The sequence below is a fragment of the Venturia canescens genome, chromosome 1 (genome assembly GCF_019457755.1).
Source record: "Venturia canescens isolate UGA chromosome 1, ASM1945775v1, whole genome shotgun sequence".
NCBI classification, from domain to species: Eukaryota; Metazoa; Arthropoda; class Insecta; order Hymenoptera; family Ichneumonidae; genus Venturia; species Venturia canescens.
This window is the reverse complement of record NC_057421.1, coordinates 9,480,677-10,054,863: the sequence shown is the minus strand read 5'-3', so window position 1 is coordinate 10,054,863 and position 574,187 is coordinate 9,480,677. Positions and strand designations below refer to the sequence as shown.

General features: G+C 40.1%; 27 protein-coding genes, 2 long non-coding RNA genes and 1 other non-coding gene across 66 annotated transcripts; 16 read left to right on the top strand and 14 right to left on the bottom strand.

Moving 5' to 3' along the window:
- Positions 1–96,412: 96,412 nt before the first annotated feature.
- Positions 96,413–100,587, top strand: LOC122415902 (natterin-3-like). The gene is made up of 4 exons (XM_043428448.1): positions 96,413–96,507; positions 98,932–99,131; positions 99,262–99,405; positions 99,758–100,587. Exons 1-4 carry the CDS (start codon positions 96,501–96,503, stop codon positions 99,842–99,844), a joined length of 438 nt encoding a protein of 145 aa, XP_043284383.1. The 5' UTR covers positions 96,413–96,500; the 3' UTR covers positions 99,845–100,587.
- A 15,469-nt stretch (positions 100,588–116,056) lies between these two features.
- On the bottom strand, positions 116,057–131,012 carry Etf-QO (electron transfer flavoprotein-ubiquinone oxidoreductase). The gene is made up of 7 exons (XM_043420673.1): positions 130,898–131,012; positions 128,951–129,407; positions 128,297–128,603; positions 127,742–127,983; positions 127,113–127,507; positions 126,789–127,010; positions 116,057–116,794 (listed from the first exon to the last, which is right to left on the bottom strand). The coding sequence occupies exons 1-7, from the start codon at positions 130,929–130,931 to the stop codon at positions 116,631–116,633; spliced, it is 1,821 nt and encodes a 606-aa protein (XP_043276608.1). The 5' UTR covers positions 130,932–131,012; the 3' UTR covers positions 116,057–116,630.
- Positions 131,013–132,211: 1,199 nt separating this feature from the next.
- LOC122411687 (RIB43A-like with coiled-coils protein 2) lies at positions 132,212–138,867 on the bottom strand. 2 transcript variants are annotated; one of them, XM_043420694.1, is made up of 8 exons: positions 137,927–138,867; positions 137,233–137,448; positions 134,385–134,525; positions 133,924–134,087; positions 133,614–133,854; positions 132,817–133,044; positions 132,608–132,714; positions 132,212–132,495 (listed from the first exon to the last, which is right to left on the bottom strand). In XM_043420694.1, the coding sequence occupies exons 2-8, from the start codon at positions 137,353–137,355 to the stop codon at positions 132,354–132,356; spliced, it is 1,146 nt and encodes a 381-aa protein (XP_043276629.1). In that variant the 5' UTR covers positions 137,356–137,448; positions 137,927–138,867; the 3' UTR covers positions 132,212–132,353. The 2 variants fall into 2 exon arrangements, with proteins under 2 accessions (XP_043276629.1, XP_043276619.1); XM_043420684.1 differs by lacking the exon at positions 137,927–138,867 and having other exon boundaries at positions 137,233–137,879.
- Positions 138,868–146,692: 7,825 nt separating this feature from the next.
- LOC122405635 (uncharacterized) lies at positions 146,693–195,750 on the top strand. Its single transcript, XM_043410568.1, has 9 exons — positions 146,693–148,871; positions 173,132–173,267; positions 186,067–186,265; positions 187,808–188,027; positions 188,671–188,995; positions 189,339–189,605; positions 189,797–191,560; positions 191,653–193,117; positions 193,247–195,750. The coding sequence occupies exons 1-9, from the start codon at positions 148,541–148,543 to the stop codon at positions 193,499–193,501; spliced, it is 4,962 nt and encodes a 1,653-aa protein (XP_043266503.1). The 5' UTR covers positions 146,693–148,540; the 3' UTR covers positions 193,502–195,750.
- Positions 195,751–195,796: 46 nt separating this feature from the next.
- On the bottom strand, positions 195,797–275,833 carry LOC122405636 (probable calcium-binding protein CML22). Of its 3 annotated transcripts, none has more exons than XM_043410570.1 (8): positions 275,729–275,833; positions 271,859–272,699; positions 242,921–243,503; positions 242,638–242,781; positions 226,778–226,908; positions 204,134–204,224; positions 198,689–198,745; positions 195,797–198,557 (listed from the first exon to the last, which is right to left on the bottom strand). In XM_043410570.1, exons 2-8 carry the CDS (start codon positions 271,859–271,861, stop codon positions 198,472–198,474), a joined length of 1,095 nt encoding a protein of 364 aa, XP_043266505.1. In that variant the 5' UTR covers positions 271,862–272,699; positions 275,729–275,833; the 3' UTR covers positions 195,797–198,471. The 3 variants fall into 3 exon arrangements, with proteins under 3 accessions (XP_043266505.1, XP_043266506.1, XP_043266504.1); XM_043410571.1 differs by having other exon boundaries at positions 271,859–272,651; positions 275,729–275,831; XM_043410569.1 differs by having other exon boundaries at positions 275,716–275,829.
- A 3,973-nt stretch (positions 275,834–279,806) lies between these two features.
- Positions 279,807–285,157, top strand: wupA (wings up A). Of its 5 annotated transcripts, none has more exons than XM_043421554.1 (9): positions 279,807–279,962; positions 280,734–280,782; positions 281,776–281,793; positions 282,022–282,150; positions 282,254–282,377; positions 282,571–282,671; positions 283,674–283,717; positions 283,809–283,950; positions 284,886–285,157. In XM_043421554.1, the coding sequence occupies exons 2-9, from the start codon at positions 280,765–280,767 to the stop codon at positions 284,940–284,942; spliced, it is 633 nt and encodes a 210-aa protein (XP_043277489.1). In that variant the 5' UTR covers positions 279,807–279,962; positions 280,734–280,764; the 3' UTR covers positions 284,943–285,157. The 5 variants fall into 5 exon arrangements, with proteins under 5 accessions (XP_043277489.1, XP_043277496.1, XP_043277515.1 ...); XM_043421561.1 differs by having other exon boundaries at positions 279,809–279,966; XM_043421571.1 differs by lacking the exon at positions 284,886–285,157 and adding an exon at positions 284,051–284,652 and having other exon boundaries at positions 279,814–279,962.
- Positions 285,158–286,160: 1,003 nt separating this feature from the next.
- Trmt6 (tRNA methyltransferase 6 non-catalytic subunit) lies at positions 286,161–287,700 on the top strand. The gene has a single exon (XM_043429818.1). It carries the CDS (start codon positions 286,257–286,259, stop codon positions 287,619–287,621), a length of 1,365 nt encoding a protein of 454 aa, XP_043285753.1. The 5' UTR covers positions 286,161–286,256; the 3' UTR covers positions 287,622–287,700.
- An 812-nt stretch (positions 287,701–288,512) lies between these two features.
- Dpck (Dephospho-CoA kinase) lies at positions 288,513–291,202 on the top strand. The gene is made up of 3 exons (XM_043429894.1): positions 288,513–288,739; positions 288,884–289,175; positions 289,696–291,202. Exons 1-3 carry the CDS (start codon positions 288,628–288,630, stop codon positions 289,994–289,996), a joined length of 705 nt encoding a protein of 234 aa, XP_043285829.1. The 5' UTR covers positions 288,513–288,627; the 3' UTR covers positions 289,997–291,202.
- On the bottom strand, positions 291,066–310,396 carry LOC122416779 (zinc finger CCCH domain-containing protein 10-like). Of its 2 annotated transcripts, none has more exons than XM_043429826.1 (4): positions 310,261–310,396; positions 294,915–295,530; positions 293,328–293,613; positions 291,066–293,221 (listed from the first exon to the last, which is right to left on the bottom strand). In XM_043429826.1, the coding sequence occupies exons 2-4, from the start codon at positions 295,439–295,441 to the stop codon at positions 292,742–292,744; spliced, it is 1,293 nt and encodes a 430-aa protein (XP_043285761.1). In that variant the 5' UTR covers positions 295,442–295,530; positions 310,261–310,396; the 3' UTR covers positions 291,066–292,741. The 2 variants fall into 2 exon arrangements, with proteins under 2 accessions (XP_043285761.1, XP_043285768.1); XM_043429833.1 differs by lacking the exon at positions 310,261–310,396 and adding an exon at positions 295,627–296,145.
- Slmap (Sarcolemma associated protein) lies at positions 296,409–302,697 on the bottom strand. The gene has a single exon (XM_043429704.1). The coding sequence runs from the start codon at positions 301,098–301,100 to the stop codon at positions 298,473–298,475; it is 2,628 nt and encodes an 875-aa protein (XP_043285639.1). The 5' UTR covers positions 301,101–302,697; the 3' UTR covers positions 296,409–298,472.
- Positions 303,669–305,929, top strand: LOC122416823 (G patch domain-containing protein 11). Its single transcript, XM_043429880.1, has 3 exons — positions 303,669–304,559; positions 304,637–304,872; positions 305,244–305,929. Exons 2-3 carry the CDS (start codon positions 304,647–304,649, stop codon positions 305,789–305,791), a joined length of 774 nt encoding a protein of 257 aa, XP_043285815.1. The 5' UTR covers positions 303,669–304,559; positions 304,637–304,646; the 3' UTR covers positions 305,792–305,929.
- On the top strand, positions 306,037–311,778 carry LOC122416841 (uncharacterized). Its single transcript, XM_043429919.1, has 6 exons — positions 306,037–306,479; positions 306,732–306,856; positions 306,953–307,104; positions 310,323–310,437; positions 310,676–310,801; positions 311,492–311,778. The coding sequence occupies exons 1-6, from the start codon at positions 306,359–306,361 to the stop codon at positions 311,639–311,641; spliced, it is 789 nt and encodes a 262-aa protein (XP_043285854.1). The 5' UTR covers positions 306,037–306,358; the 3' UTR covers positions 311,642–311,778.
- A 303-nt stretch (positions 311,779–312,081) lies between these two features.
- On the bottom strand, positions 312,082–375,620 carry LOC122416578 (eukaryotic translation initiation factor 4 gamma 3-like). Of its 6 annotated transcripts, XR_006262133.1 has the most exons (27): positions 350,863–351,124; positions 346,975–348,907; positions 345,662–345,769; positions 339,258–339,616; positions 338,042–338,302; positions 337,795–337,924; positions 336,318–336,518; positions 334,884–335,077; positions 333,008–334,301; positions 322,029–322,930; positions 321,754–321,855; positions 321,240–321,545; positions 320,784–321,047; positions 320,599–320,675; positions 320,038–320,477; positions 319,731–319,831; positions 319,481–319,638; positions 319,195–319,250; positions 318,684–318,964; positions 318,137–318,309; positions 317,741–317,820; positions 317,313–317,539; positions 317,083–317,223; positions 316,902–316,977; positions 316,656–316,805; positions 316,208–316,446; positions 312,082–313,319 (listed from the first exon to the last, which is right to left on the bottom strand). XR_006262133.1 is itself a non-coding variant. In XM_043429646.1 (26 exons), the coding sequence occupies exons 2-26, from the start codon at positions 347,456–347,458 to the stop codon at positions 316,277–316,279; spliced, it is 6,735 nt and encodes a 2,244-aa protein (XP_043285581.1). In that variant the 5' UTR covers positions 347,459–348,907; positions 350,863–351,124; the 3' UTR covers positions 312,082–316,276. The 6 variants fall into 6 exon arrangements, 5 of the variants coding, with proteins under 5 accessions (XP_043285581.1, XP_043285597.1, XP_043285587.1 ...); XM_043429646.1 differs by having other exon boundaries at positions 312,082–316,446; XM_043429662.1 differs by lacking the exon at positions 345,662–345,769 and having other exon boundaries at positions 312,082–316,446.
- On the bottom strand, positions 318,396–318,571 carry LOC122405652 (small nucleolar RNA SNORA53). Its single transcript, XR_006259800.1, has one exon. It is a non-coding gene; the product is annotated as a small nucleolar RNA SNORA53 (small nucleolar RNA).
- LOC122416849 (uncharacterized) lies at positions 341,901–346,968 on the top strand. Its single transcript, XR_006262179.1, has 3 exons — positions 341,901–342,193; positions 342,349–342,552; positions 343,684–346,968. It is a non-coding gene; the product is annotated as an uncharacterized lncRNA (long non-coding RNA).
- A 517-nt stretch (positions 375,621–376,137) lies between the features above and the next one.
- Positions 376,138–380,466, top strand: LOC122416834 (protein LZIC-like). Its single transcript, XM_043429906.1, has 2 exons — positions 376,138–376,706; positions 377,763–380,466. Exons 1-2 carry the CDS (start codon positions 376,606–376,608, stop codon positions 378,241–378,243), a joined length of 582 nt encoding a protein of 193 aa, XP_043285841.1. The 5' UTR covers positions 376,138–376,605; the 3' UTR covers positions 378,244–380,466.
- Positions 378,601–387,651, bottom strand: LOC122416640 (zinc finger MYND domain-containing protein 11). 6 transcript variants are annotated; one of them, XM_043429726.1, is made up of 9 exons: positions 387,419–387,651; positions 383,223–383,639; positions 382,738–383,068; positions 382,281–382,594; positions 382,090–382,122; positions 381,700–381,915; positions 381,394–381,621; positions 380,968–381,150; positions 378,601–380,851 (listed from the first exon to the last, which is right to left on the bottom strand). In XM_043429726.1, the coding sequence occupies exons 2-9, from the start codon at positions 383,616–383,618 to the stop codon at positions 380,729–380,731; spliced, it is 1,824 nt and encodes a 607-aa protein (XP_043285661.1). In that variant the 5' UTR covers positions 383,619–383,639; positions 387,419–387,651; the 3' UTR covers positions 378,601–380,728. The 6 variants fall into 6 exon arrangements, with proteins under 6 accessions (XP_043285661.1, XP_043285659.1, XP_043285652.1 ...); XM_043429724.1 differs by having other exon boundaries at positions 380,968–381,144; positions 381,394–381,915; XM_043429717.1 differs by having other exon boundaries at positions 381,394–381,915; positions 387,419–387,650.
- Positions 387,652–387,929: 278 nt separating this feature from the next.
- Positions 387,930–410,458, top strand: PIG-S (phosphatidylinositol glycan anchor biosynthesis class S). 2 transcript variants are annotated; one of them, XM_043429779.1, is made up of 10 exons: positions 387,930–387,950; positions 388,515–388,570; positions 406,688–406,918; positions 407,200–407,394; positions 408,427–408,645; positions 408,730–408,918; positions 409,100–409,238; positions 409,390–409,537; positions 409,657–410,006; positions 410,105–410,458. In XM_043429779.1, exons 2-10 carry the CDS (start codon positions 388,525–388,527, stop codon positions 410,295–410,297), a joined length of 1,710 nt encoding a protein of 569 aa, XP_043285714.1. In that variant the 5' UTR covers positions 387,930–387,950; positions 388,515–388,524; the 3' UTR covers positions 410,298–410,458. The 2 variants fall into 2 exon arrangements, with proteins under 2 accessions (XP_043285714.1, XP_043285709.1); XM_043429774.1 differs by lacking the exon at positions 387,930–387,950 and having other exon boundaries at positions 388,000–388,570.
- On the bottom strand, positions 389,494–406,190 carry LOC122416713 (protein I'm not dead yet-like). 3 transcript variants are annotated; one of them, XM_043429762.1, is made up of 9 exons: positions 405,284–406,190; positions 392,928–393,049; positions 392,323–392,440; positions 391,865–392,245; positions 391,723–391,784; positions 391,261–391,386; positions 390,830–391,159; positions 390,217–390,595; positions 389,494–389,959 (listed from the first exon to the last, which is right to left on the bottom strand). In XM_043429762.1, exons 2-9 carry the CDS (start codon positions 392,981–392,983, stop codon positions 389,702–389,704), a joined length of 1,710 nt encoding a protein of 569 aa, XP_043285697.1. In that variant the 5' UTR covers positions 392,984–393,049; positions 405,284–406,190; the 3' UTR covers positions 389,494–389,701. The 3 variants fall into 3 exon arrangements, with proteins under 3 accessions (XP_043285697.1, XP_043285688.1, XP_043285704.1); XM_043429753.1 differs by lacking the exon at positions 405,284–406,190 and adding an exon at positions 397,176–397,321; XM_043429769.1 differs by lacking the exon at positions 405,284–406,190 and adding an exon at positions 393,125–393,143.
- raw lies at positions 410,438–422,204 on the bottom strand. Of its 5 annotated transcripts, XM_043429805.1 has the most exons (16): positions 421,780–422,204; positions 419,451–421,461; positions 417,953–418,105; positions 417,689–417,849; positions 417,173–417,276; positions 416,848–416,921; positions 416,627–416,736; positions 416,299–416,513; positions 416,067–416,175; positions 415,790–415,884; positions 415,613–415,676; positions 415,070–415,145; positions 414,642–414,866; positions 414,155–414,260; positions 413,816–414,044; positions 410,438–412,901 (listed from the first exon to the last, which is right to left on the bottom strand). In XM_043429805.1, the coding sequence occupies exons 5-16, from the start codon at positions 417,220–417,222 to the stop codon at positions 412,761–412,763; spliced, it is 1,494 nt and encodes a 497-aa protein (XP_043285740.1). In that variant the 5' UTR covers positions 417,223–417,276; positions 417,689–417,849; positions 417,953–418,105; positions 419,451–421,461; positions 421,780–422,204; the 3' UTR covers positions 410,438–412,760. The 5 variants fall into 5 exon arrangements, with proteins under 5 accessions (XP_043285740.1, XP_043285723.1, XP_043285745.1 ...); XM_043429788.1 differs by lacking the exon at positions 417,173–417,276 and having other exon boundaries at positions 421,780–422,203; XM_043429810.1 differs by lacking the exon at positions 417,173–417,276 and having other exon boundaries at positions 416,848–416,916; positions 421,780–422,203.
- A 2,725-nt stretch (positions 422,205–424,929) lies between these two features.
- On the top strand, positions 424,930–433,358 carry LOC122416616 (C2 domain-containing protein 3-like). 2 transcript variants are annotated; one of them, XM_043429686.1, is made up of 6 exons: positions 424,930–425,400; positions 426,351–427,818; positions 428,156–429,853; positions 430,019–430,210; positions 430,291–430,562; positions 430,699–433,358. In XM_043429686.1, exons 1-6 carry the CDS (start codon positions 425,228–425,230, stop codon positions 432,413–432,415), a joined length of 5,520 nt encoding a protein of 1,839 aa, XP_043285621.1. In that variant the 5' UTR covers positions 424,930–425,227; the 3' UTR covers positions 432,416–433,358. The 2 variants fall into 2 exon arrangements, with proteins under 2 accessions (XP_043285621.1, XP_043285628.1); XM_043429693.1 differs by lacking the exon at positions 424,930–425,400 and adding an exon at positions 426,097–426,253.
- On the bottom strand, positions 433,292–436,175 carry LOC122416796 (uncharacterized). Of its 4 annotated transcripts, XM_043429867.1 has the most exons (6): positions 435,582–435,631; positions 435,450–435,504; positions 435,167–435,351; positions 434,480–434,673; positions 433,953–434,211; positions 433,292–433,790 (listed from the first exon to the last, which is right to left on the bottom strand). In XM_043429867.1, exons 3-6 carry the CDS (start codon positions 435,263–435,265, stop codon positions 433,662–433,664), a joined length of 681 nt encoding a protein of 226 aa, XP_043285802.1. In that variant the 5' UTR covers positions 435,266–435,351; positions 435,450–435,504; positions 435,582–435,631; the 3' UTR covers positions 433,292–433,661. The 4 variants fall into 4 exon arrangements, with proteins under 4 accessions (XP_043285802.1, XP_043285786.1, XP_043285779.1 ...); XM_043429851.1 differs by lacking the exons at positions 435,450–435,504; positions 435,582–435,631 and adding an exon at positions 435,886–436,175; XM_043429844.1 differs by lacking the exons at positions 435,450–435,504; positions 435,582–435,631 and adding an exon at positions 435,650–435,675.
- A 561-nt stretch (positions 436,176–436,736) lies between these two features.
- Positions 436,737–441,402, top strand: Tfb1 (transcription factor B1). Of its 2 annotated transcripts, none has more exons than XM_043429740.1 (8): positions 436,737–436,883; positions 437,667–437,848; positions 437,926–438,127; positions 438,261–438,417; positions 438,541–439,092; positions 439,422–439,749; positions 439,973–440,148; positions 440,237–441,402. In XM_043429740.1, exons 2-8 carry the CDS (start codon positions 437,695–437,697, stop codon positions 440,357–440,359), a joined length of 1,692 nt encoding a protein of 563 aa, XP_043285675.1. In that variant the 5' UTR covers positions 436,737–436,883; positions 437,667–437,694; the 3' UTR covers positions 440,360–441,402. The 2 variants fall into 2 exon arrangements, with proteins under 2 accessions (XP_043285675.1, XP_043285666.1); XM_043429731.1 differs by lacking the exon at positions 436,737–436,883 and adding an exon at positions 437,096–437,254.
- Positions 441,403–442,895: 1,493 nt separating this feature from the next.
- Positions 442,896–452,668, top strand: LOC122405643 (uncharacterized). Of its 2 annotated transcripts, XM_043410579.1 has the most exons (11): positions 442,896–443,641; positions 443,760–444,012; positions 444,861–448,369; positions 448,572–448,942; positions 449,045–449,071; positions 449,157–449,294; positions 449,387–449,508; positions 449,584–449,708; positions 449,873–450,156; positions 450,277–450,459; positions 450,546–452,668. In XM_043410579.1, exons 2-11 carry the CDS (start codon positions 443,993–443,995, stop codon positions 450,816–450,818), a joined length of 5,052 nt encoding a protein of 1,683 aa, XP_043266514.1. In that variant the 5' UTR covers positions 442,896–443,641; positions 443,760–443,992; the 3' UTR covers positions 450,819–452,668. The 2 variants fall into 2 exon arrangements, with proteins under 2 accessions (XP_043266514.1, XP_043266515.1); XM_043410580.1 differs by lacking the exon at positions 449,045–449,071 and having other exon boundaries at positions 442,897–443,641.
- A 1,524-nt stretch (positions 452,669–454,192) lies between these two features.
- On the top strand, positions 454,193–460,870 carry Capr (Caprin). Its single transcript, XM_043410581.1, has 6 exons — positions 454,193–454,348; positions 455,870–456,088; positions 456,418–456,765; positions 457,020–457,814; positions 458,079–458,370; positions 459,065–460,870. The coding sequence occupies exons 1-6, from the start codon at positions 454,247–454,249 to the stop codon at positions 459,313–459,315; spliced, it is 2,007 nt and encodes a 668-aa protein (XP_043266516.1). The 5' UTR covers positions 454,193–454,246; the 3' UTR covers positions 459,316–460,870.
- Positions 460,871–461,193: 323 nt separating this feature from the next.
- Positions 461,194–463,204, top strand: LOC122405645 (WD repeat-containing protein 18). Its single transcript, XM_043410582.1, has 2 exons — positions 461,194–461,446; positions 461,694–463,204. The coding sequence occupies exon 2, from the start codon at positions 461,783–461,785 to the stop codon at positions 463,061–463,063; it is 1,281 nt and encodes a 426-aa protein (XP_043266517.1). The 5' UTR covers positions 461,194–461,446; positions 461,694–461,782; the 3' UTR covers positions 463,064–463,204.
- A 7,686-nt stretch (positions 463,205–470,890) lies between these two features.
- LOC122412086 (CAPA peptides-like) lies at positions 470,891–473,233 on the top strand. Its single transcript, XM_043421377.1, has 4 exons — positions 470,891–471,042; positions 471,541–471,798; positions 471,934–472,101; positions 472,533–473,233. Exons 1-4 carry the CDS (start codon positions 470,985–470,987, stop codon positions 472,631–472,633), a joined length of 585 nt encoding a protein of 194 aa, XP_043277312.1. The 5' UTR covers positions 470,891–470,984; the 3' UTR covers positions 472,634–473,233.
- Positions 473,234–473,245: 12 nt separating this feature from the next.
- Positions 473,246–479,008, bottom strand: LOC122412080 (leucine-rich repeat-containing protein 24-like). The gene has a single exon (XM_043421363.1). The coding sequence runs from the start codon at positions 477,191–477,193 to the stop codon at positions 475,193–475,195; it is 2,001 nt and encodes a 666-aa protein (XP_043277298.1). The 5' UTR covers positions 477,194–479,008; the 3' UTR covers positions 473,246–475,192.
- Positions 479,009–495,634: 16,626 nt separating this feature from the next.
- On the bottom strand, positions 495,635–522,604 carry CARPB (Carbonic anhydrase-related protein B). 6 transcript variants are annotated; one of them, XM_043419576.1, is made up of 10 exons: positions 508,278–509,147; positions 505,709–505,817; positions 505,522–505,572; positions 502,254–502,582; positions 501,729–501,824; positions 501,267–501,333; positions 499,809–499,963; positions 497,767–497,895; positions 496,666–496,711; positions 496,407–496,584 (listed from the first exon to the last, which is right to left on the bottom strand). In XM_043419576.1, the coding sequence occupies exons 2-10, from the start codon at positions 505,770–505,772 to the stop codon at positions 496,556–496,558; spliced, it is 966 nt and encodes a 321-aa protein (XP_043275511.1). In that variant the 5' UTR covers positions 505,773–505,817; positions 508,278–509,147; the 3' UTR covers positions 496,407–496,555. The 6 variants fall into 6 exon arrangements, with proteins under 6 accessions (XP_043275504.1, XP_043275497.1, XP_043275490.1 ...); XM_043419584.1 differs by having other exon boundaries at positions 496,407–496,574; positions 508,278–508,702; XM_043419569.1 differs by lacking the exons at positions 496,666–496,711; positions 508,278–509,147 and adding an exon at positions 522,467–522,604 and having other exon boundaries at positions 495,635–496,574.
- Positions 522,605–538,465: 15,861 nt separating this feature from the next.
- On the bottom strand, positions 538,466–561,083 carry LOC122412352 (uncharacterized). Its single transcript, XR_006261322.1, has 2 exons — positions 560,191–561,083; positions 538,466–539,535 (listed from the first exon to the last, which is right to left on the bottom strand). It is a non-coding gene; the product is annotated as an uncharacterized lncRNA (long non-coding RNA).
- Between the last annotated feature and the right edge of the window lie 13,104 nt (positions 561,084–574,187).

Below are 574,187 nucleotides of genomic sequence, written 5' to 3'. Positions count from 1 at the left end.
TTGTTAGTAGATATGTATTCAAGCATATTTTATTAACGTGAAAAAATATTTAAAATGATAGTTTTGCAAAGCTGTCAACTGGCAGATGCAAATTTCCATGATGACACATTTTCACAGGTGTTTTTCAAAGAATCGTCTGTATTTTTAAACCGATTTTATTGCACCAAGTCTCATTTTGTTCCTCAACTGATCCTCTACGAATTCACCGCGTATATTTTCCTTTAAACTCATTCCTGAGAGAAATTATGAATGAAAAAGTTTTTTCACTTAATGAAAAATTAACAGCAGCAGTGACGAAACGATCAGGTTAAAAAAAAATTCATAAAGGACCAGTTGACGAACAAAATGAGACTAGTGCAATAAAATCGATGAAAAAACGCAGATAATTCTTTGAAAAATACCAGTGAAAATGTGTCAGCGTGGAAATTTGCATTTATCAGTTGATGCTTTTGCAAAACTAGCGTTTTTAATATTTTTACATCTTGATAAGATATGCTGTAATACAAATCCATTAACAATACATTCAATCGATACGTTAAACTTGGTCTAAAAGCGTTTTGAAAAATTAGCACTCGTTTGACTAGCACGCAGTAACAGGAGTTACCTTAAATGAGAAGGCAATCCCTCTCAAAAAAAGAGAGAGAGAGAAGCTTTGTTTACTCATGAGTAAAATCCACACGAATTGTTCGACAATAAAATGTTTGTGGTACTTTCTACAAGTATTTAAATCATTTGTTTCGAAAATAAAATCAAATCTCTCGTAATATGATTTGATTAGATTAACAATAATTAGACGTTGATCCAAGAACTACGGGACTCGCCTTTGATTCTCCGACGAGATGAAAAATCTAATTACCAAAACTATCGTTAACGATATTTTTGTGGAGTCTAATTGGATGCGGTGCACATCCATTGTGATTCGAGGTAAGGGGAAGACTTTTCTTTGTCACGGAGCATAGTGTATCGGGCGTAAAATTGCGTTCGAATAGGTCGTCTCGATGTGAAGTGGAGAGACGAATTTTTCGAGATTTCATCCAAGCAAATAGTGCTCTTTCGACGAAGGTGTTGGAATTGGTAATTGGATCGACAGTTTTTCCACCGTGTTGAGATCGATTTTCAAAGATGATTATTTTTTCGATTTGAGATCGAACGAACATTAATCAAAGTGAAAAACATTCGTGTGTTTGCACAGCCATGGAAATATGACGAGGGATTCCATATTCGCACCGTGAAACTCGCACTCGGTGGACTCCCGCTGCATTGTGCTCGCGGAATATCGAGCGAGACGTGTCAACAATGATAACTCGGTCTTAATTGCCCTCGGTGCACACTCTTCACAAGTCTCTTGCCTGATTTTCATCCTGCCAGGCCCACACACAAGCATTCACAGCGCATGTATACGTACCAATTAATTACCACGCTTCGTCCCAGTTACGTGGAGGAAAAGTGAGGAACAGAGGAACTAGAAGCAGATGGAACGATGTAGAACGATTTTTCAACCGGATGATAATTCTTGACCGTTTCCACTCAAGGCTCCGAGGGTCCCTCCATTCGCGAGGAGTGGACGAGGACGATTGGTTTATTCAAATTTTTCATTGTCCCATCACTCGACGAAAACGCATCTGAAAAATGGGGCTCCCAGAAAGAACGATCGATTATATCGAACGACGAGATTCTCCCCGTTCGCCTTGATCGACGCGACCAAATTGACGTCGATTCGACCAATCGGATGGAGCAACGTTTTGCCATCCATTTGGAAGCATTTATTCGCACTTAAATCCTCCGAATTCCACGATTTTAGTACTCATTTGTACTGAAAAAAAAAAACGATTTCGAAGGGATCGATAAACGCCGCAGGGACTCGAGCCCCAGGAATTTGGATCTAAATCGTAAACCTTCGTCCTTCGCTCCCCCCAGAAAGGGAACCCGGCTCGATCCTCCAGCGAAGAAGCCTCGAAGGCTTTTCGTCAAAGATACGAATTCGCGCAAACGATCGTGACCGAACCGAGCTCGCTGGCTCCTGATAATTTTCTTATTTCGAAATCCTCGGCCCAGTGAGACTGAGCCGTGCGATAAAGAACGAGCCAGCGTCGCTTCGTGAACGACACGTTTTTCTCCCAGGTCACAGAGAAACGTGACTGAGTTTTTTCGCGTCCCCGTTCCGGTGCGGAGCCAGCTGGAATAAAAGAAACACGCGGAGGCCCCGAGCTCACGAAAAAGTGCGGAGGGGAGTGGGACGAGAAAAGGAGATTAAAAAGTCGACGACTTTTCTCGCGATTCGCCTATTTTTTTATCACATTTTAACAACTCGCAGATAAGTTTCATGAACAACGGAACGGAATTGAAGAACGAAGATTCTGAGGATAATATCAAGGGTTGCGGGAAACGAATCGGGCGGAAGAGAAATTTACAGAAATTGCGACTGCTTTTCCCTGCCCTCGCTCCCTGCTTCTCTCACCTTCGTTCGAGTCTCCCGAGACAAGGATCCCTGAGCGAAACAAACCCGGAAAAGACTTCAGGGAAATTCTGTAAATAAAAAATCTTTCGCACTGTCAAGGGGGAGAAGAGGACGAAGGTTTACAAAGCCGAGTGGCTCAGCGAGCCGGATTAACGAGAAATGGAATCAGGAAAGTGTTGGGACTGGGAAGGGAGAAGAAATCCTTAATAATTGATAAAATATGACTCTTGGCTGTTGGAGACTTTCGGAATGAACTTGTTAATGATTAATTTGCCAGGAAAGCCCAAATTTCCTCAGCTTCGTACATGTTTTGTATTGAATTTCTTTAGAAATATCCTTGAAAAATGAAATAAAACTTGCATCACTCGGAACATGAAGAGAATGCAAATTGAGTGTTACGGGTTGCATGAGTAAAAAGCTTCATTGAGAGTTTTTAAAAAGTCGGGTCGAGGGGGAAAGAGAAAGCCACGAGGAAAGAGGGAAGGAAGGAACGAACGAGAATAAAAAGTATCCTGCTGAGAGGCGGAAGTTAGATTGAAACGGGTGTAAAAATCGTGTCCAGCATTTTTCAGAATTTAGATTGACAGCAATTTGTTTGAGAATTTCAAACGAGCTTCGAAACTTCATTTTTCAATGCGACAGTGAGTACAACAATGATGAATAGCGCAAAAACTGAGTCTTGGTATTTTAAACGTTAATTAAAATTGCACGATTGATTGCATATTTTTATTTGTATGATTTAATATTGTTATTGACATAATTTGAAAAGAAATAAAACGTGAGATTGATTAAAAATTTTGTTTCAACGAACATTTAGCTCGCGTCCCAAAATAACATGTGTCAGCAAATTAGCAAATTGCTTTCGCATACTTTACCGTCATTCGTGAAACCTCGAAGAATAAGCAAATGTATTAATCAACATTTGCCCATTCATATCCAACCTGTCCGATAAATCCTACGATAGAAAATGAATGAATATTGTGCAAACTTCATTCACACCCTGGGTGCGTTCCTTCTTCGCACAGGGAAGGTGGGCCGCAAACATTTTTGTTTGAGTTTTGCGAACAGTATGAACGTTGAAATTTTAGGTCTTCTTTATTTTTTTTATGAATATAAATTGGTTGGATGGATTTACATAAAAGCTTATACACATCTTTTATTTACTCAGAAGTGCTGAAATGAAATTTTTTTTTTAATTTTCTAATGGTATATTTTTGTGCAATGGTGCGTTAAAAAAATGGCACCGCTTGAATCGGCGTTGACAGCAAAACGGAAAGAGTTTTTATCTCAGCGACAATTCAAATGGTCGCCATTTTTTCTAAATAATATTTCGAAAATTCCCACGTCATGCGATAGCTGATAGCATATATTTTGAAAATCTTTTCGGTTTTTTCTCTTGAGATGTTCCATTTTTGAGATTAGCTGTCAACGCTGATTCAAGGAGTGAATCACGGAAAAAATACATTTTTTTTTCCTGTACTTCTGAGTAAAAGAAAACACCTAAAATTCCAACGTTTACACTGTTCATAGTCCTTAATAAAATACGATCAAATCTCATCGCGAGTTCATCAAATAATTATAAAAATGATAATAAATGGTAATTTTTATTATTTTAAATGAATTATGAAAAAATAATAAAAATAAATTGTCACAGAAAAACGTAATTATAAAAATTGACGTCGTTGGTTAAAAACGATTTCAAATTTAATGAGCATTCGTACAAAGAGATTGAATTTAAAGATTGCGACGCTTGTACAAATAGTGTGAATCCATATAAAGAAAGTTGGAGCGAGGCTTCGTCGAGCTTTGACTTCAGACGTTTGTTTAAGTACTTCGCAACGAGGTTGTCTCGTCTCGGGATATGGATGAATGAAGTTGTATGAACGCACGTTGTCAAAGTGACTAAATTATGCTTTCATCTCCCATATTATGTTGCCCCATTCCTCGCTAAAGAGTATTTCAATTATGCTGCTCGTAATTACTTTCCTTTCAGCTACGTTGAGGAGGAATACTCACGTACATGAATCGACGGAGACCCACTGAAAGCGAATTTTCGCGCTGGCTAAATTCCCATTGTCCGGATACGAAGCCTAGAAAAATCGCATGGGGTCATTATAACTTTGATGATGTTTCAAAGAGAAATAATCGAACGATTGGTCACTCGTCCAGGTAAAACGTTATTTGACAACGCATTCAAACTTCCCTTACCTTAACACGAGAGAAAATGTTTCGGGCTACAAATTCATAATTCAGAGGTGCTGTGCCAACATAATTTACGTCAAAATTTGCATGCCCCGTACTCACGAAATTACTTTTCAGCGTCGTGGCGTGACCTGGCAGATGAAATCCGTTGCAGGTAAATCAGGATAACGAACAATCCGTTGAAATCGATTCTATTGAAAGGAATCGATAAATGTATTTGTTAGGAATTATTTGTAATGAAACTACTTATTTTCGTCGACTCGCAACCATCAACTTTCTCATCATTATTTGATTATTATTATTAGCAAAACCCGGCAAAACCGTCATTAATTTTTCGTTCATTATTGTCCTTTAAGGTAGACCATGCCCGAAGGATCGTATTTCATGGGTGTCTAAATTGGATCGATTTTTACTTCCTAATTAAAGATATAATCATTTTTAATTAATGTCAGAGTAATTTAGACGAAATTGTAAATACATTTCTTCAACTTATCTTTCGACGAATGAAATTACAAGCCATTTATTAATCGTGGATCCATCACTGACTGAACCCCAAATTTCAGGAAAAGGCAAAGGGGAATTAATCAAGAAAAAGTGTTAATAAAAAGACAGAAGGCTATGACAGGAAGGGGCCAAGCCAAGAAGCACCAAAATACCGAAATAAGCAAATGTGAAGTAATACGAGTGCTCGTTACCAATTTCATTAAATCTTTAACGTAATATATCTTTATTGCTAGTAAGATAATCGTTTCGATTTTTTTTCCAGACCTTCATTGAGTACTTCATTGTTATTGTGTACTTTTTCATAAACTTCGTAAGAAGCGTTCATTCGTTATATGGAAAAATAAACGATTTTTTTGGCACGTTGAGCCCGTCGTTGGCGTTCAGGGCAACAAACGAGTGAAATTTTTGTTCCTGTGAAAAAGCTGCACAGCATACAAAAATTTGCCAACGTAATTTCGTGCTTTTCCATAAAAACGAATTTCAGGGAAAGTTTATTTCAATTTTAAAAATTATTCGAAAGACTTGAGCTGTGAATGACTGTAAATGCGCTGAGGGGTTGAAAGTCAAAAGGAAATAACTTAGAAAGCGATGGATGAGTTATGGAAGTGGAGCGATCCAAGCCACATCTCGATGGGTCATTGAACGAAAGCTTTGGTGTTAGAACTTTGTATAAAGAGTTTCGCAAAAAGAGATCGAAAAAAGGAGGGAGAGCGTCGGAGAGGGGACGTGCTTGACGACTGGTCGGTCGTCATGGTATCGGAATCATGGCGAGACACGTGAGAAGAGAAAAGAGGAGGTTGTTCGTTTTCTCGACACGATAGAAGGGTGCGAGCTGAGCGAGGAGAGTCGCTGCCATCGCATTTACCAGCCTCCCTATGAGCAGTTTTTTTTCTTTCCCCTCTCCCTCCGTCTCTCTCTCTCTCTCTCTCTCTTTGCTTTTTATTTCTCTGGCTCTGCGTCTTAGCCGGGCGTTTGCGATCGAGCGACACTCACGGAGTGGGCGATGGTCCACGCGAGGCCGCATGGTAGATTGCGAAATGATGAGAAAAAAGCCAACAAACACGTACACAGAAATTGATGAAAGGAAGAAAAAACGTCAGGAGAGGCGAGTAAAAACGTTTGTCCTGCGGCATTGCCTTAATTTTGAGAGAACGAACGAGGGTGGATCGTCGTCCGTCGTTAGATAGCCGCAAACTTATTTTTTATTCCGCTCACTATTTCATCCCGGTGGGTCGCACTGGTACTCCCATATTTTTTTATTGGAGCAGCGCGTTCCAAGGTCGGGACAGTTTCCTCGATGTTCTTCGGGCCAAGTTATCTATTTTTTGTTTCTCTTACCCCAAAATCGATACTTCGAAGTCCGAGTATATTTATGTCCTTCAGAATTCAAAGTTCCAGCGAGCTCCGAGGAGGAGAGCCCGGATGAAAATTTGAACGTAAGAAAAATAACGTTCACGGGAGCTTGAATAAGTTACCCGAGAGGCGACCGTTGGAGGGTCAAAGACCGTCGAGAAAAACGCGAACCCCCGGTGCGAAGACTCCGTAACTTTGTTCTGCTGTATATCCGAAGTCAGCGACTCTCTTCCTTCACTTCCCCCTTCTCTCTTTCTCTCTCTCACTGTGCCAGGAGAAAAACCCTTAGTTTTTTCTTCTTCACTTACCCTGGGACACGGCTAAAACCCGATGGACTCGCCTCACCCTTTCCTCCCGGAAACGCGGTCCGAGACAGTCCCTGTATTAGCAGTCGTCGGAGCCCCCCGATGTAACTTCTAGTTTTACTTGACGTGTTTTTTTTACACCTCTGTCCCCAGGTACTCGTTTCGTTCGTTCTTCCTTTTTTTTACCTCTCGAGCGAGGAACTGGCACGGTGAGAAGATTTTTTTGGCTTCCTCGACCTTTCTTCATGAGCGGAAATGGCTGTGCCCGATACTCGTTCCTGTACTAACTCACCGTCTCAATCTTCACGGAGGAAAAAGCCTGTAACGTACTTCTCCGCACGTAGAAGAGTACAGCGATTCGTGCCGTTCTGCTCCTCATTCGATAAGATCACTTTCAGTTAACAAATACTGAAAATCCTCATTTTTCTGACGTTTGGCAGCAGCATTTATCAAGGAACGAAGCAGCTATGTTGCAGTATTTATTTACTTTTGGATTTTTACACTCTCCTTCAAACGTCTAGAAAGTCTAGGCAGCGTAATGATCGTGCTGACATTGATTCAATGTTATTTTCCTTTTGAGTCAGCTCATTTTTGAGGGATTTCTCATTTCGATGCTGTAAAGCATTCCTCGTGACACAATGTACCTCCACGAGGTACCTTAATGCCAATTCGTAAAAGCGAGTCTCACAACTCTCCCTTTTCCCTGAGTAGCTCCTCGGTACGTACCTTCGCGAAGGAGCCTGAGAACGACGAAAAAAATAAACTCAAGGGATGTGGAATGCTGTCGAGCAGCAGAGCGTCGTTCGAGGATTCACGACCCTTACAAAATCGTGGACGACTTGCCGGTAATGAGAACATTGGGGGACGTGAAAATATTTTCACCGGGCCAAAATTGCTCCTGTTTCATCGAATCCTGGGCACCTGAACGAGCTTCGGTAAACCTGGAATAATTCCGTGAACAGCGCAGAAACCTTGAAACAAATTCGATTCTCTTGGTTTCAATCAGATCGCCAAATATCCGAGAACCCGAAATGTTTTTTTTCATGCTTCAACGAACGACACTCAACCTAAAGTTTCCGCAGATGCGAGACAAAATATGTTCATTGGGGCTACGTTTGTCACCGCTGTTCTAATAAAAGAGTACAAACGCACCGGTTTTAAGGGGTTCTCAACGTTGAGTTTCAATGCATGTGCGCAATGTACACTATGCAGCAAGTTCCGCAGAGACGGTGGAACGGTGCGAGCACCTGCTCGAAGGAACGTTACACGCCTAACGGACGGCAACATTTTTAATAGCAATTCTGTTGAGAAGAGTGAGAAAGCGAGTAAATTATACGAGTTCATGCATTTCTATATAGAATTGAGACCACGCATGATATCGTAGGCAAACGCTCGCCGGGCATTTTCCGCTGGCTTTATTTCGTCCTGTCCAGCCGGATACGAACGAGCTCACACAGACCGTCCAGCTCTCCCTCTTTAATTTAATTTCGACTATACAGAGCAGGCGGAAATAAAACAAAATGTAACTTATTTACGTTGCACCGAGCGTATATGTACTCGAGATTCTGCAACGAAATAATAAATTCTTTTGCTTTGAAAAAGGGGACGCGATTAAACCGCTCAAGGGTGCAAAACGCGTCGACTTTTCCTTTCGACTTTTCATACTTTTATGTCTCCTCCGCAAAGTGTGAAAAATCTTGTGAAAATTTTAACATTTCGGAGTCACGAAAGTGGAAGTTTCCAGCCTTCCGCATCTGTTTTTCTTCTAACGTTTAGCAGAACAATCTCCTCGGCGCGATCACTATGTGGGAATATAAAAATTCACTCCCCTCGAATTTCCAGTTCCCAGCAAATACAATTTCAGCAGAAAACAATGTTTCCTGCGAGAGACGCTGAGTGGAACGAATTTTCGTAAAACTGCTTGCTAACAGCGTGTGCGGTGCGATAACGAAGATTTTTCACGAATCTTTGATCCAAAAGAAATGGAGCAAAGAAATTTTTACCGATGTGAACGCGAGCGACGAATCGAACGTGCCCGTGTGTGTTCGGTCGGAAAAGAACATCTGCTAGCTGCACAGCATATTCGATATATTTTTGTGCAACTTGGAATTGAAAACGGTATTTCGTGCCCAGGGAAGGAGAGAACGAAAAATATGAAACATTTTGAAAATTCATAGCCCAATAAAAAACTCCTGAAACGCAGCGTTCCCAGAGGAGGAAATATTGTTCGAGCGAATAAATATTCTCGTCGACGATTTTGTTCCACGGTGACGTTCTCACTCGCCGCCGAATCCCGCAAAATGCGAAATTCCAAAAAACCTGAAACCCCCTTTTTTAGCTTAGCTCGAAAAATTGGTGAAGCTGATTTTTTGAAAAACAGGAGACAGAGGAGCGTGTGCCACGGAGTAAAACGGACAGCTGACTCGATGCTTTCTCAAATTCATGCTCCAGAGTCTAGCTATCAGGAGGGAAGACCATCTGCTGCTCTCCTCTTTCTCGTGAGGTCTGGTCGTGGGTTTACGCTGTACGATGGTGGCTCTCTCGTCTTTTTCCTTTTTCATTCTCATTTTTTCCCCCAGGGGATATATACCTGATGTGCTCAAAACTGCCGAGGGCTCGTGCGCGTTCTTGCCCTGAGCAATCACCAACTGACGACCCGAGAGTCCTCCAGCGCTCTGTCTCTCTCTCGTGCTCTCTCGCTCTCGTCATTTTTATCACGGAGGTTCGTTTCCAGTGTGTGTGCGTCCGTGTGCGCACGGACGTCGCTTTCACCGACATTTCCTGCCGCCCCGTGGACTTTCCATGCTCACGTATGTGAACGGCTCCGCATATGTAGCAAATGTACACACCCCATTGCGGCTGGGAGTATCCAAAATTGCTGCACTCGGTGTTAGGCGCCCCACGAAGCCGTCGTTTAAAACTTAAGACCGATAAATATCGGTGACTGGTGAATAAATGCTCGTAGGGAGACACCGTGGGAAAAATTCGACCTTCGTTTATTGACGCTCGTACTTTTTCCTGGTGGATTATTCCAAGATCGAGACACTCGCGCTCGAATTAGTAGGTTCGATGATGAATTTTTCGGTTGCTGGGGCAGCGGCACTTTTCCCGGGGGGAGGAATTTGCGCGATACGGAAACTGAATTGACGTGGGATATTTTTTGTTCTTTCGCTCCGGACGTTCTCAGCGATGTTTCGTCATTAATTTACCACGAGGAGGGTTAATGCGACTGCTACTTTCATGAGCAAACACCAATTCATTTCCGACTATCACAAACTCTAGAACTGATTCATTATGGCTCTTAATTACTATCGATTTTTCTGCTTAAAAACTTCGTGTAGCAAAGTTCAACGAGGGCCCTCGCTTCGTCGCGTGTTTTCTCCAAATCCACTTCGCCCACTCGTTTCCCATCTCCTTTTTTCATCGTTACAGATCAGCCTTCAACCACAATTGTTGATACTCACGTCGAACGCGTATCGTATCGCTCATAAACTTTCTCTGTACTGTTGCGCTCGTGGATCGCAAACGGTACGAAATTAACGGAACAAATGGAGAGATTAGCCTGAATTTCGACGTAAAAGTGATCCACGTTTTATGAGCGATAAAATTAGGGAAATTGGGGCAACCGATCCATCCAGAAGATCGTGAGAAAACCTGAACTTTGATGCACCGGAAGAATAATAAAAAAAGAGGAAATTAAAAAATTCGTGTAAACGGAAACGCTGCGTGGGTTCTCCGATTGATTCTTCATCAGTCAATATTTCGATGTAATAAACCTTAAATGTGAAACAAGTATCAGGTGAAAATGCTGCTTCCACCGTAGATAAATTTCAGGTTTTTCACGAGTGTGTGTGCATCGTGTTTGTGAAGAAGATGACAAGTGCGAAGACGAGGCAAATGCTGCAGTCACGACGCCGACGTTTATTCAAGTCTGTGCAGTGTAGGACATAACTGGGCGCAGGGGAACCTGCAGAGGACCAGGAGTGCCCACTCGACCTCGATTCCCTTCCTTGCCACCACTTTTCTCATCCGGAGTCGGATACAGAAAAAAATGCATATCCGCCACCCGAATGGATTGCTATCGATCTTCACCCACTCAATTATCAAGAGATCCATCCAATTTACGGTTAATATAAAGCTCTGGCTCAATATATTTGCGATTCGTATCAGCTCCTGCCTAAATCGAATATCCGATCTCTTTCTCTCCCGGCAGACTGTATACTTTTACCTTAAAAGTCGAGTAGCGGATACGACGCCCGTAGATATTGGCTCATGGCAAATATTGAGTTTGAGCTGCATGGAGCAGCGGAAATTGTGACTTTTTTTAATATGCAAATTCACGGTGTGGTATACACTCCTTAATTCTTTATTTTTCAAGCATAAAAATGTTTGTTTCGATAATGAAAAATTTTCTACCATCGTAAGAAAAAACGTCTAAATTCCTTGCAAAATAATAAAATTGAATATTCAGTTTAAAAAAGCATTCGAAATCTCCATATTATTAGCAAACTTCTCGAACCTTCGACGTGCTCATTGCCTTATCAACAAACACCATTTATACAATGAACGCACCGCGATAGCTTCGCGGTCGATTCGTCGCTCCAACGGTCTCTCGAAAGCAGCCTGGGGCGAGGCCAATACTCGGATGGGTGACCGCATAGTCATGCTTTCGTTCCCACACCACGTTCACTGAGCTGGAGGCAGTTTTTCCTGTTCCTCGTAATCCCGATCGGTTGAAACTGAACAAAAAAATAGTTTGTATCAGCCAAGTTTTCCACGGTTTTTCTCCTCCCTTGGCAAATAGGATTCAGCAGGAAAGAGCGTGTGCAAGCGACCCCCTGAAGGGGCTTTGCAGAACGGAGACAGTGAAGTTGGACGAAAAATGGGATTGAAGTGGTAGGAGGAGCTCCTTGAGACGCGGGCGGGAGAGCATGCCCGAAAATAATTTGAAAACTCATAAGTGTTTTTGTTGAGTTTTAAGTTTATTTACTTTCTTAGTTTTAAAAAAGGCTGAGTTGAAAAAATGGCTTGTGCCCAATTGAAGTAACTCGATTTTCAAAAATTATGAAAATCTTGGCCCGGAAATAACAGTGTGAGTGAAAAAAACCGATAATTTGCTGTGTAACAGTTTCTTTTTCATCGTTTCCAACTGTTCTATGAATTCAAGTCAATCATCCGAAACAGAAAATTAAATTGCGAAGAGACTCGAGCACAAAAAGCGAATTTCGAGCGATGTTAAAAACTATAAAAGCGTTGATAATGAAACGGAAATGGAAGATGGTTGGAGTAGAATTCTGCGAAGATCATTTATCAGTTGCGAAGTTCCGGTCCATGAAGTTTGCGGGTGATCGAGCGAGCGAGCGAGCGAGGTGCGGTGGCCGCGACGTCTCGTTCCGTTCGAACGGTCAAGTAGAACCCCGCTCGTGTTTTGTTCCGGTGGTGCCAAGGCCACGAAACCAAAGGCAAAAAATCTTCGGGTCGCGATTTTTTTTCGTTTGTTTCTTGTTACAATAGTCGCCCCTGGTGCGCGTGTATGACGTCGAATGAAAAATAAAATGTGAAGAAAACAGCGAGAAATAAGTGTCGAGTCCGCGCGCGCGAACGCCGACGAAGTCGAGGCGAAAAATAATTCGCAGGTGAAATCGAACGCAAGGTCGAAGCACGTGCTTTGTAGCTCGCACTAAATCGAACCAGGGTGTTGCGTTGTTCAATCGTTACGCGATTCGATTCGACTCGGTTATCGTCCAAGGATCTTTCTGTCATTGAGGGGCCACGAGACAGAGAGAAAAATAGAGAGACAAAAAGATTCTCTGATCGTAGATCAGATCAGAGCAAACGCGTGTTTAGCACCGAGAGCAATGACAGTGGCTTGAAATTAAGTCTAAAAAAAATGAAAAAAATGAAAAAAAAAAAAAAAAAACAGTGCGAACTCTGCAACACTCTTGGATACTCGAACGAGACGATTTCCGGACTTTTTTTATATTATGCGCCAAGGACCGTGATCGCGATCATTTTTCTTATATTCCGATGATTCTTCATTGGAGCCTCGAATGATTTTTCGAGATCCGAATTTAGAGAAAAATCTAGAAATTCTTAAAATTTAGAGAAAATTAGAGCTTCTTGAAGAATAAAAAAAAATTGTATTCCTTCGTCCGGAGAGTGACGGCTTCCGTGATTTTGCAAAAGAATTCAAATTCGATGACTTCAACGGAGAATGGAACGGCTCCTTACGTTGAAAAAAAAATTTCAATTTTGTTCTCCCTCTTCTTCCGTCCTTTTCTGCTGAACCTTTGTCAAAATTCTCTCAAAATTGTTCCGAAAAGCTTGAAGATTATTCATAAATGATTATCATCAAAATTTCAACAAAAATAGCTGCGAATAAATTGACTTCGTTTTCTCCAGATGTTTGTTGAGGGGAACTTGAACGAAATTCGATGAGAATACTATTAAAAATGTATCATGAGTCAGGGGAACTCGTGAATGTCTATAAAAAGTCGAGGAGAGAAGAAACGTCACCTCGGCTGAGGGCGCATGTTGAAGAAATTAAATTTCTTTAGCCCTGGAACGTTTAGTATACAAGAAAAAAGACAGAACGAGGGAGAGGAAAACGCCACGACGCCGTGTAGTAAAAGCCTCTCGGAGTTAACGTCGTTGTGGCAACGGAGCACACACGCGAGTATAGAGAGAATACAAAAAAAAAGAGTTGAAAAAACGGCGAACCAGTTACGCTGACGCCATGCCACATATGGCTCGAGAACGTATCATCTTCACTCGTTTTCCCTTTACATGCGGACATCACTCGTCACCGCTTACAACGTCAGCTCTGTTAATAAGAAAGCACAAAAAATCAAGAAAAAATCGATGCAGGATATCGATGTGTGCGAACGTGTGATAGAATGAGCTCGTGTGTGTGTGTGTGTGTACATCGGAGTATAAAAATAGTGAATAAACGAGAATGCACATGAGAGTGTATCGGTCAACTGCTTGGCGTAACTAAACTTTCTTCAAATTCTACGAATAAAGAATGATAAATCGATCAACGTCCGAACCAGATTTCGAGCGACGTTCTGTCTCGTACCACAATCATTTTTAATATTCTGAACTGAAAAATCCTCGACAACGTACAATTTAATAAGAAAAAGCGACTAGAATTCATAGCCGAGCAAACGCAGACGTTTCAATAAGAAATTTAAAAAACATGCACACAACGAGGAATCAACATCAACAACGAGCATCGTAAAGTGATGCATATCCGCATAAAACGTTACGATCTCCTCGAGATGAAACTAAATTATGAGAAATTGCAATGCATTACATCGTACTTTTAAACCGAGAACAAATAAGCTTGAAAAACTTTTCGCGTTCGGCCAAACTCCGCAGTACTTTCTTTCCGGCGTGGAATTATCCAATAATCCGATAACGAACATCCACAATCCTCCTCTCTTATTTACGACTGGTTGAAACTTACAGTTCAATTTGAAGAATCGCTCGAGTGAAAATTTCACAATGCCTCTACTTTATAAATGAACCAGCATAAATAATATTTTCTGCTATTAAACCAGAGCAATTGTCATTTGACGAAAAATCGTTGCGAAACTCACTCCTGCTCGCAAATTGAGCTCGTCCATTTCTCATCCCGTCGTTGCGACTCGAGACAAATACGTTTATGCATGAACGGATTTACTTCAAAGATTTTTTACAGCATTCTCAATTGTTTGTGCAATATTCGAATAATTACAGTATTTTATTTCTTGTTCCAGATTCACATATCATTTTTTATTTTTTATTCATTCGATCGCAACTGTTTAAGAAGAAACATCAGCTTCGAGTTAAGTTGGTTGTTTTTATCTAACTTATTTAGGTCATGCAAACCTTGTTTGCTTTTTTATACGGGATCAACCCCCAAAAGGACGTCAGTTTTGGGATGACGCTGAAGTTTGCAACGTTGGAGTCCAACGAAATGAGGGAAAAAAAACATTTGTAATTCACCAATTTGTTTATTTCATGAAGTAGCGGTGCAGGTTGAAAAACTACAAACTGCAAATTCGACAGGGAACGTAATTGGTGAATTACTAGAATTATTGGAGAGTTTTTTTTATCATTTCGTTCGGCTCCAACGTTGCAAATAACTTCAGCGTCATGTTTTGGGTGAAATTTATGAGAAATATAAAAATATGGCAGAATGAACCGACCTTCAATTTTGCACACATGTTCTTTGGAGTTCAAACTGTGAAATAGTATTTTTTTCCTAACCTATCACCATTTTTTATTTATTTTTAATTATGAAAAGATGGGGCCTGTGGAGTTATTTCCTAAGCGTGGGTGTTAAATATTCGAAGTTTGGAAATAATGAACTAAAAAATGGCTCAATGAAAAGTATTAAAAATTGGAGAGGCTATAGAAAATATATCGAAAAATGTATTCTCAAAGTTTCATTAAGCTATCACAATTTTTCTCAAGCTGACGTTCCTCCTTAAAACTTGGGTAAAATTACTCGAAGCATTAAATTCGAATGAATAAAATTCAACGTTCAGTTTCAGGCTTGTTACCAACAATAATTTTTGTTTCAAACTAATGAAATTCTCGGAAACGAATTACAGTCGATTCGAAAACTGGATCAGCTCGGTTTGTTGGATTCTTTTCTTCCACGATAATTCCTCAATAAAAATCAGACGAACTTTCACTTACAATTGAGATTTGATAGTTTTTCAAAGCATTTCGAAATGTCGGTTTGTACGTTCTTTATATGCCATTGATAAATTATCGGAGACCGAGGCAACGCCGAGCGATTATTGTCCTATTGAGACTACCCGCGATCATGTTACATCGAAGAAGTTTGCGAGAGGCCGTGAACCGTGAGGCGGGAATAAGTGTATCACGGGATTGATACAGAGGAGGAAGACAACGGGCGCGCGAGCGTGGTGGAACAGCAACGATTGTCTTGTCTCCATCCAAGCGGCATCGGAGCAAGTTACAAGAAGACATATATCTTTCGATATAAATATAGTTAACGCACGGGTGCTCTGTTATAGAGCCAAGCCCTGCAGTACTATCAGGTAGACACGAATCGAACTGCCGACGGCAATCACTGAGCGAGGTAATGGTGACGTATTGAGTGATCGATGGCGAGAGGTCATAAGCCCACAAATTCTAACGCAGTCGATTGGTCACCTTCTATAAGTGAAATCTTTTTCCAATCGGAGAAACAAATGGAGGCGGATTTTTTAGGGCACTGAGAATAAAATTTGGTTGAAACACTTGAAAAATGTTCAATTAAACTCAATTATTTAGTCCCATACGCACGGGAATATATTTATTAAATTTTACAAAATAATAATGATTTAAATATATAGCGATTTGGATTAACGAAATTGAGGGTTATGTGACGACATTTGGGTTACTCCAACGTCGTATTTTGTTGCTACGGAAATATTAGTTAATGCATCCGAAAACTCGGAATACGTACAAATTCAAGTTTTTCGTACCAACAGTTGAAACAAAGAAAATCAAGTTTTTGATCAGGCAGAAATTTAGTTGGGTTGTTAAGAAATAAGCAAATTCGATTAACTCAAATTTACGTAAAATATACTGAACTTTCTTCGAGGTAGACATTTGTGTAGACAATTGATTTGGTTCGTTATCGATGAGATTTAGTTAAGCTACATGAAAAAAAAAACGACTGTGACAGTTACTTGTTATTTTTCACAAATCATGTTGGCTAACATAATATACATTTCAACAAATTTTAGGCTATATCGAACTGACCAATATAGTTCGATTTACAAAATATTTTGAACGAACATTTTGATTTTTTTTTCAATGCTTAAAGTTGATTTTAATAGGCCACTAAAAAAGACGATTTTCACTTGTGTCTGACGTCGATTTAAGATCGTATGGAAGTAATTTGTGAACGGGTAAATTTTGATGAACGTCGTTCTGCAAATTAAACCGGTAAATTGTTCGTTTGAATGAAAATGCAGAGAAATCTGCCCAGAGATTTCAGAATTTGTTGCTGGACAACATTTTGCGATCAACATTCGAACTGAACGCCTTTGAAAATCGCCTTTTATGCTTTAATATTCGTTTTTCTAAATATTTTTTTCCAAGTACGTACAAAACATCATTTTCTATGATTTCTGAGAACAAAAATCTGAATAATCGAGTTGTGTCAGCCTTTTGAGCCCTTTTTACTTCTCCGAAATCTGTTAAAATCATCCTTCTTGCGATCTTTTATCCATTAAGTGTTAGTACGATAAAGAAATAACCCGACAAAAAGTTTTATTAATAAAGTCAAACCGATCGTTTTGCAAGCATTCAGACCGACACAAGACTCAACGTTCGATCGGTTCGCACATCAGCACGGTTCGTTTTTCATAGACACTTCGCTCGAATATTTTTGCCATCGGCATCGAGTAACCCATCACGAGAGCTCATTTGGAAAAAGTCCATTCCGGACAGCGTTCGATTATTTCGAATCCTCGGCATTACTGTGGTGGCCCAGCACTCAACGGACTAGTAGCTGCTGCGCCCTCATTCGAGGGCAGTTATTTTTCATCGGCTCACCGGATGTTTGAATTTTTTCGAATTCCACAAATGGCGACAGTAATTATATTGCTGGTGCATAACCGATGCTGCAAGATGTAAAAAAAGGCTCATCGACGCGTTCGAAATATCGAAATTTTCTTCGCGATTAATACAAATTTTGTGCTTCTTCATGGCGAGCTTTCATTTTTACAATCAATTTACCAACTGCACAAATTGGCCATTTATCGAGCGTTACGACGACGCTCATGATTGCATGAGTTTCGTACGCTCGAACGAAACAAGAAGAACCAAAACGAGTTCTTCCCCTCCTTTACAGCTTTTCATGCCCGAGAGACAGCAAGAGTGAGAGTAATCTCGCTACTTTCGTTTGAATTCTCGTTCAGCGAGGAGTGATGTCATAAATATTACTCGGTGCCGTGACCTGGAATAATCTTTCTCGATATACTGCTGGCGAAAGGTAGCGATGTTGTGAGCTAGACGAAGACCTGAAGAGGATGATCGAGAGAAAAGGAGGAACCACCCAGAATGAGAGCGAAAGGTATATCAAGTTTTATTTCACCGTACAGTCGTCTTTAAAATTATGCAATTATTGAGCTCTGCAACTTTCTTTATTGAAATTACGTTAATGAGTTTGTGCTCGGCGTATAAAAGCCAGTACAGTATATATGTTAAAAAATTAGAGCTCGCCTTCTCTCCCGTAAATTGGCTCTTCGCCTCGAATCGACGAGTTTCCATTCGTTTTAATAATGGTATTATATTTATTTCACTGCTACAAAGTCATTATGATTTCACCAAATTTGAATTTCAACTCCTGGCTATGACTCTTGAAATAAGTTTCTTTTGGGTAATTTCAACGTGTGATAATTATAATTTAAATTCACCTAAAACATACACCTAAAACTATACGGAATAATAATCTGTAAAAAAAATTGATTTTCTAAAAATTCTGGACGTTTGTAAGGCCTCAAACTTTTGGACATTTTTATTTCTACAGAAAAAAAAACTTTTTCGTCGAATTTTCGAATTTCACAACGCCTACCAATGATCAAACACTATCAATACACGAAGCTGTGATTCGGTGCAGGGAAAAGAGTAAAGCAACTTTAATGGAGTGATGAAAAGTCCCAAAATAAGAATTTCTTCGTGGTTATCGGACGATAAAGTGGAGAATTAAGTTTGCGATTGAAAAATTAATGTGCAGCGGTCGAAGCCCCAGGGATGGTTAGTTACGAGTATAATTCGTGTCTATTTGTTGTAATGAACGCTGATGGCGTATGCCTGTTGCCGGACCTCCGAGTGAAACTGCCCAGGGCGAAATCGTTGTTACTCCATTTTGGACTTAATGTCAGTCATTTTCACGGTGACGTTTCTGGTCTTTTATTTGGTAAATTAATCCCTACGTACGCAGTAAAGTGCATTAAACATTCAAACCCCTAAGATTCCTTGAAATAGTTTCCCTTCGAAAATAAAGCAAATCGATATCAGTGAAGTGAGGGCTTCATTTTTCTCATTGATTGCAAAATAATAAAAACGTGAATCATAGTCCGTCATTAGTATTAAAAATAATGAAACTGAACTCAGAATTTCCGTATTTTTTGAGCATTTCGCATCAATAACGAGTAAATCATAATTTATAAAATAGTTTTATTATTTCAATGTACACCGTTTCGAGGTTTTACGACGCACAATCTCATCACTTATTCAAGCCCACTTTTCCCCTTGCTCCACCGTTCTGCTTCCCGTTCCCGCGGGACCCTCCGATCTCCCAGAGCGTTGGCCGCAGTCCTAAGGCACCGCCGTATTAATTTTGCATCGGGGCTAAAGGAAACAGGAAAACCCAGCCGGTGGAGTCGGCCACATTTTTAACCGAGTTTCGCCCGGTCGGGTTCATCCAAAACTCGAAAAACTGCTTCGCGTTCAGTGATCGATGCGAGAGAGCCGATGCATGGCTAAGCGGCCACCCATCCAAGTACTGTCCCCGGTAAGTGCTGCTTTTCTCAGAGAAATCCCTGGAGTTATCCACCGCCTGCTCACCCATCGCTCCCAGTTCATTTCCACAGTGTCATAATAACGGAATAAATGATGCAAAATGAAGTCTAAATTTGCTCTCAATAATTCCCTACGCTGAAGCATACGACGAGCGAGTTTTCGAGGAGTTTTAATATCGGGCGACGACAAAATATCGTATTACCAAGACGCAAGAGGGAATTGGAAAAAAGTTTATGGTTTGTTTACGATTTGTGGAGAATGAAATGGCGGGACGTGTCACCGGGTATTCGAAAAGCGATCTGTCATATCGTAAAATCGAGAGGGATTAAGTGAGATGATTAAAAGGCTGATTTTTATAGGATGATGAATGACTCGGAGACATTTGATCGATGCAGTACACTCCTCTCTTCCTATCCATCTCGCTGTCTCCGCAGTTCCTCCGTCTCGCTTTCCCTTCAGTAAAGCAGAAAGGAGTTGTTGGTCGATGAAGAATCGGCGGCGAGGGGTGTTTATATGGTGATACGTAAAATTGGAGGCTTCCTCGCTATCGTCGAATGCTTCTGGGAGCTCGCTCAATCCCCAGTGCAGCCTCGCTGGGGTGAGATTTGATTAATCACTGCGACAGTATCATTTCGCATTATCGACGCGATGTTTTTGTTGTCGGAATAAAAAAGGTCGCTGGCGCAAACGGAATGATTATTTTTCTGTAAATTTTTATACGCGTGGTGACTTTGTTTCGCTGCACCCAGCAGTATCGGCTTTTCGGGCGGACGAATAAGCGGGGAATGACATTCCGATCGCTCCTCCGTAAATTGATGAAGTAAACGAGCAATCTCGTACGAGAAAAAGAGGGCGATAGAAAAAACTGTTTTCATTACGAGGCGATTCGTTGGCGGTTTGTTTCTTTAAATTTTTTTCTATCGATTCTATCGATATTTTCTGTCGATTCGACATACTCGCGTCAAGCCGCACTTTCTCATTTGAATTCACTCGCAATTTCATAGTGCTTTTTTTCATGATTGTTTTTATTTCTCACCGGAAGTATTCGATAAAAGCACGAGAGACGTATGAAGGATCTACACTGAGTTGATAATGTAATTTATGCGTCACGTAAGCAGGCGGAAGTAAATGAAAGTCGCCGGTAATATCGTTTGGAGGTAAAAGCTCTGGTGAAGCATATCGAGTGAAAGCCCCCTGCGAGTTTTTCTACGCTGAGTTTACGACTCCTCGTAATCAATACGCCGAGGTCTCCTGCGTGGCTTGCAAAACCCGCGACACCTCTTATCGAACAGCACACTTAACCGCCATGACGAACTCTTTCAATCTCCATCAGCATCCGTTTCCCCTTACGATTGCACGAAATATTCAATTAAAGCTCGCGACTCTTGAATTTTTAAAAAGTTGGGCTTAACGCTCGGCAACAAGAAGCAGACTGTTGAAGGGGTGAGCGCGCGAGGTAACACCGGAAGACGAAGAAAGCCTCTGGGGGATCAACCGGTGGTTGCCCGGGCTGCTGGGTCAAAAGTTCGTGCCAGCTACTCTCCACTTTCCTCCCTCCCGCCCGCCTTCCTCCTTTTCTCGCGCCTCTGTGTATATAAGTTTCCAGAGAGGAACGCATCCACCAAAAATTGTTGGCATTCAAGCCCGGAATAATTAACCGAGCTAACCAAGCGCGTGAATTAACCGTTTGTCCGAATTTTCCACGTAATTCAAAGGCTTGCTGTGATTATTTTCGCGAACTCGGAAATTATGAAAAAGAATTTTCACAGAGTTCAAATTTGGGTAAAATCTTCCCTGTTGTGGCCTCAATTGGCGGCGATGTGAAGAAAAATGTTAAAAATCAGTTGATTTGTTGTTGCATTTATTTAATCCGGTTTACAATTGATTTACTCAATTTTAAGGATTTTCGAGTGAGAATGATAATATTTTACAAAGAGTTCTTGGTGTTTTGAGATTTACTGATGAAAGTGAAATATCACGAGGCTCCAAAAACCCCTGCACAATGGGGCTTGCAAAAAGTAGTAGCAAAACGAATTTAAAATATTCAGCAATCCGATGATGTACATTCAAATTGTAGCCTTCAGCTATAAAAGCAATCTCTGTTTCACTTTTATACCCCATTAGCATTCAAAGGCCGTGTGTGCACGGTATAAGAGTTTCATCCGGAAAAATCATGCTTTTCATTATTCGCTAAAATCAATTTTTTAAACAAGATTTCCACAAGTGAAAAGCAGCCTCGACTTTATTACCAATATCCAGGACAAACAGTCTATACTTACATAAATTATAACGAAGCTATCGCATTTTAGATTCTTGGGAATAACTTGAACTCGCCTTAAATTTATTCGCATCGCATTAAGGATGCGATTCATCATCTCGACCCATACGTACTTACGAGAAATTCCAAATGCCACGTAATTCATGAATGACGAGAATAATATATCATTTTGAAAAAAAAACGTTCAATCATGAAAATCTAGTTCGAATTTAGAGCAATTCAGAATTTGATGAGATGCAAATCTAGTTAGATAAAACTCGAAAAAATTGATCAGAAATTCCTCAATATCCCCTGCATACACGGAGAGGAAAAAATAGTAAGAATTACTATGCCCCAATAGTGTTAAGGTTCTGTGTCGCCCATTTTGGAGGTTGTTATACCCAAAACGTTGCAATTTTCGTGTCTTTTCCAAACAAAAATTTATGAATTGCTTGTTTTACAGTTGAGATTGTAAACAGCAGAATTTGGCATCACACATGAATTTTCATCGAGTTCTCGCTTCACAAAAAATGATGTGGGTTCGTAAGAATGAATAAATATATTGCCATATAGAGCCCTGCTTCTATGGCACCATAGTAGTTTCTGCTGGAATTTTCTCTCCGTGTACAATAAGCCCTCAACTTAAACTAATAATCTTAAACTTAAAGACATCGACATTAAAAAGATCCCACTAAGAAGTTAACGAGATTGAATTTCCCATAAAAACGAGAGTTTTCAAGTCACAATCGGAATTACCGTGTGGTAAGTCGATGAAAACCCAACGACAATGACAACTGAGTGAGTTTAATTTTTAATGAAGAGAGTTGAGAAAAAAGAATCGACGTGGTCGCACACGTCGCGACCGCAACGTTTTTCCTCCGAAACACCACTCGAGTGTCCACCTGTTCATTGATTGTGAAACGAATCTTCAGCCTTAATTATTCCTCCTGTTCTCTCCTTATTATCTTCATTATTATTGTTAACTCAATTATTGGCACTTGTTTTATTTCCCTTTCAATTTTTCCGCCACTTTTCTATCTTTGTAGCAGAGTTTCGTTTCCACATTTACCTACGTCGACGCTCGTCCGTTGACTATAATAATAACGACCCCGGAGCAACCAGTGGTTGAGTTATTCGCTTTGTACAATGTGTACTATAGATCTGGGATATCATTCTGGTATACTGGAGCGTAGCTGGCAGAAGAATCGATAAAATAAATATTCTTCGAGCAAACCGTCTATTTCAACTTGTTCTCCATTATAACGTAATAGAGTGGTAAGAGTGGTTTGTGTAGAAGGGTAACGGATGATGTAGTACAGCACCGTACGTAGGGACGCCCGTTTATGCAATGTCATTGTAATTGCATGGAGCACAAGTTCACTTAATTTTTTATTCAGCACTTTGCGATCAACCTGATTAACGTTGATCCGGATTGAAACTTCTGTGGTGTATGCGAGTTGTTTAAAAATTGTGCAAAATTATGAGCAATTTGTTTTTCGTTTTTTTCAACACTTTCTCCCGGGAGCTGAAACTACAAATTTGCTTGTGTTTGTTGTCTCGAGCATACGTTTGGACGGAAATTCTTGTCCGTAGATTATTGGTACACCCTGTATAACTATCGTGTACCTTAATGGTCAGCACTGTAAACACGTCTTGTTGATTTAACAAGGTTCAGGTTGAATCGAGTAATTCTTTTCTCTGCCCCATGGCCAGTGGGCATTTTTTTTTATTCAAATACTACAATATTTGTTATCAAATCTGAACAATTTTTTTCGATTTTTAATCTATGAAAGTTGCGACGAACGAGCGCGTTGGTGGGTTACGAAAAACATTTGTAAAATTGTTTTTAGGGTTTTTGATTTTATGGTTGTTGAATGAAATTTTGTTGAATTAGCACAAGATCGCTTTGAAAGAGCGACTGAAAGCGAGGCTCCCAATCTACTTGGGGGGCCAAATAGATTGACAGCCTTTTGAAGAATCTAATTAAAAATACGATTCGAAAAGGGAAGAAAAAAATTGTGAGAAAAATTATACTCCATCATTACTCAATATATTTTTGAACAAAGCTTAATAAAATATCGTTGCTTTTGACTTAATTTACTCTGCACATATCGTGGTCCGGAATTCATAAAAATTGTAAAAATTCAGCATAATTTTTGCAGTGTCACCGTTCTACGAACAATCAATGACTTCTGAAGGTTTCTTTTCTGTTACTTTATCTCGTAGTCGTGAACGCCACTCGAAGGGACCATGACGTATTTTGAGGCGGGAAAATCCGAAGCGATTACGATGAAAATATAGTCGAATAATAGAGACCGTTAGATGCGTAGGTTAAGGAAAAAACGGTCTGATTCTCAGAGAGGGGCAGAGAAGGAAAAGACGTAGGATAAGACGTAGCAAGAAAGAGTGGTTTCCTGAGAAGTTCTATGCGTAGAAACCTCAGGTGATTTTCTAAAGAAGAAGGAAGAGAGAGAAGGAGGGAGCGAGAGAGAGAGAGATGGAAAAGGAAACAAAAAGGGGTCCCGGACTCTCAAAGAGTAGCCATGGGGTTCCGGGACCCTCGGGCTCCGCATAATCGTTTCCATCGTCGTTGCTCACGTATAGAAAACTCTCGTCTCATCACTCTCTGAACCCTCGAACCCTCTACGAGGAACTGGTTTCTGCGGGTTCTCTCGGTTAGCGCAAGCGCGCGCGACCATACTCGTGTCCTGCCTTCTTATTCCCTCGTCCTCGTCATTTAACTAATGGAAGAAAGGGTGAAAAGGAACGAGAAAGAATGGAACGCTCTTCTCTCTCACTCTTTCGCGCAAGTTCCAACTCTTCCTTTCGTTCTCTTTCTTCGATAATTCGACGCAGTCCTTCGTCTGCGTCTACAAGGATCATCGAGGTCTTTCCAGGTGCCGCTCTCCTCCAATGAGTCTTTCTTATTATTCCTCGCCGCACTCTTTCGCCCACCTATATTTTCTCCCATTGAAATCGTAATGCGCGATAGCGGAACTGGGCATTGAACGAAGGAGAAAAATCGACGATTATACTGGATATCAAATTATCGAGGTCTTTTATGAGCCATAAAACGATGAGTTTTAATTCTTTATACAAATTGTTTGAATTCCGGGTAAATTGATGAAACAAGTTCCGCAGTATCCGATGCATTTCACGCTTTGAAGCGTAAAGAAGGAAAAAAAGCAGCACTGGATTTACCATATTTGTCTCATTAAGGTACTGCATTGCGTGCTAGTCAAATGAGTGCTAAGTTTTCAAAACGCTTTTAGACCGAGTTCAACGTACCGATTAAATATATTTTTAGTGAATTTTTATTGCAGCATATCTTATTAAATGTAAACATATGAAAAACGATAGTTTTGCAAAACCATGAACTGAAAGTGCAAATCTCCACGATGACACATTTTCACTGGTATTTTTCAAAAAATTTTCTGCATTTTTTTACCTACTTTATTGCACCACGTCTCATTTTGTTCCTTAAATGTTCTTCTACGAGTCCACCATGTAGTTTTTTTTAACTTCATCGTTTCACTGTTGCATCTAATGGTTAATTTAGCGAAAAAACTTTTTCATCAATAATGTCTGAAGGAATGAATTTTAAAAAATTCTACGTGGTGAATTCGTAGAGGATCAGTTGAGGAAAAAAATGAGACTTGGTGCAATAAAATCGGTCAAAAAATACAGGTAATTCTTTGAAAAATACGAGTGAAAATGGGTCATCGTGAGAATTTGCATTCATCAGTTGATGGTTTTGTAAAATTATTATTTTTAACATTTTTTTCACGTTAATGAAACATGCTTTAATTTATATCTACTAACAATACGTTTAATCAGTGCATTAAACTTGATCCAAAAGGATTTTGAAAATTCAGCACTCATTTGACTAGCACGCAGTACAGCAGTCACCTTAAAAGCGATCTTCGATTCGCAATCACTCCACCAGAAAGTTTGTATTTGAATATCCAAAGAATTTTTTGTTGGGACAATTGCTGTATTTCAATGGCCACCCAACGTCAATAGGAAAATTATTATATGCCTGTACATAGAACAAATTATTTTAAGAAAACTTCGAAACGAAATAAATAAGTTAATTCCCTTGGTAAATTTTCTATATCCACATAAAAATTAATGTTGCATGGTGCTCGCAAAAAAGAGCATGAAATTAAGAAAGTTGAATGCAAAAGGGTCCAGTTGGAGTGAACGCTTGCACGTGCAAGCAAGAAAAAGTGAATGAGAAACTTTGGTGTCTAGTGCAAAAAAAACTTTACGAACTCGTGTTTAGGGTGAGGGAAATTTTTTAACGAATTTATTTTCATGTTAATATTTTCTCGATAAAACAAAACTGTGCAAAAAAACTGTGAAATATCTTACTGGATTTCACGAAAAAGATGAAAAATATGACTCAAATGTCTCAATTACTGGTAACGTGTAATCCATTATTTCCTTGTGACAGACTCCACGTCGACAATGAGTGTTGTCCAACTGCTCATCGTATCGAGAACTCTAGTGGAGATCCATGAGAATTGGATATTTCATTAGGAATGATTAGACTCGTAATGCAATAAACCGAATGAAAATTGAAGCCGACGGTTTTTCAATACTCTTTTTTTACCATTATTATTACTGTCGTGATTGCTGCGATAATTTCTTTTTGTGATTTTTATTTCTGTTGTTTACTTGATTTTTTGTTATTTACTTGCCTCATAGACGCAGTCTAAGGCATAATTATATTAAATCAATCAATCAATCAATAAATCTCTCTTTCTCAAAAATCCTTCTATTTTGTCTTTTTTTTCGCCTTTACTTTATATTATTTTTATGTATTTTTTTTCTCCTTTTGTAATTAAGGAGGGTGGCTACACTCGTCAAAATGATAAGAAATTGATCAAATTTGGTGATAATGTTCTTCAACATCAAGTGCGAAGACACCATTTTTTTCAAAATTTTCTTCTGCTTAGTTATCGAGTAATTACGCATTAAAGCAGATTTCTTATGTCCGAAATGTATACCTATATATATGGAAACGCTATGCTTATACACTTGAACTTTAGTGATCAATTACTCGATAACTGTACAGAAGAAAAATCTTTAAAAATTTGTATTGTCAAATTTGGCCCTAAAGAATATGTTCACCAAATTTTATTAAATTCTTATCATTTTGAAATTTTTAATGTATTTAACATGGTTTAGCATGGCAACATTGTATCGTCGGTAGCCACCCTCCTTAATTGCTGGTTGCATTCTGATTGCATTTTATTCGGCAATATTGCCTAAAAGTTCTACTAAGGCAATAAACAACAATCATCATCATCATCATCTCTCTCTCTCTCTCTCTCTCTATCTCTCTCTCTAATTAGATTATGAGTAGCAGTTACACTTGGGGTTGTATTATTACGTTAGTGGTTCCGTGAGCACGATTGCGGTATCAGGTGTATGAGTCGATTATTATTACATTTATTATTTTATGATTTTGTGATTTAGTATTATTTTACCCTTAATTTGTATTTCGATATTTGCTAAGAGATTAGATGATTTTTTATGGACTGTATGATTGTATGATTTTTTATGTCGTATGATTTCGTACGACTCATTACGTGCTTCTGTTTCGCATATTGTATTTCTACTTATGTTGATTTATTTTAATTTTATCTTCATTTTGTTACGATTTATGTTATTTTTTCTTATTTTGTTAATTTTTCATTGTGAACGGCTTAGTTGCCTAAAAGTTGATACTGAGGGAAATACATCTTATCTTATCTTATACTTTCTCTCTACTTTCCTAGTACTGACTTTGTCTGTCGTTTTATTTCTTGTTTCCCAATAGAACTTTGCAAGCAATAACGGGAATGAGCAAACTTTTCGTTGGTCGAGGCTGAGTATGCTGTCGGCTCAATCATGTTTTCTTTCTCTCTCGCTATGATCCGGTCGAAAGAACGAAAGAAAATTTTCGAAAAGTCTGTTTGGTTTTCTCTCTCGAGTGTTTTCTTCTTTTTTGTTTTGTTTAATTTTATGAAGAAATACGGGCAACAGTAATGACGCGCGACCAGCGGGAAGACGTGAGATGAAGATAAATTGAAGTAGGGAGACTCGGACGAGCTGGCACCTCTATACGAGGAATAGATTTCTTAGCGAGGAAAAAGGTCGGATGAAAATCAACGAGAGTCGAGATCAAGAACGAAAAAGTGAATATTTTCAAGGCAGGGAAAAACTAATTCTTTCTTTCGAGGGGTTGCAAACGGTACGTTTTCAGTTGCTCCTCGGGGATGCGAGGGCTGACTGCGAAAATCTTGGCATGCGAGCAAGCAGTGTGCTAACTTATACATCGAGGGGAAGTAAAAACTTATTCTCATTGAAACTCGTAAAGGAAACTCGCAGTCGGAACGACTCTAGAAGCCCGACGAAAACTTTTGTTTGAAAAAATCTTATTTCCGCCAAAGTAGATTAATATTTTTTCCTGATTAGAGTTCCTGAGATCTATACCCGCTGTTACAGAACTCACGAATGAGTCAATAACAGTTTTACACGAGTGCGAAATGCTCCCCGATCCCTCGAGTGCTTTTCTGTTGATGACAGCAATTTTGACGAAAAAAAATGAGACGAGCGCCTCCAGCGAAATGATTGTTTTCGTACGAGCAGACGAAAGGATCCACCATTTTATTCATCCTCCGATATCAGTGAAACAGGAAAACCGTACGATTCACAGAGAAGCGGTAGAATCGATGGCATGACGCGTGGAAAATTGAGCCCGCATTCCTAATGTAAGAAATAAATGATTTTCAAATTATTACAAATTGGGCACAAACTCGACCACCGCTTTGAATGAGCATTGCATAATTCACACGAAACAAAGAGAATAATAGCTCCACTCGAGGGAGAATGGATCCGGGGACGAGCAAGGAGGAAAACAAAATGAGGAAAGCAGTCACGGTTACGATTACTGGAAGGGAAAATCGTGAGAGATCGAGTGGAAGTTTTGAGAAGATGGATGGAACTCAATATAAAAAATGGTGAGTCTCCCGACGCACGGCTTTTCGGATTTCTCTTATGGATGGTACATCCCGGAACACATCCTTAAATTCGTAATAGATCCGAACACACATTCGTGCATTATATATTTATCACTCACACCGATACGACCAGCTTTTTCTTAGAGGTTTGAGGAGTCGCTGGGAGAGAGAAAACTTTCCACGATCATTTGAACCTCGGAATACGGACGCACTCGCCGCAGATACCCACAGCCCCACGTGCTCACAGCTAATAAAAGTAGCCGCGGGGATGTCCGGTGATAGCGAGAGTGAGAGAGAAATACGGAAATGAAAGTTTCGCCCTTTCTTTGTTATCTTTATGCTTTTGCCACTGAAAAACGTTCGCTAGATTTGGCCTTGTGTGTCCCCATTGAAAATACCCCATTGATCGCACTGTGAAAAACGCCCATGGGCAGCCATTCCGAAGCATGCTTCCAACGATTCTCTGCTCCCTTACAGGTCACTTCGAAATCAGTCACTCGATGCCGCAATAAAAATTTCCCTCCCGTTTTTGCCGAGAACAAATCAAAAGATCTTTTTTTGCAAAAAGTCAATCGTATTTCATAAACATTATTCCACTGTTAAATTCGAGGTTATAAATTCCTTCGTTAATATTGACTTCGGTGAAATGTTTTGTGAAGGAAAACCATTCGCCATGAAAAACGGGCGTTTTTATAGGTAAATTGTACTGCTTGAATAATGGCTGTCTTTTCTACTTGTGAGCCCCACTAATAATTTCCATGAGTACAACAAACTTATAGAAAATTGGTTGAATTATCACTTATTCTTCCCTCTCTTGCATGTGCAGTGCAGACTGCAGCTATTAAGCACGAGCTATGGTAGTAATGAATTTCTACAAAGCCCGAATCGTTCGAGCCTGCAAAGACATATAATGTTCGTCGAGAAGCAGTTAAAGTCTTTCGACGTCGCTCCAGCCTATGTGTATATTACCTGTATATGTATACTGGTATTTATATATACGTAAGTGAACGACTTAAGCCTCGGTAATCCCATTTTACCGGCCGGTAATAACCGTTACCATCATGCCAGCAAGTATTATGCGAGGGAGCAGAGGAAAAAAGAACAAACGTTCATAAACGTTCTTCGAAGATTGCTTTCCAATTCTTTTTTTTTTCACACGATTTATCAAAATGAGGAGGCACGCCATGAAGGAGGCACTATTTAATCAGGCTTTGGAATAGAGAACCAATCGGTGCTACTGTTAAAAAATGGACAATCGAATTATTCAGGTATTAGCTTCGAGCCACGTCTTCGCTCGATTGGTCTGAGGAAAAATGACGAAGCTTTGGTCAATCGTTGTGATTTTGAATGATTTTTTCGTCGTTATTTATTGATGTTTAATTTTTGTTTTAATTTTATTGTCAAGAATCAATTTCGATGCCAGTTTTCAAGCTTATTGACAAACGTAAATTGTCTTTTCCTCCGCAAAGTATATCGAGCAGCTGCTCCATTAGCAATAGTCCGAAAGTATGATTTCGGCATATTAATATCTACCAATGGATATAGCAAGCGCACCAAAGTACGGAATTCGATTAAAGTTCGTTGGAGGGTTGCAAATTTGGGCTAAGTTTGAATCCCTCCGGAACTATGAATATTGACGAAGGAAAGCGTCTTGGGAATCATTTCAACACTGAACCGATTCATGAACGAAATTTTATTCACAGTCGTTTGCTAATTTCAGACTTGATTATTATTACGAAGCCTCGAGGACTGGGCGTCTTTTGGGGATGCAAACCTGGTAAAGATCTGGAAAAAAATTCGCTCAACCGCTTCAGTCTCACGTAGGGCTTTGCAGAATTACTATGCTGAATAACAATCCCGCAGAAACCGTGCAGTTTTTGGGGTAAAGAGTGCACTGTTTACTCCTCCAAAACTTGAGACACCTTCGCACCGAATTTCATCAAAATCTGTCTCGTCGTTTTAACATGAAAAAGTAATTACGTTAAGCTTCAGATCCATCCCAGAGCAACCGTTCGTTTTCTGAAGATAAAGAGCAGCTTATGCTTTTCGCTACTTTCTGGCTTCTAAACTATTTTTATGCAAAAAAACCACGATCATCCGTTGTTCTGGTGCTGCATGCAAGAAGAATAAACCAGCAAACGCACTTCTGCATTTATTATATTAAAAGAGAAGTGGGGATGGTATTATAATACCATATAATCCACTATAGTGGAGCACAAAGAAAAAAAAAGTTTAACGTTCGAATGAACAGTCCGCAAACTCATTTTTACAGTAATCTTTCACTTTCAGTTCGTGAAGTTATGGTTCATATACGATTATTTCACTTTTTTATTTGTTATCATACTGAATATTCCCTTAAGTCTCATGCATCGAATTTTCGAGAATTTGTTGATTGATCAACGGTTTTTTCGAGTGACTGTGTTGCCATGTGACGTCGCCAATTTATTGGAATTATTCACGAATGTTTTTTTTTTTTTAATTTTTTGAATAGGACAGACGGGAATTTCCGTTAAATTTTTCAATGATACGGATTAAGCGTGTTGTGAAAAAAACGATGGAAGAATGTCTGCCGAAAATATGAGACAACAGATGCTGGATGGGTGCGATTCTCCAAAGCGCTTTAATACGTACAATTTTGTTCGTCTTATTTGTTCATTCAAAAAGTTCTTTCGCGCTCTTCTGGCGAGTTCGTGAGTTTATTAAATTGTGGTGACTACACAAGAGCAGCAGCCGTTCAGTGCTGTGACGAATCCCAAAAAACGAGAGTCTCGAATTTCACGTTTCCGCACTTGTAACATGAGACTTTGAGAGAAAAAGAGACCAGGAGAGAGCTCAAACTGCTCTTCGGTTATTAGGAAGATAATTTGAAATCCCTTTTCGATCGTCGAAAACGTATGCCACCTTCCACACCATTTTTTCCATTAACTAAATCCCTTTTTTACCTCTCGATTCGTTGAAAAAACCTTTTTTTCTCTATCAACGTAGAAAACTTTTTGAATTCCCAGAACTCTGTTGCAGTAAGACGCATAATCATTATCCAGCCTCTTTGAAACCTGGTGAGTGCTTTTTTTACATTAAATCAGATAAGCATGAACCGTCATCATTGAATCTATAAATCTGTTCTACAACATGGGTAAATGGTTCGAACGAATTTGAAACAAAATGGATCCATGTCTCAAGTAAATGGCAAATTCTCACAACGGATTCTGTCCGGATTTAGGAACAAGCAGCCAACCGACCTGATCGATACTTTACGTCCAAAAATCAACAAACGAAAGCAGAACATGTCACGCGTTATCACTGGATCTTTCCGAAGCATTTGACTGTATCAGCCACGAGCTCTATCAACAAATTAATGGGAAAAGGTAGATTTAAACATAATCAAAAGGCTGGTATCGTATCTAACCGTTCGACAGTTACAAGGCAGATTTCTAAACAAAACCTGTGACGTAACGCACCAACCGGCCAGAGTTACACGAGACTCAGCGCCAGGGCAAATGATGCCCATGCAATCTCTATATCTCTAACGTCCTCCAATGCTCGACTCGCAGTATGCTAACGATATTGTGATAATAAACAACGGACACACCCCAAACCGAGCACAATACCCAGGGAAAATAAACACCCAAGAATTGCTTGATTAGTACTATGAACGAGGACTAAAATGTAGGGAAACACGAACAGTAATCTCTGCAAGACAAGACCTACATCCGGGACAACCGAGCATCAGAGTCGTAGGACCGTTGAGATGATTAACTTTCCAAGAAAAGTTAGCTATTTTGGAGCTACTGTCACGAGAACTTTCAAATCAAACCTGCACTCTATAACGATTATTCTATTTTATTCTTCATACAATGAAATGAAACCATAAGAAAAACATTGGTTTGTTACAAATATTATAAATTTATCAATGCTAGTCACAAAGTATCGATCTTCTCCTTGTTCTTAAATTTTTTACAATGTTCGTTTCGGAAATATTACGATGTGATTCGACTTCGAAAGAGAGAGAGATGAACGGTTGTGTAAGAAAAATTCTTTCGACCTGCTGTTTCTCGATTGATCGGTGCTGTAGTCGTCGTTTCCACCAATTCCCGTGATTATATATTGTGGGGAGGCTGGATACATCCAGATGATCTCCCTTTTAGGCGACTGCTCCTTGACGGATCTTCGTCGTCACGTCGATCCTCGGAGAGGTGCCTCGATGTAGATTCTTTCGGGTGTGTACAACGACTTCGATTCCAGGTTTTCAAAAAAGAGATCGAACCAGAGCTCTGGTCTTTCCGATGGTCTAACGAATTGTGTCCTGTCTCCAATTTCGGGTTTCCCTTTCTCTCTCTTTCTCTCCCTCTCTTTCCTTTCTACGGACTGATACGCTTAATCGTTACAACTCTGATAAAGGCTTCAGAAATACTAAATTTGATAGCTCAATTCGGAGATCGAATAACCATTGGGAAAAAGCGTCGTAAGACATGATTATGCGACGTGGCTCAAATCCAATTTTCCTCAGGCCCTCAAGGTTCTTGGACAGCCTTATATAATAACCCTTTTGAGTTTATCGATCGTGGGTCCGGTGGTCCAGGGAATAGTGTCTTGAGGTAGAACGGTACCTCTTTTGCGGGGCAGGTGGTGACTCCTATGCTTTAACATGGAAAGCCTCTCGTCTTACCGACTGCACCTGTATTTAGTTTCCGGTTTTCAATTTACATGAGAAAATGATAATTGTGTACTTTTAGATGAAAGAATAACTATTTCAACGACAATGTTTATAATTTTGACGAAAAAGGCTTCTTGTTTTATGTTTCGAAATATCAAACATTTGCTTTTACAACAGCAATGCAGGGTTATCGTTTCAGTTTTTGACTGTTGGCTGCTTTGCTCAAGCTCGAGAGCAGGCTGTAAGTTGCACTGTTTATACATAGCTATATGAAAGAGTGCGTGATCGATGCGACGTTGCCGCCCTTGAAGCTGTGTCCGTCAGAAGAGAGAGACAAATTTCGTTCATTAATTTTCTTTTGCACATCGCAGATAAACGGTACGGTGAAATCACTGCAAATTTAGCGAGAGTTATCTTGACAGTTGAATCATATACTAGTGTTCGTTTCATCAAAAAGTGGCATTTTTAAGGTAGATTATGCCCGAAGAATTGCACTTAATGGGTGTCTAAATTGGATCGATTTTTATTCTCTAATTAAAAATATAATCACTTTAAATTAATGTCAGAGTTATTAATTCGAAATTGTAAATAAATTTTTTCTACTTATCTCATAGCGAATGAAATTCAGGCCCCATTAATTGATCGGGAATCCATCACTGACTGAACCCCACATTTCATCCCTTCCTGCCGAAAATACTATAATTTTTTATGTAAAAAATCGCATTGGAGAGCGTAAAGAGTAAACATAAAGGGAAATGGATAAAGAAAAAAGTATTAATAAAAAGACAGAAGGCTATGACAGGAATGAACCAAGCCAAGAAGAAACAAAATGCCGAAATAAGCAAATGTGAGGTTATACGAGTGCTCATTACCAATTTCGTTCAATCTTTAACGTTGTCACGTCCGGCGGGGCGTGAAGGAAAGGTTCGGGTGTTCGAACGTCGCTATGTCCCATAGACTATTCCATGCAGGTATTATACGCAGTGCGTTTAGATATACTCGTTTGAGTATCGCGGGCGCACGCTGAGAGACCTCGAGAAGTCTTGCTTTTGTCTAGTTGCGATTGATGAAAGCTATTAAAAGTCGTGGACAAAGAGATTTAGGATTCTTTATGTATGTCCAGGATATAACGTAAGGCGTTAGTAAGTTACAATAAGTGGTACAATTTGGTATGATACATGGTACGTTACCGGAGAGGTGTCTTCGAACTCGTCGATGCGCGGCCGTTATTGGATTTCGTGATCGATCGTAAATATTCGAAGTCAAAAGTCGAGATGATTGGAAAATATTTAAAGTCTCCTATCGGAGTAAAATACCTTAACACCTTCGCTGCTGGAGTTGACTCGCCCTCTTCTACAGACGACCTGAAGTTCGTCCAGGGGTTAAGGTATAAGACGACTAACCGAATGACAACCGAACTACTGCGAACAGTATAAACGCGACTCTAGGTACGGAACGGAATGCAAGTTGTGCCGCAAATCTTGGCCTTTTTGTAGGGCCAGATTTGGGTCAAATAAGTGGAGTTGTCTTCGTCACTTCGGCCACAAGTGTTCAGGGTTCTATTTTTCGGGCCTTATAAGGAGAAAATATCTGTTTTATCAATCGATGAATCCCCGAAATTTAGGGCAGTAGTGCTCGGATGGGAGTTTCATAAAAACCAGAATACTTGCGCACACAATATACGTCAGGGCACGTGTCTTTGGTGACGAAATGTCCATGGGTTATTTTCGATGTGATATGCGCACTTAGTTCGAGATCGTTTTAGTTAAATTGCGAAAAGGAATAAAATAGCAAAAATTTAACGACGGTTGTGACAACGTAATATATCTTTATTACTAGTAAGATAATTATTTCGAATTTTTTCCCAGATCTTCATTATGTACTTCATTGTTATTGTGTACTTTTTCATAAACTTCGTAAGAAGCATTCGTTCGTTATGCGGAAAGATAAACGTTTTTTTACGCTTTTCCACAAGTACAAATACAAAAAACTAATTAAATTTTCTCAGAAACGGTATGATCGAACCCGTTAAAATTTCGCGAGCAAATAGTTAACACACTTTCGAACGTATCAACCAATTTTCATAAAAATCCCTTTTTTCTTATATACCGTACCATTCCACCTTAAGATATCAGCCCTCTGGCGTTCCATCATTTTACCATCGCGTGTGCCAACTGGATCGAACAGTGTGGAGCTCCTTCGAATATTTCCAGATTGTAAATTCTTCGATATGTGAGTGCACAGAGCGGCAGCAGGTGGAAGACGAAGTTCGAGTCACTGATTTTCCAATGAGACGATAACAAGCGGCGAAAAGTCTGTGACGCTTGAGTTTACAAAGTATTAAGAAGCTTCATACGAAGAGCGATGTGAGAATCCTCGTTCTCATGAATGCCAGTGTCTAACTGTAGCCTCGCATTTTGGGGTCGCGAGGCTGGTGCAACACCGGAGCAGTTGTCATCGCCGTCGTCGTCGACGTCGTCGTCGTCGCAGGGATATCCCACAAGTGGTTGACCCTGGCCTACAGTCTGCTATCGAACCGACACAAAAGCAAAAGCGAAACGAGAGACAGAGAGAAAGAACAGGAGAGGATGGATCGGAGTTGGCCGTGCCAACACCTTTGCGTGTGTGATTTGGTGAGTTTCCCTCTTTATAGTTGTTTATACGTTGCATGTGCATCGGCGCATACTGTGTAATTTAGGCTGAATCTGTCCAAATGCGAGTCGAATGTCAGGCCGATAATTACAAGGCTTTAACCCGCAGAAGTAACTGCGCGCTTAGATCTACGTTTCAGCGTCGCCCGTTCCACCTGTAGACTCGTGTGATTGAATTTGGATACCTAAACCGCTCAGAAACCAAACTCACTGCCGTTTTTTTTGTATTGTCTTCAATTGAACGTTGAGGCTGAGTTGGTAATGAAAGATACGTTCGAGCCTCTGGGACGCGTTTACTGACATCAAGGGATTCGATAAAGCGCGATTAAGTCTCTAAAAAAACACGTTCCATGTCTCGATCGTTCAATAAATCGTGATCCCTCTTGATGGAATCGAATGGAACTTTTGACTACGTAATTGAAAGTTTTTCAATTGGGCCTGAAACGGGCGTAATCGGTTGGGACATTCACGAAAAAAATATCTCCACGAGCTTAGGATTTTGGGGGAGATCGAGAGGCAAAACGTAATAAAAATATCATAATTTTCCGAAATGAGAGGCTTCATCCATTTCTTACTTACAGACACCAAGAAATGTACTGGAGTTTTTGTCATTAAAAAAAAAAAATCCTGAGACACGATTGAGTATCCCTTCAAAAATTGGTGAAATTTTTTTTCATTGACAGCTTCTTTTCAAAAGCAGTCGCAAAAGAATTACAATTCCCTCAAAATTTCTTCTCAAATTTCCAATTTTTATTTCCCCCCCCTTTCTCCCCTTTTGGAATTTCTTTCAAAAATATTCAATCCATCTCATCTTTTTCTTTTTGTCAAACAACATACCAAATTACCAGAAAAAAATCATTTCCGGAATTTCCAAAGTACCCCCGGTTCGCCCTGGTCTTCTCTACGATTCTGTAACCGCATCACTTCCATTTATTCCTCAAACCTTAAAAATAATGTTATCGTTATTCGTGCACTTGAAGCATGCTCAAGACATAATCAATGTACTCGCATCTTGGTCACTGGCATTCACTGGCATCGCGTGCACACTCGTTTGTTTGTGTGCATGCGATGACATCAATGATGTGACGAACTCATCCTGCTGCGAACGGCTTAGTTTTCGTCGCAGTTGAATCAGTGAGATGTACCTGCTTCACGTCATTTTTTTTTTATAGAGGTTTAATAGAGAAGATGCTCACCCTATCCGGTCTTTTGTCAGGTGCGTAGAAATGAAAAGACGAAACACACCCATGATTGTTGCTCGTAAGATGGAGAGGCGCGGCTGTAACAGCCCTCGGATTCTGTAACTCGTTATGACAGTTTCCGGTATCGTTATACACGCGTTGGAAGACGCGTTACGTCATGGTGAGCTACTGAATGGGGGGGGGGGGGGGGAGGCAGAAGATTGTTTGACGAATGGAATTCGTAGAGGAATATTTCGTCAAAATCTCATGGATTATGTCGTATGATAGTGAAGCTGTGACGAAGTAGGGAGATGAACGAAACAGTTTTTATGTGGAAGTTTTTCGATGGTTTATTATGGCAATTTTTCAGTATAAAATTATAAATATTTGGTGTCAAAAGAACTTTATTTGCTTGGTTCTTTTCGTCTTTTTTGCTCAGTTCGTAGTTGTCATTGCTGAATGTTCTCGGTACGGCCATGAGAATCGTGTCATCATGTGTTTAATGATTTGCTCGAGACAAATCGATGTACCAGAGTCGGTGGCACACATCGGATGGATGCTGACTAGCTTCGACACACATTTCGACCAATGAACTACGAGCAAACGTAATCTCGGAAATATCTCTGGTAAGTAAAAACGTAGGGAAATCGCGCAATCGCAAAATCAGCCTGGTCGCGGCGAGCAAATATATTAACAACGCGGCCTTATACGACTTGACTCAACGTTTCCTCGGGAATGTAGAAATAAGGAAAAACCTCGGAGAGTATCATTCGCGCTGGAGCATTTGTGTAGAGCGCCGTTCTTACTAATCTCAAAGTTTCTCACGTGTTTTTTTTTATCCTTCTGTTAAGGGGATTATCACGCTTGTCTGTACGACTGGTCTCTAGATGAACCGAGATACGAGTCCATTCGAAGGTTCTTGAAAATATTCTGAGGCTAATTTTGAAATGATTATAAAGTGGGGAGAACTGATAACCAGATAAATGAAAATGTTTCTTAAGGGCTTATGTACACTTGTGATGGGCGGAAAAACGATTTTTTTTTTATTAGAAATTCTTCAAGTACAGTGAATTCAAGAATATTGTTACGAAATTTCATAAAGGTTGGAGCATTCGATTCGTAATACTTGAACCTTTGAACGCGATTATCTCAGAATCGTATTTTTTGGAAAATACCTTTGCGGTGGACATGATTACTAAAAAACTATTAATCCGATCCATACAAAATTTATACTATTTATTTATTATAATAATACTCCTGGACGAAGGATTTCGTATTTTGTTGGACAAAAAAATTGTGACAAAAAAAATCGAATTTTTGGTAAAACTATCGCCATTTTTTTTAAATCAAAATTTTTACAAGTCCAGGCCGAAGCTATTATTATAGTAAATAAGTGGTATAAATTTAGTATGGATCGGATAATAGTTTTTTAGTAATCATGATGCTCAAAAAGAGTGTTACTGGAATGCAGCTGGAATTCCGCCATTTTGAGAAATTTTTGGATGAAATAAATTTTGTACAAGTACATGAACATATGTACTAATGAATGTCGTTCACAGTATTCCAATAAACATTTATTTTCTTGTCGAAAAAAAATCAAAAAAATCACGTTTTTTCGCCCGCTACAAGTGACTTTAAAATAATTTTCCCCTGAAAATTTTCTCGAAACTTTTATCCTTTCAAAACGATCTAAAGTTTAATGACCACCGTATGTAGAAACTTCAGGTCAAGCAATTTAAGACTCGAATTCAATGGATATTGTAATTAACAAAAATCGGATATGTGCAATGATGGCGCTGACGAAACTATCTTGCAATCGCTTTCACTGCTATATGAACGAAAATGCATCGCGAAGGCTGTTCCAGACGTCGATCATACGGAGCCCCCCCCCCCCCCTCTCTTCTCCTTTCATCTTCGTCCATCTTTGGAATTTCGCTTGCGGACGCAGAGAGTTACCGAACAAGAGCCTATAACTTGTTTTCATTCGTTTTTCATCCATTCGCTCAATGATGACACACATTTAACGTCGACCTGGTCGCAACAGAAAGGCAACCTTAGTTGGTGAAATTCCACATGTAAACTGCTGAAGTATCCATGACAAATAGTTACTTTCATTATCCAATTTTCGTTCATATTCTGTATAAAATAAAAAGAGAGAAAAGCAGAAAGAATGAAATTGAATTAATAAAAATCCAATAAAATGAGATTTTCAGTGTTAATTATTAAATTTTTTTGTTTTTGACAATTCTAGGAAGAGTTGTCAGTGCAGTTGAACGTGTCTTCGTAACAGTATTATAAAAATGAAATGCATAATATGAAAGACGAACGAAGGAAAGCATCAACGAAACTGAACGAAATTCTGTCATTTCCAACTAAAATGTTTTTAGATCGTTCCCTTCCAATTGCCGCGACCAATATTAAGGACCATTCCTTCGATTTATTAGCGTTCCATCGTAAAAAACCTCTCACAGGTTTGTTATGGAGTGGAAACGCATTCAACAATGTTGACCCTGAAGCATGTTGTCGAGAGAACCAATTTTCGAGGTCAGACATCAAGCACTCGAGTATTAAACCGTCTCATTTGACATGCCAAGATTTTGAATCGAGTTAATTTCCTTCCTGACTTCGTTCAGTGATTCCAGAGAAATGTGTAGAGGTTAAGGAGCGAGGAGGGCATCGGAGTCTAAGAGGATTCATGAACAATAGAAGACATGGAAAAGGATACTGGGAAATGGGACTTTACGCAAATATACACACTGGGACAGGGATAAAGCTTGCGAGATCTGCAGCATTTCGAGGAAGGTTCACACACACATGTACACCCGTTTCGCCTGACATAATATCGTCAGTGCGAGGATCCAGCCGGAAACCCGTCGTTCCAACTCACCCAGAGAAGATCGAGAGTGACGTGCAGGCATAATGGAATTACTGCCTGTACGTCTACTGGCTTCTGTATTCTCGTGTAACCTTCACATACATGTTGTGTTACGTACATACGAGCAACAGAGTACCAGAACTTTCAAAATTTTCCTCGAAACAGCATTACTACTGAAATGGAAACTGTCAGAGGTTCGGAACTACTCACCGTTTACTCCCAAAGCCGGTAAACCGATTACGCTCTGCTGGATAAAAACTGAACTAATTTCCAGTACTTACCATGATTCACGAACCCTTTTTCTCGGTCCTACGATTTTCTAGTTTCTCCCCAGTTTTTAGAGCGCCATTGTGTGGGTCGACAGCCACTCGACCATAGAAGGTGTTTCATTTCCGAAGCCTTCATCCGGTGTTTTTATGTCGTATACGAAGCGCCTGCGTGAAACGTTACGCGAAATAAGCCAGAGTCCTCGAGCCATCGAAATTCCCATTGTGTGAAATTCCCATGCGAATATCGATGGCTCGAGGACTCTGGCAAGATATTCATCTTCTTCGGTCCAACCCACAAAAAAATGATTCACAGCTCTCGCAGTTTTCTGTCGAGTTCCAAAGGAACGTGCAATGAACTACGTATGTCCGAAATTGATCGAGTGCATTTTGTCTTCTCGGTAGAGAATGTGTCGTTCGATGTCGTTCTCGTAGATTTTGACGTGTACTGCGAGCACTCCAGGCCTTCGGCGTCTTCCCATATTTTCTCATCACAGTCATCCGGAAGCCGGCACACGTAACAATATAAATAAAAATATATTTATACACAGGAGATAGGAGAAGAGTGTCGGAAAGTGTAAACAAGGGTGATGACCCTTGGATGACGCAAGAGGAATAACCTTCCTTACGTAACGTATTTGTATATATAACTTTCGATCGCGTTCTAAAAACACCGGTGCGGATAGACAAGGGTTGGGACAAACAGAATTGCAGAGCTTACGATCTCCTCTCGGTCTAAAAGTATCCCGCTCTTATCTCGTAACCGTTTTTTCCTTGATGGTCGCAGTATTTTGTTGTTTTATCATCCTCGATCTCTCATTTCCTGCCCTCATGAATGTTGCGGCACACAATTAAGTCTTGCACTCTCTGATACTCTCGCACGATCATGGAAAATGGATAATACAACGGCGAGATAAAGAGATCGAGAGAGAGAGAGAGAACAAGGAGAAGGCAAAGAGGGTGTAGGAAGACTGAAAAAGTCGATAAATCGACAAAAAATTGAAAAGTATCAGGTCAGCGATGAAACGAATGTTGGAAAAAGTATGAACTCCTCAGCAGAAAACAAACATCGAAGACTCCAAGTTTTTCCACTTCCTGCTCCGTGTGAACAGACGAAAGTATCATTTGCAGCAATCGAGCTTCTTTCGATAGACTTTGATGAACCAATGCTTCATCGAGAAGTTAAATATTTCGATGATTTCTAGTCGTTCGGTCGTTTCATGACTAGTCAAGTTTGCAACTACTTGACATTGATTAATTTCAATTCTAAATTATTAATAAAATTAAGAGGATGGATCAGTCGGTATATCGCAACCGTGAGTGCGAGAGAGATAGCTGCAAATTTCGAAATCAAAATTCTTTGACACAGTTTGACCGATTAAAAAAAGGCTCTGTCAGTCGATTTTTGCCATCGTTCTGCGTAGGCTGACAGAGCCTTTTTTTAATCGGTCAAACCGTGTCAGAGAATTTCAATTTCAAAAATTCCAAGTGAGGTTAGTCGACTAATCTTAATAAACACATTGGAAATGTTTTTATAAGGATCTTATAAAATGCATAAAAATATCATAAAAGATAAAATTTATACTTCAACTTGACTAGCTAATGATTGAGTCGGTACCGGTGACTCTTGAACATAACTTAAGGAACATTTTTATCGTGCGAAGGAAAGTTTACATCGGTGTAATGGCACCGAGAAAAAGGAATGGTCAATTTATGAAAAAAAAGCGAAGCTATTAGACGAGTAAAAGCACGTGAGTCAGTTTTAAAAATAAATTTGATGAAATTTTCGCGATTCCCGAATTTGCCCGAAGTTCAATCAGCTGTTACCAGCAGTTTAACGTAATGACTGACATCCGCTTTCGGCACGTCAAAAACTTAAGTTTTTTCACGTTTTCTTTATTAAAAACCCCGTAAGGTAATGTTTTTTTTAAAGAAACAGAATCTGTGATAAATTTTCTTCACGATATAAACTTTTCCGAAGCTCGAACACCGTACAATTTTTTCACAATTAATACTATTGTGAGTCCTCCCATGAGACCGTGTTAAAAACTCAAAATTGTAAATGAAATAATTCAAAATTTTGCCCCATACGAGGCCCCGGAATTATGTTTATCGTTATCAGGGGACCTTAAGCTATCATTTACCGCAAATAAAGTGGACCTTCACCGCACTTTATCGAACGGCCGAACAACTTTCAGCTGCTCTGTGCGCATAGTTTTTCAAATGGTTAAAACATTGACGAAATCCTATTAGCAATATCCGGACACCTCGGTATTGCGGAAATGTTTTTATTTCGGCGAAACAGAGAGCGAGGAAAGCAGATATAAGCCAGAATAACCGGAATCATAAGAACGCGGTAGGAAAATACGATGATATCGCCGTGAAATGTAGGAGCACTAGAAAGCTCGTACTTCCGGGTTAAATAGATAACGAAAGAGCGAGTGAGAGAGTTAAAGTGAAGCGGAGAGTAGAAGAGGAGAGAAGGAGATGAGAGTAGGGTAAAGTACATGCCAGTATGCAAGTATATAGAGCGGTACACGGTTTCTATTGACGTAGTAGAGGCAAATCTATAAATAGTGAATGGGTGACGCCCCGTCATAAGCACTTGCCTTCGGTTTATAAATTTAATCCAATCCCCGTGTACGCGGCGGGCTCGGCATCGGCATCGGTGATGATCAGCAAACGAGATGCATTACACTTCAGCCGGACTTCCGGTTTGACGCGTTGAAGCAAATTCCCTCACTTTGTATCCCACTTTATTCCTCTCGTTCGTGTTTTCCTATGTAACTGCGTAATCAAGAGCATTGACCCGAGGGTGTTTTTGCTCGGCTTATATACTCATCAGATTCACAAGATTCCGTAATGACTTTTCTATCCGCCGTGCTCGTTTGTACCATCTCTTTTATCTCTTTGCCTCTTTGGTGCCTGCGTATGGCTCATGGCGACGGAACTGGAGCGCTGATTGTTCAATCATTTTATTCGATGTTCCATCGCGCACGAAAAGCTCATGGGGAAAGAAAAAAATTTGCAAACGTTGCAAACTTTGATCCCAGCGTCTTTGTGAGCAGGTTTTTATGGCATTTTTGTTGCTTTTATCCCAACTGAATAAATTTGAACGAAAAAATTTTAACGACTGCTGTAAACATTATTTTTATCTCGACCATGTAAACTTCGACGCTGATCAGTGTTCGTATTAAATTGATTATTATCGATACATATGTTGAGCGCACATAAATAACGCTTATTCAGAGACGGAATGGTACCTGTTAAAACGAACTCTTTTTTGATTAAGTAAATTTATGGTTTCTGAAATGCAATTAAAATTTGATTAGGATTCAGTGATTAAGTTGAAAATAATTATGATAATTGAGCAAGACTGGACTCGCATGAGAAGAGACTTTCTACGAGACTCGTGTGAGACGATGATGTACTGTGTTTTGCTGCAGTTTGAGAATTTGAGAATTTATTGATGAGACATAACTATAGAATTGAATCGATATGACGCTTTTAAGCAAGAATTCATTTACGAGATTAATTGAATTAGAGAAAAACACGAGTTCATCACACACAAATACAATCAAATTGCTCCAACAGAAATGTAAATAATAAAGAAAGGACAAGTTATAACGCAAAATATCGATATTAAATAAACCAATTGAATATCCTGATTACGCAAATTTTACGTCCTTTTTCACCGTTCGTCGGAGAAAAACTGTCTCCAAGTAAACAACCTTCTTTACTTCGTTGTTTTTTTGGGTGGGCGTCGAAACAGCGAACGATCAAAATAGCGAACAGGCATTCTGTATATCTATATATGCATATATAGATAATTTGGCATTCTATATATGCATATATAAATATACAGAATGCCTGTTCGCTATTTTGATCGTTCGCTGTTTCGACCCCCACCCGTTTTTTTCTTCTTCTCCTCTTTTATATATATGTTTTGCTATGTATATCCGAACTAGTCAAAGGCAGTGTGACTATCTTCACTGTCAACGTCAATCGATAATGTTAAGAGGATGGGTCAGTCGGTAACCTCACTTGGAATTTTCGAAATCGAAATTCTTTGACACAGTTTGACCGATTAAAAAAAGGCTCTGTCAGTCGATTTTTGCCATCGTTCTGCGTAGGCGGACAGAGCCTTTTTCTAATCGATCAAACTGTGTCAAAGAATTTCGATTTCGAAAATTTCAAGTGAGGTTCGTCGACTGATCCATGCTTTTAATACTCAATTCAAAGGATGATCCATTTATAAAAAAAAAAAAAACAAGTTTCTTTATTTTAAAACATCTTCGAAACAGTAGCGAATCGTAAAAACGTCTAGTTTCAGTACTCAAATGTTTCATCACGTTGTATATATCTTTGCACAAAACAGTGAATTTTTAATTAACTCGTATATGTACGTGCATGCACGGAGTCATATGGGAGCTTCGACTGCTCGTGTCAGCGCGCAGAAGGCTCACACGTTCCTCGTGCTTCCAGATCCACAGTGATAACATTCTGAGAGAAACGAAACGAGAGCCTTTCGTCGTTGCGCCGAAGCGAAACGACGCCGCGGAATCTCATCGTCGTCGACGCGGCCTTCTTCTTCTTCCTTATTCCTTCCTTCCTTCCCCATCGTCTTCTTCGTCGTTGACTTCGCGACTCGAACGACCAACGCGCGTGTCCTCTCTCTCTCTCTCTCTCTTCGTCCCTTCTCTCACCTCCATTTTCCCCTTTGTCATCGGTTTATTCCACTTTCTATTGCGTAACCCACATATACGGTCCACGGGGCTCCAGATCGTAACGAGCATTCCGAGGATTACGATCGCTTGATAAGAAAAATCTCGCTCTCGAGATCCTCGTATCTTCCTCTACTCTTATTGAACAACTCGTTCTTATCTCTCCCTGCTTCGCTCCTTTTCGTTCACAAGCTTTCGTCCTTTTTAAGCGATCGCAGAATGTCGATCAACGACCAACGCGTCTGGGAAAGTGGATCACTCGTCACGACTGAACGCACAAGAAATTTGAGCTTGGCAAATTCGTGTCGAAATACTGGGAGAAATTTGCATGATGTGATGAATTAAGGCTGCTCGAAAATCCTGGAGAATCGACGAGTCAACTCGAGGGCATTTTCGAAAGTGTTTTCTCTCTAATTTCAGTCCTCATGATTATGTATTATCCATGAACCAAGCAGCTCGCTCAAAGGGTGTTGCATGGGAAAAGGCTGAGACTTGAGCCATAAACATCTGAATTTTAAATCTCGAGAAAAAGTTGCATCTTCTTATTAGAAATAGCTCGTTGCCGTTGGCTGCTCGTCGGTGAACGAGAATAACTTTGTCCGAATTATGTCGCTCGAGAAATGTACAATCTTTGACGATTTTTTTCGCGAAGTCCTTAAGCCTTAGAAAAATGCTTCTTACCTTTAGTAAGACACTGTTTTTCTTATCCTCACTTTGATCCGCGAACAATCGCGATTTTGAACCACCCACTCAGCGCACTGAAAGTATCCTCCCTTCTGCCCCGGAGTTTTTCAAATATTTTCACTTCTCCTCAAGTTGAAACCCTTTTTTTGAATAAAGATTCAATTTTCCCCGGTAGAAAATGGCCCGGTTAATCCCGACTCGGGTAATAATAGCCGAGAAACTTTTAATTGGATATAAAGTAATTGTGGAAAAACTGATGAGTCAGCACATACGAGTATTAATAAATCGTAACGTTTGTTGTTCGTTCGAAGTCACAGGATGACGAACGATTCTCGATTCTTGGGAACCCAGCTGAGGGAGAAAAAATTGAGGATTAAAAAGGGTGTAGAATGCCCTCAGAGCGAGTGAAAAAGATAAAAAAATTTTAGTTTTATGAACAAAAGCCCTGGCAGTATCTTATTCGAGTATTCGAGATTCCAGTAACGAAGGCCTGGCCTCATGATCAAGTTGAAGAGCTCCATTTTCACCAAATTATTATACTCACAATAGAGCCAACAACTGAAAAGTTGTGAGTGATCAACTCTTCGAGCTTATGTTGTCGTTAACGAAAAAAGTGAAAATATGAAAATGAAAGTTTACGTAACTCGGAGGCGTTCTTGATCGGGGGGTCCGAAGTTAGGTCATTCGGAGATAAGTATTATTACACTCCGTGTATGAGACTCTCTCGATCGTTTTCCCGCGCCGCTCTCCTCGTCGTGTCGTCGTACTTTCTCTCGGCTCGGTTCAGTCTGCCGAGGAAATTGCGTGATTTCAACAGTAAAATGGTGGCTACAGTGGATCTCTCAATTGTCGAGACTCCTGGTCCGGAGATGGTAAATTTCGGAGAAATGCCTGCTGGTTACGCTACAAATCTCCATGTGATATTAGAGCATCATCATCATCAGCGCTTTGCGGTCGGCGAACGCGTACGTGTCTTCATTTATTCATGATCTAGTATTACGTGTTGCTGGAAAAGGTAAAATTATGGATTCGACCAAGTTGCACAACAGGACTGTAACATTATAAAAAAATCGATTAAGGGATCTACCTTCATTAGAATTCTCAAAAAATCGATTTTTTTTATTGCATTTTTCAAAAGTATGTACATATTTAAAAGTATCATACTAAACTTTTGTAAAGATCTGAGCAGTCCAAGTGTATTTTTGAGAAACGTTTACCCGGCTGTCTGAGCGCGCTAATACGCACCGCTCAGTGTGGTGCCGCGTACTTGCCTTTCTTTAAACGCGTTTTTCTCAAAATTACGTTTTTGGACGACTTGTTGATAAAATCTCCGAAACTATTCAATCGATCCTTACCAAAATTTTATCACGTATTCTTTATGATTATAGTTATAGCGTATTGAAATTTTGAAATTTTGAGCGGAATTATTATTTTTTTTTTTTTCAAAAAACGATGAAAAAACGTGCTTTTTCGTCATTTTTGAAAAAATCGTCACCGTTTTGTGATTTTTGAAAAAATCAAAAATCGTATAATACGCGCTATAGTTATTTACCTATTCAATTTAATACCATTTTTATTTTTTTTCTCCGGTCATCCATATTCCAGAGATTTTATCAACAGCGTACACTCCCATCTTTCTGTACGAAAACTGAGCAAAATAAATATGAAAAATATTTTTGTGTATTTTAAGAGTGTATTTTTTAGTCCTAACACTTTTTATATCCATATTTATAATTTATACCGGTCAAACAAAATTCGTGAAAATAGTCTTTTTTTTGCTGGCCTAATTAGAGTGGACCTCTTATCATTTGAACTGCATCGATTTCACGTAAGCAAGGTAAATTTCACGTAAGTAAGTGTGAAATAAATTTCAACTGAGTTCCAATTCTGGACAGAGATTGCTTCGAACTAATAATAAAATCAAATTTAGCATAGCGACCGGAATACGATCAGTTCGTACACTGTGAAATGAATTGAAGTGAAAAGGAGTTTTATGACGAGGGAACTTCAGCGAAAATTCAGATGCTGACGTCATCGTACTCGACGAATATCAAGCGAGGGTCCAATTTCTCTATTTTCTCACGGAAATGTTTTCTTCCATCAGTAAATTACGATTAGTATACACGTTGATAAATGATTATTATTCGAAATTAGAATAGCAAATTTTCATGGCTATTAATTGCTCGTTAAAAAGATTAAACGTCAGAATCTTTGAGAGGATAAAAAAGTTCTCGTGAGTTCGTTTTCTAGGTTACGTACTCTGGCGGATCAGTGTCATTTCCATTAATCAAAAGTGTCATGGTGATGCGAAGGCTGTTGTTTATTCATAGGGAGCTCGAGTTATGCACCCTTAAATACATGGCCTTAAACTTGATCGCCTCTCGTTATTTCTCTGCACATAGGATAAGCCTCTGCCGACAACTTTGCTTCCTCCACATATTGACTACCTTTATCATTCGTGTGTTACTCGACCTCGTAAAAAAGTAAGATAATGAGTTACACAATCTTTGTTAAAATACGCAATTAATCGTAGTCGAAAATTTTATATAACTAAACATTTTTAAATGAAAAGTGTTGATACAAACTTAAATGTCACTTGAAAAGAATTTTAACAAGGATTTTAATATATTTTTTGCAATAAATCATCAACGCCAGAATTTGCTATGCGAATTTGTTTACATAATATTTTCCAATAATCATGCGAGTATTCCTCTGGTTGAGAGGCAGACGAGACTCCACTGAACAGTGATTTGTGCGATACTCTATAAAGTATCGATACTTTGCTAACTTTTCTCGAGTCGATTTCAACATCAAAATCATCCCATCCCACTCGATCGAATTTGCGATCATAATTTTACTGGCAAAATACTATTTCGAAACAAACTGGTTATGAGATCTCCACACTAGTTGAGCTTGAATATCAGAAACTAAAATTCATTCGATTTAATTAATGTTACCCACCTTTAAGTCTACAAACCTATCATTTCTATCTGTTTTTTTTTCTTCCACAGATTATATCAAGTTCCAGACTCAACGTCAAATACAGTTTCTTTCCTTCTTCATTGAACTTTCTTCGTCATTTTTTCTCTTTTCTTTTTTGATATTCTTTTCTTCTTCTATCGTTTTCTGGGTTGCTTAGCACCTTGTGCACTGTTCCTAACATTGTCTGACTCAATTTTCATTTATTTGTGTTCTCGTTTGTCATTTTGCTGTCCCATCGTACAATTGTTTAATGTCTTGGGTTACTCCGAAAATCTATCGACCGATCACTCCATTTGGAGATCGCCATCGATCTGTCCAATCGCCAAAGACGAAGAAACGAAAGGAAAAAGAATCTCGAAAACAGGATAATCGATTGGCAGAAAAGTAAACGATGGTTTAGAGCATAAAAAAGTACTTGAAACATTATTTTTTTATTTATTTCTACTCAACGTTTTTCCCTGACAATGGAAGCTATAACATCGTCAACGCTTAAAACAGAAATTCCAGCTTTACGATCGCTCCCGCGCACCAATATCACGGAGGATTATCTCTCTGGCAAACCTCCTCGGTTCTCGTTATCCTCGTCAAAGTACTCTCACGCACTTAATATCCGTCCGTCGTTCTATCTTTACGCGTCACACTGGACGCGTTTTTTCCTCAATATCCACTCGTTGAACGCCTCAGAACGTCTCTGAAACCACGAGCCACGATACAACCTTTTACGAATATAATGTATCTGTCACGGAAAACAGCAGCAGCCTCTTGGGTTTTGGGTCCCCGGGGAGCAGAATTTCTTTTAAAGAAACACGAATTTCCTTCTAGGCTTGGATATCGTTTTTCGGCAGACTGTTAACAGTCTCCGAGGCAGGAAGCCAGCGTGTTAGGAGAAATTGGGGTGATTCCGACCGCCTAAGGCAAATTCATTAATAGCGAACCACATGATGAAATGACAAAAAAAAATTTTAATGCATACTCTTTGATATCTTGTTTACAATTTCCAATGTAAATTTTAACTGATAGATAAAAAAATTGCTAGATTTTTAGTAAAAAACAACACTCCGCGAATTCGGATTCACCCCGAACCTCCGGGGTAATTTCGGACGGATTGGAGTATCGCAAACAAAGTTTCGACTCGTACTTTCGCTTGTGCAACTTTGGGAGCCCACACTTCACACTCGATTCACATAATCCGGTCTTTTATCGGTGTATTTTCATATTTTCAAAACAAGAATGACTTTTTTGTTTTCACATCGTCCACTGCTTTATCCATGCCCTCAATATCATAAGTTATCCAAAAAAACGTTAGGAATTACCTCAAAATGCGAAATTTCACGAGTTAATTAATAGTTAAAAAACGGTGGGAAAAGCCAAAGTTCGAACTGCGTTTATAATACTTACATAGAAACTAGGATATTAAATTTCTTTTCTCAATAACATTGGAACCATTTATCCTGCAGTTTCATCAATTAATTTTACAGACAAAAATTAGATCAAAATGTAAGAATGTTTACAATCGATCTGACCTCGACGAAAATATATAAATCGTACAATATGAGTTTATTAAACATCGATAGGACTATCGCACAAGTCCAAGTGCATGAACGTATAGGGGTTTCGGAATATAAAGATATTGCGGTGTCCATATTTACCCCGCGTCCGGAATTACCCCACTCGCCCCTAACTTTACCTCGTAACAAGCCTCCAGAGTAATTTTTCGGGCGTCACTATGTGCCAAATGTCCAATCGTGTCAACCGTGGACAGCGCCAAATCGTGGCAACTCGACGATTCGGGCTGCTCCTCCGCATCCCCATTTTTCACTATTTGCTTAAATAACTATGCAAGTGCCTCTTGCGTGCGAACTTCCGTGTGCAGCTTCCCACCGCAGTAATTTTCTTCAATCGTGATGTATCTTGGGACTCGGTCCAAGCCCTGCAGTTTCATCCCGCAGCATCACTTTTCTCACCATCAATAGTGCATTTGCAATCATCCTTAATATTTCGCTCCAATGCATCTGCAGTGATCACGAAGACGTTCGATCACTCTCGGGATCGGTGAAAAAGTAGCTGCGCAAGCTTTTCACGGACACGCTCCATGCCTCGAGAAACGAGAAAGTTGCACGCTGTTCTCGAACGAGAACTTTTTCTCGCGATATCAAGCGAGTTCGAGATGACCGTGCACCTACTTTTTGGCTGTTTCTTTTCCCCTCGCGCGATCGCGATGAGCACCTTAATCATTCAATTTTCTTGTTTCGCAAACGCGATTCCACGGATGAAAGTTTTTTTTTTTAACTCACGACTGCCCGGACGGGCAAAAGCCGGGAATTATGCGTTTGACCATGGTGAGCTGATTTTTAGAAATTTTTTATCCAGAATGTTTGTCCAAACGACGAAAAATTACTTAACCATTTTTGGAATATGTGCACTGGTGAGCATGGTCCTTAGCAATGATTCAATACGATCGGATCTATGTTCATAAAACGATTAGCATAACAAAAAAAATTGTTGAATCGCGTCGATTCAAGCAACGGAGCAGCAGGCGATGCCGCCATATTACATTTAGTAACATCCTTCACGCAGCTGCTGCTTGCTCGTAAATACATTTTTTTTTATTGGAGGTTATGTTTTGTTTTTAAATTTTATTTAATTACAGGTTATGTTGTTTTTTTTCTTCATATAAATGAAGAATTATTGAACTTATTTCTTACAACAAAATATGTTTTGAAAAAACATTAAAAAAAACTCCCGACTGTGACACGTTGAAAAAGCATATTAAAAAGAGAAAATAATTCAATTGATACGAGCAACTCGCTCAATAAAAATATCTGAAAAATCGACTTGAAAAAAATTTGTTAATAAAAAGATTGTACAAGCTACATGAAATTCATAAATACTAGGTGAGTCACAGACGCGCGCTCCGCGCACGTCATCTTCGTGCCTAGCGTAACTTTTTATTTATTTTTACCAGGATTCATTTACATTCAATAATTCAACTCATTAATAACTATTGAATAACTATTGAAAGAATGTCAAATTCGAAGAATTTTCGAGAAATTGAGTCGAGCAAAACGATATCGACAAAATGTCAAAGATGGCTTGAATAATTCCAAGCTGTTATTTTGGCGAGACGAATGAACGTTGTTTTTTCCAAATGAATTTAGCCCCAAAATGGTCGTGTTTCAAGAACCACTCGGAATCGCGGAAAAGCGATGACAACGAACAGCTAATTCACGCGTCACAACCTTACTTTATAAAAAGGGATTGCAATAACGACAATAGAATTAAGCTGCAGTTGGGAGACGTTTTCTTTTCTTATTGTATTCCTACAGTTTAATTATATTATAATTATTCTAATATTTATGAATTTCATGTAGCTTGTACAACCCTTTTACTAAATAATTTTGGTTTTTCAAGTCGATTTTTGATCTCAGTATTGATCGTTGTTTATAAGAATAATGTGAAAGTATTGGCACGTAGATTCGCGAATGTTTGCACACGTGTCTCATTCATAGATGCATGAGAGCACGTGAGAGGCGATAAGAAATTCATGCGGCGTGCGATATGTTGAATCGACATAAAGGAAATCCTCCATCGTGACGTCATCGCGGTGGAGAATATCACGAGTTCACGAGTCCCTATAAAGACGGTTCGGTCGTAAGCAGGAAGAAAAGGATTAATCCTCCGTCATTTGTGTATTCATATTACATAATTACGTGAACTCGAGTGAAACACGCGAAATGAAGCTAAGGGGAGGCGGGATTCGAGGTTATACCGTTAAAATGGTTTTCCTTATCACGTTCCATAAATTAATGCCTTTTCCATTCGCAGAATTGATAATTACGTAGCATTCCGAATGGCGGGATGAAAGCGAGGAAAAGATGCCAGAAGCGCTTGGCGTCGCTGCACGAAAAATAATTCCTTCGATTCCAGGTCATTTTTTATTGGACTCGCTGCTACCAAACTCGTGAGTCATCTGCAGCCTTTCCGTTCTTTCACTTTCTTTTTTTAATCTCTATTTTCTCATACTCGTATGCAAACGGAGCTACGGATTGGAAATTACAGAAGTTTGTGGGGATAAAAAGTATTGGAATTGCCGCATATCGCTCCAGATTTTCACATGCGATAACGCAGATGAATTCTTGACCACAATTTTCTCCATTGAAGCACATCATAAGAATTTCTTTCAAAACTCCACGCGAAAACCTTCTAATTACGGGTACATTCGGTAACTTCCTGTCTAAACCAACCCCACGGCGAGTCTCCAAGCTCAAAATATTCCCTCGCATTGACAAATTACGTATTCAATTTGGATCTTTTGTGCCTTTCATCGTCCGTATTTCCCATGCTATATTGTTAAACGGATTAATTATGCAACGAAATATTACGAAACAGGAATATTTTATACAGTGAAACTTAATGGAATAAATGGAGAGCGAGATATTCTGGACATGAAAATAATTCACGTTCCTCCGGCATATTTGTTTTATATTTTTATATTTCCGCACACAAAGCCTTCAGATTTGCGGAGGATTTCGCATTTAGAAAATGAAAGTGAAACGGTGCGATGGTCATTCTAAACTTCACTTGTACCAAAAGAGATTTCGTTTTTCTGCAGGCTGATCCATATCGGTGTCGAGTTCAGTTTTCATTCTGTAACGGTATCATCGATATTCCATTGTTGGAACTTTTTATTGTCTGATAAAATTGATAGCGACTGGTCAGTGCACAATTTTTATTGGTTTTATTGGGCGGGAAACTCTGTTTCGTGAGTCGATCAGGAGCAGATGCTCTAGCTACTATTTGACTATGTTTATTTTTTTTTATCTTCAACTATTTAGTTGTTTTTTCAGCACGCATGAATATTAAATTACACTGTGTCCACCCGTCATCGAAACGGTTGTCATTCATGTGGATATTTGCATTAGACTTCGATTTATTTGTTCAGGTGTTCTGAGCTCGGATACCATCGCACAGATGTATATTAAATGTAGGTTGTCCTACTTGTTGTAAATCTACAGGGTGATTCATAAAGCAGAACGAGGCCTGGACGAGAAGGCGAGGAACGTCGTTCACAGGCGATCCTGTTCGTGGCAGTTTCGAATGCATGAGCATTTCCAATCAGAAACTTTCTTGTGCTATCACGAAATAATTGTCCTGCCGATTTAAAAATTGCGGAAAAATTGATTTTCGAGCTCACTTCCACAGAGGACAAATTTTCGTGTGTGTTCGTAGCGAAATGAGCAAAAATAGCTGCAATTGAGTAGCGTATTGATTCAGAGTAATTAATTGAAAAAAGTAAAAGAGACAAAAATATGAATGTTCATTTGCAGAGCATGAAAATTCATGCTCTGCGAACCTTTTCGTTTCCAGGTTTTTCTACTCCATATTTACACCAGTGAGAGAAAATATTGAATGGGATTGGAGATAAAAAATAGAAAAAATGGAAAATTGATGTAAAAAATAAAAGATTTTTCCATACGGAATTCCTTTTTTCAGTTTTTTTTCTCTAGATATTGAGTGAGCACTTTTATTAAATCGTGTAAGCGTTTCGAGGAGCGACAAACATCGAAGAGAGGGTGAGAAGAAGAGTTGGATTTGAAGGCTTCAACGGAGCAGGCGAATTAGTACATTATTGTGCTTGGAGCAGATCGTCAGTGATGGGAAGCTGCTATATCCAGCTGCTCTATCGAATCTCGAGAAATCCTGCAAGATCCTTGCTTTCTCGGTGCTTCATCTCGAGTGAATAAACTTCTTAGGAGTGGCCGGATCTCATCTATAGAAAACCCTCGTACCGTTTCAGAGCACACATGAAGGGTTTCTCGTCCGCTTTTTCAAAAGAAACTAAAATAATAAACCGCGATGCTTCGTCGTTCATTATTAGCTCGATCCCGATGAAAGTAATCATCGATAATTAAAATTACATCACGGAGAAGAAATCACTGTCGAGTGAAGCCGGTGTCGAGTTCTGTGTGTAGTCATGTTAAACGAACTCCGAGCGAATATTTAATAAACTATTGAAATATGTCGACTTAATCCAATTGATATCTCAAACATAAAAGAGTCTGCCGGGTCGAATATCAAAATGTTGAAAATCCACCGGTACTACTGGCGGAAAATAAAAGCAAAGTGCTTTCAGCGACATTTTACAATATTCCATTTGGAATATTGGTACGGGCTTTGAGCTTGATTTCTTATTTATTTAATTAATTAATTGTTTAATTCAATTAATGAAATCAAATTTATTCATTACTTTAGAGCGAATAACGCAAATTAAAAGCGCATGTTTAATCGTCAAACTTTCAACGTTCGTACATTTGACACCTTTTTTTATATTTCGCGTTGTTTATTAGTTTTTTATTTATTCCCTCGCAAATAAGCTTCTCACCGTTAATAACTACTGTTTACGAAATTTTTCGTCTTTTTTTCTTATAATTCTGAGATTCTGAGTCTCCACGTTTCGGTGATTAACTTCATTTTTGACGTTTAGGCAGTGAGCCTTCTTTCATTTCGAATGAAGATTATTTTGTCCCTAATTAATGTTGCATACGACGGTGATATTATTTTATTACATATTGTCCCAAGCCATCAAATAACAACTACGACGAATTTCAGCAGCATCAGTACGCGAATGGTTGCAATAATACTGCTGTAGGGAAGTAAATTTGATAATGATTTTCCTTTCGTGATGAAAAATTACGATATTATAACAGAAAGAAAAAACGGCGCGAAGAAAAACAAATGAAAACGATTGTTGATCGTATTTTATGGATGTCTAAATTGAATCGATCTTCATTCCCTAAAGATATAATCACTTTAAATAAATGTCAAAGTTATCAAATCGAAATTGTAAATACATTTTTTCAACTTATCTTTTGGCGAATGAAATTGCAAGCCATTAATTAATCGGAGATCCATCACTGATTGAACCTGAAATTTCATTCGTCCATGGCTAAAATACTATAGTTTTTTATATAAAAAATCGCTTTAGAGAGCGCAAAGAGAAAACACAAAGGGAAATGGATCAAGAAAAAAGTATTAATAAAAAGACAGAAGGCTATGACAGGAATGGGAAAAGCCAAGAAGAAACAAAATGCTGAAATAAGCAAATGTGAGGTTATACGAGTGCTCATTAACGATTTCGTTTAATCTTTAACGTAATATATCTTTATTACTAGTAAAACAATCGTCTCGAATTTTTTTCCACATCTTCATTGTATACTTCATTATTATTGTGCATTTTTTCATAAACTTCGTAAGAAGCGTTTATTCGTTATATGGAAAGATAAACGATTTTTTATGCATAGCCACTATACCCCCATCATATTTAAACAGGTTTATCTAAATGACTAATAAGACGAACCCTTTGAAATTTGATGTGGTTGCTCAGTTGACTACCCATTTACTTTGTGTAAATTTCAAGACTTTCTTAAGAAAATCGTTTCGTGGATGAACTACCTTAAGGATGAGACTGGAGGGTTTCTGGAAATAAAATCTGTAGGAGTGAAAAAATAGTGCATGGAATCAATAAGAGAACCAATTTCAAATCCACTTTCCGTCATACGTCTTTTACCACCTTTGTCTCAGCCTTACTCGTCCAATCGTGAGATTCGTTTTATTCCTCAAAACGGATTGTCGAACTCACGGCGGTAGCTGAAAGTTGGCGAGGGAATGGGCAAGAAAGAGAGAGAGAGAGAGGAAGAAGAATAAAAACGATAACCCGGTGGAATCGAGGAACGGCACTTTGTTTCTGAGGAGGGTTCTTCAACGTAGTCGGGTGAGAAGCACAGAAACAAGTGGATCTTCGAAGGCGCCTGCGTATGCAAGGATGATCCTATATGGGATCGAGTTTCCAAAGGGCGTAACTCCTCTGCTATGACTCCTCGAAAGTCTGGATCGAAAGCATTCTGCTTATCAGCCAAGGCCATGTACGTTGAAATCAGAAAAGCGAAAGCAATAGGGTTGCGCCTAGCCTCGATGCTCTTTTAGGGTCACGGTATCGTCACACACGCGGAAACAAGGTTAGGAAAGAGAATTTTGCGGGTCCTGGTGCGAGGATTGCGGCTGGCGATGTTGGGTACTCAGCCGGTACGACAGACGCAGAACAACAGGGCTTGGTGCGCAGGGGTTTTCAGCTAGAATACGCCGCGGCGATAATATTGACGTGGAGTGTGCTGCAGGCAAGCAAACCAGCCAGCCTTGTTGGCAGGGGCTTAGAGCAGGTGGCGAGCTCACGGCCTTTCTCTCAACCCTCTCTCGGCCTTCTCTCGATCCTGCTGTACAGGCAGTCCTGGAATTCGTGTCCTACTTGGAGGCCATGGATGAGCTTGCAAGCTCTCTTTACGTCTGCTCATTTTCCTCTGTAATGCATTCGCGATGAGATGTTAAATTAAAAGCGAATCAGGCTGGATTGGAAAAAGCTACAGTGCCGTATGCAAAGTGACTTTTAGGCTGATCCGTTGCCAATGGAAATGTGGGCTGAAGCTGCTGCATCGCTATTTCCTCTTTTTTCTACCCCACCGACTATCATTGGCTAATTAATGACCGATCCAGGATCTCTTCCGGTACGCAATATAATGAGAAAGTACTGCAAATTTAATCCCACCATCTAGGGACACTCTGTACAGAACTGTCATCCACGTTTTAACAGAGGATTCCGAAAGCGTCGGATGCGGGAGCTGGTCACGTTGCCCCAACAGCTGACCCCGCTGCTCCGTCATTTCAGAGCTGCAGAATTTCTTCGGCTCCCTGGTGACCCTGACGCTCGTGGAATATACAATGCTCGTATCGGTACTTTGACGAGAGTTGCGACTATCCTTTGTTTTTCATTATTAACGCCGTTTTCGTTCCGCTCGCGGCATGAGCCACTGATATTTTTTTCATCGAGTCAACCGCGCGTTCCATGTTTTTTCTTCGTCTATACTCAACATCGAGAAACATCGATGTTCGTGCTTGTATATTTTTATAACTCTATCCTTTGGTATTGACTGTCATACAAAGTTGAGTTCGAAAGTTTAACGTTTTCCTGATACTCTGTACAGAGTTCGAAATTCAGCCTCGGCTTTTCGAGCATGAATAATAAATCTTGACGATTTCGAGAGGATATTTGGCTGAAGCAATCGACCGTGATACTAGACAGGATCATTTATCGAGCAGTGCAAAGGTCGCCGACTTGACTACCCACTTTGTATGTGATGTGTACGGGTAACAAGCTAGAATATTATAGTTCTTTGGAGAATATTGCCAGAATATACAGTGGCGCTGAAAAAAAATACGTCAGGAAAGAAAAACACACGAGACAGTGGGTTAAGGTACGAATAAAATGGACGGACGCTCGATGGCAGCGAATTTTATGGGTTTCTTTCAAGGCTTTGCCCCTCGGAGTGTTAGACTCCGTACGGGAATCTTGCATTTTTTGTCGAGATGGATCGAGTGACTGAACATTTTTGAAGAAACAGTGCCAACAGAATTTATCGGGATTCTCAAAGCTGGTAAATTTGCACTTACAGAAATGAGTTTTCTCAATATATCCACGAAGAAATATTGTTCCCTGTTTTCCTCCACCACCTACATGCAGATCGACTCCATTCTTAAAACACCGGAAGAAAATTATTCGACTCTCTTATTTTGAGAGCTCTAGGCTTAGTACACTTGATGAGAATCCCTTTCACTAATCGACCCAGAAAGCTCGACGTTGTACGACGAGTAAAACGACTTGGCATAGTGTCTCGTACAGCGAGGAGCAAAATGCGAAGTGAGCTGAAATTCTCCTTCACGTGGTAAGAGCCAACGAAGATCAGTATGCTGAATTCCAAGGAGCCTCCCGTAATGTGTGCTTTCGCATTTCTGTACCGACGGCGGTGCTTCTCGTTTAACCAGCATTGTTATACTTTTACGATCGCCATTGAGTCTCGCCTCCTTTCAAAATACGCGTATGTATACCTCCCCGTAGCATACATGCTTAACAACGAAGCTCGACGATATTTATGCGTCCTATACGCGGCTCAGGTATTTACCAACCAACCGGTATCATAACTATCAATTCACGTATACTTGCTTGTACACACACTCGCCCACTCGCGTGTACTAAGCCCTTCGTACAAGTTATAATAGCAATAGTATGCAAAGCTGTCTATGTGCATGTATATCTCATCGAGAGATTGCAACTTTTATGCACGATAACACGAACCTACATGGCATTTTATCAGAAATCTCTTCAGAGCGATACGAAAAGTTTAGTGCGCTTTCTCGCCCTGTGGCGTGCCAACGCGGTTGATCGCTCATGAGCCATTCATTGTGGAATATGGATTTGGGATGGGGAAGAGAACGGAGCAACGGTTTTTCAGTGAATATGCGGAGGGACAATTTCTTGATGGGCTGATCACTGCTCCAAATATATTTGGAACGATGCATTGAAAAATGTAATTGCCACCTTCGCAAAGAGTATTTACAACCAAAATCGTCGTCACTTTGACTCTAATCAATTATTTTGAGCCCTCTTTTATCTAAATGTTCGTCATCGGATCGTTTTAATATTGGCGCAAAAGATGATCGTTCCCATCACTTTGGCTGCGTCTATACAGTTGAAGTTTTAGCACCCTGAGGTCCTTAAGGGTGGAGGTGCGACTTGCATGGGCTCTAAAAACTTGAATTACCACAACGGAGCGATAACTTCATACGACAAAATTTCGTGACTCGATCTCGCTGCGAATGAACCGTTAATTGCGCTTTTAATTGAATCGATCAATCGAACTATTGATTGGTGGCGTGTACAGATTTCGAGTAAAGGTGAAACGATGCAATAACGTGAGCCTGCAGAACTTTGAGGGTAAGTGGTAGTTTGGAGTCGTTACTCCACTGTCACTTCATCGACTGGTAAGGTGCGTGCGTTCGTTTGTAAGTGTTAACGTATAAGTGTGTTTATGCGCTATTACAGAGTCTGAGTGCATACCTTGTTCAAACTTCATGCTTATAAACAATGAGAATCTTCGAACAAAGCACAATCTCAGCTAGTAAAACAGGCAACGTAAGAAGAACGGCTATAATTCTCTTTCTCATCTTCTCCGCATACTCCGCTTTTCTTCGCTCTTCCCCTTTCCATTGCTTCAGCTATCCGTGTTTTACTTTTTATATAAATCCCTCTCTCTCTCTCTCTCTCTCTCTTTATTTTTCTTACCTTCGCTCTCGCGCCCTCAATCTAAAAAAAGGACTCGTACGTTCCATTTCTCCTTCTCGTAGTTGTTCTTTCAACAAAATGAAAAATATAAGTGCTCCCAAGATATGAGGAGTATTATCTTCCAGCAGGATTCCCATCGCAGCGGATATTACAGCGTGTATATTTAAACTTTCTTCTCCAGGACTTGTCATTCATCATTGCATCCACTTGTACTAAAGTGGAGCATTTTCAATGTTTTTGTAAATTTTCAAGACAAGGTGCTACCACATCTGGATATTTCAGTACGAAAGAGACATCGATCCAAAAAAAAACTGGGACAGCGAAGCATTACCAATGAAAAAAGAAGTGATGAAAAAATCAGATTTAAAAATAAAAAAATGTTAAAATTTGGCAGTTCGTTTGGTAATTCCAGAGCAAACTTATTTCCCGGTTTCATCCAAAAAATTGTTATTACAATTGCTTCAAAAGTGCATATTTGAATAAAGATTTTCTGTTCCACTGCATTCGAGCTGTTCATTCGAGCTCCGAGGACTCAGTGTAATCGACTAGATAAATAATTTGATTAGTTTCCAACGAGTATGGAAGTTTGTTGAAGCAGCGCGTAACCATAAAGCAGCAACGATTCCAAAATATTGTGGAGTAAACAGTGAATTGATGAGAGCGCGGTGTCTGCAAAGCACGATGTTAACGACACAATGATGACGTCACAGTCGTGTTTTAAGTCGGAAGGCACACGTAATATTCTCGTTATAACTCCGGCCACGACACAGGTTGACGTAGGTCAACGAGGCGAACAAACCTGCAGACCCCTATGACACCGGAATAAGTAGCAGCGCATACACACTCTCGCCGTATGAATGAAAAACTTCGTCTCGTTTCCTTTCGTTCCATATTTTGTTTTCATTTTTCTCTCTTTTCCTCCCTTCCACATTTTCACTCTCATTTTTTAACATACGAAGCGGCGCTGCTCGTGAAAGGACACCTGGATTTCCGACTGCGGATATGAATACGAGCCTGCTTGCGGGTATAAAATTACCTCAATACAGGGATGGTCCAAGCTGTTTAACGAGGTGACTACCTCTGATGGGTGCAAGCTACAGAATGCCGTTGGCCCGCTGATACAGAGAGACGGCGCCGTTCTCCAAAGAGCCACGACGACGCGAACTACCGTCGCCATTTATCCTTGTGTATATCATACGTGACTGCCTCATTCTAACTTCCCGTGGCATCCCTTTCTCTCTCACTCCCTCTCACTTTATTATTTTCTTTATCACTCCCCCATGCACGGTTGATTCGATCTACACCATATCCGGACCCGTAAGAAGATTGCTCTCGTTAATGGAAAAGCCTCGTACAGCAATAACACAACGAGTAGCAGTTTACGTCGTCACTAATTTCGTAAAGATATCCACGAGGAAAAAGAAGAGGGAAGAACGAATCGAGTGGAAAAAACGTGTCGGATTGAGCGTCGGTTTCTTCATCATTTATTGATCACTTAGCGATCGATCCGCCCATTATTTTTTCGACCCTATTTAAGCGAGGGGAGTATCAATAGATCGCAATGAGTTATAAGGCGTTTCAATACTTTTTTCTGCTCTTCGTACCTGCCCTCATTTTCTATTTCTCTTCCCTTCCTCCTCCCCCTTTCTGGTTCTAACGTAGCGATAGGTTAATCTCAAAGTTTATTCCATCCAGAGCGGAAAGCAGGATACGATGCACAAGTTTTTATGATTGGTCTTGCAATCCCCCTGGCAAACGTCTTCCCATGTGCCTCACTATATCAGAGATAGCAGCAATCATCTTTTCACCGGTAGACGTGAATAAAAGTTTGTTGTTGTACTGTGGGGTGTAAAAACTTTGGAGATTAATGAGCCGCGCGGTTTGTGTAGATTTCGTGTACGTCGTGATACATTCTTCCTGTTAATTTGATGAAATTTTTTACGAATTATCTTTTGTCATGACCCAGGAAATACTAGTAACGTCTGAATAAGAATAATTTTTTTTAATATACAAAGAAACAATTGATTTTTACAGTACACAGAATAACGAGCAAAAGCACAACAGTTCATGCTACACGTTCTAAAATCGTCAGCCCTCGCGTTATGGGAATTCTTGAAATTTGTGGCATGAACAGTCGCAATACTAGTTTGTTTTTTACTCAAATTTTTCCTACTGCAGTGAGTAGAAGGATTGAAAAATGATTTTTGGAAATCAAGACTTTTGAGAGACTCGATTATTGTATGGAAATTATTTTCTGGTTCTCGTTCATACGATTCTACTTTTTTAAGGGGTCCACCCTGATGAGACCAGCAAAAAAAATACTATTTTCACGAATTTGTTTGACCAGTATAAATTATACATATGAATATAAAAAGTGTTGGGGAAGAAGACAGATCCAAAAAGACGATGAGTGTACACTGTTGATAAAATCTCTGGAATGGATGATCGGAGAAAAAAATAAAAATGGTTTTAGATTCAATAAGAAAATGGCTATAGCGCGTATCATACGATTTTTTATTTTTTCAAGAATCATAAAATCAAAAAAAAAACATGGTTTCGCTCTAAATTTCAAAATTCGTATGATATCCGCTATAACTGTAGTCACTAAGAACATGTTTTAAAATTTTGGTAATGATCGCGGTCGAATAGTTTAGGAGATTTTATCAACAAGTCGTCCAAAAACGGAATTCTGAGAAAAACGTGTTTAAAGAAAGCCAAGTTAACGTCGCTCAAAAGTACACTTGGACTGCTCAGATCTTTATAAAAGTTTAGAGTATGATACTTTTAAATATGTATACTTTTGAAAAATGCAATAAAAAAATCGATTTTTTGCCCATTCTAATTAGTGTAGACCTCTTAGTTTCAATTATGTGAGGAAAACTGACATAATTCGAATAATGTTTGAGCAGTAGCTATCAATCTTCATTCGATCCTCAAGCCCTTTTATAATTAATTTTAGTCCAAAATGATTTCAAATTGATACGTTCACGTCGATTTTCTTACCGTTGCAATAACGAGTCTCCTCAAAGCAATAAATTATTGGAGCACAGATACCTTTATAACAGTGGATAGAATAATGTGCATCGAAACAGAAGTTAATCGAATTCTTGAAATAGAAGAAGATATCTGGAGACCGTGGCAGAGAACTTCTGACCCGTGACATGCTCTTGTCAAGGGGGACAAGGAAAACGCGCAACATTCACAGGTTTTCTCGCGCTTGTTCTCCGGCCTCGCCACCCGAGAAATTAGCAACTCGGTAGAGCGTTGCACAAAGGCATACTTCCGGTCTTTCACAGAAAAAGAACGAGAGCGCGAGCGAGACGGAGTTAGAGGCAGTCATTACAGCTCGGGAGTGAACGATTGCACGGCTGAGCAGGGCTCTCCGGAGAATCCTACGCGCGGCGTGTATTCTTTTCATGGACGAACGAGTGCGCTTCCCTATCGTCTGCATTTTTTAATTTCACTGTTTTTTCTTATTTTTATCAGTCTTAGTATAAGTGCTGCTTGCTCTCATATTGTATTGTTCGAAAAATATTCTTCGCCGATAAATGTCATCGAACACGTGAAATAGCATTGTGGGTTTGAGTTCACCAGTTTTTTTTCGAACCACCAACGGAATTTCCATATAACTTTTGATAATGATGTTCATCCATATGCTATTTAGGCGTAAATTTGTGTATTTAAACTTCCCAAAGGTCGAAATCGATCCTTCATTTTCCAGGAAATTTGTACATAATATCTATGAATTTTTAAGGCAGGGTGCCCGACCAAACTGTAGTGGTCGATATTTCGATCAGACTCATCCTCAAAGAGATAATATTTCAATGTTTGCGTCGGTGAATGTTTTGACCCCTAAGCTTCGGCAAACAGGCTTTTAATATTTATCAGGAATTCGAAGCTTGGGAAATTTCTCGGCGAAATAATATTCTTCTAGCATTTTTGAGATAGTCTTCATATTATATTCTACGGAAATTGATAAATTTCAATAGTCCCCAGCTCCGAGTATGGATCAATCGGCATCTCGCCGTCGCATAAGTGCGAGAGACACAGCTGCAAATTTCAATTTTGAAAATTCGAAGTAAGATTTGGTGACTCCATACTCTGGAGAATCGATTTGAAAATTTGATCAACTGACCCAAGCATTAGTCAAATCCAAACATTGGCATGTTGGCTTTGTTTCAGAGCTTAATACACTCCGAATTTTATCGTCATTTCTCACTATAATTCATTAACATCGTCATGCCAAAAATCTATTCAATTTCTTTGCAAAAGTAGTTTAAACAAATGAAGTAAATAATTCTTTTGCCATGAAGTTTTTGTGCGCTTGTTTTTCAAAAACGAAAATATGGAAATTCGTCTCATTTCTTAACTCTTACAAATAATTAATAAAGAGCAGCTCGGGCCATCTCTGCGAGCTCATCAAGACGTTCAGTAATGACGTATTGTGTCAAACAATCACGCACTGGCTGTTCGTGAATACGAAAACTTTCTGTGTGTTCCATTTCCATTGGAATATCTTTCTTGTGCACTCTTCGCTTTTTCACACATCGAAATGAATAATTAAGCACAGTTTCCTGCTGAATAAATTTGGTTGGAAAAAGAGGTTCGACTGGAGTATTCGTCCGGAGTATGATTCAAGCAGGGAAAAAGTTGGAATTATCCATTGTACCGAATAGAACGATATTCCAGATTTTCACTAGGTAAAACTTCCATCAGTCCCCCGAGTCGACAAAAAGTACAGCAGAACGAAATGACACTTGACTTCCGCACTATTATTCTAAACGCATTTTAACACGGACGAGGTCAAGCTGCACATGTTGCCACTTTTTCGAGCGTGATTAATAGCATGGGGATTTTTTATGGAAGTTCATCACGCATGGTGTTCACCACGAAAAATAGCATCTTGATTCCCCACTATCGTTCCATCTGCTGGCCAAAGATCGCGACTGTAATCCCAACTAAAAGTCAAAATTGATACCGAAAAGTTGATCAACTGTCACGACCTCGTAAGATTTCTACCGATGCTACACCAAACAAAATCATCGAAGGGTCGAAAAGTGTCCTGAAAAAATGTGGAAAACTGACTGACTTACTGGAATGTAAAAAAATTACGATAACACCAAGCTTTTGATTCTCGAGCAGTTAAGGTAACTCCTGTACTGCATGCTAGTCAAATGAGTGCTAAATTTTGAAAACGCTTTTAGACCAAGTTCAACGTACCGATTAAACTTATTGTTAGTAGATATGTATTCAAGCATATTTTATTAACGTGAAAAGATATTTAAAATGATAGTTTTGCAAAACTATCAACTGATAGATGCAAATTTCCATGACGACACATTTTCACAGCTATTTTTCAAATAATCAGCTGTATGTTTAACCGATTTTATTGCACCAGGTCTCATTTTGTTCCTCAACTGATCCTCTACGAATTCACCATGTAGATTTTCCTTTAAACTCATTCCTGAGAGAAATTATGAATGAAAAAGTTTTTTCACTTAATGAATAATTGGCTACAACAGTGAAACGATCGAGTTTAAAAAAAATTCATAAAGGACCAGTTGACGAACAAAATGAGACTAGTTGCAATAAAATCGATGAAAAAACGCAGATAATTCTTTGAAAAATATCAGTGAAAATGTGTCAGCGTGGAAATTTGCATTTGTCAGTTGATGCTCTTGCAAAACTAGCGTTTTCAATATTTTTACATCTTAATAAGATATGCTGTAATACAAATTCACTAACAATAGATTTAATCGGTACGTTAAACTTGGTCTAAAAGCGTTTTGAAAATTTAGCACTCATTTGACTAGCATGCAGTACAGGAGTTACCTTAAAACGTTGGAAGACTCCAGCTTCAACGATGGCGTAATAATGTTAAACTGATAAAAATTTCCGGGAGAACAACGGCGCAGTCATTCATGAGATCGACGATTTCAGCCGCGCGATTCCACATATCTAACCTGATTGACGGGTATTTCGCGCCTGACATTGAGGCGTGCATGAAAGGCGTCCGTTGGATGAGCAGAGCGAATGGAGAGAAAGCCAGGGATGTACGAGTAGGTAGCGAACATGACGGAGTTCACACTCTCACACGTGTAGCAATGCCCATATCTTGCAGATATAAATTCATAACTTGACCCTTGCGCGCTCAGAACCAACGTGGCCCAGAGATCAATTTGAGCAAACAATTCGCCTTCACCCTTGCTCCCGAACCCTTCACGATCTTCATACACGAAAACGGAACTGTGTCGAATTAAATTGGATGTGAGAATGGAGAATTTGGTCTTGGAAAAAACAACGAATGGTTCGTTTAAGGTACTCCTTCCACGAACCCGAATATTCTAAAAATAACTGACTTTAAATTACAGAAAAGTAAAAGTGCATGCGAATAGATTGATGAAATTTCAGATCAGGTTATTGAGACGGTGGATTCTATAATAATTCCGGGAATATATGCACGATGTATATTTCTAGCATATTTTCAAATTTCATCTCTAAAAATTGGAATTTTCTATTTTCTTTAGATTCGCGTGATCCCTAAAGAGTTTTTGTTTTGTATGTTTTTATCTCTTGATAAAGCGCTCACAAGATGGGCGGACGCGATCATTCATCTGCGAAGAGAATCATTATCATGCCTTGTCTTCTAGCCGCAATTAAGCAACCGGATCACGTCCCAAGAAGGTCAACATCATAATTAATAGGCTGCTCATTTCTGACGTACTCGTGAGCTACTGCAAAAAGCACTCATTGAAGATTTGATGAGCTTTCCTTCAGGAGGATCTTTGAATTGGTGATTTATACAAAGGAAACTTGTTAAGAAATTTTCCCTTAAAACCGAATAGCGACGACGTAATTTTAAAAGCTCGAGAACAACGGCAGTGTCCATTTCAGTAACGGTCAACGTAGTCCGTACACATTGTGCGTATCTCTTCCGAGTGGATGAAGGGATGCAAGCCAGAAACATGCCATTTACGTCAGGCTGGCAGTTTTTAACGGCTCAACAAAACGTCGAAGGGTCGGTTGAGCAGCGTGCATTACGGGCTAAATTGCGAAGTGAATATGTATGTAAACATATAAATATACGGACCAAATAAACCCAACCATATATTCTCGGAACATCCAACTCCATGCTAACCGTTTGAAAGCTCTAATTCCTTCATTGTTCAGTCTTAATTCTTTGTGGATATGATATTTTCTGATTTCCATTCGTTTCGTTCTATGAGCTTGACAATAACGTGTTCCAATTTTTTCTTTTCAGGCATTTATTCGTGTTGATTTTGCCAACGTAAAATGCCTAGGAAAAATTGAGCAATGCCGAGCTTAATCTTCTTAAAACTTGGCGTATAATTTTCGGTCTCATTCTGCTCGCTCAATGAAAGCTCTCACATTGTTTCGGGTTTTTTCAAGTAAGCAAAATGTTTCTTTCGTAATTTTCACAAGCTCAAATTTCATGGACGAATCGAAATTTTTTCCAAAGATATCTTTGGCTGATATGTTGGCTTCAAAATATTTTGAAGCCAACATGTCAGAGGCAATTGTGATTTTTCATTAATTCATTCCGTTTTTAAATTTTTTCTGATACTTTTCAATACTCAGTGATGTTAAGGTGTTGTAAAAGTTCTTGATGAGCTCGTGAGATAGTAACGGTGTTTTTCTTCAGAGTCGAACGCACAAAATGCCACGTTCAGTTCTACAAGACTGGGTAATCGATCGGGTAAATCGAGATTGTCACGATTCGAAAATGGTATCTGCGATGGTAGGAAGGATGATCCGCGAAAAAATGTGGAGGAACATCAAAGGGTTACGGGGGAGTATTAAAACCAATAGAAAAACCGAAACTTGGCTCGCCGAAGCAGGCTTTCCCTTTGTCAACGGGAGAGATACGACGGCTCGCTCCCGTTTTCCTTTGTCCGTCCGAGTTATGGGGATTCCCCGTGACGTTCGTCCTTTCGATCGTTCCTGCTTGTAGTGTTGGTCGGCCGGTGGTAATGGCGGTAATATACGTTGGTAGCGAGGTTCGCGCTTGGTGGTTGGTGGTGGAGGGGCTGACGCGTACCAGCAGCGGGAGGATGGATCGATACAGCCCCAAGGGGTCGTATTATGGGGGAGGCTGGCCCGCAATACATGGGGGTTACCCACGTATATACAGTCGAGCTCCCTCTTGCTGATGTCTTCTCTGTCTCTCCCTCTTCCCCCTTCCCTCCCTGTCTCTTTCTCTTTCTTTCTCCCTCCCTCTCTCTCTCTCTCTCTCTCTCTCTCTCTCTCTGTCTCTCTCTCTCTCTGTCTCTCTCTCTCGCTCGCTCTTGTTCCGCGAGGCAGTCTCCCCTCCAACAGTCCTATTCGTCATCCATCCCTGGTGAATATCTCACTCACTATTCCCTCGTGAATATCTCACTCTTTCATACAGAATTTCTCGTGCCAGCTTCTTCCACACTTTCGTTCTCTCCTCTCTTGGAATACGTTTTTTTTCTCTTAGGCGAGTACCGCATCATCGTGTGCTATCGCCATTTCATTACACCCTCGCTTTTCTTCTTCGTATTCTGAGTTCTCTACAGCCTCTCGTATTACTATTATCATTTGTGCTCGCACTCTCTGTTTCTCTTTTCATCCCTCCTACGCACATTCGCCACTTTTTCCCCTGCAATTATCGTGAATGTTGCTTGGCGCGATTCGAAAGCATTTCCTTTCGGTATGCTCGAGTTCGTTGAACGCTGAATCTCGGTTAGATGGGCATTCCATTGAAACAGAGTGTTCAAGGACCCCGAGTCTCCCTGGACGTGACGGCGAACACGCATTGACTATATAACGAAACGTACGCTCCGACCCTCAGCGAGGAAAAACTAGCGGCGAGGGTCGGCCCGGTGGCGCACAATCCCTGAGAAATCGCCTTTGTTCGCGATAGAGCGTAGCAAATCTTTGGCAGTTATCGAATCCAGATTGGGGCCATCATTAGCGCTCGTGTTTATCAAGATCAATATTCATGACGAAAGTATAATACACTGTCCAAGCGAATCTCCATCGAGGCGAACTACCCCCATTTGAAAGTTTTATTTTCCATGTTGCATACGTCCGTTTTCGTACATTTCGTCTCAGTTTTATGCCCGAAAATACGAGCGAATACAACAGTAACAAATACTAGGATCAACGGTTACACCCACTCGGGTTGAACTCGATCTTGGCTCCGTTTGATATTTTGGTTATAAATCATGAACGCACGACACAGATTGGAGCAGTTCTCTTTTCCTTTGTTCGTAGACTATTTCCCACTTTTTATTTGCACAGCGTAAGTACGAGCGGCGTTAGAAGATTCGTAAAACTTTAATTCACACTGAGAAAAAAATCGCTGTAACAACTAAATGTCTTTACTTGATATTTTTGTTGCTTGATCTAACATCCGCTTGCGATGAATAAGCAATAGTTCATTTATCCGAATCACTGAATTTTTGTTTATGTGCGTCAAACCAAATCTTTTGTTCGAAGAACTCGAAACATTTGTTTATTTCTACTTAATTCACATACACTTTTATCATATATTTATTTGAATATCAAGTACTGAAGTATCTAAACGGTTTTGTTGAGAATGATAAATATTTTGTAAATCGAATCATACTGGTTAGTTCAATGCAACCGAAAATTTGTTATTATTATATTAGCCAACACGATTTGTGAAGAATAACAAATAATTTTGATAGTTGGATTTTTTTTTCGTGTAACTTAACTAAATCTTATCGATGACGAATCAAATCAATTGTTTATACAAATGTCTACCTCGAAAGAAAGCTCGGTGTATTTTATGTATAATTTAGTTAAACGGGTTTGCTTATTTCTTAACTAACCAACTAAATTTCTGCCCGATCAAATAGTTGATTTTCTTTATTTCAATTGTTGGTACAAGAAACTTTTTTGTGTGTATTTCCTAGTTTTCTGATGCATTAATTAATATTTTTGTAACAACAAAATATGACGTTAGAGTAACCCAAATATCGTCACATAATCCTCAATTTCGTTAATCCAAATGGTTATCCATTTGAATTATTTTCTACATATTTTGTGAAATGTAATAAATATATTCTCGTGCATATGCGATTAAATATTTTACTTAAATTAAACATTTTTCAAGTGTTTAAACCAAATTTTTCTTTCAGTGCAGGATAAAAGTCAAAAGCTCCTGAAACATTCGTACTTTTCGCGTTCTGAACGTGAATATTCATAATGCATCCGTTATCATTCATCGCTTTATAGTCTCCATTATTCTATTGTGATAGCGAAAACATGGCTCGAATGGGTGGATTAGCTAGCGAGGAATCAGTGGATTGCTCAACGAGGATGCTGACTCCAAAACGAAATGACGCACTGGCGAATTTGATTTCCAGATCCTTTACTGAAGCCCCTAACAGGGGCACTTTCGACACCTTCCGGAAGTGAAGTTTTCTCAAGTGAGCATTTTGCCATGAATGATGTGAAAAATAAATTGTTTTGTTCTACTCTTTTCCAACAAAGTAGACTACGATGTGAACAGAAAACAGGAAATTAATAGAAATTCAATGGCTTCTAACTCAACTGCGTGAGTCCGATTCGAATCGAGTTTTGAATCTGCGTAACATTTATTGCGAATCTTATATCTTCGGTGAGTGCAATTGTTTGTAACATTTCAATTTTATTTATTTATATTTTCAGAGATGGTGGTTATATTCGTAATCGTCAAAAGTTATCGATATGCACAATTTATCGATATGAAAAATTCAGAAGATTTTTCTACGTCGGTTACAACAAAAAAAAAAAACAAATTCATATGGTGAACAATATTCGGGAGATGTATATAATGACTTATCTCTGTAACGCTGGTATCTCTCGATGGCTCTTGCCCTGGGACTAAGGTGGAGTTCGATGGTGGAGAGACGTCGGGTTTAGAATCTTCAGAGACTAGCCAGTACTTTTATTGTTGAAGTCCACGACAGTTCCTCGTAGCGTCCAACCTCGTTGACGTCCCAGAGCGAAGAGGGCGAGCGCGCGTTATCGAGCAACGATGAGAGGGTTATTCCCCCTCTCCGCAAATAATAATTTCGGAAAATTAGGCGCTTGGGCGCTAGGCGTCAACGATACTTTCACAAATTCAACGCGGAATTAACGACGAGCTCACATGTTCTAATTATGTTCCGTCTCAATCGAGCAATTTCTCTGCTGCTGTGTTATGCATTACAACCTTCAAGTGGTATAGAATAACCGTTTGAAACGGTTAATATGTTGGCGTCAATACTGTGAATAGCATCAGCTCCGTTACCCTATACACCTACCATGCCGCAAATCAGCTTTAAACTACTTCCTCGGATCTCTGACACTCGTTGTCTTACACTACTACGCCTTAGTACTGAATGAAGCAATTAATATTATTGAAATATCAGATTATCCCCTTTGAGATTTCAATTCTCTTGCGATTGATAATGAAGCTCAAGGTGAAATGTGAGACGTCTTAAGGAAGTTAAGCAGGAAGTAGTATTAATGGACAGAAAAATATGAAACTTTACAGAATGTTAAGTTATGGTGTAAAAGTCATTCGTACAAATTTTTGAGGTCCGCGGTGGGTCTCGACCCAAAATATCTGTAATTTCTTTTCTGCCTCGACGAGAAATTATGGAGTAGCTGTACATTTTTGCCCATATCTCCGTTATTGATGGATAGGATGGAACAAAATTTGAACAAGTACATAGTTGAAATATTTCCAATCATTTACCCGGCTTAAATTTGTCGAAGGTGACTTTTATGACAGGAGTAATTCCTAAAATAAGCTATGACACTCGCTTCTTTCCATATTCGAGGTTACGTGGGCGTAATTTGAAATTTGAATGTACGCATCAGCAATGTACTGGTAAACGCGTTCGAAAAATTTTTTTGCTAAAAGGATATGAGTCAGAATGACTATGAATATAATAAATTTAAAAACAAACTGGGAAGTACTTTTTTATTTCCAACATATTTTCGTATAAACGCAAAGTATTTTTCTTGAGAACTTATATATTCCACGCAGCTGATGAACCGTCAATAATATATTATCTGTTTTTCAGCACACATGAAAGCGAAAAGCGACGTTGACAGGTGAACTACTACTCAGGTCAAACGATGGTCTAATATTTGTATGACTAGTTAGGTAACTGAGTAGCTTCCTTAAGGAGTTTCTAGTCACAATAAAATCGATGCAAGTTCCTGAGGAATTGATTCAGTAATTAAATGCTGTTTTTCCCGAAGTGAGTCACAATAAAATCGTCCTTGGAAAGCGATTTTTTTAAAGTGATGTCAACGAAGCTCATTCACAGTGGAAGATAAACAAGATCGACGACAGTCGTGACAGAAAAAGGCGAAGATACAAAGCTGCTGTTACTCGGGCTGGCCGAATTACGTGAGCGCCTTGTACGGAGGTTTCCGAAACGTGAATCTCTCAAGTCCAAAGTCATCGTGCATCATTTTTAATGAGCACAAGCTTAGACGAAGTAAATTCGATGCTAGAACACGGATATTAAGCTTTCGTGAATTCTTATCTTCGTCTTGTTCCAGGCTCCAAATCTGTTGTGGAAGTATTTGTTATTGTTTCTCCTTTCCGACTCTTCGTTCCATGATTTCTCACTCGCTCTCTGCATCACTTGACCTCGTGGCTGTTACTGTACATCGACGGGATGCAATCTACCGAGTTTGCTTGCGCGTTCCATTTAAAATGCATTAACTATCGCCCTTTCGCAATCTCCCCCACGTTATCCCGTTTCTTCTCACTCTCTTTCTCTGCTGGCTCCTTCCTCGCAATTTCCTTGACTGTCTTCTTTCTGCATATTTCTTTTTTCCTCCATCTACCCTCCCCCCCCCCTCCCCGTTCCCTCTTTCCTTGCACTCACCCTTGCATACTCTCTTTTCGCAGCATCTTGACGTCGCTGCCATTAGGATTATTTTCAAGTGCTTACTTTTCGCTAAACTCATCCTTTCCCTCTACCGCGTGACCTGATATTCCGAGCTTTTCCCCGGAAAATCTATCCGGATGCTCAGATTTCAACCGGATTCGAATTTAATTATTACGCAAACTGGGTAAGCTCGCGTTCTAGCTTGCGGTTAATGTTGCATTCGTGTACTCCGGTAGCTGAACAGGAGGAGCTTGCCATTACCATTTTTAAATTACTTATTCGCACTCCGCCTTTTCGTTTTTAATATGAATTTACTTCACCGAGTTGCCATCCGGATCACTTTGTATTCGCAATCGCCACACACTTTTATCACGTTCTTTGTCCAAGTCCTGCCTGCACCCCTACAGGTGGCTTTGTACGAGCTCATTTCGCCACTCGACCCTCACCTTTTACCCTACGAGGGTCAATGTGACACACCAGACGGATATGGACGATTCTATTCTATGGAGGCCCAGTGGCTCAGGACCATCAAGGAGTCAGAAAAGCAGCCCCTTTGCTAAGTGATCGATGCGTGGGCGCTTTAGATTGAATCAGACTTTCTGCACAATATTTTCCTTCGACCTCGTCGGTCGGTTTTTATATCGTTACCAAGTTTATTTGCCAGTATTCTCATTACAGTGTTTTCTCGAATGAAAATCCTTACTATTCATAAAACAGGCAATAAAAAATCTTTATCTCACGACTGTCCTACTTTTTAGAAATGAATTTGAATATTTTTTTCTGTAGAATTGAGGGATGCTGCTTCAGAAAGTCAAAAAATCGATTGTTTTCGGGAATGTTTTTAGCACAGACGGAAATAACTTTTTGGTAGAGTTTCAAGGATATTTTACGAGTAGGAAAACATTTTTTTAATGTGAGAATTACTCATTTGTACATGGTTTATGTGCTAAGTCTCATTGCCGAAATTTCTCAGCTGTGTACAACGTGGAGATCGTAATTATTGTCTGCAATAAAAATTCTAAATTTTTTCTCCATTTTCATATATTTTCCTTCCATACGAACCTGTAAAAACCCGAAAGAATTGCAAAATTTTATATTTGCAGCACGTTGAAGTGATATTCTTCCCTAGAAGCGTTTTTTTTTTCAAACTCACTAAAAATATAGAATTTCGGTTTTTATAGGATCATATGGAAAGAAAATATATGAAAATGGAAAAAATTGGATTTCCTGTTGCAGACAATAATTACGATCTCCGTGTTGTACACAGCTGAGAAATTTCGACAATTAGACTGTGCGCATGAACCATGTACAAATGAGTATTTCTCACATTAAAAAAATGTTTTCCTCCTCTTAAAATATCCTCGAAACTATACCCAAAAGTTCGCTACCCTGAGTTATTTCCGTCCGTCCTAAAAACATTTGCTTCAAAAGATATCTGAAAACTCTGTTCGAATTCCTGAAATTTCTCACAAACCGATGCACCAACATGAATCAAAATATAGACCCATAGAAGGATATTCTAACGGACAATTCGTCGTTTCTATCACGAGCTTGGGACCAAGAGTTCAAAAACTTCGAAACGCCTGCGACGTGGCTACCAATACTACGGACGTTGCAAACAGACCCGTAAGCCAGGCAGTAAGAAGAAGCTAGACAAAACTTACGTCTACTGCAATATTCCGGAATTGGGTGACCACCGCATCGTTGTTACCTCTCTCTGGGGTGCACCCTGCTCCTACGATGGGTGTAGCAGTACAACGCGCATTGCGCCACATGTACGTGGATGAGGCAAAATTCGTATGTACGTGGTGGGATAACGTTCCACGAACTTATACAGATATAGAGGGGCAAGATATCCCCCGGACGGGAGATAAAGTTCTAATGGAGAGGAGGAGAGGCCACGAAAGTTAGGATCGAGTCCACGATAAACCTGCACCAAGAGTATAAAGTTGATACACCATAGAGGATGATCGCTTACTCGTGCATCAAACTTCAAATTCATCGAGTTTGTGATCCTAAAAAGTGAAAACTCAAGTTCTTTATGAAGATTTAATGGAATTTGGGCTGCAACTATTGAAATTTACCAACTAATTCGAGTCCGTGACGTGGATTGGTAGACGAAATTTTTGTGGTTCTACGAGATTGTGGAATCGCAGTGTGTCGTTAAAATATTTTTCAAAGTATGACCGCACTGTACTGTGACTTTAATTACTATGAGTCATACAAAATTTCTATTTTTTGTTATCGCTATACCTTCAATTACTAGGACTCATTTTTTATGTTGAAGCAAATTTTTCAGGTAGCTGAACATGAATTATGAATTGTTAGCCTGGAAAAGCAAATGGAACACTCTTTCAAATGAACAAAATTTTGGAAATTTTTTGTCCAGAGTTGATCGTCAATTAACGAAAATGTGAGTGGAAGCACTTTCGAAATAATGCAGATAATTTATTGCCGAAAATACCGCGGACTCAGAAAATTTGTGGAGAATAAGAAAATGGAGGAAAACTCGAAGAGTTTCTCACAAGATTCGTCGTGTCGGTTGCTAGGCCAGAAAGATCTGGACTCGCTGGAGTAACGTCAATGCGACGGTTTCGTAGCTGAATGATTCACGAGCGCACAAAAGGTATAAAGTTCTTCAGGGAGCAGTACGATTTCGCAGATTGAAGCGGATCCAAGAGGGTTGGAGAAGAGACACCAAAAAATTTGAGCACCTGAGGAATGCAGCCCGAAATTTTCGTAAGACCCAAAATGATCGTCTAGAGACTCGCTTCTGCATTTCCGATCCACTTTTTTCCTCTGTTTATTCCCGTACATCTGCGAGTCCCTTCGAAAAAGCTCGTTCAAACGAACGATAACTGAATTTTCTGAAGAAAAATATCCCCTGCAAACGACACGTAGCAGAAAATTATTTTTTCATCTTCTTGTGTGCAAAAGAAAGAAGCAAGCTTGGAGTCTTCGGAATGGGAAGTGAGCTCGCACCGTTCGCTATTGGTAAAAGAAGGACGACGGCACGATACACGTGATGGAGAGTGCATTTCAAAGGATAACGTTGTGAAGCGTAAACATTGAATGGTGAAATATTTTCTCCGTCAGGGCAGCACTGCTCCCTGGTTGCTCACTGGAGTATCTCGAAGTGTCTTTGTCTCGAATCTCGTTGAAAAGAATAAGCAGAAGAAAATGTGGAAGAGAAAATGAAAGAATAGAGTCAAGAATAGCAGGAGTGAAGGAAACTGGCCACTGTCGCCATACGAAAATAGAATAAACAAGTACACGCGAAAAAAGTAGCTTATTCATGCACTCAATTTTGTTCTGGCTCCCCTATCGAGTGAAAATTCTGCACCAGAGGGATTTCTCGTCTTGTTTCGACCTGGTTATCTCATTTTTTCAAACGTTGTGGATGAATCACGTTCGCAAAATATTTGCTCTGTGTATATACGTTAAATGAAAGTATGGAGTTATGAAAAACTCTAGTTCATTCCCTCGATGAATGAAATACCTTCGGGAACTTCATTCAAACAAGCACAAACTTTTTTAATCCCATTACACGAGAGCTGCCACGAGTTTTGTTGTTTCTCTCAGACAACAGCATTTCTCGTCGTACTGCAATTGCTGAATTCACGACCGACTTTTTTTTTAGTAAATTTTGATCGTTGACGATAAAAAATTTTATCCATGTGAGCTTAAATATCGGTGTGGCCATGATGCGCTCTATTTCAATTGAATTTCGCTTTCTCGAACGCGTTCTTGTTTTAATGGGAAATCCCTTAATTGAAATATATTTTGCCTGCCACGATGCCTATTCGATATGGTTTTCGGTTGATCTTCATCTCCATTTTTCATTGAATTTGTTCTTCGCTGAAACTTTTGAACTTCTGAGACGCAAGGCCACTTTTTCAAGAAACTGTATTTCAGGGTCCTAGCGAACGGGAGACAACTTTTTCTCTGGTTCGCGAATCGTTGAAATCCGAATCTTGATCTTCACGAAATTCCCGGGTGGTCAGCACAGAGTGAAAGGCGAGTACCCCGAGATCAATTTACACGTAGTTGCATAACCCCTGAACCCGTCCTAAACCTTTGAAGACTTCGGCAAATAGAGTTGGCACAAGTCGGAGGAACAAGGATTTTGAGAGACCGGTTCTAACGAAACTAGATCAGAGCTTGGGCTCGAACGCGACGAATCCTAAGTTTCATTGCCAGCGGACCGCCAACGAAAAATTCACCACTTTTCTCGGGTTTTACACAATTTTTTAGTTCAGTCCTCTGAAAACCTAATTGGCTGGGAATGTTGCTTAAAATTTCTCTCCCCAGTCAAGCATCTTCATGCTCATTGTCTGGGACTCTGCTCGCCCGAATTCCTCACTTTTATCCAACCCTTAACGTTTCCTGAAATTTCCTGCACTGCTCCAGGCGACGAGTTGAGTGAACAACTCAAAAGAATAGCAACTTTATTTCTAGTAGTAAAAATGAATTGTTCAAAACTCCATAAGAATGGGGATTTGATGAAAAGAGAATCCTGCTACTGGGAGTATAAAATTAAATGATAAATCGTCTCGAATTTATCCCCGTGTGTATATCACAATAGAGATCTTACGCTGAGTCCAAATGAAACGTTTCTGCACAAACAATACGTCGAATTATTTCGGATGGATCGTATTCCATTGAAATGAAATTTGTATAACTACGACGCCATTGAAATGTGTGTGGAACGAAGTGGAGAGCAACTCACGAATTTATTTCATTTAATTACCTCGTGTCAGTACTATATTTACTCCTGTTATAACTAGCATTCATTCATTGTTGAGAAAGAATATTTCATTTGGAAGTGGCTATTCTCATCGACTCCGTGGTCTACTTGTGTTCTTCACACTTATCCCCTGAGTGCTCGTGGATTTCTACGGTGCTGAAGGAGCGTTATATATATGTATTATTAACAGCAGGATTCTCTCTGGCCGAGAATTTCACCCAGTGAGAAAATTTCATCGTATCTCTACCTCGAGGAAACCCTGTATGAGCGAAATAAGTTCAAGTGCCTGATATTTTTCCTTCTTTTTCGCTTCTAGCGTCAAGCTTTTTCGCGAAAAAACCCTTGTTCCTAGAGACCTTTCTTCAGACTTCTCCACACTGTTTTCGAGCTGTGAATAAAGGACCTGCGTATGCGAACGAGTGTGAAATAGAAGCACTTCGAAGAGTTTTTCTCATTCATGGAGAGATGAGTCGGAGGAGATAATCTGAGGAAAGCTCGATCATTATTTCAATGAAAATTTTTTTATTCACGTTACGAAAATACGATTTATTATGTACTAGCCAACGTGGCCAGACTCGTTGCGTAGGTGAGTAAATAAAAGTACTTTATCGAACATAGAATTAAACGGAATTAAATGAAAGAAGGTAAATGTTCTTACTGAAAATCGTTTTTTATTGTAATGTCAGTTTGATGGCTTTTTGTTTCTTCATTTTTTACATAAACTTAAAAATCAGATGGTTCACCAACTCTGGATTATCCGCTTTGGTTACCAAGGAAACGGAGTGATACTCAAGGCATTATAATATTTGTTTTATAATTCTCACGAACCCGTTATCGTTGAGACTCTTTACTAATCCTCTTTGCTAATAATAATAATTTTTCGTTTTCAGTGGAAAAGTGCGTGAAAGAAAACATATAATAACACTCTTTTTTCAAAGTGCCACTTTGTGTGAAGATTTTAATCCTTCACCTACTTTTCGAGTTTTTCTAACACGAACATACCGAAGCTGAATATTTACATTTATAGATAATTATTTATTTAATTCTTGAATACTGGTATACACTTTTTCGTTCAATATTCATTTTTTATCGATGGCAGTACACTGGGGTTTGTCCAGATTTTCTGTTAATCAATAAAACATATGCAGGAAAATAATATCAGTCGATGCAATGATGAACAGATCGTACCATCATTTTTCAGTAATTTTTCTAGAGGATTTTCATAACAATAATGTTAATGAATTTGATGAATTGATGAGGTGGTGGTGGGAACGAAAAATTCCCATACGGATGTTGCTTCAACGTTCATTGTTTTTAGATTCAACGATGGGGTTTGCGAGGCCAGCAAAAATGGAGATGAATTAAGATTGTGCAAATTGGAGCAGAATTTAAGAGATCCATCAAAGAGCGTGTGTGTTAGAGGAAATTATGAGTTTGTCCGCTCAGTCTTGTAATCATTCAGAGTTTTCTGGATGTCCAAAACAGGCTATGTTGATGAGGAAACTATACGTAACAACGTCCGAAGCCATTCGTCCGTATTTATTATTCTGAACTTTGTTGAATTTGAATCGATCTTAAGTTTCATTGTTTCACGTGAGTCATTGATATTTTTTCTTATTTATTTACTAAGGATTTCTCATTTCATATGAAATATTTCACGTCCAGCCAGCTGTTCCAACGTTTTCATTATCAACGACTTCAAAGTTTCACCCCTCGTAAAAGTCATTGAAAGGAAAACTAATAATTATTCTCAGATGATTTCTGGATGATTGGATTATTTTTTTTTGACATGCTCAATGCTTTCTTTTTAAATATGAATTATCACTTTTTCAATGTGCGTCAACCATTTAAATTGCAATGAGCAACAGAACGGATTGTATTTTCCATTAAATTGTAATTTCTGTTTTCTATTATACTTTAATGGTGGATTATTCCAATATATTGTAGTAACACTAGTCACTGAGGGTTGGTCGATTAGCGATTCTGGTCAGGATCGAAATGACCCAATGATGGTAACTGGACGTCACTCGTCTCCAATGGACCAGTGCATTCCAATGGGACATTTTGTTTTGTAAGTTATCTTGATACGAGACGATTTGGGTCAATTCGACCCAAGCTATTCCGTCTTCGATCAATGAAGTCTTACACATTTTTTTACATTGAGATACAATTATTTTCTTGTATTTTTGGATAAACTTTCGATATTTAATTTCCAGGTTGTCGAATGAAAAGCATTGAATTTCGATTGGAAAACTTTTGACTCGACTCTTGTGATCACGCTTGATCCTAGTTCCAGCGAAACATTGGCCAACCTCATCCATTCATAAGGCTCAGATGATTCTTCCATTTCGGAGTGGATGTTATTACACGGTGTATAACTGTACAAGGGAGATTCCCTCGTGGACGGCTGTTATAGAGGGAATGAGGAGTACAGGCGAGTTTCTCGAGAGACACTGCGCTGATTGCATCCTCGGATAATGCATGCGATGCGCAACCTCGCCGCATTCGTAAGACCACAATCGGATTAGACCTCGTGAGAGGTGGAATCCGACCTCGAAATCCCCCTCCACCTTTCCATTATCGTGGACGTCGTACTAGTTAGCAGCTGGACGATACTTTGATTCCGGGTGTGTTCAGGATAATGGATATGACGTGAACGTCACTTTCACATTCCTTTTAACATTTTGTAACACAATTTCGTTCCAAAAAGGGCGTTTTGAATTAAACGGTACTCCTGAAAATATACACCGCTATTGACATCGTCCGTGGACGATTGACAAGAAAAGGATTGAGTTTCCAAACACTTCGATTATTCAACTTCTCACCAATGATGTCACCAGGAACGTACGTTAAAAAAAAATAGCTTCGACTCATCCAGACCATAAAGATTTGGATGTTTTTGACCTTGAGTATGTTGATTTTACTTGCTGCTAATTTTAAATTAATAGAATGTTTTTACTTTGAATGTTTTTATGAGCATTTAGTCGATCCATGGACGTCTGTTTTGTAATTATTCGTCGCGTGATCGGAAGAAGAACTTGATTTTTTAGATCGTAAGATTTTTAGCATCATTTCGCTTTTCATGACGTTTAGTCGGAAATGTTTTTTTTTTGGTTAAGTTTCTCTTTCAATCTATTACGAGGATGATAAAAGCGCTATGAGATTTGAATGATACAATCATCAGAGTTGTTATTGGGTCGAAACGGATTTACACGACCACGCAAAACAGTCGATGCACCAAAACAGTGGGGTCCGCGAAAACAGTGGGGAATTATCGGTAAATAAGCAGGAGAGATTGAGGGAGCAAGAGACAGAGAGCGATAGACACGAAAAATGGAGAAATAATTTAACAAGAGGCTGTGGGAAGAGCTCGATTCGCGGAGAACCGCGTTTTTTGCCGCCTCGGGACACAGGCGCTGGGAAAGTGCATGGAAGTTATTACAGTCGATCGAGCGGGGACTCTCGACCGATCTGTATAGACAAGCATGGCGCAGTCGTTGGCATTGTTGTTATATACATCGATTAAGAACAGAACCGCGATTCGGCTGCGGCCTCTCCCAGTTCGCCATGTCTTTCGACTCTCATACAAATTCAAACGTAATTCCACAAGAACAAATAAAATTTTTCAGGCCATACTTCTCGTCCGTTGTTGGGTTACGTTGTTAGTTTAGATGCACGTATATGCGGATTGTTTTCACGTACAGTTTCTCCTCTCTTTTCTACCCCTGCGTGTGATCACATAAGTGAAAAAAGGCTCGCTCGCTCATCGATAGAAAACCACTCTAGCGATTTCGATGAATCTCTCACAAGAAGAAAGTTCGGACGATTCGTATTGAAGTGAGGGCTAAAAAATGTTTCAGCATGACACGAAAATTAAAATGAAAGACGATTTTTCATTGATATGAAAAACTATGTGAAATTCCTAAGAGGAATGTCAACACGTTTTTTCTACGTGAAGGACCCCAGTCAATGCTGCGTGTGATCGCTGTTCTTGGTGAAGATCCAATCAAAGGCTCGTTGACAAGGAATTTTCACCAACAAAATAGAGAATTGGGAAGAAAAGTGAGGCAACCTGTAAATGATTTTTGGATGCGTACTGATGAACTTCATAAATAAATGATTTCCGTCACACCTTGCGGCAAATATTAAAATTTCTCGTGTACCCGCCTGCAATATTAATTTAAATTCATTAACGTTATCACATTTGTGGCAATTCAGGCGCATACACGGCCAGCAGTGTTACGTGTGCATCCGCAGCAATGATTTCACGGTATCGAGAGAGTCCGCACTTGCGTATATTTTTAGTGTGTACGTACGTTCGTGTAACATGACTTAACGCGCTACAGATAGCAATCCCGATCGAATGGTGGGTGCACATAACACCGACGAGCGAAACTATAAGAGCCAACCAGAGTGAAAGTTGTTCACGAACCGGTTAATCGTGTGCCACTCGATTGTACCGGAATCGCGATTACTCGACGTCGAGATTCCTCGTGTTTCTTTTATGTTTATGTAGATGTCGTTCATGCATGGCAGTCCCTGGTTTCAAGATTCATTGTTATCGTAGATATTTTTTGAGAATTTCTAATAATGGATTTCACAACACTTTAGTAGATGAGTACTTGTCAAGAGAACGATTTAAAAGCACGAACAATTGACTGAAACGAATTCGATGGCCCGTTTGCTCTGGAGGGCTGTCGTTAGAAGCATTTTTTCTTCCAAAGATCCATTTCCATTGACGGTATGGATCGAAGATTAAAATTACTGGATTATTGGACTAATTCGGTATGAATATTCTAGTTAAGTTTCTATAGGACTGTAATAAGTATGAATAAATTACTCGACATTAAATGGATAATTAGAGTAAGTGCAGCTAATTGGGAATCGCATTATCCTCGTTATTTTGTACTTCAAATTAGTTCCCCTTTCCTCTGCCATTTACTTCCTGTACAAGAGATAGCCCATGTTTTTATGCACACGCAAATTACAACCCGAAATCTTTTGCTTGTCAAAAAAATGGGTCGGTTTCAGAGCTCCTCCCTGCGGGGGGTTCGAAAGCCATTTTTTCAAAATAAAATGACGTCATCATTTCGTTTTATAAAAACTGATATTTTTTTCTCCACAAAGAATTTCATCCGAATAAAAAGCATTTTGAAATAAGAACCTTCTTACTTCTTTTATCGCGTTTTATTTTTTTAACCTTCCGTCGCACAGTTTGCGTCGATGCGGGAACATAGAACTGAATTATTCCCACTTTTCGAATAATTTCAACATACACGTAACGTGACGACAATGTGCTGCAGATATGAATAAATTCTCGGCAAACTAGAAAGATGCGAATGGGGCGGGAAAGAAGAGCCTGAAAGAGAAGCAGAAAAGGTAATAATAAGCCGGTGTATCGATAACAATCGTGAGTGGAACAATCGAGCGTGGGAATGGGCCTGCATTTTTAATCGGGAAAACGTAGCAAGGCATCGGAGTAGCAGCAACAAGTGACCTAGCTCAACGTTATGTTCGAGTAGCCCTCTCATATACTGTTCGCAATCGGTACATTACCCGCTAGATATGCACCACTATAGACGAACGAACTGCGAAGGCATATGCGCGAGCGACCCACCCTGTTGACTGGTCCTTCTACACCACCTACTTAGATCTCATCGTTATATATACGCTCATATCTAGTAGCAAATGAGGTACGCGAGGTCGAGTCTCCGTTGTGTATACCATAACGGTCTCAATGTAAACCTGCATATTCAATACTGTGAGAAATGCCTCGGCGCACTTATCTGCACTGCAAGACGATCAGATGCAATTACTCTTCAGGTGGGCAAGATTCGATTGAGCTGGGAATGTTTTGTCGAACGCCAACTCTCGACGTGTCTTTGTAAGCTTCGTGTCCATTCCGGAGATTCATATCTCCCGAGATCTGCCTTACTGTTGATCCATCGACGTCTGGAATCCGGCGTTTCCTGGATTGCTTCGTTTGCCGACTGTTTCCGATAAATTATACTCGCAGGCATTCGTCGACGAATTTTGCACGAGCTTCCGTCGTTAATCATTTTGATTGAACCGCTCTCAATGGAGATTTTCAAACGAATTTTTAGCCTGGTATCTTCCCAGGAAAACTAGAGAAAACTCTGGTTGGCGGCATTCGTAATGAAGCATGAGGCCATGCTTTATTCGGATGCGGAGCGTGACAATTCTTCGTAAATAGGGGAACAAAAATTAATGACTTTCTCAATATTAATGAAGGCCATAATTCCGATAATGAAAAGCTCATTCGGAAGTCCAGGGTAACTCAATAACATCCCCCAAAGAGCAATGCGCCAAGTTTCCGGGGAGGATAGTCTCGGTAATAGCTTCTTTACGTTGAGCCACTTCGAAAACTGTTATCAACTTATAATAGAATTTATAACGAGGCTTTGTAATTAGGGAACGAATGTTCTCGTCTCCACCGATACTCCGAACTGCAATATTCGGAAGTTGAATCAATTGAAAAACATTTTTTCGGCTATTTGGATTTCACTGCCTTTATCGAGAGTATCTTTTTGGCGTCCTTTCCTTTTTCGCTCTTCCCTGTCAGTGTAGCTGCAATCAACGTGTCTTCAACCGTGTCGTGTTTGCCGGAGAACGAGAGAAAATGCAAAATGCTTTCCCGACATGGCCGGCACTCAGTAATTAAACTTGTCGGCCGGCGATGCGATCACGCCTAAGCGTGATCACCGAAACATCGCAGCCACCTCTCCAGCCATCGTCCTATTGGCCAACGAGTGTGCGGCTGAACCACTAAATCCGTACGCGGTGAAAATCGTCCACAGAATGGCCCGGAATCAAAGTTCAAGAGATTTATTAAAACAGAAAGCAAATCCTCCGGGGTGGCAATAGAATGACACGGATTTATTCCATTTTTGTTTTGACCGAGAACCGTCACCTGGATCCGTAGCTTACGAGCTGAAAAAGATGATTATAAATGAAAATAATGCAATTTCAAATCGTATTACTTACTGCCATTGTTAGTATTTTACGAATGGTTAACATCCCCGGGTGCAATATCTACAAAAAAGGGCTTTAGGAATGTGAGGTAAATAAATGCGGCGCATGAAAAGCCTCCCGGTTGGATTCTATTGTTACAAACTTCATGCGCGATAACACCCTCGTGAATAATTTTATCGGTAATCTGTACGGCATTGTAAATTTTTCTCCTCTTCTCTCTGGCGCTTTCGCTATTTCCATCCCTATTTGTCAATGCGTATAGCGCATCGAAGGTGAACGATACGTTGACCAAACAGCAGCAATAGCAGCGGCATCCTGTTTTTCCATGCAGTGCAGATAAAACAGGAGTGTGTATTCGATGGGGCCACTAGAGATTATACGTGCTGTACACAACTATTTTCAAATCGTTTGAAATCAATAATGAATGACTCCAGGGTATTAAATGAAAAGTGAATCATTGCGAAAAAAGCGAGCATGTTATTTCGTTACTCACGAATTCTCGCTTCATGAGACCATGAAAGTATGTAGATTTGGGTTTACAACAATTAGAAAAATTCTCCGTGGCAGTGCTGATCGCTTCAATCACGCCGGTGAAATATTTATCGTCCCAAAAAAGAGGAAATTCGTGGCTTCGTTGAGAAACGATTAAGGTTGTTCAATACCGAAACCCGATTTCTTAAGGAAATTTTGAAAAAAATATATGTCGTGCCGAAAAATCTAACGAATCGATAAAAAAAAAAAAAAGAAATTAATTCTACCGTATAGTTTTTAAGATATTGTAAGTTGAAGTTCTATGGTTTCTCCATCTGAACACATGGCAATCGTCAAACAAAAAATGTGTATCGAAATAACTCGAGAACGGTTCTTACGATTTTGATTTTAGAAAACACAGTGATAGAGTATCTACAGTCTAGTTTTTGAGAAAAAAATTATTTTAACAAAAATCGTATAAGAATTTGAGTGGGAGAATTTCAAGGTTCGCGACATGGCAACGCTGTCGCGTGATACACGCCACGATTATCACCCTAGGACGCTGCGCTGCTCGTTTCAGACAGCTGCCTGTGTGCAGTGTTGCCACGATATTCTCACGCTTATGAACGTTCATTTGTATGTTTGTATATACGCATACGACATGAAGATGTATTGCACGGGCGTAGGCGAAAAAAAATATAAAAATTCCAAAATCACGAGCAGTTATGAAATTTTAGTAAAATATCGTAACCATATATTTTTAGACTGATCATTAACGATAATTTGAATGATTTTTGGAACATATTTCACAACGAATAATGTTCACACAGGAAGGGGGCTGCACCCTATTTTTTATACGGCACTTAGTTGACGAACTACCTTAAACAAAAAAAGTTCGAACTTTCGAAATGGCAAAAGCCAATGACGAGATGACTAAAATCAAGATTTTTTATAGCACACGTTATTGCGAAAGATTCCCGACAGCTATTCATAAAAAAAAATCACTATTTTCCAGGCAGAAAATTTCGGACAGTTCCACGGATGTGTACAGTCAAAAAGAACATTTGAAAAATCGAGAAAAAACTGTGTACCTGCGTCGTCGAGTACCGCAACGAAAATAAATTGCACTGTCTGCAGCATCCGGCGTCAAATAATGCCTGGATACGATCGTGAGATGGACGAGCAACACACAATCGTCGGTTTTTGTTTGCAGAGGCTCGGCTGAGATGAGACTGTTTCTGGCAGTACGAATTCTCATTGTTTATGGTCGTTATGTTCAAGTATTTTGCACGAGCTTCCTATCCGAGGATTTCTATATTGAGCACATTTCACGTTCAATCAATATGTCTGTGAAAACTGTACAGTGGCTGAAACAATTCGTTTTCCATTGACAAGTTTTTCGAGCCTCCCCGCACTTTAGTGGCAACACAAATCTGATCTTATAGATTTTTCATTTCCTGCAATTCCACAGAAATTTTCAAAACTCACGGATGGACAGAAATAATTAAAATTTACGGTTTATAACTACTTTCTAGGAACCAGGACTGAAAAGCTGTGGCCTTCGAACTCAATAGTGAAGGGCGTTAAACTTCAGACGCTCCAGTGAACGCAACTCGTTCCAAGATGCGAAGGAAATCTTGCGCCAGAGTCAATAACTCATAAAGGAGTTTCGTCCGGAGTTCAGCACTTCACATCTGTACGAAATTGTTTGATTACGATTCAATCGCATATAGCCCAAGTGCTGCAACACATGTAAACAGTTTCGCTTTGTCAGGAAGGAAACGTGGGGGAGGAGAGCTCAGACTGTGCTCAGAAAGACGAGGAAAGCCGTCGTAGAATACAGTTTGTGCGAGTTCGTTGAAGCGGACGGAGAAGCTCGAAGAACTGAGTCGGAGCTTTCATGAAGCTTCATCAGTGACTGGGAAAGGAACGTGACCGCTCGATTGAGCGGCTGCTCGAAGCAGCCAAGCAATTATTTATCACCCTCTGGGCTTTCTGCTTCTTATCCTCCATGTATGTATATAGAGAAGAGATAATCATTTTCTTCTATTCCTTCATCTTCGAGGGGACATCTTCTCAGAATGTAATAATCTGAATTTCTTCTTGAATCTGCCAGAGCCGCGAGGGCTTTTCGAGGGAGGTTCCCCATAATAGCCTCTAAAAAGTTTCATCCCAGTACACCAACGTAAAAACACTCGTAGATAACTCATCTGTGAGCTTAAAAGTTCGAAACGGGCCTGGATGGCACTGCAGGCGGGACAGATGTCACTTGACTCTTGATTTTTACGTCACAAAAAGTGGGTGACTGAGGAACAGAGCGGATCCTTCGTACTGTATTACTTCATGGAGTTGTATTTCAGAAAATCATTTTCTCTACTCATCCAATACGATTTTTCTAGGAATAAACGAAGAGAATGGAGTAAAAATAGTCTTTGCATCTCCAAATTAGTTGATCAGAGAAATTTCGTTAAAATAAGTCTGTGAAAAAGATGACAAAGCATAACAAAAAGGAAGGATCAAAGGCCTTTGGATGGTTGTGAAGATCGAGGGAAATGAAAATTGAAAAATTGACATAAATTGGGAGCAAAGGGCCCATGGAACTGAGTTCGTATATAGTCGTCACTAGGGCATTTTCGGAATTCCTTTTATCTCGTTTGTATTGCCTGCATTTTTTTTTTTAATTCAATCGGAATTCTGAATATTTAAGATAAAAAAAATGGATTTTTCGAAAATTCTAGGGTGGCCTATAAGTGGAAGTGTAAATGAAAGGAAAGCGCAGGGCGAGGGTCTATTCGTGGCTTCGGCGGTCTCTCAAGTTTAGCTACCCGGACCGAGTCGAATACTTGGTCGGATATCCGGTCAACTGTGCACCAGTTCGAATTTTCCATGATTTTTTATCTCGTAGGATTGTGAGAAAATTGAGGTTGGAGCGACGGGATGAATTTGTAAGAATCCCTGGCTCGGCGTGCACGCATGCGGACAGTGAAAAAAGTTGAAAAAATCTGAATTGGGTTATTAAATTTCGGATGTTTCCAGCCTCATTTCTATGCCATGAACGTACGAGCCCGAACGATTTATGTGACACTAAAAAAAACCATGGCCTTATCAGGCTTCTGAAACCAAAGTGACACTGCATGACCTACAACGGTCTCGCAGCACTTTAGTCCGGGGAATATGCTCTCAAAGATAATGGTACAAAGCGGATAAAAAAAGTGGGGAATTCATTCGCCACGTGTGTCTCGGACGTTATAAAAGCTCGGGCGAGTAGACTTTGAGGCAAAAACAACACCCACTCTTGCTTGCATGCTTGTGCTCAAGACTCATCGAAGTCATTTTTTATCCTGGAACCAATACCCGGAGTAGCAGGTGCATAACTCTAGTCTCACTTTTCCTCGGTGCAAAGGAATACCTGGTTTATTCGAACAAAAATTTTACCTTGTTTTCAAAGGTCTCTGTTTCAGGATAATGAGAAAGGGCGAACGAGGTCACCTTCATGGAAAGCGTTCTACTCGTATTTCAAGCAACTACTTTTAACGTGAGAATTGACATGGGGAGATGTTCATTAAAACACAGATAAAGTGCACTTTTTCTCCTTAAATTACCGTTCAAACGGTACGCCAAGTGGACGGCCTTAAATATTGTTTAATTCTTTAAATGATACAGAAAAAAATGTCAACTCGCAGATTGTCAATGTGAAATAATTGTAATTCGTTAGTCGAACAATGGCAGTGAACAGTGAAGTTAAGCAGCCTTGGGAAAGGGAAAGACCAATACTCGGATGGGTGACCGCTAGCCATGCCTGCTCGCCGATCACCGAACGTTGGCAGTTTTTTCGAGTTTCCTACCACCTGAATCTCAGTGAAAATATAGTCGGCCTCGTGAAAATCCAGAAGATTGTACACTGGAAAATCCATGAAACGCAGCTTCTAGTGAACGGTTATAAAAAAATCGGCGATGAAAAAATTATAAGTATACTGCCAACGATATTGAGCGATAAAGTAATCGGATAATAAATAAACAAGTGGAGTATTCTTCGTTAAATCCGTATACGAAATTTGTTTGCATCCATTGAGATTGCCACTCACGCAGGCTTAACTCGTGATCAAAAAGCTTAGCAGTGACAAATTTTTATGGGGTGCATATATTACACGCTGAGCGTTCGCTTCAGATTGTTCGGCTTTGTCCTTTCGTTGGGGCTTGTGAGCTTTCGGTATAATACTCTCATTTTCTTTCTGACAGTTTAATAAAATGTGACAAGAAGGAGAAGTAGGAGGAGAAGAGAGCGAGAAATATGAGATTCTGTTGATTCGATATTTCCAGAATTCCATCTTGGTTTGTCGCTCACATCAGACATTGATTGTGCTCATTCCATTAACGTAGAATTTCATATGGAGTGGGCCACATAATTAATGAAATTATTGCACGTTTCACAACGAGGCTTCGCGTTAATTAATTATGTCCACCAACATGCTTCTTTGAAGAACAGCTTTTCACACCATAAAGCAAGCTGGAGAATAATTACCTGTTAATGGAGAAAGGTCGCAAAAAATGGAAAGTTCCAGGGCAGGAGAGCGTAGACGTGATTGCAATCCACTTAAAATTGATTCAGTGGGAGTTGTAGCTGATAGCAAATTCGCACATATCAAGAAGGCAGTCTGCGAATGTATTTGGAGGTACTGTGCATCGGTCGGACCATCACAACAGCGCGTGCAGCTGCAGCACGACATACCAGCGAATCGTAATAAACGACGTCCACCATTTGCATCCTAACGACCGTCAAAGCATTTATTTTCTTTAGATCAAATTACAAATCATCCAATCATCCTGCAAATAAACGGTCACTCGCTAATTATGCTTCGCAAACTAATAGTTTTGCCCAATTGTTCGCTTTTTACGAACCGTAAACACGCGCCGCTGTGCATTAACTAACTGCAAATGCATACGAAATCATCATACGAGTTACATCGGACCAACCGTATGCAGAACGTGCCATTGGAAGATTTAATCATAATAATCAGGAACATAAACATCGATTCCCAATCAAAATTGTCAGTCGATTATTTTTCGACTTTTGTTTTACATTTTTTTCGTATTCCCAGGAATGTCTCATGAAAGCGCCTTTTTATGGAATCCTGACCATTGCTTTACTGCAGTAAACGCAAATTTCTGTCATTTACACATGTTCACATTAACCATTCAAGGACGGGCGGGATTTTTACGTTGAAATCGACCATTTTATTTACATGAAATTTGTGCATAATATCGAGGTATTTTTGAAGTGGAGAGCCCGACCAAATTAGTGGCCGATATTTCGACCAGACCGTCCTGTAAAGGTTAAATATCGTCGAAGTAAATGAGGGACAGTAGGATGGCAAGAGGGTATTGATCCATTATAACAACGAGCTTACGCTATTGACACTGATTTAAAAACATTGATATTAGTGAGGCTGACTATTATTATTATTATCGTAAAATATCGCGTTTACAAGCTGTGGTGAGCCATTATTATAAAATACTTTCATTGTCCAAGCGACATTTATCAGAGATCACTAATGGCAAATTCCATGATGAATGTTATCTGATCACCACATACTCGTAATAATAACCACTGAGCAATCGTGCATTGCACGAACTTCGACAAACTCGAGCGCTTTTTCCGCCTACTAAAAGCACATTTCCATACTGCATGAAAGTTATGAAGGTATTTTCGTGCCTTCAACTACCTCGCTTTTCCTGGTTAGTGCTAATGGATAAATTTATCGATGCTTCGGACATCTCGTGTTTCCAATACTTTTTCGTTTAGTGGAGAGCAGAGGGCAAATATGAAAAATCAGTCACGCTAAAAATTTTTTTTCATTGTGATTCAAGAATTAAAGGAATTATTAGGGAAGAGTGAGGATTCCAGATGCAGAGTAAATACTGACACTGCAATATTTTTATATTCCGAAATCCCCACTTTCGCGCACTTGAACTCACGCGATAGCCCTATCGATGTTTAGTGTACTCACATTATTTGAGGTTAATGTGATTTATTGTCTTCGAGGTAAGACCGATCATAAAATTTCGTACATTTTGATCTAATTTTTGCCTAATACATTAAATTGATGGAACTAAACGTTTTCAATATTATTATAAAAGTTAATTTAATATCCTTACTCCATATAAGAATCATTAACGCAGTTCAAACTTGGGCTTACTCTACTGTTTTTGAATGATTATAATTAATTTGTGAAATTTCGCAGTTTGGGATAATTCCGAACGGCTTGTTTGGAGGAATTCCGGACGTTCTGCTCTTACCCCATATCGATTGATTTTTTTTTAATTTCAGTAACGTCGTAAATACACATGAAAGAAAACACCAACGTATGATATTGAGTGCTTAAATGTAGCAGTGAACGATATAAAAACAAAAAGGTTATTTTTGTTTTGAAAGATATGAAAATTCATCATTCGAAGACTGGATTATGTGAATTGAGTGGGAAATGTGGACTCACAAAGTTGAACAAGCGAAAGTACGAGTCGAAAATATGTTTGCGATGTGTTTAGCAATTTCTAATGCAATCTAGATCCAGCCCAAGGGCCGTCCGGAATTACCCCGGAGGAAATTTTACAGAGTGTCGTTTTTTGCTAAATATCTAGCAATTTTAAAATCTATTTGTTAAAATTTACATCAGAAATTGTAAACAAGATATCAAGCAGTAAAGTAGATCGGAAATGTATTTTGTAATTTCGTCACGTGGTTGGTTATTAATCAATTTCCCTTAGGCGGTCAGAATTACCTCAATATTCCCCTAATTTTCAATTCTATTAAACAACATATTTCAATATCAATTTTTACAATCGTTAATCTTCCAAATTCTGTATAAAAAACGTATACAAAGAGTTCGTTTGATATCCTCCACTGGGTCGCCTTCTTGTTGAGGAAACGTCGAAGACCAGCAAGGTTGAAAGACCTGAAGGAAATGGAAGGGCGGTACGAAATTCTACAGGAGTATATGATTGAAGATGGAGTAAAGGGGTGACAAAAATGAAACGATGATATCGATTAAAATCGGATTTCCGTGTCTGGTGTTAAGCTGATCATACAGTTCCGATAGGTTCACGATTGTGTGCGGCATGACAAGGTTCATGTATGTGCTACGGAAGATGGGATCTGACCGCAGAACCGGAAGCCTCTGAGGCTACTCCAGTCGACGTATCCGGTAGTTTCATGTTAGAAAAATGTGATAAAAAATATTCGATCGGATATCTGTCAAAGTAAATCTTTCCAATTTCATACCGCGTTGAACTTCATTCATTTTTCCTGCTCAAAAATTAAACTCGAATTCAGATTGCGATCTCGTTCTATATCGCTAAGGTAATTCATGCACGAAACGATTTTGTTAAGAAAGTCTTGAAATTCACACAGAGTTTCAATGGGTAGTCGACTCACACGAATATCAAATTTTAAAGGGTTCGTCGAAGTTATTGAGATGAGAGAAAAATACACAGGGGTATACGAACTATGCGTAAAAAATATCCGAAAAAATCGTTTATCTTTTCATGTAACGAATGAAAGCTTCTTTCGAAGTTTATGAAAAAGTACACAACAACGATGAAGGTTCGAGAAAAAATTCGAGACGGTTGTCTTACAAGTAACAAAGATATATTACGTTAAAGATTGAATGAAAATGGTAATGAGCACTTGTATAACCTCACATTTGTCTATTTCGAAATTTTGTTTCTCAATCCGATTTTTTTCTTAAATGTTTCTAATGCGATTTTTCACTTAAAAAACTATAGTATTTTCGCCAGAAACGAATGCAATTTGGGGTTCAGTCTGTGATGGATCTCAGATTAATAAATGGCTTGTAATTTGATTCGCCGAAAGATAAGTTGAAAAAATGTATTTACAATTTCGAATTGATAACTCTGACATTAATTTAAAGTGATTATCTCTTTAATTAGCGATTAAAAATCGATCCAATTTCGACACCCATAAAATACGATGATTTACTTGAAAAAAAAGTTTGATTGTTCACTAATCTTTCCTAGAGAAAAATCCAACGTGACAAGCCTTTTATAGAAAATATATTGATCGATGTGGATCACTGCAACGTTCCGATCGCTCGTCGAACATTTTCTGCAAACTTATCTAGGAGTCGCTTTCATCGTGAAACTGACCAACGAAAATTGAGACGCAATAACGTAATTTATTAGCAAATTCCGAGATTAAAGATAACCTTAATCTTCGAGGGAATGAGAAGTTTGTCGTGCGATAGTTTAGACGCTATCCGGGACGAGAGCGTATTCCGCAGCTCAAAGTCTAGGACGATCGCTTAGGGAAGTACTCCGTGCTTTATGAGAAGCGGTAAAAGATAGTTGAGCCAGTATCCCCGATAAGAGTTAATCGCCGTCCGAGCGCGCCCGAATCTCCGGGCGAACTTTGCAAATGAAGTTGCGAGTCCTTTCCGTTTATAATGGGGGAAGGGGTGCGCGCGGGCGTCCTGGGCTGAGTCTATCGTCGTTGGTGGACATTTAATTACTAAGTCTCGTCGAGGCTTGATCGTGAGTGGGAGAGAGATGCGTTCGCGCGACTGATGCTTAGCCTCACTTCACGAGTCAACAGTTGAGATGCGAGATAACCTGGAGCCGCAAAGAGCTCAACTAATACACGCCGATATACCGAGGCAAATATGTAACTAGTCGAGGATCGAGTAACTTTGGTAAACTATTCGCCAGTGGACATTTGAATCGTGAGTTCAGTCGAGGATGCCCCGACATTTGAGTCTTCGCAATAAGCCATTTAACAACTTTTCGTAACAACGAATATGAATCTATTCTGCCACGAATTCTTGACGCTTTGAATATAAAAGATGCTCCACTTGTTAATCTGCGTTTCCGAAAGCAAGCTACGCCAAATGTAGGGTTCGCATGGATGCACTTGCAGAAACATTAGTCTGCGTCAATGTGTAGACTCGGTAAAGAGCATTCAAAAAATACGAATCGATGCTTTCATATTCCGATAGAAGACATAGAAGAGCGTGGGGAGAGCGAGGCGTATAAATAATAAGCGAGGTGGGCATCAAAGACAAATTTCAAACGCACGTTTCAAAGGGCTTGGCGGGAAAGTTTAATTGGACTAACGCTGAGAGTCTGCATGAACGTGGACTACGTGTTTATAGTGGACCCTCCAATTAAATGGCTCTCAGAGTCGCCATGTTTCCACGTTATTTTCACTCCGCACTTTTTAGCGCGTGTATACTATTTGATATTTGCATAGATCAACTCGACGGGCGTATAGTCAGGTCCCATTCGAACGCGTCATTTTTTTCATGATATCGAGCACTCAATGTCCAATTGAAATGCGAATAAAAAAGGAATAGTGGAGCTTGTGGAAAAGTGCTGAAGGGAGGGTCACGATATGTCATGGAGAATTTAATGCTTCGAATAAATTGGCTCACAGCTACTCAGAGTCGACGTGACCTTCCCTGGGAAAAGACCAACCCGTTGATTTCCGTGTGAGACAATACTGAGGCGAGTTTTCCCACATCGCGAACCGAACCCATTTTTCGACGACATCTCGAGAAGCAATTGTTTGTTATTACCTTCTGTGCTGGTATTTGCACCGGAAATTATGGATCTTGTACCTTCCACTTCGATAAAAGTTCAAAATTCGAGGTTCGCGATCACCCTTTCTTGTGCCTGTCGTTACGCACGACTCTCGGAACAACTTTCAATCGCTTTGAAAAACTTTTTTCTATCCATGATTATCGCTTGGGAGCTCCGAGTCGGAATTTCATTGTAAAAATGGAAGTTAATGCACATTCTGGAGCAGAAAAATATTCAAATGTCTTGGTAAAATATTTGTCGCACGATGGATGAGCGATTCTTCTAGGACGAATTTTTCCCCCGAGAAACGTTAAAAGGGGGGGGGGGGGAGGGTGATAAAGTTTTCCACAAAATTCCTCAGCGTCCTTTTTCCATGTCACGCAGCTAGCGAAGTGAATCATCGTTTTTTTTCATTTTATCAGACCATTTCCGTTAGCTTAAACGTTCGTACTCGCTGAAGTGGTTGTTCAAATTTATCGTGAGAAATGGTGAAAAAGTGAAAAATGGAAGGAATGATTTAGGGGTTCCTTGATACAAACTCCACAATAATTGGCAGAGAATTCTCAGTGTCTATTGTTTTGATTTCTTCGCGAACAACTCATTTCTCGAGACGTTTCCTTCTGCTTTGAAGTAAAATAGTTTTCATAAGAAAATATCATCAGTTCCAGCGTGGCCGTTTCTGTCACAAACAGAACCGAGTCGTTTTTTCCATCTTTCTAGGAAATGCTTCACTCAGACAAGAAAAAGGTCACGATTCCCTGCTCGAGTGGAGTAAAATTGAAACTTCGGAGAAAAACGTTTGCTCTTTTCGACTGCGTAAACTAATAACGCCTCTGACAAGAGACGAGCCGATGACAGATTCCAGGATTCGCAGCAACAAAGGAAAAACTGAAAGAATAACAAGCAAAACTGGAGGAACCGAGGCTGCGCAAAAAAAGCTGAAAAAGAGAGCAAATGAGAGACGATTTTATGCGATAATCGCGGGAATGCGTCGGGCCGTTATGGCCTTAGATTTGCCCGGTAGTGCAGGTACGTCGCATTGCGGTATCCTACGTTCATAAAGAATCCTTGAGATTCATGCTGTTCTATAATCACATGGCCCCCTGCCGACGGTCAACCCTCCGGCCGGTCTACACGAGCGCAAGAAATGTAGCCAGCGCGTATCACGCGAAACCCGGCTTTCTTCTCCCACGAGGAGTTTCTCAAATTCAATATGAAGAATAACGACCCTGACCATGAGAATAACGTCCCTGCATACGCTGAAGCTTCCGGACGAAATCGTATAAAATGTACAAATGAAAATTCTTTGCATCTCATTTCAGATGACGAAATAAAAGATGAAATGAAATCTCAGAACATGGACTTTGTAGGGAAATTGGTTTTTTTCAATGCTCACTCTTTATTTCGGTATTTAATTGAATAGAAGGAATGAGGCGGAACGAATTAATCAAAAGACACAAGCTACCCTGACAGTAATAATAACTGGAGACGACCTTGAATGTTGGGAAGTTTCTGCAGTGCAAAAAGTGTACCTTGGTATAAAACTGAAAAAAAATTCCTCAAATATTACGGGAAGGATTCCATTTTCATGATTTTCATACTTTGCACTGCAAACATTTGGAAACATTCAAGATTTTCTCCAGTTTATGTAAAAATGATTTTTTCGTTTTCATTCTCTCTTAAGAGGGATTCAATATATTTCCACATTTTAAGGTTATCAAATATTGTGATGAGTCATACGTTGGCGAACGAGACGTTCCGAATTCGTAAGAGACACACGTTACGATTTTTATTTAATCTCAAATTCCTAGATGCCTGAAATCATATGCTTACGCAGCGATTTATCGCGCTTATCCAACTCGACGCGGATCTAACTCAAGAGTTTTATCTGCAGAATGCGTCACGATGGGCGTATCGTCGATGTTGAAAACGGCTCATCAGTGACTCTACACATCAGTCAGACACCTTTGCTTCTCGGAGCATTAACTCTCAATTTTAATCATGCCTGGTGAGTTTTATTTATTGTCAAAGTTTTTCATAAATGTTCATTTTCGTCTCACACTTGTTTTTTGCGTGAAGTTTGTTCGTGAGATTTCCAATCATCTTAACCACACTGTTCTCGTCAAATTTTCGTTCTCGTTCACGGACACAATCGAGCAACACACAGAGCCCGATTTGTATCGAGTATTATTCGAATTTTTTCTCGCTTTTGTCTGTCAAACAGTGATACAGATTGGCCAGATTGATGAACAAAACGTTCACTGAAATCTTCAAAGAACGAGCTTCATGCATGGATTTATTAAGACCCTGAACAATGAGAATCGCGATATGCCAGTGTGATAAATCAAGCTGAGAAAGAAACATGGACTGATAAGCCTTTTCGAGGTTTCCGAGTGCCATAAAACGATGGCGCCACATTCGATATTCTTGGATTCCGCGCTATAAACCTCTAAATTTCATAGCAAAAACGATTTTCAACAAGAAAATAAACTGAACAAATATTTTGTTTATTCGAAAAACGAATCACGAACACGTTCGTTTCATACCAAATCGAAAAACGTATTGAACCAACAAAACGAGTTTTGTCGTCTTCTTTTGAATTTTGTCGAATCAAGCAGCCAAAATGTTAAGCAAAATCGAATATCACTTTCGACGTATTTCACAAAGCCACTTCCTTTAAAACTATTCTATTTTCCCAGTGTTAGTAAACACCCTAGTGAACATTGATAATACGAAAGTTCCCCATAACTATCCGTCCACGTTGAAAGACGCACGGGAACGTAATCGGGGTAATCGGCTCACGTGATAGGGGAACATGGGGCAAATTGAACTTTTAAGAAACTAAGACAAATTCATTAATGAGCACACGGTCTTTCACTTGTATTTGAGTCCCAAAACTGACTACCATCGCTAATTTTTCAAATTTCGAAAAGAAAAAATTTCGGGGCAAAACGAACTCGGCCTCTGCGAAGCAAAAAAAATTATAAAAATATATTTCTCGCAATACAGCCGTTAGAAATGACTGCTCCCGGATGTAATGCAAGCTCTGGCATACGAGAAAAGAAATAGGACCCCCTCGAGCCCATTTATTGGATGCACGAGAGGAAAAAATGGGGTTAAGTCGCAGATCGCTTCTAAACCCATTTTTTGGTGACATGTGAAACATGAACTTGGAGTTCACTGCGCCAGGGTATAAACGATATTTCAACTATCTTTAGGTTTTGAAACAGATTCCCGTTCCCTGTAGGTCGGATTTCGTGAAAAACGATTTGTGGGGCAAAACGAGCTCAGCCTCAGAGAGGCATAAAAAATCCGAAAATTGCATTTTTCACAATCAACGCGTTGGAAGCGACGGCGTCCGCGCGTAAGACGAGCTCTGCTATGTGAGAAAAGAAATGGGACCTCCTCGGGCCCATTTATTTCATGTCCGAGACGAATAAATGGGTTAAAATCGCGGATTTTTTCACCAATTTCTTATAACATGAAAAAAATTAACTCCAAATTCACTGCACCAATATATAAATCATGATTCAACTATGTTTATGTTCTAAATCAGTTTTCCCGTTCCCTCTTTCTCGAATCTCGTAAAAAAAAAATGTGGGGCAAAACGAACTCAGCCTCTGGGAGGCATGAAAAATCAAAAAATTAGTTTTTTCGCAATAAAGACGTTGGGATGAATTCAATTTTTTTCACCGTGGATTATATTTCATCCGGAGACGGATGAATTGTATCATTGCGATTTCTGTAGAAAACAATTCCAATGAATTCAATTTTCTTTGTTTCTTACATTGTTCATCATTTCATTTAAAAAATAAGGGAATTCAAGAATTAAAGAATTTTTCGTAGTTCAGAAAATTTTGCCTCTGCCCTGTGCCCATTGTGGTTTCGAAAAGAAAAAAAAAACAGGAAATTTTAATATTAAACTTTTCGCTTCGAGTCGTGTTCGTTTTGCCCCGGATTTCGCGATCACGGGGCAAAACGAACACGGTGTTCGTTTTGCCCCGTGTGTTCAATTTGCCCCATGTTCCCCTAATTGAATTACACTGAAAATCTAGTGGTACATTTAGAAGATTTGGGAATTAGGAATAGAAGTTAAAGATTTGGTTAGACGAGAAAGCACTCGGCCACGATGTCATTGGTGCAAGCATTCATTGGGATTGTTTCCTCGGCACTCTACGCGCATATAAACCTCCACAAATAGACTTACATGTTCGTACAAACAGTACAAAGCTCCCGAGCATCCAGTGAATCGTAGGTCCGTGTAATGCATGCATTCTCGGTGCAACTGCTGTTGATGTTAGGCAGACTGAGAGCGTAACTCTACAGCGCATAGTTTCGTATTCAACACAGTAGAGAAGTAATTTAATTCAGCCGCAACAGACTTTGGGCTTGCGACGAGGTGAAACAATGCCAGTTCGTTCGTTTGTCCCAGGTTACAAATGGGTCAGGTACACCGGTGCTCGATATTGCACTCCTGGCATGATCACCGCCGGCCGAGATCACGATGGTTCAAATTTGGTGGTTGGGCGAGCCCATCATCAGGGTGATTTACTCCCGGCTAAAGCGAAGCCCGAACACGGAGTTGCCTACGTTGCTTACGGAGGCCGAGAGCATACGAAACACGATTTTGAGGTACTTCGCAGTCAGTCAGATTTCGCACGAAACTTTTTCATCCCAATCGAATTAGAAGTGACGCGTCAGATCAGTCACTCCGTTATTTTTCATCCCCGGATTTCCCTCAGAAATTCTTTTCTCTTCAAAGATTCTCATGCCGGCTGAGTTCAAGTGGGTCCCATCGAGACACGGCCAAGTTCAACCCGGAGCCGTAGAAGCTGGACGAACGTCCTCGGGCGAACTTTTGTACGTCGGTCGATGCTTCCGCAACGGAGTTCCCGCCGTGGGGAAAGTACGCTGAGTTTTTTGACTTTTGACGGGTTTTAAGTGAAATTTTGATGCGATACTTGCTATCGAATTATCTGAGAATTTCAAAATCATTTGCCAACTTTTTGATCAAGACATCGAGCTTGTTTTCTTTTAATATTATTCTTGAAAAAGCTCCGGATCGAGGTCATTTTGATTTCTAAATCTGTGTACGAAACATTGTAAGAAAATTCAATCAACTTCGGATTTATTGCATTTGAAAAAGTACTCTCGAAAACAAATCCTCGAGAGCGTACAGTTTCCATTGGTTCAATTTGAAAAACGAAAAATGTGTGTATTCAATCGCATGATTTCATTCGTCCTGCACGTTCTTACAGATCCAACCGAGTCACGGCTGTTTGTACATCCCTTACAACGGCGAAGAAATTTCTTACAGGGAATACGAAGTGTTGGTGCAACACTGAAGCTTATTCTTTCGATCTGCGCGCGGCGGGACAACGAGAAAAATATTATCTGCGATAAAACCTGGAGAAGCAGCGACGAATGCAATCTCGTAGAAACATCTTCGGAGCTTCGAGCATGAGAACTGACATTGGATGACCATAAACCGAGCTATAAAACCATTTGAGTCATTTCAAAATCTTTTTCTCTGCGAAGAAAAACCCACCACTCAACCCACACTCGCGTTCCACATTCAACAAAATTCTATTGCTCAATGATAAATTTAGTTCCGACTATTTTCGTATCCAAAGCAGTTCTTTTGACTGAGGAAACATTTGTAATGTCAATCACACAGAATGTGGGATCGTTTCCTTCTCTAGGAGCTTCAACTCCGAGTTTTTTCGGCTCCTTTGAAAGAATCGACAACAAAAAATGTTTTCACACTCTCCACATCGATGTTTCGAAAACATACGACAAAGTTTTAGTCCCATAATTAAATGAGAATCGAAAAAAGGCCTCGAAGTATTAACACGACAATTGACAAGATTTCAAAGCCTTCGTACAGAGTTCCAACAAATTTCCTCAAAAGTACAATAAACGTGAATAGCACCATCTTGGTTCATTTAACTCCCAATTTTTGTTTTTTATTTTCGGCCACGAGACCTTCCAATATTCTTTTTTATCCCTAAAGAGATTTCGTTCGTTTCTACGTTTTCTCCCCCACGACACCGGATTCGATTGCTGCGCTACGGGAAAGTAATGTATTGGCTCTGCGGTTGCCATGAATAAAGGGCAGGGAATTGATGCTGCACCGTTACCGTATACTACGATTCGGAATCTTGGGGTGCGGAAATACATACTGTAGCGTGAATTCACCCTGAGGCTTCTACGATTTTCGCAATTCCTTTCCATCCTTTTTCCCCCGCGCCTCTCTTTCTCTGCCTCAATTCCTCTCTCTCTCTCTTCTCCGCCTCAATCTCTTCTCCCCTTTGTACACCATGTCGTATAATCACACGATTGTTCACGGTCTGAGACTTCATTTTTGAGAGCCGTGCTGCGCCCGCGTTACGATCCCTTATAGTATCTAAACGCCAGGGGCTTGACTCCGCACCGTGAAAGAGAATGGGGCAGGAAGAGAGGTTCGAAAAGAGAAAACGAAGGATGAGAGGCGAGTGAGAGGGAATACCTGGATCATCATTTTATTTCACAAGTTTCATATCATCGATCTTGCGGCCATTGAACGAACGAGAGTTCGAGTCTCTGTTCGTTAGTGCAGAACTATCGTCAGTTTATTGGATGATCAATGTTTTTTATTCAAGATTTTTTATTCGCAAAACTTGGCGTGGAACACGTTAAATGTTTCTGTAGAATCCGCCTTCATGAAGCATTTTGGCGAAGAGCACGTTCTATTTAAAATTCAGAGTGGAACGAGAGGAGCGAAGAAAATGATTGATAATAACAATAATAATGAGAAAAAAAACCTGATGGAGGCTACGGTGCCAGTTGCTATCTGAAAAAGAGAGACCCTTAACCACCGAGACGACCCCGTGCGTGTTGGGCACGTGACCGTTGCTGTATTATTCCTATAACTGGCACGTGGCTGCAGCAGGCCTATTGTCGTTCGCAACCCCCCCTGGTGTGTTCTCGCTAGCCTTCGTTATTAAATATTTCGATCGAAAAGAATGAAAGACCGAGATCGACGGAGAGAGAGAAAGGGAGAGAAGTCTAGCTTGTCGGGCAACCCCTGCACGTACGATTCCCTTTTGATCAGCCCCCTTTACCGAGGAACCAATGTGCGCGAGAGGGAAAGAACGAATCCAAGAGAATAAGGACGAATAGACGAAACGTTATACGCCATATGCATTGGAGGAAGAAAGTGAGAGTGAAAAAAAAGCGAAAGAGGGGTGGTATTGAGTATTTGCAACAGCTGCGTGGCACGAGCTATTGTCGATTTTGCTGCGGACAATAACATTGTATCGCTTCTATCGTTTGGGGAATGTAATTTTTTTTCTTCTTCCTTTTTTTGCGAGCCAATTTGCAAGTCTCGCAAAATCTGCCCCTCTTCTATCGGCCCCCTGCGGTATGACCGACTCGACATTCGAAGCGGGGTTGCCTTTCGTTCAGGTTCACCTACCATGGAGCTGCTCGGTTGCTTGATATTCAAACTCTGTATGCTGGATTGAATCCAATCTCCTGCTGGATATTATTGTGCGAGGAACAAAAAAACCGGTCGCTAATCTCTCCGATAATCACGCACAGAAAGGAAACATCTTTTTGTGCATCGCACACGTTTAAGCATCTCGGTTTAAATGGTTTATTAATGCACTCGATATTTCGCCTTGGCCCTGATAAACACGATGGACAATGCTGAAGAAAGATTAAACTCTCGGAATAAAGTTTGTTTTCTGGCTCGTCAAATTCGAGGCCCTTCATCGAGGACTCTAGGTCCTCCTAATTTTCAATCAATTTCCGAAGTAATTAATTCCGCTTATGTTTTTCGTACGTAAACGACGCTACTCAGAAACATGTGAAACGTCAAAATCGTTGGAGCAAGAGAATAAAAGCGGTTCGATTAATTATATTTTGAGACTCCGTTTACAAAAAGTTTCAAAGCTTAAAGCGACTCTGATTAATGCAAATGATGATGCTTCCAGGCCAGAAATTAGCAGAGACAAAATGGGAGAGAGAGAAAGTGAATAACGGCGAGAGAGGGAGAAGGAGAGAGAAAGAATTTGGGACAGGATCGACTGCAGGAGTGTGGGGCAAGGTTGAAATTGAGACAGCTGTGGCAGCTCGCCGATCCGAGGATCCGCAGCTGCCGCAGCCACCGAGAGCCACAGAGATGCGAAAGACGAGAGAGCTCACCAAGATTTTCTTCCCTACAAAGTATAACACGTGGCACACGGGAGTTAAATTGTTTTCCAGTGTCTCCTGTCACTCCTATCAACTCCAGGAAAATCATTAGAGCAGTCCCATTTGTCTCGCGGCCAAAAATCATACAAGTGTAAAAAATTATGAATTATATACATAAATCGAGATTCATATCTGCATATAAATATCAATAACAGTTGCAAAGAACGTTTAACTTGAATGAGAAAAACACGATTTATTTCCTTGGTCCAAAAATTCTGTAATATCACAACACCTCGAATAACGAACGATTACAATTCTTACCGACAAATTATTCGTTCAATTTTATGTTCATCGTTGGGAAAAACGTTCAGTTTTTCGTCACGAAAATTTCAAATCGAAGCAACGAATGAAAAATTCTAAACAAAAATTTAAACGTAAAAAAATAAAAAATGTAGACAGAGACAAAATTATGTTCAAATGACTAAAGCCCAATCGTTTGAGACGAGTGTTCGTATCAGAGCGTCGCAGCTGTGGAAAAGGTTTTCAGGGCTCTCTACCAGCAGTCAGTACTACAATCAATTGCTGCATGGCTCCATTGAGCTAAATGGCGATCGTTAACAGGTAAGCCCTTTCGTACTGTTGACAGCCCACATTCTGTGCGATTATGCTTTAATAAATATACTACTCCTACTCTTCGCAAACGCTTCTCAAAAACTCGTATTGACATCTTTTGAGAGACAATGCGACACGAAGAGTGGAATAATACTGTTCTTTTCCGGATTCAGATATCAAAAAGATAGTCAACACACATGCACAGCGAGAGAAAGCAGACGAAGAAAGAGAGGCGGAGAGAGAACATAAAAGAATGTGCATGCGTGTATCTCTCGTGGCTGGAGCATGCTGCACGCTACACCAGTTTTTCGGCAGCTGCCTCAGAACCGCCCTGGCTCGTGCCATCTGCTGTGAGCCGGTCTTTTTACACATACGTAACATATGCACTAGTGTCAGTTATGATCCTTCAGCATTGCTTACGTAGTAATGTTTGTATACAAAAATAGTAATTTCACAGTAATGATTGAACGTGGTGCAATAAAGTTTAATATACCATGGAAAATGGAACAAAATGAATATTCAAAAACGGTGTATTCATAAATTAAGGGGGGGGGAAATGAATTAATCGACAGCAGTGGATCTGAGACTGGTCGCGAGTTTGAAGTAATTTATTGAAACTTTGGGTAGTTTCAAAGAAAATTCTCTTCGTATGAAGCAACATTTTTTGACTATTTATGAACATGTGCGACGACAATGAGCATGACGCATTGGAGATGCAGAATCTCAAATAAAACTCGAAAGAGCAACGAAGACGTGTTTGTTACACGATTTGATGATTGGTTTAATGAAATTTTGTTTATTATTCAACTGAAAATATGCTTCGATCATGCCAAAGTTTTTCTCCCTGGTATTTTGCTTCGAGTATAAAATTAATTACAGCTTCGATCGATCGTACGACGACAAAGTTGACGTGGGATGATGCGAGAGGGTGTAAGAAAACGAAGAAAATGTGTGTGGAGAAAAAAATAGAGACCCACGGATGAAAATCGATCGCACGGTTTCAGGGGAGTTTCGTTTTTTCCATAAGTCGAATGGTCTCCCAATGGCGACGACCCGAAGTTAAAAAGTGAGGGAAATTGGCCAATCCCGATCACAGATACGCTGCATCACTGGTCTTGGCTGGTTAAACATTTTAACAAAGAGATAACAAAGAAATAGTGAGAGACTCGTGTCGACTCCTCGTCGTAACAGTTTTCGGTATCACTGTGACCATCTGACTTGCCAATGGATCACCCACATCCTCCATTTCGTTGTAGACGTGACTCAAGTTTGATTGACTTTTGAAAAGTTGGCTGAAAGAAGAGCAGCTCTCAACGGCGATATCTACAGCGCGTCACAAGCCACTTCCAAAGCACTTGGTATACACTCAACCTTCCATTATACGAATACAAATACAGACATGCAATGTTGGAATGACGCCACGAGATACGGCAAATATTCCGCTCGTGTATTAAAGTGTCGTAAGCGAGTGCCGCCCGCGAGACAGATTGGTAAGCTCTCTCGGAGGGAACTCACAAAGGTTCGTCTAGCGCACATGTTCCCAACTATTTTGGGGGTACATAAAAATTAGCATAATTCAAGATCGAGGAAAAAGGAAGGGAAGAAGGAAAAGCGAATGGAGGGGAAAGGGAGAGAAAACGAAGAAAAGAGCGTAGCAACGGGCACTGATAAAGCGATGAACTATTTGGGGGATGGTTTTACGGGGAACGGGACACTTGCCACGGGGCGATATCCGCTGAGGCGTAACACCACCTCCGTACATTGAACCCTCAAAACTATAAACGATTCTCGTGAGCTAAGAAAATAAGATCTCAGATAAAATAATTTACTGGCCCCTATAAATTGGGTTTATTACCCTTGAACGCTGTTTAACGTCCAATTTATTTCATTTCCATGCATATTCTCAGGTATAATTAACAAGAATTAGCGATTCGCTTGGTTATTATTCTCAAGAACAGCCAGGAACCGGCTCAAATATCAGCATTTTTAAATCCAAGCGAACCTCCCTTTATTATAATTACAGAAACTTCAGAACTCAAAAAAATTTATAAATTCTTGTCCATTCGATAGTTCACGTGACTATATACCTCCCCAGGTCCAATAAACATTGAACTCTCGCGCACTAGATTTTCCGACGAAACTCGTGCAATCGTCCCAGTTTCACCAGTCAATATTAATCCGGGAATTCCACAAGTGTATTTGTTTGAAAGTATCAATGTTTCACGAGCGCTTGAAATCTTCTTGGTACTAGACGTCCGAGTTTCCAATGGTCAAGTACTCCCTCCAAATTCCCATCTCCAATCCGGATCAAACCTCGATACCGATGAATCCCACAATTTTTTCACAGCGACAAAAAAAGACTTGGTATACCAAACGCTGGTGAAATCGAACTTTCGATATTCATCGTGCGGAATTGAAAAGTGAATACAAATGGTGGGATCGACTTATTGTTTGTTAAATAATTTCGTTGGGGGGTGAACAAAACTATTTTTGAACTCTTTTTCTCAGTCGCCAAGCAAACTTCTTTTTTCTAATATATAAAAAATATAAAAATGGAAAATATATATTTTGATAGTTTTCATTTCGAGTGCAATTTTAACAGACCATGCGAATGTCAAAAGTTCATATTTTTTCATTCAAAATGGAGAGTAGTTGTTTTATAGATAGATCAGAATACAGAGTAGCAAAAATCGAATGTGAATTTTTCGAGCTAACAAAACTTGGATATGCAGAATAGCGATGGCCTGAAAAGACGAAAGTTGAAATGGCGATGTTTGAAATTGGAAATCACCAGCAGTTTGAGTAAGTGAGTGAGTGCGGGACGCGTGTATTTTGAGCTCCATTTGATCGGTCGACTTTTTGGTGTTTCAGTATTTCAACCTCAGTAACATTTGGTCTTACGTTATTATATTTTCGAAATTATGAATATTCACAGTATCGCCGATCGTGGTAATTTATGAATCGAAAGAGTGATAGTCGAATTTCCGGAAAAACGATATTTCATTTCTATGGGCGATTGTTACATTCTATTTTCGTGCTTCGAACCTTGAAGTTTCTCCTTTATTTATTTTCGACATTCAAAGCTCTAGTCGAATTGATCTGCCTCCATATAATCATTCGAAGTTTATTAACTCGAGATTCCAGCTGTTCGAAATTTTAGTCATTCTAATATTCTATTCCCGCTCCTTGATAGTATGAAAAAAATTCGACGATCCAATGAATTTTATTGAGGACTGTAAACGCAACTCAAACTACTCTCGACTCAAGTGAATTGATAAAAGAAACGAAAATAAAAAATCGACGACCACGGTAACCGTCATTTTTTGAATTCACAAAACCGAATGTTCCACGCAACATAAATGATAATCAACCGCATAAATTGCGAGCTCCAATACTTCCTGTACGTGCCCAATTTCGGACGTTTAGTCGGTAAAATTTCTGTTCCCCTGATTTACTGGATCGTTATATAAAATAAGCAATAAAAGCGCAGATGTGTGGATTCTTCACGGTCACGCCACCGTGCGTACGAGACACGAACTTAGCACTCAGTCTGGCAATATGAAACGAGTCGGTGGGTTACACAGCAAAGGCAATCGATAATTCCGAGTGTATAAGCGGAGAGTGCGGACTCCAACCCACATCTGCCGTTGCCCCGGCTCAGGACAACGACCATAAGAAACGGGTACATCTATATTTTCTATTTTTTTTGTCCTCCTTTGTAAGGAAGAGCAGAAAAAAACCGGAAAGCCGAACGAAAAACGACGGCTCGAGCGAATCGAAAATGTTTGCACGTCTTCCTGATCACGTTGCATTACTCGAGCAATAAATATACAATCTCCATTCCCGTATATTTGGACAGGAGGGCGAATCGAGTAAAATGTGGCCGAATATATATTTGCTGTACACATATAAATTTGGATATCTATCTCTGTAAATACAGATGAACGTCCGAGTTCCCTCTCCGTTCATCGACCCTCGGAGCTTAGTCACTTCGAAAATTCAAAATGGTTAAGGAAGATCACGCGAATTTAATGGAAATTGAAAATTCCAACTTTAAGAGTTGAAATTTTAAGAGTTGAGAAAAGGATTAACGAAAATCACATTTTTTAAGGGTTATACATAGGCTCTTATGGCCGGTAGAGTTCCTGTGCGACGATTTGGATTTAATGAAATTATTGGAATCTCCCTATTTTTAAGAGTCAAAAACGAGAATGAGGAAATAGAATGTTCTTGGATTGATGAATTTCAACAAAATACACATAATTTTAATAATTGTGAGAATAAATTTTAGTCGGTTCTTTCATCATAAAAAAGAGCAATGAAGTTCAGTTGCTTTTTCGAATCACAAGTAACGCATGATTCATCTTAAACGACTCTGAATTTTTGTCATCCTCTCACGTGTCTGGATTCCTTTGTTTCATTTATTTCTAAAATTAAATGTCAGCGAATGATCATAATTATAATATTTCCACAAATTTTTAGTGGCTGTTGCTGTGCGATGCAAAATCCTCGCTTCAGAGGAACGAAAAATATTAGAATCAATTTCTGTACGTGACAGCGGAGCGTTTTCGTGTTTGTTCATTTGGGCGAAAAAGGAACTCCGAGGGGAGGCTGATCCATTGAAATTCGGGCGACGACACTGAGCACTGTTAAGGCGACTCTACATCCCCCCAATGAATGAATGCTTGAGTCTGCAATTATCTCTGCTGTAAAGTTTGAAGCATTTATTAGGTACACTGTTAGACGACGCGCGTGTGATCGTTGAAAGACGATCGTAATAAGGAAAATTTCTAGAAAGTTGTCGTATCGGAGAAACTTCATTATTGTCTCGATGATCGCCGCCCAATTCGTAAAGCTTCCCGCTATCTGTTCCTCTCTGTTTTATAGTGTTGGGAACAAAAGTACACGAGTAGCAACGAGCGCTCAGAATCCCAAAAGATCCTCGTCACCTCGACGCCGCGATCCCTCGCGGGCGTTTAATAGATAGCTTCTATATTGGCCTATTCATAGCTCCGTCATTCGGATGCAAATTGCGCTAGGATTGGGTGCGCTGGAGTTGCCATGCTACAGCCGCCCGACCCTGCAGTTGTACACTCAATTTTAGGTCGATGCGGCCTCCCAGAATTGCATTTCTCCCCTGATGATGAACGCGAGTGTGTGTGGGTGTGCAGCTCGCACCCTCGACAGGCGGTAATCTCAACGTGACTCAACACAACGGTACTCGATCGCGTTGCAATTCTTAGCGCGATCTTATCATAGAAAATATCATAATAATTGGAGTTTTGATGGCGAGGGAACGATAATTGGACTGATGCAGGGAACATGACGTGACAGAAAGCTCGACCGTTAATAAGGTTCGAATCCAATCTCAGGGAAGGCAGGGACAGGTCCATTTTGGAAAGCCATCAGAAAACGGGCGTACGAAGCTTCGTTAAATTCGTTGAACGACGTTCGTTGAAACATTATTCGGTGTATGAAAATTAAGAGGATAAAAAAAATCAATCTTCTCATTATTACAACACGGAGTGCGAGAACAACTCGCTGTTGTATAACGAAGTATTCATAAATTGATGAGTTCATCGTACTCAATTTTCGAGTAAAAGCTATTCGTTTGACCGAGTCGACGCTTTTTTACGGAGCTTTTATATTCGTCTTTGTTCGTCCACCTCAGCACAAACCAATTCAATTTTCTCCTCGACAATTTAAAAAAAACAAAGCTTCCGGTGGCTCGCTCCACGAAATAGAGGAAGAGCTTCCACCGAATGATACGGTTAAAACAATCAATACACGTGCGAGAGATCGTGTGCTGGTAAAGTGATCGAGAAAAATCGTTGGCGGATGCTGGCCGTGTACATCGATGTGCGTTCGTATGTGCAACTTTCCTCGATCGCAGGGCGAGCAACAGAGTGTCCTCTCTACAGGGGGGGGCACTGGGAGCATGTCTGAAAGAGGGAGGGCACACCGCGAGCGGAGAGCGGAGCGAGTGGTGGAAGAGCGAACAAGGTTTAAGGGGGTAAACGCACGTACGAATGCACCCCACTGGATTGCCCGTGGCCTCTGGTTGCCATGACGACGCATCGCGACCCGGGAAGTCCTCGACGATTTTGTCGAGAGGGTGAGACTCCGACAGAATAATCAGTATAGATGTGTATACGAGCTGAAAGGGAGACTGGGAGTTCGAAAAAGGGGATGCTGACGGGAGAAGGTTCTCGTAAAAGGGAGAAAGTTCGATGGAATATTCGAGGCTGGCTTAGAGAGGGAGAGTGAGTGGGAGAGAGAAAAAAGAAAAATTGAGAGAGAAAAAGAATTAGATCGAATGCATGACCGCGGGAACAGAGACAAACAACTTCTAGTCCCTTCGACTATAAAACGTTGAACAAGTCTTTGGAGCGAAATCCACTGTGTTGACGAGTCAAGCGAGCGAAAAGCATCGAAGCAACTTTATTATTGAAGGCGATTTTTTTCTCGTTACAAATTTACACTCTCGCGAGGGAAACTGTACGCTTGGACAGAATTATGAACGAACTGATCGTCGAGATGGAAGCTATTCGATGGATAGCTTCAGTTACATGGAAGGATTATAGAATTTTTTTGATTCTGCAATCCTTTCTGTCTTGTCTTTGTTCATCTTCTTTCATGTCCTTCACTTCCTATCTTTCTTGCTTTCCTTTTCTCACGGCTTCCTTTAAAGAAGAACGTCAGTGGCCTCTTTGTGTGCAAACGAAATAAGAACGAAGACGAGTCTCCAAGGTGAACGTCGTATGTGCAATTATAACTTACTGTGACTGCATTAACCGTAACGTAATTGCCTGAATCTGAACCTGGACCGCAATTGCATGAAGTTCTTTCCAAATGGTCGCAGATTTCTAACGTGGTCAATGTCAGCGCAGTAAAATACGATGAAGAAGTTAGTTTTTATGATATCGTTGATAAATAAATGGAAACACAAGTAGCGTCATGGAGCTACACATTTTGTGAATTTTAATTGAAAATTACCTAAAATTATTAATCGTAAATTTTAAATAAAATCAGGGACTGTTTATATTACAAGGAAATTTCTTTTTTGTTCTATTTCATAAGTAAATAGACGCTGTGAATTAACAGCAGCATTTAGGGTTAACCCTCACCGAGATCCAACATCGGTAATTTGCGTCCAGGTCCATTTGAACTTTTACGAGTCCTGTTAAACTTGTCGCCCCACCTGAATCGATATCTACATAGCATGAAAAAAGTTTGATTGGAAAGGAATTTTCGCACAAAGCTCTTTTCCAAGGTTTAATGCTCTCCGAAATCCGATCAAGTGAAATCCTCGTAACGACGACGGACGAACGACTCACGTTGCCCAAGAACGTAAACTTCGTACTGACTACTAACTCGTATAAACTTTCATTGATCAATCAGATTATTGCATTTGGTGACGTTCGAATGCTTTCGATCGTCACCGAGTTCTTTTCATCCGATAACGTTTCAAAAGTGCTTCTTCCAATGTTTTATTTCAGTTCTTTGTGCGCACGCGTTCTCCTTCTCTCTCTTTGTCTTTCTCTACTTGCACATTTTATTTCTTTTGCCAGTGTATTGCCCGACAGCTTAACGCTACGTTGGACAAACAGCAACAGCGAGATTTCATATTCGAAGGCATCAATATTCAATGTTTCAACATTCAGAGCCACGAAGTCTATTATTTCTGCATGCAAAGTGCATTTGTATATTGAAAGTTTTCATAATCGAGTCAGTAGAATCGGTCGATCGTTGTCAGACCGGTTGAAATTGATTGTTTTCCATGAAATGTGGTAAATTTAAATCTGATTTGTTTTGTTTTTAAAATGGGTGGGAATAAAATGTTAAAATTACTAAAAATTTGAACAGCTGAAATCTCGAGTTTAGAAACTTCGAATAATAATATGGAGACAGATCAATGCAACCAGAGCTTTGAATGTAAAAATAAATAAAATAAATATCGTTTTTGCGATAATTCGACTATCACTCTTTCGATTCATAAATTACTACAATCAGCAATACTATGAATATTCATAATCTTGTAAATATAATAACGAAGGACCAAATATTACCGAGATTGAAATACTGAAACACCAAAAAGTCGATCGATCAAAATAAAGAAATACAGCGGAGTTCAAAATACACGAGTCTTACTCACTCACTCAGACTGGTGACCTCCAATTTCAAACATCGCCATTTTGACCTTCGCTTTATCGAGCTATCGCTAATCTGCACATCTAAGTTTTATAGGCTCGAAAAATTCACTTTTTATTTTTCCTACTCCATATTCTGGTCCATCTATAAAACAACTCCATTTTTAATTCGAAAATATGAATCTTTAACATTCGTATGGTCTGTTAAAATTGCATTCGAAATGAAAACTATCGAAATATATATTCTCGATTAAATACGAAATCAAAGAAGGAATATTCGATTAAACGGCTAATCTGCTAAATAGTCGATTGGAAATAAGAATTTCCAATCGAATAATTACTTAATTTTCTCCAATCCGCTATCACAACATTGAACATATTTCGAAATATCGACCGTTCCGCAATTCGGTTATTCGACACATTGTACCCCACCCCTTAAAGTACCCCTTTTCCGACGTTTAAATAAAAAAAGTCGAGATTCAATCCACGCCGTGACGACGATGATGCCATCAATGAAGAAGAATCATTATTGCCATCGAACGCCTGCAGAGCACACTCAGTCAGAATAATTATCAAAAGCTTATTTGCTACCGAGGTATATTTGTAGTGTAAGTAGCCAAACCTGGGGCAATTGATATCTTCATGTAATTAGACGAATATCCAACGAATTAGAAACGAATTAGCGATTGTCGGAGCAGCGTTAATATTCATCAGGATGAAAACAGCATCGTGAATGGAGAGGAGCATATATATATCCGAGGACCAAACAAAGGCTAACCTTGAGATTGCATGATCTGACGCAACAGTGGAAAATTCTCGTAAGTACGATGAGTCATATCTCGTCACAGAGTTGGACCAATGCGAATCGTACATCAACACGCGAGTGTGGACCAATAGGAAAGGGCGAATTCTCGTCTATAACCGTGTGTATGTCGATATTGGGGAATGGGTAATCCTCTTATACCCAAGGGACAGCACACACGTTTCGTGCCTATATGTATATAAATGGGTTCGTCCCCTTGGATAATCGGGCGATTCATCCCTCTGCAGCACGAGAGCGGGGAGTGGGATCGGTGCGAATTGTGGCATCTGTACGTACAAACTCCCCCAACAACATGGACAGCTTGGTCCAGCCTACACGAGGACAGAGCATCGCTTCACCCCACTATTTTTCCAATCTTTCTTCTCGAAGCACACACACGCACACTACGAGATGAAAGCCCAATGGGTTTGAAAAATAAAATGTTATCGTGGATCCGCCAAAGCTTCCAGCTATTAATATCGATTAAAGCGATATTTATTTTCCTATTCGTCTCCTAAGCTTTTTATCCTCCGATAAATGACTCAGTTGAGATGAAAACCCAACACACAATATTCATTGATGAAAAATACATTTTATTCTGATTGCTCACGAATATTATTTTTCTATGAGATACTTTCGTTTATCGACAGCGCACTATCAAATTTCTCCCCTTCACGGGTGTGCGGTCGCGCAAGTTACTTTAATCGACGTCACAATTGAGGGGTTTGAACAATGAATCCATGGGAGCTCGATTATTGTATGAAGTAAATATTTCATCGGTTTTTTCAAAGTGACTAGAGATAAACAAACTATCTATCGCGCGATGCGGAGCTTTCGATATCGAAGAAAACTTCACTCGGAGTAATCGAGGGTTGAAAAAACAAGAGAAACGAAGATAAAAATCGGCTGGAGCGTTTGTTCCTGTGGTAATACACTGATAATAGAGCTTGAGAAAAAATGTATTTTTCAATCCCCGAAGAAAACGTCAGACTATAAAATTGTATAGGCTCGTTGTTGATTGGGGGTTTGGCTTCACATTTCAGTATGCTCGATAATTCATTCCTCCGAAGCTTCAGCGTGGAATTAATGGCATAAAAGTTTTTGCAAGTGCGTTATTTTCTTTGTGTAGATTGTAGAAGATCGTTGGAATTAATTCGCCGAGAAATATTTGCCAGCAACATTCTTCCTTTTAATTAAAAATGAAGCTTCTTTCCTTTTGTAGTCACAATAAGCAGGGAGTAAGAACACTTTATCGACGAAGTATACGCCGGAGACCCTCGTAGTGCTACGAAGGGATATTCGACCCCGTCAGGCACGAGCGAATCACAATGTATTTTCTGGTACTATACCTCGTCCATATGGACAGTAAATATACGAATAAGGGAAGGAACCATTACGCTTGATTACTTTCTCATACTCTCTTTCTCATGTTGATACAAATGGATCTTGACGCGGATGAAATTACATAGTGCGGGTTCGGCCTCCCCACATATCCGTATCCACGTCTCTCTATCCTCATACTTTTATTTCGTTTTTCGCTGTGCTTTATGATTTAGTATATCTGCTCTTCTGACATCTGGAATCACCCTCCTTTGGACATTACATGTGAGTTTCTTAATGACACACCGCAATACTGTAGTAAGGTCTTGAAATGTCGCACGAAATGATGGAAATTCCTGTTTTGAAGAACTTTGATGGATTCCAGGTTAGGAGAAAAAAAAAGAAAAGAAAATGGAACATTTTTACTTTCTGGGAGGGACGGGGGAGTGACCCGTTTCACCCGACACTCGGCTGCGTTAATTTTAAGGCCTTTTACTATACACTTGTGATGGGCGGAAAAACCGAAATTTTTTTTTTATTAGGTATTTTTTAAGTACAGTGTCTGAAGAATATTCTCACGAAATTTCATAAAGATTGGAACATTAGGTTCGTAGCTATGGGGATTTTAGCCGACCGCCCGGTTCACGTGGTCGTCTGATACTTGAATCTTTGAACGCGATCATCTCAGAATCGTCTTTTCTGAAAAATATCTTTGGGGCGGAGACGATTACTAGAAAATTATTAATCCAATCCATATCAAATTTATACCACTCATTTATTATAGTAATAGCTGTAGCCTGGACGAAGGATTTTGTATTTTGTTGGAAAAAAAATTGTACCAAAAACCGAAAATTTAGCATCTCAAAAAATGAGTTTTTTGTTAAAACTGTCGCCATTTTTTTTAATCAAAATTTTTACAAATCCTTCGTCCAGGCGTGGTATAGTGGCATAAATTTGGAATGGATCGGATTAATAGTTTTTTAGTTATCACGTCCACCGCAACTGATGCTTAAAAAAAGGTGCCACTGGAATACAGCTGGAGTTGCACCATTTTGAGAAATTTTTTGATGAAAAAAGGTTGTACAGGTACATGAACATATTTACAAATGAATGTCGTTCACAGTTTTTCAATAAACTTTTATTTTCTTGTCGATATAAAATCAAGAAAATTACGTTTTTCGCCCGCTGCAAGTATGTATAAAGCCTTAAATTCAGATTGGATTTTGTTAATAATTTTGAACGCTGTGCATTTGACTTAGTTCGATAAAAAAGTCCTCCACGATTTTCACATATTGTGCAGCAACTCATCGATATTGAAAAATCGTAGCGTTCGATTTTGAATTTCATTATTTTGTGACAGTAAACCCGACACAGAATTGGGCGTTCAAATTATCTTACATCAAAAATATGGAAGGCATATATTTCCATCTGCACTGAAGTGATTGCCACGAGCTGATTTGGGATCGAATCAAATCATTTTGGCATCGGCATTCAAAGGTGCTCTGAAAGGTGAGAGTGTTGCAATCATTTCGATTGAATTATTAGGATACTTTATGCAACAAGTGCGTGGAGCGATGGATTATATCGCTCGTGAATATGCAGCATCAGCGAAAGGCTTTTGATGGAAATTCGCTGATATGATTGCAAATAGTATGACGAGTTGCCAAATGCCGCGATGATAAAACTCAAGAATTTCACCATCACAGTCATGCGAAATTGATCGTCGCGCATGATATCACATTCAAGAATTTCATCATCACTGAACGAGTTTCAAGGAATTCGATCATCAAAGGGCATTTATTGTATATTAATCCTTGAGCCTCGCTGCCACGACGAGTGCTCGTGGTTATTATTATCCGGAAATTCCAGCCACCACAGGGATCCCTAAGCCCTTGAGACAATACCCAATTCTGGCTACGACGTTAAGACACGGAGGAGCCTCCTGTTCAATCAGAACTAAATCTTCGTCCTTCTATCGGTCTTTTGTGCTATGTACCAAGCGCGGGAGAGACAGAGGACAAGAGGTCATCCTCTCTGAGGCTTAGCAACCAAGACGTTATGATTGAGCGGACGTGAACGAAAGCTTTGACCAATACACCAAATCCCTCACATTTATCATCGCATTCGAAAGAAAACTATATCCCACGATAAATTCATCTCGCTTATAAATCGTCCATCAATAAATATCGACGAGCAAAAATACAGAATTCTTCCAGCAATTTCGGAATCAATATTTTTATGAAACCGACAATAATTAACCAATTTCTCACCAAGAGAAAAACTTCCTGCTCCCAAAAAATCTCGTTTATTAAATTATTTCCGAGAATGGCAGCATAAGTTTTTCGTGAAAACGTAAACTTTTTCCATTTTAATCAGCACATTCATCGTACGAAGTTTTTTCAATTAATAGGAAACGGATGAACCAACGAATCCGGTGTTTGATCCAGTTGCAGCAGGGTTGAAGAGAATGGGCAGGATGCAGATTTATGGACGTCGCGAAAAAGTCACAAGGCTCTTTGTTTATTTAATTTAATAAAAAAATCAGATTTGTCCTGTCCGACAATAACCGTACGTGGATGATAGAAAAACGAAATTTTTTTAAACAATCGGTGTCAATAGAACAGTTAGGAAGTGACGATACAAGTTTAATTATGATTTACGTATTCGAAGACAACAATATTGAGGATTTGCTTAAAATTATTTCTACCGTTTTTAATATATCTCGAATTATGTACAATTGAGAAGAAAATAATTTGAAAAAGCCACCGCTAATTACAATGTCGGAGCATACAGTCTCTCCAAAACGGAGGGTTTTATATGACCAGCATTTTTTTCTACAGTTTTGCATTGATTTGCTTGCGATTGGAAAATACCAAGAAAATAAACGAAAAAATTTAGCCTACAAATGTACACAAGAGTCAGTGAAACGAGTCTGTTCACAACCCGATTTCGGAAGACTCGGAATAGCGTAATAAATCGTATAAAAAATATCTTTGCACTTTTGCGATAAAATTATAGAAATAATTTTTCTATCTCGAAATCCTATTTCATTCACAGCAGATTGACGCAACTTTACATTCCGTTGTAAGCCGGACCACCACCACCTTCGGGTACCACCCAATTGATATTTTGGCTCGGGTCTTTGATGTCGCATGTTTTACAGTGAATACAATTTTGGGCATTGATTTGTAGCCTCTGACCGTCGCCCTGCTCCAGAGGGACGAACTCGTAAACGCCTGAAACATAAAAAAACGTTGCATCATTAATTCCATTTATTTAGTACCATTTTACCCTCTTTTGGAGGGTGGAATTCGAAGGTTCGATACAATATTGAAAGACCTGAAGTGATAGAGGAGAAATTATTCACTCCAAAAGCTGCTAAATCGGTCACAAGAGGCAATCACTGGACGGAAGTAAATAATTCATTTTCCGAACCACTGAATTCTTATGTTAAGTCGTTTTTTAAGGTTGTTGCTAAATCTTTTTAGAGGGTGGAGGTAAGAGACGAAGGCTCCTATGCCAATACATTGAGTGACGTCAGCAATGCCATCTTATAGATACTGAATGATTATTACTATTCATTCGGATGAGCGATGCGAAAATTTTCAAGTCTGTGAATAATAACATTAATTATTATCCAGAAATACGTTTACTTTAAGGAGGGTGGATAGCGACGATACAATGTTGCCATGCTAAACCATGTTAAATACATTAAAAATTTCAAAATGATAAGAATTTAATAAAATTTGGTGAACATATTCTTTAACTAGTGGCAAATTTGATAATACAGATTTTTTAAGATTTCTCTTGTGTACAGTTATCGAGTAATTGATCACTGAAGTTCACGTGTATAAGCATAGCGTTTCCATATATATAGGTATACATTCCGGGCATAAAAAATTTGCTTTAATGCGTAATTACTCGATAACTAAGCAGAAGAAAATTTTGAAAAAAATTGTATCTTCGCACTTGATGTTGAAGAACATTATCACCAAATTTGATTAATTCCTTGTCATTTTGACGTATGTAGCCACCCTCCTTAATCACTTAAGGTTGATAGAAAATTTATTCTCGGTAATTGAAAATTGCGTCGAAATAAAGACAATGTTTGGCAACGTTGCGTAATTTCTTCGTACTCAGCTGTTGGCTTGGATGCAGTGAGCCCTGTGTCTCTGTGTTCGCGTTACTTGTTTCCCCCGGCATTTTTGGAGGTTATTATGTCAACGTCTGCCCGTCAGAAATTGCTCCTGTCGTAGTTGCAACATCGCCGCATTTCTACGCCGCAGTCTCAGTTAAACCGATACGATCGCGATGCAGTCACATATTTTCGGTGATTTCTTGTCATTTAAGCCGGTACACTGTCTGTTTTTTTTTTTCAGTAAAATCATTTTATATATCGTCCTGATCCGATGAGTCGTTTTTCAAAGCAAAAAAGTGTGAAACTTCGACATTTAAGGTTGATGGGTGACGGCTACGTGATTTTTGCAGCAACTATATTTTTCGAAAATTTCAAAAGACGAAACTTGCTTGGAAACCATAATTTTATTATTTTAGAAATATAATTGGTAAAGAGTCAACATTTTTATACAATTTTATTATTAAAAACACGTTTGAAGAGTTCATTTTGACTAGCGTGGTGCAGCAGCTGCCGCTGCTGTTGATGTCACGCTGTCACTTTTGTTTACAAATTTTATAGGTTGTGAAGTGAGTTTACTGTCCAAAGTAGTATTGCAGTGGAGAAAAATGAAAAAATGAACGATCAAAAAGTTTACCGGGATAAAAATCGTCGTTTTGTAAAAATTTACGAAAAAACGTGGCGAAGCTAACGAACGACAAAATATGACCAAAAGGTCGAACTGACGTCACATGCGAACGTATATTGAATGCAGCCATGTCAAACGTTACTGATCCATTTGTCGTGTAATCCGAATGGTTTCTTATGAGATAATTTTTCATATTTCAGCCGATTTTCAATGGTAAAGTTTAAAAACTAAAATACTCATGTATTCTTGAATATCCACGAAATACAACGATCGATTTTTTTTTGCGAAATCTTGGATATAACTAACGAAAAAATTCAACAACTTTTGATGTGTGTACGGCTTTCATATGCCGGAGTGATAAGTGTCAGAGAAAAGTCGATATTCAATAATTAATTTGCTGCTAAACTGCACGGTAACTAGTGTCGAAATTTTGCAAATCTATCCAGTGCGTATTCATTTTTGCCTACCAAAAATATCACCGCGTAATCTTGGATAGCGAATATTCACCCATCTACCTTAATTTCTCCAAAATGAGTTGGGTAACCTCAGTTTTCCTTGAAACAGTATTTATTCAAAGGAATATTCATCAACGAATAGAAACATTTTTATAGACATCTGTTCACCTCAAAAATTTTAAGCAACAACCTTAAGTTTTCCCAATCGATTCAATACTTCTTACGATCCGTCGTACTCCCTGAAAAACCGGAATCTTTGTGCACTCTGCTCTGCTCCTCGAAGCGATAAAATTTTATTTCCTTATGCAAACACCGTAGATCTTCCCATATCGTGAATGTATTATGCACGTTTTCCCTCTCATCGTCGAACGCCCGTTTACGTAGCAACGCGCGCATGGATACGCGGACAAATTCTTGTGAAATTAACTGACATTTCGTTCGAGTATATGAGGAAGGTTTGGCGACCGATGGGAATAAGAAGCCCCAGACGGAATTAATCTTTGTCACGCTTACGCGAAAAGTCTGTAAAAGAAGGGGGAAAGAGGCGGATGAAAACATAAAGAGACAAGGCGAGAAACGTATATATAATACACGTGGATGCCAAAGCCGACGTTATCGCACGCCACTCGTTTTTCCCGGGCGTTCCTCTCGTTTCACGGAGCTGTGACCTGTCCTTTGCGAGATAAATAAGGATTTTCTGGGAGATATATACGTGCGCGATGGATGAACAGGAGGAGACACTGAAGCTCAAAGGGCATCATTTCGAAGTGTACGTTTGAACGTGGAGTCTCAAAGTTGGATAAATTATGCGCGTGTTCTTGTGACTAACGAGGAGATAACGAGTAGATTTTATTCTTGAAAATTGAATTTAAGTAAAGACTTTGAGTCCAATTGAAAGGGAAAAGTTCTGAGAGAAAATCTGCTGAGAGAAGAAAATTAGAGAAGAAATCGGAGTGCAGAACGAAATCAGAGAAATTCCATCAGTCAATGTTTGTTGGACTTTCAAAAATGTGATTAATTTTGAATTTGACGTAGCGGCAAAGCAGAGTGTGCTACTCGATTTGTTTCTTTTTCAATTCGAGGCGCAGTCGAATTCATGGTGTCTTGACCACGTTACAACGGAAATGGAAAAAACGTGCAATTGACAAGCGCAATCGAGGACAGTTCTTTTCCGGGCTTTTCGAGCGATGCATCAACTTAATCTTTTTCTCTGTACCTACAAGTTGCATCATTGTTTGGAGAAAAAATGCGCTCGTATTCTCGGAGGGAATCGACGTAACTTGACTCCACGAGATAGAAATACCGTGTACTGACACGAGTGGATACTACATCGCTGGGAATGGGAAAAGTGCCTCTCAGAATAAAAATACATCTTCACGAGTAGTGCGCTGCAAGCTAAAAGGACGCGAAGCAATTTCGTTGAAATGAAAGAAGAAGTAACTGCAATGTTTCCAAACAACGATGTTCACAAGACATTTTTCTTTGGAGATTTCATGCAAATAAGTTAATTAATTCAAGTTTGCCATTTGACGGGAGTATTTATTCGACTCAATGAAATATTTGTTCGAATTTATCAAATTAGTAATAAAATATTTTAACGAGAATATTTCAAAAAAGAAAAATCTTCATGAAATAAAATCACAGCCCGATTTTTCAGTCATTAAACAGTATCGAAGTCGATTTTATTACAAAATTCTCAAATTAATTGAAATAATCTGTTCAACATCGGAAATTGAATTTACTATTACGACCGTTACTCAAAGATGCACAGTTTATTGGAGCAATTTTCAAATTTCCGAAAGGTTCCTGGAAAAATGATAAACTGCCATGGTGTAAAATGGCTCGACAGACGAGACTTGGGGCTCGCACAGCCGAGCGCGATTCAAGCATCAGGAGTTTTTCGTCACAATCTTAGTCCGAGAGTTTGGACCCGAAAAAAAGAGAAAAGATATCGAAAAATATCGAAAAATGGGTGCTTAAAAAATTCCACTGTAGTGCTTGCTTCGGCGAGCAGGGTCTGGCCTCGGATGCGTCTCGTGAATGGTCCTCATCATGCAGAGAGAAACTGTCCAGTCAGACAGTCGCTAGCCTATATAGCATTACCGCTCATGAGTTGCTTAGCTAAGCACCTCCGAAAGTCGTATTTGAGCGTGCTCTTATTATCGCCCGAGGACTTAGCAACGCACTGGCTGTACCGACAATCCGTAGTTTCCGTCCGCTCTCGACGGGTTCAGTAGAGGGGAAATAGAGCCTGCAGCGGCTCAAGCTCGAGATATGAGGTATAAATTTGCCAGTGAGTACGTAAAAGGCAAGAGACGATTTACCGTTGAAACAGCCAAAAAAGTTGCTTTTTGTGATGAATAAATGATCGCATGAATAAATTATCCGGGAAAATGGCAGTGGCCGGGCAAAACGACTGTTCATTCAACGAATAAATTTAGTGAAGTCGAAAAAGTTTTTTAATGTTTTCCAAACTAATGTTACGGTATTTTCTTTTTACGTATGGAAGTAAGATCAAAGTTGTTACAAAATATGAAACAGAAACCAATCCAACCGTCAATCATCGATCCTTCTCGAGCTTCTCTCGAAACCAGCTTTTTCAAATTCACTGCCTCTCGATTTTTAGTTTTTCTCGATTCACATGAACGTTTTGCAAAAAAAATCTGAATCATCGAATGTTGACGAAGTTCAATTGGAACCATCGACGAAGTTCCTTTCAAAGAAATACGGTTCGGATGAGTTGGATACGATTCGGATTTTTAGCGTGTTTGAGAAAAAACGCTTCTAAAGAAGAAGAATATTACTTCAACGTGCTGTAAATATAGAATTTCGCAATTTTTTCGGGTTTTTATAGCTTCATGTGGAAGGAAAATATACGAAAATGGAAAAAAAAATTGGAATTTTTGTTTGAGACAATAATTACGATCTCCACATTGTTCACAGTTGAGAAATTTCGACAATCAGACTTTGCGCATAAACTATGTACAAATGAGTGTTTCTCACATTAATAAAATGTTTTTGTACTTTTAAAAGATCCTTGAAACTGTACCGAAAAGTTCTTTATGCTGAGTTATTTCCGTCTATCCTAAAAACATCCCGAAAACAGTCGACTTTTAAACTTTCTAAAGCAGGAGCCCCCGTAAGAATTTATTTCTCTTCCAAGTCGTTAAAAAATCAAATTTCAAAATATTTTCATGCCCTCATCAATTTAGAAGCTTCTCAAAAATGATTTCTGTCATTTAGCAGAATTAAAGAGATCCATAGCAACGCAGCGTTGAGCATATTCTCTAAAGTCTCACGAAAATGAATATCACGATTAAATAATTAATGTTTCCTAGTCGCAGTCCGAATCGAAAATCCTAGCATCGTAGATCACTGTTCGAAAATTATTCGTTGCAGTCGGGTGATTTGGTCAGTTGGTTTAGCACGGCTGACTAAAGCACCGACCACATCCACTCTTTATACGTCCGACCATCAATATTTGTTACCACTGCGCGTGGCTGGTTATACGGAGAAGAGTAAACGCGCAGCCATTTCTACTGGGACGCTAGGCGTCGCCACATTCGCCGGGTGAAATGTGCCCTGCAACACTTAACTTCCCCTCCATAAATTACTTAGTAAGTAATCGCTTCTAGTCCATATATTTATATTCGCTCGGAATATCCATGGATTTTGTACCTTGAAAAATTGGATATGAACAAACAGCCTGATTGAGAGAAAAATGCTTTTTTATGCGCTCGTAAATGGAGTTGATCTTGGCTCAAGTAAGCAGGTGTACAGGCATCCGGTGAAGATTGATAACTCACAAAAATCTTTCAATGAACCTAATTTTTCTAATAATTAATAATTTGAATAAATCGACAACTTCCAGTGAAACTTCTCAACTGATTTCTCTCCCAAATTCGAATAAATACTCAAACGCTCAGGTCTGATGACGAACCGATTGTGGCTTTTGTTAAAAGAGAAATGAAAGCCTGAGATGAAACGAGGCTCGAGTGTTGCTGGTAAAGCGAGTGTGTAAAGCTTCGACGATAATAGATCCTGGCGAATGAGTGCTAAAATGAGGAAAATAAGGGGCAGACTACTCGTCACGAACGGGTGACACTACTGCTCAAGTATATTCATCGTATTTCATCCCTCTTCACTTTAACATCGTCCACATTGTTCAGGCAGTTGTGCTCGGAGCGATTGCAGAGTGCAGGAAGAAGAGGCTCTTCGCTCAGCTCATCGGAAAGAAAGGGAAGCGTCGCGGAAAAAGAGGAAAGCATCCGGAAAGCAGTCAAATTTATACGTCCAACGATTTGGTCTTGTTCGAAATGTAGCAGTTGAAGAAACAGCCAATCTCTCGTCTCCCTCGTTTTTCACTTTGTCCATTTTCTTCATTTTTCTTCCTCGACAATGCTTTTCCTCGTTTTCTCTCTCCCTTTATTCCCATCTGCCGGTTCGATGCTCCCTCGGCTCGTCTAGTTCGCTCATGAAAGTCTGTGGCTTTTTCACCGAGTTCTCCCACTCTCCCGATTGCTACTGTCCGTTGTGTCGCCAAGCCCTTCTTAACCGAAGCTTGCGTACACCCCGATGTGCAAACAGAAGTGTGCGCGAGAGCGAGAAAAAGACGGAGCGATGGGGGCCGGCCGAGGGGAAGAGGGAAAGAAAAACGCAGCGGAGGGGAAAAAACAGCGTGTGAGGAAAGAAGGGAGGAAACCAGAGAGGGAGAGAATCATCAAATCTAAGAGGGCATAGAAAACGACCAAGAGACCCCGAGTCGCAAGACGTGGGTGGAGTGTGAGTCGGACCCCAGAGGGTTGCTTTCCCTGCAGCAATGCCGCTCAACTTCTATGTAATGAAAGAAGAGGGAGCGAAATGCAGGAGGAGGAGAGGACAGCGAAGCGAGATGGAACGAAAAAGTAAAGAGGGGCAAAGCTGTGGGTTATCTACTGTCTGGCAGCGAAGCCCTCGATATCGTTTCCTTCAGTTTTTTCTTTCAACTCTCAAGATTTCCAGTGGTCTTCTCAAATTCCCAGACGCTTTTTTCTTTCCTTATAAAACATAGTTTTCTTGCGCATTTTATCGTCGAATCATTCACGAAGGAATATCGAATGGACACGAAAAGCCTCGCAGATCAACTTTCGTGGACATACAAGGCACGAAGTGACGGGGCTCGGAGGATCAGAAATCTTGGAAATCCGTCGCGATCACGGAGTTGAACGAATACCAAACAAAACTCCATGAAATACCAAATTTATTTTTCGATTTTTACAGAGAGCTTTGAGGACCAAGATTATTACTTTATTGTATTCTCACACTGAAAAAAAGAATTGGTGAATTTGACTCACCAAAAGCGATCAACGAAAATGTCTTAAAATTGATCAAATTTAGTTAAAGTTCAACACGCAATACTTGATTTAATAAAACCGATTTGGTTGATGTAACTACACAGTTTTATTAATATGAATTACTTCAAAATGTGGATACAAATTTAAAAAATCCGTCGTTTCAAAATCAATCAAATTCGTGAGTTTGATTTATTTCGCCAACCGTTATCCTAGTTTTGGGATGAAACAATTGAATTTTTTCGAATTTACCGATCCTTTTTTTCAGTGCATCGATGAAATCATCTACATCCGTTGAAGCTCCCTCGAGACTCCGGTGTTCCTTCACCAGGAAAACTCTGAACTTCACAAAGCCTGTCGCAATCGTGGGGATAACACTCGTGCTAGAATTTGAGGAAACAAGATTCTAGGGTTCCTTTGTGCAATCGGGGCAGAAATGTTTTATCCGCGCAACACCGAATATTTCGTGATTAATGCGACAACAGTGAGTGTTCGAATGGCTTGGCACAAGAAACTGACGCGGAAGGGAATGAGATGATGAAGTATCATAAAATTCGTATAGAAAGTGCGGCGAAATGGTAAAGCGCGATTTTCGGCACGAACACGAGCGGGAAAGAGGAAGAGCGATGAAGAAGGGAAAAGTAAAGAGGCAGAGAGCGAGAAAGAGAGAGAGGAGATCGAGTTGCGCGAGATGCAGGGAGCCCTTCGAGTTTGGGGGTTGCGCGTTTGCTCGGGGGGCAGTCTAGCCGGGCGCGGAGGGTTTTGTCCGGATGGCGGCTCAGGTTCAAGGACACTACGGTCGATACTCCCGCGTCGGGAACCAGGAAAAAGAGAGACGAGCATATTCGCGAATGCGGAAAACGGAAGGGCGCAAATATCGTCGAACAAAGCTCTGAAAACCCGAACGTTGCGCCCCTTTCTTTGCGAATCTTTGTGACATTTATATACCTTCGAAGTACATAGGAAATGGCAGCGGTGGGGGAGCTCTGGGAGAGCGCCGGTCTGTGACTCGCCAACGCCAGGGTCGGTGGCAAGGGTGAAAGAACGCGAGAAGGAAGTGGATTCGTTGAAGGGAGTTTCGGAAGCCGCGAGGAGGGTAGCTTTGCCAGAATTCGTGGAATAACTTTGTTCTCCCTTCGGTAAAGAGCTCTGGCTCTTCGTATTACTAAGGAATCAAGAAACGTCTGGAACGAAGTTGGAAAAAAAATTCATATTAAAAGTACCAGATTGATAAGCGTTTCTCCTCATTTTTCACGCGATTATGTAACTCTTCAGAAAAAAATGAAAATCCCTTGGATCCTGTTAAATGCGATAAATCGTCGATTTTCCTGTTTGTGCTCTCATCGCGCTGGACATGAAAATTTTGATGAATTAGTTAAATCTCTTGCGTGTATTTATTCGAATTTTTTCGTTCGAGTAAGAAATCTTGATCATTAATGCGTAACGTTGTTGGAACAATGAAAAATTTCGTTGCGTGAACCGAATATTTGCTTGAACATTTTCAAAGAAATATTTCAACAGTTCAGCAAATTTCTGTTCTCGTGAATTCTTTGTATGTGAAAACAAACGCTTTTTTTCTATGTTTCCACTGTGGTCCTGTTGACGATGCAGCATTTGAGGTTTTCTTTGTTTCCTGCTCGAGCTAATACCGACCCTAGAAATTCTCAGGATTCACCACTTTACGAGTACGTCAGACGAGACCATCGTCTGAGCTTCATTGTTTGCGCTTACGAAGCTTTCACCGCTTTTACTCTAGCCCGTCGATTTTTCTGTTTCGAAAGGAAATGTTCGTCACAATGATAACGAGGGGCCACTGAGAAGAATAGAACCAGTGCAAATTTGCTGTTTCTTTCTATCGTACTGACCCTTTTCATGCGCCTCCAATCTCGGAAAATGAGAATAGAAATCTCGAGAAAAAATGAACGCCATTTTACGCAACAACATAAAAGTCGAAAACGAAGCTTTGTGACGTCGTTCCTTCTATGAATTTTCCTGTTTTTTCCATTTTTATAAACCATCATTGTGGTATTCGAAAATCAAAATTACTGCTTTCGATTACTTTTCAATTCATTCATCGTTCAATTAATTTAAATTCAAATAATTTCTGTTGAAAAAAAAAACCAAATTAACCAAAAAAGTTTATCGTTCGAATCCAATCGATTCAATCAATTTGGTTCAATTTAAGGAGTGCTGCAGTCGAAACGTCGATGAAAACATCATTCGTTCATTTCAATTTCAACAAACTATGAAAAACTATAATTATGCATCGAAAAGTATAAAAAATGATTAAAAAAAGGAACATCTCTCGGTAGTGTGATAAATGAAATGGAAATATGATCGTGAAGTAGCGCCATCGATTTTCATTATGTGAAATCTTCTTGAAAATTGTTCAATAAATTGTTCAGTGACACTTGTAAACTTCATTTTGAACACTCTTCAAGAATATGGGTCAAAAATAGTGAAAAAACTGCATGAAATAGAAAAGATTTACAAGCATTTCGTGAATTTTGAATTTTCACGAGCTGCATCTGATTTCAAGATTTTCTAAGCCTTCCTTGATAAGCTCAGAATTCTGGAGCCTGATTTCCTCTCTTTTTTTTATATTTCGATCTTCAAACTTCAAAAGAAGATTCATACTATTAATTTGCGTGGTTTTAACTAAATTCATTGAAAAGGACTTACCAGCAGGGCAAAAGCGTCCTTCAGGACCGTCGAAAATGGCTAAATTCCTGTTGATCGGAATGCTGTCATCGGCAAGAGTGAGATGCGGTGGTTGGTCACCTTCGTGGTTCGTGCCGGTGAGTGCGACCGAAGAGAGAAGATCAAAGGAGACTTCATTGTCAGGTTTCGGATAATCGATCGGTAGACACTGCGACGCTGGTTTCAATTTAGTGTGATCAGCACCTGAGCAAAGATTAAAACATTCGAACGAAATTTAGCCGCTCAATTATTTGAATCCACCAGCGCAGGAGCGATGAGATAAATAAAGAGCGAAGGATTACTAACCGCCGTGGGACAAAGTCCAAGGCTCACGACCGCCCAGCAACATTGAAAATCCTGAGTATGCGAGGCCACCGTACATCCCCAGTCCGGAGTGGAAACTCGGCCGGAAATTTCTCACCGCTTTCAACTCTCCGTAGATCCAACTGTTTTTTATTTTTTCCGTATAATTTTTAGGCTCCAGCCCTTTAGTCGTCGGTGTATTCGCCTCGGAATCGACGATTGCCTCAACGACACTCTCGGCCGCGAGCATACCACTCTTCATCGCATTGTGAACACCTTTGATCTTTGGCACATTCAGAAATCCCGCGGTACATCCGACCAGACAACCACCTGGGAATTGCAACTTTGGAATGCACTGGAAGCCACCCTCCACCAGGGCTCTGGCTCCATACGCTATCCTGTGAAAAGAAAAAACACGTGAAGGACACACGCAACTTCGGAACAAAAATCGTTATAAAATCTTCAGTTGCTTTTTATTTTTCGTTCGAGAAATTTCGTTTTTTCCGTAAGAACTTTCGACTCCGTGGAATTTTTTTGTTTATTTCATGATTCGAAGAAACTCCATTTATTTATAATAATTGATTTGAGATTTTTATTTTTTCGTTTGACGAAAAAACGTTACGGCAACTTGCCTCTTTCCACCTTCGAACGTTGGCCTTATAACCGGATGGTTCTTAAACCTCTGGAACTCTTTGAAGGGATGCAAATAAGGATTACTGTAATCGAGGCCAACAACAAAACCAACAGCGACCAGTGGTGTCTCCTCTTTTAGGTGGTAGAGGAAGGAACCTCCGTATGTATTCTTATCCAGAGGCCAACCAATCGTGTGCTCGACTGCCCCGGGTCTGTGTTTTTCTGGTTGAATTTCCCAGACCTAGAAAACAGAACGATGAACCCAAATTTTCATCTCCTTTAATCCCTCAGTACAAAATTAACCGACCAAAAGTGATTGGAATTGTCGATAGCTTGACGACCCTGAATACTGTCGAACAGAACTCGAATTTCAATCGTCTGATGATTTTCGCAGTATTCATAAAGGCGAATCCCAAAAAAAATTGAATTGAAAAGAATCGTCAAATGTCTGACTGCGTTAAATTACTTTTCTAAATTTTCGAAGCTTCTAACTTCGAAAAAAATTGATCCAAATTGTTCGAGGTTTATAACCTTTCCGTCCGTTTGAAACTTACTTCTTTCAGCCCGATGCCGTAACTCTGGGGCTCACATTCCGTTCTAAGGTTCAATTTTCTCGAAACTTGTTTTGTTAGATGACCATGGCAGCCCTCGGCGAATATGGTGCATTTAGCGTGGAGCTCCATGCCTCTCTCGAAAGTTTCCTTCGGCGAGCCATCTTTAGCAATTCCAACGTCGTTGGTTGCGATACCCTTGACTGAACCATCCTCATGATAAAGCACTTCGGAAGCTGCATAGCCAGCGTAGACTTCTACGCCAGCAGCTTCGGCCTGCTCACCGAGCCAGGAAACGACGTGGCCCAATCTACATTTTTCACGGATAAGAAATATTTTAAACGCGTCTCAGATGTGAAATTTATTAGAAAATTTACTTTCTCAAACCAACGGGAGAAAAGTTTCTAACTTTTTTGAAATTTGGGGCTGCGAGTATTCTCAACTCGCTAACGAATGGGATCGAAAAAATGGTTTATTTTGAGTTTTACTTGAGAAACCTCAGGTTTTAACATCTCGCAGGATTTCCGAAGCGATTTTATTTCATGTTGATGAGTTAAGGAGCGAAAAGTGCCTTAAAAAACTATTTGAATATTTTCAATAGTTTATTCGTCAATAATTTCAACGGCGATAATTGCTGCTCACTCTAAATCGTCTTACCTGACAATGTAATTGCCGTGATTATACATCGGCATGCCCTTGACAATGGGCAAGGGAATGCGGCCTTTTTCCGTGAGAATAGCAAACTTGTCTTCGGTCACCGGGGTGTTGAGAGGAGCTCCCAATTCTTTCCAGTTTGGAAAGAGTTCGTTCAGAGCAACGGGGTCGATACAAGCTCCACTCAAAATGTGACCTCCGACGTTCGAAGCTTTTTCGACGAGGGTCACCCTCAAGTCTTTCCCGTGCTTTTCAGCCACTCTTTTTGCTTGTATAGCAGCCGACATACCGGCTGGTCCCCCACCGACTATAAGAATATCAGTCTCGTCGACGAATCTCTCCATATTAACTTCTTTCCATCTCGGATCAGTCTCTCTTGGCACCACCGTGTAATGCGTTGTGATTTTTGGATATGCTGCTTCGGAATAAGCCCTCCGCGAAGCTTTCTGCAGTCTCTGCACTGTTATCATTCAAGGGAAAAAATTATTGTTCAATTTTTAACTCCGAAATGCTTTTTTTTAAGTAATTATTGCTATTTTTGAAAAGTTAATGCCGGTAACGTCGCGCCTAAATATCAGTTAAAGAGGAAACTGCACTTTGCGTGAATTTGATAGAATTTTTAAATTCTATCAGCTTCGTTATTTGCATGAAGAAGGAAAAGTAAAGAGGTAGGACGATCGACACACAGGAGCGATATTGCAGTGCCATTGTCCTCGTGTCGTCAAGTTCAGGCTACGAAATAACGAAACTATAAATTTATTGTTGAGTCAGACGATCACGTCCCTCGCACCCGGTGTTTTGGACACCTCGAAACTTTCGACGTTTAGTTGATTTAATTCCTGCGAGCCTCATTACACCCGCCGAAAAAGTTGGGAGGCTCTTTTTTTTACTTCTTTCGTTGAGGTCGTGTATCGACGAGAAAAAGAGTCACGTCGGTCCAATAAAGCACACCACCTCGGGAGTTTTTCTACCTGAGGTTTCTGAATCAACCGAACAAATTTCAGTATCGATTCTGTTCGTTGCCTCGCCGGGCAACCGAAACGAGGTTTTGTCTGAACATATGAATCACAAGAAAAACTATTCTCTCGTTTCATGCAGCGTGGTTTTTCGAATCCTTGAGAAAAATTCAGTTGCAAAAGGGAGTTGCATTCATTTAATTTCGATTTAATAATAAGAACAATTCGCTGCTGTTTTGTATAAGATGCTAAATTAATTGAGCTGCTTTGCCTTCGAGACAGGGCCATGTAGCAATGGGTCCAAAGTTCACTGTTGGTCTACGAAATCGGTGGATACGAAGATTTCTTCTTATCGACAGAAGGTTAAAAGTAGCGATTCGAACGCGAGCAACTAGTTGAAATAAATAAGAACTGGAATCTACGTTGATTATGTAAACAATGAAAATAGATATTTAAATAAACGTCATTGTTCGATGCAAAATGTAATCCCCGAAAACATTATTTTGAATTGCAAAAGGGTTTTTGTGCAAATATCCAACGTAAGTTATTCCAAGAGTTGTACTGAGTAATTTCGCTTATACGAAATTTCAAATGGTAATTTGTGGCCGAGCTGAGTGTCAATTATTACTTTAAAAGTTTGACTGACATTTCTCGATCGTATCCATTGAACGTATCGACGAATGAATCGTGATAAATTTGTTCCAAATGGATATTTCGCTGCATCCAATCGCAATCTCCAAACACTTTGTTATGCAATCCGTTACAATCCACATTTAACACAATAAATAACTTTATCAAAGGTTGTACGAGGGGTCAAAAGTTCAGTAAAATTTTGATCAGACTGTACAGTAATCTTTGAGTCGATAGATCACAAAATTCCAATCGCGCACTTAAATTTTAATGATTTAAACAATCGCAGGTTCGATTTTTCCATTGTAACTTAATTGTTTATTGAACTTTATTTTTTTAATAACGCAATGGGAATAAAACTCACCAATTTTAGTGCGAACCAATGTGGACGAGGCCATGGTTACACACTGGCAACTCACGAGCCACAGCTGAAACTAACCCACAGGTTGCTCATCTCCAAACTAATTTCTCATTCATTTTCTCCCCAGACTGTATCAACGTGTACGTAAAAGCGTTGTGAAACAGGTTTTTTGGGACATCTGCCATGAAACATTTAAAACGAGAGGAAATATTCGATTTATAGCACAATAACCGACTGCTGGTAAGAAGGGACTCGTGAATACTCACCGTGGACGTTCTTACATCTACCCACGGTCAGTCGGTTGTTTGCATTGATCTGCGGAGGTCGAAGAGATCTCGTAATAGAATTATTCTGCTGTGGTTATAATCTGATTCAACGTTTATAGCAATTTTTCATTGATGTTGGCTTGTTCAACGAAAAGTCATGTTGAAATAACTTTCCATTATCGCGATTCGGTGACCCGAAATTTAAATAGATTGTGGAAGCATTAATTTTTTGATTTATTCAAAGTATTTCGTGCATGAAACGATTTTCTTAAATCTTGAAATTCACACCGAGTTTAAGCGGTTAGTCGACAGGCATTTCAAATTTTGAAGGGTTTGTTTTATTGATTATTGAGATAAACGTGTTTAAATATGAAGAAAAATACGTTTTGGGAAAAATGCGTAAAAAATCGTCTTTCCACATAACGAATGAACGCTTCTTCCGAAGTTTATGAAAAAGTACACAATAACAAGGAAGTATATAATGAAGGTTTGGGAAAAAATTCGAGACGATTGTCCTGCTATAGTAATAAATATATATTGAGTTCAATATTAAACGAAATTGGTAAAATGAGCACTCGTAACCTCATATTTGTTTATTTCGGCATTTTGTTTCTTCTTGGCGTGGCCTATTTCTGTCAAAGCCTTCTGTCTTTTTATTCATACTTTTTTCTTGATCCATTTCCCTTTGTGTGTTTTCCTTTGCGATCTCTAATACGATTTTTTACATAAAAAATTATAGTATTTTAGCCAGGGACGACTGAAATTTTGGGTTCAGTCAGTGATGGATCCCCATTCAACTAATGGCTTGTAATTTCATTCGACAAAATATAAATTGAAAAAATGTATTTGCAATTTCGAATTAATAATTCTGACATCAATTTAAAGTGATTATATCTTTAAAAAATACGATCCTTAGGGTACGACCTACCTTAATTCATTGATGAGTTGATAAGGGTTCTTTAGTTCCTGTCAAATTGCTCCTGACCTCGATGGTGCAACGTGTATCGTATTTGTGTAAGGTAGATTATTTGAAAGAATGAAAACCGTGAAATGATTTTTGAATTTCAAAAATTTTAATGTTCCCAAATTGACAGTGCGTCAAGACGGCTTCAGCAAACAATCGATGGAACAGTATAAAAAAGGTACGCGACTAGGATAGCGAGTAGTTGAATAAACGCAGACGAAAGATCGCTTCAACGAGTGCTTTTGTTGAACTGTTCGAAAAACTCTGGACTAGGTTTGTTCTTGTAGACGACCTTCCTGAGATATTCTTGCTGGCATTTTTGTTGGTGAGCAAGTTGAAGATTTTCCTCAGCGATACGTTTATTGTTCATTCTGTCAGAGATATTCGTGGATGAAAATATGAGTGATTTGAGGATCTCGATAATACTCAAGTTAACCAAACTTTCATCTTTTCCTGATCAGACTTTGAAACGAATTTCCTTACCCCCTTTGAAGTTCCAATTGTCGATGATACTTTTCCGCGGTTTTAGCGTTGCCGTTCATCAATTGGTCCCACTCCTCGTCCCGGCGTTTCTCATAGCGTTTCATTTTCTGCAAGTGATGAAAAGTATTCGAGTGTAAAAGAACGATGAGCGAAGCGGCGAGAGAACGAAGCGAGGCAGAGAGACACCCGAGTATATAAAAATAACTCGCCTCGATCTCCTCCATTTGGCGAGCTTGCTCGTCCCGGAAGACCTTGAGCTGATCGGACGTCATGCCCTTGTAGCGTGAGGCCAGTGGCTTATTGGGACCGCGATTGCTGTCAGCCTGTTCTTTCGCCTCAGTCAAAAAATCACCGGTCACGTGATTGTAAATTTCCGCACGTTTATCCTCCTCGTCTTGGAGAGCTTCGCATCGTCTTCGGTGTTCCTGTTCCTCGGCCTTAACGTCCGTTCCGTAGTTAAAACGTGGATAAAAACGAGGATAAAAGTCCTTTCGATTTATACAATCGAATATGTACGCGAGTGTTCGTACGTTCACTTGAATTATGCAAACAATGTTAAACGTGACGGATATGCGGACGCTGACAATGAGACGTTCAATAAAAACAAGTCATATCGGATGGAAAAACATGGCGGCACACTCGTTTCGATGTCCGTTACAAAATTACAGGCGAGCGCATTGTGCACCAGGAACATTTGAGTGCAGGTGCAACGAGCCATTTTTTAATCGATCGTTTTTTACAGCTATCCACAAACGAGAATCCTCTTTCACGGAATTAACAATGATTGACGTAATCCTCTTTATTCTTATTTGAAATTCAATTCGCGGTGTATCGGCCTTGTGAAGAAAATCGTCGAAGGAGACGATCTTTTACTGAGCTACAATTCGCGAAGCTGAGAGAACAAACACGAAGCTCGAGGACAATGTTTGGGGGGAAAACTTGAAGAACATAGTTGCAATTTACTGGATGAAACGAGAGGAGCGATTATCATTTGAGAATAACTCACGAGAGCGCGATTGAATCTTGCCGTAGCTTCGTTCAGTCGTCGCCGACATTCCATCGACATGCGGTCAAGCTCAACCGCACGTTTGTCACGTGAACAAACGGCATCCTGATAAGCTCTCTCCGCTTGTTGGCGCTCTTGCTCGGCGATTCGTCGCTCCGTCATCTGCTGATAGAGCCACGCTTGCATCTGCTCTCTCTGGATTTTCATGCGTTCCGCGTAGTTCCAATCCTCGCCTTCGAACCTAGAACCCAGGGAACAGTTCTTTGCTCAGGCGTCAAGGAGCCCAACAAATTTCCCTGGTTTTTCATACTTCTGAGCGGAAGCCGGCCCGAGCCTCGGGTCTTCGTCGCACGTGCGAGCCGGGAGCGATTTTTTCAGGCGATCCGGATCGTAGAGATCGAAATCACGCCGATCTTCCGCTCGCTGATAAACCTGACGAAAAGTGTTGATTTCCGCGTTGATTTTTCGTCGTTCCTGCACAAAAATTCATCCTTCAAAGTCGTTTCGCTCTATAAACAAGCTTCGAATTAATGAGCCTCAGTATTATCGAAAACTTTAACACAATCACGAGGCTACTGCGTCGTTGAATTAAGTCCGCGTCTTTTCGCGAAATAACTGCGTCGCAAAGACTTATCGCACTTTTTCAGTTTCGAGGGTGTAAACCGAGTTGATAGCTCTATCGGTCCGTACGTGCCTCAGGACTCTTATTACTCTTTATATGCACGTAAACGTGCGCACACGGCAGCCTCCGGAAATATAATTATATTTCACCTCTTCCTCCCGTTTCTCGTTCCTAATCGCGAATTGGCTGCTGCGCACCAGCGCCTCGTCCATTCGACATTCTTCGGCTCGCTCCAGCTGACGCTGCGTTTTTTTCTCCACGATCTGTTTGTCCAGGAATTCTTTGTCTATCTGCAAACAGGAGAAGTCACTGTGTGTCTATCGTGCGCAGAATGCATGTCAGCGGAGTGTGTGACCGAGCGAATCGCTCGGGAGGGGAATAAAGTGTAAAGCTTTTGCGTCGCATCTTGATTTTATGGTTTTTTTCTCTCCCGTGTCGCTCATATCAATGCGATCCCTGGAGCTGTCCACTGGGCATTGAAGGAACAGTCCGGAGCTCCAGCGAGCGGTTTGTCGTCACGAGCGGCTTTATATAAAGCAACGATCGATGTACTATGCGAACTCGAGCCCTCATACTCTTTTTTTTATAGTGATCTATCTTATCTTTTTATAGCTACTGATGCGGCACAACGGTCTTTGCACAGCGTCTCTTCATATCTGATAATGAAACCATAAGAAAATTTGCAGTACAAAAATCGTACTTAGAGACACATTTGCCGGTCCCGACTTTCCACGAACGTGACTCTTTGACTGTGAGATTAAAGTCACGAATCGCGAATGGCATTCGTGGAGGGAAAATAAAAAATTTATCCTTCTACGTTCGTAATATTTTTGGTTCGCTTCTCGAAATGAAAATTTGACAAATCTGTCCCAACTCCGAATCGTTGGAGGCGCGATGCAACGAGCGCTCCACGATTGCTACTAAAATCGTGCCCTTCAGAATTAACAAAATTATCCTCAAAATCACTTCCCGGTTTCCAGTCGCTAGAATTCTTACGTATACACGTCCAGTGTGATATGAAACGAATGTCTGTTTACGCTGAGCGTATTAATGACGATAAATGCGATCCAGGACATAATTCGGACCATATAATGGGCCGACGATCGAAGTAATGAGCCTTCGATAATTTATATGACATAACGCCATATGTGTAATAATGTATTTGTCTGCTTTTCCGTTCAGTTTGTATACTGATCAATTTTACGTTACAATTACAAGAGAATTTCTTTCCTCCTCGTGCACGCTTTCCTCGCGATATTAGAGGCCGATTGTTCAATGCTTCATTTAAACGAACCTACTTCGCTATCGAAGTGTTCTGTCACTACGACAGGCGCTTTCAACGGTCGCGTGAAACTCTCTCTCTCTCTCTTTTATGAGCGAAATTGCTCGTTCTTGTAGCCAACCTTTGACCGCACACGTATTTTCACCACTATTTTTCCAACGCTCGTTTCTCCGCTTCGAATTATCTAATTTCGACAAATCTTCAATGATTTCTAATCACCTAAATCTGTTCAAGTGATTTTCTATTATTAGAAAAAATAAAATATAATATCGAGTCCTACACGAAGGCCGGAAATTTCAGTAACACACGAGTCCGAAGAGGCTTTCCTCTTCTACTAATTAAGCTCTTCATATTTTATTCACAACTCACGAATACGAAGTTACAACGGAAGTTACGTAAATAATCGTACGACAAATGCTTATCCACTGTCATTTACAAAGACTGTCGCGATCTATGTGCAAATTACTGACTAAGAATCGAGTGAACGTACTCGAGGATGCCTGTGCCGAGAGCTTAAAGCAGAACATTTGAATGCTTCTTGCGTGGGATCAGTTCCATTTTTTTATGGAATCAGATCCACGGTTTTATTTTAATAAATGTGAAAAAGCCACACACGAACGAGTCAAATTAATTTTCACTAACTTTTTGGCTGGTCGGTACCAAAGCCAGTTCAAAAAACTGCTGTCTCGAGAGCCACTTTCCAACTACTTGAGTATAATTATCGGTATTTAAGAAAATTGAGATAGTCAACTATTACAAAATATTTGCCGGAGTAATCGCTGTTGGCAAGTATAAAAAAATTTTTTTACGAATTCGCCTGTTGATAAACCTTGAGAAAAAAAATCCTCGTTGATTTACTTTACGACTTTCTGCTTTGAATTAATGATTTCATTATAAAATTCGGCCCTCAAGCTGAGATTTTTTTTCAACTAGTTTTTTCATCGTTTGTTGAAATTTTTGGAAACACGAATAAGAAAAAATGGGATTAGCCCCTTTTGGAAGAGTCGTCGCCATTTTGGAGGGGAAAATTTGCCCCTTTGCTCCAAGTTGAAAATTGTATGAATCTGGCTCCAGGCAGTGAACCCTCCCGGAAAAAAGATGGCACCAGAAAACACTGTGTAGCTGCTCTCTTTTTTAATTTGAGTGAATTTTCGTTTAGTTTATTAACAGCTTAGTGCCTGGATAAACGAAATTCCTATTGATTGTATAACCTCGCTAAGGCAGGTCATAGGTTACATCGATTTTTTTCTTTCTCTAGAGTAGCCCGATCCCTAAAACATGAAAATCGGAGTCGCGCTTATCCCGAAAATTGGCATAAATTTTTGTATTTATACGTAATGAAAAATGTTCATGGTGAATGCGGAAGTTTCAATGTCTCAGAGAATGTAAATCCAGCGGCGATCATTCCCTACGAAATGACGAGGGAAAATGGCTGAGGGTTTTTACCGCACATTTTACGACCCCTTTTATTGATTCAATATCGAGTCTCAGTTGTAAAAATGGCGTTTGGTGTTTGAAAATAAAGCTGAATTTGTTTTGGTGAGTTGTAAAGTTATTCAATTTGAAATTTCTCGTATTTTATGGGCAATCGAACGGTCCATTGCGCCACAGCAATAAATGATAACGTCAGTGAGGCTGCTGAATTATTGGAATCCGTACTTTAATATGAATCAGGGAAGGAAAGATAATCCGCGAAAAGTGGGATTTCTTCTCACCCCTATGCGCCTGGAGCGCGGATCAAAGATGCGAGGCTTTCTGGCTTCCTCTATCTGACGTTTCCGTTCAATAGTCGCAGCGACCTTGAGGTCTTCGGGGGTGGCAAGCTGGAACTTGAGCATGGCGTCGCCTTCCGCAATTTAAGGTTAGCACACAAGTCGTCGCGGGAAATGGTTTGATGCTCTTGAACTCGCTTCCTTCAGCGCTCGAACCGTCTGTTTGTCCTTCCGCAAGGCCAGTGAAAGCACGTACAAACGATGAATCAACCGGAAAAGGAAAAAACGGGATGTTAAAACCGGAGGGTGGAATGAGAAAAAGAAGCCTCGATGCAGATCGAGAAGGAGGAGCTAAGGAGGGCGAATTCAAGAAATTGCTCTAACGGAATGTTCGAGGAAATCGAATTCGAACGGCGAATTAGATTTTTGACGCGAGCTACGATTGGGCAAAAGTGTGTTTATTCACGAGCACTAAAAACGCTTGACGATCGAAAATGTCCTTCGAAGTGTGCGCCAATCAGCAGAAGTAAGCTCTGAAGTTGATCGCGTTATCAAACGACCAGCAAAACGGCAAACTTTTATTTTTATGTTAATTTAGTGCCGCTGCCGCTGTGATGCGCGTACAAAAGTCAGCGAAAAATCGAGAAACTTTTATCAAATTTGACTTAAAAATAAAATAGAAAAATTAAAATCTGACCAGATGTTCAACGAGATCCAATCGCAGTTGTTGATTTTCCGAATGACTTTGGAAAATTCTCGGGTTATGCAAACGTGACACTCGCAAAAAAAAACACTCGCACACGGAGGAGAGCTCCTTAAAACGTTGTTCGGAGCACCAAAGCCCAATGGCCACGCCCGACGGTCTATATCTCGACAAAAACGTCCCTCGTCTCCATCCGATATTCCGTCTGTATAGGCTTCCCTTCCGTTTATAGGTGTAACAACTTTCTTGGAGGGTCGGTTACCATGGAAAGTTTGAATTCACCCTCGAAACGCTGACAAAACTGTCAGGAATTCGAGGAAAATACAACAAAGAACGAGGAATGCAGAAAAAGAGTGTGATAAAGTAGAGAACGTAAAATAAAAATAGACTCGAGGTGGTTCGGAGATATTTTACAAGCCGATCGATACTCCGACGGCGAGTATATATACGGGCATGAAAAATGGGGCTGTTAAAGGGATGAGAGAAATTTGATATGGCGTATAAAAGAGACCCGGAAAGAAGCCTCTAGCGAGAAGTGACAAGCCACGCGTAGAATATTGGAATCGATGGGTATAGCGCGATGAGCAACGTGATGAAACGAGACAGAGATAGATACGGACAAGCCCATTGGGCGTAAGCAGACACGTGGAGTCAGCAGTTAATCGATAATAACGAGACCACTCTGTGCGGAGAAACGTCTAAAATTTCAGGAAAATTCTCGCTCTTCTTTATTGCGATAATTAAAATTATGCTCCGTGGGTTGATAAATTTGGGAAAAAATAGTGACACGCACTGTCGAAAAATTGTGCACAGATTTTGAACAAAAAGTTTCCATAATATTTTGAGGGAGCGAATTTCAATTTATCGTTCTCATTTCAATAATTCGTTCAAATTTCAAACAATCCTGAAAGGTTCCAACAATTGTGTGCTAAGATTTTTATGATCGTAAATGTGGCGAGAGCGACACAAAACTCAACCTTCACTTTGCTCTCCATTTCCTGCACCGAGAAAAACAGTCATTGGAACTACGAAATGTGGCATTCGGGGTGCCAATGAAATATATGATCATCACAAGGTTAAACACGATTAAACGAATAAAATAGTTTTAGATCGAACTGCAGATTCTCTCGGAAAGCATTGCAGTTGAATGAAGTAACTTTTCCAATAACATCAAGTGATGTTGAATCAACAATTTTTTTTCTCAGTGTGCTGCTTTTCGTTTCGTCCGGACTTGCCACAATATCATTTGATGCCAACCGTGTGATAACGGTACGCACTTTAAGCACTCTGCCAATTTCGAACTGCTCGTGCAAGCTATCGGTGTCTATTCATTAGGAAGAACGTGCACGTTACCAGCACTCGAAACACCAGTGGCCGATGTCTCGTCCAACATTATTGTGCTCCCCGAGCAAACTTCGTGATGCCTTCAAAACAGAATTTTTAAGGGGGAACTTCAGTGTGCATAAAAGAGCTTGGGCGCAAAAGACCTTCTGTATGGTCCGGGGATGGGGGACTAATCGTTAAGAACTCGTTTTATATTAATATTTAAGTTACATCATTCGATTTCATCCTCTCAAAACTTCAAACACGTTTTTCTCGAAACCCTGTTTTTGGCCTGATTGGCAGCATAATAGAGTTTTTTAAAACTGTTTACTTTTTTTTATTAACGATTTACTGCAAAATTTTTGTGTAAAATTCGAATTTTTTTTTTATCACTGCCATTTTTTTCTAATTAAAATTTTCAAATTTCTTACTATGCTGCGATAGCTGTACTATTATAATTTAATAATCTTTTTGCATTTTTGAGCTGAGATGCTTGTCGTGACACTTTGCTGTCAATCGTCGGGGCGTCTTTTTTTGAAACACCATTTTGCGAGCGCTCCCCTGCTTAATAAAACGTACTAAAAATAAATAAAAAATTCTTCGTATACTTCATTACTTTAATAATTAATACACAAAATTTCAAGTAATATTATCGAGCCGTTTTTTCAAAAAAAAAAAAAAAACCCGAAAAATACCTCATTTTTCAGCCTGGAACTGAAACTTCGTGGTGAATTGAATAGAAGTCGCTATAAAATTGTAGCTGCTACATTAAAAAAACTTGTGATCTCACCAAACGCTTTCGATGCTCGTCACGTTTAAGGTCAAACTCGATATTCGATATTCTGTTGCAGCAAATCTAGATCCAGATGAAGAATTTCCATTCGCTGAAACAATAAATGTCTTAGGACATGAAATATTCTGGAACTCGACAGTTTTCGTTATTCATAAGAGCTGAACGGTATAAGGACGCGGTTGTTATCGGCCAAAGTTGTTTGTGCGTTCGTTGTGAGTTCGTCATCCCCAAGGAGCTATATAAAACAGTGAAACGGAGGCGGGCTCTTTGAGATCAAGAATAGCCGGCTCACGATGGATAATTATCGTCTTTTTTCCTCGACTGAGACCGTCGGCGTTGCAGAATACGAGACTCGGCGTATTGTTCTCTGTCGGGCACAGAAGCGGTCCGACGTCCGACGATGTTGAGTACAATTGTCACGTACATGCATGATTGAGCGTATGCGAGCGGTTTCATGAACAATCTTCTCGTTTCGTCATCAACCGGCCGATTGAGTCGCAACGATGCACATCCATTGGAGTGTTAAAAGTGGCTGAATTATGGAGATTTAAGTTCGCGCATGAGATTATTAAAACGACGAAATAACCCTGAAAAATAAGGCTAATAACGATCGCTTAAGATGGCGACGAGTGAGATTTCGAAGCTTCCGAGAAAGCTGGAAAAAACTGCTAAAAAGTTTGGAGTATGAGCAACCTTCCGTCACTTCCGTACTCTGTGTCGTCTCGAAACGGCGAGGAAATCGTTTGACGTTGTGAAACTTTCCAGATGAAATAACGACAAGCCATGGAGCGATAACAACGGAGAATTTTATAACAATGCTTTATCTCTCCGCTTAATAGCTCTCGGTAAGCCCGAAGATGTGAAAAATAATCACTGTAACGTCAATGAAGGAATAAAGACACGACTGTTCAAGACGGGTCTTGATTACACGAGGAGAAAAAACGAAAGGATAAAGAATCACAGCGCGATAATCCGAGAGCGATAGGCGTTTGAAGTTCAAGGTCGTGTGAAACATGCAGACGGTTTCGCGCCACGATTCGTCACACCGTGACGAGTATGACCTTCGAGAGAGCTAAAGAAAGAGCGAGAAAGAACGGAAGCTGCGAACGCGAGATGCCGGGATGTGCGTGGGAGAGCTCGGTATCTCGTCGAGTATTTTGCTACGCATCCGAGTTCGATTACTCGGAGAAAGACGGTTGTGTCACCGTTTGGACGAATTCGCGAGACCGAACGTCCCACAAACACGGATTCATTTGAACGCGAGGAATCCGCGCTATTCTGCATGCTTCTCGTGATATCTAGCGAATAAGTCGTTCAAGGTCACTGCACGCGAAGACTCATCGATGTAATGATCGTCACGTGCTTTACGAGAGTAACGAGAATGTCATATGCGTCGAGCGAACGACGACACGACGTCTGCTCAACATTGTCGACGAGTTAGTAACTTTTGTTAGCGAGCTTAATTATAACTGGTTGCGAGACGTATTCTTGTATGGGAACAGTGGGTACAAAAATAGGCTTCGAACACTTCGGGGACGCTAATGAGACCGGCGTTATTGAAAAAATATTCTTCACTTTTTAATGCTTTTCAAAAGCCCCAGTTTTTTAAGGTAGTTCATGCACGAAACGATTTTCTTGAAAGTCTTGAAATTTACACAGAGCTTCAATGGCTAGTCGACTCACACGCATATCAAATTTCAAGGAAGTTGAAGCGATATATATAGGACATCATACGAAAAATACATTAGATTTTATTATTCCAAAATAATGAATTGAAAATTTACGTGAATCTTCTTGAATAGCGCTTAATTATGTGTGAAAAATTTGAAGAGGTTTCACCGCCTAGTAATCGAGATATTCATTGTCGAAAATGACAAGGTTAACCCTAGAACGCATGACTGGGGTGTGAGCACACCCCACGCGAACTTCAAACTACGCTCCTGTCCCAACAAGCGACATTATCGAATGATTATCGACGGATTTTTTAATATATAAATTCAATTGAAATTAGTTTTATCGTACATCATTCTTTTCGTTATAAAAAAACGAAGAAAATGGTGTAGGATAAAGTCAGTTTAGCATCGTAGGACCGGATTTATAAGCAGAAAAAAAGTGGGGTGCGTTCGAACCCCGGTCATGAGGTTGAGGGTATGAAAAAAGGCACATGAGGTGTAGGGTTAAACATGGGCTCTTATGGAAGCTTTCAAAAAATTGCAAACTTCAACAATAAATGTCTCAATTTTAGGACGGTGAAGCATCGGCATATCCCGCCAGAAGTTTAATACTGTCTTAAGCTTTCTGTTTAAAAAATTTTAATGTGCAAAGTTGGAAAATAGTTTTAACATAAGATACGCTTCAACCTCCTTAAAGGGATCGTCTTATTGGTTATTGAAATAAACGTGTTTAAATATGATGGAAAGTACACAGGGTCTGGCGTAAAAAATCGTTTATCTTTTCATATCACGAATGAACGCTTCTTACGAAGTTTATGAAAAAATGCACAATAACAATGGAGTATGTAAGAAGGTCTGGGAAAAAATGGAAAACGATTGTCTTGCCAGTAATAAAGGGATATTACGTTAAAGATTGAACGAAATTGGTAATGAGCACTCGTGTAACCTCACATTTGCTTATTTCGGCATTTTGTTTCTTCTTGACTTGGGCCGTTCCTGTCGCAGCCTTCTGTCTTTTTATTAATACTTTTTCCTCGATCCATTTTCCTTTGTGTTTTCCCTTTGCACTCTCTAATGCGATCTTACGTAAAAAACTTTGGTATTTTCGACAGGGACGAATGAAATTTTGGGTTCAGTCGGTGATGGATTCCCGATTAATTAATGGCTTGTAATTCCATTGGCAAGAAGATAAGTTGAAAAAATTTATTTACAATTTCGAATAAATAACTCTGACATTAACTTAAAGTGATTGTACATTTAATTAAGAAGTAAAAATTGATCCAATTTAGACACCCATAAAATACGATCCTTCGAGCACGATCCACCTTAAATAGCTTGATGAACGATCGTCAAATTTATCGTGCAATTCATTTGTCGAAGATTTTTGTTTCCATCTGATAATTTGAGGTGAATTTTTCCATTGGTACATTGACCGTAATCTCATTAATGTGAAAAATAGCATTGAAAAACCTACAATACATTGAGATATTGATCAAAACAATATTAAGCATTTGTGTAATCTCGCGTGACCGTGAGCGATACGACAGGAAATTTTGTTTTCCGATTCTCCCCAAATAATCGAGAGATCACTGAATCGTGAAATGACAGTAAATAAAGCTTGTGTTTTGGGAAAAAAATGAGAGGAGTGTCCCGCCAGATCCTTCGAATTTGTGGCAACGTTTGTCCTGACACACACGCCGAGTCCGAGACTCGGTGGGACCTTGCACAAATTTCGTTTCGTGAATGGAATGCGCTTTCGTGTGCATGTCCGATGAAACCAGTTATCACTGGTCCGGTCAAGACGAAATCGATCGATCTTATACGATTATATGGCGACGTATGCGGAGCTAAACGGACCCGCGCGATGAGGATCGTTTCGACCGATCCAGTTATAAGTTATCGCGTCTTGAAGTTCAAGGTCAGCGTCGTCGTGCGTCACGATGAGAGTGTTACAACGAGACGTGCTGTATACTTGCACATATTTATCGGTGAGCCGGTGCTAACCGATTGCACGGTATTTTGTAGACGTGCGGCGAGAGCGCGATTCACTTGATGCACTTTATGCCGACAGTGCATTTTCTCCTCGGCTATTTTTCTTTTTCTTTCCCTCTTTCCCCGCCTCGCTTTCACCCTCGCTCACCCCCGAGCTTTTCCTGCTAATTTTTCATCGCTCTCGTCACTCGATTTTCATTTATTTTTCGTCCAGGATGTCTCATTAGTAACGCAAAATTTCACACCCGCTCGAAAATCGCTCGGAGTGCAAACGCGCGCGCGCGTCACTCCCTCGAATTATCACGTGAACGATTTCCTTGTGCACTGCCAACTAAATCGTTTATTCGCGGAGCTCGCGCTGGCGTTGCAAATTCCTCGGTGCATTGGCGATAAATTTCGAGTCTATACCGCTCGCGTTCGGGGGAGCGGAGGACTTGGAATGGTCGCTTGAACGTTTCGACATTAGACAAACTGCACGAAAGTGTTTATTAAAATATCGCAAATGCATGACTCTCTTCGAATCTGCTCACATTCTTTCGTCCTGTGACGAGACTCGGTTTGACGATGAACCGCTCAAAGTTGAAAGGAAAATAAAAATCAGAAAACACATTACACATACGAAAAATACCTGAAACTGATTCCTCTTAGAGTTAATGACAGAAAAAAATTAGAAAATAACTTGGAAAATGTCTTGAGTGGACGTTTAAATTTTGCCCGCATTTTCGGAGCAGTGTCGATCATTTTTTCAAACACTTTTCAATTTATTTCGAATCTTCACACCCTCCTTGGGATTGTGAAGTCTAATTATTGTTTCCACGCAGCCTCACAAACATTTGAAGAAAAGTGGCATGGGAAAAATAATTGAAGAGAATTTTCGAGAGAAATGCTTCCGATGAGGTCCAAAAAAAGTAAATTTCATGCACAGTTCAGTGAGCACTTCTCTGCGGCGTCGTAATTTGAGCCGCTTTTCCTCTAAATTGGAATAGTTTTAATTCAGCATCATCAACGAAAAATCCATCGAGTCTGCGAGCAGAATTTTCTCAATGAAGAAAATCCACGTTCGGGCAAAGCTCGAAAAGAAAAATCGAAAAGAAGATTTAGAAGGACGAGTAGCGTCGAGGATCCGACGAGCAAGCGAGCGGGTACAAAGGTTTCGTAAAGCCCCAAGCCTATCGTAACCAAAGTGACCCGGGTCAGTGCATTACGTTTTTTTCTTCTTCATTGCACAATCTAAACGCAAAGCCGCGAATAGAAGTTGACGACATACGATTGCAACGAAACTCTCTCACTCGATGCGATCCATCGAGAGCTTAAGCACTCCCTCAAACCGTTCGTCATCCACCGGTTAATTCATGCTCTACAGATTCTAACTCGCTTTCTCCGTCAAATTCAACCGCAATATAAACACCGGGGCCCTGTTCTCATGCTTTGCATTCGGTCTTAAATCAACGAAAAATTGAAAGTTTCTTTAAAAAACGATCGGCTCTCTTTTCCCCGTCCCCGTATGCCGCCCGTCCGCTGCATATATTTTATTTAGAAAGTTCATCATTCGAGATGTGACGTGAAAAATATTTTTACGAAACAATCTTGCGAAAGTGGTTGATTCTAAAAACTGTACGAAGCATCGTCGAAAAGCCGATTTTTGGAGTGGAAGAAAGATCGGTGAGAAATCCGAGGATTTTTACTTCTTGATTTTTCAAATTCATTGTCGAATTTTTTTACTCCAAAGTGCACATTTCGTTGGGAGTTCATTCGAGTGATGGGAAAGAAAAGAAACTATTTTTATGCAAATTTTTTTTGGCTCGGGCAACATTTTTGATGAATTCTCCGACGAAAAGCGACGAGAGTTTTTTCAAGCCCACAAAGATTATTTCTCGGTTCCAACGATATCGGATGGGACGGTAATTGAAAAATCACATTTCCCAAACTGTCGCTATTCAAGATAATTTATTCAAATCGATTTTTTTTATTTTACTCTGCACATGTTCAAGCTCAGTTGACACACGAACCAGCAAACGTCGGAAAATCTTAAAACCATTACGAAAGTAACTTTCCGTGTTATAGAATTATCAACGGTGTGCGAGCATGAAATTACCCGGGAAAAGAGAATTAAAAAATGGCAGGAAACGACGCGAATCGTCATTTTCGTAGGCATTAAAAGAACAATGAAAACCGACGATGAGAATATAAATTGTCGAAAAGATTTTAGAATTTTATTCAGCGATATTTGAAATTTCAAATATTTTTTTTTCACTCAAATATTCGTCAAAAATCATGATTTTTTTTCTCATCTTTAAACAGTAAAATACAACGCAGGCTTTGCGAACGGATTCGACTCGCTTCCGTTTCTCACGTTTCGGGTGTTTTCAAGTGGATATACCAATGTACGCCGTTCGACCTTGAAACTGTTTGACTGCAGCGTAGAACTCGTTCGATGCTGAAAAAAGCCGAGTGCTTTCTTCGCACCACTTTCGTTCCGTGGCCTCGACGATTTAGAACGAAAAATGAGGGCTTTCTACGAAAAAAAAAAAAAAAGGAAAAAAAGGGTACATTATTGAAGAATCCAAGTGCAAGATAGGTTGAGCGTGAGCGGATTGGGTGGAAAAATTTGACGAGAATCGGGTGAGCAAGATATGTGAGAACTCGCGCTTGCGCGATCGGGCAATCCTGAGAAAAAGAGAGAAAGAGCGCGAGGTGACGTCACCCGATATTGAAGGAAGCCGCGAGTCTGGGATTCGCGGGCTCCGAGCTCGCTCGTTCGCTCGCGTAGTCCTCCACTGACAAAGAACAAAAAAAACGATAAGGAAACATCGAGAAAGACGATTGAAAGGAGAGGAAGAAAGAAAAAGAGGGAAAACGAAACAAAGAGAGGAAAGAAGAGAGCCGAAATATTGCGATAGATGAACAACAGAAAGGGAGGGCGAAAGTGCGAGAGAGAGAGAAAGAAAAGTGAGGCATGCTGGGCATCGTCAACTGTGCCAGACATTCAGTCTCGCGGTGTAGCTCGAACAGTGAATATTAGGTTGGTTCGTAGACGTACGAGCTTGTACGCGCGCGCGCTAAGAGTCATCACTGTGAAAGATAGTGCTTTTAAACTTGCCCATTCCCCGTCCCCCAGTACCCTACCGCCGAGGCAACGTAATACGTTGAAAGCCAACAGCAGCAGCGGCAGCAGCAGCCGTGCCGGAGCTTCGAAACGCCACCGGTACGTCCGAACAAGCGCGCGCTTCTCGGCCTCAACCCACTCAACTCGCTATTTAGTCGACTAGTAACGTCCAGCGTAAGACAGACCGCGCGGTAGACTTCGCGTCACACGAAGAGACAAAAAGGCATAATAAGAGTGACGAAAACAAGAGAAACGAGGGAGAGAGGGCTCAAAATGAGGAGATAAAAGTGTCGCTCTCATTTTATCGGGCTGTTACTCAATTGGATATTTCCCAATAAACACGGAGAGATGCTCACTGTCCCGATAAAGCCGTGAGTAGATTATATCGAGAGGAGCTAAAATACGAGAAAAAAAATATCAAAAAACTACAGTCGTCGGTTCTCGTGCCATTAAAACACGCGCCAGCAGGACTGACGATAAGAGTATTTTATTTTGTCGATTTTCTAAGTGGTCTCGTCGATCACAGGAGATTACGATTGTATATATACGGACGAGATGCTCTCGAAAAAACATTGAAGCGGATGGGATTTTTCACAAAAGACTTGGAATTCGTGGAATAACGAGAAATACCGGTGAAGAAAACGCGCGCGTCTTCTCGTTCGTGTCGTAATCGTTCGTAATAGTAACCCTTGCTTATAGCCAGACAAACCATTTTTCGTGAAATATAGAACAAGTTTTTTTAATACCTCGTTACGCGATCGGCGGAAAGTGACGACTTGACAAACGATCTTAACGGTTATCCGAAACGTGTTATTCCGGATATAAACAAGTGCTAAATAAATAAATACTTAAATTGCGATCGAGTGGTGAAGCCAGTGTTCGACCGTGAGTGCGTTTGTGTCCGCGGGCAAGCCGAGGGAGGGGAAAAAGGGTTGAGTCTATTGGAACTACGAATCACGAGTCTTCAAAGTGCATTTAGTTATCGACTTGCACTCTCTCAGAGTTGACGCAAGTGGAATACCGCCACCATCGCGTACCACGTGATTCGTACATGAACCGAGGTATTCGATAAGAGGAGAAAGATAGTTGGAGTGAACAAACGTTTCGTGGCACTTTTAATGACGAATATTTTTCGTTCTCTCTATTGTTAATAAAGTACGTAAATAAGCGAGTTTACAGAATCGCGTTCGCGCGCGTGTGTGTGTGTGTGAAGAGGAGATAGAAGAAAGATACTTTGAATAAACGCCACTTGTCACCGTTCCCTTGTCCCGGCACTTATTCTCGTTATTGTCATATCCATCGCTGCCTTATCTCCATTGCGAGTAACTCTGAAGCCAATTCTACACAAAGAAAGAGTCGTTTCGAGTAGCTTTTTCAGTGCGGGCAACGCAAGTTTTTACAAGCAAATTAGTGGTGAACGAAGAGACAAAAGTTTGAACGGGAATTGAGCGAGGGCATAGAAATCTTTGAAATTCTTGAGCGTTCAAGAGCAAATACTTCAACTTTATATCTCCACTTGTTCATTAATTTTTCGTCTGTTCCTCGCGTTATTTTAACCTCAACAATAACAACTGTGCCAATCGACAAAACAGACTTTTCCATAGTTCGACGCGAGGCTGCCGACATTAAGATAAGTGAAAAGTGATTATCTGTGTTTGAATAATCCATCTTCGGGAGAAGTTAAGAGACGTGGTTAATCATTCGTCGTGCATTATGAAAGGATGAGCTGCTCGGTGAAGATTTCGAGCGGGAAGAGCTGGAGTGGCTCTCAAAGGCGAATCGTTTCGTTGCCCGAGGAAGCGGCGCACTCGGGCCAGCAACCTCCTTCATCAGGATCAAATCTCCCCAACCAACCGACCTCCGCTGGCACAACTTCCCACAATTCTCATCCGCATTATCATCAATCCATATCCTCTCCGCACCCAGGACCGAGATCAGCTAAATCAATAGCAACTAAAAGGGGGGAAGACACGACCAAACTACTCAAGTACATTGATGACAATGTTGTTGGAAAAAATGGAACGTTTTTCGGGCCCTTCGGTCGCAGGAAAGGTAAGCCTTGCCTTCGTAACTCGTCGCACTTTCAACTGTAATCGAACATTTAAGGTGACTCCTGTACTGCATGCTAGTCAAATGAGTGCTAAATTTTCAAAACGCTTTTAGACCAAGCTCAACGTACAGATTAAACTTATTGTTAGTAGATATGTATTCAAGCATATTTTATTAACGTGAAAAAATATGTAAAATTATAGTTTTGCAAAACTATCAACTGACAGATGCAAATTTCCATGATGACACATTTTCACAGCCATTTTTCAAATAAACATCTGTATTTTTTAGCCCTAGAACGCATGACTGGGGTGTGAGCACACCCCACGCGAACTTCAAACTACGCTCCTGTCCCAACAAGCGACATTATCGAATGATTATCGACGGATTTTTTAATATATAAATTCAATTGAAATTAGTTTTATCGTACATCATTCTTTTCGTTATAAAAAAACGAAGAAAATGGTGTAGGATAAAGTCAGTTTAGCATCGTAGGACCGGATTTATAAGCAGAAAAAAAGTGGGGTGCGTTCAAACCCCGGTCATGAGGTTGAGGGTATGAAAAAAGGCGCATCTAGTGTAGGGTTAACCGATTTTATTGCACCAAGTCTCATTTTGTTCCTCAACTGATGCTCTACGAATTCACCTCGTAGATTTTCCTTTAAACTCATTCCTGAGAGAAATTATGAATGAACAAGTTTTTTCACTTAATGACGACGCTGAAGTTTGCAACGTTGGAGTCCAATGAAATGAACGAAAAAAACATTTATAATTGACCAATTTTTTATTTCACGAAGCATTGGTGTAGGTTGAATTGCTGCGAATTGCAAATTCGGCAGAGAACGAAATTGAAGAATTACTGGAATTATTGGAGAGTTTTTTTTACATCATTTCGTTGGACTCCAACGTTGCAAACTTCAGCGTCATCACTTAATGAACGATTAGCTGTAACAGTGAAACAATCGAGTTAAAAAAACAACGAGACTTGTTGTTTTATTGCAACAATGAGACTTGTTGCAATAAAATCGATGAAAAAACGCAGATATTTCCTTGAAAAATACCAGTGAAAATGTGTCAGCGTGGAAATTTGCATTTATCAGTTGATGCTTTTGCAAAACTGGCGTTTTTAATATTTTTACATCTTAATAAGATATGCTGTTATACAAATCCACTAACAGTACATCTAATCGGTACGTTAAACTTGGTCTAAAAGGGTTTTTAAAATTTAGCACTCATTTGATTAGCATGCAGTACAGGAGTTACCTTAACACTGATTTTTATCGGTTCAATGACATCAACGATTCGTCTGAAGACGTAACTCTTATTCCAAATCTTTTTTCTTTGTATTTATCCTCAGTATGGAAAACAAGAGAAAAAATAACCCTGTAAATAGAGCCTTTTTAGCAGTCCTAAAAAAACTGATTAACACACAAACACACAAGATAATTGGACTCTCGTGCAAGATTCAATGCACGAAATCGCTTCGTAATTGATCAAAGAACTTGATACTTATCGCTGCTGTGACATTATTATTATTATTATTATTGTTACTCTCATTAGTATCGTTGCTACAATTGTTATTATTTTGGCTCTCGTACTGAAATTTTATAATGGAATTATGTAAGGCAGATAATGACAGTGGTCGCATGCATTTCGTGTCAGAAAAACCGCGATCGCATGCCACATACACGCAGCGTAACTCTAGAGCGCGCGCGGCTTTTTCGTCCACGAGGAGATCAGCTGTCGTGACGAGGAGGAGAGAAAGAGCGACTCGGTAGACTGTTCGGCACCAAGCGCGGCTCGAGCGAAGTCGTTTTCTTATTGGACGTTGATTCATTCCCACTCGCGTTCGCCATGCTCGGTTGCTTTAACGTCCGAACGGAAAATTACGTGTCGGACTGTAGAGACTCGTACCGAGTCTTCTGTAATTAACGACGTTCATTATACCGGATGATTCTCGCAGCGCGAAAACGTTTCCAACGAATTCGCTGTGTACGCGGCGTGTGTTTTCATCGCGTCACCTCACCTTATCTAATTTACATGGAAAATTGAATTTACAAACGCAATGGAAAGAAAAATTGAAAAGAAAAAAATTTGAAAATAAAAAAAAAAAGAAAACAGGTGGAAAGAGAATCGACTTCTTTGAATATAATGGACGAATAATTTACTCGTCTGGGGACTTTTTCAGAGACAAACAAGTGCCAACGGTTCCGGTAGACTGTCGGGCGCCTTCGATTCAGTGATGTCACTCCTGTTTTCCTATCGCTCTTCGACACTTTCCTCCTCCTCGCCTCTCTCTCTCTCTCGCCCTCTTCGCGTATGTCTCAAGATATTCATGTCGAAGTCACGGAGGAGGGAGAGGGCGACAGACGTGTCAGTCTGTATCTCCGAGATATAAATCGAAGCCTGATATTTCGTAATCGCTTTGTGGCGAAAGATTGGAATTAATGCAAGCGTCAATAGACGCTGTGACATGTTCCACTGCGGAGGGAAATGTGTGATCAAATGTTGGATCGTTTTTAGCGAGATCCATTCGTCCGAAAGGTTTCGACTCGTTCGTTTAAATTTGAAGAATCTCAAGTGAGCATCGCAGGGATCAATAAATCTGTTTGACTCGTCGCACTAAATACTTTCAACGTTTTATCTCGCGTCGCCATTGCTCTCTTTACGAACTCAAAGTCATGCGATCCTCAGCTTGGATACGGCACAGAAAAATAACGCAGCCCGGAAAACAGTTTGCAATCGTAATAAATTCGTAAATTAATATTACCTTTTAATGATGCAGTTTATCAAACGACAAAGTTCGGATTGAACCAGTTTTGCATGCTCTGATTAGATTCAAGTGGTTTCCCTTGACCCACAATTGAAAATTCTCTCACTCGCCGCTCTGGCTACACAATAATTTCATTCAATAGCCCGTTACGCCGGCATCGAGAGGAGAGTCGATAAACGTGGCCAGGCTTGCGCGATACGCTTTGATTCTCCGGCCGAACAACGCAGCCGATATACGCGATCGCGCATGCACGCATAGCGAACGATCATGATTATTATCTTTTTTCGGAATTCCTTCAACGATACGTAACCCCGGTAAATACGTTGTGAGAATAAAAAATGTTCATTTCACTCTGTTTACGCTCGATACCGAGCTAACGCGACATTTTTTTTTTCAATTTTTATCAACTTGTACAAATGTTTATGCCGCACTGTGCCGTTGAAGTTTTCCGTTGCGAGCCCCATGTTCGATTCGTCCAAAGGAATGTCAAATGCGACGAAGGTGCTGGATAAACTTTAATTACCGACGACGCTGAAGTTTCCAACGTTGGAGTCCAACGAAATGAATGAAAAAAACGTTTGTAATTCACCAATTTTTTATTTCACGAATCGTTGGTGCAGTTTGAAAAACTACGAATCGGAAATTTGGCAGGGAACAAAATAGCAAAATCACTGGAATTATTGGAGAGTTTTTTTCGATCATTTCGTTGGACTCCAACGTTGGAAACTTCAGCGTCATAATTACCGATAGTTTGAGACAACAATATGATTCACTAGAATAACAATTTTGCTATTGAAAACCTGTTTAATAGTACACAAAATAACAATGACACAACATTATCAAGCACTCGAGACGGGTAAATGTTTTTTGAATATTCTCAAAGATCTCCGCATCACTCTGTGCAATGGAAATTCATTGGTTCACTACTGCCCGCGGGAGCAAATAAAAATTGTAATCTCTCTTTGCTCTCAGGAAAATAATTTTGCCCAAATTTAATCGCAGCTCGCTCTCAGCGCGAGGGACTCTTTTTATCTGGAAAACAAGTGTTTCGTTCGCGATAGTGCGTGCTGAAAAATCGAAAGTCAACAAGATTATCGGCTTGCAAACGTCAGAGATTTATTCTTCGCTTCCTGATGGATTCGATCGGATACAAAAGCTCGTATTGTCGATGAGAGGGACGATTATTTTGGCAGTGAGACGAATGATAGTGCTGCGAATACACAGCAATCTTTTCGTCCCAGTCAAAAAATATTTACAGACAGTTTGGTCGTCCGAAAAAATTACTGCTGTTATTGTGGCTCGAGTTCTCAATGGATTAATCGAATCGCTTGATCAACGAATTTAGGAGTTCCGAGACCTCGGGACAAAAACACAGAGATATTTACGTCTCTGGCACCTTCTCCTCAGCTGCTATCGTTCTCTTTAGCTCGTCCAAACTGATAAAGATCTGACGATAAAGTTTCATCACGATTCGAGAATCGTATCACTCGTATTCAAATTTCAATGATTGTCTTGAAAAAATACGCTGATAACGAAGCGAGTGATAATAAATTTGATCCAAAACTCTTGACATGTTTGAGAAATTTGATGGAGATAGCATCGTTTTTCGAGCATTCTAAGCTTAAATAACGCAAGATTCAATTTTAACTGTTTCGGAAAGACGCACATTTTTCAAATTAAGGCTACCGACACCGATGTATGTTCCAAATTTAACAAATCGTCCATTTCATAATCGCCCATTTTTTTATCCCTCAATAAAAAATGGTACAACCGAATTCATGATTTTTTGTGTTTGTGACATTTTTTTTGAGAATATAAATATAATAACGTTGGAATCCAACGAAATAAAGGAAAATAAGATTTCTAATTCACTCATTTTTTATTTCACGAAGTATCGGTGCAGGTTGAAAAACTACGAATTGCAAATTCGGCAATTAAATAAATTGGAGAATGACTGGAATTACTGGAGGCTTTTTTTAGATTATTTCGTTGGATGGCAACGTTGCTAACTTCAGCGTCGTAATTTTTTCGAACAATTATTTATCATTCCATTTTCTTTAAATGAGGCAAACAAATTGAATATTGAATGAGCTGTGTTCATATTAAGAATGATCGATCATGACCTCGGAGTCAAAAAACAGCCCAAAATTATCCGATTGCAAACAAAACACAGGTTATGACCGCTGGCGGTATCATTCGTTAGTTGTGACGTTGCCACATTTTTGAACACTACTTCGTCGTTCTCACAATTTTCAACGGGAAATCAAAACTTTTTCGTAATATTATTTTTTTAAAAACCTCGTGGTACGATTTTTCTATTTTTAACCAAATTCTTAATGACCCATTTATTCTAAAATAGGTTTTTTAATGAATAATCTTGGATTTCGGGCGAGAAAGACCGTCTTCATGGCACTTCCGGTCCATCTTTTTCCACAAACGACGTGTATTCGGTGTCTCAAAACCCTCGACTTTGCCTGACGCTGAAGTTTGCAACGCTGGAGTCCAACGAAATGAATTTGAAAAAGCCTCCAATAATTCCAATAATTCTCCAATTTCGTTCCCTGCCGAATTTGCAATTCCTAGTTTTTTTCAACTTGCACTGATACCTCGTGAAATAAAAAATTGGTCAATCACAAATCTTTTTTTCTTTCATTTCGTTAAACTCCAACGTTGCAAACTTCAGCGTCGTGACTTTGCAATTTAATTCAAAAATAAGTAGATGGTCAATCCAGCCTAAATTTTGTTAATCATCCTTTAAATATAGTTTCAAATAACAGTCGAAGTATGAGAACGACGCAACAGTTTCGTCAATAGATTCCTGTGAAATAAGAAAGCAGAGAAATATAACACGGAACGACGCAGTATATTTTGGAAGCGGCTCTCAGATTGTCATGCAGCGAAGTTTTTTTAAAAGCTCGACTCTCTTTAAAATTCGCGTGATTCACACTTGAGGTTAATGACCAAGCGAGTGCGCGAGACTCTGTGGAGTTTGTTCTCGAGAAGAAAATATGTGAGATAAAGTCTGATTCGCGCGTGTGTGTGCGATCGTGATGCGGACATCACCTATTCCAATGTGCGAGTAACGAATTAACGGTCTGTGGACTGTGTTTGGCCTCGTTGTATGACCACTCATAGTGACAAACAACGATACCAATAGTTCTCCCCGGAGATACGACATATTGTTATTGCACTCGTTCGATTATTCTACGTTTTCCAGTGTCAACCAGCTGCATCGATAACAACTGGTTAGTCAGACAGTCTGACAAACGCCGTATGGAAATTTCGAAGCCTTTCGCAGCTATGGACGCTCGTGTAGAGTGCTTTTTATACGTTTCTAAGTTTTTTTTAATTTTTACGATTTTCGTGGGCTCGTTTTATGATGAGTGAATCACTCAATTTTACGGTGAATTATTTTTTCGTTAAACTACTACGCATAGCGTAGTGAAATCGAGGAAAAAAGGGATATTTAGCATCGTGAATTTTTCGTCGTGACACAGAAAAAGAAATTAACGTTTTTGCCTTCTTCCCCCCCCCCCCCCCCCCCCCCCCCCCGCTTCCGTACCGGCGCAGCTTGAATAAAAAGTGTTTACGAACGTTAGCTTCGGGAGTTTGGGTGTCACATGTTCTCCGAAATTTCGGCGAAGAGAATAATGTGATGAAAATATTTATTCAAGTTTTTTATCTCGAATTTTTTATCGGTGATATCATTAGTTTCATACCAATTCAAGGGTTAACATCGGCGGGGTTTTATTCACTCAGACGAATTCTTATCAATTTTCGTCTCATTGGCAGGCACTATTCCCGCCGCTTCGTAGAATCAACGAATATTCATTTGGATTTGTTATATCATGGAAATAATGAAGCTCTTTCGATATGCCTTCTTCAAACAGAAGCGGGACAATTCACGAGGCTGAAGTCTGCAACGCTGGTGTCCAACGAAATGAACGAAAAAAACATTTGTAATTTAGCAATTTTTTATTTCGCGGAGCATCGGTGCGCGTTGGAAAACTACGAATTGCAAATTCGGCAGGGAACGAAACTGGAGAATTACTGGAATTATTGGAGAGTTTTTTAAAATGATTTCGTTGGACTCGAACGTTCGAACAATACGTGATGTGGGGAAAGTTGACGCTTGAATCCTTCCCGTACTTCTACGAGTCACTGCGGCACATTTGAACCTCCTAAATAGCAAATATGACGTCATTTTTTAGAGCAAACTGGTATTAATAATCACCCTCTCTCTCTTCTTCTTCTTCTTCTTCTTCTCATGCCAGGTCGATTTTCCGGTGGTAGAAACAGTAGTGAGTGCTTTTACCACCACTTACGACAGCACATCTAACTCTCGAGCGGATAGTTTTGCACGTACGACGACGTGCAACACGTTAAAGTGCTGGTCATACGATAAACGGCCCGACGCTGTCTACCGCAAAACATGTGCGAACGATCCACGAGCCGTTGATGATGTCACTCCGAATTATAGGCATCGACCGGTTTCCCAAAACAGAGACTGGACTGTAGGATTTGCATAACAATAACAACGGCAACAATAACAATATTTTTTCTCTCGAAAACAAACAGTTTTGTTATCCCAAAACGATTTATATTGAATTTATAAATATTGTGAACCTGACGAATGAATGCTCGCCCAACGATCCCGTGAGTTTTCATATTCTTTGGATAAATTTACATTTCACTCAGTTCAATTTTGCAACCTTTCGATAGGAGATTTCGGTGCAATTTCGTGGGCAGTTTTTAAATGAGATTCCCATCGCTCATCAGAGCGTTGACGGTGTCAAGGAAGCAACGGAATTTTTCGTGAGACTCGAAATTCGATACTTGGACAGTGGTGAATGAAATAAAGGGCGAGAATCATTTTCCTTGAGCGTTTTTGTCTGAATTTTTCAACATTATCGCTCACGTACTTTAATTGTCTCTCCATTCTCCTTTCGTTGTCTCCTTCCCGTACGCGGTTTTCTCGCGACATAAGAATGAATGAAGCGCATGTGCGAGAGCGCTTCTATACACGACTCGGCTCAGCTCCGTGACCTCCAAGCCCCCGCGAGGGGGGAACCACGTGTACGCGAGATGCTCGGAGAGCCACGCGGCCAAGAGGCCCGTAAGAGGATCGGCTGATTTTCTGCCGGCTTCCATTTTCTATTTGTACATAAATTACACATCAGAGTTGTGAGTACACGTTGAAACGCGCTCGTATATCGCGACGTTCTATCTTTAGGTTTGTATTCATATACTGTCATTTTGAGGGAGCTCTGAGCCGACTCTCGATTCTCGGGAGCTCGTCACACAAGCACATTCCGTTTTCACTCGTTTTCAGCACGACTATTTTATATTTCCTACTCGAAATATATTCATGGGAGAAGAAATCACGCGATTTTCGATAGCTCTACGCACCTGCGGCTAGAACGTGAGGCTTGAAGGTTTCAAGCACACTCGAGAGACGAGAGTCGACGAAAACCGGTTGGGCTAATGCTCGAAAACCTTTCCTGGAAGGTTTCGTCATTTCGCTGTACCAAAAGTCGAAAACTCGAGCTAACGGTATGTGCTCAACGCAAATATTCTCGAACTATACGCTCCCACATTTTTTGACGCCTTTCTCACGACATTCAGCCCCTTCAGCGAATATTTTTGCCGGGAAAAATTTTGAACAGCTAAAATCTCGAGTTTAGAAACCAGAGCTTTGAATGTCGAAAATAAATAAAGTAGAAACTTCAAGGTTCGAAGCACGTTTACTTCGAAAATAGGACGTAACAATCGCCCGCATAGAATGACGACTAAAACATCGTTTTTTCGAAAATTCGACTGTCGCTCTTTCGATTGCTAAATTTCTGCAATCAGCAATACTGTGAATATTCACAATTTCGAAAATATAATAACGAAAGACTATTGCTGAGGTTGAAATACCGAAACATCAAAAAGTCGAAAGGTCAAAATGGCGAAACTTTAGAAAGTCGACCGATCGAAATAACTAAATGCAGCTGAGGTCAAAATACACGCTTTTCACTCACTCAGACCGGTGATCTCTCATTTCAAACATCGCCATTTTGACTCTCGCTTTTTCGAGCCATCGCTTTTCTGCACATCTAAGTTTTATAGGCTCGAAAAATCCACTTAATACATATTTTCGAGTAAATACGAAAATTCGAAGAAGGAATATTCGGTTAAGCCCATAATCTGCTAAACAATCGATCGGAAATAACAATTTCGAATCACTTATTTTTTATCCCCAATCTGATATTGCAACTTTACACATTTCGAAATATCAACAATTCTACAATTTGGTTATTTGACATATTGAGCCCTACCCCAGAAACTCGTGGGTCCAGAGCAGTAGAATTTGAAAGCAAATTTCTTAAACTCTTTACCGTAAAATTGGACCAACGCTTTCATCAGCCAACGTTTTAGATTCGATCAATGAGTCGTATGTGAGCGAGCAAAGGTCAGAAGATCGCGCGCGAGCGTTGTGTGGAGTAGATGGAGAAGAAAGTGCGAGCCGAGACGTAGAATCGTGCGTTCCGAGTCCCCCTTCGTCTCTCGTTTTATCTCCAGGCCCAAAAAGCGATTTCAATGCACGTTCTCGGTGTATTCTTGGCCTTCGATGTCATCCCGTAATATCGCAGGTCCGGAACAAGGAGGACAAGGATCGATTCTATTTGGCAAACCGACGAGAGCCACGCCGTGAACTCGTCGCATACGCGATCGTTTCCATCGTATCGGTTCTGGAGAATAAACATCCTCGTATGAGTGACGCGAGCCCGTTCAGTTGAATTGAATGAGAAGTGAGGAGCGGGCGAGAGCCGGAGCGAGGAAACGCGATACGCGGGATGTTCCGGGGGCGATCAAAACATCCGATGAAAGTTATACTTCGCGCCCGAAAACAAACTCGTGAAAATAGCTCCGCGGAGCTTGTAATAACCGATGAAAAAACAGTCGCATATCTCCCGATCACATTTGCAACGTAATGGGAATCCTCGTTGATTAAATTGTGTAGGAGTTAATGGCTTTTCGTCCTATCAATGAGAAGTAACGAGCGCGTTGAAAATCCATTGACCTTGAAGCTCACTGAACACCGCGTCGTTAGGCTTCGTTCATTAAATCTTTTTTTGCTTGTGCGGATGAAAGAGCTTCATGCGAATTTCTAGTGTGCGTGTTTTCATAACTTTCATTGCCTCGGACGAAGCGCTGCGTTTGCGATAGCGAATAAAAACACGAAACTTGATCACGTCGCAGATATACGTGAGAAAACGAACAAGGGACATCTGTATTCATACTGCTTCGTCGTCTCTGTGTGGCTTTGATAAACCAACCTCATACGAGCGTCATCAGGTTGATGGATCAACAGCGACTACTCGCCAGGAAGTAAACATCTTTATGGATACGAAGCACGCTAGACCGGTTGCCGCGGTTCTAATACCTGTTTCTCAACGTACATACATTCCTCCGCACAATTTGTTGGGATCTCCTACACCAGTGCCGCCGTCGCCGCACCATTCCCAATCTCACGCCCATAAATACATGTGCGCGGGGAGCAGCTTTTGCTCGTTCCACTTGCGACCGAAATACCATTCGCGTAACTCTTGGACTGAACGTCTGCTGAGGCGAGCGGTGGAACTAGCTCCGCGGAGCTGGCAAATCGCGCGTTTCTATCGGTTTCATTGACAATGTAATCGCAAATTGGAGAACTGACGTTAGAAGAGCGTACGAATTTTGTCTGAGAAATTCGATGGGCGGTAACGTTCCTCGCGATCTCTTTTTGGTGGAAGAAAATTGGGGAGGAAATATTTCGAATGGTTGCCGGGACGCAGCAACGAAAATATCGAAGGTCGACTCAATCGTGAGTTTTATTGGAGTTTGATTGATTGCACGGGTATGATGGAGCGATCGTCGCTCGTTATTCGAATCACGAAAAAAAACTGAATGAGCCTTCGCTACATTTTGTATTCTTTTCGTTTCGAAAAACTCAAGCCTCCCAAGCGACTCGCACAATCGATGGAAATAGAATGGTGATAAATTTTTCGGCCAGACATAACGAGGCTCGGCCTCCAATTCGTTGAACAGGATTGCGAGGATATCACGAAGGAAATATGCGGCCCTGGCGATCGTGCTACGCCGATGCAGTCATTTGCATTCACAGCAGTGCATTTGAAACTGTAGAACAAGAAACTTACTGCGGCTTAGGGAAAAGCTGAATTCTCCGCGGCGACATCGTCACCACTCGCAATCCTGACTGAGAAAATCGAAGAGTATTTTAGTTTTGTTAATATCGTATGAAACAAACGCGACTGCATTGACTCGACGGAGACGCGGTGCACACAAAGTAACGCGTTTTTCGCACTCTCGCCTGTCTTTGTGACTTGCACTTCCGGCGCTCTTCTGCAGCACATTTACGACCTAAGAACACGGTCGCGCTTTGTAGCTCACGTGTACGGAAATATCCAGGGATTGCGGCTCCATGTCGATTCTGTTGTAGAAGGAATTTTGAATATTCGGTCGAATTCTCGAATGTCAAGCATTGGACAAAAAAATTGAGATTTTAGAAATAATCTAATTTATTTGTTCACTGCTGTGTTGGGTGAACGAGCACGAAAAAAGCGTAACGTTGCTAAATTGGAGGATTCCTTTCACTTCGTTCTTTCGATAAAAGTTCGAAGCTCTGGTTATATGCTCGGAAAGTGAACGGAAAATAAAGACTCGGAGATGAAAATTCAAGGTCGCGATCTTCTGGTAACGCGATGCAAAGGGAAATGGAAATTTTCTCTTGGAGTTAAATTCTTATCAAGGTGGATCATGCCCGAAGGATCGTATTTAATGGGTGTCTAAATTGGATCGATTTTTACTCCCTAATTAAAGATACAATCACTTTAAATTGATGTCAGAGTTATCAATTTGAAATTGTAAATAAAATTTTTCAAGTAATCTTCTTGCCAATGGAATTACACGCCATTGATTAATCGGAGATCCATCACAGACTGAACCCCAAATTCCATTCGTCTCTGGCGAAAATACAACGGAAATGGATTGAGAAAGCAGTATTAATAAAAAGATAAAAGCAGGCTACGACAGGAATGGCCCAAGCCAAGGAGAAACAAAATTCCGAAAAGACGTTTATCTAAATAACCAATAATTAAGACGAAAGAAGAAGAAATTTCAAGACTTAAGGAAATCGTTTCGTGCATGAACTACCTTAAAAAAATTTGCAAAATGAATAAGGAATGATATTTCGTCGCGAATGAGAAGCGAATTAAGTTCGCTGAAATTTTGGTGCTGAAAATTTCGCATTTCGCCTCTCCATTCCTGCGATTTTCACAGTCATTTACCAAATATATCGTTTTCCACTGCACGCGGACGAACGTATCCCCCGGTGCAACGCAGAGCAAAAGTCAACTCACGTTTTTGCCATTACGTAACCACGAGTTTTCTCTATCTTTCTCTCCGCGTCTATCGAAGAACGTGGGCGGAAACGATGAGCATTATATGCACGCGGTCGGTCAGACGTAATGCATCGAATGCATAACACGTACGCTCTCCAGGCGACCATCTTCGATGCATCCGATCGAGCCGGAGCTCAATAAGAAAAATGCTGTTTACAAGATCGCACGCGGTTATGAAACGGTTTGAGGCTACGGGACTGACCGTTTTTGTGTTTCCAAGTCGGATATCGACGCAGTCGTTTTTTATTTCATTAAATTTTCCAAAAAGAGCTTCAAAAAACTATTACCCAATTGTTTTCGCATCGAGACTCTTTCATGGGGTGAATTCAGCAATAAAAAGTTTTAATGCCCATAAGACCGCCACCAAACCAAGGGAATGTCAATTCATGTTAAAAAATGACAACCGTTCAAACGATTTGTTGGAAAATCATTTCTCAAATGCATCTGCGAATACGACGCTGAAGTTTCCAACGTTGGAGTCCAACGAAATGAACGAAAAAAACGTTTGTAATTCACCAATTTTTTATTTCACGAATCGTTGGTGCAGCTTGAAAAACTACGAATCGCAAATTTGGCAGGGAACAAAATAGTAGAATTACTGGAATTATTGGAGAGTTTTTTTCGATCATTTCGTTGGACTCCAACGTTGGAAACTTCAGCGTCATCTGCGAATGATGATTTATTCCGCATTCCATTTTACATGCATTTATGATAATTTTCAGTCATCTACAACGTCGACGTCAAAGTACTTCTGCGTTTTTTAATTCGTTCCGTTTATTTCGATTCTCTCGCGTACGCAACGCTCGCAGAGTAATGAAGTTCTGATGAAATCAAACTTTTTGCTTGGAGTGTATGCTTGGAGAATTTTTAATCGAGACAACGATCGCGAAGACAGAAAAGACAATGTAGAAAACAATGAAGTGGCTAGATAAATAAGAGGCGAACAATATTATGCAGTGGAAAAATACCACGAGCACGCTCGCGGTTCAAGTGAAGTCACCATTATCAATGGAACGACGGATGTAGAGGAAAAGCCAGTAAGTGGAACACTTCAGTGCCTTTTTATTACTTTAAAGTACTTTTGTAATTTGCCGCGAAAATATTTTCAGCTTTTCGATTATATTTATTGCATTTACTGTCTCATTGAATAGTCTGTTGCACGTTCACCTTGCGGTTCGACAATCGCCGCTTTATATGTACGGCATGAAAATTCAATCGGTCGTCACCGACGTATGCGCGTAGCTCGGTGTTTTGCGTGCGTGGATGTGAGCAAGAAAATTCTCCGGGCAGTCAGAATAACATGAGAACTCGGCGAGCATAATTGCGCGTTTCTCCGTTTTTCTTCGCTCGCATGAGATTTTTTGTCGCGGGGCACGTGAAATCGTTGCCGAGAGTGATTTTTTCCTTTGCGTGTTTCTCGGGGGACTCGCCCGAGAGCTGCCAAGTTTCAGCGGCGCTATTCCCGTTCGGTGATTAGTTATTCGACTTCGATTTTTCAAATTGAGTGTTTCCCAAAGTCCCTCTGCACAGCAGTTTCGAATAGTCGTGTGTGGGATTCCATTTGGAAGGATGTTTCCGAGTAATTAGTGACTTTGATCGATCACGAATGGGACTCTAGAACGTCGACGTGCTGAAACCACAGTGCTGCAAACGTGACACAATCCCCGGCGAAACGTTTGAGATGCCGAGGCTCATATTTTGCTGCTATCAGTGGAAGTGAATAATCGAAAAACAGTGAGAAATTTACGTCTACAAAAATGATGAGAGCCAAGAAAAATGATTGAAACGAAAGAGCCAAATAAACAAGCTCCCACAGTGTGGCGTGACCGAGCAATGGCCTCGAGATACACGTATCGTAAACGCACGAGCTTCAAATTCGATATCGCCCCGAGAGCAAAGTCTTTAACGATTACATTTTATTCTCTGCCGCTGTTTTTGCGATTGCCCTCGCCACATACTCACATTCGGATATCATTTATTTGGACGGCGTATGAAGAACGTGGGCTCGAATTGGGTCGAATGAAAAGCTCGATTCCCGCCATATCATCCGGTGTCGAATGCCTTTCAGCCGTCGAACCATCCGAAAGGTCGCACATTGTGTATTAATAAGGCCACGTGATCCGGCTCACACAAACAAACCAGGGAATCTCCAATGAAAATTATGCTCTTTCGACTCGCAAACCATGACACTTTTCCTATCGAGACTCCTCCATATACACGCGTTAATTACATTTCTATGAATACTTTGTTTCTTATATGTATAGTCACATGTGTGCTGTGAGCAAAGTATATGGAGAGTGCTAATGAATGATTTATGAGTGACTCTGTATGGTGTGAGAATCAAGGTTCCTTAATAGGGACGTCTCATCGGAATATAAAAACCTCTAAAGCGATCTCACGACATAATGATCCTCTAATTTTGCCCCACAAACTTCATAATAACACGAATAATTGGTGTCGATGTTGACTGAACTCAATCGGTTGGGAATTAGTATTAATTTTATTTCCGAATCCTATCATTTGCCTCGGGAATCATATGAATCTACTAAAAATCTTTCGTGACCAATTTTTGAGCGCACTAGCCGGCTTTTCTAGACAAATATATCATGTCTGTCGAATTGTTCAAAAATGAAAATTTAACCTCGCACTCACACCTGGTGATTTTGATAAGAATGCTCATGTAATTTCAATCAATAAATGCTCCTTTCAAATCTATTTTCATTATCCTTTAATGAAGTTTCTGACAAAGCAATTTAAATAAATTAAGCCATTGATTGCATCCAACTCCTTGTACATGAAATAAGCTCTGGAATGGAATGTAAGATTAGGATTGTACGAGGGAAAAATTAGAAACAATTTTATAACGAATACGTACCATGAAGATTAGAATTTATATGTGGTTGTTTTAATATTGAAAGAGCATTTTATTCTTTTAGCTGTACTTTTTATTCGATTTCGCAAAATTTTTCTGTTTAAGTCGTATTTGAAGTTAATGGAAACAAGCTTTTCTCACTTTAAATTTTTTTCGAACCTGCGTGTTTGTTTCTAAGCTGGAATCGTGATTAGGTTTGTGGTTGGTTACGTTTATGGTACACGGATTTTCGACTGAAATCCATCGATTTTTCTAGGGACAAGTTTTAATTAAGTTTTCAAACGAACTTGCGAAAAATCGACATCTTTGTAGTAGTTCGTGAAATTGACGGACGCAAAATAATCGTTGATGAAAATTAGTCCATTAGTAGACTGAGGGGAAATGACGAGATTTTTCATTCAGACAAAAATTGAAGTTTTTTGTCCTCTCGCAAAGATAAATTTGATCAAGGGATCAAATAAGTAAACGCTTTTCGCTGAGATGTCAGGGAACGAAGGATTTCAATGAAGTTCGTCAAGAAGTGGATCATTAGTGAGTAAGAGCTCGTATGAAAAGTGAGGCGTCCTTATCGCCGCATGCCCGCTTAGTTTCAAATGGATGCTTGATTGCGGGTTCGTTTAAGACGTTAATTGAGGGAAAAGCAGATTAGTACGAGTGACGAAGAGAACTTGGTGGATTTCATTCTGATATATTGGCTGTGGCACTTGTACTCGAGAGTCGGAAACTTGAGAGCAACTCGGAAACGTTGGGAAATGTGTGCTCCGCATCAAGGAACAGAATAAATCATTACAGCTCGACGAATCCCTCCCTCCATCGCTCTTTATCCAGAGTAATGTTGTCCAGGCACGTTCTGCAGTTCAAATTTTGCTTGATTTTTTCCATTTGCATACGAAACGAAATGGATGTTTGAAAAAATGTTGAGAATCGAATAATTATTGAATTTTCAACAGCTTAATAATTCTGCGCAGCTCAATTCCTCCGTGTCGCTTATCTAAAAGTGTTTTTACGTAACTGCATAAATGGTTTGTCAAAATAATCAAAATAATGATGATGCAGCGAAACAATTTCAGTTTATTTCGAAGTCCTGAACAAAAACTCGATCAGCCGAAAAAATCTGACTCACCGAAGAAATAAATTAGGGAAAATTCCGTTATTTCGAAGCGGGGCAGACGAGGGAGGTCTCCAAAAAGAAAAGGCAGGTTTAAAAATAAAGCAACGATCGAACGTCCGCTTTGAGCAAGAGTCCAATGAACTGTTGCGCAAAAAAAACTTCGAAATAACTTACCGGTGTTTCCATCCACGTATGATTTTCACACTGGTGCAATACGACAATCGATATTACGGAAGTTTATAGTAGGTCGTGGGTTATGACCTCACCTACCTCGCCTCGTTTATACATTATAAAAAAAGGCACTTTTACCATTTTTCACGTTAATTTCTATTTGGATTTTCGCTCTTTAGAATGAAAATACAGAAATACCCGGGCGCAAAATTAACTTCCAACAATACGTGTAATCAACTTCCTCGAACACTTTTCACTGCGACACAAGGGAGCAACGGCCGACTGCACGAATCAGGATTCCACCACTTTTCCATCACGCAGAGCCCTTCATCGTGTTCATGCATATAACTGCAGTGAAGTAACCGACTGCGCAATTGTTGGTGCGGAATGAAAACTTCGTTGATGGTCCTTGCAACTCGAATATCATCTCGCATTCTATTTTCGATTAACTCGTTGGGACACTGATTGTGAGTCAGTTGAATCAGAAAAAAATCCCAAAATCGATCTTTAAAAAAACTTTCAGAAAGAAACTTCAAAAGCTGCGAATTGGATCAGAGCCAGTGTATATCACAGATAAAAATGAAATAAAAATAACAATGAAGTAAAATTCAAAAAAACATTTGAAAAAAAATGTCAAGAGTGATCGAAGAGGGTTTTTTAGCAGGTTGAATCACGTGGGACTAATGGGAATGAGTCGCTCGAAGAAAATTCACAACCGAAACAATTTCCATCGTTGTAACCACTTTGCAAAGCGTGTTTACACAAAATCGTAGAGCGTCGAATTAAAAAAGCCAAAAATGCGATGTATTTAAACAGGGGATCTCTTCCCTGGGAAAATCGCTCTAAAATAAAATCGCCATCAGAAAATCGGGCGCTGTAATTGAAATATATCACGGCGTGTCTTCCTGCGGCGTAAAGTAGGTCAACCGGGTTCGTGGGATGATCCGAATGCGTGGTATTGACAAAGTTTCATTGACTAGAGAATGGCGAGCTCTTTCACTCAATTGGTCGGCATTCCCTGCGTTTCCGTAGGCAGCATGGCCTCATCTCCGGTTACCTTAATTCGAGGACACTTGGGTACATTAACCGGAACTACACAATCATAAATTAGAGTGGTTGGTGGGGCGGTGAGGTAGGAAAATATCGGAGGAGAAATAGAGATGGAATAAAAAAGGAGGAAAGAGCGACGAGCGGCAGCCAGCAACGGCGAGCTGCAACGTTTAATGGGCTGTTAATTCAAGCGGAAATAGATTCATGCAGCTGTTACCGCGCATGCAGAGAAGCACATAGCGCACGGTACCAGCAGCTCGGTTTTCAATATAATTGGATAATCGCATTGAGGAACCTTTAAAAAATAATCACAAATAATTGCGTAATGCATGCTCCTCGTAAATTTTCATCCAATTAGAAAAATTCGTTCGTGCTTAAATCGCCGGTTGTATGCAGAGCGAAAAAAGTCGACTGGAGGCTTCTCTGGCTTCCGCGGTAATTAATTATCCGTGAAATACCTCGAGAAATGCTTTCTCTCTTCTAGTAGGTTTTCAATGCAAACTCGCCTCCGCTCCACGGAGAAACCCTCCAAAGTTCCTTCATTGCCTCGCACGCGTCATAGCCCGAGCAACGGCGATTCTTTCGTCCATTACTCGGTAACCGAATGCTCGCGTTCGCGTCATCTTCAGATTCTTTTTGTCTCAACTCCTCTCCAACTGCCCCCCCCTCCCCCCTTTCGTATTATTCAAATACATTTATTTAACGCACAATGAACGCACGTCAATCGCGAGAGGCGGCCGGGCGTTCCTATTGAAATCCTAATTGCTGACGCGCGAAATATACGGGACCGCGTCCAAGGAATTTTCGCCCCAAGCAATTTCGCTCGTGTGGAGAATAATTGCCGCGAATGTATGTTGCCTCGGTACTAAGAAGTCTGTACATTCCCGGGGTTCTGAGTACATTTAACTCAGTCAATAAAAACGCCTTTGAAAAGAAAAGAATAAAATATAATTGCCTCGTACGCCACAAAATTACTTATTCGCAAACACTTCCACCGGGGTTTGTGCATTATATTCCGCACTGCAATTTATCTAAATTATTAGTTCAATTAAACAATAGGGAACAGCGTTTTTCCATAATTAACATAACGTTGGCGTAAAAAATCGTGAGTTTAAGCACCGAAATGAAAGTGATTTCGAAATTTTCTACGAGCAATGGAGTTTCGTCGATGACAAAGCAATTTATTGCACTTGGGGACTGTTGCGTTTGCATGAGATCGTATATCGAGCATAATATTTTGATTCGTCATTCGTCGCTTCCATTTTAATTGGATGGCTATCAATTTTTGTGAAAAAAACTCGTAATTGACAGGGTCAGGGGCTAAATAAATATGCTCGATGGATCGGACGCGAGATTATTACCAGAAAAAAAATAGAAATACGAGAAAAACTATTCGAAGAAAACGGTCGAGATTCGTGATATCGAAATTCTTCATTCATTGAACGAGGAGGAAACGCGACGTTCGCGCTACAACTCGTAAAGGACCGAAAGAACCCATCGACTTATATGGCAATTTGACACTCGGAATTTATACACTTCCCAGAACATACTTAAACGGACAAATCTATTTGTTTTATGTTCTTTCAAACTACGCGAATAAAGCCAATTGTGGCTACAGTGGCAGAAATATCAGTCGAATAATTCTCAACAATCCTGATGTTCGCGAACAACTTTAAGGAATTTTAGGCCTGGATTATCGTCACGTAATCCGAGCACAGCAATTTGTGAAAAAACTCAAATGCGAATACTCACTCGATAAAATGAGTGGAATTCTTCGAAAACTTCAGTTTTAAACTATTCTGGTTTAACCCAATTTTTTAAAATCCCAAAAGATCTGTTTGCCGATGAAACATTTTCGTAGAATGAATTTTCCAAGTTCGATATTCAAATTGAAATCTCAGACGAAAACACGAATCCTTACTAATTCGTTGTAAAAAAACCTTTTCCAGGTTATGTTTGTTGATAACTTGAAAAATAGTGCACAAAGATTGATGCTCGTCGTGACGTGATCATCGCAGAATGTTCGTCTGTGGAAAAATTTGGCTGAAACGTATATACGAAGATTGAACCACGAAGGAATGACGACAATACCGAAACGATGGTAGCAAACATTTCGATGAATCGCGTCGGAATTTTCGGCAGAATGATACAGATTGGCACAAGTGATGCGAATGAGAGTCCAACGTGTATTTGTCGACTGTTGACGGTCCGCGCGCATCGACCTCGAGTCCGCCAAAGAATCGGGATCTTTCCGCGAATTGAACGCCGCCGCCTCGGCCCAATTTCATCGTCTATTTTCATCCATAGTTCGCTCTTCGTGAAACAGAGATGTTTACACCGAGACGTTGAACAAGAGAAAGAGAAAAGGAAGCAGGAGAGAGGAACGAGAAAAGCTATTGCCATCGATGTGTTTTAGCTCAAAGAGGGACTCGGCGAGCTTCTGAACTCACTCACGTACTGTTAAGGTTTCCAAGCACGCGCCGCACCGCATATGCGATTAATCAACGCGCTCCAATCCTCCATTGGAATATTTTTGTTTCCTCGCGGAAACAAAATGCTCGGGACCAACTCTTCTAACTAATGCAACTGACGAAACGAGCTCAGCCGGAAAAAGGGCTTGCTTTCCGAAATTTTCGAAGGACAGAAAATTTAGGTGTAACCTGCTGCGAAAACAGTCGAAAAATCAAAATTCGTTGGGAGTAGTTCCAATAACGAATATTCGCGTTTGCTAAGATTGGAACTGAATTCAAATTTGACGAGAGAAAGAAGACGACGCTGAAGTTTCCAACGTTGGAGTCCAACGAAATGAACGAAAAAAACGTTTGTAATTCACCAATTTTTTATTTCACGAATCGTTGGTGCAGCTTGAAAAACTACGAATCGCAAATTTGGCAGGGAACAAAATAGGAAAATTACTGGAATTATTGGAGAGTTTTTTTCGATGGAAACGTTGGAAACTTGGCCTCATGAAAGAAGATTGTTAAGTTTCATCGTCATTCGGCGATAATTTTGATAATCGTCGGGTTGAATTTAAATGATTGGAAGATTCCTGACTCGGGTATTCGAAGTGGGACGCTCTAGAATCGTTATTTCTATTGAAATTGCATTTTTCATAATGAAATTCCCTTTTTTGCTACGTCGCGAGCGATAGTAATGGAACTTCTCGATCAGCATTGAGTGAAAATTCGATCGATACCCGTCACGCTTAACTCGAGGGCCAAAATTAGCTTGCCAAGTCTCATGAATATTGTAGACCTCGGCTTCGGTCACGCGATACACTCGCGGCGATCGAGCCAAAATATGGACGCGAGACGAGTTCGGTCTTCTGCCTCGTGGTCAATCGAATAACTCGACAATAACGCGATTAAGATTCGTCGTTCGAGATTCAAATATTCTGTCTGGAAATTTGAAATAACATTGAATTCCATTTTAAAAATGAGTTCAAATGTGAAAATGATCATGGTGCCAGCACAAACTCAGTCGAAATTGGAGTTCCACATTTCACTATTCCGCACCATTATTGTTATTGATCTCCCTTCCCCGCCGCCTCATTCCTCGATTCATTGCTCAATCGTATTATCAGAACGGAAATCATCTCGCGTTTCACGTCGGTCCGCTCATACCGCGTTCTAAAATCGACGCGATGTCAGCACTGTACACGTGCCTCTAAAATTGCTACGCAACGTTAAGATCAATTGAGCGAAATTAATTGAACAATATCGCGTAGTGCGAGTGTGAGATGGAAAAAACTGTGAGTCAGCCATGTACGAAAATTCAACACAAACTGTGGTGCATTAATTAATATTTATTACTTTGACGCGCTCACTGTCCTCTCGTCGAATTCATTCTTTTTACAGGCTATTTTTAGCGCACCCTTAACATTCACATTTGGAAGTTTAACTCCAAATTTAGGCAAAATTATGATTAAAAAATCATCTTCTAAGGTAGTTCATGCACGAAACGATTTTCTATAAGAAAGTCTTGATATTTAAACAAAGTTTTAATGGATAGTCGACCGACACGCATATCAAATTTTAAAGGGTTCGTCTTATTGGTCATTTAGATAAATCTGTTTAAATATGAAGAAAAACACACATGGTTAATGGAACTATGCGTAAAAAATCGTTTATTTTTCCATATAGCGAATTAACGCTTCTTACGAAGTTTGTAAAAAAGTACACAATAACAATGAAGTATGTGATGAAGGTCTGGGAAAAAATTGGAGACGATTGTCTTGCTAGTAATAAAGAGATATTACGTTAAAGATTGAATGACGCTGAAGTTTGCAACGTTGGAGTCCAACGAAATGAATGAAAAAAGATTTATAATTAAGGATTTTTTTATTTCACAAATCATTGATGTGGGTTGAAAAATAAAAAATTGCAAATTCGGCAGAAAACAAAATTCGAGATTTACTGGAATTATTCGAGAGTTTTTTTAGATCATTTTCGTTGGACTCCAACGTTGCAAACTTCAGCGTCATAAGATTGAACGAAATCGTTAATGAGCACTCGTAACCTCACATTTGTTTATTTCGGAATTTTGTTTCTCCTTGGCTTGGGCCACTCCTGTCACAGCCTTCTGTCTTTTTATTAATACTTTTTTCTTGATCCACTTCCCTTGGTGTTTTCTCTTTGCGCTCTCTAAATCGATTTTTTGCATTAAAACTACAGTATTTTAGCCTGGGACGAATGAAATTTTGAGTTTGGTCGGTGACGGATCCCCGTTCAATTATTGGCTTGTAATTCGCCAAAAGATAAGTTGAAAAAATTTATTTACAATTTCGAATTGATAACTCTGACACTAATTAAAAGTGATTATATCTTTAATTCGAGAGTAAAATTCGATCCAATTTAGACACATGTAAAATACGATCCTGCCGGCATGATCTGCCTTAACGAAACTTCCATTGAGAAGATTCTCAAACAAATTCAATTTTGTTGATCAGCAATTTTCGTACTCTTGGGAGAGCTCTCAGGAATGTTTCGACCAGCGAAACATCGTCATAAACTAAGGGAAATACCTCCAGCTGCGGTTGATGTCGAAGCAGTCGCCCAACCGAGTACTGACTTCAACTGCGACTGCTAAACTCTGGTAATTGTTGAACCGCACGTCTACTACGCTCATCGCTGTCGGCCAGTTGAATTATTCGTCTGAACAACGTGCTAAACTACATCGTCAATCAGAGCCATTATTTCTCAACATTTTGTTGTATTTTATGCAACACTCGAAAGAACAACAGTCAAATATCTTGATCGTACGAGAACCCAGGTGTCTGCCCACTTGCGAAAATATTCAAGTATTATAATTCCATGACCCAAAAACGTCCGTCAATCCCTGAGTGGGCTGAACTCATGATCAATCCACACGAGTTCCCTTCTGCCCTGAGGCGGTACATTTGTAATTAAATTTCTCGAATAGTTTGCACTCCCCAAATTCGTATATCGAACTTTGCTCTTTTTGTCACTACAAAAACGATTTCTCGAGATCTCTCGAGATATAATTCGACCAAATTTCTTTTTAATTACATTCGCATTCGTTCCAGACAGCAAGGTTTTTGCTCGAACGAAAAAAAAACTTATGAAAGTTACAGTATCATTAGCCACGACGAGACTGAGAAAAATCTAAAAAGCAGATGATTGTTTTCCCACGCATTTGCAATCGTCGAAATGTCAGATGATGCTAAAAAAGCGAGTTTTTTTAAGCTCCAAAGTAAAGCTAAAAAAAGAAAAATCCAAAGTCAATAAAAATAGTTTTTTTACCATTCTAGATAAACAATAACCATAAACAGCACTCCATAGTAACGGAATTATCCACTTGCACAAAGTTTGTACAAAATATGTAAGATTATTTCACATCAAGGAGCTAGAGAATCGTTCAACATAATTTATTCAACCCACTTGATAGACGTTCACCTAATGTAAACGTTGAAAATCGAACGAAGAATAAAATTTACACGTGAAACGATGGAACGATGATTTAAAAGCGATTTGTCCATCAGCACCTGATACGAAGATATTTCAAAAGTGTTCAATCGCGAAGCTGCGAGAAATGGGAAGGAGAAAAGGGAGAAGGAGAGATATATCCGACATTTGGTTACGGTTGGCTTCGTGCCCATATCTAGACGGGCGCTCTCACTGCGAATTATTGCCAGGGACGACTTTATTCCCCGAGTGAAATTAGAATTTTCGCGGTGGTGTGTCTTACCGGCGAGATACCGGGGAGATGAAAAGGATGACAATGGAGAGAAAAAATACATAAAATAAACGACGAGGGCAGGAGCAATAAGAGGAAAGAGAAATCGATTTGTTGTTTGCGTATTGAATCGGGGTCGTGAGCAATGTGACTACGAGATAAAGCGCGATTTCTGGTTTTTGCTACGAGAGCAAAGAGTTAAAGAGCGAGAGAGCATAAGCGAGCTTAATCTCGATGCGGTGTACAAGGTCCGCACGATATACGAGCAGGAGCCTTACATTTGAGTTTTTCACTTGTATGTCGAGCGAAAGTTAAAAGGTGACGTCGGTTCGCGATTACTAATGTATGTACATATGTATAAGTGTCGTTTAAATATTTATACACATACGCAAAGAATTTCTAGAGGAAGGAGCCACTTGAATGCACTCGCGGTTTTAGTTGCACGTTGCACTATTCTCTCGTCATGATCTTCACGATTTAAAATCGCCTCGTTGAAAGTCATTCAGCCATATATTGTGCTGCAGATTAATCATAAAATGAGAACAAAAAAAGCAGCCAATTTTATGATTTTTATCAATTCGTAACTTGATTTACAGGCGGCGATAGAATCAGTTTACATTTTCCTGTTTGTTTATCTTTTTATAGTGGTTTACTGTGATTACTCCGCATCCGGACGGTCTCTACAGTTTCTCGAAGAATACATAACCAGAGAGGTGTTACCTTGCCTCGGCGACACGAAAGCTTCAACCACCATTTGCAGTCTCCAATCATCCCTCTTCAGGTAAGACGACGTTTTTATTTTCTTGGCTCATCTAATTTTTGTTTTATTTTATTTTTTTTAATTATAGTTGACGTTAATTGCAATTTGTTATTATTTTAAACATCCGGCTATTTTATTGGGTGTATCGATGTTTGCATGAGCCAAGTTGACATCCATTTATGTACTTTTTTTCGTTTCGTTAAGATCGCTGGTATATAAACTTTTCCAAACGTTAGAAAGTCGTATTCGAGGAACATTCCAGCAGGGATTTGTGTAGGCGTGAGTGTTTGCTAAACGAGTGCCAAAAATTAATATTTTTATCATTCGCGAACGACGCGTGTCGAGCGGTGAAATTTGGCACACAAGTGGAGCAATTATTCTTCGTACTTACGGATCGCTCTCGTTCGAAATAACCGTGGACCATTGAGCTCTCAAAAGTTTTACAAAATTCGACAAAACTTTGCAAAATTCTTCACACACTATCGACTCTTTACTTGATTAATCGAGCTTTCATTAACGTTTGCTTACGATGCGAGCTTCTGGGAAAAGGCGCCACGAGTGGAGCCTCTTTTCCACTGTTTTTGATAGCCGCTTTGAAAAACCCCGAAATATTTAGCTTCATTAGGATAGTAAAATAAAGTCTAAAGGATTTGGCGAATAAACTTAGTTGAGGTTTCGAAAAATTCAACACTCCGTTGATGGGTGTGTCCGATTCGTCCCATTCGTCGTACCTCTCACCTGTCTGACATTCGTAAATATTAAAAGACTAAAAAGACAATCGTCACTTGAGGCTCGCATCGATCGGTGCTTTGTTCTTCCAGCTTTGTGTGCTCTCGAGGTATCTTAAATCTATCGAAAGCAAACTCGATGTACAGTCGCCCTGAAAACTACTTCGAATTCGGAGAACAATTGTACGGTTTAGTTCCCCAATGTTCTTCGGTCCGTCGCAAAATTCATTTGTAAATCCGAAAATGATCTCCTAGGAAAATTCAGTGGGAATAAATATAAACGTGAAGAGTGCACGCGGACAGGCGATCGCACAATGTAGGGCAGCAGAATCCACCGAGTAGAAGCGCGCTCTACGAAGAGACTCACCCTCTCGGTGATGGCTCGAGCTCCACCGTGGCCCAGATCAATATCCAACTTAGGAAAACAGCGCGCGTTCCTCGTTCTGCGTACAAACCCTGTCATCGTGTAATCCGTTTGAAGCGTAACCCCATTTCTTTCTCTGTGTACGTCACCTCTTACGGGATCCTCATGAAATTCATTGAACATTTAATTCGATGACACTGAAGTTTACAACGTTGGAGTCCAACAAAATGGTCTGAAAAACCCTCCAATAATTTTAGTAATTCTTCAATTTCGTTCCCCGCCGAATTCGCAATTCGTAGTTCTTCAACTGCACCGATACTTCGTGAAATAAAAAAATTGGTCAACCACAGATGTTTTTTTCCCTCATTTCGGTGAACTCCAACGTTGCAGACTTCAACGTCGTTTAATTCGCTACAATCTCAAAGTAACTTTTCCATTCAACTGGGAAATATGGAACCAACGAAAGTTCGTGGAACAGTTTAAACAGGGAGTTTAACCCGTGCAGAAGCATAAAATAGTTGAGCAGCAAAACCAGCGATGAAAGCACGTAAATATAATATAAAAATAAAAATGTTATCAACACGGCGATGCTTAAAAATAGAATCGCTCTAGCAGGCGATTCTTATGTAAATATCCGCAACGATTGACAATGCATTAGATTTACGAGCTTTCTACACAGAGTCGAACTCCAGAGCAGCGTGTTCGTCGTGGCACGTTATTTTTGTCATCCATTTGTTGTGGATTACATGCAAGAGCTGAGCGAGGAGGCGATCGAGGAAATAAAAGCACGGGGCGCTCAGCACGCTCGCACACACGAGGCAGCAAACTTTCACTTTCACCGGATTATTATTTCAGAGCGATCTTTGTGATTTGAACGAAAGTCATGCCGCATATTTGGACTCGGCTGTATCGAATTAACGTATTTCTTTGCTCTCGATTCTCGCGCTCCGCTTGGTACTATCATGGGATTCATGCGAGCGGAACGACGTACTCGATGGGATTTTACTTTGCCGTTCGCTGCTTGATCTCAGCTGCGGATACGACGTTTTTAAAAGCCTGTGGCGGAATGAGTTTGTGTTGTTTTTATGTAAATGATATTTAACTCGAGTCTGATAGCGATAAATCAAATTATGAATGATCTATTTCCCGAAAACACGCGTCAAATTGAAGTACAAAATGCAATCGAGCGCCGAATAATTTATTGAGAAGAAATATCAGTGGGAAATCTCTCGGAAACTGAAGAAAAAAGAACGTTTTACGAGTTCACTCCTCGTTGGAAATAGCGACGAAGAGTGTGAAGAAAAAAGTTTGTTATTTGCGTCTGGAATCTGAAATTGGTGCTTAAAACTTTTGATTTGTTTTGAATGACGGAAAATAGCTTGGGCTAAGTACAGTTGTGTTAACCTTCGATGAGTTTAACATACGTGAAAGAGAATCGCGTCGTCTTTTGGCCTTGAAACGACTCTACATAGAAATTAATGCGTTCGTTGTATCTATTGAAACTTTGAGGTTCATAAGAGGAATATTCACATCCGAGGTCGTTTGCTCGAAACACGTATGAAGTTTCTTCTCACTGGAGACAAAGCCGGAACGTTCATTCAGAAAATCCTCTGCTCGAACGTACCCGCGTATTGGAATCTTTTCAGAGCTTGGAACGTCCAAATGCAACACTCGTAAAGTAAGAGGGCGAGGGACCGAGGGGAAGTGAATACGACGATCCCATTGATTCCGATAAATAGGTCAGAATAGAGGAAACTGGGTCATCCAGCCGCGGTATTTGGGTCACGAGTTTATTTCGGAGGGGCTCCTGCTCGTGTAGAAATGGCGTTGTGTGCACTTTCATTTCTATGTCGCATACACAGATATGCTTTCCCTTTTTCCACGCGTCCTTCGATATCCATATTTCCCTTCCCTATATTTCTCCCCACGTAGTTAACTCCTTTACCTCGTCTCTCGATGCCGATCGATCGAGCCCGTGGGGCTGTTTGACGCTAAGTTAAATCCTCGCAATCACGTACTCGCGCGAATTAATCTCCTGTTATCCAACGAGCTGGAGTGTGTCGCGTGCATTTCGGATAATAAACAATGCAAATCCCGTACGAAACATAGAAATTCCACAAAAATACAAAAGCTTTGTAAGAGTTTTTTTTAAAACTTTGATTCCGATCGCAATTGTGCAAGAGTTGAAGAGAAACGAACGTCCCACGCTTCGGATTAATTCAGCGCTCTAAATGCATTCGCAGAACACACCGTATCAAAGGGTTTCCCACGAATCCCTCGCGTCTTTCGTGACTCACAAACCGCGCTCACGTTTCGTTGATACCCATCGCTAGTAAAAAGAGAAACAGAGTTATTTATTCATAGCGGGCAGAAACCACTTGAAACACTTTGTAAAGTATTGTGAGGCATTTTCCCCCGTGGAACGGAGTCCGGGTGTCGAGGGAGCCATCGAAATCCGCAGAAACATTTATAAAAACATCAATTTCTGCTTATGTGAACAACAAAAAGAATTGCAACGATAATAACTTTGCCGGTATCAGAACGATTCTTAAGGTAGTTTAACGTATTGAACACGTCTTTGCGTTTGAATATGAAGAAAAATACGCAGGGTTATAGGGACTATGCGTAAAAAATCGTTTATTTTTCCATATAGCGAACGCTTCTTACGAAGCTTATGAAAAACGTACACAATAACAATGAAGTATGCTAGTAATAAAGAGATATTACGTTAAAGATTGAACGAAATTGGTAATGAGCACTCCTGTAACGTCACATTTGCTTATATCGAAATTTCGTTTCTCCTTGACTTGGGCCATTCCTGTCATAGCCTTCTGTCTTTGTATTAACACTTTTTTCTTGATCCATTTCCTTTCGTTTTTTCCTTAGCGTTCTCTAAAGCGATTTTTTACATAAAAAATTATGGTGTTTTCGCTAGGAACGAATGAAATTTGGAGTTCAGTTAGTCCCCGATTAATCGATGGCTTGTAATTCCATTCGCCAAAAAATAAGTTGAAAAAATGCATTTACAGTTTCGAATAAATAACTCTGACATCAATTTAGGGTGATAATATCTTTAGTTAGGAATTAAAAATCGACCGAATTTACACGCCCATAAAATGCGATCCTGCGGCCACGATCTACCTTAATCGCCTACTTCGAGGAATATTAAAATATCAAAACCGTTCGTTCTCATGCGGAATTCCCTGTACACACTGTACATACACGAATTTATTAACTTTTCAATGTAATCGAGCTCTGCAGCAAGTTGTAAACTCGTCGCTACACATGCGACACGTGTACTCGGAAGTGGAGTATTTCTCAGGTATTACGAAACGCTCGTTCTCGAGGACACTCGCCAGTCTATTATGCGGATACATAACGGATGTGTTTGTACTTACTCACACGAGTGAGCGCTCTAACGTTCTTTCCCGGAAGACGAGGGTATGCAGGAAACAGAAAAAATACAGCAGGATCGTTGAGTACAATTGGGTCAGGGTAGCACGTAAATATGCGTCGTTTTTACAAGTTTTTTTACCAACTTCTTTCTTCCCCCGTCGCATTCGCTCGACAGTGTTGTTTGTTTCCACGTTCCTATAGTTCATTAGAAAACAAACAGCCTGGAATAGTTTAGTCCGATGAGGTAGTGATAAAAGGACGTGATAAAAATTACGAATATCAAGGCAAATATTGCGTCGGGAGTTACAAACGATGGAGGAAAGTCAGCAGTGTGATTTCATTGAGGAAAAGAGCCGGATTTGTTCTCATTAATGGAGCAGTCAACGAGTTTCTCATGCTAAACAAATTGCTCTGCTTTTTCCCACTTTTTCAGTATCACTGGAACGCCAGTTTTATGGGATTAATAACTCAAAAGGTCGAATTAATAGAGCAAGAACAATGACACCAGCATTCGTTGTAAAAATCTGAACAGTCTCAATTTGAATAGTTTTTTGACTGAAATTTGCCCAGCGAATTGGTACTCGCGACTGGCTCCCTGTAAGTTCGTGCGCATAAATTTCGTTGTTGAATAAATAAAAAATTGAAATTCACGAGGGATGAAGATCGATAAGACTCGAAGGCTTCAACGCGTGAACGAAACGTGGGAAAATGTATGCAGGAACAGGAAATACAACGCGTGAATTATAACACGCTGGATTCGATGTGTTCATGCGGAGACACGAGAGGACGTGCAATTGCGTGTAGTTGGATGTGGTAGCGAATCGGTGACAAGCTAATGGGCTATGAAACGAACCCGATTAGGTACACACATCTGATGGCAGAGTGAGGACGCGGGGGGCGCAGCGAGAATAGAAAGTTAGGAAGGAAAGTACAACTCTTGGAGTACTCATCGTCTATCTCCGCGCTTAATGTGGATTAGCGTATCTGGCTCGTAGTCTTGGAAACTTGGCAAATTTACGTGACTATCGCTGTGTAACTAAAGTATGTCGAGGAAAACAGAAAGAAACGATTTTTAAAACGATCCACCCGCTGAAAATATTATGAAAACTGATGAAGAATGAGGTTTCAGTTTTTTTTAGAAATTACTCAACTCCAAGGAGAAAACATGGCTGAAAATTCTGGAGGAAAGTACTAGGAATATAGCAACTCGGGGACATATGTACTGGATTGTAGCATTAATTCGAAAAGCAGTAATAAGAATTGTTCTATCCGCCATAGTAAAAGGACCAATGTCCATGCCTTTTATTCAGAAGACTTTTTCTCTATAAGCATAGTAAAAAATGTTTTTATATCACGCGGTACGTAAATGGACGCTTTTGCGTACGCTTCGCGTACACAAAACCCCCATTTCCGCACCTCGTAATATAAAATTTCATATAACACGCGTACGAAAAACTTTTTCGTCCTAGTGTTATAATGTACTATTAGTCACTTCAAATGTGTATTTTGTAAAATATGCTCGGGCAACTTTGGGAAAAAATTATATGTATGGTAAAATGTCACACTTATTCGGTGTATATTCCTGTATTTATCATAGAACTTACTATGCTGACAGTGGAAATTTGTGATTTACGATACATTTCCACTTATCAGTAAGTTCAAAAACAAAAGGAAGTATGGTTCTCGCGTGCATCACTTTTTGCTATCCACATAAAGTTGCTTAGAATTCAAGGGACGAAAAATTGAAAAATTCAAAAAATACTATGCTGTTTGTAATCGGTGGTTAAATAGTTTGAAAATTCTTGAAAATTCCTCACTATAAAAAATGAATCCTTTTTCTCCGTGTCCTAAACGACTGTGGTAATGCTGATTATTTACTCGAGTGGGAGTTAAAATTTTGTTAACTATTCTCGTTTATTTTCCTCAATTTATAACGCTCCACGTGATTTCGAACATAAAACTTCTTCCCATTGGAGAACAAAAATTCGGGCTCCACTTCCCGTTGAAGTTTTCCATTCACGCCTGCCTCGTGAATTTTATTTCCCCTTCAAAGTATTCATGGCCAACTTCATAGGCTATGATTCAGGGAAACTGTGTGCCAAGTTCAGTCAACGAAGTTTAATTTGCTCACACGACCATTGACGACGCCGAAAGGTCCACCGGATCAGCTGACCAGACGGAAACTCGTGAATCTGCTCTTTTGGCTCCCGAACAGAATCATGGGTATTTACTATTCAGATTTACATTTTTTCGTGGCTACGAACACTCGAAAGATTTCGTAAGACCCGTAGAACGGGTGCTCTGTGTGAATCAATCTTTATTTCGGGCTGCTCTCGTTAGCAGTCAACAGTATCGTGACAAAGAAGATTTATTAGAAAGAAAAACGTCTCGAAAGAAGAAAGTCACTCGAATAATTAGTTTTGAGCTCACTAGTTTTGTTTTCTGCAATTTTTCATTTTACTATTCTCTCCTAAAACCATATAATTGTGAACACGTACTTGGCAAGTGAGAAAAAAAATTTACAACCTCCCATGCCTAAACTCGAACGTGTGATTAGCGGAATGTTCGATTTTAATTTCGATTTCTTCTCTCCGCTGGACCAGACGTTTTTACGATAATCGTAATAACTTTTGGACAAAAACTGTTCTGTTGAAATAAAACTTTCTCGATCCGAGTATAAAGCCGGTTCTATGCCGGCGGAAAGAATGTTTTCGTCGTTCAACGCTAGAGAATTTTCAGTCGCATTCTTAAGGTGTACACCGCGTCGCAGAGTTTGGCAACTCTCTTCCGGGTTGGAAGTTGATTTTTTTCATCCACGAGCCACGACTTTTCATGTCTGTTTTTTAGTGCCCGTGCGAGGCGTGTTGCGAGTGCATGTGCACGTCTCCTTTCTCGTGGCCCGTTTATGCGATGTGGCCGCTGAGTTTAAACGAGCTTCCAAAATAGAGTGAGTATTACGAGCAAAGCTCGACCGGATGCAGTCTCCGTGCATGCTCGCGGGCCATATAACGCGGCGGAAAATCACATGAACAGGAGAAAAGAGAAAGAACGGAAAGGGAATGAGACAAAGAGGCATGAGAACGAGGCGAAGGAGAAAACGGGGCAAAGTGTAAGAAAATAGCTACCCGAGTCTTGCTTGCTTGAATCATCGGGATGTCCGCAGAGTGAAAGGGTATTTTGTACTAATGACGTACTCAACAAAGCCTTGTTTCGTAATGCATCGCCTATGCCAGTTAAATATTATTCTTGGATAAACTTTCATTTCTTCTTGAGAAAGCTTCTATTCTATTTTTAACGCTGAAGACTCTGTACTACAGTTGATTAAAATGTATCAGCTGGCGAAATTGCATTTGGAAATAGTCTCGCAAGGCATCTGTAGCGCAAACCCGTTGAGGTCGGAGTAAAAGCTTTTTAAGGGGTCTACTCTAATTAGAATTTGCAAAAAATTGATTTTTCTATTGCATTTTTCAAAAGTGTACATAATATTCAAAAGTATCGTACTAAAATTTTATAAAGATCTGAGCAGTCTTAGTGTACTTTTGAGCGACGTTTACTTGGCTGTCTGAGCGTTTACTCAAAATTACGTTTTTGGACGTCTCGTTGACAAAATCTCCGAAACTATTCAACCGATCTTTACCAAAATTTTATCACGTGTTATTTATGGCTATAGTTCAAGCGCATATCATACGAATTTTGAAATTTTGAGTCAAACAATTTTTTTTTTGCAAAAAACCTGCTTTTTCGTAGTTTTTGTAAAAATGTCATTTTTGAAAAAAATAAAAAATCGTGTGATTGCACTATAGTCATTTCCCCATTGAATCTAAAACCATTTTTATTCTTTTTCTCCGATCATCCATTCCACAGATTTTATCAACTGCGCACATCCATTCTTTTTTTGGACCTGCCTTCTCCCTCAATTTTTTGTGCAAAAACTGAGTAAAATAAATATTAAAAAAATATTTGGTGTATTTTTTAGGCCTAATACTTGAAAATTCGTGAAAATAATCTTGTTTGCCCGTCCTGGGGTAGACCCCCTAAAACTTTTGAAGAAATTCGCATTCGTACGAATTAAAGGATGAAATAACTTGAATTTTGTGAACATTTTTGTCATTGATTCACTCAATTTTCGGTGATACTCTTGAAACAATATTCGATTTGACACGTGTGTTTCATTCTGAAGGGTACGGAAATGAGAGCAACTTGAAAACCCAACGCCGGATAGAAGCTCGACGTATGACAGTATTCGATGAAACCTTGTTTCTAGTAAGATGTCTGATGACACGCGAGGAAATCGCGCTTCCGTAATTTATTCGAAGGTCGCGTGGTTTCGGGGGAACTTGATCGTGGCATCGTGCGGAATGCACCGAAAGAGCTGTAAGCTCGAGATATTAATCCACGTGATGTCACCCGCGTCACGAACCCGCCGCTCACACCCTCGTCTGCTTACTTTTGCTTGAGCCCGCGTTGTGAAAAACAAAGATGCAATGCGAGAGAAAACCAGTTCCAAAGACATGTCAATATTTCACGTTCCTCTTTATCTTCGAACCTTTTTGCCTTGGCGAATAATTTTTTACGGGCGATCCAGTCCCTGATAGCGGAGAAAAAGAAAAATCGTACGAGCGGTTCTGTTGCCTTGTCGATTCTTTTAAGAACGAACCAAGGCGAAAAATGTAATAAACCAAGGAAGGAGAACGCGACACACACGCAGCCAAGAACCGCGAGAAAAGTCACTTGAAAGGCTCGCAAGAGCAAGCGGCGTGGGTGGATAAAAAGTTCATCGTAACTCGAAGGCCGATTTGCACTTTTCGGAGTATTTTTTTTGCTCAACGATCGCTTTAGAAATAAGCTGGAACGGTTGAAGCTTCGATATCGCACAAGCGAGAAATTAGGGCAGGTTGGACCCTCGTGAAAGGGTCAAGGCTAAAAATAATGACATACTAGAGCACACGTTGCCACTCGAGAGGATACAAAAATACAGAGCGGATGTTCTGCTTGAGATACGAAAGAGATTTTTTCTTCTTTCGTTGCGCCCGAGTAAAAGCTCCAACATCCACTGTAATTTCGTGCACCGACCTTTGAAACTTTTTTTACGACTCCCATCTCAAAATATACCCGGCTTCGATATATTTTTACACGAATAAATTTGCGCGAACTTTCACATAAGAAAACAACAACGCGTGACAACGCGTTTATATTGCAGCGTCCTTCGCGCTCCCACATTCGCAGATGATAATTCATCGTTTTTGTTTTGCCTGCCAACAGTTGCATGTTTGTTCAAATTAATTAGACATTCGAGTGAAAGGACAGAGTAGCCGGAAGTAGTTTTCGTCAGCTCGCGATGTCCGCGTCATTTTCCTGGCCAGCGGAAAATGTGAATTAACCGATTACAGTGGGGAGAGGCCTTAAAAATATTGCGTGAAAATAGTTCCTCAAATACTCCACGAGCTGATTAAACACGAGAAAGGATCGCGTGTGTTTTCACAAGGCTGATTAAAGAACCGCGACGATGCTCGCGAGTCGCCGGAAGTTTATTTTTCTCACGATTTTAAAACATGAAACGAGGCAGCTCGAAGCGCGAAATAAAATCAAAAATGACAAAAAAAAACAGTGGAAAACAAAAGTGAAGAGATCGAAAATAGTAAATGCTGAATAAGGCGGATGGACGAGTCGTTCGCGGCGTGAGAGCTGCCCGACGCATCGGTCTCTTGCCTCGCTGCTTTATTAGCGAAAATGACGCAAGCACCTCGAGTTTATTTTTCGTATAAATTATAACGAAATCATCAATCTCTTTTGCCGAATTGTCGATTAATTTATCCATCTTTATTTCGAGTACGATTTTCAACGAACTCATAAATTTATAACGCCATCAGGAAAAAATGCACGTAAAAATATTGACGATTCTCTTAAACAGGGTCTCGATTTTCCAATATCTTTCGATCTGCCTCATACATTATTCTTGGTGCTTCATCATAACATCTGAAAAGCGAGAAAAAAACTGGTTTAATACCATTTTTCAGACTGTGAATTCGAATAACATTCCTCTATTTATCATTGTCGCGAATCTCGAGATCAACGGCATCCCGTGCACCGTATAATAGGACTCGCTTTATATTTCGAGTACTCCGGTTGACTCGTCGAATAACGGGCTCGCATCTCGACAGCCTCCTTTCTCAGAAGCTAAAGTCCGACGGTGCGCGTCTAACCCACATGACCATACGTACTCACGGTCTCCGCGTCCACTAAAACGTGATCTAGAATTGACACTGCGCGGGTCAAAAGTACTTCGCTGAGCTCAGCGGTTCGAAATTTATTGCTAATTTTATGGAGAATTATTCGCGTGGTAATGGTCTGCTGATTTCGCCAATTCTTACGTCCGCACTCGTCTCTTCTGAGTGTTAAAATCCCAAGTATATTGAAGTTCATATGTCAAAAGTCGAAATGATGAGCCAACTGCATTTGGAAATGCTATTTTCGCTCCGTTTGGCTTTTCCCACCATCTTTGAAGTCTGAGCGATGTTTTCGTCAATTGGAATCTGAAAAGCTGATGTTCGAACTCGTGAACGCGAGACGAGGGGCGGACAGGAATTTTGTGATGCATACGAAATTTTACACCTTGGAATAAAATTTATAAAAGTATTTTAAAATTGCAATTGAAGGAGCTCGCGACGGAATGGAATGAAAAATATTGTAAGAGGACCGAATACGAACGGTTTTTGAACGCTGTCGACTTCGTCGTTGGGCAAACTTTTGGCCGCTAATATACGGAATATAAAATCAGACACGTACGGAAATTCACGTATACATACACGTGTGAACCGAGAGAGAAGAAGTTTCGAGAATTCTTTGATGGATGGATCGACCGGAGCCCTTGCGCCCGTTGCATCTGAGAATTTAGCTCGAAGCGATCGGCTCGAAGGTGGATAACGTGTCTACCGTGTGGCAGGTCTAGGAACCCACGAGTCTGACGTCCCGCAGTGTGCGATAAATAAAATTCGAGTCAGTGGGTTCCGCGACGAGCAACCTGCATTTACCGTAATATCGAGATCGGGGCACGTCGGGCAAAACTTACGACCGTTGCCATTTAAGGTCTCGTCAAGTGTATATCCTCGCGTAGGAAAGACGATCAACAATTTTTAGAACGTCAATACTGACGATTAACGATTCGATTGTGTTTTCATACGAATAAGATTGACATTTACAACGGCGAATCGTTGAGTATTTTTCATTGCATTGAAATAAAAATTCTGGTTGGCAATAAAATGTTGGAATGACTCAAATTTCGGACAGCTGAAATCTCGAGTTTATAAACTTCGAATAATTATATGGAGACAGATCAATTCGACTAGAGCTTTGAACGTCGAAAATAAATAAAATAGAAACTTCAAGGTTCGAAGCACGTTTACATGGAAAATAGAATGTAACAATCGCTCATAAAACGACGACTGCAATATCGTTTTTGCGAAAATTCGACTATCACTCTTTCGATTCTTGAATTACTACAATCAGCAATACCGTGAATAATTTTCACAATTTCAAAAATGTAATAACGAAAGACCAAATATTACTGAGGTTGAAATACTGAAACACCAAAAAGTCGATCGATCAAAATAAAGAAATGCAGCGGAGTTCAAAATACACGAGTCTTACTCACTCGCTCAGACTGGTGATCTCCGAATTCGAACATCGCCATTTTGACCTGCGCTTTTTCGAGCTATCGCTATTCTGCATATCTAACATAAGTTTTATAGGCTCGAAAAATTCACATTCGATTTTTTGCTACTTTATATTCTGGTCTGCCTATAAAACAACTACTCTCCATTTTGAGTTCGAAAATATGAACCTTTGACATTCCGTGTGGTCTGTTAAAATTGCATTCGAAATGCAAACTATCGAAATATATCGAAAAGTCGATATATCGAAATCAATCGAAAATAAGAATTTCGAATTACTTGTTTTTCTCCAATCTGATATTACAACATTAAAAATTTCGAAATACATTCGATTATTTGACATATCGATCCCTACTCGTTAAAAAAACGCATTCGATTCTCGGTCTGTCAAGAAATCGCATCGGAGATCACCGAGGAAACATTGTCACCTCCAAATGCATTTTTTTCAGAGGCACAGTAGTTTCTACAAAAACTTTTAAAATTTTTCCATAAACTGGTATTCCAGATACATTTTGTTGCCACTGTGAATGTAATTCAGAAGATCAATTATTTTTGTTATCTGAAAATGTTTCCAAACACTCTTTGATTCTGTGTCGCCTTTAATGAGCCCCCGCGTAGAAGCGACCTAACTAATGTGCTGTTCGATCGGACGTATGTTACAGGCACGAGGCCAGAGACATCGTAAGGCATGCAGTCGGTGCCGGTGAGCAAGACGCTGTTCTCTTTACGGGTCATGGTACTGACGACGCTTTACGGACTCTTCTTCGCCATCTTGACCTCCCCAGGAGGCCAATGGTCGTCTTCGTTGGCCCCTTCGAACACCACGCCAATCTAAGACCATGGCGTGAACATGGAACCAAGGTTCGTCACATACATCAGCTCGAGATCTCACTCCGCGAAGCAGCGGACCGCTCGTTGTTCTATTTATAAGCTCCGAGATTATATTTATTTCAATGCCCAAGTTATTTCCAAGATCGTGTTTTCGATACAGGAATAAGCCCTCGCAGGAACATCTCGGATCGTTGCCAGATCTGTGGAAAATGATTTTTCAGTCTCACTTACAACGCTCGAGGGGACTCGGTTTCGATGAAAGAACAAAAAATTCTTTTCAGTTTTTCTTTCACTGTTTATAAATCCAGAGAAAATTCTCGGTCGTTTCCGGAAAGTTGAAAATTCGTCTAAAATTACTGCTTCCCCAAAGGGCTCCGGCCACGAACATTCGTAAATCTTTTTTTAGTAAAATCCAATTAAAAACTAGACATTGTTTCTGGTACATTCAGCCCGAGCGTAGATATATCGTACGTGTATCGTGCTCGCGATAAACGTAACACGAGAGAGAAGCTGCAGAGACGTGGGCAGTTGCCAAAATTCTTTTTTCAATCTAAGGATCGACTTGTACTTGATTCTTGGCCAGAGAAACGCCGTACGCTTCGACAAATTTGGCCGGCTCTCAAAGGTGCACGTCCCATTGTGCCTTCGATATGACTCTCCGCGAGCAAAGTACGGATGAAAACTAGAGCCAATAATCGAACGAGAGCGTCACGGGGAGCAAACAAACATCGTTAAAGTCAATCACTTCAAGCTCTCAAGAGTTTTCCCCAAGGTGTGCGGCATTACCGCTGAAACGAGAGAGGAAAATAACCGAAAAGCTTTTCGCGTCCGAACACACTTTCCATTTCGCTACAAATGCTGCGTCGCCTTCGAGCTTATTTCCTCGTTTCAATGTTTCTTAACTTTTCTATGAATAGACGAACAGAGCGAGGCTTAAACGCTAACGGGATTCCTGGCTGTCAGAGATATCGCCACCCGGCGCGCGAGCAACTTGCGACTCGACGCACAACTTCGTCGTCTTCTCCAAGACGCCCGATAAAATCTCCGCTAAACTGTTGAATCGTTCGTCATGTTGCCAACGACCACTGATACGACAATCTTCATTTTTCCCAAACACCGATTCATCAGAGATTACTAAATAACGTAACCGATAACACTGCCAGAGATTCATCTCCGTTTATTGCAGTATAAAAACATTGATACTCGAGTTCTGTTTACCAAAATACATTTCTCTCGGAGTTTCCAACTTTTTCCTGCAGAATAATCGATTTTTCGTGTTTGGTATGAAACCGAGGAGATATCGACACACACGTTTGGTTACGTAACGAGCGATTGTTACGATTGGAAATCCAACAAATGTAGTTTCCTGAGTCCGTTGCCATATTTTTCCGACTAACGTGCTCGTTTATTTCGCCCGCATTTCGAGTCGAAAATACAAAATTGGATCGTCGAATCCGACCTGGATTCCGAAGCCCGTTTCCTTTCACTTTCGTAAAGCCCCGCTTCGTTTCAAACCGAAGTTTCCAAACGAGCGAATTGGATTAAAAAAGTGTGTTGTTCGAATGTTCGCAGGTGGTGAGAATAGCCGAGACCCGTGATGGTTTTCTCGACCTGAACGATCTCGACCGTAAGCTCGTCGAGGAAAGATCGGTCGATGGCGTCATGCAGCCACTCCTCGTGGGCTGCTTCAGCGCCGCCAGCTGCATCACCGGGGTCCTGGCTGATGACGTCGCGACGACTTTACTGCTCCATCAACACGGGGCCCTGAGTGTGTGGGACTATACTTCAGCCGGTAAGAGGAGACCTATAACTTCTGAGCAGGGGCCCCTCGAAAATCATAAATTTATAATTTAACGAAATTTGAATCTCAAATTGGAGAGCCAGTGAATTGAGTGAAGAAAATTTTACGGTGGTGCTGTTCGGCTATCGTATTTCGTGTCATTAATTTTTTGTCACTTTTCAAAGAGCTCTGAAAATTTTGATTATTCAACTACGAGTATAAAACCGTTTATCATCGTTTTCGTTTCCATGATGCTCCTATCGGTTGATTTTTTATGTTAGAACACACTTTATTGCTGAACTCATTTGGTTCATTGTTTTGTTGCCTTCTTCACGAATCATTTACGACTGGAAGCGCGTTTCCTGTTGATCTGGACGTATAAAAATAGGAGAGCGACTGCATTCATTGAAGCCAATAATTGTTCGTCGGTGTTAAAAGCTCATAAACTATCTAATAGACTTCAGCTCCAAGGCCAGTGTGCCCCGAGGATATCGAATCCTCATTGATATTTCCTCATGCATAATCGCTTCATCGCGTACAATTATTAAATAGCAGTGGCATTCTGAAATACGAGAAGGAAGGAAAGGAGGATTGATGATCTTGAGAGTCCACAGAAGGTTCGCTCAAACTCACGCTGTTTAACGATTATTCGCAGCGCCCTTCGTACAAATGGACATGAATCCGCACTTGCCAGGCGTGGGCGAGACGGCCGTTCACAAGGACGCCATAATATTCAGCGGTCACAAGTTCATGGGAGGTGCACAATCACCGGGCGTCCTCGTCGCCAAAAAAGCACTCCTTCGCGATGATATTGGCAGCGAAGACATACGAGACTCCCATCGCTACCTTCGTGATCCCGAGCTAAGAGAAGAGAGCGGATCTGCGGGTGTCGTCGAATCAATTAGATGCGGGCTTGCTGTTCAGCTGAAAGAAAATGTTACGACCCAGTCGATCATTGCTCGTCAGGACAAAATTTGCAGGTGAGACTCGAGTTATTTCAAATTCGAGCTTAACAGCGACGTACTTACCGGATTGTGATCTTATCAATGGGAGTAGTGAGCAAACACAATTCATTTGGCCAATCTCATGCCGCGCCTTCGTCAAACAATTCGTTGCGCTCTCTTGTCGAAAGCTTTTTCAAAAACGCTTTTAGTGTGTAGATCGTGATAGATGAAATTAAAGTTATCTTATCTGGCAGGTCTTTCGCGAAGTATCGATAAAATTATTGGATAGTGAAGTCGTTGCGAATGATCTCACGGTTCATCATTTCTTTCGTGATATTTCTCCCGTCGTAAAAGATGTTAATCGGTTTTCTATCTCTAGGCAAGTTTTTGCCCACGTGCGGACCATACCGGAACTCATACTCCTCGGAAATACGTCGCAGAGCATAAAAAGGCTGCCAGTATTCTCGTTCATGGTTCGACATCCCCGTGGCACTTTTCTTCATCATAATTTCGTGTGCGCCATACTGAACGATGTTTTCGGGGTTCAAGCACGCGGTGGTTGCGCCTGCGCTGGTCGATATGCTCACGATCTCATGGGGATTGACGAGGAACTCGCTAAATCCTACGAGCAAGTGCTCCTTCAAAGGTAATTTTTCATTCTCTACAAGCAAAAGGAAATAAAATGTATCGTCTTCTGTAAAAATGTTGAGAACGAGTATTCGACAAGCTCGAATAGAATTCAGCATGTTTAGCCACGTATTTTTTCTACTTCTGTAATCACATAAAGCGGAACGCTTTCTCCGAGTTTCTCTGATTGTACGAATTCGTGTTCAACAGCAAAGAAGACATCAGCCGGGGTGATTCCGAGACGGAGTCATTGCGACCTGGATTCGCAAGTTTATCGTTACCGTACTTCATGTCCGAGACCGAATTGGCGTTTGTCCTTGAAGCACTTAAGATGGTGGCTACCGAAGGCTGGAAGCTGTTGCCCCAGTATGTTCTCAATCCGGATACGGGTGAATGGCGGCACCACACGAACAGCGTGTTCAAGGAGCGAAAATGGTTGGGTTCCATAAGATACACGGACGGGAAAATGATCACCTCGGAGCGAAGGATATCTGGCGCCGGTGGAATATTCCCCCAGAGTTACGCGGACTGTCTTCAGACGGCCAGGAATATTTTCAACAGAGCGAGAAAAATGGCGCACAGATACCCACTGCAGATCGATCGCAGCGCCTCTTTCAAGGAGAAGAGCGAAGAGCTCCGCTGGTTCATACTACCGGCTGAGGCGCAGGACCTTCTTCTCGGCAATTCGCAAAACGTCAAGCAAGATCTTCCTTTTGATCCGATGTTAAGGAAACGGAAGTTACGCAAGATCGAAGCGGTGACCTCCTCGCCGACGAGTCATGGGAACGCGAACCAAGCGATACGACGATTGAATAGCGATATTCCACGAACGGGTACGACCCCCGTGACTTTACCTTCTTCTCCGAGACATCACAGTCTGCCAGCACTGAGTATCAGCCCAACGAGCGTCCCGTCCAGCGCGACTCGAGCTGCCAAAAGATTCGAAGAAAAGAACGATGCGCCTCCCATTGTTCTCGAAGGGATTGCGAAGGACGAACAAGACGGAAGAGAGTCAGCTGGTTCGCGTGACAACGCGATCCACGGGTCACCGCTGAGTGTCGCCTCGGCAGCCTCTTCCAGATCCGAATCGCCGATGCCTCCTGTCAAATTCGCTCTCGGTGAGGCTGTCACGAGTGCCATGATCCTTGGAACTACGCCTGCAGGAGCTAGGCTGATGGCTGGTGAACACAGCATGGGATCGATGAGCTCGGGAGGCGATGGCGCTCGATTCGGTAGAGCTCGTTGCAACTCTCTGGGTAGCAGTACAACGGGGAAATCTCCGGCTGTTCCTATACCCCTGAGCCCCCAAACTCTCGCCAGTCTTGGGATCGCAAATTGTGCAGGAAACTCACTTCGTCGTGGTAATCGCAATTGCAACTGCAACAGTCACGCCGATCTCTCGTCCTCGCTCGAATACGACATGACGACGGAGAGCCTCACGAGATCGTCACCCCTCTCGTCCAATACATCGTCGCCGACTTCTTCCTCATCGCCATCGCCTCATCTCTATTCGTACACTCCCCTCAACACTCACAATCATCACCACCATCATCACAATGTCAAAAAACATAATTATCATAATCATCACCACCATCATCACGATGCGAGCGTAAACGTCCATTACGATGCTGGTGAAACATCCCCACGCTACACTACTCCGCGTCTCGGAAGGTGCTCACCCGTGCTGCCCCAAATGAGCCAAAGCACCGAGGATGATCTTCGCGCTTATCTTAAAGAAGTTACGAAGGAACTGGCCACGGAAATAAAGTCGGAAATACGCGAGGTCATATCCAAAGTCGACGATGTACTTTCGGAGAGTAACTCTTCAGAGATGAGCACCCCTCAACATCATCCGCAAAGAACTTCTTCCACGAGCAACGAGAGACCGGAAGATTCTTTCTCAGCAAGCGAAATAGCCGAGTATCTTATGGAGTTCTCCAAGGAGATGGCGAGCGAAGTCAAGTCCGAGATCAGGTAAGGATATAGAACAGCATGATTGGAAAATTCGACTCCGCAATTCTCAACGAAGTATGAAATGTTTCAATTATGGTTTTCTTTATGGACAGGTGTATGGTGAACGCGGTAGATGGTCTAGGTAGATTTTCGCCTGATCTAGCTAGCGCATCTGCAAATTCGGATAAACATTTCAACAGTCACGGGACACCGGAGAGACGAGGCTCCGGAGCGTTGCCATCGCCACCGTTGGTGCTTCAACACAAGCCTGCTAAATCAGGAAAACTGAGTGAATTATTGCTGGCGCAACAAGACAGTAAAATGTCAAGCGAGTGCTCGTCGGACGAGACTGTGATATACGTGGTAGGCCCGAGAGCAACGACGAATGTCGTTCATGACAGAGCCAAGACATCGGACGAGGGCGAGGGTGATGACGATGAAGAAGAGGATCGGAGTCACAAGTCACCGAGCACCACAGAAGCGACGAAAATCAGTGGTATAAAAACGAAACTTCCGGAAATTTACTCCGCAGTTAATTCCGTGAGCTCGCAAGATAGCGGTATAAATCTTTCATTCCATGAGAGCGATATAAGGTCGATAAGTGATCTCGGACGCAGTGGCAGTAGTAGCAGCAGCAGTGGAAGCAGCAGTGCCGAATCATACGGGAACAGTTCGTACTGTCGAAAATCGAAAACCGCGTTCGGTCTGCCGAATGGAAGACGCGGCCGCGATGAAAAATTACCACACGATCAATCCGAGGATGAGATGAGGGAAGAGCCTGTTGTAAGTTCTGATGACGAGGACGAAGCTGTACAAAAAATTGCGAAGAAGGAACACGATGTCGTGGTCGACAATGAAGCAACTTGCGGACCTCAGTGGCACAGTCCGCCGAAAAACGTTTGGAAAGCAACCGTCGAAGCTATCCATGAGTTCGACATGATACGAGACAAAGATCGCATACTCGTTTGTCTTCCTGCATCGGTCATGGGTGTTGGACTTGCAGCAGGCAAATTTTCCCTCGCCCTGCTCCACACCCTTCACCAGTATCGATTTTACGCAAGATCCAAAGGTATCGACTTCGATATCGGTGCTGTCACGATAGACGCCGGTAGTTCCTACGATCCCATGGAATCTATGAGTTATTTGAAGGCCCTTCAAGTGCCATATTTTTACGAGGAAGCTGAGGAACAAACTGCCCTCATCGAACCTTCGGCAATCGCAGCTCTGGAGACTGTCGCCGAGGCTACATCCGACTTCACCGGAAGGTCTTGCAATGTCTGCGGACGCGACGGTATCAATACTAGAAAACAACTTTACGCAGTCGCTAAGAGATACGGCTATAACGTACTTGCCCTTGGGCAACATTTGGACGACCTTGCTGAAGGGTTCCTCGCTTCACTCTTTTATACCGGAAAATTAAAAACGATGAAGGCCCATTACTACGTTAGAGAATACGATCTCAGGGTCACCAGACCTTTCGTGTACGTTAGAGAGCGAGCTCTGAGACAATTCATCGAGGAAAAAAGGTTGCCTGTTTTAAGGGTAGCTTGTGCAGCTTGCGAAAAAATCGTTGCTCAGGTAATTTTATTGACCTCTATTCGGCCAGAATCCTGAAATTACAAAAATTTATTACCCAATTATGAAATAAGACCACGTTTCTAACCAATAACTCACGCATGATTTTATTTGCTTTTTATTCCATCACAGAAGTCACAAAAAAATAGAGAAATGATGTCACAACAAGAACGCGCTTATCCACGACTTTACTCGTCGTTACGGATGGCTCTGAAACCATTGATACTGGCACGTGGCGCTACCGGCAATGCTGCAGGTCATCAGCAAGCTCCTCGTCAGAAACACAAACTTAAATCACGATTGAGTCCATCGTGTCCAACCGTTCCTTTGATCGCAACTTCCCAAGAACTGGACGATAGTCAGACAGATGAGGAGCCGATTATTTGAGGGACTGTAACATCCTTCGGACGATACAGGAGACTGCTCGATTGGTCCATTTCGAAGGGAACATGATGAAAACGTTCTTTCCGCGATCGTTTCGATGTACCCAATTTCGAGCAACGCTCGGTCCTCCCGAGGCCCATTTTCGATTGAAAAAAGGCAACATTTTTTATTGCGGTCAAATATAAAACGTTGCCTGATTCAATCGAATGCAATACACAGTACTGTGTTTAATTTCTAGCGTTGCCAAGGGTCGCCATATGTACTTATAGTCATAGGATGAGAAGCGAAAATCCTTCGATAAAATCCTAATTCTTGATATTCTTTGTTGTGCGATTACTTTCAACATGGACTCCCGCCAGAACACGATTCGCGATGAAACCGCGGCAGAATGTGAGTTTGTCAAGATTCTTGACATACAAATATATTTTTTGTTTTTATAAATCATAAGCGAGCAGCCAACCACGAGCTTTTGACATTACAAAGTAGACTCGATGACAGCTTAACGGATTGAAAAACGCTTTGCAAACAGAATCGTGTACATATAACTCAAGTTCTCGCGGTTGTACGTTTATTGGGGATCGATCCTTGTGTATGGTTCAACGTTTTAACGTGATGTAAAAGTGATATTTATCCATGCAGATCAATACATACGTATACACATTGACGTCCTCAAATCACTACATGTATTTGATCCTTTTTGTCTATTCGGTAGTTCCCAACAGTCCCATGTCAGTAATTCATAGTATAGTATGAGGATGGGCGTGGAATGGGTTGATTGACAATTACGTGATTGTTGCGTCAGTCTCTTCCGACTCCCGAAAAAAAAATATAAAGAAAATCAACGAATTGTAAATAAAAAATTGATTCTGAAGTACAAATGATAATTTGAACCCGCGACCATCCACGTCCATCATTGAACCTTCCCCTCTGTAGAATCACCCCAGATTTGATCGACAATTTGTAAACTGAGAAAAGGACTTGTATGGTATTACAATCCGATTCTATTTTGGATTCAACAAATTTGTTGGATATCGTAAAAAAACATAATATTTTTTGAGTTATATTTCACTTAACTCCTAATACTAAATTTTCGTTGAATCCAATACGAAATGGTTTGGATAATGAAAGACGAATTACAACTGGCAATGTTCATTATAAACCTATTTCGAGTGAAAACATTTCACAGAATATCAAGACTTTTCTCAGTGTGTCAAAGTGAGGAGTTTCCCCCCTCTCTCTCTCTCTCTCTTTCTCTATGATCAAACCAAACGTTTAAACAGTACAATAATTTTGGAACTCTTCATTTTTTTACTTCTAGGGAGTGACAAAACATTTGGCATTTTTCATTTTAAGAGAGAGAGAGAGAGAAAGAGAGAAAATCGTAGAAAGTTAAGATAATGATTGAAGATATGTGAAACATTAGCGTTTTATCATAATAGTTACGTCATCAGTGTGCGGGAATGATAATGATGAAAATTGGAGCTAGCATTCGTTTCGTAGTTTTATCTAAATCTGCAATGTTAAATGAGCCGGTTTCAAATAATACATGTGACTTGAATTCTCTTGGCGCATTGATGTCCAATGTGTGAATATTAATCGTATGTGAACGTGATCATGAGGAGTTTCGTTTACGAAAATACGTGTTTTTCTCGCTGTTTACTTCAAACTTCATAAAAAATAACATTTAACAGAAAATTGAAATGAGACATTGTTAAAGAAACTCTCGGTGATATGATTTTATAATTAATTATGAGAATAAATAAAACTTCGAAACGATCGAAAAAATCATGAATAATGTAAAAATTGAAAAATTATGAAAATAAATTTATGTCAAATGACGAAAGCGCAGAAATTGAAATTTTATGAATCATTCAACAGCGTTCGAAGCATATTATTCTCAGACGACTGAATTTAACGAATGTCTCATTTGCACAATCAACTCGTTGCTTCGTCATTCGAATTATTTTGGGAAATATTCCAAATTCATTCTTTTCCTAATAAAAAAAAAATCACTTCACAGCTCTCGCGTTCTCGAGACGCCGAATTCGTGAATACCGTAGACTATAAACATGATCATATATCGCAACATCTATCGTATGAAGTTATAATATTGGACGGCCGTATTGAAACAATATAATAAATATATATTTTTTTCCGACATTCATACGATAATGAATTGTTACATATTGTAAAGAGGTGTAAGTTTATTTATCGCTAATAAAATCGAAAAACAAATGTATAAAAAAAACGGAGTGCAGGTTGAGGGGTTTCTTGATTTTTCTCAATCGACACGTGGAATAAGTGTGATAATTTAATGATATTTTTGTTAATAATTTTTATTGAATATTTAAAATGATTTAGAACAGCGTATACACCTTCGCCATTAGCATTGACAGTGAAATTTGTATTCAGGTATAATTGATATAAAGCTCGGAAGAATTAATCACAAATGGGGATGGACATTGTTCGAATGAAAAAAAAAAAAGTAAAAATCGTAATTAATCTTTGCTTGAATTTCGCTATGCGCAGAGGAAAATCAGGCAGCACTCATTTTTTTACCCTCAATTGCCTCTTTCATGTCATAAAATTCTTTAAAATGGTATTCATTCAAATTATGCCCATCCCATCGCAGTAGGGAAAATTATGGAGTTATTTGCCATCAGCGAACATTGAATTTTCTCAAATTCAATCGCCACATTACCGACGAATGATAGAATCGTTTTTCTCAATTGAGCTCGCTCAACTGTCGAAATTGTCAGTCTCTCTTTCGATTCGAATAAGCTGTTCGTGCTTTTTAATACAGTTTTCTTCTTGTCCATCAATCAATAACGAGATGATGAAAGGAGCTTATGAGAACTTTTGGTTGTGCGATATTTTAAGAGTTTCCTATTATTTTATACATAAGTGAACATGACTCTAAAATTTTTTAGGCCTGATCGATCGACGACAAGCGACAGTATATTCAAATTGCTGTCTATCTTACTGGAGAAATTTTTGAAAACATCAAATGAAGAAGTCACGCATTTCATCTTCCGTCATACTTTTGTTCCAAGCGTCAAAGACGTGTGAATAAATTCCGTCTTATTACCGGTGTCAAATCACATTTTTTTTACGTAAAATTATCATACAAACAGTACACACACGAAGAAGAAAACATAGAAATGACATTGAAGCAACGACGAAATTTTACATTTTTTTGATCACATATTTAAGCAGAAAACGAGGTGAAAATTTTTTTCTAATAAATTTTTCCCGTATATAAGTTTTCATCTGTACTCAATGGCACGAATTCATATTTGGAACAGTAAAGAATCTCTTCTCCACGCGAAACTATGTTTTTATTCATTCTGCTAAAAAGAATGAGGGAAAAATGAGAACAAAGTTCAAAATATTAAAGAAAAAAAGTTCTTCGATTGTTGCTTCAAGGAGCCTTCGAAACTTCGAAGATTAATCCTATAATTTTTGTGTGCTTGTACCTCTCCCTGTTCGCCGTTCACTGGCCGACGTAGAATATTTTTCGATTCCAGAAATTTTTAATATGTCTAATTATCCTACGAAATATAGAGAGAAATTCGTTTTATTTTTTCTTTTATAATTAAAGCGATACTTTGCGGATATGTCATTGAGATTTTCATAGTTTCAAATTCACCTAATTACTGATGGAAACATTTTACCTTATAATTATATCGATCTTTCATTGATATAGAATGCTTTTTCGAGAAACGTCTTATTTCAGACACCAGGCATATGAAACAATTCGTTTCCACAACTATTTTTTATTGTTAATAAAAGATTGTTGAGGTTAATAAATACGGAAAAAATACTCTATTTTGCAAAAGTTTCCATCAATACACTTTAATATTGATTGTAAAACGCGAATTTTTTGTCGCCGTTTTCCCACGTGATTCTCCTCATAATTATTTCTTACATTATATTTATATACACAGGATGAGTTACCCAATAAAAACCAACCCAATGACTTGACCAACGTGCATCGAAGGGAAATTATTTCGTATAGTTTTTCGAATGATAAAATTAAGAAAATTCATAGGATCAAAAAAGACATTCAAAAAGTTGAAATCATCAAATTACTGAAGAATAAGATAAAATAAATGTTTCATAAATATTGTTTTTTTTTTTTTATTGCAAAACGCTTTCCATCACCGGTTGTGAAAGAAGAACGAAAAGTGTACGATTATATTAATTTCTCGGCGATCAGTTGACGGTTGGAAATTTCCATTGACAATCTCCCAAAATTTTTTAGTGACATTAAAAAAAATTGTATTCCACCATTCATTTCGAAAGCACTAATAGAAATCATGGAATTTCCACGTTTTTTCCGACCGTGATCGTGGGAATGATTGTGTTGAAAAGATTTCGAAAAGAGGCAACAAACGTCAACGGTTGGCTTCGAGTTTTCAAATCGCACATCCACCAGGCGAAAATGGGGCTTTCTCATAAAAATTGGCCAAGTTATTCGGAAGGTCCGTATCACATGACCCACCCTGTATTCATTCGTAATTTACATAATGAATAAAACATGGAGATCGTTTGTATCAGTGAACATCGTACCGGCGATTAATCGTCGGGTTGGATTGAAAAAATTATGAAGATAATTGAATTGCAATCGGTGGAGAAAACTTGTCGTAAGCAGAGAATGTGTACAAGGTACGTTATACATATACACATATAGATACACTCCGTCGTAAACGGGTCTCCGTTCGTGACACACATGCCGATTTGATTTTCATGAAAAGAGTTTGAACAATGACGATTCTTGATAATGATAATAATGAAATTCATTTTGTGCATAATTATTCGTACCATTATCGATTTCGTCGTGTATTATTACTTTGTATTTTCATTATTTGTGCACATTCATCGCATTTTAAAATCCTTATGAGAATATTTAACCTTGTTATTGCTAACTATAGCGAAGAAATAGACAAGTTTTGGCCGCGTGGATGAGAGTCTTAGAAAGGAGATTGCGGAATTTCTTCGTCATCCTCTTCCTCGTCCTCGTCGTCGGTTCCGGGCTCAACGAGGGAACGTGCGAATTCTGAAATGAAAAACGGAAAAAAAAAACATGTTTTGAAAACCGAAACACTGCGTTAATGAAAGACGAAGAATGGTAGTTCCACAGAAAAGTGAATGACGATTATCCCTTCTTCAAAGCTTAACGATTCTCACCGTAAAAGTCGATTCGACCATCGCCGTCTTCGTCCACTTCCTTGATCATGTCCTCGACTGCAAAAGTAATGAGATAACGGTTGACAGAGATTGTTTAGAAACAAAAAATTAGCAGGGCGACAGGTGAGATATGTTTAACAGAAAGCAAGATCCTTCGAGGTACAAATTGTGTCCAAGTTGGTGAATTGCTCAACGTGGGCACGTAATGTCTGGCCGGATATGTAGGACGAGGAATCACGAATGTGCGTATAAGCGCGCTCGTGAAAATGCCACAGAAAGTGTAAGCCATTTGGCCAAAGTTTCGGGCAATAATGAAAATGAAGAGAAGTTGGCGTCGGTGCCATTACGTTCGTTCTTACCGGGTGTGAGAGTGCGCTTCCGCTCGCATAATACTCTACGTGTATAATTCTAAAATTATCACGCTCTCATTATTCCCACGTATACGTGTAATTTTCTCGCTGTAGGGAAACTCGCGTGCGCGAGAAACGCTGAAATGAGGTGGCTCTATCGCGTACTTTATACTGGCCATGCTCAAATACCGGAAATAAATAAATTAGAACTAAAAGTAAAGAGATGATTTATCGAATCGTGTGAAGTGCTGGAGAGCCGTGGACCCTCGGCGAGTTTTCAGAGCTCATAAACATTAGAAACTCGAAAAAATCCAGCGTGTCTCGCACTTCTTCGTTTTTACCAGTCCAATTTTTTCCCCTCGTATTTTCTCCGGTCATTAAACATTTTTTTATTCCCTCGAACGTTGGTTGTTATGTTTGTGTGATAAAAAAAATCTCGTATTCAGATTTGATGCGATTCAAGGAAGTTAAATATGTTTGCAGAGTAATAAACGAGTCGGTAAAATCCTCGAAAACTCTTCATCCAGCTGGAAAAAGCTTGAGGAATTCTGTACTGGAATAAAAAACTCGGTACGATTATACGATCGAGTCTCTCTGTCAGAGTGTATTTGTAAAAAAATACGGTGCATTTGACACCGGTGTCCAAAACATTGAAATTGCATTTTTCAGAAACGCGCGTTCCAGTTCCGTTATAATATTCCGATATCGCCAGAATCTCCGTTATGGAATATGTTACTTCGGGGAAAAGGAGATGGAAAGGGAGAGCGAGGACGACAGAAGCGAGGCAGAGGAATGTTCTATTGAAGCGACGGATATGCACAAATCGACATATCGAATTTGCCGCTCGGGATACACCGATAACGTATACATTGGGGACGCGACCATGCTAATTGGCCAATCGCCGATTTTCATATGGGCACGGATATCTCCGCGATCAGATCGAAATTAAAAACTCGTGGTTTGAACGATGAAAAACACGCGTTCGTAAAAAACTGTTATATGTGACGGTAGAAATCTCTGGAGATTTGAAATCCAATTGGGATCCTCATTCGTGTTTGATACTGAAACACAATTTTTTTTTTTGGAGAATAATGACAATTATTTCAGGTGACTTACGCTGAAGGATATTCAATCCGGATGATTTTCTTAAGAAAATCTTGAAATTTATACAGAGTTTAAGGAGTTTCGGTACAGAAGTCTAAATATTAAGAAATTGATCAAATTTGGTGATAACGTTCTTCAACATCAAGTGCGAAAACACAATTTTTTTCAAAATTTTCTTCTACTTAGTTATCGAGTAATTACGCATTAAAGCAGATTTCTTATGCTCGGAATGTATGCCTATATATATGGAAACGCTATGCTTATACACGTGAACTTTAGTGATCAATCACTCGATAACTGATGTGTAGAAGAAAAATCTTAAAAAATTTGTGTTGTCAAATTTGGCACTAAAGAATATGTTCACCAAATTTTATAAAATTCTGAACTTTTTGAAATTTGTTATGTTTTTAGCGTGGTTTAGCACGGCAACATTGTATCGCCTGTACCGAAACTCCTTAAATGGGTAGTCGACTGACACGCGTATCAAATTTTAAAGGGTCCGTCTTATTGGTTATTGAAATAAACGTGTTTAAATATGATGGAAAGTACACAGGATCTGTGCATAAAAAATCGTTTATCTTTCCGTATAACGAATGAACGCTTCTTTCGAAGTTTACGAAAAAGTACACAATAACAATGAAGTATATAATAAGGGTCTGGGAAAAAATTCGAGACGATTGTCTTACTAGTAATAAAGATATGTTACGTTAAAGATTGAACGAAATTGGTAATGAGCACTCGTATAACCTGACATTTGTTTATTTCAGCATTTTGTTTCTTCTTGACTTGGGCCATTCCTGTCACAGCCTTCTGTCTTTTTTCGGTGATGGATCCCCGTTCAATGAATGGCTTGTAATTTCATTCGCCAAAAAATGAGTTGAAAAAATGTATTTACAGTATCTAATAAATAACTCTGACATTAATTTAGAGTGATAATATCTTTAATTAGGAAGTAAAAATCGTCTGAATTTAGACACCCATAAAATGCGATCCTACGGGCATGATCTACTTAAAACGAATGCGATGATTCAAGGAAATAACAATCGATGATAGTGAAGCATTGAACAATGACGGATTCCAGGAGCAATGCGTTACTGTAAATCATGTCCGATGCGCGGGTACCAAAAACCGGAGGATACACCTTCGAGATTGGATGCCTTTTTCCACATTGTTCAGGACCGTAATTCGTGGCTTTTTCGACGGTGGTTACAGCAATTGATAAAGATCGTGAACGATTCAATTCAGGTCGATTTCTATAAACTATTGTGTTATCCGAAGAATGGTCAGGAATAATTATGCAAATCCCTATTCTCCCGAAGGTAAGCGAGCCAGACAAGGGATAGGGGGTGCAAAGGTAGATCAGGATGCCGCGACGAGAACGATGTGCACGTGGCTTCGAGAATCTCTCGGTTGGCCCGCGGCCACCGTACCACGCTCTCTCCCTTTCTCCCTCTCTCTTCATCCCTCTTCCATTCGCCCTGTTTCGCTCTCTTTGTCACACGCCCCCGTAATTGCGTTTCCGATTACACTGCACGGCGTTTCCTGAAGGATGGAACCTGTGGGATGCGTTCTCGTCTTCCTTTCTTTCCCCCGCTATTCCCTCCTCGTTCGCCCTCCCTAGATTCAATTCTCTGTAGGAAAGTGACAGCTCTGGGCCGTTCGGATGCGCTGTGTGTGCAAATCAACCCGAAGCACCATTGCCGATTGTCTTTATTGAAGGATCGTCTGACTAAAAAAAATATCAAGTGAGCTCTTTGCTCCACGATTTCTCAACGTAATAGAATGAATGTCAATGGAAAAGATATTCATATTTTATATACTTTCCGAATCAGGCGAAACGCCTTTTAAGGCCTTGCGTACACTTACAGCGAGCAAAAAAGCGTGATATTCTTGATTTTTTTTCGACAAGAAAATAAATGTTTATTGAAAAACTGTGAATGACATTCAATAAGTACATATGTTTATGTACTTGTACAATTTTTTTCATCAAAAAATTACTCAAAATGGCAGAACTCCAGCTGTATTCCAGTAGCACCTTTGTTTGAGCGTCAGTTGCGGTGGACATGATAACTAAAATATTAATCCGGTCCATACGAAATTTATACCACTTATTTATTATAATAATAGCTTCGGCCTGGGCGAAGGATGTGTAAAAATTTTTATTAAAAAAAAAAATAGCGACAGTTTTAACAAAAAATTCATTTTTTGAGGTGCTCAATTTTCGGTTTTTTGTTACAATTTTTTTCCCCTACAAAACACGAAATCCTTCGTCTAGGCCTTAGCTATTGTTATATTAAATAAGTGGTACAAATTTTGCATGGATCGGATTTATAGCTTTTTTAGTAATCGTGTCCACCGCAAAGATATTTAAAAAAAAAACGATTCTGAGATAATAGCGTTTAAAGATTCAAGTATTAAACGACCGCGCGTATATCGGGCGATCGGTTGAAAAACCCATAGCTACGAATCTAATGCTCCAATCTTTATAAAAATTTGTTGAGAATATTCCTCAAACATTGTACTTAAAGAATATCTAATAAAAAAAAAATTCGATTTTTCCACCCATCATCACAAGTGTATAAAAATCGATTTTTTTTTTCGTGGGCCGAAGAGAGATGTTAGTACATGTAAAAAAAGAGACTTTCCCAAAATTTGAGATAAAAAAAAATATTTAGCGGTCCCTCAATCGACTTTTCTGTGTTTTTTCCTATTTTGAGGAAAATCATCGTGAAAAAACTCTAAAAAAGTCATGAAACGTTATGCAAACATAAATTGCACTTTCTTCCTTGAGAATAGGAAAGAGTACGGCAAAGTGGACCTCCCCCCCCCCCCCCCCCCGAAAATTTAAACCAGTTTTTCCATTGAAAATCTGTTTTTGTTATTCGCGACTGAAAACATGCTTCGATATCTCAAAATTGAATATAAAATTTTGTTTAAAAATGCATTTTTTTGCAATCAATAAATTGACCTATCAGTTCAAGAGCCGTGAAATACCTTAATTGCTTACGGTGTCCTCTTGCCCCCCGTTCTTTTAAGAGTACCATGAAATTATCGTAAACGAGATAAAATTTTATAAATATCACATATGTTGGAAACATCCATATTTTCAACGATAATAACAATTTCACGGCTCTTGAGCTGATAAATCGCTTTATTAATTGAAAAAAAATTCAATTTCAAAAATTCAAAAAATTTCAGTGGAAAAAATGGTTTAAATTTTGAGGGAAGGGAGTTCCGCTTTGCCCGGCTGTTCCACTTTGCCCTACTCTCTCCTATTCAAGAAAGAAAGTGGATTCATGACTTTTTTAGAGTTTTACCATGATGTTTTTCCTCAAAATAGAAAAAACATAGAAAAGTCGTTTGAGGGACCGCTAAATATATTTTTTTAATCTCAAATTTTGGGAAAGTCACTTTATTTACATGTACTAACATCCCTCTTCGGCCCACGAAAAAAAAAAAAAAAATCGTTTTTTTTGATGCCCCCTAGTATAGCCTTCAAGATCAGAAGACGCGATTTTTCGATGGGCACAAACAACGATGCAGATCAACATCGCAATCAACCCCGCATCAAGAGTCTTCCACAGATCAACTTCCGCAGTCGTACAAGTCAAACAAAATGAAAAAAAAAAGACACTCGGATATGATCTCAACAGATCTATCGGTATGTTTCGAGACAAGAAAAAATGAATCCATCTGAACTTGAGTTACAAAAGATCTCAAATGTCACACGCACGAGTCCAAGTGTCCACTTATCACGAGAGAAAACCCAGGAGAAAGGGAATTGAAGAGGAAGTAAAAACTGAGAAAAGCTGCTGCGAATGCGAACTTATCGTGATGGACCATCGGTTTGGTCGTTCTGTTATGTGTCTCGCAAAGACACATGCTCCTGAAAAATTTGACAGGATATCACATTTTTTGTAGGTGGGAGAGGAAAAAAGGAAAATGAGATAAACCGTATGTGCTTTGAACGGACAACTTGAACGACACTCACTTTCCTCCTCGGACAAATCCTCTCCGAGACACTGAAGGACTGCTCGTAGATCGGATGCTGTGATATAACCTCGATTGTGCTTATCAAACACCTGAAACATACAGATAAAGCAGAGGAAATTCAATATTTCTTTTTCATTCTGTTGTGAAACGTAGCGTTATGATTATTCCCATAACATTACATTATTTTGATTGTTAATTCCACCCTGATTTGGAGCAGTTGCCGCAGGACGAAATTATGGACATCGGAGATACGAAACCTCCCGAGCCGATCGCCCGAGACTTTGACTCATCGACATTAAGATATTACTGGATGGATAGCCCAGCCGATAAATTGTACCTGATCGAAATTCCCGTACTTCGTGATGCAATAAAAATCTGAAAAAATTCAGCAACACTTGGACAGTTGTGAACTACAATTATCAATAATAATATTGCCCAAAAGTTATTAATAAATTGTTTAAATAAATAATTTTTTAACAATTTTACAGTAAATCCTTGTGTTTTTTTTGCGAATCGAATGTGCGCATTTTGCGGAATGCTCATGATTTTTTTCAGAATTTTCGTGGATTTTTGAAATTCCCTTTTTTAAATTTTTTAAGTGGCTCTATTTGTACATTTTTGATCCAGTAACCTTGAGACTTTTCAAAGCTGATGGTAAATATGTCTTACAAAACATATTCAAAATTCAAATTTTAAAAAATTTTTTTCAACATTTTTTCATGAAATTTCACAAATCCACGAAAATTCTGAAAAAATTCATGAGCATTCGGGAAAATACACACATTTGATTCGTAAAAAAAAACAATAGGTCACCGCAAAATTATTGAATAATTAATTGTTTAAACAATTTGTTATTAACTTTTGGGCAATATTATTATTGATAATTGTTGTTCATAGCTTTCCAAATGTTGTTGAATTTTTTCAGATTTTTTTCCAATCAGATATAATTTTTGGTCGAGCTATCCATCCAGTTATACCGTAAACACACCTGCTGCTAGGCAACAGAGCTATCGCGGAATATCCGATAAGTTTCAAGCACTCGGGGTATCGTAACTAATGATTCGAGTTATTTCGCCAATTTGTGGCGTTTGGTGTGACGATTGAGAAGCAAGATCGTAAAAAACCGAATTTTTACTTCTCTGAAAATGTTCCATCCTGAATTCCAGCCTTTCATTTTGTCTCTTTTTTTTATTGATGTTTCTCTGCTGTTACGTGCGGAGAAAAAATCGTTTTCTCGCTAATCCACCAGAATGTAAATTTCCATGTAACGCCACCAGATCGTAGCGGAGCTGTAATTATACTGATTGGAGTATTGAGAATTATATTTTTGTTTTATAATCGAATTCGTCTTCGTTCACATGTCGACTGCACGTGACAGATTGAGCGGTTCAAAAAAGAGGCGATGGTATTGAAATTTTCATGTTTTGAGTCTCCAGTTTCGCATGAAATTTTTCTCTCCATTTCATCGATGCAATAAATTCTTTCCAACGTCACATACAAACAAGTTTATGGTATTAAGGATCACTTTGAATGACAGTACGCGATCTAAATTCCCGCGAACGCTCGTAGCACGAACAATTCGATGAGTGAAAAGTTTTCTCCCCTGTATGTAATCATGACGAATTGAGCATATTAATATTTCTGGAAATTAAAAACGAGCGAGTCGTCAAACGCGTCATCCAGAAGCCTGGAAAAGATTGTGACTCACGAAACAATATTTTCTCTGGTTGCGCCCTCCACACCGCAACATCCATAGATATCTTATCCGGAACAGTATAAATTCTCAATTCTATTTCGTATTCATAGAGTATAATGTGCTCTGTATCGTGAACACGCTTGCGAATTCGATACGCGTGAAACAACTCGTCGTTTTGTGGTGGTGCAACTCCTTGCTATGGAAAATTGGAATATTGTAACAAAACTATTTGTGAAAGAGAGTTATTCGGCACGTACTCTGTGTACAGGGTGGGCCGAGGCGCGTACCCAACACGCATAAATACCGCAATTGATCCATTGAACAAGCGACATGAGAAAGGCAGGGAACTAAATAAATTGCGATTATTTTATAACGAAAAAAATATGCGTGAAAAGCGAGTTAATGGAAGAATGAAAAATGTGCTTGCGGCAATAAAAATTATGACAGAAGCTTCAATCGCAAAAGGCTGATCGGTGTGTACGGATTTTGAACAATTCAAACGGTTACCAAATTGATATCAATGGGGGGAAAGTTGCAGAAATTTTTCTGAAAAATTGGAAATGAAAAAGTTGGCAAGCATTTACAAGGAGAAAAAAACGCTTCGGCTCTGACCTTTTCTTCTTTCACATTCCCAACGAATTTCCCTGATAATCTGCATATTATTCAGGGGGTATGTAAACATTTGGTGAAGGATGATAGAGAGCTAAGTCCGGAGGATAGAACGCAACTTGGGCGTAATTATTTATACATTCATTCGAGCTTGTGTTCTTCGAGGATTTTACATAATTTGATAACTTTGTGCGCCCTTGTACCTCCTTCTTCTTCTGTATTAGGTAAGCAAATAGATGCATTTTTTATATTACGCGTCTATGAACACTCTCCGCCGAAGAAACGTTTCGGAAGCTCGAAGCCTTGGAAAGTGGAGTACTGATGAGATAAAATATACAGAAATTACAAAATTTTGTGGTCGCTGCCACCTTCGAAATGCAGCTTTCCTGAGATCCTTTCGAAAACGCTTCGCTACCCTGACGAGCTCAGGTTACGGTGCACCGAGAAGTCGGAGACCATGAAGAATTGAGTGGACTTTAGCTCCAATTAGAGAGTTTTCAATTAAATCGAAATCCACAGTGGTATATACGTATTGGCACATTTAATGGCAAATGTTTTTATGGAGCTGGTCGAATGACGCGATACTTGAATAGAGAAATGGCCTCGTGCTGAGCGCCCGAAAGGGTCGAAGCTCAGAATAAATTGCCAGAGGACAACGCAGTGATTTTTTTTTAAATTATTTCTTCTGAAAATCGAATGAAACGGTCGTTTTGGTGGTGAACAAAAAGCATGTGTTGCATGAGCAGATTGGAAAGCTCCTTTCCTCTCGTTTGACGTTAACCATTGCAAATAGCAAATTGCAATGGAGCATGGGAGCAACGCAATTATCGAACGATTTACCGGTTGACCATCCGATCGATTATTTCGTCAATTACGCACATCCGGACGCTATATCCACATCTCATTCTGGCCCTCTCTCTCCTTCACACACCACTTCATATCGTGGACGAGCTCGTTTTGCAGTGAAATGCATTCATCTGTCGGGATGATGCACTTTGGCATAAATGCATGGGTGAGTTTGGTCCGGCGACTGAACTATTGTCGTCTGAAGTCGATCGACACCTGTCACCAATATTATTTTCCATCACACGCCATCATTGTCTGTCCGGGTGTGTCCTGCACGTGTGCACATACGCACGGAACTTTTCACGCTGCTGTCTTGACGCACGTCGATCGGATTCACGTCCAATCGAGGGCTCATTTCGTATGTGAACGCCCCATATAATCCTTGATTTTAAAAAATGAAACACGATTCTTTGATTGAAGATTTTCCTTAGAATTGAAGCATTTCGTCTGTCGGTATTTCTGTACGTTTTATTTCATCGATCTGATTTTGCAGTGGAAAAACTGCTAACGTAAAATAATCACGATTATGGAAAAGTTGTATACAGGAGAAACAGATTAAAAGATTGGAAAATTTCTAGTGATGTAACGAAATGAGTTGAGCTAAAAAATAATGTTGAGGACTGTCGGTAAATGCAAATCTGATTCACTCTTCTTCATATTATTTCAGCAAGTTTTTTCGCGATTAAGCACCTTTCTTTAAACTCATTCAATTTATTTTTTCAAATGATATTCGTGTTTATGGTTTCAGATCGCTTCTTCATTGCCCCTACCAACTCTAAGGTCCGTCGCGTCAGTCTCTCGTCTCGTAGTAATCTTAATCCTCTGGGTACTTTATTATTTCTGGGTTTGTACTCTACTCGGAGTAAAACGTGTTCTTACTCTCTGTATCCTCGATGTAGCATCTCTAGGGCGGTCAGTACCTAATTTGGTGAAGCTCGAGCAGTTGATTTTCCAGAAAATCCGAAACAACGGAGCTCCTCTTTCATTGGATTATTTTCCTTTCTGGACTTAAGATTTTTATGAAACTCTCTTTCCACGCTTATAATCTTGTCCTTAGAGCTGAATATCAGTCTTGTTGTAGAATAACTATTTACAGTCGTGTTCATTCAAGTTACTTCGTGCACGAAACGATTTTCTTAAGAAAGTCTTGAGATTTACACAGAGTTTAAATGGGCAGTCGATTGACACGCGTATCAAATTTTAAAGGGTTCGTCTTATTGGTTATTGAAATAAACGTGTTTAAATGTGATGGAAAGTACTCAGGGTCTGTGCGTAAAAAATCGTTTATCTTTTCATATCACGAATGAACGCTTCTTACGAAGTTTATGAAAAAATGCACAATAACAATGAAGTATATAATGAAGGTTTGGGAAAAAATTCAAGACGATTGTCTTACTAGTAATAAAGATGTGTTACGTTAAAGACTGAACGAAATTGGTAATGAACACTCGTATAATCTCATATATTTGCTTATTTCGGCATTTTGTCTCTTCTTGGCTTGGGCCTTTCCTGTCGCAGCATTCTCTTTTTTTATTAATTAACACTTTTATCTTGATTCATTTCCCTTTGCGCTCTCTAAAGCGATTTTTTACATAAAAAACTACAGTATTTACGCCAGGGACGAATGAAATTTGGGGTTCAATCGGTGATGGATCCCCGATTATAATTAACGGCTTGTAATTTCATTCGCCAAAAGATAAGTTGACAAAATTCATTTACTATTTCGAATTAATAACTCTGACATTAACTTGAAGTGATTATATCTCTAGGAAGTAAAAATCGAATCCAATTTAGACACCTATAAAATACGATCCTTCGGGCATGATCTACCTTAACAGCATTTGGTGGAGGGCAGAATGAATTTTCCATAAGATTTGAAGTGATAATTGAACTTCTACAAAAGTTCTATGGAACGTTTCATAAATTTTGATGTGACACGTTAATTTTGTAGGAAGTTTGCATTAAAGAGAGACCATTTTTTATCGAAACTACATCAAAGTCAACATTTTATTAATAAAGATAAAAAACTGAATACAGAAAATATATCATTACGAAAACAAAGTTCGTGCTTGGCACGGTTACGATGGCGGTGGTTTGATATTTTATCTTTGGAATGTATGCTTAGCGACGAGCTTTCCGTAAATCATCTCTCTCGTTATTTTTTGCTCACAGGGGTTGTTGGGGAACACGATGAATGGGTGAATTTTATCCACTATTCATCTACTCCCAGACAGATTATTCGACCCCGGCTGCAAGCCCCAAATTCCAAAATCCCTGTCTCCGCGTGTACTATTCCTCGCTCGCAACATTTTTTCTGCTTCCTGCGAAAAAAGATAACATATTTGTAGTTCCATGTTTGTTTCTACGTATCTACATCAGCTATTTCCATTCGCTTCAAACTGGTAATCGACCAGCTCCTTTGTTGACTCAATTTTATATGGTTTTTCTCATTTTCGAGATTCATTTCGTTTTCCATCGCTGCTTATTGATTGCAGTGTCTCGACGCGTTTCTCCGGGAAGGTTGAAACGTCGCGTCGTCGTTCCGCAGGCGTAAGGCAACGTGCTTCCTCGTCTAAAATATCGCATCACATTTTTTTGTCAATATTCAAAGTCCAATCGTAAGTTCGATGTTAGGTCATGAAACTTAATCTTTTTCCCACACTGAAAACTCATCACTATTTCATGGGTGGTGCCCAATCGATTGTTCCCTCAATTGTACACTGGATCAGAGGCTCCGTTTCGAAAACAAATTTCAAATAAAGTGATCGCACCACAATGAAACGAGGGACTTCCCGTTCCTGCAAAGTGGGCGATCCCGCATCTGTCGCTCAGCGCCCGAGTATTTACAACTTAAGACTTAGTTGACGATAAGAGCTGGCTGTTAATTATCGACTGCACGTTGACTTGTCGCGACGACAGTTTATTGTTTCTCGCTTTCTCATGGCTGAACAGCTCTCGAGGTTCCCTACCGTGTATTTGACTAAACTTTGGCTTCCCTGAGCTATGACAACTATTCAACGAAAGTTATAGATGTTTCGGGTGGTATATGCACAGGGGATATGAGAATGCCTGTGCGCACAGATAGTGAGAGCTGCTAATATGTGGAATTGCACAGATCACAGGGCTGTGATAAGGGAATCCTTTGAACGCCCTTTTTTTCAGGTGCTCTCAACGTATTTGCGCGATCAAACGATTCGATGTATGCGTAGATGATATTAATATTGGATGTGACATATTCTGTGTTTATTCGTATGTAAGATCGAATCACACACTTTATTACATCAAGTTTGAAGCGAGTTACGTGTGCATCTCAGAATGATTTGCTTCAATTTCCATATGCATGTCTAAACAGTTGGAGGCAGCGATGGAGGAAAAGGGCCTTTGGCAAGCGAAGTTTCATTGTTCGAGCAGAGGGCAACACTTGATTTGTTCCAGTTCCATTGAGCTGGACCCGTCCATTCGAATAATGAGAGATAAGTGAAAAAAAAACAAACGAAAATAACAATGAAACGCTCGTTTTGCAGGGCGTCCGACGATTATTTTAGTAATTGATGAGAGAGACAGTCAGTCCATTGGTATATTGGCTCTTTCTAATTGCAATTGATCCCCCGTCGTTTTTCCTGTACACACGATAATGGTCCCTGGAAATGGGGGTCATCAATCGGATGTTGAACAACGATAAAAGTAATGAAAATGTGGAAAATCGATGCACCGAGAAAATTGGGTAAATTCTGATCGCTGCCTCATTCGTTACACCGATCATTACGAGCCGGTGAGGGGAAGAACAAGGCAAGTTGGGTTTACGTTCAGTTACCGCAACGAGACTCGTCTGTAACAAACCGCAAGACCGGCGTTCGCCCTCCACGCAGGAGAACCAACATCGAATGGCAAGCTTTCTCCCTCGCTTCACTTTTCTTCACGACACCGCGTCAACGCTTGGCTTTTCTATCGCTCGCTCCCTCTCCCTCGCTCACTACGGCGTATACCTCGTGAATTTTTTCTCGTGTCTATTCCCATTCCTCGCCCATTTTTTCCTTCATTTAGTTTGAATTTTTTTTCTTCACTTTTACGTTATCTTTTTCTTTCCATCTGTCCGTCTGTCTGTTTTTCTCAGTCTTTCTCTCTCACAATCCCGTCCGGCGTGACAGACACAATCCAACGTCGCTGGCAGCACGGCCACCAGGTCGCGGTGATTAAAATATCGACTCGGTAACTATAGGGGTAAGTTATTTCCGTATAAGATTGTCCGGGCCCAGGTATTGTTCGGTTACACCTCCTCCCTCGCCGCAAGTGAGCTTGACACACTAACGCCCCTCCCGTACATTTATTGTTCTTGTTGCCGACGAAACTTTTCCATCTCCCCGTTTCCTCCTCTTTTTCTTTCCCAATTCCGCGCACTCTACTTTGATTCCCATGCAGTGACTTTTCGCTACTCGGGTTTGGGCCTCATATTTTTCAGCTGGTAAGCACTGAAACGCACATCCATCACGCGAGTGGTGAACATTTTCTTTCAATCTTCTACACGATACGAATGTTACCAGCGTCACGAAAAGTCTGCAAGTGACAGATTCCAAATTGTCCAGTTTTTCGCTGTTTTATGTTTTAATAATCACACATTCAAACGGGTTATCAAATATAAACAGAGAAATAGAGAGCCAGGGCTTGGGGGATTATCGAACACGAACAGAGAGCCCCGTTACGTCGGGGAGGGACGCACAATCTAGTCAGAAGAAAATAATGATTTTGTTAATCGATCGTTGATCGAAAGATTAAGTTCGATGTTTCATTGATTGATATAATTCACTCAATCGATTTGAAATCCCGACTTCTTTCTTATTTTCATTTCCTCGCTGCTTTATACTTCAGCCATAAAAATTGGTATTATTTATGGAAAATTAATAAATTCTGTGATCCCGTATGGATGGACTAACCTTCGCCTCAAATTGTGGAGGAAATTATTTTTGTTTCCCCATTAAATAATTCCGTCTCATCGTGGCTTGCTCAAAAGCCCTTTATTCAACATTTTAAAGTAATTTAAGCGCGCGGTCTTTTGATACGCAAACTTGAATGCAGCGGGTCAGGAATAAATATGATTGAATTTGTTATCGGTCTTTTGTCCATCCACGATCTCTAGAGGATTCTTCATAAAAGGGTAATTCACTTGGAGCAAAAAGGGTAGTCCGTAGTGTGGAGTTGCATTGTAATAATGTAGGGAGACACACGAGAGTCTATAGCTTGGGACTTGATATTTATGTGGCTTTGTGGAGCCCTGCCTGTGTATGCTTCCGTGGGCATTTTCTTGGGAGAGTATCAATGCACGTATAAAATACTGGAGGTGAATACGACGAAGGTAAAAACTCAACGGTACCATCGTTATTTTTGTGATGCAAACTTCATTAAAATTTTATTTTTTCTCCTGTGTTTCGTCACTCGTATTCTCCCCAGCGATCTCACTGCGCTGCCTTTTTGCCTCGATAAAAGAGTCCATAGGCCATGGAGCTGCGAGTCGATCTTCCCCCTTTTATTATTCTTCGCATTGTCATTGGCCAACTAATCGAAAACGACTGTCATTGAGTGTGACAGTTGATGGTGAAAAATCAATTTTAAAATGCTTCCGAATTGATGGAAATTGAAATTTGATCAGCGCCAATTTATGTCGATAAAAAATCGTGATTTCGACAACGTTTGTCGCGATAATGAACCGTTCAGAATGAGTGAAAATCACCTGCGAACGGGTCGAACCGAGTATTATTGAATATCCGTCCCGATGCTCGCTTTTCATCGTCCAATTCTCAAGACTTACAGCTGTAATCAACGAATGGATGAGATGGAAAAATGAATGAATAAAAACATAGATAAATAAATGAATTCGTCAATGGGTGGCCGAACATCATGAATTTTTTGGCGAATGGAGTACCATTTGTATTGAATGAAAAATGAAGCATTACCAACGACGAGTTTCCTGAAAAAAATTGTTCTCGAAGCTATGAAACTGGACGAACATCAAACATTTTATTAAACTACAAAAAATAAAATTCGACGATAAATTTTGGGGTAAATGAGAACCAAAGACAAAACCTTGAACACATTTCGTACGGAACACTTTGGGAAAATTTTATTTTATTCGAGGCCATGCTGAAAGCGATTGAAAAATTGTAAACGGTTGTTCCCAAGCATTTATCAGAAACATCCCACGCCGAAGGGAATGATAGTTGGAAAATCTCAAGGGTATAGTCCCGGTACTTTGATGAGATCAAAACCGTTGCTCTCGCTCCCTTTCGCTCTTCGTATACACGGACCTATAGGAGAGTAATTCCAAACATCGGAAAAGCAGAGGAGAAACATGCTCTGAGAATTCAAAGCCTCCCGATGAGAAATGACCTGAAAACTGAACATCTAGCCACTCCCTCTCTGTTGTTATAAGTTGTAGCGTATAAGCGAACTGGCAACGTAATGGGAGAAAATATTACACGAGCCTCCGAAAAAGAGATCATAAGAGTCGAAACATCGAGGGGAGCTTTTCGGAGTCTCTTTTACGTGATTATCTCAAAGTGCTTCAGTGCGACTTGAATCAAGATGGAACAGAGTGTGCGCATCCTTAACATGATAAATTCTCGCAGAATTTATTAAAAACAGTCTCCGAGTTGTTCATAAAAATTGGAAAATTTTCGAAAGTTTAGAAAGTTATGAATTTTTTGCTTATTTTTGGCCCCGGTGCAGCTGGAACAGCATTTTTATGCTTCAGCGCTCCAGCGCTGTAGACTAAAGCGAAGGATGTCTGGCGCATGTGAATCGTACTTCTTATCGAAGGACACATTTCAAAGGACAAATTCAAAACGTGCAGCGTATCTATACTCGAGATTTGACTTGAGGTTTCATAAGAATGCAGCAGATTAACGATGAAGAGTCAATCCACATCTGAGCAAACGCAGAGTCCAGAGAAATCCATTGGGAAGCTTCCACTCAGATTTTTGCAGTCCGGAAAATGATGTTAGCTGCTCCACAGTACTTTTCATAAAATTTAACACGTGCTTGAAACTTTTAAATTTACATTTATGCAATAACCTTTCTCTTCTCAACTGCAATGGCATTTGAGAAAGAACGAAAGCACAGAGAAATTTGCCCTTATAACTCACGCTTGGATGGATGTGGAGATTGAAAGGAGCCCTGACGAATCAAGACGCAGACAAATCACCGAGGATACAAGACCACGCGAAGGGAATGATCTCGACTGCATAACGCCAGACTTTACTTCCTTGCTGTAATTAACCCCAAATGGATCGAAAGTGCACGACGTAGGTACGTCACAAACAAGTTGCACTCAGTTGGCATATGCGACAATTTGAAACCAATAAGTTTTTCATTAACTGCACAGACCGAATGGGACTTTGATGTTGTGAAACACGCGTCATTAGTATCGCTGCGCTCTCACGAGTGTGGAGGAAATTCAATGGAAAATCCTTTTCGAGCTCGAGTGAAACTCTCGTCGAGCTGGATCTTTGTACGAGAATACAAAAGTTTCAGTTCCTTCGAATAAATTCACTGAATGTATCCAAGCGATGATTAGTGCGCTTCCTAATTTACTTCGCCTGCTTCCATAACTTACTTCGTCGACCATCGCTCGTGCGTCAGCTGTACAGAAATATTGATTCAGACTCAGAATAAACAGAGAATAACACAGGAAAACGGAAACTCGATCCAACACGGACGAACAAGAATTTAAGATTTACCCTCGGATCTACCCGTTACTTCCGTACAAGTAACGAGGGTCGTTAGACAACGGTGGGAGGTCGTCTCGAGACAAGGAAGTTTTCTCCATCGCGATGAGATGTGACAAGGACGGGAAGGAGCGACACCAAACGCCGGCTCGTTTCTCGCATGAACGCTACATTACCGCTAACTTACGGCTCGCCACGTTTGTCGATCCAATTTTCGATTTCCGATCCCCCCTAAGCCCACACCTCCTTAATACATGAGACGATTTTTTTTCAAGTTATAATAATTACTAACCGAGATTTCTCAACTGAAAATAAATTTAACGAGTCGTCGCGTTCTCATTCAAACAATTCGCCATGATTGCTGATTTTCGTTATGTCTGCGTAAAAAAAATGCTTTTTTGTATTTTGCCAAAAGCTGCAGCCCAATGGCACAGTCGACGTGGTCGGACCCATAAAACAAAGGGCGTTCTTTCCTGTGCGCTGCCGCAATTACGAAAACGAATCCCGGACTTAGCAAATGATTAATTGAGAAAGATTATCTCTGAAGAAAGCAGATTTAAATGGGATTTCAATCGTACGACTTTCCGTTGTCCCAAGCAGAAATTTCATGCATTCAAGCTCTTCAAACCGTGATGATTTCGCCCAAGGAGTAAAACCATCTTGCAAAAATCTTTTCTCTTATCAAAATTTTCTCTTTTTCTGAGAACGAAACAATTTTAAGAAAAAAACAACTGATCTATCCAATTTGTTTCTCACTCATTTACCTACTCCACTCGGCTCCTCTCAGATGTACTCGAGATAGAAAAATTTCGAGCATCCTGTCAGAAATTACTGACTGAAACGACGTAACCGAAATTCGTCGAATGAATGATGATGCGAATAGTAAAAGGCACGTCCAGGAACGACGTTCGTATTACAAATGATGTCAGATGAAGCCCAACATAAAAGTTCGTATACCTGAGAGATGAAAAACTGCAATAAATCACTAATGCTTCTTTGAGTGGATGAGATGATACTCCAAAATTTTATTGGAATAAAAAATGGTCCGGGACGTTTTGAGCCCTCTGAGATGAGTGGGAATTTCCCATGTGTTTTGTATACACACTGGGTACAACTCATATTTTTTTCTGTTACCACCAGCTTTAAGTCGTTTCGTCGATACTCGAGGTTCTCCATTGAACTGTTGAAAAACTCGTATCCGCATATCTATAATATCTATACAGAGCTGGACTGAAAGGAGCCCAGTGTGTGGGTGAATCAAGTGACACACAAGTCAGTAAGTCCTTTCAAATTCAATCATCTTCTCATCTCTCAAATGTAATTGAAGACACAGAGAATCCATGACTTCACCTTCCAATTCGTTTTTTTTTTTTTCCATTCAATCGAGATCCTTTTTTTGTGCTTCAACAACGAGTGTAGCCAGTCAAAGTGATTGCAGCGATGACTAAATTGAAGAGAAATGCCTATTAAATGACACGGAATAACTGAGAGGAATGATTTTTTCACTAAAGACACAGCAGATTTGACAGTCCTGACGAATGAAGGGCTTGGAACAGTCGTAGAGTGAGGCGACACTTTGGAAAAGTGAAGAAACAGAGAAAAGTCAACGACGAAGTGAGTTTATTCAGTCTATGCTCGTGTGTCGTTTTCGTTGAGATAGTCCAGCTCTCGAAGGAAGAAGGAAAAAAAGAAATGGAAGTATGGTATCGGAAAAAGTACGCCAGAAATGGCTAAACCGAAAACCGAAGCACAGAAGCAGAAGTAAAGGACGAGCAAAACGACAATTTTTTCTGTCTAGCTCGAGCTTTGTCGCATTTAAGAAAATTGTGCATAGTTTTCTATTATGGAAGTTTGCGATGCGTCTCGCATGCATGGAGTAACATAGTGGAAGTTTATCGCGATGCAGCTACCCATGCTATTACGGGCTGAAAGAAAAGATATAAGTGAAGAAGAGAGAAAAGCCTGGAGGAGAGTGAGGCAGCGGAGATGGAACAGGTTTTTGTGTCGGAGGTCTTGGAAATCTACGGAGTCGATGAGCGCAGCTCAGTAGTATGGAAAAAGGCGACTACTGGCCTCCGTGCAAGCGGAACGGAACGACTCCTCGTGCCCTTTTTCCTCGAAAGCTCCTCTCAAACACGTGGCATCGACGTTTTCTTCGTTCTACAACGGCGACAACGACGATGATACTCGTCGTCGTTCGAGAGCTCGCCGGAAATCCTGACGTTTAACCCGAATGCACGAGAAAATGAGTTGTATAGATCTGCACCAGCGTATGATGGAAGCAGCTAAATGATGTTGAAAGTCCGAACTACCCCTCACTATTTTTCTCGCTTTCTTCTGTTCTACGAATAGACAAACGCACGCAAGCACACATATTGCGAACGAGTATTTTTTATGTTCCGTTAGAGTGAACACATTCGTGTGAAACGAATGTGTGCCTTTTCGTTCAGGTAGTTCATGTACGAAACGATTTTCTTAATAAAGTCTTGAATTTACACAGAGTTTAAATAGGTAGTCGACTGACACGTGTACCAAATTTTAAAGGGTTCGTCTTATTAGTTATTGACATAAAGGTGTTTAATGGGGACTATGCGTAAAAAATCGTTTATCTTATAACGAATGAACGCTTCTTATACGAAGTTTATGAAAAAGTACAAAATAATAATTAAGTATATAATGAAGGTTTGGGAAAAAATTCGAGATGATTGTCTTACTAGTAATAAAGATTGTCACAGCCTTCCGTCTTTTTCGCCAGGGATGAATGAAACTTCGGGTTTAAGGAGTTTCGGTACAAAAGTCAAAATATTAAGAAATTGATCAAATTTGGTGATAATGTTCTTCAACATCAAGTGCGAAAACACAAATTTTTTCAAAATTTTCTTCTACTTAGTTATCGAGTAATTACGCATTAAAGCAGATTTCTTATGCCCGGAATGTATACCTATACATATGGAAACGCTATGCTTATACACGTAAACTTTAGTGATCAATTACTCGATAACTGTGTAGAAGAAAAATCTTAAAAAATTTGTATTGTCAAATTTGGCACTAAAGAATATGTTCACCAAATTTTATAAAATTCTAAACTTTTTGAAATTTTTTATGTTTTTAGCATGGTTTAGCATGGCAACATTGTATCGCCTGTACCGAAACTCCTTAATCAGTGATGGATCCCCGATTAATTAATGGCTTGTAATTTCATTCGTCAAAAGATAAGTTGAACAAATTCATTTACAATTTCGAATTAATAACTCTGACATTAATTTAAAGTGGTTATATCTTTAATTAGGAAGTGAAAATCGGTCCAATTTAGACACCCATAAAATTCGATACTTCGTGCATGATCTACCTTTAATTTTTCGTGTTGTCTACCAACAATTTTGATTCGTGGAATATAAAATATGACGATGGACGCTTTTTCGCCATCCTTCACTCTGTCGTTTTCTATATTTCGACATTCATTTTCATTTTATTTTATTTTATGGGATACTTTACGTTTTTTCATTTCTCATAAAAAATTCCAATAACAAAACATTGTATTTGGTATTCTACGAAGTCGGGGAGCATGCTGTTTTTTATTAATAATTATGAATGAGAATGAATAACGAACATGTAAATAACCGAAATATAATGGGACAATGAATGCCAGAATTTATCGTTATTTTCTGTATGAAAAAAAGTTGTCATAAATATTGAAATTAAACACTATCTCGAATGGACATGAGAAGTGTTCTGAATGCTTCACAAGATCGTAAAAGGAAAGCAGTTATGAATCTTTATGATCGTCAAGACTTATTCAATGGAGCAATAGATGCTGGAGAATCCGATGCACTGAAATCCAAAGATCTTGGAATTCTCATTGTGCTGCAGTTCGAAGATCATTCTATTTTATACACGTTGATACGAATGAATACTTGGCGTCGAGCCGCTATAGCGTGTCTCTTGATCCTGCTAATATCCAATCGAGGACAACAGTGCTCCAATCCCTGACTTTTTTATCTGATTTTTTCCCTTTCTGCATTTGAATATGAATCCTCCAATTCATTCGAAAACATAAAATTCATTAAATGTCGATAATTCTTGGAAAATTTCTTATGTTTCCACATAAGTTTTCACGTGAATCGATTCCTGCTGGGTAATTATGTAGAAATGGGGCTCCACCCCAAAACAGTTCCAAATATTTTTTCATGAATTCAGGCCTGTACACTTCTGCATAATTACCTCCTGCTGCTTATCTGATGAAAATAAATAGAGGTGACGAGTTCGATCGACCTTAACTTTTCGAAATTCTTACCTGCGTATGTGTGTTAATTTACGTATTTCAATCACGTACTGCAGAAGCGCCTATTTCGTGGTATAATTTAGCTCATGGAGATATGCTGAAAGAACGAGCAGAGGCTTGTACATGTTCGGTAGGGCTGTCCGGAACAACCCCCGGGGCAAGGAGAACACGCTAAAATGGGGAACGTTGAGAAAGCCTGTCAAACCCTTGCTCCACAATACATTCTAATGACTCTCTTATTCTTCGAATACCAGCAAGTCAGCCACGCTCCTGCCTCGGTAAGACATCAGTCCAAACAACCACCGATAAACCCGAGACATTTTCTCTTCCACTCTCAGCTCGTCTTTTCCACAAGATTTTCTTTTTCCTTATGACGACGATCCCACGTCTCAAGAGATTATAATTCCAGCCTGTTCTTGGATTCAATACATCACCCCGCGAATCCTGAGCACGTAATACGTGCTGCTGTACGTTGATCAGCTGTTTTCCCACTCGTCCGCACCATCCGTAACGAACGAGAAAAAAAAACCGAGTCAAATATTGCAAACATTAAAGATGATCGATTAAAGAGATTCTTGAAATTGCTTGCTTGATTACATCGTTTCAATATAACGAGGCTCGGAAAATTTCAATCGACTTTTGCTCGTGTACAAGTCCATGCGGTTTGCTTATCAAATCCACGCGGAATATGAGTCGAAGCGAGTACATCGGGTTGACACGGGAACCTCGATTATGACGAGGCCTTCATTTTCTGATCTTTAGACTACTGCTAATGATGCGGAATATATATTTGCGTTGATGCCAAGACGTCGTCACTTTAAATCACGAGCAGAACCCTCCAATGCTCAAATGAGTACAACCCCAAATCGTGATTTCGTGTGATCCTCTTTAAGATGAAAATTTATTCATACGTGCATTCTTACAGAGAAAAACAGTTCTTTATCTCCACATTCCCACATGACACTCCAATTCTTTTCTTGCAAGAATTTATCTCTTTTGAATTCTCGGAACAATAATGCTCCCAGACGTGCAGTTATTAACTCTACAGTTAAATTACACTTTTCTTCTTTCCACTTGTACTTCCCAAGGACGCCAGAGAGCTTTCAGGTCTTTACACTTTTACGACAAAGAGAAAGACCCTACAGTCTACTACATATCAACCAATCATTGGGTTAAAAAATGCATTCGCTCCTTCCAAACGAATTAACGCTTTAATTCGAGCCCAGAATGATGTTGAAAATCAAATGAAAAAGCATTTTTGCGACTATCAAGACATTTTTTTCTGACGATCAAATAAAAGTGATTTCATTTTCAAGGCTGTATACATTTTTCAAAATTATTTTCACTCGCAAAATATTTAAACCCAGAACGCTGCATTTTTTGTGGCATCAACGAAACATCCATCCTCTCGAGGGCCAACATTTGAAAATTCATTTTATTCCTGAACGTGGAATTCAAAAAACTCCTCCATGAATACAGAAATAATGAAATCGACTCCTCGTCTGGAAATAATTTCAATTCATTTCTCGAATAAGAATGAAAGCATTCTTATTTGATAGTCACGATGGTGTGAATACATCAATTTCACTCTAACTTCAATTCAATCAAAATAAAACCAAGTGATATTGTGAGCATTATTATCAACATCCAAAATTGGAGTTCAAATTAATTTAAAGGCAGATTGAGAAGTGAAATTATAGGGAGGCTTTTTCAAATCAGTCCAAAAACCGTACAAAAAATTTAAAGTCTTTCAGAATTCTCAGCAGCATGTGTAAACACAAAAAGAAATTCTTGAAGAAATGTTCTCAGTACATTTTGACCGAACTGTTATAACTTGACTGTTATATGAGTAACTAACAGCAAATCCATTCAAGAATTACGAGATCGACGATAATTGAAAAAATGAGTAGGTTTTATTATTTTCATCAATTTTATTTTTCCTCCACGAAGAAACGTTCTTCCTCATTTTTCAGATTAATTTCACTCGAATTGCTCGAGCATTTTGAACTTATCACGTTCATTTTTTTCAACTAATATCCGCTCAATGTGCTGCGAAAAATTCAAGTTTATCGAGGAAAAAATTGGTGCCATTGAATCGGATGCGATTCAACTGTTATTCTCGCTTTTTTCCCAGTGAAAATGAGTCTCGTCACAGAGATGCGAGGTGGATAGAAGAGCAAGGCAATTGGAAGACGTTCATTCTGCCGGAGAGTAGATAGCAGCAAAATACTTTAAGAACTCGTTCGAGACTCGAACCCAACGCGAGTGTTGTTAAAGTGGAGCAAACGGCGCCGTCGCTTCTCCACTGCTATACCATTCCTGATGGTCCACTTCCGTGCGCTGGATCACCTGTTGTAGCTCCTAGCATACAGATAAACATTCGCGCATCCAAAGCGAAATGGATACGAGATGAAATCGAGATGAGACACAACGGTATAGCAGTACCGGAACGATTCGTTCGTTCATTCAATTATAAACAATTATAATTATAAACAAATTCGAAATAACGATGCTGAATAAAACCATCTCCGAGTCCCTTCGTTCAAAGAAAAGTTTTCGAGGTTTAGCAGCGAATAGAATAAATTTCGTTGAGAACCACATTGAAAAAACATTGAGAATGGGCACGCGAACATCACTTTTTGGCATGAAATTTTTTTGTACGTAATAATGAGAACAAGAGCCGCGAGAGCAGGGCATTGAAAAGTACATTTTTTTCGTTTCTCGTTAATGCTAAAAACGGTGTACGATGAAGTTACACCGTGATGAATATCCGTGGATGAAGACTCCGAAAAACATGAAACTTTTGAAAAAACGTGGGGGAAAGTTTTTTACTACAAAAGTTGGAACTGTTAATTTTCAACCCCTTTGTGCGAGTTTGAAGTTTAAACGTGGAAAGCATACATGAAAATACGCTGTAAAAGCTTCCAATTCCGACAACACTCGCTCAATTATATTTCGAAAATTGTGAGTGAAATTATTCATTGAATGCCATAGAAACTGGCAACATTTGAAAAATAGAAGAATTAAGATTTTCTGATGAAGTATTTAATTAACAAAAAGGAATAAAGAATCGCGTGTCTTCCACGCAGAAAATCTTCCTCAGCTTTCCATCCTCCGGAGGAGGGAATTAATGTCCGGAACATCTGAGCCTCGGATGTTGATGCAAGCCAATCCACGAGGGGGAGAAAAAAACATGAATGAAAAGGACTCCCAACGGCACTATTATACAAATTGGCCTCCTGGAACAAGCCGTAGCACCGAACAGTAGCAACAGAGAAAAAAAAACAAACAATACATTCCTGTGAAACTTGAGAGAAATTTTTCGAATCCTGGAAGAAACTTGACTTATTTTTCTCGAAAGATTCCCTGTTGAAATTCCAGCCTCGCTTGGTCGTATGCGAAAATAAATTCTCAGGCAGTCACTTACTTTGTGCTCTCCGCTTCTTATGACTAAAAATTGAGTTCTCCGCAGATTTTGTCTGACGAAATTTTTCTTTATGATCTGCAGGAGTCAACGAAATTTACTTGTTCCCGAAAATCTGTTATTCAGGGTGAACAAACTGAATTGAACCGATAAAAAGAATTGAAGGAGAAAAGAAAAAACTTCTCCGATGCGAACGAGTTCAGCCTCTGCTTCGTTTCTTCTATAGTTTTTATTTTCTTACCGTATTTCCAAGTCTTTGAAGCTGCGCCGTTTAGTATGAAATTAATTCGAAGGAGTTTCGCCGGAACTTTTTATTTCAATAAGCGTGAAAGCAGAGAAGCAATATTTCAGAATGTATACAATGAAAAAGCGTAGTCATTGTGATTATGAATTGTAGCATAAAAGGAGTTAAAGTTCAAATAAAGTCAGCTAAACTAACCTTTGAACTTGTGTCATTGTTCGAAATAGAAAATATTTTTACACGCGTTTGTGTGTATGGGTTTATCGACAAAACCAGAGGAACTTGGAACAAAGTTTCTCTATGATCGCTTTTGACGTGGACTCGTGAAAATTAGTACGGACTCTGCATTGCATCTGTTTCCCAAGTGGACCAATATACTGCGATCCCTGCGACACGATTTTCAACATAAATATGCGCACACTCAAGCATTGAAGTTTATTCCATGAATGAAAATGAACAAAACTTAAGCTGGACTTTACAAATCTTGATGAACGAAATTAAATTCGTTGACCCAATAAAAAATTGATTGATTCGAATTCTTCATTCGTCAAGTTATTGTACAACAAAAACAAATTTGGATAAAAAAATTCCATTTTGTTCACCACGAATTGTTGAAACGACGAAAAAGTTTGTTGGATCAATAATTGTTCAGTGGATGTAGGAAAAGCAGCTGCCATTTTTACCTTGATGTTTCATGTTAAAAGTAAGCAAACTTTATATTCCAGCTTTTCGTAAAAAAAAAAATATTCATTTACGAGTGGCATTTAATCTAGAAGAATCATCAGTTTGTCAGATGAAAGGACAACAAAAGTGCGCGAGTTTTTAAGCTGGAGAGCGTTCTCGTTTTTTTCTTCCTCAATCATTCCAGGCTTAAATCTCGTCTTTTCTTTTCGCAAGCCTAAATAACGCGAAGGAGTAAATTCCGTGAAAATTATTCAAAGAAAACAATTTCTTTTCATTCTAGTGGAAATTGGTATTCGATGCTCGCGGATGCTGCTTTGTCGGGAATATAAAGGAAGAGTCAGCCGTGAAAAGGAGCGAGGATAGAAGACGAAAAAAGCTAATCAAAGTCCGGTGCGCTGGAAGATGGAGAGAAGTATATGGGAAAATCAGGCTCCTTTTTTCCCATCGGGAACCGCGAAAAACCACTTTCCAACGTGCCATGTGTTCACCGGGTAGCCATTCGTTTTCGACCAGCAAAGCTAATGAAAAATTCATTTATCCAGCCGTAAATTACGTGTCTGATCTTCCACACCGGACCCGCATGCTCCGTACATTCCCCGTAAAGAATTGTAATCGTTAATCGCTCCCCCGTCCATCTACGTGTTCATTTTCCCACGAGTACACGTATACACAAATTGAAATGAAGAACATTGGAAGAGGAGCAAAGGCGACTGGATTTAATCGCATGCTTTTTAGGAGCGAGCCAATGAGATAGTTCGGAGTGTCTTTTCTTACGATCTCGCATAGAATTCTCTCTACTTTTCGTAATCGTTCGTTATAAAAACAAATAAAAGTACAGCTAATAACGATAGCAATTCGCGAAGGTATTTCCTCGATGCTACCATCTTGTCCTTTATTTATTTTTTATTATGTGAAGAAGGACATCAAACTTTTAATTAGGGGTGAATTTATCGTTGCTGATTCTTCCATAAATAAAAGCGATGGGTGAGCGTTGACTTGACGTTTGAAAGGTCATTTCGCTGTTAGCTCAACAACTAGTGGCTGGAACTGAGGAAAATCGATTCTCGTTATTTCGCCAACTTTATATATTTGCTCTCGTAATAATCGTCGAGTAATTCATCTTACTTAACAAACGAATTACGAATTTTTTTTTTTTTTTTTTCTTTCGTTTTGGGAAAATTCCTCATCGAAATAATTGAACGTGAAAATTCTTAGTTACCATAAAAAAAGTGGAGCTTTTATTCTACGATTGTAATCCAAACTTTGAAATTTCGTTACTTCTGCCCACGTTTTAAAACTTGCTAGATTATTTCCAGATTGAAAACCTGAATTTTGTGCCATTTATAGTTTCTTATTGGTTTAGTGCAAACGCTAGGAAAATTTCTGACCAAACAATACTGAAAATTTATTTATACACAACTATTTGGATTAAGGTCGTTGCAGATTATACTTGACTTAACAAAATTTAATGCTTGCACAAAAACGTGACAAAATTTAGGCACGTTGGAAGCTCGTTCTTCCAAAAATCACATTTGCAAAGAGAAGGATTTACTGGCCACGGCTAACATGTCAACAATTCTCAAAATTTTCGACTGGCGTGCGGCCTTCCGAGCTTCGGGCGAGGCCAGTACTTGATGGATGGCCGCTTAACCAGGCACTGGCTCACGCATCGATATCATTGAAATCGATCGTTGAGGCAATTTTTTTGAGTTTCCGACAGCCCCAAGCGATAGAACGTCAGTAAAAATCTAGCGGCCTGTATCAGTCGGATTTTACACAGTTTTCTTTGGTCCTCGTGCAAATGCGCGTCAGCGCATCAGAGAAGTAACGGGCAGAGAAGTCTCAGAGGAAGAGTGACAGTAAAGTCAGGAGAAAAGTAGAGTTGAAACAATGTCACGGGCTCGTAAAAACCCGAAAGGGAATACGCAGTAACAATAAAAAAATAAAGCACCAGAAAACACATCAATGCTTGACTCCCCACAACGAAATTTCCGGGTCGAGCCTTTTCTTGGCAGCAATTTTTAGTCGAGACCCAAGAGAAACGTTGATAATTCGAAAAAGTGGAGCTTCTCGTATCTTACTGAATCTTAATCCGTGTCCCACTCGCGAATATTCTACTCTCCGGAGCAGATCAAGATTTGAATGAAATTATACGGAGATATTCCTGCTGCGAAAGTGGTCCAAAGAAACGAGAATGAGGAGGAATAATGAGGCAAAAGCAGCTGCGAAACGGCGGAGGCGCATTCTCTCATTTACAATGATTTATATACACCCAACGAGAAAAGAATAATGCAGTTCGCTCTGCTTTTTCGATTCCCCGAAGTCTTAATTTGTAGACTTCCCTGCCTTATCGTTCTCCATTACTGCATGTATAATCTCGTCTGTTTATCTTACAGATTCGAAAAAACACATCTCGAGCGTACCCATTTAATTGCCTGCTCCGACTGCTGACGAGATTAGCTTGTCTTGATTTCGTTCGAAAAGTTGACGTTCCCAAAGAATCCCGAATTTGGATACGAATACTGTAGCACCAATTCGCCTAAGACACGTACCTGTTAATATCTTATGAAAACGTGCCGAGTGTGCGCGACGAGAGTGTTTTCTTGTTATTCTTCTTGGAACTACGGAGCGAATAACACTCGAGAAAATAATCTACCATTTCCGGGTGTGAAACTCTCAAAGGGCTCTTTCGCCGAAGTATTCTCAGCATGTTCCTGTTCTAGGCGATGGAGTTTACTGGCCAATAATATTTCGTCAGCAAATACAAGGGACGAGGGGGAAAGCGGCGGGAAGGAAGAGGAAGAGAGCGGAAGGGAGCAGAAAATTTTTCATTCCGTGTATACGAATCCCCGGAGCTTTGGACAATTCTTATGTGAAGAAGTGATTTGGAGAGGAAACGCAACGCAGTGAACCCGAAGGAGCTGATATTTCTGATATTTTCACAACGTTCATTTTGTCCAAAAGCTACTAAAGCAACGTGAAGTCTCGCGGGAGCTTTACTGTCGCCGTAATCATTTTTTTCTTGCACCATTAAAAACAGAAATCATCAGTTCAAACAATATCGTTGAATCATGCGAATGGGGCTACAGTTTTTGTTTTTGGGACGGGACTTGGGGATAGATTAATGGAGGAAAAGACTTACACGAAAGGCATCTCGAAGCTCCTGCTCTTCCTGCTCCTCCTGACTGAGATCGGTCGGAGCCGCAGCCGAACTTGCGCTTCCGATGTTGCTCACGATCTTGACGAACTCGACCAAGCTCACGTTTCCATCCCCTGGAAAAAAATGAACACAGCATAACATTTTTTCCAACCAAAAAACTAATGAGTGCACTTGCAGAAAGAGACGCTCGGTCGAGATCGTTAGTACGTTAATATTAATTATTTCGACTCGTTGGTCCACTCAGCATCCATAAGGAAATAAAGAGCAGCATGCATTGGTATTTTTCCTCGATCACCGAGCTAAAAACTCGATGTACGTGTGGACCGCGCGGAGCACGGAGCATATGTTACGCAGTTGGATACGTAAAACAGAAGCAGCTTGGATTATTGGGTTTTCTCTAAAATCTCCATACGGACACCAAACAAAGCGTAACAAGAGCGAGAGAGAAGAAGGAGCTTTGCGAACGTGCGAAAAGATCAATGTTTTACGAACTCTGGTACAAAGTTACGGGCGCGTATGATGCATTTTTATGGAGCTGCGCTCATGTGGTGAGTATTTCGTACGCATTATTTACTCCCCCACATGGATGTGGATCTCATATTTCCTACGCCTCTCCCTCGTTCATTAAAGATTCAAAACCTTTTCATGCTCTTGCCCTATCGGCGCATAAATTTTGGCATGATATCGAGCGCGCATCGTGAACAGCAGTCGCGGCAGATACAGAATTTCCGTACCAAATCAAAGTCGATTACGATCACGAGGAAACTGGGTGTCAAAGTAACGAAAGTTGTGGCGTGAAGAAAAGTAAGAAATCTGACAGCGTTGACATAGTTTACTGTTGCACGAAATCCAAATAACGAAGTTTAATAATTAAGGGCGGGGTAACGTCTATTCGATCGAAAAAAAAGCCAAATTTTAAGAATTTTTTTAGACGCTACAAGCAATGACAAATCAATTTTATTAATTGTGACATCATATTACAACGTGTGAAAATTATTTTTGAAAGTTTAAAAACCCGGACATCAGTAATTAACTCGATGTTAGCAAATCTTCAGAGGCACTTCAGAAAAAGTTGTCCATCGGTGAACACTATAAATCGAAATCTACTCGACCGATCCTTTTGAAATTTGGCACGATACTTCCTTACACAAATGACCAGGTATCTGATACAATAGGATTTTTTTTTCGATTTTTTGCATTTTTTGTCACACTTAGAAGTGAAAACACCTATTTTCGCCTAAAAAATGAGCCAATTTGTTATTGTAAAATGAATAATTGTGAAAAATTGTAAAAAAGCTCTCGTAGATACCTGGTCAATTGTGTAAGGAAGTACCATGCCAAATTTCAAGAGGATCGATCAAGAAAGTTTCGATTTACACTGTTCACCGGTGGGCAACTTTTTTTTCGAAGTGTCTCTGCCACCATCGAATTAATAATTGATATTAGAGTTTTAAAAATTCAGTAAATCTTGTTCATATATTGTATTATGATGTCACAATCAATAAAATAGATTTACATTATCTGTAACGTCTAAAAAAATTGTTAACATTTTTTTTACCGAATTGCGACGTTACCCCGCCCTTAATTGAGATCTGAAGTAAGAGTACGAAGCGTCACGTTGATAAGAACGTATAAAAAGTGGCTAGAAACACTGTTTATACTTCACTGTGTACGTAATTTTTCATTTATTATTGATAAACGATGAATAGCGTGATGAAAACGATGTTTGAGAATAATCCGTTCTCCCACATTTGCGTCCGTGACGGAGTTTCCTCTCATCCGAGATAGGAAAATGACTATTTTTCACAAAAAAGCTTTTTAAATCAAAAAATATTCATGAAGTTAGTCGTCCAATTTTATGAGTTACAGAGTATTTTTTGTTCCAGCTTGCAGCATGATTAAAGTGGCTCGTGACTATAAAAGATACATGCTCAAAGCAGCTTCACGCGATACAACCACGCTCTACACGAGTAAAAGAGGAAGGTACAAAGTGGCTGGCGCGGGAATTGAACGTAACGAGCTTATCGCCGGCGACAAACTCTTTAACTTTGCTCTACGTGTTTCAGCTCTCGAAACACGTGTGACGAATCGCATGGCAACAAATTTGCAATACAAATATTCCACTTTTTCTCATGTATTACGCATGTAAAAATCCCACTGTAAAATTATCGTCGTTTTTTTTCTCTTGACCCAAAAGGAATATTTACTGTTGATAAGCAACGAAACAGTAACGATTCGTCTTTAACAGAGGCGAACAAAAAATATTTCTTGTTTCTGAGTCGGGTCGTCACGTCTTAGTTGTACGGTACGAAAAGCAGCACAACCTACTAATTATACTTTCTAAAGTTTGTTTCCACTCCTGAGATGACGATATTTTTGTAATTGTATTCTCCTTCCTTCGTGACTGAATTGTAAATCTACTGCCATTTCTGGAGGCTGCGAATGTTTATTTTTCTTTTAAAAAAAATGATGAAGATGAAGTTGGAGTAATAGAATAGAGTGAATGAGTGTCAGGAGACGTACACTTTGTTAAAGAACTCAGACGTTTATTGGAGATCCCATTGTGATCCTACTTCAAAATTTAATCTTATTTTTCGTGCATGAAAACGTCGCCGGGAGTGCTTCTTCTTAATATACGTAAGAGCATCGCTGTGTTTCCACATAGAGAAAGTTCAACACTTTTATGAATCACGTAAAAAAAAACTGTTTTAAGCGAAGACGTAAACTCCTGTATTAGAAACTCTGAAACCAATAAAAAATATCATTTTTTTTTAATTTTCATTTTAAAACGAATCATTTTTTACTATTGACGTTAAAATTGTGACACTTTATTCGAAGTGCACTTCGCCGTCGTCGAAGTGTCACGATCGACGGCTTGATGAATCCTAAAAAAACATCGTGTTTGTCACGACGTAGAGTCGACGAGGACGAAGAATCGTGTGTCTCAAAACACTCCTTCATGTTTTTCGAAAAACAAAATTTGTTAAATTTCAATCAGAAGAAAACGTTGAAAAATACGCTGAGGCATTCACGATGAAATAAAAAATTATCAAGCTTTCAGCAGTATTCTGACGTCGGTTGCTCTGTCAAAAAAAACTCTTGAATCAGGGCAAAAAACAAAATCCTGAACTTATTGAATCATATTTAGCAAACAGAGAAAAGAATGCCCATGTTACGGATTTATAGGAATATAAATTATTCAAAGTGAGCAAGAAAGAGATTAAATAACACAATACAATTTTTCCACAAGAGTGGAAAGATTACTGTAGCTAGAACAGCGGAAAATTGATGCAGGAATGTAACAGAAATAGCGTGTTACACAGTTGAAATTTCATCGCATTTTTTGTTTGCTTGGGGAATCATCAGAGAGATTTTGGATCACTACGTTCCGTCGATTTTTAAACGCTATAGAATTTGCAGAGCTATTCAGAAAAGGGAATGAGAATGAAAAAAATCATTCGAAACTTCAGTGTACGAATGAAAACTATTGAAATGGAGTTTGGAGAAAAAAAAACAAATGCGAATCGATGTGAAATGGAATAATCGTCCATTGATAAATTATCGAATTCGGCGCGTGTGGAGTGACAGCTCTCCCATCTTTTGTTTTCGATCGAACACACGCGATCCGCGACCGCAGCTGTATACGATCACGATTAGAATATTTTTCTACATTACATGAATCGATTGATTTTTTAATTGTGTGAGTTTCGTTCATTTGTTTGATCACCTGCTCGTAAAACTTATGGCAGTCCTAACAAGTGTTCAAATCTGCACCATTATTTTTTCATCTTCAAATTTTTGACGAAATGAATTTTAATGTGGTGCAGCGCAGTTCTGATCAAATTTTTTATGGATCACTAACGAGGGAAGAAAAAGCTTGTGAGTACGCAACGGTTAAAAAATGTTGAAACGCAGTTTCTCAAATACCCAAACCACCATTAAAATAATGCTGACCGAGAAAAAATTAAGGAGAAAAAATGAAGTAACGATTAGTCGGTGAACTTCATTGTGAATACGAAGAATCAACATCAATTCGTGGGGAAATTCAATCGACGTCGTTTCCTTCTCCATGTGTGCCCCCGTTTTTGATCAATTTCACTCTTCGCCTCTTTTATTATAATTTTTCTAAAGTGATTCGGCCAGCCCTCTTTCAACATCTCTGGGAAAAGTGTAAAACGATTCGGTTATTTTAGTAAGTGGCTGAAAAAGCATTGCCTGAAGTGAGCCACGTGTTTTTTCCTCACGGGAATGAATGATTATTAGATTCGGTGTAAAAAGCGATGTGAAAAGTACCCCGCATTCAAGGTCGACTGAATCCGTGAGATGGTGAACTGGAAGCTTTCGTGTGTTTTTCGTTTTTATTAACCGAAGTAACGCAGAGTTTATTTTGTTTCCGAATAGCGATGACCGGCGTGAGTCCTGCTTTATGAATATATGAGTGAATATTCAGATGCAAAACAACATTTTTTTACTTACATTCCGTGATTAATTGAGGCTGCAAGAACCATACAGAATGCAGTCGAAACGATTGTGCCATGATTGTCACCACGGAAACAAAAAAATGTTGGAAAAAAACTTTGTATACTTCGTGCAATAATTTTCGTGAACGTTGTTTCGAGGATTACCGTAAAATCAGCGAGTGACCCAAATTATTTTATTTCGAGCTTCCCCCCTCCGAGTGGCTTCGTCTTCCAGCGTCATAAATCCACAACACCCAGTTGGAAAGAAAATGATCAACGTTGTTCGACCCTAATAAACAAACCGAAGTGCCCTGAGACAGGATTCTCTTTCACGAACTTCAAGAACAAAACTGAAGTCGATTTTTCATCGCTGACCCAACTTTCAACACGAATGAATCAGTTCCCGCTCATCCAGTTCAGTTTCATCGATGATAGTGATATTTTGTGTTCCCAACTCAAGGGAATACCAGGAGAGAAACGTCGCGACGTTTGGAAGTGAGAAACAGAAAATAGGTACATAATGTTCGATAAATGTACACGGGCACACGTCGTCGACTTAACTCTCGTCGGTGCAGCACGAGGCTAGGAAATAGCTCGCGAGAGCGCGGAGCAGCGGAGATATACGCGGGACGCGCATGGTATTATCGTGTTCTAAATCCCGTTTACACTCCCGCTCATCCTGACGAGGGTTGAATCCGCTTAGGCTCCCGTCGTGGACCCGAGAGTGTCGGACGGATCATCGCGTTAAACGGGACGAAAAAGTCCCGGCTCGGCCTGCTCCTGCTCCTCTGATCTGCTCCCATTTGCCCTCAACGTTTTCAACACCGTTTTAATAAACGCCACAACGCACTCGGGCAGGTGTGCGATAAGGAAGCAGCGTAAAAAAAAAGGCGGTGAGAAATATTGGAAAAAACATCCGAATTATCGAAAGAGACGGAGAAGAAATTGGCAGATTACGAATCACGTTAAACACGCTGAAGTATTTCTATTCGAGTGTGCGTTGAACACGCCTCGTCGTTAAAGTGAAGTTTGAAAGTGCGAGGCGGAGAGCCCATCCCGGGGCACCACTTTCAACTGTTAACTTTTCTTTTAAATACTTTGCGGCAGCGTCTCGCAGACTTTGTCAGAGTACTGAGTTCTTGTAGTGCAACGGGGAAAACATCTACAGACCAAAATATATAGAAAGTCTGGTATACTTCGTCGAATTATAATTTTCGTTTACAATATTTCGCGTCGTTTGACAGCGACAACGCTTTTTTAAAGGAGACAGAAACAAACTATTCTTCTCTCGATTCACATTCCCACGTCGTCAGTGAATCTTGAGATGTATTTGTAACTTCGAAAGTACTTTGAATTTGGCTCTCAAAAATAGTAAAAATTAATCGATCCACGATAGATTGTTTCATGATAATTATTGCCCAATAACTTTTCGGCCAAGTTTGAAATTCTTTTTCCATACTCACGTGTGTACGTGTAATAATTTTTCGCCACATGCAAAAACTGCATAAAGACAAAAGTTCGGATGTTTTGGCCTATTTGCCTGTCTCAATAGCGTCTCGGACGCAGGAGTAAAGTTTGTGTTCCATTTAGGTTGTTTTGAAAGTGGAATAACGTGAGCCCTGATCGGAGCCAAACGTTGAACTCGATCCGACAGCACTGGCCGAAAGACTCGAGAAGTTGTGCTTAAAGGAAAACTCCGGAGAAACCTTAATTTTTTGGCGATGGAGTTATGGGACCCTCCGTCCATAGGAGACACTATTTTTGTTCGAAGAACATACTTTATCCGAATCAACTTTACGTGCACAAACTTCGAACTGATAAATTTGCATTTCTCAAGAATGTCTTCGCAGTCGGTTGAAAACATGCCAGGATTCATCCAGTAAAGTCAACATGGAACAAGCTGCATGACGACAGCGTATTGGCCACCGAAGAAATATGTGGTTTACGATGTTGCGGTATTAGGAGTAGGTAAAAGCCAAAGGATGTATGCGCGAGCGTGTGACACGCCTCGAGGCTGAAGAGCTTGAGGGCTCTACAAGTGAACAATGTTTGGTATCTTCATCCCCCGGCTCGTTATACGTGCTCCAAAGCGAATGTTTTGGGCATACTTTTATCGTAACTCTTTTTTTTTCTTTCCCCTTTATTTCGCAACAACTTTTCCTTGCAGACGTTAAATTGCAGACGCAATCGTTACAGAGAATTCTTGCATTACACGAATTTCTGATCCTCGAAGAGGATTAGTAAATTAGAAATAAACTGGTTTTTTTCAAATAAAGGTCTGTGATTACTCTGAAGATACTCGAATTGCCAGCCTGTTTGATACTATGAAAAGGGACGAGTCCTTTTCCTGTTTTTTTTTTGTTCATTTTTTCTTATTTTACTCTACCCTGCCTGGAACCCCACAGCTCTGGAACCTGCAAACATTTTCCCTCGATTCATACCCGTCCCTATCTGCGTGTACGATAATGGGCCATTGAATACAACATTTTTCACCTTTTTTTGAACCATTCGTTTGCCCGTATCTTGGGACCCCGATGTTCTTTTCCAGTTTTTATCGTATCGCTGTTAAAACGTGAACGACAATTATTCCGAGTGTAATTTTGTTCATTTTTAAGGCTCCAGAGCACCACTTTGAATTCCAGGATTTTTGAGTGAACGTCCAAATTCGATTGGAATAATTGCAGCTTCAATGAATGCCTGTTTGCCTCAGAGCAGAGTTTATTCATGAATGAAGACAGCCTTCAATGAAGGAGAATTTCTGGCTACAATTTTGTTTCCTTTACCTACTTTTTTCTCATGAATCGAAGAAAAAGGAAAATGGAAGAACAATATTTTTTCGTATTCGACACATTCGGCCCGAGTTATCGCTCGTAAAGATACAAACTTGAAGGAATGGTTGCTGTTAAAAATAAAACGACGGTATTTCGACCGAGATATGGAGCGTGAATTCTCCATTTTTCAAGGCTTCTGTATTCGTAGAAAACGTTTTTTTTCTCATCAAGAATAAACCATTCGATCGACGGTTGAATAGAGAATCTTGAAATCGTGAAGTCTTGTAATTTCTTCCGTAGGAAGAAATCATTAAGATGCTAATGACGAGCTTTTCAGAAATCGAAAAACAGGTCAAGGGTCAGAGCTCGCTTTTTCTTGTTAAAGGTCTCCAACGATTTTTCCTCCTCTAAAGAGTGATATAATATACTGCGAAGGTTTAAACGACGAGTTTTCATCAATAAAATGTGACTTGTGCATAAAAACTCGACGCAAAAAAAATTGAAAAGAACATTTACATTTGGACTGTAACGTTAATCCAATGAATTAATTCATTGCCTGAGTAGATTATGTAAATAAAATGGAACTTCACGATGGAAATGACAGCGCTAAATGTGAGTGGGAGAAAAACTTCCGCTCCGAAAAATTAGCATATCATTTAATTCCACGTCCCCGCAGCAACGCTCGTATCTTCCTGTCACTATTTCGTCATAATGTGCAGTCAATTAGGAAGTAAGTTAAATCAAAGTTCCCAAGACTCGAGAATAAAACTAGCAGGAAATATGGCAAGATGTTAAATTAATTAGCGAAATACGATTATTATTTTAGTCGCACAAGTTATGCTAATGAGTTATGCTGTCAAGGAAGTACATTTTCAATCGAGTATTTAAAGTGAGGTGGACCATTTAATGATGAGAAAAAAAGATTCATCACCGATATTGTAAACGATAATATTCCTTTTGAAATAGCCACTTTCCCATCAATAAAAATAGTCACCTAAAAGTGTAGCTTTTCATTAAGGTATTCTTTTCGCATAATCGTATTTTTTAGTTGCTCAAATAACCTCTGAGAAGTCGCGGTTATATAGAAAAGCTTCTGCTTCTGCAATTTTTCCAACTAATAATTGAATATCTATATTAAGGATTTTGCAACCCTTTATTTTTATCGTCGCTGTAGATGGCTTAAATTTTTATCTACCTGTGAGACAATTTGTATCGAAAATTAGAATTACTGAGTATGTGAATTATTTGAATAGAAATGTGGTGATGACGGAATCTCCATAAGCTCACGTATAAATTTTCCGATTTATAAAGTTTTAAAAATGTTCGATAACCTCATCTGAAATTTCGCCAATCTATTCGCGTGCACTTTTACTTTACTGTTATTTAAAATCAGTTATTTGTAGAATATTCGAGTTCGCGAAAGGAATACCTTAAATATTGACTACCAACGTTCGCCTAACGATAAATAAAAAACAAATGACATCGATATCAGAGGAGTAATCGATAACACGGAAACGAGTCCGAGGTTCATGTTTGATAGGAACTGAGGCAATTCATGTGATCATGCGGTCGATCGTTTCATGAGACACCCTCAACTTTCGGTTCCGACGAAGTTAAACGTAACGGATAGAAAGAGAAGACAAGTTACAGAAAGTTACAGTGCCAGCGAGAGTTTCCCCTGAATCTTAACACAGTTAGCTTCAATCCTTCTTCTGGCCAGCACGTATTCTTCAAGCTTGGATATTTCAGAAGGAGTTTGAGGATCTAACTCACCCCCGGAATACTTATTCTGCGGGGATTCCTCTCGTTGGGATTTCCAAATGTACCAACTTTTCAACCTCCAGCTTCTCGCATCAAATAGAATAAATCAAATATTGATGTGTTTCGTTATTTATTCGTATTATACGAACTCAACTTTCAAGGTGCCATTAATTCGTTGATACGGTTGCCCTGCTCATTCTGGGAAGAGGCATCGAGAATGAAAAAAGTTGGAATAGAGAAAAGTAGAAATCGATCGATTGCGTTAAAACAATAATTCGATCAGGATCATCAAAGTATTTTTATCGTAATGGAGCTCCTTCCATTATAAAATAAATACGCTGAGGAAAGTTCCAAGTTGAGGAACTCTAATGAATCAAATTCGTCTGTTTCACTACGCTGATCACACAAACATAAAAACATTAAATTGTATAAAGGCACTCCAAAAAGGCCATCAGCAGTGGAATCTGTAAATAACAATTGCAAAAAACAATAATAGTCTTCAACAGTGATGTTATTGTAATTTCTATTCATGGCAGGGCACTCTGTGAGGAGAAAGATATTTTTTTTGTGCTCAACGAAAACTCCTCTAAAAGCAACACTCCAAACCAGCCAATTGAATAGTGGAACTCCTTCGAAAATTGTTCATAATTAATTAAGCAAGTTCGATGAAGTTTCAGGACAAACACTTGTGAATCTACAGTCCCGAGCACTCATTGAGCCATATTTCCTTCCAATTAACACTCCCGGGTGGTGGATGTACGAATTTGATGATACTCCAACTTGTTGCAAAATCTTGAAGTCATTTGGCAGCTTGGAAAACGAACCGAGGCAGGAAATTCATGTTGTTTCAATAGAATACCAGAAACGCCAGGAAGTGAATGTCGGAATTGAAGTATTGTCGAAAATGGACTTTAGCACGAAAATAATTCGAATGACATTCCTGCTCATAGGATTTCCTATCTCAGTAACTGGTTTTACTTGATGCTACTTAAGGAAGTTAAAGCGATATTTATAGGACATCATACGAAAAATACATTAGATTTTATTATTCCAAATTAATTAATTGAAAATTTACGTGAATCTTCTTGAATAGCGCTTAATTATGTGTGAAAAATTTGGAGAGGTTTCACCGCCCTAGCAATCGAGATATTCATTGTTGAAAATGACAAGGTTAAACATGGGCTCTTATGGAAGCTTTCAAAAAATTGCAAACTTCAACAATAAATATCTCAATTTCACGACGGTCAATCATCGGCATATCCCGCCAGAAGTTTAATACTGTCTTAAGCTTTCTGTCTGAAAAATTTTAATGTGCAACGTTGGAAAATAGTTTTAACATAAGATACGCTTCAACCTCCTTAATATGGAAGATCTCCGAAGAATGGTTAACTGCATTTTCATGGCATTCGTTGAAATTTTCATCGAGTTAACTAAAAATAAAACTCCCTTCGTGCTCGAACTTTTGACCAGATATTTAACATAGCAAGAAAACTGTGAAGACCATAATTTAAGCAGAAGAATATCCGAACCTGCTGGATGAACTCAGGGTTTGAAATTTCACACTCGAAAATGATGAAAATTTAAAAAGCGAGCTTTAAACTTTTCAATCGAATGTACGGTTCCAATGACAACTAACTTTAAAAAATTCGATCCAGAAAAGAAATTTCCATTATTTTTATAGGCTCGTCCAAAGGCTGATGATGTCACGTATGCGAGCGATCCCAAGCAAATATCTAAACTCCATATTTGTATTCAGTCTGTACGAAGTTATTTTAGATCTTCGAAATAAGTTGAGCTCCATCGTGCTTGCGTCCTCGGAGAAATGTATCGTAACCTTTTCCTGTTTGTACGGGGTTTCAATATTTCTCCTAGCAGAGCGGAGGGAGTCCGTTGAAGCGTGGATTTATGAAGAAACGAGAAAAAAACAGAAGGACCATTACGAATGCGGTGGCTGCGACGATGCATATTTACACGTGGAACTTTCCTACCTTTTCTCCTCATTACGACACCTCAAAGAAAGACTCCCGCCAATCGCGATAACAACGTTTAAAAACTGCGATATTTTCAACTCCGTTTTCCCTCTTTTCCGTCCCTCGTTTTCTTGTACACCCAAATTGATACAATTCCAACGAATAGTTCTGAGGATGCATCCAGGTTTGAAATCCCAAACTGGCGAAGCAGCCGCGAGATATTCCAGCTCCGAACCCCGCAATCGAACTCATTGGCATCAATAATTATCTAATACCATGATAATAATGATGACAAATCACGATTATGACGATCACAGAACTGCGATTCACTATTCCCCGGGGAATGCAAAAGCACGAAAATTCTATTGATTCAAATTCAGGACAATCGCGACACGATCTTCCGGAGGTTACTGAAACCGATTAGCTCCATCGTCCGATTAGAAATACGTAGAAGCTATTAAATTCAATTAGTTATCAATCACAATGATTCCAATAGGATTTCAATCCAATGGAACATAATTACACTCAGACAAATTAGCCAGCTCAAAATGGACCGGCCATCATTCGCAATCACTCTGTCAGAACGGGAAGAGAAGATGGAAGCAAAGAAAGAGAGAGAGGGAGAGAGGAATCGATCGCAAATGACACATCGATTTTGAGGGGTTAATTTACAACGAGTATCCATGAAATTCGGACAGATACTGTCGAAATTTTCTCGCGTACTCGGCGATACGAAACTCAAGGCTGGCTGGATAAAAATGCAAATTCTCTGCCGCGGTGTAACAACGACCCCCAGGGAAGTATCCCGGTGATTGGTTGCGTTACACCGAACACGCGATCCATTATTTTCCACCACTTGATCACGTTACCATATTGCCATGGTTAATCGACCGTCCGCCTTGTTAAATTTCACCCTGGGATACTAATAAATTTTACAATTATTTCTCACCAAAAGAGATTATAACGATTAACTTCGTAGCGCGTTTTTTCATAGTGAAATTGTGAAGACGAAATTTTTTATTCAAAAACTTTCGCGTTGATACAACGGAGCAAATTATCACGATACGAAATAACCGTGTTGATATATTAACGACCGAGGCATACGAACCCCAACTCGAAATTCGATGACAAGATTAATCGTTTGGCAGTTGGGGAAGAAGATTTCAAGTTGAAGACACAAAGCAGAAGGGTTGCGACAAAGAGGAGAATATTTGAGGACATAAAGCTCAAGTCCGGAGATTAGCGATCGAGCTTTTTTGAAACGGCTCCTGGAATAATTGAAATGACTGCAGATCCTTGTAATTTTCACGCTCATCGAGCACCCTGTTTTGATACACACTCAAGCTCCCTGTGTAGGGAGCCTTCGCTTGAGTTCGACGATGAATATGATGGGAATAATCCCTTAAAACATTTTCGACCTGGATCACATCCCTAACGGGAGTCTAATTCGTTATGAGCTTCGAATTTATCGTTTGGTTCGATATCGTGGAAACGGTAAAGCCAACATTGGAAGTTGCAAAGTATTTTTTTAAATTTTTGCTGTTATGAATTGAAAATGGAAATAAGAAAAAATTACAATTATTCCATGTAGTTAAGACTAGTTAATTTTCTTCAAAAATTTGCTAAATATTCCGAGAGATTATAGCACATTAACTTCGAAAATTCTGCACCAGAGTGATCGAGTTTTTTTCTTTCATGGGGGAATGAGAGAAAGAAGAAATGACTCAAAGGTGACACAAAAGGGATGCAGAGCCCAATAGTTTTTAAAAAATAGAAAAGAGCGCTTTCATCTCAAGATTATCGAAGATTCTTTGCTGTTATCAGCTGAGCGAGGAAAATTTGTTTTTTTTTGGAAATCGATTTTTTTTATTTATTCTGTATCATCCCAGGACCATCGATCCTTCAATAATAATGGATGTACATATGAATCGAGCTGACGAAGTAAAGAGAGTTTCTTTCCCGGTATGTTGATCCAAGATAATTTCCATATTTCTGAAGTCAGCCAGCCTCCTTAACAACCCTTTCGAGGGTCGCTGCTTTGACGCATACAATTACTTCTGAATGGAGCAGAAACGTCAAAGAAAAGTTGGAACGAAATGGTCGATCTTTCTTCTCTTTGTTTTCAACTCAATGTGATCAACCCTAAGCAGTTTTTAATCCGGAAGGCTATCAATAATTGCAATGAATTATCACATTTGACATCGCAGAACATTTTCTTACTCGAATCCAATTTCAATTGGTCTAAACCAGGAGAAATAAATTGAGTCAAGACGAGCTTTATCTCCATAATGATTGTTAATAAAAATTGACAGAAAAGTGGAGATCAACAGGGCTTTAGCCTGCGTAAAATTGGAAAGCTTGATATAATCCGAGCCAATAATAAATCATGTGTCAAACTGGGTCTCTATCTGGCGTCGGCAGCAGCCCATGAAATTTCTCTTCCTTATAATACATTACTGCTTGAAAATATATTTTTATTTGGTATTTGAGAGAAAGCTTTATCGGAAATGAAACTAAGGTCCAGTGCTTATATACTTGAGTAGAAATTTCAACGCAACTTGTTTCGCCGCAAGGACCAATCGAACTAAAATCGTGGGTGGGAAATCGACTAGTCGGTGTATCTACCATTCGAAGAAAAATGAGATTCGGACTCTCAAGCCTTTTTCTCTTTCCTAGTCCTCTTTTCCTCATCTCTTAATGCCATAACGATGCTTTAACTAAATTCGAAGATTACTCATAGTTTTGGCTCGTGATTCAAAACGTAGTTTAAGCAAAAGGAGGAAAAACAGCTTTCGAAGGCACTCGTTAATATTCTGTTCAAATCGAAATGAATAACAAAAACCTTAATTAATGAGAAGATTGAAATGAAGAAATGTCCACAAAAGTAAAAGCGTTAGAGACCGTAATAAGAAGCCTCGTAGAAATGTCAAACCCAGCGAGGCTGATAAATATTTTGAGAAAAAGTTATAATCGCATTATTCCTACACAATGAAAAAGGATTATTGACGAAAGCATCTTAATTATGAAGTCACGAAGGCTCGGTGCATCCAATGATCCGTTAATAATGTGTTTTATCAGAAGAAAGCAGCGAGTAGCTTCGAAACGGGAATTCGTTTCTCCGGAAGAATTGTCCCAGGAGGAAAGTAACTTCTCATCGAGTCTCACCGAATTCGAATTACCGATCGGAAAATCCTTCAAATATGCATGCACATGATTCTTGCCCTCGTTCATTCCTTCTGATTCGAATCATTAGTTATAATTTGTTTATCTATCACTCCCCAGAGATTTAGTTTCCTTCAGCCTCGAACATATTGAACTTCTTAAAGCTGCCATTATCCAAACATCATCGAGAGCATTCATTTATAGAAGATTGACGGGAAAATAGGGACTTTCGAATCAGTTTTTTGATCAAAACTTTTGTTCCAACTCCACAGGAATATTGACTCGATTCTAAGGATGATTATCGTCGAGTTGAAGTTAACTCGACAAACAAATAAAACGTTGGTACATTAAATGTTTCCATTCGATTGATCAATCACATAAAGTATCGGGCGAAATCGATAATAACGCACTGAGAAAAAAACTTGGTTGAAAGACTGGAAAAAATGTTCAATTTAACTAAAAATATTTAGTCCCATAGAACGACAAAATATTTATTAAATTTCACAAAATATTTAGACAATGATTCAAATAGATAGCGATTTGGATTAACTAAATCGAGGGTTATGTGACGATATTTGGGTTACTCTAACGTCATATTTTGTTGCTACGAAAATTTAGTTGGTTAATTAAGAAATAAACAAATCCGTTTAACTAAATTGTACATAAAATATACCGAGCTTTCTTTCGAGGTAGACATTCGTATAGACAATTGATTTGGTTCGTCATCGATAAGATTTAGTTAAGCTACACGAAGAAAAAATCCAACTATCAAAATAATTTGTTATTTTTCACAAATCGTGTTGGCTAATATAATAATAACAAATTTTGGGTTGTATTGAGCTGACCAGTATGATTCGATTTACAAAATATTTATCATTCTCAACAAAACCGTTTAGATACTTCAGTACTTGATGATCAAAAACTTTGATGATGAAAGTGTATGTGAATTAAGTAGAAATAAGCAAATGTTTCGAGTTCTTCGAACGAAAGATTTGGTTTCACTCGTTTAGTTAATTCACATAAACAAAAATTCAGTGATTCGGATAAATGAACTATTCCTTATTTATCGCGAGCGGATGTTAGATCAAACAACAAAAATATCAACTAAAGACATTTAGTTATTACAATGATTTTTTTTTTCAATGCGAGACCAACGTTTATTATCCATCAAAAGATTTAAACTTCCAGAAGAGCTCAAAATGCTTCGTTATACGTGTAAAAAGAGTAGGAAGAATGGCAAAAATATTCCACACAATATGAAGTATTGGCCTCATTAGTTTTGCCTGACCTAGTTCGGCATGAACTCTCAGGTATGATCGCGGTCCTTTGAACAATGCCACATCGATTATAGAAAGACGAGTTGACTGCTGCTTCGTCTTTCGACGGTTTGTGTGTCATTGTATCACTCGGTACGATCTGAGCCCTGATTGACGATTCGCCACAACCGCAGGCATTGTGGAAACTTTGTAACCTTCGATGAAGAGATGTGGGAAGCAATAAACAATGAATCAGTTGCGGCAGTCGAGCCGTGAAATTCGGACAGTTTCAGTCAACAAAAATGCTCGAGGAAAAATGTTGCGTAGTAAATTATCGTTTTTCTGACTGATTTCGAACAAGCAGGACGATCCGAATGAGAAGGGCTAGATGCAGCGACAGACGAAAAGTTTTCGCGCCCCGCAATGTCGAAGTAATAAAAAATGATTTTGTTGGCAACTCACCGTCCGTATCGATCTCTTCGAGCATGGTCCGGAGTTCTTCCATCCTCGCAAACTGTCCGAGGCCTCGCATAACCCTGCCAAGTTCCTCTTTCGTTATGCTGCCATCACGATCCTTGTCAAAGAGGTTGAAGGCGTCCTCAAACTCTGAACAGATGAAAAAAATGATTTTCTCAATCTGAACGTCCCACAGGAATGATTTTAGGTCGTAGATTTAAAGTGATTGACTCACTCGATAGATCCTCATTGTAAGAATTCACGATAAAAAAACACTTTTCCAACAGACCTTTCATCTGAGCTTTGGTGATGGCGGGCATTTTGTCCGCGGGGTCCGCAGCGGAGGAGGCACGCGGCTCGGGAAGATCGAAGAGAATACTGGCGGTTAGCCTGGTTTCTCCAGGGGATGTGGACGAACCGGAAGTCGACGAAAATATGGGCGTACTTGGAAGGTGAGCCGCAGTGGTTGCGGTAGTGGTCGAAGAAGAGGAGCCGCAGACTCCTGTCGTTTCGATCACGTGACCAAGACAAACGTCCATCTTCCGGCGAAAGGGTTGTCGAGACACTTGGTTCGCTTCGACGGACTCGCCCTCGATAGCACGGCCCATGACCCGATGAAATTTTTCACCTTCTCCTTTTCCCTCCCCTTCGACTTTGCCATCTTCGTTGTTCCCAGCGCCGACTATTTGTCGGCTTGGGCTCAGCTTCGAATCGCCCTCGAGCGATCCTGAAGATTTTCTTGCCTCTTTGTCCCGCCAAGCTGCTTCGTTCGGGGAAGACGACGAAGAGGGTGAGGATGCCGAGGGCCTCGAGGAAGAGCCACCTCGATCGCCCTCGGCATCGTTGACACTCACATCCGAGTCCCTGCGTGTCTGTTAACAAGACCAGATCAAATATTTATGCACTGTCGCACCGATCGATTTTCGCATTACATTCGAAGATGCGCATATGTCACCGGGAAATTCGATATATAAATCTGTGTTTTACCGGAGGATAAATAATAAATAAATACGTAGATATGGGCTACCAACAAAGTATCGCAGGACTTTTATTTCCCTTTTTTTCGTCACAGATCATCGTCCTGCGGCGGTTCTCGAGTCGAAGTTTCGCCTAAAACGATTTCACTGTACGCTCTCGCTATTCGTAATTCGAACAGATGGCATGATAAAAGCAATTGGTAACACCAAAGTATTCGTCATAAAGTTTTATCTTTTTTCACATCAGCTCTCCTACGACGAGCTTTATTTTTAAACATCATCAATGTGTCTGCGCTGATGCGAACAGGAATTTTATAGCGACTTTACACACTTGATGTTTTGTATTTTCGTATTTTGTTGGAAAAAAAAATTGCAACAGAACACTGAAAATGTAGCACCTCAAAAACTCAATTTTTTGTTAAAACTGTCGCTATTTTTTGTTTTATCAATATTTTTACAAATCCTTCGTCCAGGCCCAAGCTATTATTATAATAAATAAGTGGTATAAATTTGGTATGAGTCGGATTAATGGTTTTTTAGTTATCACGTCCACCCAGCTGATGCTCAAAAAAAGGTGCTACTGGAATACAGCTGGAGTTGCGCCATTTGGACAAATTTTTTCATGAAAAAAATTGTACAAGTTCATGAACATGACTAATGAATATCGTTCACAGTTTTTCCATGAACATTTATTTTCTTGTCAAAAAAAATCAAGAAAATCACGTTTTTTTGACCGCTCCAAGTGTATAAAAAGCCTTAAATCAAAATGAAAAATCAATTCGCAAATTATCTTTCACAGAGATTCGTTCATATCAAGTTTCTTTCGCATGCGCGGATGCGTCTCAGCATAAACGCCCCCCCTTTTAAGGCGCTCCTTGTTCGATTCTCCATCCTCGGTTTACAATTGCATCTGGCACAAGATTCCTCGTGCGATAGCTCATACATGAGCCACGCTGTCAGCGAAAGGACTTGACTCTTAACGACATAGCAGCAGGTGGCCAAAGCTAACTGACAAGGCTGTTATAACGGGGTGGAACGAGCATTTGATCGTGTGACGAGGGTTAAGCTTATCGTCAAATCTGATCGAAATACTGTTTGGACAGGAGGCCATGTATAAATTTATTAATAGATTCGAGACGCATGAATAAATCTTATGAGAGAATATTTTTCACTAAAGTTGAAACAAAAAAACGTTTGCTCGGCACAAATGAAACGGAGAGAAGATTTTCGCGGGAAGGGCAACGCTGATTACCTTCACAGGGTCATGGTAATTAGCATGGGAATTCCTCGACCCTGTTGACGAGAGACGCTTTGACCCCTATTAAGGAGGGTGGATCGCGACGATACAAAGTTGCCACGCTAAACCACGTTAAAAATATAAAGAATTTCAAAATGATAAGAATTTCATAAAATTTGGTAAATGTATTCTTTGAAAATATATAAGACAATATAAATTTTTTAGATTTTTCTACCACATAGCTCTCGAGCAATTGAACACTAAAGTTCACGTGTATAAGCATAGAGTTTACATATATACAGTTATACATCTCGTGCATAAGAACTTCGATTTAACGCTCAATTATGCGATAACCATGTGGTAAAAAAATTTGAAAAAATTGTATTTGTGTACTTGTTGCCAAAGAATGTTATCACGAAATTTGATCAAATTCTGATTATTTTGATTTCGTGATCCACCCTCCTTAAAACCCGTCAGCGGTCGCGCTATATGAGACTTTCTCTCACACTTTTTTTCAAAGTATAGGAAACTACTTTGAAAAATGGGAGAATAATCTCAATTTTTTTTTTACTTATCAAATAACTATTATACTTAATAATATGGGTCACAAAATTGGAAAAAAAAAATGTTCTTTCTGAAAAAAAAAGAAAAAACAAAAAAACATTTTCTTTCGCACAGCCGGGCAATGTGAGACTTTTTCTCACGACGCGAACTTCATTCACAAAGTCCCCTTCGAAAGTCGCGAAAGCAAATGAGTAAAAGAGAAGATAAGCGAAATGCGCAGTTAGAAAATTCGACTAGGGACGAACAGCTTTCGAAACGCATTCTCCGTGGACCGACGAAACCCAAGCGCCTCAACGGAAGAGTAAAAAAGCAGAAGTTCAGGTTCAGGTTTAGGTTCGAATTTTCGGCATTTTTGCTCTTACTTCCGCACTTGACGTTCGATGCACTTTTTTATAAAAATATCCTTTGAATATTCGAACGAGAAATGAACACAATCTGTTCAATTAATTGTCTGGGGGCGAGTCTAAACTAGAATGACGATAAGAATTAAGAGCCGTTTTCATCAACGAAAAGAATCATTAGAACCATCACACCTCCAAGGCACTGTTGAATCGATTCTGACGCGTTCGTTCGAGATCATTTTTGCTTTAGAATAGAAAAATGCCTTCGTATTAATCGGTCCAAATTTTCTCACAGTTTAACACCGGTATGTATCTTACAAATTCTCAGTACGGTAAGAATCGTCGGAAAAATAGAGAGAAAGAGAAAGAGATGGAGACACGTTCTTGTCGGGTAGCTTTATTAAATTCCGTGCCAATTCTTGTCCGTACTTTATCAGGCCGAGTGAAGGAAACGAAGGATAGTGAGAGACATCGAAAACGATTGGCAAATTACGAAGTACGCAGAGATCGGCGAACAAAACTGGAATACGAGAAAATAAAAATGAGGGGAGAAAAATAAAGGAAGAGGAATAGAAAAAACGTGTGCGGGGGAAGGAACATCGATGGGCGTATCTGAATGAGTTATTGGACAAACTCGACATTCTCTCGTGTTCGAGTCTGTGACGTAAACTTTGAATCTAATATTAATGAGCACGGAAGTAAGCTCCATGGGAACGATCGAATTCGAGAGATCTTGATGATGGCTAACGGTCTTGTTTTCCACAGTTATTCTCACTCTCTTCGGTGAGGAAGAACTCGCTATTTTTCCGATGTTGAAACAATGAGGTTAACTTCGATTCGGTTCTCTTTCATCGATATCGACTTTCCGTCTTTCACGTGTACGCTCAGTAGCCAACGTATTTTTAAAAAATCTCGAACTTCACTTTTGGGCCTTCGTCGAACAAAATCTTCGGAGCTGTGCGTCGGTATGTCCTTCGACAAACCTTCTTTCCAGCGGTCTTCAATTCTGTACTCGAGTCGATCTCGCATTTTGTTGAAACGCGATTTCCCATTAGCTCGATATTTCATCGATTTTTTAAACAATCCAAACATGCCTGTGTTCCGGAGAACGAACGACTTCGCAACCGAACACATTGCATACGTAAACGTTGACCCTCGCCGCAACCGCAAATGGACTTTCGGCCTGTGTCTATAAATGTTCAGAACGCAATGCCGTAAAATCGATCACTTCCCATTTCGTTTCATTATTTCTTCTTGTTTGTTAACCAAAGTACTTCCATCCCGAAGTGAAAAAATGTGACAAAGCTATCAATCAACCATTGAGATTGTTTTCAATCATCTCAATGTGCTGTTAATTTTTTGGCATTGATATAACAACGCCGAAAATTCCGAAGGCTGAGCTCCATAAAAAAAAGCGCCGCAAACCATCGCACGAATTACAACATTCGAAAAGTTTTTCTTTGGAATTTTCGCATGTAGAATTATCAAGTTCTGAATCTGAAGAATCGCAGCGATTACCATAATCCTCTCATCCCCAGTGGAAGAGTTACGCATTGACAAAGAACGTGAATATACAAACGTAGCGAGCTGGGCAATGTTTTCACTCATATAAACACTGAGCAAATCAACGCGCGTTCTGGATTAAGCGACGTTATAAATTACCGAGATGTTCTGTATACTCAACGAAACACGCGACTGGTTTTTACGATATTCCATCACAGCTCGGTCCACACATCCAAGATATTGTGAAACCGGAAATCCCAACTTCCGTTGCATGTTACACCAAGATTCGTTCATGCGAATGCGAATCCTGCCGAGGTTTTAACTGAAGCCTAAAAAAACACGAATTATCTCATCCTCAGTGTAATATTTATCTTTGTATACTCCCTTTGGAATCCGTAGCCTTTTACGTATCGGTCTGAGTGCAGTTCGAACGAATCGTGCGAGTAAAACCGCATTCGAGACATAATTACACGGTGTAAACCATCACTCGATACTCAATGGGCCGCAAAATCGTTTCTCCCGTGATTCAGGGATACGAGATGAGTTTTGTCCGGCCGTTTACAGTCCCCCTTTTTGCTAGCGTATCGAATTACGACGGCTATAATATTTGGAAAAAAGCCTTCGATGCGGTCACCAAAAGCTCCCCTTCTCGGTAGCTTCTCGGTATAAATTAACGTTTTCAAAAAAATAGTAATTTTGAGTGGATCAACGGGATGAAATAAAATAATTGAATTTTTTATCGAATCGTATTGTTACGTCCCGAGGGAGGATTAGATGGGGACGCACAGTCGCCGATTTAGAGAGGCGATAAGGAATATTTGGGAAAAGAACTTGGATAGATTTTATATTTCTTGCACCGGTCGTGTGTATTTATGTGGCGACTGAAAAAACGAGTAACGTCTAGGGCACACGTGCGCTTGCGAGTGTTTCGAGAATGCGGAAAGTTAAGGAAAAATATTGTTAGATATTGTAAATATAATTGTTAGAGATAACCGGAATTTTCTAAGAGTATATTTTATGTTGAGTTATCTTACTGGATATGAATTTATTTATCAACGAACGATGATGTAAGTTTAGACTCGTAGATTTAAGACGAAAAAGTGAGGGGCGTTCTGCGTAATGCTAGGACGTAACAGTATAACTGAAACTTCTGAGGTTTGCTTCGAGTTAGTTTCCACGTTCTAACAATTTGCAGCCACCCTCGCGATCGAATTGCAATAAGAAAAAAATCCTGGACACCGAAGACTGAGGAAGGGTCGGTCGAAAGTGAATAGTAGGAGAGTAAAATCGAGCTGGGAAGAAAACGAAACTATGAGCTCTGCAAGCGACTCGATCAAGGTGGCTTCTCTTTGACAACTCTGATTATTTCTTAATTGCCAGCAAATACTAGCAATTCTCTTGATTGCAATACTGTGTTTACTCGATTGTATGGACTGAAAGAGTTGCAAGACATATTGCAGTTGCCGTCTGGATTGTCCCGAATTTCTCATTTCACCGAATGTTGGAGTCGTGATATCGGTCGACGTGAGTAATTCGACAGTGGAAATCGAGTCAGAAAGTTGAGAAAAAGCCCGAATTCTTAAAAAAAGTATTAAGCTTGGAATTCATTGAAATTGAACTTGGAATGGGTGTTTGCAACAAATTTTTTGAAAAGAGATTTTAGATAAAAGTTATCAAAGTGACAGAAACTTGCGCGCCGCCTTAACCGGAATTTCTGCCCCTAAGCGTTCTCGACCCGGTGAGGAAAGTAATCCGGCACTTTTGCAATGATCTCGACTCGGTAAACCCGACATAGATATGCAAAGAAGAGGTGCGTGTACGGGAGAACGAATCGGGTGTTTGATGCAAGCCGAATAGTCGAGAACACCGCAGTCATATTACGGTGTTCGAAGGCGTGTTCGGCGGCGACACCTGTTACTTCCAATGTCTGTCCTCTCGGAGATCCTCTTGCTCGAATACCCTTGTTTCGACAGGCGTGGCGATCGGCAATGGAAAAAAGAAAAAGTGAGCGAAGAGAGTAGAGAAAAACTGCAGGATGAAATACTACCACTCCGCAAATTCGGTTATCACACGGGTCCAGCTTTATGCACGTTTATCATTTTACGGTTTTTTCCCCTTTGAACTGGAAAACCTTCCAGAACAAAGCGTTTTATTATTCTCCGTGCTTTTGTTCAATGTTCCAAAAAGTACTTGTTTACTATTTAAGGAAGTGCATCTGGTAATCGAATTAACAAAAAGATTTTGATTTAAAAATTCAAATACGGCAATGAATAATAAAAAAATGTCCCGTCAAAATTTTAAGGCCCGAGGACACTTTGTTTGTGAGAAAACAATTAAAACGAATTCTCCAAAACGGTCTCTTACGGGTTTCAGTGATTTTCCCGTCTTTGTATACGAAATTTGCAGCCATTGACAAACAGTTCTTGCAAAAACTTGCATAAGTGATTGAAAAATATCTGAAGAATATGTTTACAGCTTTGTAAAATCCATTCATAAAATCCTTATAAAGTTCGCAATTAATGATTTTTTTCACGAAAAATCGCGATTATTGAAAGGTTAACCCATGTGTTACTTTCACGTTGCCAAACTCGCTGAACCGACAAAGCTGGTCGCAATAATTTTTCTTTTATTGAAATTCTAATTATTCTATTTATTGTGGTCTAAATAAATTTGTAGAACAATAAAAAAAGAACTTCGTGCTTCGATTTCACTGAGGAAGCATTAATAAATTTTTTCCATACTGTCGTCGGAACATCGCAACATTCTTTGTATTTCAAACACCTGAATTTCAGTGTGACGACAGAGGCGAGCCGGAATTCGAATCCCATGTGTCCGTAAGGGGGAAAATGAGTTGAGGCAACACCGGAAAAACTTAGCCGAGTCCTCGGAAGCACCTGGAGCCCTAAAAGAAGTGGAACGAATTACAGCACCCGCATTCGATGAGATTAACGCCCACGGGGGCTCAGGAATTCATAACTTCAGCCCATGAGAATCTAAGTGATGAAATTCCTATTATTTGGAACGAGTGTTAAGCTCAACATAGAAAAAACACACAAATGAAAACCCGGCGGCGACGGGCCGGAGGTGCGAGAAGTCGAAATCTTCGAAAATCGATCATCGATACACAATCACGGATTATTTATCAGAACGATTTCTCGGTTTATATCACTCGAGCGAGGCCACTTTGACTGGTCATCCGTGAGAAATTCGGAGGGAATTCCGTCGAGGGTTGTGACTGATCCATGATTCTTTTCACTTGGGGAGAGCAAAGCAACAGGGCAGAACTCCGGAAACAATGCGGCGGAAAAAGCGGCAAATTGAATTATAACGTTATTCGATACATCCGATTCACTTCAGCGTATAAATGGTTCGACCCTGCAGGATCCTCGCGCTGCCCCGCTTCCTTCGCTTATTGAGGCATCAAGATCCCCGCTATGTTACCAATTCAGCAGGAATTCCAAAACTTTTTCCTTCATGTTACCAGACACTGAGCGGCGTTGAATGAGAATAATGAAAATTGAAAATACATCTGAAGAAAGAGGAACGTTTCTTGTTGAAATCGAACCCAAATTGTTTGCACGTTTTCACGCAACCATGCAGAATCCAACATTCGAATAATATTTTCATTTCGTGAACCATAATTCTGTTAATGAGTTCGATCAACAATTAAGGACCCGCACGTGCTCATATTTGTTGCTGCAAATCTTATACTGTGCCACGTCGTCATAATTCTCAAGGCTAATACCATATTCACTAATAACAAAATTGTCACGAAATCCTAGAGCCCGCGCGATGATTGATTGCAACAAGACTGATGAGTGACAATTCCATTGCACAAGGGAGAGTGGCGTAATTCCAGACGCATTACATTTTGATCTTATTTTTGTCTATACATTAAATCGATGAAACTACGGAATAAACGGTATCAATGTTATTAAAAAAATTAATTTAACCCTACACCTCATGTGCCTTTTTTCATACCCTCAACCTCATGACCGGGGTTTGAACGCACCCCAATCTTTTTCTGCTTATAAATCCGGTCCTACGATGCTAAACTGACTTTATCCTACACCATTTTCTTCGTTTTTTTATAACGAAAAGAATGATGTTCGATAAAACTAATTTCAATTGAATTTATATATAAAAAAATCCGTCAATAATCAGTCGATAATGTCGCTTGTTAGGACGGGAGCGTAGTTTGAAGTTCGCGTGGGGTGTGCTCACACCCCAGTCATGCGTTCTAGGGTTAATATCCTTATTTCATATGAGAATCACTAACACAGTTCAAAGTTGGGCTTACCCTACTGTTTTTGAATTATTTATTAATTTGTGAAATTTCGCAGTTTGGGGTAATTCCGAACGACTTGATTGGAGAAATTCCGGACGTTCTGCTCTTACCCCATATCGATTGATTTTTTTTCTAATCTCAGTAACGTCGTAAACACATATGAAAGAAAACACCAACGAATAATATTGAGTGCATAAATGTAGCAGGGAACGATGTGAAAATAAAAAAGTTATTTTTGTTTTGAAAAGTATTCACCATTCGAAGACTGGATTATGTGAATCGAGCGTGAAATGTGGGCTCACAAAGTTGCACGAGCGAAAGTACGAGTCGAAAATATGTTTGCGATACGTGCAGCAATTTCTAATGCAATCTAGATTCAGCCCAAGGGCCGTCCGGAATTATCCCGGAGGTTCAATGTGAATCCGAATTTTACGGAGTGTTGTTTTTTGCTAAAAATTTAGCATTTTTTTCATCAATTTGTTAACATTCACATAAAAAATTGCAAACAAGATATCAGGGAGTAAAATAGATGGAAAATTTATTTTGTTATTTCATTGTGCGGTTGGTTATTAATCAATTTTCCTTAGGCGATTGGAATTACCCCAATTTCCCCTACTGACGTTGGTTACGTGGCACTTGAGTCATGCACAGCTCGTGTAATTGTTGAAAATACTATAAATGTTCCCGGCCGATGATAATACCAGGAGCAATTAAGCAAAATAGCTGAGTTCGTAGTCAGTGTTAAAAGGAAAATTCAACTTATCAAATTTCGGGTTATCGAGGTTTTAGACCGACGGTGAAATAATACGGGGCTGAGTACGCGTTTTATTTTCGCTGAAGAAAAATAACTGTGGGACTCGATGTATCGGTTTTCGTTCCCACTCTCTTCGTGCATCAAGAAATATTGACCGATATTCCAATTTTTTTTGCCCTTATACGTCAGTATCGCCTCGGGAAATCGCTTGAAAATTTTCCGCCCAAATAAAATGCGACTTAGCCTAGTTAATTGATAAAATTAAGTATCCTGAAACAAGTTCGTTGAGAAATATGATTTTTAAAATAGCACGGAAGCGCTTTTGCAGCTATGATTTTTCATGATAAATTTTCGTCCGGTTATCCGGATCATATTTTCAGCGTAATAAATTAGCGTCGACTTTCCGGTTCGGAAGAATAAGTGTAAAGAGTAAGATAAGCTAGAAACTTCGTGCATGTAATGCGCAAGAGAAAAGAGCACACGGACACTCTGCGCGAGGCGAGTCAAGAGAAAAGGAAATAATGGTTTGCACGAGATGTTTCATAAGTCGGTGTTAGTGGGGCTGCATAATTTAGCGAGTTGGCCAGCGCCAAGGGTTAGTTAGTAGAGTATTTGTACAGTCTGTATATAGGAATTTCGAGTGACTAAGTAAATTACCAGTTGTGTATGCCGACGGAACAAAGGAAAGTGTGTGCTGGGTGAGGGAAGACAGAGAAACGTTCGAGGTCTCTCTCGATCTGAACGAGCTTCGTCGAGTCTTTTCTGCACATACGTGAGCGAATGCTTGTGCATTCAATTTCTGCTCTCCCAATAAAACTTTATAATAAAATATCCGTTCATCGGCTTCAAACAGTTTTATCCGATATCCGAAGAATCTCAAAAAAAACCAGCAACGACGACCCAGCCGATGAAATTTATCTTCCCATCGAGCGTTAGACTGCAATACATAAAACTCCCAAATTTACCTAATCCACTGTATGCTCAATTATTTTACGAGAGCCAGTTTTTCCGGGGCGAACGCAAATTTTCATCGTTTCAACTCGAGTTCTAACTCATCTCCTCCCCCCCTCCTGCCGCCGCCCTTCACTCTTTTTCTTCATCACTCTTTTCTGCGAAAAATATCCGCGCCCTTGCAATCGTTGTGCATCCTCGAGTATAACGAAGTGCTCGAGTAATTAGAAGATGAACGTGCATGATTACGGCATACTTTTTTTTCCTTTTGATAAAAAGTATCATTATGCAAATTAATGAGGTAGATTCTGTGTACGAGCAATAGAGGCTAGAAAAACATTAGCAGGCAGCCTCCGGGTTTGGGAAGGAAAAATTTATATTCATTCGAATGAGTTCAGACCCTTGAACTTGTGACGCGTTGTTATAAAGCTCAATAACGTCGAAATAGGTGAGCACTATCTTCCTGCCTCGTTCAGATTCATGCTCATTTGGGCAATTTCTACTTGAAACAAGTAGAAAAGTCCGTATCGGGTCAGACCGCGTATTTCCGCACCTGTGAGATGGAATTATGATGGGAAACAAGGAGTTTTACGAAAACAATCGCTCGAAGGTGTACAGACAATTGCAATCGAGGAGAAAGCGTTTTCGGAAAATGTTGGAAATAAGATTCCGAAGTGTACAACGATACTTTTCAACCCCGATGAATACGATATTTTAGAGAAGACTGCAATCCACGGAGCGAAGGAATATGAAGATACTTTTCCAAGGAAAATAGTATCGGAAACAGCAAGGAGTCTCGAGCGGTTTTTCCTTCGTTGATTGGCATCCAGAGTAAAAAAATTCTCGATGACAGTGGCTCGTCCGGAGACCCGAGAGAGATCGTAAGAAATAAAAGCTGAAGAGGGAGGAGGCTCTGTCTAGGTACGATAGGGTAAAGCGCTCGATCAACCTGTCTTGCATTCTAATCGAACGCCACCTCGGTCGTCGTCTCTGCGAGAAAGAATGGAGGAAAATAACGAGCGAGAATAAAAAAAAAAGGGAGAAAAATTCTCGTATATCGCACTCATACTCGTGCTACGTATTTTTGTGAGCGAAGAAGAAAAGCGAGCATTTTTCCAATGCGCGTCAAAGTCGTCAGCAGTCAAGCATTCGATCTTACTGTCTCCGTGCGTTCTATACATCGGACCGAGATAGAATTTCAGTACATGCACACAATCGATTTCGACTTGGTGATCGAAAAAAGCATTGCGAGCTTCATCTCGCGACGCTCCCTTGGCGAGACACTGAAATCACGGATCTATTCAACAAAGCAATAATCATCCACATTTTCTAGGAATCTCCGTTTAGAAGATGATAAAAGGAGGCAGCGTCGTTCGAACGAGCATCGTAGCCGTGATCAAAATTCTTTGACATTAAACTTCATCCTGATGAAATTCACACCGAACGAGATTGAGACAACATTTTTCAAACGGTATCGTTTGCCGCAAAGATTCAAGTTACGTTCGATATAAAGTATCGATGTACCTTCAATATTCGGATTGTGTAACGACGCCGAGATGAAAAAAAAAAACGTTTTTACGTTGACGGCTTTGCACACACGTACGTGAAAACAGAGTAAAAGTTTCTCTCGATCGAGCAGTCGCGTAAACTGTAAAACATCGAAGAATAGTATTTCACGCACTCGTGCAATTTTCCTTCTTATAGCGTATTCTTGTAGCGTTCGATAGAACATCGAGTCACGATGAATAATGGCGTTGGAACCCGCCACCGACCGATTTCCCTCGAAACGGTTTTCGAGGCTCCCCCTCTTTCGTGGTTCCGTTGTTCACCGCGTCCATATCTCTACGTCCATCTCCAAAGCTCTGCTCGTCAAACTTCTGTTATGTCCGTTATACTTGGGCACCCTCAATCCCAGTGGTCCATCTAAAATATTCCCAATCTGTCGAGATTCGCGAAAGAAAACGAATCGCGATGGGGCCGCGATGATGGACAGCTGCAAAAACGGGTTGTCCGAATGCTCGGGGTGATTCTGATTCCTCCTTAATTTCCGTATTAGCTGAGCGATGATTTAATCGGTCATGTCACCATAAGAAAAGGTTGATTTTTGCACAGGAAAATCATCATCCGGGTGAGACTATTTCCCGAGTTATTTGGCTCGTGAACCGCGCTAATATCGTAGCGTGAAAACGAGCAGGCTCGTTGTTTTATAAGCCGAATAACTCGGTCGTGATAATGGACTTGACACCCAGCGTTTAATCTCTATGAACAGCGATCGCAGTCACCAAAACTGCATCTTTTCACGTGGAGTTTCAGCCGCATATACGCGAAGATAGAGTGGTTTGACAAATTATATCATATTTTGCTTTTGGATTGATAAACGATTGAGAGAATCGAGCAACGCGATATAATAGAAGCAATTGTCAGGATAACAGGCTCCTTTCGATCACTGTTTCCAATTTGAGGATTTAATTGGATTTCCTTGGGTTTGCTATAGATTGATGCCTATCCATATACCGCCGCGAACACAAAAGGGATGACTGCGAACAATTTGAAAACTGTTGCAGTTTCGGTACTCCGATCCTAGTGTTGTGTATGATCTATCGAATAACTACGAAGCAGATTGAGATTTCTGTCTATTATTAACATGAAGTGAGGCAGCGGTAGCTCGGCGTTGCTGAGTGGCACCGGATTGAAATATTAAAAGGGAACCAATTCGAGCCTCTTATTCGTGAATATTTCATCGCAGATGGAAGTTCGCAGGTGCTTCGACCCCACCACGATCATTAATTATTTTCATGCATTAGCCAAACAAAATTAATTGTCGACAATGAACAAACTGGTACCCGAATTAGGCTTACAAATTAGGAATGTTTGTGAGTGTTTTTTGTAAACAACGATAATTCTAGTGATCCTTACCACGTTGTAGCAAATGAAATTGTTTTTCTTCTCGCCCATTAGAAAGCAATGAAAAGACAAAATGGACAGGCACTACGTTTATTTGTCGATTCATTTTTTCACTAATCCTCGAGGAATGACTTCGTAACACGTCAAATGTGGTGAATATCCTTTCCGAAGGCTGAGAAGTCGCGAGAGGCTTTCACCGTTCGAAGGAGTCGTGACCGCAGCCAACGACAGTAATTTGCGAAGCGTTTTACTCATGAGTAATTGTTCAAACTCGGTTTCTCATTCTTTTTACCTCCCTGCATAATAAAGCGATCAAATCTGCAATATATTTCCGCGTGAAATCCCACAGGACGGAATCAGGGGCAGGCTATCGTCGTATAAATCTTCATAAAAGTAAAATCGATGAAAAATGTTGTAGAGAAAAACTCCCATGGCAAAAAGTATAAAAGCTTGTGCACATTCAAAAAATGACTTACTTTCACGTTTGGAAAAATATCGAATATTTAAGGACGCAGGAGCGTCTTGTGTGTACGCATATTTATAGGTAAATCATTTAAATTCAACGCCTGCAGTATCCATTTACAGAACAACAACATTACGTGTACGCCCTTAAAAAGCTTTTAACTGTAATATCGCCCCGTAAATAGTCGTGCAAGCGCGCTCGCATAATTCCATCCTTCCTTTTTTCAGTCAACTATTAACAAAGGTGCTTGCTAAAACCACTTGTGGCTCTCGATAAACGAGGGAGAAATCAAGAGAGTGCGGGAGGGCCGGCTAGAAAGAGCCCGAGCGTAGAAAAGAGCTTCCATTTTCTGCAATGAAGCCATGAACGTGATCCGCTGTTCACTAGAAACTTAGCACAGCATTGTCAAACATAGAGGGCGACCATTTTTGCCAACAAGTTCCCTCGTATTTTGCAGGCTCATCGATTATTCATAGAGAAAAAGAAAAAAATATTGGAGTAAGAGAGAGAAACCTCACTACAAACGGAGCAGTACGACGTCAAGATGAACGTACGATCCACGAAAAAAAATTCACTCTTCATTCGTGTCCAATTTGCCTCATCTGCATAAAAGAAGCTCAGATAATCCAGTGCATTCGTTATTCAGTCTCAAACCGGAAAAATCCAAATGAAAAAGTACCGTCAGACTTCTCGTTACGCCAAGCAATTGATCAATCAATTACTGAATAATGCTTCTACTTAATGAACTTTTTAAGGATAACCAAACCCACGTTTGGGGCCATAAAATCATCATAATGGGAAGGAAACATTTGCAGATATCAGAGGACAGTTTATCAGAGTTAGACGAATTTCTAGAGATCCGCATAACATTTCGTAGTAGTCAGCTAATGAAATTATAGACTCGCCATGATTCATGCGATACCTTAATGCACCGAACTATTTTACTACTTTCGTACGAGGCTGCGGAACACTGTAAACACTGAGATCGGACCAAACCCCGACGCAGATATCCCCATGTGTCTCTACTTGATTATACTCCATGCTCAGTTTACCTGTTTAATACCGTGAAAATTATGGGACATGGTCGCGACGCTCGCCTTTCTAAATGCTCTATCTATGCATATACGGAACGCGCAGTGCCAGTCCGATCTACATATACGGAGTGACCAATTCACCGGATCTTTCTCGTAATCCTGTAACCTACTACGTGGAAAGACTCATTTATTGGTGCGGGTATGATTTATACGCGAATTCAGAAAGTAATCAATATTGCACCGCTTAGCAAACCGATTCACGCGGCAATTTGAATGAGTCTGGGTTCCGACGTGCGAGGTTGTTGAATTAGAAAGAGTCGAAGCAGTCAGTGGAGTAAATCGGGGAATAATGACGCGGGACAAGGAACTGCAATGTTTGGGAGCCAATGTTAACTTTTGTTTGTACTTCATATGAGAAAGTTGGAGGAAAATATTTTCATAAATTATGTCGATGAATGATTTTCCGAATGAAACGGTTTGTGAGGGGAAAATGTGCGCAATTTTCGATCAAAACGATCGACGGTTATGGAAAGACGGAAAAGTTTATCATCATCCGAGCGGGCGTCGTTTGAAGGTAAAAGGTGTAATTTCGAATGAGATTTTTTGTTGATGAAAGTTGAGATTGTACGAAGAACGATAGCGAAAATGAGGATGAAGCGAATCACTCAAAAGTTGAAGACTGAACTCTACGCGAGCTCCGTTTTACTCGCTGTCTTAAATTTTCTTGTACGGATTTTCACGATGGTAAGAAAGAGGGAACAGGAAGAGCATCGTAAAAGACCGATTCCATTGTTACTGGATCCTGGAAGGCACAAAAGTCCGTATGTACTGTTGGAGTGTGTCGAAAACAATCATTGAGAATGCTCCCTAATGTTTGCCCCTGACTGCGAGGAAAAGAAACGCGAGCGATGAGAAACGAGAAAGTTGAATAAAAAAACGAAGAGAAGACCGGAGAAGAATGAATATAGAAGAAACGAAGAAAAGTATCGCACGTTTATTCGCACGGTGCACTCTCCGTTTTTACACAACTCGTATCCCGAAAAATACCTTCTCGACTGTATACAACAAACTGACAGGGGTGCATGTGTGCTGATGAGAAAAAGGAAACTCGTGCTTTCTCGATCCCGATAAAACCCGCCGCGGGTTTTACTGTGCCCAAGCTGTCGAGACGTGTGCCAAGCTTCGCTCAATACGTGTTTGAGAGAAATGGAAAAACAGTCCCGCCGCATTCGTTCCCTTTCTCTTGTGCCCTGATCTGCTCCCCAGCAACCACTAACAAGATTGTACTTTACTCAAACGTATACCATCGTGAGAAATCATTTTTATTGTCCGGTCAATTTTCGTCCCTTATTCAAATGTGAATAATCTTCCAACTTTTCATGGGGCTTTTGCGATCCTTGAGGTTGACCTATCGCAGTCAAGAGACACCCTATTATTTTGAAAACTTTAAATTAGCTGTAGATGATGGATTTTTATATTATTTTATTAGTATTACGAAAGTCCATGGTTTTTCAAGTGTGTCTCGTGATGATTTATGGAACATTCATTTATTATGAAGTTTTTTAATGTCATTCTGATTCGACTCACATCGTCCAATGAGCCATACTCATAACACATATGGCAATGCTGTCTCGTTTGCTTACCATTACCCATCGCTTGGTGCGAGGAGGTTATGTTTGACCGTGGATCGTGATGTTCGGCTGGACCAGAAACATTTTCTTTAGACAAATTTATTTTTCCTAGCATTCTATTTCTCGGATAAGAACCCGCGATTCCACTATTCAAGTTCACATATTCGAATGCGTTCCGTGTTAATCGAGGTTATGCAGCGTTGCCACCTCTACGCAGCCAGAGCGGTAGTAGCAGAAGACAACACACCGCGTAATAACTCGAATAAATCGAAGATTTTTATTTTAATTGTTCGGCAAACCTCTTTTTTTTATTCAAAAATGATTCTTAGCATTTTTTTCAATTTGAGAATTTTTTTGAAAAACATCTAATCAGAAATTTATTTATTTATGGCTCAAATCTCTGTTGGGGCGCGGTCTCCAAAAGCTGTGTGGTAAATTTCTAAATTTTATCGATTAATTATTGTTATAACTAGTCGATGATGCGCCCAAAAATTTTGCAGGTGTTTTCCTGTGCACTTTAACTATCAAATAAAAAAATGTGACGATTGTATCTAATAACGAAGTTTGCGATGGGTCAACCTTAAAAAATTCGCTCGTTAATTCATTTTTCATTCACGCAAGTATTTTCAGCTTACGAATCAATTCTCAAATGATGAATATTCATTCGGTAACTCATCACTCCTCGGCCCTTAAAATCGAATCCCGCATCCCAATTCGCAGAGTTTAAATACAGTTGCTCTACAAAAATATCTTCAGAAAACTTTTGCAGCGTTCCAATTCGTAATTTGTAGAGAAAAGTACAAGCAGGAGAGACCCTCGCTTGCTCGACTGAAAACAAGTGGAAAAGGAACGTCAATTTATAAAGCAACTCGTAGAGGGACTTTTCCACGTGTCCTTCTATTCCCAAGATAAACTCGAAAATTCCCGATGCGGCGGTTCAGTACGTACTTGAAACTATTATTTGTTCTACCTGCTCAATGCGCCGCGGTATACGTAGAACCAGATGTACCTGTCACAAGCCCGGAGAAAATCACTTGACCGGAAATCGAATTCAACTTGCCCTTTTTCCTGCAGTAGAAGAACGCGACAAACTTTTATTCCGTGCGTATACGTTTGTTTATTTCTCTTTTCCAGTTTTTTTATCCTTAGGAAGGTTCCACGCTCGTGCTCGAGGTAGAATTTGGACGTTTCAAGAGCTGTATAGTACGAGAATCGAAATTCTTCATTTTCATATCGTGCAACATTGCACCGAAGTCCTGAGGAAGCTCGTACAGAAAAATATTCAATTGCTGGGAAAACGCAATGAAAACACAGCGAACCCACATAGTTTTTATCTGTATAATTTCTGTCATGAGTGAACGAGGTCACCGGATACCGAATGTTATCATTACGAAATGCACCCATATACGGAATCACCTAAAACCGAAAAATTACTGTTCGCTATGTGCAACGAGTGCGAAACGTATTTTTTTCCATTTATTGCTGAGCAGAACACAAATCTCCATGAATATGAATTGAAAATCATCGCTGAAACCCCAGAATTTCGTCGGAATGAATAGTATCACTGACGACCAATAAAATGCGGAGCACGAATGTCAAAACTCTGCTGTACAGTATAAAAAACCACGAGACAATTCCACAATTTCATGTTTGCAAAAATCTCGAAACAAGATCGTTGTTAGTTATGAGAATTATTCAAATTTTTCTTGATCAACGTCTCTCTAACTTTTAACGTGCTTCGGGGTGAAAATTTCGGAACGTCGCTCGTAGTGGCGCTCTTACCGCTTACCGTGCGATCTCGAAAAACCGTACTTCGAGCTTGAAATTTCTAAGGAGCTCACCGATCAATACCATTTTGTGACTTGCTCTCACAGTCGAGTGTATCGCGATAATTATTGCCGGGAATTTCACGGTACAAAAACGTCTGTAATTCCCTCGGTTCGTGATTGATGAAAATTGCTCACTGTACGATCGGCAAATACGACGTAGGTCGAGCAGTTTTGGACGAATGTACGCGCTCCAGATCACCCACGAGAAACTATATTTCTGTGTCTCCGACAAACATTTCGACTCACGTGTGCGGGGCGACAGATTCGAGTTTGGATATGGACCTTAAAGACCGACCATTTTTCGCACTGGGATGCCAAAAATTATTCTTCAACTGAATCTAACTTTACGTTGGCTCGATAGAACTTGACGTTTTCGTCCTAACGGAATTAAGGAAGTTGTGGTCCTTCTTTGGGAACGCGCAGGGGCCGGGTGCTCTGACAGGCTGCACTACTGCCAACCTCGTTGCCTTTCTTCTTTCCATCTCTCGTTTTTATTCCACCCAGTTGCCTCAGCAAAGACTTTTGTGGTCGTGTCCTAAGAAATTCAACGAATCTTGTCAGCTAATCCGTTATCTTAGTTACGTTTTCGAAGAACCCACTGAATTTCAATCTTCTCTACTTCTCTACAATAACTTTTGGTATTTAACCACAAAACTTGATGAAATGAGAAATTTTTCAAATTCGAGGATCTCCCTAATTTGATTATAAGCCTCATTGTTTTGTCCACTGCAATGAGAAAGTCAAAAATATTATTGTTTAATGTTGAATTTTCAAAAATTCAACAGCACTTTGCTTCTTGAGTAACTCGGTTGATGCGATCACTTCATCGTCGTTAAATCAACGACTTTGTGGAATAAACAATTTTATATCGCTCGCCACGAATAGTAGTAGAAAAAGTTTTGATAAATAAACTATTTTTGTTTCTCATCAATGCTAATTGTCGCACAGCCAAATGCGAATGACGTGACGTTCGACGTGTAACAATTCCATCACCACGAAATTTGTCAGCGATCCTAGCGCTTTTAAATTGAGTAAGCTTCGAAGATGCGAAGCAGTGGCAAGACTATTTAGAGATTGTCAAATCCCCGGTAAATCCTTCGATGCAATAGAGCGTTGCGAGCGCTGCAACTCGTCGTTGATCTGATCGTCTATATATAAAATGTTCATGAGATATATCGGTCGGTCTGTTTCTACCCTGATGATTCCTGGGATCCGTGAAACGCCACAAGTTCCCCCAGCGAGGGAAATATGCTTAAGCTCCGCTACATTGCGATCTATCTGTGTTGACAAATTGCAGAAGAAAATAAAAGGAGCGTGTAGGGTGGTAAACCGCTTTACTAAAACCTCCCAGAAGCGGTTTACAATTTTTCTTTTTTCTCATTCATTAATCTTGCGGTGAAAGAAAATAGTGACTGGGAGTTTTGTCGATCTATGAATTTGGAAGCGCAGGGAATTTACGGTAGAAAATCACCGAAAGCGAGTCGCGCATCTACGAGCAGAGAGGAAAAACTTCGGCGGGAGAAAGATCTACGGGAAAAAGATAGGCAAAGCACGCGGCATCTCTCTTTCGCAGTCACGAGGAATCGACGAGGTATCCAACTCCCTGTACCAGCGTGTTTTATTCAAATTTCATTATCTGCTCCCTCCGCCTCAATCCCTTTTAACAATCAACCGTAGAAGAAAGTTTGCCCTGTGTTCTCGACAGTATCAACTCGAGAGACGAACTGCATACATGTGCAAGCGAAAGGCACGCGATAGGAATTTAACGAACAATCTGCCTTCGGGAGCGAGTTTCATTAACAAAAACGGAGACGAAGGATTGAGGCAAAGGTGTTAGGTTAAGGGAGACAAGAACGCGGTCCTCGCAGGAAATAGGAATCAAAAGCACTGCGATACGAGAAATTTCGTTAGAACGATGAATGGAAGAAAGCGAATGGGAGTGGAAAAGTAAGGGAGGAATTTTCTCTTTGAAGACTGCTGAAAAACTTGCGCTACTTCCAACCTACTTTTTGCGTCACAGTTCTCTCCACCCCCGCCTCTTCTGTTGCAACTTCTCGCTCTTTCTTATACTCACACCCTCGCCCAGCACGAACGCCTCTGCATCTCGACCGTCCCTCCCATTATTCTCTCATCGCACGCGTAATTACGTAATCGCAACGGTAAGCCGCTTATGTCCGACTTACGCAGTGCTGATGTGCCTTAATGAAATGAGTATCACTGCGTCCACGAAACACGTACGCGCATGAAGCGCGCGTGATCGACGCATATTACGTATAGAAGCAATAAGTTTTCAATCGCGACTGATGATGTCGAGGAGAAACAAATAATAATGATTGATCATTGAAGGATAATTATTGGAAGTCATCTTCCAATTATTATTCCAATATCTTCCAAAAGAACGCTCAGGTTTCTAATGTGCCATTTTTATGCAAACGCCAATGCAAAATTTAACTCATTCATAAGAGGACTGCCCTGGTAGTTTTCTGCACGGGGAATCGAGGAATCTTCCAAAAATTGAAGCTTCAAGCGTAGAATGAAATGTGAGGACGAATCTGGTGCGCGAATTGTCGACTTTTCGTGAGCAATAACGATGACGATCTCAGTGAAGAGTTTCAAGAGTTTCCCGCACAATCTACGTACCGATTTTTTCATGATTTCGTACTGAGTTTTCCGTGGCGTTTATTCTAAATTGGACAGTAATGTTTCGGAAATTTGAAATCGCGTCGCACCTCCGAATGAAAATTGGAGCGTTCGCGGAACGAGGAATTCGATCGGTCGCGTGAAACCTCCTCGGTCATGATCGGGGTAATGAAAAACGAATAGTAATAACTCACAAGGCTTTGAAACGGTGTAACAAAAATGATGAAAATGTGGACACCTGCTGCCCACGATACATATAAATATCTTGATGGATTATTCGTCGTCCGACTGTGCAACGGCACAGTAGGAGAGCTCGTTCATACTGTAAACCTTCCACTCATTTATTATCAATTTTGTCCTCTTTTTCCCACATATTGTGCACGTGCGTGGAGCTCGAATAACATTTATACATCGAGGCGATGAAGAATTGCGACGACGCGGAAATAATATTTCGTCGGAGCGGGGATTTCGTTGTTATGATTTATGCTGGTGAAACTTATTTCCTGGACTGTATTACGCGGGCTGATGAAGTAGAAAAATGGTTCGGCCGAATGATGGGATTCTAGGGCCTCGTAGAATCAATATTTTACAACGCGTGAATACGTTATGTGACGGTGAAAGACGAGAACAAAGATATGCTCGTAGATAATTTACTCCGAGATTAGAATCGTCTCACAACTTGTATTACGATTCTGAGGTTTTTCCGAGCCAGGAATTTGGATCTACATTAATGGGATCTTCAGTCCGCTTCTTCCTTTCTACTCAAAGCATTAGGAGACTGCAATTAGAGTCTCGGAAACTCCGCTGTAAATTCACTTAGTTTTAATCGGTATGAATGCGTCAAGAATCCCATCTCCGATATACGACAAGGAAAAAAGTTGCAACGATGCTTAAAAAAGTACCCCGAGGATCCGCGTCGTACAACGTGTACTTGGAGAGGAAGCAAGGAAATCCGCTCCGAAGCAACCGCGTTCAATCTCCGTACGGCGATCCAAACAGGATCGCAAACTTCGTAAACGAGAATTGTGGACGGGCGAGCACTCCTAGCACAAAGGCTTTTGCTCGGACCGTCGAAAACCTTGTTTTTAAATAGTCAAAATAGAGAATCGCGCAGCTGGAATGGAACGCGAAACTGCGTTTAGTCCTTCCCCATCTGCGTCCTCCTCACACTCAATTCTCCCTGAAAATGTCTTGAATTTTAATAAAAATCAACGATTTGTTTAATTCATGTTGGATAACGACTCATCCGACAAACTTTTTTTTCGTAGACATTCTTTTTTCAGTATCTTTTCAAGAGTCCCAAAACCATGCTTCGGTTAGCTTACGCAGTCACGCTACTAGAAATTAAACTTGCATGATTAGCTGTAGAATTAGGAAGTTCGTACTAATTGAACGAGGCAAAGTTGTCACAGCTCTCCGAAACAAGATGTGCCGAGTATCAACGTACGAAATGTACCAAAACAGTGGGAATCGACGCGCGAGGATAACCAGCTGCGTAACCGTACTCCGGAAAGCATATTTTTTGAGGATCATGCATGTTCTCTGTCCCGAAATATTGCAATAACAATAACGATGCGTATGGGCGAGTACCTCGTCAGCCGAATATGAGGGGCCCAGCACATGATAGCGTATCGTGCTCTGTGCCGGAGCGGAATCGTTAACACAATATTAGAAAAAGGCGCACGTAAAAAAGGAGCGAAAAAAGCCATCAAATAAAAGTTGACGACCGGTGGGTCGTCGTTCGAAAAAAAAGCCGCCGGATTTTTCTCGGATTCTACGGGGGGGTTAAATACAAAAAGTGCGTTGATACATCCGGTGAATTTATGTGACTGGCTTGAGCCACGCTTAAATTGGGTTCGGCTCCGCGTTGGTCCTGTAGAAATAATACGTGGAGATATCAAGAGGAAAACCGGAAGGTACGAGGCGTCGCGTAAGATAAAAAGAAAATCTTGCCACCTTCGCTCTTGCCCGTTCCCTCGCCGTCTCGCCTTCTCCTCTGCTACTGTAACTCTCCAAAATAACGAAAAGCCTGACTAACCCGATGTATTCATGAGAATTTCGAGGAAACGAAACTCTATGATGATAGTCGCTGGTGGCTGTCCAATGGAAGAACAGCTACAACGTGACACACCTTTTCTACACTCGATGAATTTATTGTTCGCTACTCTCTACTTTTCCCTCGTTTTATCTCCCCTCTACATGGGCAAATAGGCATTTTCGCTTGCCCTCTTTTCTTCCTCTTGCTCTCGCAAATAGAACCATTTCCGCGAGAGTCGCACGAACGACGGGATTTTCCAGTGTGCGAAGGTGCGTGCAACACATGCGCGCTACAAGAATGCAGAATCACAGTAGAATTAAACCGAAACAAAGTGCCAGAACGCAATCCGTGCCAGTCAGTTTCGCCTCGATACGTGCAGCCTTTGGCAGCTCCCTTTATTTCAAACTGTACCCTGTAAATCGAAGTACTCCAACGGACCTTTCACGTACGCGTGTACGCGCAATCCCGCTGTAGGCAAGAATGAAAAAAAGGCAAAGCCGGTAGCTTTTTGACTGTCCGCATGTTCAACGAATCAGGTTCAGTAAACACGCTGCAACATATTCTTTAAACAAAGAGAAAAATTACGCAGTCGGTTAAATTTTCGATGAAAGTAATAATTGAACGGATGCTGCTTTTCAGGTAGCATTGTACGAGCAAAAATAGCATTGTACGACTGGAAAAAGCTCGTGAAAATTTCTAGCTTTCGCAAGTTATCAACCATTTGATTTTACCCAAAACTGAACAACGGATTTCCTCATTTTTGGGATTCGTACAATCTCCGAATGTTCCAATAAATGAATCTCTACAAAAAACTAATTTTACTCAAAGTGCTGCCCAATCGTTTGACCGTCTGAGCGAGTGACCAAGCCGCTCGGGCGTGGGAGGCACGCCTGAGATTATTTGTGAACGATAATTATAAAACGAAGAATAATTAGTCACGAACAAGGGGGTCAACAAGAGATTGAGATAAGCGGAGCTTTAGTCATGCCTTCACGCGAATATACTTCGGATACTTAGGACGTGGCTCGTCGAACGTGTCGGGATGGAGAAGCACCGAGTATAGTCCCTCGAAGATACGTATTATGTCGAGGAATGATTGAAAGATGTATTGACAATGCGGAGAGGAGGCTCGTTATCGGAGAAAATACGTTATCAGAAAAATATGCAAGGTCGAAAGTATATGCGCATCTGCGATTGTTGTACAATCGGAATATTAGTTGGATACAGAGAGCGATAGGTGGAGCGGACATAAAAGAAGTGAGGAGAGTACGACTAGTGAGTTGGCGAGGCTGCAATTCTCCTCTCGCTGAGCTGGGGGAGCATTTTGTTCGTGATAAATGTGTATGAGGTAGTGCAAAGCGAGTTTTGCAATGCGGAGAAACAAAACTTCGGTCACAGACAGAGAGAGAAGAGACGTAGAGGAGAAACCTCGAACCATCGTGGAGACACAATCCCTGGCAAGCACAATGAGTCGTCGTGGCAACGACAAGAGCAAAACCATCGACTCTTGTCTATAATCACAACGTCGAGGAACGCGACACACCCAACTTGAGCGTTGGGACATAGATCCCTGAACAATTTCTCTCTTCTCATCCATTAGTACACAAATATGCACCGCGGTGTGCATACCTAGTGTCCGAAAAATCTCGAGTCTCCTCCCTGGGTCGAGATAAGATGGCCTCCGCGACATTGAAGTTAGAGATTCGCATTCCCTTCGCTATGCAGCATCAGTGCTCGGAATACCAGAGTATCGATTCCGCAGTGAATGTTTCGCGAAGGACACGACAGCGAGGGAAATCATTGAAGACTGCACTCTCGATCGCCTCGCTTTCCCACGGTCCGCCACTTTCTGGCCATTGTTTTGGAGCTTCCGGTGTTCATTTCTATGCGTGCGTTTACGAGACTTCGTAACGTAAACGTATCGGTTGCCGACGTTATTACGATGATGGCCACCGCACCAATCACGCCACATCGTCATCGCTCTGACAAGGGACGCAGCGTCATTGTGCGGCTCTATCATCGCCGCATGGTGAAACCTAGCATACGAGATGCGATTACAACTGGGATGCTCGCGCGGTAACCGTACCCATGAAATTTTACACCATAGCCGCATCTCTGTGCGACTACGTTTCATTGAAAAGTAATAACGATTTATTCGAGCATTCGCGGAATCGATAAATACACAGGCCGAGATGCATCGCCGGAGGCATCACTTGCGCGAACCTCTTTGTGGAGCTCCCAGCTCTCGAGCCCTTTCAACAAAATTATCATAATACACGGGGCTGTCCTGGACTAGGGAACAAAGCGAATGCGACCACGTCAGGGAACGCGGTGAAAGCATAGTTTTCCCACTTTAACTGGGTGCACGCACTTCGCGTCGGGAAATATACACAAAAAGCTTTTGGTCAATTCCAACCTTCTAGCATTCACGCATCCCCTCATATTATGCTATCTTATCCATTTCCGTGTACCTGCTGACTATAGAAATGGCGAATCAAAGCCGTGGGGAAATTTATTTCGCCTTTTATTCGGTGCCACAATGCCGCGGATCGGAAAACGACGAGCCGTGCCGCGGTATCAATTTGAATGTGCATCGAAACTGGGGATTGCTTTTTCGAACTTATTTTTCTAGTTTTTTCTTCTTTCGTGCATTATTGTTCCAGCTGCTTTCCCAGCGGCACGTCGTATGATTTTTCTCTCCTCAAAATTTACGATCGTCCGATGAGATCAACATGTAAAGCTGTCCCTCGACATGGTTCTTTTCTACTTGTTCACACGATTTCTCTTCGTGGATAGAATCCTAAGAAAAACAAATAACTCGACTCCCAAACGAACCGTAGATTCAACATGGCATAGGCTTTTTATTCGTTTCCACGATGAGTATCGTCGGAGCGGCTCAAAACTATCGGTCCATCTGTCACTTCCATGATACGCGGTCATAAGGGCAAAAAGCTCCTGCTCGGGCAGACCGTCGTGAATCGACCTTGATAATGCTGGGCACGCGAGACGAATACGAATTCTGGAGCAATTAAAGCACGCGAGATCGAACAACGTAGAAATTTCGTACCGGAGGAAAATCTTTGGCCGGGAACTCAACATCGTTCCGTTACTAATCTGCATGAACGAGTCGGAATATTGTAATAAAAAATTGGGCAATGAAGGCAGTCGAATGGCAGTTTTCGTGTAAAGAGTGTGATGCGGGATAAAATGTTGCTCGTCGGTAGGATCTTTTGGCATCTTGCTCGAAACGCCGAAAAACAAGCAACCCTGAAGGATTATCATGAGAACCATCGATCGTTTATGACGCTGAAGTTTCCAACGTTGGAGTCCAACGAAATGATCGAAAAAAACTCTCCAATAATTCCAGTAATTCCCCTATTTTGTTCCCTGCCAAATTTTCGATTCGTAGTTTTTCAAGCTGCACCAACGATTCGTGAAATAAAAAATTGGTGAATTACAAACGTTTTTTCCGTTCATTTCGTTGGACTCCAACGTTGGAAACTTCAGCGTCGTCGATCGTTTAGGGTTGCATCGAGGGCTGCGATGCGGAGAATGTTAACCCTTAGTGTGCACACCTTGACAGCGAGACATTTCGTGCACACGGGTTCACTTTGACCCCAGGTCATTTTTGACATCGAATATCTCGGTAACTATGCGCTTTTCGGAATAAAAGGTTTAGTCACTTTTTGCAGTGAATTGATCCAACTTTGAGGCTGCGAAGTCGGATTTCCAAAAAAATCTTTTTTCATTGTTGAAAAACGTGCTCAAAGTTGATGGTGCACGTAAAAAGCACTTTTTTGGTTAAATCTCTCGTAATAAATTAAATTTTGAGTTTTTTTAAAAATCCTTACAGAGTTTTATAGACAAGGGTCCGTGCGTTAAGGGAAAAATAGTCCACTTTGCAACCGTTCCAAAAAGTGTATTTATTTTGGAGTATGGAGTGGCTATGCTCCCTACTTTTAGAGAGGGGATAACGATTTCTGAATATTGGGGATTTTACTTATGAAATGCTCATCTGTAAATGCTATTCATGTGAGAAAAAAATTTTGGGGTCAGCCTGACCCCAGACGCACACTAAGGGTTAAACCACTCGTCGACGCAAGCTTCGAATTTTGGGACTACCAACGAAACTGTAATCTCCTATCGGCAGATCTCACGAGCACCGAAAACTGTGTGCGGGGTTGCATGCTAAGCTGTGGAAGGCACTAGCTCTCCGTCGGTCCTGACAACTTTTTTTATCATCCCTCTCCCCATGCAGATATAACACAGCCGTACGAGTTTGCGTAGGCGGGCGGACACTTCGTCGACTCCTCCATTTTTCATATCTTCAGGCTTTTTATTTGAAGAGTATTTCGTACGAGGGCTTGACAGACAAGAAAATCCCTGATCTTTAATGGCTGCGGTTCTATTATGAGCCACCTGAAGATTCAAAGTTTCTAGGAACGAAATCCACCAGAATATCAAATGCTGGAGGTTTTAAAAGTTTTTAAGAGAATCGAATTTGTGAGCCTGAAATTAAATTTGATGAAGAGAGACTGAGAGACAAGCGTCACAGACTGTAATTGGATAAATACTTTGGCTAGGCTACCATTATTCTTCGATCGAGTTTAGAAATATCGATTGGGAACATTATTTTTTTTAATCCCGTGGGTCCGGGGACATTCCTTTGTCGCCAGTTTTCTCGGAAACTGTGATAATTGTCTTGACCAATATTTGGCATAACTTAATACATATTTATTTAGCTTTAAGAGTATGGATCAGTCGACTAACTTGACTTGGAATTTTCGAAATTGAGATTCTTTGACACAGTTTGACCGATTGAAAAAAGACTCGGCTAGCCTACGCAGGGCGATGGCAAAAATCGGCTGAGCCCTTTTTTCGGTCAAACTGTGTCAAAGAATTTCGATTTCGAAATTTGCAGCTATTTCTCTCGCACTCGCGGATGCACCGACTGATCCATCCTCTTAACGTTACACATCGTTTGAACATATCGCAATATGACCATATTTCGATCATCGACTACTTCACACCATTAGACGTTGCTGGTTTCACTCCGAGCTTTTGTTTTCAACTCATAAATAAGGAAATGGTGAGCTTTAAAAAAAGTGTGAAATAAAATAATGTTTTAAAAAAACATAAAAACTCCTGACTGGATTTTTTTCTTAGGCGAAGGAGTTTTTCAGTCGGAAGTTTTCACGTTTTTAAATTATCTATTCGAGGTTCAGTTTTCCCTGGAGTGAGAGCGGACCAGAATTGGCTTGTTTCCCACCGATTCAACGTTTGTCTTACTTAACCGTGCGATAATGATTCAGGAAGCACGCTATTCGTACCCACGATACCGTTTAACGGTAAAACTTGAATGCAACGAAATTATTTATGAGATTGATGAAAAATAAACGCAAACTGTATAAGGCGCTTCCAAAGTTAATGGACAATGAAAGATTAATCGAATCATTGATTTGTAAGTTTGCTGCTCAAGTTCGGGTCTTTGCTTCCATTGGTAAATGAATGAAAATAATATTTTTTATTCGCATCATTTTTGAATGACTAATCATAAAATAAATCGAGTCATCGAGAAAAACGAGTCAGTCGCGTCAATCATTTGTTTTCGATTGTCAAATAAAGATTCGGAAAAAGCTTCACGTAAAATATCATCGTATGCCGTAAATTTGGAAGATGAATTTCATCTCATGGATTACCCTTCGCCAAATTTTCTACAACCAGCAATGAAGCAGTTCCCCAGAAAATAATGTTTCTATTTTATTGAATCTATTCAACGATTCTGCATTCCAGCGAACATGCACGATCGATTGAGAATACAAGAAGTTGCGTTGCTCAATTATTCACGATCGTGTATTAAGCATAAACCGCTTTAGAACTTTTTTATTGCGTAATATTTCAAGATAAAGCATGCTCGATGACGGTCTGCTCGGAGAAACAGTTTTCGTACGCGCGGTATGGTATGGACAAAGGAGGGAGCAGTCCGAGCTGTTCCCCATCTCGTTTAATATCGTTGAGGGATGTTACGATAATGGGCACGCGTGCTAAGCTACGATAAGAGTACAATACTCACCATGAGAAGCTTAACCTTGTTAACCAAAGGGGATGTTGTCAGAAACTTGTTGAAGACCGTCAAGATTTTCCCTTCCAACGTGACAGCGTTTTCGGCGTCTTGTTCTTGCGAGCATCCGGGCCCGATCTCGCTCCCGGTCTTTCTCCACAAAGTCCGACAATCTCGTGATTCTCTCGGTTCTTTTTCCCCTTCTTTCGGACGCGTCGACTGCTCGTTCCCTTGTTTTTCGAGTACGTCCTCGATCGGGATCGCTGAGAGCCTCGAACCTGCTCCACTGACCGCAAAGACACGAGAACTCTTGAAACCTTCCACCTGCTGATCCGTTCGCCTCGAGGTTGGCGCACCAGTGACTTTCCACCGCACGTGACTTACGTCCTTCCGAACTATTCCTTTCACGTCCCTCTTCCGTGAGCTCGCGACGTTTAACAATATTCGCCCTGCTACTTCCTGCTGCTCTTCAACTTGCGATCAACTAACCGCACACTTTTTTCCCCTCGGTCTCTCAACTTTTTTCTTTTTAACGTGCGTTTCACGTCGCAGACTTTTCTCTTCTTTTTATCCGCTTGATTTATCTCCACCCACGGCTCTCCCACCCTCTCTATTTCTGCAGGTTGTCTTTAGCGCCCTCTATCAAAGCGCACCTTCAGACCTCGCTTTTAATCGCCTCTTTACTACTTTTCTTTCACACTAAACAGCTCGTAAAGTAGCCGAGAAGTTCGATACTCCGTTCTCGTGCGAAACGCTTTAATCCGCTTGAATCTCCGAGGTGGTAGCCTTGCACGAGGCACTAACCCTGTAAGCCCCCGCGCTCGCTGATTTTACGAGAATCCTGTGAGTGTTTCTACGCAAAATAAACGTGTTTCTTTTCACTGATCCTATAAATACGTTTGCTCCGTTCAAATTGATTATTTCATGTGTCAATTTGACTGAAAAAAAAAGTACGGTGGAGCGAATATTTAGGGAGCAAAAAATATCGAAATTTCGGATGGACCGTCTCAGCAATTAGAACCAGAAAACTCCGGGAAAATTCTGACCGCATTTCGTATGATACGAAGCGAATAAAGTATGTGACTGGGATTAATGAAGCTCGCAATATAATCGTGTTAATGGATCGAAACATCGACGGTTTCTCCTCAACTATTCTCTGGAACTCGACTTTGGCAGTCTCGGTGTCGCTGATCCCGGAAATTTCGATGATACGAAGAAGGAATCGGTCGCGTCACGGGCTAACTCGACAAAAGATGTTCACCGCTGCTCTTGCTCCCTGCGCCTCCATAAAACGAGGCGAATTAATAAAATTAAGGAAAGTGCTAAGACCAAAGCACTCCGAGATAATTTTATTACGAAATTCCGCGAAGAACGTTTCAGCTCTCAATAGCTGCGCTGATGGGCCAGCGATAATTGCATTGATTCGCCATGCCGATGCGATCTTTCAAAGCTCCTAAGAGAGAGGTTATCTAGTGGGTGACGAATAAAAGGCCAAGTAAAAGGTCTTCGATTCTCGAGAGTTTTTAGCGAGACTCGTTAACGCTGCGGCTGATGGAGCATCACTTGGCGGGGCGAAATACGTGCTGCTCGGGGCCGTGAGCAAAGAAGGGTACTCTTCATAGTTCGTGGTCGCTTTGGGAATTCCAGACCTCTTTTGTTGTGGCCAAACAAAAGGGTCGTACCAAGGGATCGACTGTTATTCCCACTTTCTGTGTTCCTCGCTTGTTAGACATCCTTAATGTTTCGTCGCTTCTAAATTGGCCGAGTTCTTTACTAAAACAACAGAAATTATAACGAATCGTCCGAGCGTTGTTGCCATGGATAATTCCAGGCTGAATTTCCCCGAGAAACACGACAGATGAAATCCTCTGAGAATCCTTTTGTGACGTAACTGCCAACTAATTAAGCACTCGCGGCTTTACTGTGAATTGACTATCACCCAAGAGCCCTTTTTACGAGCGCTCAAGAATATTTCCCAAATCAACAATCAGAGCAACACTGCAAACACCTCGTTCGGCTTACCGCCCACATTACTTAAGAATTTTCAGCTCCGAGAAACTTTGCGAATTGCCTCTTCCTACTTGCGGTATTCCGCAACCCCGTAACCTGACGTTCACGCATACCGGAAACGAGAGTGCCCAGCAGAAGAAGCCAAGAGCTACCATTGTCCGCATTATCGCACATATATACGAGCCAAATTCCAACGCGAATATGCCTAGAGCGGCATATTCGCGTGGCTCCCCTTCGGGGCGAGAATAAACTGACTGCATTACCCCGAAGAGCGAACAAGAGCCAATGTGTCAGTGTGCATAAGAGGATATTCCCCGATAACAATTCCCGCTCCTTGCAGAAATATTTGTCGAGGGGGAAACCTGACTTTTGCTCTTTTGCATCGGAGATATGAAAAGACCCTGATAGCGAGTTTCGTCAGTCGCCAAGAAAGCTCGATTTCTCACTGTTTTTCGAAACCATCGATTTCAGACTTTTCAAACGGTGCTCCTCGGTGGGAAGTTGCAAGTCTTCGCTCTCGTTCGAACTTCGAAGACACGTGTCAAAGTGCCGGCTACCAAAGTTCGCAAAAGGAGGAACCGATGGTGCAAATTTATCGAGAATGAGTTCGAAAACGCAGTGTCAGACTCTCGAGTACTTGACGCATCGCTTATCAATAAAATTATAACACAAGTTAGCGAAGCTCTATTTTCTCATTGTCACCGCGACCGCGAATATCGGATGTTGAGATAACGAATCAATATTCAATGTCAGACGCGCACATACGTTTCAGTTTCGAACTTTGCTGGTCCGAAAGATCGAGCAAAGTTACTTCCTCGGTCTAGATACCGGGGCCCCCAAATACGGCGCAGTGCCAAACTCAACTTGTCACAGAATCTTCGATACAGTTTACGAACGACCGACAAACATGATGCAAATCTGACAAAGGATTGAATGCGAACTGAATCGCCTCAGACTTTCCGCTACGAATAAAGACGAGTCAATAGGATGAAAAATTATCCTATGAAAACAACGAAATGGGTACTCGTTCGAGGAGAAAAAAACTTTTCTGTCTCTCGGGTGCTCGATCTTTTGTCATAGAATGGGGCAAACCACCCTGAAAATGCTCCTCGCTCCTTCCGCTCTCAATTAATCAGTAGACACGCTTGTTCATTTTTCCTCACGAAAATTAATATCTGTGGCCTGAAGGGAACGGAGATTTACGAAAGTCGTCGACACGCGGTCTGCCACTTCCAGGCCCACTAATATTAATCTATTCTCATTGAAATGAAGCTTCAACAAAAATCCAGGAAATTCAGCACCTCATCCATCTCTAATGGTCCATGTATAAAAGCTATTTTTCCCTTTTCGCTTTATCTCGTAACTAGCAAACCAACAGATCCGTCGTTTCTTACACGGAGAAAAATTGTTTCGCCTAAATTTTCGTCGGATCAACGAATCGTGGCGAACAAAATGAAATTTGTTAACCGAACACAAATTTCATTGATTCAATCACTTCGATCCTCGACTCGTACGAAAGTATCGTTGAATCGACTGAAAATTGAATGAGACTAAAATTTCATCTACCACGATTTTCTGATCCAACAACAAATTCTGTTGAATCCAAAAAATTGCTTGCGAGGGTGCACTTTGGAGAAAAATTACCCACAACTAATTTGAACCACTCGACTCATAACTTTGAGAATCGGGGCTTATACTTTTTGGAAATGTCTACGATCAATTTTCTGCCAGAAATTACGTGATGGATGTAATGAGAGGAGCTTTACTGCGAAATGAAAAATCTTGATAAATTCGTGTTGCAAATCGTGAAGCGTTTTTCTTTATACAGAGCTCTTCGTTAATTCGTTATTCTCTTGTACTTTTAATGTTTACCGGTTGATGAAACTTCGAAAATGTACAATCGCGAGGAGGACACGAAAGGACTCTGTTTAAGGACGTGTGTGGCCGGGTCTCGAGGCCCGACGATGTCGCGGTCTCAACGGCGACTGAACTTCGAAGCGCGCGCGGATGCTGACAATCTTTCTCTCTCTCTCTCTCTCTGTGTCTCACCCTCAACGGGATATACACGCGCGTGTCCCGAGCCTTGATGCTCAGTACGATTCGTTCTCAATCGTAAGTTACGAGTGTCCGTGTTCATACAAAGTATAGGAGCTCGGATCTTGGAACCTTATAGCAAAGAAAAAAAATGTCTTCGCCACTTAGGAGGGATTCGATGGGGGTAAAATTTGAATGAAGTTGAGAGTCGAGTCGGGATCGCGACGAGATCTTTTAGGCTCACGTACAAGCTTTATCGAGCGTGGAGATTTTTTTTCAAAAGTCTGCATCCCCGCTTTCATCTGAATAATCAACGTTACTTTGAAAGATTTCTAATAAAGTTTTCCAAATGTGCCCATTAGCGATGCTTTACGAGAGTAATGTGAACGGGGGAAAAAACGGTGAAAAATTAAATATTCGAGCCAAGAAGAGCATCAAGTGTGCCCGCCTCTATTCCGAATTACAGAGGGCGCTAGCCACCACCGCGATGCGGCCATGAGTCGTCGTCGGTAACGTACTTTTTCTCATTCGGAAAAATTCCTATCATATATTCCGAAAGCTCGGTCGGTAAACGTTGTATTTTCCATACCGACTTGACGAGGCACGTTAGTTGTGCGAAGGAAAATTTGTTGAAATCAGAAAAAACAGAACATCGATTGCTTTAAGGTAGGAAAACTTCTTGACGGCTGACAAATGATTAAGCATCAAAGTGTCATAACGTTGATGATTTTTAATGAGTAATTTTGGAGTGTCAAGCGTGGGGAGAAGATCGAGGATCTTCTCTTCCCATGAATCGAGTATTTTGGTACTGTCAGACTAAAATTTTGTACAATTATTATCGAAACTTTTAGTAACTTGCCAGAATTCTAACAATAAAGATGCCACTCTTGAGGTCTTTCGTAACTTATTCGAACATCCAAAAGCCTTTGAATCAGTGTCCTAAAATATTTTCAATACTTCAGAAAGTCTCGCGTGGAATGACTTCGCCCTGAAAATGAACTCTGCAGCAGAATATTGTTGGAGAGAGAAACTGTACAGTTTTGTTGTAAAAAGAAGATACCGAGGCTTAGGAAAACGGCGAAAATGAAGATTTTTTATAGCAGCAATCCGCTAATCAAATGTTCGAAAGCATTTTAATAGCTGACGTCATACGTCGGATTCAAATAAAAGCACGAGGATGGTGAAAATTCAACAAACGTGGAATAAACTTTGTTAGATCTTACAGAACAGCTGTGATAATTCCTGGCAGTTATTCATTTATTTTTAATACACCGTAGCGACGAATTGAGTGTCGAGGGGAAAGCGCTTGGCTAGGTTTCACGTACGTTCTCAAGCCGGGCGTAAAGGCGCATATATCGACGAGTGAATCATTTAATATGAAGTTTTTAACTTTGTATTTGAAACACAGAAGGCGTTCAATGTCCAAAATTGCATTAGTTACTATCGAATGTTATCATTTTCATGTGATCATAGCGTAAGTAGCATTTTCATCGAATTCAAGACAATTAAGGGGGGGTCCTGATTTAGAAAGTCAAATAAATCGATTGTTTTCGGTAATGTTTATATTTACAGCACGTTGAAGTGATATTTTCCTTCTTTAGAAGCGTTTTGTTTTTCAAAATCGCTAAAAATATGGAACTTCGCAATTTTATCGGGTTTTTATCGGTTCATGTGGAAGGAAAATATATGAAAATGGAAAAAAAGTTGGAGTTTTTGTTGCAGACAATAATTACGATCTCCACATTGTACACAGCTGAGAAATTCCAACAGAGTTTGCGCATAAACCATGCACAAATTAGTATTTCTTGCATTGAAACAATGTTTTTGTACTCTTAAACTATCCTTGAAACTATACCGAAAAATTTGTTATGGTGAGTTATTTCCATCTATCCAAAAATATTCCCGAAAACAATTGTTTTTTTTTTTTTACTGAAGATCGTTCCCTGGTTCCAGTCGAACTTCAGGAGCCTTGCAGAAACTTGTAAAAAGTTCCTGAAAATCGTGAATCTTCGCTTCTGAATTATTACGATATTGAGGCGAGATGCAGCGTCAGTGATAAGTGAAAAACAAAATTCAATTTTGCCTCTTTTTCCAGAAGAGGAAGGAGATCTTGGATCGAGGCATTTTAATTCAAAATTACGGAAAGTTTGAACAATTTTTTACGTCATCTCTGCACCTATTGATCATGTTCGTGCTTTCGTATTACGTCTTTTATAAAATACGCAATATTCCTGGTTTTACGAGCAGTCTTGATGCACTGTATTCATATTGAGAACAGATTCGTTCGCATCTATATGACTGTGCTGTGGATCTCAAAAGTCACACCTCGCAAGCTTCATCGTCGACGTAGCGGAGGCGGAAAAAGCCGGGACAGAAACGCTTTATACTTTGAATTATTTTTAGATCCATCTCTTGGTATCCAACACAAATGCGGAGCATGTTCATATACGTAAAAACGTACTATTTGATATCGGGTTTCGTGATACTGCGCGATAAACTTTTTTTATCAGAACGACGAACAGCGCGCTTTCATTGAACGGTGTAAAAAAATTGAGGAGCAAAAAAAATCGTCGTGTTGACCACGTTTACTTTCCCTAAGACGCTCGCGTTGCATGTTGAATAATTCACGTGATGCAATCTCGAAAGTGAAAAACTATAAATAAATCCTGATGGGGAAAGAAATTGCAATTAAGGGCGGAAAAATAGAAGTTTTTTATTAGGTATTCTTCGAGTACAATGTTTGAAAAATATTCTCACGAAATTTCATAAAGGTCGGAGCATCAGATTCGTAGCCATGGGCACTTCAACCGACCGCCCGCGGTGCGCGCGGTCGTCTGATACTTGAATCTTTAAACGCGATTATCTCAGAATCGTCTTTTTTGAAAAATACCTTTGCGGTGGACACGATTACTAAAAAACTGTTAATCCGATCCATGCCAAATTTATACGACTTATTTGTTATAACAGTAACTAGGGCCTGGACGAAGGATTTCGTATTTTGTTGGAAAAAAACAATTGTAACGAAAAACTGAAAATTTAACACCTCAAAAAATGAATTTTTTGTTGAAACTGTCGCCATTTTTTTTAAATCAAAATTTTTACAAATCCTTCGTCCAGGCCCAAGCTATTATTTTAATAAATAAGTGGTATAAATTTCGTATGGATCGGATTAATAGTTTTTTAGTTATCATGTCACCGCAACTGATGCTCAAAAAAGGTGTTACTGCAGTTCCGCCATTTTGAGAAATTTTTTGATGAAAAAATTGCACAAGTACACGAACATGTGTACTAATGAATGTCGTTCACAGTTTTTCAATAAACATTGATTTTCTTGTCGAAAAAAAATCAAGAAAATCTCGGTTTTGCGCCCGCTGCAAGTGTATAAAAGGCCTTAATCGTGTGCAGATTCTATGAATCCATGCAGATTTTCTGTCATTTCGTTAATTCAACGTTTTTTCAAATATTTTTTGAAAAAAGTGGCGATCGACGACTGCAGGATCGATCGAAATGACAAACAATTTGAAAAATCGAACGGTTCGAAGAATCGATTGCATTTTCCAAATGAAACGGTGTCCAACGAACGTCAATTAGTTGAACAAAAAGTTGATTCGTGTTTCTCGAAACACTTTCTCGAAAGTAATATGAAGATAAAAGTTTGAATGATTCTTCGAATCGGTGAGATGATGAAAAGTTGACAAGAAATTGGCCAACGATGTCGAATGAAATGGAACGAATCGATTATTATTTTGGTGTAACGCCGTAAACTTGGATTTCGTATTCAACGATAGAAAAGGAGAAAAGTCTGTTGGGACGAAGAGGTCTCATAAAAGAGAGAGGGAAAGTACTTTAGGGTCGTGTCGGTTTTCAGTTTCTCACTAATTTTAGTACCAACGCCGGTAGAGCCGGCTCGCCTAAAACCGTTCCAGCCAATCAAGTCATCCTGCGCGGCTTTTCTCGCCCCCTCGCGACTCATTTTGCGAAGGAGAGATCGAGCTACGAGCTATCCCGACGGAATAGTCAGCCACCGAGGAACCGTTCAACCAACCTCGTGTTCCTTCCTTAGATATCCCAAGTAAGTGAGTTCCATTCATTTCAATCGTTTTAGCGAATCAAAGTGTCACTCTCGCATTATTTGAAACAAAGGTTATTCGGTAATTAGATTATTGGCTATTCGAGAAACTTCATTTTTCTAAATCCTACCGATTTTCAAGCGCCTCCTTAACAAGTGGCAAGTGTTCGTTCCAGTGATTAGCGAAACTCTGTTTCGATTTCCGTCTCGTGAAGCCGCTTGGACGAATCTTGTGATATTTCATTGTTCCAATTCCATGAATTGCTATTAAATCGACATTCGAAGGGCATTTCGAATCCCTCATTTTATTTCATTTTATTGCTCTTTTTATTGCTATTTTGTGCTCGTCAATTGACGAAAATTCAATTTCGTTTTATTTCAAATAAAACATTGATGCTTTAATCGCAGAATTGTTTCATTATTCATTGACCGTTCTTCTCTCTCGAACAAGATTCGCCACTTTGGTTACATCGTACCAACGAAAAGCTCGATATCGTCACCTCCAAACGAAATGAGATGAAAAAATTTGTTTTTTGGCAGAAACACTGAAGCAATAGAAAAAGTTTGAAAAAAATATAAAAAATGTTGCAAGAAAGTGTCATAATGGAGGAGCAAAAAGAAACAAACAAAAATGGCAGCACGATTAAATCATTGGCCCAATCGCACTATCTTAGTCCCTGAAATATCCTGCTTTCGACTGAATACTAAAATAATTACGACTTTAGTGAATACATAAAATTTTCATTAATCAGTGAATCGAATATATTTTTCCAGCTAGCGGAGTACTTAGCACCCCGATATAAAAATGGCAGTCGACGATGATGTTAGGTGGGTCTGAGATGTAATTAAGAAAAAAATTCAACAAAAAATGACGTTAAGTTGGTAAAACAAAAATTCAAGAAACGGATGAGCCCTACTAAAAATGTCTCATGGAAACAGAAATAATGTAGAAGGGACAAAATAATATTTTCCTGGACCATCCAAAAGAGCTGTTTTCCTCATCTTATTTTCATTATTTTCTCGTTCTATTTTCGGTCGACTGTTTTGGAAACCCGATCGCACGATGACGCAATTGTGGGGAAACAACTGTTGGAACTCTTGGAATCGTGAACGTAACGACAATTCAGTATAACTAAACTGAGTAAATCGAGGTATTTTTTATTGGTTGCATGCGCTTAACGAGCTTTCCTATTGTACGATCGAAACGAACGATTCCCGTTTAAAAATTTATATTCATCCAGCAGTATGATTTGAAAAAAATTCAAAATATGGTCCGCCCGCATCGGAGGCGGTCCAACGACGGATTTAGATTTTCGCCCACGCGCGCGATTGAAGCATCGCGCGAGGCGTCTGACCGTCTTGGGGAGCTCCGGCTCACCTTCTCGAGCCCCAAGAATCTCAAGCGTTTCTTTTTCCCTTTTTTCACTCCTCTCTCCTCTTCTCCAAAGTTATTGTAAGCACGTAATTGCAGCTTGTGAAATTTCTCTCTTCTCGCAGCGCGTACGTATGTGTCCGTGTGTGCGTGTTCTATAACGGTATCAAGCTTCTTGTTTCCAAAAAGCTCAAGAGAGCTGGACTTGAAATATTGCCAGCAATCTCGTCGGTACATATTATTGAAATAACAATCTCGGCACATTGTCGATCTCGCTTTTCCTACGAAACTTTAACCCAAGTAATTTTCACGCAGAGCTGAAAATTTGGCTGCTTAGTTTTTTCACACATTAAACTATTTCGATATGGCGATGTTTCGTAAGACGCAGACCAAAGGACGTCTCGATCGATGTTATAATTTTATTTCTTCTTTATTCATTTGCAGAGAAAACGCATCGAGGATGTACGTAAGATTGTATACGCTGTACAAAGCAAAATCTTTATTTAACAGATCACTCGATTGCATGGTGGTAGAAAAAAATTTGGTTTCTCGTAGTTTATTTTTATATTTCGAGCGGCGATACGAGCCCGTCTCATTCATTCGCTGGTAGTTTCGGGCCTCATTTTCAAAGCGTGTTTTCCCCTCCCGTTGGCCCCCTTTCGAGTTAAACTAAATCCGAAATGAAAACAGGAAAAGAAGAGGAAGCAGGCAGAGACCGACAGGAAGAGGGCCGAAGTTCGTGCCCGCCTGGAGGAAGCCTCGAAGGCCAAAAAAGCGAAGAAGGGTTTCATGACACCGGAGAGAAAGAAGAAGCTCAGGGTGAGTTCATCCGCTTGTCCTTCGACACTGTCGCGCAATCTTTCGTAATCGTTCGCGAAAGAGCCTCTGATATTAACGCGTGAATAATGTTGGGCCAACGCAGTTGCTGTTGCGTAAAAAAGCTGCCGAAGAATTGAAGAAGGAGCAGGAGAGAAAAGCGGCCGAGAGGAGACGCATAATCGAGCAGCGTTGCGGAAAGCCGAGGCTCGTCGACGACGCCAACGAAGGTAATTTCACGAAAGCGCGTTATCGCGCGGAGCTCGATTCATTGTCAAAGTGTAACGTGATGATATCATTTTTTTCAAAATTCCTCACAAAACTCGAGAATGATGTTGAAAAAAAGCAACGTCGCGACTCAGTATCGCACGAATCGTCACTAAAGACACGCATGTTTTTTCCTTCCCTCAAATCAACACGCAGATACTCTAAAGCGCGTGTTGCGAGAGTACCACAATAGGATCATTGCGTTGGAGGATCAAAAATTCGACATCGAATATATCGTTAAGAAGAAGGACTTCGAGGTATACATTCGTCCACGATACGGAGATTCAAAAACTACTTTTCTATCTCTATGAATAAACAATGCAACGGGATTTTAATAATAAAAGGATCAAGCATTCGTCAGACTTCCGCGACGGTTTGCAATTGCCTGCAACTTAACTCGACTTCGCCATAATCAAGAGCTTTGCATCTCATTTTTCATTTTACTATTTATCCACGTTCCCACTTTCGGGAAAGAGCAAGCATTGAATTAAGTTGCCCATGCGATCGAAGTTCACACACTCACTTGTGCTTGATTTCTCTTTCGCTCGCTCTCTTTTCCTCGTCCTCTCTTTCTCTCTCTCTCTCTCTTTCTACTCGTTTTCATGTTCCACTGCGACACTTGCTGTCACACACGTTTCCAGAATAACTTTTGCCCGAATACTCGACGAATTTCGGCACTTCGTCGAGCATTCGAATCGCGGAGTTCGATACCGAGTTCTTCTGGGAAAAAGCGATGGTTCGATTCGTTGATAATAAACTTTCACGCGCGTTATTTCAGCGTCAGGACGTTTAACTCACTTCGCTGGAGACGTATTCTTAACTGTTAATTTCATGGTGTTTTTTCTCTCTTTTTTATTGCAACAGCTTCATTGCAGCGCGAAGGATTTGGCAATGTATTCTTCGAGTACGCTCGGGGCATCTTCACTTTCATCGGAAACTTCGATTCAATGAGCTTTATGCGACATTCCTGGCGCCGATTCCGGACGAGAAAATTTATCGTTATATTATTGATCGAGTTCGGCGCGCAGCGACTTCGTTTTCGGCGAAGCTTAAGAAGAGGTCTCATTGAACCGAGTGTTTTCCGACGACTCTGCAGGACGCTTCGCGCGTACTCGAGTCTCGCTTAACCGCCCGATGTAATGAACTAATTATCGATCGATAAATCGGAATAAAAAGGGAATTAACCACGATCGCGTCGCGATATACAGCGTCAAACGAATGACCGATTTTTTCTTTTTTCACATTTACCAACGTCACAGATTTCCGATCTCAATGGACAAGTGAACGACCTCCGAGGTAAATTGTAAGTAATCCGACGAGCTTTACTGTCGCTTTATAGCCCTGGAGGTGGACGAGTTGACTGACGAATTTTTGTTACTGTTCGTCGAACGCAGCATGAAGCCAACCTTGAAAAAGGTCTCGAAATACGAGAGCAAATTCGCGAAGCTCCAGAAGAAGGCCGCCGAATTCAACTTCCGTAACCAACTGAAGCAGGTGAAAAAGAAGGAATTCACCCTCGAGGAGGAAGACAAGGAGGTAAAAATAATTATATCGAATCACAATGATTGTGAGATAGGAACGAAATGGAGGAGGGTGAAAAGGGGAACAATTTTATTGAGACTATTTTGTCGTACAGCCGAAGAAATCCGAGAAGGCAGAGTGGCAGACGAAGAAATAAAGTTCTACGACGACCCGTTACTCCAACGATACCTAAATACATATATTTACAAGCGATCGTGTTGCAAACATCTCAACCGCGAACGAGCTTTCGCAGATGAATATTTTCTCTTTAGTATTTCCTTCGTAATCGTCTTAATATCGATTTATTACATTTCCGAACGAATTAAAAGAGAAACGAACGATTCAACGCTTTGCCAAATCTCATTATTCGGTCGTGTCTGCTTCGTCCATGAGTGCGGTGACATTTATTTTTCAGCGCGTTCTCGATCGTCCCAAGCTCGTACTTTATTCTTTAAATCTTTACTGTAAATATTCATTGTCTATGTGTAACAACGACTCTACGTTTCTTCTGTTAAAAATTTTATAGCCTAACGTATTATTTATCTTTGCCTTCTGTTTTTTTCTCTCTATATTTATCTCACTGCGAACTTACGATTCTTATTTATCGCTCTCTCTCTCTCTCTCTCTCTCTCTTCTCCAATTGCGACTCGATGAATAAAATTTTCATTCGCGAGATTCTTCATCTAAATAACGCTACGAAAAAACTTTCCTCGTGAGGTAAGAATCATCTTTTCTCTCAACTTAACCGAGACTTCTTTTGTTTGGCACGCTAAAAAATACTCTTTCGACATTCTTCTTCCGCCCCCCCTACACACGCTCCCTGAAAATACAATGCAGCGCTGCGAAAAATAAAGATCGACTGGACTGATCCGTGGCATTAGTGGTTTGCCCCAGTTTTATGCGACCTCATCGAAAAGCATTCATTTATCGTGTTTCGTTTGATTTTACAGAAAAAACCAGACTGGTCCTTGAAAGCTCTGAGCCACGAAGACGCCGTCGAGGCTTGAAAACAACTCACAACGGGATGGAAAGAAATATTCTATTTTCGTCACTTTTACTCGGTCCCATGATCGTTACATGGGATAAATACTCTCCGCCGATGCAAAATCTTCGTTTGAATTGAACATTATATTCTCGAAGCATTGAATGTATCTTATAAGCACTGAAATATTCATATTTATCTTAATAAACGCTGTCAATGTCGAATAAACTTGGAAGCCTTTCTATTCGCACTTTTTCGTTGGCCTACCCCCTGCGATCAGCCTGGACCGATAGTTGTGAAAATAAGCGTGTTCTGAAATCTCGAATAATTATCTAAATGCACGAAACACGAATGAGACAAAATTTTCACGTTGGATCTGCCTCAGACAGCGCGTTGGTTTCATCACGTTTGACGAACTTCAAAAAATAGAAGATTTCTCAATGCCAACGCTGTTTATTCGTGTATTTACCTACGCGTATTTTTCTCGTTCAGTATTCTCAGTTATTTCGGCTTAGAAGCTCGGATGTTGGGGATTTTATTTTTATTGTATCGATGAAAAAGTATATTTCGATGACATAACCTCTAATATTTCGGTCCGAAAACACCTGCGATGTTTAAAAATAGAAAACACTTTTATACATAAAAATAAGAGAACGTCTCTAAAAAAAAACAGGAGGACATGGAATTCACTTACAAAACGTCAACAACTCTCACGAATGTGAGAGCGATGTTGACACGGTGTAACCGAGCTTATTTCTCGAACAACAGGTATGAGAAAAAATTGTCTTGCGCTCTGTTGAGCGGCGAGTACGAGCGGGTCTCGATATTCGCTCGAACTATGGCTCAATTCATGCTGCACACTTTGCTTCTCCACATTTCATTTTTCGAGTATTGAAAAATAAAAAAGAGTTTCTATGAACATAACTCACACAACAATAATTCACACAGAATTTTTTGACCAATCCTTAAATTATCATTTATAACTGTTAAAAAGGATTTCCGAATCTTAACAATTTTTCGTAATAGCGCACCATCTGCAACGATATCCTATCTAGGTTCTTTGCTATGGCATAATCCGATAACCAGCATAAGAATTTGTAGTTTGTTTTTCGATAGCAACTTCACTTTTGTAAATTATCTTTCGAACTGGTTGGTTTGTTATGTTTTGACATTTCCCGCTTTTTTTCTTGCTCAACGCTGATTGGAACATGAATTCAACCAATCAGTCCGTTCATTTGCTGTTACTGAAATGACACACGTGGGTGCAAACATAACCTTTAATGTTTCCGTGAAAAAACTACTAAACATCGAGACTGTCAAATAAGTGCAACCGAATAGAATGAAAGAAACAATCGAAAATACCGCGCAAGCAGGAAATTACGTTATAGTGGAAAAACAAAATTATCGTAAATTGTGCAAAATAACAGAAAATGGAATATTGACATTGGGTAAAGAGCAAATCGAGATGAAAGGTATGATCGGGATGCCTTACTGGACAACATTCAAGATGGTACAATCAAAGTTGAATAAAAAAACATTCATTCTTGAGGTTGCTCCGAAAGCCGAAACTTCCTTGGAGCTGAGAAAAAATTTGACGAGTGGCACTGACAATAGAACCATTATTGACGACGGTACATCACAGAAATTGTCGAAAGAGGAAATTGAGGACCTTCGAGAATCCGGCAAATCAAGCAACGAGATTGTCGAAAGTCTAATCGTTAATAGCAAATCATTTGCTGCCAAGACCGAATATTCACAGGACAAATATATTAAAAAAAAGGAACGGAAGTATTTTAGGTACTTGACAATCCGTCGACCAACCATAGATTTGCTCCAAGAAATTTATTTCAAACAAGATTATGCGAGAATCAATTGTCTGCGCATGGATTCCTTAGCTCAGATACTCTCCTACAGCGATATTAAAGCAAGCGGTGTCTACATGCTCTACGATAGCGGTTCTATGGGATTACCAGCTGCGGCAATGTTAAATCGAATAGGAGCTGATACCGACGGTTCCATAATTCATCTGCATCCGGGCAATCAGCCTCAGACGACTCTTGTACAAGCGATGAACTTTTCTAAAGAGCAACTAGAACGGCTGTTGGCTGTAAACCTCTACAGTTTTTTAAGACTCCATTATCAAGGAGAAGAAGTAATTATGGAAGAAATTACCTTAAAATCATCTCTTTCTGAACCTATAAAATTTCCTGGCATAGAGAAGGGAATGATGGAAAACAATACTTCAAAAATGGAAGAGACTCCAAATATGGAGCAATTGAACGAACCACAAGAAAATTCAGAAGCTAGTGAAACAATCAATCCTCTGAAGCGAAAACTATCCGAAGAAAGTGACACTGTTGTCAAAAAAAAACCAAAGTGGCTCATGGAAACCAGCAAAGCTGTAGAACTCTGCAAAAATAATAAGCTAGAAGGTCTTGTTATCATCGCCAAAGAGCATCCACTAAACATAGTAAATGCGCTACTTCCGTTCTTGGGAAATTCAAGACCTTTTGTCATCTATCATTGTTATCGTGAACCCCTTCAAGAAACCTACGTTGCTCTTAAACAACGACGTGATATTATTAATCTACGGCTGTTCTCCAATTTCTTACGATCTTATCAAGTTTTGCCAAACAGAACACATCCCGATATATTAACGAGTGATCTTGGAGGTTACATACTGACTGGTTATTTAGTCGACTGATGTATTATTTTGGCAAAATATTTTATTACTGCGGAATTTCATATTTGTACCAATCATTAAAAACATTTTTTACCAGCTATGGAATAGTTTTTCACCCATCAATGCGTGTTCCATTTGCATGTATAATTTGTTTTAGTCTGGCTTCCCATCTTCCACTAAAATTTACTTCATAGTTGAAGATCTGCCAACAAATGCTACAACTATCAAAATTTATCTGGAAATGGAACAATTGGCCCTAATATAAATTTTCATTATATCGTGAACACTGAATATATTGTATACAGAATATTTTACCATCCGTTGATACATAATTTCGATCGATTTTAATACGCAAAATTTGCAAAAAAAAACTGAACGACATGATTTGTAGAAAAAAATATTTTTGATACGATGGCGCCAACTCTTCAAGTATATATTGAGAGATAATTTTTTTTTCGATTTCGAACCATATTCAACGAGCTAAATATAATGACGCCATTGTATCAGCATCTCAAAACAATTTAGAAAAGTAAATGCATATAAACCTATAGAGACAGGATGGGATGAACCTCCAAAATCGATTCCGTTCAATAAAAAAGAAATCTGCAATCTTGGCCGAGTTCATCTGGATGAAAAGCTCTGATGGGGTAACCTCATCAAAAAGTGCATCTGTTTCCGACATTCGAATCCACATTTTTCTACTCGTCCGATCGGTAGTTTTTTCCGAGAGGATCAATTTTATGCAAAAAATACAAATAAAATTAATAATGATGAAATTACAAATAAATTTTTTTTCAAAAACAATTAAATTCAAACAAAAAATACCCCAGAGTCGTCAAAACCATCTCTTGCACCCAACGTATGTTGGGCTACCCCGGCTACCTGCTGGGTAACTTCGAGCAAATGACACTAGAGTCGTGATTCGCATGCAGGATGAAACCAGTAGTATATATAATTGACAACAGTGATGAGCATCTGATACATCGGTTTTTCCAACACCCCGTATAATTTCAAAACAAATGAAATAATGTTTATCGTAGGATTAACCGGTGGAATTGCCACTGGAAAAAGCACTGTAGCGGCAATTTTTCGTGAACATGAAATACCAGTGATCGATGCTGATACAATAGCTCGTCAAGGTTAGAACTTGAATCATCCGTTCAATATTAATTTCATGTACAATAGTTATCTGATAACTGCATTAAAATAAAATGCATCTCTTACCTTCGTCTCATCCATTATACACTGTATTCATCAAACAAATAACACTCGATTCTCTGTAGTTGTAGAACCAGGGAAACGGGCCTGGCGAAAAATACACACAGAGTTTGGCGATGGAGTTTTCCAAGAGGATGGCTCTCTTGACAGAACTAAACTTGGAGATTTAATATTCAACGATGTTGAGAAGAGAAAAAAACTGAACGCTATTACACACCCGGATATATACAGGGAAATGTGCTGGCAAGCGTTAAAATACTTTTTCAAAGGCCATCCATTCATTGTGATGGATTTACCATTGTTGTTTGAAACCGGCTCGATGTTGAATTATCTACACAAAATTATTGTAGTCACATGGTAAACCAATTACGTTATATCCTTTACGTAACGAATGCTCAATGACCCAAACTCATTAATTTCACAAAGCCAGTGTCATTGAGAATATTTTTCATTATCATAGAATCTTAATCTTTTGTGTAATTTATTTTCTAGAAGTCTTTCAAGTTCCTTGTAATTCCATTAAAGATGGAGTCATGTTTAACTGGTTGCAAACTCAATTGTTTTCTTTATTGATTCATAATCAAGCATTTAATTAGTATGACGCCGAGTCATATCACCTGACATAAATTTGGAACATTGTTTAGTTGATTATTACCTGCAATTCTCATACTAATAGAATCCATTTGTAAGCAAAAAAAATTCAAAGACAAGTGAAAATGCTCAATGGTTTTGTCCACAGTGAATCTTTCATCCGATAATTATTTGTCACCCTAACTCAAAACTGAAAAAAACTTGAAATGAGACAATGTCCAAATACGTACTCATGACAAGTATTCTCCCAGACAGCAGGGAGTTGAATAACCATTTTTTTTTGCAGCGAGGAAGATCTTCAACTACAGCGACTCATGGAGCGTTGTAATTTCAATGAAGAGAAGGCAAAGCTGAGGATTTCATCTCAAATGTCCCTTGACAAGAAAACCGAAATGGCGAATTTCGTTATAGAAAATTCGGGTACCGAGCAAGATACCAGGAAACAAACCATCAAAATAATAAACGTATTGAAATGCTCCAAGCATCATTGGCGATTACGTTTTATACTGGGAGTTTTTTGTACAGTTGTTTTAGCAGGTACATGCTGGCTGAAATATCATTCGTCCAAATCTATTTCAAGTTCATAAGAGAGAGAGAGAGAGAGAGACACAACAAAGATGTCATTTAGGGATCATAAATAATCTGCAATTCTGCACAAAACAACTCGTTGCTTTAAATCTAAATAAAAAGTCAAAAAACTACAATATTAGCAATAATCCAGTAACAATAGCAATCACATTGATCTGACACTACTAAATTTGTGAAACCACGAAACAAATGAACTAGTACTGTCAGATCAAGAAACAAAATCAAGTTGTAATCTTTACGTCGAATTCCAACATTCCCGATCGATTATTCAGGTGCTAAAACAAGCAAACCCATCATTCATTCCATCAATATTTTTCAGTAGCAATTTGCTATCCTTGTACGATAGACCTAGTAGCAATGAGTGGGAGCGATTTCGAAATGATGGTGAAACGTAGCATATCTCACGAGTGAACGATCCAGAGTTGAGCTTTACACGTTAAGAATGAACGGAGTTTAACTATTTCTCGTTTCTCGATAGAAGCTCTTTTCTTGTTGTCAATTCTTTTTCGATATACTGTTCTTTTATTTTTATGTATTTTCGACAAAAAAACTGTTTTCGGTCTTTTTTTCAAACAATATACCATTTTTTTAAACGTAACACATTGAACTTATTCAATCTGCCAATATTTTAATATCCCTAGAGGATGGCCTAAGCCGCTATTGTAATTATTTTTTTCACACCAAAATGTGGTCATTGAAGGGAGATCCTTATTCGAATAATACTATAATATTAAAGTAACTACGATTTAAATTATTCGAATGTGATAATTGGATGTGCAAAACCACTTTAAATGTATTCATCAATAAATATAGTAATTTACAAAACTCAAATAAAGTTGCTCAACATGCATGAGTTCAGTACGTCAACGACTCAAACCATATCCTCAAGGGTAAATGAACTACCCATCAATGCTAATTCTGTAATTCTGTTTTGTGGTGATTATTTTGTCTACTCGTAAAATTGTAAAAAAAACTGGATTAGGAATAGCAGGATATGACGTTGAAAAAAGGGTCGTTGAAGGAAATCTCTTTTCATTCCATCTCCGAAAAATATCAAATCGCACAAACTTCATTGAAACCAAACACACGTATGTATTTTTAATTCATACTTATATACTATATTTCGCGAGTGACGATTGTTACGAAAACACAAAAGAAAAGGATAATAAAGCAATTATGGACGTTCGATCATTGAAGCATCATAATTTACGAGTTGGTTGATGATGCCTGTACAACGAACCTAAACTTTCATTCTTTCTAATATCATCACGTCTCGTTTGTTGCGAGTACTCACGAATAAGTACTTTACATTTCGAAAATATCGTTGTGGATATAAGAATATTTAAATTAATTATCGTTAATGGAATTACACAAACTCTTCCTAGTCGAGGAACAGCAAAGAAAAAAAGCCGGTCAGGCTGTGACTAAATATATTACTATTTACAGTGGCGTGCACGATAGAGCGTACAAGAAGGGCTGATCTTTCCAAATATCCTGTTCTTAATATACAAGTTTTAAATTCTTCCCTCTCTTTGCTTACCTCATGTTTGTACTTAAATATAAGAGACATAATAATTATGCGATTCCCCCCCATTGATCGTTAGCCTATGAATTTTTTCTTATCGTTCTCAATAGTATTCAGCCTCACTGTTCACTAAGCCGGAATTCTTCTTTGCGGACCATACGTCAATAGACCATGTCATATGTAATTTCAATTTTGTATACCCTGAGTATCTTTAGGGTACTACTATTTTTCGTTCGACATAAAAACTGAATCAGAATTCGTTTGTTCGAAAGTTTCAAAAATACATGCAAAATTGCTCTAAAAAAGAATTTTTGTGAGAAATTTCCACCAATCCGACCTTGAGTTTACCGAAATTTCCACGATCCCAGTAATTTCTTGATTGTCCCTCAATCAATGCGACAAAAGAGAATAAGACAAGAGATTTTCCTTAATGTAGGAAACGACACTACCCTGAATGGGCAACAATTACTGAGCGTTTATTGAAAAAATGGGATTTCAAACTTTTAGATAATATTGGCTAAAAACAAAATTAATTTGTATCCAGATAATGGATAACCAAACATCACAGAACCAAGAGTCCCAACTTCGCTTACGCGGCCTAATTTGTTTTACAGCAAAAAGTAACAAAGCCTTTATTGGCGATCATTTTCTACTGTTACCCATGAAGAACGGATCAGTTCTATTTCACAATAGTAAATTAATAGTTTTTTGCTATGCGATGATCGCGATCTACCACATCTTTTTCGCACAAAGCGAAAACTGTGTAACAGCGCTTCGAGTTATTCCTCAACAACCGTAACACCAGTTTCGCATATTCAATCTGCTTTTTTAACGATAATTATACGTAATTATATGATGATAAAATGTTTTTGAACAGTTGTGTTCCTGGTACAATGTATCTGCTTGTCTCTTGAATATCAGCGCAAGAGAGTTTACGAATTTAGGAGGCAATCACGATCTCCCTACTGTAAATTCTATCGATTGAACTTCCGATTCGAAGCGCCTCGTCGCATCACGGTTTCAGAAAATATGGCCGTTGAATAACGATATCAGGCTTTTTTTTTACCGATTTTCGTCGTTCATCACCGCTTAAGGTACTCGTGGTTTTTTGTTTGTTCATTTGATCTCTTCAAAACGAGAGACTGCCTCGGTCTCGCTGAGGAAAATTTATCACCCGATCGAAGGTCGAACTCGTAGAACGGTTCATTTCGTACGTGTATTATTGGAGAACCGGCCTGAGTTCTTGAGTCATTATCGGATACGAGACCATCGGAGCTGTAGCTCCCGATATGGACATCGGTAAGCTCGCATTTTGTTGTGAATTTCCTTGATTTCCAAGCTGCTGATTATTCTGTTGCGGGCCCGAACCACTCATCGTAATCGTTTGCTGTGCCATTGTAACTATTGGCGGTGCTATTGACACAGGAGCCATTGACACCGCTGCTATTGAGACCGGCGTTACAGTCGCTATGCTAACCGGTACCGTGGCCACGCTTGCCGTCACAGTTCTCAATGTACCTGCTGCAACAGCCGCGTTCACCATTTGCTGAGGCGTTGGCGCTTGCGACGGTGGTACCGTATTCGTAATTGTCACAGCAGGAACGGTCACCGCCGTTACGTTTGTCGTACGCTTTCCTGACATTCTTAATTGTGCGTTCTGGTCGAGAAGAAACTCATTGGTAGCTGTCAAATCACTTACCTAGATAAAAAAAAAAAAAAGAGAGCGGAAAATGTAGATATGCGAAAATCTTTTATCCGGTGAATGCAAATGTAAACGTTTGAACTCATCGATATTCGAAACTCACTTGCTTCTTCAGTTCCTCAATTTTCTTCCTCAGTAGAGAGTTCTCGTCCTCGAGGACAATGGCTCGTGCCTCATTCCTCGCGATAACAGGATAATAATATCCCGGAGTTATCGGTTGGGCCGTATGCTGTCCGAGTAATTGTGACGTATCAAAATGAACGACTGTCTCGCCTGAAACAATGCGACGCTTCGGCTCAGGAGGACCAAGTATATCCCCAGGATGAGGTGTAGCATTGTAACCGTTGCCAGTTACTAGAGGATGTTGATCTTCCAGCTGCCAATGAAAGCTACAAAAAAAAAGATAATCGTTATTCACAATTAAGGGTGAATGATACAAAAGTCGAAATAATTAGAAATTGATCAAATTTGGTGATAATGTTCTTCAACATCAAGTGCGAAAACACAAATTTTTTCAAAATTTTCTTCTGTTTAGTTATCAAGTAATTACGCATTAAAGCAGATTTCTTATGCCCGGAATGTATACCTATATATATGGAAACGCTATGCTTATACACGTGAACTTTAGTGATCAATTACTCGATAACTGTACAGAAGAAAAATCTTAAAAAATTTGTATTGTCAAATTTGGCACTAAAGAATATGTTCACCAAATTTTATAAAATTCTGATCATTTTGAATTTTTTTATGTTTTTAGCATGGTTTAGCATGGCAACATTGTATCGCCTGTGCAATATATCCTTAATTGAAGAAAATATTTTTTTATTCGGGCTGAGACTTTTGCCGTTGAATATTCAAACCTACATTTCTTAGCATTTGTTTGTGGAACGTCAATGCAAATTTTGTCTTGTCAATACAGATTTCTTTCAGAAATAAAAAAATATGATAAACCATCTGGAGCACAAGTATAAAATTCCTGAATACAAATATTATGAAAAATCTTCTTCCTGAAGGCAGCAAACACGAAAACGCACAGTTTCGTTACGCCTGGATGATATTACGTAAATGCACGATATGTTTGTACACTTATCCATAATAGAACGCTCGTTATATTGTGGAGCGCTCGGAATTGCGTAAGTGCATTTCTATTTGCGAACGAGTACTTGGATCTTTGGAGTTTCGATTCGGGACAATAGCGCCGTATCATCGAACAAAATTAGATATCGAAAACGAATTACGTTTTCTTCAGAAATAATAAATATAAATTTGTTTTAGATACTGATCAAGCAAAAGTAATACTGAAATTGAAAACGTCGAAATTCGTTTTAAGGTATTGAAAAATTTCAAATAGTAATCCGATGCTCAGTCGATCAGTCACTCGAAATAAATTATTGAGGAAAAAATATCTCAGGGATTGGTGCACTGTTTCTTTTCGCGACTAACAACTTCAGTGGACTGAACGTGGAAGATGGCGCGTTGTACTCGACGGATAGTGCTAATTCCATCGGTACTCTTTGATAGAATTTTTTTGGATAAAAAAAATGTTACAGTATTCGGTCCAACTGTGGCTATGACGAGTTTGATCGGAGAAATTCTCGAGAATAGCAGAAGCCCGGAACGGTTGGAGCACGTAGGAACCCTCCATAATTATTTGTTTTAGTGGTATAAACAAGAAAGTTTATTTGCTCACTTTCTATCCTCCTCGAATCTGTGATTCTCGCCGTTGCTAGTTCCGTTAACAATGTGCTGTGGCCTCGGTGGTGCGAGATGTGGTTGGGCTGAAACATTAATCGGCGATTCCTCTTTCTTGTAATGACGAAATTTGCATTTTTCTCTTTGGCAACTTCCTTTTATATAATCCTTGCAAATGGGAAATTCAGCTTTATCGGCATTATTTTTCAAGCGAGTTATAACGTGCGTTGGCAATTCGCCGGTCGTTCGAAAATGTTTTTCTTCGCTCTCGGTTGCATGAAGGAATTTGCAGCCTGGCCAATGACACATTCCATTCTGATAGTCATGACAGAACGTGTATTCCTCGACTGGATCGTCCTCCGAACGTTCGTGAAGATATTTACATCGTTTGCCACGATGACAAACGTTTCGTAAAAAATCACGACATATGCGATTGAGCGACGAGTCACCACCACCGTTTACGTTCGATCCACCGGCCATTCTAGACCCTCGACTCCTCGTTGCCTCCTCCGATTTCCTCTTCATCGATACATTTCTCTTTCCCAGTCCCCGTTATCGAAACCTCTCACTCCTCGACGCTCTTCGTTGCCCGCAACAGCGGACTATGCTCGCACCTGCAAAACAATAAAATCATTCTTTTTACTCATACACTCAGATGAAAATGTGATTTATAGAGCAATGATAAATCACACAAAAATTACACTTTGTACCTGACATTTTTCACTGAGAACGTAGCACCAGTTTTTCAGTCTTTCAAGCGATTAGAACATTCAACATGAGTACGAAATAATTCTAATGCAATGATGATAAAAATTGAAACGAAATACTTCTCGTTATTCATCTCTATTCGTGACAATCTATAAATGTAAAAATGTCTCGAGCATCAGTTGCATGGAAGGCTAGTCCAAAAGTGGAATTATGCAGTTTGTTCAATGACAGTTTCATGAATCAGCGAAGCGGTCAAACTATTTCAGTGACATTATAAATAATAAAGAACATAAAAGGCACATTTCTTGGGTGAATCGGATTGTAACGAATAAGAAATCACACTCTTCGTTTTCATCGACGACATTCGATATCAGAGTGGATCGTTAGCACCGGCCAAGTGTGCACATAATGATTCGTGAATGTGTTAAACACGAGTATGCATGTATGACGTATATGACGTTTCGAGAGACGTAGTAGAAAAACGATGTGCGTGCGATGAAAATCGTTGAATCAGCCTCTTATTAGGTGGCGCATTGCCAAGGCCACTTCCGTTGCACACATTGACAAATGCCCGACAGAAATCAACTCATCAACAATATTAATACGGGCTCAAGAACCAGTCAAGTTTCTCTCTGCACGGACTAACATATTTATCAATTTTCAAACGAAATCTAAAAATATAACTCCACGAAAGTATTACTTTGTAACAGAATTACGAATAAAAATAAAAACTCATTTTCATACCGACAATAATGAAGGGTCTGTTCCATTGAATAAACACATGTTAATTAAGTTAATTTTATTCAATTTTTGTTGTTGTTGTTGTTGTTGCTTTCATTTATAATGACTGTTACACGGGTAGTAAGATTATATTAACAATATTATGTACAAGCTTTTTTGTTCTTTTTTTTGTTTTTGTTTTTTTTTTTATAGCTACAATATATTGCTTCGATCTTCCAAGAAGTCAACCCCGAATATACAGCAAGCTGAATAAACCTTATTGGAAAATAGAACTGTTATCTTCCGTTCGCAAGATTTCTTTCTCTATACAGATTATATTTATTTACTTTCCCGTTGGTTTTACACAATTTCAGCAATCTTTCGTGACTTTTTTTTTTTTCTTTTCTCACGTCTTATTTTTCTTCTCGTTCGCATCATTCTCCATGCTCATCGTGTTCCTCCGAGAATTCCCGAATTCAACGGTGACAAAGTTGATCGTCGCTGTCAACTCTGCGAAATGGCACTCTCCGGAAAACCGAATTAATCGACAATGATAAGAAAATACAGTAAATTTGTATTTTATTTTATTTTATTTTTTTCGTCTTTTTTTTTATATTATTTTTATATATGTTTTGTTTTTGTATAAAAAGAAGTGATAGAAAAACCGTACGGAAACGTATTGCTAGGCCGTATCGTTATACGCGATTGGCCGTCTCTCAGTTTTTTCTTTCATCTCAACATATTTGTTTTTTTTTTTTCAATAGTTATTTCATTAGCTAACTGGGATTTTAGAATGTTTTTTCAATCTTTCTTCATCTCCTCGGCTTATACAATTTAATGATTATAAGTGAGAATACCCCGATATTCGATTTGAATTCTGGCAAAGTAGTGCATGCTTTCTTTCATTTTTCGTGGACGTTCCGTGTGTCTAATATGATAATCCGAAATTTATCAAGATTTTTCGAGTCCCGCAAGATCGCCCGGAGACGTTACTTTTCTTTTGAATAGCTTTTCTAAAGATTATTATGAATTCGATATAAAATTTTCGTCTTAAATAGAAATTAATGAAAGAAAAACAATGTGTGTATATATATATTCATATATGCATCACCCACTGTCCAACTTTTTTCGCAACTCTTACAAAAATTACTCTCGTGTTATTCACGTTTAAGAATAAAATCGAATGAATTCAAAATTCACCGATATTAATTCGATACGTTATTAGATAATAATTATTCGTTTATAATACTCGCAGTACAACCGAGAACTTTTCAAAAGATTCGGCAATACACAGCACGGGCGCGTTGCATTATTATAAGGGTTTCTTTAAATTTATTAATTAACTATTTATGCTTATAATCATACAACGAACGGATACGGTAAGGTGTGCATTTGTATTTTTACATTATAAATTTATCATTTTTTACCGGATTTTCTTGCTTCTCGTTTTTTTTTTCCTTTCTTTTTATCGTTATAAGGAAGAAGTACGTCGTATGTCCGAAGAAGATATGATATCGAAATTGGCAGCGTATTGAACATTTTACGTGGTATTGTCTATATACTTCGTTAAACGAAAGAGACCAAGAAAAACAACAGAGAAAAACATATAAAAGAATAATAAACCCGGAATCACGCTTGCTCTCATTTCGGCTCATCGCTCAAACGAATATTGTTGAGAAACGATAATGAAGGAGTCTCGTGCGATATCATTTAATTGGGCATGTGACAGCACTGATTATTATTATTTTTGTTTTTCTTCTTTTCATCTCCCCTCCTTCGCTTCTCCTCGCGCATCGTGGCGCTCGAAAATTCACACTTTGAAAAATGTGAGGCTCTTCTTTGATTAATTTCGAGGCTTTTAATATCATATTAATGGAAATATGCATTTATATGGACTCAACATATAAATGCATACGTACGTTTGTGTCTATATATATGTATATATGTACAATGTACAGGCTCGAAAGCAAAAAAAAAAAAAGAAACGAAAAAAGGCTCGAATGTTTTGGAAACTAGGTACGAAGAGGATGTTAAAAAAAATTGAAACGAAAGTATAACATAGAAAATGAAGACGAAAATACAAGATTTCTTGCCATAGAATAGCCATATGTACAAAACAGAGAAAACATTAGAACATCTTTTCGAGCAACATCCATACGATAACGACAGCAATTGGGGCTACATATTGTATGGGTACGCTGTACGAAGTGTTCAAAAGATCACCGCATTGGGCTTTGAGTGTCTTGTACTGTTTCAAAAGTTCTGTTTTCTCATAGCTGATGTTATTGTATTTTTCTTTGAGAATAACGAGCTCTTCATTGACTTCCTGTATCCGTTGATTCTCATTTTTCGCACGATAATACAATTCTTTGAGTTTGTTGACGATATTCTCACTGGTTTCTTGTACGAGCCAATCGCGCAATTGGTCGAGCTCTCTTTTGACGACCTGTTGAGCCTCGTGATCGTCCTCCCCCCGCAATGACTCCAACGAACCGATCAACGTACGCAAGACGTATTCACGGGTTTGAGATGAATTCGGACTGATCGAATTGCCGATTGGTTTGAGAGTTTTGATGTAGTCGCCGTCGAGCTGCTCGTCTTCTTCGGGTTCGACTTCCTCTTGTTCTGCCTCCGCTCGGCGATGGTGCTCGTCGTCGTGCTCGAGATTCTCGGGTTTCTCGATATCTTCGTCGTCTTTGTTGAACTCCTGGCGATTAGACGTCACCGACGAGGCCGGTGATTCGTTCGGTGATTCAATCGAGTCGGAAGAATCGTCGTCATTCGCTGCGGTCGCGACGTCCGCGAATTCCTCCTCCGGCCTATAAGCGTGGTCGTAGTGAACCTCCTCGAGGTCCTTGCCGTTTGTACCGCTTGCGAAACGCACTTCGAGCTTGTGTCCCGATTCACGCGAGATTTGCTGCTCTCGTTGCTGGTCCTCCGACGTTGCGTTATCCTCGTAATCGTCGCTCGACTGTTTCTTAACCTCGATTACCGATTTTTCACCGACTTCGTCGTTGAAACCGATCCAAGTATCGTCACTGGCAATGCTACTGGTGTCATCGTTGTTTTCCGTATTAGCTTCGAACTCGGCGCTGTCGTCGAGATTCGCGGTACTTCCATTGACGAGAGTTCTCCGGTTCAGAGATTTTTGACCTCTCATTTGCTGCTGCTGCTGCTGTTGCTGTCGTCGGGCAGTTGGGGATGTTGTGACCGTCGTCGTCAAAACTCCTGCTGGTTTCACTATGTAATTCGTCGTATTTTCACGCTTATTAGGCGAATCATCGAGCTCGTTTTTGTCGAATGGCCGCTCCTCCGTATTCTTAATGAGCATTTGTTTGTTCTCAGAGTCTTGAGTATTTGTTTGATTTTGTTCGTTATCCAAGCTCGTCAGATTGGTATCGTTAATAGCCTCGGTTTCATTGTGAATTTCAGTCAGCATGGCATCGAGTTTATTGAGGATACCGTTGATCGCTTCAATGGGGTTGACACCGTCTTTCGCGAGGCTCGAGTCAACGTCGGTTACCAATTTTGGATTCATATCGATGAGGGTTTGCATATAATTTCTCATAGCGGTTATGTGTTTTGGAATATTGACGGGATCTTCGAGCCAGCAATTACGCAATCTCGCTTGAAGAAAACGCTCGACTCTGGCTTGTTCTTCGACCTTTTTCAACAAATCCTTTTTCTCCTGCATCGCCCATTTGACGATTTCCGAGGAGCTCTCTTCTTTTTCAACCATCTTATTCTCCATAAATTGTAAATTTCTTTGTGCCTCTGTGTACTTGGCAGCGAGTTCTTGTAGCTCCAGTTGCGCGTGTTTCGAAACGTTGTGAAGGCTTTGACACTCCTCTTCGGTTTCGTTCAGACGACTCTCGAGCTGGGCAAGTTTTTGAGTCACCTCGAGTTTCTCCTGATGTATCTTGTGCAATGCATCTTTCGCTGCTATCTGATATTGAGCTTTCTCCTCCTCCAATCTCAACAACTCACTGCGAATCTTGTCTTCGCTTAAATTTTTTGAGCACGCAACCAGTTGACTCTCCACAGCTTTGATCCGTGTTAGAAGGCGGTCTTCGTCGATGAGAGCTTTCCACGATTGATCGGTGGCCAATCTTGTGTTTTCTACCAGAGACTGAAGATGAGATAATTTACTTTGCAAAACTTTTTCCCTTCTACTTGCTTCTTGTATATATTGATTGAGTTTGTAGAGATCCTCCAGAGAGACGTCGCCGGCTGGATTGGCCATTGCCATGGTTCGACTGGCTTTTGCTTCTTTGCCGTCTGGCAGATAAAGCTTCAGCGTTGCGACTATGCAACCGTGGGTTACTTTCTTTGTACTTTCCATGACGTCCACTCCAAATTGTACGATATCCCCTGAGCATACTTCACGCGGAGTAGATTCCAGTCCCGTTGCGCTCAGTCGTTGATTGTTCACAAACGTTCCGTTGCTACTTTTTGTATCTTGGAGATAAAATTTGCCGCCGCTGTACCACAGCAGCGCGTGATTGCGGGATAACACTTTGCAGTCGAATATTGCATTGTTGGTGGCGACCCGCGCTCTTGCTACCGAACGCCCTATCTTCACCGCTTGGTCCAGGTTCAACGTCCGCTCTTGAAAAGCGTGCGAATTATCGCGGCATATCAATATACCCTTTGCAGTCATTTTGTTGTTGTTACTTTCGTTATTCAAATTATTTTCACCGTTCTGGTTCTGATTGAAACCAGCATTATGTACCCAGCAGCCGTTAGCTACGACCATAGCCACAGTGACTTGGCGCTGCGGTGACTTGCAAATAATGAATTCAAATTCTCTTGTTTCGCTCAATGTTTGTCACTGCGGTGGGATCCTCACACTCTGTGTGTAATACACCAATTTTTTCCTCATCAAACAGTCACTTTATCTTACAAATTTGATGCTTCGATGCCATTCTTTTACAACATATTTTTGTGCGACGATGTATTTTTTTATTTTAATTAAATGTTCAATAACGTTGAATTTATTTATGCAGAATATGTCCAATTCGTGAATACACACTTTTAGAGAGTATCCTATGAGACGGATTTTCGCGCACTGCACAATTCTTCTCAACACGTTGTCTCTGTGACAGAGGAAAAAAAAAAATTTCCAGTCTCACGTAATTCGCGAATACAAAAAAGTCAACTGGGCACTCTGATGGACCAATTATCGCTGTTTAATCGAGACACGAACTCGCTCGTAATGTGACGGAACGAGGAAAAATAATGAACGAAGAATGGAGAAGAGATTATGACTTTTCGCGAGGATTTGACCCAAAATCACGACAGTTTGACAATTTTTTCGTTGACGATGGACGGATATACATGAAAGATGCGCATCTTCGGGAGGGCGTAGAACGCTGGGTTTGGCATGTTTGATGCGGCCAATGCACACAAATACAGAGACTTGAGAAACAAAAAAAATGAATTTCTCAGCCGTATTCGATCGCCCTTTCGTTTCACCGTTGAACGTGTCACTGTCTGTCTCTCTCTTCTTTTGCCGTGTGTATGTATGCGTGTATGTGTATCAGCGTATATGATACAGAAACGAAAAACACTGTTCTCGAGGCTCGAGAAATTTCGTCTCTCTTTCACTATGTTCTCGTTTGGCCCGAGTCAAAAAAATCTTCACAATGTGTTTGATTGCCAACGCTGCCGGTTGTTATACCAGCTTTTTTTGTTCTCTCTCACTCTCTGTGTATCCCTCTCTGTGTGACGAGACGAAAATATTTCCGAACGATTCCTCTACCGCTTGAGAGGTCCAGAAGACTGATTATAATTATCAAACGGTTGCTTTGCAGGATGGAATTGCACACACACACACACACACACACACACACACATACACACGTTCCACTCACAGAGACACCTACAGAGAGAAAACGTTTCTGGATACCAAACACTTTTATCCTCCCAAGAGTCTTCTCGATCTTTTTCTACAGGGCGGAAATTCGTGAAATGCCCTTCATTATATTCCCATGTACACGCGAATAAAACACCCGAGAAAATACACGACGAGGAGGAGAAACCCCGACAGTGGCACTCCCGTAAACTCGCTCAACGGGCAATATTCGAGCGTTATTATATCGCAGTGAAACCGAGACGACTTGGAAAAAAAATATACTAAAACAAAAAAACGATTCAAGTTTTCTTTCACTCCGCGAGTTGTCGCTCTCTCACTCCAGCAGGAACACGAAATAATGTCCCTCAGATGTGTACCAGCAGAGTTAAACAAGTGCGATAAGTACAGTGCGTGTGAGAGAGAAATAGATATACGGGCCCACGATTGTGGAAATAGCACCTATAACCATCGCGGTTCACATTCCCTTTTGTTTCAACATAACCAAGGGAGATAGAAAGGAAAGGTGCGCGGCGCGACTTGAGAACGTTTCAAGTTCCGCGTTCCGCCTGTCTATTGACCGACAGCCGACCAAAACCGTATGGTGCGGGAGAGTTTGCTAAACTCATTTTCCATTAGAAACCTTCGGAACGACACCTCGTGGAAGACTTGAGAGATGAACAGAATGGTCGTTCGACGATTTCAGAGAAATGTCTTTTTATCACGATCAAAATATTACCAGTCACATAAGAAACCGTTGTTTCCAATGGTTCTCATCGCTTTAAATTGAGGATTTCGTTTGTACGAAAGAATTTTTTCACACGCGATCTTTGAACGATTTCCTCAGTGCCAATTTATTTTTTTTTCCAGATACTGAATATAAAAAAAGAAGTCATATCACTTATAAATTTCTCAAAAAATTAACTGGTTCATCAAAAAAAATTACATTTCATTTATCTACAAATAAAATTTCGTTTAATGGCTGCGTCAAATTGTCAACACAAATTATTAATTAATATATTTACTAGCTTTTTTTTTAGTACGTTAGATTCGCAGGATTTAGGAATTCACATTTGTTGACATGAATTTTAAAATCTTCCTCCAAAAAGTGACAATTTATAATAGCTGATTTTTTAAAATTTCGTCGAAGAATATGACGTGAAATTAGGCTCACTCGATCAATGATTTGGGCGTATCACAGGTTGACTACATGCTGTTATAATTTTATTACGTTCTTACACTCTCAAGACAGAAATTAATCATACGGCGCCCACGTGAAATCCATTTAAAAATCAAATTGATCTCAATGACATGTCTGGAGCATCACGATCTTTAATGTGCATATATAGGTTGTGATTTTCGCAAACGTCTACATTTATAGAAGATCTTGCCATGTTCACAATGTAAAAAAAAAAAAAAGAAAATGAGCACCCTGAGAACAGAGAAACGATTAGGTGAGCCAAAAAACACTTGGGCGACAGGTTTTTTTTAGTCTCTCAGATAATCACGATCGCGAATTTGAATTGACGAGAATAGAAAGAAGTGTGCATATACATAGTCGGGACATTGCGCTAGTATCTATTTTTAGAACGACCTGCAAATATGTGTAATGGAAAAAACGAAGGAGAATTTACTCGTCGTGTAAATCGTTGTCGAATATTAATACATCGTAGACGTCGTTATTCCAATTCAACGTCTTGCTTCTGCTATATTTTTGAAATGCCGATTCATATTTGATGTTACCAGCAATTGTCTCTGCGTATAAATATAGTCTAGACTCCGCTTTGTGTTCATTTTCAAGCGGTGTTATGACGAGTAAGGGTTACACACGAAAAAGGACTACAAAAAACCTCTCTGGTTGCAGCGAAACCCAACCAATCGATATTGCGGATAAACTTATGCCATTTCGCATATTTTTTCAAGTAACCTGAGAAACCTCTCTCCCCCCTCTTCCTAACGTCATTCATTAATGACTTCATTAAAATATACGGGTCGATGTTTTTCGCAAGACTCGTACTGCAGTGTTTGAGACGCAAACATAACCTACAAATGTTCGTTTCGAAGTATCCGTAAACAAGAGGGTCGAAAAGTTGTGCTGCATTTTCAAGAATATTCAAAACAACTACCATTGTTTCGCAAAAAAACCTGCGTAACTAGACCTCAAGTTATTAGATTCCGTGATGAATCGATATTTTTGAAACCTCAAAAGGGTCTCTACCAGTTTGTGCTATGTGACTGTCCAGTGTTTACATCGAGTAGACGTAATTCGAAGGGATTGCTCAATGAAAGGAATTTGCTGAGTTCACAATACATTTGAATGACAAAAACTAGTTGACTCAAATTTCATTTGAATTGATTGAACGTGTTAGTAATTATCTACAATTTGATGTAACGATATTCAGCTGACTATGAAAATCAATAATTTATTCATACGTTTGTAGTAAACTGAAAATGTCGGACGATGAGGATTACATGTCGGACAAGTTTCTCCAAGCGATAGAGAAATGCCCAGCTCCCAGTCTTATATATCGTCAATCAGAAAAACGACGTTTGGAAGTTTTGAAAAGGAAAGCTGAAGCGGAAACCAAGATGAAAGACAAAAATAAATCTCTGCGTGTTATAGAGCAGGAAAAAAGGGAAGAAGGTTTATCATCAGCAATATCCTCTAGTAACAAAGGTAACAAAACTTACAACTCATATTTCTGTGAATATTTGAAAATATAAATTCTTGAATTGGGAATTGTATTTTATCAAACTTACATGATATGAGGAATTCATTGATGCAAGTACATTGGGAAAAATGAATTCACATTTTGCCAATTTAAACCATGTATAAAGTATCAATAATATGAGAAATAATCACTGGTCGATAACATCAAAAGCTATTGAACGAATTGAAGGATAGAAGGATAGAACAGTTAACATCGACTGAATGGTTAAATTTCAATGATCAAAATCATATTTGTTATTTTGCAATAGTCGAAAAATTATGTTATTTGCAAATCTCTCTTTCTGATTGACATTTCTTTATGGTATCGCTAATTTCAGGTTTTGAGATGTTGATGAAAATGGGTTACAAACCGGGTCAAGGAATTGGAAAAACCGAATCAGGAATATCAGAGCCAATAGGGATTGACATTAAAGGAAATAGAATGGGATTGGGGAAAACCGTTGTGAAAAAATCAGTAAAGAAATCTAATCCAGTTGAGAAATTGGAGAGCATGAAAACGGACGATTTTCGTGTTCGTCTGGCACAGCGAAAGGCGGAACAGTTAGCCGAAGTGGATTTGTTAAAAAGTCAAAGAGTTTGTGAACAGCTCGATGCCCAAAAACAGATTGTTGAACCACGTGAAATTTGGTTTTGGCCTATTGTGAAGAAAAGCAAAGAGAGCGATGACGAAAGTGAGAGTGAGACAGAGCAACACGAGAATGAGGAAGATGACGAAATAGAAAAGCTTACAACGACAGAAAAGTTGGAAATATTAACGAAATATTTGAGGGATAAGTATTTTTATTGCACATGGTGTGGTGCAACGTTCGAGGATGAAGATGATTTGCGTGACAGTTGTCCGGGCAGTACGAGAAACGACCACTAAAACAATTCGATTTCAATTATTTCCCAAAATCTCTTAACCATTTCTGACAAATATTACTGAAAACCGCTAATTTTAACGTTATATTCACCGAAAAATGCTGATAAATAATAAAACAAAAGATAACTGTTGAAAAATCGAGTTTCGAAATAAAGTTTCATAATTTCCGAACTCCCTGGCGGAATCCACCAAGATTTTTCTCCAGATCGGATCTCCTGTTGGGCGATGAAACATTGAACAAGCATTAGCCAAGTAATGCACAAAGTTCGTAGGAGGGATACAGCACACATTTGCCCTTTTGGAAATAATCGATCGGAGCATCGAAAAAAAAAACGTAAGGGAATTGACCGCGAGTGATGAAGAGTATTAACACATAGCAGGAGCCCAACATCCTGATGTGTTTTTCCCAACGTAGAAAAGAGAGAGAAAATCAGCTATAAAAGCTCGAGTAGCTGTTTTTTGGCTTCATTCCTGTCCGTGGCATCGAGAAGACCACTTTTTTTTTACTAGGAATAACGAAGATTAGCTTAGAAAATTTATCGGTTTTTCGATTCAACGATTTTTATCGCAATGGCTAAATCGTTCGTTCGAATCCTACTGCTGATCGGTTTCGTTAGCAATGCCGCGAGAGCTGACGAATCGGGAGATGAAAATTGCGAAACGCTCATGTCTGAAGTTCACATTACAAAGGGTACATAATTATAATTAAAAATAAAAAAATAAAAAAATACATTTTTTGAGAACAAAAGATCATGGATTGTCGAATGACAGATTTGAAAGAACAAAATTTCTGCGATTGCTTTTTTAGACTTGGGATGAGAGAAAGTTTTCGAAAATGTTATAAATAATTAAAATATTCAACGAAACTATAGTCTGAAAAATGTATTGATTTGTACGATCTTCAACTTGAAAATCAAAGATGAAAAAATAAACATAATTGCAGACGAGTACAACGAGGCAGGACGTTTAATTAGAACTTGCAGCGGAGATGTCTCAGTGACGAAGTGCGAGGGTTTTTGTAGTTCACAAGTTCAACCGAGTGTCATGACAACAACAGGATTCTTGAAGGTTCAAAAGACAAAATGTTGATTTACTTGATATTTACAAAGGAAAATTACTTTTCGTTTATTTTATTCTCATATTTAAATGCTGTTTGTGTTTCAGGAATGTTACTGTTGTCGCGAGAGTTATCTTAAGGAGCGTATAATCAGGCTTAATCATTGTTATGACGCCGATGGTATCAAGCTCGAGAACGAAGAGCTTTCAACGATGGATATAAAATTGCGCGAACCTGCTGACTGCAAGTGCTACAAATGCGGCGATTTCTCGAGATAAAAATAACACAGAACCGTGTCCTTGAGAAAGCAAAACCATACTGAGATCTTCAAATTTGTATCACAACGAGCACTACAGATTTATTATGAAACTCGTTAAAAGAAAAAATATTCCAATCGATGTCATTGTGAATGTATACATTTCATTCAAAGCTACGAATAAAAACTGAACGTTGCTATACAATTTTTCGCTCCAATTTATTATGTACCTTCAATCTTAATCAAGTCCCATGATTTTTAGTTGCAAGAAAAAAAATGTAAATGCAAATGTGTAAAAAAAGCTCTGCAAAAACTAAAACTCCTTTTTTTTGGAAAATTACACACATTTCATGTATTCAATGAAAATTGTACGACCAGAATTGGGCCGACCCTTTGGAGACGTCTGTTTATAGAGCTTGTCGTGAAAAGAATAAAAATGAAGGCGAATGGAGAAAGATATTTGAGGTAGTGCTTTTTCCTGAAAAGGGTGAAAACCTTAAGGGTGCAAAGGGTCAATTTTGCGGGAGTCACTCTGAAATCCATTGAGTCTATGTCAACAGCGATAGAACATTAAAGAGCCCCATGTAAGGGAGATGGCTGAACAGCAAGGGGTCTCCCAAAGTAGTACAACGCAAAAGTAGTAGAGAAGTATCGACATTTTAACTTTTTCATTATTTTATTGATCAGTTTCTAACCATGAGAAGATCTTCTGAACCCAGGATTTTACAATTATCAATTTTCAAATGAACAATCGTTCATAAGCCGATTCTTGAGAATAAAAATCAAAATGATTAAAGCCTTTTTAGGAATTCGGGAAGACTGATTCAAATTAGCGATAAAATTTTATGAAATTTGAGGATTATAAACGTTGCAAAATATCAACAGTTAATTGACGGTTATCGAAATCGGATTCAACACGTGTGAATTCTTATAACTGAATGAATCAATCATCAGGTATTATAAAAATATAAAAACCATTAAAAACTCGTTAAAAAAAACGTAAAATAATGCCCCGGTAATAATAAATGGTAGAGAGATTATTGCTTAAGACATTAATTAAGAATGGGCCTAATAAATGTTTTATAATACTCGAAAATTGCTGAAAATTTAGATCAAAATCTCTTTTCCTTTTAAGTTTCAATTATTTGTATATTTATTTGTATAACGTTCAAATTCCTGTTGGAAAAAAAAATTTGATGCACAAAATAAAATGTTACTTTGCTACTGAACTGAATTTTACATTCTTGACTACTCTATTCCATACCAAGAATTCAGATGAATTTAGACATGATGACAGGAGGAAAATTGCAACATCATGTTATTGTTGATGAGCATATTAAATGTTAACCGAGGCTTATTCTCAAATTGGAACACTGCAGAGATTTTATGACGCTGAAGTTTGCAACGTTGGAGTCCACCGAAATGATTAAAAAAAAGCCTCCAATAATTCCAGTAATTCTCCAATTTCATTCTCTTCCGAATTTCCAATTCGCAGTTTTTCAACTTGCACTGATACTTCGTGAAATAAACAATTGGTCAATTACAAATCTTTTTTTCTTTCATTTCGTTATACTCCAACGGTGCAAACTTCAGCGTCGTGAGATTTTTGTACACTGATATACTGACTCACATTAAGATACTGAACGAATTTTATTTCAAGGTAAGCTATACCACATGCATTATTGCATTTCTCAATAAATGTAGAGCTGGAAACCGTGAAGGAGACATTTCCTAAAACTTCCTGTTTCCATTTCAATTTAAGTTATCAAGGCTCGAGTGCAAAAAAAATAACTGAGAAGCAAATTCACATTCTTCACAATGATATTTCTAAAAGAAAAAACAAAAATTACTCATGCTCCTATGAAAAAAAATCATACTGCTTTCACATTTCTTTAAGTCTCAAAATTCGAAAAACTGATGTACCACGTGAAGCAATTTCAATGAAATAAAGAACAACTTTTGTGATGGACACTGGAGTTTGAAATCTTTGAATTATCCAAGAACCCCTTCGACTCGAACAAACTATGAAATTATCAAAGAGGTAATTCAAAAATTATAATATAATTCTCATGGGATTAGTCAGTAAAAATTGATATCATGAAAAATCTTTAAAGCTCCATTTTGAGTTGCGTTATTGGGTGTTATTACAGAAACAGGGTATTAAAATATATATCATCGATAAAAAAAAAAGGGAACATAGCTTTATGGGAAATCCATTAATCATCTCCCACCTATCCGATTTACCCTCTCCGTTGTCAGTCCACAGGGGGTTGATAAAAGGGGTTGGTAATGGGCTATATAAAGAGCTGTTTCTTATTGAGTTGAAAGACACAGAGTGCCAAGCCAGCCGATACAATGTATCGAGCTTGCTACATCTGCATATCCGACTTTGGTAAATCATTAACAATATTTGGTGTCTCAACATTTAGCAACAGAAATGAACACGTCTAGTAACTTTGGGAATGTATAAATCATTTGCTAATGATCATTGTTTGCTGCTCAAATAAAAAAGGAGAATCGCTTGGGCTCTTCTATTAACAAAAACTATGAATTTTAGTTGCTCTATAATTGATCCATTAGAAAATAACATTTTAAAAACCGTGAAGAATACTCGAACAATGTGTTCATCTCTGCAATGTTATTCATAGTTATTCAAGTAAGTGTACTCCTGTTTCAAATATAATGGTCAATCATCATTATATTGAGCTATCATCAATGTGAGCTATATGATCACTCAATATGAAACATTGCATGATATTTAATGCGGCACTCAATTAATATCTGTAGACGGATGAACTCCAATGGAGAGAAAAGAAAAAATCACGTATTTTTATTCTCAATCAGAAATTCAAGAACAAATTAATTTTTTGCATAATTCACTGATCATGATGAAAAATTTATTTCAATTGGTATTGATAAAAATAATGTAGAATAATTTTTTCTATAATTACACATAGAAACCAAGTATTGAGCATTACATATATTTTTTTTCTCTTTCGCACAGCAGATTCATTTGTGCAGTCATGCAAGTGCATTTATAAACTATCATATCAAAAGATATGAGGTATTCCGAATATTTTTTTCTAGAGAAAGAAAATTGCAGTACTGAGAATGAGAAAATTCTCAGATAGCTACAACCAATTTTTGTTGTTTACTCACCATGCAGCGATAGTGGGACTTTTACTCGGCTGTTGTCTGACTGGACAAGTTTTGGCTATTGTTGGTGTTGACGAGTGTCAGGTTACACCTGTTATCCACGTACTCGAATATCCTGGATGTGTACCAAAACCAATTCCCAGTTTTGCCTGTACAGGACGATGTAGCAGTTATTTACAGGTAAAAATGAAGAGTCCGCGTAATAATATGAAAAAAAATGACATTTTACATTTCATTAACGAGTTCATTCAAAACAAAGATAATCCCGTGATTTTGTGAATATGTAGGACAATTGTCACGTATTAGCAAACGAACACGAGTTGAACTCAAACAACAGAGCGACAAGCTAATAATTTGAGTGTTTTATTCGTAGTAATAAAACAACTGATGGATTTTTGTTTTTACCTATAACCCAAAGGTGTCGGGTTCAAAAATTTGGCAAATGGAAAGAAGCTGCATGTGTTGTCAAGAGAGCGGTGAACGAGAAGCAACTGTATCCTTATTCTGTCCAAAGGCAAAGCCAGGCGAGAGAAAGTTTCGAAAGGTAAATTATTTTTCACCCATAGCACTTTTATACTTGTGTTTTTTGTTTTACTTCTTCATTCCATTCACACTTTAGTCACGGACAAGAACAATTTGGCACCCACTTTTATTCGTAGGAAGCTTTATAAAACAAAAGAACGATGTTTTAGATGTTTCTGACACAGCTAGGTTTTTGTCGCCATGTTGTTTTTGTTCGGCTTCGAACGTCGGACAAAGGGAACGACGGTACACGATTTACGCGGGAATTTCAGATCATTACGAAACTACTTCATTAACTCTCACTGCAATGGAATTTTTTAAAATGTACTCTCCCTTCGTTCGGTACGCTTATTTCGAAATTAGTACACACAATAATGTAAACTGACGTAGAAATTAATTCATTTCTAGTTGTAGTGATTTTGGAGCTTTTTCAATACGAATATACACGCTATTTTTTTTTTTATTACAAACGAAAGATTTTTCATTAATTACTAATTGTAGTGATTTTTTTGACATTTTCAACATGAACATACGCGATTTTCAATATTTTTTTTATTTGAGAAAAAGGAAACCACTAACCTTTGTTAATTGCTGCAGAATTCGAAGCCATACAACATAGGAAGTTCACCTTTGAATTAAACCATGATCTTACCAAGAAATCTTGTTTATTTGAAACATTGAATAATTCTTTCTCGAATAAATAACTTTTAAGGTTGTAACGAAAGCCCCCCTGGAATGCATGTGTCGTCCATGCACAGCTGTCGAAGAATACTCTATAATACCACAGGAAATAGCGGGATTCGCCGAAGAAGGTCCCTTCACGACATCCGCTCACTTCAGAAGATCTTCGGGTCTCCAATAACGAAAAGTGATTGATTTGGAATTGAACACAACACGATAAATAGTGAATCTCGATGAAGGCGCAAGAAAATTTTACCATGGATGTACGAATATAATAAAAAATAATAGACAAAGAAAATAAATAAAAAACCACCAGAATCGAAATTCTTCATGTCAAGCACCCGTTTGAATTATTTTTAAACGAACAATCAAAAATAAAGAAACACGACATCCTGAACAAGATCAATTTGATGAGCAAAAAAAGTCCTTCCGGCAGATTATTTTCATAAAATTCAAAAAAAAAAAACCTGGGTCTTGGGTGAGCTGATAATCTCATCAGAGGTTAAATAAATGTAATCAAGTTGGCATGGAGTTGTTTTTCTTTTTTTTTTTTATTATAGATATGATTTATCATAGAAGTGTATGTGTGTATGCGGTTTCGTGTTACTTTTTCAGTTGCAGTTTAGTTCTTAACATTACCTTTATTTATATTATATATATTTATACCATCGATATACATATACACATGGGGGGTTTTGCGAATATGTATATGTATATTACATGCCTGTAATCGACAGAGCTGCGAAACGAAGCGGCATCCGTGATTTTACATAACCCGCGAACGAAAAAAATTATATAATTTAATTGAATATTAATGTTGTTGTTGTTGTTTTTTTTTTAACAAAGAAAATAAAAGAGATGAAACATTAATTTTCGTTCATTCACGAGGCTCGCGTTTTTCATTTTTTTTTCATCAACCCCCGCCGCGCTCACGAATCGTATTTTTTTTGTTTTTTTTTCTTGTATTATCAACCTTATTCTTACTTTTTTTTCTCCTCATCATTTTTCTCATCCGTCTGGCGCTACACCGCTATTATTTAATATGTACAGTTATAACTTTTTTGTTTAAATCGTTATCTCCTTTATCCACAATTTTCATTTCTTCTTTACTTTTAACAATGTCTTTACCCACATATAAATAATCCTAGTTGTATAATTATCTATCGCATTGTTTATTCATTTTTTTTTTTCATTTTTTTAATTTTTCACCTCATCGAAGGGGCTGGAGAGTGTTCGCATAACGGCGCGTTCACGTCTCGTTTCAAACTTGAAACACAACGCACAGGAATACACTCGAGTATTATGTGTATTCCATGAAAAAGGTGGTATGTGCTCTCGTCGTTCGAGAAAAATCTCGAGATCACATCTCGTCCCCGATCGCTGTCTCGCGAGGACAGGATCATCATTTTTTATTGAAATTCATTTATTTTTTTCACGTGGACCGAACGAACGATTTTCGATCTTGTCGTTGGATCTTGACGCGTTTGCACCACAGATTTGAATCGCCACGAGGCGAAAATTCTACAATGGCGTCGCACGCACTAATTATCACCGTATTTAGTTTTTTTTTTCTTCATTATTCATTCAATTGTTTTTATTGTAAAATATCACGCGGTCTTTCGTAGTAGAAAAGCGTATTTGCCGGTGTGAAAATAAACGTTTTTTAACAACGAGCAATAATTTCGCGTGAAAAACAAAATGAAAGAAATAAGTAAACGAAGATCTTAGTTACTCAGTCGATGATTTATCTCACTTCCGGTTTCCCCAGCAGCCACCCTCCTCGTTGCTGACCGTTGCGCTTTTGTTTGTTTGTTTTTTTTTTCTCTCTTCCTTGCTAAATGGCCGAGTATAGTGTTTCGCTAACGATGCACACGGAACGATATACAATAGTCATTTGAAATATCAAAGGTCCGATAGCGTTTAGTACAGGCAGTCAACAGATAACGAAAATAAGGAAAAAAATGGATTCTTTACAATCTCGACAATCGATTATACGCTTTTGCCTAATATTCGTACACACTCTTACTATAGTCATTCATACGAATTAAGAGTATGGATCAGTCGACTAACCTCACTTGGAATTTTCGAAATTGAAATTCTCTGACACAGTTTGACCGATTAAAAAAAAGGCTCTGTCACCTTACGCAGAATGATGGCAAAAATCGACTGACAGAGCCTTTTTTTAATCGGTCAAAAAACAGTGTCAAAGAATATCGATTTCGAAATTTGCAGCTATCTCTCTCGCACTCACGGTTGCAATATACCGACTGATCCATCCTCTTGATGAGAGACTCGCTCGCACAATTCAATGCTCAAATAACACTCAATAAGATTTGCGTCTGTCGATCTATTTTGTCTCTTGATGTCCGGTTTTATGTGCTTTTTTCAGTTATTAGTTATTTTTTTGTATACAAATCGGTGTACTAATGGAATCGCAGAGCAGCCGATGACGACGATAGCGATTTTAGCTGCAGCGATCAATTCATTATTTACAAGTGGTATTAGATATAGGCCTCCCTCTAGTAAATGTCTCTTTTTTCTCTATATGCATTTAAAAATACAAAGAAAAAGAGAGAGAAAGAGAGGGGGAGGCAGAGAGAATTGCTCAATGCCATGAACCGGACCAAAGAAACAATTAACAAACGAGGTCTCCGATATTCAAAAGTCTCGATTACGATCGTTTGAAAAAAATAATAAAAAAAAAAACAAAAAACAAAAAACGATGTAAAAGCTTAACGGCAAGCATTTCTTCTAGTATTCTTGCGCTGTGATAATAAATGATGCAGTATCGCCTATAAAAAGATGATCGATGGGATTACGTTTGACAGTAACAATCCAGTCGACTATCATTATTGAACGTATTTTTTTTTTACAGGAATCTGCGTGCAGAACATCCTAAATTGAAGTTTGCCCGCTCGTCTTCTCGTTTTCTTATTCTTTCTCGGTATACGCATTGTTATCCATTAAGAAGTTACGTTTTTGTTACTTGTCGTGTTACGACATTCGCACTATCAACTATCGCGTACCTGCCACGTGATTATCGCACCCATGAAATGATTTTGCATTTTCGTTTCTATTATTTTTTGTTCACTTCTTCACACGCATATCTCACGTTGGTTTTTGTTTTTCCTCAGTTCTCTCTCACTCGCTCAATTTCTCGTACACACCCACACCTTAATCACTGTTGACTATAAATAGCTAATTATTTTTAAAAAATATCGCTCCGATTAAGCACGCAATACGTCTTTTTTCGTGTCCTATTTTTATAGCGTGCAATAACTACAAAAACTCAGCTCTTATTTTCGTCTTCGCTATTCATTTTTTCATGTTCCTCTCGCGCGAACGTCATACGTATCATCGTAAACAATGAACACTTTTCTGACGAAGCAGTGTGTTTTCGAGTATGCGTATAAATAAACAAATATACGATTATACGTGTGTATACGGTAATCTCGCAGGATTTTATTCTTTGCAATGTTATAAATAATGATTTTTTCTTAAATCGTTCATAATAATAGGAAGAACATTCGGTGTCGCTTCAGACTTGATTATCAACAGTGTATGCGTGTGGTTTTCTCTTGTTTGTCGTTTTCTTTAAAATATATTGTCTATATGAGCCCTATGTATTTTTGTTGATTTTCGTCGATTTATTAATCATCAATTTCGTTTTGCCATGTACAATTCTTGCACGTGAAATTATGCGGGTGCTCGAATTTTTTGTCGTAACTTCTTAATCGTAATTAAAGCGCATTTCGGGAAAAATAAACATGTTTTTCTTTTTCACGTCACAAAAATCATTCACCTCCAAATTACGCGGGATTGCGATGGATGTTAAATGCCTTTAAGAGCATGGATCAGTCGACTAACCTCACTTGGAATTTTCGAAATCGAAATTCTTTTACACAGTTTGACCGATTAAAAAAAGGCTCTGTCACCTTACGCAGAACGATGGCAAAAATCGACTGACAGAGTCTTTTTTTAATCGGTTAAATTGTGTCAAAGAATTTCGATTTCGAAATTTGCAGTTATCTCTCTCGCACTCACGATTGCGATACGTACCAACTGATACATCCTCGTAAACGGCGCGCGTCCGCAGACGTCGATACTCTATTGTCTTTATTTGTTAATTCTCTTCCCCCTCTCTCTTTCCTTTCATCTCATATTTGCAATTGGAAAAATCGAAGAAAACAAATTCTCGTCGCATTCTTACGCGCCACCTCATGCTCCACGAACAGTGTCTCAATGTTTCACGTAGCAGGCACGTGGTGTAAAAAAACACACGCGCCGAATGATTTCGACCATGGAGCATAATTTTGTTGTTGTTTCCGCTTTATTTAAACTTTAAACCATTTTTAAATGAATTATGTATAATAATATTATCTTGCATTAAATTCTGTATAATAATTAGCGTTTAATCTTTATCTTCATTATGTATAGCGTATTTCAAATACGGCCGTTTTCCGGTGTACCGCAATCGTTTTTATTAACTTTTTCACGTTTTTTTCATTCTCTCTCTCTCTCTCTCTCTCTTTCACTCTTTCGTGTTTGAAATTGTTTCATCATTTCGATAGAACACTCCTTTGATTCGCACGTTATTTTCGCGTTTCCCCCTGTTCATCCCAAAAACTATAGTACATACACTTTTCGCATAATCGCATGAAAAATCAAATTTTTGACCTTCTCCGGAACCCTTCTTTCCTTTATTTCGTTTTCTGTTTTTTTGTTTTTTTTTTTTTCATTTTCAAACCTTTCGTCCCTCGCGACGATCCAACTTTATCGATTATACACACATCGAACGGCTCCAATAGTCCGTACCTCACGCATCGTCACTGTCGGGTTCTCGCAATCCAGTGAAAAATGACGTTAATCCTTTTATCGCGACAGCGTGACCAGGGAACTCACCCGTGGCCGATTCCCACGTGAGGAATGCATCGTCCGAAAGTACATCGTTTTGTTGTAACGACGTCAATATATTGAACAACAAACCTAAAACCAATATTGTAGAATCATTAATAAACTACGAAATTTCAGCGGAATTGAAACGGATAGTTTCAAGAAAAAATTACGCGCAAAGATGAAAATGTTTTCAAAAATTTGATGATAATAAAGTTTGAGAACTCGAATTAGTAAGGCAGAGTTTTTTCAGAATCCTCATTAGAAACCAATCAAGTTCGGTACGCGGAAAATAGACTTACCCGGTGGATGCTCCAATTTGTGAACATATGCCTGGATAGCGAAGAGACATTGCAATTCCAAATCAGCATCGGTATCGATAAAACGCTTTATAAGAGTTTGAAGATTTTTGAAAGTGTTCTCATTGAGCTTCCATACTTTATGACGTTCCTCTGTAAGTAAATTGAATATTCCATGAAACCTTATACTTTGCATTTTCAATGCATGAAGATCGAAATATGGATGTACATAATCGATTTTATACGTACCAACAGTAACGGTAAGAATTGCCGTCATCAGGGTTCTGATAAAATGCGGTTGCGTTACTCTGTTGCCAACGTTCGCCTACGCACGAATAATTCAAATTAAACATCATTTTTATTCAATAAAGTTAATACACTATTTGAACAAGCAAAACGAGCAATAATAAACAAATTTATGAATTCTTACCAGTATCCAGCTGCAAATATTGTCGAAATCGCTATCACGCATAAGCTTCACGAGGTGATCGTGGATCTGCTCATTCGTTAATTGACTACCGGAAGAAGTTACGTCCGAGCTTTTGCACTCGCCGTTAAGGAACTCCAATTTCTGAATAGAAATCAAAGAAATAATGAATTGAATTGAATAATTCCAACAGCAACCTTCAATTTATATGTTCAAAAGCAAGGAATACTTACGTATTGTTTTATGATATCGTCGATGTTCTCTAACGTCGTATCGGTAATATCGCTCCATTGGAGTCCACTTTGGTCCCATTTTTCCGCCGTCCATTTGGGTCCTTGATCTCTCGCAAGTTTAGCGAGCAATTCACCCATCAATTTTCCACCTTTGCCAGTAATTTTTAAAATTGCTGCGGTGGTCTTCATTTCGGCGAGGGGATGGGCATTCGAAACTACCATACTCGCTGTGGAGGAAAAAAACGAACCCATTAATCACGAGATCATTAGACGATCGGAAATCTAACGATTTCTTTCATCATAAATTTTCAGGCCTGTTGAGCTTATATAGCCAGCATTGTGTTTACACCTATGGTATAAGATTGTCATCATTTTGTAAATGTTTAATGCAAAAAAAGAATTGTTGAATATTCATAGAGAATACTTACACAGTAGCTCGGCAAAGTAAGTCCAGATTTTAGGTATATCAATGACTAGGTCGTCCGCAACTTCCAGAACTTTTTCAAATCTGAAATCAAACAAATTTTTATAAATAATCTCGTTCTCATTTCAGTAACAATGTATTCATTATCAATATTACGTATTCAGTATCCTTTTGGCTAAACAACACAAAATCTCACACTTTTCGGAGACTTTACTCTAGCTCTAATTTGTCATCATATTAAAATAGTGATATTATGAATTTGCAGTCAGTTAGAACTGCCAGGAATATGGAAACGATTTGGAATCCAAACTTCAAACATGCAATGTTTTTCTTTGGTCATTTGGATTCAACTGGTTTGCTTCAATTTTTGCAGTACAATAAGCTTTAAAAAATAACTTACTCAGTCTGGATGAGCGAAAGTGGGAGAATATTGTGATTGACCATGTGAGCAAATAATTCAGAGAAATGTTGACGCACAGCGGCAGTTCTCTCAAGTACTCCATTGATGGATTCACGAACAAACAGCTCGGTTGTCGAACTGTCAAAGAGATCTTGAAATTGTTCCAAAGTCGTCTAGAAAAGAGAATTTTTTAAATTTTAGAATGAATCATTCGGATTTTTCAAACATCATTTGAAATGTTTAGTCTAAATATTATAATAATGTCCGCTTTTCAAGCTGCTCATAGTCTTCAAGGCAATTTCGGCGCACGTTCGAATCACCGAAATCGTTCGACACTGAGAACAAAGGGTTGAGAAGAAGGTATTGCATAATCTAGCACGCCAATGACTCAAGCATCTCTCAGGGATCGTCAGAGATGGATCTAAGGAGCGTGCAATTATTCGCGAGCAACATATTCGTTATGCTTCGAACCAGACAATTCAAAATTTCAATAACGAGTAATTTAAAAGAAGCAGAATGCATTGGGGGGGGGGGGGGGGGGACTTACTTTGATGAAAACATCGATGTTGGGCTCGCAAACAGCACCATCGGTAATTGATTTGACGACGCGGACTAGTTCCGCCTCAGTTTTGCGAGGTTTATTACTACGACTACTACTGAAGCCGCTACCGCTGCTGCTTGTAGTGACGATCGAGGTAGTCTGTGGTTTCATTTTCATGGATGGCGGTGGCATCGATATGCTCTGACTTCGTCCACTCTCCATGAGTGTGTCTCGTCCGCTCGAACTACTGTTCATGTGTTGACTGCCCAAGCGCGATCCTTTGTTTTCTGTGCACAAAAAAAAATAGTATTATCCAAACTATCGGACTTTTATATTTTATATGCAACATTCTTATTTGTTCTATTTTTTCAGTATCCTTTTGGCTAAACAACAGCAAGCGCTCTTTCTTTTGAGAGGCTTTTCAAAGTATCGAATATTTATCATCATATTTGTGAGCGTATAAATTGATAAAAAATAGATAAAAACTTGTGTTAAAATGAGTCAAAACATTTCTTACCCCATCCAGATTTGTAATCAGGTCGACCGTAGTCTCTGGGTCCAGTAGATCTAGACCTGTAAATAACAGCGAAAATCATGGTTAGACGGTCGTTTTGACATTGGTCGATATGTACAACAATATTTGAATCTTAAGCTTCAGAACATTTGTTACTAATCATGGTAGTTTTAGAAGATTCAGAAACTCTAGTCTGAAAAAAATATATCATCATGAAAATGATCCTAAGTTGGATCGTTACTTTCGTTTCGAGTCGATCTGATCGTTCTCCTTTTTTTTTTCAACTTACCCAGAAACTTGCAGGGGTGTTCGTTTGTCCATCTCACCAGGCATGCTGCTATCAAGGAGCGCATATTTATTGGGCGTTAACGTTTTGACCGCAGCTGCCGATTGTGCGCCCCATGCATACGCATTCCTATTTCCTAGTCGCAGCTCGTTTGGCGCAACCTGAAGCGGAAAACACAAAAATAAATCCAATTGCTACTTCGTTGCTAGTTCTTCAAGGGTGGAAAAGTTATGGCGGTTGAAAAAATACTTACAGCTTTCGTACTCAATTTAGCTGCTTCTACAGAATAAGGCTGTTGTCTGGTTTTGCCAACAGGTTGACTCCATCCACCTTCTTCCATTCCACCTCCACCACCTTTTTCAAAATAGGCATAAGAGTAAATGATTAAAAATTCGAAGAAAAATTGAGGAAAGACCGAAGAAAACAATTAACATGTATTCAGAACATTTTTTTCTCAAATCAAATTTAATCAGAAACTCCAGTCTGGCATGACTTTGTGTATCATCATAAATAAATAGAAAAATATTGTGACGCAAATAAAAAAATTGATGGAAACTCACGATTTCGTCTTCTATCGCTATTTCGATCGTCTTTCCTAGGCGTGTTCATTGGTGTATTGTTTAATTGTATTTCCGAACGTTCGCACTCGGCCTCCTTCTCGATTTGATCCATGGTCTTGGGTTTTGCCTCGTCTCGTCTCGGTATCCAATTATTGGTTTTCAAATCCATCACGTCTTGTATCATGAAACGTATTCTCGAGCTTATTTTTCGTTGTATGCCCTTCTTTCCGACGAAATTCGACAGTTTAGTGAAATACGGATCAAGGGCTTCGGGATTACCCACTGCGATGTGTCGCTCCGCGAGAGCTTTACCGATTGTCGTCAATAATTTACACAAACATTCGAGATTCTCTTCGTCGGGACTCGACAACAAATGATTTATGCAGAAATGCATTATCTTTATCGTAAGCATTTCTTTCTTAAAAAGTTCACCGATAAATCTGTAAATTGAAAGTTCACAAAATCCGTTCAATCAACATTATTTAGTTTGTGTTATTACACAAGAAACTTCTCATAAATACCCATTGTACTAAAAAATAAGTTTTCAAAATATCGTCTCACCTAATGTTGCCAACTGATCGGACACGAAGTCGACGATCATACTCTTCGAGAGTCGTCTGGAGATCTTTCTTTTTCTCCTGCAAATCGAGAGATGATTTATGAGTGATATGATGAAAGGGGATTGAAGTGTCTATTCGTGTATCAAGATGAGCGAGTGTGATAAAAATAATACAACTAAAACTTACCGGGTCTGTACATTCCTCAATTTCCTTCAATTTACTTATTCTCGCATGTTCGTCATCATTGTTTTTCTGGAATTGTTTTTGACAACGTTCTACGATTAATTTACGGAAATTGACTTCTCCCGCCGCTTGCTGCTGAGCCGGCTGCTCGCTGGGCTGACTATCGTCGCTCGGCTCAGATTTTTTCCCGTCAGAAACAACAGTCATTTGACGAAGTTCACTGCACATAAGTGCGTACGCGACGGAGAAGTTCGGTTCATCAACAGCCTTTAGAAAAACACACAAACACAAGCATGAGCGATAATGATTTGTCGAGGAAGTTTGCATAAGAGAATCAGGTTGAAAATTTTCATCAATTTATTCATTTATTTTTATTTCAAGAGTTTGCTCGAATTCTCAAATTTTAACGACGTCGTTAAAAAGGATAAAGAAACTGTGGAAAAAAATGTTCGAACTCACCTTTTCGAAGACCAAATCAATGACACCTTGTAACTTTTGTTGCGTATCGATTTCTAATGCCCTGACTTGCGACACAAGAGTATCGAATTTCTGTGGTGTCAGTTTGTTCAATACGCTCCGTACTTTTTTATAAAGTGCTATTGTTTTGGCATCCTCCTCGAGAGCTTGGGGCTTGAGGCGTGCCGGTCGCCACGCGTTTTCCGTTTCGCGAAGTTTAACGTCTTCGCGAAGCGATAACGACAAGTGAATCACATTGGGTTTCGTCGGTTTAGACTTGCCTTGATAACTCTTTTTCGTTAACACTGGCTGTAACAAAAATCAAGAAAGCCTCGTTGATTACAATTGCTTTTTCGAATATCAATGCAAAACGTTGAAAAGCTCAAATATAATCAGTACAGAAGTTTTTCTATCAAAGACTTTTCAGTCCACTACTTTCATTTTTAAAATGAAACATCATGTGTGTATTGAATGCGTGAAAGTGTTCCAGTACAGCAAATGGAAAGGTTCAACTAACCGGTTTGGCGTTGTAACCACCCGTCTTGGCGAATATAGGCAGCAACGAGTCGTGGCGGCCCGCGTTCGAGTCCTTGAACGGCCTGAATTCGGTACTCCGGCTCTGCGAAGAAAAAACACAATCTAATTGGGGACAACGAATTCGATAGAGAGAAAACATTAAGAAAAACTAATTAGTGCGGTTGCCGATAGAAAAGTTTTGATGAAACAGTGAAGCAAGGACATTGTGCTTTTTTTCAATCATGCCATCAAGAATGAGTGAAGAAAAAAACGAACCTTTATGCACTCTTTGAGTACAACATCCATTTCCGGTAGATTACTCGGTCGCACCCGACTTTTCGGATCGTTTTGCAGTCTCATAAGAAATTCACGTCCATATTCTCGCTTTCCAGTGACGTTTATCGGACTCCATTGATTATCATCGTATGGATATTTCAATCGAGGTGGAGCTTTAGGTGCGGTACTAACAACATCATTTTCACTCGGGACTTCGTCCTCGTCCTGTTTCTCGATAACAGGAGTTTCAGATTCAGTGGTCTCATTGGAGGTTGCATGCAGAGCCGAAACTTTAGCATTTTCCTCATTTTTCTGTGCGACTATCGTTTCAACGTCGATCTCGTCTTTGACAGGGACCTTGGTATGATCAACGATGTCATTCGTCTTTGTCGGCAAATCGCATATTCCCCGAGTCGTATTATCGCTCTCCTCGATCGTCGGCGTCGTTTCTTTAACGAGCGTTTCCTTATTATTTTGTGCCGTTGATTCCTGTTGTTCATCGGTGTTTAACACTTGTGCAGTAACGAGCGATGATGGCGTAGCACCAACATTTTCCCTAGTTGCCTCGAGCTTCGTGACGTTTTTCGTTTTCTGCCCTTTCCCAATATCGATCTCGGCACTCGTCTCGATCTTGGTTTCATTGTTTTCGCGATCTTTCACGATTTTCGGACTCTCACGAACGTTACATGAATCCACAATAACATTCTCATCTTTGCTCGACAATTGCGCCGGGACAGCTTGAGCCTGACTTCTGTTGTCTTGTTGCGTCTTTCCTTCCGGCTTTGAACCTGCCGCCGGATTCACGAAGGCGTCCATGTCCGTTCCCTCTTTCTCCGCTCCTTTCCGATTAAGATCCTTGTGTTTCGACTTGTTTTTATTCTTCTGCTTCTGCATGGCTTTACCTAATTACCACAAAAAAAAACGATAATCATCAGTATAAATGGTAGCAAATACGATTGAACGTTTATCGGTTGATTTTATAATATATGGGCGAATTGCAGTTGAGTATTTGCAACTTAATTTTTCAGTATAAATTTCCCTCCCTTCAAACAATTATTTACAAGTTATATCGAAGATTCTATTTTTTGGTATCATGTTCCAAAGAAGTAGTAACATCGTCGTTGGAAAAATATTGCTCACAGCAATTTCAGGGAGCAAAGTTCGTAATATTTAAGAAAAATCAGTCCATTTTTTACATACGGAACATTCATAGTTGAGTAAATAAAAAAAATAAATAAAACTTCAAGCGAATATGTATTCAAGAGAAAAAAGGTTAACCCCATCAATGAAAAACGGTTGGGAAGGCAGGAAGAACGGTGAATATACCGGCCGGTCCCCCAGTCGGGTTAGAGATAATTTTAAACAGCGGCCCGTGAACATACTTCGTGGATGACTTTCCACTCAAACTCATGGAAATAAGGCAACCTACTAATCCTATAAATTCAGCCTACGCGCACCGCTCAAGAACTCTCTTCGACAAAAATAAACTGAACAATGCAAATATGTTGAGTTGAAAAAAATAGAAAAAAATAAATAAATAAATTGAGGGTGTACCATGATCTCGAGAGCCACGTCGATTACGACTCCGTGATCTCGAACTACTTTCCGCACGTCCACCGCCTCCATTTTTTCTTCTTTCGCTCATCTCCGCTTCGCATCGATTATAACTTCGTTTAATGTGTATAAATTTCTTAAAAACTGTTTCTTCTATTCAGTTTTATCACTTATCGTAAAGAGTCTCGTGAGTTTTTCATCGAGCCGAAGGAAATGTTCACTCTTGGGATAATGAAATGTAAATGAGAAAAAAAAGTATCGAAGAATCGCGTCCCCGTCCATGCGGTGACTCTCAAACTGTGTTCGATTAAACTAATTTTTGATAAATTTCAAGTGATTGTGGCTCGGATTTCAGGAGCGCTAGGTTGAGGTATCACCGCCGAGAAGCACGGGCGGGGCGGTTACAGCAACACACGAGACAAGATCACAGCTGCACTGATTCAGAATTTATTTATACGACCATTCGCGATTGCTTGCCAACCGTCGATTTGGCTTCAATATTCTTTTCTCCTTTTTCTTTTCTCACCAACTATTAATGCGCAACGAGAATAAAATATTTTTCCTTTGCATTCGGTAGAAAAAAATACAAAATGGAAGAAGAAAATACTTGGAAGTGGTAACTCGAACTTTGAAAAATTGAAATACAAGTTCCAACGTTTCAGTCGCGAAATTCTCCCCCTTTCTATCCGACAATGCGATCGCAATTAAACTTTTTTCATCTTCAGTTTCCAACCGATCGATGAACACGTGTTTTCCTTTTGAATCTCGATGAAATTCGAGAAAGCGTAACGCCGCGCGCGGAAGATAAAAATTGTACTCGAAGCCGAGATGACTACCGGGAGGGTTGGAAAACGTGTGAAATATAAGCGCGACTTTCACGTGTCTATTTTAACTTGCAAACTGGCGCAAACCGAGTGCCACAGAGAAGAAAGAGATGGAGATGAAGACAGCCGGAGAGAGAGAGAGAGAAAGAGAGAGAAGGAGAAAGATTACAATATCTTAAATTAGTTCTCGTCGGATGGGAGAGACGAGCAAGCGCATTGGAGATTCCTCATCAGGGAAGATATCGTTGAAACCAGTCGAGAATGAGGTAAAAAACTCAGTGTGATTTGTCTCGCGTGTGTTCGAACCGCGCACTTTTGAGTACCAAAAACTGTTAGCAACATTAACAATTCGATGGAGAAACGATCTCGAAACTTTCACGTCCGAGCAGCGATGAGATCTCACCACGGATTGCGACTCAATAATCGTTTGTTCATTCTATCCAAACATTTCGGTCCCAATGAACTTGACACTGTTATCTCAAAAATCCAAGTGCAAAAGGAAATTCAATTGACGCGTGAACTTTGGAGTAACGAGAATTCCTTTATCCCCCAATTTCACTATATTTGAGAATCCTTTCGAAATCTTCGTACGTTTCGAAATTCCGGGCTAGAGTTTCACTAGTTCCCAATCCGACACTTTTCTTCTGTCACAGAGTTCATTTCGATGGTGAAAAATGGAGAATTGACAGCTCCTTTAGTGGTTAAGATCCATTTTGTTTGTTTGATGCTTTTCGGAGTATTATTCCTCGTCCCTTTTCACGAGACTTCAAAGCCTCGTGACTTTCGTAGTTACGATAACCGAACCAAGTTTAGCATTGAAAAACCCCGAAGCATACAATCGGTAGGTACGTATATAGATATTCGTAGACATATATTTTTTTCATTGAAAGGGCGCACCGGTGGCGCGCCACTGAGAGCCACGCTCGGTCCCTCTCGCGAACGAGAAAAGGAAAACAGCGTAGAATCGAAATTTTGAAAGCTCGACTTTCGACGGTGTCAAACTCGTACGAATCAATACCCTAAAATTATAGCTTTTCAAAGCACTTTACGACAGTCCAAAATTCAATGAAAAAGATTGGAAATCATTTCCCAATGTACAGTGAATATATTCAAGATTGGCCTCATTAGAAATAATTTGAAATGAAAATCGATTTGATTGCAAATCTCGCTCCAGGACACGTTCGGAGCAAAGAGGGAGGGGGGGGGGGAAGGGGGGGGGGGCAGTTTTCTAGATCTGAACATTCTCATGTACACGGGCGAGTCGTGTACGTCGTTTGTGGGCGAATAGATTGGGCAAGATTTCATGGAAAGGGGTCGAGGTGAGAAGTGAGTTTAAAGAGGCACGACAGCGAGATCGAGCTGTAATTTGTGCCCCTAAAAATGTATGGACGAGGAGATCTCGTCGCAAGTTTAGCCCGGACTGTTCGGTCCCTTTACTCGCAATTGGAAATGTTTCAAAGTTTTGTGATTTTCTGAATGTTGCTATCGTCAGAAAAAAAAATAATATGGAGAAGCCGGTAATGGAATAGAGTGTGTCGGTCGGAACGGCTGGAGTCAAATTGCTTCTATTCCCATTGACCTTTCGAGAAACACATTCATAATCAGCACGTGCATAAATTTGAATTTTATTTCGCTGCTCTCTACGACTTTGAAGCACCATCGCGATTGGCTCGACATGTTTTGCGTGTCGGTTAGCCAACCGGAAGTGCGGATACGGAATTTTCTGCAGTAGACTTTAACAGAAATCTGAGTATTAATTTAAGAATTTACTAACGACACGGCGTTTATAAATGATATTAATAATAGCGAATAATAAACGGAGTCTGCGCAGCTATCATCTCGTTACGGAGCCAGAGAACGTTCCAGAAAAGACAAAAGCACCGATCGGACTACCATCGCGTTGCTAATTATTCTCCTCCAACATGTTAAATTCCACTGCTTCGTACGTTGGTACGAAACGCTCGGTGATTTGGTCGTTCGAGTCGAACCCATCATTGGTTGCCAGGCGGAAAAAGCGCTCGAGTCGTTGGCGTACTTTCGTTTATTATAACTCGCTCGACTGCGTGATTAACGATCCGTAAAATAAGTCGTTTGGATCAAAAGGTTCCAGAGACTTCAAATTTACAAAATTAACGACGTCTCGATTGGTTGACAAAACGTGTCTACGCTTCTCTGTCTCTCCCGCTCTCCGGCGACTAAAGAAATGAGCAAACGAACGTGAAAAGCACCTGCCAGGAATATACGCGACGAATAAACTTGAAAAATAAAAAAAAAACATCATTTCGAATATCGATAATTCAATCTCGCCCAAATGTGCATGAGGGAAAAATGCTGCGAGGTTGTTACGTAATAAAAAAAGAAGTGAAAAAATGTAGAGATGATCGAAGGTTGAAAAGTGAAATAAAATGTCGAATTCGATTACAAATTTGACATAAAATGAAACTCCCGAAATGTCATTTCGTAACATTAAAATGACATAATTAATTTTAAACTTTGTTCTAAAATCGATAGCTGCACAGTCCTTCTCTCCGCAAGATTTACTTTCATTGATCGGCCTTGGGGGGTACGCGAGGCTGCTTGCAAAATGGAAAGAGGTCAGGCCCGTGAGCGGACGATTTGTCATCGACTTCCAAAGTGCGTTTCCCCAGCAGAAATGGATTTAATCGATATTCAATTGGCAAACTTTGATTCTGTAAATAAAATAAAGTTGTCTTTTTTTTCCTTCATTTGAAAATAAAATTCAACGTGCTCCATGTTCGTCGAGCGTATTAAGGTGGGAAGGAGAAGTAAAAAATAAATTTACGCGACCAAAAATAAGAATGGCTCTGTGGGTGATGGGGAGTGGACACCCACGAAGATCGACCGTCTATTTCCAGGGGCCAGCTCTTGTTTCACTGCGCAACTTCTTTGCTTATCTGTACCGAATCATTAATAAATTTGTTTCACAGATGAACCCGAAAATCGTCAAGAATCGTGAGAAAATGGTCGAGTAGCAAAACCGCAGGGATTACATTTTGTCGGAATATTTGAATTTGATGCACAAATCTACGAAAATATGTGACGGAATTGACGTTTGTATGGAAAAATTCGTGGAGGAAAATCAGCGTGGAATATGTTGCCCGGAGATTTGGTCCGAGCCCGAGGAGCGACGAATGGACGGTCGTAAGTCAGGTAGACACGGAGAAAGGTGTACGCAGCGAAAAGAGACGAAAAGAAGGGAAAAAGGAACAAGACCCCGAAGCAGGTCTGACCGCATTCCCAAACGGGCGCAAGGCCCACACAGAGGCCAATATGGCGGCTATTCTTTTATCGAACACACAAAGATGGCCTCGCACGATCGCGATCACGTGATCACCGGAGCCATATGCTTCGAGTACAGATTATCGAGGATATTTGCGAATCGACAAAATAATCGTCGATGGTTGACGTTCGATCATGTCGCGAGCTGAAACCTCGTTTTTTTCCTTACGCCTTACGCGCGCTCATTCGAGTGGAAACGACGAGTCCGAGAGAACGAGAGTGGGTGGCCACGTGAAGAAAACGTGGTCGACCGCTCGCTTGCGTTGAACCGTTGCTCTCGCTACTTCGAAACATCAACGTCGTATCGACTGCGAACGCTTTCAATTATTCTTATCAAATAAGACTTTCGAAGAGCGAAAAGTCACGGGGGATTTTCATTTGGAAATCCGTCGAGCGAATCGTCAAATTGAGCAAAAAATCATTCACGTTTGACTGACTCGGGAGGATCCTTTCGAATCGTCGACGTGAATATAAATGCGCGAAACTTGGAATTTCCTGATGAGCTGTGATGAGTTTTATTGCGTTATTAATTATTAAAAAACGATAAAATCGCGACCACGTGGAGACTCGAGGAATGCCACCGATCTTGGATATCGAAGGGAAAAACTTGGGAAATTTAATGAAAATAGTATTTTTTAAATCGTAGAAAAATAAATGGGACTTTTGAGCAATCAAGGGCGATGAACGTGCTCGAGGGCTCACGGCCATGTTGGATGACGAACGCCGAAATTTCTAGAATAAAGGGCTCCAAGTTGATTTCCGAATTCGTTAAATAAAAAATCCATTTTTTCGGTAAATTTAATGGAAAAATGTTCGTGAAGATACTCTTGATAATTCTGGTAAATTACGGGGTTAATAAAGATTGAAGAATTTTTGTAAGCGCGAACACGTGGGAAAATCACCGATGGTAGACGACACGGGGCGTGTTAACGGGAAACGGAAGCTCTAGAAGAATCCAAGATGTCCGCCCCGACCACGTTGTGCGATGGAAGATTATTCTATCCCCGAATTTACCATAAATCCCCAAGAGATTGTACAAAAAAATGGACGTACAGAGAGGAATAAAATAACGTAATAAAAAGTATGATAAAAGCATAAAATTACATACATACATGAGAGCAGGACATCCTTCCCCAAAACGGAATCCGCCTCGACACTTCATTTCTTTTTTTTCTCTTACTGCTTTTTTCCCGAACGAATATTATCGAAAAGGTTCGAGACTACGAAACTTGTTTCGTCATTGAGAATAAAAATGGTTGACAATACGTAAAATAAGGAATACGTAAAGAAGCACTGCGTCGAAAAAAAAAAAATACGTAGAAAAGTATGCGTACGTAAAGTAGTTTCGAAAATCACTGTATAAAATTCGTCGTCTCGCGACGATTAATAAATATGTGTATAAATATCACTATGAATTTTATAAAATTACTAAAATTCAATAAAGTTGTATAAAACGCTACAAAATTATGTACAATTTGACTGAGTAGACTGTTCACAGGAATAAATGTGATGTGGCGTGACGAAAAAAACGTGGCTCTGACTCAAAGCACTTTGTTACTTGAAGGAACAAATGAATTTTCAAACTTTTTTAAATAAATAACTTATTTAATTAAATTGTAATAAAAAGTATCAGTGCTGGTAAAATTCTTATAAAAAAATAATTTATGTAACTTTAAAATTGAGTTGAATAGAATATAAGAGAGCGATTTTAATATCCAGATGAAACGAGACGACGAAAAAGTACGAACGGGCCAGCACAGCACGTGCTGGCTTCTGAGGGTTATTCGTGGTAACCGGTCCGGCACAGGAGGCAAAGGAGCGGCGCTACCGTCGCTTTCATCCCCTCCACCCAACCTTGCCTGTGCGACTGCGCCATCTCAGGAGTGCGGGCAAGCGCGAGGTAGGAGAGAAGTCGTAATATATCGAAAGCAACGAAATTTTTCTTCCAAGAAAATGATCAAGTCGAGAAAACCTCAGCGGCGTTTATTTTATGACAGAAGAGACGCGAATTAAACGTTCATTTTAGAAATCAATTTTCAGTACATTCGTAGCAAGCGTCGCGAGTTACGGTGAAAATTTATGAACACGGAGAATGACTCGGTAAACTTTTTTTTTCACATTGAAAACCTATGAGAGTAACGGGAAGCGGTAATATTATTCGGTGACAGTGCACGGACGAAACTGAACGTCTTGCATAAAAACCGGTTATTCGGAAATGTTCATGAAGAAAACGATTCGATCAATTTTCTTATGCGATTGCTTTCACCTTGGGGCAATCGCGAAGACCGTAAAGGGCATTGACGAGCAAATTACCTTCAGGATTCTAGCTCCTGTCAATACTCAGGTCAAACTGCTGAACAAATTTCGTCGAAACGCATGACCACGTACACGACGAGTCTAACACGCTGCGACTTTTCTCCGCCATTATTTCATGGAATAATCGATTTGAACCGTGCAGCCGCAACGTTTTTCTGAGAATATCATCCCGTAAAAATTTAATTGTTGGAAATGACGGATTTGAAAGCTGGTAAAATTATGTATTCGTAGAAAAATGACAGTAAAAGAGTCGATAAGCTTTCAATAATAGCGGAGAAATATCGATTCCGAAGATTATTTGATTCCTCACATAGACGATAATCAGGGCGAAATAATCGTCAGTTCACCGACAACGAAGTAATTGATTAATTTTGTATTAACGTGAAAAAGAACAAGAAAACGCGTGTGAACTTCGTTATTATTTGAGTTCCCGTGGGATTTGCTACAGCGCAAGTTTACCGCGCAATCTGTTCCGCAGATCGAGTACCTCAGCGCCATAACCCCTTTTTGCCGCATCCACCCTAAACCTAGCGAACTCCTTAATCCGACGATGACGTCAGTTCATGTGCTCCGAACGCTCCAGCCTTTCGGGGAATTTCGTCGACGAGAATTTGACCGTTCGTACGGAGCGCTGGAGGGGCGAGAGGAGAAGGGAAATCCTGCGCCACTCGTGCAAAGTGTATACACAACTCTGCGAATGACCGCGGTAAGAAAAACGCGAGAGGAGACGACCGTCCGAGGACGACAAAGAAAATTGAAATAAAAAGATGGAAAGGGACAAAACGACTATGTCCGCCGCTGTCTGGGAACGAAGAGTATTACGCCCACCCGATGAAATCTAACCTGAGACACTCGAGCCCAAGACACATTATAGCACGAAGATTTCTCATCCGGGATATTTCACACAAAATACGACTTTGACTGGTTTTTTTTTCAGATCCAGTAGCGAATAGAAAACAATTCAAATGTAGAACTCGAATGGGACGTGATTGAATTTCATTGCTCCTTTCGACCAGAGCCAAATTGAACTGTGTCGAACGGTTCAATTTATGCTGAGAATTTGAATTGACGTTCTTTTCAGTTATCTGGCATTGATATGATTCGCTTTTTAAGTACCTCACGCGTAAGGAAATTTTCAAAATTTTCACGTCGTAAGAATTTTATTCGTTTGATAAAAAAAAAAACGCGAGGATCGCTTTACAGTCTTTATTCGTCGAAAATATTTCGGGAGCACACGAAATATTGTTGACAATAGAAACAAATCTCAACTCACCGGGTTTCTTCTTCACCATTTTGTATAGCGTGACGAGAGCGTTGGAGCTCCTCAAATTCACGGGAGTGTTTACGAACCGACGAATCTCACACTACACGAAATTGAGCGTTGTAGCGAAGGTGAAAAGAGCGCATTGAGTGTAAGAGTCACTACGAAATTTTCAATTTTACGTAAATGCGAATAATTTTTTCAAAGGAATACAGAAACGGACGGAATAACAGGCGCACAAAACCTCAACCGTAAGTTTCGATTTGCGTTAATTACACTCAACATTAATCAACACTTATCGATTATCGTGGATTTGGATAATTCAATGAATATTTATACCGTCCGATATAACAAATGAAAAATTTCGCGTAACGAATAGTCGTCGAAGTCAAAATAAAATACACGCGTTCACTTGGTAAATAGAGAAATAGGTTTTATATTATTGAGAACGTTGTTACGCAATTGTCCGATAACCGATACGAAAAAAACATCTATAAATAACAAATCTAGGAATGAGGGGAAGAGAGAATAGTAAAAATGTAATATTCCGTCAGGATTTTTGTTAGAAAATGGGAAACGAATTGTCTTGGATACGTTAAATAATGAGTATTAAAATCGGGAGTCCGTCGTGCGCCACGTGTGTAAGTCGGACGAGAACTAGAGTCTCCTCGAAGACACAGAGTGAATACGAAATGGAATCGGATGTAAACAATTTCGAATGAAAGGACAAAGCAAGTTTTCATAAAAAAAAAAAAAAAAAACAATAACAATCATTTCAGGGGCTATACGAAATTCGAAAAACCTGTGTTTGCCTCGCACATACTTTGCACGTAAGAATAAGCGTTCTCAGTATTTTTACGAATTTCGTTGAATAAAATAGTCGAAATAAAATTGCGTAAAGCTTTTATAAAGCCAATTATGAATCGCCTCGTGTAAATGTCGTATGGCACAAAGTGCAAACAACGAGACGAGATATTCGCACTCGGCAGCGTGACCTCAGAGGCGAAGAAAAAATGGAGACGCTGAGAAATACAAAAGCCATTCGCGTACCACGTTGGTAAAGCAGACATTTCAGAGATTTTAATATCACGACCATCGAATTAATCATTTGTACGAATATATTGACATTTTGTTCAATGAAAATATTGATTTTCACGAACAAACGTAACAATAATGAGCGGAAGAAAAAGAGCAACTGAACTCGGAGCACTACTGCTTAATAATCAGGTTGTATAATATCCTCGAAGCAAAAGTCCCGTGGAAATGAAAAAGGAGTTAAATGCGAAACTCTTTGGAACGCGATGTGCCGATCGCAATATCGATGGATGAACACTTTTTCGAAAGATTTCAACGTTGAAAGACAAAAAAAATTGCGAGTTATTTTTATTTCGTTAAAGAACAAGGTGAAACTTAAATTTTCATCGAATATCGAAGGATCGAAAAAAAGTTGCATCTGCATTTTAGTCTTTCTCACACTCGCATGACCAGTGGAGCGCCTCAATCGGTAGGTTAACAAAAATTTGAGGTTTGTCGACCTACGTTTCATCAAGGGAGTTGGTGGTATGTTTAAAATTCTACCAACTGTTAAAAATTTCGTAAAGTTTCGTGTCCAACGTCGCTTCATGAAATCTTTATCACTCGACGACCTCATTTTGGAGTCACGCGAAACTTAAGTTCGTTGAAGAGATGAAGAAAAAGGAATTTGAATTGAAAAGTGTACTCACCATCAGCAGTTTTTTGATGATGATCAGCCTTATTATCGGTAGCGACGTCAGTCTTATCGAGAGCAGTTTCGCCGTTGGATCGTTGATGCTGTTCGGCCTGATTGTGAGAAGGTGTCGGTGTGGTACCTCTGGAGGTAGCAGAGCTGCTACGATCGCTAATTTTTCTTTCTTTCTGAGGTTCTTTACCAGAGGGTGGAAGTTCAGCACCGGAAGTTGGGGCGGTAGCGGTGGCATTGGTTTGGCCGGCTTGTTGTTGATTGTGGTTTTTTCGTCGTGGTGGTGAGTACGTGTTGGGACTAACAAGAGTGGGAAAAGATGAGGAGTCTATGGAAGGACCGGGGAAAGGGAAACGCGGTGGACGACTCGGAATTGGTCCAAGAAAGCTCGAGCCTCCTTGCGCGGGTTGTACAGAGACAGGAGCAGCGTTAGGTGTTGCTGCCGCGGGGGCAGAGGGAGGAGCCGATGGGATGTTAGGATTTGCGGAAGCAAGTGAAACTTGAGTGGCAGTGTTCGAGGAGTGTAACGGTACGTCGGTAACATTAGTGGCAATGTTCGGTGTAGCGCTCGATGTGTTCGAGACGATTGATGCCGCGGTCGGAGGCTTAGAAGCGCTTTTAGCGGGCTCTTTAAGTTCTATGCTCGACTGTGCAATTGTCGAAGCCACAGGAGCGACAGGATCGATTTGCGGAGACGAGACAAGCTCTTTGTTCGCAAGAACAATTGGATTGGTTGATGCGACATTGAGCTTTTGTTCGTCAATGACAGCGGCAATTGGTTGCTGTTGTTGCCCGGCATTCGACTGTTTCGCCTCGCCACGGGGCCAAAATTCTTGAGCGGGAAGTTGCAAAGGTTTCGAATCTGTTTTCGGGAGCGTGCAGCCCTCCGAAATTTGTTGTTGCAGCGGGCTCGCCGAGATCGTCGAATTTTGAGACTGCGTTGTTGCAGGCGTCATTATCGCCGTCGTCGTCGTCGTCGATGTACCGCTGTTGCACTGGATCGGTGATTCCTTACTGGGATTCGACGTTATTTTCATACTCGTTGTACTTGCTACTTGGGTAATTTGCGTCGCTGACGGTACGTTCTCCGTAACAACGTTCGTCACACCCGACGGAGGTACCGGCGCACTCGTCGCTGTCGCCGCCACTGGAGCTGCTGACGTCGCCGTTGCCGACGCTATCGTCGTCGACGACGTCGAAGTTGACGGTCCTAACGACGATGATGCGAAGCTCGTCTCCGATTCTTCGCTAGCCGCTTTCGCGACTCTAGCCGCAAATTCCGCTACCAATTCTGGATTCTGCAACAATCACCATATCTTTGTGAAAGACGAGTGATACGCACACGTTTGGCCAACTTTTCAGCCCTTCAACAACTAAAAAATTGCTCCATATATCAAATCAAAAGGTTCTTATGCGCTTTTCGTTTTTATAATCGAGAAACGTAAACGATCGACGAAAACTTAGGACAGGGTTTGAGTTACGTGCTATGGAGATAATCAACTAAATATAACTACACAAACAACGGTGCGAGAGAGGCACGATGAGAAACTCTGTTTACCTAATCTTTTTCAGCGTTCTTCGACAATTAAATTTCATTCAAGTTTTCTCGATCAAGATTTTAGTGTTCATTTGTCGTTTTGTCGTTATCGTATTCCAGTGATCAAAATTTGAATATTATTGTGCTTATTTTTGGCAGCCAGTTTTTTCGCACTTTAAAGATAATCGTTTGTCGATTCAAATTTGAAGTTTCAAGTGTTTAAACATATTTCAACAGCCATTGATCCCTGAGAATATTGGCTATGCGAATGCACTCTCGCACACATTTGTGTATACCAAATGAAAAGAAAATATTTCATTTTCAATAAAACGCTTCAACTCACCTGCGGTTGAGGAGTCTCACGATTACTGGATGCACCACTTACACTCGATGCATTGCCGTATATATCAGCGGCTATGTTGTCACCGGTGTTTGGATCGCGGATATCCATGATAGCGTGGGATCTCGGACCAGTCGATAATCTCGATGAGCTAAGGTTCGCACTCGACGTACCACCATTGTGACCGGTGTATACTTCTGTGGAAGAATAAAAAAATATTTTCATATTCTTTCAAATTTGTCAAGAAATCGAAGTGAATTATCACTTTGAATGCTCGTTTGAAACCCAATGGAAACTCGATTGGCGTGAGGCTTCGAATAGTCTGAATTCCCATTGAGCCTTGAGCCACTTTTTTGAAAAAACGTTAATGGAAAATCATAAAATGGCATATTTAATGTAAAAAATTTACGAACCTTCCCCGTATAAACGATAAACGTTATTAACGACGAACATTTTATAATGCGAAACGTACAAACTTTCTCAAGCTTCGTAAAAATAAATTTCAGATTCTAATGAATAACGTGTTCACTATGTCACGTTTCAAGGTGGACTGAGCAACATTTTGATAGAAAGAATCTTTTCTTTGCCATGTACCCCAGGCGGAAATATCGAGGGGTGGGGGGAGGGTTGGTACCGTTGCTACCTGCTCATTCGCACCCTGTCTGAAGAAGCAAACTGAAAAGCTGCGGATAAACCCCCATATTCTCCACTCACAAAACCTGTCGAAAATGCTATACCTGTATGTAGACTGGACAAGTTTTAGCGTTACTCTAAATTCTTAATGCGTGGACAGAAAGTCGCGAAATACGCTGACGAATTCCGAACACAAACGACATTGAAATGTCACTTTGAAAAAAACGTGCAATTGCAATCTTCAAAATGACGTTTTCCAAAATGATCTTTGGAAAATCCCTTTTTTGCATTCAAATACCCCCCCTTCATACAAATTTTGCTTTGTGCCTCGTTTGTTTACGTGAACGATAAAATCCATTGTCCAAAGATTGTCCATTTGCTGTACATTTCGAGGATCATTTTCATTACAAAAAATAAAAAAGAATGTCAGTTGATGGACAATCATTAAGAGGATGGATCAGTCGGTATATCGCAACCGTGAGTGCGAGAGAGATAGCTGCAAATTTCGAAATCGAAATTCTTTGACACAGTTTGACCGATTAAAAAAAGGCTCTGTCAGTCGATTTTTGCCATCCTTCTGCGTAGGCTGACAGAGCCTTTTTTTTAATCGGTCAAACCGTGCCAGAGAATTTCAATTTAAAAAATTCCAAGTGAGATTAGTCGACTGATCCATACTCTTAAAAGACACTGATACATTGAATCAATCAAAAAGTGAAAAACCTGGAGGTTTCTCCGTTAACTCTACAGTACACGTGTCGACTACCATGAAATTGTTAAACAGTGTAAATCACTTATAAAACTTACCGGTTGGAGCGAGAGGTATTGCCATCGAGGGTATAGGCTGTGGCGGCTGTGTAGGTTGCTGAAGAGCACCTTGAGGTACACCACCGGCTCCTTGGGCACCGGCCAGCGGTCCTCCTACGTGTTGAGCTCCCCCGCTAACTGCATTAGCACTGGCTCTACTAATATTTAGCGGTGTTGCAGGTTGAGGTTGTTGGTAAAAATCTGCCAGAAACCACCAAAGGAATAATATAACATCGACTTTGAATTTGAATTCATGGAATTTTGTCTAATCTCTTTAAAACTTGACAAATGGATGGACGACTATTGATTAAAAGCTACCTGCACCAGGGATAGCACAACTTAACAGAACCTAACCGCGAGGACAAAAGTTCCTTTCTTCGTTTTCTTCCAAAATGAACGTAGAGATTTTCATAGGAGCTCTAATTATTCGTAATTTATGGTCTCGAAATTAATTTGACCCTTCGTGTGTTAGTCCTTTGAAAGTCGACAAATGACGAACTGCAATCTCAAGAGACATCGTCTGACCGTAATACTCATTGTACATCGGGCAGGTCATAAAATTTCTAAGTTACGAACATTTAAAACGATATCGAGTTTGAGGATTTAAAGAGGACAGACCTAGACACAATTTGAAAGAGATCAATTTTCTTAGATTCCTTAAACTGAAACGGGTAGCTTTAAAGTTTTCATGTTTGTCTATATGCATCCCTTATCAGTAAATCATTAAAACGTTGAGAGTACCTCTGACTTCGTAAATGAAAAGATTGAAAAAAAGTTGTATTTCAATACTGTTCTTCCGTTTTTTGAAATAAAAAATAAAATTTCTCATCATTGTTTGCAAAGTTATACGCTCATTAGGATGAAATATTTTCATTCGAACATGGAGAAAATTTCAACGAGACTGAACGAATATTTTCTAAGATATCAACTAGACTAATCACGTTTTTTCAAACAATTCAAAACAGTTTGAAATTTCGTCTATAAAGAACACATTTATCAGATTCAAGGACTCTTTGGGACTAAACCATTTCAAATTTTCTTTTGAAATTTTTATGGATATTTTTGACTTGGCATAAGCGTAGCGGTTCTTTTGGTCAATGTTTTAGAAATTGTCACCTGGGTAATCAACTCCATAAAAATTGACAAATTTCCAAGAGTTCTAAAAATTTTTTCATCCGAAGTAAAGAGCATTCGTTTAAAATATACGTTCAAAATTTCAGGTTGTAAATAAATTGAGAGCTGCTGAAAATTCTTCTTTCGATCGTTAATCCTTTTGAAATGCGAACGTCACATGAATTGTTGACCCTCTAAGCGTGACTAAGTTACATTCAACAATGAACGAAAAACCAACTGTATTAGATAAAATTTTGTACAAAGTCGAGGACGGATTAGAGTTGAGAAATTTCTCCAAGCCTTCCATTATTATACACATCAGGCGATTTGGCCGGTATTTATGACGAACCAGTCGAATACGTACATGGATTTGGATTTCCTTGTCCTGGCGCATATGGATACATATTTGGCGTCTGGACGATAGCGTGGGGTGTGTAAGACTGATAAAAAGGTTGTCCCTGATGTGCCTGGTGTCTCTGCTGTGCAGCAGGAAACTATAAAACCAAGAAAACGTAAGAAATCTTAGCAGTGAAAGAAGAATTGGGAATAATTATCATTTAATTGTATCATTGGTGATGAGACAACGAAAAAGAAACATTTGGAAACCTCACCAGTGACAGGATGCTGGGAGGAGGGTACATTTGTTGTTGATGCCCTGTCGGATGAAGATTTGACACTTGTTGCAAGGTACGAATATCGTACATCGGCGTACCCTGCGGCACCGCTATACCTTGATGTTGATACAACGCGGTGGGTTGACCACCACCACCACCACCCGGCATTCCAACTACCTGCGTACCTGCACCACCCTGATTATTTCTGTGCCCGAGATTTCGTGAAGGTTGTGACCTCGGTGCGGGCTGGAAATAACCCTGAAAATAAAGAAATTAGTTGAGAATTATAACTGGGGAAAACACACAAAACTCGTTGTCGTTTTCAAGTTCTTTCTAACGCGAAACCAGAGGGTTTCATTGTGATGATATATTCGAATTTTTTCATAATCTCAACTCATGAAGATTGACGTTGATACTCGAACAAGAAAGTACGATTGTCATGAAAGTTTCAAAAAGTGAAATTTTGAAATAATAGCTTTTTCCTAAAGACTATAAGGAATGTCGAATTTCAAATGACGAGAATGAAGTACAAAGAGAACAGAGTCAAAAGAGATGAATTGTCATAGTGACAAACAATCACGATAAAATATAGAATTTGATGAAAATAGAATTGGGGATAGATACGGCAGGTACAGAAAGGATTCGTAAAATGTATTCTCCCAAGGGTGAAAAATCAATGTGGGATCGAGTAAAAGACCAGGTAAAAGCTCTAGGTTCGGTCAAATGGTATTTAAATAAACGTCTAAATTTAGACTTGGAATAAAAGGAGAGGATTTTACGAAGACAGATAATAACTGCAATATTCTATGTAACAAGTGAATGCACCGTGGAAGTGAGAGGATCGAATAGTGTCTCAAATAAAAAAAGTGAAAGTAAAATTGATTTTGTATATATCATGAAAGTCGTAAGGGTTGAAAACATCGATAAAATTGCTGCATTGCAAAAAAAAATAAAAATCAATGAAGCATTAATCAGTATGAGATATTACAAAATGAAAAAAAAAAAATTATCTGCATCTGGTTGAAAAATATTTGAATTCTTTATGACCATTTTTGATAAGCTTAAATTCAATTGATAGTCGAATTTATCAACGATCGTATATCCTCTAGAGCCCAATATGGAAAAAAAAACTGGGAGTAATGGAACAAATGAACAATACTGCAAAAGACCAAAAAGTAGAATAGATGACTAAAGTAAATAAAATTAAACAAACCTGGGTGACCGGTCTCGTTGGATTAGACATGTAGACCTGTTGGTGCTGCGACGGAGCCTGCAAATGAACCTGTTTCCCCATTTCTTGAGGCGAAGGTGTGTGAACAGGAGGTGTAGTCGTAGGCGCAGGTCCTTGTGGCTGTTGTTGTTGCACACCTGGTGTTTGTGCCTGCGGAGGTTGTTGTTGTCCGCTCTGTGGACCGCCCGGCTGTATACCAGGCGTCGACTGACCCAAAGTTTGTATTCCTCCGAGGGACGGCGGCCCTCTACCTCCTGGTACTCCTACACCACCCCCTCCTCCACCCACATGCCCACCTGGTTGGGCAACGTAATTTTGTCCAGGTACATGAAACTCCGATCCTGTGAAATCAAATAGAATAATGTAAGTCCCAACTGCGTTCTGTTCGCCTCGTCTATTGATTCAATTTCTAAACTGTTTTTTTTTTTTTTTAAGAATAATTTGCACCATTGTTTGAACTTAATATTCATGAGCTTGCGTTTGGTTTACATTTTCTTCCGTATCAACACAAGATACAGAACAGTCGAATTCTCATAAGCATGTTTATCTTTGATGACTATTCTATTTATAACTGCTTAATGAATTTCGTAGTACAACAATCGATATTCTTTTTCCACACGAAAATTAAAATGCACAAAATTAAAAGGAATATAATCAGAACTCCTAAAAACATTTTTCGTAGAACAACGAATCACATCTTAACTTAGCCTGAGACATCATTGCGAAGGCATTGAAAAATATAAATGAAAACAGGATGGTATAGAGTATGGAAAAAAATGAATATAGAACACCTTGGGAATTATGGTTGAACTCTCTAAAAAACAATTATTCGAATATCATGTTTAACCTTCAGGAAAAAACGTCAACTTGGAGAATATCGAAGTTGCGAATTTGAGCGAATAATTATGCTCACTATAACGCAATAATAAAAAAACATAACTATAGCCATAATAGCGGGAAATTATTTGTAAATGGCTTTCTAAACTATTGAAATAGGAGGCAATATTCCACGTTTCACACGCGAATAGTGCGCTCTATCCACATAGGATTTCGCAACGTAATTGGACAGATGTTTCTTAGATTGACGTCGTTATTACCATAATTCGAGACAAAAGTTCAATATTCTCGATTTAGTTTTAGTAAATAATGACGGAGTCGGACAATATTCTTTGATGTTACATCACCTCAAATATAATTATCAAGGATAAGAAATAAAGAGCAGAATGAAAAAAAAAAAGAATAGGCGAATCCAACCAATCGCGTGGATGTACGTACCACTCGTGTCGCGTGCGAGTTTTTTTCCGCGCGGCTAGAGCGCAATGACGACGATGATCATTGAAAACTATCGTGCGTTGGGTAGGAAAAAAAAGTGTCGAAATTCTCAATGACTGATATCAAATCCGTTATTGAATTAAATAAATTTTACACAGCGGATGAACCGGTGAATCGTGACTACAAGAGAAAACGGCATGTCGGTGCATCGAAATTTGACGATCCTACGATCACGACTTGTCGTCCGTTATAAGTGTGTGTTTACACGAACACAGCGCGGAATATACGTTCATGTAATTCGCGGAAATATCAGCGTGCATTTTCCCCGCGTGACTTTTTCCTCGCCTCTCTCTCGCACTCTTCACGAGATATAATAGCGTTATCACCGCAAGCATATATAAATATATTTTTTCGAACGTATTATACCTCGCACCGAGCACAGTGTTCCGGAAACTTTGTAAAATTCAAATATTACGTATTCGATGGCGCACGTTTGAGAACAAAAAAAAAAAAAGACACAAATAAATAACAATATAAACTGAAATGATACACCATGGAAATAAATTTCCAAAAGTTCAATAGCGCGTGCACACAGTCAACGATATGTTTCGAGAGACGACGAAGATGGATCGCGAGAAGCCATGTTTGCACATGTGGGCAGGAACGTGAGCATTTGAGCACAGCCCAGTGCTGCTATCTGTTGTCAGACAAACGCATCGATTGCAACTTAACGGTAGAGGCGTGCGCGCTTGCGCTCCATTCGAATAACAGTCCTTCACACACACATAATGCTCTGTGAGCTATATACATATAGCTTTTCTCCATCTCTCGCGAGGTATTCTCTCGAGCTATGAGAATCGCTGATCGAATTTTTATTCAAGACCGTAACAACATTACAATATTCGTCTATCCTATTGAACGTTGATTCACTTTTCAATTTTAAAAATTTTTTAAATAAAATGTTACGATTTAAAATGCCAGTTCAACCGCTCAGGTCCTGAAAATATCCGAATACGTAAATCAGGAACAGTGTTAACTATTGATATTCGGGGACATACGTAGTTTTATAAATGGACGATAAAAAAAAGTTTCAATCAAATTCCTTCGAAATTAAAAAACACTTCGAAGTATTTGATTCCATTTTAAAACTTTTATTTCAATATAAACGAATCAGATCAACGAAATTTAGCTTCGTGTTCAGAAGTAGTTGCGGAACGAGAAACAATATAAATTTCCCCGTTAACAGTCATTGAGTGGCGCCACTGTGAGCTAATCTCGTACTAATTTCACGTTATTCAGCAACAAATAGTTTTCGTAAGATCAACGGATCTTTAGTACATTGTACGTAAGAAAAAAAAAAAAAAAGTGGGCAAGACATTGAAACGTGAATTGTCAGAATAGAGCAATCGACGTATTTAAAAAAATAGCACCGCCAGAGATAAAACGTCGATGTACCAAAGCACGCATGAAAGTTCAAAAAAACAAACTTGTGCCTATAACCTAACACGCTAGAAAAATATCCGCCATTGCAGTTTTTGAAAAGCATCGAAACGTTAACTGTCATAACCTCAACCATACAAACATCAATTTCTCAGAGATATACCTGGACACGAGGAAGAAAGAATACGTCATTTGTGCCTATAACGGTACAGGTTATAATAAGCTTAGTATAGACGACCTTTCGAAGTGCCCTCAACCCATTAGGCATAACGTCTAGTACACATTAATGTTGTCAATACAAAAGAAAATAAGTTTGCGATCGGTTTTAATGTTCAAGATTTAATGGGTTCTTATTTCATAGAAATACGAAAACGATTTTTCAACTTGCAACGTAGCACACGTTGTACGCCAACGATGGAACTGTGGTCTGACGTGATTTCTTGTGACTCGAGGAATTTCTTGTTATGTCTAAAACCGCTATACGCGTATGTCATATGGCGAGACGAGACGCCGGGCATAAGTCGGAATAAAAAACAAAGAACAACGAACTGTGGAATTTGCGAGGGTAAGTGGGGAGAATATGAGAGAAATTTGAAATACATAAAAAAAGAGAATACCTACGGACGGAAGGAAAGGTCACGAGGTATCGTAGACCATACATGCATACGTCAATAAGCATGCGCCATATATCTTATGCTTATATGTACACATGTATACAAATACAAGCACATTAATATATGTGAGCTTGGTGGAATGCAGGTGAACGAGCACGGTGAAAACAAGCCGCATGTAGTACCCGACTTCCTCTATCGAAGCCCCTCGTTATCGAAGTGCACAGTCTTCCGACAACTCGGAGATTCTTTCGCGAGGAACAATTGGCGTCGAACGGTGAAAACCCGGGGACTTAATTGATAAAATATTGCGACGGAGAGCTCGTGAATATCGCAATTATAATAATCACGACCCTCTTAAAACGCCACTTCTGTGGATTTTTCTTCCTCTCGGAATATTCGTTTTGAGAGTCACTTGACCTAACCTCAAATATTCAAAGCTGACATTATTTTCCGATACGGTTTGACCGATTACAAAAGAACCATCAGCCCATGCAGCACTGAGGCAAAGATTAGCTGACCGAGCCTTTTTGTAATCGGTCGAGAAAGAAACAATTTCATAAATTCTTTTGCTTTCTCTTGAAGGAAGCTTTACATGTGTTTACTCGATTCTTTCAAGCTTAAAGAACACCACGGACGTTAATATTTCCGGTGAACATCGATACACATGCCAATGAACAATCACTTTTCAGCGTTTACTAAGATTGTGGGAGGGACGAGTGTGACGCAAGTGAGCTCCGTGGACACTGAAGTTTCGTGACAACAGAGGCGGCCACCGAGTGACGGAGATTTTTTACCATCGCACTTTTTATGCACACATGCTAATGAGTTTCGACTTGAATTTTCCCGCATCGATACGCGATAAAGAGCGGAGAAACTCAAAAATCAAATCCCTCGTTTCAACTTATTTTTCCCGCCTTTTTTTTATTCATCCACGAAATTGGGAATTTCGTAGTCGTGGTGAAAACGAGTAGGACTAAAAATCAATGATGCCGAATTTCAATAAACAATGCTTTTCCTCCCTCGCAGTTTTCGTCGCTCCACTCTTGGGACTTTTGAAAATATTTTTTCTTTTTTTTTTTCAGATGACAAATCTGAGGTTGCGGCCCGTCCCAATTATTCCTTGCTCAGTCAATTCACGGCTGGACGATCGCTCATCCGAGTAGTGATTTTACTGAGGCTGCGAGAGTACCGAAGCCGTGTAAAAACCGACTTTTCTATTTATTTTCACAAGTCACTTCTGTGTTACATTTGTACGCAGTAACCTGAATCTTGTGACGGGAAATATTGTGGCCCCGCCAGTAACATTTCATGATAACTTTCTATTAACGGAAAAACACTTGAAAACTGCACGTGCCTTCTGGAGTACGTGAAAAACTCATTACTCAAGTAAAAATATAATCCGAGTGAGAAGCCAAGATTCCGAAGTCGAACAAGGCAGTGGAAAAGAAACAAATTTTTGTTCGTCGAAGAAAAAAATATGGCGGATTCGAATGTACTTTTATTGTGGACGAACCGAGTAACTTGCAATAGAAAAAATACGTTCTCGAATCCCACCGTACTTTTATCCAACTGAATGGATTTTGTTGGATGAAAAAAATGAATTATTCTCGTATCGCCGTGATTTTTTGTCTGTCGGCTGTGTTTGTGACAATGTGATTGGGGATCGAAACAGGAGTGTGTTTAGTTTGCAACAGCCGGAACGAAGGCAGGTCGGATTATATCGCGTTAATAACATCCCCCACGTGGCTTCTCTTCTGTCTCCCTCTTTCTCTTTTCCGCGAATGAAAGGGCACAGCGGGAGCGAGTGTGTACGTATACCAGGGGCAAAGAGAGACGAGAAGAAAAAGGATGAGGCAGGCGGCAGCCCACGTTTGCATCGATCGACCTATATCGTCCGAAGCTTCAGCTCGAAATACGGCTCTCAACTGGCGAACGTTGTCCTGCAATCCGTTTTTTCTGCTTTCGGATTTCTCGTGTTGGCTCATCGGCCCATTTTTTTCGTTTTTTCAGCGCTCTATTTCAGCTTCGAGACGTTAAAGTATTGAAAAAGGGATGGAGGCTCTGCTCAGGATTTTTTTTAACGCGGTGTCAGCCATTTATTTTTCCATCGGCGCTGCTGAGACCCCGAAAAAAGGCACTTTTCTCTTGAGCCTCGTCGCGCGACATATTTTAACGAACTTTTAGACAGAGCGCAAGTGGAACGTGATATTTTCGAATGGAAGCACACGGCGGTCCACCGAGTCAAGCCCGTGACCTATCTCTCACATATCGACCAATTTTCGTTTCTATTTCTGGTTCGAGAGGTCACCGTCGCTGCTCATTTCGTTCATCATTAATACGCACCAGTCTCCACCACCTCTTTCATTCCTAATAGGCTACTTCTAATATGCCACTACGCTTGCTGCGTTCAAAGGCTCCGAGAACGTGCAAGGATTCGATCAATCGTTCCGGTCCGCGTGAGAATTCGATCGATTTATCAAATCATAGAACATTCGACAAAAAACAAATTACTAAACTGGACGCTGAATTAAAATGGCAGTGGAGTACCGGAATTCCGATGAAAAGCTTCGTCAATCGCACCGTTGAGAAAGCCTCGAATCCCGCGATTGGTCACGACTCGATCCAATCGAACGACGAAAGTGTCAATTTTCGATTACATTTTCAAACAAAAACCCGGCCATTTCTAGCCGAAATAGCTGGACTTTCATTTCATCGTGTAAATTGCTCAGCCCGAGTTGATAAAAACGAGCTGCTATCGGTCAAAACGAATTTTTATTCAACGTTCGCACGATGATAGTTACCGGAAGCGATGAGGGAACGGAGAATAGAGAGAGCGAGTGATGGAGATTGAAAAAACGTAGTTGGTCTTTTGATAAGTTGGCTCAATGGGCCTGATCACGAGCCCATGAAAAAGCTCTCGTTACAATTTCACCACAACGCTCGTTCGCTCTTTGTCGTGCACGCTTCAACTGTGAAGCACGTTGGATACGTTACGAATGTTAGTCAAAAAGGTATCTAAGTGATAATGTGTGTATGTGTGTTTGATCATCAACAACGTACCGGGTGAACGGAAAAAAAATGAATTTCCATGACGGGTCCACCGGAAGTCCAGGAACGAGTGTGTCATGCCGGCAGGAAGATTACGTCGGCCGTTGACCGTCTCACGTTCTGAAGAATCAAAGAGGAAAGCAAAGGCAATCACGAGGTGCGCACATGGGCTGTCTTTTCAGGACGGATTTATTAAAATAAGAGGATTTTATTGTGACTATGCGAATGAGCGATTGGAAATCGGCATTTTTTTAAATGGATTTGAAAAACATAGTGGAATTTCGATTCAAAAAAAGCCAAAAGCTTGTGTCAAATGAGAAAAGTGAACGTGCAGATTTATCGACGTGTTTTTACGAGTGCAGTGATGAGTAATTTAAAATAACTTTCACAGCAAAAAATGAGAAAAATGAAAAAAAAAAAGAAAAAAAAACAAATAAACTGAAGAAAATCAATGACAGTTGTGACGAAATATGCAGAAAAAAAAATATTCAGGATGGAAAATAATGAAAATGAAGGATCGAATCGTACTTCTGCGAATATTGCGAATTTATGAATCTCGGGAGAGACGTGGGGCAATTGTGGCGGTAGCGTGGTCTCACGAGGGGTAGGTCAGGAGTCGCGATTAACGGAACCGAGGGGGAAAAAAAAGCGAGCGACGAACAACGAATCACTGAGCGTGCAACGAAAGAAAAATTGGGGAAAAAATTTCATTTCAAAGTTTTTTATTAAACGAAAAAAAGACACATTCGCACATTGAAAACAAAGAAGCACAGCGAAGCTTTCGAAAAAAAAAAAAAAAAAAACGCGATTAGATTATCCATCAATGCGACTCCATTGCAACTGTCACTAAATTCTTGATTTCATTCGCATACCACGATGAATTTGCGGAATGAGTGTGATTCGAAAAAATGATTGAAACGCGTATAAAAATGAGAAAGGGCAAACAAGAACGCTCGTTTTTCTTGTAAATCAACTAATAAAACTAAGTAATTACCATCTCGATCAGGATTTTGAAAAAAAACATAGATATTCAGAGACCAGCAGAGGAAAAAAACTGTCAAAACTGTATCAAAGTTTGTAAACGTTCTTAACGACCCAGCGAACGTCAAAATTCATCGACTCGAGAAAGCGAAACGTCAAAAATGCGATCGAAAACGAATTCAAAGTAACACCGAACAGCAATAAAGCGGATTTTAAAAAATTCTCGAGACTTTGAGCACTCAGGTATTGGCGGGCGGGAAAAGGAATAGCTTTTTTGGAACAACGAAAAAAAAAACGTTAATCCTAAGGAATAGGGTGAAACGTCTATTTGTCCGCGAACTTACTGGCGTTAGTCGTAACGATGCGATATTGTGGGGGTGGGGCTTGTTGTTGCTGCGGTTGTTGTTGTTGTTGTTGTTGTTGTTGCTGTTGTTGTTGTTGAGCTGCTGCTTGATGTTCATTCTGTTGTTGTTGCCTTGCTTGAGCTTGCTGATGTTGGTGTTGATGTTGTTGCTGCTGTTGCTGCTGCTGCTGTTGATGTTGTTGTTGTTGCTGTTGTTGCTGCTGCTGCTGCTGCTGCTGTTGTTGATGATGCGTAATATTGATGGTAAGATGATGCTGAGCATGATTCAATTGAGTCAAATGTCCGTGAGGGCTCAACGGTGGCGGTGGCTGATGATTGTTTGGGTGGACGTGATTGTGATTAGGGTTTTGTGGATGGGGCGATAAATGGTGAGGGGCGGCACAATGTGGCAAAAGATGCATAGCGCCCACTCCAACTGCAACACCAACGGCGCCCTCTTTCGCTACGCTGTACGTCGAGACCATGCTGAATATATTTTTCCTCTCACCAATTAATCTCGCTCTCCTTTTCCTTCTGTTATATTTAAATATGAAAATTATTTGACTCTCGTGGCAGATAAGAATCGTGCGTCTGTTTTGAACGACGTTCGATCTATTTTTCAAACGATTTTTAGGCTATTTTAACTGGACGCCATTTTGTTTTTATTCTTCGTTCGTTGAGTGTTGGAACTGCTGCATTAAATTTCACGATCATATTCTCAACGGGTTGTGGCACTTGGTGGCCTTTCAGGCGATCGATTTTCTGCTTTTTTTTCTCGTTCATTCACGCCGATCCCTCTCTTTCGAGGTGCTCGCGCGCTTCTTTTTTTTTTTTTTTTTTTTTCGTTCTATTGTTGAATAAAATAGTTATGGTTGTTTTTTGGCAACGTTCACTTCTCACTTGCGTCGGTACGCTTGCAGCAACTTTTTTTCTTACTATCTCGCGATGGTTTCACACTGCTGTTGGGAGGGAGATAAGACTTTTTGGTTTCTTAGCTATTCTTGTCCGAAAATTTGGTTGTTTTACATAGTTTATCGAGGAGCAACATTCTCAGAATGTTGCTAAGTTACTCGCGTTCGCTTGTTTTTATTTGGATGCTTGATTTTTAATTTACTTTTTTTCTTATCAATTCGAGATTACGTTTATTTCTGTGGTAACGATTTTAAGAGCTATTTCGTCGTCATGATCGACGAAAGCGTTTTTGTAACTGGTAAATATCGAGGTTCGTCGATTAGCCGTTGAGGCATAAACGACCGCGTGTCTCGACGCCTCGCCACTGCTCGGAATCGATATCTCGTGGTTGCGACGGAGCCGCATTTTTTCTCCCGCTTTTATCCACGCTTGGTTCCTCTTGTACGAATTGTCGAAAAATGTTTGATTGTACTTTCGTATTGCTGCGAGTTTGATGGGGGAGGTTTTCTCTAAATTTTGTTTGCCACGCTCCTCATTTCCGAACATCCGACGACAATCGTGATCCTCGAAGCGACGATACGTTTTTTTCTGCACGGCATCGAGTCCACTTTCGGCTTTCGGATCGTTGAAAAATACTTGCTTAACGGCCAAACGGTCACCCAGAGCCGCGAAACTCGCGTCCGAACGATAAAACAAATAGAAAATTCGGGCGCACCGAGAAGCGTTGCCGTTTTATTTATCTCCTGTTTTTCGTCGACTGTCAAGTGTCGAACCACGAGGCGCGGTTTTTCCCGCACGCTTAGGGCTAGATTTACGACTCGCCCGACGCGAGCGCTACCACCGTCTTGCGCGGCGAAACAAAGAAGCTCGCGTCCGCGAGAGAAGGAAAGTGAACCCCGAACGAATCCCGCGTTCGTGTTGTTATCCTTTCTTCAGTATTATTATTATCATTGTTATTATTATCGTTTATGAAATGAAACACCACTCGTGTCCGTCCACTTGCCAATTTTTTCTGGTTAACACTGAAAAGAAAATAATTACGTTGGCGCGCGCGCGACGGAGGGAAAGAGAGAGGGAGAAAGAGCAGCGAGCAGCGTGCTTCTGGTATATTCCAAGTTTCGTTTTTACTACGGTACGACACACACATACACTCGGCGGAGGGGAGAGGGAGGATGGAAAGAAGGGGTACGTTATACATGCGCGTCCTCTTGCGCTCTCCTCTGTCTCTCTCCGTCTCATTCGTTGCCCGCAGAGATCGATATTTCAGGCTCCGTCCCGGCGTCACACTACGCTAACGTCCCTCTCACGGCGTTCCGCGTAATTCGTCATCGTTACTTTTTTCCCTACTTGATTTTCTTCACCAGTGCACACAATTTCACTAAGTAAAAAAAGGCCGAAGAAACACTCGGTTATCGGCCGAAGAAGCTTTTCACTCTCCTTGAATAACGCGATGTAGATTTTCACGTGTGTAAATAATATTCTGTTTATATGTACAAATGTAACTGCTGAAACGAATTGCAACGATTCTTGGGCTTTATGGGTTTTTGGTGGCGCAACCCGGAGGATATACACAAACCCACGCGCGCGCGCGCGCGCGCCTCTTTCTCGATATACAAGCGAAATCTCGAATACACGCGAGGAGAGCTCCCTTCCCTCCTCGTTCGTTGCTCCCTTGCTCGCTCGTCCTCGCTCTCGCGAAAACCAACACTGCAGGAAGTGGGGAGACGGAATAGAGATAGAAAATGGGGTTGAAGGGAAGGGAGGAAGCACGAGAAGCAAGGCAACAAGGGCGGGTGCGGCGAGACTTCGTACGCACCTTTTTTCATACACGGCTTCTCCCCACACTACTCGCACAAACAAATCCTCTTTGTTTAGATCACAAATTCAACAGAGGCCAAGATACCGGTTTAAAAAATCAGTCGGTAATTCTTTGGCGCCTACCAAAAGCACGTTTCATCTGATCAAATTGAGAAATTTCGGATTAACACATTTCGTCGATTTTAACCAAATTAACCCTCCAGACGAATATTCAAATAAACGTTATTCACCCTCGTTTTCTCCCGTTGAACTTCTCTCAGTGCACACGCGTATTCGCAATACGCAAATGAAAATTTAAGGAAACTGTGCGATGGAGAATTGATCGAATGAGAAATAAATACAAATAAATAAATGGCGCGTGGCGCTGCGAGAAGTCTTTCCGTCTTCTTTTCACAACATCGCGTCAATCAAGAAAGCTACTATTTAGAATTTAGCGCTTAAACTTCTATACATGTATTTATTTATTGAATAAATGCATGAGGGAATGACGGAATCCGGAACGGCGTGCGCGCCCAACTGTCTCGCGTCACGGGGCGATCGAGGTGGCGCAGTCTGCGCAGAGGGGCTTTATCTCCCGCCCCTCCGCGCCGCTCGCCTGCCCGTAGCTGCCTCACTCCCGCCGTCTCGCTTTGGGGAAACGTACAAACAACGAGCGCCGCACAATTCAACACAGCGGCGAGCACCACCACCACCACCTTCACAAATGCACCCGCGCTGCTAACTGAGAAAGGGACAGTGCACGAGATCGCGCCCAGGAGCGTATTTGACAGGCGTTGGACATTTCATCCTGCTGAGAATGGGATTCGATTGACGCTAAAATTCTTCGTTACAATGGATCGCCTATGAGAATCTATTCCGTTCTACTTTTTTCGTGTGCCCTCCCGCTTCTCGGATTCCATCGGAAATCGATTATTTTTCGGTGTTAATGGCGGAAGGCTCCTGACCAGCGCAATTTTCTTTTTTTCCCGACTCGACTCACGTGCTTCGTTTATATGTTACTTTGGACATCAAATCCGAAATACTCGCTCCCGAGTATTTCTTAACCTAACAATTTTTCGACGTTTCCAAGTATCCCCGTTTACTGTGATCTTGTTTTGGGAGGACGCGCAATTCTCCAAGGAATTTCGTCACGAGACCCGCGCCCAACTTCTCTCCTCACCGTATTTCAACGCGAACGCACGTTTCCTCCGAGACTCGTTTCGACTAACCGCCAGCACAAAAAAACACCGATCAACTGTCAGGGTCGTTGTGAACTTTCACACGCGCTTCGCGTGCACCGTCGTGCCCGTCCATTCCCGTTTATTTTTCACGAGCAAACACACGAGCATATTCCCTCAAACGAAATAAATATTACGAATAGAGCTGCTGATTTTTTCCAAGATATTCCCGACGAGTTTAACGAGATCTCTCGCCTCGGAAGTCCTTACACGACCTACGAAACGCGGCACTGCCTCTCGGCCCGCCGCCCTCTGTCAGCGGGCTTGCAGAACCAGCGAGACTCAGGGGCGTAACGAAACTCAACGAATTTTGGTTCTTTCGGCAAACACTCGCGCCGAATTCCGAACGGTCATTTTTTCCATTTTATTCTTCAATTGGGCCTTCGATTCTATCGATCCCAGCCGTTATGCTGCTCGCTACAAAAATTTCAAACCCAAACCTCGCGTCGACAATCACAAAAGACAAATTTCGCTGGAGGAGGAAAATAAATCCGTCGGAAACTTTGAGAGACGAGATTTCATGCGAGCTCGAGTGGTGTGTCACCGCGCTATCCCCAAGCCACGTTGTTCATCGAACGGATACGCGTTCGCGACGATTCCCCTTGGCATCGCGAGAGACGAGTACGTAATCGTGCAGCGATTCAATCATTTGATAAAAACCCTTTCGATCTTATCGACGATAATTTGTGTTTGCGATGTACGCGAGAACTCTCGTTCAGTTGCATAAACAAGTTTATTCGGTCTGCTCTCAGTTGGAACAGAGTCAATTTCGTGCGCTTTTTTTTTCAACCGCAGCCACGTGCAAATGCATCGCGTGAAAGTCGTACCAACCCATCAGGGCGTAACTCGACCTTGATTATTGTCACGAGCCATTTGTCTTCGACGGCTCAGCAAAACGAGGAAATAACGAGAGCTTAACTGCCACTGAAAATCATAATAATTCGAACAATTCATAGACAAATTATCTTCGCCTTTATTCCTCCGATCCCCCTGACATTCGTCGATAATCGACGTTCCAAAATTTTCCCAATCTCTCGTAGGAAGCATCATTGAAACAAAAATTCTTCACCTTTTCTTTCTACGCACATTTTTAAAAAATTACAAACTAAAGTCTCAGACAATAAAAATCGTTTTTATCCTCCGTCAATGAAAAAATTCACTCAAAATACACCGATAAGCGCATCTGCGCGTCCGCGAGCCCCGTCGTCTAACGACGCTGAAGTTTGCAAGGCTGGAGTCCAACGAAATGAACGAAAATTTCGAATTCGACAGAGAACGAAATTGGAGATTTGCTGGAATTGAATTCGAGTTTTTTCACCTCATTTAGTTGGAGTCGAACGTTGCGAACTTCAGCGTCACGTCGTCCACCAAATCACCGATTCCAAAGAACCGATGAACCCGACATCCCGTGGCTACGCCCAAATTCTTTCAAAATCCTAAGAAATAAATTGCTGCCCAATCCAACGAAGGACGATCCCGTGGCCGGTACGTCACCGGACAACCGAGAGGTACACAAAAACAGGAGCCGGGAGTCCGAACACGGGGTAATCCGTCATCGGTGGAAGGTTGATGGCCAACGTCGATGAGACGGCGCGCCGGATTTAATCCCGCGCGTCTCCCAGGTACGCTGACATCGCGAGGGCAGAAGAAGAGTCAGGTTGGGTGCACGGGCTAACCCAGTTTTCATCGTTGCAACGGGACCGAAGGGTGGCCGGAGGGATGGGCAAGAGCGATCGGCAGGGAGGGGGGTGCTGCAGAGTGTCGTAGTATTCCGTGCAGCGAGCGTATAGTTATAGCAGCAAAATGCTGTACAGAGATACGCTCGTACGATCGATAACTATATGCGATCTTTCGTGGTACGAGAACACGGCACAGCCCACAACCTAGTTTCTCGCTCATCTAGGATAGGTGGATGGTCGGTGGTGCACCACGCGGTGCAGGGCGCACCGGAGATACGTTCGGGAGAAGGAGAGCAGACGCGAAGGGCAGGGGGGACGTCGAGGTCGTATGACCCACTTCGAGGTTTCGTGCTCGCATTGCTTTTTCTGTGTCGTGGTGGAAGAAGCGCGGGGGAGATAAAAATGAATGAAAAATGCGGCAGGGACTTCTCGAGCAGATGAGGAGCCGCGATGCGGCATGTTTTTCGAAGCAGCTTTATTCGGCTTTGGTGAGTCCTGTTTTTTTTTAATGAAAACTCGACGTCGCGCGGGCAACAAGCGACAGGAATTACGACGACGCTTCGGCCGAGGGGCGGGCACTCGGGAGGTGTGCGCATCTGTGAAACTTATTCGACGCGGCAGACACTCTTATAACCTCGGGCAACCTTCGACCGGCGCGAGCAGACGTCGAGGCCCAAACATTCTTTGGCGAACAGAGGCGACGCACAGATCGAATTGAAAGACGCTGAAAACTTGCATGGGCATTCGCAGGAGAAACGGAGATGTCAAATCGCGCGGGGGGGGACGAATATTTTGCTTTGCGACGGGAAACCGTATTTCGGGACGACGCTGAAGTTTCCAACGTTGGAGTCCAACGAAATGAACGAAAAAAACGTTTGTAATTCACCAATTTTTTATTTCACGAATCGTTGGTGCAGCTTGAAAAACTACGAATCGCAAATTTGGCAGGGAACAAAATAGGAGAATTACTGGAATTATTGGAGAGTTTTTTTCGATCATTTCGTTGGACTCCAACGTTGGAAACTTCAGCGTCATTATTTCGGGCACGATTTTCTCATGGGCGTGACCCCCAAAATTACTATTACGAACATTTTTCTCACATTTTTTCGTACTCCAGTGACTTCTCGTTTGAACTTGGAGGTTCGAAGCATTAAAAAGCTTGCAACAGTCTCCTCACTCGACTCGAGCGTCGAGACGAATTTCGAAGCGCACTTTCTACGCGGCTGCGGCTCTCATGATCGAGGGGCCTCGAGGGAGGACGGTACTCGGGTGGGTGACATTTCTTGACGTTCCCAAATCCACGGAATCGAAAGCTCCTCCAAAATCATTCCGATTTACGAAGCGATTTTAAGGGAGCTGATAAAACGATTAATGCGGGCGACGTGAGAAAATGAGGCGGAAAGATATTCAGGAATCGTATCAGGAACGGTAAACGTCTTCGTGCGCGCAGGGGAATCGAAAGGTCGTGAGCGGTTTGCCGAGGTTCCGGTGCAGGAGCACGAGCACCGAGTGCAACAGCTCCGCGGCTGGCCTTGAACATCGTATATATGTAAACAATCCATTAAACCGTGTACGTGTATAGAGAGCGCGGTAGAGTTGGCCTCGTGCACTGGATTCGTTATTTCTGCCCAGTGGAGTCGAAACTCAAATGGCAGTTGAGAAAAGGTGTTTTAAGAGGATTGAAATTCCGATCGGAACTCTAACCGAACGAAGGTTTCGTCGAATCCTCGATTATTCCGATTCCAAAGGTTCGCGATTGAGTACGAAAAATAAATTTTCAAAAAAAAAATTTTCCACGTCGTCAAAACGTAAAGCGAATCGAGCCACGGTAAAATTTCTCGTTAGCAGCTCCGGGATTCGGCGGGGAGAACTCAGAGCGGTGACCTTGAAGAGGGAAGGAGAAAGCAGACGCACGCACACGAGCGCCGCTCGAGCGATCATCGTCTCTCCCGTCCAGCAGAGACGCTGCTAAGAAGCATTAAGCGGGGTCTACGGTCGCGTCAGGACCCCGCACGACTACCCTTTGTGTACCGGGGTATACGACCCGAGCACATCGCCCTCTATCTTCCTCTTTCTTTATTCCGGGCCTCTCCTTCGACAGAAAAGCCCAAGGAGCTGTAGATACGTGTGGCAACGGAAAAAGCTCCGTCTGCGTCGACCACTTTTCGTCGTTCACCTTGCCCCTTCCCGGTGATTCGAGCACGGAATATGTCATGGCGACATCGTTGCGGACAAATGATCCGATTGAGCATTCGTTCCCTTATTTTACGTTGCAAAAGTTAATTGAAAGATTTTCATTCAACTTTGAATTTCGACCGATTCCTCTGTCGAGTTGAACTAAAATTTAGACAAATTTTCACGAAAACGACGCACTCAAATTTCCCGTCGAAATGCGAGTCTGGGACGAAAAAACTTCACGCCGAGAGCGAGTTCCGACTCTGACCGAGGCCGAGGTCCGCTTGGTAAAAGCCAATCGAATTTCGCTTCAAAATCCAGATTCATTGATCGTGTTGTAGGGGGAAAAAAAAACAATTTTTCAGAGCGAGGGCCTCACCGAGAAAAATGGGCAAGCTGCGAGGATGAAAGAAATAAAAGTAACAATGAAAAATGAGTCGAAAAGCCGCGACAGCATCCAACAGGAGAGGGGGGGGGGGGGGGGGGGCCGAAAGTGTAAACGAAAGACGAACGGATCGATATTTACCGGCCTTCCCACCACTCGACCAGCCGCACGACGTATCGGGCCAATGACCTACAGCGTTACCCTGGGACGACTCAGTCTCGTCTTCGTCGTCTCTCGCGTACACACACAGACAGACGTTTTTCGTCGTAGGAAGAAGAAACGATTCTCTCCCGCCGGCGGTATTTCGTTTTCCTTATTACTATGGGCGAACGTCTATGCGAAACGAAGAAACCGAGGGCGAGTCTCCCCCGACAGTCTCCAACTTTCCTCTTTCCCTTTTCTCCCCTTCCGCGCCGCCTGGCGCTGTTTTTTTTGCGGTTTAGTCTAGCGAGCCTCATGGGGAATCGCTGATCGCTTTCCCCACAAATTCCTCACGAAATAACGTCTAAATCAGTCTCGCCGAGAGGAAAAAACGAAGCAGCGACGAAACATGCTTCCTCGAGCACTTTCTCTCTCTCTCGCTCTCAAGAGTCCAAAGAATTTTTAGAAAAAGCATTCCGAAAGAGCCACAAGAATTCCGAGCTTTTTACTTCCCAAAGTAATCAGATGTTAAAAGACTTTTATAAAAAGAAGCCTCCAAACGAGTTTTAAATAGTTTCAGCGTCCCTTTTCAAACACTTTTTCAAGTCTCGTCCCATCCGATCGTCACGATCGTCCCACGTGGAATGATAATCGACGAATACCGACATTGCTGTCCGGGGCGAAAACCGCGTCAACGGGCTTCTTCGTCGCTACTTTTTTCCCTCGTGCTAATTATTCGATTTGGAAAAAAATCCTCAAACATTTGACTCTAAACGGGACAAAAGTATTAACGACGAAATGTGTAGCTCGAATGTGACAATTATCGAGAATTTTTCGCCTATTTTTATCTCAGTTCTGCCCCACGCTCCCGTATCATCGAGCAAGCCAAGTCTGGTGAATGAAAGTGATGACGTGTCACAGGCCGTCGTAGCTGCACGAGCCTCCTCTCTCGGTTATTATATGTGCAGCGTACAAATATAGTCGAAACACAATCGCTCGAGATCGCGCGTCGACGAACGAGAGCAAAAGGAATAAAAGAACATCAGAGACACACTTGAGCGGACACTTGAGAAACTCGTTCAACGAGTACATTTTTCTCGCGCTGTCGATAAGACGATTTCTGCATCATCCACATCACGCCAATTACCCTCCGATTTGTACGCCTCCAATTCTCAGTTGGCAAAGGAAAAACGTTTCGATGTTTTTGACGCGAGCACTCGACACGCGTCCGTGTCTCTCCTGTTCGCTCATAAAAATTCGTATCGATACGTGGATCGAGGACGAATCGAGTCGAAATTTCAAACTCTGCTCATTTTCGGAGAAATTTTTCTCCAAGATTTTTCAACTCGGATCGGACTCTTCGAACCCACCGACGCGGACCTCGAGACTTTTTTGCCTCGAATATTATTCACGCTGTAGGAGGAAAAAGTGTTCGGTGCCTCTGCCGGGTTCATGACCGTTCGAGATCGATGTTCTTCGTGACTTTCAAAAATTCAGCAACTTCGCGTCAAACATGATTTCGTTTTTTTTTCGTATTTTCTCTGCGCGTTAATAACTCTGTCGTTGATGCAATTGTTTCTAAATATTTTTTCGTTGACGCGTTCGGTCTAAGCGCGGTGAGAATCGAGATTGATCGAGAAAAAGCAAGCTTCGAGTGGAATGTTGTGATGTTTTGAGGAAAGCGCTATGAAGAAATAGCAACAGAACGGGAGTGCTGTATACACAGAGGGGGTTACAAATCTACCGACGATTCGCAAGAGCCGTAAGTAGTGCTGGGTAAGCGAGGTTGCTTTGCTAGCTGGGAAATGAGGCCAAGGCGGAAGTCGCCAATTCTACTGACCGACCTGTTAACATCCGCGCCCGATCACTCTCGGTTCTTTACTTATTTCCTTTTATTCGTTACGTCCAAATGACAAACAACAACATTCAAGGGAGCTCCAACTTTTTGGATCTTGTCCAAAAAATCTTACTCGAGTCAAAATCGAACGAACGAATTCGAACGTTTTTTATTATCACATTTCGTCGAGTGCCAGAAATATTTGGATAACGAAAAATCCGCCAATATTTTAAAACCTTTTCGATCGCTCGATCAATTCACACGCGAAGTTTCATCAAAGCTCATATTTTTCAAAAAAACCATTTCAAACTCTCGAGTCGTCTCGAAATCAAAATTCTGTTTCAACGTGACAACGTCAAAAATGCAGCTGCCACGAAGCCTAACGTCTTGCTTCACTGATTCAACAGCACGGTAATTATTGAAAAACTCTTCGAATAATGAACGAGTTACGGCTGCATGTGCGCAGAGTTACAGAGCCATTGGAACATTCCACGTCCATGCTATCGATATAGAAATACAGGAGCCTCGGGGGTTGTGTTCCTGCTGCTTTCACTTGAGCCAACTTTTGCATATCCTGCAATTCTCGTTTAATGTTAATGCATACCGGTTGAGTGTTTTTCAATCATTTTTCCAAGCATGTGTGGGCAATCTTCGATGAATTTTGAGCTTCCCGAGCGAATGCTTTTTCTCAGTCTCCGAATTTCGGTTTGTATGTTTATCCTCAAAGTTACGAAACTTTCTTGATTTCGAGTGGGAACTTCGAACAGAGAAATCTTGGTGACTATTCTGAGGGAGCAGCCAGAATGAGGCGATTTTTTTGTTCGGGCAGTAAATTTTCTCGTCTTTTGGTGCAAAGGCCCCGGAATTACTGCTCGGATTTCCTGAGAAAATTCGTTGACTCCGAAGCTTCGAGCGATCGAAACCCTGCCGCAAATCGTCGTTTATCATTTCTGTGGCAAAACGCATCGATAATTTACCATTGAAATTACAATAAGCGAGATCCAGTTGCAAAATGAGCTTTCGTCTCTCACTCTCCCTCGAGCGTACACCCCGCCCACGAGAATATGAGAAATGACTGAGGACGCGGCGTACACACGAAGAAATAGCATAATCGTACACCGAGACAAACGCGTATAAAAGGTGAAAGATGAGACGACGAAGCGCGACGAAGAGAGTGGGTGAGAAAGGAAGAAAAATGCGCTGTTTTACGTGACGATAGTCATGTTCGGGCTAAGTACACGATACACGAGACTGTATTACGGATTAAGGTGCACCGACTGTGGAATTCCTAACGGTACTTAATACACTCAGCCAAGTTTCTTGAATGATCCTCTCGCGTGTTCCCTCCGCCGTTCGTTTATCCTCAACTACGGTAAATATCAGGAGGATCGTTGGCTCGCTATTTTTTTGTTTGTTATCGAGTATTTCGACGGAAAAAATATCACTTTTTTAATCGTCGACGCTCGGCGTGTCTCGTGACATTTCTGAATGCGGCTCCAAAAATTTGAAATCAATTCGTCCATTTTCTGGATCCCGATAATCCCAAGATTTGGTTGAAAAATTTTTTTTATTGCACTATTTGCAGTAGCGAGTACTCCAGTAACATCGTTCTCGAACGAGTTAATTTCCAGAGCTTCGAAATCGTTGAAATCCGATCCAAGGTAGGGCGTGAATTTCATAAATTCTCCGTATTTTACGGGTGTCTAAATTGCATCGATTTTTACTTCCTAATTAAAGATATTATAACTCTAAATCGATGTCAGAGTTATTAATTCGGAATTTTAATAAATTTTTTTAACTTATCTTTTGGCGAATGATATTACAAGCCGTTAATTAATCGGGGATTCATCACTATGACCGAACCCCAAATTTCATTCGTCCCTGGCGTAAATACTGTAGTTTTTTTATGCGAAAAATCGCACTGGAGAGCGCAAAGGGAAAACACAATGGGAAATGGATCAAGAAATAAAAAGTACTAATATAAAGACAGAAGGCTATGACGGGAATGGCCCAAGCCAGGAGGAACAAAATGCCGAAATAAGCAAATGTGAGGTTGCACGAGTGCTCGTTACCAATTTCGTTCAATCCTTGACGCAATATATCTTTATTACTAGTGAGATAATCGTCTCGAATTTTTTCCCAGGCCTTCATTATACACCTCATTGTTATTTTGTACGTTTTTCATAAACTTCGTAAGACGTTCATTCGTTATATGCAAAAATAAACGATTTTTTAAGCGTGTCCCTATGACTTTGTGTGTTTTTCTTCATATTTAAGGAGTTTCGGTACAGAAGTCTAAATATTAAGAAATTGATCAAATTTGGTGATAATGTTCTTCAACATCAAGTGCAAAAACACCAAATTTTCTTTTACTTAGTTATCGAGTAATTACGCATTAAGGAGTTTCGGTACAGAAGTCAAAATGTTAAGAAATTGATCAAATTTGGTGATAATGTTCTTCAACATCAAGTGCGAAAACTCAATTTTTTTCAAAATTTTCTTCTACTTAGTTATCGAGTAATTACACATTAAAGCAGATTTCTCATGCCCGGAATGTATACCTATATATATGGAAACGCTATGCTTATACACGTAAACTTTAGTGATCAATTACTCGATAACTGTGTAGAAGAAAAATCTTAAAAAATTTGTGTCGTCAAATTTGGCACTAAAGAATATGTTCACCAAATTTTATAAAATTCTGAACTTTTTGAATTTTTTTAGCATGGATTAGCATGTCAACATTGTATCGCCTGTACCGAAACTCCTTAAAGCCAATTTCTTATGCCCGGAATGTATACCTATATATATATGGAAACGCTATGTTTATACACGTGAACTTTAGTGATCAATTACTCGATAACTGTGTAGAAGAAAAATCTTAAAAAATTTGTATTGTCAAATTTGGCACTAAAGAATATGTTGACCAAATTTGATAAAATTCTGAACTTTTTGAAATTTTTTATGTTTTTAGCATGGTTTAGCATGGCAACATTGTATTGCCTGTATCGAAACTCCTTAAGGAGGGTGGATCGCGACGATACAATGTTGCCATGCTAAACCATGTTAAAAATATTAAGAATTTCATAAAATTTGATAAATGTATTCTTTAAAAATATATAAGACAATATAATTTTTTTTTAGATTTTTCTACCACATAGCTCTCGAGTATAATTGAACACTAAAGTTCACGTGTATGAGCATATAGAGTTTATCATATATATATATACAGTTATACATCTCATGCATAATAACTTCGATTTAACGCTCAATTATGCAATAGCCATGTGGTAAAAAAATTTGAAAAAAATTCCATTTGTATATTTGATCCCAAAGAATTTCATCACCAAATATTATCAAATTCTGATTATTTTGATTTCGTGATCCACCCTCCTTAAGCACGTTTATCTCAATAACCAATAAGACGACCCCTTAAAAATTCGATGTGCGTGTCAATCGACTGCCTATTTAAATTCTGTGTAAATTTCAAGACTTTCTTAAGAAAATGGTTTCTTGGATGAATTACCTTAGATTTCATACCGCCTGACTTTGAACCGAATTTTAGTGCATCGGATGTGATTTCCGTGCTGTTGAAACAGAGGACCAAAAGACTGGGACAAGTGTCTGTAATCGGGAGTGTGAAAAAGCAACGGTGAGTCGACCGAATTGTATAAAACAGAAAACCCGGTTTACCTCAATGAGCACCGTCGTCTTTTTTACTCGAATCGGCACCAAGTGCGCACGTGATAAATGTCACAATGCACGCACGCACTTGGCACAAACGCTATTCCTCGATTTATTATTCGCGATTCCACTTTGATATTTCAGTGTAGTTTTATCTCAGTCACTGCGAGATACGACGCTCGCAGCGATGCCCAACATTTTCGATCCTGTCGGAGCAGTAAGTAGCGTTCTACGAATCTGTTGAATTGGTTTTTTCTATAAATCAACGTTTCTTTGCGAAATGCCCACACGACAAACTTCGATTATCAATTTTTTCTCTTCCCTCGGTCTCCGATAAAAAACTGACAATTCTTTCATTCGAATTCTGGCAGCATTCGCTGAAATCCAATCTACTCAAAATGTATTGCAAGCTCCAAGCCAGCCGGTAAACTGCATATCTTCGGACACTGGATTCTTGCTCGAACGAACGGAAAAATCGAGCTGCGAGTGTCGAAATTTTATATTATTTATTCTTCAAATAACTGCGTCTCCGCGAAAAATCTTCGTTAATAATTTTTTTTAGATTCTCCACGCCGGACACAAGAACAAATTCGCAGCTGGAATTTATTGAAAGGAAAATCCAGCACGTGAAATGGAAAAAATCGAAGTCGAAGCCGGAATTTCCAAGCCGCACATTGCTTCGTTGCTAGAAGTTGATCGAAGGCGACCCAAAAATCTATGATTTTTCCCAAAATTATGTGGGATTCAACTACTTTTTATGATCCCTGCGTTTCGGGAACGCAGAAAATGAAGATCAAAAGAGAGTTTAAGTACGAGTGAGAAATTTACGATCCGAATAACGGCGCTACGGTGAATCCTCCGGTTAATTAACGTTGCAGTCGCTTAGTGGTTAACTAATTGGGGAATAGTATACGCAGTGGTGAGTGCACGAGGATAGAAGCTGTAGGAGAAAACGAGAGGATCGAGCAGAATTGATGACTGTGAAGCTGGATTTTTTTCCATACGTTTTTTCCCCCCGCATGACTGTGGCAGCCACAAGCGAATGTGTTAACGCGCCACGTTCAATATGAGAAGTCCCTGCGAAGACGTCACGCCATTTGTACACTAATTGGTGGAGCTAATTTTTCAAACGGTCAGTCCGTAACGAAAAAGATGGCGTACACACACGTGCAGGATTCGAAAATGAATGGGTTCGCGTCTCGTCACAAAAGTTACGGAGCGTTAATGAAAACAGAGCTTTGATAATTTTCAATAAAAACGGAGAAAAGTTTAGCGGTGAATTCGAACCCTGCTGGCTTATTATTTCCCATCGTTAGTTCAGTCCGCTTTTTTTTAGGCGACTCGTTAGCAGCTCGTTACGGAAACACCGATTGGAGGAAGTTGACGTGAATTTATTTGCTCGAGAAGAATTAGGACAGCGAATCGACGCGTTCGGAGCAGGATTCGGTGAACAATTATTTCTCGAATTAATCGGTAATCAATCATCCCCAACCGTTTGTCACGCTCGCAGCTCGGCCGTGACGAATCGCTCCGAAGATATAACAGCGAGAGAAAACCGCCGAGGAAAGCTGCTTTTTTTCTGAACAAACGAAAGATTGAATAATCTCAGATTCCCCGAGAACGAGCGTCCCGGCAACACTGGAAAAAGCTGCTCGGGCGGAGTGCTGCCAAGAATCAAGAGTGAAAAAGCGATCGAATGCTCGCCGCGATTCGTGAGCGTTGAAAAGGAACGAGAATTTTTCCACGCTTTCATACTCGAGCTTCGATTTTCCTTTTTTTGCTCTCCTCGTCATTATTTCACCGTCATCATTATCGGACGAAGGGCAAACGAGAAAAGTCATTTTTCCGGTCACAATTCTTCGGGATTTTGATCGCGTGATCGTCGGAAACTTGGCGAGTTGGAGAGCGACAATTTTTCAGTGTCACATTCATTGAAACTTCGACGTTGCGAAACGCGATTCGTTGCTAATGACAACATTTTTACGACGCTGAAGTTTGCAACGTTGGAGTTCAACGAAATGAACGAAAAAAATATTTATAATTCATTATTTTTTTATTTCACGAATTATTGTTGTGGCTTGAAATATGACGAATTGGAAATTCGGCAGGGAACAAAATTGGAGATTTACTGGAATTATTTGAGAATTTTTTTAGACCATTTCGTTGGACTCCAACGTTGGAAACTTCAGCGTCGTACATTTTTTAGCAAATTAGAGCAGTCGGAAATGATGTCTACGGTGAGGGAGGCCTCGACACTGGAACTTCCTTCTCACCACGGATCGAGCTATTCCAAAACGATTCCACCAAGTTTTCCTTAACGAGGCAATCGTACGATTGTCAGTTCCTCTGTCCGGCACGAGAGCCTCTGAAAAATGAGACTTTCGAACGAGAATGAGTAGAAACCACTTGTCCGGGATGCTCGGCACTAAAATCATCGGATTTTCAACAAAAACGTGCGGATCAGAATAGACGGCGATAGAAAAACCGTACAATCCAGTGAGAACAAGTCAACCCGAGTGGTGAGAGATCGAGCCTCAGAAGCCAACGTTCCTTCTCCTCGATCCGATTAGATTGGCAAGGAATCTCAAGTCTTTTCCTGCGAAAATGAGTTTCTCGTATACGAGCACGGTCGTCCGGGTTCGTTTTCGCCGTATTCGGTCCGCAGGCCTTGGGGGAGCGCGAGCGTACGCGGAAAATTCTCTCCAATTTCGACCCATCATTTTATTTCTCTCCTTCCCCGGACCCGAACTTCTCAGCTCTTTCCAACTTTTTCCCGCCCCTTCCCTTCTGCCCCCCTCGTCGAATCCTCTTCTCTTCACTGGATCGTTGCATCGTCGGATGCCGAGGAAAAAAAGCTTGGAAACAATAGAACCGAAGAAGTTGACAAGATCGAGAATCGGGGGAGCGAATGGAGCGGCAGCCAGCTCGCTCGGGGGGGAGGTGAGAGGCTCAAGTCGAGCGTATCGTAACCGTAAACCCGTCGTCCGAAGCGAGCAAGTGAAGTACGGTTATAGTTTCTCCCCGGATGTAAGCTGGCCTCCTTCTTCTCCGGGAACGTCGTCGCGAGCGCAACAGACTTTCAACACCGCGATTTGCGAGAGGGAGAGAGCGGATCTGCGACGACGACGGCCTTGTCCGGAATGCACGCACCGAGTGATACACGAGTCGCGGATTTTCCGTCGCCGATTCCTCGCGCACGACTTTATTCACGGCCATTCGTGGAAAAAAGCTCGTAAACTCGAGCCCCGGGACGATCGGGGAATTTGGAAGGATCCTTCTGCTCGGAGCGACGAATTTTTGTTCTCGCCTTCAACACGAATGTTTTTCGATTCGTCGCTGAAGGGTCATATTCCACCCTTTTGGACGTAAATTTGTAACTTTTTGCAACACTTTGGCAGGCAGTGCTGAAAATCCTCGACGAAAATGAACATTTGCAGGCGTCCTCCGCGACGAGATGAAGTGGCGCGGGGACACCGAAGGTCCTCCGCAGATACGGAATAATGGTCCCGTCGGAAGCTTGCAGATGACGCTGAAGTTTCCAACGTTGGAGTCCAACGAAATTATCGAATAAAACCCTCCATAATAATTCCAGTAATTCTCCTATTTTGTTCCCTGCCAAATTTGCGATTCGTTGTATTTCAAGCTGCACCAACGATTCGTTAAATAAAAAATTGGTGAATTAAAAACTCTTTTTTCCTTCATTTCGTTGGACTCCAACGTTGGAAACTTCAGCGTCGTAGCTTGCAGCGAAACTGCCGCGGGCTGAAATGGCACAGAATCGTGCGAATTTGATTGGACTCTGATAAAAAAAAGTGTGAAAAAATCTATGAAATAATCGGAGCTTGAGTTTGATCAGAAAAATTGGAAACAAATCGAGAAATTTACTTTATATTCGAAACGATGGGAAATCGATGATTTTTCGATAAAATATTTCGAATGGAAAGCTTAACGATGCTCGTGCGCGCGTCGTCACCGGGACTGGTGCTCGAAAAAAGGTGTCACTCCAGTGCACCTGGAGTTGCGCCATTTTGGGAAATTTTTAGATTCAAAAAATTCTACAAACACATTAACGTACGAACTAATGAATTTCGTTCACAGTCTTTCAACAAATATTTATATTCTTGTCGAAAAAAAATGATGAAAATCGCGTTTCTCGGCGGCTGCACTAACGCCTTAACGTTTCTACCAAACACCCGATAACTCGAGAAATTCATAGTTTTCATCGAGCGCTCGTTCTGAATACGAAATGAAATTCTTATTGGAATTTCTCCGTTGCACGCGCCGAGCAAATGTGAACGATGATTTTTGCAGAGCGTTGACGTCTGGCGACGTGCTCCTCGTTATTCGAGTGGAATCGACGTGATAAACCTCGTCGTATTGATATTCCATACCGCAATATTTGTCCGAGTGTGTGTGTATGTGTGTGTGACCTTGCCACGCATTGATCAAACTACGTTAAAAATAGTCGGAGAACGAGGCTCGACTTACGCTGTTTATGGTTCGCGGAGGCGACGCTGGTCAACGCTTCCGGTTTGTGCTTTATCTCGGCGCGTTGCGAACACGTTTTTCCGATGGAATTTCTCGCTGCGATGCCGAATAATCTTGAAATCAACGCGTGTGTTATTATTGTAAGAGGAAATTCTTCGATTAACTCGAAGAATGTGAAAGATCAAAGGACGTTTAGCTCAGCACGCTAAGACAAAAGCTTGCGCGTCGAAATAGCCGTTTTATCAATGGCTCGATAAAGCAGTGCTCGGAATTCAGGATAAAATAATTCGATAAAACGTTCTCGGAGGAGCCCGCGTTCCGTCGAGAATTCACTTGCTTCTGCCCCAAACCACGCCTCAAACCGACGTGGGAACCCCGCGATTAGATTCGAAGTCACCATTTTTTCTTTCACGAGTCGAGACTATTTTCTGAGGAAAAATCAAAAAATTATTTGCTACATCTTGTCACTTGTCACTCGACGAAGCTTCAAGAAACTCGACCTCTCAAGATATTTGTTCGCGACGACTTACCGGATCAACGAAAATCTCGGGAAATGAAAAAATTTCACTTTCTTTCAAAGAAAAAAAAAATTCTCGACCGAATGCGACGAATTTTTTCGAATTTTCATGAAAAATGACGTTTCACTCGGTATAAATGTAAAAATGTGGGGCCTGTGCCCACTTACGTTGCTGCGCGACTTTTTTTAATCGACCTGTACACGAATAGACAGACGGGATTATCAACGAATTCTGGAAACAAGAGCTCTTGACGAGTCGACGAACACGAGACGTGTGCGTATATTCGAAAGATGACAGGAGTGGCGACACAGAAGTTTAATTAACTCTCAAAGTTGCGCACATCGATTTTTCGGCACGAGCGTTTAGCTCCCTTCCGTAGGATCTTGTGCAAACACGTAAGCCGCCAAAACCGTTGCCTGTGGGAAGCGACAAAAAAATCGAATCGATCGACGAATGTTCCGAGTCGAATATAAAAAAAACTTTCGTGGCGATCGTGGCGACATCTTTGAATACGAAATTCGGCGGCTCTGCTTTCGCAGGTTTTATAAAGATGGTTAATCAAACACAAGGTCAATGTGCTGAGGTAATCAATGATAATGCAAGAAAAACATTGAATGATAAAGTGCGCTAGAGCGAAAAGAAAAAATATTTTGTAACCGTTGCGAGTGGTGAACGAGCTTGTTCGTCAATGTTTTCGATCACCAGGGCAATTCCGATGCCGAAATATTCACGATTCGATTACGATGTTTCATCATTTTGTTACAAAAAACATCGCAGCCATCGCAGTCGGTGCAGGTCACTTGAAAACTGACCAAAGTTTAGGCGCGGCAACCAAAACTTAACCTCAAATTCATAAACTGTCATGTTCAAGCTCCCATAAAGTTTCACTTCTGTCCGAATTCGAATTGCCGTTCGATCGAGTTCATTAAATTCGAAAAAAAATAATTTTTTTTTGTAGCGATGCTCAAGCTATAAAAAGGTCTCTTTAATCCCTACTCTGACTTACCTATCACCGACATGTCTCGCTGGTGACTCGAGGATCGCGCTGTTCCACGCTGTTGTTCCGTATTAACGCCCCTTTTTTCATCCACACGCGCCGGTGTTTCGGGCTCGATTTGTATACGTACGTATAAATATATTTATATTCCTTTATACAATTATAAATCCTCTTCGAGTCATTCACAAATATCCAGTCGCATGTTCGTTGAGAAGCATGATTTTTAAAATTATTCTCATGCAAGTTTTTTCGTGGTACGAACGCGTTCGGCTACGTTCGTACGTTTCCGTAAGACTTCGTCGTCGTCCTCGTCGTCGGCGCCGTCTCGGTCGTCTTCGGCTCGGCCGTCGTGCGCCACTCTTGCATCAACCGTCATGCGAAATTTCACCGGTTCACGCGTACACACGTGTTTATTCTCGCAGTCGCACTATCGAGTGTTTCAATTGTCGAGCGAAGCTTTTACCGACACTTTCGACGATAATAAAGCACTCGGGAATTATTGTTGTGAGCGTAATGTACGTCAAATTTATTCAAGAAACGAAACTAAATGCACGAATTGTAGAAACCGTGGGGGGAGTTACGTGCAGTCGGTTAGTTCGAAACGTCGAATCGTCGAACTCCGCGTGACCACCGCTAGTTGTTGGGGAAAACAAAAACGAAGCTGTTCCCTAAACGCGTTTTAATAAAACCGAGCGTGAAGAATAACCGTCCCAAGTCTCCACGACGCGGAGCCTCTTTTCCAAATTCTTCGATATATTTCAGTGAAGCGTGCGAAAGTAATTGAATAAATAAAACAACATGGTGTGCGGAGGGTTTTATTTCTTTGTTTTTCGTGAGACTCCAAATGGAGAAAGACACCGGGATTCGTGTTTATAGCAACGAAGTTACATAACTTGAGCGCGGTTCTCAGAGCGCGAGATTGAGAGGGGGGGCAGATAGACGGAATTATAGATAGACTGGCGACGAGAGCACGCGCGATAGGAAAGGAAAAAGAGCGAGGGAGGAAGGTGTCCCGATCGGTAAAAAAGAGCGAGGTCTTAGTTGCTTACGACAGTGTGTTCGTAGTCCGTGCGAACAACGTGTTTTCAATATCGTTTTTCCCCGAACCGTCACTGCTACACTTACGTGGTTATACCAGTTTGATAAATGTGCAGCTTGCAGAGAAAAAAACGTCACGTTTTGACTTTTCGGTTTGTGAACGTTGATCTGTCTGCGCGGTTCTATAATTTATCGCAACGTGCCCGAACGGCGACGAGTTGTCACGGGACCGGCGGCGGCTCTGTCCCCGAACTAATCGACAATCTTCTTTGACTGCTGTCGCACTCTCTTTTTTATTTATTCTCCGTCTCTACCTCCGTCTCCTCATCCTCGCTCTTTCTTCCTCTCTCAATCGCGACGTCTCTGCACTGTTCGCGACTCTCGCCTAGGCAGATACACCTCTCTACATAAATAAGTATTAATATACATGTAAGTGTAAATATAGCTATTGAATTACACGGTGTAAGCACGAAAGCAGTATGTAGCGTGGCAAAACTCGGCGTTCTCGTTTCGTGTGTCAACGACGTGAGCGCGCGGAGAGGCTTGCGCGCCGCTCTCGAGTCAAGTCTAGAACGGTGCGGCGGTTATAACCACGAGGCTTCAACCATATGCTCCATCGTGTCTGTCGTATCCCTTTTTAGCCCCTCTTTCCCTGTGCGCGCCCTGTACTACCGTGCCAGGCTCAGACTTCCCCGCGAATTCGAGCTCCGACGAGCTTTTCCGAGTCACCTGAACGATTATAAGCAAGACGACGATAATGCGAGCTTTCGAATCGTCGACTGGTCGAAATGTGCGTTGCTGTTACGGAATTTCGCAAGCTCTGCCCCCTCTTCGGTGCGAGTTTCTACAACTCGCGTTTATAACACGAAAAATACGAATCTCTTGCTCAACAGACTAGATTCACTAAAATGTTTGTACCTCCACATCTATGCACGTGTTTCGTAGCACGTTTCGTAGTTTTTTCAGTCGGTTATATAATTATGTTGGTATCCTCGTAGTAGCTGCACACTCTCGGTCGACGTAAAATCGGTAATTACGGTAAAAACAAACGAAAAATACCACGAGACGTTGCATATGTTTGTCCGAAAGCGACAACTGTGGCGGGATTTTCGAAGCATGGATTTCTAAAGACTTGATAAAATTTTTAGAAATAATATAGAATATGTTGATTTAAACGAAAGAAACGGGAGGAAAAGAAGAGATGAAAAAAAAACGTGTTTGTCACCGAGCCGTGTGGCTTGATTGCCACATATACACGGACTACACGTCCGACCACCAGCCGCGAACGAAAGTACACGCTCGGCAAGCTTCGCCAGGACTCGGGATGGAAAACCCCGAACATGTGCTGTAGCGCGCTCGCCGGTGGCTCCCCCTGCCCCCACCAACAACGAGACGCCATTCCCGACACAATCTCTTTCTCGAGTGGCCGTCTCGCGTTTTTTATTTTTATTTCTTATTTTATTTGCCTCTTCTCTCTCTCTCTCTTTCTCCTCCCATGACAAGTTTGGGAATGGAAAAAAGTTTATCCCACTGCGGTACATCGCGATGGAAGGGCGAGGGAATTGTACGGAACGAGCTGCAAGTGCACTCACTCATTGCTGCGTTGAGGTAGGAATTATACGCAGAAGGAGGGAACAAAAAGAGGGAGAAAAGTCTGGGAGTGAATGAACGAGAGCGACGTTAACCAGCCCAGGGAAGGGGCACGTACGGTTTTTATTCGTATGAATTTTTATTCATGGTCATTGTGAAATGAGATTATCTTCGCAAACCGGAAGCGTTTGCTTTTTTCCAATATTTCGGAGGATTTTTGCCTCCGCGGTGCGACACTCGCCTCATTCGGCAGATTATTCGTTCGAGCCCCGAGCAACAAGTGGTCCCCCGAATGGCGTACTCGGTAGTTTCCAATTCTCATTGAACGTTGCATTATTTCATGACACGAGTATTTTTGAGACACAAATATTTAATCGTTTACAATTCGTTTTTAAACATTTTGGTCTTCATGGACAAAATATTTTGAGGCATTTCAAATGCATGAAATTGGGAAAGAACATTCTTCCAATTACTCCATCGATATTTGGATCGACTCTCGATCGACTACGAGAGGAAACGTTCGGAGTGGCTTTTTTGTTAAAAATCCAGAAAAATAAAACAAAAATTCGTTACTCAAACGAGATAAGGTTCACGAACAGAGTGAAAAATTGGTGTGCTGTGAAGCGCTACGATTCGGGCCTTATCGTCCCAGAAATGAGATTTTTACACCCATTCCGAAGCCGTCAAATGCGGTATATTCAGTCAATATTCAGCTGTGCGTTACTTATCAGACTTTTCACCGATAAGAAACGTCGTTTGCGTCAATAGAGGACACGAGCACCGATAATACGGCGAGACGTTTGAGAATGTAAGACGGTTTAGTTCGTATTATAATTCAGGCCATTATTCAGCTCTTTTCATTGCATTTCCGGTTAGCCCGGACTTTGGATGACGCTGAAGTTTGCAACGTTCGAGTCCAACGAGATGATCTAAAAAACCCTCCAATGAGTTCAGTCGTTATTCAATTTTGTTCCCTGTCGAATCTGCAATTCGTAGTTTTTCAACCCGCATCGATATTTCGCGAAATAAAAAACCGGTCAATTACAGATGTTCATTTATTTCATTCCGTTTCGAATCCAACGTTCCAAACTCCAGTGTCGTGACTACTTTGGATTGGGAATCCAATGAACAATTTTAAGGAGGTAAACACTCGTTTTACGTACACTAAACTATTCAAAGAAATTTCATTTCCCCTCGCGTACTTTCTTACCGGGAAGTTCAATTGGAATCGCAATAAATGTGAACTACCCACACGAACTTATTTCCACTGTGTGACGAACTGAAAAATTTTAGGAACATTTCGAACGATTATTCAGAGTGCATCGGAGTTGTAAATTCATTGGCACGATTTTTCAGTGCTAGTGAAAAAAATACGATTTTCCAAAGGAAAATTCACATCCTGGCTGTTTATTAGCAGCATCCGTCCAAACTGCATCTCCGAAGTGAATAAAATAATGAAAATTATCATTGTCAGAAAATTCACGATCGTCCCGAGGACCAGCTGAAAACGCAGTCCTCAATTCCTCTAGTCAAAATTCTTAATAAAAAGAGTCAAGTGCCTGCGGCGACGAATGGCGGAAAACGTTTGACATCTCCAGAGACTGAATGGCAATCGATCATGAGGCACGTCGAGAATGATAATTGAAAAATTACCGCGCAGTATTAGGAGTGGGGAGAAACCTTGGATTTTTCTCCGCGTACCGGCTAATCGATACAAATAAGGTTTGTATGCGTAATAAAGGCGACGAATGCACGCGCCACGTGTACCAAAGGGACTGTGCCCACAGTATTTTATGCTGAAACGAGTCTCGAGTCGACTTCGCACTCAAATAACGTGCCCCTCGAAAACACAGCTGATGAGATAACCGAACTACCAACCCCCTACCGATGACGCTGAAGTTTGCAACGTTGGAGTCCAACGAAATGATCTAAAAAAACTCTCGAATAATTCCAGTAAATCTCCAATTTTGTTTTCTGCCGAATTTGCAATTTCTTATTTTTCAACCCACATCAATGATTCGTGAAATAAAAAAATGATTAATTATAAATCTTTTTTCGTTCATTTCGTTGGACTCTAACGTTGCAAACTTCAGCGTCATCTCTACCGTGCCATGGATAAGTTTGATGCTTCACGAGTGTACAAAAAAGTCTGCAGCTTTCGAGTGATTCATTGTCGCCAGAAATGTGTCATTAAATACGAAGATCGCTTGGTTAGCCTTTCTTCGTGCTTTGCCATCGCGTGACATTCAACTTTCCCGTTCTAAAACAGCATCAGAGAATTCTTCTAACCAAACACTCACAGAAAGTTTTTTTTCAACCGATAGAAAGAAGAATACTCCCTGTTCCATCTTCGCGTAATTTAATGGCAGGCATCCAACGATAAAAACTCGAACAGAAACCTTTTTTTTCCCCATTTTTATAAATATTCTTCCGGAAATTAAGAAAACATGAAATTCGTTCAGAATTTCTTGTTTCATTTATTTTTATAATTTATTTATTCCCATTATTTTTTGTACTTTGACAAGAGGCACCTTGACCCCTCGTGAAATTTCTAGAAAGTACAAAATTTCCTCAGCTCCTGTCTTTTTTTATCGTCCGGATTTCCACAGAAACGTTCAGCACAAAAGTGCTTTTTTTCTGTATGTAAATTGACAGGAAAATAAGTGTCTGTGCAGTCGACGGGACAAGGCGAATTCCGTTTCCCGCAAATGTCTCATCCAAGGTAAGAATATTGCTCACGATTTATTATTCAGGTTCACACTCGCCCGGGGACAGCCTAAAGAAACGCCGAACGCTTCGTGTGTCAAATAATTGATCGCATCGATCGCGCGGAACGAGAAGGTTTCTGTTAAAAAGAGAATACGCTGGAGGGGCGAGTGCGATGGCTGATCGCAAGGAAAAATCGTCCTGCATGAAATTAAAATGATCCGTGCGATTGGAGAAGCGAATGGGGATGCGAACGAAAGGACTCCGAGAGAAAGCGAATCGCCGTCGTATCGAACGTTTACTTCGCGCGTTGCTGACTTACGGAACAGGATCGCGAGTAGGAGGGCGACTATAAATGTCTTGAAGTAACAGCAGTTCCTAGAGAGACGTTACGAAACCACCGGGGATCGAAATATCAAAACTTTCAGTCGTAATAATGATGCTATTGTCAAGCCCCTATATTTCGTCCAATGGAACGATCGCTGACATACTTCACTCAACAAATTCAATGTATTTTCAGTCGTATATATCCAATTAATCACAATAAGAGCGAACAGAGAAAAAAAGCACTCTCCGGAGCCATCTTCATCGACTCCCGGGATGAACACGAAAAAAAATGACAGCTCATTCGTGGGATGGAACGAAGAGTATCGAGCGGGCGAACGGATTAAGAAATTCGTAACAATAAATTTAAAAAAAAATTCAACACTACTTTGGTCGCAGGTAAAACTGAATTATGCATTTATTTAGGCAGTTTTCGACGGGATTTCGAAACGAAATGGTACGGAATGTGGCTGACGACAATTTGGGAAAATGTTTGTCGACGATTGTACGAGTTTACAAAGCACTTTGTCCCCTCGAGATGAAGGAACTCGAAAAAATTGAAGTTCTCTCTGAACAGCGAGCCAACGTGGTTTCTTTGGGTTTGTTAATTCACAAGAATTGGAATGAAATATGATAATGTCACGGATGCGTCGTGCGAAGGTTATTTTGTAGCGAGCTCAATATTCCGTCGACTCAGAAGCGTTATTTTTTCGAACGATCAACACGACGTCGGAGAGTCTAAAACATTGAAACACCGCTCGAAGGTCTATTGTGATGTAACTGCCAATAGAGATTTTCATCTCGTTATCATAACAGTAATAATGATAATAATATCCGGCACAGAGATATAAGAAGATGCATGTGTGAAGAGGCGAATAGGATTATCTAATAATGTCGGTCACGCGTTCATATTCGCACGAGAAGGCCCGCGAGTACTTTATAATTAGTAGCGAGCGCGTGACGAAGCTAGCGAAAGGGGAGGAAAGGTGTTATGTCGTATGAAAAGAGCTTCTTCCATCTCTCAGATATGGGGCACGGGCAACGCTTAAAACGTGCTGAATTGATACCTTGGATGGCGACATTGCCACGCGGTCGCACTGCCGCCCTAACCTCCAAAATAATAAAAAGCATAACGAACGAAGCGAAAAGAGCGCAGCGAACGCAGCAGCTTGCCCGAGGATGAACCAGCGCGGTGGCGCCATCTGACATCAAAACGAATCACCAATGGGACGTCTTCGGGAGCTTCGAGGAACAAGTAGAGTGGCCAACCGTGAGGACGAACCTTGTAGCAATTCATTTTTTCTCCCCTCCTTCGCAGGGTTGTCAGCACTGATGAACAATGGCAAAGAACACCGTTTCCAGTTCAACACTGCGTTCACGTCTCGTAAATTTATTTTCTGCCTTCTTTCCTCGCGCGACATGCAATGTTCAATTGACGGGCAGGCATTTTTTGATATTCCGATAAAATTGCATCATCTTTCGAAACATTGTAAAATAATGGACTCGCTATCTTTGAACTGAATCTTTTGTGTATCTTGCTCTGAACTGTTGTGAGTCAAGGGAATGTGCGATACCGACGAATCCTTAAATCAAAATTTCTTTTTCTTAGCCTTGAACAAACATTTGACTCGTGGAAACGAAAATTATCTTAGTCCTCGGGAATGGTAAGAAATTACGCGTCAATGAATGTCTAGAGTGTTGGGATTTACCGACTTCTGCCATACGGTCTTAAGGAAATTCTGGAAGTCAATTGCAGATAATTATTGACCGCAATATAACTAGTCCTTCGAATACTTATTTAAAATGAATTTTCAATAATGGGATTTATTTGCAATGGAGATCGCGATCGAGAAATTCCGAATCGACAGCATCAATAACGTTAAATTTTATTTAGTCCTTCAAAAATGTGCAACAAAAAATGTGATTCTATTCTCAGGATTATTTTATCACGGTTGTCCGCATCGAAGCATAGATAAAACGTGAGCAGGTAAACGCATCACATTTACAATGTACCGTTAGAATGTTCAAGTTCAACGAATGATAAAAATATTCACAAAAAAGTTGTCAGCTCGTCGCGAAAATATTTTAGAGTATAAATATATGTGCATTATTTGTGTCAAACTGGAGACACAGAGCACTCGAAGTTTTGCAAAACCGAAAGAAATTTTGGGCAAGCTTTCCTAACCCTCTTGTTAGCCGCTGCAGTAGCAGTGGCGCACGAGGATTCCGTGTACCTAACCTAAAAAACCCACGCCGCGCGAGACCCGCTGTATATTGTACGATAAAATCAAATAATGTTTCAACGGTGCAAAAGAAACACAGAGTATGAAAAAATGCAGTAAAAAAAAAAACTAAAGTACTCACCGGGATGCGTAACGTAACGAGGTGCGTTGGCAGCTACGACGGCGTTGTAGGCTTGCGGTGTGTTGGCAACGGCGGATTGATTTACGTTTATGTGTTGTTGCTGCTGAAGATGTTGATGAGTTTGTTGCTGTTGTTGGTTAAGATGAGTTTGTTGTTGCGAGGCTTGTTGCTGTTGTTGTTGCTGTTGTTGCTGATGTGAGTGATGTTGCTGATGATGGTGGGACAGATGGTGGTGTTTCCCTTTGGCCGGCATACTCATCTCAGGTTCCCGGAGCTCTTCGAGCTCACCGCTACTGTCGTACTACCAAATCCCTCGTACCGGCTCTCTTGGTTCCTCATAGAGACTCGAGTTATTCCGTCGTAGTATGTTTACGAAAGGAATTTTTTTTTTAAAAAATATATATTTTTTAAAACCACTATGCTTGTTGAATATTACCCTACCCACGCTCACTCAACAGAGCGCATTAATAATCGCGTAACACACAGATTCACTAAACGTTACGTGCAAAAAGGCGCGCCGGTTTGCGATTCTTTTTTATTCGTTGTACACTTGGCGATTAGTCGCCGAGCCCCCCCGACACTAGACTCGCACTGCTCGCACGCGCCCACTGCGCGAATACCGAACGAACACTGAGAGTCGAAATAACACGTTTCCGGGCGTACACGAGGCTGGCACGGAAAAGAGTGAGGGAGTAAGGAGCGAGGAGGGGCAGGGAAAAATATGCCTCGAGTCAGTACACTCTAGAGTCTACACTTGGTCCTCGCCGTGTGTAACTAAATAATCTTTTGTGACTGTGCGCCTTTCCTCTTTTCGGTCACTAGAGAACACACACACGCACACGTACGCACCGACAGAAATTTTTGTTATCTTTCCGAGTTCCCGATGATTGGTATTCTTCCGTCGAATAACTTCAATATTTATATTTACGATATTCGGCTACACGAAAATCTAACAATGTTTTCTTTTTTTCGTACACGTTTTTTTCCTCTTTCTAACCTCTATCCGTGGCCTTTGCGAATACGTTACGTACGTGTTGGCCCTTCGGGATACGTGCGCGCTAGCGCGCAGCCTTTCGCCTCTCGGACACACGCGATATTCATACGCTCACTCCGCGAGTAACTTATAAATTTATTCCTTTCGGGCGTTACGTGTTGTTTCTTTTTTTCCTCTTAATTTTGAGTTTTTCTCACAATTCTTCAAAGCTCGAAGTTTCACGTTGCGCTATGGTCGGCACGCTCGAGGCGTGTGTTTCGTATGCGCGTTCATTATATATTCGGAAAACGCACGTCGAGAGACTTCTTCGACTGCCGCTAGTGGCGCTACATCACGTTGCTCTCTCTCAGATTGTCATGAGAAACGCAATGCGAACGCAATATTGTCTTTCCATGCTAATCAACAATTCCATCAATGGGAAGGCAATTTCATGTCGTGTCGTATAAAAGAATTTCTTCTCAGCGATTAATATGAATGGAAACATTTATTCAATCGAGAAAAAATGATAAATTTTTGATAAAATTTGTATCGTGCGCGCCAACCACGACACCGGCCATCTTTTCTCTCTCCCACCCGCGCCATTACCCCCAACTCAGCTCAAGCAAGCGCCTGTTGCCGGCCACTGTTACCAATAAACAATGATAAATTGCACCCACCCAAAACCTTTCCGTCTTTCTCCTTCTCGCACGATTCTACATCTACTGTTAGCATATCGCACACCGACCAATTGAGTTTTTACCGAATAAAAATATAAACAAACCATAAATGAGTTCACACGGCAAAGCCGAAACGGAAAGGCTCCGTAAAAATCTGGAAACTCAGTTGGACAGACTCGTCGAGGAACTCGCCGACATCGAAGACTCCAGGTTGGTCTGATAACCAACGCCGGTTGTTTTTTTTTTCGCATAACTGCTCCTCGCAAACATAGAATACGTGTGAAACATAAAAGAGTAGATCAACACACTGGGCATCTCTGTTCTGACTCCGAAACGATTTGCTTGTCACAGGCAACGATGTCCATTGAAATGGAAAATGTTCCAAGATTATGACGAAGGTTAGAGGGTGCCATCGAATTTTTCAGTGTTGTGTTAGAAAACATACTGTATTTCTAAATCAAGAATTTTCGTTTCGGATTAAACACTTGTAAAAATAAGCCTTTTGTACCATTCGCAGCGTTTTGTATTCGTATCAAATGCAGCTCGATGTTTTCACAAAATTAAGAAATCATTTATTTGTGGACAGAAATCATCAATTTTTTGATTTCTTTAATTCCGAGACCTCTCCAGTTGTACGTCATTTGGTATTTCGCAATTAGGATCACCCTGGCACATTATTGTTAATTGGGATGCGTGCGGTTCATTCCCACTGCTATTCAATAGACGCTTTACTCTCGTACTTTTGCCATTACAAGTTGGCACGTTTGCATTGTGATCATATATACACACATACACCAAGCTCACAGGTAACTTCGTACCTATCATTCGAACGTATATCAGAGTCAAAAGTTCAATCAACGTTGATGAAACCAGAAACGGGCAAAAACGAATCAGCGGAAATGTTACATCGTCTGTTTTACAGCTAGCGAAGATTGTTTTCATTTTACGACGCTCCCCCCGACGGCACGTCCTTGTTTATTCCTGCGTTTGGGATTTTTTATCTTCGAAGTCGATCTCAACGGACAAAATATTCGAATAGTAAAAAAAAGAAGCGGGTACATGGAAATGGAGAGTTTCTTTTCATTTATCGTACACTCGAACATATTTTTCGAACTGACATTTTGAGTTTCGTGGATTTTTTGCTTTTACACTCGTCTAGATTTGATCTTTCATTTTTACAAATGAAAAATGTTGTCTCTCCAGACGACAACAAATTTTCTAATCCTCGAGCACGTCAAAAAACTGCAAAAATCCAATTTTTTTCAGAGATTCAATAACGCAGGAGGAATATGAACAAATGAAGGAAGAAACGATGGAGCAGCTACGCGAATTCAACGAGAGTCTGCGACGTATGATCACCGGTGACATGACACTGATCGACGAGTTGGGAGCGATGCAATTGGCAACGCAGAGCGCAATAAGCGCAGCCTTCAAAACACCGGCTGTTATACGAATGTTCGGTAAACGCGAGCCGGACCAATTGCGCATGAGATTATCAACGATCGAGCGTGATTTCCGGTTGGGGAAATTGACGAAAGATTCTAGTGAAAGACAGCGAGGCGAAGTGTTGAGTGCCCTCAAACATTTGGGTGAAAAACTCGAGCCCGCGGACATCGAGTTGCTCGAAAAATTGTCACTCGATGGCATCGCTGATGCGAACTTTGTGCCTGTTACCGACAACTCGAAAAAAGGAGAAATTGCGTTAGCCATTGCCAGCGAAGAAGTCAGAGCCGCGCAGGACACCTAAAAATGAAACAGTTTTTTTAAAATCATCTTTCTAGTACAATTGAATCAAAGATAAATTTACACTTTTGCTGCACGAGGCAAGAAAATTGTTTTAAAGTATCTTGTTATTGAAAAAGGTTACAAATTCGTTTCTATGTCGAGCGAATTGCGAACGAATAATTCGAATTTAAAGACTCTATCGCTGTTCCAATAGATTTGTTATACTCGAACTATTCTTTCGATCTTTAATAACTAACGTTGTTGAGCGAATATATCTCTGCCATAGCGACTGAGATATTTTATATAATTACACTAATTTATCTCACGATCTCGTGAATTTGCATTGAGCCTCTTCGAATATCAATAAAACTCCGATACCTAATGTGTATTTATATTTTATTTTTTATTTTTTTTTTTTTCATGTACAAATGTAACAGCCCAACACGTTTAAAAAGGGCACTAAAACGGGGGGAGGGGTGGAGATGGAAAGCAGGAGTGTAAAGTAAAATATTTTAGTGTAATTCGTTTTTGTGTGAAAAACTGTAGGATATGCTGCATAAACGAGAGATCACAGATCATCGAAAATATTCAAAATACAATATACACGAAATGTCAAACATCGATATTCCAGACGTGCCGTTGAAACATTATGATCGTTTCGTTCATGAGTAATCTTTGCAATTTACAAATTATGCATCACCGTAACACTAAAACAGCGATTATGGTCCGTGAATAAAAATAGTGAATTTGGTGGAAAAACAAGATTTCGTCCAATGTCTGTGAATCTTAAATGTAACGTGAATGTTTGTACACTCGAAAAGTATACTCAACTTTATTATACCTTGCTCCCGGTATAATTTTCAATCAACGGAATACGCATACCTCATCTAAGAGTGACGATTATTTGAGCAAGGCACGGCGTGTGCGATGATCCCTCAAATTCAATGCAATTGCTTACACAGCCTATTTTTTAATAATAATAATTATTATTACTATTATTGTTGCTCATTTCATTCAACTTCTTCTCCCTTCGAGGCATCATCATTCGTATATATTCTATGTAAATGTATACATCCATTATTTTCACCGTATGCAGCAATCTTGTGACTAACGTAACCATGAAATTGTATTACGTGGTCAGTGAGATTTTAGGACATTCAGTGATTTAAAGGCAATTATTACATTAATTATTTTTTGATACTTTAAACTTTGATATCCAAATAGGCAAAATAGAGGATGAGGTACTACATAAATGCAATTTAAAATAGAACCCTTCAAATTGTGTAACATAGACCGTGAACAATGATAATTGGTTTTGAGACTTACAGATTTCTCAAAATATTTTCGACAAGTGATGATTTTTGAAATGCATTCGTTACATGTGGTTAGTCAAAAAACGATAAAAGCCTTTTCGAGATCATATAATTGATTGCAATTTTGTAAGAAATTCATAATTAGTCCTCGAACACCGCACTGTACTTCAAACATTTCGGATAAAACACGATTTTTTACGAAATAAAAACCTCATGCTTTAAAACTTAGAACATCAGATCAATAATAATCACGATTATGTATTCTTCTCAGTGTCATACGTATCGATGTAAAAGAGTTGAAAACCTGACCATTCAGATACAGAACAAAATGTGGTGTGATTCAAAGTGTCGTGTTCAAGGAGCAGATGAATGTCCTAAAATAAAACTTATCGATTGTGGGTGACGTTCACTTTACATCTCCAAACCCTAACAAATAACGCAGTCCATCCATACAAAGGTTCAACATTTTCAATCGCTATTTGCTTGTTTATCATGATGATTAGAAGACTCTTGAATTCTTGAAAAAATAGATACGAGAGAGATTTTTCGTAAGTGCGAAAGAAATGAAAACCCTCGACGATAAATGTCCATTCAATGTTTGTTTTTTTTTCACAACACAATTGAAGGAAATTGAACGATTGCGTGAATGGTGACAACGACGCAGTTACCAATGGGTTTGTTATATTATTGATAAATTATGAGTAAAACGAATATTTATATTCATATATATACGCTCAAATTTCTTTCCTTCATTATTTCTAATATAGTTCGCTTGGCGTTTTTATTTCTTTGTTTTAAAGTGCACTGATTCCGAAACATTTCAAATGTTCCATCGAAGAAGACTATTCATCTCGTCCTTGTATATGCGTTGGTGTTGATTACAGTTTTAACATCGTAACTATATGAATAAATGTGATAAACAACTATTGATATTTGACGCTCAATTTCTTTTTTCGATACCGCCCAAATTGTATAACAATTCATATGCGTCTATTGTACAATATTCAATATTTATAATTATATATATTAGGGTGTTCCTACCGACCATTGTTACAACTGGTCCTCTTTTCTCGATTCCGAAGCCCATTCACGAACTCTTTAGTTTGAAAAATTGTTTGCCTTCGTTTTTTTTTTCGATTACCGTAGGTAATCTCGTTTTGTTGCACACGAGTTCCGTGTGATTGAAATTTCGATTTATCGTTTGCGTCTACAAACGCGCTTGTGCTCACGCTGCCAGTGAACCTGCTGACAGTCTGTGCTACAGTAAGCCGTGTTCCAACAGCAGTGATAAATCGCCTCGGTCTCACAATTATAACACTGTTAGACAGATTAAGAATTCACGAAATTGAGTATGGAAAGGATTGAAAGTATTGAGATATCGTATGATGATCGAATTCTGCAAATTGCAGTAACCACTGCAAATGAATATTTACCCATTGTTTCTTTTTTATTTCTGATATGACTTGTTGATGCTTGTCCGTCAATTGTCGCATCTCTTTGGCATGTTCGGCCTGCAGTCTCTCGAGCTCACGACATTTATCCAACTCGAGCTCTCGTCGAAGTTTTTCCAAAGCGGTTGTTGTCGGTTGATCCGAAGTTCGTCGTTCTCTCTTTACCTTGCCGAAAAGAAATGCCCATTAAGTTCTTTTCGCTTATAATACAGAGGATTCGTTGAAATTTTCAAGAAAATTTTTAGAAAATGGACTTCCCCAAATCATAATCATAAGTCCGTTTTCTTTACATTCATTACGATCTTTTAACCAAAAGATGTTTAAATAGCTGTCTTTAGTGATTTTGCGACGGAATAAATTTGGAGAGGAATCGCTTCAAATCAAAATCGAGTCGCATACGATGCTCACCTTGGCGGGCACAACTTCTGGTTGTATTTGTTCAGTTTGCACGAGAACGCACTTTAATCTTGGCTCCTGACAGCTAGAAGTTACCATGTCTTCTTGAGAACCCTCTTTCTTCAATCCTTGGGGACAAGTACTCGATATTTCCCGCGCTGGTTCATCTTCAGCAACCGGAAGATGAGGGACTTGTCGCTCCTCGCTCGTCTCACGGCTCTCGCTGGTTTCTCCCGACTCCTTTTTACTCAAAACGTTTGATTCCTGTGAAGATTGCATTTCCGTGATACCGTCAGAGCTAAGACGTTCGACTTTTACCCTCAAATCCTTGAAGACAGGTTTGACCGGGCTCTTCGAACCGTTTGACGTTGTCGCTGAATTCGACGATTCAACGTTTCGGATTTTCGCTGGTCTGGGCCCATCCTGGTCTTCCACGTCGCGCGATGCTAATCTTCCTTTGCCCAACTTTTGTAACAAATTTTGATGGTGTTTCAATTCTTCGAAGGCACGATTCCAGGCAGTCGAACGTTTGATCTAGGAGACAAAGAAAAACGTTTTTTTCACTATTGACATTACCTGAGAGCGAAACATTTTTCAGATATCTGAAAATACACACATGCAGAGGGCGAAATTTGCTATGATTAAGAAAATTTTCGAAAAATCGTGAATTCCCTTCAAATTGTTTTTTTTTTTTTTTCAGCCTCGTACCTTCATTTCTTTCCACTTTCCTTTTTCCGATGGCTGGACAACAATTGTCAAGAGAGCGTGAAATCGTTTGTGACTTCATGTGATTAAAGGAGAACACGTGAATAATGGGAATATTTCAGTACACAACAAAACGTTCGGTGATGTGGCGTAGTGCGAATGAAACTAAGCAATACGAATTTATTTCAATGTACCTGTAAACTTTGGGGACTCGCGGTAATTGGACGAATAAAAATTTTCTCGATGTTTGCCCTCATGTGATGACCACCGAAAAATCTAACGTCGTACGTTTCCTCAGTCAGCTGCATAACTTTTGCTGGCCAATAAGGATATCCCTTCTGTTTTGCATACACGAGTTGATGTGGGGGATCACACGGTATGCAAAACCACATTTTCTCGGATTTTTCATTTGATATTCTGTAACAATCGGCACAACGACGAATTTCTTTGATGTCGTAACAGCAATCTTGATACATGGTCGATGCCATATCCCCTACTACGCTTTTTTCTGTAAAATAAATATATTTCTTATACTTTCATTACAAAATTGCTTCAAGCAAAAAGTGAAAATATTTGAATTTAAATATATATTGCATCTTAATTGACGTATTGAGAAATTACGACCACATTACATTTTGTGAACAGAATTACCTCCATGATAAATCATAATATTATGATGAATATTGTGCGCATCAGCTTGAAATTCAGCAAGGTTCTTATACTCGTCTCGAGATGTTTTGGCTTCCATTATAGCGAGATCCATGTGATTCTTTATAAGCATTCCAGGACGCCATGCATCTTCTCCTTCGCTTATCCACGTCGGACCTGATAAACCACCAGCTGGTGTTTCGACTGTTTTGCTGTCCGATATTATCGTTCTGTTCGTGATTTCAGGTGGTAATTTTGCTTTCAAGTGACCACAAGTGAAACTCAATATATGATTTAAATCAGACACATCGGTGAACGTATCCTCATTGATTTTCTACAAACAAATAAGTTATGGTCACAGTCCATACGAACGTTTGACTGTAAATATTATGATAACTTTGATGCAAATTTATGGAAAATATTATTGTTTGTCAGTACTAAGTCGATGCGTTATCATAATTTATTAATTAATCATTTTTAATGCAAACCTCGCAAAATTCGCAGAGTTTCTTTTCCTCATTAGCCGGAGTATGACATTCTTTGTGAAATACTCTGTAACATTGTATGCAACATTCGACAAGACCGGCACGTTGACATTTGAAGCAGTACCAATCGTGAGAGTCACCATCTTCAAGCTCGGTTGGTAATCGAAGAGTTTCATTATCCAGTCCATTTTTCGTTTGCACCTTCTTCAAAAATACCAGTTTATCTTCCAGTGCATGGCTCAACTCTTCTTGGGCCGATTGTTCAGTTATACCATAAACACGTGCTAAATGACGTATTATACGATCCTTTGTAGGTATACTCCTCTGATGCACGGTTATTTTTATGGCATCCCATATTCGTTGCGTTATCAGGGGATCTGTTCGACGCCGTATCGACATTGTCTATCTAGAGGGGCTTGTCTGTAACAAAGACCAAAAGTTCTACAATGAAACATTGTGGAATGACAGAAAAATATTCCTGATTAGTTATTTGAAAAATAAATTTGTGATAGAAGCGTTCAGGAGAGTTATTGGAAAATAAAATACACGAGAAATTTGTATGACAAAAAGTCCAGGAAAATGATGCCTATGCTTTCATGCCCTCATGTACAGTAACTTTACAGTTATGCTCGAGATCCAAATAACACAGAACCCACATGTATTTCCGAATGAGTAATACCCTCATTTTAATGTTCTTCCTCCTCTTTTTTCTTACAGAAACTTGTAATATATTGTCAGTCGGTCTAATATTTCGCACTAGTTTGCACGTTTTCTTTCACGACTTGTAAAACGAATAAAAAAGTATATTTTGTCTCAATAAAATGCATTCCGTGATTTTGGGATCTGCGGGATATACCCTGTTGGTGTCTAGTCTTGTTTTTCTTTTCTACGTGTTTCGAAATAAAGTGAAACGTTTCACGATCTCATCTCTTCACACGTTCGCCATTTCGGATATTCTGAGCAGTCTTATCACCGGTGTCCTATTAATCTTCAATCAGTATCTGACGATCAGTAGTCCAATTGAACCCGAAAACAATAATTATTCGACGATTAATCGAACAGCCGTGAAATTTTTTGGACAAACAAAAAGTTCCACTTATTTTGTAGCACATCTTGACGGATTATCCGAAGAAAATGTAACTTCAAACGCTTGCCACTTTCGCGACGTTGTAGCCCATTATGCAATGTTTACATTTCCGTTCGTCAATGCCTTTGTGTCGCTACTGAGCTTTTCAGCGCGTACGTGCATCGATCTTGATCGCGTTGTTGGAGAGTGTGGAAAACTCGGCAAAACGACGAGAGTAGAGAGTGGTCGCGCGAAATTCACGAGATACAAAGCCGACAAATTGATGACTGGCCTAGGATTGGCTGGTCAATGGATCGTTCCTATTTTATTAACGGCTGTTTTCAATTTTGCTGGAGACGAAAACGTTGCAAATTTTGAAGATTCTCGCGACATGGGATGTGTTTACGGAATGAACTTCCCGTTTGATCATTGTTACACGACCGGGAATAATGTTGAAAACTATTTCAATAAAAGTGCGTACACTCGACCATCCTTCAATGATTACATTGCAACAATCGATTCGCCCCATTTGTTAGCAAACGATTCGAGTGGAATGGAGGATGAGTTTAGTGAAATCGTTTCCAAGATTTATGACATTGTTGAAACCGTGGTGAACCTTAACGAAAGTGAGCGAACGGAATCAACGAGTTTTTATGAAATCGCTCATCTAGCGAATATCACGAAATATATGAACAGAAATGAGGAGAAAATTGTTCATAACGAAGAAAATCTTCGAAATCGAACCGAAATTCTTGGTGATGGAATTTTTGACGTATGGGAGGAAATAAATAACAAGGAGAAAACAGCTGAAAATGAAACGTCGGAACATCATCAAGAAGTTCCTCATGATGAGATACTGGAGAGTGCGAGTCCCAGTGAATTTGATTCGGACAGACAACAAACCGCATCAGTTATTGAAAACGAAAAGTTCCATGCAGGAGAGGAGCTGAAGTTATTCGAAAGTCTATTAAAAAATTCTTCACAGACTGTCAATGAAGAGGAAACCCCGGAAACAGATAAAGTACATTTGGAAGAATTTTTTTATCCTTTCCACAATGAGACGTCAACACCGAGAAGCGTGGAAACAGAAGTACAAAAGGATCCTGGAAATTCAGGGGATGACAAGCCTGTGATAGGAGAACTGTCTACTCAAAGCGATAGCGAAATTTATGCAGATATAGTAAAGAAGATTCAAGCAGTCACAACCCAGCTGAGAGGGCGAAAAGATATTAAATATCTCAGAAAAAAAAACCAGCGAGGTAGATCACAAGAATTTTCAACTGCGAATGAAAATTTTCAGGAGATACCTGTGTGCATGAAAAATCAATGTTTTGTTTCAACGCGTTTTCTCAAAATTCATCTCTTAGTTCTTATTTTTTTGGTGTACTTTGTACCAATTTTCACCTCAGCTATTTTACAAACACGTGCAAAATATGCATGTCAGCATATCAAGGAAAAATTGGCACTTGAAGAAGCCAAAAAAAAAAATGATAGTGAATTTCTGGGAATTTCGAGAAGCAAAAATGAGCAGAGTATAGCTAGTACATCCAGCTGGTTCCCACCGGCAAATTTTGAAAATGAGCTTTCCAGCACGAGTTTTGAGGATTTAGTTGTTCAAAAAAACCTTGAGAGAAATACAGACACAGTTGAAGAAGAAAAAATCAACAGAGATTCATCGATTGATATTTTTAACCAATGTGCCAAAGGCAATGACAAGACTTTGGAAAATATGAAAAAAGAGGTGTCTGGAATTGAAAAACTGTTGGAACTCTTTCAAACTTGTTTTCTCGTTGCAGTTTTCTCATGGACTCCCATATTCTTTGAACTTCTGACCAAAGTTTTTTTGTGTATGAGTACCGTTGAATGGTTATTTGACGCATCGTTCCTTGGTGCACTTTTATTTGGAATAGCACGAAATATTCTTAATCTCCGTATGATCAAAATTCATGACATCATTCACAACGATTGTATCAAGGACAACAGTGTTTTTCCTAGTTCTTCAACATAAAGAGATGAGCGGATTAATATACTGCAATATGAAAAAAAAGGTGTACCGCATTCTAGTATAATCAATGTCTACATTGATTTTGTTGGTGACATTCAATTTTATAAATATTCATATTAACATAAAAATTGAATCATTTTTTCATATTTAGTTTGAGATTAGTAGTTTTGAAAAATTGGAAAACATCATCCACCTAACTCCAAAACAAATGAGTACCATGGAGATTTCCCTGTTTAAATTATTGTTTTGACAACGCTGTCCTCTAATTTATGCCTCAGTTTTATTGTAGTTAAACATTATTTATAGAATACTGAGGGAAGGTTCTCTGTCATTGGAATATTTAACTTTTCATCACAATGTGAATGTTGAAATGTGCTTAACCTTAGACTCCTACAACTTAATTTTAAAAGTATAAGTTTAACTTGATTGTGAGCATTCTATTTATTACCTCATAATCAAGAAAATAATGAGCGATAAGTCATGGTCAATGGCAATTCAATGATAAGACTCTAGAAATGAACAAATTTTTGGAAAAGGTATTCCCAGAAAAAGTTGAGGATTTGAATTTTGAAATTTTTATAAAAGTATTCAATGTTCAAGCTGCTGCAAAAGTTTAAATGCAATAAATAATTCTCCAGACTAAACCGTTAACATTGGTACACTATTTGTTTTTCAATGTTGTAAATTTTAGTCTGAAAATTCGCTTTAGAGAGAATTACGATATTTTCGAATTCTCGCCAATGATATTTATTATGAACGAGTTTTCAATCAAAAGGGAGTGAAACACCGTCAGGGGATATGGAGTAATGAACGGTTCTGAGATAGTGACGTAATCGATTCTAAGCTTGATAACGCAACCGTGAACGTGAAAATATATAGGATGTTGGGAAAAAAGAAATCTAATTGGTCGCCAATTGAAATAGACTGAAAAATGATTAACCTGGCAATGAGGGACTCGAATCCATGCACTTTGAACCATCAAACTTGCAATAATTAATTGTAATGTACGGTGACCAGGAAAAAAAAAGAATCTAATATCCCACGATAAAATGTTCGAGAGTGTACCGGGTTGAAGCAAAGAGATGCAGGAGGGGAGGAGGTATGGTCATAAAGTGAGAAAATGCATACCAAAACAAACTGGAAATCGGTGGGGAGGAAGCCTTTTTATTCGACCTCTCTCGTTTATTGACGTATCAGTTGTTATCGCTCGAATCCGCCGTCAAATTGTCAGTCCATATCGTATCACGATTAAATAATAACGCGTATGTGCGATAATTTTTTTTTGTTTCTATCAATTTGTTCACGATACCCGCCTATGGGGTGATATGAGACGTGCGGAAGACGCTCACGTCACCGATGCGGGCCCTCTACGTAACCTCAATGGTGCGCACGCAACAAAGTTTTCGTACGAATACAAACGACTTTTTCCGCAACATCATTTCTGTACTTGTGTTAATAAAAATTATAATAAGCGTTAAAAATGGTGTATGAATGCTTGAAAAAATGTTTCTGTAATAAATTCATTAACTTGAGGTTTTTTCTTTATTAGTACATTGAGTTCCAATTATTACAGACATATCTTTCTTATTCATAAGCCGACAATAATGCATGTGTGATCTTTCTACCGGTTACGCGGGAGGGCGCCACTTCTGGTCGTAATGTGCGCCATTCCGTCATTTATAATATTTTATATTACTACATAATATGCATGGATAGATAAATGCGCTCCTTGATAATTTTGGCAATAGTCAATTAATTTTCGGAACACCGTTAAAAAAAAAAATACTGAGTGGGGATAACTTGTCAAACCGCGAAGAGTTTTCTATCATGACGCATGCGTTCGCTGCGTTCGATAGTACCAATAGTTCATTAGTACATCATGAAGTTCATGGATATCCGATTATAATCTGCATCCAGTGCATTTGAGTTCTTTGGCACTACTGCGGACTGCAGTTCACGAGTTTATGGGAGAAATGTCAAGTGTTTCGTAGCGCCGGGCCACGCTAATGTTCATTTTGGACTGCTTTTTGAATTTCATATTAAAAAAATCGTCTTTACATCCGTTATGTGAAAGCATAGTTCTTTTGTGTGTAAGGCTTATTCGTATACTCATGCGAATTAGGTTATGTTCCTGTTTAGTACCCTGTGTTTGTGTACTTTTGCTCCGTAAAATAACATTATTGACATAAGTTTTTTTAAGTTACATTAATTGAATTTTTTAAAGTTCGTGTAAAATGACGGAAGAGACTGAAGTAACCGGCATAGACAGCCCTACAGATGGTGAGTAGCATATATATGAGCTTTCTACTTTTCAATTTTGACATTTGTAGTAAATAAAATTTTGTGGTAGACAAATTCTTTAATTTTCATATTTTATTCATTTAGTTTCTAAGTACGCTGGAATTTGGCGTTTCACATATTATATAGAAACGAAAAATTCTTAAAGTATGACCTTTCCAACTAGATGTATAAATTTTATTCGTATTTTTTACATTTTCTTATTCTTTATACATCAATATCCCCATCACTTATTTTAATATTTTTATACATTTTTCATATTTGATATGAATAGAATATTTTTCAAAAATGGTTGTTAGGTTACATAAGAAAAATTTATAATCCTTGATTATTATTAAAAATTAGATTTATAATGATTATATTTAGAATAAGATTTAGATTTAATTAATAAGAATTATTAAAAATTAATAATTCTTCAGGAATGGTTCTATCACTCCTGATGAATTTTATAAGAAGTCTGAAAATAAAGGCTCATAAGTGCAAAGAAAAAGCAAAAATTCTTGACTGTCAGTCAAGATTTACCTGTAGATTGGAGAACATTTTTTATGTTCTTCAATTGTCCGAATCACACATAAGTATATAGTTTGGAAAATTCAATCGTTTTTTAACCCAGATAACTATGGATAAATACAGAAAAAAAAACAACATTTATCAAACGTTATAAAAGCAAGTAGGCAAAAAATACTTTGTGTCGAGCTTAGCATGAGGATTCTTGAAGATCCTGAACACACTTTTGATTTTTTCACTCAGTTGTCAAACAGTAGTTGGAATTATTTTTTTTCTTACTCTGGCCAAAAGTCTCATTATTCGATTTCATGATTTTTGTTTTGGGAAATGAACGGTTTATGAGGAAGGAGGATAAAAATCACAGATTCTGATTGAATGTAACAAAGAATGAAAAAAGATTTAAAAACTTATTATCTTTTTATTAAAAACTGGTCATGAATGGTTGTATGTTGAATTATGTACAAAACTGAATTTCGAGACGCGCTGTATCATTCCGTTCGAAGGACAGAATTGGAAATGGCAGAAATACAGATATTTTAGAAATTCTAGATGGTGAAAGATTTCTATGTGCAGAGCGTTCGAAAAATTTAACAAAACTATAATCCTTCACGACATTGTAGCCCACTCAGGAAATTCGTGAAGATCAAAGACGTAAACTCCCCAAGTAGAAAATGCTAAAGTTGTAACAACAAGGGTTATTATGCTCGGTCCTATTCCAGCGATAATAAAATCTCGCGTTTTTATGTGAGCTGCTGCAGATGCGATAGCATTTGGAGGAGTCCCGACTGGCAGATGAAACGAGAAAGAGCAGCAGATTCCAGCAGGCAACATCAGAAACAATGGATGAATTTTTATTGCGACGCACTGTAAATAAATTCCACAATTATTCATAACATACAGAACAATATTTGATTTTGAGCATTCTAATCCGAGCAAAAACTCTCACAGTAAAAGAAATCAAGTGAAGACAAATTGGAAGAGATTACTGATCGAAATCAAATAAATCACCGGATTCGAGAGAAAATTCATTGTAGCAGGAGGCTGATAAATGCTCAAGAGACGAACTTAAATGTTGCATTTTTATTTGTAAAGACCAGAAAAAAAATTCTTTTGAAACTTACCATTTCTGCTAAAACTGGTAAAATTATATTAGCTACTGCGACATTTGCCGTTAATTCAGTCACAGACTCGGCAAATAGACATACTAAGAAGAGTATAACAATGGAATTCATAAAACGAAGACCCTGCAGAGTTTGGCCAAGCTCAACGGACAAGCCAGAGGATGTGCTTCCAGCGGCAATGGCGAATCCACCACCTAGCACAAGGATGAGACTCCAGTGCATTTTTTCGTGTATCGTTTTCCAATTCATCAACGCCGGAGATGCTCTTGTCGGTCTTTTGCTTGGGTCTTTGCTGAACGCATTGAGAAAATCTAATTTCGATGGAATCATGAATAACAGTATGGTGAAGCCAATCGCTGCTGTTGAATCTTTGACAGGACTGTAACGAGAGAAAGCACAAAAAATTGAAAAACTTAAAAAATTCTTTAATTCTGACAAGCTTGAAAATAAAAATTTGAAATTTTTCAATAAATTGCATGAAATCCAACAAAACTTGCTGCACATTTTTCTTTGTGAAAAAGAAAATCAAAATGGTTTTTTTATTGTCCAATCAGGAAAAGGAGATTTATGGAAAATAGATTTCCGTGCTGATCCGTCCATCAGTCAAACTCACAGATCGGTGATGAAGGATGGCCACCCTTTGATGAAGCCAGGGCTCCTGAAGAACCATAGCAGAAGAACGGAAACGAAGAGAAAACCGACGCAAGATTCGTGCCAAGTAACTGGTCCGAGTTCTTTGTATTTTCTGTCGATAACATCAGCTGCAACTTTTTCTCCTTGTTTACCAATATCGATGGCTTTCGCGTCTTTACTCTTTGAACGAAAAAGTCCCATGTACATGACTTGGAGCCAGAGCCAAGTTAGGAAACCCATGAGCAGCATCGGGGGAACGGAGTAGAGCATCCAAGCGGCAAAACTGATTCCAGGACTATGTTTGAAACGACTGAAATCATGGAATGAAACGATTCGTCAAATGAGAATCCTGCGAAGGAATGTAGGATGAAATAAAAACGAGAATTACTTCATTTCATTATCTGCACTTGCCTCTCGTAGATTCCTTTCATCGTTAAATTCGTTCCAGAACCAACCATCGTACCGATCCCACCGAGACTCGATGCATAAGCAGCCGTCAGATAATAAACCATCGTGCTGTTCGTTGGTCTTTTTTCGCTGAAATTTTAAACCATAAATCAAAAAAAGGAAGAAAAATCTGAATGAAATGGCGCGTTAGAAACAGCAATGAATTTGACATTAGAAAATGAAAATTGTTCAAATATTTGTTGAGAAATTTTGTGACAGCTCTCTGGCATCGTCAGAATCGTGAATCGACATTCGTTCGTTAAAAACCCGCGTTCCAATACCACGGAATCGGAATCCAGTGAAAGTGTGCAAAAATCGTTTGAATAGAAAGAAAACTGCAGGAAATATTTGTACCAACAAAAAAGTGTATGGAGATGATAAATTTGTGGACTTTTTACAGAAATTTGGAGCAAGAAATGAACGTACCTTTCCTGACCTTCCTCCACCGAGGAGCTTCCATCCTGGATGTACATGTTGCCGAGTCCTTGCTGAAGAAAAAAAAGGAATGAGAGGATGTACAACAAATACAATCTGAAAAAAGGAATGAGAGACATTCGAGTAAACTTACAGCTTCAAGTTCGACAAGCACAGTCTCCATGATCGGTATCATCATTGCTGTGGCAGCGGTGTTCGAAATCCACATGGAAATGAACATCGTTACAAAGAAAAGGCCCAAGCTGAGCTTCCTGTGACTGCAACCGATGAACCTTATGAAGAGGAGAGCCAGTCTCATGTGGAGACCGGAATTTTCTATAACGACTGCTATGACGAGGCTACCGATGAACATCATCGTCGTGTCGTTCATGTAACAATCGCACGTTTTACTCGTGCTCAGTATCCCCATCAGTGGATAAAGGACGATCGGAATGAGACCAGTTATCGGCAGAGGCAACACTTCGGTCACCCAAAACATCGCCATTATCACGATCACGTACAGGCATCGGTACATCTACAAAAATCGACAAATGAGCTATCGATGCCATACACGCACAATCGTTACTCAATCATTAACGAACGGATTCTCACCACTGTGTTGTTTATTATCAGCAGGGGAAGAAGAACAATGGGCCATAATACTATAACAAAGTTTTTCCAGTAGAGGCGGAAAAAATTCTTCAGTAAAGTCAAAAAGTCATCGTTTTCTCTGAAAATCACAAAAACTCGTAATTGGAGCTGTAATTTCTTTTTTGAATAATGAAAAAAAATCTTGCTCCAAGCCAGTACACTGAGAAAAGATTCTCAGGGTACCAGAAGCAAAAAAGCAGAAGCCAAAGGTTCAGTCAACCAAATGGCTTCGAGAAATATTTCGAAAGTAATATTTAGTTATGCTGAATATTTAGTTCATTGAATGAAACTAATTTTGTGTTGATCCAACAAAATTTGTTCAGTTGATTCCACAAGTACTTTGTTCAATAGAATTGATTAAATAATTCGTGCAATTAAACCATCCTTCGTATAAACAAAATACTTCTTTCGACGTGTTCTAAAATGGAAAAAATATCATTGATCATGTGAACATTCGTCGACAAATGACGTAGCAAAAATTGAGGTGAATGCTTGTCCCAAAAATCCATCAGAATATGCCCAAGCAGCTCTCTGGTCTTTGTAACGAAGGGACATAAAATACAAACCCTTTTAGCTTACTGCTCTCGACTTTGAGTCGAACGTCCTCCATTTTCGAGTCCATTTTCGCAAGTCCACGTTGTCAGGAGCTATTTTGTTTAGTACCGTCGTCGCGAGGGGAGTATTTTTCCTGAAAAAAAATGTCAGTTGAAGGTCGTTAAATCGAGACAATTGTGTGTTTTCGCAATCTATTGAAACACCCTACTTTCATTTACGTGCATTATATTTCCTCTCACACGTGTAACTCATGGTCGTGTCATTTGATGCACAAACGGTTGTAACTGAGTTGAATTGACGTTGTGGCATGAGGCCATTAAATGCGGACATAGAAGTGAACAGTGTAGTAACGAATGATCGTTTTAACTCAACATTGCTTAGGTCGCGGCACAGTCGTTGCGTTTTTTCATTGACCAATCAGCAATTCGTTCGTTGTTTATTGACGTTATTGGTAAACTTTCTGTTCAACAAATATATCATCGCGGATGTAATTTCAGCGACCTTTTTCATTTATGAAGAAACGTTGATGCTGTCAACGAAATACGAAATTATGCTCATGGCTTGGAGAATCTTTTTTTTTCATTGGAATCGTCACAACGGTTGTGGCGTGGTACAAGATTCGATAACGACAACAATCGTGATATGAGGAAGGAAAAGGATGAAAAAACTCCAAGAAATTCAAAGAGTTGAAAATAATGCCCAAATATTTAACAAGGCAGAAACGAAGCGAATGATTTATTTAACGAAAGAAATCTTGAAATAATGTGAGGAAGTCATTTGCAAGGTCCATGTGGATTCTACTGCCAAAAGTGTCGTGACTTTTTGTCGTCTTGCCTTGGCCCGCATATTATACTCTGACGATAAAAATCCATCGGTGATCGGTGCTAAACGCACCGATGCTTGACGAAATATTACAACTCGCCTAAATCGATCGAGCAACGGTCTTGTCATTCGTTAATCTGTAACTGATGGAATGCCATTTCATTTGGTTCGAAGCGGTTTATAAGCATGTCATTTCAAAGTCACCACATTCTCACATTACCCCTCACACCAATGAGCGTGGAAATTTTTTGCCAATCGATTCCACCGCGCGCGATGAAGCATCGATTTTTTTCTTATTATCGTCACGAGAACGAGGCAGAGAAAAATCTTTGTAAATCCATTCGAAATTTCGGACTAACGAATTTTGGAGTTTCTGAAATTTCGAATTTGCAACGAAATTCAAATCGTTTTATTTTTTTCAGATTGAAAAAAAAAAATTTCAAAATTTGTTTTTTTTTAAACAAAAGGGCGAAAAAATCAAGTTTAGAACTTCCGATCAACGAATTGTTGAGTCTTTATGAAATTCTCAATTCCCTACATTTCTCGATCCCCCAACGTTGAATTGGAGCTTCAAAACTGTTATTCGTAAGTCATATTTTCCCATAGCCCATCGAAGCGTTTCTAGAGTCGTTCGAAAAGTACCGAACCGGTCAACTTTGTTTCCCGATTCCTACACGATTTTTTTAACGATTTTGAGAACCAGTCATTGGGAAGAAGGCCATTTCATGGAATTTTCTCAATCACTTGCAATCCAAAAGCAATGATTTTTCAAAGATTTAAATAAAAATGTGCATTTCTGGCAGGCACCCGGCCTCGAAAAACTTTTCTGAAATCACTCGATGTAGCAAGTGCGATAAAAGACTGAAGAAACGTGCCAAATCTCATAATGAGCCCGATCCAAAGTGATTGAATCTCATCATATCGAGATCAGTTGTTGTTATCACATCGTGAGAAAAGAAGCTACAAAAAATTGAATAATTGCACTCAACGTGAAATTCCGTTGCTCTAATTTACTCCGCAGTCAAGATAATGCCGGACGATAGTTTGCTTGTTTTCGTGCCACAAAACAGTCGTCCTCCTCTCGTCGTTTATCTCAACGTCTTAGAAGTCGAAACTCTTCTCAGGATTCTCAAGAATCATTGTCTTGAAATTGACAAGATTTTATGATAGTATCGTTGAAGAAACGTGGACGTGTGTCGCAGAGACAAACCGTAACCCCGTTAATACATTTCTCACTTGCACCACTTAACCCCACGTTTAACGAATCAATGTACTCCGCCTCGAATCTCTTCTAATATACTCACATATTTTTAATTAAACGACTTTTTAATTCACAATATTGGGTTACTAAAATATAACGAAAAATACCGAAATCAATGAATCAGCAAACGTTATTGAGACTTTTATTAATTGGATAACATTATTATGATAGAAGAAGCTACAACGACCAATGAAATTCATGATTTTTTTATTCCTCGTTATGGGAATGCACGTCGAGCAACGCAAATGATCGTCGTTCTTCATTCTCCCATTATTTGGTGACTTTTGATTATTTCTTTTGTCGAGATCGTAGCAGTTTCGCTGCCAATCGTGGGCTGTGTCGTTTGAAAAAAAAGTTCAATGATAGTTGATGCTAAAATTAGATTCGTAGAGGTCGATTGACGAGTGTCTTGATCTGGTGACTTCAAAAAATCGCGTTTTTCCCAACTATGTAAATCTGTAATTGCTCGTTTGTTTCTTCTTGATTTTTATTATTGAAAATGAAGTCGCGTCACCGGGAAGAGTTTCGATTTTTATCAAAAAATGGGCTGCTCCCTCGATCTTGTGAAACTTCCTCGTTGGATGTGATTGGAGACTCATAGATTCGCTGATTTATATTTTTTTCATTATTTTAAAATCTCATGTCTATTGACAGATAGATATAATTGCATTGGTGATAAGATAGAAATTTTGTAACGTCAACACTCGAGTGTTTCATTGCAAGCGCGAATGGCGAACGCTGTCAATGTCGATTTCTTTTATTCAAACGCATACGTCAATTCAATAATGACGCAGCTTTTACATTGTTGGGTCGGAAGCGACATTTATTCGTTATTCAGTGTCCCGAGCTCATTGAACTGTTGGTAAAAATTGAGTGGAACAAATGCCTCATTTGCACGTTATCAGGCCAAAATAATTTCACGATTTTCGTTATTGATTTTCTCGAATATTTTTAATCATGGTGAGTTGAATTGAGCTATTTTTTCCTCATTTTTCTCAGCTACTTTTACCAACGCGTTCGCACTTATTTGACCGAAAATTGGAGCACAGCGATCGCTCGGGCAGCAGCGAATAGTTACTTCAATCGTAGCTCGATGTTCGTGCACTATTTTTCTTCGAACACCTGTGCAAATGGAATATTCGGTCTTGCCACCGAATCCGTCGACTAGGTTCGACGTCAACCCAAAAACGACTCATTCTGAGAGATCATCATTCGTGGCATACGTCAAGTGAAGCCTGGCGAGAGAAATCCAAACGTTTTATTAAGAAATCAACGAACGAAGCAAAAAAACGAGTTCCAATAGATCCCCCTCGAAAATATCGTTCGACGAGATGCTTTCTCTATGCTCTCGTAGATTTTTCTCGCATTGAGGTGAAAAATATCGGTCCGAGGTTCCAAAAAAATGTTTATCTTCCTCCACCACAAATTTGACAAACGTTAATCCCTTTTCTGCGAGCGATTTAGGCCCAGAATCTAAAAAAACTTTGCTGCACTGGCTCCTTCTCCAAAAAAGGATGCACGAGACCTGCTGCAGGTTCTTGTACCGTTACGATAATCATCGACAGAAATTTGGCCACCCTGTGCCTCGGACAAGGTGCAGGCCCGCCGAGCCAGATGCGTTTCACTCTTGTTAAAATATCTCCGAGCATCCCATCAATTATTTTACTCATTCCGGAGAATTTCATCTCGCATTGACCTCCACTGTGACGAAAGTTCGAACGAAATCGACCGGTCCGAAAAATCGAAGGATTTCAGAGTCGTAATTGCACTGGAATCGCAGACCGCTCGGTCCACATTTCCCGACAGATTTTTCAACGCTTTCCAAACATTTCTGTCGATCATCGACTCTCCCTCGAATCCAATTGCCCCGAAACGTAGATCAAACCAAACCACTATTTTGTGGAGTGGAAGTTCGTTTATTTCACCGGAACAACACTCGCGTCAAGACCGATCGCGGCGGTTTTCACAACGCCGCGACACTTTTCATGAAAAAAGTGTTTTGTCGATACTTTTAACAAAATAATTTGTTTTGTATGCGCAGAGGAGGATTTCCAAGTCGAGCCAAAAATCACAGCGTTCCCATGCCTCGACCAACGATCGAAGGACTTCATTCGCTCTCAACATGCCAAAAAAACTCGAAATTATTTCTAATAAACAACACTAATTTTGGACATACCGATTGGTCGATTTGTTTTTGTTTTTTTTTTTTTTTTATATTAATATTCGATGAAACAGCAGACCGTGAGTCTGGCGTGATCCCACACGACGAAGATCTAACGATCTCGTGTGTCAACCGCCGTCCGCAGACTGACGAAACTTGAACGAGCTTTGAGTCCCATATTTTCTTGCGATACTTTAGCGAAGTTGTGGCCCTCCCCACCAATCCCAAAATCCTTCGATCCAATTGTACAATACACCCGCATGCTCTCTTCTCATCTCCGCATCCTTCGTCATCTCGTCATCGGGTTTTTCATTTTCCATTGCTGTCATTTGACAACTATCATAATAACGATGCAATAATTGGGGACAAATGAGCATTGTGCAATCTAATTCGTCGTACATTCCGGCTTAACTCGGCCTGCATTAAGCGGACTCGTACAGTCTGTGACAGTCTCACCGAACCAATTTCACTCCGTTAAAACCCTTTTTTCAACCCTTCGTCAAATCATTTCAGCAGAATGAAAAAAATCTCAAAAATTCCCCTATAGGGAAAAAAGGATGGGGCAAGTACATTGATGGTTCCTTGTTTCCTGATCATATCACGAAAAATGTAGAAAAAATTCCATAAAAAATATTATGAAACCAACTGTAAATAATTTCAACAGAACAATTTGAAAAAATTTCCACAAATCTTGAAAAAACATCACATTTAAAAAAATACAAATCCGTAATTCTTTTGTTAAGTGAAAAAAAAAATGAGAAATAAAAAACCGAAATATCGCGCTTCAAAACATTTTGAAAAACGATGCCCCATTCTTCTGATCTTATTCTAACAATTAAATCATTAAAAAAAAAATTCCATAGTTACTCGCAGCATTAAAATTTATGATATCAAATCGAGGCCAAGTATTTTCGAATATATTGAAAAAAGTTACCACTTGAGTTACGTGCAACACTAAAATTTATGATATCAATCGGAGGACAAGTAATTTATGAGTAACTCCGAATTTCAACATTATGAAATTGTTCTACGAAGCTTTTAAATCCAAAGAAATCACATGAAAGCTAAACTCATTTGTTACTCTATGGTGTGGCAGAGACTGTGTTGCACGTAACTCAAGTGGTAACTTTTTTCAATATATTAGAAAATACTTGGCCTCGATTTGATATCATAAATTTTAATGCTGTAACTTGGATGGATTTTTTTAAAAAATGATTTAGTTTTTAGAATAAGATAAGAAGAACGGGGCATCGTTTTTCAAAATGTTTTCAAGCGCGATATTCCGGTTTTATATTTCGCATTTTTATCTTGAATTTTTTTCACTTAACAAAAGAATTACAGATTTGTATTTTTTTTAATGTGATGTTTTTTCAAGATTTGTGAACATTTTTTCGAATTGTTCTGTTGAAATTATTTACAGTTGGTTTCGTAATTTTTTTTATGGATTTTTTAAAATATTTTTCGTGATATGATCAGGAAACAAGGGAACATCAATGTTCCATCCTTTTTTTCCTAGAGGAATTTTTGCGATTTTATATTACGTCGCTTTGCTCAAAATTTCTGCAATCTTGTTTTTCGGGTTAAATTAAGCTGAGCTGACCACAATCACGCTAAGTTCAAAAAATAAAAATGAAAACTCCATACTTTTCGATCAGCAAATTGAAAATTCAATTGAAGCAATCTTTTAAAAAATTTTCACATACGAGACAAAAGTACTTGTCACATGGATATTTCCTTGTACCTCCTTACCTATTTGTTTTACAAAATTAAGAAAAAACATTAGGCTTAGAATTATTATTAATAGGCTAGAATTTCAACATTTTCGATTAAGTCGTACTAGTAAAAGTCTTTTTATCTTATGTAACTTGCTATTGATAAAATCAAGAACCAACATATTGTCTAGAGAATGAATAGAAATGGTATGGATACTCTGTAAGCTAAGGAGGTGGAAAAAAGGGACTGGAGGGAAGGGCCAAACTCGATGAAAGAAAATATGACAATACATTGGATTAGGCACTTTTACTTGATCAAAATTTTTTTAAATTTATTTGAATTCATATATATACAACCAATTTGGCGTGTTTATTCTTCAATATAATTGCACACGACATACAATTTAGGAAAACACACAGTTTGGAAAGAACGTTTGAGGTTGAATGAACCTCGCACCTTGTTTTTTTTCTCGCAACTCCTGTTGAAAATTGGACGAAATAAGAACAAATGATGGCAAGAAACTTATGTCACAAATAAACGTAAAGTCGAAGTGTTTATACAAGGAGACATTTCCCAACATTAATGCTTTATATATTAACAAACACTCGCGAACAGATTGTCATGAGATTAAACTAACCCGCACTCTTTTCACGAAATAACTCGCATAACACATTTTACAGTTATATAAAAACTCTAAATCGAATTTACACATCTCGCACTGTTTCCCCGAAATTTTATTATATAGACGATGAACGAAAGACATTATTTTGACAATCGATATAAATGATGTAACTAGAAGACCGAGGTTCGTAAACAAACATGGGAACGATGTGACAAGAAGACCGACGGTGCGAAGCCAGACGACAGGACCAATCAGAAATTTTCTTATCAGCGATAAGTTGAAGCCAGTCTTTTCACGGCAGGAATTGGCTATGAAGGGCATCAAGGGGCCCTTGTAATGTAGCGGTCGGTACGCGTATGCAGATTACGACACTGATCGTGCTAACTTTGGGCGCAATCGAAAGCGAATTTCTCATTGGCTTAAACTTCAATTTTCAAGTTGCTGAATTGCTCTTGAGCTTCGTAATTCAACAAAATGACATGCCAATTTTACCCCCACCACCGCGAATCGTTTTATTCAGAAAAAGTAGTCTCGGCGAGAGCCTCGGGCCAGCAGACGACAGCGAGGACGACAGGGCTGTCAATGTACTTGTCCGGAGACTCTACCGAGTCTCTTGATTCTTGATATTTTTCCTCACTAAAACTCTCGTTTCTCTAAAACGCTTCGGTGCAATTATTTTTTGTTACTCTCGTCAAAATAATTCCCGAATCGGCATTTTTGACCTCAATTTTCTGAGATCCGTGGAAAAGACTTTTTCGAACGTTGTTCCAGGTCCTTCGATATCGATGGTGAGCGTTGATTATTATTTTTTTCTCTTATGCCCACCACTATCGACGTCTTTTCACAGTATTCCCCGCGAAAATTCGGCAACTTTAAAGTGAAATCTCTCCCATTGACTCTTCCGGTGCAACCTTTAAGGATCGTCTCTCCTGTGACAGCGTGAATTCTGTAAAATTGTTAGAAATACTTTTTAAAAAGTTTGTTGCGATCGAAACCGTCGATACGGGAGCGTTGCGGGTCTCTCTGAAAATTTCGAGGGCTCGAGCAGCAACGGAACGAAGCAGACACGCGTACATCCACCTGCAGGGCTGGGCATTGCGATGAGAAAAGGAGAAGCGAAATTTGAGAGAACAACGATTTGCTGCAGCTGCAGTTGACGCGGAATTTGGTGCGCAACGCGCCTGACGGATGCGAGTTTCCTTATTCGGTAATAACGTCTTCATTTTTCCGATTCGGTTGGAGCCGGTTTGTGGCGTTGCGTCGAGGCTGCTTTGTGGAAAATTGATGAACTTTCTTCTCCCTCGTCAAAGCCTAAAATTCAATGGTCAATTGATCCTAGAATTCATTTGTTGCTGCAGTCGAGTGAATTCTGGCGGTAGTGAACTCTGGAAAGAGGCTGCAGCCAGCGATTAATCTTTGCAAACGAACTTTTCTGCGATGACGAAGCCACGAGAAAAATGAGTGCACGCTTATTGAGCGAAATCATAATTCAGGGTCTAATCGTTGGAGTTTGTGTAAAGTGAGTAATTAACGAACCAGAGCTTTGCAAATTGTTGCTCAACTTGGCCAAACTACGAATGCAAATGATCAACATCTCGCTCTTTCTACTTCGCAATAACGCGCTGAGTAATCGATCGTTGATTGTGGGGAGAAACACTGATCGATCGCTATCGAAAGTTGTTCAACTTGTTGCAATGACTGATTTTTAAAATTCGTTCGCACTTGCGCGCAACATTATCGATATCGAGGGAATCCTCGATTGGGCGAATCGAGATCGAATCTTTGATAAAACTTATCTGCACGCTCATTTTGTTTTCCTCTTAAAATCCCACCTACGCTCAGGTTTTTTCGAGTCGAAATTGTGAGTCACGGTTCGACTGGTTGCAAAAACCTCTCTCGGTGGATGCGGCCCGAAAAGCCTGCTTTTGAGAGCTCGATAAAAGCTTTTTCGACGGGTCAAACCTCGTCGGAAAATGTGACTTTCGAAATTTGCAGCTATCTCGCTCTCAGCAACATTCTAACACGATCTTTTTAACGTTTATCTCGAAAGGTCTTGATACGAGAGTGAGAGTCGGTCGGTATTTCGCCGGCGCGAGTGCGAGAAAGCTGCAAATTTCGAAAGTTTAATTTTCGAGGCGGTTCGCCCAATTAAAAAAAAAAACTGTCAGCGCCCTTCGTCGCTGTGACGTTCATTTCCGAAAATACTCTCCATTCGTTCGTGCCTATTTTCGAATACAATGGCATTTAATTAAATCGATACAATGACAAGAACTGATAATTCATAATATTACCATTATCCGGTGATTCAATGTTTAACATACACATCTCGTCGAATGATTTCTATTCTTGTCTGGTCTTGAGTGAAATTTAAAGCGACCCGTGTCATACGTGCACGAGGGAATGAATGGAAAGAAAGTTCTGGCCGATGCAGCGAGAGCATGCAAATATTACTTTGAATTATTGAAAATCGCTTTCTTTCATAATTTTATTTTCATCCTGATTATAATCTTGCATCAGGGTTTCCCAGCTGTTTACATTCGCGGCATGTAGAAAAAGCAAACTTCGATGATAATTGCACTGCAAACGAAATTTCGTTGGAGGTTTTTAACCAAATTATTTTGTTTGGCCAACGAATTTTCGAATTTTATAACGAACCTTTTCATACTGCAGCAAAAATTGTTGAAACGATGAAATTTCAAGAACGTTTCGTTCCCAGTGTGAACTTAATCGATCGAATGACGAGAAGAATCGATATAAAAACTTGTGATACGAAATACTTTCGTGTTCAAAATGATTCGTTCGTTCGATCATTTTCAAATTTCTTCTTGTGTCTCACAAAAGTGAAGTTAAAAAGAATCGAGAACGCCATTCAACGACGATTTTCAACTCATCAATACCTGGACAGGGAGCAGATGATTTTTTCGAAGGACCTAGAAATATCGGGCGAAGTTCTTTTTCTCAGCTTCCCTTTTTTCCATCTCAAAGTTGGAGAAAACGTCGTTCTCAAATGCTCACGAGTGTTGCTAACAGCAATTTTCGAAAGTTATTAAAAGTCAATCGATTTTCTCGGTTCCGATCACTTACGAGAGGATCTTCATTTTAAGGATATTTGGTACAGGCTTACAATGTTGCCATGCTAAACCATGCTAAAAAGATAAAAAATTTCGAAATAATCAGAATTTTATAAAATTTGGTGAACATATTCTTTAGTGCCAAATTTGAGAATACAAATTTTTTAAGATTTTTCTCCTGTACAGTTATCGAGTAATTGATCACTAAAGTTCACGTGTATAAGCATTTAATGCTTTAATGCGTAATTACTCGATAACTAAGCAGAAGAAAATTTTGAAAAAAATTGTGTTTTCGCACTTGATGTTGAAGAACATTATCACCAAATTTGATCAATTTATAATTATTTAGACTTTTGTACGTTAAAAATCACAGGAGATTCCCGAGATTCTCTTTTCCAAGCAAGGGATCAGTTTGTGAAAACGAAAATGGTGCCTTCAAGGTGGCAGCATTTTTGAGAAAATTTTCTCAAGTCGTTTCGAGTTGCAAATTGCATACTCAGAGAACAAAATCAGTATCTTGACGGCTCCAAAGACTCAAATTCTTCTGTATTCCGATAAGTACTTTGCTTGTGCCAGTTTAAGTAGAAAAACTAGAAAAGGTCTTTCGGCCAACCGGACGACTTGATTGGGGACGGAAATATTTGAAGAACTGCACGCACGAAGGGTCTGGCTTGGGGTCGGTAAATTGTAAGTGCGTATAGTTGAGAATCTTGTGTGCGTTGGGTCACGTTACACTCTGATCCTAACCCAAGGTGAAGACACAAACACTTTTGGTGACGTTGAAGTTCGCAACGTTGGAATCCAACGAAATGATCTAAAAAAACCTCTTCAACAATTCCAGTAGTTCACTAATTTCGTTCCCTACCGAATTAGCAATTTCGCTGTGGAATAGCTCTGGAAAATTGCTGACTCGTACGAAAGTTCGGAGTCAAAAAGATTATTTTTGGATTACATTCGAGAAAAAGCTCCATTCATTTTGTGCGTCGTTGTATTTTCCAACAAAAATTTCGCAGTTTTTAAAGCAGCATTTCAAAAATCACGCTCTCTCTACCAACTGAACGCAACGCGAAAATAGTTGTAGATTCTCGATCATTAAACTTCTTCTAATAGCTTAAATTATGATTTTTACCTTTACTGGAGCTTTTTTTCCTTTTTCTGTAAAATTTTCTGTAACTGACATTATTCGAATATTTGACAAGTTTCGTTAAAATTTGACTTTGTACTGGAGTTATAACGAAACGGCGATGACAAAACTACGAGGCTTTTGAAACAAAAATTAAGTTTATTGGAGAAAATTGATTATTTTCACTTTTCATTTGTTTTTCAAGATGATATGAAAATGGAAAAATTCTTAATAGAAAATACAAACATTTTTGGGTTTTCGACGTGACAGAAAAATGGAAGAAATTGAATTCTGACTAATATTTATTGTCCCCCTTGTTTGCTCTTTGCGCGCTAATAATTTGACCATTTTCAACCAAAAGCTGTGCCACGTTTTTCTCATTGCTAGTTTCTTTGTTAGAAAAATCAATCATCACATTGACAACGACAAAAATCAGAAGAAAAAATCTGAAATCGTGTTTTTTAATGAATTGCTTTTAGATTTAAAACATTATAAATTTTTCGCTTCGACGAGCTTCTTCAAACAGCTCAATTCGTATCGCGTTTCACACCATTTGATATGAACGATAATATTTGCATTTCGCAATCGAATTATTACGAGAAGGAGGTATTTAAATGTAAATCCAGTTAAGTCTCAGTTTTGATCTCTCGCGTGATAACAATCCAACTCCGGATTGATAACGTAACTCCCTTCGAAGAATCGGAGCGAGTTCTCAAGCGTCCCTCTTTTTAATTCTAGCCAAATAAAAATAAAAGAATAAACGGGAATTTGGAACTTGGAACTGTTTTATCGTGCAATATATCTAACGTCATTGCGACCGAAGTTTACGACGAAAATAAATGCTTTCAAGGACAGGATAGTTTGGAAAATTCGAGAATTATTAATTCACTGAAACGCGAAACCGAGCGTGTAACTTCAAATATTTATTTAAAAATGATAAGCATCCGTGGGACCAGAAAACTGAACTTTCGACAATAAGATATCTCGGAAAATATTATGCCCTGACATAGTCTATAAAAATTGTAAATAACTGAGATAGTCGTAGCTCAGGAGATAGTCAGGAGGTCGGTGGGAAAACGAGCAACACGCATTTCCGTGTGTATTTTTTGCCAACTCGCCACAGAGAACTGCGAGCAGGCGTTCTTCTAAATTTTTTTGTATCTCTGAATTGGCCTGAAAATACCATTTTCTCTTAGCTCACGAATAAACGATAGCATGTCAAATTTATCTCAAATTTTGTTATACGATAGAGTGACGTCATCACTGTGAAGTCACATCGTTATGAAAAATTCATTCCGTCTAACTACTTGATTCGATCAAAATAACTCGAGCTTTCGTAATTCTCATAGGGATGAAAAATAGCTGCAATACACTGTTGTATTTTTCGTTTCCTTGTTTACGCATATTGTGCTCTCGAGGCTCGAGTGAGCGAAATATTTGGCCTGATACTCGAACGAAAAACGGCCATTTCTGCACTTGAATTCGTTTCGAATTTCTCTGCGCATTGTGTGCCGTGATTGTAACGTGACCGTTACGGTCACGGTGCAAAACAAAACAATTCAATTAACATTGAAAGCAAGTTTTTCAACTGTACCTAATTTCGCGAGGCGAATGATTATTTTTATTGCAAACCACAAAATTCATTCGAATTCTTCATTCATGTAACGTAACTGAGTCACCATTTTCGATTTGCACTATTTCTCGTTTCTTGCGTTCAAGGGTGATGCAACAGCGAGAAAAATAAATTCACCAACTTCACGAGTCCACGGAGATTTAGTTTGATTAATATCGCACATTGTTGTTTCAAGTTGGTCGTTCAATACTGTTTTCATCACAAATATTTGACAATCTTCACTGTTTCAATAAAAATATTGAATGTTTGCTCGAAATTGATTGATCGCATCTCAATGAGAGAATCAATGAAAGTTATTTTTCATTCGAGCGATCGTCATTCAGAGCTGACGATTCATTCGTATAATAAATCATTTCGAATCTAAACACCGAACACGATTATTACACTCATTGCGACACTGCGATTCTTGCACGTTACGCACGACGAGCAAAACGACCGTTGAAACGTTCGCTGCGACACGAGTATATCGATCGATCGTTAATCCACGATTATCATACGTTTATTTTCCATAAACTCTGTATATTTCTAATTTGGTCTCCGAGCTTCCCGGAAATTTAGTAAAACATTCGCAACGGTCGTTTTCAATCACGAGTTAGCCACTACGTTTTTTGGCATCTCTCCAACCGTCCGTCGAATCCCGTTCGATGTGATGCATTAGTAAGTTTCGTATTTACAAAACATCGCTCGCACAAAGGACATCGAAGTTCTCGACAATAATCGAGAACACTTTTCGCGGGCAACTTCACTTCACATTTTTTTCCACTCTTTGTAGTATTCTGTTTACGATCATTTTTTTCAATTTCTCGTCTCATCGGGCTCTCAGCCAAACGATCCAAACATTTGTCCTTCGTTTTGGCCCTGTCGCTTCTTCACTGTCACAGTGCTCTTCGTTTACGATACAACAGCCCGCGGCATTACCAATGACACCGAAAACTCGTCTTTATATACAACTTCCATCGTGTGGTGGGAGAGAAAAAGTAAAAATGAAAAAAGTGTAATTGTTCGCGTCTATGAGATTCGGCCGTTATTTTCTTTACTACTTTGGGCGGGTTGTTCCAACTTCTAGGTAGCTTATCTGGCGAGTAAAAGCATCGACTTGTTAGACCTTTAACTGTCAGATTAGAAAAATTTCAAATCAACCTTTAAATATATTGGTTTAAGAGACCAAAACTTAAAGTTATTATACCTGACAATAAAATTCTTATATGAACAACTGATGAATAAGCAATTAATATTTTTATATAAAATTTTAAATCGAGAAAAAAATTCATCTTTTGAATGTGGATTTGATCCATTAATTTTTTCTCGCGAGAAAGAACTCGATCTGTACACACACACACACACTGACAGTCCATTATTTTTCAGCGAAATACAGGGTGCACGCGAGTATAGCTTTCGCTGTGTTACTGCTCGGCGTCGGGGTACCATTATGGTGGCACACGACCGCTGTCCCACGTGTGCGACTTCCTTATGCCGGAATAGCCGAATTATCGGGGCTTGAAATGAAAATCAAGGTTAACGTTGTCGTCGCTGGCCTCGAGAAAGATCGCATCGAATTACTCGCCGAAGAAATCTCCCAAGCTTTTCAAGACTCTGGTACGTTATTTTTTTCTGATTTTTCAACGATTTTTATTTCCCCACAATTTCCTGTTTGTATTTTCGGTCTCTTTGACATCCTGAGTCCGCTGTGCAACCAACGACTTTTCATTGACCTAAAAATTCAAATTTTCGAACGCCCGATTTCTTGACCCGAGAGCTCTTGAACGTGGCGGAGCTGACCTTTGCCTTGAAATCAGACTCGACAAGTTCATTTCCGGTCGACATTTCCTCGCACGCGTGATTATTATTTTATAACGAAAATTCACTTTCTCTTGTAGAAGCATACAGCCTCAACGTTAAATACGAACTCATTTCGTTGAAACTCGTGTGGTCCGCATACACGCCCGTGGATCACGAAAAAATCGCGAAAACTTTTGACCTGGGCGTTGGCGATCTGCTGCTCCTCGAATCTCCGAACGTGCAAGGCGTCCTCGTAGGTCCAGGACGAAGCATATTTTTCTCCAACGGGACAAGTAAGTTATTAACATGTTACGAGGATTAGCGATTATTGTAATTTTATGAATAAATTTATCCTCAGTTTAATTATCAAATTGAATTATAATTAACAGTGATAGAGAATCGATGGGGCAAACGTCACTGTAACAGAAAATGAAAATAATTATTGCGAGTCAGTTAAGGTATAACTGGATGGATAGCTCGACCAAAAATTATATCTGATTGGAATTTCCGTGCTTCGTGATGCAATAAAAATCTGAAAAAATTCAACAACATTTGGAAAGCTATGAACAACAATTATCAATAATAATATTGCCCAAAAGTTAAAGCCAGATTGTTTAAACAATTCATTATTCAATAATTTTGCGGTGACCTATTGCTTTTTTTTTTTACGAACCAAATGTGTGTATTTTTCCGAATGCTCATGAATTTTTTCAGAATTTTCGTGGATTTTTGAAATTTTTTGATAAAACTTTGAAAAAAATTTTTTTAAATTTGAATTTTGGATATGTTGTAGAAAACATATTTACCATGAGTTTTAAAAAGTCTCAAGGTTACTGGATCAAAAATGTACAAATAGAGCGACTTAAAAAATGTAAAAAAGGGAATTTCAAAAATCCACGAAAATTCTGAAAAAAATTCATGAGCATTCGGAAAAATACACACATTTGATTCGTAAAAATAAGCAATAAGTCACCGCAAAGTTATTGAATAATGAATTGTTTAAACAATGTGGTTTTAACTTTTGGGCAATATTATTATTGATAATTGTCATTGATAGCTTTCCAAATGTTGTTGAATTTTTTCAGATTTTTATTGCATCACGAAGTACGGAAATTCCGGTCAGGTACAATTTATCGGCTGAGCTATCCATCCAGTAATACCTTAATTATGTGGCTCTCCGAGTTACAAAATGATAAGAAAATTAATGAGATGAAAAATTAAATAAGAGGTGCTATGAGGCTAGAAAAAAAAGTTCGAAAATAAAAATGAGGTGTGAAGTGACGCGACGTTCCAAGTTTACAATAATTATATTTTTTTGTCACCAGGTGGAGCTAAACTGGCTGAAGTTCTAAGAAAATGGATTTTGAGAGACGAGTCCGTGGCACTGACGAAAAACGCCTTAACTGACCCAACAAAGTACAGCCTCGACGAAGAAAATCGTAGACGTTTTCCAGCCAGTCCGGCTTACGACATTCTGCTGACTTTGGTAAATCCGGAACCGGAAAAGCTGACGGTCAAATGGGATTTGCCGAGTCTAGCCAATGGTTGGTTTCATCGACGGGCGCACTTTTCATCACAGGCTAAGCGTTTGGTGTTGGAAAAAAAATTGACCAATTTTTATTCGACAGATTACATCGAACCGTTTCTCCAGGACATTTCCATCGTGGCTAATTTCTCAATCAAATCTCAGTGGCTTTATCTCATGCCTCTGGATGTGTCTCCTAAACAAATTCCGGACAGTAGTCCACGGGGCAGACACTATGCACTGCCCGAAGATGTTTTGCCACAACTGATCACTCCTCTGGAAAAGAAACTAGGTAAGCCGATTAAATGGGAATTTTTGACATTCTAAACTCGAGATTACGACAACATGTAATTATTTTATTCCTTCATTTCTATTCTCATTTCTTTATGCAGGATGATGCCTGAAAGTTTTGAGATTAGGAGAGAAGATTGAAGAAAAATTGTAACTAAATAAATGGTATATATATTTTACAGCTTCACAGATCAGTCTACATCCATGCATCAATCTCGTCGTGTACGTTGTTCCATGCGACGAATCACCTCTTCATATTTACACGAAGAGCGGTTATCGACCGAAATCTATCAATAACGTGGAGGCTTTCCTTTCCCCAAGGTTAGATTTCCGTTGAAAATTCCAATGATTTAAACAATTTTCAATACTTATTGTTAAACAAGCCCTTCGCCATGCCAGTCCGACAAGTGAATACGCGCGTAGTTTACGTGGCTTTTTTAAAAACGTAATTTATTCATTTTTATTATTCAAGATGGGGAGGCATCGTCATAGCGAATCCCCCGTCGGAAGACTGTGAAGAAGCTCAAGGCGACGGAGCGGTCGAGGTTGTGCCGAACGCTGCCACGATAATGGGAGTTTTTATAGCTCAGTTGAGGTCGCTTTTGGGTATTCCAGAAACGGTAACTAGAGCGACACTTAATCAGCGAATCGAACTGAAAGAGTACACAAAACAGTTAGGACGTTGAATGACTAGTTTTTCCCAATGGTACTTCATGCATTTTTTGCACTGTTTACATAGGAAGAAAATATTTCCGGTGTCGAGGTCCTTCCTCTTGTGGGTTCGAAGCCACGCGACTGGGAACTCGATGCTCTCTTACGGATACGCACAGTCGAGCAGCTGACGTCAGCAAAATTAACGCTGCAATCACTCGCCCAACTTCTCGAGGAGATCAGCAATATCGTAATAACCGAAACCGTCGGTAATAGAATAAATAACGCTTTGAGACTAGTTGAGAGTTCGGCAGAGAGTCTGAGAAGAGCTGATCTCAATGGAGCTTTTCTATTGAGCAAAGAAGCTTTCGTGATCGCCGAAGAAGCATTTACGGATCCCTCGCTCCTTGCACTTTTATATTTTCCAGATGATCAGAAGTGAGTCTCGTTCTCAAACTGTTTTGACTCTTTCACTTTACGACCACCTTGAACCAATGCAATCGTTTATTTTCCTCTCTTACCATTTTTTCAAACAGATACGCAGTCTACATTCCGCTATTTCTACCTGTCATGATACCAGTATTATTGTCCTTGAAGAATATCAAGAAATTTTACTTCCCCTCTCGCGCTGAGGAGGTGGAAGAACCTAGTGAAAAGCCGAACGAACAAAACGATTGCGAAGACGATGGAGACGATGATTATGAAGATGAAGATGAAAAAGCCGATTAGGAAGATTGCAGATTCGCTTTAAGAAAAAGCGTACTTCGGTATCGTAACCAAATACTTTTGTACAGTACACACATCTTTATATCCGAAATGCAAGCATTTCAATGAGTACAAATTTTCAAATAACCACAGATCCATTAATATACTTTTATAGCCCAAGTGAATATATTTTCATTTTTTTATTTTAAAAATGTGGGAGAGTTCGTAGCGTCGAAACATCTGTTACGTGACATTACTTCGAACGAAAAAGAAAGTAATTATGGACGAACAAAAGTAAGTATAATAGTAAAAGTTTCTTTTTTTTTGAGCCGCCAGTAGTGTTCAAACGAACAGGTATAATAAGGTCTCTGAGCGTCGATACGAATCGGAGATTTTGCATTAGCTAACTTTTATCTATCGTTCACTCTTTCTCTATTTGTCTCACACACTCGCTGTTTCGAAAATACGTTCCCACGTACGGAAATAATGACATCATCGAAAGGCTTCGTTCACCACACTTCCTTGTATTTCGGTCGAGACGAACAATTCACTTTTCGTCGTACCATTCACAAATCAAACTCGGTCATTCACTCATACACGCACATGTACAAACCAAATAGTGTCATAGATACGCGACCTTTCACGCTTCCACAAAATTCTTCATTTTTTCTGTCTCCTATAAAAATCACCATGAATTCCACGGCTTTTGACATTACAAGATAAAACCAAGTATCATTACATCAGTTAGAGACAACTAAAACAATATATACACTTAAATGAAATCAATCCTCAACCAGTTACCAAAAAGGTTACAAAAAAGTTGTGTGACGTTAAGTTACTATCAATTAAAAAAAGATCAATCGTCTATCTACCGAGACCTCTCTCTCTCTCTCTCTCTCGCTCCCTTCTCTCTTCCTTTTAGTGTCCGCATCAATCATCGACGTACCTGGTCGATTAAATCGTACAAATTAGCTGAACAATTCAGTACGCTGCCTTATTCCAGTCTTTTCGAAAGAAAAAGGATAAACAAATACACCAACACAACGAGCATAAAAATTTCCTGAGAAAAGTCGTCGAATTCGTAAAAGTCCCGTTATCGTGAATCTCGCAATTTCACGATTCGCATTACAAATATCGATCATTAAATCCTATTTTTTAAATCTTAATACAATAAAAGTAGTCTTGGGAATTAGTAGCTGAATTGTGGAGAAACCATACAAAAATCTAACTTTTTTTCTGTACATCAGTGAAAATCATACTTTTCCACGAACACTCAATTCGAGCGAATTATTCCGACCGCATTCAAGTTTGAGAAAAGGCTTTTTACCATATGAAAATGGCTGCTTGAAGATTCCCACTCGTGAAAAACGATCAAATGAGATTATAGGTCAAATTCGCAAGTAATCTTGTATCACAATAAAAACAACATTCATTAGAGTGATCTATCAGTCGTACCGTCGGTAAAAATCCTCCTACACTTTTTTTTCGGACAAGTATAATATTGTCAAAAGAAAAGTTCTCTTTTCGTCGAAGGGTCAAGGAAAACTTATTTTTCTCAAAATATCGAACGCGTCCAAGAAAAACGTGCATCCGCTTTTTAATTATCTCTCTCGCACTCGCGCTACTGATGAAAGGCTTTGAATTACGCACCGGAAGGAGATTTCTCGTAAAATAAATAACTTAAATTGTTCCGTAAAAAAGATACCGTTTCGTCTCCACATATCAGAAAGAAATTCCTACCGTTTCTCGATCACCAATCATAACAACTTCATCACAAAAGCATCAGAAGTGATTGGCGATTGAAACCGCTGTCCAATTTTAGGATAAAAGAAAAAATATGTTTTCTTCATCGACAAGATTCTAATGAACGATTCGTCAAAGGAAAATTCGGTTTCTCCAACAAGTTATAGCGAAAATGTAGTGAAACATTTTGTGATATAAAGTCTAATTAAAAATAATATGTACGTATTTAAAGCGTACTTATGTCATCGTATTTCGTTTCGTGTAGCAAGTGCAAGAGGTCTCGAATGTGGTAGAGCATGTGGCATGTATGAAAAAATGGTCACCATCCGAATGAAAAAAGATATTTCAAAACTTTTTTTTTGTATAATCAAACAATTATTAAATATCGTGCAGAAACATGATTTCTACTATTTCTTCTTGTTGCACACTAATCGAGAATAATTTACAGCTAAAATTCTTACAATGAACATTCATATTTTTTAGCAGCGATCTAGTTCAATTGTTTAATCGAAAAAAAGTAATCAGACGATATAATTTTCCATTCGAATAGTGCCTTTTTTGGTAGGTAATAAGAGTAAAAAAAAAAAAAATCTCTTTAATCTACGGTTTGTGAGAAAAATAAATTAGTCGTCGAATTATTCCAATTTTACGAAACCGGAAACGAATGAAGGTACGAAAAGAAAATAATAGGGGTGAGTCGGGGAGTGGGGGAAATGGAAAATAAAATAGAATGAAGGCGTTGAGTTAACAGGGACTTTGAACTAGCTGTATCGCGTGCTGTAGCGCATCAGCGATATTCTGAAAAACAGGTACACCTTCGCGGTTTGCGTAGTCCGACAGGTACATTCTACCTCGGTTGTAGTCTTTCGTGGCTTGCTCGGTGAGCTGTAAAACAAAACAAATATTCATAGATTAATTATTCTGACCTTGGAATATGACGAAGGCTAAAAATGATCTGCCTTTTCTGTTCTGAGACATATATACGCAGATTCGATAACCGGTAGCAGTTTAGCGTGATGCCAGGCACACCGTTACTTGGGAAAATAACAGGCAATTACGTCCTCATCATTTTTCCGGGTACGAACGTACTTCTCTCTGTCTTTCCATAAATCAAAAAGACTGCAGCAAATTCAATGTTAAAATATGATTGTTTCCTTCAATTTCACGACTTTGGTATGATCAACGATTCTAAGTAGGAACAGATCGAATCAAATGCTCTTTGTCATATCAATTAATAATCCTCTCACGTAGTTTTCATATTTTCTGGTTTTTCCCTTGAGATCACTCCGAGATAGGAGTTAATATTGAAAAATTGAAAGGGGAGGGTCGTGTATTATGGAGATGAATCCGTCGAATATTCTCGACGATTACTCAAGTTGATTCATTACGGATTACCGCGTATGAATGAATGTTTAATTTAAATCGTGCGTGTCTTGTATAAATCGTACAATCATACCGTCACGATCAATCACCGGAACGTTTATTGTAAATGGCTGTACCGTAGCATCTCTTCTCATCGATTAATTTCAAAGGAAACATTGATCTAAGGTAAGCAGCTATTATTTTACTACAGTATTGTAATATGGGTAAAACTAATAACGGAATCGATCAGTGAATGCTTCATCAAGTGATAAAATATAAAATTGCATTTCCAGTTTTATTGCCCGAGAATATAACAATTTGCATAACTTGAATGAAATTGAATATTTCTCAGATTAGTAGTGATTAAGCATTGATCGTTCCTGCATTGATGCTTCTTTTACGATTATTATCACTTAGAAATCAATGGCTAAATCTACCTTTTCACCGGAAATGACAGAGCCTTCCGGCATCGTTTGAACGCACAAAACGAGGTTAGCGCGTAAACCGATCAAGTGAGCTGCCAATGTCATGATTGCTATACCACGCGAATGTTGCGGCACAATGAGCAAAATAAGCCGCGAATTTTTCATCCGCTGAACTTCCTGCGGCATTGACCGCACCGTATACTCGTTCGTGTTCGGCCGATGCAACGTTAAGCCCATCGATCTATAAATCCACAAAACAATCGTTATTTCAATCACTCTTAGCAATCGCGAAAGAATGATTGTTGATTTTATTTCATTATCACTATCGTATTGTGCTATTTTAATGCTAACTCGATTAGCGGCGCTGCCGAAGATTCCAACCAAAACAGATCTTTGCCAACGACTCCGATATACAAATCTCTCTTTTCCGATTCCGGTATGAGCGAGTTTGTCCAATCTGAAAAAATACAATTGTTCATTTACATTTTTTTCCTTTTGGGTTACATTGAATTATTTATTATTCATTCATTTATTTATTTACGAGCAGCCCGTGATTGCGTCGGTCACATCAACCTTTTGAACTCTATCGAGTGACGAAATAAGTAATCAAGGGCAACGATAAGCTTGTGGCACATGAGTCATTATTTTTTTTATCCATACTTTTCTTTTTATCGAAATTGACGAGGCGAGGATTTAACGTATCGCATTTTTCTTAAATCGACAACATAAAAGCGGTAGATAAAGTGGAAGCGTGAAAAAGAAGAACAAGATGAGAAAGAGAAGAGAGAGAGAGAGAGAGAGAGAAAGCGAGAGTGGAGAGAAAGATGTAGGACAATACCTAAGAAACGATTAAGGGGGTGTACGAAAGCTCGTCGTATGAACTTTGAGGCCTTCCTACATAATATACTCCAAACTGAAGGTATCTCACTTTCACAATTACTCCCGTTGCTTTTCGTGCGTCTCGTCCATTCGCTCGAAAGGGCACAAAACTGATCGAACGTTATTCTCTGCTCAGGACTATCGTCTTTGTTCGTCACATTTTTAATCAGAGCCTCATGCGTATCTGTATTGAAAAAAGAAAGAGAAAAATGTACAGTCGAAAAAAAAAATAAGAAAAAAAAATTAATCACCGATGAAATCATCGCCATTGCGCGGGTATGGAACAAGTGTGTGCTAAGGCTACGACGTCGTTCGGTGTTTCATTTATAGAAATGACTTGGGACCGTTTATTTCATCGATGACGAGCATTTGAACGTTTCGCATTACCTGATTTATTCACGGCATTAAGCAGTTCGGACACCGACATATTACACTTCGCACTCGACTGCAGCGTTACCAAAGCCTGTAAATAATTCTGTCGCATTAAATTATATACTGACGAATAAACACAATCTTATAAACATTCGTTTTGTCTTTTCATACGCATAAAAAATTCGAACAACATTTCAAAGAGAAACAATCGACTCGAATCTTCGAGTGATTGCAGTGTTTTGAAATGTTTAGCTCCGAATTACTGCAATGAGCAATAAAGACTTTAATACGTTCAATCAATCGTAATGCAGCTGATCAAGTGGCACGATTAATTATTCTCTATTGCGATCAACTGGAATAATTGCTACGGATTGGATAAAATATCGATGACGTTAATTTCATTTGAAAAACAAAGCCAGTCACTCCAATTCACTCAACAAAATATTCTACAAAAAATTACTACAAACAATAGAGATAGAAATTCGAATAAAAATTTGGAAAAGAAAAATTCAACACTTTTGTCTGATCAAGATTGTAGAAAGACGTCGATGAACTTGCCTCATTCAAACGTATTGCACCAGTATCGTTTGTGTCCAATGATTTGAAGATTTCTCGCAAAGATCTGAGAACAAGAACGGAAGAGCGTGAACAGGCCTGTCGTGTAAGATATAGATTTCACATTCGGAAGTAGGTTATCGGAGAATGATCGACTCATTTATTTTTTCACGTACGTACATTATATCAGTTCCATTCTGAGTCAGTGAAATCCTCGCAGGCTTCATTCCATCCTCTTGATTCAGATCCTGAACGTTGATCGCCTCCCGAAGAATCTGAATCAGAAAATAATGATAAAAATTTTCATGTCACATCTCGCAATCCGCTGATTATTCATTCAAAAACATTATTTATCATTATATGTACGTCTATCAGTCCATGTGCGTATAAGTATTTCAAAATATAGATCCATTATTGCATACATGAGTTCGTAACTCGTATGAGCATTGTAGATTACCTTGGACGTGCCATTGAGAGCGACGGATACACTTTCGAAAATGGGAATTCTCTGTCGCTCCACAAAGTATTCGAGGATCAGGAGTCCATTCATTAAATCGTAATATTCTCTGTAAGATAATCGTCACGGAGATGTTAGAAAAAAATACGGAAAAAATGGTTTGAGAGAAAGACAACTGGCGATTTAATACAACGAGTAGTAAGATTAAAGAGATCGATGATCGAATACTTACTGAGTAGATACTGTCTCGCCGAGGATCGCTTGACCTTGCCTGTACGGATAAATCACTAGAACCAATGAATCGCTCCTCGTTGCCGCCAACTGAGCTGCTTCGATTATACCAGCGGTATTTCGCGTTTGATTGTCTATTACGAATAACAAAACACGAGCCGTCTGTTTCGCCTCGTACTCTTGAGCTATTAGCTCCGGTCCCCATTGCGAGACTTGCTGAAAAAGAGCGAAAAACAGAATCGTACAACTTGTTTTTTTGGAATAAAAAATTCCTCACCGTTCTTAACTAGAAGATTGATTGAACGAAAATATATCGTTTCCATACTCACAGGATTATAGTAAGTAATGCCAAGAGATTGGAGCGTCGGTATCGCTATTTCTGACCTCCAGGTGGTGGGATTACAGGATCCTCCCAAAAATACTTCATACGCCATCCTCTCTATAGATCGAAATAAAAAAAAATGTAGTCATTTACTCCGTTCTATTCAAGTTTATTTCTGTTGTAAAAAGGCTCGAGTAAGACTGCTGAAACGAAGCTTATTCTGCTTACTTGTACCAATTCGGTAATTAGTATCCTTTCCATCACAGTGTAACGAGTGAGAGGCGCTCATAGGAACGGCTGCTCTGAAATCCAATTATATTTATTGGCACCACGTTTTATTTTTTTTCTTCTTCGAAGAATAAGTCATTAATTCTGACGTCACAAACGGAAAATAATGATAACACATCATACAGTTATGAGGAAATGTAACATTTGCAATGGGATTTGATATTTTTTATATACGCTAGTTATTTCGTGCACGATCAGGGTCAGGTTTAACTAAAAAGTCAAAACAAATCAAAAACACTTTAGTCTATGTAGAAAATTAGCATACTTCCAAATATCAAATCCTTTTGCAATGGGGATCAGTGCTCCACGCTTCATCGTCGCTAATGTCGTCCTTAATTAAATCACAAACGTTCCCGTTCCGGCTGTTGCCTGGAATATTTCAAGTTTTCATAATTTGATTTTCCTACTTCTCTTCATTCGATCTATACGAATTTGAAAGATAATAAAAAATTGATCTTGTTAAGTCTTTTTTTTCAAATTAGCATCTAAAAAATTTGGTACGACATTTGACATGATGAACGCTCAAGTCATGTGATATGTTAATATGCGTCTTTGCATCTTGACCTATGTCGATGGGCGTTAACGAGCTATTTTTTGAACTTGTACAGAGATTTGTATGTTTGCCAAAGAAGTTGCAGTACATTTTTCCCATTTAATCGTCAACAAAAGAAGGCAACTTATGGTTTGAGATTTAGTCAATTTGAGCAATACAAGCTTCGGATATACAGGAAAAATGTTTCTTTACAAGTGAATCTTTTATTTTGGATGATAAGGATCTTACCCTCTCTCGCACAGGTGTGCAAGTTTAGTGGCAAATATACAGAAATTCCCAAACATTATACAGTCGTCAGGACTGATCTCTGAACAGTCCTTAGTGAGACTCAGCATTTTTCGCAGCTGGCACCAATGTGGAAACCACCGCATCACGAATGTCCGATTTGCCTAAAAAATGACTAAAATAAAAAATACTCTTCACACCGAAGCACTTAAATGTGGGAACATTTGTAAATCGACTACTATTTTTTTCTTTTTCATTGCAACTCACACAGACTCGGAGTCTGGCAATTCGGAGCAGCCTTGACGTGCACCAGATAAAACCTTGCCCCCATTATTCAAAGTAGCTCTCTTCGTAAAGCTTATGGGTGTCCTTAATTTTTTTGTTGCACTTCCTGTTCGGAGGAATCCTCAAGTTGTTTTCCTGAGTACAGGAAAAATAAGATTGAAGCAGAGGAAAAATGGTTTGAAAAGTACAGTTTCTGGTACAAACACTGAATTAGATGAATCTCAAAAATGCTAACGGCTATTATTGTACGTGTTTTCTACGACCCGCTGGTAACAGTTTACAATTGGAAGAGTTTCAATCTGACCGATCGTTTATTTTAGCAAACAAATTCTCTACATGTGTCAAAACTTTCAGTTCAACTTTGAATAATCACAAATTGACAGTTTAAAATTATTTGTTTTGTTGATTTAAATCAGTTAATGAACTTCTTGGAAATTAAAAAAAATTATAAAATTCAAACAAGAGAACTAGATTTATAAACTTCAACTGATTTCTCACGATATCAAATGAATATTCCATATGTTTATATTCTTATGTGCAACAGTTGTTGTGTATTGTATTTTGTGGATATTGAATCTATATGTGCTGCATATCTTCTATCTCAATAAACGAAATATAAAGTAAATAGGTGAAAAGGGTCTTCCAAACTCAAACAACGAAAATATAAAATTAATTAAAATTCGGACTCGGCTTCGGATCAAGCTTAGCGATTTATTATACCTTGTATAAAAAATGTATGATAAAAATATTAAACGAACACCAAAGACAAATCGTTTTGTAGTCATGATAAGTACCTTGTGTAAGAAAAAATAAACGTACGAAACGGAATTTCTTTCACTGTTGATAGCACACGTTCATGAAAAAACACTGAAAAGAGGTTTATTTACGGTTGTAACAAATCATCGCGAATTCCGAGAGAAAAAACGATTTGCGTGAGAACAATTGCCTATGCGACATAACCTTTTATTGTTTGCTGTAATATACAACGAAAATGTCAAGTATAATCGATTTACTATGATTCAACAAGGTTTCTACAATGTCGGCAGCTCAACGAAACTGTAGAAAAAACATTGCGGAGAAATGTTCGATGTGCCAAAGCATAAATGTAATAAAAAAAATATCGGATCTTCAAATTTTGGAAATGTTTATTGACTACTGAAAAGATAAAAATGTTGCAAACCATGGCGATAAGGTCACAGCTTTATTGGCAAAGATATTATTGAACACCAATCAATATGTAATAAGCATTTGATCGCTTTGAAATACGAGAAAAAACAATTATTGTCTAATTGACATGTTGAAGTACGAGATAAACAGAGAAAGCGACCTTTTGACGGTTCAAAACAGCGTGACAATAACAGAGTGGAGTGTTCACCGGCCCTGACCGTACACATTTTACGCTCTCACATTATAAATTGCGGCAAAAAAGCATGGATATACACGCAAATACACTCACAAGTTCCGATATAGGATCACTAACCTTGATGGGAGAGCCGCGACGCTGCATGTCCACGTACAAAGAACGACGTATGTGGACGATGTCAGCATCCAAAGAGAAGTCTGTGTCGACCTCATCTGATATTCCGTTTTTATTTGAATTCAAACAGTTTTTCGTATTTGTCGAAAAGAAAATGACTTTTATTTCATTTGTTTATGTGAGTAAAAATTGTTGATCGTGGCGCGTACAGAAGACGCTTTCGTTATAGAGTGTAAGAGAGAGAAAGATATCCGAGCAATCGCGTGTATATAATGACTCTCTCGCTCTGGCCCCGCAAAATCATCGGCGACAGCCTCGCGTACTCCCGCTATTGCTCATACTTATTTATACACCGTTATATTTAAAATGAAAGAAGTAGCGCTCTCGAATTGCGGCGCTGTGTGCGTTCGTGTGTATGTCACCGCGGGAAAACACCCGTTCGCGGGAAATAAAGAAAATGCGGAAACAATAACAAAACCATATAGGAAACAGTGACTGTTATTTACTTGAAAAAGCACATTGATAGGATCAAATTTCTTGTTATTTATTTAAATGTTCTTATGTTTCTTTGTTTTACACAACAATATTTTCAGAATAAGAAACAAAATCGATAAACGTTGGATTTGATTTGTACTATGCGTTATGTACACTATATAAGTATACACTGTAGTAACACTTTTCCCCGTGAATAACAACGCGCGAGGATGTCGATTATACGCGAGCGCACTCGTCTATCGGCCCGCGGGGACTAGAAACTGCCTGGCGCTATCCATGAAACGTCGTCGTGTCGTTGACAAGTCTCTTGCCTCTCTCTCTCACTCGCTTTCTCCCCTCTTTCAAATCTGCTTCCTCCCTCCACATTCGAGCGCTCACCTCTTGTGTCTTGTTACCACCACGAAAAATCTCTATTTCGATATATTATCTCCCGATTCAGTAATCCGTGTAATCCCATTGACAATTGAACATGAAAATTCATTGTAGTTTGGTTTACTACTGAGCGGAGGAACCGTGCCCTTCTCAACTTTTTTGTCACGCCGCCCACGTTCGATTTTCATGCGCGTTTTTCTTCCTGGTTTCATGAGTTTAGGTCAAGCTAAAAGAACTTGGCGTGGAGGCGAACATTTCCATCGATTCGTACGAGCCGAACTAAAAACTTTTGAGGAAGTTTTGGTTCAGGCTTTTATTATGTTTTGCTCCAAGATTATAACTTCTTTATTTTGACAAAAAATGAAAACATCAAATTCATCTATTTTTTACGCAGTTTTCATATTTCACGCGTAAAACAAGTTCCGGCGAACGTTTAATTATACATTTTTTCAAATCTCCAGAATGTTTTTTCTTAAAAAACTTTTTCGAAGCCGTGTGATATTTTTATGCAACTATAAAAGTTTTTTTTATCCGCCATTGCCTTTTCCCCCGAGACGCTGTTATGTTCGATGTGCAGTTTTTTGGCAGATGCAATTTTCGAATGTGATATACAGAGACAGTACAAATGTTCGTAAAGCATAAAACTCGAAAAAACTGTTTTACATGGAAGTTTCGCGCGTCTGCTTGGTTGTTGTTGGGAATATGTAGTTGGGGGAAAGCGCGCTCCAAGCGAGACGATACGACGGTGGCGTTAGTGTAGCAGTGTTCGATAGTGGGGGAAGGCCGGAGGGCACGGGGCAGGGATTTGCGTGTGCGTCGACTCCGCTCTCAAGAATGACGTAAACCTCCAACAATGAAGCGTGATGTCACACACGGTGAAGTTCACACCGAAAGGCATATGCCTCTGCGCTCCCTGCTCGGGGCTATGCTTTCCTCCTCTCCCAGCGTGGCGCAAAACACGAAACGAAAACGACACAACGCGTACGGAATCGACTACGACGAAGGTATAGCTTGGAATTGGTGGTGGTGGTGGTGTGTTGAGAGAAAAGCAATGCTTCGCGAAACGTCGAACCCCGCTCTTGATCAAATATGGTATGGCAGTTCGAACGCGAAATATCCTTCGGGCCTATTGAGCACTAAAAAAAGTCTATAACAAAAAAAAGCAGACAGCGCGAAATTGCAGTTGGTTGATTCCTTCGTTACAGCCGATTTATACGCAAATCTCCGAAAGATTCTTTCACGTGTTTGAATAAAACAAATTCACCGTATATAAATCGAATTTTTTTAGACCCAACGTCGAACTGAACTCGTACGGACGAAGCACTAAGTCTGAAGATGTTTTATCTCGTCGTACTCGTAGCCTACTCGCCTTATATACGTTCAGAATAAATAAACAAGCTTCGACTGAATTCTTTTTTCGCATACGTGACATTTTCCGGCGACTTATCATTCGCATCGAATTTACCTTTTGCTTTGATTTATTCCATCAACTCTTTGTGTCGGACGTATATCGGATCATTGTTCTCAGTTTTTTGTTTCCTTCCGCGTGTCGCGAGAGTGGGAAAAGGCGTCTCGAAGCAGTAGCTTGAATGTTTACGAATGGAACTTGTGAAGCGTTAAGGTATAATCGATATTTTTAGTGACTAACGGTACATTGAAAAATAGTTGAAAAAAAATCGAAATTGAATAAACTTCCATCATCAAGAATAAAACTCGTCTTCTTTTCACCGATGCAGTTTAACGATAAAACAAAAGTCCTTACACATGTGTACGCGTCGGTTTGCTTTATACTTTACGACATACTGTTATCGTCTCGCTGCTTTTATGTGCGTTGCTTTTTTCGCAATTGTTTACTCGCACATTGAAGAATGATTTGTTGGAGAATCACGCGTCGTTTATCTCCGTTGGGGTAACATATCATTCGTAATGAGAAGAAAACGAGGAAGAAGGTGTCGTGGAGATTTGTCCTCTATTCGTTGAAATAAAATAGGCAACGAAACAAAATAACCGCGCAATAAATTATTGCGTCGCTCTCTTAACTACTGTACGTTCGTTATATTTTCCTCTCAAATACATGTACATATCAGTATGAATAAAAAGTAAAAATACCAGCGTAAATAAAAGTGTTCAACATTTCCGCGAATGTCGTACTGCTATGTAGGGTAAACCACCCAATTGCGGCGGCCCCCAGAACTAGTCGGTCCTGCGTGAGTGGGACGAGTTCAAAATATATCTTTCGTCGCACTCTTCCCACTCGTACAAAGAATAGGCCGTCTAACAGTTGAAGTCGCAATCGGGTGGTTTACCCTACGAGTCTCGCAGATAACTGTTCAGTTTTTTCTTTTATTATTTTCAATCCAAATCTAAGCATTCGATTATTACGTTCATCCAGAAACCCGCAACGACGATGATTCCTCGCCAGTAATGAGGGATCTCTTCGAAAAGTTTATGAAAAATGAGTGAAATTTAATTTATTTTTATACTGTATTTTAAAAAATAAATATTTTCCTGTACAATCGCTCAAATTTCGTTTCATTTTTACTATTTGACTTTTTTTTGGTTCGCAATCACAAACGTTCACATTTTGTGGTTATGTCGATCGATTAGAATCAAAAGGATCTCACGAAATATTTTTGTACTTGCTATTTGTTTGCATATTTGGTATCCATCGATATTCTTGTTACTGTGTTGTTCGATCAGCATTATATTTATATATGTCGTAGTGTACACAAGGATCAGTTGAAATGAGCTCCATCGAGAAGTGGGCAGTTGTATCGAAGGTATGAAAATACACACGTGTGTTTCAAGCATACATATGTGTATTGTGTAGTTGCGTTGCCTCATTCTCGGTCTTAACGTCCAGTTTCCTATTTCTATATTAGGAAGCACGGTCAGTCGATATATTTTGTCATAGAAAATCAGAATGTTTAATTGGCCAAACCAGCCTTTCGAATAGCGCCTACGAATAAGTGTTTTAATCCACGCTGCTATATATATATAATTTATCCATGTATATATACAGAGACATGGCCTCGAGTCGACGACATACACCAAACGAGAAATTTTTTACTACGCGTTACTACGGGAAGATACATCTATATGTACGTAAATTGTATGGACTGTGTATATATGCAAGAGCTGAAAACGTTTTATATACTTGTCACGTTGCCACATCGAGTGATGTATACATTCAAAATTCGTTCGATTTCCACTCAAAGATAACCTTGAAAATACGGCGAGATGACATACTTGGCTCGCGCATTTACGGGAAGCCGATAAATGTCTTTTTTCTCAAATACACATTTATTATGCAAGGTTCAAGTGTGACCCTTTGAATGCTTAGGTTCAGTTGAAATTTCGTTGGAAAAATACACTGCAATTCTGTGTCTCGCGTTACCCGGCATTCTTTCAACGCCAGATTGAAACATGATGCAGAGTCTAATGGGATACGTTGCGATTAGGCTGTGGATAATTTCCATTTCTCAACAGTTGAAAGTACTTGGTGCAATCGGTTAGATGTCCTACCACGCGTGATAAAGTGACCGTTTTTGCCATTTCAAACTATTATGAATGAAATGCTCGTTGATTATTTATTGGAAAAAGTAAATAACCGTTTTCTTCTTTAATATTTTGTTTAAATTTTTTGTGCGAAAAATCATCCTGTTCGATAAGAAAACAGATCTATTATTAGATTTACATGAAAATCGAATTCTTGATTTATAATTCCTCGTATAACCACTGGTACGGTGGGTATAATTCAACCGATAAATTATGTACCTGCCAAGTTATTGATTCTTGCTCTTTACTTGTTTTATTAACGGATTCTTCTCTCGAATCATGTACATATATAGACTATTTATTGATCAACGGAAGAGTACGTTCAGAGTACGTTTATAAAAGTTATTACCACAGCCGGTAACGACTTTCTTAACCTACTGACTTGCCCACAAATATCGAACAGTACGATAGTTTGTCATCCAGATGTCGCCAGCATTTTTTATTCATATCGACGTAAACATACGTGAATTTTACCGACTCTAATTTAGGATTTATGAATTTTTTTAACAAAAATCACTTGTCAAATTCTTGTCGATCATTTCCCTATTGAAATTAAGGCTTGTTAAAAATTAGTTGATTAGGAACATCAAAAACAAAAATGTGTATAAAGTTCATCAATTTTTTTTATCAATTTTCAGACATCGCATCGACTTGCGAGGCCCAATCGAAGTGCGATCATTTATAATTAATTGTGGATGACAAATTTTATGAATAAATAATTTCTCGAATATGGGAAAAATGAATTAGAACATTTTGAAAATTTCTATTCTAATTTTCTTATTTCATAAAATTAGCGATCGAAATTCCAACAAATGTTTTCGTCGTTAAACTTCTTCTTTTTCTTCTTTTTGTTTGTGGTTATAGCTCGGGATTTGTCGCTAAACAGACCAACGATTGAGCTCCGATTAGACGTTCGAAAATTCACGATAGCTCAAAATTAAAAATCAGTCAACGTTCACACGAATTTTTGTTTTTGATTTGTCTAATTAACTTATTTTCGACAAGTGTCACTGACAATCACCGACAAAAGCCTGACAAACGATTCACATAAAAATTAAGTCAGAAATCCAAAGTAAGTCGGCCAGGTTCATGGAGGTTGACGTATAGTGTATTTTAAACTAGTGTAAACACTAGGAGGGCTGCTGGACGTTTCGTTCTGTCTGCGGTGCATCGAAATACATTGCAAGATACGAAATGTATATATTTCAGTGAAACAGTTAAATAAATTTATCGTTGCGTTGATTTTAATGATCAGCAAAGTGACGACTCAACGTTTTGTGCTAAAGTTCAAAAGCCCCGTGGATTTTCTCGGTATTATTCATGTTTACAATTCTTAAAGAATAACAAAGGACGCAATGGAGGCGAAAAACGACGAAGCAAATTCCAGATCTTTGCCGCCTCTCGTTGAAGGTAAAGTTCACGGTTATTTGAGACTTGTCATCGATGAGATTGTTTGGTTAAGACGGAGCCCCGGAGATGTGACGGTTCTTGCTTCCTGGTGGGGTGAACTGGACAGTGCTCAGCTCAGGTAATTCAATCCGGAAATAATCATAATAATATGTATATGCGCGTCTTGCTGCCGCCTCTGTAGGAAGTCATAAGCGGTGTTAATCACTGAAGCTAAATAATATGAGAGTTTGTTACCTCCAGTAACAAAAATTTCAATTATGACATTGATCAAAGACAATAGTTGATTTCAAACTGTTGACAATTTGAATTCTACCAGTTGTGCGCATCCATTTTTAATTTGGTTCCGAAGTAAAATTGGTTTTGCTTTTTGACTTAGGATCAATGTTTCATCTCTCAGTTAGTGGCATTGACTCTTGGATTCCGGGATAAAATTTGCCAGATAGGGAATAAACTAGCTGCCAGATAGTTGTATCTCAGAATATCTTTGAAACTAAGGGCAATTTGTCTTGACCATAAGATTTTCAAAAGATAGTGACAGCTATATATTTTTGAGAAATCCTTTTCCATTACCATAAGGTTTGTATATAGGGTCCTAATAATCAGAGATGTGCAAAAACTGGTGATTTAAAATCACAGTGAAATGGGATATAATTTTATTTTATAAAATGAAACATAGAACAGGAAAAATAAATACTTTTCACATTCATTGTGCAACATAGTTGTGTGTTGTTGAACATCACAAAAATTTTCTTGAAAATTGAGTTTCATCTTCTTAGTTCACTTTGTTCATTTTCATTGCCAGAGATTTGATTCTTTATGAATGAATTACAACTCATAAAACTCGAGTCCAAAACTGTATGTCGGTTACTGGTTGATGAAGATTTAAAATCAGGGCTGATTGATTTTTATCATGGGAGTTAAAAAAACTATGATACGTCAATGAAGAATACAATTCACTGCATTCCAGAAATGTAAGGATTTCTTGGATTTCATATTTTCCCATCCAAACATAGAAAATAATGGAGTGTTGTTTGAATAACAATAGAAATATTATTTCTTGGTTCACAGACCTGCTGATATAAAACAGGGCGACCGTCGTATTGAGAGCGACATCAGTGAAATTTATGCGATTAGAACAAACCTGGAGCTGTTTGAGGAATACCTTAAAAATTGTGAGACGGTGGAACTAGTTGTGATATCTGAGAAGAATCATCAGGTTATTGGAACGGCTCAGGTAGCCGACCTCTCGAATTTGCTTTGTGGGAAATCTCATTCCCAATATGTTCCCATTTTAAACGACAATGGAAGCCGAATTGGCGATATTCACGTGTCAATGAAGTTCTCAAGCGTACAAAAAAATGCTAAGAGTCCAATGAAAAAGTCAGAAATGAAAATTCTAACAAAAGACTCTCCACTTATTGAAAGTCTGAGTTGTTCAAATCGTGAACCAAAAAAATCAGCATTCCCTTATGAAAATGATGTTCCGGTAGCAATAAAAAATGCCAAACAAAACGAGAATGTGTACAGATCGATATTGAAAGAACGTCGTTTGGACCCAGTGAATGCAGGAATCAAATCGATCAACGGAGTGAATGATAAACTTGTTGCTCAAGTAGTTGCCAGAGCTCAGAGGTTACGAGGAGCCATACTAAAAGAGTCTAGGGACGAAAATCCTTTAGCATTGAGTGAAAGTTCAACTGATAGTTTTGAGAGTGATTTATCAGCCAACAATGAAGCCAATTTGTACGGATACTTTCTTGGTAAAAAAATGTCACATTGGGAGGAGAAAAAAGCATTGAATGCATTGAGAACAACGTCGCCCACACCGAGTCTCATCGATCTCGCTGCGGAGACAATTCGAACTTGCAGAGAAGACAAAAATCCTCCGATACATACTGAGGATAAAATCCCAATGGTTAAAGATAATAAAGTTGCAGACAGTATCTCGGTCCCGGAGGTTCTTAGCCCACGTCCACGCGAAACTTTACCCATTGACTATGTTGACAGTCTCAGAATCGCCGTTGAATCTTTGACTCTTAGTCCTGCTGGTTACAGACGTGTTCGTTCTTCATGTTTGTCACGAGGCGATGGAATACCGCTGTCAGTCACCTATTTTGTTCAGTACGATTCGACTTTTGGTAATACAAAGAAATTCAATCGGAAAATCATAAATCAGAGTAAACCCGTTAAATTATGCTCGAGGAAACAAGTCGGTCAAGTCATATATTTCAATCACGAGGCCGTTTATGATCTACCGAAAACGTATCTCCGCATGGATGTACCGTTGAAATTCAAGATATTTCATCGCCACTTGAATCAACGTACTCCTACCGAACTGGGAATCGGCTCGATTTACGTCACAGATGCAGCTCGAGCACGTTCTCTAAGTTCGACTCAACGACTCATTATTGTTAATAAGGGAATTAAAATCGGTGAACTCAAAGTAACCGTCGAACTTGGATGCGATAAAATACACTTTGGAAAACAATTCGTCGAGGCAGTCATGTCGGCCAAGGAAAATATTCCCGTACTTGAGGTTCGTTAATTTATCATTGGCGTTTAATCTTTTAATATAAGGCATAATTCATTGGCGGTTCATTAATGTCCGACGTAATTCCAATTTATTACGGTCGCTAAACTACTTTGATTTATTAAGCTCGGATATTGAATGTTGCATGGAGCATACGATGGGTTCTCCAGCGTAATTTACCTCAGCGTAATTTGATTAACAAATTGGACTTCTTCATTTCAAAACGAATAATTTTCATAAAAAGTTAATGAATGGGTAAAAGCGAACTCGTTGTTTTTAACGTTGCCAATTTCAATAAAATTGACCAAAAACCTCAGACTGACTAGTCGATTATTTATTCCAGGTTTCCTCTGAATCGAGTCTGGAAACTCCAAGATACAGAACAGCGACAGGTGGTGAGTCAAGGGAGGAGAACGCTAAATCATCATCAACGTCGGGAAGCAAGCCAGAAAATTCCCGGAACTCAAATAGCGCAGATAGAATAGGAAGGCCAGAAATGAGTCAACCAAGGGATCTACACGAGGAGGAAAGAATTGTTGAGCGAGAAGATCCTCGTCGCGAACACGATGATAAAGTTTTGCTCCACGGTCTGATTTACGTGGCTCAGGGGAAAGATTTATCGTCCTTCAACACGTACCTCGTTTGCCGAGGTTTCTGGCGCGACGATAGAGCGGCCAGTCGTATTTGCACTGAAACGAACAACCCCCTTTATAATTTCCACCAACTAATACCGCTCGTGCACAGTCAAGATTTGCTCGAACGTACGAGAAATAATTGTATCGTCATAGAAGTTTATTCTCGCAAAGCAAATGGAAATGACGAACTTCTCGGGATATCGAAACTATCGGTACATCGGCTGTACCTTGCTTACAGCGACCCTCAGGTGTTGCCACAATTGTTGAGCTCAAAGTATCCAGTAATAAGCGTTGATGAATGGGTTTCGATCACTAATCCTGTGACTGGTCGGTCCTGCGGCCAAATTCAAGCTCTCGTAGCCCTTGGAACACCCGATCAAATCGTACTGCTAGAAATGACCCGAGGTCTCCGGGATTTCAACGTGACTTGTGACAATCGCGGGCCAGTCGATGGATTCTCGAATCAAACGAACAACCCCTCGAATACAAAATTTACTCAAAATCAAGAAAACCCTACGATTTACGAGAGAGCTAATCATAATTTTGAAAACTATCACTCGAACAACGAGGTCGTTGAAGATCGTAGTCTCAAGAATATATCTTGCCAGACGGAAATAACGACGGTGAAGTATTTTAAACAAAATAGCACCGGAGAAGAACTTACGAACGAGAATCGACAGAGCAACGTTTTGAATGTTATCGTCGATAGACTGGCACAAGCTCTGAATGCTCCAAAATCCAGTACCGATCAAGCCGCACAAACGGAAATAGATTTTCGTACGAGGAATTCAAACGAGAGTGCAAAAGCTCACGAAATTGAACCGCTCAATTTGAACCCATCGACCAACAACAGTTTCTCAGGTGACAGCGCCAGCGACGCCGATAGTCAAAGGGGTCGTTTTCTTCCGTCTCGAGAAATCTATCGAAGCGTTGGAGTTGGTGCTGAATTTGATGATCCCGTTAATCCAACGCCCAGCACGAGCTATGCTAACACGAATGTCGTCTCGATCTCTAAGGAATATCACTCGACGCATTCAGCGACAAACGTACCGGAACGTAAAAATGAAAACCCAAATTCATTATTGAATCGTGGAATTCCTGAGAGAATTTCCACAACAAGATTACACAATCCAGTCATCAATGAATGTTTGAATTCTGAGAGATCGGATTACGAAAATTCATCGTTTCGCGTCGTTGTTGAGATCGAGTGTGCTCTGCATTTGCCAAAAGTTGATAGAATCGATGATACTGTGGAACCTTGTACTTATGTGACTTTTCAAAGAGCACGAAATCGTAACGAGACCCAGTACGGATGTTACGTCGTGACCAATCTCTATCCGTTTAGTTGTACTCCGAAATGGGATTGGCGGTGCGATACAAGGCTTTCTAACGAATTACTGGAAAACGTAAGCCATTTTAAGGATTCTATTTAAAGGCAAAGTAACTATCATTGTAGAATGGTCGTATGAGAAATTTCTTAGATCAATTTTATAGCAAAAATTACGTTTGGCTGTATCTACGTAAATTTCCAGGATTATTGATATTAATACAAATACTTTTCTTCACTGCAGGAGGACAAGAGATTAATATTGAAAGTCTGGCGTTTGATGGAACCAGAAACAAGCATGGAAATCAATTTGGAACGAGACATAGTAATAGGTTTTTCTGCAATCGACGTGTCTGTTCTCACTGTTGGTTTTCCCGTCGTTTCTGGATGGTTTCACGTTATGGACTTCACGGGAAAATGCAATGGGCAAATAAAGGTAATTACTGTTTATTTTATCTCAACCGATCCTTCGTTACGGTGCAAATCTTGATATGAAATTTTTCAAAAAATTTAAAGGTGAGTGTAACACCGCTGGACAATATCGCGACGTTTGGCAAAACTACGGGCCAATTGAATCCAGCAAGATCGATTCTTCCGGATTTCGATTATTCCAATTTCTCATCACCTTATCCCGAAGATCTGCCTAACAACGGAGAAATTATAAATTCGGAACGCAGCAGTAATGAAGAAATCGTGACGAATCGCTCTCAAATAGAACACGAACCGGTGCTAGATATAGGCCTCAATCTCGGCGATGCGTCGATGTCTTTCCTTTCGCTATCGCTCAAGTAAGCACTTGAAACAAAGTACTCAAGGGTATCACGAATCCTTGCATCTCGTTCAAATATATCATTATATTTTCGTTGATAATTTAGCGCTCATTGAAACACACAGTGAAAACAATATTATTGGGTTTCTTTACAGACAAAAGCTCACAGAGTTGGACGAGATTAAAAAGCGGCTGCAAACGAGGCTGCACGACGTGACGAATACCGCGTTCGAGGACGATTTCGAGAATGATTTCGACACACCAGTGGCAGAAGATGACGATGCGAATAACGGGAATACCGAGGATTCTAGGAACGTGCTTCGCGATTTGGAGAATTGGGAGCAACCGAGAGAACCGTTTGAGAGTCGAAGTCTGATGGAGGAACGTGGTACGATGACAAATGGTAATCGAGCGCATAATCCAGAGGGTTTCGAAAGGGCGCGTGTGACGAGTAATAGCAACAGTGCGAGCATCGATGCAAATTTCACGGATACCGGATATTCGACGAGCTCGAACGTTCAATCGTGTCGAAATGTTTCGAACGGGAATCGTTATTTCGAAAATGACGACAATCGTTTTTGTTCTCGAAATTCTGTCGAGGAACACACGATCAATGGTTATGATCGAGCGACCATGTACGCTGGTATTGAAAATTTGAGCAACGGTCATTGCCCAAATCGAGCACCGAACGCACTGAATAGAACGGATGTTTTGAACGTGAGAAATTATCGAAGCGGCGATTCAGAGTCTCTGGATTTTCGAGGATCGAGCGAATTGTCAAGAAACTTTGAACCGCATAATGGATCGACCGACGGTAGCGAGGATCATCCGACCCGTGGAACCAGAATGCACATAAATTATTTGTTGGACAAATTAAAAACCCAATTGACTGCTGTACCGCCACCACCCACTACAAATCAACCGATGAAGCGCAATATCATGGATCTCATAACGAGTCTTCGAAGGGATAACAACAATTTTTCGAACGAAACAAAGTGCAATCGCGAGGTGAACGTCAGGACCGTACCAACTCAGACGGAGACGAATTACGCTCGTGAAATACCGTTGACCCAAATGTCTAATAATTCGACGGAAACTCGAGGAAATTTGATCTCGAACGAGAGGCACGATTCGACGAATGATGGGCAAACGTCGATCAAAACACAATCGATGAAACACAAAGTTTCGACCGCTGTAAGAGAAGAATTGGCTGCTGACGAGGGCAACGATACTCTTGAATGCGACGATTTATCCACCCATTTAATGACCACGAACGTTCGTCATATGGATCTTCAAAGTATTCTCAATCCTTTGCTTTATCAACACGTGATCCCAGACGTTCGCACAGCCTCGAACGGAGGAACCGAGATTAATTTGCAAAACTCTTCAAACGACTCAACTACACCCGAAATCGAAGATATTGTGCGCCTGGATTCAAGATACACAGACAATTTCAATTCTACGATCAACAGTGGTCTCAGCAGATTGCGAAATCTCATGGAAACTGAGAGCGCATCGAGATGTGCTGCCAGCGTGACAGGCACTTCCGAAAACAATGAAATTTTCCGTATAACTCCTTCAGGAATTTCTGAAAACATCGATGGTAACATCGACGTCACGGTTATTCACAAACCATGCAACGATGATCTTATGGCGAGCAATAGCGTTGATTCGACGACGACCATTTCGTTGGATAATGATTTTCAGAATGCAACGGAAAACGATGACAACAGCTCGTTGAATTCTACGGAAACTTCGGTTTCCGGTGTTTCGAGACAAGCTCCGGACGGCGGTAATCCGGTAGAGGAATCGGGCACGTCTGTTATGAGTAAAAAACAAATTGATTCCCAGGAGTCTTCGTCAACGAGCTGAATTACATGGAACAATGTAAAAAAAAAAAAAAAATGACAGCGAGTTCGTACCTTGCAAGCGTTTTTCCGTATGGACATTCCTGAATTTTCTCCCTAGAAGTTCCTTCGTACGAACTTACGATATGCCCGTTCGAGAGAAAAACTTAAGAAAATATTTCTCAGTATGGCGAACTTCGCTCGTATCCAAAAGTGAAATTTCGCGTCGTTTCCCTCGAATTAACGAGTTTTCGATGTTTTTTTTTTCTGTAAATTTCAAACAATCCTGCGAGAAATCTTAGATTAATTCCAAACAATTCTAAGTTCACGAGTGATGAAACACTTTTTTAGTAACTTTTTGTTAACGCTTTTTCACGGAATGTCGACGGGTATTTCTTCTCGCAAATTCTTTCCGAAAAACCCTCAATCATTTTTCTCTACCAGTTTAAATATTTGCATGCTCTATGAAAGAGTGAGAAGAAATAGGCAAAAAAAATTGAACCTCGATGTTCGTACGTAAAAGCTTGAACTGACAGTTGAAACAATAATTGAAATACTCGATGATTCCGAGTGTTCGGTTACTCTCAAATGACTGAATTAAAAAGTATACGTAATTGAAATACCGTCTACAGCAGAGAATAATTAGCATCATTAATAAATAATTTATCAACTGTTTGACGAAATGATCGATTGATTTCTACACGCTTGAATAAACAGTTATATTGTTCCAAGTATTAACTGAATAATGTAACAATAGGTCAAATATTTTTCTACGATCATTCTGTAAATAGATATTATTAAAGTAGTAATTGATTAAATTGTTTGGAATAACGTTCCTCGGCGACAATGATCTAAAATATATCGTTGAAACTGAGAATAAGAAAAAAAACGTCTTCAACAGTTCGATTCAACGATGGAAATTTTATTGAGACTCTTTCAACGTTAATAAACTATTAATACTCAACAGAGTTACAGGAATAAACGATGAACACATTTCCCGATGGCGCGAATATTATTTTCGTTCTTTAGGCTCCAATATCCATTTGGATACAGAGATAGGCAAATTCGAAATTTAACATTGTCGCTATTCTGAGCTGTGACGAATTCCGGGTGAAAAATTTCTTTGGGTTCGTCACTTTTTCGTTTTAACTTATGGAAGTTCGAAGTTTTCCTCCAACGTAATATTCCCTTTGCAGATATTTGTCTAAGTCGCTGAGTTTCATATTGAGCACTTTGAGATTTTTCGTATCGCTTTATCTTTGCTCTTCTCATTAATCTTTGAAATACGCACAAAGATAAGCTTCTTGTCGTGTCCACTTTTCGATCTCGCCAGGATGCATCAACCATATTTTTGCATCTGTACCATCGTGCAGATGGATTTCTGAGCAATCGCGGAGTTTCTGTAACCAAACGGATTGAGTAATTGTGTGAAAACTCAATTTTTCATTTCAATCGGAAAATCCATCAGAAAATTACGGTAATTTACATTTATCCAAATTTTATGATGAAAAAAAATATTTTTAAATATTGAAAAATTTAATAATTCAATGACTATATCTTACACGGAATTCTTGTAGTTCAAGCTTCGTGTGTTTGGAGAGTTTGCGTCGTTCTTCGACCATGCAAGGACGACATAGGAAGACTTGATTATTCAAATGCCAGTAGTCACCCGTTGGTTTCTTACCGCAGAGTTCGCAAACGTCGTTGTTGCGTTTAGTACATTTTATTTGAACGCCCAGTTTCATTCTCATCTTGCCGCCGAAACTATGTTCGTAAAGAATTCGACGCTTCACCGGATCGATATTTTTGTACATTCCTGGACTTCAGTATTAAAAAATAAAAAATTAGACTCGATTCTTGTGACTGTGGAACGAGAACAAAAACGATCCCAATTCGAAAACGAAAATTTGATTTTCTAAACCCTGTGAAACGAAAACAAAGTTTCCATAAAATCACTATTTTTCACGATACTGGGAACGTTTTCGAACACGTGAATCGAAGAAACGATAACGAATAAAAAAACTTCGATTATCTCGATAACGTAAATAAATAGTTTTGTCATTTTTTACCATTCACTTAAATTTCATACCCTGGATTTTTATTCATCGATACCGTTTTTCGTTTGGCAGTCGATGCGAATGGATATTTAAGGCTTTTAACCTTCGGAGATAACGTCCTAATCGTATAATCGCCTGGGGCTGGATAATCTTCGGTATGAGAAACGTGAGATCCGAACCTTGCAAGCCCACTGTAGCCCTTTTTACTCAGGCTCTCGGCACGTGGCTAAAATTATGAAATATTCATGTATCCCCCTTTTCTGAGTCAATGTGTTGTCCTGTTTCAGTTTTCAATATATGTCTATATAGTTAAAAAGGACAGTTCATTTCCTGTCGCGACGGCAAATCGATTTTTATGGTAGCAGATAAAAGGTCGAAGAGATTCCGAAGACTCGAGAACGCGATTTCATTGGAATTTATAATTCAAGTTATAAAAAAAGTAAGAGAGCAATAATTCAAAACAAATGTTTTCATTTGTTAAACGAAGAAATTTTTCGATTTAGTATTGAAATAAAAATCTCAAATTCCGATATTTTTTCAAGTACGAGCACTTCGTTTTCCAATTTGTTTATTCAAATTTTGTCAAGACGAAAAACTCTATGAAACATGGCGTTAATAAATGAAATTTTGAATCGGGGAAAAAAAGAGATTGAAACCAAAGTGCCAACGAAGTTTTTACCATGTAAATATATGAACACACTCATGAACTCTTTTTTTACCTTCTCTTTGATAGCCTTAAAAGATTCAGAAACATTATATTTCCCGGGTCCAACGTTTGGAAACTCTTCTCGAGCGTAATAACGCATGAAGGAATTCATGCCACTTTTGGAACTGGTATCCCGAGGACATACCGAGCCGAAGCATATTTTTTGTTGGTCTTGTCTCTTCACGATGTATTCAAAGTCTAAAGATAAAAAAACAACAACATACTTTGTCAATATGGACGTTACGCAACAAAGAAAAAAATGGTACTTGTGCACACTACAGCACTACAATGCCTACAGCAGTGTCATCGAACTCCAAAAACGCCGATATTTGTGAGATGAGATTTTCCGCACTGTGGATGTATATAGCGATAAAACGTATTTTCGAGTTTCAGTCGCGTGTATCGATATTATTATATTATTATTATACTTAGCGGTGGCGGTTGGTTCTAGGGGGCATGCATGCCGCGCGCCACGAGACTATATATGCACACGTACCGTCTCGACATACCCACATTACAAACAGGAAGTTTAATAAGTTTTGCGATAATTGCAACTCGTCCTCTACTAACCCCATCACCGCCCCACCCTTGCCTCTTAACTCATCGCTCGTTACTATCTCGTTATAAAAAACTTAGTTACCCCCTTAGCCGGCACCGAGCGAATATTACTATGGCAACGACCAATATAAGCTTATTTTTTTCGTCGAACGTTTATTATCGACTGAAACGTACCTTTTACCCTCCATTCCCTTTCAACTTGATCGATGGTGATTACAAAGATGCCCTATTTTTCTCAATTTATTGTCGACAGCGACTTTCACAGTATTTTAGGTTATATTCGTCTGCTGTGCTCGTACGATATTTCACGATAAATCAATACTCAAAACTAATTTACATGAACAGAGCCGGCTATTACTTTCAACCCAATGTTAGAAAAGAGCTATTGAATTATCAACATTTCCGATGCTGTGAATGTTTTTATCGAAAATTTCGAAGGATTAGTGCGAAACTGATTGGTTCACCTTCCATTTTTGATTGTTAAATGAACTTCACAAATCTCAGATTCCAAGTTTCGAAGTTGTGCTTCAAGTGCGAGTAGACGAAGGAGTTTTTCGAAATTTGATGCCGTCTGCTCTTTTCGTATAAAGAAAACTTCGATTGTGCTTTGAATTAAATCGGGTGTCATTGATCTGTCAATACATTTTTTTTGTGTAGTTGAGAACAGGCTGACAGTTCAGTTTGGCGAGTTTATAGTATTATGAAATAAAAAATGGGTTTTCGTCACAAATATATTCAAAATTCCCGCTTGCACCAGCGCCACCGTAACCGGAAGTGGGTTAAGTAAATGGCGCTGTTACAGTCAAATCCGTACCATCGTTATCTTATTTCCAAAAACTCCTGACGTTCAACGTTATTACTATCGAGTTGTGGCAAATATTAGAAGTAAAATTTAATTGATCATTTCTTATAGCAAATGGAGAGTTAACGTTATTGATCAATGAAATTGAGTTTGAAGCAGGTATACGGTGGACGGAAACGTGATTGAGAACTGCGCTGATTTGAGCAGTTTATCGGAGCCCCTTGTTCAGGTCGATGGTGTTGTACGTACCTACGGTCCGTCCGTAGCCGTCTTTGCCTCGCGATGCGTCCGCTGATGTGTGTTTCTGCACATGGCCGTGCCGTTCGACGGGCCGTCACATCGCTCCACGAAAATAACGACTTTATTACCGGTAATAATAACCATCTAAGCACGTCGAAAGACACGGCTACGTCGTTGAAAACACGATAGACTATTTTAAAGAATAAACCATTGACTTTTTGCGTTTTTTTAGACGATAAAAATAGTGTGGCGAATTAATCGGCGGGTGAGCGTAGAGGGGCAAGGGGAAGGGTAGAAAAAATCGTACAGTGGTAACCGCTTCAGTTCTCGGCGTTGAGCCGATCGCGCTGTCTACGAAATCATAGAAATTTTTATTTTTTATTTTTATTATTTTTATTCTCTTATGAATTGACAAGAGTTTACGAGTTCGGCGATGAAGTTTCAGAGACCGCGCAACATTGAGATCTTATTGCAATACTTGAAACTTTTTCTCTCCTCTCGGTCTCTGCAAAATTATTCACTGTTTTTCCTATTATTTTTTGCCTCATTTTTTCGCTAGGCCGCAAGTTGCTCATGGAAAATCAACTCCTACGACTCAATTCAAAATTGAACTTTGCCATAATTTTTATGTGTAGTCTTGTAGTGTTTATCTTTCACGAGTATTTTAATCGTTTACGCATTTTTTCGGGTTCTGTATATTATTAAATTAAAAACTATCCAACTTTTGGCTGAGATCCAACTTTAGTTCCCAATAATAAACACATCGAATCAATCAACTAATAGTCGATCAGAAGGAAATTGTCATTGTTACAAGATGGAATAAAGTTATAGCAACAATTTTTTATTGAGCATTATGTTTTTGAAATATATTTATGCTGTTCATTACGTCTTCATGATTATTTTTTATTTATAGCTACATTTCGTCACATCCTACATCCACCATGACTACTTCTTCGGAAGATGTTCTCATGCAAGTTGGCCAAGTGCGTTATAAGAAAGGCGATGGAACTCTGTATGTCATGAATGAACGAATAGCTTGGATGCTGGATAATAGAGATACAGTGTCGGTTAGTCATAAATACGCTGATATAAAATGTAAGTTCAAGACATTCATCGTGGTAATAAAATTTAGCAAAATAAAAAAATTATATCACGATTTTCGATGATTTCAGTACAAAAAATATCACCGGACGGAAAGTCAAAGATACAACTCCAATTAGTTCTTCATGATGGCACGTCATCGACTTTTCACTTTGTCAATAAAAATGGCCAAGAAGCTCAGGTCAAAGATCGAGATGATGTCAAAGAATTGCTCCAACAATTATTGCCCAAATTCAAAAGAAAAGTCAACAAGGAATTGGAAGAGAAAAACAAGTAAGTTTCCCTGGAATCAATTATGTAGAACAGCGGAGCCTTTTAACTGATATCGCAAAAAAAAACATTCAATGAATTTAGATCAATTTTTTATTACATAAATATTCACGAAACGAGTTTGATTAATTTCTAGACTGCTACTGGAAAATCCGACACTGCTGCAACTGTATCGAGATCTTGTAATAACTCAAGTCATAACATCCGAAGAATTTTGGAGTCAACACGCAGCTGCTTATACTCAGGCAAAGAATAGTCAGCGCCAAGAGATCGGTGTGAACAGTGCCTTTCTTGTAAGTAGCTCAGTCTGTCTACAGAAAGATTTTCATCAGTGATACTATGTATTGGAAGAGTTATACAACGAATGACCTTCTATAATATATTATATAATCTATATTGGTGCATTCATTTTTCAGGCTGATATAAAGCCTCAGACTGATGGTTGCAACGGTCTCAAATATAATCTTACTCCCGACATAATGGAATGTATATTCAAAACTTATCCGGCGGTGAAAAGAAAACATCAGGAGAACGTGCCTCACAAAATGTCGGAATCCGACTTCTGGACCAAGTTCTTTCAGTCACATTATTTTCATCGAGATCGTATAAACGCCGGGACCAAAGATCTATTTACCGAGTGTGCCAAGATTGACGATCAGGAGCTCAAAAGGGATATACAAACTGGTATAAATGATCCACTCCTCGATATAACTTCTTTCGAAGATGTTGTGGTGGATGACAATCTTTGCACGGAATCTGGAAGTACTGATAAAAAGTCGGACCACAATATACATCAGAGTATGATAAAGCGCTTCAATCAACACAGCATTATGGTTTTGAAAGCGAGTACTGCCAAAAGACAGGAAACCAAAACATCTCCACCTCAGCTCAATGGTTCAGCATCTTGTGCTAACAAAAATCCATCACCGATCACAAATCGAACAGATGATCAACCAAAGAATAAAAAAGTAATTTCATCACTCTGTACTTAAAATCAGAAGTATCCCAATATTTTTGTTGGAATGACATTCAGCAAAACTAAAACAAATTTGAAGCATCGAAAGAATCTGAAAATTTGCATATTTAAATACAAGATTGCAAAATTTTCAGTTAAATCATTTAAATAGTTATGAATTTTCTCATTAACTGTTTGCTTTTGGTAATTCGCCAATTTAACGTAAAATCCATATGCATTTTTACCAGTATACAATATTCAACGGTTGAGAAAATATCACGTTTTAAGTTACAATTTATTCGAAGTAACTGACATAAATCTGTTATTTTGTGCTGTTCACAGCTTAGGATACAAGAGAAGTTGGTTTACGACGATCTGGACGGGAGCAGTGAGACAAAAACAAACGTCAGTGCACCACTTAACTTGACTCATGTAGACAGGTATTTGCATGGTCCTGTACCCGGTACGATTGCCACCGAATTAACCTCCGAGGAAATGCAAAGTACACTGATGCATCTAAAACGCGAGTCAGTGAATTGGATAAACGGTAATAACCTACCAAGACAACCATCCAGTTCGTTAGTCAGCTCGTCCGCTGCGGTTTCTGCACTTGGTGAATTAACACCCGGTGGGGCTCTCATGAAAGGGTTCCGCGAGGACAATGTTGGTCGTAAGTTTCCGTTTACTTTATGCCTCATTTTATCACGAATTTTAAGTTTCAATTATGTTTTCACACGAAGGAATGTAAAATAAATATTAATCAGCCAACAGAATATAGTTGCTGAGAAATTCGTACGATCTCATCGACAACTAAAAATCGTAATTTTAGATTCGTAAGCTTTTCTTATGATATTTATCCAATTAAATTGCAACATCGATAAATTTTTCAACAGAATTGATACCAAAGGACTTGGAAAAAGAACTCCGTAATGTGTATGTTTGCACGTGTGAGTTACTGAGTCATTTCTGGCGGAGTTTTCCACCGACGACACCTCAACTGGAGGAAAAAGCAGTGAGGATGCACGATGCATTGCACAGGTTTCATTCAGCCAGGCTAAAACCTTTTGAGGTACGTTGAATCATTCGATTGTTGCAATAGATGAGAATATATCTTCAGGATCGGCTGACTCATTGAATCGTTCATTTCGTTTCCTCAGGATCGTGTACAGCGAGAATTTTCGGCGGTGTCCCAACACCTTACGAGCCATTTGAATCAGCTGTTGAATACGGCATACAGAAAATTCGCTGTGTGGCAACAACGAAAGTTACAAATGAGGTAGCCAAGGCTTGATGTCAACGGCTTAGTCGGAGCTACGTAATGTAAAAGGTCAATGGAATTGCCCATTGAGCCGATACCGGAGCAATATCAACGGCCCTACCATGAATTGCTCTGCTGTTTATTTGTCTTTGTAAAACGTTACCGTAACCGGAAATCTTTCCGAGAATGACCCACCCGTCTAACTCCACCCTTTCATAAAAGTTCCGCACCAAAACCAAAGTGGAATCAAGCAATCAAAACGCTTTCTCGATGATTTTCTGTCAGCAGCGTAAACCATTTATTTATTCGTTTTTCTCTCATCGCCGATGGAAAAGATACATTGCTGTGGTGGAAGAGCATTTTTTCAATCGTTCACCAGTGACAATTGCCGCGATTGTGCGAATTCCGAGACTTATGTCGTTTATTTATTATTATTACGTTTTTCAATAACGAAAATAGGTAGTTCGTTCGACGAATAAAGTTTCATTGAGTCGACGGACGAACCTTTAAAGTGCCACGCGACCAATGGAGTCAAGGGATATTAAAAAATGACCCATCGAGCCACTGAGAAGTCAGTCATGAACACTGCCCTTGTTCAAGGAAATATGAAACGAGAAAAAAAACATTGGGAACGTACTGATTCGATTGTTTACGAAAAATGAACGATCAATACGCAACTACATCGATATCCAGAAGTCGCGATTATCGTGACGAACTCAACTAAGTGTCTTAACGTTGTATTCCTATTTTTTAAATTTGCCATTCACAAATCAAACTCGTGAATATTATCAATTACACGAAAAGAAAAAAAAAAAATTAAGAATACAGCCGCATTATCCGTAATATCCAAGTTTTATCATTATTTTCTATTATTCGTTATTGATAATATATTTATAATAAATGGCATTAGACATTTACCGTAATAATGTTCGATAATAATAAATAATGACGTTACTTTGCGATTGCGAACGATGCGGCTGCTGAATTTATTCAGCATGGTTCTACCGATCTTAGATACGGTACACTCTCCTAATTCTGTCTCAAATAAATGAAAATATAAATCAACGATTCAGCGATTTGTACCCATTTTTACCGATACTCTGAATTATAAGTGAAACATAGCGATTCAATCGATAAACGCGGCAATGAAAAAATGTTCAGTGTGTCAAGCTATCGAACCACCTCGAGTCCAATCGGGACACTGCATTTTTCGCGATCGTCAAATCATATCATTAATTATTGTCAGTTATCGCGACTAATGGTTATTATTATTATTATTATAAATATATTCTTACATCGTCGTCAACATTTCAACACTTTTTACCGAAAATCAATCTGCTGTCCACGTGTCAGAAAGTTTCGAATGAAATGTTTATGAATTTATGAAAATTCGGAAGTGACACCAGAATTTAATGGAACTTTTATTGTTGGTTTTGTTGTAAAAATATATTGAAAGGACAACTTTCACGTCACGAGCTTTCAAAAAATTTTAATACACTCTTTTAACTGAAAGTGGGAATCGAAATAATTGCTTAATCCTTTGGTTATTTAATGTAATTTTTCCACGCTTTTTTTTACCGATTGAACATTTATTATTATTGTTTTTTTTTTTTTTTTTTTTTTTTTATCAAAAACCAATTACCGGAAATTAATGTGTGATACTTTTGGATGGGTTCTTCGGGCTAGACATTGAAAAAAGATTGCGTTCGAGATGTGGACGCGAATTAACAGGAATTGCCTTGGGCCGTATCGACAAGTTCACATTCAAAGATCGAAGATGTTATGGGATCGGGTGGATTCGAACAGATACACATGAGTATACACAATCGTGCACTCGCAATATCCTCTCGTGCGACGAGCATATAAAATAATATATTGAGGAAGAGAGAGAGAGTGTGTGTGTCGGGGGTACTGAGAGACGCGCGAATGTAGTATACGTCGCGTCGAGCACGTACATTGTGTGCGAAGGGTGGAGGGGGAACCAGAATCAGGCGTGTCGCGTTAGAAATGGTGACCCAGAATTTTCAGAGATGTCTCGGTTTTGGTAGGTGATCGCTAAAACTCTTTTTTTCATACAAGCTTTACAAACTGTTTGCGGTAATTGAAGAAGATATATTCATCACATTTTACACTTGGCTAACTATTTGAGATGAAGCATTGTTTTTTTTTTTAAAGGATCAACAGGTAACCGAAAAAAACTAAAATAATCGGGCTTTGTATAAGGATAAAAAATGGTACGGCAATGGTATAAGGTTTGCTCAAAATTTATGATGTTGCTAGCTGAAAACTAATGATCGGTATCGCGAATCGTCAAAATATAACGTCCACGATTTCTATCTCGAAGCACGGCCCTGATAGAATTGACGTGTGGGTGGAACGTGGCGTGCGTAAGGTGGGGGTAGAGAGAGAGAGAGAGACGTATGTAACGAACATGAAGAAAACGCTTTCCCCCTTTCATTGTTTGAAAAATCCCGCCTGCGCCCTGCTCTTCACCCCGCGCGTAACGCACCCGTACGGGCGGCCACCCGCAATCGATAGATGGCGCGCTCTATTGTTGACTCCGATCAAAATGGCAGCCTGTAATGGGGCACTGCGGTGTGCACAATGTTGCTACTCGCTAACGTCCGTGTTAAATGTCCCTCTAAACGGTTTGACGAAAAAAATAGAAGTCTGTTCGCGAATTAATTGAAACAACGGCTCTTTCAATAAATCATAGAATATTCGGGTTTGGAGTCATGCGTGAATTTCGTCGTAATCGTCGCGTGACTCGATTCTTCCATCTCGTGCTCGTCTATCAACGAATGTAGCCATATTTTTGTTCTCTATCTTTCTCTTTCTGTGTTATCCGGCGAAAAAAAGCCCCCTGCAAAATCGCGAAAACTTGGCGAACGAGAAAGTTTTCAATTGTGCCTCATCAAGATTGCATTGGTGAATACGAGAGTACGAGACTTTAACCGCGTTTGTATTGCCTCTTTGTCGAAATGTAAAAGACGATTCTCTACGCGAGAACATTTCGACGTTTGTGTCAAGTTCCCGCGGTGACGCCTCGACGAGTTCCTGGACACCGGACCCGGGTGTTTTTCGGACCTCTAAGGTTATCAACGATGCTAACTTTTTTAGTTTTTTTCTCTAAACAGTGTTTATTCAAGTCGGACTTTTCGCGCGAGTGATAAAAGGCGGAAAAACTTCTTTTTTTTTTTCTTGAGACTGAATGTCAAGAATCTGCTGATTCGAGTTAGAAGTTTTAATTCTCAAGGATGTGAAATGAAACCGTTGAAAAACATCGACGCCGTCACTCGATGAGGTAAAATTTTTTTTTTTTTGGTACACCTATGTTGTGCTTATTCGAGCTCAAATCTTTGAAAGTTGCGATTGACAGTGAGTGCTAAAGTTGTGCTTATTTTTCAATTTTTGTTTTCCAGAGTAAGATGGAACGTTGCATCTCGTGAGACAGACCTTTTCAAGAAAATACCCTCGTATGTGTTAGGGTAGAACAAGTTAATGAGTAGAAATACTTTTCTACAAGTTAATGATAGTGTACTGCAATAGTCTTTTCAAAGATTATGTTATGTATGATCCGGCGATTAATCGCACATTTTTGGTGAGAAAGAGCCTGCTGAGGGCAGGCTAGGCACCCTGGTGCCAAGCGTGGGTGATGGATCCTGTTGGCCCATGGTAAGATTCAATATTTATTCATTTATTTGCATATTCAAATGATATTAAGGTTACATTATATGATTGTCACAAACATTCTAATTTTACTTGTTCTCAAAACTTGTGTACGTTGCTACATAGTTCAAGATTTTTTTCGAAAGAAAACAATTTGTGCAAAAATAAATTTTAAAAAACCTTTCAAAATATTCATATTATAGTGCTTTTCAATTATGCAAGCTTCAGTGTGTACATTTTTATCTGTTTTTGAGTTTTTTCAAGTATCTAAATACAATCAGACCAATGGATTTTCATTCTCTTTTTTGATTTTGAATCAAGTCAATTCTACAAGTTATCAATAAAACTAAAAAGATTACAAAAACAAAATTTTTGACGTTGAATTAGCTGCCTTTAAACGCATCATGATGAATCCGTCAGCGACAGAATTTAAAAAAATTCTTTAGTATTTTTTTTCTTGGTGAAATTTGTGGAAATGCTAAAAGTATGAAAATCAAAGCTGTTCTCTTTCGGGCTGTATGCACTCGAACAAAGGCCTTATTTACTACAATCTTCATTGGAATTCAGCAAAAAAATCATTTATGTTCTATAAAAATTCATTTCCAAGAAATTTAAATGTTCTATGACTTATTCTTTGCCAAGTGTTCATGAAATGAATATCAGCGCGAACGAGTATTCTCATGGTCGATTTACATGATAAAAATGTGCTGTAAACTTATGACTGAATTCCAATAGTATTATTGTTTCACTCAATTTTAGATTTCGATTGTTAAAAATTCTTCGATAGCGCATGAGAGAATAACCAAAAACGTATAAAAAGTAGATAACAATGATTGATAATGAATTTGTCGAAGGTATGCGTCGTACAACCGTTTGGCCGCGGGAACTGCGTCGGGTAGCTTTCAAGCAGCAGGATCATCGCCGAGCGGTGAATTTGTGGCGCATCATTTAACGACAGCGGCTAGCCAGGCGGTACCGTCGACGACAACGTCGCAGTTATTGCTGCAAGCTGCCCACACAACCGCTTCATTGGCTGGACAACCGTCGCCGTTCAATCCGGGGGGCTTTTTGTCGCCGCCGCCGGTCGGCTACGACGTGTTCTCGCCGCTGTTCCACCATCCGAATTCGAAGCAGGCCCACTATGTCACACAGCATCGTCAAGCATTGGCGCAGGTCCAGCAACAGCAGCAGCAACAACAGCAACAACAACAACAACAACAGCAACAACAACAACAGCAACAACAACAACAACAATCAGTTCCCAACACAAAACAGTCAACTCCAGAACCAGAGGCACCACTTCGTGAAAATTACAACTCGTCCCATCAGCAACAAGCAACGTTTTTCGAGCATCAACCGCAGTCATCGTCACCAACAGCAGCGACGCTTGCTTGGGCTCATCAAGGCAATTCTCAGCTTCCAAGTCCGTTCGGAATATTGCCACATGAGAGTGTTGTACCGTCGTCTCCGGGACCTCCTTCGACAAAAGCCGGTGGCACACCGTACGAGACCAACTTCAATTCCCACTTCCCCTCGTCCGGTCAATCTATAAGCAACCTCAACTCCCAACAACTGTCCTCCAGCGGGGTTAATCAATCGGAATTCAAATCGGCGAATTATTCGGACGGCGGTAAGAAAGGGTCGAACGTCGTAAGGACGACGTCACCAACTGTTGCATCGAAAAACGCGGTATCGACGTCACCAGCTGCGAGCGGTGGACAAGCTTTTTTTCAACAAGTTCCCGGCTCCTTTTCTTCGGACGCGCTAAACTCAAACTCTTACAATCCTGTCAACGAGAATCAGACAACCAATTCAAAGTCTGTTCAAGGCACCCTGCAACATCAGCAACAACAGCAGACTTGTATCGTATCGTCAGCCAGTAATAATGCTACTAAAGATTATCGTATTCCTCAGCCTCCGATCGCTGCTAGAGCAGCTGCAGCAACTACCATATTTTTAAATACCTCAGTTCGTTCTTCCGTTGCTCAGGGGCAAGAAAAAAATACGGTACCACGAAACTTTACCTCTCCTTCGGGAAAAACCGCGTCCAACGCTCAACAGGTCGTGCAGACGAAAGCGCAGGCCAAAATATATCCGGAAATAGTGAGTCACGGGGACGTGAGGAGAAACGATACTGTACACGAGAACAGTCAATCTTCGCCGATAAGTTTTTCCATAATGGATTCCCGAAATATAAATTATCCGGGCAACAGCGGTAACGGTTGTACCAACAATGGTAATAGCAAAATTGCCAACAGCCAGAGAGCTGCATCGAATAGCAATATGCAGTCGCAACAGCAGCAACAACAGTTTCACGTTCTCAATCAGCAGCAAACAACATCTTATAGACATTATTCAACGGGATCACAGAGCGATTCGGAATATCATCATCCGGGAAGATCGAAATCAACAAACTCCACGGATTCGGCGTATTCGTCGAATACTTCGACCCAAAACGGCCCCGATTGCGGCGTAGTTGTGCCACGAAGACCCAGTCCTCTGCAGGCGCATTCCCAAGCGAGCCCGCTGGGTCACGTGCCAAGTCCGGCTTATCCGATGTACAACAGCCCGATGACAACAATGTCATCACCCTCACCTTTGCAACAGCACAATGAGAATAACGGTAATAATCATTGTGCCACCGGTGCAACGTACAAATCAACGGTCGTTCAGCAACAACAGCAGCAGCAACAGCAGCAAGTGACTCCACCGTCGCCGTTGGACGTCACCGTGCCTAGACCGTCCTCGCAGGGCCAAGTAGCATATTCGTCGGTGATCACTAGAGTTTTGGGAAATCCAGAAAATTCTAAAGCAGCTTACAACACCGGTGAAAATAGGAATTACGAGAGACAGCAGGAATTCGGGCAGAAGCAGCAACAGGTCTGTTGGGAAAATGAGAATCGTCAGGCGACGAACAGAAAATTTTCTGTTACCACGTATGCCGCTAACACATCCGACATGAATCCACAAAGTTTACCAGCCCAGCAACAAGCTCAAAGAGTTCTTAATATATCGGAGAGACAACAAGCTTATTTCGACTCGAGTCAGGTTACCCTTCAAGATTTAAGCAGTTGCCGCGGTGATCCGATGAGTATCGTTAAGAATTTACAGAATTTGCAGCAAGGTGCCTGTCAGATGCAGCAACAGGGGGCACCGGGTGCTTCGGGAACGACGTCGGCGTCGAATGCCTCGACGACAGGGCCGAGCGATGTTCTGAAACAGGTCGAGGAAAGACAACGCAAGACAGACGCACCCAACAAAAAGAGACGAAGCTTCGAAAAAACTGGACACGCCACATCGACCCTCAATGACCTCGCTGGTGCCGCCGCTATGACGGAATATTTGAGTAGAATACCGCCTCCGGCTCATCATAATTCCAATCAACAGACTCAAAATGGTTACTTCGATTTTGAAAGATGGAATCTTGCTCCTCCTCAAGCCAAAATATTTTCTGGTTCTCCTGCCTCATTTGGCGGGCAAACGGGTCTTCATCACACGGGAAATTTCGTCGGTAATCCGGCTCATCAACACCAATCTTTGATGGTACCGCATCATCATGCTCCACCACCGATACCCTATTTTCCAGCGTTTCACATACCTCCAGGACATCATCCGCATCATCCTACCCACGAATATCAATCTTCCGGTACCGTCGAGATAACACCCGTGCCCTTCAACGAAAACTCCAATCCACCGGCTCAGAGCGGTACTTCTTGTTATCAGGAAGTCCGAGAGGACCAGCCTAAAGTAATTGTACCCAATATCGAAGAAGAACTTGGATTTTTGCAGCAAGAACACAGTGTAGCCGGCAGTGGTCATCGCGACACTAAGATATCCGGAAAAGATCCTAATACAGGCTTCATGACGAGTTACCTCAAATTTCTTCAAGGTGACAGAGAACCTTCTCCACCATTGGCTCAACGAACAGGTAGAAAAGCAACGTGGAACAAAACGAAGCCATACGTACCGCCTGTACCTCTCAAGAAACCCAATGAACCCACGACGAACGGTGAAGTTTCGAAAAGTTTTACCTCCGATAAACCAACCACGACAACCACCAAGGAACCGGTTATCGATTATGCCAACGATCCGAGATATTTTCCATTGCCGAAGGAAAGAAAAAATTTCGATTCGAGCGACGACGGTATTACCAGTGACGATGACTTTCCGTTTCATACGAGGAAACCTGAAATCAAAAAACCATCGTCCTCTGCACACCCACCGGTTACCGAAAGCTCTAAAGTTGATGTTGTTAAACCCAAGAAAGGGAGACCACCGAAACATGGTAGTGCTGCTGACAGAAAAAGAAAAGCTGCTGCCAGTGCTGAATTTGGTAGCGGGAAATACAGAAAACACGACGAAGGTGAGTTTTTTTGCATTATAATTGAGCGATTCGTATATTGTGGAAAAGTGAATTTCTCTACCCATATTTTTCTCCATTCATTGATTTTTAGTAACGAGGAAAATATTTTTATTATTCGTTTTAGCCATGTGAATTTCATGAAAAAATAGTGTTACATTTTTTTATTTACAAAATATTCCATTGTCCATCGTACGTTTGACAGAAATCATAGAGTTGCCGCCGAGAAGAGAAACGTCGAAAAGAAAAGCCAAGGAAAAAATACCGAAACGGGTAGTGGAAATTTCGGACGAGGAAGAACAAGGAGACTCTGATTCTGATCCGGCGTGGACTCCAGCGGCTACGCTGATCGGCGAGGAGGAAGAAAAAAAGAAGAAGCGTGGTCGTCCGGTGATATCGAAAAAATCAAAGCGTTTACTCGATGAGGAGGGTTATTCTTCTGGCGATGTCGTTGTCCTGAAAAGTCGCGGTCGAAAGAAGCACGACGGATCTTCGAGCAGCAAAATGTCGTGCAAAATCGATGAAAAACTTTTAGCCGCTGTCAGCGACGAAGATATCGATATTTCACCTTTCAAGGTAATTTTCTTGGCTCTGTACAAGTTTATGAATTTTTCTATCTTGCATAAGCGTTGAAAAATGAAAAAATATTCTATCCCGTGTAATTATTGACGCAAGCAGCGTGCTGTTGAGGATTCTGAAGATCGGGTAATGCGACATAACTTTCAATGCACTACCAATTTAGTATTCACTTTCAAACTGTAGTTTACTGAATTGTTATTTTTGTTTCAAGTCTGGCGAGTTCGTAGTGATAAAAGCCGATTTGGAGGAAGAATTCCCACCTTTGTGGCGGATCGATGGTAAAACTTTACTGCAAAAGTACGAACCTTTTCAGTCTGAAGGCAAAACTTTGTACAGAAACATATCTACGGTGAGTAATGATAAGGTAAACGAGTTTTTTTTTTTCAAGACAAAGTTTCAGAAAATTAAATCCTCATTGATTTCGATATTTCCTTGTTACAGTATTCGGGCTGGGCACCACAAAATCGACACATATATCAGCAAGTACCCGTGAAATTCTGGCAGCAAGGGAAATTGGAGACAGTCGTTGAATTTTTGCGTGATGAAATGATCATTGACGACAGGTTGTCTTTTCGAATTACCCGTTTATACTACGTTTTTGAACCAATGTTTTAACCAGATAATCATTTTGTTTTCAGCGAATGCATAGACAGATCGATGAAGGAAACGGAAAAGTTCCAGGACAACTTTGAAGTGTACATACAAACTCTTATATCCCAGGCGCTGGACTCGAATTTCCTGACAGAAATATTTCAGGAGCAAGGTAATATCGAGGCCTCCGGTTTCTCGCTTGTCCAAAAATGATATTCCGTTTCTCAAATCTGAGTATCTACGGTATACGAGATTCAATGAACTTTTTTTTGCCTTTAAATTGTATTTCGCAATTTTTCAAAGTTCACTGAACGAAATTTATCATTGTGTTTGCAGATGATTATTTCCTGTCGAATGTAAAGACTGTGGACGAAATCACAGAGGAGAGGAAACGACGATTGTTGTCGACGACGAAATGGCAGCCTCATACTATCACAGCATTATTAACGTGGCCGTGTCTCAACGTTTTGAAGGATCTTATGCAATCGGAAACGAAGGGCAAACAGTGCATAGGTTGTCAACAAAATAAGGTGCATGCTAGAATCTTGCTGTATGGACAACCGTATAATGCAACAACCCTTGAAGGTGCACCACCAGACCCGAGAGTGCCTCAAGAAAAGGTAAGCAGTCAGTTCAATCAAAAATTCTATCAGAGCTTTCTAATTTTTATTTGAATAAGAGAAAAAAAAATAGTAATTGAAAAAAATCGAATAAGCATTCAAAATTATTGAACTTTGCAGGACTTTTTGTTCTGTCGAGTTTGCCAAGCAAAAGTAATGCTCTACAACAAAGTTGCGCATCAAAAGTATCTGATGTTCGTGGAATGCGCGAGGAGAGTGGCAGATAAGAGATTGGCAGATCCTCACAAAGACACAACGATAATACTCAACGAGCTACTTGCTGATGAGGCCTGGCTAAACCAGGTGAGAATCATGTTCATTTTTAAACTGAAGAAGCCCATCATTAGTTGTCAAAATGGAATATTAAATTGAATTTTTCGTTCTCACAGTTGTTTAAAGAAGTTCGTGGCATTTGGGCGGAAATAGACAGCATAGAGCAGCAAACGAAGACAAAACTCAACGCTTTTACCTCCTCGAATGCCACACGAAAAGCGGATCTAACGAGTTCAACGCAAGCTTCCATCGATACAACGCCTACGAATGTCGTCAATCAAACGAGTATCGATTCACACGTGCCTATTTCGTCAGCTATGAACTCGAGTCAGTCGGATGCTTCGACGATTCTTGACTCGAACCAAATGGCAATAACACCATCGTCTTAGTTGTCAACTTCTTCTCCGTACAGTTTATCCACGCCAAAGGATTTATAAAATCCCATCGTGAATGTGATACGAGATGCGTGAAAAACATAACAAAAGGACCCAAACAAAGTGAAAAGAAACTGAGATAATGAACGGCACGACGAATTGATAATGAACTTTTTTCAAAGTGTTTGGTCCCACGTTTATATCGCCAAATACTGTGAGGGACGAACGTCAAAAAGGAAGTGTCGGGATCGTTTACAAGGATCTCGACCGATCTTGTGATAAAATTTGATCGCGAATGCAGACTCTTTCTATTCGCCATCTCAACGAAAAAGAATGAGGGTGATTTTAATACCGAATGTCGGGAGTGACGAAATCGACAAACAACCCCTGAGAAAAATGAAAACTCACTCGCAGCACGTGTGTAATAATCTAAAATGACGTGAATGACTGCTGACGGTATTGTGGACGGTACGAGATGATCTTTCATTTGCCATTTACGGTAGCTGTAACCATAAAAAAAAAAAAACACGTACGAATGTCGGTGTGAATATAGATTTTTAGGTTATAGTATTTACCGCAAAAAAGGGGAAAGGAGGATCATGTTATTACAGAAAAGAAAGCGACGTCTGCAAGCTGATTGTAACATCCTCGAATTTGTTTTATACTTGCAACGTTGACAACTCATTTGGTCGCCTGACAAATGAAATTGAGCATAATTTACAATGTAACGAAGGAACTCATTAGAATCATAAGAATTTGTATAAAATATCTTAAACATACACATACACAATTTGTGTAATCACCTAATATTCGATATTAAGATTCAACCTTTTTTTTCTGTTTTAATATTATTGAATAGAAATGACCGATCGCTCTATTCTTATCTCAGAAGAAAACAAAAATTGTTAAAAATTCAGTCGAACTCGCTCTGTTCTCATATTTATTGGTTATTGTCCATCATGATATTGTTTTTCTTTGTATGGGATGTGTACATAAATCATCGAGGGCGAGTAAATTTGTCAAGGACTAAAGAATCTTACAGAATATTGAAGTTTTCCTTCCTCCTCTCTTAATCTTATTTTCTGCATTCTTCCATCACAAGAGTGAACCTTCTTATTTCTATCTCCTTCTTTATTCTTTTAACCATCTTTTTTTTCAAGCGATCTAGACACACACACACACACATTTTGCGTCAATGCTGACCTAGCTTTTAAATATACTTTCCAATAGAACATAGATAATATAACGACAAAAAAAAATGAATGATGCTCGCTACCAGTTGTACAGTAACCGGAAAAACCAACTCCAGGATATATTTTGTAAGTGGCCCAACTTTTCATTATTATTGCCACTTAATTCAAATGATTAAAATTATTATTATTATTATTGTCATTATTATCGTAATATTGTTTTGAGCCTGAAGCAATTTAAGGTTTTAACCTGTTTCCAGATTTGTTGTAGGAGGAAAAAAGCTTAAAGAAAATGAACCGCAATGAACTGATGGTTATCTCGAGGGAAACATAACGGAGACCGGGTGATATGTGAGACGCGCGAATGTATTTTTCGAAAATGATGTATGAAATTATATTTGTAAATTGTAAAGAATATATATTTAGGGTCGAGAATGAAAGTCGATGATACAGTGTGATTCGGAAAATCAGCATGTTTCATGAATTTGAATATCGGTGCGAAAATCGAAATTATGTTACACGTACACACAATGAAGAAACGAGCAATGGGAATTTGAAGTAATAGTAATAAATAAAAGAAAGAAAGAACTCGGATCTCTGCGAAATACTTGAGAAAATGCAGGCATTTGGACAATTAGAAGGATCATGAACGAATAAAGGAAACCCCCAAGCAGATATTACAGATTTTTTTTTATATTTATATATATATATACATATATATGAATATTTTTTTATGTTTGTTAGAGTCTTTTGTCGGTAAGCGTGCCATGTAAATATATACATCTATTTGCCTTCGTTCAACATCGTACAACTTCTTCGTTCTTATCGTTTTTTAACTTCAATCATAATTTTGGCACTAATAGCAAATGAGAAAATTAAAAATTTGCATAAAACAGTACTGATACGCGTTTGCTGCTCGTCGGGAACGAATAGACTAACTTTCAAAGAGAATTTTCCTTTGCTTAAGTAAAAAGACCACACGGAAATATTGCACTCACAAAATTGACTTTGTGGAAAATCAAAATTTCTTTCGTATCATCGTGTATGCGGAGTATTATTGTTATAGCACAGCTTTTTGTTTTTTATTTACGTGACATCGAGTTGTAATGATTTTTATTGACATTGAGTGAGAGAATTAAGTACTTCTCTGTTATCCTGAGTAGTATATATGAGAAAAAAATGTAATGAAAATTACGTTCAGGAAATATAAATATTATATCATAAATTCATATATATATATATATATATATATATACATACATACATATATATGTATATAATTAAATATAATGAAAATCATCAGTCACATTATTCATGTTTTTATCGATCATTTTTTCAATAAAATTTGAACAATCCACCGTTTTTGTAAAATTTTCAATAGCCATCTGTGGCGTCTTAGTTGTTCACGTATGATATGAACGATTATTGAAATTTAGGGGAATAGATCACCGGACGAGCGGCGTTTTATTTGCTCACTACCATGGCTACCGAACGTAAAGATTGTGCGGTGAGGTTAAAAAATTAAAAGTATATATATGTTGATACGGACGAGCCTGTATGAGTTTATAGTACAAAAAAGTTGTGACAATATTTTGGAAACAATAATTGCTGAGATTGACCAACAATCTTTGGTGGTCAATGCTACTTTTATCAAATATTCGCCTCGGTTTGCTCGAATCGGTGATTCATTTGTTTATTTTTTTCAACACCGAAGGAGCACGCAATTATTTTCGTGATTGATACCCATGATTCGGATTTAAAAAAAAATTAAGTCTAAATTGTGGACCAAACTCTCTCCTCATTTAAATTAATGAAAAACATGCAAATGTCTCAATGAAAATAGTTGAAAAGATAATTGATGAATAATTTAAAAAAAACAATACTCGATTATTTCCGTGACTTAAATTGATTTTTCAGCAAAATTTGTTGTTGCATTGATTCATCCAGCTATATAATTCGTCGTTGGCACATTAGCTTGAAATTTCTATGAGTGCTCGATGGACACTGATTAGGACTGAAAAAAAGAATGTAAAAAAAGTAGAACCTGTATCGCTTCGTCGAATGTTCCAGAAATTACCGCCGCGACATTAAAATTACTTGTTGAGTAGACAGGGTTCGAACAATCGGTATGTACGTCACTGGAGAAACCGGCTAAAGTGCGCATGCTCATCAAGCAAATTTTTTTTATGCAGCCACCCTCCTGCCTCGTCACCCGTAGCCCATATTCCAGTTCGCGTTTGTTGCCCGTGAAGGATGCCTTCTGCCAACCCTAAACAGGCCACGGAGGCCGAAGATCCGATACGCCAAGCGATCAAGGTGATCGAGCACAAAATAAGAAATTTGGAAAAGCGGAAGGTGAGAAATGTCTCATAAAGTTCTAACTGGAAAATCTAATACGTTATCGTACATTCGATTGTTTTATTCCTGCAACTGTCAATCGCCGCATCGACCGTGGTCGGCCATGTTTTTTTTCCCAATCGTCGGTGTGCGCCATGTGCTCTTGAACTAAACGAGCAAACTTTATTGGCATCTCTAATCTTTGTGCTACTATACGCGACAATTGTTCTTCTGCACGAACAATTGAGCGTTAATAATCGAAGTTATCGTTCTTTCTTAATCTGAACTCGTTCCGCTTGTTTTTCATTCTCGTGTAATTTTTTTCAATTTTTTTTTATCATTATTTTTGGAGAATAGTAGTGGAACGCGTCCAACAACGAAGCGCGAATTTGTGTCATGGCGGTCCGCGCTCATGAGATTTTTTTCCGATTACATTTTTTTTATTGAAACTTTTTTTCTATTGCCGGCATCAATCGTACTGCAAAAATGGTGATTCATTTTAGCCGGCTTCCACGCTCTGGCAGCTTTTTGTTCTTTCGACGAAATGTTTCATCGATGCGGATAGCTGATGTTATTCAATAGCTGAAATTTCGTCAGATTACACCGGATTCCCGGAGTATTGGTTACGCCGTGTGTAATTTCTTTTTTTTTTTATTCAAATACAAAGATCCGGTCCTTCCTCGCCTCCTTACAGCAACCGCACTGGCTTCATGGCTTCGTGTGGTCCATGTATAATCGCGTGCCGGCAATACATTGTTACGAGCGCCTGTTTTTCATCGCTTCGAAAAACTATTATAACATGAAAATTTTCTCAATCGATTTGCTGACTGTTCTCAAATGAACTTCAATGATATTGTCATAAAAAAATATGAGCAATGTTCAGGAACAAAAGGAAATATTTTTTGCCTCAGCCATGAACGGAAGTGATAATTTGACATGAAGATAAGCACATCTTTTTCCGATAAAAATGATTTCATATAGCTACTGAATAATGATTGAACTTCTTTCTGTCAACGTAGTACAATTTATGAGACATAAAACAGTTTCAATATTGCAATTCGATGTTTTCAAATTTATGCTTGAAAATGATGTTTCCTTAGGATTTTTTAAGTAACTACCATTTTATTTTGTTATATTTTTGTATAAATATGTGAGAAGAAAAATCATCGGTCATTCAAGAGTAAGGTTAACATTTTACATGGCAATTGTAATTGCGAATTGAGCAAGCAGGTCCACCAGTAAATTAACATCGATTTGAAAATACAATAAGTATTTTTGCTATCCAATTGCATATTTATAGGTTTGCAAGTGTTGAAAAACATCACAGTTTTCTTTGCTTTTTATTAGTGTTGTTCTAATTAATTGATCGAATTTGAATCAATGCGATAGAAAAGGTAACGAATGTACAAGCAAACGATAGAGAATTCCAATGATTTGATTATGCTTCTACTCACCGGTTGCATACATAAATAGATCATAGTTACTACTATTGTATATTATTTACGGTTTATGTATAATACTGTTTTCTGCTTGGTACAGACCAAACTAGAGACGTACAAGGGAATACAAGATAGCGGCAAGGAATTGAATCAGGATCAGAAAACGGCAGTTGCCAAATACGACGAAGTATTGCAGACCTTGGATATAACTAGAGAGCTCTTTAAGGGTGTTGTCTCCATTGCCAATGACTTTGCCAAACAACAAAAGAAATTGGCGCGGAAGGAGGCGCTTGAGAGAACGCAGCAAGACATCGCTAAGGTAGACCTGCAAATTCTTGCCAAAACTGATCATTCAGAATGCGAAAGATGCAAAGTCTATTGGAACAAGTTTTCTTAGATTTTGAATTCAACAAAATCTTATGATATTGATGTTCATTTATTTCAGTGACAATAAACATATTCGTTATTCGTAAATTCTAGAGTCCCTTCTAAATCTGACTTTACAAAAAATATGCAATTTTTGTGATAATATTGTCAAGAGGTTTAGTAATCTGGAGAGTACTTGATTGAAAACTTTACCCCGAGTCCTTTCTTACTGGATCTGTACTTGTATGCGTTTCGATTGAAATCAATGGAATTTATTTTCAGGTGCGCGAAGTTTTGCTCGTTCAAGATATTTTGATAAATATGGGTGCGGACACGGCTCGCGATGATTTTCTTAACGGTACGAACGGTGCACCGAAGTTGACAGACGATGATCTCAAGACGCTCGATGATTTGTATAACGAATTAACAGCAAAACGGCAAACGGAAGCTGGGGAACCACCATTCGCCCAGTCGTTACAAAAGTCTGCTGAACATTTTGTTGCTATTATCGATGGCAAACAAAAAGAATTCGTCGGCACCACGTATCTCAAAATCAAGGAGCTCTTCACGACCATCAATTCGTCTGGTTACTTCGATCAGACTCATGAGTCCGAAGCTCCTGTTCAACAGGTTAATGATGAAAATTTCATGCCATAACAAATTCGCTTGAGCCTTAGTTTTTCATGAATTCTTTTAAAATGTGAATAACTTGAAAAATTTATAAAAATTTGAAATTTTTGGTCCCGTAATATGACGTAAAAAGTAGTTGGACCTAGTTAATAAGATAAAGAGAAAATGCATGCCAAATATTGAAGAAGCAGTCATATGTTTAAATTTTCAAGATTCCTTCGCTTCGATTCACGTTTGTATTTCGTTATTGACAGACTGAAGATGTATCCACGGAAGCACGAATTTCAAATGTTCAAGCACCGGAACAGCCGACGGAGGATTACAATGCTGGTGAGGTACACATTCCACCCTCGGAGTCGAACTTGCAGGCACCTAATTTTCCAGTCCAGGTGTCACAGGTAACGGTTGTTACGGGACCGGCTCCTGTCTCAGGCCCGTTACCCGTCGTAGCTCAACCCATTCCACCACATCAAGCTTCGAACCTTGAAAACGCGTATTACGTTAACGCGCCTAGTTACGTGCCTGCGTCACAGCAAACTCAACCGACTCAGCAGGGACCGCCGCCCCCACAACAACAGCTTCAACAACAAGCATCTCAACAACAGCAACAGGCACAGCAGCAAACTCAGCAACAACCCCAACCACCGCGTATCAACGACGTTATTGGAAATCCAGATTTCTTTTTCCTGCAAGAATCCGAGCTCGATTCTCCCGACGTAACGGGCCAGAACGCACCGATAGTATCACACATTCCTCCCGCTGTAAATGCACCGATACCCTCGCAAACTTTTACGAATCAGAGCTTTGCCGCCGCTCCGGTACAGGTCATATATCCTCATCCACCGCCGCCTCAGGATATGCCACACATTCCTGGATTTGCGAATCCAAATCCACCACCTCCAATACCAATGCCTCCCTCTCATCAGCAACCAAATTTGCCATATAGTCCTCAGCATCCGGCTGGTTTTCAACAACCACCAAATTCTCAGCAGTTGCAGCAGACTTACGACCCTACTGCTCATCAGCAAGATCCTCAACACTCGATGGAAGTAAGTTCAGATTTTTATTGTTGAATTTCCAAGTTACTTTGAGTTCCTTCAGTCGATAAGGAATTTCTAAAAATTAGGTCAAACGGTCGAGTATAAACCAAAAGAATAAATTTACTGATTTGCATTCTCGTCAGTTAACATTACTTGAAAATACTTCAGCTAACCCAATTCTCGTATCGAAGGTGTTCAACTTTTCGATATTACAATTCCCTCGAGGCATTGGCACCGATCCGCAATGTATGAATTCTGAAATAAATTTTAAAGGATAAGATCGAGCAAGGGCCAGAGACTACCGGAAATGGTGAACAGGAATCTAACACGAACGTGGAGTGGGCGCAAATGAACGAACAGCCACTGGACGAGTGGGGAAAAACGGATATACAAGAGTCTGGTCAAATGTCACAGCAACCATCGCAGCAATCTCAGCAGGCCTGGGGCGAGCAACGCGGTGGTTACAGAGGTCGTGGTAGCAGACGCGGAAACAGCAATGGTTACAATGGTCGTGGGAGGGGAGGTTATCAGCAGAATGGTCGTGGTGGCGGCGGAGGTGTTCAAGGTAATGGGCTTTTACACATTTTTCCTAATGACAAAATACGTCGACTGAAGTCGTCTTCGGATATTGTTTTTCGTTTAGCAATATCGTTCCAGTTACTTTCGGTAGACAAGATACCAGAGATCAGTATCTTGTTACTTTGAAATTGTAAAATTTTTGTTGTATTCCGCGTACATTTGCAACATTCATATTTGACTACTCTAGTATGGATAGCAAATAATAACGCTAGATTAAAATGGCAGGCTTAATTAACCTGTGTGAGTAAATTTATCTCATACAGGCCAGTCTCCTGTTCTACAAGTATTTATATTCCACAATAAGTTTTTTATGTCATTAATTACAACAGTTTATTGTCAATTGCTTTAAAACCTTGACATTCGAGCTGCAAAACTCGTAATTAACGATTAGTTTAGTAGATTGAAAATTAGTCTTATCCATATTTTTCACTGCTAACAATTCATCGATGATTTTTGTCGAGGTCTGGATGAATTTTTACTCACTGAGAGTAGAGAATGAAATTGATTTACAATGAAGTATATTAAACATCACTATTAAAAATGTCTTTCAATGAAAAAGGATTTTTTAAATAGATTCTTCCAAAAATATATTGCCAATAGTATTATTGGCAATAGTTTATTTTAATTGTGCGTAAGTGATATTTTTTTTCTTGTTTTAAGTAAAAGTTTGGTAATTTCAGGATATTATCGGAACGAAACGAACAACTATCAGAATGGCTACCAGCAACAACGCAATTACAATAATGATGGTAATTCCGGTTACAACGGAGGTTTCACGAAGCAAGGACGTGGAGGTGGTGGTAGCGGGTCTCGAGGTGGTTCGAGGGGTGAACGCACTGGAATGGAACGAGGAGGTCGAGGCGGAGGGCCATCAATGCGCGGTGGCCAATCGCGAAAAACACAACAAATGCGAGACTCAAGAATCCATTAAAAGTGTTCGCTTCGCATACGCGTTTGGAGCAACGTGTACACTAATCTATTCGAACCTATTTTTTATGTATCTTTTTTTCAGTCAGTTGTCTTTTCATCGAGTCGTTGCCGTGTAGACGGGCTTGTAACGTTTTTTCTTTTTTTTTTTTTTTTTTTTAATTTGTAACGCATGATAACGCATCGACTCGTTTGTCATTGCCCCGCGTGGTAACTTGCGCCTATATTTTCATTCAGTGCCGTCTCGGAGAAATTCTGCGCTCGTGAGAGTGATGAAGAGAAAGGGAAACACAAAACAATACCAAAATATGTAGAAGCAGGAGGTTAATCGAATCGGTGTTTCGCTCGCGAGACGTGATGAGACAACGGCAATTTCAACGAACGCAAAAACGTTGCGTCCACAAACTATATTATTAGTCTCTCGAAGTGAGACGAGAAATATGATAAATTTACGTGGAACAAGTTTATTATATGAATATAAAAAGAAAAAGAAGGAAAAAAAGACTAACGAGTATAGAAAAGAAGCAAAACGAAAAGAAGAAAGCGACACACCGTTTGCTGGGTACAAGTGCGATTGGCAGAATTCAGTGAATGGCAATCTGACCCCACCACGCAAGTATTATTGTGTTGCGACAGAAGGCAGTTTTCACAGGGCAACAACAGCTGATCGACAAAGATTAGAAAAATAATTTTATTATAAAAAAAACGAAAAAAAATATGAAAAATCGAAAAAAATAATAAAAAAAAAAAAATATATGAGAACTTGTACACGTCACGCAATTTCAATGAAGTAACACACGGACATTTCACACGCCGGAGAAGCACATCAAACGAAAAAAACTAAACAGTTACGGAAAGCATTTGAGCGTATGACGATGGAAAAAAAAATGAATAAGCAGAGAACGAACGAGTAACAGAGGAGAAGGTCACGCGATCATTCCTTCATCTCGCAGCGCGTTTCAATAGAAATGAAGATGAAAAGAGAAGAAATTCTACTTCGAAAATTTCTGTTCCTATCCCCCTGATTTGTATCACTAGTTTGATTTTTTTTTTTTTTTTTTTTTTTTTTCATTCGATCACCGTTTCGTACGATTTGTTCAACAGCGGTACTCGAATTTCCAAAACGCAATGTACATTATGCCAAAATTATTTTGCTTTTTCATTTTTCTTTTATGCTTTACCATTTTTCATTTGGAAAGAGTATTATAGACGCGAGATGATTCTCAAAATCTCGACAAATGTTTTTGATCACCAATGAAATGATGAACCCCGTGATTTATTTTTTGTTTACTGGAAATCTTACGCTAAAGATTTTAATGGTTCTTTTTAATTTTTGTTTTTTTTTCTTTATAGTTCGTAAGTTGATTCTAGTGTGTATAATCTGTATCGATGACTTTTCTTTCTGCGAGTATAATGACGATTGAACGAGACGATGAGTATTGGATTGTATTTCGTTTGTACATTTCTATTGTTTGATCACCTCTCACCCTACCTCGGGTTACGTTCGGATTACCCCAATTATTACTTATGTATCTTCCAAATAAATATCTGATTAAACATTGGCTGTATCTACAGTACTGCTGTTGCGCCCGGTGAGAAAAAAATGTTTAGTTGATTACTCTGTTCTCATGATAAAAAAAAAATAAATAAAAAAAATAAAAAAAACACGGAAGACGATTCAAATAAAACAATTACCAACAAATAATGGCAAATATTGTTCATTCTCTTTTATAATACTACAAATTTCCAATAATGCCAATAATTGCCTAAATTTTCAAAATACTTAATGGATTTTAGATTATTTGAATTTTTCAATGAGTCGTGTTCCAAAATTCTAAATAGTTTTTGCAGTCACGGAGCGAAACCTGGGGTTAGAATGCAAATTATTGTTTTTACGTTATGAACGCGGTACAGGGTGTCAATCGTTAATTTTGCTTTTATGTAAATCATCGCGATGAATGTGTACACCGAATGTGTACACAAGAGGCGCTTTGGGCGGTCTCCTGGCCATGCTTCACGTGTACTTTACAACTTGTTTTTCATACCATAACCTCAAAAACGACGCGATAGACACCGTTTACCGGCATTTTTCATGTAAAATACACTGGAAAAAAAGTATCACGAGGATCAATTGGGTAATTATTGTACAATGCTGTCATATAGTGAACTACTGTATGTCAATACTTTGTTTCGTAGAAATAAATTAAATAGAATTTTTGATTTATTGCGGGATGAATCAATGGACGTTGAATAACAACATCGACGATATGAAAAATCAAAGAGTTCTGTTCGAAGTCTCCGTTCCGTTTTGTCAAAGTTCCGAAACAAAACGAATTAATACGCTTACAATCTAGAGTGACTACTTTTGTATTCCATTTGCAGTCGTCAAGAGGTTGTGAATACTGCCAAACAGTTTCAAATCAAAGAAAGGATCAAGTGTCTAAGGAGACTCGAATGAAATTTATAAAAAGATGAAAAACTCTAGAGAGGTTGTAGTGACAAGCGATAGTTCTGGTGAATCATGGAGCGCAGCTGTATGGGACCCTTTCACAGGATCTTTACTGTCGACGTACAGAAATGCGGCAGCTTTAGGACACCACACTCTTCAAATAGTTGGAGACACGTTTGTCATAGCTGCGGATGTCACAAAGCCTCGCTTACACGTGTGGCCCCTGAATAGTCAATCTCCGGTGCCTAATCTACGTCTGACGACTACAGGAAAAGTAAGCGCACTTGCGTGTACTCCGGATGGTTCTTACATCGCCGTAGCTAGCGGAGAAAAAATTTTCATCTGGCAGTTAACGAGTGGGAGATTGCTGGGCAAGACAGCTAGACATTATCAGACAGTGACTTGTCTGAAGTTTGGTAAAGACGGTGCAAATTTTGCAAGTGGCGGAGAAGACGGTCTCGTGTTTGTTTGGTCGTTGACAAGAATTGCCAATCAGCACGAACAATCAGCACCGATCCACAGTTTTTCTGACCATTCTCTACCTGTTAAGGACTTGCATTATGGACATTTTACTGCAAATGCCAGATTAATCTCTGTATCATTGGATCGTACAGCTCGAATTTACGACACCAATGCAGGCACGCTGTTGCTCACTCTGATCTTCGATGTTCCGCTGACTTCTGTGTGCACAGATTTGTGCGAAAACGACCTTTATGTTGGATCTTCCAATGGTTTGATCATGCGCTTCAACCTGCGTGATCCACCCCGTGGCATCGAATACCATGTGCCTGCTAGTTCGACTTCAGAGAAATCGGATAATCCTGCCTATCGTGGACACACTGGAGGCATTACTGCGCTCTCCGTATCCAGCGACTGTCGAACCCTTTTATCCGGATCAGCTGATTGTTCTGTCAATTTTTGGGACATTCCCAGTCGACAAGTGATCCGAACATTGAACCACAAAGGGTCTATTACAACTGCGGCTTTTGTACCGGCATACGAAAATTTTCGCGCGTCTACGCTTCGCCCGAAAATTCAGATACATCCACTGCACAGGATCTTCGATGAGAGTGGCGCAGACAGTCTGCTTGAGATTATCAGCTCCCGAGATGACTCCGAACTTTTGAATCTCGATGCTTATTTGGACCGTAATTACGATGCTCAAGCTACCGGAAGCGATGCTTGTCACGCCCTTGCCGAGGCTAGAAACGAAATTGAGACACTTAAAGCTAAAAACTCCGAGCTCTATAAATACGCGGTCAAAGTTTTGATCTCGAAAGAAGCGACGAAAAAGACTGAATGATTACCAAGTCTTTTCATTGTTTTGTTATTTTTTGGTAGAACTTAAGTATTCGTTTTTTTCATCGAATTTTATAGTCCTATTCGAGCTATTCTCGTGCCGAATGATTGAATGAATAAAGTTTACAGTTTTTTCGACACGATATCCAGAGTTGTGTTTTTTTAATGGAAATATCTGCGGGAGTCTTTCTCATCAATTTTTTTCTCGTCCCTCGAAAATCAGTAGCAGAATTTTCTTCGTGATTGTTAAAGTCTTATTTTCATCGATTGTCAGTAAAATCTCTTGATAAAAAGGTTGCGAAATGACAAAGTCAAACTTGAAGTACTTCGACACATTTTGTTCTCGGAACGTGAAACATTTGACGTTGAAACATGTTGCAGGGATTTCAATTAATGAAATTTTCCAGAAGAAGGTTTCCCGAATGAGGCCAGTGAGAACTCGTACAATAGTAATTTAATTTAGTATTTGAACCTATAAGATGATAAAAATCATAAAAATATTCGTTTCCTTCATTGACAAATAAATCATTGAAAATCATTAAAATAATTATTTTTTAATGAAAAAACGAGTGATGTTGATGTTAAGTTCGAACTTTGATTTTAAGTTTTCGACTCCAAACGTTTTTTGTGGATCAAGCGCACTATGTAAATGCTTATGAACAAAAAAAACAATATTCCGGATTATTTTGTGACCAATTTACAGTTACAAAAGTTCTGATACGCTGTTCCAAAAGTATTTTTTCTCAAAGTTTGAATAGAATTATCAAATGATTTAAAGTCGTTCTGTACCGCAATTGATTCGTGTGTCTCGTAATAACGAAACGAACAAATTTGTCTGTTTATTTTGGGTCTACGTAAATGAATAGTTCAAGAATAGATCCAACGACTATTGTACCAACGGCAATGTTCTAAATTCAGGTCTCATTTTCCAAGTAATCAATTTTAAAGTGAAAATTTACAATCTTTACTACGCTCAGGACATGAAAATTTCATACTTCGTGACACTAAATGTTTTTAAAGTTAATTCTTCAAACTCTATGAGACGAGAAATCGAATATGATTTGTTCCAAGAGTCCCGATGATCCTTACAAAACTTTAAGTCGGCTTTTCTCATTTTTCTTTTTTTTAGTCTTCAGTCAGGCAGATGAAAGCTGCCTTTTGCTGCGCAAAGTTTCGTAACTGCTTTTCTAAGGCATTACCGACCACTCGGATACTTCTGCATGAATATTTCAACTTAAGTTCTGTCGGCTTATAAATTAAATCTCATATTAGGATGACAGGTATACACCTCAAAAGACTAGAAAAGTGTAAAGACGAGACTTTTCAGACCACTTTCCCTCGTTTGCATAAATATTTGGCAATTCCTAAATGAAATTTCTTCTAAGCTTGAAAGATGTTAAATTGATCGTTAAAAATGTTTACCTCAAAACGTTATTTTTGTAAACGATAGGCATTTTAGCTCGCAAACTAAACGACGAATTTGGCTTGAACTTGGTGCAGGAATTTTCGACACATTAATCGAATCTTAATTAAGGGATTTTTCGGAAAGTCAAAACATTAGAAGGAGAATTTTTCCTTTCTCAAGAAGAAAGGAAAAATCAAGCACCTACTTAAAATGTTGTCTATTCTTGCCAGGGTGGAGTTTGTAGCCAGAATCGTGGCTCTATTGAGGAATACTTTTCGAATAAAACTGTTTCACAGAAACTACGAATATATAACTCATTACTTCAAATAAAATTTCTGCTTTTCCAAATTTATGACGTTTATGCTTTTCAATTAAAATGGAATAGCTTTCACATTTCAATCAATAAAATATCTGAACTTTGAACTAATTATTTGTCGATCGAATCGATTGAGATTCGACGGAGAAAACACGAAGACATTAAGATATTAAAAGTTTTTTTTTTCCACGGAGTACGATAAAGTTTTTCGTAAAGTTGTGAGTCTCTTCCTAAGGGCATGCATGGCCAAATGAGAGTAGTCAACTGTTTGAAAAATTCTTTGGAAAAGGTTTCAGGAGCGTTTTCCATCGAGATCCAGTCTCTTTAAAGTCTTCATTCTTGGAAAAAGTTTCGGGATACTTTGGTTCTGTGCGCATCAGCTCATTCACCATATAAGATTACACAGTTCCTCATGCGGGTCTGGTTTTCACAGTAGAGTTTGAACAATGTCATGTCTCGCGCAAAGACTCGAATTATTTCTGAGTTTTTTGAAAAATTTAAAATCTCCGATAGTGTGAGGAGCCATTAAAATTTTGAGAAGAATTTTCTTTCACTACTCTTTCGCCACAAGTTTGATTTGCTTCCGTGCACGGTTCGCTTATGCTCGTGGAAACTGCTGCCGTATGCCCGTTTCGACTTTATTCGAAAGTTAGTGTGCAGTAAAAAGTGTTAAAAAACTAAAAAGATCGATAAATTTTGAAAAAATCATTTGTTAATAATTTTTCGAATGTTAGATATAAATTTTCACGGTCATTAATTTCGCTGTGGTTGCGCCTATTATTCTCTCGCGAACGCAGCTGTTCTTGCTTTTGAGCCAAACCTAACGATACTCTTGAATGAATGTCTAAATTCCATTCCATTCAAATTCAAAGCTTCGCTCTCCTTGCATAATCTTATTCTCCTCTAAAGCACAAAACCGACTCATCATGAACGGTTCACGAAGTCTATTGCGTGCTGTAAAACCGTCAATATCGATATAAATTGTATTGCCATAGAATTTACTTCAACTCATTATCCTTCACGTCAAACCATTAAATTCAGGGTGATCCATAAATATGATACAATAAAACAGTAAACAATATGTGAATATATGTGAATAAAACAGTAAACAATACGCTGCAATCATGTAACTGCAATGAGCTGCAGAAATGTGGCATTAAGACTAAGTTGCTGCGTCTCTAAAAATTTGGTTGTTCTTCATTTCCACGTCCTCTTATTCAGGTTTTCACATAATCGAGCAGAGAAACTGTACTGCGGAAATTGATCGAACGGTATTTCGATAATGAGTTCTAAGGTTTATAACGATTGGTGTTTTATTTATTTTACGACTTTATGTGAAGTCCACACTCAAAGTTTGATCAATCGAAACTACTGTTCGGGAGCGGCGATAAATGCACTTGTCTCAACTTTTCTTTTTCCCAACACGCAAGCTATCAGTTATCTCTTGATGGGATCCTCTGTTTTTTTTCCATAGACACATTTCCTTGTTCCCCATTCCTGTTTTTGCAGAGCCTCGTACAATTCTCGAACAAGTTCGCATTTCACTGGTTTTATCTCCAACTTTTCCTTCTGCTGCATCTTCTCATGAGCGACGTTCGCAAATCACCTGCAAACTCGTTTGTCACATCGGCTTCGATTTCCTGCATTACCAAACCCGCGTCAACTTTTCTTCCTCCCTTTCTGTCAGTCCGCGTCGATTTTCTTTGCATCCTCTCAACTTTTTCCTCCCCAGGGAGACCGGAAGCTATCGAGGTAAGTTGACTAACTCGTTGAAACGTCCGAACCAAGGGTTATGAACCGACGCGATTTCACTGCTATTTTTATCGTAAAGTTTCTCAGTGTGGGCCCCAATACCTTGGTCGAACCGATTTCGGTTCGGCAGATGATTTTCGAAAATCTTAAAGTCAGCTTTTTCGTTGCTCTTTCTGTCTCATACTGCCTACGATTGTTCACTGTATGAAGGAACTCGATTGAACTATTGCTTTGTTAAGAAAAAATGAAGAGAAAACTGGTGAAGAGAAATCGTGAAGAATTTTCCTACACGATTATATTATATTTTTACAGGTTTTTGTTAATTTTTTAAACCATTGAACGATGTTTGATGATCATCCGTTTTTTCCATTTTATTTTAGTGATTAAAAAGTAAAGTGAATTGCTTCAATTATATTGTCAATTATAGTAATATATTTTTATACGATTTTGTTGATTTTATAAGCCATTGAACAATGCTTGACAATCATCTGTTCTTTTTTTTTCATTTTAGTGATTAAAAAGTGAAGTGCGAATTGCTTCAATTATGTTAGGAATTATAGTAATTGGCAGGTAAAAATCGTGCTACAGACAACGTGTCTCATGACTCGAGTCACCTTAACCTGCCATATTAGGGCCAATTGACAGAAAAATTGTTTCTTGAAAAGTCGTTTCCATACCAACTTGTTATTTACATAAGAAATCTTGAATAATTATTTGAGAAAGTGTAACAATGCGTCTAATCAGAAAAGGGAATTTTCTTCTTGAAACAGTCTGTAGTTTCTCTCGAGGAAGCTCGAAGAAAAGCTTTTACAAAGCATTCCGACAAGTTTAAAAAGTTAGCCAACTAGCCCCAGACTCCTCTATACCCTTGCCCATTATTCTTCTAATTCTACTCCTATGTCTTCCTTCTCCCAGTACTCCCCATCCCCGTTGTCTCGTTTCTCTTCTCAGACTCCAGGGGTATCTTGACTCCTCCATCTTTGCTCAATTCGCTCGTTACGCTTCCTAATCCTCTTTACACGTGTTACTCGTTTTCATCGCATTTTTTATCCTCGCTGCATTATCATTACTAACTTTTTTCCACGTTCGATCTTCTCCCACTAATTCCATTATTTCTTCATCTTCAGTCACTGTTTCGAAGTATTTTCCTTTGAGATTCCTCTCTGTCAAGCAATTTTCTCTGTCAAGCAATTTTATACTCCGGCTTTCGAGCATATAATTTTCTTCCATACGCAAGTGTGCTTTTGAACTTTCTGTTATTACTCGAGCACAACGCTGATAAAATCTGTCTAGCTAAACGGTTTCATCGCGCGCATATTGACCTAATTATTTCTGTCAACCACAAATGCAATAATTAAACTTGAGATTCTATCGAGCAAGAAAATACACGAATAAATAATGATTTCGCTAAATACAACGTTATTAAATGCGGGATTATTTTGCTAAATACTATCAGGGTTTATCGCAGGTAAACACGTGTTACGACGGAATGAACACATTCAGTCCATTGTAATCGGATTACAAATGCTGGAACTTTATCCGATAATCGAGCATTACAACCAGTTTTCATTTCATCATATTCCCAATATAATTACTTTTCACACATGAAAAAGTACATTCTTCCTAATAAAGTTTCTTTACACCGAGAGTGGTTTGACGCCGACCGATTCATGGATGGCTGATCGCCAGCAAATTTCATAAATCAGTACGAAATGCTCGAAATCTTATGTCGAGCCCAACTCAAACAATTCGTGTGTTCTCTGCCAATCGAATGAGGAAACGATTAAACTGGTACTTTTCGCCGTGGGGGTCGTAGTGATGAATATTGGTCGAGGTTAATATAGGGTAATGCATGGTCATTTACTTAAGAACATTTAAGCCTTTGGCAGATTGGAAATTCGTGTCACACACAACATTGTCACTTCGCCCGATTTTCCGATCTCACTTCACCGTGCTTTTGCACACTGTGGTTATTGCTATCCGCTGGTCGATTCAGCCAACCGATAAATCGTCGGTAAATGTGGCTAGCCATAGATAAAACATGCCGCGAAAATGTGACGGCTTATTTGAGCATTCCCAATGAATTCCAAACATTTGTCGAGCGCGATTGAAATCGATGTGGGATCCTCCTCGCATCCGCAGTTCGAGAATGCTCTACACCGAAGTACATACGAATAGTTGCGAGGCCAAGGAAAATTATTCAGGGAATTAGTAACTCGGAAGAATGCGAAATTTTCTGATTCATGTTGGCCCTTTTTCCCCATTTTTCTCGTCGCGATTTGATGCTCTGGAATGACTGACACTGGAAATTCGGCTTGTGCCAGCTGCCACAAGTACATCGATCAAAGGCATGCTCGAGCGGATTTTCGCGTTCGTTGGCTTTTCTCTTTCACGGATTAATTTAAAATGAGAGGATTCTGTTAACTCGTTAATAGCTGAATAACCGTGATTTGGGTAATGGCATTACTTGGAGCCGTACATACATCGAGTGCGCTACGGATTCGGATTAAGATAAACCTCACATTGGGGTGCGAACAATGCGGAGGGGGAGACGAGCGCGCTAATTATTCGGGGATCATAATTCATGGAAAATGATTTTCACTCATGAATCCGCATCCGTGAATTAGCCGCATGACAAATGGCGAGGCTTCGCGCCCTCCTCGGTCTATGTATTTCTGTGAAACGGCGATGGAACAGTTTCGAGCAATTAACGGGCCCGTGAAAAAGTATCGTTCGCCAATTTTCCTCACGCCTAATTTCATTATTCTTTCCTGCAAAGTATCAGCCTCCCTGGCTAAATTGATAATGTAAATACCGTATCGATGTCACAATCCACGTACGAGCAGTGACATCGAGGCTCTAGAATAAGTTTGCACGTAGGCGACACGACACTGGGACAACGAGCTCGAAAGCCGATAGATAAGGCAAACCCGCTGTGCATCTCGGTGTCTTTTATATTCAAATGAAATGAATCGTTTAGTGAAATGCTAAGCATGCATGCAAACGACATTTTCCATTGTGAGACGAGCTTCTTTCTCCCTGTCTTTACTCCTTATAAATTATTCCTCGCATCGAGCAGCCTCATAAATTCTCTTTAATGTGCTTTCGGTCTCGAGCTTTTAATTACATTGTTTCCCAAGATTGCTATCCTCGCGTTACAGCTTTTTTATCACTTTATTTATTTTCAAATTTGCGTTTATAAGTCTTCGGAGTCAATAGATTTATCAATAGCGTGCAACTGCGCTGCGAGTTTCGAATTTTTTGCAAATTATGTTGCCTGCTTCGGGTCCGTTTCGACAAGAATTCGTCGGTGGAAAATCGTAAAGAAAATCGTAAACGCAGCTTCCTTGGAATATTGTTCGAATGTTCTTCCATCGCTCAGAGTTCCGATGAGCTAATTTTTCTGGCCCGTGATATAAACAGCGCGCAAGAAAAAATGTTTTTCCGTCCACGAAGCGCGAGGCCTCACTCAGGCAGCGGAATGAGACCGTTTGAACATTTTTAGCTCGTTGATCTGCTCCTATTTCGGAAATTTTGTAATCGTCGATGTCGCGACGTTCATTGCGGCAGTGGAAAAAAACTGGGAATTTAAAATCGAGATAAAACGCGAGCTCGTTTTGAGAGAATCTCGCGAGGCTTACGGATCGTCGGGAGGATCGGTCACGATTTTGTAAACCGCCTTCTAATCCAGAAGCATCGATGCCTATCACGACCTGCGGCGTGTAATTGAACACTCGTTCGTTAAACAAACTGGGTGGTGAGTGATTATTGCTATGTCCACGGAATCATCGCGAATCGCACGTGCCTCATTGCAAGTAGCTGAGGCCGTTGACTCGAACTACTTGAGGGATGCCGTCGCTGGAATCTCAATCGAATGACTTACATTCCTATGGGCTTCCATTTTGCCCCGATACGAAGGGCGTTTTTCGTAGCAATTAGTTGCCCGTTACTCTGTTTATTGCTGCCCCTGAATATCGATTCTGGGGCATCGCAATTTTTCGCCTGAGATTTTCCGCTCTTCCGCAAATATTCCAACTTTAAATCCAAATGTTTTTCTACTGCTTTCTGGGAATACATGAATATTCACATGAATTCCACTCACCCAGGGCATATATCGTGTTTAATCTGCCAAAGATGTTCTTAGGCTCGATTAATCGAAGGGGTACGCCATAAAATACACGATTTCACGGTAGGTGGTAAACAAATGGGGAATGAAAGTTGTGAGTGAGAGAAAGAGGGAATGATAACTCAACAGAGGGGTGGGGTACGACGATGCGCCAACTTCCAACAGCCCTCGGAGGTATAAAATCCCTCGCTGAAAAGCTACCGCTATCCAGTATCGTCGCGTTCTCCAGCATTGTAACATACACTTTGAAACATTCTAAAACAGATACGAAACGAGTCAAGTTTTTCTGCCCCGTGTTACTCGAGATTGTGAATATCGTCGTCGACATGAAAGAATCTTTATGCACCATGCTAGTTTTTCTTGTAGTTTCAACTTCACTCAATCGTTAGTAAATAACACGCACATTTCATTGTTTTTCGTCATAATCCACGACCGTTTTAGACCGATAGTGACGCTCACCGTGGTTGGGAGAATCCAAGTATTTTTATTTAGAAGAATACTGCAATGGGCTCAAATAAACACTCGGTGCTCTTAATTCGTTTCAGTTGATAGAAATAAATGATTCGTTTGTCATCGAACATTCTTCAAGGAGAATAAAAATTGAATTTCGAACAAGTTGGTAGTTAAAAATGAGTTCCGTCGACAAACTTTGTGAGCATGTTTGTAGTTGAATTTTTTTAGATTCAAACGTGAGGCGAATGATGAGAAAGGAAAAGTGAAAATCAGCTCGACAATGTTTTCATTGACTTTTGGCATCAGAGCTCTGAATTATGTTTAGACGCGTGCAGCTTCTTATATACGGAAATATATTTTGGAAAACGAGCATGAAAATTGTTCTTGAGATCCGGTTATATTGGCGGATTCGATTTTGTATGACCGCAGACGCGCAGGAATTTAAAATGAACGTGAGACGATCGTCCGGATTGGTGCCTTTCCCAAGGACCGGAAGACACCTCGCGATGGCCAGCTTTGCACGATCGGAGGGTAATTCCGGTTTGGTGAACTTTCCACGAGTCGGTCGATCGAGATCCACCGCTTCGGTTTCCAGTTTCGCTCCCAGCGGCGCTCGAGAATTCGATTCAAAACCTCATCCCGATAGGGATTTCGATCTTGAGAATTTGGATGATTTTGATTACAACAGTAAGTACGGCACAGCAAAGGGATTTAATCGCTTTTCTCCCGGCAGGCAAATTCGTTGTGAAATTAACGAGAAATAAATCAAAGCCCCGTACCAGCTCATGAAATACTTACCACCAGACTTCACTCCACTTGTAGAACATTATCCCAGCGAATGGGAAGAATCTGGAAAATGCTACGAGGAACTGAAAAATGACTTGTGGCTCGGAAATCATCCGAACAGTGACTTAAAAAAAGAACACCGTCATTCGCACCGATGTAATCAACAGACTGACGGACCTTGGGCATTACTTTTTGCCACGCGAGGTATCCACGAATGCTCACCATTTTTTCCGCGCTTCTCCTTCGAAGGAAAATTGCTGATTCGATCAATCCTTTTCACTGTTAGAAGCTTCGATGTCAAAATGCACATTTTTCAATATGCTTGTTACGTTGCGTCGAGAATGTCAATTTTCAAAAACCGAATTCCCCAGATATTTTCAATTGAAGAGAGAAATTTCTGACCTCAGAAATTTTCGTTGAGGAGTTATCTCAACCTCACGATACATTTAGCTCAACTTTCGATAAATTTGATACTCGATATTTGCGGATAAAATGAACCTGTCACAATTAGACATTTTTATTACGGATCCCGAGAATGTACAAAAAAAAAAAAGGAACACAAAATTATCCCATTCGGACGAACCGAAAAAAAATTGAGCAAGTTTGTCGCGTGACGTTCGAATTTTTGTTTCCAGAAATGACGAATTTGAACCAGCAACCGGTACACAATTTTATACCTCGACTTGTACGGGAGGTGGAAAACGAAGCTGCCACTACGGGTAACATAATATCGTAAATGTAAGCATAAAAATGATGTTACGAACACGGTGACGTCGTCAACTGTATGCATATAAATATATAAGTTTATGTATTTGTATGCATGTACGAAGATAGCGTTTGACCGTTAGCGTTTGACATCATTGGATACAGAAGAAATTTGTGAGAATTGGCTTTCGAAAATTGGTTATCTCGGTAAACGAAAAAAAACGTGTGAACCTTGTGTATTCATCGACCTGTTGTTTGTGCCGATAGAATCGAAAACTTTATATATCGACCGAGCCTCGTTTATTTCACCCCTGTCATCATAAAAGGGGTGGTTGTTGCCCCCCCCCCCCTTTTCTCCCGTCCAATGGAACACTTGTCACGTATAATCACCGCGACTACTCGCCTCGTATGGAGCGTCGTAATTAAAACGAGTGGAGCACGGATTTTGGAGATTCGAGTATACGCGCAAGCTCGAAAAACGAGTCTATCTTTGAGGACAGACGGCATTGATACCCTCTAAAAAGTGATGTCCCTATTAACAGTGATAACTGCGAACCCGAAAATGTATGGATGGCGAAAGAATCAGGCGGGAAAGGAAAATAGTATAAATGGGAAAAGTGGTATACTGATAAACGAGGTGATATAAAATTCAATGGTTTTATTAATTGACAAAGCGTTCATAATAAATACCGATTTATGATTTTTGTTTTGTTTTGTTCGTTATTTCTCTCGTATCTACGTACTCGCGTGTGTGATGTAGCCTCACTACGCGTTATTGGATGTTCGATATCATTTTTTTTGTTATTTCTTTTTCATATATAATATAACAAATATTTACACAGGTAAGGATTTTAACAAACTAGTGATACAAGGGTTTCTCTTCTTCTTCATCTTCTCATCCTCCTGCTCCTCCATCCTTCTTTTCAGTTATTTTATCTTTTAACTCCTTCGCATGAGCGAGAACGGAAGCGGAAAATTAAGTTGTTCCCGTTCTCCTGCGCGCAAGAGTTTTTCTCTCTCTCTCGGTTTTTCTCGCCTCGAGGGCAAAGTTTAATCGTTAAAGTACGAAGAATTTTCACGTGAAAATATTTACATTGGCTCCCGACGATCATGCTCTTTTAGCGACTAAGGTAAAAGTTTCGTAAAATGGGATTTTTGGTATAAGGGGGGAGGGAAAGTGATTCTCTTTCACTCTTACGCTCTCGGTCTCTTACGTTCACACGCACGCTCTTATTTAACACTCAAGCAAAAAGTTGGAGTCAAACAACCAGGCGATTCACACGCAGACAAAAAAGGGACCGGCAATTTTTATCTTTCTCTCCATTTCTGTGTATATATATATATATATCATTTTGCGATGAAACTTATGTATTTAATGCTTTTGATTTTCTCAGTGGTTTTTGGTTTTTTTTTGCTTCGTATATTTATCAAGTTTTAAATCATTTTTTGAAGGTAGCCCCGCGGCTTCAGTTGAACGAGTTTCATAGTTAAAAAAAAAGTTTCTCCCTTCCTCTTCGTAACTCTTTATCGACGAACAAGCAGTAATTATATCTTTGTTCGCGTAGCAGAGAATCTGTTTGAAATACGCGCAACGATTGACAGTAGCGGATTGCTCTTTGATACTCAACTTAATCTGACGAGTTATCGAAGCTGCTTCTCTACATTCATTCTCCTGTTTCTCCCATCGTTCGCCCACCTTTGCTGAGATCTTATTTTTGATTATTCATACAAACCGTTGACAGATACTCCTTGAATTCGCCAGTGTAAAAAATTCAGATATACAGTGTATTATTGTTACGAAGTGTGAAGGGGTACGACTACTTCTCTAATCTTACATTTCACCGAGTTCATAATTATTCGACGAACACAGTTTTCTACGGAAAATAAGCGAACTGGAACGTGAGAAAATGCTCGTGAAATTTTCATCTCCTTTTATTCTAAAAGCAGGCACCGTACGAAAATGTTTTAAATGATGTTCGCCAAAGAGCCATGATTTCTGAAATTTTGGGCTATGCTTCATACGCAATAATGTCGACTACGAAGAATGGAGGTGATTAAACATCGTATTTAGTATTTGATGAGAATGTGCGCAGCTTTTAAGAAAAAAAGTATTTCATCTTTTCGACTTTTTTTTGATGATCGAACATCGAATATCCTCGGAGAATCCGAAAGATAATTTACCGGCGAAAAGAACGTGGAGCGCGTATTCTGAAATATTGTATTGACCAACGTAGTCGTACCTCCTCCGAGTCTACGCTAAAATCGAACATCTGATTGACAAATCCGATAAAAAATTTAGGCCTGCGAAAGAGCAGAGTATCCGTCAACCGAGGCGTCGAGAGACGAGCGCTTTAAAAAAGTAGTAACCTCTGCTAAACAATCCACGATGTGTAATGATATTGAACGGCGAAACGAGGGTGTAAATTTGATAAATTTGTTGGGCGAATGAGTATGTTTTGGTATTGAGAAATGGGCATAGTAAAAATGTTTCAAGCGAGCGACGGGGATTGCGCCGCGTTTATAAATAAGTTTGGTAAAACGCACTCGAAATACGGCTGAGTAGCAGCGATGACCGATGTGACTTGGGTGTTCACAGAGAAACGAATTCGATCGGAGGTTTGATGATTCTCGGTGGCGGGGGCGGAGACAAGCGCAGGTCATCGGTCAACGAGAAGGTCGAGCTTCCGGTAGCTGTCACTCGAGGTCCCATATTGTCATAGGGTGAGGAAAGATCCGCGGATCTCAACGATCTGCGCGGTAGCGTAGCGTAGCTCGATACCATCGAGGAGGAGGGGGGGTGCGGATCGACGTTAAATTTGTCGGCAATGGTACCGGAGTGTACCGGAATATCTAGGAGATCCGGATAGCAGCGTTCACCATCCTGCGGCAACGATACGGAGATAAAGATATTGCCAAATATACCGGCTGGGAGTACGCCAGTGGTGAATTCCGGCGGCGGGGGTGGAAACACATTCGTGCAAGGAATAGCGCGCAAAGCACTCGGTACGTTGCACTCCGGCCTCAAACGTTCGACGGTGACGGTGGCCGCGGCGATAGGATCGCAGATAGAGCCGCGTTCGGTCAACTCGAGATCACCGGGGCTGCAAGTTTCGGCGAAGCTGCCTCGAGCGCTGCTGCGATCATTGCCGTTGGCACTGCCGCCGGTGGTGGTAGTTACGGAGAGATCGAGCAGTTTTTTTTCCTGGTCACCGAAGCTACCGCTGCTCTGTAACTTGACTTTTTCCCGCGTTCTCTTGCGTCTCGTTGTACCGCACATGCACAACACGAGTATAACGGCCGATAAGGAAGCGCAGAGGGCCGCGGCACCACCGCCGGCTAAGCTCAGCCACAAGTACCAATTGTCCGTTTGTGAGAGAGTCGGCGCGCTGAAGACTCGGGGAACAACGATATTGACGACGTCACTACTCGTACCGGCTACGTTTTTAGCGAAGCAAGCGTATTCACCGGCGTCGCTTTCGCTCGCGTTGTAAATCGTCAAGTTGTACCACTTCTCGTTGATTTTATTGGGGACTGATTCATCGTCCTCGAACTGATTGATTATCGAGGTGGAAAATGTCTGCTCGACCCTGCTAGCGTTGAGGCTCGCACCGTTCAATTGCCACGAAACTTCTGGCTCCGGATCCCCCGTCGTTGAACACGCCAAGCTCAGATTCCCGCTCACCTCTTCCTGCATCGTGTTCGCCAGGACGAAAACTTTTGGTTCACACGCGAATTCCGTCGGCTTGACGCTCTCCCAATGCCGCCCTCGGAGCCGCGACGGTCCTTGGCATATTTGCGAAGTACCGTAAATCTTTTTCGGTACACCGTTATTGTCGACGAGCCAGCTGCGGAAATCTCGGAGTCTGCAGTCGCAGATCCAGTTGTTACTCTCGAGGGTGAGCGTGCTGAGGCGAATCAGACACGTTATAACTCTGCTGTCCAAGTATTCGAGCTGATTCCCATCGAGTTTCAAGGACTCGAGGCCTCCCAAATGGGCAAAGGCTTGCGGATGAATCTCCTTTAGAGAACATCTCTGGAGTTCGAGCGTTCGGAGATGCTGCAGCACCGGGAATTGGTGGGATCTCAGCGTTACCAATGGATTGCCACTCAGTACGAGGATCCTCAGTCTCTCGTTGCCGTGAAAAGTGTCCGGTTCGAGAGACTTCAAGTGATTATCCGAGAGATCAACCTCGATTAGTATACCCATACCGCGAAAGCTGTCACCGTGGATCTTGTGAATGCCAGCGTTCCGAAGAAAAACACGTTGAAGATTAACCAGCCCGACTCGTTTGAATATCTCCGATTGCAGGCTGGGTATACGGTTCCCGGAGAGGTCCAGTACTTGCATGTCAGGATCCAAAGTAGCTGGTAAATTCTCGAGGCCGGCGTCGGGGCAGAGTGCTGACTTTTTACCGGACGTCCACTTGCAACGGCAGACCGCTGGGCAGTCGGTCCAGTCGGGGAATGCGGCGGCTCTCGATTGCAGAGCGCAGCTACCGACCAGCAAGAGAAGAGCTGGCACGATACTCCCACGTAGAGAGTGAGCCTTTATTTCTAACATAACAACCGTGTTACAAATCTTCGTGAACATCGGTGCTATCTCCCAGCAGAGATCGGCATAATTATTCAACTCCTCGGACGTTTATTTATCGCGCCGGGCCTGCTCCGGATGAGATTCCCGAGATTCTGCGGCATCCGCGGGGCCGATTGGCTGATCCTCTTCCTTCATGAATTCGTATCAAGGTCGAGTCCTTGTCCTTTGGCTGCGGAGCATCGAGGCACAAAAGAAAGGAAGATCAAATGAAAGAGAAGAAAGAGAGTGATGTGCGTTATCGAGAGAGTATATATAATACCGAAAGGATGTAGCAGAATGTGGCAGGATCGGGGCCAGTGGGAGGGGCCAACGGGGAGTGAAGCACGCGCCCTCGATTCTTAAATATTTTCTTCGTTCGCGCAAGCAGCCAGCGAGAGTGAAAAGAGGAAGTATGAAAGGGCGGGTGGATGAGGTGGAACTCGGAAGATACGCGAGGCGTTGGGAAAACTTCTAGTCTGCCCGGATCGTACGTGCCTCGGTGAGAGCGACAGAGACGGAAGGCCAAAGCGAAGGAGAAAAAGAGCGAGAGAGAGAGAGAGAGCTAAAGAGACACTTCTGTACGATGACAAATTGCAAGTTTACGAGGAGACGATCAACCACGTGCTCATCCACAGGGTTATATCTCCCTTTCTCTCTTTCTCTCTTTCTCTTTCATACGACCGACAAATCACCACGCGACACGAAGGATGATCGTGTGGAGAAGTGGCGTTGCGAGTGCTGTCCAATTACTTCCAACGCCATTAATTACTGCGCGCCCGATGTACGAGCCTCTGGATGCTGGTTTTGGGCTCGTTGTCAGGGAAGGATGCGAGCCTGGAGGATGAGACGATAACAGGAAACATATGTGATGCGGTCGTAGAACATGCTAGAGATATTAGTCGACCATATAGTTTGGATAGTTCGATAGTTTGGAGCAGCATTCGTTTTCACAGCAGTATGGGACTCTCCGCTCGCGCTCTTCAATTTCAATAACTTTAAATATCTCTGCATGCACACCTGGACGACGCATCCACACGTGTCTGTCTATGGATACGCGGTCATGGTCCGCGTGTATATACGGGGACGGAAAAGGGAGATGTTTTTCAGTGTTTTTTTCACCCTCCAGTGTCAGTATTTATACGAATGGAATATGGAAATAGAATTAGGGAGCAGTTTTGTTGGGATCCGTGCTTGGGGGGCTTTTACGGAGATACAAATGGGACGTCATTGCTCGTAACTTGTGCCACATAATTCGCGGTAAATAATGTGCTGAGAGAAAAAAGTCATTGCAACAACGAAATTTGGCATTGCGGGGTGCCAATGAAATATGTGATCGCATCGCAAGGTTAAAAATGATTGAATGACGAAAATTGCCGTTTTAGATAGTCTTACAGATTCATTCTCTCCGAAAACATTGCCAGTTGAATGAAGAAAACAAAAAAAACAATTTTCTCAGTGTAGATCCAAGATAATCAAAGCCGAAGCATTCGACTCTCGAGGAGCCGAGAGTGGGAGGAAAGTGGCAAAAGTAAGAGCACGATGTAGCGATACTTTTTCATTTCGACGAGCCTCGAATTATGACGAATAAAATAAAATGATAGTTCAATTAATGGAGACGAACGATTGTATTAATAAACAATTGTTAAGGCGATACGCTACTTTATCGCTTCACGGGATTCCAACGTTCACGGCCATCAGGCCATTTACTATCGCACGACGCGTTACCGATCAAGTCCACGGTTATTCCCCACCGCATCGCTTATCCGCGTCCCGCTTCCGCATTCCAACCATCAACGACTTTCTTATCGCGCTCACAAATACGCCGACTTCCGTCAGACCACGTTTTCTCGTTATCACTCGCGCCACCCATCACGCTCCCGATATATATATATGGCAACGTCATCTTCCCCGGTCAATTTTCGCACGCTTTTGATTTATCGCTAAATAAGAAGCGAGAAACGCACGAGCGGCGAGGCGTCATCACTCTGAGGAAAAAATAAAAATTCTCGGTCTGTTGAATCAACGAACTGTGACGAATCATGTGAAATCTGTTGATTCAACGAAACCTTTGTCACTACAACGGTTTTATTCGGACGATGCTTGTTCGGACCAGCAGATAAAGTGATTGAAATAACTTCATTTTTGGTGAGTCCACGAGCTTGACTTTGTTGACGTAACAAATAGCGAATCCCAATTTCTCTTTTCAACCGGAAGTTCAAACTTTATTTTAAACAACGAGATTTACACCGCAGTAAAGTTCCATATTCTTCTTAAAAAACTCGTCAGTTGAAAAAGACTCGATTTCTTGATTTCATCATCAAATTCATTACTTTTTATTCGGAAATTGAATCCCTCGTTTACGACCCTTAATCCGCACCTTTCAATCAGAGCTACGGTAAACTCTTCGTTAAAATAATACCCCGACGAGGTTGCAAAATAAAAAGATAAAAAGTTATTCCGATAGCACATTCAATTTGCACGAAAAATACACTGAAAAAAAACTGTTATTGGAAGAAGCATACGCCGCATTGAGCGGTGCAAATGAAATATATGATTATCAGAAAGTTATGAGTTGTGAAACAGACACGCTGGCTTCAGGTCAAACCGCTCATTAGCATGTTGAATGAGAACACGGCAGCTCGATGGATAAAGCTTTTCCAATAATATCAATTTTTATTGAACCCACAATTTTATTTTCCCAGTCTATTATCTTTCATTTTCCATGGTTCGCGTGCATGGGATTGTGGAACGGCATAAAATCACTTTCGCAAGGGTTAATGATTTGTACTGAGCGATTTTAAAAACACATTGAACAGGTCGGAGACATTCGTGGTTGCTCTCATTATAAAATATCGTTGAAAATAATTGAACCGAAAACTAAATTTGCGAGTATATTTTATAAAGTATTTGAAAAAATGCTAATAAAAAAATGGTCGTTCGTTTTAAAACGTCACGCGTGAACAGTTGCCAGGTGAATCACATTTGAACGACCTTTTTTCAGTCACAAAGAAATGGGTCAGTTGAACTTTGTTCCAGCATGTATTACAGTTTTTAACGAGCAGTAAAAAGACGCGTTAACATCGAAAGAAAAAAATATTCAGACGAGAAGCCCCTTGATTTATAGCTTCTGGGTAATAATTGTCAGTTTTATTAGTAAAATTAAAAAGTATATTAGAATTTATGTAACCTGACAACGTAAACCCGCATGAACGTTTGTAATACTCGCCTCATTTTATCCTTTTCTTCACGCGTACGAGTTTGTTCCGAGTCTCTCAGGATCTCGGATTTCCGGTTTCTTTTTGACCGTTGTCTGGTCTCTCGGCAAGCTTCGAAAAGCTGGTGAAAATTCCCTCATTTTATACACCTTGTTAAAGTAACGTTCCACCACGAGTACCAAGTTGCACCTTGTCGCTAGGATCGTTCGTAATATTAGTAGCTCGGGTTTTCGGTCCGCCTCACCCTTTCATCTCTCTGATTCTCGTGGATTTTCCGTTCTTTGCTCCGCAGAATATGTACATCTCTCGAGGGGTCTCGCAGACCTTACAACATTGTGTCGAATCTTCACAATACTCCGGGCGCGCGCTACCACTGTAATGAAAAGTGATAAAAATGAAGTGAATAAAGGCGGTTTCTCGTTCCACTGGATCTGTATGAGCAAATGGAAGAATAAGAAAATTCGTATATGAAAAGCAAATTCTCGAATGGGAATTAATGACAATGCTGGGTAATCGCCTTTAGAATCGAAATCCATAGAGGTTATTCGACACTGTAAAAACTCACAAATATTAACTCGTGTGTACAATTTTACAAGTCTGTACGAGGTTCTCTGTGTGAATCGAGCGACTCAAACGCAATTTATTCTTGATATCGAGAGAAAATTAAAGAGCAGAATTTTTGAGAAAGAGAAAATTGAGAAACGTCTAATTTTTAGAACCCTCGAAAAGGCGAGCTTCGCCATTGACGAAACGTGAGTACGAATCTAATTATTTTCTTCATTCCCTTAAAATGAAACGCGAATAGAATGGTACGAGGATTTAACAAGCAGAGTTTGTGTTAAACATCGTGTATATGGAATAAACTTTAATTAGATTACGATTACGAAAACAGGATCGAATTTTCGGCACTCCAATGCGAATTTCAGCGTGAACTTTCTCTTTGTCATGAGTCGACTAGGCCATTCGTCGAAAGTTGGGCGAATGATCAGTGCGAGTGAACGTTTCGGAGGTGATCGATTTCCTCATTCGGATTCAGAACGTGAGTTTCCTTGAAATCTGTCAAAGCAGACGACATTTCTTCAAATGGTAATTTCTACTCCCGAAAATTCTCGTTCCCACTCTGATGGTCGATCGAAATGTTTGAGTGGAAAGTTTTGGTAATAGGATTATTGCACAGGAATAGAGAAATAAATGCACTGTGTAAAGGCTTCGTTGGAAAACTTTGCAAATAGAAAAACAGACTCTTCGAAACGTATGGCTTCACCAACACAATAGAAACAACTAATCTACCCCCCTCCCAAAACTTTCAATGTCGCAGTTTCGGTCCATTTAACTTGTAAAAAGTTGGAACAACCGTTGAACAATGGGCGATGTTTTTTTATCACGAAAAGACCCGTACGAAGGGAGACAAAAAAGCGAGGGGAAAAATCGAAATGAAAATAACAGGTGGCGCGACGTTGAATGCTCAATGAAATTACTCCATTTCAAATAGGATTATACAACGAAGAGAGGATACGTGCAGGATGAAATAAGAAGGGCGAGGAGCAACCATTGAAATACGCGTTATCTCGCTCTGCAGTTTATGGCTCGGAAACGAGGATGCGATGTAACCAAAGCTCGTAGGTAGTTGAACGGTTGAAGAACGATACACACGAAGAGGACGCGAGAGGCATAAAAGACAGTTATCCCTGTATCCGTATGGGTCATTCCACGCCAGTTGCGATTTCTTTTTTCCAGTTCTCACACGACGAGTCTGTCGATACACGGAGAGAAAATTTCACTAAAAACTACTATGGTGCCATAGAAGTAGGGTTCTATATAGTAATATTTATTAATTCTTACGGACTCGATGAAAATTGATGTGTGATGTCAAAATAAATACATCGGTACACGCATGTATATCGGCATGTTATCGTACAATCGCGAATGAAATTCTGTTATTTACCACAGTAAATTTCTAAACACTCTGGCGTATGATCGCGACGCTCGTGTTCGAGCTTCTCAAATTTTACTATGTTCAAGTGTAAATTTCAATTGTGAAAACAGTGCTAAGCATGGCCAAACGGCATAATAATTCTACTTGACGGTTCATCATCGAGTCAACATAAATTTTACACCGTTTCCGTGGTGAACTATGTACGAAAAATTAGCGCAATTTAAAAATTTCCATTCCGAATCGACTTGGAAATTACAATGTTTTTGGTAAAAACCTTCAAAATGGGCGATATAAAACCCCAATACCACGGCAGCATAGTAATTCTTACTATTTTTTTCTCTCCGTGTGCAGGACGAAATGAAAATGGATTTTTTAGACTGCCAACAAAGTGACAAAGTTCCTCAACGCTGTTCGTATTATCTCAAGTTTTTTTCTCGAGTCCCGCGATCGACCCGAATCTCCTTTTCGGGAGAATCCGCTGTATCGAGTCCCAAAAAAGTTCCAATCTTCGGATAATCCGCGCATCTGTAGATACGTTTTACGACAAGACATGATGGATACTGCGCGGTAGAAAATTTCATCGCAAATTGAAAAGTTGTGCTTTAAGGTGAAAATACTTTTGAGTTCTCCGGGGCATGCATCGTCGAATAAATCGCGAGCAGATACGTTTGACGACAGGTTCTCGTTCGTCGTGTCATTAAGCGCGTGTGCGCGCGCGAACCTGCGAGCGTGAGTCGACGAATGTGCTGAAAGATTTGAGCGTAGGAAAAGATATAGAAAGAGGGTTGTGTAGCACAGAGTGGCGGCGTCGCTTCGAGTGGCTAATCGACAACAAATCTGAACCCTGAAGTGGAGTCTATGCCCTCGTCTTCCGCCTTTCATCTACGGATAGCTGGCTGCCAACAGCAGCGACACAAGCATCGAAGCACACCAGCCGCAGCGCGCTGAGCACCAGCCGGTCGTTCTGGTCTCGAGCGCATCGATCACGAGAGCATTAGGGGAAGCTTCGAAGGCACGCTCTATATTTATAGCACATGTCAAATACTTTATGCTAGAAAAACGTAAAATCTCCGCTCGTATAAACCTCATACGCCTTTTTTACGTCAAGCCGTATTCGTATACGCGCATTTGGGTCATTCCATACCCAATCAGCCGCATGAGAAGTTGCACTTTTTTCAATAGTTTCGCATATTCTTAGTTTTCATACTTTATGCTAGAACATCGCGTTCGAATTTTTCAGATTCTTTCATTTGTGAACTTCGGATCGATGAATTTCTGGGAACCGCACGTTTTTTTAGGCCAAGTTTTCCGATGGAAAGCACCAATCCATTTTCCCTTTTGAACATCTCGTTTCCACTTTATTCCTTCAAATGAAGTACAAAAATCGCTCTACCGTGCTGGGGTTTCTTGCTCAAATGAGAAGTTTCATACTTTTCTGCGAACCGAGAGAGAAGGACAATTTTATTTTGTGATATTAAATATTCATTTGAAGGAAAAAAGGCAGGCAAACGTCGAGCTGAAGAGAAATTTATGCAAAAGCGAACGGAATATTCAACATTCATAATGCCGATGAGACTCGTAACGTTTTGTTATTATTCCTCAAAATTCACGTATCAAAGGACAATAATTTCTGAAACATTTATGAAACCGAGGAGGAAGCATCGAGTCCGAAAAATCACAGCTGAAGGCGCAGTAAATGAGTGGAAAAGCGATTTCGCGTGGAATAGCCCATACGAGCTTCGGTACATATACACGCCGGAGTTGATAGGGTGGGCTTGAAAAAAACAGGCCTCGATTCTGGGCACCCCGCCCCTCCCGCTCTCCCTCGCATTCTCCACCGTGCGCTCGCTCTCCATCCTCGCAATAAATTAAAACTCGACAGAACATCGATTACCCACACCCGACGAGCGATGCAAATTTTTTACCCTCAATCGGTGCGCATATGAATTTAACTAAAAAAGAGGAAAAGAGGAAGGCCGAAAAAAAGGTTTTGCACTACTCCACGTCCTCGAGGCTCGACTTCAATCAAGTTGAGTACAAATTTATTTACGATTTGCGTTTGCGACATATGCACCCTGACCGGGGCTAAATACGGGAATGAAACGTTCACCGTGCGCTCGCTGTACGAACGAGCGAAAAAAACTTTTGAATGCACAATGATGTTAGCGAACGTAATATTGCGAGGATAATTCAAAGCATATCATAACTATTTTAGCTCGAAAAATATTTGCTCACGAATTAATGACCGAATACATCAACGAATTTCTCCATCGCATAAACGCACCGATTCAACGTTATATTTAACCTCCGCCTTTCTATATACCTTGAACCCGGAACTATTCGGTTTTCAATTAACGTTCTTGCGGTCCTCGAGTTGAAAATCGGCTAAATTTGTACGATGAATTAGCACGCGGTACGTTCCACGAATGGTAAATTCAGGATCGTACCACAGAATTCGCATCTAATCAAATTACTTCCGGTCACACATGCATAGATGTAACGCACGAGCTCGTGGCCTGCTTCGATGTGATGGTTTTTCATACGGTATAGTATACTCGGTATGACCCCCGGTGGTCAAGAGGATCCTCGATCCTGACACTCAGAATTCACTCAGCTTCGTTTTCTCACGGAATTAGATTTCTCTCTCATCTTTTTACCCTGTCCCGCATTACATCGCGTGCGTGATGTCATTTGATAGCTCGAGTTTCACGTGTTTAGCAAATATGCGGTCCAATTACTTGCAGCGAATCTCCAACGGCGCGATATATACCGCGGAGTGTTTCGCGACTGAAAAATAGCGAGGCTGCTGCGTACTCGCGTATTTCACTGATTTACAACAACTTCGATGCCTCTCACCTTTTTCCGTATAATTGGCTGTACAATCATTGATTTTATTCCCTTGCAACTAATCGTTTCCACCCACCTTCGTTCCGTACTGCAAACGAGTTTAATTAAACATATTTCTAGCTGTATTTCGTCCTCTCTCGCAGAACGTGCATTGGTCGGGTGGATTTAAAATGAAATTCCAAGAATCCTGTCAAACGGGAGCTCACTGTGCAGGGTCGAAAGCTCCACCCGAATCGCGGAGATGAGCGGGATAAATAAATTGATAACGATTGCACGCGTTGAATTTACCAGGATAAGACCGCTGTTTTCACCACAATTTTTCCCTTGCGTTGTGTTCCATACGAAAATGCTGAAGGCAGTGGAAACTCGTTGAAAATTTTGATATGCTGTCGATAACAAATCTTGGCACACGTGAAATTGATGAAAAAACAAATATTTTATTTCGGGCTATCGCGAGATCGATTGTATTTAAACCGTTGAACGCAATCATCATTTGAGAGAATAATAATTTAATCCCAAAGTCTCCTTTTAGTAGTTCGTAAACATTTCGGAATGTTTTCATTTCCGGGGATTTGTCGTTTTATTGAAATTCCTGGTCCATAAAATATTCACAAAAGACTCGAGTCCCGGGCTTTTTGTGTATACTTACGGTATTTTCATAAGCTTCGATATAATTTCGCTCCGATTTTCCTACGCAGTCTTGACAATCCCTGCCTCGAATAACTTCTCCTGATATTTCCATAGAAATTTTCAAATCAGAGTTTCCCGTGCGATATAAATTGCTTGAATTTAGACGACGCACGAGCCAAATAAGAAACAATGAAACTGGTAGGAAGTTAGCGAGGACTGAATATTGGTAAGTGCTCAATAGGGCCGCAGAGCGCATACAAATGGAAGTAAATAGCTGAAAAGAGTTGGAGGAAGCGCGCGCGCAGTACGCGGCCAGACTTCTGACATCTTGATCACGGAAACTTGTAGACAATGGGAATTGAATAATCCGCTGATAAGTTTGTCGAGTTACATTAAAACTTGACCTCCAATATTTGTGCTGAATTTCGAAATTACCCAGGAGATTCGACACGAGAAACGAGGTGAGGAATATCGCTCCAACTGTCCCGTACCAATTACTCAGAAACTCTGCCCGAGAGAGAGAACGAGGCGAACCGAAATATAGAAACGAAGGAGCAAAGAGGAGAGAGAGACGAAGGATTTGGTGGCATTCCCGTCTGACCAGTCACTGACCAACTATACTATTTACATTGAGCGCACTGGAGGGTCTCACCGGTTGGTATAAGAGGGCCAGGGATGAGGAGGCTTCGGAGGCTACCTATAGCATTTAAATCCCTTCGTATATGCATGTGTCTATATTTCCCGTGACCACTGTAACCGCCAATCAACGGTCGTTGACCGGTAGTTTAATCTGTTTCTCCGTGTAGACTGTCAATGTGGCTCGATATATATAGTTGCTTCCACGCGTAGATGTACGCTGTACGGGAGACTAATACTGAAATGATGTATAGTACGTATCAATGCATGCATCAGATAGTATGCGACGCACAACGTGTAGCCCCCAGAGACTTTCCGGTGAAAATGCGAGAGCGAGAAAGAGCGAGGGGAGCAGGCAGAAAGAGAACGCGATCGTTGTAAAGCAGGATACAAAACAAGTCTGTTTGAGCGTAAGGGCTGCATGAGCCGGTCACAACGGCTACCTTCGACATAAAATTCCGCTCTCCTATTTCACTCTGATATTCGTTGAGATATTGATCTTTTCACGGACTCGAAGCAGAGCAGAGTGAGCCATAAAGGAATATCAGATCGCATCAATCTAGTCTAAATGATGTCCATTATATTCGGGGTCGATATGGTTATGGCGCATCCAGAGTGAGGCTGTTACGCAGAGGGGGCTGATGGACGATTGCGAAAAATTGCTCGGCTTATGAAAAGTAGGGGCTAGGGATTAAAGAATCCAAGTTAACGTGCAGGGTGGAAAAGTGGTAAGCATTATATATTGAGGGGAGCACCCAGCACTGCGTTGGGATACGTAATTTGGGTTAAATTAAATCGTGAGGTAATTCAACGAGTCAAGTTTTATGCTGGCGAAGATAACGGACTATGGGTAATGATGATCTACGGGGGGCAAAAACGCTTTATAGAATTTCGTGTGGGACGTCATTGAATGTGGGCTCGAAGGATGGAATTTGGGAAAGGAATCGTCTTGCGGTCGGAGGCGCAGAGCTGGAGTCCGAAACGATTTTTTACACTTTGAATAAATTATATTACGGTTGAAAAAGGATCGGAGAAGGGATGGAGCTGGCATCGATGTTTTCTGGGTTTCTGCGCCTCAAAAGCACGTCCATAGATTCCCGGCTCTTTGCGGGGCAAGATATTTTGACCCGGGACAAAAAACACAGGAGGATAAACGGTTGTTCATAACACATGTCAATAACGAGATGAAAAGCGTACAATAAAACCATCGGGCAACCGAAATGACAGAATTGAGGAAAGAACGAATGGAAGATTGAACTCGTTGGGGGAAAAAACGACGTGCAAGCATGCGTTTGATAGAGAACCGAGTCGGGTTAGTCCCGAGAAAAGAAATGCTCGTAATGAATTGAAACTCGTCGAAACAAAAAAGGCTTAGTAATTCCGTCAACAAGACAAATTTATAGATGCTGAAGCACTAAAGTGGTAAGTTGATTAAACGGACTCGCATCGAACCCCTATAAAAAAGGCATTCTTCTCACGCTTCTCGTACTCGAAAGCTTGCAAAATAAGTAAACAACGGTTAATAACGTGTACGGGAATACGAAAATAAAGAAAACAAGAGAAATCAATAAAATACGAAATCGAATAGTGCGGTGTCTCGAGAAGGCTTACCCCTCGGTCGAAGCGTGACGAAAATTCCCAGTTGTCGTGTTACGCTTACGGGACGAGAAACCCCAGGATTTTCTCGTCCTTGTAGTTGTCGTCGTCACTTCGCCGTGACGATAAGCTGCTTTTCCATAGGTTCTCTCGCGGAAGGATTCGGAAGGTCCCACGAAGTCGAAGCAAGCTATTTTCCTCTTCTCGCTCCTCTTATCGCTGCATATATGCATATGCACAGAGGACACGTTCATATATTTATATTTTTACGATAAATTTATATATATATTTCACATTCACACATGTACACACATGCACGAATGTACGTATGTACTTTGGAATCAATCACAGAAGTGATCGTGCCAGATTGCTTTACTCGGTAATAGTGGCACGTACGAGAGACTCGCATTGCCTCGAGGGGGCACTCTGTGGTCGCGCTCTTAAACCCAGAATATCGAGACAGTAGAAAAAAGGAAGAAAAGAGAGAGCGAGCGATCGCGCGAGCACGCGAGAGATCACGATGTACGAGGGCGAAAGAGTTTTACCAGGCTCAGGGAAAAACGTGAGTATATTAAAAGTGAAGGGGTAGTTTGGCGAGCTTATGCGAAAGAATGAGATGGACGAGGGAGGCTGCACGTTTATCACAGGTACAGGGTGAGCGGGCAGGTGTTTTTTTGCTGATGTAGGAGTCTTGATGGAGCGAATGCACGCCGACACGGACATACGCACGTTTATATAGATAAGCGGTGTGATAGCGTACGATACACCTTGATGCTTCACTTGTACGCTGATTCAACAATAAATAGAGGGGTGTACGAGAGACACGATGAGCCACGAGTGCACGTGCATTTATCGTTTTTTTATATTACTTTTTATTTTTCAATAAAGAATTATATCTCGAGTGTTGGTGAAAGTTTAAAGCGCGTGTCACGTACATCGTAGGGGATGAGCGTGTTATCAGTATAAAAGTCAAACAACTGAATAAAATCTATTCACTTGACGTCCACGCTAAAATGTGTGGTATCCATTTTGCAGGAGGTTGGACACTTGTGATGTACGACCGGGTTTTTTATCGTTTTCAATCTCCCGTCCCCTGTTTTTTTTCTCTACTAAACCAATCATCTACGAGCAATGTGTGCTTTCATTTCGGTTGAGCTCATACGCGTATTTGTATGCGCGGGTACGTAACGATCATATAAAACTGACTAGGAAGCTCGTAACAATAAAGACAAGAGAACGTACGAAACAAAAGGAACCGACAAGTGGAGCGCTCCGAAGAATTTGTGTTCATAATTGAAAAATGTCTACTGACCCGAGCGACTGTAAAAACTCGCTGTCCTCCCGCGACGAAAAATGTGTGTCACGTTTTTTGTTTGTAAAGCACGAGAGGGGGTAGGCTTTCTCGCTCAATCTCACGTTTCAAGCGGTGTCACACGTCGCGGTTGTCTCTCGGGTTAAACGATTGATCGTTTCAAGATGCTCGCTGCTTCTGACACCCTAATCCAGGCCGGGTGCAGCGCCCTTCCCCGTGCCGGCTTTATTCTCTGGATTCATCTTCTTTTCCAGATTTTCGAGAACGTTATTCCTTCGCGTATCCATCCCCAATGTTTTCCTTTAATTATTTATCAATAAATCTTTCCTTCTCCGAATCTGTCACTCCTCCCCCCCCCCCCCCTCGTCTCTCTCGTTCTCCCTTTTTCTCTCTCTCTCCTCTCTCTCTCTCGCCCTTTCTCTCCTCTGTCTCTCTCTCTCTCTCGTTCTCTCACTGGTGCAAAAATTTTAGAGCCAGCAAACCTTGGCTGTTGGATCTCGCGATAGCTGATGGAGTTTCACGGTCGGGAGAGCGCGTGGACCCGCAGATTTGCCGCAGCAACGACTACGCGAGAGTACCAACAACGTTGAGACGCTCACCAGGGGATTCGCGCGACCCCTTCTCTATACATATATACCGTTGGACATATATATGTACGTATAAATTCTCTCTCTCCCTCTTGCCCCTGCGTGCGTTTACGTTTCGTCTCTCCAGCGTTCTCTCCCTCTCCCTGCTGGCCTCCCGCTCTATCGCCTTTTCTCCCTTTTCCCTTTCGTATTCCGTACAAAGAAAGAGCGGAAGAGAGGCGGGAGCAAGAGCGAGAGAAAATGTTTCTCCCACGCGGCGCTTATCAAACCTTCCGCAGCCCGCTCGCCCCGCGTCCCTTTGCCACCTTCCTCTCGTAGCTCTTTCAAAACCCTCATCCCTTTCAAAACCGAGCAAACTGAGTTCTCCTCTCCTCTCCTCTCTGCTCTCCATCCTTCACCTCCGCATCTCCCTGTTTCCAGCCTTCTCTCGATTCACCTCGCCGCCGCCCCCTCCCCCCCCCCCCGCCCCTCCATCTCGTCTCTCGGAGGAGAGAGCGTTAGAGAGGGGTCGCGCAGTAGCACTGGCACTAGAGCTAAACACAGGCAGCACCGTCGAATTCCACCAGCGTTCAATGAAATCCGCTTGCTCCCACCCGTTCCCGAGTCATCGACGTCCTCTCTCAACGACCAAGAGAAACGGACCAGCAGAGAGAGAGAGAGAGAGAGAAAGATGGGGAACGAGAGAGAGCGAGATTACAAAGGGGGAAGCAGAAGAAAGCGAAAAAGATTTCTTGGCGTTTCTCTCTTCCACTTTGGTGGATTCGATGAGAGGAACTCTCATCGAGTATGCTATAAGTGTATCCAGCTCCTCTTGGCATCGTTCGCGCTCGCGCATATATAGCCCCCCACCATATTCCTGTGACGCCTTGACGCCTCAGAAATCCGTACTGACTCGGGAGCCAGAGAGAGAGAGAGAGAGAGGGAGGCTTCGCGCAACCCCCGCGAATAAAAACCTTTTCGAGGACGACGACGGGGACGCCGACGACGGGGAAAACGACGACGACGAGGTCGAGGTACCTCGCGGAAAGGGACCTTCCGCTTCCTGTTCTCCGAGCGTCATTCTACTCGTTTTCCTTCTCACCCCGCCTGCCGGAAAACCAAACGGCAAACCCCCCTCGCCTTTCATCCTCTTATTACCGCAGCTTACCTTTGCATACAGCAGCACAGCGTTTTGTGGGATGATGAAAGCGCAAGAGGTTCTTCTTGGACTCCTCAAAACCTTCGTATTCTCTCGTGTACGTACCACCACCGAAAATACTCGAAACTTACCTTTCCCACGCATATATCGGTCGATCGAATTTCCAAGATTATTTCTTCGCCCAATAAAGTTGAAGCTCGTCCTCGACATTTTTTCAGGCCTCGGCCTCCAGCAGGAGGAGAAAAAAAGAAATTTATTCCAATTACGACGAACGTCGATACAGTATTCGACGCTTCACGGAGCAAGAGGAACGAACGAGGGCTCTACAAAAGTGCGATCGAAAAAACTTATAAAACTCATTCCACATTATGTATATAGTTGTACTCCGGTAAAAGTGTGCACTCAGTTGCATCCATGTTATACTTTTAACTGTGTTCGATACATGTGCGTGAGAGCGCGGCGTCGTTACGTAAGCCCGCGGCTCGCTCTGCGTTTGTGCTTCTCGCTCTCGACAAAGAGAAATTGGACCGCTCCGAGGACGATTTGGGTCTTGCAAAGTGCTTCGGCCAGGCAAATAATTAACCTCTCGCGGTGCTGGCGTGGGCGAATATTAATAGGCCGATCGATCATGCTTTGAGGCGAGAGTTAAACGCGCGATATGACTCCGCGAAAAAGGGGAAGCAGGGAGAGCGATGCGGAGAGAAGCCACGAGTGGCTACCCGCACCTGGCTGTTTTATCGGCCCGGTCAAGTACACCGAGTATAACAAGTATTAATCTATAGATATAACGCTTATCTCCCGCGGGATAATGAGGGTCAAAGTTCTTTCAACTTTTTTTTTCAACCCTTGCGACCCTATATTTCTATCCGTTCATTTATTTATATATTCCTGAGTGTTTTCAATGCGATGATGCTATTGCAAGCTCTAAGATGATTAATGGTATGAATAAAACATTAATTATTATCAAAGGGAATCAACATCGAGGGGTGGAACATACGCTACGTCGAGTTCTGTAACTTTCAGTTTTCATAGGAACAAAAAGAAAGAATAAAAATATATATTTTTCAGGGTGCGGCGCGCAATCAAAGACTTCTTTCTGAAGTTAATTATAAGTCGTTAAAAAGCTCTCGATTCTTTTGATGCGCTTGTGCATATTGCAGCTGCATTAATTAACAGGAAATGTTTTTTTTAATTTTCTTCATGGAGATTTTTCATTCGCGAAGCTCGAGCTGCTCTTTCGGTAAAGGACTTCCGCGACCTTCTTTTTTTTACTCTCATTCGCTACCGTCGGAATGGCAAATGTTTTCGGAAATAATCTGCTCCTCGAAAAATATGTGGTCGCTGCTTTTGCATAGGTTGGCTCAAAAAAGCGCCACCCTCGCTTCCATCGTAACAAGGATATGCTAATACAGTGCTCGTATGCACAGTGAGAAGAAAAACGTCTATCGACAAGTTTGAGAATGTTTGAGCTACGGTAGTGCTGGCGAATTGGCCAAGCGGATTAAGCAAATTCTTCAAGAGCAACAGGCTGACACGAGTATGCACGAGGGGATTGCTTCCGATGAAATTTAGAGCTTTCCTACGATATTGTGATGTAAAATATTCCCGCATTACTCATGCACCCCTCGCGTGCTAAATAGATCTACTTTTTTACGACGATTATTCTCCCGGTCTCCTCTTCAATTTTTTTCCTTTTATAGGCGAATACCGAGCTTGCACGTTTTCGAAAGAGCGGCTCAAATATCGGCTTTACTCCATTGACCGATTAGTCAGTTTTGCTTCCTCATGGAGGAAGCTATGTGATGATGAAATTTTTTTTTCCAGTTTTCAATGTCAATGTGCTCAAAATGTTACAAAACATGGAAAAATCATGTTTAGAAAAACTGTCCGGATGTGTGTGTGTGTATGTTATGGGACTGCAAAATTTAAACGCTTATAACTCGAAAACAATTTGAGATACAGGGCTACCGTTTCGCACAGATGTTAATCTGTACAAGCTCTTCATTATCTGATAATTTTGTCAGAATTTGTAAAAATATACAAATCCTACGACGTTTTAAAATTTTCAAAAAAAGGGTATCGACGCTCTAACTTCCGAAAATTTCAAGATTTATTACTGATTTTTTTTTTTTTTTATAAATAGAGAATCATAATAGGAAGGTTGGTATTGAATTTGGGAAATATCGATTGAACAGTTTAAATTTTATGATTTTTGGAATTTTACGAAAATATGAGTTTTTCGAAAAATCGTCTAATCCCTTTAACTTTTGGAAATATTGTAAAATATCGTGTATAAGTCTGTACTTCCTCTATACTTTCCAGCAAAGTTGTCGGAATTATTTAATTTAAATGTAAATGGAAAAACGATGAAAGTTGAAAGTTGCAAACTGTTTTTTCTGACGGCTCGTCGCATTCAGTTTTAGGAGCAGTATAAAAAAGTAATAAATCATTTTTTCAATCTTTTAGAACAATGCTGAAAGCTTCCCCTATGAGGAAGCCAAAATGAAAAATATCGAGTAGAAGCAATTTGCAAATTTTAATTTTCAGCATTTTTTTTTTACGTCAACCTAATGAACTCGAAAATACTGTCGATTTGGAAGAATTTTCCTGAGATTCGTTGCGAGCCTTCAATGCGAGATACTAAAATTCAAACTCAGATCTCAATTCCGGGGGTAAATGTAAAATATCACTCCTTAATGGGGAAGCTCCCCGGTGGAGCCAATCTTGTAGGGTATTAAATTTTTACAGAGAAGTCAATGACTGCGATTTTCTATCTTCAGTAGTTTCGTCCTTGAAACGACACGAAAGACGACGTCGTTTCTGAAGATTACGCGTAAGCGTTTTTTTTTAATATGAGATATTAAATTTGATGATGGAATTCCGAGGCATCGAATAGTTTCATGAAACAGGAATTTCCTTGAAAGTGGTACTGAGGATTGTTGAATGAACGTTTCGGATATTAAGTTTCCAGCCAGTGGCAGCTCATGTCTGCGTTCCAATATTCACAAGCATTTCAAACTCTATCAAGCTTCTACCAGAACTTTGTAATCTTTCTTCACTTGATTAAGTCGGTTTTAGTATTGATCGCAAATTATATTCACTGGTACTTATAATTAAGGGCATTACGACAGAAAATAATTCATTAGACTAGTCAATTTCACTCGTAAGATCGAAAGTGTTGATGGAAGCTTCATCTCCGAACGAAATCGTTGCTCGATCGAATATATTCACCATTCATTTCTTTCACAGAGTTTAACGGTTTTCATGGTTTTATACTTTTTCTTCGATCATTCAAGTGAAACACATTCAAACAGACCCGAAGAACTGAAAATGTCGTTTATTATGTGCGCATTCGAATGTTGTCAAAAGCGACGTTAGGAACTGAAACATTTAAAAAAAGTAAAAAGGTCCCACAATGAATTAACGAACAATCCTTCCCACTGATTCATCGGTTCCATTCGGTTCACCAAAATCTGCTACAAAAATTCCCAAATTTTTACCAAAATTTCTTTTCCTTCACAGAAGTTTTCTACGATAGAATCTTGGAGATGAACGCGTAATAAAATAAATTCTTTCTTCAAAGAATAATTAACAAAAAAAAACTTTTATCGATTAAACAAAAAGTTTCCATTGATCATTAGAGTTCGGGTTCGAGAGATCACTGGGAAGTGGAAGCTCCAGCGATCATTGGACGCTCTTCGGTACCGCTGAACGATAATTCCATTCGTGTATCGCCCGACTGCAGAGAATTCTCACTTCCAATCGATTTACCAGCGTTCATAAGCAACACAAAAGTAACGATTTTTCAACTGTTTTTCGTACCGATTATTCGATGTTTTTGTTACGTCAAAAACTCGCTAGTATCAAGTCGATTGAGGATGACTTAATTTTGGCATAAAATAACCGCCCAAAATGAAGGTTGTCCAACGAAATGATTTTTCATGTTTTCCTCTCTGATATGTCATTTAATATTGCTCTTCGAAACTTTTTACTCTACTTTTCATTCACAATTACTATATCGATAGTTTCTAGCATCACTTTATCTCGAAAGCAGTTCAACAAAAAGTTTCCTACTGTCTACCTGTACAGGAAGGTGCAAAGTTGTACGTAGCATTCGCCTGCATAATTTCCCTTTCCTTAAGAGGATGGATCAGTCGGTATATCGCAACCGTGAGTGCGAGAGAGATAGCTGCAAATTTCGAAATAAAAATTCTTTGACACAGTTTGACCGATTAAAAAAAGGCTCTGTCAGTCGATTTTTGCCATCGTTCTGCGTAGGCTGACAGAGTCTTTTTTTAATCGGTCAAACCGTGTCAGAGAATTTCAATTTCAAAAATTCCAAGTGAGGTTAGTCGACTGTTCCATACTCTTAACCACAGTTAGAGCGTACTGACAACTCGAAATTGACCGTACGGGAGAAACAAAAAAATATCAATTTCCGATGCACTAAACGCGAGATTCGAAATAAAAAATTGCACAATAATCTGGTCCACGCGCAGCGTGGACTTTCGGGAACGATAAAATCGAATCGTTCGAAGGTATAAAGCTTCAGGCCACGTTCATACATTTTTCAAAGTTTTTATTACAAGAATATAGTATAAACTTTTCATTCGATAATTGTATACGCTTTAGTGCGCGAGCGTGTATATGTATGTGTTGCGTGTCGGTTTGTTCGTTTCATTTATTTATTGTGTAGTATGAATTTTGTTTGTATTCATTTTTCGTCGTTTACTTTATGATAATTTTTCTTTTTTTTTTTTCATTCTCTTTCAAATACATAGTCGCATCTCACCCACGCAGGCCACGATAGTCATAGCTTTTTTTTTCAATAGTTATCCGATATACGTATATAATATATTATATATACTCTTATACGTTACTTTAATAGACTAACGTATCTATAGATTAACGTTTGTGTGTCTGTTTTCTCCCCCTCCTTTCATTATGCTTTCGTTTTTTTATTTTTTTGTTGTTTGTTAGTTTTTTTTTTTTTTTTAAATTTTCTTTTAACTGGAAACATACTTGGCAGTTCACGTCTAATAAGTTTTACAACGAAGCGATTTGCTGAACTCTGAGTACAGGTTGGCGCGATTAAAGCCTCCCCCGTGTACCATCACCCTCGTCATTTTATTGAATTTTTTTCGAGCTCACCCCTCAAGCCTTCTTTTTTGTCCCATGACCCCCAAATCTTGATGCAACTTTGGTTTCTACGTGGGCATAACTCGCACACGCGAGTGCTGATATGTCGATTGTTTTATTTTTCCCTTTAATTTATTAATTTATTAAATTTATCCTTCCCCTTGACTCCCTTCGCATTTTCGATTGCATCCTACTACTTCTTCTTCTCGCTTCTTTATTCTTCTTCTTCATCTTCTTTTTTTTCGGTTCCTTTACGTGTTCGTAGAAATGCAACGAGGACCCATCTTTCAGGTGGAAAAGCGTAGTACAGCGATATTCGAAGGCGTTATCCTCAGCTGGGTTAATTATTGTCCCAGGTGTTCGCTAAACATATCAAATTTACATAAACAATATTAAATAGTGCATACCTTCCGAGAGAATTTCTAATTTTCTACGATTCCGAATAAATATTCACCTCTATAATACATGTTCGTACTCATTGTTGGACAATTCTTCCTATTCTGTGGGGTCCATTGAAAAACATCAAAAATAATTAATCATTTGAATTAAACTTTTATAGCTTCGTATCTTCTGAGAAAAGAAAAACTTTTGAAAATGCTCTACTGAGGAAAACTGTTTTATCGGATCTCGTAAAAATCGACACCAACTGTGCTGCCCCATCACTGCTTTATCGACGCAAGGATATGGCGACATCCTGAGAAAGATGACATCACATCCTGCTGATAGTATAGCGAACGGTTTTCTTTTTAGATTTTCTCCTTCAATACTATTTTCACAATGAATTCGGTATTTATTCGTCAACGACAACGCTCAAATCACAATCGTCGAAATGGGGACAAATCGATAGACATTTGGCTTAAAAATGTACAACATTTTTTCCCTCGTATGGAAATTATCATGAAAAAACTATTGCTGAGTACGATGCTCGAAAGAGACTAATAAAATAGAGGCTGCTCGATTCGAGGGTCCATGGGGAAGAGAAAACCTCGGAGAACCGAGGGAATTTGCCTGATTTGTGGTCGTCCAATTTTTTTCTTTCACTGGAGCTGTCATTGGGCTCTGCCCGTTTTTGGTTGATGAATGGCGAGTCGTTGCAGCGTCGGTTAAATTACACGGTGGTAATTGAAACGAGTAAGAAAAATTGATGCCACAATGAAATTGTGGAATGACACTTTTCATTAAGTTTTCACTTTTATATCAAAGGTACGAATTATTGAAACGTGGGTTTGCTGGATCGTTTCCAGTTTTCACATAATCCATGGAATTCATGTTTCGCGAACGACGGCAACAAAGTTGGTAGCACTTGAGAAACACCCTTAATTTCATTTAGTTAGTCTCATTATGAATCCGAGAAATAATTATTTCAGGGGCATCATTTGGATTTTTGTCGGAAGTGCACATTTCTATGAAAAATTATAGCATTTCAATATTACGAGATTTGATACAGAAATCGGGAAAAGTTTATTGTGAAAGTGGGAAATGGGCGTGAAAGTCGAGTACTCAAAACTGTTGAATCGCCGTTAAAAAATGAGACACGTTTTATCGTCGTATTTACCTGTGGTACGCTGAAATCTATGTTCGTCCGAACGGGTCGGTGATGAAGTGACTGTGGTGGTCTGTAGTTGTTTCCCAATGGAGTTTTAGGGTCCAGAGGTCCTTGGACAAGATCCCGTAGCGCGTGTAGCTAGATAGAAAACGTGTTTTCGTGAAATGCATGGCGAGATGTCTGAGCGAAGAGAACGCGATCAAGTTCACTCTTTTGAAGGAAGCAAAAAATCTGGGGCAAAGTTTACGTTTTTCAGAGTACTATTATCGCATGATATTCAGCGATCGTGACCTTTCATGGGGTACTTTCAGGGGTTTTACACGTTCGCAAAGTCACTTGAGCCACGACGCGCATGAAAAGACATTGAAAGTCTCGTAATCGATTGAGAGTATTTCTACAAAAGGAATGTGTGTACGAAGCATGAAAGAAAGCGAAATAACAATACGAAACGACGGGAATAAATAACGGTGAAGAGCCGAATGTTAATTTGACAAAGAAGCTCTTCGCATACGCCCCGAACCGGAATTGTTCACAACAAAATTCATATTTTACAGTGAATGGTCTCCGAGCGATCAATCATCGGACTGCCCTGTGTACCAAGAGACGCGGCTTCGTTTACTCACTATTGTTCTCGCGTTGCCATTTCGCATTTCGAGTCGAGTTATTTCGATTTGAGGCCACTAACGTTATCGCGAAAACATTAATAAAATGGCCTCTCCAAATCGAATTAAAGTCAGGTTATTAATTTGTCAAGTACTACAGCGATTAATCAGCATTAGTCAGCCAGCTCTTCAGCCAGTCCGCAAATTTTCATTCAGTCTCATTATTCAGAATGCAAGTATGTGTTTTCGATAACTCGCTAAATAAATAACGATATATTTCAATCGTTTTCACGGCCATTTGAACCTTCATGACCGTTGAAATTTCGTTTGTGAGTGGGCACGGGAACGTGCGTGTTAAAAGAATTTATGCGGGGCTGTTAAAACCGAGGGATTCATCAAGCAAATTTTGGAAGAATTAAGCGGAAAATTTTACTGATCGCTAGGCTGAACGCGATTAAGCTTTAGGCTTGGAAAAAAGTACGATTTTTTCAGACCAAACGAACGAGCAACGCTGGATAAACTGGATTTCATCGATTAGGAACATCGGACGTCAAAAATGAGTTTGAAAAGCAGATTTGATCTTTGCAATTTGTCGTATCTACGAATTGTGGTGTACAAAAAAAAAAAAAAAATCTGCCAATTCCACAAAATTTTAGCTCGATCCAACATCACTTTCATCTTGGGTAGCAATATTCACCTGAGCCAGCAACATTAAGTCGTTGAATCGACGAACTTTGAGTCGAGTCAACGAACCTCACGTCGTTCCTCACAATTATTTGGTGCACCAAAAATTTGTTTAATTTTCGTCGTCGTGAAAAACATTAGCGTGATTCGCAAAATGAAGAGTTCGGTCGAACGAAATTTCAGGTGAGTCAACAATTAAGTTCATCGCATTTCGTGAGTCGAACAGAAACTTCTTTGACTTGACAAATTTTTGTTTTCAGAGTGTATAATAACAAGTACGAGAATATAGCGGGCGAACGTAGTATATTAAGGAGAGAAATGAGAGAATGAGAAAGCAAGACTAGCGCGTAAATCTCTGTCTTCTGGCACATGTACAACAGAGTTTCGGGCTAAAATGCCTAAGGATCGCGTGTTGCCCGGTTTATCCGAGTAATTGGCCAGGCTCGGAGTACACCCTAAGCGCAACGTCACGTTCGTGAGGGAATTTTCGTGCGAGATCGCTAACGTTCCACACCTCGTGCGTTCTCCTTCTTCCTTTGATTTCCTACTTTCTTTCCTTTTTTCTCCCCCTTATATTTTTATATATTTTTTTATTATTCATTCTTTCACGCTCTACCAAACTACCCTCGATCGCGACCCCATCTTTTCGCCCTTTTCATTCCACGCGCTGATAATCGCGTCAACGCGACGCGTTTTATGGGGGAAAATGATGGTCAGCGCGCATACACGTATCGATATAAATATATAATATGGCCGAATTCTCACCTGCTGCTTCGTTATGTAGATCGGTTTGTTGAGTATAATCCACGTGGTGGTCTCGTGACACGCTGGCATTGTCGTCGAGCCGTCGTAAGTCATATAACTATTCGTGTCGGGCAACAACTCACGCACCACGAACCGCTGGATTTTTGTCGTATTCCCTGACATCAATGCACATGTCAATTATTCGATGTAATCCACCAATCAACTTATTACGGACCAAGATAAAATGAGGACGCTCCCCGGGTCATAATTCCCCAACGCAACAGTCTTCTTTGTACACCATTTTTGCATTACGATCGTCAAGTTTATACAGTGAGTTTGTGTACTTTTTGTTTGCACTATACTGGTGAAGCTCTGCCCCGTGCCCGGTGAAGGACAGTCGGAGCGTGGAGAAAAAAGGGAACATTTTTTTTCCACGGACCCCCGCGCGCTGTCGGGATTACAATTTTATCTCGTGTAATTGGATATTTTCATATTGCTTGCTCGTTACTTTTACGTCGTAACGTTTTCTCTCGAGAGCCCATATCTTTTCGATCTTTATAGAGGAAACTTTGTAAACGAGGGGAAAAAAGCGTCGAAGACACATGCACACGTGTGATAATGGAAAAAAAGAAAGAAAAAAAAAATAACGAAATTATTAAGAAAAGTAAAATGCTGCATGAATGGAAACAACAAAACGAGCGAAACTTCGATAATAACGAGAAAGATTGGGATCTCGGAGTGATTTATAAACTGTGACATGCGAGCTCCATTAATTCGAAGGTTAGTATGAAATGAGTGAATCGGTCGCCGTATAATTACCGCGGAATGGCATATTTCGGATTGGATTGCGAAGGAACGAAAATAAATGAGAAATCTTAATAAAAGTGAATTTTTACACGGATCTGGGGACCTTCGGAACCGCGATTTTGGACGAAAACTCCATTCTTATATTCCCAACGAATTTCCTGCTCGTAGGAACGTCCTGAGTGAAAGCGCAGGGGGAATCGCGGCCACATTATTTCCTCGTTATCGTGGGATCAATGTGATTTCTTTTCGGCGAATGTTTCATTTGTTTTCCGCGTTCTTGACACTCGGCAAGCAAACAAATGGCATAATATTTTTTCATCACGCGAGGAATAAGCGGCTCGCTCGTGCGAAGCTTCACAAAATACAGGGGAATTAAGTATTAACCGTCTTCGTTCTCTCATCACGTACAAAAGTGATTTCTCACAAACATGCTTGGCTCGTGTCTTGTTTTTGTACTATCGTTACTGAAAGTCGCGAGACGGCGATGCGGGGTAGAGGGACCGAGAGAGAGAGAGAGAGAGCGAGGGAGGAAGCGTCGTTGACGACGTGACAAGTATCTCAACAGACGCAACAACACCGGAAAAAGTAGAATCCCCGAAAAGAGAGACGAAAAATAATATACCGGGACGTGCATAATCGTGCAAATATGAAGCTGTTAGGGCGATTTCTCACCTCCGTACTTAATCTTGCTAAGTTGCTCGGTGAATATTCTCAGCTCGGGATTTGAGCGGTCGCCCACCTGAAAGAGAGTCAGGCTCATTGTACTACGTATATATTTACGAGTTCGCTGATGCTTTTGTCTCTGTGTGCAAGCATGCGAAAGTCTCCGCAGTTCCTTACGCTAGATATTATGTTTATATTCCCTTTTTTATCCCTCATGACTCATCGTCCCCTCTGATCTACCGCGCCATCCCAGCGATTCCGGGCTGGATAAGACAATGTAAATGCTAAGCCATGCGAATGTATATGTTTGTATGTAAAGACGAATCGCATTTATACATAGAGTGTGCATTGTAGAAGGAGCGTGTGCGAGTTGCCATACTCAAGTTTATATACGAGAAAGATGAAGAGAGTTGTGTACGTGCACGCATAATAGCAAAGGCGGCGATAAGCCCACCGAGATTGGTCACGTACTTGGAGGAGCAAAGATACCGCGACGATACCCTGAGCTCTGTGAAGGGCGTCGGAAAAGTTGTTGTAAAGCTGCGAGTTAAAGCCGTATATTTGAATCTGCGGAAGGATTAAACGTGTGCAATATTAACATCCGACAATCGATACACTTGGGACGATTTTTATCTTTAGGAGGGATCTTTTTGCAAGAACGTAAGCGCGAGCTGGGAAGAGAGAATATTTTCATAATCTGAGGCCGCTGTTGCAGCAGTTGATCAATTTGGAATGAGAATTTTTAAATTAATTTTCGTAAAAAAGAGGAAAATTTATTTTTGTTTCTGCGGAAATATTATCTTCGTTGCTTGAAATTGGAATCTTCATTTTTCCTAGATTTTGTATCTCCGGCATGAAATGTGTTTAACGTTAATATACTTTGAGCAGATTCAATGAGAAAGTTACAAAAACAAGGATGTTTTTGGACTATTAATTAATGGACGGTAATGTCGACGAGAAATGGTGTGACGTTAATCAGGATGCTAATTTTCTTACCTCGGCAGGAAATGCATAACCGTCGACTGTGTGCTCACTGCCCAAACGATCATGTTGACCGTAGTGTAAGTGAATTTCATGAAACTGATAGCGGTAGCTCAGCGGACCTCCGGATATGTTAACAGGATGGAGAGTATTGTTGTCGACTGCGAACACGACACCATGACCCGTATTTGCTAGGACTCCGCCAACTTTATGCTTGTCCAATTGAAGAGGTTGAAGATTCGGATCGAAGAGTAGAGTTTTTGGCTCGAGATTCACGGGGGATTGTCTTCTGCCCTTGTTGCAGAGCGACCAATCCGGATTTATCAAACCCCAAAATGCAGGACCTGCGATTATAATTATTGTCAGAGTATTTATTCGCACGAAATGGACAGTTAAAAGTTGGAAATATTTTCAGGTTTCGTTAAAATATTAGATCGAGAGAACTCAGGATTTTCGAGTTTTTTTTTCAAAACAGTGAAATCGATTCGATCTCTGTTTCATGAAACATAAACTCGTTTGATGGATTGATGCTTTGAAAAAAAAATATTCGAGTGCTCCGGAGCTGTCTGATTGGGATGGTTCGATATCCACGCTCGAAATAGATCCCTTCGGAGAAAAATCTGCATTTGGGTTAAGAGCAAAATTAACTTGCACTCTCCACACGAAAATGGTGAAAATTCGGAGAGCATTCTAAAGGCTGTTTTCGTTTGCAGAAAAATTCTACTAATCCGGATAAAATCAAAATAGGTTAAAACACGATAAAAAGCTTGAATGCAGTACTCATTCGTTTCGCGTAAAAAGCTTTGAAAGTCAATAAGTTTAAATATAAAAAGGCCATGTAGAGAGCAGAGCGCCTTATGCCGAAATAGATTTTAACTTGCTCAAATCATTAGATTTTTGTGCTTTTTGAGACCGAGAAAAATTGCGGAGACGAAAGTCGTTCCGGAAAGAACGCTCTCAACTCCACTCTAGGAATGCACTGAGAATTGCAATTACCGAATCTCGAAAAAATTTCCGTTACCAATTCCTTGTCTCTCTTATTATAAAAATTTTCACGAGTAAGCATTAACTTTCTGCCCCGGTGAAACGCCTCGAGGGGTCGAGGTGGTACAGCCATTTTTTCACCCAAAAGCTTGAAAATATATACTACGTACGAAAAGTTTCCAGACAAAAGTGCGAGAATGTCTCGGAGCCATTTTTGATGCGATTCGGCCGGGCAGTGTAGATAAACGAATTTACTAAGTGGCATTTGGCAGACTAAGAATTCAGCTTTTCGTGGGTTTTCCGAATTTTTTCACTGTATTTATTACGTCCCCTAAGTTTTCTTGAACATGAACGGTTCTCGTTTTTTTATTAGCCAAATGAGTCTCTCCAACCAACAAATTCAGGGAGCCAGCGAACTTCATTTTTTTTCAAGTTTTATACAAATTTTCTTGCGCCATTAAACGGTGTTTAGAAAAAAAACTGCAAATGTGATCACTGTTCCATCAAGAAACGATGGAAAAATTATTTTCAATTGTTTTTTCCATTGACAACGAACTGTACGATAAAAAAATGCAGGAGATGTTCGGAGAAAGGACAGAATTTGAGTTCTCGATTTCCTTTTAAACATTTTCGTTGAAGAAACTCGTTAATGAAATTTCTAAAGACGTTATTGCACTGCGAAGATGTAAAAGAAATGACAAAAGACCAGAAACTTTCATGTTAAAGAAACAAATGTAAGAAGACATCGTGGAAAAATTTTCGATAAAACGAGCCGAACCTAAATTGCTTTTCTTCCAAATGACATTTGCTGAATTCGTTTATGTACGTGCTTTAAGCTAAACAGCATAAATAAGGGGTCAGAGACATTTTCGGAACTTTGTTCTGAAACTTCTCGTTAGTACAGTGCACGTTACAAAAGTCAAGCTGCTTTCCTGTCTTCTAATATCCCATTAAGATTAAATTAAATTTGAAATGCTCGATGTACAGAGCACTGCATGTTAGTTAAGGTACGCTGCACTTACACGCTGATAACGGATTCGTACATGCCGTTGAATAATACAACGCGTAATTGAGTCTTCGAAAATCGTTGATTTCGCTTGATAAAAAAGTTTTCAAACAATTTCCAATTGCTTTGAAAAAAAAAAAAAACAAGTTTCAATTTCATCATTTTTTTCTTTTCAACACGAAAGTGTTTTTTTTCAACGACGTGCGAAAAAATTTAATTTGAGATTTTGTGCTACTTCTATCGAGGGGTTAGTAGACTTGAAGATATTTTAAAAGAATTTCATCGCGAGAATCAGTGTTTCGTGAAAATTCGTGAAATTGAAAGACATTGTTGTGGGAGTTTTTGAAAAAGGTTTCTGGGTCCCAACGAAATCTCTCCCGATCAAAGAATTATCTTCGAATTTGGGCTAAAAGTTTTCTATCGAGCGAGAAGACTTTATTTTCATTAAAATCTCTCGTTACAGGATTGGCAATGTTCGATCAACGCCAACGTTGATAACACGAGCACGAATATTGAACCGAAAAGTACTTAATTTCGTCGAACTTTCTACCTCGCGGGCGTTCATTTTTTAACGTCAAAGTTGCCTAATCGTGAGGAAATATATAAAGGAAAATTTCAAGAGCCGACCTCACTACGAATCCATCTTTGTTGAGCATAAAATTCTACACAACTTTTGTGCGGATAAAATAATGATTTGAGCAATGGTCCGGGAGTTATGGGTCAGCCAGAGATCGGCGTAAATCCATCTATCGAAGTGAACCCCATAACGGCCCTTTTCTTAAGTCGAGGGTGAAAAAATGCTCGAAGATGGTGAACAAAGTAAAAGCGAAGTAAAAATTTAGCTGGCGTGAAATTTACTTCACACGTAGTGACAATGTTGAAAAGTTTTATGAACTGAAAAAAATATGTCGTAAAAGTGCGGTCAAAATGTTCGAAAACGTAACGATCACAAAAAAAGTCATAAAAATGCAGTGAAAATGTTTGAAAGTGTTTCGATCTAACGAATAATAGCTGTGCACATGTTGAAAGCTTTCCCCATATAAAAACAAACAGTCATAAAAATATTTCGCTATCCGAGCAACTACGAAGATTGATGGAATGTTCTTTCTCAATCTTTGGCGTGCCATCTGAAATAAAAACCGCCATTTTTGGCGTAAAGAACGAAAAAAGGTTCTTTTCAATCATGACACAAAAGGGAACAAAAAGCACTGAACCACTTTTTTTTTATATACGACGAGGAAAATCACAAAAATGAATCGATCAATAACGGATTCTTAACGAAGAATTACTCACCGGAAATTCCTTCGTACGTCCACCAGTCATCCCAGCTCACAGGTTTCGATTCTTCATAAAAAAAAAAAAAAAAAAAAAAAAACAAAAAAGTTATATAATTAAAAAGAATGCATGATCGAGCCAGAAAAATTACGAGATACGATTATAAGGAGGAAATACGAAAATAGCAGAGAAAATAATCTCATACCTTTTATTAAAACTAGAACGAAGACGCCCCAGACTCCCCAGAAGATTGAATTGTACGTCGCCATTCCTTCCGGTGGCTTTTCGTTAATTGAACATCATTTGGAAAACTCCTGCAACAGATATTATGACATATTCATACAATGGTAAATTAAGGTAGAAACTGGAACCCCGCTACCGGCAATTATCTCGATCGATCGAGGTCGGGCAACAAGTAGTACGAGTCGACGACACGAGTAGTGCGACTGGAATGTATATGTAATCAGCCGTGCTCGTCTTAGTCCTAACATCAATCACAGAAGTCTCGATAATCTCATAAATCATCGATTTGAGCTTCTGACTCTACTAGAAAAAATTCTTCTCGAGTTTCATCCAAGTTGCAATGCTATCGGGCGATTCGGGGCGATCGGACGAAAAACCAGAAGGAAGCTGCGCGCGGAGGAGAAAGAAGTTGACATCTCATTTGAATATTCGGTCGAAGGATTTCCTGCGACGTATTACCCTAGGATCATTATAATTGCCCGAATAGCATGCATAATTGAAGGCAATTAATAAATTGTGAGTTGTCAGATGAGTAGCAGAAGGGTGCTGCTGCTCGTCGCTGATATCGTTGAAAATTTGCCTAAACGATTTCACAGAGCTTATTAGCGATGCCTGAGGAAAATTTGAAATTTAGATTACTCATTTCCCAAGTGGAACGAAGAGCACTACCGATTACTGCAATTAGCAAATCACTTCGATATCGCGAGATCAATTTCTAGACTCACTTATAAATGTCTGAGCGCGCGGGCGCGGCGTACCTACTACCGTCTTCACCGTAATAAAATAATTGAAATTTGTGACAAAGCCTGCGCTGCTCGAGCGTCACGAAAGTCGTCGTAAGGGCAAGACAGAAGAAGGTTTTCATCTCTAGCCTCGCGTATCTCCTCTCGTCTCCGCTTCATCCTTTAGCATGGACTCGGAGCACACGAAGCATGTCTAGCCCTTGGCTCGACGAAGGCAAACCACTTCAACTCCCAACATATATACCATATCTGGTCGCGGTATTATTCTTGGACTAGGAGGAAAACTCGAGTAGGCTCACCACGCTCCTACCTCCGATCGATCGATCCCGATCTTCTCGAAGCATTGATATCTATGTATACATAAATGATGTATATTCACACAAGCGTATATAGTAAGTGGTTTCTGCCAAGTCTGTACTACTTAGTCTCGAGTCTCGTTGAGATATAGGCTCTCATGGCGAAGGCTTACAATTCGGCGGAGAGGACGCCGTGCTCCTCCTCCCTGTGTATACCTATGTAGATGGAAAGACACTCGAGTTTTTCTCGAATCTTTCCGAGCTTTGCGAATAAAATCCCGGAAGGATGGGAGGCGGACCAAGCGGCAAAGTGGGGACTGAGAGAAAGAGGAAAATAAGAAGAAGAAGACTGAGCAAGATGACGGCAACGGCTATGACAACGAGGAAAAAAAATGTGGATGGGGAGGGACGCTGAACGAGATTAAAAATTACCGGAAGAGAAAACAAAAGCCAACTCTGCCTCTCGTATAATGCTCGGCGACGTCGCGATCGTGAATTCCCTCCGAGATATTTCAGCGATATTTTCATTTTGAAAAATACATCTTTGGGGAAATGAATTCATGCCGTGGGAAATGCTAGTACTACATTGGAGTAACAGCTATTTTGATGAGCCTGTAAATATTTGTTGATTCCGAGGTTCGAATGGGTTTGCGGTGACCGATGTGCAGTATTTGGCAGCCCAGTGAACCGTTTTCTCAATCAAATGGTTCGTATGGAAAAAGAAACACCCGAGTAAATGGTGCATTTAGTGCGTCAATTTATACGTTGAATTATTTATATCCAAGTTGTTTCTGGTCGAATGATTCCAGTCTCAGACCGTGGACACTGAATTATTAGTGAAATTAGCTATTTTAATATTCCGGGCGGATCGATAAGTCTTGATCATTGCTAAGTTAACAGTTAATTGAGCTATGCTCCATTCAATGGAGTTCCCTTCGCTCAAGGTTATAAAAATAAATCTCATTTCTAAAACATGCTCCGTTTTTGTTGCATAGTGTAAAGTGATAATCTTTGTATGACAATATTATTTTAAACTTGTCTCAGGAACTCGAGTCTCCTGTCAATGATTCGTTCATTGGAGCCACGAAATTTTCAACGATGCCCCATTGGAATGAAAAAAAAAGGTTTCGTCACACGAGTAATTGAATTTCGGTATCGTGGTTGTAATAAACTTTTCATTCGTTTCTGTCTCTCCAATTGACCAAGGAAAACGAATACCACGAGATGAAGAATTTACATTTTGGTGACACACGTTGTTAAGTTTTAAGGTATCCTCAACACGATACAAAATTACGGGTTGTTTGTCTCACACCGTTCGGCAATAAACTTTCGTCCTCTTCAATCAAGATAATTTTTGAATTTCGATAATACATTCTCAAAGGGCTTAGAGGATTAATATTTATAGGTTGCTTTTCGAGTACATGAGGGCTTATCCCCGCCTGTTACGTGGTTAAACATGCCATCGCGATTGCCTCGTCTCCGAACTTATTACCTTCACAAATTTCGGGTGGAATAAAAAATGGCTTGCGGTGAAGGGCGATATTTGCTGGAGAAGCGAAAATATCGAACACCTTTTAATCGGCTGCTCCGATCTGTTGTTAAATTTTCGCGATTTTCTTTTAGTGTAGCTGCTTCGGAATGACGATAATATTTCTTATCACGATGCTCACTTTTTCGCACTTATTCTTGGAGCACTTTACTGGAATTAATCACAAAAGAGTCGCTTTTTTTTTCATTCCCATTGTTCTTCTCTTCACCGATTTTCAACAATGGGACAGAACTCGAATACAGCAAAAGTCGAAGTGTCTTCCAGGAACTTTGAAGGCAAACACTTTGGGAAATAATAAATGCAACATTTGCAAAAACAATTTGAATCGTTCACAAAGTTGCTGTTCGCAGCATTCCTGCTAATTTCGCACTCGAGTTGAATTCGAATTAATAAACGAGATACGGTTGAGTAACTGGGAAAAACGAGGCCCGCATCTGACTTTTAACCGGAAAATAATTTTTAGAAGCTTTTTTCGTACTCTTTGAATCGGGATTCGATCGTTCAGCTCGGCCTAACGAGTCGTTGCGAACTTTTTCAGAGGGTAAAAAAACAAATTAGAGCCGTTTTAACGAATCGCTTTAATTTAATAAACTGCAGTCGGGATCAAGCCTCCGCGAGTTTGTACAGCAATTGATAGTGCCAACAGTGAAAATTCTGGGATCTTTGACGCGAAAAAAGGAACGGTGTGTCTCGAACGAACGATCGATCGAAGAAAGGGGCTGTTTTGGAGTCAGGCAAGCAGGTACTATTAGCTTCGAGGGTAGTACGGGAGAACGAGAGAGAGCGAGAGAGCAAACCCTTTGAAATTCCCCTCGTAGCGCGGGAGCAACGCGCGAAACTCTCTCGTGAGCCCGGATAATTACATAGCGATCGTCTCGCTCTCCTGAATCGTTGGAGCACTTCCTCGGGGTCTCGAAAGTCCCGGGGTTTCTACCGTGACACCGACAGAAAGCTTGACGGTTATATCGTCGGAGCGTACAACGGACTGCTGAAGAGAGAGCGAGAGAGAGAAAGAGAGAGAGAGAGAGAGGGATGTGAAAGAAAATCGATCGATTCTCGTCGGTGTCCAGGGTGCCCAAACTCCAGAGCATATATCCGGATTTCGTGCCCTGGCGAACGCAATAACGCTACGTGATTTGGATTAACTATTCGTATTTTGATTTTTTTCTGTGATTATATGCCCGTTCCAGATCGTGTGAAAGCGTTCGAAGGCATGCGGGGGGGATTCTACTCTCAAGACTATTCCTGGCACGAACAGCGTCGAGCGGTAAAGGGATAAAATGATGCAAAATGTTGAGTTATCTGTTGGGTGTGAAAAATGATGTTTTGAAAGCCGAGCGGAAAGAATAAGTTAGAAGTCGAAATACGTACGTAGGAAATTTCGTCAGATCACTTTTCGGCGGAACTTTGAAAAAGTTTCGAGACTTTCAAATGATCCATAAAGCTGAAACTTTGCCAAAGTTTCCATGATTTTTTGTGACACATTGAGTATTGTCAGGTTATTTGAAGGCGTTCAGAAAGTTTACGGCGTTGAAGATATTCGCGGCGAGGCCGAATTTCCAGAATATTTTACGACGCTTTACGACGTTAAGTATGCACACTTTGAGAGAATTTAAGGTCGTTCACGAACTTCGGAAGCGTCCGGTATATCGAAAAAGTTCGATCTTCTACGATGTATCCTGATATTTTACGAGATTCGAGAAGCGAGCTTATGACGTTAGAAAAGTTTTGGGTTAGGTTGCTGGAAATTTTGACGATATCTTGAATCGTCCTTCCGAGATGACACAAGATTTCAGGCTGTATAAGAAATATTTGACGAAACTTGGAAAATTCTATACAATTGCCACGATTGTGGGGCTCCGAAAAGCTTGAGGATATTCGGAAAGATTACATTCTCGGATGTTGAGCAAGTTTCCCGATCTTACAAGATATTTCAATGCAGAAATATTGCCTGCCGGTGTACCAGTATTTGCAGTATTCTTCGCTCCGAGATGGAGAATCCTCTTGGCTCACATCGAGGCCAGAAAAAAAAGCATGCGAAAAAGCGAGTATACTAATCTCCACACACGCGAGAGGAGAACCGAGCGACGGGATAGCATCCGTGTGTGCGAGTGTACGTGCGTTTATGCATGTACAACAAACGGGGGAAAAAGCAACGGGAAATCGATCGATTTTACGTTTCTCGGCGTTCCGGTTTGTCCAGGCGCCGCGACTTCCCCGACTCTCGGAAGTATATACAGAGATAAATGCCCTGGTGAATGGCGCCGCAGTTCGAATCATCGGACCGTTCCGCGCGCTTTTTTCTCTCTCTCTCTCTCTCACACACACACACACACACACACACACAGAGTCTTTTTCGTTCTCCGCGATCCGTTGGATTCAGCAATCAACGATCACACACGCAGAAAGTCTCGTTTCCATGTAAATCCTGTGACGGGTCGAAGCTACACGTATCCGTGAAACGAAATGGGCAGGTGCTCCTGGATTGTACAGGAATCGGAGAGAAAAATTCCTATCTCGAGCTTATGCAAATCCATCGACTCTTTCCGCGCGCGCTCTCTCTCTCTCTCTTTCAGATTCTTATTCCTCGGGGTACTCGTAGACTTTCTTGTAGGTCCCGAAAATTTATTTCGCTGTCTTTTTCCGCTTCTCAAGACCCAAAGCTCGAAATAAATGTCCGTTATCGCTTTTGCAGACGTTGAAAAACTCGTACATTGGCAAAAAAGTATCGCCCCCTGCCTCCGTGCGAGCCTCCCCCGCCCCTTTCTTCAAATTGTATTATCGTGTTTTCGGGGGATCGAGTTGCAGTGCGGTGGAGAAACTTTTCGGCTTCGCTTCTCGTTCTTCCTCCCGGTTTCTTTTCCCGTTACGTCGCTTCATATCTTTGACGTTCTCGGGGCTCTCTTATGCTACTCCCTCCAAAGTTGCCCTCGTTTCTCGGAAATTAGCGTGTCGGAAAATCCACTCCAGGGCCAAAATTGAGGTGCCACCGAAATTTCTCTCTCGCTTGTTCGTGAACGCGAGCCCGTGCGGAAATCAATAAGTGGCAATAGACTCTGCTGGTGCGGAGAGAAGCGCCACACTCTCTTCGTTTTGCCTCCCTCGACTGGCACCACGGGGAGGAGTTATTCCTGCTGCTGATGCTTCTGCTTGATTTCCCTCTTTCTCTCTCTCGCTCTCTCTCTCTCTCTCTCTCTCTTGCATCTCTTTTCGCGAGCTCGTGCTGTAGGAGCAGCGCGCTCGGAGCCCACTCGCATCTCGCTCATCGGTACATCAATTCGTCATTTTTTTTCGCCGGATTTCTTTCTCCGAGCCTCGATCTTCGGGATCAAATTTCCCAGCTGTCTCCCGCTCTCTTTCCCATTATGCGTACGTGAAGATAAAAATAAACTTTGATCAAACTTTACGAGAAAAAAAAACGAAAGAAAAAAGAAACGATATTGCACTCCTGGGAATGAAACTAAGTTGGCATGAACGTCTGTTAGATAAAAGAAACTGCACGATTAGGGATTTGAAAAAAAAAAACTGCACGATGGGCATTCGAAAAATAAGAGGCCGGTGGGGAATCCGAATCCGAAACTGCACCATTAGGGATTACAATGAAAGAGTGGCTCCTTCGGGATCTACAGAACGGCACATTCGGGAATGGAGAACGGGCCTGCATCGTTGTAGATTTTGAATCCGGCACCAGAAGGACTTTGAAAAAAGTAGCACATTCGCAAAATTACCGAGAAAAGAAAAAATGCATTTTTTTAAAAAATAACGAATTACTCAAATGCCGCAATTAAATGATCTTGATACCGGAAGTTCGAGGGAGATTGCACGGCGCTGTTAACTCGTAGGGACACTGTTCGGCATCGGAGAAAAAAAATCACTCGAAGCAAGTTAACAGCCCGCGACACAATTGCTTTACTTCTTTGAGAATGATTCGACAAACTACATGAAAACCAACCGGTCGAAGTAGTTTTTTCATCGAGGAAAAGCACGCTACAGGTCCTACAGAAAAAAGCTGTCTCGCATGACAAGCGTGATCACTTTTTCACCGGTTCGGGTATGACGATTGTTTATATTCCTGAGTCGAGCTTTGTTACAGGCGACGTATTAGAGCCGCGATATTGCGAAAGGATCACTGGAAAAACAACATACATTTGTGCTTAATGAGAGTGTGTGTTAGTATTTAAAAACTTGATGAACTTATAGAACGGTGGTCCCCTTGGCTGTTCGTGTTACCAGTGATTCGAGTTGTTTGTTGTCACAACGTTTATTTTAACAGAGCGATTAATGCTGATAGCGAGCAAATAGGAGAGAGAGAGAGAGAGAGAGAGAGAAAGAGATACTGACCGCTGAGCTAGCACCGTGTGCCGAGGTACATAGGCGACAATGAACAAGACGACAAAACTTGACTCAACGAAAAAAGCAACGATAAGGATAAAAAAAAAGGAAAATAAAAAAAAGATGTTAATTCGAAAGAAGCCTCTGCTGGTTAGCGTGAGAATTTAGCACGGACTTGTGCCGAGGAGTTTTGTGCGTCTCACCAGCCCGCCGTCTCGCGTCCGGTGCGGTACGTCTCTCGTGTGTCCCGTACTCGTTCGGAATAACTTCGTTAGAGCGAGAGCGAAGCAACGACGAAAGAACACGAACTGCCCTACGAGAGTCACGGACTCGGTGCGAGCCACTGCCTTTATTGCGCAAGCGCGTTACTTGTCTCGGGGCTTTCTCACTCGCGCTCGTCTCATTCGGGGGTGGATTTCACTCCCTCTTCAACGTTCTCAGCTCCCCCACCTCGTGTCCTAACAGTCGAGCTTTACTCTCTTGCGAGCCCTATCGCACCCTCGCATTCGCGAGTTTGCTTCCCTCTCACGAGCCTCCCGTTCTCCCTTCGTCCCCCGGCAGTTGTTGTCTTTTACCTCTTTCATCCTTCATCCCTCTCTGTTCGCATCCTTCCTCCTCTTTCGAGTTTCGTACTTTTCCTTCTCTCGCGTTTTATACTCCGGTTACTATACTTTTTTCTCCCTTCCACGCTGGCCCTTTCTCTCACACGCTTCGGTTCCTGTCCTTTGTCCACTTTCGCGTTTCATTCCTGTACGCGACTATCTCTCTTCAACCCCCGTACCTTTAATCCTGTATGGATATACTTTTCTTTCTTTTTTTTTCGTACTTCGACCTCCGTCTTGTCCGTTCCTTCACGCTTCATCCTCTATGATTATTCTTTTCTCTTTTTCACACATCATCTCTCACTCGTATCTCTTCTCCTCTTTCGCGCTTCAACCCCCTGCTTAGGCAAGTTTTTTGTTCCCTTTTAGCCATTCGTTCCCTCCTCTTTCGATCTTCATCTCTGTCCGCATTTTCTTTCCTCTCTCCCAATCTTCGTCCTTCGTTTTCCTTTTATCTCGCATTTTTCCACTATTTCTGCGCGAGTGTATGTACAAACGTTTTTTTATTTTATTTCTCGTCGCACATAACTCGCCTTTCTATTTTTTCTTTCTTCCTTCCTCTCTCTCCCTCGCTTTCTCAATCTCCTCTTCGCCGTTTCTTCTCGTGTCGTTTCATCCTTTCCTCCATCCCAGTTTTCGCTACATCCGAGTCCGTACAGTTTCGCTGTCGCACTCACCCTCGACAAATTCCCCCACTCCGATTTCCTTCCTCGTCCATCCACCTCGCTGGGTCACGCTTCATCGTTCCAACTCGCTCTCCCCGTCTCACTCTCATCCTCCCTTCGCCTCGCACGCTTTGCCTACAATTTCGCAATCCTGCTGCGACTCTCTCGTGCATTCTCTCCCGCTCCCTCGCTCCCCCGTTCATCCGACTCGCGCTGCCTCTCGACATCGTCCGGGCTCACATCGACTCGCATCCCCCACCGTTTTCCCTCTCTGTCGCTCCCACCCTTTTCCTCGCCCCCCCCACACGAGAAGAGGACGCGAGAGGGATCTTTCGCGCCTATATGCGCGAGCTCCGCGTCTGCGCACGAGAATCAACAAGGATATATTATAATTCCCGTCTCTGTTCGTCTCTCGCGTTTTATCCGACTCTCTGGGCTTTACTTCTCATGTGCTGGACTTGCCAGAGAGCGTGTATAAAACTCTATACCTGTACTGCTCTTTCTCTGTGCGCCTCCTTTCTCTTTCCACCTGCTTCCCAGCCCCTTCGTCTCTTTCCGTAGGATATATCAGCGTCGACCTGCCGCCACTCGGGGAAACTCTTGGGCATCTCTCTCTCCTCCTCCTCGGCATCGAGATTAGAATTAATTCCCGAGGTCGAGCGTATGCGTGCTAGTACTATATTTCACCATAAGGTGTACGTACGTTACGTATGTGTCTGCCTGTGCCTACACACACACAGCAGCACAGCCACACCAAAGTACGCACACACGGATATTATACCTGGGGATATAGCGTAGTTTTATATTAAGTACACAGACTCGCGACTCTTCGTGGGGGCATGTGCTGTTGCCGCCGCGACGAGAAACCCTCGCTGGCGTCTACCCCACATGGACCCTTCTTTACGATCATACGGCCAAAGAACAACAGTATTATATTCCAGTACCGTGGCGAAACACTTCCAAATGAATATTTTCGAACTCTTCAACGGCTCTGTTCGAAGTCCCGATTTCTCGATTCAACCTTTAAATGCGCAACACCGCTGTGTTACACCGAGCACTGTCAGACACTCGAAACTGAATATTTTTACATATTTCTCATCATTCTTGAAACCTGATTCTGTACTCGCAGTCATTTCGCTGCTTCTACCGGCTATTCACAATTCACGCAATACTTGTTTATTTCTTTTGTAAACGCTTTTCTGAGGAAGAATATTAAAAAAGTTGAAATTATCGTGATTGTCGTAGAAAACTGGAAGCACTTTGAGTTGTTGGCGATTTTACAGAACGACATTTGCAATTTTCGCGAATATCACATGAAATCTTTTGTACACCGGTAAATTTTGTTTTATTTTTAACAACATTTACTCTTTGGGCTGGAAATATTTTCAAACGTGCAAAATCGCCTTCAGCTTTTATTGCTGTAACGGTAATTTTTACGTTTGAATTCTCTCCACACGGAATTTACGGAGAACCCAGCATGAGCCTTGTTATCGATTCGAAGCAATATTGATGAAGTTCATCAATTTCCAATCGCCGATAATTCACACACGCTCGTGGCGCGATGTTCAAGTATTTTTTATCTATTCAGTCTAGTTTTCAAAATTTGTAAAATCGGCCCCTCGAGCGGCCCATTTATTTTGGAATCCTGTTATTACGAAATCACACATCGTGTCCACTTACAGACGATTTTGGTGACTCGCTTGATCCAGCAGCCAGCATTCTCGGCTGGTCATGAATTTCGAATCATTTTTATATGGTGGGATTCATTACTTTTATGGGGTGTGTGACAAACGAGTTTCAGCAGTTCAATATGAAGCGGAGAAACGCCGCTTTTTCGCAACACGTCACAGGACTCATACGTGTTCGTTTGAACTGTCCGTTTCCATGCTCATTCCGCTTTTGTTCCGTTTACTCTCACCCGCAGAGTTTTTACGCCTGATGGATGTAACCTATTTATTTTGCGCAATGAAAAATTTCGGCGGAAATTGCATTGCATCCGTAATACCGGTTACTCTAGTTTAAAACACGAATGAAGTTGAAAACCTCATTTTGGCGTCGAAGCGTGGCTCAAAATCCGATCGCCCGGCTTCCTGATCCGTGTCATTTTATACCCGGGTCAAAAACACAATTTCTTAACTGACCCTTGTCTTATAACTCAGAGACCTTTCAAGAAACACGAAACTTACTGTAAGACAAAATATCGAGGATGCTGAGAAAGTTTGGTCGTTGGTACTATAATAAAAATGTAATAAACAAATAACCTTTCGCTGAACTTTGTTTATTCTAATTATGGAAATTTCATCGACATAGATCGTCATGAAAGAGCCTAGCTTCTGAATATTTAATGGGTTCGGAGAAAGAAAATAGTGTTTTTCGTAAATTCTTGAGAATACAGGAAGAAACGTGTGGAGGATCTTCGTCGGTGGCAAGATCAAGCGACTTTTCCTTGCGATTATTCGGCCAAGGTGGGCTTCTATATATAGATTGACAATCTACATAATACACGTATATACGTAATGTGGAGATGCACACCGTCTGGGAAATCGTGATATAAAAATTTGCTCGAGGTTTCGTGAAATCCGGCTCTCACTTCCTACGAGGATCCTCTCGGGCATTTTGCATCGATTTAGGGGTGGAGCGAGAGGAGCGGGAAATACGTCAAAGGCGCGTGTCGGTCTTGCCGGGAGGCTGAACGATAGAACCTCGACATAGCATTTTCGAAGTTTCAGGATCTATATGGAGCCAGAGGCATCTCTCGTTCGCGAGTGAACTAGTATAGATATATGCCCTACAAATACCCACCAAACATCACGCATTTCGGTTCCAGAGTGCTGATGCCACGTATAGAGAAACACGAAACGTGCCGAAAGGTCGTGGTGATTGCCCTCCCACCTATGTACGTATATGGGCGATTTTATGTCAGGCAAAAATGTTTTTTGGCCGAGTTTCAAGCGTTGTTGAACCGCGCGGCTTTCGGTGCGTTCGGACTTGATAATCAACGGGGAACGAGAGTCTGGAAGATTGTGACCAATTTGTAAATTGAACCACGGATCGTTACGATAGCGAGATGCGTGCTTCAACTGAGAATCTCTCTCGTCGTATAATCAAATTCAAAGCTATTTTGATATCGTTGAACAGATCCTCGTCGGATTTGCAAAATCCAATTCATTATTGTCTATTTTCTATTCCTTAATTTCATTCATACCGAGATAATGCTGTGTTACCTATTAAATCTACCTCAGCCTCCTGCGCTAACTCCATTATTTCTTTCGTCAGCAAAGCACGGTGGAATACTATTCAGGAATAAATGGCAATAAAATCTATTTCGGGAGCTCGCTGCTCGTGTCAGGCTTCACTTACCTCCAGGTCATTGCAGGTTATATGTTGGCTTTATTTTCGCTGCAGGTGATGATGCGATACGGTATTTGCCGACGTCATTATCACTGATTCTCCCTATTCGAAGTTCGTTCTTTGATAGAGAAAAAAACAAATCTTCGTGTCCGATAACGCGTTTATATCTATTCAATTTATTTAAAAAATTGAATTCACGGTGACTTTTTCCATGTTACCAGAAAATAAAAATAGCGACATCGTATTTTTTTCAAATATTCCGATCGAAACCTTCGGAATGACTTTTCAAGTGGTGAATAAAAGAGAACGGTTATAATTGATCAATGAAATTGAGGGCTAGTTTCAATTGCTTTTTTTTCCAAATTCGATGGAGGAAAAAGAACATTAAAAAAGAATTCTCCATTTAATCCTTTCGATGAACGAAATTGAGGGCCATGTCCCGATAGCTTATCTTTAGAGATAATTGACGTTGACACAGAGAAAAACATTATTTTCACGTTTCGATGATCGACGTATCTGGCACCCGTTACACGAAAAGCTGTCCACTTTAATGATTTCTTCGCTTGCATCGGCGTCGAAAACAGGACAAACGTTGATTCGGTTATTCGGGAGCTCGAATTAAAAGCAAAATCGATTGATACCTTGATGGAAATGTTCGAGAGTAATGTGGAGCTGGATTGTGTGCATCACATTTTTGGAGGATCCTTTGCTTCGGACGCCTCTCGAAACGAGCTTTTTGGAACCGAGTCCGCGCTCCATCGACGTGCCCTCAAACATAACGTTTTCTACGTCGTTTAGTGCCTTAGAAACCCGAGGTGGAAGAGACGAGGATAGTTTATGCTCGGGGTACGAGCCATAAAGATATACTATTTGGATATGCTCATTGTAATAGAGACTCTGAACTAATTGGCTCTGTATATTATAACAAGCAAGTAAATACCAGGAGGGCGTCAAAATCGTTGACCTTTGGCCGCAGAAACCGTTCCGCTTTCCGTGGAATATCCCGTACATACATGGATCTCTAACGACCACTGTTTCACGAAGAGGCTTAACCCAGGGGATTGCGAGCGTGAAATAACGTCAGTTACGTCCTTCTCTCGGCCAACGCGAGATACACGTACTTATGGACACACGTAGAGTATATTTGTGTATACAGTTATATATCCAGTGAGGTTCAGCCACAAGTATACAAACGCAGAAAGGTATACACAAACACAGCGAAAGATAGAGGGAGAGAGAAAAGTCGCATGGACGTGTAGAGAGAAAGAGAGAGAGCGCGCAGTGAGCGTATATATTCGTCGAATCCGCAAGTGTGGAGGTTGTACCGAGCAGGAGCAAAAGAGCGAGGCGGACGATAGAGCGAGAGAGAGGGAGCAAGGGAGAAGGAGCGACTTTACCGGGTGCCCTCCTATCGATTTTCAAACGCGCGCACACGGCTGTTTCTCCAAAGCTCCGCACACCGTCCGCTAGTCGGAGGCCGCGGAATTTCTACCCTCTTCCCGGTGAGGAGCGGTGAAGGAGAGTGAGAGAGAAAAAAATAGAGACAGTGAAAGAAAGAAGATAGAGAAAGGGGAGCAGGAGCAGGGCGGGGGAGGCGTAGAGTAGACGTGCACACAGGAGAGTAGGAGAATCCACGAGAACGAAGAGCATAAGAGCACAGGTGTAGGACGAACCGAAAGGATATGTGCTGCTACGCCCGAGATGGGACGGAGAGCAAAAAAATCGCGAGCTTAGTTTTTTTATTCTCTCTACAAATGTTAAATATATAGGCGGTGGTGAGAGCGAGGTACACTTTTTGCGGTTGGCAAACCACTGGGGGAAAAGGGGATTCCGATGCTGGACAAAGTTTTCGTAGGCTCAAAGCCTCCTGTCCGTTTCTCTCTCTCTCTCTCCCTCACCAGCTCGCTTTCCCTCTCTCCGGTGGTTAGAGCCCGGATTCGCGAGGATCGCACGGCCTCGAAGTAGTACAAGCGAGTTTTCGTCAGACCGGATATTATCTACGTTTGTAAAAGCCTGATGCTACGTATGATACAGACCGGTCAATGTTATTCTCGGCTTATCGTTCAACTATCTCTGATCTCGCGCGATATTCGTGTTCCCCCAGAGTTACAACATTTCTCTTAGCCCCTCGCATCCTTTGACGCTCTTCCGGAATGCGAATTCTAAACCCATTCAGGGGCTGATGAAGAATAAGGTGAGACTACGTTGACCCAATCGATCAACGAAGCCAAACAAATTATTGACGAACATCGTAACCCTTAATTCAGGCTCCCTGGCTCGAGGGTCATGACCAAATTTGGGTGCTCAAGTCGCTCTCTCTGTTTTATACAATCGCACTAATATCGACTTTCCCCTTGAGAAGCTCGTAGTTTCAAAATAGATGAGTGAAATCGAAATACGATGTTTGACAATAATGGAAGGTACTGAAAAAATCTTGCACGAAGATTTTTTAGATTCGTTTCCGATGACGCGTCCACGTCAACTTGTTAAGTCACTCTTCCTTTTCGAATTCCTCGCATTTTCATAAAACTTTTACTCCCACCAAAAAATCTTTTCACGCACAACACCTTATTCTTCGGACAAAATATCCAATTTCCCGTAGACCTAAAAAAGCTGACATTTTAACATAAACTCTGTACGAGGAACTATTGAAAGCATTTGATCGTTTTGAGTGTGTTCAATTCCACTAAAAATATCAAAGAATTTAACGCCATATTTTCAATTTCAATAGATATATATATTTTTCTTTCATGCTTTTCTCAACGATCGTTGAGCGACTTCATAAACGCATTCATAAAGGGGCTAAAAAGATTGAAAGAGGGAAGCAACGTTCTTTTCCCTCTATGGCCCCATATTTGTGTATATGCATACATCTTCATAACTTCACGTATCGAAATATACGTTGTACACGATCGTGTGGACCACGCGACCGTATATACATGCAGTACGTACACACGAGCATGGATTTGAAAATAAAAAAATAAAGAAAAAACGTGACTGAAAGAAAAAAAAAACGTGTTCACACTCTATCCTCGAACCATAAAATATGCCACCAAACTCAAGTGCATGGTGTCGAGAGTTTGAGGAAAAACAGGCTTAAATTCTATACCTATACGGAGGGTGTTACAACCGGGATGTATCCAAACGGGGATCTATACATCGCGGACTTTCAAAGTGACATGCACACAGTACATATGTACATTTCTATACAGACATATGTGTGTGCGTGTATGTGTGTGTGTGTGTGTGTGCATATATACATATATTTGCTTCGACAGTTCCTGAATGGGCGATGCGCGCTTCTTTCGCCCCCTGCCCATTGACAACACTCTCACGACATCACCGTTTACCAAGTGAAAAGACGGTACAGAGGTTGAAATACGTGTGTCGAATCGCATTCATATACACCACTCGTGAGATCGAGAGTGAGACGGAGGAAAGACTTAAGAAGAAGCAGAGAGTGAACACCAGCCTAGACACAGGTTTGTATTCACCCGAACCCAAGAGGAAAGAGTTAGGAGTAGCAATCCAGGACGTACACACACACACACATTCACACATCGGAAAGGCCATCCCGCGCGTCTGACAAATACGGAACTACTTCACTTCTCACGATCTTCGACGACTTCTCAATGTCTCTTCGACGAAGCTCTCCATCTCTCTCACTCTTCGTGGATACACGTGTCCCTTTATATATATATATATAGGCACGCTAGCTTTTATCAGTACCTTCTCTTTCTCGATTCTTTGTACCTACCAGCATGAAATTTTGACTCTTAGCACCGATTCCCTTGTAGCTGGTGCATGATTTCGGATTTACATGATTCCTTTCAACTGCGCCATACGAAGATAGCTAGCCTGCTTCTTTTCATTATTCATCAGTGAAATGCGCCTTGCGAGCAAAATTATTTACGAGCTTTCGATAATTTTGAGCTCTGAGTACGCTGTTTTATGATTTAAGGGGTCTACCCTGATTTGAAGGGATAAAAGACTATTTTCATGAATTTCATTGATCGGTAGGAATACTCAGTTTTCGTACGGAAAAATGGGCGAGAAGACGGGTCCAAAAAAAGGTGCGGGGCTGTTGATAAAATCTCTGGAATGGATGATCGGAGGAAAAAAATAAAAATGGTTTTAGGTTCAATAGGTAAATGGCTGTAGCGCATGTCATAAGATTTTTTCAAAAATCACAAAATGGCCGCCATTTTTCCAAAAACTACGAAAAAGCAGATTTTTTTCATCGTTTTTTGCAAAAAAAAGTAGTTCCGCTAAAAATTTCAAAATTCGCATGATATGCGCTATAGCTATAGTCATAAAGAACATGTGTAAAATTTTGGTGAGGATCGGTTCAATAGTTTCGAAGATTTAAACGTAATTTTGAGAAAAACTTTTTATTTTTAAAAAGGGAATAAATGAAACAGTGCGATGTGACATTTTCATATTTTTTCATCAGCCGTTTTCTCAAATTGTTCGAAACACACTTCATACTTTTGCAATTCCGGAAAAAAAGTCAATTGCGTATCTGTTAGTGAATGCGGGAGTTGGAAGAAGCGGGGCCGGGATGGATGGGGCGAGGGAAAGCATCGCAATTACATTGAAAAGTCGAAGTGAGCATAGCGCTTGGGACGTCAAAGGGCACACGCCAGGAGAAGTGTAAAAACTTTGAGCGAGACGTTTGCCACAGGATGAGCGGAGAAATACTTTTTCCAGGGGGGTTCTTCGAATCTTCAGGACCGTCTTCTTGCAAGGAGTGCAAAGTGCAAACTGTCTGTGAGGCCACTCCCCGGGTATGGGGAGAGAGAGATTGAAAAGTTATCGTTGAAAAAGACCTAACAACGTATATACCATCCTCAATGGACAAGTACTTTCATTTAAAATGGCGCATTAAAATAAATCGAAAAAACGAGGCTCCACGAAAAAGCATATTTGTATAAAGAGGTTTGTTGTTTTGAGGAAAACACCGAATGCTAATTTTATCACAGGCTTTTTGTTAAATTCAACTTCATTGAAAAAATATCGATTTCTGTTTTGAGACAAAGCTGCGTAGCTTTTTACTCGGGGGCGGAGACGTCACTGGTGAAAATGGTCGTCCTTAGGGCACTGATGCGGACATGGAGGGTCTGATTTTTAAAGGAATTCATTTCTTTGACACACGAAAAGATGAGTTCCTTTTAGTACTCACGATTTTATTTCACTTCGGGTTATATAAACCTGCAAGTTCCAATTTCTGGTTTCGACGCACAATTCTTCACAACTACTTAACAAGTTTAATATACCGCCTCACCGGGCTCTAGCGCGGAGTTTCGTTGTCCGGAGTCCGGATAATTAAAAAACTGTCATCGCTAATTCCGATCGCTCTTTTTATAAGGCTCGAATGAGGGAGCCTGTCGTGGGGCTACGTCCAGCGGGGCGTATTCAAATATCCAAATAAGCTATTGTCTCGGTCGTCTAATGAGCTCGTCCACAGAAGCTAAAGGTCGCGATCGACTTCCGTCAGATGTAGATTGATTTGCTACATTTTGGGACGTCGTTGCTTTGGAACAGAGAGAAACGGATTCTAATCATTCTTGCAGAGATCTTTGCGGCTAAAAAAAATGAAAAATTAGCGAGTTCATTTTTATCGGCTGTAGGGAGAGGAATTCATTGCAAACTTGAAATATTACTTCGTTTCGTAACAAGTTCTTTCAATGAATTGACCAAATCAGTTCAAGTTTAAATCCATTCCAAAATAATTTGAAGATTTTTTTTTCTTTTTATTTTGAAATTATCGTTTTTTTTCTTCGGATTTTCCGAGATCATTTTATTTTCGTAGCGACAAAATATGGATGTGAGCCCTAGGTTAATTTAACCTGTGGTTCATCGTCTTCTATTAGAATTTCAAATGTAATGATTGACGTGTTTTCGTGCACACGTTGGGAAACGAAATTTGTTGACTCAACAAAACTTCGGTTGATTCAACAACGTTTTTGTCGTAATAAGCTGTATTTATTTGAGTCAGCAAATATATTGAACTCGTTTTATTAACGATTTTCGCTTTGTTCGCCACGTGCTGAAACAACTAAAATTGTTGGATCAACAAACTTTTATTATTTTATCGAACTGAAGTCGATTCTATGAAATATTTAAAGTTCGAACAAAATTCGTTTCTCGCGTGAATGCTCCCAAGACAAATACACGGAAAAAATCTAAAGTCGCAAGCAGTGTGACGAATGATAGCGCCAGAGCAAATTCGTTACAAATTCGCCACTGATTTGCACTCCGAGTGTGTGCAAATATTTTTTGCAAACCTCTCGTCAACTGGCGTCGTTGGCCACTCGTGACTGGATAGCGACGTCGAAAAAATATACGGTTTTGAGTTAATTAAATGTTCACAAATTTATGAAAAAGGTTTAAAAATACCAATGGCAAGCATGAGAATGGCTCACTCTGTGAAATAACTTTCTGCACAATTTCACGTCTCTGAACTCTACCAGATCTGCAAGGAAGTAATTTTAAAAAAGTGATCAGAGGAATGAAAGTGATTATGGGCGAAGGGAATAAAGTATGTGACCGAAAATCGTACTCCGGTTCAAGCGACGTCGACAGAATTTCTTTATTCTTTCGTCCACGGTTTTCGAGACGACGCCGTCTCTTGATATCTTTCGAATTCGATTCTCGCTCCCGTTCACATAATTTTTCCACTCAAACCATATTAACTTTTGTAATCATTTTTTCACTGATCAAAAGTAAGAAAAGTTAAGAATGAGTTCTCCTAATTGATGCTTTTGTTATTAACTGTTTCACATGTCTTAAAAGTATCTTCGAAAGTATGCTGAAAAATGAATCTGGAGTCTGGGAGATGAATCTGCGATATTCCTTGATCGAGATATTTTCAAAATAGTCCCCAATCAATACTTGATTCAAAGACTCATCATTGATTCATCAGCTTATCCTTCGTCACAGGTAAACGACAAGCGTCCAAATTGGAAATATTGCAATCTGAATTTCGGTGCTTGCGGCTGGTTTTGCACGAATAATAATGATAAATACTCATGAACGGAAAATTCCGTCTCTTTCATGATTTGGAAAAGAAAAAAGTGCAATTCCAGCACGTTGAAATCGTGAAGAAAGAAGAATTTTGACAGCGACATAATTTATTTGGTTTTTCAGACAACCCGTTCGAAGATTTTGAACCTCGATGTCCCTCGGGACTTTGAGTGGATGTCAGAAATATTTCACTGAGAGGAGTCTAGAGGTGAAAAAAGTAGCACATGGTTGTCACGTGCTTGAGAGCTTGAACTTTTGCTGATTGATGCGATTGGGAGTAAACAGTGTGTTGATTAAACCGATGGAGAATCATGATTGCAGCAGTATTAAAAATTCTATATTTATATGATCGAATGGTAAGCGAAAATAACAGTGAGATTATTCAAAGTTCATTCATTCATAATCCAAAAGAATTATCTTCGAACTCTAAAATACTGAGCCAAAGACTGCTCTCGATTTCGTAACGAAGTTAGAGGAGAGGAATCATAATTCAATTGCAAATTCATTCCTCCTTGCGGAATTTTGAAATTTGTGCGGGGCATTAACCCACGAGCATGAGGCATTTCCAGAGGAGAAAGATGAATTTTCAATACCGCACAGTTACTGTTCACCGCATCCGAGACGACATTTGTGAATCGATTTGCGTCTCGTACATTTTCAATAAAGGAAGACCCTTTAACGATTCAACGAATACGGATTGTTTGTTCGGTTGTCCTAAATCACAATAATGTGAAGAGGAAAAGTCAAAAAAGTCAAGAGAGTATTACAAGACTCGTGGCACCACGTGCACGTTCAAAAACACTGGCAGGATGAGATTTCATCGTAATTTATTCACAATGACGCAAGAGAGTGTCTACTTATTTTTAAGCATCGAACGTCACCGCAGCGAGAGGGCTCCTTCGAAGGGTTGCTTTCGGGGATCGCCGACGAGATTTGTCTATATTTATCGGCCATTCTCCCTCGCTCTCCAGTCACAACGACCCTACCGATAATTCGCTTTCTTTGCCACAACGATTAAACGGGCCTCTATCGAATTATCGCGGCATCAATAATGGAAGAGGCCGTTGGTTTCATGATCTGCGGTGTCACGATAGCATCGAAACGAGTCAACTTAGGAGGTCCAATTGCGTTGTTGCGACGAATGAAGTTAAGAGACTACAAAAGCTTGCTGAAACGTGTCTCAAAGGAATAATGGATTCGATTGAAATCGTTCTATGAGGGGACAACTCACTACCCGCAACAAGTTAAATTGGGGCTTCACGAAAGTTCAGTCAATAAATTGAGTCGTGCTGAGAGCTTGAGAAACATTTTGATCGATTGATTAGTCTTGAGAAAACATGAATTGCTTAAAGATCTTAGAATATCGGAGTTCCAATGGGTCAAAAGTATCCTCGAACTCATCAACCGGTGAGAAGATTACGAAAATTTCCAGTTTTGACATTTTCATCGATGCCATCAAAGAAATTTAAGCGTTTTGAAAATTACATACTCACCAGTACAGCAATGATAAAATTTTGCTGAAATTCGACTCATCGTTAGCACTCGCACGGAGAACGTTGTTTCCTGCTTGAGTCCTAGTCGCAAAGTCGAAGCGCATACGGACCAGTTTCTACTCAAGATTGAAAGGAGGCCAACATTTTCTCACAATAGAAAAAATAAAAAAATATGTAACAAATCTTTTTCCACCGGCCCCGTTTTCATAAAGTAATTGTTAAGTGAGATAGTGCGATTTGTCAAAACAACCATAACAAAAGAGACGACATAGATAAAGGGATGAAAGACATCGATGGTTTGGTTAGACGTTGCACTTGAGTTCGATACAAAAACAAGAATAAAAAGAGAAAGAAACAGTGGACGAGGGAGCGAGAAAAAGTGAGTACAAGAATACGGGAGTCGAAAGAGGGGAAAGGGTGCTCGAGCGGGGTGGGGGCAGAGCAGATTCGCTGGAGCTGCCAATGCTCGGTCCACTATCCTGCTATACAGACAGCGTCCGGTAGTGGAAGTTGGAAACCGGAAGCAAAGACAACATCGATGCCCGGTACAGAACAAAAGAGAACTCGAGGAGGCTAGACTACAAGTAGGTACGTTCGATGTCCTATATACTCGTCAGAATCTCGTCTCCACCCTTCTCTCACTCCCTTTTTCTCTCTTTGTCAGAGGTTCATACTACTGTAGCGTTGACAAAACGAAACTACGACGCGAGACCCTGAGTTCTCCTCCTCGTCGTCGTCGTCGTCGTCGTCGTCGTCGTTCGGTGGTGGTTTACCGCACGAGAGGATTCTCTCTGTCGACGAGAGTTTCGCGATAGCCGGTCTTTTTTCATCGTTCCCTTGTCGCAAGCTTACGTGAAACAGACAGACCGACACGGACTCACGTTGACAATCGTTCGTACACATTCGAGACGCAGGTTTTGCAGCCCCCCGCCCTCTCCCCATCCCACGCTTTATCTCTCAATACTTCTAGGATAAAATTGAACCGTAAAAACGTTGAGACGAGACCACAAAACAGCTAGGAACGAACGCGAGGTATACCGTAAACGTTACAACGTTGAGATTCTGAATCTCTAATGGGTACACGAAGATCGAACGACGACAAGTTTTTTTTAATTAATTTTGCATCTGCTAGTTCGGCATCTTACATATATCACATATGTGAAATGAAAAGAAGATGAAAAGTAAAATTGAAAAAAAAAAAAAACAAAAAATATTGAATTGAATGCTTGAATTCGAGAAGGTTGATTCGGGGAACAAGCGAAAGTCATTTCTCTCGAGTGCACATTCCTCTACAAAACTTCTCCAACCAGCAGAAATGAAAAACTGTTTTTAGAGAAGATGGCAATAGAAATGAATAAAAATAATTTTGACACATTGTTTATTAGTATTGAAATTATGTAAAAAAATTTATTTCATTTTTTTTTAAATTACAACATAAAAATCACGTTTCCTGAAGCACTATGAAAAAATAGTTGCTCCACGGTCTTCATCATTTTTTATTGAAACGTTGATAGATCTGCAAAACGTAAAAAAATTCTTGTAAAATAAAGTTGTAGCTATAGCCTGTCGAGTCGGATTTTCGAAATTCGAAAAATTTAGCAGTTTACGGCAGATTTAAAAAAGTGTGCACTTTCTGTCATAAATGTCACACTTTAATTATGTTTATAATATTTTTTAATCACAATATCAAAAATCCGACTCGACAGACTACAGAGAAAATAATTTCGAATATTTACAAAAAAGCATCAAACAATATTTAAAAGTGTATGAGAGTTATCATGCAGACCGTGCCAGAAAAAGTAGTTTTGAGAAAAACGCATTTATAAAGTTTCAAGTGCGCATCAGGGCATCGTTGGGCTGTCACATTTTTTCTATAATAACTTTCGATCTATAGGGAATCTCAACAATCGACTTTCACATGCGTCTAAAACTATAGATAATCTGTAAAAGTAGATTTTTTGAAAATTCTGGACGTATGTAAGGCTTTAATCTTGGATTTGGTAAACCTTAAAAATGCAATAGCATCGAATTTTGAAGTCTTCGATAATTTAGAAACATCGCGTGAACTGAATTTATATTCCGGTGTGTCTTCGTTCTCTGCTTGGGAGTTTTCAATTGAAGTTGAAGCTCTCTAATTCTATACATCAAATTTGATAACTTTTGTTCGACTCTCATCGACCTGTTTTACTTTAACGATAAAATGTTCTGTTTGATAAAACAAAACGTGGCTGCGTGACTGAAAATTTACTGGTGCTCGTGAAGGAAAATATTTTTTCAAACAATCGAACTTCAACAAAGTTTGAATTGCTGTATGCTCAGCTATAGACGATTGCATTAAAATTGTAGTAAGTAAAGGGGATGGGATGGTTCAATCATCTTCAAGTTTATTATGCCTCACCTCCTGTTCAAGTTTATCATTAAAGAATGATACAAAATGGATCGACTATAAATGAAGAAAAACATTGCAATAAATTTTCTCCTTCTTTTTACATACTCGTACAAAAATTGATATTCGAGAATTTAAGAAAATATCGAAAATATAATAAATACAAAATTCTCGTTGAGTGACCAATGAAATTGAATCATACAATTAATGTGTGAGTTATTCCAGTCTCCATCATAAGGAAAAACCCAGACTAACAACTTCAATTTTCCAGTGAATTGATTTTCTCTTTTCATGCCTGGGGTTACTGAGAAAAAAACAGATTGTAGAATTATTTGAGGATAATTGAGTGAGAAAAATGTAAATTTCTACCCTCATTTTCTGGTTGGTTCCGTAACGGGACGCCGCTTTTGGTCAAGGGTGACTCGGCGATGCTGAGTGTTTTTTGCGTGTGGGAGCATGATTAATTATCTATTCAAGCCCTCCTCGTTTCGTTTCACAAACAATCTTTTGTTCGAATGATCATCAAATAAGTAGAAACTTTTTTTTCTAGGCAGAAGAAAAATGAAATTAAGGCATGTTCTGCTACAAAATGGGAGGAAAATAGTGGTTAAATACCGAGCACATTAGTCCCTTTCGCACACGCAAACGTATTGTGTGTTGGGATTTATGTTTGATCTGGTCTTGGCCATGTTCCATTCAATCTCTCGTTTGTACGTATCTATGTAGTATAAAATACATACGTTAATGTACATATACGATATATGTTCAACTGACCCGAGCAATTCCATCTGTTCCCCAATGTCATGTTTCAATCCCCCCGCCCGCCCTCCGTCTTCGGATCGTTTTCCCTATATTCCCGATTCTCATACATCTCCCTCTGTCTCATTCAGTGTGACAGAAGCTGGTAGAGTACAATCGACGTTAGTCAACGTATTACCAATTCCATTTCCCTTCTGTACTGGACCGATCGAGGGATTTCTATTCCTCACCCTATCCCTTTGCATCTCCTCCCTCCCTCCCTCTTCCCGGCCCTTTTCCTCCCTCGCACACTCTGATACACACTCTCACTCGTTCTCTTTAATAAATATAATTTTCTCTCACTTCCTCCCTCGCATCGCAGTCGAGGCATTTTCGCTCAATGTATCAATGATTGCATTGGCCCGTTCCAACGGACACGTTTCCATTATGATACCTACGTCAACGTATTATTCGTTCCACTTCCACTTCACATCGATTCCGGTCAATGCATTATCGATTTCGACATTCTACGTCATTGTTTCCAGTCAATTGAGCATCTCTCTTTCTCTTCATCCCTCTCTCTCCTTCCTCCACCCTCGCCCTTCTTGCCTCCCTCGTTGTTCTTCTTTCTATAGCCCTCTTTGCCAAATATAGTAGCACCACCACTTTTCCCTTTACTAGACATACGCGGTTATCCCGTCGCACCGATCGTTTCGGCTTTTCGAGAAAAATCCCTCTCGTAAAAGCAGTCCCTCGATCTTTCTCCGAAACGACACCGCGCCGCGAAGGAAAAACCTCTTCTTCACGAGCCTGTAACAAAACATCCCGGGAAATGGGAATATACCGTCAAAAATCATTTTACGACGGAGAGGTGATGACACACATTATTCTCGAAAATGAAACAGAATTGACATTCTGGAAAAAACGACTTTCGAAAACCTTTGAAAATTCAAGAGAACACTATCTTCGAACAACTGATTGCCCAACGTTACACGAATGTTAGAAATTCGAAAATTATTATTTCATCGACGAATGAACATTTTACGGGGGAGGTTTTGTTAACCCGTTTGATGGCCCAAAAGGAACGAATCCGTTCAGTTGACAAAAAGATATTGAAAACAGCTCGCAGATTTTATTCATTAGTTTGATCGATATAATATCGGCTCGTACTACAAAAGCTGGAAGAGTCTGAGTAAGTCGTTCGACATTGCTCCGCCGGAAGAGGATCCTTAGAAATGCTTCCATCTCAAGTCGCGATTTGATTCACTCAATAATTTTCTGTACGACCGATCGCTCCTTGAATGGGAGGATAAAAATGACTTATTGCTATATAGAGATACTAGAGATTCTCGAGATAACATTGTGGACACGAACGTTTTTTTTTACGTACCGTCAGTATTTAATTCGTTGGAAATGAAATTCTTGTGCCGTTAGGCGCACGCGTCAGAGTTACTCCAGAGGGATTACAACTCTTCCGGAAGGATTAATAGCGTTCCACTACGACCCAGTTCCCAATAGTCTGCAAAACTATATCTTCTTATGTACATACATTTCACACACATATAAATACGAAGATATATAGTTACCTTCCCTCCGGATATATGCCAAAAAGTTTGCCAAATTTTTCTTATCTTTCTTCTCTCTCGCTCGATCTTCCTTCCCCCACCCTGTTGCTCTATCTCTCTTTCTCCCTCTCTCCGTCTCTGAACTTTTGCTTCTACCGTTAAAGATACTTTTACGAGTGATTAAAGACGAGAGTTCATCGGGGAGTTGGCCTCGTTCAGTAATTCTCTTCACACTTGCTTGTATAAATCGAGGGAATGAGGAAGAGGCTAGATGGGATTGACAGGGACGTGTGTATTATAAAAGTATATAAGGAAATCATGCAAAGAAAGCTCTCGATGCGAGAATATTACGAGAAGAGCACCCTCTTCCGTGTTACGTTTCCAATCTCGTTATCTTGTCTATCAGCGTTCCATCGAAATTTCCGCTTGTGCGCGTACCTCTCAGAACTGATAGGGACACAAATAAACGTGTCTATCAAAAGACGCGGAAATCATATTATTGTTAGGAAAATTTGTTACCATTATTTCGGCGATCAAACATGAGCTTTTTCAATACTTGTTTTTGCTATATCGTCGCTCCGACTGTTGTTTTTTTTTGTTTTTCACTCCTATTTCGAGGGTTGTTTTCATTATGATTTTATGGTATTCGGAGAACGTGACGTTGGTCGAATTTTCGTATTTCGATTCCTCCTGGTTATCGGCTTATCATACCAAAGTGCAGACTCCTTCGTTGCTGTCGACTGCACGATAACGCGTAATTGGGTCGTCGTTATGAAAACCCCTTGGAGTCTGTAAGCGCGAGAAATTCCTCACAGTTTGATGCCCGCGTGAATTCTCCCGCGTAATCTCGACACTAAATCATCTCGCACACTGAGAATTATTACGGAATTGAGTCCATTGAAATTCCTTATTATTTTACATTTTTTCTTCTCAATTTGGAATTCAAATTGGAGTTAAATTTCGTTATACAAATGTTTGCCTCTGAAAAGAATAAATTTCAATTCAATAAATCATTTATCGAGTTGAATAAAACATTTTTCTCGATTGCCTCCTCTAATGAAAACGCACGAAATATCGGCTCGTAAAACATCGTTGTGCGTGACACGCGATCTGACGGAAAAAAGGAAAATTTATGGGACCTTTATCCTGGTTCACAAAATAATTCCCCTCGATCAATAAAAATATGCCATTTTGAGATATGTCTTGATCCAGTCTCGAGTGAATGAATTTTCATTGAATATGGCTGCAGCGCGTGCTACAGTCGGGAACGAACGTTTCGTGTTTCCTCATAATCACATGATCGCGGTGTTAGCATTCGTAGGTCACAAACGCGATCGAAAAAATGAAAAATATGAACAGCCGTACGAGGACCAACAGCAAACACGAGAGTCAGAACGAACTAAAAAAGTTTGCAATCGGTTTCTCGCTCGGGACATGAATCCGAGCCCTGCAGTTGTGTCGAGCACGAGTCAGGTTTTAGCAGAAACGGTGCTCAACTGTCGAACGGATGTATTTTGTCTTCAGACATTTTTGAAAGTACCTGAAAGTACCGAGCAATCGAATTTATTGGGCATACAAAAAATTGTCAGCGAATTTTGGAACGAAGCATCATCCTTGAACTTTTGAGTAAATTTATTATAAATTTCGCAACACGAATCGCTGCTGAGTCGTCAATGCTTTGGTGTGGCAATGCGTTCGTACGCGAATGAATCCGTTGGAGCAGCTTTTCATACTTACCTTGCCTATAACGTTCTTTTAAATAAAAAAAACACTCGAAAGATTATTTTATCAATTTCTTACTGGCGTTTTAATTAAATTGGCTCTTTTACAAATGTTGAAAATTATTATTCTTCGTCACTGTTCCTATTCACGACTCGGCAAGAACGAATTTCAATTGTCAAGGACATACGAAGTAGCAGCTGTCATTGCAACGTTCTGGAGCAGACGGAATAACTTTGGAGTCATAATCCGACTTCAGCTCTCTTGAGCTGCGTGTAACGTCACAGCGAACCAATCAGAATAGCGGAAAAGCGATGACAATGAACAGCCAATTTACGCGTCACAGCTCTGCTTTATAAAAAGGGATATCACGAGGCTCACTCATCTCTCAAGTTTTCAGAGTAAATCTTTCAATTGTGCTTTTGCCATAGTGTGTTTGAAATTTAACTATTTGGATCTGCTCGAAAAAACCTTGAAGACGAAATTCTTAAAATGATGCGTAATTCATTCGACTAGATTGAAATGTATGAGAATTCGTTCATCACTTAATAGTTTTTAGCCTAGTACGAAACTCGTAAAAGTAAGTTGGGCCAATGATCCTGTTGGAATGTGAAAGCAAAGTGGCAGTGAAGTTTTTGAGAGGATCTCTCGAACTGTTGCTGTATAATCTTGTATACGAATACGTCCGCAGTAGAAAAGCCATTACCGGAAACTCACAAAATGCACACGGAGCTATAGAAGGGATGCTATATCAATGAAATAATCATTCGTGTTCAATTCACCGGGTGCTCTATTTGAGAGACATAGTTGGGTGGTGGCAATTCATGAAAAGCTGATAGTCTAACGTTTCCGTATACAAGCCACTCTCTCGTATAATACCACACTGTAATGCATGCATGTTCATGAGCGTGTATACGGGACACTTCGATCCCACTCGATCCGCTTATAATCTTCGTTTTCTCGGCTTCCCCGCGCCTCTCATTTTTCTTTTCTCCGTAATCCTCCAAAAATTGCTTTTTATATTCTTTCAAATATTTTCATTCGATAAATGCAATTTGCCGAGAAGCTTTTCACGGGTGCGCCTTGTTTTCAGTGAAAAAGCAGCGCTTTATTCTTGTTTCACACTATAAAATCATCGCGTTGAAAAATAATTTGAAAAATTGAGAGGCGATTCGACTATCCACGATCTTTTGACAGCCGAGAAATATTTTGAAGCCGAGGCGACGTTTCGAAGCACGCATCAGTCATCCAGCGCATTTCGAATTCTTCAAGCTTCGACGTCGTTCGACAGTTTACGAAGAGAAAACAACGCAGTTCAGCAGGACGACGACACAAATGAGCCAAAACTTTTGAATCTCGATGCGACGAAGAATAAGCGAGAAAAATTCACTTTCAACATTGCCCTTAAACTTTCTCCTACTCATGACGAGATACCCCCCGCGCCGGAGCATACCCCAAAAACAAATGATCGCGAACATTTCTTCAGCCAATTTCCTCAAACTCCAGTCATTCCTACAACTTGAAGAATCGCCATCGATACGAATGATCAGGAAATGAAAGATTTTTTCGTTAAATACACGTCGACATGGAACAGCCCATACGTATATATTACTATTATGTTATATACATATATGTATACATAAATGGTACTCGTAAGCATAGTAGCAATAACACGAGCCATCCCCACATACATACAACAGTATTTGTCGTGTATATAATAGTCACGGCACGGACCACGAAGCCGTGCAAGCGGAAATACTAACGGGTAACGAGAGAAAGGGAAAGAGGGATGGAGAGCGAGACAGAAAGAGAAAAGAAGACGAGGATGGAGAGAAAAGGTGGGAGGGAGGCAGAGAGAGAGAGAGAGAGAGAGGCTGATGGCACAGCCGGGGACACGGCCATTACCAAAATGTGATCGAGCCGTGGCATCCGCGATGTTTCCCCAAGCTCAGCCTCCATCCTCGCTCCAGACCCGGTGCATGTGTGTCTGTTCTACATACACTTGGTGCAGTATATGCATGAGCTTGTACATAGTCAGACATACGGATGCGTTGATCTCCGTGTATCAACAGTTTGGATGCAAAACGGCGTATCGGTTGAGTTTTAGAATGAAAAAATGCTGCATTACGTCGTGTGATTCGTCATCGATTTTTATACATACGTTTTTACGTGCGACGACTCTTTTACACCGGAGTATACGTTTGTACAAATCCTTATTAGTTCTGATTCTCGTCGAAGCTTCGAAACGTGTGCTGAAAGGATTTAAAACACGCCTGTTTTGTTGTCACCAGCCGAGGTGATTGTGCGCCTGAATTCTTAGCCGTAGTCGCATTTTTCATCAGGCCTGGCACCGCGCGCGCGGCGACTGACAAAAGAACGTTATTCGCTGCTGTATTCGCTGGGACACCGATCTCACTTGCGCCTCTCTTTCATCGCAGCTACTTCACCGCGCGATAAAACAGGCTCGCTCGCCTTCCATATTCTCCGCTACATAATCCAAAAAAGTTCATATTTTTCCCTCGATCTATACTCGACGAAATTGGCTACTTTTTTCGTGATTGCAGTGACGCGCACTTTCGTGAGAAAAACTTGATCGATATTCCCCAATTTTTATCGCGGCGTAATTCGCTTTGTAAATTATTTCGCTTTTTTATTCGATTCTTCAGACCTGGGAAAATTCTATTTCTCGCCATCTCTACTCGAGCAACGGAAACCATTTTTTTGGCGTTTGCTTCAGCACCACCCTTTCAGTATATTAAGCTCATCCCGCGAGTAATAAGCACACCAGCTTCATAATATTTGCTGGTTACTTGTAATTCGAAAAACCAAAAGTTAACTGGATCATGGAATAATTTCGGATAAAATGAGGTTCCGTTACCGATAATATCGAGCACACATTCACGTTCCCAGCATTAAGAATATTAAAGTGAAAAGGAATTTCCGTGCTGCGCAAAACTCGCCGATCGGAAAAAATATGAAAAAAGAATGAAGAAAAAAAAGAGCAATATTCTGATAAAATTCCAAGAAATGATGTTCCCCTCGGAACATGAAATTTGAAATAACGATGAAAAAAGTGTTGCAGAAATGTTATCTGTCGAGAGATCTATTGTCCAGGGAGAAGTACTAAGAATCTCGATGAGGAGCGTAATAAAAAGGATTACAGTATTTTTGTTCCTTTTTGAAGCACTCTAATAGGCACACCTATATTTATGCACGTCGGTATGTACACATAAAGGAAGGGTCGAGGGGGGGTAGGAAAAAGGGCGTAGATCACGAGATTTCGAGATCGAAAAACGATGCTTTACGCTGTTTTGCTTGTTGGTGTAGACTCACTACGCGTTCCCACTTTTGCACGAGCTCATATGCATATATCGATGACTTATTATCTTAAGGGTGTACCAGGCCGTCCTCGAGGCTCCGAGGGACGAGAGTTCCGCCCTTTTCGTCGCTTTCAACCGACCTGCCCAACGTATACATGTAGCGTTTCCTCAACCCCATCGATCGGTCTGACTCTCTCTGTTTCTCCCTCATTCTATCTCACTTTTAGCTGGCCCTGGGCTTGCCTGGCGTTGCATTTGCCCCGTAAATACGTGCTCGAGCGTGGAAGCGAAGAAAAGTGTACGGGTATATATAGTTTGGAGCATCTTATACAGAGTATACAGTGTCTAGCTGACTAGGTGGGCGGTGTATAAGCTACACCGAAGTATATGAGATAAGAAGGTCGATACATCTCGTAGATCCACTCAATCCTATATTACGTATACGTGTAAAAAGGTCAATAGGGTAATGAGGGTCCAGGGATAATGACGGTTGTATCTACATTTTGGCTCGTTCCGGACGATGCTCGTTCATTATTTATTCTTATGGGAGTCTCCAGAATTTCGTGATTTTTGGATGTTAAGAAAATGACACAAAAGAATCAAGGGGGGAGGGGGCGTCGTCATTTACTCAAATTCACAGTAATAACAAGACGCATGCGGTTTCATTGATTAAAAAAATTTCGATTCTCCGGAAGGGGGGCGAAGCGAAAATATTCGACGAGAAATATAAATCATCTTGAGGGATTTCGGTTCGATATTCGGCTCAATTAATCCGATTGGTGTTGACTCCGTTCCGGGATCCGGGAGCGAACTCACAGGCCTGACGAGCATCATACTTCTGCGTTTATTTCAGTTGTATATTATTAGAAATTGGGTTAAAAAACTTTTAGGGAACAGAAATAAGAAGGGAATAAAAAATTTATTCGACGATGGATTTGGTGGATCAACGGAATCTCATGAACGTGGAACAGTTCAAGCTTTTTTATCTAAACCTCGAAATATGCTTTTGCAACATTAATATTGCAGGGATGCAGGAATTTTGTGGATTCTAAAAGTTGACAGGAGCCACGTCGAGGATGAATCTCATGATAAATTCAGCGAAATAAGTTCACGTACCAAAAGATGATTTCGGCTAAGTATTCTCGTCGAAATTTATTTTGAAACTCAAAAGCTCTGTCATCGCAATAATAATGAAATAAGCTGACAACGATAGATATGCAGTCGTCGAGGTTGCCTAAAGGATTGCTTTCGTTTATTACTTGGATAGGTGACCGCTTAGTCGTGCGCTGACAGGCGTATCGATCGTAGAGTGGAGACCACTTTTCCCGTGGCTTTAGCCAGCGTGCTCATACGAACCCACCGAAGAATGAAGAAAAATATGGTCATCTGTATCGGCACGGGTTTTCTCCAGTTTACCCAACCCCCTCGTGAAAATTCGCCACGCTCGGAGAGCTCGCCAAGGAATATAATAAAAGGGACTGACCCGGGAATAGATTCCAAGGTCACGCCAAGAATCATTGCCGTGGCTTCCGATCCGTTGAAATATCATCGGAAATTCTTGAGAATTAAATCTTCGACATTTTTTATCGTATTGTTTAAGTAAAAACACGATAATTTAAGTAAATTTTTGCGTAATAACGTCGAGAATTAGGTATGAAAAGATTCTTACTGTAACAGTTAAATTTCTATTGCTTCGAACAGCCCTCGCTCGTTTCGGGCTCGTGTTTTCAGTAACGATGTAGCAACAGGCAGATTTGTTCAGAGCGGTATGACGGATGACACTTTTGGCGCGAGGACACGTATGCCTGAAAATCTGTAACTTAATTTCCTGTGAGAAAGTAGAGATTCGAATTCATAAAAAAAAAAGAAAAAACAACGCTTCGTCGTATAAGACTCTATTAACGAAGGAAATGACATTTCGTTTTGTTGAAAAATTCAATATTCTGGAGAATGCCAGCTCCACGATATTCGAACTTTAGGGTACGTTCGGCTGTCTCATTTATAACTGTGGACAATAGTTTTCAATATCGTAACTCGACTGTTTTATTTGCTCGACGTTATAGAAAAATGACATCGTATCGTCATTTGCTGACTTTGCCTTTGAACTGGTTTTTCTTCGAGTGACGAAAAATTCTTAAAAAAAATGAGTTTTATCGAAACATGAAGAATTTTTCGACCCAAATGCCTGAATAATTCATAATAAAAACGTTATTTGTTTCTGGTATACTTCAAACTTTGGTACGAAGCAATCAAGATTAAAATTTGTGTTTGAAAAAAGTTCAGTTGGCACGTTCGGAGTACAAAAAGCTCGGTGTGCTTGTAAATTGAAATTCCTTCGATGCACGGAGGAAATTGAAACTTCCTATAAATTAAATAATATTTACTGTTCCAAGTAGGAACTTTAGCCGGAGTATTTAGTTAATTTTGACCTCCCATCTGCGATATTAGCTCTTATAAAACTGAAAATTCTGCAAAATCTTTGAAATTTTACAGAGTGCATTACACAGCGTGCCGAGGCAGAACCCTGGAAAGCAAAGCACATGAAAAAGCAGCGACGAGCTCCGAGTGACCGAAGTTGTCGATTTTTTTGAGGCAAGCAAGCACTAACTGCGACGATTGATAACTGTGCGGAAGGAACATTCCAAGTGAGTAAAAATAGTCGCTACTTCCTCACAAGTCGATTCAAAGAGCACGTAAATGTGGGAAAACAATTATTCGAAATAATTGATAGTTTAAGTGGCGAAGGCCGCGGTTCACTCGCCGCGCACTGAAAGATTCAATTGTCGGACGATCCGAGTTAGATCATGTTAGGACGAGCCGTTCTATGCGCCTGAATAAATGAAGACGAGACGTCAAAATGCGAGAGTGTGCGAGGGGCTCGAGGAGCTGAAATTAATTTGATCTACGGCCACAGAGGTCTTCTACCAAGTGCGATTTTTCGAATAAATTGTATATTTCTTCAGAGGTAGCGAGTATGGCGTACAAAACGTGTGTATTAATACACGCTACGATTGAGCCCGAGATACATATTGCCTAGCGGGAAATAAGGTACATCTTGTTCATAAGCAGGCTTCAGCGTTGTAACACCATTATGTGTGTACCCGCAGAGGGAAGATCGCCGACCCTTCCAGAAGGTAATGAATTTCTCGTGAATATTCCATAGCCGGTGTTTTGTTGGATGGTGATGCTCCGCTGGATAGAAGGAGGAGGGGCGCCGATGGCGAAATATTCGGTAATGTTTTGACCTCGCGCCGCTGTGTTACTATCGGCAACATTCGCGCATACACGTGTACACTGTATAAACTCATAGTTACACAGAGAAAGGAGGTATCGCACGGGAAAACTGAGTTGATATAATGTTATAAATCGATTTTGGAAATCCGGTTTAATGCGTGTCACACGCACGCATATACGTCTATGTGTATTGTCTACATATTAGGAAAATGTACATAGATACAATGTATATAGATTGGTGGGTATATTGAGCGATGTAGCTATTATCCAATGGTATAAGCATCGCTCAATTATTCAACGTTGGATTCGATGATTCTAAATGGTATTAGTGGGCTCGTGTGTGCATGCGTGTGGAACTTCGTCGGTGTTGGAAATCGGTGAAAGCACGAGATTCGGTGTTAAATGTGTACGCTCTTGGAGATGTATATCTGTATGTGTATCGGGGCTTCTATATATCTTGATCTGTAACGTCGAGAGAGTTAATTCGAGAAGACCCCCGTCGTTCTTGCTCTGTGTGTGTGTGTGTGTGTGTGTGTGTGTGTGTGTGTGTGTGCGCGCGCGTGTGTGTGTGTAGGGGAATGTCTGTGCCACACAGAGCCGCGGGCTCGGTGTGTATTTTGTTTGTGTGCGTATCTCTGTGTGGGAATGTGTCCGAGTGTGTGTGTCACGTTCTCCTGCCTCGTCGAGTCCTCTGCCGTGCTCCTAGGGTGACCTTATCGCTCGGTTTAGGCTATCGATCGTCCTCCGTATGGTCCTTACCACTCTGGATTCTGCAATGAATCAATAATAAGTAACTGATTAGCTAATAGTGTGAATTATACAATAAAATCGGAGTCTCTGGTCCTCGCAATGCTGGGAGATTAGAGCTCCCTGTGACCTTCGTATAAGTTCTCTTCAGTTGGATGTTGGATTTCTGACGGTTGTGCAATGGATCAGGAAATCCCTCAAAAAAGTTGTGTCTCTGAATTGGAACCCGAGATTCGGGACTCGAGTCGAGGGGTGAGACGGAAATTTACTACGAAACGGGATTTTTTTCTCTTTGCTCGGTTCCAAATTCGGGAAAGTTGGTGAAAATTAGCGTCAATGACTGAGTTGGTTCGGCGACTTCGAGTCCCAATTTGGGATTTATGACGCCACGTGCAGCCCTAATCGAGTGAATAAAAAAATCCCACTTGAGTCCCAATTCGAACTTTTTTCCTTCTTTTTAGCACTCGCTGATCCGTCAGGGATATTTCAGCCGCTTCCCCGCCATGGGGCAGTTTTTCTGGGAACTCGAACGCCCGAGGACTATTTGCCAATAATATTTCTATTCTTCTTGCCGTCAGCGGCGGCTACACCCCTATTTCGGAATGATTTTTAACCGGATTGTGCTATCGCCCGAATCGAGGTTGCGCCATTGCCTCTGGGCAATTGACCTTGCAATTCTTGATGCGGGAAAGGCCGAGTGTTCTCCTTCGGCATACGGCGGGCCGATCGATGTGCAGGATGTTTTGGGCTCGCTGCTCAAATGAAGCTGCCTAGATCACGATCGGAATCGTGCAACATCTTCGTTTCGCGAACTCCCCTTTTCAAGCTGGCACTCTCAAGGATTAAAAAAAGGCAAGAGGAAGAGTGAGCATGAAACGGAATAAATGGGAAGCGTCAGAACTTCGTTACTCCGTTGGGGAAAAGAAAAAGTATCAAGTGTGTGGCGCTGTTGGTATTTCGGTTGATTCGAGGATAGAGGACCGCGGAGTAATGTCACAAAAAGAAGCGAGGTTCGAGCTTTTGAGAAGCGTCACGCCGCGAATAAAACGATGTCAGTGAAAGCCAACCCGGAGGAAGAGAGCAACCGGGATGGAGCAAGAAGGAAAAAGATAGCGAACGTCGGGAAGAGAGGAAGAGCCGAGAGAGACGAGAGAAAGAGAGTGAGGCCGCATAAACTCACTTAGAAGACCGCACCGCACCCGAGTGTTTATGAATACGTAAGCGAGAGGCGCTTTTGCGGTTGAGTGCGCGTGAGTTCGTGGTGCCGTTTGTGTGGCGTCGTCTATATATGCGCGGCTGTTTGGCGTGTTCGGTGGTGAGAAAACACACACGCTGTGTCCTCGTGGTAGCGTTACTTTGCGAATAACTGTACGTATAATGTAACGAAGACGCGAGGGCACAAGCAAGGGGCGTTTTTCAGACCGCATAACGCGCTGCGATACTTTTTTGTTATCCGATGTTCCTAACCTTAGCTAATGTAAGACACTGACTGACAGCCACAAAAACTCTTATACAAATACTTGCGAGCCACCCTAAACGGTGGAGGATGACTCGAATCTTGTCATATCAATCCCACGCTTCGCAGGCCTTTGTTCTGCCAGACAAATTGGAAGACTCCCGGCAAATGTTGTATCTTGTGAACGACACTGGAGGGCTTGGAGAACGAGCACGTTTTTATGGACGTTATCAATACATATTGGGTACCTTGACGCACGTGACGATAAACAATAGTTTTTAATTTCCTATGGAATTGAAACACCGCGTAGAAGTGACAATCAACGGAAGTAACTTGTTCGTTCGATTCGATAAAACACCGTAGACGGGGTTCTATGGAATTTCAAATATGGGGCGAAAAAACATCTCAACGTTTCATCTGCGGAACGAGCTTTCTACTATTGAGTTAAAAAGGGGGAAACAAGCTTGTAAATTACATTTGCACGTTGCTTCCTTCTGCTCTCCTTTCCATTCACGGAGCTTCCTCGAGGAGCCTTCAATTGAATAATATACTTGCCCATGAAGCAAGCTTCATCAAACAATAGAAAATTATGAGAAGCAAACAAAATTTACCGTCAGCTTTTTCGCGAAACAATCGCCTCGTATTATCCTCGTGCTATTTTTTCCTTCGAATAATCTAGAAAGGTTTTGGTGAATTTTTCACAGAAGGCAAACTCACGATGCACCTAAGATTTTGACTTGTAGAATATTTCGGTATATTTCACGGTACGAAAAAGCAAAATGAATTTAATCCCATTTCAATGTTTGACTCTCGAAAAATTTGCGAAAATTTCAAAATTCAAATAAAGAGTTATCGGATTCGAGTGAATATCAGAATCAGAGCTGCTATTTTAATTTCCCACAGAAAAATGATTCCATCGTCGAAGAGCATTTCATTTTTGTATATATTTTTTTTTCCATTCAGTTGCTTCCTCTCAGTAATTGAGTCCAACTCTGAAAACCCGTGTTTGGAATGTAAAGAGGCGAGCAGAATATGGCTCCGGATACACATACCAACTCAATTATTTTCGCTCATTGCTTCATTTTTCATACGTTTGAACGTTTACAGTTCGAGAATCACTGAACCGATTCCCATGAATATTTTACGCAATCGCCAAGTACGAGAACAAAATATCCCATTTAAATGAAGAAACATGTATAGTGGATGCGAATACAATTCTCATCCAAAGCCAAATAATTTTTAGTTCATTCAACGAAAAAGCAGTTTTACCCGCCACATTTCACCCGAAGAAATGGCTTTTTCATCACGAATGAGAACATTTTTTAGTACAGCTCGGAAAACTATATCATTCAATAATAGAACAATACAATGAACGTAATGCAAGTTTCATCAAACAGTGAAAAATAACGAGAAAATAAAACAATATGAAAACATGATTTGTTCATTTGCTACTATTAATAGAAAATGAAAAAAAAATTTATTTCATCCACAATCATTCTCGAGTTTTAATACTCTTCCGTTCTTAGCCCGCGAAATATTCGCTCGCGGACTATTGTGTCGAATCCTTTTTTCAATGCCGTAGCAATGTGCCAGAGCTGATTTTTATTTATTTTAATATCATCCGCTTCGTTGACGGTCTCAGGAGCGCGTTAGTGACTTGCAATACGGTTTCATCTCCTCGACAAATAACGAACGTAGAATTATAATATATGGGACGAAGATGTCGAGAGAGAGAGGGAGAGAGATGGGGATCCGCGATGAGAAACTTCGTCTCGAGAAGGGGATTATATGCTTCGTATCTGTGTATTTATATTTTGTATATGTACTCGTCACCGTAGCAAAATCTACTCGAGATATATTTTTTCAGCGTCTTTAAAAGTAATTTCACCGTTTCAAGCTTTCCTTTCTCTTTCGGGATGTTTGAGTCTTTTGTGTTTCGTTATTAAGAACTCGTATCTTTGCGGAGTGAATACGTCAAACTATTTTCCATAAAACTTGAAATACGAATAGAGCAGTGATCGCACCGGGAATCAGGCTTTCTTTATGCGCTGGAACATACAAATTACGGGTAGCTCATTACTCGGCATTGAATTATGATAATTCTGTCGTTAAGGGGCAAAAATCCGAGCGCAGGCGAATGCTTCACCGAGAGAAAACACAATGGGAGAAATTCTCCTGAAAAATGAAATTAATAGAAGCGCCTCGCCTGGCTTGAGATAACGTAGAAATGAATTACGCCCAAATGTTTTCTCTCGGTAAATACGATGCAGCCAGTGCTATGCCAACACTTGATTTTTTTTGATTTTTCATATTATTGCAATCAAAGTACTCATGTCGAAGTGAATGAACGAAAATGGGAGTAAAAGTATTTGTTTTACCCTCGAGCCTTGTGAATTTGAGGAATCAAATAAATTTGTTCAGCTATTTGATAGCCGGGGATGTTTGCAAATAATATCAGACACGGATCGCGAATGAATAACTCGAGCGTATCCCGAGGATAGTTGTTTATTGTTTTCTCAGTACTGGCAGAATACACAACTTTCATCTCGAGAGTATCATGTCCTAATATTGATTGACTTTTTTCCCTGCCTCTTTCGTGCCTTCCCATTCGACCCCTATTATTCCTCCACTTTTCGTACTCTTTTACCTTCGCCACGATGACATCTCTATTTTGCAAGCACATGTACGGGTGGATGTGGACGTTTGGGAGGGTACTAAAGATGGAGATGACGGGTCCTTACGCTTCCTCGAGGGTTTCGAGGGGTGTCCTAGGCTTTTATGTTCTTTGTTAGTTCTACGAAGGATAGAGACAAGAGTGAGAAGTGGTATACGAGGGGAAGCAACGTCGTTTTTTTTTTCACGAGGGTAAAAAGGACAGTGAAATGCCTGGAGGTCGCTCGGTGTCCAAAAGGATGCTCGAATGAACCCTCATAAACACACTTATATACATGTGTGCACGGTAATCCACACACGCCGCACTAAAACAGCCTCGCGAGAAAGGTCGGGATTACGAGAGAATTTGGTCGTGGATTTGGGTGGGCGACGAAGTGAATAATTGTATGCCCGTCGTGTCCTCATTAGGATGGTTTTGCTCACCTGCTGATAATAAGAGATGGGTATTACGAGGATCTTCCTGCAGAGACCGCTCCGGAGAACTACTCTGTATCCTGGGGGGCAAAGATTATCCGGGTGTGGATGACGCCTGTTGGGGAAGCTCACTGGCATTGTGACAACGAGTGCCGATAATCCAGCCACGAGAACAACGAGAAATAGAACTCTCAAAAGTTTCGACATTTCCTCGCCTTTTTTTGCAGCTGCGGCACCCCGGAACTTTCGTTATGCCACCAAAACGTTGTGTCTTTCACCAAACTAATTCCTTTTCCTTTTCGCGCCCAATTACCAATCCCGATCGATATTTTATTTTCAGTCAGAGTTTTAACTAGGACGAATTGTTTAGAGGAACTCCTGCGTGGATAAAGTTTTCGCGAGTGTACACAAATGCAAGGTGAAAAGAGACTAAACGACTGGGTGGTCGGTAATTGAATGACGATTAAGCTCCACCAGCGACTGGATTAATGATGCTCTTTCACCCTCCTTTCTCCGTCCATCTCCCACACTCGCGCGCCCTCTCTCCCCATTTCTCTCCGCTCGCAATTTCTGTTTCTACGAGAAAGAGGAAGACTTGAACGTGCGAGAGACGCTGCTGGGTTTTGGGGGCAGGCCGTAGGTAGGCGCGAGTAAACCGCTAAGCGACGAACGATAATGGCGAGAAGTAACATTTCCGGTAGGTCCCATGCGGAAACGAGAAATGTGCTGGCGACCACTGTACGTCATCCTGGTGGCGGTGGAGCTCGGTCGGGTTGCGGTTACCAGAAGGGAACGTGCGCGGAGCAAGAAGAGAACGCGTACAAAATGAACGTGCACGTATGTAGACGCTTCACACACGTGCGCGCAGCGACGTATCGGGGATTGTGAAACGTCGAGTGTCGTATATCGCACGCGAGTGTAGTAGTTAGTACTCGCATGCAGCGCGGGAGCTGCGACCCGAAGCTTTCGTCCTCTCCTTCTCTCATTAAGCTCCGATCCGGAACGATGGCTCACTCGAGCTGGACAAGAGCACTTTTCGTACCGTGTATATGCCTTCCAACTTCGTGTTGCAAGTCCAACTTTTTGACGGCATAATCGCCGATGACAGCCGCGCGCGAGTATCGTATTAATAGATACACGTCGATTGAGAAATTCATCAAGAGCCGTTTCAGGCCGGCTCGGCCTCGAGGATTCAAAAGGTAAACATTTTCAAAGAAAAGTATAGCACAGCAAATACGCACGTGCTCACAAAGCGGCGCCGCGTGCGCCGGGTTTTACGCCGACGGAACATATTAGCGTGATGAATTCTTCTATCGACAAAGATTTCTGTAGCCGGGCGTCTCGTTTACAATTTATAAATTCAAAGTGACACCGCTCTTTTTTCAATGCACCAATGTGCCACGTTTTACGCTCCATGGAAAGAGCCAGTCGCGCTTTGATTAATGAGTGGCTTTTGAGAGGTTTTTCTTTTCACGTCATCTCGCATGACGCATTTCCATACACAAGTGATTTAATAACTATGAAAGCGCGTCACTTCTAACTTCAGGGGCGCCGCGCGATAATGGCGTACTCAACCAACAAACTGTGCATTGCGACGGTTTTTTTATTCTTTTGTACAAAATCTCTCAACAATGAGTAAAAAGGGGAAAATTTAATTTCTTTTTTCTGCTCATACACTTTCCAGATTCACGAGCCGATCCTCTATCACTTCAACTCATCCCGTCTTTCTCTCACTCTTCTTTCCTATTTTCTGTTCCTACGAGATTCCTCCCTTCCTCGGATGATTATCCACTCTCTCCAACTACACTATTTTATCGAATTTTCACAAGGGCCAGCCTGTTTTTACTGTTTTCACCGAGTTTTAGCTCGTCGAGATCGTTTCAGGAACTTGGAAAAACCTGGCGCCCCCCTCCCAACTCAGTGAGTAGTGTGCGGGCCAGTGGATGGTCAATGCACTTCGTAATCAACTTGCTTTAACGAGCCTTTATCATAACCGTCATCGAGGGCTCCCGGTGGAAAGAATGTAATGAAAAAAAAAAAGAAAATCAGATGCCACGGACCGAGATTTTTCGAACTATTCCGAAATGGAACTGGATCGATACGACGAATTCAATTTCCCACTAAATCGAATCCTTGCACAAAGTTTTTTGTGTAGCGAATTTCAATAATTCATGAACACGTGAGAGCACAATTGGAGAAAAAAATGAACAGTGAGGGGAATTGAGAATTTTTCCGTTCTCAAAATCACCTCTGAAAATAGCAATCCCGATAGCAAATACGGCCTCAAAGCCAAGGGTAAGAAGAGTCTTTAACGTATATTTATATATACACATTGAGGAATTGGAGGTTTCGTATACGACAATAGAGAATATGTTGAACGGATAACTCAATACATAAAATATTTCATTCGACTTCGATAGTGGAAAATCTCTCGGCTTACCACTCCATCCTGCAGCAAGTTCTAAATTCTACGCCACGCGATAAGAAAAAACGAATAGAAAAAAAAAGTAATGAGAACGTCATCTACATCTATTTGCGGTAAGGGAACGCCGGCGTGGAACTTTTATCAGACTTCCTACTTCGATTCACGCGTGTGGTATTGGGAAAAACGGTCACGTAGTAGTTTCAAGGTCTCTCGTGGTTTGGTATATCCTTTATAAGCATGCAAGCTCGTAATTGCGTTATGATAAACTTTTTCCTAGCATAAATTATGTCGCGAATTTCGAGTAAATCACATCGTTTAATTCGAAGATTAATGAACCACTCTGTTGCATTAAAAACGAAGCTGTCAAGAGGGCATGAAATTCTTCACGATGATCTACTAGCTCAAGTGCCTAAAAGTATCCAATAATTCCCTTCAAATTTTTTTATTTATCACGAATTTAACGAATTTATCCAATCGCTTTAAACTCTGTGACGACGATGAAGTACAAAAGGGATAAAATTAGCCAGCTTCTAATGAGCATGATGAAAAAAAAATGATGCCAATTAAAATATAAACCAGCATAACGGATGGCTCGACAATACCCAGGAGGCAGAATGAAACTGGTATTTATAAGAAACATTGGTCGATGGGGGACGATGGAGTCGTTTCTTCTGGCGGCACGTACGTATCGGAAGGATTTCAAGCCCTCAGGGAATCTCATCCCCCTTGTATTTCCCTTTGACTTCATAAACATGCAGACTATTCCTTTCTCTTCCATTCTCTCTATCAAGCTGTTGAATTCCCATTCCCGTCGCGCTGAGTGGCCATTAGCAAATTTCCACAATCGCGGGCTACAACACCTCGACCGAAACAGCCGGGAAATAGAATGTTACCGCGAGGTGCATTTGTGGATTCTCAAGGGGTTATTGTGTATGCCTTCCGCTATTTTGATTTTCTCCCTCTTCAGTATATTTCTTTTCGCTTGTTTTCGTAATTGCTCTTTTATCGATTTTTCAAAAGGGGAAGAATTGGTTAACCCGTTTTCCTCATTCAAGGGCCTCTCGTTCTCGAGCTTTTTTGCTCGATCGAGCTCTCTCTCTCTCTCTTGCTCTCTTGTTACGCTATTTTTTTCTCCTTTGGAGCGTCTGCTCTCTTGTTTGTTCTATTTCCTTTTGTTCCTTTATTTTAGACTGATCTTTCCCGCTGGATCCTCAGCACGAACATCTTTGTACCTTTTCGAGTCCTCGTCCTGCCTCTCGAGCTTCATCCTCAAACTCAAGTTATACCCATGCCAATTAACGATCGCCAGACCCGGATTTCCCACGAGGCCTTTTACACACGTACACACGCGTACATCCAAGTACGTAGGTATTCATATATACATAAATGAATCTATACATTGCTATATGTGTACGTTCTCTCTTCTAGCCTCATACGCCTTACAGGTCTTGGCGCGAAAGCACGTCGAGGTCGTCCCGATATACCTGCTCTTCGAAGTTTGGCCTCGCTCGATTCCCCGCTTCCAACTTAGCCGCCAACTCCAATTAGGATCTCTGTATCCGATATTGCGCGAGCGACTTTATGAGACGATCAATGCCAAGAGGCAGCGAGAAAGATAGCCGAGGCGAGTGAGAATCAAATGATGAGGAAAGTAAGAGACTGAAAAATATGAACGAGCAACTAAAAGAGGTTAAAATGAGAATGCGAGCTTGGCAGTTGTTCCACGTTATTGCATACAAGCTCTTCCAACTCGCATCCCTCTCTCTATTTCACCTTTTTCTCTTTTCCCTCCGTTTATGTACGCTCAACTCGTAACATCGATCTCTCCAATCAATTAGGAGCTATACGATTACTCAATTTGTCTTACGCTTGCTCGAACCGATTTGTTACGTTTCACAGCATTTTGCTCGTGCGAGAATATCGCTCGGTTGAAAGCTAGCTCCGTGCGCAGAGAAATCGTTGATTTTTCGCACTGCATCTCTTCGAACTCCCTGCAAATTTTCGAATGTAACGAGTTTTTCTTAACGATTGCACTCTTTCCATCATCTCATCATGAGACTCTTCTTTTTCATCCAAAAGGAGTCTCAAAATTTCACTCCTTCATCTCCAATGAAAAAATGTCTATACTCAACTGCAAAAATGTGCCTAAAAATGCTGTGTTACGATTGAACATTTCGAAATTCCGGACGAAAAATGGAGCACTGTAAAATCAGATGTTGGGATTTTTTTCTCGCTGTTTTCGAGTGGCAAAATTTCGAATATCTCAGAAACGCCCAATCGTGAAAAATTCGTTGATTATCGAAATTCGAAACGAGCCCAATATCTAACCCAATCCCTGCGCACGACCGTCAAGTTTCTCCTAAACTCACCATGCCCCGATATCCCTTTGTCTTGATCACCATAAAAAGAAGAAATGGTTTTATCATTCTCGAATCTATTCCCTTCTAAGGCCTAATGCTCGGTATATATCACGGGAATTCAGTGTATGAGAGTGTGTCGTCGTTCGACAGATATTCTCCAGGGAGAAGGAAAAAACCGGAAGTATGTCTGCCGCGGGTCTCGACCATCCCCCTATGAATTCTCGAGAATCTCTCCTAAAGCTTGCAATGGACGTGGGTCAGAGAAAGAAAAGAGAGAGAGAAAGAGAGACAAAAAGAGAGGAATCGGCGAATGGAGAAAGGGAGATTGGACGTGTGTGCTCGTTCAGCGTTTATGTGCCAAGAGAAAAAGAAAGCGAGACGGAGAGAGAATGAGAAAGCCGTTGGCGAAAATTCTCTGTATGTTATATAACCAAGGGAGGCGAATTTTATGATGGCTCGGGGCTACTCGGTTTGCGGCGATACGCATCTTTACCAACGCTCGCTAAATAATCCACCCGTACGAAGCAAATATATATGAATTCTTGTGTGTGTACGTACGTGCGCGTATATTCCTACCCGTAGCATGATAAGACACTCCCCAGCTCGATAAACAGGATTTATATGGTGTCCTTTAGCTTCAGATTATGCTAATGAACGTTGTTACGCATAACTCGTGAGATATTATCGAGCTGTATATGTGCAAAAGCGTTTTGTATCGTTACAAATCTCATACTTGGGGCATTTCTCATCCTGACTTTTTTCACTCGTCTTACAAATTTGTCTCCTAATCTTTTTCTGTTTTCCGACACTTTTTATCGGTAAGCAATATCACTTGATGTAATCCAGGACAAAGTATGACTTTGGCACTCTCGGAATTACACGAAATTAAATCTACTTGTGTTGGAAAAATAACGAAAAAAGTCTTTGGCCTGCTTTTCCGATAACCTTATCTGCCTACAAATTTAACACGCAGGGGAGAGAAAACGGTGGATGCGAGGTTGCGACTAATGCGGCGCACCTTTATTTGCAGATCATTCGCTTGTTCGCACAACCCCAACAATTGACGTCCGTCCTTTCTTCATGTTTGCAATTCATGCCTTAATTCTCATCATACCGACATTATTTCGAACCCAATATTCCAATATAGTGTTTTTTTTTCAAACGAGTCCAAGATGAAATCGAAATCGAGCAATTCGGGCATTCGTTATTCATGGTCAGAGTCTTCACGAGTGTTTATTCAGAGAATTCAGTAAAATTTATATCCATTGATGCATCAACGAATAAATTGATGTTGGAAGTGAATTTTTTATCGAAAAAATGATACCCAAGTCGATAGGGAACGTGGAAAATGATAAAAAATGCATGCGAAAAATTCGCCGATTTTGGTCTGCGTCATCAGTCAAATTACCGAGAATGATCAATAATTCTGGGTATCGACAAGAGAGTTAATTAGTTATTATTTCGACGAGGCATCCATTATTTTCATCTATCGCGAATCGATTTCGATATTAAATGAATTTTACTTGAAAAAACGAAATTGAAGAAAAAATATTTTGAGTAAACAGAGTTGCATCAAATAGTTTCTGTGTATCGAGTATAGAATCGTGTGAATTTCAATCTCGGAATGTAGATGACATTTGTAGGATGATCGAAGAGCTCATTCTACAAATGAATGTTAAGAAGATTGATTATTGGAAATCGATGAAGATTTATTAGATCAGCAGTTTCGCAACAATGTATCCAGTCAGAATATGGATAAATCACTTCGCAAATTGTGGTTCTTGAGTAATGTCAGTCCTGAGACATAAATATCGTACGATAATGGCGGAATGTCAAGTGAACGCTCTACGCACGATTGAATGAAACACTTGAGGTATTATTATCCGCAAAGACCCTTATCCGTTATGGAAATCGAGAAATTCAATACAATGTCGTGTCGATAACACTCCCGTAATGTTCATTTTACCACATATATAGGCAGCCCTATTCGACTTACCGCATGCGTCTATTGCACCCGTTTCTTGTGTACATAAATGTGGCTTATTCCGCCGAATCTCACCCATTGAAAGTTCTTGGCACTACGAATTTGTTTCTTCACCATCCCTTTTTCATAATTCGTTCAGCGTGATAAGAAAAAAAAGGAAACGTGAATAAATACTTCGAAGACCAAAATGCATGAACACTTTTAATTCTCAAAGATTTCGAGCATGTTTACGTTGATTTAGAAAATAAATTGATTATCAGAAAATCTTTGAAACGTTCCTGCGCGATAGTTTACAATTCTTCAACAACTAGATCGATTCGTCACTAGATTAAAATCCTTTTCCCCCTCTTCTCGTATTCTGCAGTCGATTTTATGAATAAAAAATACTGTCAGATTTCGTCACACGTTTATTTGGAGGGATAAAAAGTTGACGGAGTTCTCGATCAGCGTGATTAACTTTCCGCAGTAAAACTGAGTGACAGTCAACTTGCTTTTTCGAAATGATGAATCATCACTTTTAACCCATCGCAGTAAAAAATCGAGTCGTGTATTTGAGCTCAAAAAGATTGATTATTCGTGCAAAAAAAACAATATAATTCAGAGACTTTGAAGTGTCAAAGTACCTTTTTATTCTCGAGGAACAGGCGATTATAATCGAATTGTTTATTCACTGGAGCTTCTTGTATGAACGATGACTGTAAGAACTTTGGTGCAAAGATGATGACGAGAGAACTTCATAAGATATGGAGGATCGAGTTAACCATTGAATTCATAACGCTGATACGAGTGTGTGCATGATCGTACGAACGTATACGATGGCTCATGCTAATTACGCGTATAAAGGATCCACTTCGTAGCAGTAAGGCGAGTCGTTCCATGAGCAAAAAGCGCCGCAGTCCTAATAATTGAATTTGATCGACAATCCCCACGGTTATGGACAATCATAAAATGTTTTTTAACAACCGGAAGTATGTCTCACGGTAGAAGGATGAATCTGGTTCGATGCAGTGCGGACTTGTTCCATCGGAAAACATTAGACTTGGAGATAGATAACGGACAGTATTTCGCCGTCTTGCCTCACAGCGTGACTCAGACCACGTGTAATTGAATGATTAACGGCTAAACGCATCCGCATTCGTATACAGATATATCGTGCAGGACGTTGCAGCCAACGCTTGTACCAAACCTCTCTCTCTGCCTCCCTTTTTATCTCCCTCCTGCCCCTCTTGCTAGCATTATGGAAAAGAGCTGATTGTAAGGCAGTACGGGCTTGTTTTAGCGGCGAGAAAATCCATCCCGATAACGTTACGGTCAATCACGCCAATAATTTAGGCATTATAACACCTCGGGCTCGCTCTCGTCGACTCACTTCCCGCATTGACAACGAACAAGCTGCATGCATTGAGGCAAAAAATGATTTGCCATTCGAGCGAATCATGCTAACAGATTCGTGATAAGCAAACTGCTCGAGGGTGCAACCACTGTGTGGCACGAGCCTTTATGCATTGTTATTATTGCCAAACAATTGTGTACGGAAACAATTTGACGCGGTGCCCACGCTCTCACTCGGTTAACAGAGGCCTGCGTGCCGTTTTGACAGTCCAACTCGCAATTCGTTATTTCCTCTTCGTACTTAGAAAGCTCGATCGCGAATACTTGACCAAATATCCCATCTAATTCGGAATGTGTCCCTTTACGAAATTTCATTATGTTAAAATGTGCTCATTTGAAAATTTTGCGCTAAATTATATGACTATTCACATGGAAATGACGAAAGTTGTCAAGCCTCAATGTGAAACTTGATTTACACGAATAAGAATTCTTTGCAATACACACACACTCTTGAATATAAAGTTTCTTCTGCATGGAGGGGTTCGTGTTTAGGGATATTTACTAACGAAGCCCTTTTGACTACCTTCATGAATATACTGATTCCCCGACAATAAACAACCTTCAACACCGTGCGATGGTTCAGAATAAACGCGTATTCAAAATATGTATGTTTTAGAATTGAGGCAAAGTCATTAAAGCAAGGAGATGTTATCGATGGGGTTGTTTTCGCGTCAGTCTCATTCAAAAAATGTACGTTGATTCTAAGAAATAAACAATGAAAATCTGTTTTTGACGCTCACGGAAAATCGATTTTGAAAATGTTTGAAAACGTCAACATTTATTTATGAAAATGCCACGTAAATTTTATGACTCAATTTTAAAAATCGTCTTTTTTCATCTGTTTTTCGCACTCCGATAGTAAACAATCTAGTTTTTTATTGAAATTTTACAATTTATTATCACTTTTGTGGACTTTTATCATTTATTTTATTAAACTCGCACAATGGAAGACGATTTTGTGAAAGCAGAAGGTACAAATCTATGCCAATGATAAATACGTCGATACGGTGGCGATGAATCCACACTTTTTGTGACGTTTTTACACTTGTGTTATTGCATTCAGGCACAAAACACCGACGATTTTATTTATATCTCATTATTTTCAGAAATCTCGTTACTTGGTCTTTCGCAGTCGTATTGTTTACCAACGTAGTGGTAAACGCGCGAAATTCAAAATCAAAAATAAAAAATAACTTTCGGAGTTTTGCTCAGGATTAATTTGCAGCAGTTTTCAAAAAAAGGTGCCATACTGCTACGAATATGATACGAATTATTGGTGAGTTACTATAATTCTGAAATTCCTGAGCTTTTTTCTCACTGAGATTTAGTTTTCGAAAATCCACGAATTTTTTAAAACGTTTCTCCCCTTTCGTCTGCCTCCCAAACTATCATCCTTGTACGTAAAAATTTGAGAATCATATCACGAAAAGCAGTTGTAGCAACGAATCCTGCTGTAACGAAAGCAATAATTAACACAAAGCGAAGGAGCGAAATGGTCTTTATCCGATTGCGGGGACAATAACAAAATTGCATAGACATCTTCGTTTCGGTAAATCTCATCTGTAACATAAATCAAGCAGCGCGTAATACGATAATGCCTGGAGGGTAAGTAAGAGAAGGGAAGGAGGTGGAGAGATGTGATCTGTGTGGGTGATCGATTCGACTCACGCACCAGCTTTAAACGATGACACGTACGTTACGTTCAGTTGCGGCAAGCAGACTATAGCGACACAGGGTTGTGTCCCGTGAGAGGGGCCGCCGCCTCGGCTCACCGGGAATGACAATTCGGGCTTGGAAATTTACGAGCAAACGGCTTTGGAGAATCCCGAAACTTCTCTCTTGCGACACGTCAAATTCGCGGCTGACAGAAACTCGTATATCGTCGTATCAAACTAGAGAGAGAACGAGAGAAAGATGGAAAGGAGCAGGGAGACTCTGCTCTTTCGGTGTGTGTTTGCTGTTTGCTTCTTGGCAATGTTATGATATTTGTTTTCAACTCTCGGTATGTGTCTATAGATCATGGCCAGACTTCACCCTGTTTGCATCACACGGTGCAATTATACGAAAGCTGAACGACAACGAGTCGTCATCCGTTTTATCTTCCTCGATCTAATCAACGGCAAAATGAGGGGGAAGGGAAAGGAGGTGATCGATAGCGGATAGATATCTTCGAACGTTTTATTCGTGCGTTGTCGTTTTTTAAATTCCGTAAGAAGAAAAAATAAGGTTCTGTTACGAATATCGGAAAGGAAGCTTATATTAATGAAATATGTTTAGTAGGCAATGGTAATATAAAAAAAAATAATATATGTAGTGACGTTGTTTTTGGTTTTTTTTTGCTTGGTTACGAAGTTTGTTATGGTTTGGTCGATGAGTTTTTCCAATTAATTTATTACAAGAGACCACAAAATAAAAAAAAAATAATAATAATAGAAATAAAATTGATCATTATAACATAAGATAAAGCTGGATATTTGGTCGAGAATTTCCATAAAGTTACGGTCTTGATACGTATCATCAATAGATGATTGACATCGGGAAATGATTCTGGTATTGAATCGTGCGATGGAATAAATATATGGAATCAAAAATAAGCTTTATCTTTGAATCAATGAAGGGTATAGTTCACTTATTGATATTTTCATCATATCTTCAATTAGGCATTTTAGAATGACGAACGATTACAACCACTCTATCACTCAATCAAACGTTCATCCATCGTATCGATCTTTTTCAGGTCATGGATTATATCTATTCCAAAATAGGCTATTTTACAGCATGTAAGAAAATATATAAAAATGCATTTTTACGATAGATTTCGTAAAAAGTAAACGAGAAACGTCAATATTTATTCATAAAAATGCAATGTAAATTTTATAATTGAATTTCAAAAATCGTCTTTTTTCATATGTTTTTCAAATGTCTAAAACGCCATCCGCCATATTGGATTCCAACGTGACGTCATGCCGATAGTAAACAATCTATAGATTCTTATCGTGGGCTCTGTGTTATTTTGAAATTTTACATATGTTATTGTGCACATTTGTGGAATTTTATCAATCATTTTATTAAAATCGCATGAGGGAAGACGATTTTGTGAAAGCAGAAAGTACAAATCTACCAATGATAAATACGTCGATGGTGGCGATGAATCCACAATTTTCGTGGCATTTTTACACTTGCATTATTCCATTCAGGCACAAGACACCAATGATATACTATTATAACCCATTATTTTCATAAATCTTGTTACTTGGTCTTTCGCAATTGTATTGTTTACTAACGGAGTGACGTCACAGCCCGAAACAACATGGCGGCTAGTGTTTCCGCGCGAAATTTGAAAATTATAAATAAAAAATAGTTTTTAAGACACTTTTCGGTCTCATGAAATTGAAATAAAAATTCTACTAGTTTATTATGATCTCAGGATTATTTAAAAACAGTTTTCAAAAAAAGGTGTAATAACCTTTTATTCCAATAATTTGTATACTAAAAATGCATCATTAAAATTTTGTTATCAACTCATTTGTATTATTTATAAAGTTGTTATATTTTTTTGGAATACTGTTTAAGTTCCGATCATGATTTCAGCAGGTTCAATGAAGTTTAACATTGTGAGATGGAGATTCTTTTGAGAATAGCACTGTAAATCTCGTAAGGTTTCTAGTAAAAGAGATATTCATTTCGATCGAAGCATCTTTTCAGGGTTCACGGTCCAACGCATATTTCATCATTCGAAATAATTAGTGACTCATAAACTTGCTTATACTTCCGGGAGGAGCTCAAAATTCCCGATTAACATAGATAAACGTGACCTTAACACGAGTGAACTTTTGTAATAGCGTGTCGCAATAATTTTCGTCGAGCAAAGCAATCGCGATTAAGAATTATTGCTCAATTTTTCTCTCGCTTCGAGGCGCACTTGCGCGATAGTTAACACAAAGCTCATAGTAGCGAAAATGTGTTTGAAAAATGTGATGAAGTTTAACTTCGAATTGAGCTTACCTAAAAAACGGTCCTACAACGATTGCCAACTTTTTGAGTGTCGGGTGGACATCGAATTGGCAGGTCGATGAACGAGCCCCGATTGACTCTGTTCTCAAAGAGTATGAACGTCTTCGATTCCTTCTTCAGTCCAAGGATCGGTGCTGGCAACAGCACTAATGTGATTACAACGATAATAACGAGCAAAGGGAACATCGGAGCTTTGCGACTGTGGCGCATACGGAAATTCATGACGCCCGTCGTCGTTATGTACAAACGTCCGATGGAGTCTCTATAGTGACCACTGTCGTACTGGAGATTAGAACGAAGACACTGATAAAACGGAGCGTCGAGTCCCCTCCCGTCATCCTCATCATCATTAACCCCACATTCGTCAAGGTAGCAAATATACACTATATTTTATATATACATGTCCGCATTCTGAATATCCTCGAATTACATTGATATACACACACGTATATATAAACCGAGTTGCGTTTGTCTGTACATCATCTCGTCAACGTCAGTCTCATGAGCGCGTTATGACACGTATCAACGTATTGCACGTGACGCGTTTTAACGTTCTGTACGTGTCGCGTAATACGCTTCGCCAAAATCCTCATTTATACACACACATTGCAAAATATCTACGAAAAGTCATGCATTTATAGGCACGAACAGCAAATTTTAGGGCGTTGGGTACACACACGCATATAATTGCGAATCTTTGCCCTCGTCGCCGCGTGTCAGCATGATGTCATGCGCTGACCACTCATTTCTATGGGTTATTACTCAAGTGCCTTGAATTATGTACATAATTATAGGCCTGAACTCGCTCATACGCGTTATTTTAAGAGCCACCATATAATCCGGTACATCGAATGGCAGTTCACTCGGAGTTTAATTGTCATTGAAAATCGATCCCAGCGTACTTTGAAATTTGTTGAGTATATCGATGGAATACATGAGAGAGTTGAACGAGGGGACATTTCCACTGAGACCATGAAGCCGATTTTATTTTTTTACGATCTTCAAGCCAGCAGACTACGGTCGAGTGCGCTGCACGAATTCTGCAACTGAAAACATTCCCCGGGCTGATGAATTTCGTCGAATTCTACGCGATGTTTTTTTCGGAGTGAATAACGTTTTTTCATATCCGATAACGATCGTCTCCCCCCGCCGCGCCTCCTTCAGCCCAAAAATTTTAACAAAATATTCGAGGGATTTTCTATCGCGCAAATATGCGTTGAATTTTCACTCACATTTAGTGGTGCTTGCGAGATCAAAAATCTGCGATGCTCGTGTTTATCGCGCGTCGATATCTCACCGGATTTCCCTGATTTTTCGTCTCCCTCTCTCTCTCTCTCTCTCTCTCTCTCTCTCTCTCTCTCTCTCCCTGTCCATGCGAATCGTGAAACACTTTTTCCTCCCATGCTACTCGAAATAAGTGTTTCGCGATGTTCCTACCGAATCAACGATATTTCCGAGCATCGAGGCGTGACGATAAGCGCAAAGGTGAATAAACAGGATTGTAAATAAAGACAATTTCGTTGGCTGATTCATCGCGCGTTGCTGAATTGCGTCGTACAAATGCAAGGTTAAATTGATAAATAATTCACGTTCCACTTGAATGTGTTGTTCCGGATATACTTCGCGATAACCCTAATGTCGCGTCTAGAATTTAAAAAAATCGTAGGAAAAATAAGAAAATAAATAACTAGCTGAATCGATGAAATTTACGAGAAGTGACGATCTCGTGTAATTTCTCTTCTTAAAAGTAAAAAAAAAACCGAAGAAAAAAAAGGTTTTATGACGACACCGGATCATCGATGGCCTCGTTCCTTTTTTCCTCCGTTTTTTTTTTATGGCTTGTGAACCCGGAATTATCAACAACGGTGATTTTTCTCCCATGATTGTAGACTGGCTGTTATCACGATCGTACAACTGGGTCATCGAAGCACTTGACAAATGCTTTCCAATGTATGCATCCTCTATTATATTCTCGTTATAGGCAAGCTATAGATAGAACATCCACTCGGTAACAGTTATTATAATATCTAGATACCGAAGCCCCATCCAGGAAAGCGATTACAACGAGAGCTTCAGCAGTTAAAGCAGATTTCAACGAGATTATTTATTCGATTATCAATATAATTCTCGTAATAGTTAACGTAATTATTATCGAAGATATCGTATGTATAACGACAGTTAATTTCAAAAGTTCGATGAACCGTGTTACTCGAACTGAAATAAATGGCTTTATACGAGTGATCAACAGTAGGGATCATTTATTTCGAAAAGGTAATAGAAAAATTTGACTTTTCGCGGCTTCGTTTTTGCTCGTGCAGTATCCATTAAGGATTAAGTTGATTGAAATCATCAAGGATACTAATTATATTATGAGTAGTCCAACGCGCTGTTAATATTACCGTCGACGATGATCTCGTCTACGAAATCGCATGTGCGCACGAATTATGGATAAACGGTTGAATCTTTGCGAAAAAACAAAAACTTTTGTCCCCACCGTGAAGGTGGTTGGAATTCACAGGTTAAAATATCGTGCCGAATGTTTTTTTCTTTCCTTTTTATTTTTATTTTGTGTCAAGCTTAGACACAAACGTGTTTAGGATTCAGAGGAGACGCGGCGATGGATTGACGCGACGTGTTACCCGTCAGTGCAGTTCAGACGGTCTCCTATCTACGAAGATACTTCACGTCAACCCCCGCGGTGTGAGATACGCAATAAATTGTCAGTCTAGTCGACGGTGGTCAAGGGAAGCGTCAACCCTAATAACAATGGCTCCTGCTGTGTGCGGAGAATCCTGAGAAGGTGAAAGACGTGTAAAGCACGGTATGACGACGTTATATTACATTTTGCCGAGACGCGCGGTCCACGTACGCTCCGAGGATGGGATTATTATCTTACATCATTCGATTACGTTCCCCTATTCAATAAGCTCCGAGCTTCTGTCATAATTTTTCGACTCGGCGAAAGTCAGTAAACTCGCAGCGAACTCTCGTTAAACACTCGAAATCGAAATTTCGATATACTCGACTAGTTGAGACAATATTTTCGCTACATCCGTGAACGTTAATCTCCCGATTCCACTGTTATGGGATCGGGGATAAAAAAAACCGATGTGACAAAGCTCACGCGACAGTCTTTATCGCTGAGGTAGAAACGGAAAAATAAATTATTTATTTATGCACCAGACAAATATTTTTTCGTTCGTTATCAAGATCGATTTTTTCTTCCGAAGTCTTTTAAATGTGATGATCGACAATGTGATACCGAAGTGATGAGATGGAGTTTAAAAAAATCGAAATTGTAGTCTGCATTAGTCGGAATAAGCCCAAGATTTTGGTGCTTAGACGATAAGGAACGTGCCTGGCGAAACAGAAGACGAAACTCGAAAGAATTTAGTCCTCCGAAACTTGGCGAGAGTTGAAACTTCGCGTGGTAATAGTTTTACAAGGGTTCTCAGCGGCAAGTATTAGATTCATGGACAATTCCGCGCGAACCAAGAGAGATTCGAGCCACAGAAATAGCAGTAGGACACAGTAGAGGCCGTGAGCCTGCAAATTCAAAGACTCGGTTATCCTCTCGAGATTCCTCGTGGGATATAGGTGATACTCAAACATTCGAAGGATTTTCCTGAGAGCAGATGCTTCAACTCGGATGAGAGTTCCGTTTCGTCATCGTTTTATCGCCTCTCGTCTCTTCCAAAACAATGGATGGCAATCCGCGCGCGCGCGCGCGAGGAGGAGTCTAACGAAACAGTCGACGCGGGAAGGAGGCTCGTTAACTGATCCAACGTTCGAACGAAGAGCGACATGGGAAGCTCATAATTTTCATAATTACGCTCCGTATATAGTGTCAATGCTCACCGATAATATGCAGCCCCCGTTTATAGCTTTTGTTTGCCGGAATACCATTTCATGCATATCGCTATACAAACGTATATTAATGTAAACGAGAAAATGACGTACTTGCGTCAGTTATAATGTGTAATTGAGTATGGAATCCTTCGAAAGATTGACCGGCTCCGAGTGCTCCGTGATCACCATGTAGTTCTGCACTTGCCTCGACGATCTTTTCTTTGTCCAGGTCCGCACGTATTAACTACTTTGCGACGCGGGGCAGTTATTATCTTGGCCAAGTCGTAGGGCCCGTCCACTTTGGTCTCGTTCTGCTCGCCAAGATTCTTCGTCGTCTCGTAGTTGCTTGCCGTATCCCCCGACGAAATATCCCTGCTGGCGGAGCCCGCGTTGAAAGAGTCAACGAGGCTTCGAAACGACCAGGCGCTCGCACATGTTGTACAAATAACTAGGATCAACATCGAAACCGGCAACAGGAGTATTAAACGCCGAACGTCCATTCTATCCGAAGTAACACCGACTATACACCACTAAATTTGACGCTCTACAACTCCGGCTCGAATGATCACTATAAAATACGCGTTCACGCTCGTTCCTTCCCTCAATGTGTTATTTTAGTGCGTACATACACATGCGTCAGCGATGCAAATATATTTGTGTGCTCGCCGAGGTGTTCACACGTGTACGCATACCGCTGGATACAGTTATAGACAGTTTTATACGTGCAAACGTAAAATCGTCTAACTCTGCTATCGTTACAAGTGCGAGTGCGCCTCTATCACGTAACGAGAGTGCGGTGTAGCCCCGACGAACGACGAATCACTCGATAACCCTCTGACACAGCTGGAGATCCCGCGTTCACGGTCAGTAACCAGCGAATGGCAAAATGTCGAAAAAAAGAGGGGACGCGACTTCTTGAAACGCTTCGCTTTGAAAAATATTCTAGCGTCACTGTCCATGTGCTGATACTGCCTCGATTTTTTCGCTTCAACGTCAGCGGTTCCTCGCCATTCTTAAATTCAGATTGTTTTGACACTGCCTCAGCGCTGCCAGATTTAACGATGACGAGTCTTCGGCTTATTGCACTCGCGGACGTGTCATATTGCGAGGTCATTTGTATCAGCTTTCTCTCGATCGCGAATTATCACGCGGCTTCAAGATCACAATAAAGATATGCGACGATTATTCGAGCCAGAATGACCGCTGCCTCATGGGCGCGGTGAAAAAGAATTATGGAAAATTCATTTTTGTGGGAATATAATAAAAGATAAAACACCCGGTCACCCGTCCCATACGAGAAGGCCGGAGTGGGCAAAGGTCGACTCCTGGTACGTGGCTGCGACGACCGGGATTTAACCCTAATCAATCGAGCAAGCCGATGATCCGTTTGTCCAGGTAAGTTGAAAAAGTAGGACCTCGCAGATGGGATTGATTTTTGAAGCTCTTTCAACTCATTCCAAAATCGAGTTTATAACTTTGATTGCTATTTGTAAAGAACAAATATCGATTCGTGTGGACCGGAATAAAAAACCAGTTACCATTCCATCCCGGATATTTTAACGTCCGACCTTTCTATCGCAGAACCTCGGGGAAAAAATCATACACGAAAACTTCATCCCGTCCGAAAGAAACCGTTCAACATCGAGTGTTGGAAAAAATTCATCGCAAACTTTGCCGCGGTTCTGTGTACTCAATTATCACGGTTTCCAGCCTTTTTTAACCGCTCTAATGGATCAGCGGGTGAGTAAAAAGCTGACTGTGGAGATCCAATGTTTTTGCGTGCTCTCATCATCATCGAATTTCAACGCTGAATATTCCTTTCCAATTAATCAGCCTTAAGTTATCGCGTATCAGTGTTGAGACTCAGTTGATACTCGACCCATTCGTAGAATCGATGATACTCCATTTTCAATTGGATTCATTCGAATCGACAGGTCGCGAAAATAAAAATTCGAAAAAACTCAGAATATCTTGTTCCCGGTCGTCGAACGTTGAACGAGCGTTTGCATATGGCAGACGTAGGGCTAAAATTGTTCACAGCCTCTTCAGGATCGCGCAACAATTTTTGTGTCCATGTATACGAGAGCGTTTCATCGTAGCTGGCCAATTAGCAGTATAATGCAGATGGACTGGCGAATTTATGTCCGCGGAGAACGATAACTCGCTGTTACAGCTGATTATGGTAAACTCGAAGAATTCTCGAGACTTGTTGGCCACTTGCCTTCATCCTAAGCAGCTTTCCAGAATATACCATCAGAGCTTCGCATCCTTCTATCGTGTTTCTCCGCTGTGAAAGCTCTGATCTGTAATTTTCTTCTTATTCGCTTGCCCTTGCCAGAGCAATCTATTTTTCTTAGGTATTTGAAAAATCATGTTTCCCATTATTGGTCTTTCCTCCGGTACTCTCTTTCTCAATATTCCCCGCGATTCCTTTTTTTTGCCGTTGGGAAAAGCTCCCTCCCTCATTCAACAAAATCATTAAAGAGCCATATCCATGCGCAGATCGCCGAATGAATCATCATCGCTAAACGGAATTGTCGAGCCGGCAAGTCTTCTGCAACTGCTATCGGCCAAACGAGTTTCTTCAATTTTTCTCCGCGAGCCGGTCGACAAAGATAATGCCAGTCGATAAGTAGGGCACTGGTTACACCGATCGAACCAACTACGAGTACGTGGCGCCATCAGCGAACTATTTTTTCCATATTCAATAGCCTCGATCGTCGATTGTATTTTTTCAAAAATATCGTGCCAAGTATGATTCGGTTTTTCTATTTGTCTAGACTTTTTTCCTTCGTTTTTGATTTTTTTTCAGAAAAGAACTTTTTTTAAGGTACCCACAGTTCCTTTTTTGCCAGCTTTCGATAAGCTTTTCGCTCCCCCTTGTGTCAACTCGAAACAAAAATAAATGCTTTTTGCCAAATTCTGCTCTGCTCATCACATCGTTCGAAGCGGGTAAACATCGCACGAAAAAAGACGAAATACGTAACGAGCGAGTAAATATTATTTCACTTTTTGGTGTGGCTAGCACAGAAACTGAGTCATATGGAAACAAGTGAAGAAAAAGTAACGGTTGACACATGGGAACGTGGCACAAGCATCCACTGATTGTTTCAATGTTTATTGTTTAATCATGTCACCGGCGTACACGAGTCTTTGCGATCGGTAAACATTCAATATCCAATTTTTCTGCTTCGCTGATCAAATTTCGAGCTAATGAAATGAGCACCGCGTTACGTTTGTGTTTCATGAGACATCAAAAGTGTGTTTCACGATACATAAAAAGTTGACTCAACTTTTTATTTCTGTCGGGTTTGTTTTTCTGTCGGGATAAAATTTACAGACGTAAAAACAACAATTCGGTTGTTTTCATGATGGCTCAATAACTGCGTCGATCCAGGAAGAAGAACAAACAAGAACAACGTTTCAAGATTGCTGATGGTCTATAAATTTCGAATTTTTTTTTATCTTACCAAAATGTATATTTGAAAATGTATGAGATATTGTGAAAATTGCTCGACAGAAACGTTTTTTTTAATTGGTATTTTGATTTTGAGTGCAAAATTTGTTGACAACTGTCTCACCGCAGTGATGCTCGATATTAAAAAAACGAGCAGACATAATGCCAGATATTTTAATTTTAAATTCCAAGGTTTTTACAGTGTATGATCCCGAAAGGCACGCGGAGTAAAATTCATAAATCTTCGATTACACGGATCGAGAGGTAAGCGTAGCTTGTAATATTGATATGCGAGGAGGATTTAATTTTTTCAAAGCTCAATTAAGAATACGTGAGGTTCCGTAGCAGCTATTAATACAAGAGGACCAGAAGAAATTCAAAGAGTCTTCACCGATCTTCGTTCTCCGTTGCCAACCCCTTCAGCCGAAAAATCTGTCGTGACCACCGTGGTTCGCATTGATCGTGAAATTTCAATTTCATCCGAATTCTTCATGCTCGAAAACTTTGAAAAGGGCTCACACGCTCGAGCGGTCACGTTAAACCGCGAAATTTGTCGTTTTTTCTTTTTTTCCAACGTTGCTTTTTCGCTGTAGGAACGCAATGTACGAGGCTTGAAAATAGTTGTGTTGTACGGAATATTGACGAGGATGGGAGTTATCGCACCTTTTCGTGGTAAATAATGCATCATCATAACTATACTCAAACATTATGTAAATGCTTGCTGCCGAAGGGGTCTCTCCCAGCATTAACCGTTTCTTATCACACGCAACCTTTGTTCGCTATTCCACATAAGTTTAACGTTTGGACATTACCGTGAATTAATGGATAGTCGAGTAATCATACTGCTATATTTGAAGGGGCACAAGCGTTTCAAAGTCCACGAATACGAGAAACACTCGATATTTTGTGTGGCTCGTGGCCACTGAAAATCGTTCGTATTCCTGGCTCGGTTCGCTCCAATATTTTCTTAGGAGAGCATAAACACGCAAGAATTCACAAACTATGAAAAAAAATGTGAAAAATTTAAGAAATCGGCGGCTCTGTCGCGGTTTTCGCACAGCGGAAGAATAAGTTTCGATTACTTTCCATCGCCCAAGAGACCTTTCGAGCGCTCTGGCGTGTTGCATTAACCTTCGCGCACAGCGAGCGAGGAATCATTCGACTTTTGAAAATTCCGTCTGAAAATACTTGACTCCTATTACTCTTGACCTTAGCACCAGATTCCGAGAGAAAATATCGGTTCCATGGGTCAAATGTTTTGACCACAATTATCGTACGGGAGTTTAAAAAAACAAAAGTAAAATGAAATAAAAGTCCGTTGATATTCCGGTCTTGGGATCAGGAGTTCCCACAGGTCGTCAAAAAAGGCTCTCGGTTGTGCACGCTTTTGAGATGCTCTGCGCCACTCCCTTTGGCAACTTCGCATGGCTCTTATAAAAGGAACGTTTTTCGTTTTTTATTCCTACTCTCCTTTTTGTTTTCGTAACTTTAATCGTTTTGCGAGCCCGAGTGTGCGGAGCGCGCGCGTCCATCGATCGTACGTACTCGAATATATTCTTAAGGCTTGACGACTCGTATGAAAACCCATACAAACATCGAGCCCACGCACACACACGCACGCCCATAAGTCAAACGAAAGAAGATGAGTATACTGGTGCATTTAGCGTATGTATAGGCGTATGAATATATCTGGGCAAATTTTAAAAGGGCAAATGATTGACGGAGGTCGCCTACCGGGCAATTCCAGTAGCGGGCAATTGCGTGCAAGAAATTACTCGCCAATGCGAACTGGCACGCAAGCACGAAGCGCCAAGGAGACTCGACTTTTCATACGCTACAAACGATACGTACCGTATATATTTTATAACTATAGTACCCCGCGCACACATATGTATAGACATATTTTTTTTTATTATATACATAAAGTGTGTATATAAAGCAACGTGAATTTATATACTCGGATTATGTACATACTATCTCATCTCGGTACCCGCGCTTCTCGCTTGTCTTAACGGCTAAGGTGCGCACATCAGCCATCACGTAATCCCTCAATGCATATACACACGGATACCTGTGTACGTGCGGAGTTTCGTTGAAGCCACCAGCACGATGGTCGCCCGTCAGCGTGCATGCGATCCACCGCTCTTTTACCGCCGCAATGGATCGCGTCGGAGAGCACAATTTCTGCATTTTTCGTATGTTTTTTTTTTTTTTTTTTTTAATGCTTAGTATATACATGCGTGTTGATTTATTATGAATATTGGTCACTGTCGGTGAACTACTGATTCGAGAGGAGAAGCCTCTTGATGGAGGGATGAGAAACGTTGGAGCACGACCGAGTACTTTTGCCTCTAAATTCATTCGTACAGCTACGGACCGGAGGGACGCGGGAGGACCTTCGATTCAGGGGGTTCTTGTTCTAATTTTGATTTTCGGTGGAAATAATATTTCGTCGGGCAAAGCTCCTTCAGAAAGTCACTTCGAATATCGGCTTCCCACACTTCTCGTTGATCCCTCGGCTCACTTTTTTTTATTCATTTTCACGTTGATGGTTTTTTTCACGTTCAATGTATACTTGACAAGCCACGAGCCCTCGAGCGCTGTAGACAAACGTGGCCGTTCGATTATCAAAACTGTCTTTCTACTCGCTAAGTTTTCACGGGCACATGAGTTTCCTTCAGCCTGACGCACGGCGCTCTGCTCCGTGTATATATAATGACTCCTCGAAATAAAGGAGATCAGGGCGAACGAGAACCACGTATCTCAGAAATCGAGATCTTACGAGATTCGTAAAACTCCACGGATGACCGCTTCGTTAGCCGGAGAGAAAGAGAATCGGATTATTATAGGAACAGATGCTTTATACATTTATGTAACATGCTCAAATATTGCCTGAATTCTATCTCCGAGGTCATCAAACATTATGTTCCAGGGTCCAGAACGATCTTCAGAAGCCTTTGACACCTTATTTTGGGAATAAAATCTTTCGGTCCCAATGATAATTCGTGGCAAATGCGAGGATACTGCATTCTATTCTTTTACGATATCTGCGGTTAGCCAGCATAAAAAACAACGTAGAAATTATGGATGGAGTGCATGGCATTGCTTCCTGACATTAGCATGCTTCAAAAAATATGACTAGTCAAGTTTGCAAGCACTTCATGTTGATTAAATTGAAATCTAAATTATTAATGAAATTAATAAACACTTACATTGAGAATATTTTTATCATAATAATGTAATAAAACGCTTTGAAAATATCATAAAAGATAAAATTTATACTTCAACTTGACTAGCTAATGATTGAGTCGGTACCGGTGACCCTTAAAATACACATAACCTGGGGAACATTTTTATTGCGCGGAAAAAAATTTATATCGGTGTAATGGCACTGAGAAAAAGGAATGGTCAATTCATTAAAAAAAGCAAAGCTACTAGACGAATGAAAGCACGCGAGTCAGTCTCAAAAAGAAATTTGATGAAATTCCGGCGATTCCCGAATTTGCCAGAAGTTCAATCAGCCGCTACCAGCAGTCCAACGTGATGACTAACATCCGCTTTCGACGCGTCAAAAACTAAAGTTTTTTCGTGTTTTTTTTCTTAAAAGCCCCGTAAGGTAGTGTTTTTTTTTTTTAAAGAAACGGAATCTGTGATAAATTTTTCTCGCGATATGAACTTTTACAAAGCTCGAACACCGTATAATTTTTTCACAATTAATATTATTGTGAATTTTCCCATAGGGCACCGTGTTAAAAACTCAAAATTGTTAATGAAATAATTCAAATTTTGCCCCGTATGAGGCCCCGGAACTGTGCTTATCGTTATCAGGCGACCTTGAACTATCATTTACCGCAAAAAAGTGGACCTTCGTCGGACTTTATCGAACGGCCAAACTACTTCAATGTCACACGTAATTGAAGACCGGCTTGCGTAATTTAGGTGAGTTCTGAAGATTGCCATAAGATTAAAAAATGAGTTGGACGTTGAGAATTAACGACGTTGAGAATTGGTTGGACCCGCGAGAAAAGGGATGAATCGGGATGAATCGCCAGGCAACTCTCGTGACAGATCACAATGTTTGGAAACTGCGGAGAAATTCTGATGACGCTGAAGTTTGCAACCGTTGGAGTTCAACAAAATGATCTAAAAAAGCTCTCCAATAATTGCAGTAATTCTCCAATTCTGTTACCTGTCTAATTTGCAATTCGTCGTAGTTTGTCAATCTACACCAGTGACTCGTGAATAAAAAGTTGTTGAATCAAAAGTGTTATTTTCGTTAATTTCGTTGGACTCCAACGTTGTAAACTTCAACGTCGTAAATTATGTTTAGAGCTGATAGATTGTGATGATATTTCGTTGGCTGCTGTGGGAGAAAAATCTCGAGTTGGGTAGGGCTCCGTTGACCCCCGTAGCGTATCCGGCTAATAGTTTGCAACAGCTTATGTTTAAGCACTCCCGAAGGAAGACAGTTTTACGCGGGCACCTTTCACACCTCCGAAGAGCGGGGGAGCGAGAGGTAGAGAAGAGCCGGAGAAGGGAGAGCCGAAAGAGTAGATCGTGAAGTCTTCGGGGACGAGGAAAGAATGAGAAAAGGGCAGAATGAGACCGCAAGACGAGGCACAAAAAAGAGAGAGAAAAGTTCCAGAGGCTGAACAGGGAGACAGACGTTCGGCAGGTACATTCGCGTGCCGTGGCTTTTTTGAAGGCCCCCTCGTCGTCCTTGCTCCCTTTGCTTTACCACACGGCCCTCATACAATGTTTTGTATTCGTATTGAAGACATTCGATCATCTTCGCTTTTTCACGAGGATGCCGATCTCTCTTTTTCTTCATTGGGCTACTTTTTTTTTATTGCTTCTCGTGAATTCTAACGCACTAGTAAACATTCTGGGACTAGAAAAATCGATAAAAATGTTAGAAAATCAAGAGGTGTCGATTGTGCAGGTTTTTAATGACTGACTAATCGAAGATGGACAACCCACGATAAAATTTGAACCGCTAACACGTTGCACGGGTTTTATTGCATGTAATCAATCGCTGAAATCATTATTCCGGCGTCGAATGAGGAGCTTGGACGTAAGTAAGACTTGCATCGGCATCATGCGGGTCTGAGCAATGATTTATTGAATTATGTCCACGCTACTCGATCTGGACGACAATAAATAGTTTTATCTCGAAGTAATTTGCGCCGATGTAAAGTACACACGAATGTGCTGCATCACAAATGTATGCACACGGATGCGTATGCATGTTCGCTGCAAAAGAGGGAACACTCGAAGTATAGTCTGGGGTTTGCCCGGTGTCAGATTCCTTCGTACGCGTCGCGAGGAAACGAGGCGTGGCGCAACAACGCATTGGTTCTCTCTCTCTCACTCTCTCTCTCTCTCTCGATTCTCTTCTGTACGAGCATCCCGCGAAACAGAATACCGATGCAGCGTAATGCGCACGAGATGAGAGAATCTTGGGCCACGAACGAAAATTTATCCGAGCCCCGAATACCACCGACAATTTTCATTGGTGCTTGGCAGATGGACGTTCGTACATTTCCATGGGTCACTGAAAAATTAGCAAAAACACAGATTTAGAGAGACATTCTCGTGGTGATTTCAATCACCTTTACAATCGTGTCAAGTCACAAAGAGCCTTGAATTTGAACGCGTTTCATAGAGATTCAAGATATATTATATAAGAGTATCCCCAAAGAAATTATTAGATTTGAAGGCAATTTACTTGGGAACAATTGTGAAAGACGAGAATGTTTCCGTGCGGTTGTTTTTATGTCGGGTTATTACGACGCTCGATCGAAAATATTGTGCGTATATCAATCGAGTCGATACTATGTTTCAAGGGTTTGATCGAGGCGCCCACCCGGTGTGAGAGAGACGAAACAGGTCAGCAATAATCGTGGCTACCGTGAGCTCGTCGGATCAGGATTTTGACTGGTTCGATCCCTGAAACGTATTAGCAGCCCCTCCACACTGTATTTTAATCTCTATACATAATAAACTTTACACACGTACATATGAAATTGAGAACGCGCGGGCACACACGCTGCTCCTCATACCACGGGCGGTGAAAAGTAATTAAGGAATTAATTAAACCAGGGCTTACTCAGCTAAAGTTTCTTTCATCCATCAGGCACCGTATGGGACTCGTATAATAGTTACTGATATAAAGAATTCTTGCTCTCGCTTGTATCTTGTATCGCCACACCGCGGTCACGTCGGTGACTGATCGAGAGATGAAAAAAAATATACCGCTACCGAAATCATAGGCGATCACGTATCATCAGCGGAAACCCACCCGCAGTGGCTTCTTTTTTAATTCTTAAGGCTGTGCAACCCCGATCGAAAGATTTTTACGTGCTCGCGGACATTCGAAAATTGTTGAAAGCAACTAAAGACTGAGGTATTTATGAAAAGGTACGGATTATGGTATTTGGTATGAAAATTCCTCGGAAAGGAGGTCAGAAAAGGTCATTGGAAAAATCTTCTGATTTATGGAAAAGGTAGAAATCTTTTTGTCTTTTTTAATCAGTTATTGTTACTAAATTATTAAAATCTTGCATCCAAAACTATCAAATCGAAATTGACCCGAAAACACGACACTCCCTTTGAGGTCACACACTCACCACACTGGTGCAAATTTGCACCTCGACTTTTCAAAACTTTATTTCATTGGTGAATGTATGGAATTGATCTTACTACGAGGCTTTTTAGGGATTACAATTCCTTGGTAATCGATTACGATAGTTAAAAATTTGAAGAATCAAGTTTTATTATAGAAAAATGGCCAAATTGAAGAACGGAATTTCGAAAGTTCTGGACACTTGAGATTTTCGTGGGTGCAAATTTGCACCAGTGTGGTGTCTACGGGTTAATGTCAACAGTAATAATCATCGATCCATTGATGGATGCGATTATCAATTTTTTATTGCAATAGCGAGAATTACTTGAAATAATGAAAAAATTCAAGAAAATGACATTTGCAGAGGACTAATTTCTTTCGTACCGAGATACAAAATAATCTTATTCGTACGAATGTATTTTGAGATAATCCAATTTCATAAAATTCCCAAAATTCGTTCCATCGTCGCTTACTGAATGCAGTTCGTCGTGTCTATACGCCTGACTGTTACTCAAAAGTGTTGGCACTTTGAATCTCGATAATTAGTCGACAAAGAAAAATTCAGCACCAAAAACGTGAGTGTGTCACGCAGTAGGACGAGCCGAAAGCCTCGTTCCTGGCGCCCTTAAAAACTGGTCATTCGACAAAAATGGAAACACAATTCCTTCAGAAGCGAAACAACGTCCGCTAGAATTTCAGCAAACTTAGTAACACATCGTGAAAAAAAAAACAAAAAATTAAAATGCAGAAAATTGGAAAGATAACCGACTATCGCAGAAGTTTCTTTGCATACATTTAATTTAATGGTTTAATAGACCGATAGGAAAATGTATATACGTTTTCGCTGTTGAAAAAAAAAAAAAAAAAAAAAAAAAAAAAACAGGATCGAACGAAAACGGAGAAAAAGGAAAAACTGTGCGCTCAAGCATGTAAGAAGAAAGAGGAATAAAGACGAGGGTATAAGGTAAGAGAGAGAAAAAGAATGCGGCTCGCGTGCTCCATCCCTGTCGCTACAAATTAGAGTAAAAATCATGAAGGAGGATCGTGGCAAATAACTTACGCAGCGGGTTGCTACGACCGGTATATACAGAAGGTACGAACCTGGTGAATGTATAAATACACACGAAAGCACAAGCTTGTATGGACGGTCACAAACACATAGTGAAACACGTGAATAAACATATGCACAGCCACACCAGGCTTTCTCTCACACACGAGCAAAGAGCGTAGAAGAATAAGCGATCGAAAGAGCGGGTACGAAGAGAGGGAGAGAGAGAGAGAGGAAAAGAAAGCGAGCAATGGCTCCTTCGCATTATTTCTCGTGCTCCTGAAAGTCTGTGGAGGTAGCGCGAAGATCAGAAGTAGCAACAGCTAAACAGCCTCCATACGAAGGAACGACGGAGTCGGCCGGGGCACTTCACGGTTAACAATGAGCAACCAGGCTTGAAAGTCTACAGCCACCGAACGACGCCTTTCTCTCTCATTTTCTCATCCTGCTTTCTCCGCTTCTTCTCTTAGTTCATCGTCTTATAACTCAAGAATCGTGTGTGCACCATCCACTGCTCGCCTCTGCCTCGATGGTCCCTGGGGAGAGGCTGGTTTGCTCACGCACTTTTTTCTTTATTTCCGTTTTCGCTGGCTACTCGTCAGTTCGCGCTTCGTTTTCTCTCCCATATAACCTCTCCGGCCAACTTTGTGTTACCGTTTGTTAAGCTCTCCGGTAGAATCGATGTCGCACGATGGCTAAAAAAACAATTCGCCCCTGATATTGAGCCACGACACTCATTTCGTAGAATCGTTTGTCGCTTTTCCTTTCTGTTCGAAATTGTGGCCTCTTTGCACGAGGATATGATGACGACGACGACTCCGGAATAAAAATGGTGCGAAGCGTGAAAGTCGGACAGAAATAGCTGTGACTTGGTGATCGAAAAAAAATTTGAAAAAAGAGAAAATCGGTTGGCTCTTCGGTTTTGACTGCTTCAAAAATTTAACAAGTAAATTGCACAGGTGAACTGTTGCTGGTGTGCTTCGACTCAGGCCTTTCATTCCCTTTTTTCGACCATATCTTCGGGCATATTCCTCACTTTTTGTTTCGTCCGATCTGACCATTTAAACCAGTAGGAGATTCTTGTGCAACATGAAATTCGGTACACAGTGATGCTGCCAGGAATCGGTGGATCGAAGTCACGTCAAGATTTAAGCCTCTTTCTATCTCTCCCTTTTCTCGCTTCCTCTTTCACTCTAAATCTGTTTTATTTGAAGAAACTGGCGTACACTAGGGAGCTTCATCGTTTCACGCGATCCTGCTTGAAAGAATTTCCATCCAAAAGGAACGAGATATCGCTGCGAGCGAGAGTTAAAACCAAAAGTGAAGGAGAATCGACGTGGCAAATACTGAGTAAATGCGACGAAGAAAAAATTCCTCGTGTCTACCAATCTTTTCTTCTTCCTCGTCAAATCCTTTGGCCAGATTGATAGAAAAATAGTGGGAGCAGCTTTTTTCTTCTCGCATATTCTTCGAATTCGCTTTAAGGCGTTCCTTCCATTTGTTGTTTCGTACGGGACATTCGCGCACAGAATTCTCGCACCGAACGACTTCGAAAGGAGGCAATCCATGTCAGGATGGACCGAAGAAAACGTGGCTTCGAATCCGCCAGCAAACTTTCAGCTGAGAGAATTGATCTGTGAATTTATATTCGGAGAAATATGGGCCCCGTGAACGCGAGCGTGGACACGGTTTTTCCCCGCTTCATTCGCCCTCCATTTTTTTCTCCACCTAAATCTTTTGTTCTCCCGCGATCTGGCACAACGTTATGAAAAAACTTGCTCGCGATCACTCAGTTGCAGCATGCTCGCACCAAATGGAATAAAAATCATTCGAATTTTAGCAGCAGGCGATGGGAATTTCAGCCGAATCTTGATACTACATCTTGGCCTGGTATCATTCGATTTAAATCTTGTCGGATGTTATAAGTACCTGAAATTCAGCGATGCGATTTATACCACACGAACGCGAGACTTTCCAGGCCGAATGGACCACCGTTTCGAAGTATTTTCGTCCCGTCTGTCTTCAACAATTTTGCGTGGACGGTAGCACGAACCAATCTATGGATTAGTTTTTCAACGAATTCGTCAGAAGCGAATTGCTTCATATTCCAAACATTCCAAACTTCCATAACGTGTTTCATTCAAGAAACAAGAACCCGGTCATAAAAATCTTGCGAACGGAAATGAGAGGCTTCGGTAACAAGCTTCGAACGAAGCCAAAAGGTTGCTCGAGAAACTACCCAGTCACGATCGAATCGACAAACATGCCTGAAGATCGCGAGCACACCAAAAACTCATTGATCGCGGAGAGCCGGTTGTACCGACAAATTCCTCGAGGTCCAAGCTTCGAAAATTCGTCACGGTACACGGATAGGTTCATACTGAAGAAGCAATTACGTGTGTAGCTGATACGAGTAATTAACGAGATCAAACGATTCCCGTGGGTTCCGTGTACCAGCAAAGTCAGTCGGGTCGCGTTTCAACGGTATTTACGAACATCGATGGACAAAACAATCGCGAAGTAACCGCCCGGGGAGGATCGAATGAACGGCAGCGGTCACAGCGGATGGTTTGAGCGAGGCCGAGCGCGCTCGAGCCAATTTACGAGAATTCCTGTTGAAAGATTGCCACAAATGTTTTCAAAGCAGAAAAGTCGAGTTTTCGTTTCAACAAAGGATCGTCGATACGCGGTGGAAAAGAGCACAACACGAGGCGAGTAGTCGGTCCTGAGTTCGCGTGAGCATGCATTCATTGAGCCAACGCAAGAGGATGGATAATGGTTGGAGCTTGAAAAGTCATCGTAAATAGGATGATGCGAAGAAGCGAGGGGGGTGAGGAGAGATATCGTTGAGTTAGCCATTAATAATTGTTACGAATATAAAAGACGAGGAATAGAGTAAAAAGGAAAAACGACCAAGTGGAGTGAAAGAAAAGAAAAGTAAGCGGAGAGGAGGCAGCGGAGCAGCGGTAACAAGCCTG

Bases quoted from the DNA above. Each gene is read 5' to 3' on its own strand.
- LOC122416841 (XM_043429919.1), top strand. From the start codon at position 306,359: ATGGCTAAATCGTTCGTTCGAATCCTACTGCTGATCGGTTTCGTTAGC. The intron at 307,105-310,322 runs CGGCGATTTCTC...TTTGGCTATTGT, and splicing joins GACTGCAAGTGCTACAAATG to TGGTGTTGACGAGTGTCAGG. The intron at 310,802-311,491 runs GTAAATTATTTT...ATAACTTTTAAG, and splicing joins GCGAGAGAAAGTTTCGAAAG to GTTGTAACGAAAGCCCCCCT.
- Dpck (XM_043429894.1), top strand. From the start codon at position 288,628: ATGTTTATCGTAGGATTAACCGGTGGAATTGCCACTGGAAAAAGCACT. The intron at 288,740-288,883 runs GTTAGAACTTGA...GATTCTCTGTAG, and splicing joins TGATACAATAGCTCGTCAAG to TTGTAGAACCAGGGAAACGG. The intron at 289,176-289,695 runs GTAAACCAATTA...TTTTTTTTGCAG, and splicing joins AAAATTATTGTAGTCACATG to CGAGGAAGATCTTCAACTAC.
- LOC122416616 (XM_043429686.1), top strand. From the start codon at position 425,228: ATGGAGGCGAAAAACGACGAAGCAAATTCCAGATCTTTGCCGCCTCTC. The intron at 427,819-428,155 runs GTTCGTTAATTT...TATTTATTCCAG, and splicing joins AAAATATTCCCGTACTTGAG to GTTTCCTCTGAATCGAGTCT. The intron at 430,211-430,290 runs GTAATTACTGTT...AAAAATTTAAAG, and splicing joins AATGCAATGGGCAAATAAAG to GTGAGTGTAACACCGCTGGA.
- raw (XM_043429788.1), bottom strand. From the start codon at position 417,831: ATGCGGTGGTTTCCACATTGGTGCCAGCTGCGAAAAATGCTGAGTCTC. The intron at 414,261-414,641 runs GTATTGTCCTAC...GTATTTTTTCAG, and splicing joins CCCCCTTAATCGTTTCTTAG to ATTGGACAAACTCGCTCATA. The intron at 412,902-413,815 runs GTAGATTTAGCC...TTTGTTTTACAG, and splicing joins CTGTCATTTCCGGTGAAAAG to CTCACCGAGCAAGCCACGAA.
- LOC122416578 (XM_043429646.1), bottom strand. From the start codon at position 347,458: ATGGTCTCGACGTACAGCGTAGCGAAAGAGGGCGCCGTTGGTGTTGCA. The intron at 318,965-319,194 runs GTAAGAAATGTT...TTTTGTGCACAG, and splicing joins TGATTACAAATCTGGATGGG to AAAACAAAGGATCGCGCTTG. The intron at 317,540-317,740 runs GTAAGTATTCTC...TTTCCTCCACAG, and splicing joins TTACTTTGCCGAGCTACTGT to CGAGTATGGTAGTTTCGAAT.
- LOC122412080 (XM_043421363.1), bottom strand. From the start codon at position 477,193: ATGTTCACGAAGATTTGTAACACGGTTGTTATGTTAGAAATAAAGGCT.
- CARPB (XM_043419569.1), bottom strand. From the start codon at position 505,772: ATGGCGACGTACAATTCAATCTTCTGGGGAGTCTGGGGCGTCTTCGTT. The intron at 501,334-501,728 runs GTACGTGACCAA...ACTCTCTTTCAG, and splicing joins CGGTATCTTTGCTCCTCCAA to GTGGGCGACCGCTCAAATCC. The intron at 496,575-497,766 runs GTAAATACGACG...TGATATGTTTAG, and splicing joins TAGATTTCAGCGTACCACAG to CGAACACCTGGGACAATAAT.
- LOC122416823 (XM_043429880.1), top strand. From the start codon at position 304,647: ATGTCGGACGATGAGGATTACATGTCGGACAAGTTTCTCCAAGCGATA. The intron at 304,873-305,243 runs GTAACAAAACTT...CGCTAATTTCAG, and splicing joins AATATCCTCTAGTAACAAAG to GTTTTGAGATGTTGATGAAA.
- LOC122405636 (XM_043410570.1), bottom strand. The intron at 226,909-242,637 runs GTGAGTTGCCAA...ATTTTTTTCCAG, and splicing joins CGAAGAGATCGATACGGACG to GGGATGGAAACGTGAGCTTG. The intron at 198,558-198,688 runs GTGAGAATCGTT...TTTTCATTTCAG, and splicing joins TGGTCGAATCGACTTTTACG to AATTCGCACGTTCCCTCGTT.
- LOC122416640 (XM_043429717.1), bottom strand. From the start codon at position 383,618: ATGTCGATACGGCGTCGAACAGATCCCCTGATAACGCAACGAATATGG. The intron at 383,069-383,222 runs GTTTGCATTAAA...ATTTGTTTGTAG, and splicing joins AACTCTGCGAATTTTGCGAG to AAAATCAATGAGGATACGTT. The intron at 382,595-382,737 runs GTAATTCTGTTC...TTTATTTTACAG, and splicing joins TATTATGATTTATCATGGAG to AAAAAAGCGTAGTAGGGGAT.
- PIG-S (XM_043429779.1), top strand. From the start codon at position 388,525: ATGACGGAAGAGACTGAAGTAACCGGCATAGACAGCCCTACAGATG. The intron at 406,919-407,199 runs GTACGTTATTTT...TTTCTCTTGTAG, and splicing joins CCAAGCTTTTCAAGACTCTG to AAGCATACAGCCTCAACGTT. The intron at 410,007-410,104 runs GTGAGTCTCGTT...TTTTTCAAACAG, and splicing joins TATTTTCCAGATGATCAGAA to ATACGCAGTCTACATTCCGC.
- LOC122415902 (XM_043428448.1), top strand. The intron at 99,132-99,261 runs GTACTTCGCAGT...TTCTCTTCAAAG, and splicing joins ATACGAAACACGATTTTGAG to ATTCTCATGCCGGCTGAGTT. The intron at 99,406-99,757 runs GTACGCTGAGTT...ACGTTCTTACAG, and splicing joins GAGTTCCCGCCGTGGGGAAA to ATCCAACCGAGTCACGGCTG.
- LOC122416779 (XM_043429826.1), bottom strand. From the start codon at position 295,441: ATGAAGAGGAAATCGGAGGAGGCAACGAGGAGTCGAGGGTCTAGAATG. The intron at 293,614-294,914 runs GTGAGCAAATAA...TTTTTTTTGTAG, and splicing joins AGATTCGAGGAGGATAGAAA to CTTTCATTGGCAGCTGGAAG. The intron at 293,222-293,327 runs GTGAGTTTCGAA...TTTTTTATCTAG, and splicing joins TTGAGGAACTGAAGAAGCAA to GTAAGTGATTTGACAGCTAC.
- Trmt6 (XM_043429818.1), top strand. From the start codon at position 286,257: ATGAAAGAAACAATCGAAAATACCGCGCAAGCAGGAAATTACGTTATA.
- Tfb1 (XM_043429731.1), top strand. From the start codon at position 437,187: ATGAAGTTTCAGAGACCGCGCAACATTGAGATCTTATTGCAATACTTG. The intron at 438,128-438,260 runs GTAAGTTTCCCT...ATTAATTTCTAG, and splicing joins GAATTGGAAGAGAAAAACAA to ACTGCTACTGGAAAATCCGA. The intron at 438,418-438,540 runs GTAAGTAGCTCA...TTCATTTTTCAG, and splicing joins GTGTGAACAGTGCCTTTCTT to GCTGATATAAAGCCTCAGAC.
- LOC122405645 (XM_043410582.1), top strand. From the start codon at position 461,783: ATGAAAAACTCTAGAGAGGTTGTAGTGACAAGCGATAGTTCTGGTGAA.
- LOC122416713 (XM_043429762.1), bottom strand. From the start codon at position 392,983: ATGGACTCGAAAATGGAGGACGTTCGACTCAAAGTCGAGAGCAGTAAG. The intron at 392,246-392,322 runs GTGAGAATCCGT...CGATTTTTGTAG, and splicing joins TGATAATAAACAACACAGTG to ATGTACCGATGCCTGTACGT. The intron at 390,596-390,829 runs GTGAGTTTGACT...CTCTCGTTACAG, and splicing joins CCATCCTTCATCACCGATCT to TCCTGTCAAAGATTCAACAG.
- wupA (XM_043421554.1), top strand. The intron at 282,151-282,253 runs GTGAGTTCATCC...GGGCCAACGCAG, and splicing joins AGAGAAAGAAGAAGCTCAGG to TTGCTGTTGCGTAAAAAAGC. The intron at 282,672-283,673 runs GTATACATTCGT...CCAACGTCACAG, and splicing joins TTAAGAAGAAGGACTTCGAG to ATTTCCGATCTCAATGGACA.
- Etf-QO (XM_043420673.1), bottom strand. From the start codon at position 130,931: ATGGCCTCGTCCACATTGGTTCGCACTAAAATTG. The intron at 128,604-128,950 runs GTAAGACGATTT...TGAAAAATGTAG, and splicing joins CACGGCAATTACATTGTCAG to ATTGGGCCACGTCGTTTCCT. The intron at 127,011-127,112 runs GTTAGTAATCCT...ATCTTTGCTCAG, and splicing joins TTGGACTTTGTCCCACGGCG to GTGCTGATCACACTAAATTG.
- LOC122412086 (XM_043421377.1), top strand. From the start codon at position 470,985: ATGAAAGAATCTTTATGCACCATGCTAGTTTTTCTTGTAGTTTCAACT. The intron at 471,043-471,540 runs GTTAGTAAATAA...GTATGACCGCAG, and splicing joins AGTTTCAACTTCACTCAATC to ACGCGCAGGAATTTAAAATG. The intron at 472,102-472,532 runs GTATCCACGAAT...TTTTGTTTCCAG, and splicing joins ATTACTTTTTGCCACGCGAG to AAATGACGAATTTGAACCAG.
- LOC122405643 (XM_043410579.1), top strand. From the start codon at position 443,993: ATGGATCCTGTTGGCCCATG. The intron at 449,072-449,156 runs GTAATGCGACAT...TTTTGTTTCAAG, and splicing joins TTGAGGATTCTGAAGATCGG to TCTGGCGAGTTCGTAGTGAT. The intron at 450,157-450,276 runs GTAAGCAGTCAG...TGAACTTTGCAG, and splicing joins CGAGAGTGCCTCAAGAAAAG to GACTTTTTGTTCTGTCGAGT.
- LOC122416834 (XM_043429906.1), top strand. From the start codon at position 376,606: ATGAGTTCACACGGCAAAGCCGAAACGGAAAGGCTCCGTAAAAATCTG. The intron at 376,707-377,762 runs GTTGGTCTGATA...AATTTTTTTCAG, and splicing joins GCCGACATCGAAGACTCCAG to AGATTCAATAACGCAGGAGG.
- Slmap (XM_043429704.1), bottom strand. From the start codon at position 301,100: ATGGTCGTAGCTAACGGCTGCTGGGTACATAATGCTGGTTTCAATCAG.
- LOC122405635 (XM_043410568.1), top strand. From the start codon at position 148,541: ATGAGCTGCTCGGTGAAGATTTCGAGCGGGAAGAGCTGGAGTGGCTCT. The intron at 148,872-173,131 runs GTAAGCCTTGCC...ATCTTTTTATAG, and splicing joins GCCCTTCGGTCGCAGGAAAG to TGGTTTACTGTGATTACTCC. The intron at 191,561-191,652 runs GTAAGGATATAG...CTTTATGGACAG, and splicing joins GAAGTCAAGTCCGAGATCAG to GTGTATGGTGAACGCGGTAG.
- Capr (XM_043410581.1), top strand. From the start codon at position 454,247: ATGCCTTCTGCCAACCCTAAACAGGCCACGGAGGCCGAAGATCCGATA. The intron at 454,349-455,869 runs GTGAGAAATGTC...TGCTTGGTACAG, and splicing joins GAAATTTGGAAAAGCGGAAG to ACCAAACTAGAGACGTACAA. The intron at 456,766-457,019 runs GTTAATGATGAA...CGTTATTGACAG, and splicing joins CCGAAGCTCCTGTTCAACAG to ACTGAAGATGTATCCACGGA.
- LOC122411687 (XM_043420694.1), bottom strand. From the start codon at position 137,355: ATGCTCAAGTTCCAGCTTGCCACCCCCGAAGACCTCAAGGTCGCTGCG. The intron at 134,526-137,232 runs GTGAGAAGAAAT...TCCTGTTTGCAG, and splicing joins CGCGCTCCAGGCGCATAGGG to ATAGACAAAGAATTCCTGGA. The intron at 132,715-132,816 runs GCGAGTTATTTT...CATCACTTGCAG, and splicing joins GCCAAATGGAGGAGATCGAG to AAAATGAAACGCTATGAGAA.
- LOC122416796 (XM_043429844.1), bottom strand. The intron at 434,674-435,166 runs GTAAAAAAAGAG...TCATAATTTTAG, and splicing joins TTAAGGCTATCAAAGAGAAG to CCACGTGCCGAGAGCCTGAG. The intron at 434,212-434,479 runs GTATGAAATTTA...TTAATACTGAAG, and splicing joins TCGATGAATAAAAATCCAGG to TCCAGGAATGTACAAAAATA.